General features: G+C 39.7%; 5 protein-coding genes across 11 annotated transcripts; 1 reads left to right on the top strand and 4 right to left on the bottom strand.

The window, feature by feature from the left end:
- Positions 1-6,232: 6,232 nt before the first annotated feature.
- GCG (glucagon) lies at positions 6,233-21,295 on the bottom strand. Of its 2 annotated transcripts, XM_063318297.1 has the most exons (6): positions 21,150-21,295; positions 20,627-20,788; positions 14,733-14,786; positions 11,133-11,270; positions 8,083-8,226; positions 6,233-6,865 (listed from the first exon to the last, which is right to left on the bottom strand). In XM_063318297.1, exons 1-6 carry the CDS (start codon positions 21,242-21,244, stop codon positions 6,841-6,843), a joined length of 618 nt encoding a protein of 205 aa, XP_063174367.1. In that variant the 5' UTR covers positions 21,245-21,295; the 3' UTR covers positions 6,233-6,840. The 2 variants fall into 2 exon arrangements, with proteins under 2 accessions (XP_063174367.1, XP_063174366.1); XM_063318296.1 differs by lacking the exon at positions 20,627-20,788 and having other exon boundaries at positions 21,150-21,292.
- Positions 21,296-40,370: 19,075 nt separating this feature from the next.
- FAP (fibroblast activation protein alpha) lies at positions 40,371-91,703 on the bottom strand. Of its 3 annotated transcripts, none has more exons than XM_063318293.1 (26): positions 91,569-91,703; positions 91,224-91,308; positions 82,886-82,981; positions 81,372-81,463; positions 81,212-81,286; positions 79,889-79,941; positions 77,062-77,134; positions 75,047-75,167; positions 72,908-73,062; positions 71,796-71,899; positions 71,195-71,330; positions 68,681-68,725; positions 66,612-66,716; positions 66,446-66,516; positions 64,706-64,759; positions 64,101-64,225; positions 60,110-60,157; positions 57,527-57,625; positions 53,677-53,746; positions 52,591-52,785; positions 48,811-48,865; positions 45,661-45,760; positions 44,558-44,628; positions 42,596-42,668; positions 42,215-42,288; positions 40,371-40,656 (listed from the first exon to the last, which is right to left on the bottom strand). In XM_063318293.1, exons 1-26 carry the CDS (start codon positions 91,572-91,574, stop codon positions 40,558-40,560), a joined length of 2,280 nt encoding a protein of 759 aa, XP_063174363.1. In that variant the 5' UTR covers positions 91,575-91,703; the 3' UTR covers positions 40,371-40,557. The 3 variants fall into 3 exon arrangements, with proteins under 3 accessions (XP_063174363.1, XP_063174365.1, XP_063174364.1); XM_063318295.1 differs by having other exon boundaries at positions 44,564-44,628; positions 91,569-91,697; XM_063318294.1 differs by lacking the exon at positions 91,569-91,703 and adding an exon at positions 91,410-91,507.
- Positions 91,704-106,112: 14,409 nt separating this feature from the next.
- On the bottom strand, positions 106,113-146,553 carry IFIH1 (interferon induced with helicase C domain 1). Of its 3 annotated transcripts, XM_063318290.1 has the most exons (16): positions 145,833-146,552; positions 143,793-143,949; positions 142,570-142,731; positions 130,786-130,869; positions 126,131-126,354; positions 124,336-124,543; positions 122,156-122,373; positions 120,031-120,147; positions 115,259-115,382; positions 114,920-115,159; positions 111,878-112,134; positions 110,457-110,606; positions 108,840-109,001; positions 108,019-108,209; positions 107,329-107,422; positions 106,113-107,135 (listed from the first exon to the last, which is right to left on the bottom strand). In XM_063318290.1, exons 1-16 carry the CDS (start codon positions 146,286-146,288, stop codon positions 106,950-106,952), a joined length of 3,030 nt encoding a protein of 1,009 aa, XP_063174360.1. In that variant the 5' UTR covers positions 146,289-146,552; the 3' UTR covers positions 106,113-106,949. The 3 variants fall into 3 exon arrangements, with proteins under 3 accessions (XP_063174360.1, XP_063174362.1, XP_063174361.1); XM_063318292.1 differs by lacking the exon at positions 110,457-110,606 and having other exon boundaries at positions 145,833-146,553; XM_063318291.1 differs by lacking the exon at positions 130,786-130,869.
- A 9,125-nt stretch (positions 146,554-155,678) lies between these two features.
- Positions 155,679-176,821, top strand: GCA (grancalcin). Of its 2 annotated transcripts, none has more exons than XM_063318287.1 (8): positions 155,679-155,852; positions 160,049-160,222; positions 165,495-165,564; positions 167,008-167,051; positions 168,722-168,869; positions 169,261-169,374; positions 169,998-170,056; positions 175,112-176,821. In XM_063318287.1, the coding sequence occupies exons 1-8, from the start codon at positions 155,829-155,831 to the stop codon at positions 175,136-175,138; spliced, it is 660 nt and encodes a 219-aa protein (XP_063174357.1). In that variant the 5' UTR covers positions 155,679-155,828; the 3' UTR covers positions 175,139-176,821. The 2 variants fall into 2 exon arrangements, with proteins under 2 accessions (XP_063174357.1, XP_063174358.1); XM_063318288.1 differs by lacking the exon at positions 155,679-155,852 and adding an exon at positions 161,046-161,147 and having other exon boundaries at positions 160,109-160,222.
- Positions 176,822-183,540: 6,719 nt separating this feature from the next.
- KCNH7 (potassium voltage-gated channel subfamily H member 7) lies at positions 183,541-509,328 on the bottom strand. The gene is made up of 15 exons (XM_063318289.1): positions 508,805-509,328; positions 505,120-505,350; positions 329,074-329,229; positions 312,947-313,375; positions 307,493-307,707; positions 273,609-274,034; positions 261,265-261,664; positions 241,437-241,636; positions 222,573-222,825; positions 221,376-221,581; positions 217,607-217,706; positions 210,870-211,118; positions 205,688-205,856; positions 185,163-185,352; positions 183,541-184,455 (listed from the first exon to the last, which is right to left on the bottom strand). Exons 1-15 carry the CDS (start codon positions 508,878-508,880, stop codon positions 184,189-184,191), a joined length of 3,567 nt encoding a protein of 1,188 aa, XP_063174359.1. The 5' UTR covers positions 508,881-509,328; the 3' UTR covers positions 183,541-184,188.
- Positions 509,329-576,716: the final 67,388 nt, after the last annotated feature.

The following is a 576,716-nucleotide window of genomic DNA, read 5'->3' as shown; positions in this document are numbered from 1 at the left end:
AGGGCAGTCTACCAGAGAAGTTTGGAGGAGAAGCAGGACAGTTGAGAACCTTTCTCACATAGTGCACAATGTTTTTCGACAGCAGACCGGCAGAGTTTCCCACAGACAGAACCAGAGTCACCTTCATTTTAAGTCTGCTAAAGGGCCCAGCAGCCAAATGGGCTATTCCCATGGTGGAGAACAATGACCCAATTCTCAACGACTACCAGAATTTTCTGGCAGGGTTCCAAGGACACTTTGACGACCCGATCAGAGAGGTCACTGCCAGCCAGGAAATTCGGAAGCTCAAGCAAGGCAACAAGAGAGTGGGAATCTACATTGCTGATTTCGAGCTGTTAGCAGGAGATCTGGACTGGAATGACAGTGCCTTGAAAGACCAATTCAAACAGGGGCTGAATGAAGAAATTAAGAATGAATTAGTGTGCCAGGGAACACCAGATACCCTATAAGCCTTATATCGGTTGTCTGTGGTCATAGATGCCAGGCTAGAAGAGCTCAGACAGATGCAGCTGGAGAGAGGCAGGGGCCTCAGGACGCTTCCAGGATTTCCAGTGCTCTCCGCAGCATCTCCTTACTCAGGACCAGAGGGGCTGATGCAGATTGGGGTGAGCAGGAGGCTTACCTCCGAGGCTGAGAGACAGAGAAGGAGAGAGAGAGCCCTCTGTTTCTACTGCGGAGTCCAGGGGCACATGGTGAGAGCTTGCCCAGTGAGAAGCCAAGCAAATTCCGTAAGAGCCCCAGGGCAAGCAGCTGAAACAAGAGCCACCTCTGCCTCTACTTCCAACCAGGGAAACTCCATCAGTCTCCATCCAGAGAGCTCAGCAGGGAGACCATCAATCAATTAAGGGCTCATTCCGAGGATTCCAGGCAATCCTTTTACTACTTACCAATAATAATGCACGTAAACCCAGAGCACCAGGTCAAGCTAGAGGCCCTCGTGGATTCCGGAGCTTCCACCAATTTTACTGATGTACAGACCGTACAAGACTTCAACATCCTGACCATAGAATTGCCACGTCCCATAGAAGTTGAGACCATTGACAGCCAGCCCCTCAAGGCAGAGCCGATTAGAAGGTTCACAGAACCTTTGCAACTAACAATGGGAGACCACACTGAGTGGATCCAACTTTATGTTATGGCATCACTTAATGTGCCTATAGTCCTGGGCACACCTTGGCTGAAGATCCACAACCCATTGTTGAACTGGACTACGGGAGCAATCTCCTTCCCAGCTAAGGAATGCCAGCATCACAAGATTCAAGCCGCTCTCCTCTCTCTAGCAACCAACGCAGTCACGGAAGCAGGGGGGGTCCAGTTGCCAGCCAAGTATGCAGATTTTGCAGATGTTTTCAGCGAACAAGAGGCCACAGCACTACCCCCACCCCCATAGGGACTGTGATTGCACCATTGAGTTGATACCAGGAGCCAAGATTCCAGCAGGGAAACAATATCCCATGTCCCTCAAGGAACTAGCCACCTTCAAGGATTACTTGGATTCTAATCTCCAAAAGGATTTCATCTGACCATCTACTTCCCCAGTGTCTGCTCCTACCTTCTTCGTACCAAAGAAGCCTGACCCATTGGCACCGGCAAACCAGGAGGCACCCATGAGAGTGGTACATGATTTCAGTTCCCTCAATAAACTCACAAAAAAAGAAAATTATCCCATGCCAATAATATCTGATCTGCTGGATCGCTTACATTTTTACTAGGTTGGACCTCAGGAATGCATACAATCTGATCCGGATGAAAGAGGGGCATGAATATCTGACTACCTTCGATACCAGGTTTGGTAAATTTGAGTACCTTGTTTTGCCCTTTGGCTTGTCTAATGCAGGAGCCATATTTTCCCGATTTATGAATGAAATTTTCTCTGATTTACTAGATAAGTATCTGGTCATTTATCTAGATGACATACTAATTTTCTCTGAGGATGCTACAACTCATGTAACCCATGTACGTAATGTCTTACAAAGACTGAGAGAGAACAAGCTGTTTGCCAAGCTAGAGAACTGAATTACATTTCCTGGGCTATAAAGTATCAACAGAAGGCATATCCATGGATCCTTCTAAGGTCCAGGCAATTCTCTCTTGGCAACCCCCCCAAAATGTGAAAGATGTACAAAGGTTCCTAGGGTTCTGCAATTTTTACAGGAGATTCATAAAAAAATTTAGTGACAGGGCTAAACCCCTCACACAGCTTTTGAAGAAAGGATCAAAATTCATTTGGGGGGAGAGGGAGCAAGCAGCATTCCGAGAATTCAAGCAACTCTTTGCATCCCAGCCGCTGTTAAAACACCCTGATCCCACGAAGCAATTCATAATGCATTCAGATGCTTCCGATATTGCCATTGGGGCGGTGTTATTGCAATATACAAACAAAACCGAGAATACATTGCTTCCTTGTGCCTTTTTTTCACGCATGCTCTCACCAGCAGAGAGAAACTATGATATTTTTAACAAGGAGTTGCTAGCAATTAAAGCAACATTCCAAGAGTGGAGGCACTGGCTAGAAGGTGCAGCCTTTCCTGTGAAAGTTTGCACCAATCACAAGAATTTACAGCTTCTACAAAACACCAGATCCCTCACCCCATGCCAAATCAGATGGAGCCAGTTTTTCTCCCGTTTCAATTTTGTTATTTCTTATGTTCCTGGGGCGCAGAACTGTTTGGCAGATGCCCTGTCTTGATCCATTCAGGCAACCCCCGCTATTCACCAGGAGGTAGAGGCTACTATATTACAACCTCACAACTTTGATCAGTCTATGAGGGGGAACCAGACAGAGATTTTAGCAGCAGGCAGACAAGCAGAGGACCTATTTACAAGAGTCAGAGCTCAGCAGCAACAGGACCTGTATGCCAGGGCCAGGATGGATGACCTCCAGAGGGGCCCGCAAGACACTGCCTCGCCATTCAATGTGGAGGCAGGAATCCTCTGGCATAGCAGGCGATTATACATTCTCCCCTCATTGAGGGAAGAAGTACTGAGACTTTGCCATGACCATCAAACGGCAGGCCACGGAGGTGTTTTCAAAACTCTCCATAGAGCTCTGAGAGACTACTGGTGGCCTAAGATGACTGCAGACATAAAGGGCTACATGGCTTCTTGTCATACCTGTAGATGAGCCAAGCCTCTCCCAGGGAAGCCCACAGGACTCTTGCAACCCCTACCCACCCCCAGTCAGCCTTGGGATACAATCTCCATGGATTTCATCACTGATTTACCCCCGGTCCAGGGACTGACTTCCATACTAGTGGTGGTGGACCTTTTCACTAAAATGGTGCATTTTATTCCTTGCAAGGGCCTCCCATCTGCGCAAGCCACAGCGCAGTTGTTCATGGACCATGTTTTTAGGTATAGAGGCATGGTAAATCACGTGGTGAGTGACAGAGGCCCTCAGTTCACTTCCAGGTTCTGGAGGGTGCTTTTCCAGTCGTTAGGGGTCCAGATCCACCTATCATCATCGCATCATCTGGCTAGTAACAGGCAAGCTGAGAAAATTAACCAATGGTTACAGCAGTATCTCAGGTGTTACACCACTTATCAGCAAGACAATTGGCCAGCCCTACTCCCCATGGCAGAATTTACATATAATAATTCTGTGCAATCCTCTACCAAGATGTCTCCTTTCCAAGCAGTCTACGGGGTTAACCCTCGGGTGTTGCCCACCTCCTCCCAGCAGGGAGCTGTTCTAGCCCCAGCTGATTTTCTTAAAGAGCAACAAGCCGCACAGGAGTTGTTAAAGGAGCAGCTGAACAGGGCAAAGAGTGCTTCAAGAGAGCTGCAGATGCTCACAGACAAGAGGCGCCAGCGATTGCAGTAGGAGACAAAGTGTGGCTCTCTACCAAGTTTTTGACCTCTACCAGACCCTCCAAGAAGTTGGACTCTAAGTTTGTGGGCCCTTTCACTGTGGTACAGCAGATAAATCCAGTGGCTTATCGCTTACAGCTGCCCGCATCCATGAAAGTCCATCCAGTCTTTCAAAGAGCCTTGCTAGCCAAAGACCCTCCCACAAGTACCTTGCAATCGCAAATACCACCCCCCCTCCAGTAATTGTGGAGGGGGAGGAAGAATACAAAGTCAAGGATATTCTGGACTCTAGGAGGAGGGGAATATTTCATACATTGGAAAGGGTACCCTGAGGAAGAGCGCACGTGGGAGAATGCCAGAGCTGTACATGCACCAACGCTGGTTCATTGATTCCATCAGCTTTTCCCTCACAAACCCAAGCCTCGCACTCTACCAGAGATTCCTCACTTGGCTGAGCAAGCAGAGGAATCCCAAGCAGAGGAGTTCGTAAGTTTGCAGTTTCCACCCCCGCCTGAAGCCTTGACACCAGTAACAGAGGAGGGGGGGGGAACCGCAGCCCTCCACCTTGGGCTTGCATTTCTCAGGGGGGAGGGGGGACGACTCTTCTAATGATCTAGCTATTTTCCAGCAGCAGCCACCTGGGCCAGAAGCATTATCAGACCTGGAGAGCAGCACTGATTCGTCTTTGGAGGAGTTTTCCTTTGAAGACTTTCCATCGTTGCCCAGTTCCCATGGGAGCTTAGAAGGAGACATAGGCTCTTATCAAACCTCTGGAAGGGAGGGGGCTGAAATGGAATGTGAATCTGGAGGGGAGGGTGATGTCATGAGTACTGATGGCAAGCAGGAGGGGGCCCCTATCCAGGGGGGAAAATGCATGCGTCATACTGAGGAATTAAGCAGCCATTCAAAGAGACACAGATCAGACCCGCCTTAACTTTCGGGGTTTATCTGTCTGGGTTTTTCCCATGCTTCTTCAGTTTGTTAGGATTCTGTCTTATGTAGCAGTAATAAACACTAGAGACCTATTCCTCATCTCAGCGTGATTCCTGACTGTTAGGACAGCATATCTTAAATACCTGTTCCTGGGGAATGGCAGCGCAAGATGGAGAAGACAGTCTCTTAAGCAAATGCAGCCCAGCTCTTCTTTCATTCTTATTTTTTTGTCTCAGTTTTCTAGCCTCTTATTATTTTGGGTGAAATTGACAGAATTGCATATTCTTTCTGATTTTTCCCTCTCCAATGGCTTTATTTCTCCTCAGGATGATCACTATATTGGCACAATCTCTATTTTTAAAGAAGTTCATTTATTTTGAATTTTGCATACTGTAGTTTGTAAAGGGAAGTATGACTCAGACAATTTTCTTCCCCACCCCTCAACCAATTTTTCCAGATGTCAGGCTAAGATTGTTCAGTTTGTAGCAGGGATCTATAATTGCAGTGCTGTTGTTTCCAGAGCAGCTTGGGGTGGGGAAGGTTTCTCAGCAAATTCATCTTGTGGAAGGACTGTAGTGCTGTAAAAACATTGAGATCACTAGTCTGGCACAGTTCAACGTTTTAAAAACCTCATGATTTTAAATGCAGAGGTCCAAATATGCCTGGCTGTTTCCTGATGAACTTAATGTGCTTAACCTTGCCTAGTGTATCCTCTGAAAATGCTTCTCTACCGCCTCCCTTCCTGAAAAGTTTAATTTAATGAAGTACTGTAGATTCTATCGAACGTCAAAATAACAACTCTTCCTCCTCTTCCTCCTCCCCCTCTTCTTTCTTCTTCTCAGCTAAAATATGCTACTTACAGCTGTCTAAGCTGCTGATTATTATATAATTTTAGTATAAAAACTTTTCATGAAAAATCTTTCATTTGTAAGGTATGTGTGCAAACATTGTTAAAATCTAACATTGTTAAAATCTAACGATTTTTTTTTAAAAAAAAACACTTTCTATGGCATAAAAATAAAGATAAGAAAATGAAATATAATACAGCTAGGAACTAATTCTTGAACACTTAAATGTCTGAGACCATATCATTAAAAAGGGGCCTTTTTACTAGTTGTAGCATATGTGGGTCTTTCATACTATGGGCTACAAAATGGAAGAAAACTGCTAGTGAATTTTCAACAATGAAGGCTTTAAAAGTTCATTATAGTTTAATGTAAACACAATCTGACTTACGCTATGTGATTGTGTGTGTGTAAAAATATCTATCTCTTAAAATGTCAGCCAAATACAAGAGTAGATTTCCCTCTTCTTAGACAGTTGGATTTCAACTCCCATAATTCCCAGTCTGTTCTTGGTTGGAAATTATGGGAATTGATCCAACTCTTCCATAGGGTACCAGGGTGGAAAAGTTGTGCTATTAACAATGAGTTGTTCTTGAAAGAAGGGTTAGTTGATCATTCTTGAAAATAAGAATGGTGAACTGAACAGAATTTGATAAGAGTTTATTATTCATGTGATGTTCTTATGGGACTTTAAAAAGAGGCAGCAAAAGTTCAGTTAAAAAAAGTTGGACACCAAAAAAGCAGTGTAATTTGTTTTATTTATTCATTTATTTATTCAAGACTATTCACTGATGGTCTGGAAAATGGAGCCTTTTTATAACAAAGGTTTCAAGAAGGACATTTCCTCACAATTTTAATTGCCAGACTTGTTTTTGATAATGGTTCATACTGGCTGGGTTCATCATTTTTATGTACATACTATCTTCATAGAAAAAAATAAAATAATGGTCTTATGAACACATTTGCTTGGGGCCTTTTTCAGAACTTCCTTAAAGATCTTTCAGAAAGATCTGAAAACATAGAACACTTTGACCAATAATGCTGTGATTTTAGTTATTTCCAGCTGACAAGGGAACAATCATTTTAAAATCCCTCCATAGTAGGATAAAATAGTGAAATTCATTTCCTTGCATGTCAGAATCTGTGGTTTTAGAATACAGAGAAAAAATATTAAAATTCAAAAATAAAAAATAAATTCCAGTGGCTGAGAGTGGATATAGAGAAGATCTTGATGCCATGTTTTTTCTGCATCTTATTGGTACTCTCCTTGAAGGTCCCTAGAATCAAAAGAAAACAAAAAGTTAAAGACAAATAAGAACATTGATATAATTGCTGTGGAGGGATACATACAGTTTTTCAATTAAAATTTAGTAGTTATAACTTTTTATAAGACTGTAGTAGTTTCGTCAATTTTGTATGTCTACAATTGCCTAGCTTTATTTGAATTCTAAAAATAATGTGTGCAATCCAGCCAAAGTTAAGTCCCACTTACAGCTGTTAGGCTGTAATCATGTATAAGTGTAGCTTATATAAATGTTGCTTGTAATAGTGACAAATAATTAGGATTGAGTCAATTCCAGTTTGAAGTACCAATTGAAATTGATTGGCACAAGGTTCAAGACAACAACAAAAAAAGTACTTAATCAAACAGCATGTAGCAAACGTAAAGAATGCTTTGCTACCAGGGTGATGCCTTTAAAAGGAGAATTTAAAAAGTTGCGGAAAATAAGTTTATTAACAGCTAGTATATAAAGCCCCAAGGCTCTGGCAGTGTGGCTCTAGTTGCAAGGGAATGATAACAAAAAATAGCAATTGTTTGGAAGTCTAGCTGAGGACTTGCAGAAGCATTTGACTGGTGACCAGCCCCTGCTCTATACAAGGGCTAAGTGAGTTGACTAAGGGATGCATGTGATTGGCATGTAAAAATGTAGATTGTTGGATGAATATGAATGAGGTCTTGGTCGCCCTGAAAAAAAATAAGAAAACTGCTGTTTTATGTACATTTTTAAAAAATGGCTGGTTTGCATAAACCAGACAGTAGCTTGGAGCCACTGAAAGAAGAAAACACATGGAGTGCAGATGAATCTCTGGAGAATAGCTGTGCTCTTCTTAAAATAGCATTTTAAAAGAATACGAGCCATCAGTTCCAGAGTATTGGGGTGGGGGTGGGGACAAGTTAAAAAAAAAATCAATATGGCAACTTCAATTGTGCTGTATTTTTTTACCCTGTGATCACAAATTTTATTAAATACTATTTATTTATTTATTTATTTATCTATCTATTTATTTATTTAAATGATTTATACGGCCACCCATCTCACAATTGTAACCCGGGATAGCATACAGGGATTAGTAACTATACTATATTAGCGAACAGTACTAAGAAAGTATTGTAAAAACAATACTAGCAAAGTGGAAACAAGTGAAATTTTCTTCCCCACCAGGCACAGCTATTGGCACAGCTATTAGCCAAAATTAGCTAAAATTCAGGCACCTCTGGGTCACTTTTTGGTTAATCAGCCACTTCAAGAATTCTTGGGTAGCCATGTCATCCAGGAGTTTGTTGTAATCACTCGTGAAAGTGCCATCTGCATGTCTTCGACTAAGGTCTTCACCAGTGTGAGCTCCTTCTGAGAAACTTAAAAGGGAAAAACGGACAAATAATATATTTTCAGGTTATAAAAAAATAGATGTCAAAGGTCCACAGCAGAAGTACAAAGGACTGGGCTTTGTATCTTCATAACAACCACCCTTCAGTAAAATAATCCCTGGATCAAAATCTGTTTCTTTTAAAAATGTTTAAGTAATAAAGAGAAATGTTGTATGTACTTCAATCAAAATTAAGCCCTTTTAAAATCCAGCTGATTTCACAATGCAGATTAAGGCTCATACCCAGCTATTCATTCAACTGAAAATATTTTTGCTTTAACTAAATCATGTTCAGAAGAACTGTTAATTTATATCAGGCCACACACACACACACACTTTGCTACTGATAAAGTCATCAAATTCCCCTTGTGAAGATTTGTATTTCCATTCTTAACTAGAGAGAGATTGGTGGCATTGTTAATGCCTATGAATCCCATGTTGTTCTTCCAACAGTTAATTCCTGTTGACTGACCTGGGGAACATTTCAGCCCATAGCTCATCCTTTAAATTGGAATAAATAGTTTATAGATTGTGATCTGTGCTCAAGGCATAATCTCTGAGAGAGGACATTCTGTACTGATCCATTAACTTGCTGACTACTTTAAAAATGTTGCTGCATTCTCTGAGATCTGTCTTCCCAAAGGACGTTATTTATCTTATCAGTAAAGAACTTCTATGTTATATAAGAAAGCTTGAACTTTTTAATTATCATTGCAGAATAATATTTCTCAGAATCATATGTGATACCAGGAATTGCACCAGGATTAATATTATATGACAAAAGTTCTGAATTCCTTGCTTATACTTTTAATTAAGGTCAGTAACAGAAAAGATACTTTATCAGTCTGAAAGTTTCAGCACTACTATTGGAAGTGGTAACTATAGTAAACATGCTAAGACCAAAATACTCCAATTAAATGTTCTTCCATCTGAGCCAATGATCCCATTCATCAATGTCTTTTCCAACTCCAGATTAAAAACAGAAATTGGGGAAGGAGGAAAGATGGAGGTATATCTTGCTACTAGCAACATCAGATGGCGCTAATACTTTTGCTGAGAATTTGTAATATGCTGCTGTATTGTTTCCTAAATACTTTTGAAGAACTGCAACATAAATATAAGGAGAAAAATCCTGATTTTCTTTTATGAGCCTGGAGGGTTTCTTTTAACAGGCATATCAATGGAATACACAGCTACTTGTGATAGTTCAGATTTGTATCTTAGATTTCACTAATGTAGAGGAAGGAGAATAATTTCAAAGACTGGCCAAGCTGCCTTGAAATTATGTGAATTAAACATATGGTATACAAACAAAGAGTGCAAAAGAAGCCAATACCAGTAATAGTAGTACTAGTAATACCTGTGGCAGAGATCTAAACCTTTCCCCCTAGGACAAGGAGTGAGGAAAGCTTTATATTCCCAGTGTTCTCTTAGTTTCTCTGCTAAAAACCACTATTTTCTTTAAACAAAAGAGATCCATTATAAACATTTATGTGCAACACTTAGTTGTTCTCTCAGTAATATGTCCCTAAGGAAGATCAACAGTAATGAAGTGCAAAGAAGGCTGTACTGTAATTGCCTTCCAGTCCTGGAAAGCTGTTCTTTATTAGATCAAGGGGAGTGATTTCAGATATCTAGCATTACTAACCATTGCTGATGATTACCAGACTGCTTCTTCTCTTTTAATAAAAAATAAAGGCATTTGGCACCACTATCCTCCTCCTCCAACCTTATTCTAAGAAATGTTCTCAAAAGGTGCCCACTGGGTAATCCTAACCGGTGTTTCAGAAATATCTTTTCTTAGCTTTACTCCTTAATTTCAACACACATAATTGACTCTCAGAACTTATTTTATTATGGTGATGATAACGGCAATAATAATAAAATTTTATAGAATGCCAATGACATACATGGTGCTTTTACAGTTGGCAGTGTAGAAATGGAGAACTGAGCCAAGGGAGAAGGAATGTGAAGCCTTGCTCCAGAGAGCTCACAGTCTAAAGGTGTAAAAAAGTACAATGGTGCATTGACCTTCAGTGTCCAGGTCCTTTCAGCAAGGGTGCATGTAAGTGTGCAAGGCTTTGGGGCGTGGGATTGGTGGGGTGGAGGGATTGAAGCCAGAAAAATGTTGTTCCAAATGTACAGTTGCCAAGAAAGATCGATTAAAGTCAGCAGTAGGTATAACAAGCAAAAAGAAGGGGAGGTTGTTTTCATGAAAATGGTGAGAACAGGATGTAGGTGGTTACTGATAGAGTACAGGTTACTGACAGAGGTGTTGGCAATCTAAAGTTATGGGGTGCTTTGAGGCTGGGTAGGGGTAAATATTCAATATATTGCAGAATGAGAGTGGGAAGGTAAAAAGAAAACATTAAAAGGAGTGCAAAGAGACTGACAGTGTGATAATGAGCCTTACAGCAACTTCTTGAGGATGCTGGGGGGAAAGAAGCAGCAGCTCAGGGAGGAAGAATCTGCGCAAACTTTGGGAAACAAACAAAAAACATTAGGAAAAGCAGAATGCTGGAAAGTAAATAAAGACCTTGGGAGAGATTTGGGGTAACAGATCTGATAAGCAGGAAGAATAAGTAGAGCATGCACAAACAGAGGAAGAAATCAGACAAAAGATGAGAACTTCATTGGTCTTCCATATGACTTGGCCTTATGGAGAAATTTGACCTATTCACGTATGTAACAGCACAGTAAACCTGCAAAGAGCTACATTTTAACGGGTACTTTGATTATTTCATGTCTGCAGAACAACTTTGGTTTCAAAAGTAAAGTATGAAATACAGCAAGCAAAGGAGGGGAAATACATTGCAGTTCCGTTAGGTTTTGATTGGCAAAAGCTCCCAAAAGCTAAGAAAATTTTAACAATAGTAGCAACAGATGGTTTCTTACTCTCTCCTTCCTCGCCCATTCACTAGCCAAGCAATGAACTCCTTAACAGCTTGACCTTCCAAGTAAGAGCTGATGTCACTGGTATAGGTGCCGTCAGCATGTCTCTCATATTCGGCATGACGCCTGGCAAGTCCATTACTAAAAGAAGAAGAGTTATTTGTTTAGACCCTTATCTCATTCCCATTTTTCTTTACTAGCCTCTTTCCTCCATCCCTCCATATACAATTAGTTTGAATATGTCCTTGCAATGTAGCATGATGAAGACATAGGAGAAAGAAAGAAGAAATGAGATATGTCTGTTGGACTACACATTTCCCAAAATCTGATGCTCCTGTGCCATCACTAAAGACTAGGAACAGGTTTAGCCCATACCTTACCAAAGGACAGTGCCAAAAGTGAGAGAAAAAGAGAGATGAGATGCTTAGGCTGGGTGTCTTTCTGGGAAAAAAATGGGATTGTAGGTCTGTCAGAGAAGATGAGGGATGGCATCATATTTTGTCTTTTATGCATTGCCCCAAGGCAATCTCCATGGGTACTCTTTCTTTGCAACCCACATAAAAAGTTGTTTCCATTTTACATGGAAAAGAGAAATTAGCAAGCTTACAGCAGTGAGAGCAAAACCTGCTCCCTGCATCTCTTGACAAGTTCTTAAATGCCTTAGCTGACAAGATGCCTGAAATGGGTTTCACTCCTTCCAGAAACTTTGCAGTACATATTTCCATGCTCAACAAACACTACAGCAAGTATTTTGCTGATATTCTTATAGCAGGAGTTTAAAAAGATAGTACTCTGGTTATTTTTCCAAACAGACGCATAATAAAGGGATTGTGCAATTACTTCATGGTGAAATGATACATGACTCTCTGCCAAATCACATTCCATTTTGCTTTTTCAAGTTTGTTTGGCTGCCCAAAATATCTTGAGGTGATTGCCTGGCAAAACTTTCTCCAGGTATGTGAAAGTAAGATCCATCATAGGACAAGCACTCACCTGAAGGTCTCTGATAAAGAAAACCCAAGCACATTATTCATAAGTCATAGGAGGTTCACTTTATATAGATATTCTCTAACACCTAACTGGGCAAACTTATCATGAGAGCAATGAATGAATAACTTGTTAAGAGTTCATGTGTGTCATAAGACATTCTCTATGCCTCAAGTATACAGTATATCCACTCTGATCTGTTTGCAGACTCTGACTTAGGCTAATTTATGGCCTTGGTGTACAGCTGTCCAGAATAAGACATCTTTCTCAAGAGACAAATAGAACCATAGTTATTTCTCTTGATGAAGATTAATGAGGCTTCAGGTTAGAGAACAACTTACATGGGGGAAGGTTATATAAATGTAATATATAAACTTCTGGTTTAGTGTTAGCTTCTTGAAAGAATCCTCCAAATGACCACCTGCTGAGTCAAAGGTGTCACAGATTCAGTACCTCCCACCCCTTCATTTGATTATGAATTTGATAGTTGAGGAAAAGACCAGGAGAGGGAGGTGGTTAGGGAAGCATCATTCTCAAGGAGTTGAATTAGCTGTAGGGCTGCTCTTCCCTAAGACATCGGAAGTGCCTTGTATGTACTATGTGGTTCACACAGCATCTCCTTTCCCTCTTTGTCTTGCCCTCTTTCAATTCTCTGTAAAGTTATCTGCATTGCAAATAACTGTATTTTTTGGAATTTCATGCCATGGTATTAGTAAAATAATTCCTGCCCCATCTGTATGGATTAGGGGGGGAAAAAAGCTGGATTATTATGTCAGGTTTCACTCCAACAGTGTGTTTTAGAACCCCTTTCCTTTACCTTACAGTATGTCAGAGACATATATACACATATATTTCTTCTTTATATACATGGGGGAGGGAGAAACAGAGATGATATGTATGCATTTACTTTATACATACTATGGTTAGTTTCAGTTTTGTGTGTATTTTGTTAGGAACTTTTGATGTAAACCTGTATAAAACTCTGTAAAACTTTTGACAAAGGATTCCTTCACACATTACAGGTTTACCAAATACAACAAGTATAAATGTGAACAAATGTTCATGGAAAACATATGCATTATACAGATATACATCGGGGTCCTGGCAATTTTTCCCTGCAGCATACACACAGTGGATGAGAAGCACATGCCTTGCAACATTCCAGCATTTGCCTCTCCATCATGTGTCACATAGTCCATACATTGTGATCATTTGAGAGAACATATTTGAAAAACAAAGCTGTAGATGGTTGTTGAAGACAATTTAACTTGTATGTGTCCACAGTACAATACTTGGTAACCTGGGATATGTGCTAGGAAAAGAGTAACCTCAGGGGTGGAGTATATGCTTGAGCGCAGGAGGTTCCAGATTCAGAGCACTTCCAAATGGGCCTTGTGTCACTCCCAGATCAACACTGTAATTGTACACCTTCCTTGACAATGGACAACTGAAGTGATTTACATGCAGCTGACATATGGCTCAAATACCAACCGGCAAAACTTCTGTTCTGCAAGTTACAACACTGGTGTTCTGCAGAGCTTGTGGGGTGGAGGTGGGGGTGGAGGAGATACTATTCTCTCATTGGCAGTGGCTCCCACCAATCCCTGCTTTCCTGGCTTTGTTCTCTCTCCACAACCTTGATGCCATCATGTCCTTGCACTGGACTTCAGTGGGGAGTGGATTTTCGACCAATGAATGTCTTTTTGTTTCATTTTCTTGCTCCATGGGAGTAAACGCGGCAAAGGAAGAATTAGGAGTGAGGGGAGGGCTCTGTCTAGATATCAGTTTTTGCAGTCTCCTATTGCTTGGCTGGAGAAAGTCTTAGTTGGCTCATCTAGAATTCTTAGTGGCCTTGGAGAGGACTATCTTCATAACATAAGTAAGTAAGTAAAGTAGCAGGATATAGGCCATAAAGCTGTATTCCACTGCCTAGGACCACTGAGATGTGGAATTCAGCTCCTAATATCTACTTGCTCATAGAAACAGGGAGTTAGTCCAACTTATCTGGAGGGCATCTTGTTGAAGACTGCTGCCCTAGGGAACAACTGCTCAGAATAGACTATGCTCTGCTAGATTGTATAAGATAACTTCCACTGCAAGAATCGTATTTCTAGACTGAAGTATAACTGATTAGAATTTGTTTATTCGATCTCTCTCTCTCTCTCTCTCTCTCTCTCTCTCTCTCTCTCTCTCTCTCTCTCTCTCTCTCTCTCTCTCTGTATTCTTGTTCTTGTAGATGTGTGTAAGCCCCTTAGATTCACTTGATTGAAGTGGCATAAAAATGCTTGTAATAAATGAATAAAACAAATGTTCATCATCAGTGTCACCAACTTAGGCAGTACTGTCAACCATTGAGATAATTTCTGTCCGGATGCCCCCTTTTTTCCCACTACATAATGAGATAGCCACTATTGGGGCTGGCAAAGGCAGGTTTTTATGTGCACCATTATGCTGTAAACACCTCTGGAAGCCAGATTTTTTAGGAATGTGCCAATGTATTCGCAGTTCAGCCATCAGCCTCTCCCAGGCTATAAAAAGCCTGACCCAGTCAAGTCAGCTTATGATCTATTTTTGTTGCATCCTCTATATTTTATAATGTATCTTAACTTAAAATACCTTGAGAGCTGGTCCAGGGAGTTTTCTTTCTCTCTGTCTTCAAGTCCTTGTTGTCTGTGGCAGAGACCCATAACAATTATTAAAATGGCATTTACACAAGTAGAAAAAGACATACTATATCCTTAATTAAACATTTCTGTGATATTTAATGACAAGAATATTTTTTGGACAAGAATCCCATATATGAATCCTATCACTTCTGCATTTAATTCCAGACAGACTGTAAACATTTTGTGTTTTATTAGCTACAATATTTATGCTTGGAGTAAACTTAATTGATCAATCAATCTATTCTGTAATTAAGAATATTCAGTCTTAGAATGTTTTTTCTATATTAGAACAGCTACAAAAAAACCACAATACATAAGAGCTTAATTCTCTCTTCTCCGACATATAGTTTACTCTCTACAGTCAAATGAATATCCAAACAAAATGCCAAAACTAACAAAAATGTTATAACCTAAACTTGGAATTAAAGAATGAAATCATTTTCTGACTGAAGACATACTTGTTTCCATTTTCAAACCTGTTCAGTTGCTCATATGTAACTTACTACTGAGTTACTAATTATTTCACAATTCAGTCAAAAGCTCCTCCTGCAATAAGTTTGAATAAGTTGACTTATTATTAACCAAGTCATATAATTGCTGAAGTTCATAGTCAACCACTTTTCCAGCCTGATGGTGGTGACCAAGTCTTGAATGAATTTTTGTGAACTGTTTGTTGTGATCATAGGTTAAAGGTTTGTTCGCAACCATTTCCTCTATATTGTAAAGATTTCTCATGGGAAGTTATTGTTCCAAATGATTGAATTAAACATATTCAGTGAACATGGAATGCTGAAAAATACCAAAAATACCAAAAAAAGCAAAAAACAAAAAAACAGCCAACCAGAAGATGCTGGTTCTATGAATCATTTGGAACAAAGCTTGTCCCCTAGAATTGTTCATGCTTCTTCTACTATTGATCCTTGAAACCAAATACTTGTTCTAAAGCAACCACTCATCTTTTAGTGGATTTCTGCAAATAAACATATTTAGGAAAAGACTATTAATTGCTTATTTCATGATCCACTCAAAAGGGACAGTATAATCCTACCTCTGCTAAATATATATTAAAAATGTCAAAGTGTAGAGGTTCGGATACAATCTTGGGCACTAGAAGCCAGCTTGGGCCAATAGTGTGCATTTGTACCTGATTAGGAAATCCCTACCATCACACCACAGTTACACTGTTTTTCCACCAATTCCATTCTCAGGCATTTGGCACCCTCAATTTCATGCATTTTTACTTATTTGCAGAAGAAATAAGTGTCCAGGGATCAAGCCAACAATCTAAATTAAGGGAAGGCAACTCACTGTCCTCTTGATGTTTCAGACTACAATTCCCAGTTTTCTTATCATTGGCCATCTGACTGGGGCAAATAGGAATTGAAGTCCAAAAGAGATTTGATGTACCTAGTCTACATACTTGGGGCTGTGATCTATTCAGAAGGAATCTGTCACCTAGAACATGCTGGGAACTGGGAACTATTTACTGGGAATCCGTCCCCACTTGCCATTGGACATGCTGCTGTGAACTGTGGTCCCACATACCTGGAGGGTACTTGGTTGGAGAAACGTGTTGTAGGATGATGGCAAGGAGATCCCAGTAATCGACTCAGCCACAATGACAACCTTTTATTAATTCAGCTTGATTTAATTAATTGATAATGGCTAATCACTTCCTCCTGCTGCCAAGAAAAATGCATGGACAAGCCCATGTGGTCAACAGGACAACTATAAGAAATTTGACTTAGGGAAACTCAAAGAAGATTTTTAAACCAACATCTAATTAAGGCATTGAGATGAAACAATTGTGTTGCTGAAACTGAGAGAAGACATAAAAGAAACAAAGTAATATACATGATAGTGGAAAAACAATGGGGGATGAAGTATTTGGACAACAATGAACCAAATACTGGTGAGTGAAACAGCAAAGTACCAAATTACTTTGACTGTCAGCATTAGAAATGGTGAATGAAAGAAACATCTGAAGAAGTGGGAAATAAAATTAAGATCCACAAATTGTACATTTGATTTCAGGAGTTGCAAAGAGCACATTATTCTCAGTTCTAATAATATACTCCGCCATAGTGGTTCCTCAAACTGTATCTTATGAAACTTTGACATGGCTTGGAAGTGTCCCCAGGCTCCTCAGTTAAGATCTACCATGGCAGATCTATAGATCATATGGGTAGTTCAAGCTGGGCAGTAGTGGGGCCCAAGAACCTTGTATGCTGCCTACATGAGCAGACAGGATGCTGGGGAACAATCCCAGGATACTCTTGGGCAAGAACCTTGTGGAAGGAAAATAAGCTTCCTCTAATAATTGTTCATAGAGCTAGGTTTAAAGGGCTCTATGTATGTGCAAGAGCAGAAATAAGGTTCAGAGGGCCCAGCAGAGTTCAGTGATAGAGCAAACATTTTTCATACAGTCCTTAATTCAATCTATGACATCTCCAATTAAAAGGGTCATTTATCAGCTGATAGAAAATATGCCTGCTCAAAATCCTGAACAGCCATTGCTAGTCTGAATACATCATGCTGGGATGGGTGAACCAGTTTAGTGTTCTGGTTCAGTAGACCTTTCTTTTAGGAGAAAGGCCATATCTTGGAGTAGACATATATTTGACATATAAACTGGCCCCATAAGAAAGACTGGAAAGACAATGCTACAATATGACAACATTCATGTTCTAAATTGTAACCCATATGCTGTACTGTATTACTAAATTCCAGTATATGTTTTATACATACCTTGCTCTGCTTGAGAATGATAAACAGTCCAATTGTCTTCTATTAAAACTCAAGCATGTTGTTAACTTGAGCCTACATTTGAGTTAGAACATGTGGGAAGCTTTTTCAATCGATTATTTAAAATAATACTTTTTCAGAAATAGTTTCATTAAGACCTTTTTTTGCCATTCTTCTGATAGAACTCTGATAGATTTTAAAGTACATTTTAGGACAGTGGTTATAAACTATTGGGGAGTGTATCTGTGTGTCTATGCATGCATGTGTAAAATAAGGGATAGTGAATGTACTAAATTCTGAAAAAGTTCTACCAGCTTGGAACAATAGGCATTAAAATAGCAAATACTATTATAGTACACAAGCCAGTGTGAAGTGGGGTAAAAATCCTCAACCTATCTACATTATCCTGTTATTGACCAAGAAAAGAATGTTGTGATCAACCAGTGTGTGGACATTGTGAAAAGGATAAATTCTGTGTTAAGGACCATCTGAAAATTGTAACAATGAGTACCACAGTGTCAATATCCCCATTTATGATAATGCCACCATACTTGGAATACTGTGTACAGTTCTAGCCACTTCACCTCAAAAAGGATATTGCAGAGCTGGGAAAAGGTGTTTTAATTTTATATTCTCACTCATCAGTTCTTCCCTAAACAGAATACACCCACACAGCACACTTGGCTAATTTTCATGCTCTAAGAAAAGCCATTATAGAATAGACTGGTACAGGCTAAATCATGTCTTAGCAAGCTGCGAAAAATCTGTGAAAAATGTGAATTCTATGTTAGAGATCATTAGGAAATAGGCTGAAAAATAAAACTGCCAATGTTATATTGCTTTCATAAAAACCTATTGAGCAGTAGTTTTGGCTCCCAAAATGTCACAGTAACATTGAGGAGGTTGGAGAAAAGGCTGATTAAATGATCAAGGAGGTGGAGTCCAATTCCCTAATGCAGAAAAATGGTACAATTTTTAAATAATGTGCAACTGAACTTAGGTACATGGTATGAGGAAATGAACTGCGCCTCCCCGCCCCCCAATATTTCAACTGCAGAATATCCAGTGAAACTGAATAGTATAAAACTTAGGAAAGATCAAAGAAATTCTTCAGTGGAATTTTTCTTTTACCAGAGATTGGTAAAAATCAGTCACCAACTTGACTAATTGTATCAAAGCTATTCGTAATGGGTGTACTGTATATGACTTCCAATATTATAAACAGTCTGTTTCTAAACTCTAGGAGTGAAGGTAAACTAGAATTCCCCAAGCTCATGAGAACTGTTAGGTCAACAATGTCCAGTATCTCCTGATAGCAGTGAAGAGAACAGCCCAAAATCCATTGTCTTGGAAAGATGAGGGAAAAAGCCTAGGATTTTAATCCTGGAGGACTGACCTATAAATAGGTGTGATTGCCAGATACTGAAGCAGTCAGATCTTCTCTGCATCTATAGCTTCATTCTTATCTACAATAAAGAAACTAGTCTAGTCATGCCACTAGAATAAGATTCCTGCCAAGAAGCCAGTTTCCAAACATGGAGTTAAGGGCCTAGAAAGATTTAGTGCCACTTCCGGTATGAAGTCTGACAGTTGCTGGGTTAAAGGATCCCCTAAAAGTCAGTGTGGCCTTTGTGAGAGAAAAACATACCAGAGTAGTTAAGCCTTTACTCTGAACCAAGAAGGTTGTTATGCTTTTAATTTGCAGTTGAATGTGTGGGTGTGTGGTTGTATATGTAACTCCTAATACAATGTTTTCTGGTGTCGTCTATTGTTATTTGGAGATAAAATCTATGAAGTGGAATGTATATGTCTATATTATTTTATATGAAAATCTGTATATATTTAGCAGTTAATATTTCAGATGTACTGATTACAAAATGATATTAATGGGATTATAGTACAAACAATACACTTTGCTTCAAATCATAGGAAAACTGAACTGAATGGGAGTTCATGGCTTTAAACTAATCCCTAAATTACTTGAAATGTAACTACCTTGAAACAAACTCTAAAAATCAATGTCATTTTGTGTAACAATGGGCACTACATCTAAGAGGGAGGCTGAATAATTTGAGCTGCTGTACTTAGCCTTAAGATATAGAAAGCTAAAGAGTAAGCTCTCCATGTATCAGCAATGCAGGGTTCAGACTGAGAACCAGTGATACTTACATCAGAACTGACAGTATAGCCCTCCCTCAAACAGGCAAGCAGCCTTTCCTAACCTTCAGCCTTCTAGAAGGTTTGGACTTCAGATCCTGTAACACTCCACTCTGAATGGTGCTAACAGAGGGCTTTGGGAGATGAAGCTGAACACATCTGGGAGCACCAGGTTGGGAAGGCTGTGCTACCATCACATGACTTGCACCCATGAATCACATGAAAGTCTACTTGTGTAGCATTGAATTCCACCTGACTAGGCCCATGTACATGGCTGCTTTTTTACTTTTCTAATTTTACAGCCAATAACATAAGATCTTATTTAACCCTATCTAATTTCCAAGTCATGTCATCAAGGAGACACACTATGCCCCACCAAAATGGGAGTAACTTTACTTGGGCTAGTGAACAGAGGATATGTCCATCAGGATATTTTCTTATTTACATCCTTTTCTTATATATGGAAGTCACTGTTGCATAATCCCCACTTATTTTAGTGAATGCTCATAATCCTTCATTAATCAATATCTGTTTGTTTTTCACATTGAAATGCACCCAATATTTAAATCTTAGGCTAGAGAATGAGAAGGTGATGAAGAAAGAGTTCCTGGGGAGACTGTAATATATAAAAATGTCGCTATTTGACCTGACCCCAGAATAGGATAGGTTGCAAAATTTTAGAATGAATGGATAGATGAATGGATGGATTGATGGAAGACTTTGGATGAACAGATGGATAAATGGATGGATGAACAGGGAAGCTCTTAAGTCTTGCTTAAGTTCTGTGAAGCTTATGCATAAACTTAATAAGCTGAAGAGTATCTGTTCATATATTTCATCATGCCTTTCTTTGAGTTTATATGTTATCAAGTATTTTGTGTGAATTTATTTCCCAGGGAGGCAGTTTGTAAGGGGTTGGGGCTTGGTGTCCATTTTGCTTACCCGCTTCTTTTAGTGTTCATTAACCACTGTACAAAATCTTGAGCTCGTCTCGTGTCCAAGTACTTGCTGTAATCGCTGGTGAATGTACCTTGTGAGTGACGTTTCACTTCATTCGGCTGTCTAGGGTCATCTAATGGTTCAGCCTGGGAAGCTTTGAATGATCTATAAGTGTGGTTTGTAACAAATTAATTGCACTGAAGATTGCACATTTGAAAGGTGCTGCACCGTGTATCGACCTCCTTCAAAGATATAGATGCATTCTAAAAATACCTGCTATTAGAAAGGGTCATTAGTCACCTAATTACTACTCAGTAACAGGAGAAATAGATGCTGTTTAGACAACAGTAAGAACTAAGGAAAGAATTAATAACTTGACATGCTGTTGACTTATCCAGTTTTCAAAGGAAGAAAAAAAATAGCGTTAGTCTCTTAAAAGGGTTTTCATTTCTGTTTGCCCTCTGATACAAGAACAATCCGTTGTCCACATTCAGGTTATTACAGCATTAAACATTCTGACATTTACCTGGATTTCTCTTCTGTTTCTTGAAGAGGACTTTGCCAGCTGCTTTGAGCAATCATTAAAAGCAATCCAGCAACGAAATACCAAAGTCTTTTCATTTCTGTCACCTGTGGCAAGGATGGAGGAAACACAGTCAATGCAACAGACTTCAACCCCATTTGTATATACAGGTGATCCACCTGTAATCTGACCTCAAGCCATTTAAGGTTGTTTCAAGCACCATGTTGTCACATTGAAGCCACCCAACTGCACAGGAAGCAGTTTTGTGGTGGATTGCACTATCTGCTCTTCTAACTCAATGCTCTATACTCAGACAACCAATTCTCTGGACAACTCTTTGTCCCATCCCCTGCTACCTGATCCTTTTAACTGAAGATGCTGGGAACTTGCTACTTTCCACTGGCTAAGCCATGGTGATAACAATGTGACAACCACATAACAAATCTTCATGCTAGGTTCTGCAGTCTTGGCAGTTATCAGCACAGGATAAAGCCCCCCTATCCAACATCTCTAAATGCCACCTTAAGGCAACGTGTTTTTTTGAATTTCCAAGGACTCTTTATCAGCCAACATAGCTAACACCTAAGAAAAAAAGGAGAGGGGAACATCCATCTAGACTGGATATCTAACTTGACAGCGGGTTTCAAATATCAAGAAAAAAAAATGCAATCACAATGGATGCAATGCATTATCATTACATAACCACCGAAATCAATTAGACAAGTTTCCCTGCATCTAGGAATTCAGCACTAGCCTGCCTTTGTGTGAAAGAAAGCTTCTTACCTATTAGAAAACTGTGAAGAGATGGAGAGTGTGATAGAATACAAATGATCTGGTTTCCATTTCTTCTGCCTCCAAGCAGTAAAACTCTTAACAGAATTTTCATATCCTGTTGAACATCATATGTTTTATCTAGCTTTCCATAGATCACTACCAACAGCGAGCAGAACTTAGCAAGAGGTGATTGCATCAAAGTCACATTAAAAGAAATGAAACTGGAGTGTATCACTCATGGCCGTTTTCTGCTTTTTTGTTTCAGTAGACCTTAGCTGTGACTTTTTGCTAGTTTATTTCATATACTAGTTTCTGTAATTATGCATTGCACACACTGCTATAGGTGTTCGCGTTCTCTTTCTTCTCACCTTCAGTTATAGTGCTCAGTTCTGGCTTCATTTGCTGGTGTTCTTTAGTGGTGCAATGCTGCCTCCCAGTGCTGCTTTATAAGAGGGCATGTCTTTCCTTCCTTCCTTCCTTCCTTCCTTCCTTCCTTCCTTCCTTCCTTCCTTCCTTCCTTCCTCCCACCCTCTCTCCATCCCTCCCTCTCTCCCCTAAAATAGTGCAAATATCCTGAACCCTTCCAATATATCACAGCAGCTCCGCAGAAAAGACAAAGGATAATCTTCATAATTGTATTAAAAAATCAGACATATTGATCCAGAACAGGTGGTCTGAGAAAAGATACTGAGATTCAATTCTCAAGATCCACATTTATGTATACTCTGTGATTATATCAACATTTCATGCAGGAATTCAGAATTTTCTGGAAACTGTTAATAGCTGAAGGTACAGAAATGGCATTGACTTGTGTAATATCCCTGCCATCATGAAACTCAGTATCTGTTAAAGTAATCACACCCCTAGGTTTTCAAAAGGTTGAAATGGAACATAACTACCATGTTTTGTCTTGTCTTGAAGTCTATAGCAGAAAGAAAAGGGTGTAAGTGGAACCAGAAAAATATATGCTGGATCGTTTCCTTACATTTAAAACACAAGAAATTTAATATCTGCAGTCATCCTCAAGATAATAAAAACAGGAAAGGCTTGACTGGCCTAAGTACGGTAATTTAATCATATAATCTTTGCTTAAAAAATAAAGAGGAAAAAAAAGCCAGATGTGTACAGTACCAACAAAATATTTTAGTTGTACTGGTAAAGACAAAATGACACCAGAGTGGGAGTTAATCTATTGGTTTAGGGATGCTAGGAAACATGACTTTTTTAAGAAAGAGAGTGGCCCCTATTCAAGCAACTGTGGATGCAGCATAAGACCTACTGAGACTACAATTCCCCAGAAGGACATACATTGGCCTTCCTTCTCAGAACAGAACTCTGTTTTTATCCATAGCTGTTTCTGTGGCTATATCTCAGAAATCTTGAATAGCCTAAGGTAATAAGTTAAATCAAGATGCCTTGATTGATTCTATGAAAGCGTATATGCGTTGACCATCCGAGGTTCATACAGTGGCACTGCCTTCCCCAGCCTAGATGCTCTCCAGATCTAGACTTTAATTCTAGAATTCTCACCAATGGTTATGCTGGCTGGGAGATTCTGGGAGTTGAAGTTCGCATATTAAGCAGGCATCCAAGTTAGGGAAGGCTGCCCAAGCATCTCCAGACAACTGCTGCTAATCAGCAGATATAAAAATTTGAGAGGGACCAAGGGGTGCACTTAGTCCAAAACTGTCCCTATGCTTCTATACACATTCAGAATATCTGGACAACTAAAAACAAAAAGATAATGTATTTATTATATTGATTACATTTATGTCTTGCTGGTCCTTCAAAAATCTTGGTGTGATTAGAGTTGATGAATTTCCAACAACTTTTAGTCAAGGCACTGTGCAGCGGACACATTGGCTTAGCTCTTATCCCAAAATCTGCCTTATCTATCTTTTTTTGTTCCCATTGTTGGTAAGACCAACATTTGTAATTTCAGGTTGTAATTATATTCATAATTACTATTAGTATTTCCTTCAGACTGTCTTTTTTGATCAGGAGCACAGGATTAAATCTTTATTTAATCCTTCACACAGAAAAAGAAATGTTGATAGGGCCCATTTTTAATAGAAAATGAGTCACATACTTGTTTTACCTGTTAGATTTTTTAATAAGACAGATATTTCTATATCACAGCTAAAGTGCAAATAAAAAAACTATTAGAATACGTTCCACTTTTTATTTTAAGAAATGGGTGCATGCTACTTTTGCTTGGTATCAGGATTGCAATAATTACTTATCTGGGTTCCTTTTTATTGTGATTCAAGGCTCAAGTCTGAAACATATGTGTTTCCAAATAAGATCCAAGGAATCTAAAGTGGCTTACTTGTCTAGGAATTATAGATTGCATTTCTTACTGAAATGTGGCAGCAGCAGCAGACAATCTAATGCCACCCAGAAGTTTGAACTTCTCATCAGTTGCAGCTCCTAAGGCTAATGGTAAAAGACTGTGGAAGTTGCATCTGGACAGCAACAATTCGCCTATCCCTAATATAGTACAATAGTATGTATATGTGATTTTAATATATAATTGCATCTTGATTTAATGGTTTATGGAAAGTTGACTGTGTTAGTTTGCTGCAGCAAAATTAACCAAACCTCTTATAGTATCTTAGCAAGAGTTTTTGATTCTGACTACATTAACACTTTTATCCTAAATACATTTATTTGCCATCCATGCTGATTCCAATAGAATTTATTTTTAAATAATTTTTTTCCAGATGACAGGCTCGGAACTTACGTATATGTATTCACCTGATACTGGAATTTGCAGGCAGGAAACAACCAATATGCAGCTAAGAGATGTTTCATATGATCCAGCATCCATTAATAGATCATTGTTTCCAGTGGAGCTGCTATACACCGTACCAATATTCTTTAAGTATTATGTGACTTAGTCATATTAATTCATTTCTGAAAACAAACTCAGGTCAAATGATCTTCAGGAGAAATTACTACTCTGAAAAGGGAACCTTGCAAAATCAAAGCAACAATAATTGTCTCTGGGAAGTATTTTCTTACAGCAAATGCTATCAAATTGTATACACATCATCATTTTGGTTCAAGGCATGTTGTAGGTGAAACTGAAGTGAAGTAACTGCTTTCTTTGCTGGGAGCCAATGAATGAATAATGCAACAAACAAACAAACAAACAGTAGCAAAGTACTTTGGGTTTTACTACAGTCTTAAAGCACCCAATGCAACCTTATTGAAGTCAAGCATCACTGGTTTTGATCAGTGTTTGGAGGGATCGCCCCTTGAAATACCTTTTTACGCAATCCTAATAATAATAATAATGGTGGCAGGAAATGTCCTTGTTCATTTCTGGTCTGGGAGACAGTTTGAATGCTAAACATAAGTTGGGCTAGAGTTTGGGAACCAACAAAAAATTGGACTCTTGTTGCATATATAACTCTTCCTGGAAGTTAATTTCATTGAACAGTACTTAACTTTGGCTAAAATACTGTTTTCTTTTGGCTTATACAACAGTAACTTATTTTTTTGAAAAATTATTTTAAATAGTAATTTTAGAAATTTAGGGGAAAGAGTTTTACACCTAGAGGAGCCCACATTTATTATTTTCAAATAAAATGAACAAAGTAAGTTTGACAAATAAAACACTGGGTTTACAATGACTTTTTGTCACAGTTGTAGTTAATTTATCTCTCTTCATATTCTGTTGGATTCCCTAGTCTTCCCAATACCTCAACAATCTCTCCCATGTGAACCATTTTCCGTTCCCTTTAAATGAAATAGAATTTTAAATAATTTTGCTCAATGCAATGCTTATTATCAAGAAACAGTTACCTGATTTTGTCTCTGAAAACATGAATACAGATGTGCAAATACTCAAAAGCATCCTGTTGATGCCTGCTAAGTCTGTAAAAATAACCCTTTATTCACCAAACTAATGCTCTAGGGAACTCATCTACCTCTTACCTTTGGATGCCAGGAAGGGATATGAACAAGCAGGAAAGGCAGCACTGTTTCTCTTCCTTTGGCAACTTCTGGAACCCTTGAGAATCCTAAAACAATTGCCTTCTAGTCTCCTTACACAGCCTCATATATAGTGTTCAGCTCCAGTAACCACTTAAGAGACTGCATCATTGCTGACAGTTTACTTACTCAATTTGGAAAAAAAAATCAAATGAACAAATCCTGTTGTTTGCCATTCAACAATTTTTTACAACTGATTTCACACATTTATTCTGTTTACTTTGACATCAGTGTTGACATAGGCCCTACTGTTAGGGCAAAGGCAACGAGAGCTCACTGTCAAAAAAATTACCTGTCCTAGTGATATTGGAGTGATCCATTGTGGGAGTGAAGTATCCAAGGAACAAAGTATTACTTACTGTTGCTTTTTAAATAAAGCCTATTTAAATATACTCTTTATTTCACCATGTCAGTTTTAGAGGGACAATCCTGCCCCAATTCAGCTTTTAACAAGAGCTGTAATGGTGCTCATGATGAAGTCCCTGTAGTGGAACTTCAGTATATTGACCCTTGGCTAGATTGGGGACCAGCTGTCCTGAAGATTTAAGGACAGTCCTGGCAGCTCCAGTAAGCAGGAACAACGGGGAAGGACTCTGGAATTGCCATTTGGTAACAACAGATTGCCCCTCTCCATCCATCTGGGCTGCATCATGGATTTGATTTTTAGCATTAAATATTAGCTGGTTTTCAAAGTACACATTCTCAACTAAATTCTGAGTGAATTTCTTCATATTCAAAGTTAGAAGACTGTTAAGTAGCACTTTAATGGAGTGAGCCTATTCATGCTTGGTTCAGAACAGTTCTTTCACGTTTAATATTCAGGAAAGTGAGAGCAACAATCACAGCCACACTTTTAATTCTTCATTTATGGTGATTTCTCTCTCTTTTTCTTTCATATTCTCTCTTCCTCTCCCAGGTTCATTTATGGGTATTTACCATATAACAATCGCATATCCCACTGAATCAGGCCAAGCAGAAATGGCTCCATCTTGTATCAGCTTTACAATATGCACATTCATGCACCAAGACGGTAAATAGTTACATAGCAGATTGTTGCATTATTTTGCCTTATCGCCACACTACCTGCTTTTTTCCGCTTATGCTTCAATAACCATCCAAACCTAATGGCACACAAGTCCAAAAGGCAAAATCAGCAGCGTATTTGAATCTTAAGGAAGATGCAGCCAAGGTTGTTCATACTTCCTGTTCTCTGGGCCGCTTTGTATAACCAGTCTTTGATGTTCACAACTTTTCTTACTGCTTATCTAATTCCAAGGGCAAGACAAATATCAGCACGGAGAACAGGAAGTCAGTGATTGCAGTTTAGCAGCCTAAAGGAAGCTATTAAATGTGATTCTTGAATTTACAACTTTTGAAAATGTGACTAAGTCTATTAGCTGGCTGTAATGTCAATGCTTTTTCCTAAAAATAGTCCTTTTAATAATTATGTAAGACTACATGGCACTATTTGCTCTTGTAGTCTCAGACTGTGTAGACATCAGTGATCCATGAAATGACAACTTTGATAGAACCAAAGATCTGTTTTATGGGTTGCACTCCACCAGATAGATTATTTCTCAAAATGTTTTCGCTTACTTTTTCCACATTTTAAAATATTCCTTTCCCCATACCTATTTATTCCTTTTCCCATACCTATTTAAGGAAAAGTTTCCATAATTTTGGGGAAAATGCTGTGAAAAATCCAAACCCTGGATCTTCAATATGGACTCACAAATGTCTCCTCTGGTAGCTGCCAGGTGCAATATCCCAATGATTTTATTTTAGTTTGTTTTTATTTATTTTAAATTACAAAAAAAAAAAAAAAGGAAGCTAGCAGGCTGCAAAAAAAAAGCCCCAAATTTCAAGCATAATGTTTATTTCAAATACTATTTCTGCATTCTGTATATATTCCAAGGGTATTTTCAGAAAATAAACATGATAGAAAGTTGCAGTCCAGTGTTTTATTTGGAGGTATTCCCACCAGCCCTCCAAAAAGGGGATATGCTGGAATGATAGAGGACCTCTTGAAAGTCACAGAGGAGAACCTTTACCAGTTTGCCTTCAGGTAAACGTGTGTTTGAGGATTGGTTATGCCTGTAATAGTAGCCAACTTTGTGAGAATGCCCATAATATGCTCTCAGGATTCTAGATGTGCCCTTATGGGCCCAGAAAGATTAGACACCGATCTGTCATCTATGGGAAGAAATTGTCTGTAAAAAATGAAGTTTTCAGGCTGTGGAAGAGTTTATATCTTAAAAACATCATTTTGAATTGAGCCCAAAAGCTTAATTTGGCAATATACACATGAATTAGGTGGCAATGTACCTGGCATAAAATGAATTGAATATGTACACATATCCCAGGATCAATGAGGACACATGCAACAGACTTTGGGCATAAGTCTAGGAGTCTGTGTAGCAGAATAAGCAGGAACTTCCCCAAATGCAGCAGACCTGGCTTAGCACATGCTAAAAAGTGACCACTGAAACAAGGACCACATTTAATAAGAATTAATAAGAATATTAAGTCTGGATGAATAAATCCTATGATGCAATTATGTCCATACTCTAAAGTTATCAAATTGGAACACTGGTGAAATTGAAATTGAAAATTGAAATGGAAATTTCTAATTCATCTTCCAGAGAAGCCCCACAAAAAATACACTGCAGTGATCAAATCTAGAAGAAATAAAATTCAAAAGTTTAAGTCAGCTGTCAAGGTTCATCCTAAACTTAATATCTTTCAAACACTCGGTTATGGCACCCAAACACTAATTCAGGACACCAGAAGCGACATATACGTCTCTCACTGAGGACAGCTATATATAAAAAATAATATTCATTAAAGCAGGGATATTATTGACAAAAAGTACTGATAATCTGTTAGCAGATACACATACACACATACATGCACATCTACTGAATCAGTGTTGATTCAAAACATTTTGTTGCTTGATAAGATAATGCCATCTCTCATTATAGGCAGAGAAGTTGACTAGACTTTAAGGCATATAATGCATCATAGTTTTCTGCTGCGCTTGGTTACAGCAAGTCATCTTTGAGAGTGTAAGACAGGTAATATGGAACACATTGTTCATTGGCACTTCCTACCCATTGACATCTGCTGCCTGAGGTGGCTTACTCCTTCCTCCTTACTAGTGAGAACACTTAGCCTTGTAAAATCCAGCCTACACATTCTGAAGGAATTTTCAAAATTTCTTCTGATTGCCTGGATCACTAGTCAGCTACTAGAAAAACAAAAGAATATTATGATCCAAGGAATTGTAAAATCCAACTGGAAAATCATGCAGCCACTTAGGGATTAAAAATACTTTTTTCAATGTTAGGGTAAACTACCCCCCAAAATGCATTCTCCATATATTTGATTATTTTTGACTTGTCTACTTCCATTCCATTGCTATTTCAATCTGCAGAGTTTTCCCCATGGTTTTGCTGTATTCTACTGTAAATCCCACTCCCCTTCATCATTTCCAGATCATGTAATACAATGTATATATAATACACCTGTATTACCATCTGCCTCTCTTTTCAACATTCGGATTTTAAATGTATTTTATATTTGAGAAATCACTTTGATTCCAAATATCTATATATTATTTTCAGCAAAATTGATGATCTGTAAAACAAAGTTCAGTTTTATCAACATAAACTTTCCAAGCAGTGTAAGTCCAAGTCTGAAACGAAAGACAAAATGATGCCCTATCTTTCCCAGCACAGGAGCTGATGGACTGGCAGTTAAATTTATTATTTATTTATTTATTTATATTTCAAATTTCTGTCACTGCTCATCTCCCCCCAAAAGCCTATTTCAGCAAGAAGAAAGGGACAGCATCTTGCATTGAGCTCTAAGAAAGCAGACTAATTGCAAGTTTGCAAGGCAGATTGGGTGCCACATCCAATTCTATTGTCATTCATGACTCTACTTGTTGAATTCTGCAGCAGAGATGGTATCAATACCTATATACACGTGTGAACAAGACATATAAACATACAATACTTTACAACTGTGTTATCTGGGTAGGTTATTTCTCTGCCTGCTCACTAGGACCTCTCTCATCTATACAGTTCCAATGTTGGGAGCATGTGATTAAGTAAAACAGACATCAAGAACAAGCAAGCGTCTTCATAGAGCACCAGTCAAGGGGCAAGGGCACAGTGGGAGGAAAGCTGGTCCACACATCTACCTTTTGAGGAAGTCATCTTATTCTTCCTAATAGGGTGGCCAGACTACCAGCTTCCTCAGGAGTTTGGAATTTTGCATGTAGCATTCCATAGACCAGAGAAGTCCATTTCCATTGAATAAAGTTCAATGGGTCTTTCCTCACTGCTGAGTTAGAGTTGAGTTGGCAGAAAACTATAATGGCGTGAAATTTGCCAGTCCCCATCCAGCTGTGAATATTGAGGCTGATCTGGAGAGAATGGGAACGAGGGGGAAAAGAATACTTCAATACTGGTACAATAAAGACAACTTAATGCTATCAGTCTCACTTATGGTGAGGGGGAGTTAAGGCAACATCTCAGGGACAACACAGAAGAATAAGGTTGGCCCATGCTTAGGTACAACTGGGAAAAGTTCCATAGGCAGACAGCCAGCAATAAGATCTGGTTTAAGATGGTTATTTATTACTTGATTTTCATAATTTTTTTTAAATGCCAAGGCAGTATCATTGTGTAACTTTTAAAACTAGAAACAAGTGTACTTTTTCAGCATCTCTGCAGACCTTCCTTTCTCCTTGTACTTTTGTCAACAAAGATAGGACTCTGGAGTTAGACAGCAGAGGGCGTATGGTGTGCAGTCTTTTTCAGCCATTTAGCATTTCCATGAACAGATATCCTGGTAGGAACTATCGAGGGGGGTCTTTTATTGTCAAGACACAGCTATGGAAGTGCACATATAAATATACCTCACACCATCCCTGCTGTGTGCGACACAATAAGGTGTGACATTGAAAATCTAGAGGGAGATATAAAAGGTGTAGGCAACATTAGCAAGATACAGTAACCTGTGTTTTATCATTTGGGTTTGTAGCCCGGGCACATGTAAAGCCACAATAGAAAAGTGTAGGTAGGAATCCTGCTTAGATATTGCATAAACTCCAGTTGCTTAGTACAGTATGAAATATATAGATTCAGTTCTAAAGCGGAGTTTATCCTCCTTCAGTTCATGCAAGAAAAGGGAAGGGTTTTTTTTTACTGCAAAGTACTTCTGAATGTAGTTTGAGACTATGACATTTCTAATTGAAAGTAATATAAGATGCCATTACACCATAATAGGAACCATCCAGCTTAACAGCAAGTTATTAAACCAATTCCGCAAAATACACTAAACATCTGCACCCTGTAATTGCAACTTGTTTGGCACTGGGGAGGAAAAAAAAGAGATACAATTGCAATACAGATGTAATTTGTGTTTCTCTTAATGAAAAAACATGAAGCCAGTCACCACTTGTCTGGCTGAGGATGATGTTTTGCAGTCGGTATGGGAACGCGCTTGTGTGCACGATGCCAGGAGCCCAATATTAAGCATGCTTATTCAGAGGTAACATTTGCAGAGGTCGGCAGAAGTGCACAAGGCAGGTTTAAGAATCCAGAGTCATTGCATGAACCTGGGCATTTAGTTGTGTATGTCATGGTTTTGCTGGGGTGCTGCAAAGTTGATTTCATGGCTTTAGTCCTACTGGAGGAGAGCTATGGCTTGCTTCAGGCATTACTTTCACATGTTCAGTTCAAAATATGAACAGCACTAATGAAATAAGGGGAGTAATAATCTCCAGGCTTTCAGTGTGATTGTCTGGGACAGGGAACCTAGCTCTCCACCAATCGCTTTCACAAGAGCTACAGATCTGGTAGGCAGGTTCCAACCTACGTGGAACCCTTGCAGACAATTGTGCTAGAAGTTTGATTTTCCCTTCACTTAGGTCACCAGTGTGACTAGGAGGAGGAAAATGTGCAGAGAAGGTGTATATAAATTAAGCCCTTAGTTGCTCAACAGAATTCAGAAAGCATACCACTGTACCTTTAAAAAAAAAACACTGAAATTTGAGCATGAGTCTCTTGCGGGCTGCTACCTTTGGTTTGCAAAATAGAGATGCTGCTGCCCAGTTACATTACAGTACACAAAATCCAGCATATCTCTGTGGTTCCTATAGGCAGCTTGTTGTTCTTAGTGCTTGTCCTGCTCTGTTGTAAAGTCTGCTTAGTATTGCACTGTCCTTGCCTAATTCCCATAGCAAAGCTGCTGATGATACAACAAGGGTTTTTCTTTTTCAGCCAGCTTCCCACATACTGATTAGGGCTGAGAGGCAGTGACTGGCCCAAAGGTCAATTATTATATCCTAGTGACTTTGAGTTCATAATTATTGTGGTTAAGAATTCAAACCTTTTTTATGTTCAATAATTTGATTTGTATCATGCATACAGAATGACTTTATTATAATTGCTATTGTTGTTGTTCCTTATTCATTCAGTCGCTTCCGACTCTTCGTGACTTCATGGACCAGCCCACGCCAGAGCTTCCTGTCGGTCGTCAACACCCCCAGCTCCCCCAGGGACGAGTCCATCACCTCTAGAATATCATCCATCCACCTTGCCCTTGGTCGGCCCCTCTTCCTTTTGCCTTCCACTCTCCCTAGCATCAGCATCTTCTCCAGGGTGTCCTGTCTTCTCATTATGTGGCCAAAGTATTTCAGTTTTGCCTTTAATATCATTCCCTCAAGTGAGCAGTCTGGCTTTATTTCCTGGAGGATGGACTGGTTGGATCTTCTTGCAGTCCAAGGCACTCTCAGAATTCTCCTCCAACACCACAGTTCAAAACCGTCTATCTTCCTTCTCTCAGCCTTCCTTATGGTCCAGCTCTTGCAGCCGTATGTTACTACAGGGAATACCATTGCTTTAACTATGTGGACCTTTGTTGTCAGTGTGATGTCTCTGCTCTTAACTATTTTATCGAGATTTGTCATTGCTCTCCTCCCAAGAATTAAACGTCATCTGATTTCCTGGCTGCAGTCAGCATCTGCAGTAACCTTTGTGCCTAGAAATACAAAGTCTGTCACTGCCTCTATGTTTTCTCCCTCTGTTTGCCAGTTATCAATTAAGCTGGTTGCCATAATCTTGGGGTTTTTTAGGTTTAACTGCAACCCATCAGCTGTAATTCCAGGTGTCATTTGACTACCCACCTTAGCATTCCAGTCTCCTGTAATGAAAATAAAATCTCTACTTCAGCTTCTTTAGTGGTTCCTTTCTCCTCCGAAGAAGCCCCTGTCTTTGCCTCTTCCAGAGCCCCCCAGATGAAGTGGGGGGCGATAGCACATTCCGATGGCAGCAAGGCTCTGCAGTTTTTGGCAGAGCAGTAAATCCTGGCATGTTAAGTTGGCCTTGGAGGTGCGACAGATCCTGGCAGCACAGCAGGCTTTGGCAGTGGGAGGAGCCTGGTAGAGGCAGACCGGCCTCAGCATTTTGGCTGGCCTAGATGACAAACAGGCCTTGGCAGCATGGCTTGGGGCACAAGATGGCGGACAGGCGACCGGATTGTGAGGATGTGGTGGACTGGGGGTTTGATGCACCAGTGAATTGCAACACAACAGAGTGATCCGGGCAGTCTCTAGGCCAGTAGATTAGTGCAGCGCCACAAAGGATTTGGATGGTGCGGTGGACTTGGGGGAGATTTAAGGACATGACCTCAGTGGAGTGGTGGCCTGAGTGGTGTAGTGAACTTTGGAGGACTGTTTGGGGTCCCTGGACTCAGGTACCACCTGAGGCTCCTAACACCTGCATCCAGTAGACTTTAGAGCAATTAGATAGAGATCACAGCGAAATTAACTGACCATCCCTTCCTAACCATCCTAAGATACAATCGGGCTATTGGGGATCCCTGAATGGTGAATGGTGTGCTCCCTCTCAGGTGTCAGAGATGTGGGAGGGTGCACAGGCTCTTGCACTCACCTCCTGAGAGGCAGGAGGTGAGGAGTAGCGGATGGGGTGCTCCCCTGCTGACCAGTGAGAGAAGTCGAGGGGGGCACAGTGAGTGAATGTGTGGGTGGTGGTTGGGCTCTGTCAGTGCTGGGAGCATGAGCAGGTGCACTGGGGGGGCCCTCCATCACCTTGTGACTGATCAAGTCAGAATGTGGTTGTGTGAATGAATGGAGGGATCCCTATTTTTAACCAGTGATCTCAGGGGTCCAGGAGTGGGGGCTAATGGATTTTGAGACTCTGGGGGTTTTAGGGTGGGGCAGGCGATTGAGGTGGTGATGGGCAGGGGACGATATGATGGGAGCCAGAGGGCGGGTCATCTTAGAGGAAGATGCCCCCAGTGTTTGTTACCTGTGGCATGTTCCGGCTGACTGTGCTCAAACCCAGGCCTTGGACAGCAGACTCGTGGTGGCCCTTTCGGCTGCTGCCAGGTCAATAAATAACAAGGCCCCCCTCATATGTGATTTGATCACAGAGGAGGGGGCAGACCTGGTGTGTATTACCGAAACCTGGCTGGGCTTGGAAGGAGGTGTTGCTCTTTCAGAGATATGCCCAGCCAGGTTTCAAGTTTGGCACCAGCTGAGACACCAGGGCAGGGGAGGAGGGGACGCTGGTGTCACCCAAGAATCCCTAGTGGCCGTCAGGGGCCCTGCTCCACAAGTGGCCGGGTGCGAGACCCTGTTTTTCAAGCTGGGTTCCCGAGAACAGTTGGGGGTGTTGTTACTGTACCAGCCTGCCTGCTGCATTGCAACTTCCCTGCCTGAGCTGCTGGAGGCTGTCTCAGGGTTGGCGGTGGAGTTCCCCAAACTGATGGTTCTGGGGGACTTCAATCTGCCCTCCCTGGAGCGGGCCTTGGAAGCAGCTCGGGAGTTCATGGCCACCATGGCGGCCACGGGCCTGTCCCAGATTATTCAGGACCTGACTTGAGACAGTGGCCTTACCCCAAACTTGGTTTTCTTGTCAGAGCAGTGAATGTGATCTGAGGGGAGAACTACATCTCTCCCCTCTGTCATGGTCAGATCATGCCCTGGTGGCCCTGAGATTTTCTTATGCTGCTCCCCTCCGCAGGGAGGCGGGACCCATTTGATTGGTCTGCCCCCGGCGACTGATGGACCCGGTAAGGTTTCAGAGGGAGCTGTGGGTTATACCTGAGGATCTGCTGCATGGTCCAGTGGAGGCCTTGGCTGCTGCCTGGAATAGGGCGGCAGCTGGGGCCTTGGACAGGATCACCCCTGTGCGGCCTCTCTTGCCCGCCCAAATCCGACACTCCCCATGGTTTACGGAGGAGCTGAGGGTTTTGAAGACGGTTAAGAGATGCCTAGAGCGCCACTGGAGGAAGACAAAGACCGAATCTGACTGAACACAAGCTAGAGTTGCAATTAAGGCCTACCTTGTGGCAATAAGAGTGGCAAAGTGTCAATACTTCTCCACTCTTATTGCATCCTCAGAATGCCACCCGGCGGCCCTGTTTAAGATTACCCAATCCATTTTGGGGAAAGGGGAGTCAGAAATACATCTACAGGGCCATGCTGAGGAATTTTCTGGGCATCTGCAAGATAAAATTGCTCAGATCTGGTCTGAGTTGGACTCCAAGCGTGAAACAGAGTCTGAGGAGATACCCAGGGAACATACTTACCATGTTCTCTGGGAACAGTTTGATCCTGTTGAACCCGAGGAAGTGGACAGGATCCTCCAGACTGTAAATGCCACCACCTGCCAATCAGACCCATGCCCCTCCTGGCTGGTGAAAGCAGCTTGGGAGGTGACATGTGGCTGGGTCCAGGTGATGATAAATACATCTTTGAGAGGTGGGGTGTTCCCTGCAGCCTTTAAGGAAGTGCTGGTGTGCCCCCTCCTCAAGAAACCATTGCTGGACCCTACTATACTGGACAATTTTCACCCAGTCTCCCACCTTCCCTTTTTGGGGAAGGTGTTTGAGAAAGTGGTGGCATTGCAGCTCCAGAGGATTATCTAGACCCCTTTCAGTCAGGTTTCAGGCCTGGTTATGGGACAGAAACGGCATTGGTCGCACTTATGGATGACCTCTGGCGGAAACGGGATGGAGGCAGTGCATCCATCCTTGCTCTTCTTGACCTCTCAGCGGCTTTCGATACCATCGACCATGGTAACCTTCTGGACCAACTTAGGGAGTTGGGGGTGGGAGGCGTGGTTCTGCGCTGGTTCACCTCCTTCCTCCAGGCCCGGTCCCAGTCGGTGTTGATAGGGAGCGAGAGATTTGGCCCGCGGCCCCTTTGTGGGGTGCCGCAGGGCTCGGTACTCTCTCTACTCCTTTTTAACATCTACATGAAACCACTGGGCAAGATCATCCATTACTACGGGGTGAGATATCATCAATATGCTGATGATACTGAATTATACATCTCCATCCTGGGTGAAGTAAGTGATGCCATGACGACCCTTTCCGAGTGCCTGGGGGCTGTAGGAGCCTGAATGGGGGACAACAGGTTGCGGCTAAACCCTGGTAAGATGGAGTGGCTGTGGATTAATGGCTCCTCAGTATCTGGGAAATTGTCATCTTTAGTTCTAGATGGGGTTACACTGCCCCAGACAGACCTGGTGCATAACTTGGGGGTCGTCTTGGACTCACAACTGCTGCTGGAAGAGCAGGTGGCAGTTGTGGCTAGGAGGGCCTTTGTGCAACTTCGTGCTGTGTGCCAGTTACACCCCTTCCTGGAGCGAGAGGCCCTTCAAACAGTCACTCATGCCCTGGTCATCTCCCATATAAACTACTGTAATGCGCTCTACACGGGGCTACCCTTGAAGAGTATCTGGAAGCTACAGCTAGTTCAAAATGCTGCCACGCGGGCAATCTTAGGTGCTTCAAGATCAGCACATATTACTCCTTTGCTCTGTGAGCTGCATTGGTTGCCAGTTTGCTTCTGGGTTCAGTTCAAGGTATTGGTTTAAAGCCCTACATGGTCCTAAGGGACCGTCTCATCCCCATTACATCAACCCGTCCCACCCGGTCATGCAGAGAGGGCATGCTACAGACTCCGTCTGCAAGAGAATTCCATCTGGGGAGTCCAGGAGGCGGGCCTTCTCTGCAACAGCTCTTGCCCTTTGGAACATCCTTCCCTTGGAAGTGAGGTTGGCCCCCTCCCTTCTGGACTTCAGAAAACAATTAAAGACCTGGGGCGGGAGGGAGAATAGTCACTTCTGGGGATGGCTAGCTCCCTAGAGTGGCCCTGTTTTACTTGCGGATTTATATAGAACTTTTAGCTGTCGGGTTCCCACCATATTTATATTTTATTATGTGTTATATTTATTCTATAGTTTTATATTGCATTTTTAATGGTGTTTTATTGTAAACTGCCCAGAGTCCCACCTCTGGGGTAGATGGGCGGTGATAAATTTGATTAATAAATAAATAAATAAAATCTGTGGTTGGGGCATATATATTTGGATCACTGTGATGTTAAATGGCTTACTCTGAATTCAAATTGAGATCATTCTATCGTTTTTTGGATTGTATCCAAGCACTGCTTTAGCTACTTTACTATTAATTATGAAGGCTACTCCATTTCTTCTGTGGTCCTCTTGTCCACAGTAGTAGATCTGGTGTCATCTGATGTGAAGTGGCCCATTCCAGTCCATTTCAGTTCACTGACACCCAAAATGTCTATTTTTAATCTTGACATCTCACCAATAACCACATCCAATTTGCCCTGGCTCATAGATCTTACATTCCAGGTTCCAGTGGTGTGTTGATTTGCCGTTCACCACCAGCACCGTCGGCTGCTAGCTGTCCTTTCGGCTTTGAGCTAGCTGCGTCATCACGTCTGGAGCTAGTTGAACGCATCCTCTGTTCCTCCCCAGTAGCCTTTTGACCATCTTCCAACCTGGGAGTCTCATCTTCCAATGGTATACCGACGTATCTCTGGTTGTACTGATCCATTTAGTTTTCATGGCAAGAATACTGGGGTGGGTTGCCGTTACCTTCCCCAGGGATTGTATTTAGTTTGACCTCTCTGTCATGGCCTTCCAGTCTTGGGTGGCCCTTCAGTTTAGCTCATGGTGTCACTGAAGTGCTCAAGCTCCAGCACCACGACAAGGTAACGATCCTTTGCTGGCTAATAATTGCTATTACTGAGAAATAAATAATAAACTAACTTAAAAGAATACATGAAGAAGGGACAGGATGGCTGTTCCTTCATCTCCCAGGGCTCTAAACCCACTGGAGACCACTATCTTGCAGTCTTCTTGTGTGGAGCAGCGGTAAAAAGGTAAAGGTAAAGGTTTCCCTTGACATTAAGTCCAGTCATGTCCGACTCTAGGGGGCAGTGCTCATCTCCGTTTCAAAGCCAAAGAGCCGGCGTTTGTCCGTAGACACTTCCGTGGTCATGTGGCCGGCATGACTAAACAGAACGCCGTTACCTGCCCGCCAAAGCGGTACCTATTAATCTACCCACATTTGCATGTTTTCAAACTGCTAGGTTGGCAGGAGCTGGGACTAGCAACGGGAGCTCACCCCGTCACACGGATTTGAACCACCAACCTCCCACTGCGTTTGAGCAAGATGGCTGTTCCTTCAACTCCCAGGGCTCTAAACCCACTGGAGACCACTATCTTGCAGTCTTCTTGTCTGGAGCAGCTACCTGGAGCGCTTGTGGATGATCTCAAGTCCTCTCCTTGTCTGGAGAGGAATTATTGAAGAGCCAGTCTACTTGCCGGCTCTTCATTTCCGCCACTTTTTTTCTCCGCTTTTTGCGGAGCCATCTTCAGTCCACAATGTCTTCCATGGAAGTCCCTCAAAATCATCTCTCTTGACCTCCCTCCCCCACATTGGAAGTCCACTTTGGCTATATAGAAACCAAGGACTAGCTGCACCAGAGAGACTTCATGTCTGAATGGAATATAATCTGGTTGTATAATGAGCTTAATGAACCCTAGCACGCTGTTGCACATCCCATACACCTGTGCATTCAGATGGATTCTATGCACTTCATTAGACTAAATATTCATCAAATGGTTTATTAAATTCATTATCCATCATGGACAAGCTTGCAGTGACATTACATTCTGTTCCTATTCCAACACAAATTCTCTCTTGTCAGCCAGCCCTAAGTTTCTGTACAGCCAAAATACCCTGATGACAGCCAGCCCTTCCCTCACTATCCAGTTGTCAAACACAACTGGGGTATCACATATTAATTTATGCCAATTAAAGTTATGCTGATCAGTACCCTGTATGTACTTTACATACTGTAGACAAGACAGTAGTCTTGAACATTCTCCATGCCACTATCATCATTTTTCTTCTTCAGCATATTCAAAGTTATGAAAGCAATACATTCTTCCTGTCACCTGGATTGTTTCATCTGCCTTTGACTTTTTCCCCAGTAGTAACTCTTGGTGAAATTACTTGTATTTCCATTATCACCACAATTGGATAAATCATTCATCAAAGTACTCCCTCAGAGGGAGTGGTAGGGCTAGACCCCAAAAGAGAGTCTCATCAAGAGTTTTGACCTATAGTTGCTACCCAAATGTCCAAACACTGATTCATGCCACATTTCCTTGTTCTTCAAGATGCGTCAATGCTTGGTAGATTTCAGAGTAAAGCAGTTTGTGGAGCACATTCAAGTTCATTCCCAATATGGGTGGGAAAACTTGCTGGTACAAGACTGAGGAACTGCAAAGCCAACTCACTGACCAACTGGGCATATATAGTCAAAATCACACCCACGAACACTAGCAATGGTACAAAACCAGAGAACTCTCTAACCATCATTTTCTATTTTCTAACAGTGCCTCTGGTATCCATTTGAGGCTCAAAGGCATTCTTAGACAATATTCAAACTTAGTACTTTCTTCTGATGTATATCAGTTTCCTTCTTAATTTTATAAAATTAGAAGAATTCTAAAATAATAAAAGCAGGTGGGCCATGAAGTTTGCTGGGCATTTATTATTATTATTATTATTATTATTATTATTATTATTTATGGCATAAACCAGCCGTGGTGGTCCCAGTGGTTATCAGCACACTGGATGCCATACCAAAAAACCTTAGACAGCACTTAGAAAATCTGTGTGTTGATAATCTGCACATAATAATGCCTACAGGTGCTCTGTTGGAGATCCAAATCTTAAGGTCAATCTTACCTTGGCCAATATTAAAACACACATTTCACTTTTAAATGAAAAGAATGATTTTGCTCAGTTGAGATGTAATTCTCCACTGGCAATCTGAAATAGCTGCAGCCAACAGTGTTAAACAGCAATTTTGTTGACTTTCATTTGCAGTGAAATCATTTCTGACCCTTATGAGATGTTCTTTCGGTTGAATCCATTTGCTAGGTTGAATAGTCACCCAGTCTAGGACTGTGTACCAGAGCACTTTTTTCAGAATCCCTCATACTCTTGATTCAAAATGAATGCCTATATATGACATGTGAGACTAGACTGGCATTACAGGGAGAAAAATAAGCAAAATATACAGCCTTTAATGTTGCAGTTTTATTTTCATTCCTTTATTTCCTAGCTAATGAAAATTCCCAAATAATATACAGGGGTTGATAAGAAACATTGATACCTCTTTAATTCTCATTTTTATCTGCCCTTTGGAAGGTACATAGGTTGTGCAATTAACATTGCTTTGTCTAGGTATTGAGACAGAAGAAAGGTCTCCTTAAAGCAGAGAAAAACACTGTTTCAGGAAATGGGTCATATGAATGTAGAGATGCTTTAGAGAAAGCCCTGGAATTGCATGGTTTTGGTCTGTGTACCACTGAAAAGGAAGAGAAATTGTAAGTTATCTTAATCCTATGATTCTTAAGCAGAATTCAAATGAAAGTAAAAACCCTGGTAAGATGTGTCTGGGGTGGGAGACAGAAAAAGGGATTTTGGTTTTTGTATCTCATCTTGTACTCTCAACCTCTAGGGCTGCAGAGCAAGCCCCGGCTGTTCTGGCATGTTATAGGTGGGGGTCTCCTCTTCGAAGTACAGAAGTCAAAATCTGCATGATTCTCCCATCCATTACAAAAATTGTTTCTGTCCTGCAAGAGCAGCAGCAGGATTACAATGGCAAACACCCAAGCTGAAGGAGCCAATCTGTACTGATTATAATGAAGATGGCTGGGATCAGCATTAGGCTGTGTCTTGAAAGGAGGTCTTCAGAGTTGCAAAATCAGCTCCCATTTCTATCCCAAAAGCTTTTCTTCTGTTTGTGTTTTGACAAGTGGGATAAACATGCTGGTTTCCCGTCAGAGGTAACCACTCCCTCCACAAAGTTTACCACAATTTTAGCATTTACAGGGACATCTTCTCCCTTTTACTTTCCACCCTCCTCTCTATTGCAAAGAAAGAAGTGAGCAGGCTTTTGCATCTATGACTCCCGATTATAGGGAAAACTAGTTTTAAGGACACTGAAAATGCTTAAGGGTAGCAGTTCCCAATCTTGTCCTTTGCCCATTGGAGGATGATTTGAGGCTCCCCACACAATCGTGGGGTCAGCAGTACAGCTCCAGCAGGCACCATAGTGTGCACAATATCCCCAGAAGCATTGGCTGGACCCAAAATTCACCCTAAAATTATCTTACTTAGATAACAATTAAAAAGGCTTAAATCCCACAAGATCCACATAAAGTTGTGGCATTTTCATGTTCCCACCTAAAATCTTGCAATATTTTGGGTGAGAAAGTGAAAATCTTGTAACATTTAGTGATTTCCCAAGATTTAGGCCATTTTTAAAACAATTTTATTGGACACTTAGACTTGCAGTGTCATACCTGCTAAACACAATTTTAATTAAAAGGTTATTTGAGATTAATTAAATTTTATTTAATTATTTTAAGTATTTGGAGGCTTGGTTTTCATTCTAGAAGCCCTCCCATTCTTTCCCAAACAATGTATTATGTGGCTGTGCTTCAGCTCCTTGTAGTCTCAGCTGCAGTATCAAATTTATTTATTAGATTTATAGCCTGCTTTTCATTCAGGAGTGCAAGGCAGCATATATAGCAGTCCCTCCTACCATTTTACCATTGGAAGACCTGAAAGGCAAGTTAGGGACAGATTGCCATGGAGAAAATCTATGTGGTCACTAAGAGTTGACACTGACTTGATGGCACATAATCAAAATCAATCAATCAATCAATCCTCCCATTCTCCCTCACAAGAACAACTCTGTAAAGTAGGCTGGACTGGGAGAGAATAACTTGCCCAAAGTTAGCTCCTATGGCTGAGGGTGGACTTGAACCTGGATGTCCCTGCTCCTAGCCAAACACCGAACAACTATCGCAAATTATTAGGATGACCCATTAATGCTTAAATAGCTTGATCATATCTACCATTGCTTGAAAATCCACTTGTGCATTGACTAAGGCTTTGGAGATCTGTGCCGAGTTCTGAAAATGTACATTATCTGAAATATTAAGCAAGGAAGAAAATTTTTTTTAAAAAATGAATGTGGCTGATTAAAAACAAAAATCCCACCAGTCTGACAAATACCACAAAGCACGCAATAGTAGAACATTAGACTCATGTCATGAGTTAACAAGCTATATAGCAGAGATGATCAACAATGACTCAGCACTGCTCAATGTGCCGGATAGAAAATGAAAATATGTCTAAATGTATTGACCCTGCTCACAGGAACAGAGAAATGCTTAATGTTTCTTTAACAAAGTGGTTCTGTCTCAGGACTGGTACCAGTTTTTCATAGGTCTCACCATCTGCCGTTCCATGGATGAGAAGGTAATCCACATTATGGAAATTCTGAGCCCTTGCCATCACTGTTGAATTCTGTAAGGGAAAATAATTAACAATTATGGAGTTGCCAAATGTAAAAATGATGGGTCCCTTCATTATCAGTTGTCCTATGTGCCTGTGACAGTAATCTATCAGTCACTAAAAAGTTTTTCTTTGCTTTCTGCTAATTATTCTTAAATCAAAGCTTTGCAAGTTTTGTTTAAGGAATTACCTATAAATATCTCATAGAAACACTTCAGTGCAAGGCTTTGGGAACTAGAATTAGGAGATACAGCCATCAGCCAGATGTATATGTTCAATAATAAATTATGTTGCAAATCTGTTCTGGAAACTTGTTTGAATCACTGTAACCTTAGGGTTAATTAAAACAAAAAAACCCCCCACTTCCTTCTTAAGTAACCCAGAAAAGATAAGCAAGTCAAAACTATGAATGGGCCAATAAACATTTCATTTCAACTTAGTTTCTCATCTTCCTGACCACAAGCTTGCTTTTCCCTATTTCTACATCATAAACAGTCTGCATAAACAATCCAAATTGTTTACTGTACTATGGACAAGATTCCTGCTGTTTGGTTTAAATGGAGGGAAAAAGCCCACGGGAACAATGCTAGGTAAAGTCATACACTTCATCTTCCCAGCCAAATTAAACTACTACCTGCCAGCCCTTGAGCCATCAACAAACCATACTGGCACAGAATTGGCTGCCCTCACTGGCAATACCCATCTTGCCAGCCAATGACACTGCCCTTATTCACTGTGTACAGGGCACATTAAAATAAATAAATAAAAAGATTGGAGGATTCATTCCATTTTGTTTCCTTCCCCACCCCCAAACCTTAACAGTCAACGGGAAAACATCTATCAATTCCTGGAACACAGGCTGAACAGGGGAGGAGGCGAGTTTTGACAGATAGACTGGCAGGTTTAGCATCTGTCAAAAATCACTCTGTTTTTGTACAAATGTTTTGCATGGGTGCATCTAAAGGGACTCCGACTAGCATCTGATAGTCAGACTCTTTTTGGACACATGTTTAATGCTATTATGGAAGAGCATCACACTTCTTTTTAAAAGCAGCTTGAATGACTATGGAGAGAAACAGAGACAGTTGCTTTTTTATGAGAAACCCGGAGAGAGTTGTATCTCTCTCCCCCCTCTCCTACTTTACCATCCAGCCCTCCCCCCACCTGCTCAAAGGCCACCACCTTCAGGCCAGCCCTCTGAGCCAATCCCTGGTGGGTGCAGGGTGCAGGGGAAGAGCCTGGTCTGATTCTCCTGGAGTCGACTGAATTCTCTTCCTGCCCAAAGACGGTGCCCGGGGACCACAGGGAGAGTCTCTGCGCCAACATAGTGGCTATCATGTCTCCTGCTGACCCTACCTGACTGGGAACACCAGCCTACAGAATCAGTGAAGCACATCAGCTTGCAACCATGGCAAAACTGCTGTGGCTTACTGCTGCTGAAACACTGGAAGTGCTCTGGGCATTTTAAGCTGTCTCAGGTATAGTCTGAGGAGGAGATGAAGGCTATGTGATGAGGGCATGGCAGAAAAAAAAAAGGTGGTTGTTCTGATCAACATTTTCAAAAGAAAAGGCAATTGGCTGCTAAGTGCAGGGAAGCCATCTCTTGGAGAAGTAGCCTAGCTTTTTTAGTTTAAAAAGAGACCTTTAATTTCCTTTGTAAAATGAGGTGCTACTCTCTGCCAACCCCACCCCACCACTATCCAAATAGACAACCCTTCCAAACTAACCTCAGATATCAATTTAAGACAGATGGAAGGTGTCTAATGGGAGAATCAGCAGAGACAGGAAGAGGGCAGACCACACACTGAGCCAAGGAGCAAAGACAGGAAAAGGGAAGTTGAAATTAAACTGTAAGAGTATAATTAAAGAGTATAATTAAAACATAGGAACATTTACACAACTCTTACTCTGTAATGCTCAAGATTGTCAGATTCAGTTGGAAGACCCATAAATCGTTCAGTGTAGATGGATGCTGTAATATACAAAGAATGCTGCTGTCATGACACACAGAAACACATTAACACACCTAAGAGCAAATATATTGTAAAGTATGTATTTATATTAATTCATGTGGGCATTCAGGGAGATGTTTGGGCAGTATTCTCATAAGTTCCTATAAAATGGACAATTAATTTTAAAACTGGATGCTTCTAGGATTTGTGACCTATTGGCCTCAGGCCACAAAACACATCAAAAGAGCCATAACCATGTACGGTACTCCACTGGGGGCAGGCCTACTACTAGCCAGAGTGATGAGATTGCCTGGGCCATCTGATTTTGTATTTTAAGTGCAAAACCATTTTGTGCAAAAAAGCCTACTCATTGAATGCATTATGAAAAAAATGTTTTTTGCCAAGGAAGCAGGGAATTGTCAAAACAATGCTGTTTGTACCTTGATTTGATGGTTATGTGAAACTATATGCTCTTCCTCTTTGACATGCATTCTGTGCATCTTAACTTGTGGGCAGATGACCATTTGCTGTTGTTTCTTCAGCGGCAAAATTTTGCAAAGGGTCAAAAAAGGTTGCCTGGGATGGCATAAATGGAGCAATGAAGGTAGAGGAGTGTTCAAGAACTAGCTGGGCATGATGTCAAGCTGTCAGCTTCAGAGCCACAAGATTGTGTGCAGAACTGATTGAGATGAAGAGCATGTCCAGCCAAAGTTTAACAGATTGATCTTAAAAAGGGCACCTAACTGGAAACAGGAGATGTTTCATGGACAACAGTGTCTTTGAAAAAGGTTGTGTTTTGCCGTATTTTAAGAACATCTGCTTTGAAGACATAATACTCAGCAACTCTGCAAACCATTTCAAAGCAAGCCTTGCCAAAGAGAAATTGTATTTGCTTTTAAAAGGAAGTGTATTTTGAAGAATGTGTTTTTTGATGAAGTGTGTCTTGAACAATTTTTTCATATGAGCAAAGACCTAGCAGTGACCTAATTTTTAAAATAATCCATTTTTTGTATCCAGCTGTCAAAACCTGGTACTGTAAGTTGTTTTCATACCATAATATTCCCAGCTGGAAACAGGAGCCACAGCTATTCCACACTTAAACGTCCCAGTACCAGACCCAAGGGCCAGTGATGTGACATATCCACCATAGGACTAGAAAGAAACAAGAGGAAGTTAATATTTGACAAGGAAAGTATTTGCTCTCTAAGAATCCAAGTAATAAAACACTGAAGCCAAACAGAACATTTATTTTGGCACCTAAGAATACAGACTAATCAACAGCTTCTCCTGAATAATTTTCTATAGCCATTGGAACAAATGGGACTTTCAATTATTTTTCTTCCCAAAAGTACCTCTCTTTATTTCCTCTAGGAGCTCAAAGCAATGCACCTGAGGATTGCACCTTATTTTAACCTCATAACAACTTTGGGAGGTAGACTGGGCTGAGAGACAGTTGAGCCCAAATCAGCCAAGTGAATTCCATAGTTGAGTGGGGACCTGAACCTGCATTTCCCCTTCTGCAATGACAGAAAGAACAAAGAAACTATGATTAGGTTCTCACATCTCATTAAGCCATATTATGATTTGGGGTTGGCTTCGCTATACATACCCAGCCATTGTGGTTTGTGAACCATGATTTATGACTCAGCTTTATGTGTGAACCCATCCAATTGTTGTTTATTCAACAAACCATGGTTAATAATGTGGTATAACGTGATATATGAACATAGCCAATGTTTCCTGCAGATTCAGTTACCCCTCAGAAGCAGAAAGAAATGTTGCTGTGTCACAGATGTGCATGTAGCTGAAGAGTAACAACCATTTACATTACAGCTGAGCTGTGCCACCTTTCTCAATTTTTCATGCCTTTAAAATAGCTCTTCTCAGTAATTCTTCATGCCCCTTTGCAGATTGGCACACATCCTTTACATATATGAGGGAGACTAAGGAATGCACTGGTATTAGGAAGAGATCTAAAGTATAATGTAATTCAGGAATCTGAACTACATTGCTTGGAAATAAATAAATGATTACATATATAGCACCACCCTCAAAGGACTGGGGTCCTTACAAAGTAATACAGGCAATAAGAAAAAAAAATCCTGCCCAAGATGTTTACAGTCTGAATTTATGCTAAAGGAGAAAAAAAAATCAGGAACAGTTTTCCCACTGTATAGAGTGAGGTAGGTGACTGCCTCAGCAGCAGAGTTAGCATGTCCTTAAAGGGCTGCATATTATTAATTACTTCATTTGTTATTACTGTACTATGGTTTTACTGCCAGGGCAAGGAAAGCGGATCGTGGGATTTTCTGCTTGATGTACCAAAATAACACGGCAGTGTTATTGACAGTGATGGGCTGGAGGGCTTACCTTTTGCTGCTCTGTCTCAAGGTGGGAACATATGCAAAAGAAAAAGAGGCAAACCAAAGAAATGGGGCCACTCAAAAGTGGGTGCCCAAAAGAATATGCACTTAGGTTATGGGCTTTTATCCTGTGGCCTGGTTGACAGAAGATGCAAAGTCCTGATGTGTTTGCTTTGGATTTAGCTTGTTGTGTGAACCCAACCACGACAGTTTTTAAGATAGGATTTATGATGTAGGAGGTTGTGAAAACCCAGGAAATTGGTTTATTTAACCAATAGACTATGATCAAATAAACAATACATTTCTTCAGTCAGGGTACATGTGGTTATTTGCACCATAGGGACACCACTAACCCAGCAACACTCTCAGTGGACTAACAACAAGAGCCTGATTCTGATTCCAACTGCTATGATTCTACCAGCATAATGTTAAACACTTTGATTTGGGAATAATCCCTGCTGAGCTCAGTTATCCACAAAACTGCATGATTCTGCAGTTGTAGACAAATATTTGGAGTAAGAGCTTATCTGCACTGCCTGGTTGTCCTGTCACCAGAACCAGCAGGTATGAAAGGATGATGGTTGTCCTCTGTTAATTCCCAACTGACCTTCAAGGGCACATTGCTCTGCCCTACTTGAAGCACAACTTTTCCTGTTACGGCCCTGTGAGTGCTTCTGTCCTGAGGGTGGGAGCATTTGTCTGTTGCAGGCTAACCTCAGAGGAAGCACCTCACCAACTAAGCCAACGCTTATCATGCATGTCCTTCAATATTCTTATGCCTCCCTTGACCAGCACTGATTTTTTTAAGGATTACTTTAACAAGTGGGAAGCTGGAATGCTGCAAAACAAAGGGCCAACATCCAAAATCATGTTTACTGCCAAGAATGTTCTCTCATCTCAGTCGTAAAAATAAGAAAGCAGATTAGTTCAGCCCAGGGCTCCATTTAGAAGCACCCATCTCCATAGGAAAGATGACAAAGATAAACTGAGAAGGTAGGAGCATGACCGGGTGAAGGGGCACAGAACCCCAATAATTTGAGTTCTGGTAAATGAGTACTTTGTGGAGACCTTCACCCACCTAGGCATCCATATTGTGAACACACCCTCAATATACTCTGGGTTTGAAGTGTTCCCACCTGCCATAAAGGTTGGGGACGTCTAGTTTAGATGATGGACAGTGGTTATGTTGTTGATATGAAACATTTCAAGAGAGTTTATAGGGGAAAAGAAACACAGCCGCAACTGGGGGGGGGGGCAAGTGGGGCATGTGCCTCGGGGGCCGCGCTGGGGGGTGCCAAAATGAGCGCTGGGGGGGTGCCAAAATGGGCGCGGAATCCATGTTTGCCCTGGGTGACACAGACCCCGGTTGCGGGCCTGAAAAGAAAGAGGGCAACTTTGTCCACCAAAGAGCTTCATCAGGCAGAAGGAAAGAGATGAATTGTTTTAGGAGCTTCTCTAGTAATAAGCATTGTGATCTTCATGTGTAATTTATTTCACCTGGAATGAGCTCCTGGGACTGGGTGGGCTTAGAAAATATACCTATAATATCATTTAGTCATAGCATTCTATATATAGCTATGTCATCGTTGGTCAATATAAAAAAAATTCTGCTAATACAAGAACTTAGGACAACAATGTTACCTGATCTCAAATATCAACAAATGCATTCTGTTCTAGACAGCCTTCACTTAAGAAAGTATGCTATGTTGTATTTTTCAGCAAGCTGCTTTATGGGGATCCAGGCCAAGGAGGAACATAAGAAAAACAAACTGCTAGTGACAGGCTAAACAGAACATGATTATTCAAGATTTTTCTTTTTTCTTTTTAAAGTATACATACCCAGCCCCATATGGCTATTCGTTTTTCATCAATAAACCCCATGTCTATAAACTTTCTGTTTGGAAGAAAAATACATACAATTAATTAAAAAACCCCCACAGATGTTTTAAAGTACTTTGGGTGACAGAAAAAAAGAGAGGGGTTATGTGGCAGAAAATTATTTTAAAAATCCTCTAATTCTTGCACTGTTAATAGACATCAATTACTTAATCTGGGTTTGAACTAGTAAAGCCAAAGACAGCTGGTCATTTGGGATATCATGCTAAGCCACAATATTACATGTACAAGTCTTGGCAACTTTTGCTTTCTTCCTTCTAATCTCTATTTTAGAAGCAATGCAAAAATTCTGCTTCTAATTTTAAATTCCCCTTTCCATCCCAAGTTCAAACAAGCCAGGATAAATTGTGATTTACAAACCTAACTTCACTGTTTAAGATTAACTTCACTAACCTTTCACTAACCCTAACCCTTTGGACATAATTAACTTAAATTATGTATATTCTATTAATTATGTCTGTGTATATACAAAATAGAATCCAAAAAGGAATTTTTAAAATTATAGTTTTTTGCCTAGGGTATATCTATCAGACCAGGGCTGCAAAAATCTTGGCATGTGCTAGATGGCAGCAGAGCTAGATATTTCCATACCTCTTTGCTGTCTTCTAATGGGCATCTCAACTTCTGCAGTCCTGATCTGGTAGCCTAGCCTATAGGATCTCCTACTGATATGCCTAGCTTCAAACATTTAAATATAATATACACATTATCAAAATATAGGATTGTTTCTGATAATGAAAAGGTGGGACAGAAAGCTTTAAATAAAATAAATTTGAACCTGCCCCAGTATATGTGTGTTTGTGTCTGTGTGTGTATGTCTGTGTATATGCATGCAGATATACAGCCTCCAAAGAGTCCTATTTTATTTTGCAGCCCTATTTTGATTTCTTGGTGGTGTCTCATCCAGCCTCCTTAACCTATTTTCAAATCAAAGTTCTACTTAAAAGTATGAAGCTCCAGTTGTCAGGGACTAACTTCCTCCATTCCAAACTAATTCAGCTTTTAGGTCTGAACATGAGAGATCCTTTTTGATGGATATGCCCAGCCTCCAGAAGATCCTTCTCAGGCAGATCTATTTAGTACATTATTGAAGGTCTTTTAGGGACAAGGGAGAACTGTTTTATTAGCTGTTTCTAATTTGCTAATTTAATGAACTTTTTTTCTCTTAGCTGTCTGTTTCATAAGATTATATTATATTATATTTCTTATATACTATATATATATTGTTAGCTGCCTTGGGCCCCATTATGTGACTAGATGATAGAAGTACTTAATAGTACTTAGCTTTTGGATTGCACTTCCCCCTATCCAGAGTACTTTCTATACATTTTCTAGCTGTAATCTTCACCTACAACTTGCAAGCTAAATTGGGCATGTTGCAGAATTGAGGGGGAATCTGAGGCTGAGGCAAAGTCAATTGTCTCAACCTCACTGTGTATCTGTGGGGGAAACAGAATGTAAACTGAGGATTTTTTAACAATAAGCAAGCATCTTCTATGAAAGCCCCTTTTCTTGGTATCTGGTTAAGAGCAACAGCTGGAATCTGGGCTTGGATATGGGAAATCGAAATTCAAATCTCAGCTTATTAATGGGTAGGCAATCTGCTCCCAGCAAGGCTACATCACAAAGGTTTATGAGGCTATCCCACAGAGGTGTAGCTCTAAGAACACAGGAAATCAATACTGCCCAGAGGTGCCTAGACAAGAGTTTAGCAGCTTAATAAGAGCACATATTATTTGGGATCTCGTCAATGGGCCATAAGAACTCGGACTGTATTTCAACAAAGCAGTCACAGGAAGAAAGGGAATCAGGCACTCAGGAAGGCAGGTTTTTCACATGTACTGTACTTAAAACAAGCAGGTTTATGGAAAGGTAAAGATAACCCCAGTATTAGAAAGTCAAATTAATGAGGATCAACAGGGAAAATTATAACAGAGAAGCAGACAAGAAAATGATCAAAATATCAAGTAGGTGGAAGGTTCCTACTGTCCATGCTTAAGATAATATTTCACTTTTTGGTTGGTGTATTATTACTATTTATGAGTAATAAAAAATAAAACAAAGCAAAAGTCTCCTTTCAATCAACCTTGACACCATGTAATTTTCTTGGCAACAATGCAGAAGTGTTCTCCCATTGTCTTTTCCCTATATATATATATATATGAAATGTCTGTCTGTCTATCGGAAAAAGACAATGGCAAATTTCTTATTTTCCTCTATAGTCCTGAGATTTCTTGGTGATGTCTCATCCAAGTATTAACTGGGTTTAACCCTGCTGAGCCAGAGGAATGCAAACGGTAAAGAAAACAAACAGGGACAATTTTACATAAAGATCATCATCATCATTATCATCATTGCATTTCTTTTGATGAGGAGACAACACAGAAGTCACTGGCCTTATTATTGCAAATGATCAATTCTGATCAGCCGGATCATGACCTCTGCTTTCAAGCTTCATACAGAGAACTGTACAGATTGGCTCCAACAGCAATGGCAAAATGGAAAACAACAATGTTTTCGTAAACTTTTTTGTCCAAAGTCCATCCCGTTTCTACAAGCTTCCATGATGGATTGCCATGCAACTTGATGATTCCTCACAATAGCTAGATGGAGACTTAACCAGGGCTAGGGATCCCAAGGACTTCATTCAGACCACATGTTGTACAAAGGGATATGATGGAGTAACAGTAATCGGTTGATTTTTGCCCTTCTCTAAATCTGGGGGGAAAGCTATAGATTCAAAAATACTAATGCATATCTTGGAATAAAGTGAGTACAACTACATACAAATAATGCATGTTTTTGGTGGTAAAAAAACTGATAGTTACAGAAAGATAAAATGTACTTATGAATTAGTATATGTAAAACTAACCTAGATCACATCCGTCATCCCAGTATCTTCAGTTTATTACTTTATGACACTAATTTAAAACTTTAGTGGTTACTATAAGCCAAACAATTCTGCTGCTGCTTTGTACAAAAGAAAGTAAATTATAGCAGGGTGGAAGTCAAAATGGTAAATCACACCATCTTCTTCAGCCTTTGCATTTAAACAGCAAGGAGGAAATGGAAGAAACAAAGTAGAAATGGGATGAAAGAGATAAGAGATTTGTATCCTTACAGGTACATGCAAGCAAGATATAGAGGTGAGAAGAGCTAGGTTCTCTTCTTAGTCCTGCTGTTCATTATTTCAAGCCTTAACAATAATCCTTGCTCATCTTAAAAAAAGTCCCTACAAAAAGTGTTTCCACACATATGAAGCATAAAATTTATATCCTTCCTATGATATTCACAACTCTTTATCTCTTAACCACTGAAAGCATTGACTTCTGAAACAAATCCAAGGGCTTTCCAAGAATTCTACCAAATCCAGAAGAAAAACTGTTATATTCATGGGATAGGTCAATAATATTTGGATGTGCAAGAAGAAATAGTAATAAAAGTTCTGTGGCATCTTAAAGGCTAGCATTTACTGCCACATAAGTTTAAGTTTACTTTAAGTTTTGCCAAATTCCCAAATTTAAATAGTGTTCTAGTATGACTGTTAGAAATATTCTCATATGTACTGAATTGATAGTAAATAGTACAATTATATCGACTTCATTAACATACATTTCTTTAGCACCAAACATGGTCAGCATTGAATAAATCTCAGCTGCTATACATGGTCTTATTCCTAGACAGCCTATAATCTATGCTACAGCATTCTCTTCTTCTTCTTACCTTACAGCTGAGATTTGATCTTCAACTTCATAAACCCCAAGTTTTCGATAGACCGCATGCAACAGCTTATCACCTTGGAAAGCTGTTCCTCTACCATCCACAAGTGCCACCACAATTTCTTCTTTGCTTGCAAGATAGCTTATCCAGTTAACACTAAAGGTATCTTTCACATCTTGGCTACAAGGCCCTCCATACCTACAGGAAATATTAATGGAATTTAAAATATTCTACTTTAACATTGTAAGATGGTAAAATGTTTAATAAATATCATGAGAAAAATGGAATGACAAAGGGCTTCTTTGTTAGAATTTTGGAATTACCTTTAAGAGACATGATGACATACTGGTTAAAGTTTTTGACTATGATTGAGAAGACTACCCTCAGCCAAGGCAGCTCACTGGGTGACTTTGAGCCAATCACCCTCTTTCCTACATATCCCACAGAGCTGTTATGGGAAAAATTGAAAGAGGGATACTATAAATGTTATCTCCAGCTCCTGGAGAAATGAAGGCAGTAACTACTGCATTACTTTAGGCTATCCTGTTTGAGAAGGGCAGCCTTACATGGAGTTTTTCCTGAAAACTTTGCAAGTCACTCTTTTTAAAGCTTTAGATTTTAAAGTTATCGTGTAGCCAAATTCCCCAGTCCCACTTGGTAATCTAGCAACCCTGCTTTGGACCAGTTGCAGTTTTCAAACCCCTTTTTACATATTTGTAATAAACACTTCCCTTTTATTTTAGCACTTTATTGTTGTATCTGAGCTTGCTCCTGAGGCTGATGCTCATTCAGGTGTTTCCCTAATATGTGGACTATCACACACATGAAGAGTTCGTAGTTATAGAAGTAGGCAAACCTGGTAGTAGTTTGTAAGCTTTGGGGTGCCTCTTTTTTTGAAGATATATGTACAAATCTGTGTTAGCTATTTTTTAGGTAAGATAATTGGTAATGTAACCTATTTTACAGCAGTACCATATATTGATGTACCAACTATTGATGTCTTTGCAGTATATACAAGGTGATTATTAACAAGGTAAGTTGTTTTATATATATATAAAAGGGGAGGACAACTGAAGAAATGTTACATACACCTGTATAAGAAGAGGGTACTTCTTGGATCTATCAAACTTTGGAGGTAGAAACATCTTGTACCATAAAGCTAGAAGGAAAGAGAGAGAGAGAAAGAATGAATGAATGTATTTATAGCATAAGAAATGAATGTAATATTGGCCCTTTATCTAAGAATTATAGTTCGTTTATGTAAGCTCAATATTCTGTTAGGTTATGTGATTATTTCAAGAGCAAACATAGAAGTATCTTAATTTAGGGAATCAGATATGGTATCATTATTATTTGTAGGAGCAAAGTAGCAATTATTGTTGTATTAGTACAACAATTATTTGTAGTATTAGCAAATGATAATAAAAGCATTGGGTTTCCTTTTATAAAAAAGAGTACCCTAAGAAAAAGGAACTGGCAAACCACTTCTGAAATCTTACCAAAAAACTTCATGGACCTATTCATGTAGCCCTCAGGAGTCAAGATTGACTTGAAGGACCATAACAATCACAACAGTTACCAAAGAGGATAAGGAATGTATGCAGCTGAAATCTAATGCTACCCTTAAATGATATGCCACTGTAATAATGTGCAACACAGACTTTAAAATATACTGCTGTGTATGTCTTCATAAAGACTACATAGGATATTGCTTGGGAGACATATAAACCTGGTGTGGTGATATGGTGTGTGCGTGTGTGTGTAAAGATTCATAAAAATGCAATCCACAGATACTTGCTTCAATTCAAGTTACTAGCTAATTTATGTACTTGCTTATGTCCCTGCCTTTATCTCCCCTGATATTAAAAACATTTCTAATAAAAAAATTTAAGACACTTTTAGTGCTATATTGATTATAACTCCACTTAGGTATATATGAGTAGGTGGGAAAGAGTGTTCATATTTCATATATTTGCAAACTGATGAAATAGGATAAAACCTTCACCCATTTGCAATTACTAAACCTTGACTAAGATAAAAAGAAGAAACTAATGCCAAGTACATGAAGGAAGATATTCTAGATAACACCTGATGCAAGCACAGGCAGGCATTCAGATAATTAAATAAGGTTTTTTTTTTAAAAAACTAGGTTCCTGAGAATTTGATGGGGTTCCATGAGAGGCTAAGGGGAAAAAAATCACTCAAAAGCAGCCAGGAACATCCATGGCAATTTCTCTATGGTTCAGCACAAAGGGTGGGGCTTGTTATCTGACATTCTGAAGCTCCACCCCCAGGGTCATTTATGCTTACGACAACTCATCATTCTGTCTGAGGAGTGCTAGGAATTTATTTTTAATTTAACAGGTTCTGCAGCCCAAAAACATTTGAAAACCCCTGGACCATTGTGTTCATTACATATAAGATTAAATAGATTATTGGAAACCAAGTGGTAGCTAGTCCCTGCTAAAATGATATTGTGACTAGATTCACAAATCATGTTAAATCAGTGTGGATTACTTAAGTATTTTAACTGAATAAACTTGAATTGTATGAGTTTTTACAACACGCTAAGCAATTAATCATGGTTGAAAAACTACAGTAGCAGGTTCACACAATGTGCTATGCCAGAATTAAACAAACTAGATTATGGTTTAGTGCAAGATGTACAGCCAGCATATGTGTAGCTGTGACCACTGGAGGAAATACTATCTATATCCTCTGCATAAATGCCATCTGCTGAAGGCATCTAAACATTTTGAGGAAGGTGACAGCATAACGTTCAGAACAGCTCAAAGCTCCATCTGGTCCAATATCCTGTTTTGCACAGTGGCCAGTCAGATGCTTCTGAGAAACACTGAGAAAACAATGAAGGTCAGCACTTCCTCTTATGGGTTGTTCTCAAGCAACTAGTATTCAAGGCAACTGGGAGATTCCATCTAGCGCCATGACTATTAGCCACTGAGAGCCTTCTCTTCTCTTCTGTTTCCTTTAAAAACATCCACTTGCTGTTTGTCGCCACAATTTAACTGTGTGTTGTGTAAACAAGTCTATCCCAATTCCATTTTTATGGACATAAAAAACAAATTCTCCTTCAAGTTAAATTTGACTCCTGAGTCAGAATGCTCAGAGGAGTTCAGCAGCAATTCTTTCTTTCTAGAGGAGCCCAGAATGGACCCACTCCTTTGAAACTTTTTGAAGCCAACACACTGGCACAGCTCCTGTATGGAGCACAGTTAGATGTGTCAACTGTGTCACATTAAAGGGTCAACTGTGAGAAACGGGAGAGAGTCCAGCCTGGCTTCCCAAGAAAGTATTATTTCAGGTAGCAAAATGTGTGCTGTAAAAATTGAAACAAGGGCACGGCTGGGTGTATTCAGATATTCGCTAGAGCTCACTTTCTGCCCCCAGGTCTGCTACATCTTATCCTGTCAGATAAATATTATTCCCCTCAGAAATAATGGTGACTCTTAAATGAAGAATTCTTGACAAAGAATGACAAGCAGAATACACCAAGATGTCAGTTAGCACTCAGTTGGGGCACAGCAAATTTCATGTTAAACCACATTATAGCTGGCCCAACAATAAATTTCAGAGGGATTTTATACTATTGCAATTTCATATCTTACCATCAGCAGTGCTGGAGGGTAAATACTGCAAAATCCCCTATGCTTTGTCTTGTAAAAATGGAAGCATTGAATCATAGGATCGTGTTCTGTTTTACTGTAAGTTTTACTGAGATACAGGTGGTCCTCATTTAACGACCACTCGTACAGTGACCATTCAAACTTGTGACGACACTGAACAAGTGGTGGTTACAACCGGTCCTCAAAGTTCTAGCCATTGCAGCACCCCTGAGGACTGTTGCAGGGTCCTGTGGTCACGTAACCACAATTTGCGACCTTCCCTGCCAGCTTCCCACAAGCAAAGTCAATGAGGAAGCCAGCAGGAAGTTGGAAGTCATGATCACATAAGGTCCTCGCTTAACGATGGTAACCAGGGACTGCCAGAACTGCCATCACTAAGCAGCACAGTCACATGACATCGTACTTTACGGCTGCATCACTTAGTGATGGAAATTCCCGTCCCAATTACCGGCGTTAAGCAAGAACTACCTGTGCTCACAATGATTTACTAACACCTCTTCTTAATCCATTTCCAGGTTGGACAGAAGAATTCTATGTGCAACTTCCTTTGGCAGATTAAGATCCCAAGATAACACTTGTGGCTGCAGAGTTTGTACTGTTGACAGCAAAGTAGACTAAACATGATTGCAGGCCTTTTTATCATGCATGCCACATGGTATTTTGCATTACATACTGTATTTTCTTTTATGAAATCTGTGGTTTGTGATGCCTAATAAAGTTAGATTGAGAGACTGACTCCTAAGAACTTTATGACTTTGTCCATGTAGTTTTCTTGGCAACTATATAGAATTAGCTTGCCATTGCTGTGTTTCAGGTTGTTTTTCAACTTGCCAGTTTAGCCTACAGATCTGGGATTCCCTTGTGGTATCCTATCCAAGTATTAACCAGGCCTGACACTGATTAGCTTCCGAACTGGGACAAGATCAGCCAGATGATGCTACCTGCTATGATGAAAAACATTCTCCCTATTCACTTTCTCCAAGCATAAAGTTATACAACTCTTAACATGTCCTCTACTTCATTTTATTCTAAGTCAAAGAGGCATGGTGGAATTGCTCCAGTCTCCTCATCATTTTGATTGCACATCTCTGTGCCTTTGTAACTTATATAGTCTCTCTTTGGGCACAGCAAACAGGATTCTAGTACTTAATTTCTTAATACACTGCTGAAGAAAACACTCTACTGTCTCTTGATCTGAATTCAGATATCACACAGTAAGTTTTTAAATAGCAACTATTTAGTTCTTGTTCATACACTGAAAAATTAGGTGTGAAAAACAGCCTAAATATACTTACTTATACCATCCACTTCAAGTTTGTTAATCTTCTGTATTGGCAAACTGATTTTTTGCAGAGCAGACTCCAATTCTGCATTGTCTTCTAAGACTTTAATCTCTGTATATAAAAGTTTTGGATTAGCAATACATTTCTCATTGATTCTCTGTTCTTGAATTATTACACAATTGGATACTACCAAAAGATTAAATGTCAAGTCTATTAAAGTTAAATAAGTGAATTTCCTAAGTTCATAATTATGCAAATACCAAAAGCTTCATGATGTAACTGAAACAGAGTTGAGATTTTCCTAAGAAATATAGAAAAATGGGGTGGGGGGTAAAATTTCTTGGATTTAAGATTGACCTTATTATGGAGAGGTAAATTCAGTTTAAGTTTTTAGTTGACTGAAGGAAGTTTATCATGATAAAGTATGTATATCATGGCTTTGCTGTATGTATATTTAACCTGAAAAGCAAACAAATAAATAGCAAAGCCAATGTTATAATAGTTAAGAAGGTTCTTTGTTTTTCAGCTTTATGTGACATTTAGGGAAACTGCTGATTATGGATACCAAATGGTTTCTAACCTAAGTAGAATCTTGTCTTTTCTTTCTTGCAAACAGGACAATACTTTAGCTTTAGGTGAAGTGTAAACACATTTTACCACTCTGGCCATCAAAATCTATGGTCTTTCCCCCACTTGCACTTAACCACAGCACAAACATGCTCTGGCAATCTTTTTTTCACAGTCACTCGTGATGTTGCCTTCATCCCTTCTCCAGCCTGAGTGAGTTGTGCCTCTGTACCAGTGTTGAAGTATGACTTTTCCCCGTATGCTTACAACACCTAAGATTAGTCTCAAGGTATGTGTTTTAGTTAGACTGTGAGGTGACCAGGAAAGTAATGGTAAGAACACGGTGAGACTGCAAGGCAAAACTTGGCTATTGATCGCAACGAGGCGACAAGGCTAGGCTCGACTGGACTCTGTGGCAAGGTGACAAGACTGGACTCGGCAGGACCTTGTGGCAGAATGGCAAGACTTGACTGGGTTTTGTGGCAAGGCTCAATTTGGCTGAGCTTCAGGACAATGCAGCAGGACTCGACTTGGCTGGGCTTCATGGCAAGGAGGCAAAGCAAGACTCGACTGGATCTCTTGGCGAGGCGAGGCGACAAGGCAAGGCTCGGTTGGGACTCGCTGCAAGGTAGCAAGACAAGGTTCGGGAGGCTGGGAAGGGTCTGGTCCCGTAGCAGCTACAGGGCAGGGCTCTGAGAACGGTTCCGGCTTTTCTTCTCCGTTGGAAGCTGTTAGCTCAGTGGAACATTTGTTTCCAGCAGCCCGGTCCTTGCAATGGATCCTTTTTATTTTGTTCCCTTCGCACCGTTTCTCCTCAGAGCCAATTGGGCTTCCTTTTGCTTGGCGCGCCTTTCAGCTCGCCTTTCCCTTGCGCTGATTGGTGGCTTTGAATCCAGCTCTTGGTTTTGTCCAATTGGCTGCTCAGGACTTTCCCGCTCTGCTGAGTCACTCCGAGTTTTGATTTCCCCCATTTGCCTAGCATGGGTTTTGATTTCCCCTTCCTCAGCCTCAGATTCAGACTCGACCCTTACAGTATGTAAAACTGGTTAGGCTTGACACTCATTACCTTGGAGGGAAATCAGGTAACTGAAAGTGACGGGGAACAAAGGCAACAGAAACATTAAAAATATATATTTCAACATTTATAAGGCTGTCCAACTCAAACAGTGTGACTCTGGGTGATGAGAGGGACACTAGAAGGACTGGAAATAGAGCAAACGTCACGCCTACAGTTTTTGCTGCCTCAAGGATGGGTGGAGAGGACTTCAACTCAGAAGGAAAGTTTCTGAGGCTGATAGACAGTTTGCTCATAAAAAATTCTAGGTCACACCAGGACTTTGAAAGATAAGAGATAAAAAGGAAGAAGGCAGAGTTATATTTTTTTAAATGCAGGACTGGTGACTCTCCATTGATTTTTTTTTGGGCAATGTATTCAACTAGCTGGACCAGATATTAACTTGGGATATAACAAATGTGCATTGGAGATAATATCATGATGGCATCTATGGATGCTTCAGTTATCCTTTTGGATCTGAACTGGTTATTCTTTGAGTTAGTGAACGTTATACTGCTATAACAGTCACTCCCCTGCTGTGTTCATTCAGTCCTAAACATACTGTAGGTCTGAAAAGGAACTTTTTTTATTTTCTGATTGCTATAACATTAAAAATTAGTGATTTAAGGAAGAAGATCTACCTTTTGGAAAATATTTTATGAAAACGTTATGACAACTCAGACAAGCTGAGTGAGAGTAATTTTTGGAACCATATTTGGGCAGAAATGATCAAAAGGATTTCCAGGTAAAATCTGCAATTCTTTTTACTTCTTATGTATTGCCTGACCTCTGGGTACCTTTACTGGATGTAAATTCCACCTACTTCAGTAGTACATATTCTTACTTAAGTGTGCCGAAGGTATATTTAGACATCCATTCCAGTGATTGTAAATGGATTTATTCCTACAAAAGTATGCCCAGAATTTCATTCTTATGCTGTAATTAAGCAAACAAACAAGCATCATAAAAGGTACCTTTGTTATGTCGGTTATCATATATAGTAGAAATGGGGATGCCTGGGCCTGTAGTAACGATTAGAACAAACAGGGAATCTACATTAAACAAAATATCTGAAACATATAGTTACTACTGAAAATAATTTCATTGCTCAGCTACTTGCCCATCTACATTCCTATTTGTTAATCACTCACAGTTTCTTTCACATTTTAATTTGAGCAAACTGCAAAGCCCAGTTGGGTGTTAGAATGACATCAGATCTAAAGAGACTTGCATTCACACTGGAGGTAAGTCCCTCAGTGTTCATCAATTCCCTTTCCTGTTGCAGCTGTTGCCTCACATTCGGTGCAGTTTTGGGCAGTCCTGCAATCTTCATGGGTAGATTTGGGATGATGCGCTCAACAGCTACAGAGGGAAGGGGAAGGTCAGAAAGGGTAGTTGTTTGAGCAAATGCATTCTGATTTCTACATTTCTTATTCTTCTAATAGGTTTAGCCTGGCCCAGAATAATAGTGGAAGACAGGAGGCACTATACTGAGCTATTATAGTCATGTAGCTATTTTGCAGCCAGCTTGTTGTCCAAATGGGTAGCTTTGTCTACAGCTTAAATGTCTGTTCCTTCCAGATCAGAAGCAATTTTTTTTTGCTTTTTTCTCTATGCTCATGAGTTTCCAGCACAAAAGGCCATGGTGGGAAAATGATGAAACATGCATCACAACATCACAGCACAGATGCAAGTATGTAAGTCAGGTGGTTTGTCTCATGACACACACGCCTCCTTTTGTCCCCTGCAGATGCCCTAATATTTCCATGATCCTGCTTCCTTCTCCATTCCAGCTGCCAGATTCCTTCCCTCCCTCCCTCTCTATTGTATTTATATGCTGCCACCAAAAAAACAACAACAACCTCTCAGGATGTGCTGGCAAGTTATTCCAGCCCTCATCATTCTGCAGATGGATTACTAAAATGTGCTCTACTTGAAGCAAAAAGCAACAGATCCAACCCACAAACGTCTGAGTTCATATTATAGAGAACACTGTCCAGTTCCATGGATTCCACAGGTACAAGAAAATCCCTGATAATATACAGTAGGATGCAGTAAAACCTGGAAAGTATTTTCACCTTGCTGCTCTTACTGCCACAGTTTAGGCCTTAAATTGGGCTTGTACCCATGTTCGGATATGTTAATTTTTTTCTGCTACTAATGCTCTAGATGTCTCTGCTGTTACTTCATTCCTAAAGCTCCTCCATGAATCATGAGGCACCAAGGATTGGTGCACAGAGAGGGGTCACTTGGGGAAAATCTCTTCTTGAAAGCACTGTGGAACAGCTTGCCTGGGGGCTAAGAAATTCCCCAAGAGCTTTCTGGAAGACTCCTGGGCAGACCATCCTAATTGGTCCTCCCTCGATTAGTGATGGTGGCAAGCTTCAGGATGACTAGGCCCCCTGGTGTATGATCTTGGGGGATTTCAATCTCCATGCATTGACATGGAGATTGACAAAATCTTACAGAAATGTCTTCCACATTCAATTCACAGATTAATTATTTCATGGTGAAAACTAGGTCTATGATACGTCTGTTGTATGAGTCAGAAGATCTCCTGGGACAAGGTCATTAAATCCTGAACCACCCCTGGCCAGGCTGCAATGCATGGAGATTGAAATCCCCCAAGATCATACACCAGGGAGACTCAACCACCCGTTGAGTAGCTCAGAAGGAATGCTGCTAAGCAGCAGCCCTAACTTGTCTTTAATGCTCAGCTTCAAATATTTGAGGAGCAGGGCATCTTGTCACCTCTAAGGTTTTCCTCAATAAGGAGGTCTTATTACAGAGACAGCTGGCATTTTTAGTAGCAGCTAGAGACCAAGGCTTCCAGCAATTTGGCATCAAGGCTCACAGGTCAAGGGGTTAGGGCCAGAAGTGAGGACTGGCACCAAAATGCCCACCTTTCTTCCCCTGCAACAGCCATCCCCAAAACCTCCCACCATATCTTTCTCATTCCATCATTGCGTAAATCTTTCCCAAGCCTTTTTTTCCCAATATGTAATTTTCATGGCCCATTTAAGTTCTGTCCTCTCTGGAGGATCTATACTCCATCACTCTATGTGATTACCTGGTTACCTGGTCAGTTGTCACTCTAACCCAGGGTTTTTTAACCAGGGTTCCGTAGAACCCCAGGGTTCCGCGAGAGGTCACTAGGGGTTCCCTGGGAGATCACGATTTATTTAAAGAAGTATTTCAAATTCAGGCAACTTCACATTAAAGAGGTAAGTTTCATTATTTTTAGTTTAAGGACACTGTTAATGCATACATACAGGCCTACACATGAAACAAATATAATTTTGTAACTTCTGGCCTATATTTGAACCTGAATGTACAGGGGTTCCCCAAAGCCTGAAAAATATTTCAAGGGTTCCTCCAGGGTCAAGAAGTTGAGAAAGGCTGCACGCCAGACCCATACACCCACATCACAGACTCAAACAGTTCCTTTTTCCTATTAGCATTGGGAAATGTAATTCTCTCTGTGTGTATGGGGTGGCAACTGTAGCAAGAGATGTCTGTGTGTGTGTGTGTGTGTTTGTATACCAGCAGTGCTGCTGAAAATAACCCAAAATATTAACCTTTGCATACTATACAGTTCTCTTCACTCTCCCAGATGAGAGATATCTAGCTAATGGTTTCATAACTCAAGCACAGAATTAACCATACACAACAGAATCTGGATAAGTTGTCTTAACTCATTTCTCAAGGTGAGCACATTCCCTGTGTGACACATCCTTGGCACAGATGAATGATGGAAGTTATTATTTAGTTATGTTTGCATTTTTGCTAGTGATATAGTCATTATTTGCATGCTTGAACAGATCATAAATATATGAGAAAAACAATACAGTAACTATTTTCTCCCTAATATGATCCTAGTAAAATGTACATTGCTATCCAACTGGCAGTTTCATTCATCCATACTAATCTACCAGTAATGATATAGCCATATTTTTCTCTTTACAGCTGATCTGCATAATTTATTTCATAATTTATTTTATTTTTACTTTGGTTTGGATTTTAAATTCCATAACAAGCAAAGAAACTACTTTCTTGACTTATTTTAGGAAACCCTCTAACACAGAGCATCTATCTGACAGAGCCCTTCCTGATTCTATAAAGTCAGAGCTCAACTGAAGAACCCTTGCACAGGGTGAAGGAAGTCCTAGGTTCAGTCTCTAGAAGTCCCAGAGCAGGGGAGAAAAGCTCCTGTCTGAAACCATGGACAGATGCCTCTTATTCTCAGTAATCCATGGTTTAATGGTCCCACATTCTGATGACATAAACCAGCTTCCTGTATTCCAAATCTTGTCCATGTCAGCTTTAAACTCCCATGCCAAGACCTACTCATTCCTCTAATCAGAGGCTGTGGCCTTAATTTGTATTAGCAGTTTGCTTCAAAGGTTGAATGATGCTGCTGCCAGATCATACTTTCAGCATCTTTGCCATTTCATAACTAGAAAGTGAAATAGATGATTTATAACCTTTAAATGTGCCATCCTAATTTTCCAAATGATTATTTAGACTATACATTACATTACCTTTATAATAGATAACTGAATGACATTATTTTATAAAGGATACACACACACACACACACACACACACATATGTATATATATGCATGCATGCATGATTAGTTCTCTACCCACCAGGCCCAATCCAGAGAGGGAATCTCAGTCCAGATACAGGATTCCAAACATTAGAACCATCTATCAGCAAGGGGGAGAATTGTTCACTGGTGAAAGCCCATAGTAAACAATCCCTGCCTCTGCCAGCTTCTCTAACTTCTGGATGGTGCTCTCTGTATCCACATGTGTAAGGTAAATACCATGATTTTCACTGGGGCTTAGTCCCAGATAAGTGTACCTAACATTGTACGCATTAAGGTGCTCTGAAGTAGAAGTGGTGAATTGTGACTTGAGATAGCTATTGGGATTTTATTTACCCACAGATTTGACATACCATAACAGATTAATGCATAATAGTTGGCATTATCACTGAATCTTGCTGCATAATACTGGCATCTCTCTTTTCTTAAATTGCAAGTAATGCACTGCTTTGTTACGGGATTTCTTCCAATGTTAATTCTGTAAAAAAGGCAGATTTAGAACAAAAGTTCAGTCTATATCTGGAAAGATCTTCCCAGTCTCTATCAGACCTCTCCAGTGTTTCCTTACTAGAGGGGGTGTGGAGTTTGGATATGATGTTCAGACAGTACTTTTCATATGGACTAGTATGTTAAAAACTACCAAAATATAAACACTTTATGTGGAGTATTGGCCAGTATGCCTCCAATATGTCCAACACTACTAAATTAGATCCAACTTAATACTCTTTATATATATGAAAAATGGGATAGTGATTATTCCTTGAAATCCATGGCCCAAAGTAACTACATAGTTCTGATGATCAAGTTGGTGAATGGTACCCACTAACAGGATTTATTTATGTTGCGATGAAGACTACTAGGAATTTAGGCTAACTTGAGGCACTCCTTACCATTTTTACACTTAATAGTAAGGTTTATTAGTAAGGTTTGTATTGCAAGCATTCTGATGGTAACTTACTTGTAAATGTTTCTTCTTCCTGGGTAACCTTCAAATTCATTGCTTGAATAAAATCTGAAAGGCAACACCCATTAGCAAATAAACTATGATTTCACTGAGGAACAAAAGTATGGTGCTATTTATTATGAAGGATTCTGTTAAAAATGCTCAAACAGCATGAAACGTTCCTATTCAGAATTCCAGCCAGCCAGGAAGTTCCCCTTCTTCCCAGGTTCTTGTTTTTCCCCAGGCCTTCTATGCCTACTAAGTGAGGTTTGTTTTAATTTCCCTTCTTCTGTTTTCTTGTAAACCTTTGGAATTGCCAGCCCTTTGAAGTAGACTAGGTTAGGAAACAGACACCAAAAGAACAAGGGTGTAATAACAGAATTTTGAAAGCCCGATGGAGATTCTCTCTCTTTCCCCTCTAATATCAAAGAGAATCAAGGCAGGGCAATCTTGAGTTTCTTCCTCACTCCTTCCTCCCATTCAGGCTAAGCTGGTGTTTAATTAACAGCTCTTGAATTCCTTCTTCAAGGCCATCTCCATATTCCTCTATAGGATTCCCTGAAGATGCTACCTTCATCCTTTTGTGTGGGTGGTGCCTTTTGGCCATGTAAAGATCCTCATTCATAAAATAAGTTTGGTATAAACATTTTACTAGGCCGTTGAAGAAACAGACAATGGAATTCTTAGAAACCCCAGAAACCTTAACATGTAGCAGCATGTTGGCTACCTGCCATCTTTGGAACCTGTACCTTTTTGTTTTCTGACTCTGCTACAGAGGGGGAAACACAACACAGGATTTTTTTCAATGTTTACAGAGAAAGAGGGGCTTGCAAAATCTCTCTCTCTCCCCCAGGATATTTACCTTTGCATTTAAGGAGGATGATTGGATAATTTAAAACTCCTAAAGTTATGAGTTCATGTTATTAAAGAATCCAACACATATTTATTCAAAAATAATTTTTACTATATTATTTTGGGCATATACACATACACAGACACCTGTATTCTGAATTCCTATTCATTAAGAGACAGATTTAGGTTCCTATATTGCACTAGGCGATGGCTTGATTTATCCCAGTTTTTTGAATATGCCAAGATTGGCTGAATTCATATATCTTGTTAAGCCATAAGTCAAGGCTAAGATCAAACCTTAAAGTAACTGAGGTCTCTCTGACTTAGTTTTTAACCAGATCAATATGTGAACACCTGTTGGTATGGAGCTCCAAGTCCATCTCCCAAACTGTGGTGCTCTGCAAAACGGATTATAAAAAAAAAATCCATGAGAGTACCAAGAGGAGGAAGAAGGGGCTGGGTTTCATTCAGTAAACAGTGGGACAATTTGATCGCTGTTTCTGTGAGGAGGCTTTATATGCAAAGCCATGTAGGCTTACCAACAAATTGGAATCTGCTACTGTGCTCAAGCTTAGTAATACAACATATAATTGTGATTATATTCTTGATTAAGATGCTGTTAGACACTTCTAGTCATGGCCAATGTTCATGACTGGATGCACAAGATGAGGGAGGGGGAAATTCTTCTGTCTTCACTCTGCAGGCTAAATCCAACATTAACCCCTTTCCAGGCTATAGCTGTTTAGGGGAATCCACTGTATCTTGTCATCTGGAAAGACTCTCAAAGACCTTTAAAAACGGGGTTCAGCTGCAAGGCTAATGGAAAAATCATTCTTGCATTCTTGCACATAATTTCCATTGACAGGCAACATAACCAGCATACCGTGCATGTGGGATACTTACATTGCATCATCTGTTACTCTATAAATATAGGTGGCCTCCCACTCTCCACTAGTGATCTGGATTGCTTTTTCCTACAAAAACAACACATTTAAAGTCAGGTGCTTTATTCTGCAGCACATCTCTTGCAAGGTAGGTGAACTTCAGATGAATTCTTTGTTTGACATACCACCGAGTCTGTGATGTAATGAATGTGTTTGTAACCATTCTGGTCACTAAAAATTTTGTAGTAGGACACGGCATCTGAAGTGAAAGAGGGTGCTGAAACAAAGAACTGAGAGAGAGAGAAATTGAAACTGTAGGTGAAACAGAAATTAATACCCTTTGAGACATGTAAAATTACGCAGAATACAGCAATGCTATCTGATGTTACTAGAATTTTTTTCCCTTGTCCCATTAAGTGGAACATTTCTACTTGGAGGTAAGCCCCATCAGGTTCTCAAAACGATAAATGGATGTCTGTGACACCCCCCTCCCCAAAATAAATTAAATCTTAATAAACAAATAATTACACAGCCATGCTTGGTGGGAAGTTTTGACAGATGGGTAGACCCACAGTTTAGCTACCTTTATGAACTCATGAGAGCTTTTCTCTGTGTTTTAGCTGTGCAAGTCTGCAGTGGGACCGCCCAGGCAAAGCTTGGTTAACTCTGACATAAAGCCAGAGCACTGTCAAAACTCCCTTCTGGCTTTGCTCCCTGCTTTACAATGCCAACACTCGCTCCGGACTTTGTTCCCCACCTGCCATAGGTTAAGCCATTGCTCAAAACCTGCAGATGCTTTACTCTCCACTTGGCCTGGGAAGCTGGTCGCTGGCTTGCCCAGGCAAAGTGGGGGTCACAGCAAGAGTGAATTCTAACACCAACTTCATGTAGATGGCTTTGTTTCGGTTTTTCTGAACCCTTCATAAAGTGTGGTGCTCTTAAGCTGAGGTGATGTCATTTTTCTAACTTGGGACTGTTTCTAAACAATTTGCCCCTACCAGCAGTGCCACATGTACTGTAGAGGGCTCTGCGCCAGCTGTACCAAAGCCTTTGTAGCCCTAGAGGAACCAGCTGCCTTTCTTTCCCCTTCAATCCTTTTCTCTATTCTGTTGTCAGTAATAATTTTAGCATCTGATGACGTGGCCCACAGAAGATGTCTGCTTCTCTTTAAGTTACAGAAGGTGTTTTAGACCCTGCTCTCTAGCTGCCTGAAAGATTCTCCCCAACAGCCAGGTGGGACATAAATGGAAAGGAACAAGTACAAACAAAGTACAAGTGTGGCCCAAAATGCATTTCTAGAGGAAGCAAATGGCTTTGCTGAGCACTGGAGAAAGAAGGCAGGATGATTTCCTCAGCTGGAAGTCTGCCCACTCAGATGCCCCTAGCCTGGGTTTCTTCACTACTTGGTCTCCTGAGGCAACTGTGCAGGATACCAGGATTACTTATATCAATATTGCAAGACCTGAAAACTATTTTCCAGGGATAATTTAAGGGGTAATTTTTAGCTAAACACCCCCCCCCAATTGGTTAAGGGCCCAGCTATTAGTAGGACCCCTTTTTCCATTATGAACATTTTGAGATACTGAAATATGCAGTAGATGCCCTTTTAAAAATTCCCATTTTCAGATTTTTTTTTTTTTTTTGGCAGACATATGGGAATGGGTCCTCTCTTTTATCATTTCATTTTATGATTGATCAATTATGGCATGCACTCCCTGGTAGTTGCATTTAGTTCCTGTCCTCCTTCTTTAAGTAATTTAAGATGCATCTTTGCATCCAAGCCCTCTGATACATTTAAGAGTGCTTTTGTGTTTTGGGAGCATTGCTAAAGTATGTTTTAATTGTGTTTTTGTTTTAATATTTTTATTTGTATATTTTTATTATATTATTAGCTACCTTGATTGTCCTGTTTGGATGGAAATGTTGCTGGTTATTATTATTAATAGTTATAATAATCACAATAAATAATGGATATATTGAGTTTTTTTATGCTGAAGAGAAGGAAAAAATGGGAATGTGTTGCAATTTTTCTATTTATATATACAATTTTGTAACATTGAATACATCTCTCATTTCTTCCATTTGACTTGATTTCTATTTATGCTTTAAAGGCCATCTGGACTTGTTGTCATTAAATAAAATCAGTTTTCACTGAAATCTTATAGATGCATGGTTAAACAATAATGAAATGTCAAGAAAGGAAAACATAATTATTATGATAACACCAAAAGTTGAAGGAGCATAGAAGCCATACTCCACCAGCCCATCCTGTATGGCTCTCTTCTATGTGCTGCCGATTCTGCCAAATAAAAAGAAAGCAGCAAGGTTGGGATGTAAAACAGAAACCTGACATATTCATGCTGTAGAGTTTTCAATCGCAAAAATTAGAAAATGAGGACCTATTCAAACACAGGCTACTTCCTCAGTAACAATTTGTAGCATACTCTAGTGCCATCATTGTATCGGCACAGCAATGGCTATTGCATGGCAAAGTCTTTGCACTTATCTACCTGTATAGAACCCTGTGTAAAAACCTGAACGTTTGCTATTAAAAACCAGGACCCTCAGTGATAGTCCAAAAGCATCTTGCGAACAATTCACTTTCTAAGTTTGTAGTGTAGTGTAGCTCCAGCATTCTCAAAGCATGCATGTTTCAGTTGCTTAACATCCTGACCACTAGATGAAACTAAATTATTAGGCAGCTATAGCTGACAGTGCAGCCAAACATTGATTTAAACCAGCGTTTCTCAACCTCAGCAACTTTAAGATGTGTGGACTTCAACTCCAGAATGCTGGCTGGGGAATTCTGAGAGTTGAAGTCCACATGTCTTAAAATTGCTGAGGTCAAGAAACACTGATTTATACTTAAATACAGGTTTACGTATTTTTGATGAAACCTTTCCTGCACAATACTTTCATTAATTCAGTCTCTAACAAAGATACTCTGCGTGTTTACATTCTATAACACTGAACTTCCTCAACAATCAGATCTAAAAAATGTCTCCTTCAGGGGCTCAGTATTGCACTGCAGTTCATAGTAACTATAGTTTTACTGAACATGGAGGTGGTTTAGGAAGCTCCATTCATTTGGGTTAGCAAATTACAGTATAAAATACAGTCAAACCAGCATCAACAAGTAGTTGTCAAGAGGCTTCCTGAGCTGCTACTACTCTTGTCCAGGTATCCTTTTCCAGTGTTCGAATTAGCCCTCTATGGCTACCGTTGTGATTTCTTATGGTGTAACACATGATGGGCTCTACTATTACATCCACTTGCCCTTCCCTGTGATTGTACAGAACTATTTCAAAACTGAAGGGGGGTGGGGATTGCTTTCTGACCAGGGAGGTACCAGGATGTGGGCACAGGAAGACTGCATACCAGCTGCACTTCATAGAGTGTTATGGGACAGATTTTAGGATGAGAAAAAGTTGCAAATGTAGCTTCCTGCATGGAGCCTGTGTTAAAAATTTGACAACCCACATGGTTTCCTGGTAAGGCTGTTCCCATAGTTATCTTCCAAATATTTTAACAGAGCTTTCAAAGCAATGGTATGATGTCTCTTCCTTTGCTTATTTCTTTGTGAAATTCCTTTCATTCAACTAAATTAAAATAAGCTCAAGGGATAGACACACAAACCTCTGTAGGATTCTGTAGGATTGCTTATGCCTGGCAACTTGAGGAAGTGTAGGACTGCCCATCAAGGCTGCAAGAGTCTGGATGACCATTAGATGGTAGCAAAAAACCCCAAACTTGCTGCCACTGAGTGGTCATCCAGAGTTTGTAACCTGGATATGGTAACCTTAAGCAAGGTCACTATTTTAACTTGTATTCAATTTTTATTTGTTGGGCATATTTGCTGATTCAGTGACTTTAAGTATGAAGTTTAGAGCTCCTCTCTGGGTTTGCAGAAGTTATCTCCTATCCTTATTTGCCCACTGCAGTTTTATTATCTCCTCGTATATGAGAAAGTCCACATTGTTTATGCCTTATTACTTCCGGTTTAATCGGAAAACAAAGTATGAAATGGAAATTTATTCCCCTGAGATCTTTTCAGCAAACACAGCTTAATGGAGTTCTCCCATCTGCTCGCACTTCTGTTAACTACCCATTGGTGTGCAAATTGATATGGTAAAAGCACTTTATAAACAGACGATAATAGTGGTTTTATCCACATCTTTCATTAGGTAAGAACATGCTGAGGCATCCAATTTTTACTGCATTTTGGATCTTCCAATGCAAAGCTGCTGATCACTTTGGTTCCATATCTATCACAACATTTCAGAGAGACAAACTCAAAATGAAGTATTGGCTTATAGGTTTTCAATACAGCAATTTGAAATCTAGTACTTATTCACACATCACAACAAGACCTAATAGGGTTGGTTTGGATTTGGTTTCACATGAGGTGTGTCAAACTCTTTGTAGTTTGTAGCCAATGATGTATGGCTGAGTATATGTATAAACCAGGCCACTGAGGATCAGCAGAGCCTCTACTAAAGGTTAAAATGAAACAGTCCCAAGCAAAGATGAAAGGTTGTAATCGGCATGAGCCAAAACCCGCTCCCTATTCTCACCATTAATAGGTGCCAGGAATATTCTTTCTGGAAGCAGAACTTCACTCAATGGCAATTTAGGATCCCACCAAAATTTGGAAACAACCTTTTCCCCTTCCTTTTGCACAGTAGCTATATAGTTATTATGAATGTTCACCAGAGTGTTCACTGACAGAGTTTTTACTTTAAATGTTAACTAGATGGAAAAATACTACCTCTGGGCAATCCCAAGATCTAGAGGGGTAATTGTAGTCACAGATTGCTAACAGAGAGAAGTTTTGGATCCTTTTCAGCCACTGCACACAGATTCTGTAATCTGTTACCCAGGTAATCCAAGAGACATAGTGATCACTGAAGGGAAGAGAAGGGAGTCAGAGAGTACAGGGAGAAGAACAGGGAGAAGGAAATATATTATTGCATTAATAAGCTATCTATGATAGGTAGTTCAGATTAATAATACAGATATGATAGGCCAGATTAATAACATATCTATTTGAGGTATACTAGGTTTTAAAGCACCATCCAAATCTTTTGAACAAGTGGGTCAGGCTTCTTAGCTCAGCTATTCTTGTATTACTATAACCAAGTGGTTGAAATGGTTTCTATCATTAATGAGAATTATACCTTAAGTTTTCTGATGGGCAAAAGAAACCTAAAAACAAGTCTTTATAGCAGTCCTTGATCCAAAGGCTGTATTACAAGCTTTACATAGAAAGCAACACTTCAGGGGAAAAATTCCCAAGTTAAATCACTGAAAACAATTACTATTCAGTTGAAAAAAAAAAAGAGGAAATGAGGATTTTAAGAAAATATTACCTTGATGCTATGACTGGTGGCGCAGGTACTTCCTTTGGTTCAAAATCTCCAGGATTAGTAGTGTTTATAATCAACACTCTAACAGTTGGATTTTTAGTTCCAGCCTTCAAGGAAAAGTATGAACAAATTGATCAAACTAAACTCTAATGACTTTATTTACAATAATTAAAGGAAAAGAACAACGTAAACACAGTTCTATACAGGAAAGTTATTTTTATTCATTTCAGGCACACTTTTCAATCTCTCTACAATTCTGAATCCTGTTGACATTGTGTCTTAGATCAAAAGTTATTCTGAAAAGTTCACAGTAGACTCACATTCATTAACCAAGCCAGTTGTAAGCACCAAACAAATAATACAAAGATTATACACTCAGAGGAGAAGTCTTCTGCCCATTTCTCTTCAAAAGTATCTGAGGTTGTCTAAGATCTGCTACCTCAGATTCCATCCCCTTCCTTCTGGGTCAGCTGCCATCTTGAACATTAATATTAGGAGGGAGGCTAAGTATATTCAATAGGATGTATATGTGAAAGGAATTGATCAGGCCTTTCAGAATGTTATTTTAAAAAATTCAGGATGCTCAAGCTGGATTTCCATTTAGGATAGGGATTGGCAACACTTATCCCTATTCTAAAGGCTGTGTTTCTTTTAGATTTGTATTGTTTTGTCCACCAAAAGCCACAGCCAGAGGCCTGTGACATTATGATAGCAGCAAAGGAAGAACCAGACTTTTTTCCATTCTGTTTTCATTTTGGAGTGATAGGGGTTATGTTTTATAGGTGTGTTAGACTTACTGGGAAGGTAATGCACCCATTTTATTTCATTTTCTACAGAAAATTAGCGGGAATCACATTTTGCTATTTGCTGGTTGGCTGTCATATTTCAGGAATGTGATCTTGGGCGGGGGAGGCTACAGGATTAAGAGCTCTCAGGCTTCAGGCCACCTACCCCCTTTTAAAAACTTCTCAATTGTACTACTCATTAAGGTTTTAAAAAGTCAGTAGTTACATTTGATACATCCAAACGTTTTTTTAATGTTCAAATATACAACAGGGACAAGCTTAATGCTAAAAGAAAAATAAATAAATAAATAAATAAACAAGCACACCAACCTTTGGATATGGAAGAGTTATTTTTCTAGGATATTGATTCTCACCATAATATGAGTATTCAATAACTGGTATTCCAGTATCATTGAACTCTATGTATGCTATGTTCTTGCCATTTGGTGACCACCACAGAGCATATTTTGTTGCAAGCATTTCCTCTAAAAGAAACCAGGTTAGAGGATATAGTTTTTCCAGTTGCAACATTATATAATGTACTATATGATCTAGTGCTATCTTTAAAACCATGCCAGTATCTAGATCTACCTCTACACCTGTAAAATCATTAATCAGACAAACCACCAGTCCATTTTAAACAAACCACCCTTCCAAAAATGGAAGCAAGCAACTGAGGGAGAGAAAGCAGAGCCACAGAGAAGTAACTATGAACTTGCTGGGAGAGGAGGAAAATCATAGCAGCGAACTATCAACCTGGAGCAGGAAGGTAGCTATTGTGTGGGAAAACTGGTCAAAAGCCAGAACCTAAGAGTTGTCTTGGAATGGATGGACAGATTTGAGGGCAAGATGTGAATAGCTTTCCACTTTTTTCTGTTTTCTAGTCCAGATCAGTAATGATCTAAAGATGCAAATAACCCAGAATTAAATTATTTCACTGAACTGCTTCACAGAAATGGAGCTTGGCATGCAATTAATGGGCAAGCCCCACTTCCCCTTTGCACTGAAGATGTTGCCTAGTCTGGCAATGAAACGTCTGCAAGAAAACAACAAGGCTCAGAGAGCACCAAGGACTCCACAGTTCAACCCTGAGCTACAAATATTTGCTTCAATTGGTAGCACATATTCATTCTCATGAGCTCAATGAGCAATAACAGTATTCTGAATAGCTACCACCACTGTGGTATCTTGCTGATGGAAGTGTAGATCTTATCCTAGTTTCATCAAGGGTTATTTCAGCCTTCCGGGTCAGATATCCTGGGGAAGTGAGTTGATAATAATTTCTCATCTCTCCAGTTTCATGTAGAATTCATATGAATGCGCACTGAAAGGAAGTATGTCACATCTAACCTCCACACACAGATATTGGACAGGGGTGGGAGGGAAGAAATTCACTGGGTTTGTATAGGATCAAAACTAATTTCCACTTTCCAAACTAATATGCAGTATGGAACATAATTATCTTTCAGTTCCTGCATTTTCCAAAACATGCTATAGTTCGTGTGTGTGTGTGTATGTGGGGTGTGTGTGTGTGTGTATTTGGAGAACACTGAAAAAAATACATCTATTGGTAAAAGTACATACAAAATGTGTATGAATTTTCATACAGACTATTAATTTTAAAAGCCCCAACCAAATTAAGCCTTCCTCATGTCCAGGGAGGTCTTTCAAGTCTCCATTCCTGGAAACCCTCAGCGATTAGACTTGGTCCAAGGCCACTAATTGCTGATCCCTAAGACAGTTACTTAATCTAACATGTTAACATGCTACAAAATACACTAGGTAAGATCAACCCATGACCCTCTATAGACTCAAAGGGAATGAGGTCCAACAGGGACTTGCTTTGAAGGAAGGAATGGTGGTGAGTTTTATGACTATGATGGGATTGTTCCAGGGGACCCTCCTGCCTCAAAAGAGGATACTTTTTGCAAGGAACCATGGAGCAGAAATTATCTCTTCTCCCTTCTAAAAATGGAAGCAAGCAATTAGTGGAGTTCTAGCCACTCCAAGTCTGGACCCATTCCACTGATTTCTCCAGGTTTACAGAATTTATTCCTTGTCTCTCTAATGCAATTCTACATATAGTTCATAACTGTGCCTGTTTGTTATATTCTCCTTGATCACTGTGGTCTTTTAGAAAGAAAACTACAATAAATTGTCTCCCAATAATGCAGATAAACAAGATACAAGAGACTCTTAAACAAAATACAGTAAATAATTTTATAACAGACATCTGATGAAAGCTATTTTGAGACAAAGTATTCCTTTACCACAGATATGAAGAAAAGTATGACAGGATATGGAAAATCAAAGAGACAGGATGTTGAGTAACTGTAGACTTTATGGAAAGTATTAACAACAATAAGTCATAAAGAACACATTTTGACTCTTGTTTGGAGGCACTGCATTACTTTATTGCCCAATTCTTGCCTTGCTAAACTATAACACTGATTTTAAAATGCAATTTACCTTCATAAACCCAGTCAGGAATTCCATTAAATATTTCATTCCAGTAACCATTTGTGGTTATTTGAATAGCAGCTTCTCTGGGATCTTGTTTGAAATAGATATTATTCTGGTACACATAAGCCTGGGAGGGAGGAAAGAACTAATTTCTTTATCTGTAGAAGGTACAATTGATTTTATGTAATCCAGAAATACTGCAGACTATACAGCACAGCTAAATATGGGACTCACTTCAAAATCATTCCTTACAAACATTTATCTTTGCACAAGGAGAATGTTCCCATTTTTATTTTCCAGGCCACAAAGAGGAATCTCTGGAGAAGCATGCAGTGAGATGTAGGGAGCTATAGGCTGGAGTCCTGGGGGAAACCTAACAGCTTCCTATGAAATTAGCAATGCTTTGCATGTGTGTTATATATGTTCATGTCCATCCTACAATAATGCATGGCTTAACAAGCTTTCTGCTTTCCAAACATGTTAGACTACAACTCCTGTCACCTCAGCCATCATGCCCAATAGCCAATGGGGGATGATGAAGTTGTAGTCCAACACATGCAGAGAGCAGGAGGCTGGAGAAGATTGACTATGCCACAAGAGTATTCTGCTTTAGCACACACGTTGCCCTTAGATTAGAGATGCCTGGCCTAAGTCCTTGCTAAACTCTGAAATTTATGGGAGAATTATAGGCAAGTCATGGTTCCAAGCTAAATTTGTTATATGAATAAAAGGAGATAACCATATATTTATTATCTCTTGCTCTTATCTACTTTAGAACTCCTCAGCAGATTTGTACAAAAAGTTGGAAAAGCAATGAAATGCCTACAGTAAAAGACTGGATCATAAAATTAACTGAACTTGCAGAAATGGTGAAGCTGACCAATTTGGTCAGAGAAAAAACAATAAAGAATTTTTTAAAAGACTGGAATCCTTATATGGACTTTTTGCTGAAAGAAGAAAAAAATGAATTGATGATTACAGGATTTGGGGATTAAAAATGAGATGAAGAGGTTGGGGAAAAGTTTAAGATGACAATTAGAGTCCACTGGAGATGGGCAGTCAATAAATTGATGATGATGATGGTGATGATGATAAATACTCAATAGAAAGGAGGGTAGAAGGCACAATCGTTTGTTTTTTTCAATTTCTTGTTTCTCTCTCTCTCTCATTTTCTTTGTTCTTGTTTCTTTTGTATATTTTATTGCATTAAAATTTCTAATTAAAAAAAAGAATTCCCTAGCAGAGAACAAGAAACAAATATGGGAGCAGTGTTAGAGCTGCATAGCACTAGGCAACTCTGAATATGAAAGTGCTCAATTCATGGAAATAGCTAATACGGTGCTTGAGAGACCAAATCCTTTCCTATGTTTTGTAAGTCATTTGCAATGTCTGTTCTTCCTGGCAGAGAAGGAGCAATCTTAATCTAATTTTGCAATACTTAATTTTCTCTTCTTGCTGTTTTTCTCAGGAAAAAGGAGAACAGATAGAAGACTGGATTAGGGGCCATGCTAGGATAGAGGTAGTATGAGTAGCTTTATCTGATAAGGAAACTGCCAAAAAGGCAATCCAAATGCACTGCGCTGGGTCAACAGTACTTTCTACTTATAGAGGGCATTCAGCTGATATCATGGTCCCAACTGTTTGCAGTCCATCTGACCTTGGCTAGATAACTTAAGACCAGTGACTTAAGGTCTGCTAGATGGAGAGAAGATGGAGAGGATCTACAGAAACAGAGTCAGAAGTCCAGCTTCTGGGTTGCTGCATTTGGTATATCTAACTTGGGACAAGCAAAAGTGTGTCACCCCTAGAACAAACAATAGCAAATCCCTGCTGAAGCACACACTTTATCTTAAAGCACTGTTCTACCATGGCATCTAGCTCTGTCTACTAATGGGGTTATTGTCAACATTTAAAATTCTTAAGCACAGTTGATCAACAGAAATAAGTGATGCCTGAAAAGACACCAAAGGCAGATCAAACTCAACCAAAAGGAACATTGTGACACTGCATTAATTACTAACCAATTTGTGTCCAACAGGTGACAAGGAGATATACTGAATATTATGAGGAAGCTCATATTCTTTGACAAACACACTACAATGGAAACAAAAATCATGGAATGACATAGTGCTTTCTTAATCTGTACTTCTAATTAATTATACAGTGATATAGCATGAAATTTAGGAACAGTAGTTTCAAGTTAGTTGATGAATGCTCCCCCAAACTATGTTCATTCTTTATTGGTGAGTATATCTGTTGACAATCATATTTTAGTGATGTTAATACTGATGGATAGTATCTGAACTTTTTGACATTCAAAATAGTTGGGATTATTATCCTACTCAGTAGGAAGCTGCAAAGGAAATAAAAGGTGCTACAAGTGTCTGCTAGAAGCCCACAAGCAAGACACAAGTACAATAACACATTCTGTAGAAGTTTCCCAGTAATTGCTATTGACAGTTTTACCCTCCATACATTTGTCTAATCTTTTTTTGACATCAACTAGATCAGCAGCTACCATTACATCTTTGGCAGCAAATTCCAACCCTTTAACTTTCTGTTGTGTGAAGAAATGCTTCCTTTTATCAGTCTCCATTCAGCTTCAGGTTCTAGTATTGATGGGATTGCAACTTGAGACTTAAGGGAAGGACTGCATCTTTTAGCTATTTCATTGATAAAAGGGCCTGTCATCCATTCTCAAACATTTCTTCTTGCCTTTCAGCCTTCTGTATACCAGGACAAAAGTTTTTCTCTCAATCCTTCTGAACAGATTTACAGCTATAATGAAGAAGGAAAGAGGAAAAAAGATGGCACTCTCAGCCTTTCCCAATTGCTGAGTTAATGTGCTATCCACCCATCTTTGAGCTGGCAGGAGACTATATGAGCATGAAATTTGGTGCCTCCATTGCTGATACCTATTCTAAATCTATTATATCTGTACTGCGCCACCACCAAACAGTGCTGTGTGTACTATGCATGTACAGCCCATGATAAGCTAAATGATTGGTTAAGTCTGGTGGTTTTGCTGTCGTTCCTCTTCAGCTTCATCAGTTGCTGGGAAAAACGTCTGTCAATCACTGCACTACAGCAGGAATGGGGTGGATCAGAATGCAACCTCTGTCCTCCAGGCTCCAATCCTGCCCCTCTTCCTCCTTCTCCATCCTGTTCTATCATACTGCAAGCTGAATAAAGGTAAGAAGAATAGACTGGAATCACAGGAGGACTGGAGTCATAAGCAACACCTTAACTTAGTATTTTCTCCCCTTTCTATATATAGGCAAGAAATGTTGATTTCCAGATCCCTCTATTTCTGCTTGTTATGTCATTTCCTTGTTGTGACATTTCACTAATACACAAAGAGAGCTGAAACGGACAAAACATTTGTCATTTTTCTTCAGCAGAGCCAGCCCAGCCTTGGCTTCCCTTCCCTTCCCTTGGTATGATGTATAGTGTAGTGATGAAGGAAGTTTTGCTGCTGCAGTATCTCCAACAGCTTGAGATGAGGCAATGATTTTGCTCCTTTTTCTTATTCTAAAGAAGCAGAAGTGAAAACAATTACAGACCGCCTTCAATCTGCTTCTGAGGCTCTGGGGAGTAAAAATCATACTGGTGTGGAAATGTCCTGAGTGTTCCATGAACGGTGTTTTGTTGATATAGGCTGAAAGCTGTTATCACTGATTTTGAAGAAAGCAAAAAACAAAATTTAAAAATAGTTTCAAGCAAGATTTAAAAAATCAACACCAACCATTAAAAAGAAATGCCAACTGTTAAGGAAATCTAAATGTATTTACTATTTAACATGATATATAAGTATCTATATGCATAGGTGTTTATATGCATATGTATTTCTTTTCTTGAAACTAAAACCTATGTACGTTTGTAACATGTACTGTACACACAAGGAAGTCCCATGGCATGGACTGAATTAGGGATAAGTAAATACTGCAATACAGTACAATACAATACAATACAATACAATGAATCAAATCTGGATAGAATTTCCAACCTAATATATTTACCCTTTGAATGATTGTAAAGCTGGGATCTGTCAATTCATCTTTGGGAGAGCAGCCCACCACTGGGTGCTCCAACCAAAAGAACCTACTTTTTGTGTAATAAATGGAACAAAATATAGAATAAAAGTTCCACAAAAGGTTTCAAAAGAATATTATTTAAGAAAAAAAATCACACAATCATTATAGATGAAGCAAAAGCAGATATAACAGCATACAGGCAATTCTTCAAAATATTGAGCAAGTGAACTTGAATCTGCTGACCAGGGTTGGCTTTGGGCTTAGGCCAAGTAGGTACTGGCCTAGGGTGCAAAGCTTAGGGAGCACCAACACTGCCCCTCCTTCTGAATCATCCTAAAATTTTCCATTTCAGCAGGAGGTGACACCATTAGTCAATGTGGCCTAGGGGTGCCATATATCCTTGAGTTGGCACTGCATCTGACCTCTCCTGGTCTGTTAGGGCTTCTTAAATAGTAGGACTGGTCTCCTTGCAGTTTTCCTTTTGGTCAGTGCTGGCATTGAAATGCACAAGTCTTATTGCCGCTTATCATCTTAACAAAACCATTAATTCAGCTCATCTGAATTCTAACAACAATGCTGGGCCCAGCCCAATGAAAACTATTTAAAAGTGACTGATAAACAATTTAAATAGAGTCTAATACAATTAATGGAGAACAAAACGAAACATTCCAGCACATATTTGGAAATATCACTAGAGATAACAGCTCTGTTTGAAACCTATTTTTTAAAATGTCTTAATGGGTTTCAAAAAGAACAACACATATACTTAAACATTACTAATGTTTTAGTCAACAAGAAAATAAATCTGTCTTACCCTAGTCTAAGATCATAAATGTGATAGGATGCTGTGTAAGAGTACCTCCAAAGCTGAAAAGGTTACAATGGAGAGAGAAAATAATTATTTTTGCTAATTGTAAAACAGGTTATCTAATCTTCATAATGCTTTCTACTGAGGTCTTCATTCAGATCACTATCTCGGCTTTATTAATGACAATGCAATCAGGTAAACAATTTCTATGAAAACTCTGTGAGTATCCACAGTGGTACTGCTTTAGGAGCAGCCATCACCATTTTGAAGTCATGAAGCTTTTGGAAATGCTTCTTATTGATGTAAATAGTGTCTCCAGAAAAGGAACCAATTTCTCATCCTGTGATTGGCTAGATCAACAGACATTAATCAGCATTACGAATATGGAACCTTGGACCCACCATGATAATGGATATGGTTAGCCACTCTTACATGTTGAGTGGCCATCATGGAGCTTTCCACTACTTGGAAGGATTTCCAGATGTGGAATATAATAGGAGATGCTGTACATTCTAATGTTTAATAACCCTGTGCAGGTGCCCATGCAAGTGAAAAAATAGAAATGAACACATGCACACAAGCACTACTTTCACTATGCCATCCCGTTTAGCACGCTCTGTTGAGAGGAAAGTTCTGAAAAAGACTTCTGTTCAGATTTGCTTGAACACAAATCTCAGTGCAATCAAAAATCTTGCTCCTCGTTGGAAATGCAAAGAGAAGTGCCCTTTATATCTTCTCTGTTAACATGGCATGATTGTGGACTGAGCAGGTAGGGACAGGACACTGGAGGCAAGGCTTGTATGCATGGGTGGATATCCATGTGTGCACTTTGGCCTTTCTCCCCACCCTTTTAGCCAAGCAGAATGCTTGCACAGGGCTAATAACCTTCTGGGTGACACATAATCGTGTTTAATTTCTACAATAGCTGCTCTCTGGGTATATAACATGCAAGGGGACAAAAGAGTAGGACAGGGTTTCTAGTAATATTAACTAATTCCCTTATTCCCAGACTAGTGACTGGGCAAAGGGTCTAAAGTTTCCTCTCCATCCAGCCTATTTCTTAAGAGGTTACCTACATGTGTCCCTCAGGCCTTAGGACATGTCCTCAAGAGTAGAGGCCAGTGCACAAGAGTCAGTCTGGCAGGGATGAAGGGCTGATTCTTTACCCAAAGCAAAATACAAGAAATTCCTACCCCTCCACTTTGCAGTAATGATTGATTTACCATGGAGGCTAAGGTTGGAAGGTTAATGAAGGAATTCCTTTGAGGAATTTTCATTAATGCCCTGAAAGTAATAGGGATACCATACCAACTTTAAAAAAAATATTACCTTAGAATAATTGCTTTCCAACAGTATAAAATTCTGATCTGCAGACATCACATAATTTGTGGCATTCACTTGTTTCTGGAAGATTAAAGCATCAGATTAAAGCACCAAAACATAACCATCACTTAGATAAATTAAATTTAAAAACAGCAGCCATACATACAAGGGTGCTATTCATCAAGATAGTGATTGATTGCCCTGATTCCACATTGTGAAGGATGACATTATCTTTAGACTGATGAAGATATTCATTTCCTTAAATGGGAGGAGAAATTTGATCGTTAAATAGGTTTCATGCAAATGCTATCTTGTTGCATATCTAAGGCAATCATGAATTTAATTGCTTATAGGCAAGGAATTTCCATGCAGGTAAATAAATGAGCTATGGGAAGAAAGGTAAAGGAGGTAAAAAAATGGCCCTTTGATCTTGTAATTTTGAATAGGCAAAAATGACAGCAAAGCTGAGAAAAATCAATTATGTGCAGAGATTAAAAACCTTCTTAAATGATAGTGGTAGGGATGGGGAACAAATTGATTTACCTCACAGTTGAAGGTAAATTTTGTATTTTTGAACCAAAACCTAAACTTTTAAATCTGACTTTTATCCCATTTTTTTACTTGGGTGAGTATTTGATTATTATTAATGCTTTTTTAACATTTTGCAATGTAATTCATATATATTTATTTATTTCCTGCACAAAAATACAAATACTCATGAAAACAATGTATAAATTTTATATTGGGATTTTGAAAATAAAAACTGTGTATTAATCTAAATTGCAAGTCCATCAAAATACATGCAAAATGCATAAAACCAAAGCTCATACCTGACAAATTGAACTTTACAGATTCACAAAAATAAAACAGAACCTAAATTGACACATCATCCCTATTTTTGTTTTCTATAATGTGACTACTTTATAGAAATAAGCATGGAAAAAATAATTCTTTGGTACCAGCTAATTTCCCTGCACCAAGAAACCAAATTATGTCAGAATTGCTCATCTTATCTTTTTAAAAGCTTCAAAGATTATGGAACACTGAACTAGGAATTTAGATTTTAGACCAGTATATCTCAACCATGGCAACTTGAAGATGTATGGACTTCAACTCTCAGAATTCCCCAGCCAGCCAGAAGTCCACACATCTTCAAGTTGCCAAGTTTGAGACACACTGTTTTAGGCTACTGTAACTATTTAGGTTCTGACCAAGTCTAGAAACCCTGTGGTTTCAAATAAAATACTCCAGTAATAGCTCATAGCTGTATATATTTGTAGAAGAATCATGATTATCTAAGGAATGATGATGGTCATCATCATTATCATCATCTTCATATCACATGTAAATTGTTCCTCACGAAGAACTTTTGGGTTTTATACACTTGCGCTGCAATGGTTTTATCTACAATTACCTTGGAAGCAAGTCTTACAGATCTCAATCCTCAATGACTCCTTAATATCACTGCCAATTATCTCAAGTCTTCCAATTCTTTGTACATTTTAGGCAGGCTAATTGATTTAGTCAACTGTTTGAGATAGCATGCACCCCGTCCTTCCACCGCCTTTGCACTACTCAAGGCAACAAACCATGAGTGAAACCCAAACAATCCATTAAAAAAAAAAAGTTTTAGCAGATAACAAAAGCATCCCATATATCCAAATTAATTTCATCACATACCTGAAACCCAGTATGGAGAAAAGGTTTTATAATTAAAATCTCCACTGAAATATTCATCCAATGTAAGAGGCCTGGGATTATTTTGTTCATGTTCAACTTTAGAAACAAAATAGAGATGACAGGATTAATAACAGTTGACATAATATACAGAAATTGCACCTGGAATGCTGTATTTTTATTTGTTGAGTTGGGTACTAATTTTAAGTTCATGGAGGTTGTAGTCCAAAAGAAATCAAACAGAAAAAAGTATGTAAGATCTAAATGATGCAAGATGTACCATCCTCAGCTCATTTGAAAAATTAGCCTAGTTATTTGAGGACCACCTATCTTTGGTCATTTTTGCCCAGTAAGATTGGGCAGAATGAGTGTGCTCCAGATCCCTTTGATTAAATGATGTCATTTATCAGGACCTAGGACACACACATCCTCTGTTGTGGTACCGTCCCTCTGGAATAGCATCCCGCCTGAGATCCATATGGATGAAGCTCCAAAAATCTCTGGAAAGTGGGCTGGTCTCTCAGGCCTTGGCGCAGAGTGGTTGCTGAGCCCCTGTAGGTTGTTTCTTATTGGTATGTATGATTTTCTGTTCTGGATGTCTATGATCTGTTTCTTAATTTTTATTGTTCCTTACTTTTGAAGTGTAAGCCAACCAGAGATGTTTGGCATTGGGCAGACTCTAAATTATTTCTGGAATGTTATTTCCTTAAGTTGGGTAATGTGATAGATAGATAGATAGATAGATAGATAGATAGATAGATAGATAGATAGAAAGAAAGAAAGAAAGAAAGATAGATGATAGAGAGATAGAGAGGGAGGGATGGGAGAGAGGGAGGAAGGGGGGAGGGGGGATTGGAACATTTAGAAAATATTATTTCCAAAAAGCATGCCATGAATCAGAAATATTACTAATTTAATTATTAAATAACACCTTCCATACAAACCAAATTGCCTAGGATGTGCCTAACAGGGAAGAAAAAAAGCTGCATCTCTAATTTTCAATTTTCCATGTTCTATTTAATGTTAGAAAATGCATTTGTAAATATCCAACATTTGGTAAGGATCAATTTTAGCATGTGAATGGCAGTAACTCAAGGCTAGTTTCGTGAAAGTTTTAAAATGTGCATGCCATTACCAACATGAAAGTTTGGCTCGTGCATTTCAAATAGTGGAGAAATGTTTATTATGGACATTATCAAAGGTATTCTGGGATTGTCAACATGTATGTTAACATCAGCACTCAATAAGATACCAAGTGTTCAAAATAATATGGGAAATCATGACATTCTTTTGGCATGTATTAGAAAACCGAATGGAATTCCATTTTTATTTTCCTTTGTGGAATACATCTACTATACTGTAAACATATATAAGAAAATGAGGGAGGACACTATTGAGAAGTACAGTTGCATAGGCAACAAACCAATACTTGCAATTCTTGTAGTTTTGCCATGATTGCCCTGTTTCATTTTTGTCCTTGATTTTCTCAGTCATAATTGTATATGTTGTTGTATTTAACTGATACAAAGATGGCATATAGCAATGCTTTGGGGTTAATCATTTACACATTTTTGCAAAAACCATAAAAACTTGTTTTTATAAAGAAGTAAACTCTTGTGAGGGTTTTTTTGGGAGGGACAGAAACATCGGACAACAATCTCTCTAACCTAGGTTTGAGAAGGATGCATGTTTTAACTTGAATTTAACCAGGCTAAATACACAAAGCAGTAATTCACCAAGAACATTAAGAAACTTTCTATTAAGAAATAGATTCTAAGAAACAAATTCTAAAATTGTTACAATTTCCTGCAATAAATCAGGTAATTTAATACAACAGCCATTTCACTAGGAGTTCTGGTATGAAAACAGACACAAATTACTCATTCTCTTCACATTCTCTTTAAATGGGCATGCGATAATCACAAGGTCACTTGCTAATTCATGTTTTTATCCTTAGGGTCTGAATAATTTACTGAACTGCATAAATTCATGTTTTATGCTTATTTGTGGAAACTTCGGTTCTTTGCCCCCCATGTGATTAATGATTCAGATAGGTTAGAGCAGGGTTTCCCAACCAGGGTTCCATGGCACCCTAGGGTTCCACAAGAGGGCACTAGGGGTTCCCTGGGAGATCACAATTTATTTAAAAAATTATTTCAAATTCAGGCAACTTCACATAAAAGAGGCAAGTTTCTTTATTTTTAGTTTAAGAACACTGTTAATGCATACATTAAGGCCTACACATGAAATGAATATAATAATTTTGTAACTTCTGGCCTATATTTGAGCCTGAATGTCAGGGGTTCCCCAAGGCCTGAAAAATATTTGAAGGGTTCCTCCAGGGTCAAAAGGTTGAGAAAGGTTGGTTTAGAGAATTAATCATGATTGCAATAAACCCAACGGTTTGGAAGACAAACATAAAGGGACTGTGTACAATTTGGGTGATGCAATAGTATACGGATAGTGCAACTTGCACACACATACACACATACATTATCCATTATGCTATTCCCTTTCAAAACAAACAATATTATGTGGAGCCTGAAGAAGCAATAAGAAATAGCCATCCAAAGGCATGAGATAAGAAAAAAAGAACAGGAACCATAGTTAAAACCAGTTTACACCAACACTTTTCATGATATGTACTTCTCCATGCCTTTCGATCCTTGCAAGACCTCCTTGCTTCCACCACCTCCATACACTGCTTCACACACTGCCTTTTGTTCTTTAAACTTCTTACTTCTCTTTTTGAGGACCTCATCACCTCCTTCCAGCCATGACTTCTTGTTTTCCCCTTCCTCTCAATCCATTCGTTCTTCCTTCACATATTTGTTTTATAATTTGATCATTGTTCATTCTCTCACTATGACCTAATCATCTCAACTTAGTTCTTTTGTTCTAGGTACTCACTTCTGAATTTAATCTATATTCATGCATCACCAATTTATTCTTGATACTGCTTCTTCTTGTTTTACACACACACTTCAAGTCCTCATTTCCATGGCCTTTAAATTACTTTTATGTTTCTCCTAGTAAATCTGACTCTCACTTCTATATAAAAAGATGGTAGAAGCACATTATTATGCAAAGCCATTTTTGCTTCCTTTGGAAAGGATTCAGATATTGCAACAGACCATAGACCATATACTAACTTTCTACCAGCATTTACTTATCCGAAAATGTCTTTACTCATTTACTGTCATGAGTACTGCTGGTAAGCAGGAGTTGGGCCCACTCCTGCTCACCAGCAGTACTCATGACATTTCCCCATCTTTAGTACAGATTCAGCCAACATTTTCTGGCATACTGTAACATGGTTCTTTTAGCTAAGTTCCTAAGCAGCTTTCACATCCTCTTTTTCTATATCCACTTCCCCTTCACTCTGTTGGGAAATTAATTGCCCCCTAAAACTTGTCACGTAGAACTCATACTTTCTATTCCAGTAGTTCTACTTTAATTTATTTCCTTTTCTCCCACGTCAATTTCCCACAAAAAAGTCAATAATGCTTTTAGAGTTATCACTCATTCCTTTGAACTGACTGGTGCTTATATCACATATTCAAAACAGACAGACTTTTTTTTCTGAACAGATAATCACCAGAGTCACCATTCTCATTCATTCTTGGGTCCCCAAATGGTCCAATAACTTTTCTGTCCCCTCTTCCCATTGATAACCCTCCCCATTGGGGGAGAGGGGCGGTAATATAAATCAATCAATCAATCAAATAAATAAATAAATAAATCATGTCACCTAGCAATTTTTCCCTTATGGTCTATGTTAATTCTGAACACTGCACAATTTCCCCCAGAACTCATCTCTGATTCTTTCATTCCTGGAGCGTAACATGCAATTATCATCAACCTATGGATTCATCCTTTCATACTCACTCTCAACAATCTTGATGAACACCAATTCTGACATACATTTGAGTTCTTTCTTTCATAATGAAACCTATACCTTCACTTCCCCACATGCACTCATAAACTGCACTCCAAAGGATCAAAAACCCTAGTTCAACTCTATTACAGCCTTCCCTTTTCCTTTAATTTTACAGATATGCAACATATCTATGTTTCTTTCTTCCATTTATTTTGTTTGTTAATTCATGCTATTTAGTACTCTTACATGCCAAGTAACAATCTTCCATGTGCCATGGTCAACACCACATGGCCCATCACTTCTATCCTCCAGGTATTTATCATGGCTCTGTTAATCAAGGCTTTATTTATTTATTCAATTTATATCCTGCCTTTATTATTTTTATAAATAACTCAAGTCGGCGAACATACAAAATACTCCTTCCTCCTCCTATTTTCTCCACAACAACAACCCTGTGAAGTGAGTTGGGCTGAGAGTGAGTGACTGGCCCAAGGTCACCCAGCTGGCTTTCATGCCCAAGGCGGAACTATCTCAGTCTCCTGGTTTCTAACCCGTTGCCTTAACTTTACTACCAGTCCTGGCAGCCATGCATAGCCTTCCTTGCTTAATAGGTAGGACAGTACCAGTCAGTTTGGGCACATTTGGGCACAGTTTGGCCACAAGAGCAAAAAGCCTGATTTCTCCTAAGCATGTTCAAGCTGTTTTATACAAGCTAGGCTCTCTGATCTAAAGACTATACTGCAAGCCAATATACTATTATCTGCAACTAAGAAGTATAAGTAGTGTATTAACACATTAGGATAAACATGCTAAACAAATTACCAGCACTATTGGGTTAGAAAGCACCATCATCTCTTGAAGGAGCTCCATTCATGCCTCTCCTTGAAAACCTGTCATGTTCACTGTTTCAATGTGCACTGTACATTGTAACGTTTCACATGCCATGGCGCTGACGCGCATTTCTGGTTGGGAGGGAGCTGCTGTGAAACCTTGTGCCAAGCTCTGTATCTATGTTCATTTCAATGGAATGTGTTTGGGTTATGTGCTCTGCTCAAGGACTTTTCCCGCGGACCATCAGAAGCCGTTAGGAGCACCTGGGATTGTGAGCTTGGGAAGATTCTACAGGGGGAGGGATCTCATTTGTACCGAGGGTTTTTAGTTTGCATTTGGCACACTTTTTCCATTCTCAGCTTTCTTTGTGATCCTGCGCACTATTCTTTAATAAATCAGATATCTTTGTGATCTTGCTCATGAGTCTGATGGTGTTTTAGAATAGGCAATCCTTACAAAACCCAACATGAACACTAAGCCTCCCCAGACCTGAGGTTCCTTAAGTCTACCCAAGATGTAACATAGAAAGAACAATCTGTAGCTTGTTGTTGTGGCTATCCCATGCAAGGAAACCATATGTCAGCTCATAGCTGTTCCCTGGCACTCCCACTATACCAGATGCAAAGTGGAATGAACAGGTGATTGTTCCCCCTAGTTTTACGGATCTCTCTCCTCCTGCTCTCATTTCTTCCTGAAAAATACAATTCAATTGTAAAAGGTATTGATCGTGGGCAAATTCCACTTGAATCTGCAGTGTCACATGCTGCAAATTGAAAAAGTTGTGGAGTGGCAAAGCTCATTAGATCTTTGATTAATATCCTGTCTTTATATCATAGGGCAATTGAAATGTCCAACCACTATTACAGACCAGGGATATTCCCAGAGTGTTAGGGTCGAAAACATCAAGATGGTAACCCTGATTGCACAATCAACACCCTGCCCCTTTTTTACATGCACTGCATGTGTGATGTCTGTAAAAAGGGTAGGGCTTCTATTGTGTGGCTGTGGCCACCATCCTGACTTTTTGACCCCATCCTCTGGGGATACCTGTTACTGGTGTTTGTTTTATTATTTTTACTTTGAAAGTATATTATTCTCTCCTGAATTAAATTAGGGCTTCTTCCCAAATAAATGTAAGGTTAGCTTGAGGGAAGAAGGTGTCCATGATTCCACTAAATAAAGAGTCTAAACTTCTCCTATACTGTAGCCTCTCTCCCTAGTTCTACAATCACTTTTAACCATTAGCTCCTTCACACCTTTCTAGTTTGGTGACTGTTGCCCTTTGCAATACAAAAGCATCTTTATTTTAACAGGTGTGTGAGTGTATATGTGTTTTAAATGATAATGCTTTGGGTTCTTCCTCTATTAGTTCTAACTATTAGTTACTATAGAATAAACATGTCACTTCCACTGTTGACACAGCTCCTCACCAGCACTAATGCAGAAGAAAACTGTCAAGACAAATAAACATAAAAGGGAACCTAGGTACACAAATATCACTATCATATAAAAAATACTGAGCTGGCAAGAAATGTTGGAGATGAAGTTTTTAAAAAAGTTGGTTCCCCCTGTCAGGAGTCCAATGGCTTCAAAAACTGAGAATTAAAAGCTTATACAACATACTTGTTTCAAAAAAAAAGATGACATTTTCATCAGCATGAAATTATGGTTTTGTTAGCAGTTCTTTACTTGTGTGCATGTTCCACAAAAAACACCCCCCCTCATTAATTATGTGTTTGTATAACATATTTAGACATAAAACATCTGTTAATTACATGTTTGGTATTAACACTTAATCATTCAATAAGGTTGTGTGAGACAATTTGTTGTCTTCAGCAGCTCTATGAAAGATCTATTCAAGTAAGGACTGTGCTCATCACGTGAAATTATTTCATTTTGCTGTAACCTAAGTCCCATGTAAGTCCCTTCTAAGCCTGGTTAGGAGGAGAATGGTGCATTTCTGTTATCTATTTAGCTAGCTCTTACATCAGACAGATGTCACATAAACTGCAAGTTTACAATATGTTGTATACTGAATATAAAGTATATTGTAAAGCACCAGAGAAACTGTGATGAGGTTGGCAGCAACTTCTAGTATCCTCTGTAGTACTGTGGACCATGCATGAGTCTTGGAACTAGACTGTTTGCTCAGTTTTATTTGATCAGCTTGGCTAAGAAAAGGTGTGTTGGCTTAATTTTCTGTGAACTTCAGTTACAACAGCCTTCCCCAAACTGGAGCTCTGCAGATGAATGGAAATTACAAGCCCCTGAATTTCCTGCCACTATGTCAGTGGGAGTAATTGGCCCAGCACATCTAAAGGAAAAAGCTAAGTTAAAACCTCTTGACTTAGTCCTCTGATCTACTGCCCCTTTCTCCAGGCCTTAGACAAATGAAAGAGGAGGCTGTAAAGAAAATATACTTTGAACATGCTCAGATGCTGTTTTTTCTTCTCATATCATGGGTTCTGAGATTAAACAATGGGACTGAAAAAGATTCAAGTGCCAAACCACTGATGAGGGCCAGTCAAGTTTGGTTCCAGCCACTACAGGACTGACATATTAGTACTTTAAAACTGTCTGCAATTTACAGAAAGAGACTGCATGCACAATTGTTAAAACTTAAATACTTCTTAGCCCAATATCAGCAAAGAAATATGTGGTGAGTTAACAGATATGCTTTGTATGCCTGCCAAAGGTTCCAGGTTCCCAGAAACACCAGTTAAGGGTTTCAGCTTGCTGGCAATGAGAAAAGATTAACCAGATTCTGGTAAAGCTGTTCAAAGTAGCACTTAATGCTTCTTCCCAGGCAACATTAATTTGGTTCACACATATACCGGATTAGCTGAAGATGTTAATGGTCTCTAGCTTTTATAGACCTATCAAAAGAGCTTTTTTCCTACTACATGTACTGCATATAACAATATAGCATAATTTTAAATAAAAGGCTGATGAAAAAGACAGCTGTTTATGGGTGTGTGTGTACATGCATGCCTCCTTAGTAAGTCCCCCCCCCCTGCTTTTGAGGCTCTCAAGTCTTCACAGGAGAAATGAACTGTTTCAGGATTTTTTTTAAAGAGGGATGAACCCAGGTGCCAATGATTTGACTCAGATTTGTGCAAGGAAGGCAACTTGAGGTTAGGTGAATGAAAAGGTTGGGTAAGAAAGGTGAGCCATATTAACACTCTAGCATTTGCATATTAAAACAGATCTACTGTGACCACAGAAAGCAATGCATGAAACAGGGCTGTTTAATTTATAGTTTGCAACTTGACTGCAAAGTTCATGCAGGTAAGTGTATCATTTGAAAAGATCCCATCCACGGATATCTCCAAACATTGCTCTTTTACTTGGATACAGATATGTCTGTCCAGTATTTCTAAATTTTATCAAAGCCATAGTTACAGAGTTTTACAGACTTACAAATCTCTGTACAAATATCACCAAATACTTAAAAGAAAAAAATTGCGGTTGTGTGTGCACAAATGCTGTCCAAGTTAGGGTCTTAGCAAGTTAGATTAGTGTATACACATGATACATTCTGTAAAAAAGAATATCCTCTGCAAATACTTCCAATGATGCAAAATGAAGTAATATTTCTCTTCCCACCCCTCCCCCCAAAAGTTAACATACCTTTTGAAGGAATCAACACAATGCACAGAATTAATAAGGAGAGCAAAAGACAGGAGAGCACTCCAACTAGGATTTTCATCTGAACCTGCAGGAAAGAAACAAGCACAAATTTTCACAGTTTTCCCTTCCTCCTGCAGCAAAGCTATAGCATTTCTGCAGCAATTTTAGTTAAGTCCTGCCAACTACCACCATCTCCTTAAAGTACGCTTTCAACTTTTATCCATTTCTTTCTTTCCTTGCTTGAGCATGCTTATGCATCAAACATTGTTTCACAGTAGAGCAACAGACTCAATGATTTAAATTGCCCAGATTCAGATACTTGAGTTTTATTTTCTTTTTACAGACCTTCATGCTTCCTGTTGTCTTAAAAAGTCCTAGTGCTTCTTTGCTGTTCTGAAGGTTGGTCACTAAACCTCCCAAAACAGTTTGAAAAGCAGTGTCAGCTTTCTCAGATGCAGGCCAAATCTGAGACTGATTTTTTTTAAAAGTGTGTTCTAATAAGCCATGCCAAATTTCAAATGTTTTCCATACAATTGGAAACAGATTTTTAAGGGCGTTCTAAACCCTGGAATGAACTGTGGGTGGCTGCAAAGGGTCTGTGTCACAACTCAACTCCACTTACACAAAGATTTAGTGAATTGTATGACTCAATAGCAAATTGGGCAAGTGCTACTTACAGTATGTTTTGGAAATATGGAAGATAGATTTAAATTAAGATCCATGCATAGTAGAATGGCAAAATTCAGATTATCTATTGACTGACATATAAAAATACAGTAGAATATGTCTTGGTGTCTGTATATAGAAACTTGGGATTTACAGTATTCATTGGGAAGAAGATCACTGGCTTCCCCAGGTAAAAGGATCAGGTAGCTAATAAGAAAAACATTTATTCTTTGCTGAGAGTCCAGGAGAGCTACTGGCATTTATAATCAGTATTGTATTAAGGAATAACAGTTTTACCAATGCATTCTAAAATATCATTATTCCAGTTTTTGTCCCAAACTTTTAAGCTGCAATCCCATATAGTGGAGAAGACATGCAGAGGTGTGTGTGTGAGACAGAAGGCATGTGTTTCATTAAAGAAATCTTATTTAATGCTTACTTGAGGATAACATCCATTGATCATAATGAGATACACTTCTATGAAAACATGCTGAATGAGTACATCAATTAAAAGAAACCCCTGTTTAATATAGAAACGGTGAAGGCGATGAGAGAAAATTCAAGTTACATCCTAGAATATAAAGTACTACAGTAATGCAAAAGAAAGTCTTTCCCTTTTTGCATAGACCATAAATACATTATTCAGTTTTGCTGATGTCAAATTTCATTTAGGGTGCATTTCCATTTGCATATACCTGGGAACAAGTCCAGATGAATTCAGTAATATCTACTTTTAAACAAGCATGTTTAAGATTACACAGTTGGTCCCTTAGAACCAGTCTTCTCTCTCTCTCTCTCTCTTTCTCTCTCTCTCTCTCTCTCTCTCTATATATATATATATATTCATATGCAACTCTTCAGTGCCTTCAGATATTGCACCAAGAAACTAAAAACCTGGTATTTTCTGATTTTGTCTGCCAGTTACTTAATGGCACTCTTTCAATTTCCTAAGTCTGGAACTGATCACACCATTGAAATGTGAGTAAAATGGATATACCCAGCATACAGAATGAATCTGAGCCACCTACTCTTTCATAGGATTTATTCTTTTCCAGTTACTTTTTCAACTAACAGTCTTGTCCAATTTGGTGCATATCCGATACTTTGGGACCAAATCTCCAAGAACTCCATATCACCTGGGAACTATCCCAGCACTGTCTTATGTTGAACTAGGCCCCAAGCTCACTAGGGGCTGCTTTCTTACATAATGCTAAGCCCTAAAAAGATACAGTAGTCCACACAGATGTTACATATGACCCAGCCAGGGAAATACAAATATTTAGAGTATGATTTCTAAAGCTTATGCTAGCGGGTACAGCAAATCAGTTGGAGTATAAAGAAGGGGGAAGTCAGAAATTAAATATTTACCTATATTACATTTAGGGCTGTTTTTCTTTTTCTTTTCTTTTAACATTTATAAATAATAATATAGTGATTCTGGCATTAAGCACAAAAATTTATACTTCTTTTTTATCATAAAAACAATACAGTCTGTTTGATATCTTTCACTAATGCTATATTGAGCAATAATGGTATACCTCAGTAATTATCTGTTCATTCATAGATACTCTTTTTTGAAAACGCACCTTTGTTTTGAAGAAAATAAAATGATTATAAGACTAAAAAAAGTAATAAAATAACCACAGAGTATTGTTGCTGTATCTTTTAAAAGAGGAAAATGAATACACTGTATATATTTTGTAGTTAGGAGGGGATAAGCATAGTTATAGATGCTCTTTCCAAGATCCCTGTTACTTTTAATTAGGATTTAGATGATACTGAGTGGAAGCAGGTGGTGGACTCTGGGCTCAGAATTTCGACTGGAGTAGGCCAGGTAAGTCCTTGGACAGTAAACCTCCAGGGCTGTAGGCTAGACTGGACCGTCAAAAGCATCGCTGAAGTAGCCAGTGGCAAACTACTTCTGCACTCTTGCCAAAACGCTGCACAGATGTGTCCACGAATCTGCCAGGAGTTGAGTTCAACCCAAGAAAATTTTACTTTTGACCACTGACAATCGAGTTCCCATTAACCACAAGAAATGGATGGATATATAAGTAAAAGTGTTTCTACAGGTGTCCATTGGGGGAGGAATAAGAGAAAAAACTTGCATTGCAACATGAACCCCACCCTGTTTGGCTTTGTGGTTCACATAGGAAAGTGCAGAGCTTGTATTGTGATACCATGATGCACATTTCATCATTCTGCCATCATTGTGGTTAGGAACGGATGCTTATGAGTATTTTATTCTTGTAGTAAAAATTCATAGAATTTAAAGTGCAAAAATAAGATAAAATCAAAACCATGCTCAGAATATATTTACTCTTTAAGAAGCCTAAAAAATCTTCCTTCTCCCTATCTCTCACTTCTCAGGAATATATTTTAGTTGTAAAACATATAACAACCAGTCGGGCAGAGTGAGGAAATTCCAACTGAAGCCATCTCAAGTTCCCCTGCCACCAATTAAATGGTTCAATCCAGAGTCTAAACTTCAATTCAATTTCAATTTATTACAATCAAAAATCAGCCAGTAATAGTACAATTCAATACAAAATAGAAATTCAAACATTAATTATATATCACAATAAACAGTATACACCATTAGTCCAGACTAAAACCCTATCATCTTATACTTTGTTGGTAAGCAAGATAGCAAACATTTGCAACCTGAAGTGTTATTTCATGGTGTGTATCAGCCAGTTGGAAAGAAATATAAAAGGAAGCAGATCTACCTGGAATCAGCATAACAAGCAATAAACATGCATCCCTATAATATTGGCAGCATAGTCTAAACTCACCTAGTTGCATCACTGGACACTGTGGTTGGGGAACTGGAGACAAAAGGCTTTCATAAGGGATTCAGTTTGAGAACAGAGAATCAGTCACTCACGCCCTAGTCATCTCCCGTATAGACTACCGCGATGCACTCTACATGGGGCTACCCTTGAAGAGTATCCCTAAGCTACAGCTGGTTCAGAATGTGGCCACGCGGGCAGTCTTGGGTGCCCCAAGGACAGCGCACGTAACACCTTTGCTGCGGGAGCTGCATTGGGTGCCAGTTTGCTTCCAGGTCCAATTCAAGGTGTTGGTTATTACCTTTAAAACCCTACATGGCATGGGGCCAGGTTACCTGAGGGACCATCTCACCCATGCAGGTTTGAAAGGTGCATTTTCAAAAAAGAAATTATCTATGAATGAACATTACATTGACCCATCCCACCTGGTCATGCAGAGAGGGCATGTTATGGACCCTGTCCATGAGAGAATGTCGATTGGCGGGGTCCAGGAAGTGGGCCTTCTCTGCCATGGCCCCTGCCCTTTGGAACACTCTTCCCCCAGAGGTGAGGCAAGCCCCCGCTCTCCTGGCCTTCTAGAAGAAGTTAAAGACCTGGCTCTGCCATCTCACTTGGGGCAGGAAGGGGGGTAGTCAATCCTGGGGGTGGCCAGCACCTTAAAGTTGTCCCCATGTATTTATGAATCCAAATTGGAACTTTTAATTGCCATCTTGGATGCTATTTTATACTTTATACTTGTATTTATACGTTATGTAATATATCTTGTTTTTATTGTATTTTAATCTTTTTAGCTTTATTGTAAACCGGCCAGAGTCCCACTTTTGGGGGAGATGGGCGGTGACGAAATTTGATAAATAAATAAATAAAATAAAAAATCTGGAGCAATCTTTTTTTAGTGGTTCCTATGACTTTTAACAACTGCATGGATTTCCAATAGATTATAGTTCATTCCCTCCCCAAGATATTTTGACAAGGTCAGCTTCAACTGCTGATGTTCTACATTATTGAAAACACTACAGCAGCAGCATCTGCACTGAGATGTGTGTGTGGACTAAAATAAGTAAACGGGGTAGTCATGCATCGCAATGCTCCACCACCATTTTGCTGATTTTTGACCTCCCTGAACCTGCTCTACCGCAGGCTTAACAGAAATAAACAAATGAGAACCAAACTTAAATATGGTATAATTTGTGTACCAGAGTGTGCTGGCTTATGGTAATGGATATGCTCACCTCTACTGTCTTGGCTTTCTGCTGCTTTATCCTCTTTGTTAGGTGATAAGTGATGCTTCCCAAAAACTAGCAGTGGCCAGTTTGCTGCTGAGCAGAGATACTTCAAGGTTTTTTCTCAGTTGTTAGATTCTAAAATGAAATAAAATGGACCTGAGATCAGAAGGATCAAAAAGAACTAGCAACACAGTCAGGCAATATTCTCTGCTGTATATTCAACAGGAACATTTTCCGTCTTCCTGTTGAAAGAGATGAATCTTTACACATGTTCTAAATGATAAGAAAACAGGGGCAATGGCTCCAAAGGAAGAGCATTCCCTAGCCTGCTGCATTAGTAGGGGCAGAAGTCAGCTTGGAGAGATTCATGGTCATCATGGAGGACATGGCATTCTGATCTGCTCTTGAAGGGAGTCTTAGGACTTTTCTACACTGCAGCCTTAAGTGGTTTCACTCCTCTGCATAAACTGACTGGGAATGAAGCCAGCTTAAGAAGTCCTCTCCAGATTTCCACCACTTCCTTTGCTTTGGACATAGAAATGTCTTGATGTTCTGTCTGGACGATGCCTACCACAACCCTGATTGGTGGATTTCCCTGCTTCTTTACCCTTCTAAGACTGGAGAAGAAAGGAAAGGAAAAGAGACAAGAAAAGAAAAACCACAATTATACCATTTTTCCTGTCACTTGGGCTAGAAAAGAAAGCAGCAGAACCCCTGCCAACTTTACCTGATTTTTTTTAAAAAATGTATACATAAGGTTTAACTGTTTGATGGATGAAGCAGGAAAAGTATAAAGCCCAGCTTTTCACCATTCCCTTGGTAAACCTGTAATAATAATATGATGCTGGGGGCAAGACCAGCAACTGGAAGGGAGGGAGTCTTCCTGCCACAGTGCACAGCTGGAGTGGCCTGCCATGAAATGAAGCATGGTAGGCAACAAGACACAAGTTCAGCCAACATTAAGTTGGAATGCACTACTTTTGATGTGTAGCAGGAAAATACAGGTGGAGGTCGCTTTCCAGGTGGACTGGGGCAGGCAAAGGATGGTATCATGCATGCCTCAAGAAGTGAACAATGGCTGATAGTGGAACTGGTCGAGCTTGTCATGCAGATCAGCCCTCTGTGTGAAACCTCCCAGGACATGGATCCTAGGTTAATCCAAGTAACTCACAAGATCCCTCTGGCCAGCTCAAGAAGAGATATTGTTAAGCAGTAGGCTAACAGTATATTCCAGTGTGCACTCCGTATTGCCAGACTGTTTATTAATAAATGTAACATCTAAATTATCTTATCCAGCAATTAAAAGCCGCACACTTTCATGCCTCTAAATTGGGAAATAGATTTCTGCCAATCTTGCTATATGGCGGACAATGCTGTTATTCTCTCTCTAATACATGTGGGTCTGAAGATGGCAATGAGTGCCCTGGCCCAATGTTGCCAAGAGAATAATTGATGATCAATTATCAAACACCTTTGATGATGATCTTCTCTAAAAGACCCACAGCCCTTAGCTGGACTATCAACAACCACACAATTGAGCAAGTTAACATCTTCAAATACTTGTAGTCATATTAAAGCAAGTGAGAGGAGGGCTACCTGTGCAACTTGGGCAAAGAAACTTGCAGCTTGACCATTTTGCAATTCCATCATAGAAAGGAAATCTTTTGCCTGCTGCCATCAAACTCTTTCAGGGACTTGGTGTCATGGCTCAGGACTCAGACTCATCCTATGAAGAAGCTGCTCCAGCCAAACCTGTGGAATGTCAGCCTCAGTAACCATCAAGCCAGGAATCACCCGAGGCTGATCAAACACAGGCAACATCAGAACAGTCGGAGCAGTCAGATGATGAGATAGGGCCTCCAAGCCCTCGGACATGGTGGGTAGAGTGGAAAGCAGAGCAAAGACACTAAATGAGACTCTTTGCCAAGCAAGGGAGTAGTTCTCTTAATTGAAGATAGCTCGCTGCAGCCTGCTTTAAGAGGCAGCCCTGATCCATGTTTCTTTGTTGGAAACAACCATCTGATCTCCTGCTCTAGTATGTCAATCCTGCTTGTGAAACTCTGACCTTGGACTGGCTAACAAACCTGACTTGGGTCTCTGGACTTCAGATTGGATTTGACTTCTCTTCTGCACACTCCTTTTGAAAGCGAAACCACCCAGGCAAGCTTTCTTTCCAAGAGACTTTGTTGATTTACATCCCTTCCCTTGTCTGCCATTATCTGCTCAGCCTTGAGTAAATTGCTATTTTCACCTAGCAACTGTGTGTGTGTGTGTGAGTTTGAAGCCTGAAACAGGACACTTGAGGGTGGCACTTTCTGTTGGTGGCACTTGGCTCATATAGTAACTTCAGACCATGTACAATCTAGGTTTTTTAGAGCTATATTTGGCATTCCCAAAAGTGTTGCTAGAATTGTCCTTAATTTAGATTCTGGCCTTGCTTAAGTAGGAATTGGAGCTTGGATAAGCATAAATTTAACTCTATTCCATCTGAGCTGCCACACCTCACTTAGGGTGATAATTTTCAGGTCAGCTAGAAGAAGGTCCTTATACATAAAATGATATCTTGTGGACTATTTCCAGCTATGTACATTAAATAGGGACCAGGCCAAAGAACTGACTGCACAATTCCTCCTGAATCTAGAGTTGTAGTTCAATCTAGGTTGATTATCTAGTTTCTGTAGAATTGCAATGACATTTGATGGGAGAGTCATGACATCTTATTGTTACACAATGAATACCAATGAGCCTTCACAAGAGCATGCTGCAACATTTTTTCTTCTGCACTGCCACAAGGCAGGTATCAAAACTCCCATCACTTGTTATTTGTGCTCTTGTGGAGTGGAAGAAGTTGAAATGATTACACATGTGGTTTTAAACTGCAGATTTTATTAGAGTTTATGCCAAATTTAATCTCTTCCTTTTTAATAATAATGCCAGCACTGTCAGAAGATCCTTATGTTTGTATTTGTTTTTCTTCCTGGCTTTTAGCCACAATAAAGTTTTGATTTGATTTTGCCAGGCTGTTGGATGGAGGAACACACGTGGTACATAGCAACCATAATTTCTATCAAAGGTTTAGTCTCAATACTATTATTTTAAATGACCTATTTGGTTAATTAACCAATGCTTATCAATCACTTTGATGAATTAAAAAGCTGTCCCTGATTGTCTACATATTTTAGTAAAAGAAGAGCAATTGCAACAAGGAACGAACGACTGGACTCAGCCATGTATGGGAATGAGGACTGTGGTAAGCATTATTAAGAAGCCTTCTGAACTCTAGGCTCTTGGAATAGTTAGTAGTATTATGTATGGTTGTATTCCAAGAGGCTCTCTAACACATTAGCTTCCCATGTTTTCTGAAGCACACCAACTTCAGCTTTTTTTTTCCAAATTCAAAAATCACTTAAGAAAACAAAACAAAAGTCCAGATGGGATAGGGAGTCTGTTAGATGCCAAGGAAGGGAGCCTTGGGCATTTTGATGTCTGTGGGCAGCAGGCTGTCTACCCTTGTACAGTATAGTATTCCTGACCAGTATTTTAGGTTTCTAATAGGAAGCAGCTATATATTAAAAAAGGAAACACTCCCTTGAGCATGAACAAATCGTACCCTGATTGAAAAACTATCCTACGTATGCTCTTAGTTATTTTTTTCCTGAATTGTACAAGGAAGGGAAGGTGGTTTGAATGTCACAGCACACAGGGAGGGTAGGATATCTATTTGTCCCATCTATTACAATTTTCTCAGAAGTCTTCCTTTTCACATGGCTACTTAAGAGGGAAAAAAATTCCATTGACAGTCATGTGAGGAAGCAGCCGTTTCAAGGGATGATCACAATATACAGGGTGGATAAAGTGTCCCCCGAAATGAATATTTGTAGCTCAGGGTTGAACTGTGGAGTCCTTGGTGCTCTCTGAGCCTTGTTGTTTTCTTGCAGATGTTTCATTGCCAGACTAGGCAACATCTTCAGTGCGAATCAGATGTTGCCTAGTCTGGCAATAAAACATCTGCAAGAAAACAACAAGGCTCAGAGAGCACCAAGGACTCCAAAGTGTCCCCCCTTATAACTATTAGTTTAGAAAAAATTCTGTTATTAGCATAAGTTTTCCTACCATAAATGCCACAAAAGGAGGGGGACTGGGGTTGTAGCATGTGTGAAAGAAGGGTTAGCCATCTCCAGATGCAATTCTTTCCCCCCATTGCCTTCCCCATAGCAGATCTTACAGCAAAAGAGCCCCCCAAGCCAATTTGAGTTAGGGCTCTGAGTGAGAGATTCACGCCTTGTGAAGACACGTGACCAACGCTCATGGACTGACTACTTTGAATATCAACACAACAAAGCACACTCCTCACATTATTGTATCTCTGTGCAGTATTTAGAAATGAGTTTAGAAATGCATCCCTAGGAATTGAGTGTTGCAGAATGATATCTTTAATTATACTTATGCAGCCCTGGGTCAACTCTGTGTTATAATGGTCCCCGATGTTGTCACTGTGGAGCAGCTGAGCCTATTTCCATCTGGCGCGGCTGTAGTGTTAAAGGAGTTGAAAACATTCTGTTTTGAATGTTTCCCTATTTCCCATCTCATTCTACCCTCCAGTTCCTTGGCTTCCTCCAAGCTGCTAAGCTGCCACAACACCACAGCCTTCTTTTAAATGGCTTTCTAAATACAGTAGAGAGGCCACTGTGCAGTCTCCCCTCCCAATGACTGTCTTTTTTCCTCACTGAAAAAATAAATGCAGCAGGGCAGGGACAGAATTGGTGGGCAGGGAGCTGCCTGGTTGTGAGGAGCAATGCTTGGCTTATCTAGAACTTGGTGCAGCGACAGTAAGGACAATCACAGTTTGCTTGGACATTGATTTACAAGGTTTGGGGAGTGTCCTTACATGAGGAGTGGGCAACCTCATGCGCCTCCCTCCAAGAATGTCATTTTTGGCCTCATCACTGTGAAATTCAACAGCAAAACGCCAACATTTGACAGCATTTTGTTTTGGGTTTTTTTGCTGGGGGTGGGGGAAATAAGAGTGGGAGGCCTCTGGAGGCAAACCACCCCTAGTCCCACCCTTAGAGACCCCACCTTTGCTGAAATGGCCCTAAAATCTGTCATTTGAGCCTGAGAAACAGGACTTTGGGGCCTTTAGAGGACTTTAAGGGTTGGAATAGGAAGCCTTTCTCTTCCATTCCTACTTCAAACATGTCTTAAAAGGACCTCAGAAAAAAGGTCAAAAAAAGTTCAGCTCTGCCCCCTTCCCCCCATAACATCAGAGGGCCTCTTAAAGTCAGGTTTATTGCAGCTGCCAATTCTTCAGCTATTACACACCCATGCCACAGATATTTAATCCAGAGCAGTGTTTCTTAAACTTTTTGTTTCTCAGGACCCCTTCCCACTTTTAAAAATTATGGAAGACTCCAAAAGAACTTTTGTTTGTATGGATTATATTTATCGATATCTACTGTAAGGTACTAAAAATTAAAACTGACACATTTGTAGATTATTTATTTATTGTATCATGTAAAAATAAGAATATTAAACCCATTAGATATTAACATAAATATTTTTCATGAAAAAAAACCCTATTTTTTCACAAATAAAAAGTAATACTGAGAAGAGTGACATTGTTTTAGATTTCTGCAAATATCTTCAATATCTGGCAAATAATTTTGATTTCGCGGACCCCTTGGAGGGTCATGAGGGACTCCCAGGAGTCCTCAGACCACACTTTAAGAAACACTGATCTAGAGGGCCTCTTGTACATGAGCTAAATATTTCTTCCATAGCAATACAAGATGTTATCCACTGAAATTTAATTACTGCACTCAAGTCTGACAAAGGGATGGGTCATGCACCAGTTTCATTAAACACTGTTGCATGCGGTTTATTACCAGGACTGATGTAGTACTAGGATTCTCCTAGTCACCCATTCACTCTGCTGCAACACAACATATTAGGCCAGCAATCTTACCCACAAACCCTTCTGCAGATGAGTGACTGAGAAGGAGAACAAGCTTCTCTACTGTGCTGGCTTTAGCCCATTCAAAGAAGTTGGGGCAAAGAAGACATTTATTGTTTGTAAGATATGAATTAGAGACTGGGGTAATGTAGCAGTGATACTCTTCAGAGTGGTGACAAGGGACAGGAATTAGAACTGATCTTCCCACTCTAAACATTTAACCCTTTTTGAATATTTGAATGGCTAGGGCTTGGGTATTATGCCTAAACTCCTCCAAACTGGCGTCCTGCTCCAGATAAACAAACAGCTACCTATATGCTGGTTATTTTTCCTACCTCCTCCTGTTGAAGAACAGTTTTATCAAGTGTCTGCTTTCAGAGAGGTCTTAAAATAGAGGACTGCCTCCTTTCCTTCATCATCATACTAAAGAAAGCAAGAAATAAAAAACTCCTCCTTTGTTCTATCGCCCTCTACTGGCAAGGAGGTTTCTCAAACAATTGCCAGTGAGTCTCGCTCATGCTCTATTTTACACACAGCCACAATAGTAGATAGATGGCAAGATTAATGATGTCCATCAGCCTCCTTTAGTGTAATGGTATGTGGGAAAGACCTTGGAAGACAGGGTAAAGTGATCCTGCCAAGGGAACAGTCAGATAAGAGACAGCATAGCCTGCAGCTGGACAGTGGGCAGGGCAAGAGGCTCAGAAGAGACCCTCCCTAGTTTCTTGGGCTGTAAAGGAGTCAGAAGGGAGGATTGTTAACTTTCAGACTTGCAAGGTTCTGTCAATGTACAGTAGCTTTACAATAAAGTAGAATTCGCTCATCTGGTTGTGGTTCCTATCTGGTTTATCCCAGGAGGCTGACTTCTAGCAGGTGATACACACATGCACACACACATGCACACACAGAATCTCTACATATCTCCCACTTGTTCCCTGTTCCATTTATTATTTTTTAAAAATATTGTTCCAATTCAAATAACTCTGATGGGAAAAAAAAGCAACAGTCTTTAATGTAATCACTGATGTTGAAACTTCACCACAGCAGCAGCTCTTGCTCCAGCCATATCATCATCAGAAGCCTGCTTTGCTTCTAGATCACCCACCTGAAAATTCTTTCATCTGGTCCTGGAGATGGAGACAGGCCAAATGAAAAGAGGGTTGGTCCTGAGGAGAGGAAGCCTCTTCAGAAGTACATTGTATTTTGTACTTTTTATTTTATAGTTGGAAGATCTTGCAATAGCATCATAGAGAGACATCAGGAGACTCCAATTGGGACCATTAAAGGTAGAGGGAAGTATGGCCTTGGAAAAGGAACATGTCAGGTAAGAATTATATGTCTCCCTCTCTTCTGGTTTCTCCCTTGCCCAGCTGGTTCATAGTAGATATACTGGATTACCCTCTGGCTTGGAGGTGTTATTGCTGAATGCCAGGTCAGTTAATAATCAGACCTCTCTCTCTCATGATTTGATGGTGAATTAAAGGGTTGATGTGTCATATATTACTAACACCTGGTCATAGAGCTGGTATGTTTGTGCATTGATTCTCCATACTCCATCCTGGATACTTAGTACAGTACCAGAACAAGTCAGGAGAATTATGGAAGGGTAATTGCTGTAGTGTGTATGAATTCAGCTTCTCTCTCCAGGCTTCCTGTTCATTCAAGTGCCAATCTAGAATGTATTTTCTGTTGGGTACTCAGAATACATAGGACATCTCACTACTCTACTCATCTGATGGAGGTAGTTTCAGACTTGGTATTAAGGACTCTTAGAGGGTCAGTTCTGGGGAACCTCAACATCTATAATGGAGTTGCCTTGCTTGAGCTGCTGAGGTTTTTATAGCTGCCATGACAACCATGGGTCTGTCTAAAGGTGTTATTGTCCCAACACACTGTTGCTCATTTTCTGGAGCTTTTTCACCCCACTGGGCAGGAGGCCAAAGATCTGTAAGTGAGGAATTTTCCATCTATCTCTTTATCACATCTTGTAGGAAAGGGGTGCTCAGGTAGGCTGAAGTGGGTACAAAGTCCTGCAAGACCATTCCCCAAAGGAAAAAAAAATGAATACAGAAGATCTGTTAGTCAGTGGCCAACGTCTTCTTCCTGGGTAAGATATTCAAAATTGTGCTTAAAATAATGTGGCAATGCAGAGAACAGTTGTGCAATCCAGCAAAAAGATGTGACTGCTTTAAAAGAATTGCAGACAGGTGTTGTGTTCACCCTCCATGTTCCAAAGCACTTTTTTGGAATTGAATCTGAAACACTGCACAGCCCTAATAACATATGAATCTATAATTAACCTATGTTATCATTTTAACTCTTAAATACAATTACATGCTCACAAAGTAGAACAAATATATGTCAAATGTTGAAGAGAGTTCAGCTTGTAAACAAAGTCATCAAAAATTTCTAGAAATTCATAACATATTATACTTATCCTGGTATAATATACCTTGGTATATTATATATATATATAATCCTTATACAAGTAGATGTTAATCGTAAAAATGACCATTGACCGAAATCAAGTGAACTCTTTTATGGTCATCAGAGCTCTTCTCCCCAGTTACTGGAGACAGAAACAGTAACAGGCAGTGGTTGGATGTCTTGCAAGTTCTAAACAGTTGTCAAATGGCCCTTTATTTCAGTTTTGTTGATTGATTTGATGCCACTCAACACCAAATGGCTCTGAGCACCTCCCAATACACCAGATAACATAAAAACAATAGATAACGGAAGCAAACAAACAAAACCAGACTTAAGACAAAGAAAAAGAGCAAGTTTCAATTCCAAGGAGTACAAATACTTTTCAAAGGAAGCACTACGCCAGCTATTTCGTATTTTAAGAAAGAGACTGTTTCACTGTTTCTTTGGACTATTGTAACGCACACTCCATGGGGCTAGCTTTGAAGACCACTTGGAAGCCTCAGTTGGTCCAGAACATAGTGGCTTAAGTTGTTGTGGGCATCACCTGGTTTCTGAGTAATACCTGTAATTCAACAGCTGCACTTGTTACCAGTATGCTTCTGGGTTGCTTGTTGTCACCTTCAAAACCTTGCCTCTTCCAGAACCTGGATATCCATGGGACTAGCTATTCCTAGCAGTCTTTGTCTGCCCATTAAGATCTGGGAGAGAGCTTTCTCTGGATCCTAACCCTTAAGGAGTGTCATCTGCAAGGATCTCAAACCCAGACCTTCTTAAGTCACTGCCCCCCTTCTCTGGAACAGCATTTCCCCAGACAAGCTTCAAGTCCTCTAGCTTTCTCCGCCACCATTAAAACCTGCTTTTTTCAACGGTTCTTTGAGGTCTGAGTAGCTGTATTTTTGTTCCTTCATGGTGGGGGGATACCTTTTATCTATGGGTTATTCCTCAATGTTGGGAAATTTATCTTGATATTGTTGTACAGTGTTTTAACCTTGTGACTGGTTGTTGGACTGTACGCTGCTCAAGGTGAGTTATGATTAGAATGGCATAGAAACCAAATAAATATCATTCTGTCTTCCTAGAAGATGAACCTAAGCATACAGATAACCAGCTGTCCAGAAGCAATAAGATAATGGATAAAGACCCCATAATTACAGGATGGCTCTGATAAGGATAGAGAACAAAGTTCTCTTCATAGTGGAAGACCTGGCACACACAAATACCTGCTATATTTGTGTAGGATACAAATGGAATATATATTTTTGGTAACTGCAAAACTGCATTAAAAAAAATAATGAACAGTTCCTTTGGCTGCAAAGAAGGAATTGTGCAGTATACTCCTCTACCCTGATTATAGAGAACAGAAATGGACTAATAAAAGAATAATTCTGGAAAAGCTATAGCTAAGGTGACTGAACTGAAATAACTAATTAGCTGGTCTTTTAAAAAGCAGTAGCAAAAAGAAACTTTTGAGTGAGACAAGCTTCATCAGTTGGGCTGTGCAATCCTTCAGATCCCAAAAAGGAGCTTCACAGCCCAAGGAGAAAGAAATGTAGCATCTATCCGATATAGCAGCAGCTGCATCTTACAGCAGCAGCTGCATCTTCTTCCAGGATCACACAACAACCTTCTGCAGCTGCCAGAAAAGACAACATTTGCACCCCCATTATGTTCCAAAGCCAAATCCTTTTTTTGCCTTCAGATCCAAAGCTCTCCAGAACCCTGTTCATCAGTACTTGCCTGATGAATGAGTTAGCACCATATAAGTAAATCAATAAATAAAAGCCACATCAGAGAACAAACAGCATGGAAAACACAGAGGAAGCAGTGTTACTTGAATTCTTTATAAAAATGGCAAAGGTGGAAGCAACACAGACTTGTATCAGAATCCATGAACATGCCAGATACTTTTATTTTCAGCTCACTTCTTTATAGGATTATTAAGAACAAATTTACTTATTGTGCTGGACTTTTTAATGTAGTCATTTCAGTCACCTAAAATGTTCATCTAGGGAAAGCAAGGATATGGGATGGAGCTAAAACAGTCTACCATCAACCCAAAGAGAACTAAAGAATCACTTAAACTTTTTTTCATGTAGTATGGAAATCAAACTTCAAATTGCCAAGTACTTGAAATAGTGAAACATCTAAGTGAAATGCAAATATACTGTAAGTATTCTACTTTATTAGAATCAGACCACAGTAAAACAGTCTTTTTGCATAAATTTAATCCAAAACAGATATAGAAATTGTATAATTCTACAAGAATTTTCCTAAAGTATCAGCTGCATGCTAAGTAATAAAAGAATTGGTATTTTTAAAACATTATTTTTCTGATCTTTTATGCAGTTTAATGAAATAGTTCTACACTGGCATGGCCCTTTTGTCCACTGCAGAAAATCCCATTAAGGTAAAAGGCAAATTCCCACACTGAATCATTTTACATCCTGGTTAGAGATGCAGCACTTGAAGCTACTTTTTCCTTTTCACATAGTGACTTAGATCTGAACTGCCTCTGAACATACAGAATCCAGAATATGAAAAAATGGCAAGTTTTTGCACAATATACACAGTCATTCAGACATAAGAAAACAGCTTCTTTGATTTTGTCTTTGGGAATCTGAGGGGAAAAAAGCTCATCTGTCTTTAGAGTCTCTTGGCCTTCTTAATCTTCTTCACTAGAAATATAATGATCTGCATAACTGAAAGGTGGAAACTTAATGGCCAACTCTCTCCATTTTTTGTATATTTTCTTTGAGATGCATTTCTTATCTTTGAAACAGACCACAAAATTTTTTATTTTTAAGCAAGGTAGATCAAGACCTTTGTATACCATCATAGTTCCCCAAATCTGGAAAAAAGCAAAAGAATATTAGGAATATACTAACACAAGAATCTATTGTTGCTGAACCCCATTCCCATGACCACCGGCATCATAACCAAAAGTGAGGGAGTTGGGAGATGTGACTCAGCAGTATTTGGAGGATCCCACCCAGGACTAACCCAAAGATACCCAAATTAACCAATCCATACTAGGTACTCACCTGACCACACATTTTACAGATAATGTCCCCATTTGTTTGATAATCTGCTTCTTTTGCTTGCAGTGTCTTATTTTCGCTTACAATATAAAGCTCCCTGAAGTGTAAATGGAACAATTTATTTTTTGAAAAGGAAGAAGTTGTGACTCATTGTCCTTATAGGCAGAAAGGGGGTCATCTCAGCAGATAAGCAGCATTAACACTTCCCGTAGATTCAAGCCTTTTCAGTGGACGATTCACCAAGTCCACAGCCCAGAAATCCTCACCCTTTTGCCAGTGGAATTTAGGTTTGTGGGATGTACCATGGTGTCCACTAGAAATTCTCTAATCAGAGGCAGGTATAAAATGGAGGTATAAAAAACTGAACTGGGTGAGGGGCAACGGTGTTAAATATTGACTACATCCCCCGAGACACCGCACCAGATATTCCAACACAAGCTTGTATCCACTTGTTTGGAATATCCAGTGCTACCAAACTACTTTGGTTTTTGTTGTTCATATCTCTGCATGCTCAAAGTAGTCAGTACAGGTAGTCCTTGACTTATGACCATTCGTTTAGCAACTGTTTAAAGTTGCGACAGTGCTGAATGAAGGAACTTACAACCGTTTTTTTAAAAAAAGCTCTAGGCTGTGCAATCAAAACAGACACCTTGATGGTAACACAAGCACAGAGGTGGACATTAGAACACTTACGCAAATTCTTTTTTGACATTGACATGATGCATATCTAAAATAACTTGAATGTCTTCTCCTGAACATTTTGGTTCTTTGCAGTTTTTGCAGTGGAACGTTATCAGGGAGAGGTCCTCCTTGTATTGTTTACACTGTTTTTTCTTTGCCTTCAGTTTCATCTCCATGTAGCTTTGCAACTGAAGCTCTTTAATCTAACAATGGAACGAACAGAACTAGGAAATAACTCCAAACTAAAATTTCATATAATCCATGAAAATTCATATTGGAAAATGATTTGGAATAATTTGAAAATTATTTGGCTTTTTCATGCCTACTGAGTAATTGCCTAAGTACTGAACATCTTTATTACTTGCATTACAAATACAGGTAGTCGTTGCTTAATGACTCTAATTGGGACCGGCAACTGTGCCGCTAAGTGAAGCGGTCGCTAAGTGGGAAATCACGTGATCACGACTGTGCTTTCCAGCTGGAAAGAGACAAGACCACTCAGTTTCACACCTTCAGCTTTTGTTTGCCTCCTAACCACTCCCCCGCCCTTTGGGATGCTCGAGTGCCTGCTTACTGTCTTGTACACGTTGAAAGCAATGCGATCGTACTGGCACCCAGGGCTGGGAGAATTCATTTGAGAAGAGCTGTAGCATGCATTATAAAGCAGCAAGATGGAGCTCTTTAGAGGTGTCAATAGTCTACCTCTGAATAAATAAGTAGCTCACATGCTCTTTAGGGCAAACGAGTTTTCAAAAGTAAGTATCAGCAAGCAAAGAATCAGAAAATAAGTCTTTTTACAACCAAAGTGCCCCCAACAATGGTGTGAGCCTTACCTTATGTAAATATTCTTCACGTGGCATCTCTTGGACACGCCTAATGGCTCGGTGCATCATTTGCTCACGAAACATATTGACATTTTCACGTTCAGCAGCTCCTGTTCCATTTGAAGCCACAAGCACATAGGTGCTTTCCTCAGCTCGAGCTCTTCCACGAGCCTGGAAGAAACAAGAAGCTAAGATAAAATACAGACAATGAACTCACCTGTAGGAGTTGGGTTTTTTTTCCTCTTTCTGTTGAGGGGCTAAAGAGTTTTGCTGGACTATGAATCTTGATTCCAGTATTTGTCATACGCTTTCAGGAAGCCCACTAGCAACCCATCAAGAGAACAGAAGGCATCCTCCAGTAGTTGGCAAATACAGGCTTAATGAATTAGATTTAGCTATTGTTGCTAATAATTACAGACAGTCCTATCTTGTAAAATTCCTTTAAACAGCAGTTGAAATATAGGGTGGAAGGAAAATTCAGATAAAATGGAGAGAGTTGCCTGTTTCTCCTGTGCCATACTAATGATGAGATCAACTTGCTATTTGTCCCAGCTGCAAAAATATACATGTGCATATATCTTTATGGAATGCAGAGCATAAGTCCAAATATATAATATCAGGGCACTTGAGATAGGCACCCTGCCTTATTGACAGAATGCAGTTTTTAATGCTTTTTATGCCACTGTTGAGAGCCACTTTGGTGTTGTGATTAAGGCAGCAGGCTAGAAACCAGGAGACTGTGAGTTCTGGTTCTGCCTTGGGCACAAAGCCAGCTGGGTCACCTTGGGCCGGCCAGTCTCTCTCGGCCCCAGGAAGAAGGCAATGGTAAACCATTGCCAAAAAGGCTCTGAAAAACCTTGTCAAGAAAACTGCAGGGACTAGTCTAGTCAGTTGCCAGGAGTTAACACTGACTCAAAGGCACACTCACAAAAAAGCCACTGTTACAATGCCAATGTTTTGTATTACCTTATTTTCATAAATAAAACAAGCAAAAAAATCTACTGCAGTGTGGAAAATAATCAGGCACTGCATGGGAACAGTGAGGCAAAGCAAGACTTCCTTGGGCATCAAAGACAGTTCTTGGTCCCATCACACCACTACATTGGTTCCAGACTACACCCTTGCCATTCAAAGCTCTGGCAAAGTTTCTGAAGCAAAACCACTTCTATGGCAAAATGGAAGCACGAGTTGTTTTGCGTTCCCAGATTAGCACGTGTGACAGCACACTCCCCCAAGGGGTGCTAACAGAATTCAAGCCTGGGAAACACAAAGGATTTACAGAAGTATATAAAGACATATAAACACCCCCCCCCCCAAAAAAAACTTTCTTAAATGTATTTCTTAAATAGCTTAGTCAAGATAAAACATGCTCATTCAGTACCCAAAGAATGCAAGGCATCTATGGAAAAAGTAAGTTGAGAAAGGAGAAATGGAATGGAGCATTATGGAAGAAGGCATAAAGGAATGGCTGCAGAGCTGTTTTTGTTGTAGGTTGTCTTGGATTGCCTAATAACAACTCAGAAACCATTTATCCATCATCACACAGACTTCAAGATCAGACTGTAATCTGATTGCCTGATAGGCTTCAGGGAGAAAAAGGAACAGCGGGGTGGGCCGGAACATTACCTGCATCATTGCTATTTCATTGGTGACAAGGCCATAGCGTATAACAATGTTGCACTCCGGGATATCCAAGCCTTCCTCTGCTACGGTAGTAGCAATTAGTAGGTTGATCTTACCAGTACGGAACTTCCCAATGATATCCTTCTGTTCATTCTGTAGAAACGTATCATTGTCAAATTCATAAATGGAGCAACAGCACGTTCAGCTTCTCTTACAACCTGAATAATTCACGAAGTGTTTGTCCTCAGGTCTCAACGGTTATGAGTTATGTTTTGAACTTAAGCATAACAAAGCAATTTTTTTAAGTTCTATACTGAACTTGCCACAGCAGGGTGAGTAAATTCAATTAAGGCGATTCCCTCTTTCCAACATGTCCAGATTACCCAAATACAGTAGAGTTGTATCTCTGACAAATATAAATTCTACCTGATTGCATCCGTCCATGTCAATGGGCTGTCACAGCTATAACCTTTCTTAGTTTCTGGAAATCAGTTCTTAAGTATTTTAGCAAGGAAGTGTCTATCACAGAAACACATGTAATATACACACATAGCATTTGATACAACAATTATCAGTGAATAAATACTCTACCTCTGAAATTGGATAGGAAATGTAGGGGGCACTGTAAGTCATATGAAGAATCTGGCAAGACACCCTGACTTCACGTCTGACCTCCCATGTAATAGCTGTTGGCTGTGCTCGGTTTGGCATGGTTCAGGCATACCATACCTTGGCCTCTTTTACATCCAAGGGCAGTGCACGCCTTGTCCCCACAAACCCACAGGCACTTCAGAAGCGGCTCTAGAAAATTCACTGAAAGGCAGTTTGATGATGTTTCCTCTGGAGCTGTAGGGCAAACTGTTTCTCGTTGGTTAGAACTCTTGCCTTGTTTCACTTCCTAGCACTTCTGTCCCACTTCCTGAAGTAAAAGTGTCATAGATTCTTGCTGCCAGACCCCCCTTTTTGGGAGGGATTGGGCATGTGGTTTTGCAGCTACACTTTCCCACCATCCCTTTTATTTCCTTTGCTGCAAAAGCAGTACATCCCACTGACAGTCATAGGAATTGGAAAGCAGGATGACTTTTTGACATCAGAATGACTTGTATTTTCCCACTATTTTTCCAAGACATTCAGTGTGATGTTTGCCTGTTTTTAGGTATGGTAAAATTAATGCACTTTACTGTTTTTAGAAGACTAAACAAGAAATGAATTTGAAGTTAATCTTGAAATAATTTATCACAGAAGACGTACATATTTAGGCATATTATAATTAACTTCCTGAATATTATTCAAATATTGATTAAACCTAACGGGAAGGTGAGAAAAATATAGGAACTCAGATTAAAAATCCTTAGAAGAATCTTAAGTCTACACAACTGAAAGGTAAAGAAAATCTGGCAATAAGCTTTACATGTTTGTTTTACCTGAGTCATAGGCTTAAATTCACTATTATGTCCTGCACCAATGAGGTAGTGAGCCTTCACTCCAACTTCTTCAAATTTGGGATTATCGTTTATCCACCGATAGATAGCAAATACACTTTGACGAGTCTTTGAGAAAATAATTCCCCTTGGTTGATTGGTTTTTGTGAATTGTTGCATTAAAGTTGTGCGCAACTTTGTTAATTTTTCATTTTCGTATTGTAGTTTTTCAGCTAGCTCTTCCAAGTCCCTTTGTCTGGCTTTAAGAACAGATGTAAATGAACAAAGTATTTAAGTAATTCAGTAAAAGTTTTAAAAGAATTAGAATATATTGTCATTATTAGCCATGCTGGCTGACATTTACATTATTATATGACATTAACTGTAGTCCAAAATATCTGAAGGTATTGGCGGATCATGTTCAAAAAGACCATTCATCATCCATTTTGGTGTTGTGCATACCAGCCAGCTAGCCCTGCATACTAGCTTTCCCAGAAAAGGAAGGTTGAGATAGGCTGTTTGCTAATTATTCACAACTCCTGTGCAGTTTGCTGGGCAAAATCTTAACTTAAGCACAAAACACAGAAAGTAAATTTTGGCAGAAGGCCTGAAGGCATCAACTTGGGTCAAGGTGAAAAACACTTCAGGGACAGCCACTATTTTAACATCGCAAAAATATTTTTTTCACAGCTATCTCTGCATGCAGACATAGCAAGGAGTATTCTTACAGGAGACTCCCTCAGGCAAATACAGTGCTGCAAGTTCATACATGAAATCTACCAACCCCAAAACAGGAAGGGGTGACCACAGACAGAATGTAACTCTCTCTCTCTCTCTACACACACCCGTCCCCCAGCCAGAAGAGGTATACTGTTAGACCTTAACCTGAGAAAGGGTATCAGGTTTCTTACCTCTAGTGTACTTCAATTATAATACATCACAGAATAACACTCATTATGTTGTATCACACGATACAGGTATTAATACAGGTAGTCCTCATTTACCAACAGTAATTGGGACCGGTAACTCTGTCACTAAGTGACACAACCTTGAGACACAATGTCACATGACCACACTGATTTACAACAGCAGTTGCAGCAACCCCGGTTGCTGTCATTAGGTGAATCCTGTGTGGTCACATCCTACAGTCATGTGATTGTCATTTGCAGCCTCCTACCGGCTTCCCCATCAACTTTGCTTGTCGGAAGCCAGCAGTGAAAGTCGCAAATGGCGATCCTGTGTCTGCAGGGCACTGCAATGTTCTAATTCCAAGCCTGTTGTTGAGTGCCTGAATTGTGATCACGTGACAGTGATTCAGGCTGTGATGGCCGCAACTACAAGGACCTATTTTAAGTACCGCTCATTCAGCGCCGTCATAAGTTTAAATGGTCACTGAATGAGTGGTCATTCAGCAAGGACTACCTGTAGTGTAATCTAGTCTAGTCATATTGTAAAATGATCTGAGTGTGTTCATGGAACACAGTAAGGGAATGGGAATGTATACTTAGTTTAGGTTGGCATTTCATGAAAGCTAATTCTGGTTTCTATAGCACTGTCATGAGCACTGATGGTGAGCAGGAGGGGCCCCTATCCAGGGGGGAATACGCATGCATTTTCCCCCCTGGATAGGGGCCCCCTCCTGCTCACCATCAGTACTCATGACAAGCACTAAACTTAAAAATAAAACACCCGTCCATCCACCTGGCATACACAAACTTTTTCCAAGTTCTTGGAAAACAGCATTATGTTTGGACATATGGGACTGACAGAGCTCACAACATCCCAACGGACTACAGCATGGTGTTGTAGAGCATGGCGGAAGCCGTGAGGTAAAAGACTGGATGTCTGAAACTGTAATAGGCTGTGAGAATAACCTTGGGAGACAGGAAGAGGGACAGCAGCCTAGACAATGGTCAGACAAGAGACAGCTCATAGAAGGAATGGGGGCCTGGAAAGGGTCTCAGAAGGGACCCTCCCTAGTTCTCTGGAAAGCAAAGGCAGGGGAGGGGAGAGGCACTTTCAGACTCACAAGATTCTGTTACTGTAACCTTACAATGAACGTAGTGTTAGTACGCATGGTTTGGTTTCTTGTCTGGGCTACCTCAAAGGGCTGACATCAACCTGGGAGCCACGCAGATCTTTGAGATTTCGTTTCAGAGGGCAGGTGCCATGACAGAGAAGGCATGCTTCCTGTGCCCTGACAGATGCATTGTTTAACTGAGGGGATCCAGAGCATGCTGACTCGGCAGACTCTTTACTGGAAGGGCAGAAACTACAGGAGACAGGCTGTCCCTCAAATAACAAGGGCCTATGCCACATAGGGCTTTATAGGTAATAACCAGCAACTTGAATTGCACCTGGAAGCATACTGGTAACCAATACAGCTTACACAGCAGGGATTGATGAAGGCTCTGTTGTATGGACATGTGCTCAGCAAACAGTAGTCGAGTACACTGTCACTGTAAGCAGGCCGTGTAGAACCTAACTCTTGGGTTCCTATCTGCTTGCACAGGGAGCCCTTGGTTTACAGTTATGATTAATAACTTTATTTATTTAATAACTTCATTCTTTATTTTTTATTTCTATTTATAGTATTTTTTACTGTATTTTACTTTTTGTATTATTGTGATGGTTTTAATCGATGGTTGTAAACTGCCCAGAGGCCTCCGGCGGGAGGAGATGGGCAGGGATAAATTAGATAGATAGATAGATAGATAGATAGATAGATAGATAGATAGATAGATAGATAGATAGATAGATAGATAGATAGATAGATCTGGCTAGTAGCCTTGAGAATAATGAAGCAGCTTGCCTAAATCTCTATCCACAGAACTTTCTAAAGTATTCCTCCCTGAATTTCAGCTGGGTGAGAAATTTTATAAACATCAATGAAAAATGTAGGTGAAATGTGATCAAGCCACTTGTTATTGAGCAGCCTACTTAATGACCCAGCTACAAGGAACAGCCAAATTTTGCTTCTCATTTTAATGGTGTACACTGATTTGTAGAAGTGTAGACAGGAAGTCTCAGATGTCTCATGCTTACCATAAAATAAATCTATAAGAAATGTATCTGTTTCATCTGGTTGTGAGACTATGAGTTTATCTTCATCATCTTCATTTTCTTCCATCACTGCCATCTTTCTACTCCTTTCTTCCTCATAAAAGTTCTTGAGATGGTTATAGGCATCAATCATTCGAATAGCTTCATTAATCAGCAAGGCATCATTGTATTTCTTCAGGTGTTCTGCACATACCCTCTCTTTGCGAGTTCCTTCCTTGGCAGCTAGGAAAAAGAACAAGCACTGGGAAAACTAGCAAACAAAGGTCTAGGAGAACTGTGGCCATCTGTAGTGGCAATGTATTCATCAAATGTAAGCATTACCTTTCTTTTCCTCCTGAATTACCCACTGTTCATAGGTCTGTGATCCAAACTCAGCATTTGGGTTGAACTGGCAATAACCTTGAATCTCAGTCATAATGTTTACAAGTTCCTCTCTAAACGGATCCTAAAATGAAAACCATAACATTTGTTAACAATCACAGGATTGGAAGGGACTTCCGAAATCTTCTGGTCCAAACCCCCTGCTCAGGGCAGAAATCCTCACGCCATCCCCTTATGCCTAACTTTTGCTAGAAAAACCTCCAGTTGAATGGATATTCAGGCAAAATCAACAGTATTTCTTATCATTAAGGAAAACACTAGAAACACTGTATCACAGCAAACTAATTAATCAACTGTATGCATACATAATTGCAACTAATGAAATTTGAAAAAAGAAATGAAAATATCTTACATTTCAGAATGATCAATATTAAAAATGAACCTTAGCTAGTTGAGGGGCAACAATCTCCAGCCCCAGAGTCAAATATGACCCTTGAAGAACGTGAACACAGTCAAACACAACAGGCTGGAGGAAGGGAAATCTTGTGTATGTTGTGGGGAGGGGGCAGTTAACTGAAATGCTAGTGTTAACTAACGATAATTGCTCAAATTCCTCTATGATTAAAAACCAGGTAATAACCACAATACATTGTGCTCAATCCAGAATGGTTCTGATAGAGTTCTCTGCTAATACTGAGGGAAGGTGGCAGGAGGACCATTTGCTCTTATTCCCCTATGTTCCTATGTGCAACCTTTCACATGTCTGGGTTTGTCTTTTTTGCACTGGGGGTGCAAGGAAGAACCAAGCAGAAACCTTTGTTTTTATCTCTATCTCTGTATCATTTCATTAAGTTTTAAACAGGAAGATAAAAACTAATACAAACTAGTATAAAGTAAGAAAAAGAAAAAAAAAGAAAAAAAGCTAAAAGTGCAAGAAAGGAAAAAAAGGAAAAGAGAAATAGAAAAGAAAGGAAAAAAAACACAAAGAAGTGGCTTCTGATCTTCCGAACTTTATAGCAGTTTTAAGTACAATTATAAATTTACCTCTTACTCTTAAGTTTACAATATGACTCTCTTCTTTCTGTCAGCTATCCTGTCTAATCATCAAAACTGTAAATTGTAAGTTCATTTTTTTCTGTTCTATGCAAAAAGTCCATAAGGGGTGGCGCTGCGGGTTAAACCGCTGAGCTGTCGATCGGAAGGTCGGCGGTTCGAAACCGCGCGGCGCGGTGAGCTCCCGTTGCTCGTCCCAGCTCCTGCACACCAAGCAGTTCGAAAACATGCAAATGTGAGTAGATTAATTGGTACCGCTTCGGCGGGAAGGTAATGGCGTTCCGTGAGTCATGCTGGCCACATGACCCGGAAGTGTCCTATGGACAACGCCGGCTCCAAGGCTTTGAAACGGAGATGAGCACCGCCCCCTAGAGTCGGACACGACTGGACTTTACGTCAAGGGAAACCTTTACCTTTTACTATGCAAAAAGTCCATAAGGGGTTATTACAGTATCTCCCTCTTGTAATTTCAATACAATTTTCTTTTTCTTTTCGTAATTTATATGCCTGCCACTTCCCTGGTTTGTTTAGAAACTCAATTTTTTTGTTTTGTTTTACATAGCCCATTTTTATTTCCATTTCTCTTACTCTTAACATAGATAACTGTCATTGTGAAAGCTTAATTTGTTGAGAAATATTTATCTTCTCTGGAAATTTCTTTAATTCTTCTTCTTTTCTCTTTATCTTATCCAAGTTTTCCATGCATTTTCTCTTGACTCTTTGTCTTATCCAAAAGTTTTCCATGTGTTTTCTCTTGACTTTTCTTTTTGAAATCACTGTTATGTTGTATAAAATAACCTCTAATAAAAGCTTGACTTGCATCCCAAACCATTCAAAACCTTTATCTAAATTATTAGATAAATTAGATATTAGATATAAACCAGATAAATAGATCTAATTAGATAATTAGATTAGATATAAATTAGATATAAATTATCAGTACTTTTATCTAAATTATTTTCAAAAAAATTCTTTTAACTTCTTTTTACAATCCTCCACTATTGCTTCTTTCTGTAGCAACATTTTGTTTAGTCTCCATCTAAAAGAACTAGATTTCCTTTTATAAACCAAACTCACAGGATTAGGATACGAAAAAGTCTTTAGTAGTATCTCTACTTTAGAAGCTTTAGCAGCCAAATTCTTTGAAATCCAAATCATGTCTACTACAATAAGAAATCCTGGACAATGCCTCTTTATGGGATTTACAAGGTAGGCTGGTAAAAGCTTTGAAGACTCCTTTTAAATGCCAAAGAGTGATGAAAGATCAACTCCTGTGATGCCACATGAATGATTTAAAGGTCAAGACTGTGCAGAGCAAAAAGAAGGAATATAAAGTTGGACTATTTGACCAGGGATAAACTATTTGTTTGATATTTCGGGTAACTCCTAATGGACTTTTTGCTGAACTAGGATTGAAAAGATGATGATTCCTGGAATGAGTATTGATAAAAGTTAGGCTATGGGGAGAAGAGATTATTTTTAATTTGTAACTTTAAAAGAGGGTAAAAAGTTAGTATATTAGCTTATGCTTGGTGTGATGAAGGTTGGAAGCCATTTCTTTATTATTGTCTTTGATGTCTTTTTCTTTTCTTTTCTCTATTTTTTTTCTTTTGCCTTTACCTTCTGAACTTTTATTTTTTTTCCTTCTAGTTTAGTTTGTATTAGTTTTTCTGAAATGAATTCTTCACCCAAATTTCTATAAATGAAATACTTCATGTCCTTTTTTCTAATATGTGTCTCTTGTAGGCAAATTATATCTTAATTTTTTTTCAAATAATGAAAAAGAAATTCTCTTTTGAGGAGCATTTGCTCCATTTATATTCCACATTAAGCATTATTAATCCATAATCAAGCTAAAAATTTAGAAAAGTTGATACCCATAGTGCCTAGATCGGTATCATCCCTTTCAGTTTCCTGTTGCACCTGCTGAAGTTTTTGTGTAGTCTCATCTGACACCTCCATCTGAATCTCCTCCAATTCCTCTTTAATTTTTTCTAAAAATTCCCTTGCCTTCTGGACAGAATTCATTCGAAACCTCTGCTGTTTAGAAGTAAAAATCACACCTTCCAATTTATCCCACCAAAATGGAATCCTTTTTTGTTTTAATCTATCAATCAAAAAATAAGTATTTTCTCTTATGCAAAATTCTAATAGGAATTTCTTCAAGAATACATCTGTATTATCAATCTTCAGTCTTGTATTAAAATCCTGCTGCAAAACTTGATCTTGTGTCTTCTTCCTGACAAAGCGTACCAAGACATCCCTTGGAACATTTCTTATTCTCGCACATCTTGTATTTATTCTGTATCCTTTATCGATTTCTACCTCTGTGTCCTCCTCCTCCCAGTCCAAAAGATTTGCTGAAGCTTTAATAATCTTTTCTCTAATATCTTTCTCAGAATCCTCTGGGATTGCTCTAAAACTCAAACAAAATTCCTTCTTTCTTAATTCCAATCGTGAGTTTTTACATCTCCAGACACTTGTTTTACAGGGCTTTCCATCTTAACTTCTTCTTTCATCTACTCTTTTTGAAGTTTTTGATCCATTCTTTTTTTCAAAAGCTCAAGTGTCAGTGATTCAAGCTAACCTGTTGCCTAATTCCTCAAACACTTTCTGAAGTAAATCTGGTGTAATTCTTCTCTCTGCAGGTTGCTCTAGTGATCCTCTCCTTCCCTCTGCTGTTTTTGCTGCTTTTCTGCTGGCTGCCAGTATAATATTGTAATCTAAAAGTGGAAGTGTCACAATTGCAAGGGAAAGAGTAAAAGGCAAGCTTCCCCATCCCTTTTTGCTGTTTTGCCTTCCTGTGCCCTTAATACTTTCGCCTCAAATGGCACTCCACAGTTACAGTCAGTATCACAGTTTGGCTCATGGTAGCTTTATCTTTTGTTTTGTAGAACAAATTGTCTGCACTCTTTAATAACAACAAAAACATTCCCACGAAGGTCCAGTTCATTTGTCTATTTTAATTTCAATTTATTCAAAAGCACTTTCACCAAAAAATGATATTTCAGAATAACTATCCCCTTTATCTGTTTTAAACTTTCTTACATCTATTCCTTGTTAGGCTTTTTGCCAAAAGTTTTTATATCTTTGAAACCCTATTCCTTTTTTTTCTTTTTAATCCAGAAATAATGTTGACTCTCAAGTGGAATTCTCTTATCCTCCTGCTCAGAAAATCTCTCTTTAGCTGTAAATTAATTACATCAAAAGTGTTTAAGAAATGAGGCTTGTGAGAACCTTGTGTCCAGATAGACTGCATTACAGGTTTGAACTTGGTTGAAATCCCTTGACTCCCAGCCACTCAAATCATGAGTCCACTGCAAAAATCTCAGTTCCTGCAGTTTATTCAAGAAGAGCAGCTGTCTGTAGTACAAATGGGTGATCTCACAATCTCTCCTTTATCTGGAAAGACTGCTGGCCAGAATTCACCATCTGGCCACCGATCGCCACCGCAATGCCATCCCCGTTCCTTCAGGGACGTCTAGTCTACCATAAGTCCTCAACGGAAGCCCTCCCAACCAGGAACCTTCCTTGAGATTCTAGTTCCTTCCGTGAAGAGAAGGGGCATTTTCTTCTGTGAAAGAGTAAGCCTTGCTTCTAACATTTTTTATTCCTCTTGATTCCTAAGTTAGCATCTGTAGGTTTGTCTTTTAAAAAATAAGGAGTCATGCACAATGCTGTAGTTACATGATCATATAAAGCACAACAAAAATCCATACCTCCTTTTTGCCCTCTGCAATCTCAAACTTCTTAAGAGGTTCTTTTGCTTGATGTTGCAGTTGCAAGCTGTGTTCCTGAACAGTCATAATCTCATCTGCATCCAGGTTGGCACATATCTAGAGGAGGGGAGGTTATGTCAGTTATGGGACATGTAGGTCTGTGCAGTGCTTTGGGAATAACTAGAGTGCGGTCTTAAAGGTAAGTTCTCATTGCTTGCCAGTTCAGAAGCAGCTGAGGACTCTTCCTTAGGAGTGTCTCTTTGACTGTTTCCTGAGAGGGTTGCATTTAAGGCAGGCTAGCCTAGAAAGTAACATCTCCAGCAGCAGCACACCCAAAGGATCACCTTAACTACTGTGAATGGCTTTGCTGTAGTTCTACTCTTGTCTCTCAAGTAGACTTCAGATGGTGTTGCTTGGTGACAGTTACTCCTCAAAAAGCAACCTATTATAAAGTGTCCTCTGGGGCTGATCATAAAATTTAAAGCTGGCTGCTATGAGTACACCAATGACATCCAGATCTAGTTCTCTGTGACATCTTCAGGAAATGGTATGTCTCTCCCCAACCCTGCCAAGTGGAGATCCTCTGCCTTCCCTGCTCCTCTCCCTTTTGCCACCTCTTCCCTTAAGCCGTGCTTGCTGGACAGCACCATCACCAGCCCTGAGAACAGCAGAAGCAGGAGGTCACGGGTGGTTAGCTGTGGCTGCTGCTGTTAGAATTATCCTCTCTCCAAAGTAGCAAGCACACACTTTGGGAGTGTTTCTGGACCTGTATCTCCCTCTGGCTTCCAGACGGAGGGAACATCTAGATCACACCATTTTTTACCTCTGGCTGAGAAACCATAAGACTGTTCAGCTCTCTTATGATCCTGGAAAAGATGTGGCTTCCTTAAAAAGTTGCCAAGAGCTACTACATTCACATGCTTTGAAGCATACTTTTGGAAATGAGTCTGAAGTATGACAGAGCCCTATCATTTTGTGCGTCTTGCTGCCTTAAAGTTGTTAACATTTCTCCCTGGAAGTTGAACTCAACATCTTTTCTAATTAAGTGTTTATTTCCTCAGTTGATTAATAACCCAGGCATAAAGAAACACATGTCTGTGTTTCTCTTTTTTGCCCCCTCCCTGCCCACAATAAAGGTTTTATGGTGGACTGAAGCTTTGAATGATCTAAAATTTCCTCATCCTTTAACTTCCTCATCCCCAGCTTGTTTTTTTTAAATTCCCCCCATCTTTCCCTTTGCAAATTGGCAAATCATTTTAAAATTTTTTTACAAAGATAAAATAACTTTTAAAAGCATTCCAACTCTATGCTGCATATTATTGGGCAGGAAAAACATTCTCACACATTAGCTACTTTTTTCATCTCACTCCTTTCTTACAATTCTCTCTCCCTTTTCTTACACAATAGAATTCAAGGTGGCTTAGATCAGTGTTTCTAAGAAACTCAGATGAATCCCCCAAGACTTTTCTCATGGCACCTAACCCTAATGCGAATATACTCACTTCAGATCATGCCTTGCGACTTTGTAAGAACAGAATCCTGAATAAAGAGATGCCAAGCTGTTTTTTTTTTTTAGTGACACACTTTTGTTGTACACCATATGAATCACTGTCTCATTTGCTGCTCTTCTGGAGAAGGTAGGAATTTAAAATTATTCCTAAAATTACTTCTAAAATCGTATTCACTTTGCTTGCATTTAGAGTGGATGGTGGCTGGGTTCATGCCTTGCTAAGCCCTGATTTATTTTGATTACAGTTTGTTAAGAAAGCCACAATGTCTGGATTCATGCATCACACTAAATTATGAATCCCGATTTACAAACTTCCATGGCTGCCAAGCCCAAACAGTGCACTACATGCATCCTTGAGCTCCAGGAGGAAAGGTGGGATATCAGTCTGATAAAGAAATAAAACTACATATATTATTGCTTATTGCACTATGCAAGTCCAATCAATCTCTAGCAGCTTTGGTAACAGCTCCTTAGAGGTGTTGTCTGATTTCCTCCGTGGCTGTAAATTCCCCTGCTCCAAGCCTCATTACTAGCAAGGTCTCAAACTTTAAAACCAGCAATAAAGTTTCCGCTTGTAGAGTATTTGCCACTTTTTTATGCTCATGCATAACTTACTGTTAGAATATGTTCCTCTGCTTTTGATTGATTCTTTGCACCTCCCACTCCAGGTGAAGCTGTTAGCCCCAGAACCTGAGGCTGAGGCACTGGTTGTTTTCCTTCTTTCTTTCGCTTCTCATTCTCCCTTTTTTCTTTTAAATAGTAACGCATTATATTGTTATAGACAGCTCCTTTCTGGGTATGATGACATTCATCAACGATGATCAAGGAGAACACTAGAAGACACATTGTGCAACTTGGTCAGAGTCCTTGTGCTCATATACACAATAGTAAAACAAACCACCTTGCTTTTGATCGCAGAATATCTGTTTCTTGCTTGCTTTTGAGCCACTTTATGGCTGGGTATTCAAAAGGTGGGATACACATCTAATATACATACATATAATAGCCTGATGCAAGCATAAACCTATACAGGAACAGAACTGAAACTGACTGAGATTGTGGGCAAGCAAATAATCCTCACCTCTCAATTTCTGCATGCTCCCTGCCTACTTACAGATCCTTTGCATGTTTAGTACGTAGAACTGCAAAGGAGTCTGTAAATGCATTTGGCCAGAGATGCTGTCAGAAGTCATGCAACTAGAGTATCTTCCTTACAAGGGGATTCCTGGTTACAGGAACTCTATATTCAGCCAAACCTTGTGTATAGTACCTTTGGAAAAAAAAATTGTACTGAAATCTAACAGACAGCATAGCACACTGGGACATTTTTCTTCTATCCAAGTAGGGCTATTGATTTGAACAGTCACTTATGACTGATATAAAAATATTTGACAGTATCATCAGGGAAGACCTTTCAGTCAGCAAAAACTTAAGCCAACTGGAAGTTATTTTAAGGTTCCTTCTAATTAGCCTCAGCCATGTCTTTGTTTAACCAGCAATTCTCTTGCACGAAGGAAGATGGAGAGAAGAGCATTTCTCATCAAGAAATGATCTGCAGAAAAAAACTAGCTGAATCTGCAACTATAGTTCCCAAGGCAGCATGGCTTTAGGCAAAGCAAGGAATTCCTGAAAAGTACTTTTGCTATAACATTTATCCACAAATACATAAATGGGAGATTGAGTCTTCCAGACCATCCCAAATTCTCAGTATATCTATCCCTTAATCCTTCCATATTTGAGTAGGCTGACAGATAGTCCTCATTTAGCAACTGCCTTGTTTAGCAACCATTCACAGTTACAACAGTGATGAAAAAGTAACTTTCCTCGCATCTGTGACCTTTGCAGGTCCGAAGGAAAGCTGAAGTAAGATAATAAGCATAGTTGCGGTTTCATTTAGTGACTGCTTTGCTTAACAAAGGAGTTCCCAGTCCCAATTGTGGTTGTTAAGCGAGGACTACCTGTAGTTCCATGGTAGGCTGGGGAATCTGTAGCCTAGTAGATGCAGTTGGAATGGGACCTCCTATCATTTTCAATCGTTTACCATGCTGCAGAACCACAGGTTCCTGATCCCTGGCTGAGAAATCAATGTTTTTTGTTGCACAACTAACAATTGTGTTGAAAGTAAAACAAAACATTGTGAATACGGTTCCCACAATTTCACTATTTGGAATACACTTTAGTCTCTTAGGTTGGCTGCCTTCAGGCTAGACCAGGGTCTCTGCTCGTGCCAGAAATCTTTTGCTCCTCTCTCAACAATTTGCACTGCGCAGGAGCAAACAGCCGCAAATGAAGGGAAATGTTTAGAAGGAAACTAATATGGATCCCTAATCTAGACTACAAACATTTTCTATGCTGGTGCCCAGTTTTGGCAATCCTTCACCAATAAAAGAGGCAGACTGGTCTAAGTGTGCTTTTGAAGAATAAAGGGATAAAGGATTGGCAACTTTTCATCTGGGACCATACTATTTTTGGTATTATTTTCAATCTCCAAGAGCCACAAGCATTATTTCTAGTTATACTGCGGGGGACAGGACCATTTTTTAAAGAATGTATTTGTTGGGAGGAGGTCTATATGCTCAAAAGATATGTTAAGCCCTGTGAAAGCTAATAGATGTATCCTTCACCTTTTGGGGGTCCTCCAAGCAGGAAATCATGCAACCTGAATTTTGATGATATGAATTAGTGGTTACTGGGGGAGGTCAAATAGGGACAAAGGTTCTATATGTGGACTGCAGCTTGCCCACTCCTGCTGTAATACATTTGGGGTTCGGATCCACAGAGACAACTATACATGCCTGATAACTGGACTCCTTCTTCATCTTCACCCACTTTCTCCAACGCATTCTCCAGAATCTTAGCCGTACAAATAATCACATCATAAATTCTAACTAGTTCAGAGAACGAAAATTTCAGCTGAGATGACCCACTCAGCCCAATTACTCGGTATGAATGCTTCAGATAGGGGCAAAATTCTTTCTCTAAATGTTGCTCTACCAGTGGCACCTGTAATTTGTTTTCCATGCAAAAAAACAGAAGAGGATATAATTAAACTCATGTTCATGACAATGGGCTTAGCCGAGGTTTTTCCCCACTCAGTTCTCCAGCAAGTATGGCCTTTGATTGGGGGACCCGAAATCCAATTCATCCAGAAGAAGCCAACATGAGAAAGGCTGCTTAAATAAAGTTCTGTGGTTATTATAACATTCACTTGTGCCTTCCTGCTAGATCAACAGATGGAAGCTGTGGCCAGAGGCACCTCTGCCCAGCTCTGGCTGGTGTACCAGCTGTGGCCTTAGCTGGGACCCGAGGACTTTACTTCAGTGGCTCATGCCCTCATCACCAGTATTTTGTTTGGACTAGTGCAACATACTCTACATGGGGCTGCCTCCACAGACAAACCCAGAAGCTTCAGTAGGTGACAAATGCAGTGGCCTGGTACTCACCAGCAGTAATTGGTGGGATCATATGTTGCCTTATTGAGGGTCCTACACTGACTCCTTATTAGCCTCCAAGTGCGATTCAAAATGCCGTTTTTAACTTAAAAGACCTGTAGGGCTCGGCCCCAAGTTATTTGCAGCACTGCTTTTCTCCGTGGGAGTCAGCCCAACCAATCTGATTCTGCTGGGGAAAGCAGCTGGTTGTTTCCCATTTTGGGAAGGTCAAGGGCTCCAAAGCTCAGAAACAATTTTCCATTGTAGGACTGGCCTCTGGAATGGCCTCCCACTGAAGGTTCATTTAGCTCTGGTGTTATTCATTTTCTAGGAGAAGAGAAAGACTGGACTCTTCTGGAGAGTGTTTGGAGTATGATGCCACTTAACTGTTGTTAGTGGACTTAGGTATCAGGCTTTTGGTATTACTACATGTCTTGTGCTTTATTTTGTTATATGCTGCCGAGAATTTCTTAGAATGCAGTGGGGTAGGAATTTGGTAAAGAAATACATATCCAGTAATTATGCCTGGTAAGAGGACATCAACACAAGTAGAAAAGTGCATGCAACCAGGACTCTTGCTTTTTTTCAAATTTCAGATCAACCACAGGGTTTTAGTTATACTTAAGCAAACGCAGGCAGAATTTCCTACATACTTTCTCTTTCCTTTGAGGAAAGGCCAGCACAAACAGCCGCCTCCCTCATTTACAGTATTTATGCACTTGGTTTCACTTAATACCTCATTAGGATTACCAAACCAACCAACAGTGGTTAGCAGTTCACACTGAAGCTCACTCTGGAAAATATACAGAGTAGATGGGTCATGGGGGCCTCTTCTGATCAGTATGGAGTCTGACCTTTTCAGAACTTCCAATTAGTTTATAATTCAATGAATCACAGAAATGATTTTGATTTTGTAAAATGTTGTAAGACTCTGCTTAGAGTCTTCTGAATGGGCAGCTATAATACATTTGATTAAATCAACAAATGAGGTCCAGGTAGGTCATATTGCTCATGGAAGATGAAAGCCTAGTAGTAAGAGCCATGCCTTCTACACTTGGGGACTTGGTCATTCATTCTGCTGACCTGAGCCCTGCTCTTCCATCTTGATGTTACCACGAATAACACCACTGCTGTTACCACTGATCACAGGATAATTTACCTTGTTGACAAGAACTATAACCTTTCCACACTCCTCTGCTTCTCTTTTTTTATCCAAGTGGTCTCTGGCAATGTAAACAGCAACTCGGGTCTTGCCGCTGCCTGTGGGGAGGCATATAATAATATTTTTCCCTTCCAAGGCTGGTTTGGCCACTTCAATCTGATAGTCTCTCAGACTCAGCTCTAGTTCAGGTGAAGATCTTTTGTCTCTACTTCCAACATAATCTGCAGATGAAAAAAAAAAGACAAATTAATCTCAATGAAAAAAGTATTATGATTTCCCTTTTGAAGTGTACTGTATTTCCATCTCCCCTGTAAGACAGATGCAACTGTAGTTCAGAATCTACTAACTTGGGGCCTCTCAGTCCCAGTGAGTTTTCTGTTTTCACGCGTTTATGACTGATTTTACTGTTTAGTGCTGTGCGTGCTTCAAAAATTGTTCAGAAGGGCTTCCAACTTCCTGCAATGCACACATGGCCCCTCTCTGCTATTCATCAAAGCATTCGATCTGTTGTCAGACCTAAGCACTTCTTTTCAAGTCCAAAGTAGTTCTTCCAGCATGATATCTTTGTGCTATTTTCAAAGCATGCACAACCCCGGTAGGAATCACTGATACAGCATGCAAATTGAAAAAAACAAAACTTAAAAGTAAATCTGTGTTAGTTACCTTAAGTTTGGTACATCTATGTATTGAATTTTTAAATGTGGCATACAGCACACAATGCACATTCTTGTGATTCGTTCTTTCCTTTAATTAGCAACTGCAAGCAAAGTTAAGAAGTTTGGTTTGGGGCATGGGAAATAATTTAGGCAGTAAAATTCTTCTTCCCACCCCTTTGCTAACAAGCACCAAGGAAAAGCATTAAACAGGCTTCATTTATATTCATCTAGCCACATGTTTAAAAGTTAACTCTCCCTCAGATATGTGACCAAGGGATTGTCTTTTGGCTCAAAGTGGGGACATATGCGTTGCTGCTTTTATATTCCAAGAGTGAAATAAGGGGCATTTATGCTGGCTGGCTTTCTTTCACTCTCATGTCTCCTGCTGGCTAGCGAAATGTGATCGGTCTTCTGCAGCTTTCCATTAAAGCCATCTGCAGTGGGTGGAGCCATCCCCCATCAAGCCTCTTCTTCCTTCACTGGGCCTTCTTCAGAACCACATGCACCTTCGCTTCAAGACTCTTGCCTTGAGCGCTCGTGGAATGGACACCAAGACTTCAACAATCAAAACTATCTGAAATCCATTTTGGTTTGCCAGCCATTACTCTGTTCCTCTCATTTGTCTTCTTTCTTTGAGTGTCCAGATTTCTTCTCCTTGCTAAGACAGCAGTAGCCCCCCCCCCCCGTCTCTTGCTTTTTGTATGGCAAAATATGCTCACCCTTTATTTTCAGAATCCACTATAGCTAAAAAGAACAACATGTCTGGCTCAGGGTATATGGGCTATGATAGCAAAGAGCCATGGATAACTGCATGCTGTTACTGCCGTGTTTCTCAACCTTGGCAACTTTAAGATGTGTGGACCTCAACTCCCAGAATTCCCCAGCCAGCATGGTTGGCTGGGGAATTCTGGGAGCCTTGGAAGTTGCCAAGGTTGAGAAACACTGTGTTACAGTATCCCAGTTATGTTCGTCATACTAAAGGGTGGACATTCCTGGCAGATTGGACACGGAAGCTAATTTTTATGGCAAAACTTAAAATGAAGAAACATTACTATAAAACTTCCTATTACCTATTATCCTCTTGTTAAAGATACTTCTTATATGGGTAGAAATTCTATGGAACATTTCAGCGTGAGACAATTTATTTTCATAGGTTAATAAAGATGTTAAATAGAAAAGCCTTTCCATGTATGTATGTATGTATGTATGTATGTATGTATGTATTTATTTATTGGATCCATTAAGGCTGCCCAACTCCAAAAAGATTCTTTGTGATAACATAACCAATCAAGAAGTAAGATTTAGTTTTAGCAATTATACATTTTGCTCTGGAAAAATTAAGACAAAGGAGAAAAACTTTAAAACCTACAATGATGGCTTAAAAAGTATTATGTAAAAACATTAGCATATGCTAAACACAGAGAGCATAGGAAACAGCCTGGAATGAAAGAACAATTATCAGAAAAATATCTGATATTTTAAAAATATTATTTCTGGTAAAATTGTCAATATTGGCCAATCATAAGGAAAATCACCATAAAGTTATTTATAGATAGGATAAGGAAGGGTCACATCTTTTTGTACAGGCAATTCCATTAAAAGCCAACTAAGCTAACAGAACTTAATGAAGCTTGCATAATACTTGCTAATGGACATCTAAGTAGAGCTGCTTGCTTTATTTGAGCTACAGAATATTATCATCCAAGAAATCTTTCCTGCAGTTATATAACCACTACTTTTGTTTTAAAAAGTCCAATTTGTGGCCAATCTTCAATGTTAGGAATGTGACTGTGGTCACTTTGTTCCTTTCCTTTCAAATGTCCTGATAGCCTCTTTGACCTTTAAAAAGGGGGGAAATACAGACATTGTTTCTTCCCTATCACTGAAAGGTTGCTTCTCTCACAGAGTTATGTTATATGGAGCATTATCAGCATTGTCTGTGGAATCAGTGATCCTGAACTGGAGCTGACCATTTTCCTTGAGGAAACCCTACACAGAGATGTCCTCCTAATCCCTAAGCTTAACAATGGCAACCAGAAGTGCCAGAACTGTCATCACGAAGCAGCACAGTCACATGATGCTGCACTTTATGACCATGTCGCTTAGCGATGGAAATTCCAGTCCCAATGACCATTGTTAACTGAGGACTACCCATATATTCAATCTTTCCATTGCCACATATTCTAGTCCCCCAGTTCTGTATTGATAGCAAGGTTTCAGCCTGCACCATTTTCAGAGACCCCAAGCATGACCAAGACCTATTCTTAAAATCCAACTTTCTTTGAGGATGTCATGACTCTTTCTGAAGCAACAGCTCATGAACTTGAGTGCTGAACTTTCTTCTTCCAAATATTTGTCACCGTATCTCCTTTTTTCCCCTCTCAAAAACCAATCTTTTCTATGCTTTGGCTTCAGTCTTATAAAGGCTTGCTAAGAACAAAGGTCTACTCCCCTCTGAGAGGAGACAGAGACAACAGATGGATAAATTTGGGCAAGGACCATGACTATGATGCTCAAAGAGGAGCAGATGATCTGGGCTACATTGGCTTGTACTTTGGTAACTCAAGCCACAGCATTCTTTTTCTTGTATTTTTAAAAAATTGATAATTAGAGGCCCAGCCAGCTAAGCATGCACATTTTACTATTTTTATTGTTACTATATTTCACTATGCAATGATTATGTCTAGGGTCGAACATTACTTAGCTGCCCAGTGGACAGATACAGGCATGCCCTTACTGTGTTTTATTTCCCATTTCTTTTTTATTATTATTTAAGCATTTATTACTTTAATATGAGTATTATGACTCCCACATGAACTGTAAGTAGCAGCTAACAATTCATATGACTAAAATACTATTATTAGCACTGGCAGAATCAATCCATAGCACTTGAGGGTTTCCCAAGAGCCTCGCTGGAGACAAAGATCTACATGCCATTTTTTTAAAAAACGCAAGCTTATGGTCCATCTACCTCACAAGCCCACAGATACTTTGAATTTAATATTCCAAAAGTTTCTTCTGGTGTTTTGTCATCTAAGAAACTAAGAAATTCTTGCCTATTGTCCTAACTGCTGTATCCAATGAACCTGCCATCGTGCAGAGGCACTGTATGAATCTGAGTAATCCATGTGATTGCCCAGATGATTTTGGCACTGTTATATGCTAAGCCTATGATGATCTTATTTAGATGCTATGCTACCCATTGGGATCAGCCCAGCTTCTCATCTATCCACACAAGATCATTTAATATTTATTTATTTATATATCAAATTTCGTCACCACCCATCTCCCTCAACGTCACCCTAATACTGTCCACCCCAGAGTTAATTTCCCTCATTTCTAGATAGCTGCTAGGGCATGCAAAGAAACTGACTGTACCATACTGGATGTTTACTTGCAGTAGAACCAGGGGATAGGAGTATTTCAGCCAGCAAGAGTGGCAGAGATGACAAGCAACTAGCAGCAGGGACAACTTTTCTTTCTTCCTCTTGCTGGGCCACTCTCCTTTTTAATATCTAACCTTAAATCTCCCATTTTTGTGAGCAGACTCACATGAAACAACATGGTTGGAAGGGTGTGTGTGCACTATATATGGGAATGTGTGTCTGTGTGGGGAGCACAGTGAAAGGACTATCTAGCAAACCTGCACCTAAACTAAGCAAGGCAAAGTGGTCCGTGAGAAAAGTTACAGGTTGCAAAAATGACATAGCATAACCAGCTTGGATTGTGGGAGAATGAAGCACAGAGTTTAGAAGAAAAAGATTATGAGCTATATATGGAGATGGTCCAGGCAACTTACAGTTTGTGAACCACTTTATTCTGCTCTTCCATTTTAGGCAGAAGAACCAGTAACAAAAAGTAAAGAACACAGCAGCCTCCTGATACTGGTACCATTTGGCCACGTACATGAAGCTTCTATCACAACAAACTGTTGAGTGAGTGTAGGCTTCTAAATTTCATTTCATGCTTACCAGAGTACAAGGAAAAAAGTCCTACCTGATTCACCACTGAAAAGGTTCATCTGTCCAGAGTTTGCACTCACATCACAGGCATTTGTTTCTTGCAAACTGACATCAGATTCTGGCAGATAAATATACAAGCACAAACCTAAATGTGTCATGATGTACCGTTGTTTCTGTCTTCAGTTAACATACTTTGCTATTTAGTATAACCCCTTTCCTTAATCTTATTGTATTAAATAAAGTAGATGTTTCTGTTAGCATAAAAGATGCAAAAGCTGCTATAAAATGATTAAAGCACATCTGAAAACTTTTGATAATTCAAAAGCTTTTTTCTGTTTGTATTTGCTGTGTGAGTTTCACCAGTGCTGACTCTTGGGAGACCATCTTAAATCATATCCATATCAGGCATATGGATCTCTCCATTGGAACACAATTTCAAATATAAGGAATCAAAGTCTAAAGCAGGTGATCTAATATTACACACACACACACACAAATAAAAGCAGGTGATCTGATATACCGTATATGCCTTCAAATCAGTCTTGACTCCTGGCGGCTGCCTAGACTAGTCCCTGCAGTTTTTTTGGCAAAATTTTGGAAGTGGTTTGTCTTTGCCTCCTTCCTAGGGCTGAGTGAGAGTGACTGGCCCAAGGTCACCCAGCTGGCTTCGTGCCTAAGGCAGGACTAGAACTCACCATCTCCTGGTTTCTAGCCTGGTGCCTTCAGCAGTACACCAAACTGGCTCTATTTCTGATTTACTATATATTAGTCAGTATATAACTAGGCAGTGTTAAGAAACACTTTGCTTGAGGACTTCCAGTGGGAACATGGTGGAGTGAACAGCTGTGTCTGCGGGCTCTGCAGGTGGAACTGACAATGTGGCAGTTTTGGGGCTCAGGCAGGTTTTTCCTGAAGCCCTGGAGTGCTTTCACAGACAGAAAATGCTCCCATTTGCCCTCCAGAACAGCAACTTGCAGCCAGAAGATTGTAAACAGTGTTCACTCTAATCTGGTAAGAGCTGCTGGGAGGCTGGGACATCATCATTTCCAAGCCGCGCTGTAGCCTTAAAGGGACGCTAAGATCAGCCATTCCATTCCTAAACAACCAATTTATTTCTTTTTAAGTTTATGTACCCTAAGAGAGGCTTTTTACAGCAAGGAGAAGCAAGCTCTCTTGGTGCTTATCGTTATTTTGGGGGTTAATTTTTAAAGAAAATTCTTTTTAAATTTTTGATTTTGCTTTCCATCCAAATATTAAGGAGGGTTGAGATCACATAACTGTCTCCCTGCTATTATTTTTGCATTAAATTTGAAGACTTTACTTCTTCCTACATGTTGAAACTGCTGTTCTGAACTTTTAGCTTTCTGCTGCTATTTTCCCTGGGGAGCTGCCTCTTATCTCACTTTCACTTGTGTAAGCATCTCTTCGGAAATTTTCCATTAACTCCTACTTTTGCTAGTTAAGTACCTAGGGGGCACCATAATCTACTGCATGAGACATAGAGGATTTCAAGCAGACTTTCTTGGATTTCCACTGTAAACTCAAACAGATTCTTTTTGATTCCTGTCAAGTTATTATGCAAGATATTTGGGATATTGTTGAGAACATCAGTTCTAAAATGTGTCAACTGGCTGGGGAAGTAGTGGAAGAAATTGAAGACCTTAACAATGATGGAAACTTTCTACTAACAGTGAGATTGAGGCCTCTGTTAAAATGCCAGACGAAGATTGGCCAGTGGAGTTCAAGAATTTAAAGGAACAGAAGCAACTGCAAGCCATGAATGAGGCTGACTTTTTGATGGAATGTTATGGAAAAGAAGGGGCTGTTATCTATGGGAGGTTTTTTACTGAGAAGTCAGAGTTTTTAAAGGGGGCAGCTGGGTTGTTTGATTTCTTTTTGAAAAATGCTTTGCGTGTATTGTGGAGATATGTAAATGCTCTGGTTTATTTTGAAGTGGGGTAAGGGTGTAAGAATAATTATCTGGATTGCTTTTAGGGTTTGTTTGACTTCTCTTTAATGATTTGGATTAAGTTTAATAAGACACAATAATTCCTTGGTTTTAGGTTTAATATGATTAAGATTAGTATAATTGTTGTATTATTAACTATAATGGCAGACAATTTATATGCTTTTTAGTTTGATTTCTATTATAGCAGACAGAAAAGTATAGAATAGTAGTAGGAAGTATATAATTAAATAAATGTTATTGGGGGGGTTGATTAGGAGGTTTGTATTCTTTCTTTTAATATAAGGGGAAGGAACAAATGTGTTTAGTGATTTTTATAATGTACTAATAGAATGATTTATAGAAATAATGTGATTTTGATTTAATCTAGAGTAAGGGATTGATTATGGAAAATTGTTGCATATTCTTGCTGTTAAATTTGGAAGTTACCTCTTTATGTAATCTTCAAAAAAACTTTTCTCTCTCTCTCTGTTTTCACACTTTTTTTCTTTTCGCAGGTTTTTTTTTCTTTTTGTAATTTTTACCTTTGTTCTAAATCTAATGAAATTCTTATATAAAAAAAGAAACCCTTTGCTTGAGACCATGACATTAAATTTGCTTTATCTAAGCCCCCATTCAACACAAGATGCAGTGGATTTATTGTGGCTAAAAACTGGATTATGCAGTAGAAGAAACAGATCTTCCTAATAAGGATGAACAGAGTGCCACCTACTGCTTCACAAGGCATATGAATGAAGATTACTGCTGGAATGGAGAGGATGCTTGACACCTACCCTGATTAGGCAGAATTATAAAACTGGGGTAAAAACCAGGGCCCTGATCTGCAAAGTTCAGTCTCAGAATGGCCCTATAATGATAAGATTCATTCATCCCTTCCAACATTGCAGAAGACATGAGAGGAAAAAAAACAAAAAGGACCTGTTTAGAACAATGTCAGTATCAGCAAAATACTGGGCTGGAAACAATAATTCAATCTCTTACTTATAATCCAGCTGTTTTTAAAAAAAAAAGTACTGGTTGTGCAGTTGCAAATGGGGACAATTTATTTAAAGTAAGAACAGAATGTCTTCTCTTTCTTATTTAAACTAACACAGAATCCATTTATATACATTTCTTGGACAGACAGATGTAACTGAATCACAATAGCAGCAGGAATGAGTCACGCTTATGTTTCTTATATGGGGAAGAAAGAGCAAGATTATGCCTTCTTCCTTCAGCCGCAGAGGTGCTAGGAGATGCTGTGGGCAGAGGAAGGTCACACCAATTAATTCTAGCAGGGTGAAAAGTGTACAGTGATTAGGAAATGCACTTTCTTTGTAAGGAATTGATAAGGAAAATGGAGGGGATACAGTTTTTTTTTTTTGGAAAGAGAAAAAACTTAAAGTTCCTACACATAGCCAAGAATGTATATGGTTTTGCTGGCTGGGTACCCTCCACTTCCCAAAGCACTCTTTTTGGTGATTATGACAAAGGAAGAGAGAGACAGGCTTGGAAAGCGGTTGGTAGTCAGGGCAGATAATACCAAGCCGGGCAGACAAGCGTTCTGGCTGGTGTAGTGGAATTTCCTGGAAACTGATGCCACCGTTCCCTTCCCTACACCAATCTTTTTATAGCGCAAGTAGCAGAACACAGAACTGGATCCTGACATAACACTCTTTATAAATGGCTGGGGTGGCGGTGGGGGTGGGGAGAAGACAACCTTACTTTTCGGGCTTCAGATAAAATGCAAATTGCATGCATTTAAGTTGTTATAGCCCAAGGGGTTGGAAGCACCTAGCTAACCTTGGCTGAGTGGGGCCAGTTAAGCAGGGTTGGACCTAGTCTGTACTTGGATAAGAGACCACTAGGAAAACCCAGGGCTGTTGGTTAGGCTAGGAAGTTGAAAAGTATCCCCAGAAGACACTGAGTATCCTGAGTGTGCCAGTATAACATATGTACTTTCTAGCAGGTAAGCGTATGCTGTCTTTAGACCAGAGGTCCTAGCCTTCACAGAATCTTGTGAGCACTCTTGGGGTAAAACAGGTGTTTGATTGTGGCAAAAATATGTCAGAAACACTGACAAAAATGTGTCAGAACTAACCAGTATTTTGTCCTCGTCATTAGCCGACTATGACTAATGTTGCTATCTAATACTTTTTATCTTGCTAAAAAGTATTATCTTGCATATGAAAGCATCAGTTGACCATGGTGAGTGGTAGAAGTCAGTATTTATGGACCCAGCTGTTGACTGCCATGGCATATGGAAGACTGTGAATTAGCATGTAAGAGGAGTATGAATGAAATGGAAAATAGATATTCTGTTAATCTGTGAAATGAAGAAAAAGGGGAAAGATGTAATGGATCTGAATGAAGATGGTCTGATTTGGTAGAATGGAACTGAAGAATACATCTATAGAAATAAATGTCAGTTTAATTGTTAATGGAAGGACTGAAATGTGTGTCAGAAGGGATGAACTGGTCTCAGCTAGACTGTTGTAGATGCATATAAAAGTAGGAATTCATAGGTTAGTGATAGCTGGATGTTACACTAGTGAATGGTGATAATGAAAGAATCAGGGATGAATGTTGGAGAAAACGGTGCAATGTTCTGAATAAATGTGATCTGGGGGGAAAGGTTATTAAGTTAGGTGACATGAATGGATAGGTGGGAACAAGCACGAGTACAAAAAAATGATTCTGCCATTAGAAGCCAAAAGGATAGATTAAAAATGGACTCTCTTGGTGAGGATCTATTTAGGAAAAGGTCTAGTTTGTTTTGAATGCATGGTTTAAGCATGTCTACTCCTGCCTACAGTGGCAAACAAATCCATCTAAAATGATGATGAAATTGATTGTTTATGATTACAGATTGAGACAATCAGTGAGTAGTAAGAGATTCTGAATGTGGGACAGACCATTATTTGGTAAAATCAGTAGACTTGGGGGAAAATGACATGAAAGAAATGAATGAAATGAGAGTGAAAACAGAACTAAGGGAAGAGAAAGTGGAAGTCCTGTATGAAAGAGCATTTAGACGATAAACATTCCCAACAGAATGAATGAGAAATGAATGTAAGGAAAGATTATATGGAAGCTATTGAATTTGAAAAAATATGTATTAAAGAATGCCTCAAAAGTATATGGAATTTCACAAATAGGAAAATGATATTTGTTAGAATGAAAAAAATAATAGAGAACAATTGTTGCAAAAAATTAGTAGTGAAACATTGTATATTATACACACACACATACACACACATATACATAAAGATAGTTGAAAAGAACTAGTTAAGCTAAAAAGAGGCAGAGAAAATGTAGAACAATGTTGATAGAAATAATAATATTTTGGAAGTGGATAAATAGGACTAAACAAGGAACTTCCAGCAGATTGAATGGGATCAAGAGTAAAATTAGGAAATGATTTTTATGAAGCTGAAGCTAGAGGAATACTAGAAGAAGTATGTTAGAAATTTCTGTAGGAATGACAGTGATATACTAAAGCCATGGAACTGAACAAAAAGCATTAAATGTTAATGTCCAAGGAAAAAGTGATGAAAAAGAAGTTATGAATATTTTAGAAATGTTGAAAAATGCATCTCTCGGTAAGCCTAGAGATGCAGGTGGTAGAAAATTTTAAAATGTGGCTGTACAACTGTTGAACGTGTGTGAAGCCTGCATCTGTGTCTGTCAATTGGAAGAAGAATGTTATTGCTCCACAAATTAAGAAAAGTAGCAAAAGTGAATTCAAAAACTTAGGTTGTGAACCACTGTTAGCCTGGGGATGTGTTTGGCAGAATTCAGAGTGAAAGAGTACAGGGAGTGACAGCAACATTTAGGTCATTCAGTATGGCCTTATGTTGGTGAGCAGATGTGATTTTTACTCTTTAGCAGGCCGCTGACAAATGTATAGAAGTGACGGCTAAAGGGACTTCTTTGATTAGAGAAAAATAGTATCTATGTTTATTGTTGACTGGAAAGCCCTTATGGACTTTTTGTGTAAAACAGAAAAAAATGAACTTACGATTTATGGTTTTGATGATTAGACAGGACAGATTATAGAAAGAAGAATATTATGATGTAACTTAAAGAGGTAAAATTATAATTGTACTTATAACTGCTGTAAAGAAGATCAGAAGCCACTTCTTTGTATCTTTTTCCTTTCTTTTCTATTTTTCTTTTTCTTTCTTTCTTGCACTTTTAGCTTTCTCTTGCTTGTTTCCTATATTAGTTTGTATTAGTTTTTACTTTCATTTTTTTAAAAAAACCTTTTAAAAGTTTTATATATATATATATATATATATATATATATATATATATATATATAAAAGAAAAATGTATAGAAAATTTATTGTATGTTTGTTGAGTTAGAGGAGGTGTAAGATAAAGCAAGTAGGCATGTAATAGAGCAAGTTGCTTGAATATAGAGGTGAAGGTGTGTTAAGAGCAATGTTCCAGAAATAAGCCTGAATGAAAATAAATGGAATGCTTAGTGAATACTTGAGCACCAAACAGGGAAGAAGAGACGGATGTGTAATACTGCCTTGGTTGTAAGAAATACTTGCAGTAACATTAGAAATGTGTTGGGTGAGGACCTGACTGTATATGTACTTTTACATGCAGGTGTTGTTGGGAGGTTGGCTGAGAACATGAATTATTTGTAGCAAATATTAGATAGATGGTATGATGCAAGGCAGAGAATGAAAATTATATATCAAAGATGAAGTTATGTCTGCCAATAAAATGGAGTAGACAACTGCAAGTTGTATGTAACGGGTTAAAAACTAGAGCAAGGAGATGAATTTGTGTTCTTTGGTAGAACAGTCACTAAAAATGGAAAAATGGATGGAAAAATTTTAAGATGTGCAAACAGAAAGGTAGTGGGTAGGTATGTGATCTTTTGCAAGGAATGAATGTTTGTTGAAAGAAGCAAAATTGTTATATGATAATGAAAGTTGGTTCATCATCAAGAAAAATACAAAAGGAGGGTGAACGCAATGGGAAAGGAGCACTTAAGAAGAGTGTGTGGTCAGACAAGAAGAGATAGGGTCAAGAATGAATATGGACTGAATGGACGCAGACTGAATATAGAAGTGAATGTCCAGTATGGAAGAATGTTGAGGTGGCTTGGTCACATACTGTAAAAAGAATGAATGAAGATTTAAATGCAAAACAATTTATGAAGGCAAAATGAATTAATCAAGAAGGTGAAAACTGAGAAGGTTGTGGTTGGATGAAGTTGATGAAATCCTAAAAAAAAAAAAAAACCTCACAAAAAAGATGTTATATTACTAAAAGCACTAGAAATTTCCTTAAGAGAATATTAGAACTTCCTATCACTTAGGAAGTACCAAAGGTAGAACTAAATGTCTTTTATCCAGCTGTTATTTAAAGAATTGTAATTATTTCACTTAGCACACCTCCTGGTGGCAAAATGCTGTCACTGCCTCTTAAGAACCTGCAACCAAAATTGGCAACATATAGTAGTATCCACAAATGGCGATGGGTCCATCGCACCCTAAAACAGTACTCACAATCTACCAAAATTCAATAAAAATCTTCAAATGGAAAAAATCTTGTGAGATCTAAAATAAACATCAGACAAAAAGAGTTGCTGGAGAACAGGATGTGCTTTGTGGATATGAAAACTCACTCACTAAGGTAAAGGTAAAGGTTTCCCTTGACGTAAAGTCCAGTCGTATCCGACTCTAGGGGGCAGTGCTCATCTCCATTTCTAAGCCGCTGAGCCGGCATTGTCCGTAGACCCGTCCGTGGTCATGTGGCCAGCATGACTACACGGAACGCTGTTACCTTCCCGCCGAAGCGGTACCTATTAATCTACTCACATTTGCATGTTTTCAAACTGCTAGGTGAGCAGGAGCTGGGACTAGCAACGGGAGCTCACCCCGTCATGTGGATTTGAACCGCCGACCTTCCGATCGGCAAGCTCAGCAGCTCAGCGGTTTAACCCACAGAGCCACTCACTCACTACTGGGGCTTAAAACCAGGTGGAAGGGAGGGAGGGCTGTAATATTGAGTCAGCATGGTAGAGTGCTTAAGACCTGGGACTACAGATACCCAGATTCAAATTCTCACTCAACCAAGGAGTTTGCTAGATGATTTGGAGTCAATCACTCTCTCTCAGCGAAATGTACCTCACTGGAGAATGGGGATCAAATGAGGGCCTTTCCCATCTGCACCATCTTGAATACCTAGAGAAAAGGGGCACAACTTGTTTTAGGTTGAGGGTTACACTTGGCCTTTGGCATGCCAAGAGCTGTATACTAAGCCAGGATCCAGCCATGGCTAGTTTGTTTTTGTTGTTTATTCGTTTAGTCACTTCCGACTCTTCGTGACTTCATGGACCAGCCCACGCCAGAGCTTCCTGTCGGTCGTCAACACCCCCAGCTCCCCCAGGGACGAGTCCATCACCTCTAGAATATCATCCATCCATCTTGCCCTTGGTCGGCCCCTCTTCCTTTTCCCCTCCACTCTCCCTAACATCAGCATCTTCTCCAGGGTGTCCTGTCTTCTCATTATGTGGCCAAAGTTTTTCAGTTTTGCCTTTAATATCATTCCCTCCAGTGAGCAGTCTGGCTTTATTTCCTGGAGGATGGACTGGTTTGATCTTCTTGCAGTCCAAGGCACTCTCAGGATTTTCCTCCAACACCACAGTTCAAAAGCATCTATCTTCCTTCGCTCAGCCTTCCTTATGGTCCAGCTCTCGCAGCCATATGTTACTACGGGGAACACCATTGCTTTAACTATGCGGGCCTTTGTTGTCAGTGTGATGTCTCTGCTCTTAACTATTTTATCGAGATTTGTCATTGCTCTTCTCCCAAGGATTAAGCGTCTTCTGATTTCCTGACTGCAGTCAGCATCCGCAGTAATCTTCACACCTAGAAATACAAAGTCTTTCACTGCCTCTACGTTTTCTCCCTCTATTTGCCAGTTATCAATCAAGCTGGTTGCCATAATCTTGGTTTTTTTGAGGTTTAGCTGCAAGCCAGCTTTTGCACTTTCTTCTTTCAGCTTCATCATAAGGCTCCTCAGTTCCTCTTCACTTTCAGCCATCAAAGTGGTATCATCTGCATATCTGAGATCGTTAATGTTTCTTCCAGCGATTTTAACTCCAGCCGTGGCTAGAGCCAGGATAAAAACTAAATCTGAATTCATTTAACTCACATTTAGTTACCAAATACACTTAACATCAGTGGACTTAATATAATTATACCTCAGAGATCTAAAAACATATTTTTGATTACATTAATTGTCAATTCCTTGGGAGCAACGATTCACATTCCATTCCATCCTCATAGGCCCTCCAGAAGATCCAGGTCTTCACTGCTCTTTGGAACTCCAAAAGGAATAGGTTCATTCTTATTTCTAGAGACAGGGTATTCCAGGCCATCAGAGAGAAGGCTCATCCTTGGGGGCCCTTATGTTGACAACTCTGAGTAGCAACCTGTGACAAATCCTCCTTCTTGGATTTCAACAGACAAGCAGATTCAAAGTGGAGTAGATGGTCTCTCAGATTCCAAGTCCTAAGCCATAAGGGGCTTTAAAGATAACAACCAGTACCCTGAATTGCACCCAGAAGCCTATTAGTAACCAGAGGAGCTCTCACAGTAGAGGATTATGAACCATGCCCATTTCTACTCAGGCCACTGCATTTTGGACCAGCTGCAGCTCCATGTAAAGTGAATTGCAGTACTCTAGTATTGAGACAATAAGGGTGTGAGTGCCTACCAACAAAGCCTCCTGTTCCTGAAAGGTCACAACTGGTGCAAGATGAAAATGGAGAGTAGAGGAAGAAGCTACCTTTACTGCTTTTCAATGTCATTTCTTCCTGAAAAGTTTAGCTGTCAATATCTTTAATTTGAGGGAGGTTTGCCACTGATTTAGTTAAATTGGTTATATCAGAGGTCAGCAAACTTTTCAGGTGTTAAGACACCATGGAGTGATTTTATATGATGCTGTGCATGCCTTCCTCCCAAAATGTTAAATTGGGGGAAAACTTTTTGGCTTGTTTAATAAAGTATTAAAAATATTTGGAGGGGGCTTCTGGTGGAAACATGGTGGTCTGAACAGCTGTGCTTGTGGGCTCCTAGAGCAGAACTGACAATGCAGCAAGTTTTGGACTCAGGCAGGTTTTTTCTGAAGCCCAGGAGCATTTTTCTGGAGATAGAAAAACACTCAGAATTACCCCATCTGTCCTTGGGAAGGCTGCTTGCAGCCAGAAAATCTCAAGCAGCATTCACGATCAATTGGTAAGAGCAGCCGGGAGGCTGGGCATCACCATTTCCAAGTAGCACTGTAGCCTTAAGACTGGCCACCTCACTTCTAAATCACCCAATTTATTTTTAAGTTTATGTACCTTAAGAGAGGCTTTCTACAACAAGGAGAAATTAGTTCTCTTGGTGCTTATCGTTTTGTAGTTTTCTTTTTAAAAAAATTCTTTTTTAAGTTTTGGATTTTGCTTCCCATCCAAGTATTAAGGTTGAGAGTACATAACTGTCTCCCTGCTATTATTTTCATACTAAATTTGAAGATTTTACCATTTTCCTACACGTTGGATCTCTTATTTTGAACTTTCAGCTTTCTGTTGCTACTTTCCCTTGGGAACTGCCTGTTATCATACTTTCACTTCTGTAAACACATTTCGGAATTTTCCTATTATCTCCCACTTTTGCTGGTTAAGCTCCTAGGGGGTGCCATAATCTACTGCGTGAGACATGGAGGATTTCAAGCAGACTTTCTCAGATTTTCATTGAGACTTTAAACAGATCCTTTTTGATTCCTGTCAAGTTTTTATGCAAGGCATTCAGGACATTGTGAAAAATATGAGGTTTAAAATGTGTTATCTGGTTGGGGATGTTGTGGAAGAAACTGAAGAGCTTAACGACGATAGAAATGTTTCTTCTAATAGCGAGATCGGGGCTTCTGTTGAAATGCTGGATGAAGATCGGATAGTCGAGTTGAAGAAATTAAAGGGACAGATCAAATTGCAAGCCATAAGTGGAATTGAATTGCTGATGGAACGTTATGGAAAAGAAGGGGTTATTATGTATGGGAAGCTAACTGTTGAGAAGTCGGAGTTCTTAAGGGCTGCAGTTGGGCTGTCTGATTTCTTTATGAAAAAAGCTCTGTGTGTATTGTGGGGATGTGTAAATGCTCTGGTTTATTCTGAAGTGGGGTAAGGACTCAAGAATATTTATCTGGATTGCTTCTAGGCCTGGTTTGACTTCATTCATCTTTAATGATTTGGATTAAGATTAACAAGGTATAATAGTAAACGCTTGGTTTTAGGCTTAATTTGATTAAGATTGTTATAATTGTTGTATTATTAATTATAATGGCAGGCAATTTATGTTTTTTAGTTTGATTTTTATTATAGTAGACAGAAATGTATAGAATAGCAGTAGGAAGGAAATAATTAAATGTTATTTTGGGGGGGGAGTTGATTAGGAGGTCTATATATATTTCTCCTTTTTCTTTTAATATAAAGGGATGGAGCAACTGTACTTAAGTGGTTTTTATAATGTGCCAATGGAATGATGAAATAATGTGATTTTGGTTTAATATAGAGTAAGGGATTGATTATGGAAAATCTGTTGTATATCCTTGCTGTTAAAAATCGGAAGTCACCTTTTCTTGTAATTAAAAAAAAAATTCTCTTGTGTTTTCACTCTTTTTTAGGGGTTTTTTTTTTGCAGTTTTTATCTTTGTCTTAAATCTAATAAAATTCTTATAAAAAATACTCAGAGAACCCTGAATGCCATCTAGTGTGTTATATATGTCATGGCACCTACATTTACAATATTACCGATCAGTTACATGAATTAGGTGTAAAAACACTGGGGGCTGGCAAATCACCTGAAACTGCAGGAAAATCTTCAAACGACTTTTCCGATACATTCTTCTCGCCCTCCAGAGTGGCTCGTAATTCAGTTCTTGGCTTCAGATCCTCCACGCCTTCAGAACTGGGTGCCTCATATATTTCATTTGAAAAGTCAGAGGCTCCATTTACGTCTTGTTCTGTTCAACCAAAATAAAAAGTTGCAACCCACAACTGAAGTTTATTCATTTAAATAACTGTTCAACTAATGAACTAGAAAATGTAATGACACACATAAAACAGATGGCCTTTAATTTCTATCATAAATTTGGGAAGTGGGCACTCTTGAAGGGCCAAACTGAAAAAAATCTTGGAGTTTTATGATCAGAACTACCAACTATCACTGGCTGTCCTTATTTATACATGTGCCCAAATAACAGGTATGAAGGATCCTTAACTTAAGAACAATAGCAATAGCACAGTAGCAACAACGGACAGTAGCAGGAATCAGCTTTTGCAAGTAGAGAATTTTCAGAAGGCCTGAAGCAAAAGTTTCTAAAATGAGAGATGAGGAGCAAAACTGGAATGAGATCACAGAAGATGCCTACTCAGAGAAGTAAGTCCCACTAAAATAAATCCTAGTCCAGTGGGAATAGATCTACAGTTTCTATACGACTATTTAGAAACAAGTCTCACTGTTTTTAGTGTACCTTATTCCCAAGTAAATGTAGGAACAAAGAAAATAAGTCATAATCTCAAACACAATATTGTCAATATCTACTATGTTAGATGTAACTGTAGGTCAGATAGATTCTATGTACTGTGAATACAAGAGTGCTTAATTCTCTTCCTGTTCAAAATTTAAGTCAATTATAATTGAAACATACAGTTGAGCTCATAAGCTTACGTACCCCTTGCAGAATGATTTCCTTTATTGCTATAGTTTGTTTAATGATCGTGCTATTCTGTGATTATTAATAGTTTAATCTGAATCACATTACAAATAAAAAAAGTGTTTTGCCTGATCCCTCTTGTTTACTTACAAAATGGTCTACACCTTACAAAACCTGCAAGGGGTATGTACACCTATGGGCACAACTGCACCTCTGTCTTCTCAGCACAATCCTAAACGGTTACTTTTAAACAGCAGCCCTATGGAGCAAATCTCACTTAGGAGACAAGCAACAAATGCGCACAATCAGTATACAAACATTTATCAAAATATGAGCATGCGCTGAAACTCACGCAATTATATTATTACCATTAGTGTGCCCACTTAGGTAAGCAGCCATGTTCTCATGACCAGCTTCACGTAGGGCTTCCAGAAAGGGCGAGAACCATTCTTTCTTCTGTACTATCCTATAGAGCATTTCTCTCACTGCTGACTTATTCCCATGAGCGCGGTTTTCAACAATTACCTGTTCAGGGAAAATAAAGAGGCAAAAGGAACATTTTGATAAGATGCTTCGCAATATATATATAACAATATATTTTCTTATTGGCAAATAACAGGTAGTCAATATTTACTGACCACAATTGGGACCAGCAACTCAATTATTAAGCAAAGTGTTCGCTAAGTGAAACTGCGACTGAGCTGATGATCTTACTTCAGCTTTCCTTTGCTTTACAGACCTGCGAAGGTTGTAAATGCCAGGATTGGTTGCAAAGTTACTTCTTCATCACCACTGTAACTGAATGGTTGATAAACGAGGTAGTCGCTATACAAGGACTTTGTTGTTGTTTCTTCGTTCAGTCGCTTCCGACTCTTCGTGACTTCATAGACCAGCCCACGCCAGAGCTTCCTGTCGGTCGTCAACACCCCCAGCTCCCCCAGGGACGAGTCCGTCACCTCTAGTTTTGTTGTTTATATACAAGGACTATCTGTATTAAAAAGGTTTCCATGCAAGGCTTAGTGTATCAACTTAACTGAGGATACCCTCTGTGTTTTCAAAGAGTAATATTTAAAACAACTTCCAGCCCTCCTCTGAGGCATTTGTCAACTCAGGCTCATAAGAAAGATGCAAGGTTGGAGAATATTCAAGACAGACTTCTTGAAGTTAACAGCAGCCTGATTTTGAAACACTTCATTCTTTTTGATTTCCCTCATTGTTACTGTGAGAAGCTGCTGAGCTAGAACCACACACTCAAATATAATAAGCAGTAGTAAATCAGCAAACCAGCGTACATATTTCACAAAGACATCAACATCCATTAAGATAATAGCCGTACAGCCAAGTTAATGTGCAATCCTCCAGGCCTTGAGTTGGCAGAAAAGTAGGCTGGTGACCAGTCCTGCCCTTACAGCTTTTAAATTAGGATAAGTTAAGGGAAGGGATTGGTGGATTCCCTTGGCATTGTTTTCCCTACCATGAGATTCACTTGCTGGCAGGAACGACCACCTCTGCTCAGTCTCCTTAAGCTGTGGCAGGGCAGGCATGAGTGAGCATAGGCAGGTGCCTGGGATGAAGGTTTAACTGCCTTTCAAGTTGCCTGAGTGACAGTTTGCAGCCAACGGTGTATTTTTATTCATCTGCCTGAATGTAAGGAGTAAATGCTTTCTAAAGCCTAACTCTTTGTCATGAGATGGGTGTCTACAGGAGGAGGCAAATGACAAAATTTGCACTGTGGTACAGATTCCACACCTTACATACTTGGGTACAACACTGTGACCCAAGCATGAGAATGTCATGAAGCACCTGCTGTTTGGCATCATGGTGGTTAGAAGCAGAGCCCTATGGTCGTGGGGCCTATCGTAATAATCTGTGGCTGCATGTGACCTAACTGTTTCATGTCTATGAGTGTCCACTTTAAAATCCTCTCTCCTAAGAATTGATTGTTGGTCAATCCATGTTTCCCATCTGTAAAATTGGTTTTGCAGTCAAGACTCATTTGGCAAAAATATATGTTTGCTCCAAAAATGATTTACAAAGCAATAATCTGCAAGTCTTATTTTCCATTTGTGATGGGTTTGGCCTTCTGGTTGGTCTAGTACAATGTTTCTTAAAAGACAGGTGGACTTCAACTCCCAGAATTCCTATGCTGGCGGGGGGGGGGGGGAAGAGCTATGCTGGCTGGGGAACTTTGGGAGTTGAAGTCCACACATTTTAAAGTTGCTGAGGTTGAGAAATCCTGGTCAGGCCAAGGAATTCTAGAATTCGTTCCAGATACCTTAAGAGCCCTCTTCTTCTTTCCTGACCCCTCTAGCCCATCTCGCTGCCCAGCCCCGCCCCCCCCCCCCGCCCGATCTAGTTTTAGGAGAGGCTTGGTCCCCTCCTCCTATTGTTGCTTTGTTTCAGCTTACCCGCTCCAGGTCTTCGTCATCCAAGAGCCCCTTTTCGAAACACTGGCAGGCCACCTGAATGGCCCGTACGTCAGTCAGGCGGTCGAAGAACCCGTTCACCAGAGCCCTGCCCAGGTCGCCGATCGCCTCCTGGGAGGGCGAGGGCAGGTTGCTCAGGCTGGGGTCCAGGTAATTGGCGGCGTCGTAGCCGCCCCGCACCAGCGCCTCGCAGAACTCCTGGCACATGCCCGCCGACCGGGGGCCCTCCTTCTCCACCAAGGAGAGCAGCTGCTCCGCGGCTTCCACGTCCCCCTTTTCTCTGGCCGCGGCTCGGAGCCGAACTTTTTCCTCGGGCCGCAGGGACGGCATCAAGTCCAGCACTCGATTCACTTGGACGCTGGTCTTGATCCTGGGTCTAAAGCAAGAGATCAAGTAGAGGATGGACCCATCTCGGGACTGGGTCGCGGCCGCTTCCATGCCGCCGCCGCCGCCAGAGGTCTGTCCTGGCTTGGGGAACGGAGCAATTCCTTCTCGGAGCGCGGGGAAGGCAATAGCGAGCGCTGCTTCCCAAACCACAACCCCGCCCGCCGGGGCATACAGTAGGCAGTTTCTCTCCTGATCCCGTCGCTTGGCACTGGGAGAGCCAGTCAGCTGGGCGCTTCTCCTGGATGCACTTTCGGTTTCTATTCTCAGCTGGCGCTCGGTTTCCAAACGAGGAGCGCCCTTTCCCTTGAAGGCGGACTTTGTACAATTTTTCCAGTTTCGTCAGCCACGGAGGACCTCAGCGCATGCTCCGTGGGACAAAACTTGGGTAGTCAATTTCCTGGTAGCACCGTTAACAAGGTCTCCCAACGTTCCCCCATCAGATGTCTTAGTCTACCACTTCCAGAATCCACAGCCAGGAACTCCAGGAGCTGTGGTCCAACTCACTTGGAGTGGGAAACTGCTTAATACATTTGGAACTCAACAGAAAGTCTCAGAACGATGTTTAGTACTGAAATCATGGGAGAGGCAGGCACCAGTGTATTATGTTTGACATTTGATTACTCTTTATGGGAAGTTTATTGTAATTGTGTTTTCTTGACGTCTCACCTAACAACTGCATTGCTTACCAATGGAAATTCCGGTCCCAATTACCATCATAACTGGAAGACTACCTGTATGGCAACATCATACACAGAGGGAGCCACTTTACTCAAACCAGCGGGGCACCCCAGGGAATAATGGCAATTTCTGTTATATCTCTGTATAAGTTTTCTTTCAGAAGTGCAGGGTGACTAACAAAAGGGTCTCTATTTGTATCTACAAGGGGTGCTGGGTTGAGAGAGAGTTGTTGTTTATTCGTTTAGTCGCTTCCGACTCTTTGTGACTTCATGGACCAGCCCACGCCAGGGCTTCCTGTCGGTCGTCAATACCCCCAGCTCCCCCAGGGACGTGTCCGTCACCTCTAGAATATCATCCATCCACCTTGCCCTTGGTCGGCCCCTCTTCCTTTTGCCCTCCACTCTCCCGAGCATCAGCATCTTCTCCAGGGTGTCCCGTCTTCTCATTATGTGGCCAAAGTTTTTCAGTTTTGCCTTTAATATCATTCCCTCAAGTGAGCAGTCCGGCTTTATTTCCTGGAGGATGGACTGGTTTGATCTTCTTGCAGTCCAAGGCACTCTCAGAATTTTCCTCCAACACCACAGTTCAAAAGCATCGATCTTCCTTCGCTCAGCCTTCCTTATGGTCCAGCTCTCGCAGCCATATGTTACTACGGGGAACACCATTGCTTTAACTATGCGGGCCTTTGTTGTCAATGTGATGTCTCTGCTCTTAACTATTTTATCGAGATTGGTCATTGCTCTTCTCCCAAGGATTAAGCGTCTTCTGATTTCCTGACTACAGTCAGCATCCGCAGTAATCTTCGCACCTAGAAATACAAAGTCTTTCACTGCCTCTACGTTTCCTCCCTCTATTTGCCAGTTATCAATCAAGCTGGTTGCCATAATCTTGGTTTTTTTGAGGTTTAGCTGCAAGCCAGCTTTTGCACTTTCTTCTTTCACCTTCATCATAAGGCTCCTCAGTTCCTCTTTGCTTTCAGCCATCAAAGTGGTATCATCTGCATATCTGAGATTGTAAATGTTTCCTCCAGCGATTTTAACTCCAGCCTTGGATTCCTCAAGCCCAGCATGTTGCATCATGTGTTCTGCCTACAAGTTGAATAGGTAGGGTGAGAGTATACAGCCCTGTCGTACTCCTTTCCCAATCTTAAACCAGTCCGTTGTTCCGTGGTCTGTTCTTACTGTTGCTACTTGGTCGTTATACAGATTCTTCAGGAGGCATACAAGATGACTTGGTATTCCCATACCACTAAGAACTTGCCACAATTTGTTATGGTCCACACAGTCAAAGGCTTTAGAATAGTCAATAAAACAGAAATAGATGTTTTTCTGAAACTCCCTGGCTTTTTCCATTATCCAGCGGATATTGGCAATTTGGTCCCTAGTTCCTCTGCCTTTTCTAAACCCAGCTTGTACATCTGGCAATTCTCGCTCCATGAATTGCTGAAGTCTACCTTGCAGGATCTTGAGCATCACTGTTGTCCCAACAACCAGGAAACACACTGAGACAAGGAACTGGTCTCTAATATTTATTACTAGTACTTAACAGGAATCCTAACAAACTGAAGAAGCGTGGGAAAAACCCAGACATATAACCCCCAAGGGTTAAGGCGGTCCCGATCTGTGTCTCTTTGAATGGCTGAACAATTCCTCAGTGCTACGCATGCGCTTGACAGTCTGGATGGGAGGCCCCTGCTCGCCATCCTTACTCATGACAACCGTACTGGCATGTGAAATGAGTGCCACTGTTCGATAGTTTGAACATTCTTTATTGTTTCCCTTTTTTGGTATGGGGATATAAGTTGATTTTTTCCAGTCTGATGGCCATTCTTGTGTTTTCCAAATTTGCTGGCATATAGCATGCATTACCTTGACAGCATCATCTTGCAAGATTTTGAACAGTTCAGCTGGGATGCCGTCGTCTCCTGCTGCCTTGTTATTAGCAATGCTTCTTAAGGCCCACTCAACCTCACTCTTCAGGATGTCTGGCTCTAGCTCACTGACCACACCATCAAAGCTATCCCCGATATTGTTATCCTTCCTATACAGGTCTTCCGTATATTCTTGCCACCTTTTCTTGATCTCTTCTTCTTCTGATAGGTCCTTGCCATCTTTGTTTTTGATCATGCCCATTTTTGCCTGGAATTTACCTCCAATGTTTCTAATTTTCTGGAAGAGGTCTCTTGTCCTTCCTATTCTATTGTCTTCTTCCACTTCCGCGCATTGCTTGTTTAAAAATAATTCATTATCTCTTCTGGCTAACCTCTGGAATTTTGCATTTAATTGGGCATATCTCCCCCTATCACTGTTGCCTTTTGCTTTCCTTCTTTCTTGGGCTACTTCTAGTGTCTCGGCAGACAGCCATTTTGCCTTCTTGGTTTTCTCTTTCTTTGGGATGTATTTTGTTGCCGCCTCCTGAACAATGTTGCGAACTTCTGTCCATAGTTCTTCCGGGACCCTATCTACTAAGTCCAGTCCCTTAAATCGATTCTTCACCTCCACTGCATATTCCTTAGGAATATTAGTGAGCTCATATCTAGCTGATCTGTGGGTCTTCCCTAATCTCTTTAGTCTGATCCTAAATTGTGCAATAAGAGGTTTGTGATCTCAACTACAGTCACCTCCAGGTCTTGTTTTTACCGACTGTATAGATGTCCGCCACCTTTGGCTGCAAAGGATGTGGTTAATCTGATTTCGGTGTTGTCCATCTGGGGAAGTCCATGTATAAAGCCGTCTCTTAGGTTGTTGGAAGAGAGTATTTGTTATGCAGAGTGAGTTGTCTTGGCAAAATTCTATCAGCCTATGTCCTGCTTCGTTTTGTTCTCCCAGGCCATGCTTACCTGTAATTCCAGGTGTCATTTGACTGCCCACCTTAGCATTCCAGTCTCCTGTGATGAAAATAACATCTCTTTTAGGCGTGTTGTCCAGTAGGTGCTGCAGGTCCTCATAGAACTGCTCTACTTCAGCTTCTTCGGCATTTGTGGTTGGGGCGTATATTTCGATCACTGTGATGTTAGATGGCTTGCCCTGAATTCGAATTGAGATCATTCTATCGTTTTTTGGATTGTATCCAAGCACTGCTTTAGCCACTTGACTATTAATTATGAAGGCTACTCCATTTCTTCTGTGGTCCTCTTGTCCACAGTAGTAGACCTGGTGGTCATCTGATGTGAAGTGGCCCAGTCCAGTCCATTTCAGTTCCCTGATGCCCAAGATGTCTATCTTTAATCTTGACATCTCACCAATAACCACATCCAATTTGTCCTGGCTCATAGATCTTACATTCCAGGTTCCAATGGTGTGTTGATCCTTAGAACATCAGATTCGCCGTTCACCACCAGCACCGTCGGCCGCTAGCCATCCTTTCGGCTTTGAGCTAGGTGCGTCATCACGTCTGGGGCTAGTTGAACTCATCCTCTGTTCCTCCCCAGTAGCATTTTGACCATCTTCCGACCTGGGGGTCTCATCTTCCGATGGTATACCGACATATCTCTGGTTGTAGTGATCCATTTAGTTTTCACGACAAGAATACTGGGGTGGGTTGCCATTACCTTCCCCAGGGATCGCATTTAGTCTGACCTCTCTGTCATGACCTTCCCGTCTTGGGTGGCCCTTCACGGTTTAGCTCATGGCATCATTGAGGTGCTCATGCTCCAGCACCACGACATGGTAACGATCCTTTGCTGAAGTGAGAGAGAGTAACAATCACAAAATTACCACTGAGTTTTCATGACAGAGCATAGATTTGAATCTGGAGCTCCTAGACCATTCTTACTGTACTGATTGTCTTAAAATTTCTTATTTTTGCTATTGTCAAGATATATTAATGGAGAATGTCTTCTGCTTTTCATTGTAGGCATGGATTTCAAGTATAATACAAATAGGAAACAGTGCTGAGATCTAATGAAAGCAGCAATGGTTCATTCGCAAAGGCCAGCTGACATAAGAAAACATTTACATGTCGCAAAAATTGGGTAGGAGGCTTTTTGAATTTTCCACATATATATCTGATTAATATTTAATTGCTTGAATTTTGATGACAAACATAAAACTAAAGCATTGCTACTGGGGTCTCTAATGTATTTTCTCAGAGACTGAAACAGAGAGAGTAGATAATGGTTTTTAAAACCTTTATTGCAGATGTATTGTAAATCACTATCTAGCCTTTCCTCACCTATCCGAACCAGTTAATCAATGCTTGTAATAATGCTACAGGTCCTACTCCTTTATCTGAGACTAAATGCCGTGGAAGTCAGAAACCACCTGTCAAATAGGAAAGCACCAGACACAGATGAAATTGTTGTTCAGTTGTTAAGTCATGTCCGACTCTTCATGACCCCATGGACCATCGCACGCCAGGCCTTCCTGTCCTCCACTGTCTCCTGGAGTTTACTCAAATTCATGTTCATTGCATCGGTGATGCTATCTAACCATCTCATCCTCTGCTATCCCCTTCTCCTTTTGCCTTCAGTCTTTCCTAGCATCAGGGTCTTTTCCAGTGAGTCCTCTCTTCGCATTAGGTGGCCAAAGTATTTGAGCTTCAGCTTCAGTATCTGTCCTTCCAATGAGCAGTCAGGGTTGATTTCCTGTAGGATTTACTGATTTGACCTCCTTGCAGTCCAAGGGACTCTTAAGATTCTTCTCCAGCACCACTGTTCGAAAGCATCAATTTTTTGGCACTCAGCCTTCCTTATGGTCCAACTCTCACAGCCATACATTACTACTGGGGAAACCACAGCTTTGATTATACAGACCTTTGTTGGCAAGGTGATGTCTCTGCTTTTTAATATACTGTCTAGGTTTGCCATAGCTTTCCTTTCAAGGAGCAAGTGTCTTTTAATTTCATGGCTGCAGTCACCGTCTGCGGTTATCTTGGAGCCCCCAAAAATAAAATCTGTCACTGCTTCCATTTCTTCCCCATCTATTTGTCAGGAAGTGATGGGACCAGATGCCATGATCTTAGTTTTTTTGATGTTGAGTTTCAAGCCAGCTTTTGCCTCTTTCACCCTCATCAAGAGGCTCTTTAGTTCCTCTTCACTTTCTGCCATTAGGGTGGTATCGTCCGCATATCTGAGGCTGTTGATATTTCTCCCGGCAATCTTAATTCCAGTTTGTGATTCATCCAGCCCCGCATTTCTCATGATGTCCTCTGCACATAAGTTAAATAAGCAGGGTGACAAAATACAGCCTTGTCATACTCCTTTCCCAATTTTGAACCAATCGGTTGTTCCATGCAGGGTTGCAACTGGTGGGAGCAAGGGGGGCATGTGCCATGGGCGCTGTGCTGGAGGAGCGCCAAAATGAGTGCTGGGGGGCACCAAAATGGGCATGGAATCCATGTTTGCCCTGGGTGACACAGACCCTAGTTGCCGGTCTGGTTCCATGTCCGGTTCTAACTGTTGCTTCCTAACACACTTACAGGTTTCTCAGGAGACAGATAAGGTAGTCTGGTACTCCCATCTCTTTAAGAACTTGCCACAGGTTGTTGTGATCCACACAATCAAAGGCTTTAGTGTAGTCAATGAAGCAGAAGTAGATGTTTTTCTGGAACTCTCTTGCTTTCTCCATGATCCAGCAAATGTTGGCAATTTGATCTCTAGTTCCTCTGCCTCTGCTTGTACTTCTGGTAGTTCTCGGTTCACATACTGCTGAAACCTAGCTTGTAGGATTTTGAGCATAACCTTGCTAGCATGTGAAATGAGCACAATTGTGCAGTAGTTTGAACATTCTTTGGCATTGCCCTTCTTTGGAATTGGAACCTAAACTGACCTTTACAATCCTGTGACCACTGTTGAGTTTTCCAAATTTGTTGGCATATTGAGTGCAGCACTTTAACAGCATCATCTTTTAGGATTTTAAATAGCTCAGCTGGAATACTGTCATCTCCACTAGCTTTGTTGTTAGTAATGCTTCTTAAGGCCCACTTGACTTCACTCTCTAGTGACCACACCATCATGGTTATCAGGGACATTAAGATCTTTCTTTCATAGTTCTTCTGTATATTCTTGCCACCTCTTCTTAATCTCTTCTGCTTCTGTTATGTCCCTGCCTTTTTTGTCCTTTATCATGCCCATATTCGCACAAACTGTTCCTTTGATATCTCCAATTTTCTTGAAGAGATCTCTAGTCTTCCCCATTCTGTTGTTTTCCTCAATTTCTTTGCATTGTTCATCTAAGAAGGCCTTATCTCTCCTTACTATTCTCTGGAAACCTGCATTCAGTTGGTTGTATCTTCCCCTTTCTTCCTTCCTTTTTGCTTTCCTTCTTTCCTCAGCTATTTGTAAAGCCTCGCCAGACAGCCACTTTGCTTTCTTGCATTTCTTTTTCTTTGGGATGGTTTTAGTTGCCGCCTTCTATACAATATTATGAACCTCCATCCATAGTTCTTCAGGCACTCTGTCTACCAGATCTAGTCCCTTAAATCTATTCATCACCTCCACTGTATATTCATAAGGGATATGATTTAGGTCATACCTGAATGGTCTAGTGGTTTTCCCTATGTTCTTCAATTTAAGCCTAAATTTTGCAATAAGAAGCTCATGATCTGAGCCACAGTCAGCTCCAGGTTTTGTTTTTACTGACTGTATAAAGCTTCTCCATCTTTGGCTGCAAAGTACATAATCAATCTGATTTCGGTATTGACCATCTGGTGATGTCTATGTGTAGAGTCGTCTCTTGTGTTGTTGGAAAACAGTGTTTGCTATGACCAGCATGTTCTCTTGACAAAACTCTATTAGCCTTTGCCCTGCTTCATTTTGTACTCCAAGGCCAAACTTGCCTGTTATTCCGGTTATTTCTTGACTTCCTACTTTAGCATTCCAATCCCCTATGATGAAAAGGACATCTTTTTTTGGTATTAGTTCTAGAAGGTGTTGTAGGTCTTCATAGAACCGGTCAGCTTCAGCTTCTTTGGCATCAGTGGTTGGGGCATAGCCTTGGATTACTGTGATGTTGAATGGTTTTCCTTGGATTCAAACTGAGATCATTCTGTCATTTCTGCGGTTGTACCCCAGTATAGCTTTTCCCACTTTTATTGACTATGAGGGCTACTCCATTTCTTCTAAGGGATTCTTGCCCACAGTAGTAGATATAATGGTCACCTGAATTAAACTCGCCCATTCCCATCCATTGTAGTTTGCTGATTCCCAAGCTGTCGATGTTCAATTTTGCCATCTCATGTTTGACCACATCCACCTTACCTTAATTCATAGATCTTACATTCCAGGTTCCTATGCGATATCACTCTTTACAGCATCAGACTTTCCTTTCATTTTTACTTCCAGACACATCCACAACCGAGTGTCCTTTTGGCTTTGGCCCAGCCGCTTCACTCTTTCTGGAGCTACTCGTAATTGCCCTCCACTCTTCCCCAGTAGCATATTGGACACCTTCCGACCTGAGGGGCTCATCTTCTGGTGTCCTATCTTTTAGCGTTTTGATACTGTCCATGGGGTTTTCTTGGCAAGGATACTGGAATGGGTTGCCATTTCCTTCTCCAGTGGACCACGTTTTGTCAGAACTCTCTGCCATGACCTGTCTGTCTTGGGTGGCCCTGCACGGTATAGCTCATGGCTTCATTGAGTTACATGAGCCCCTTCGCCACAACAAGGCAGTGATCCAGGAAGGGGACACATGAAATACTCACTGATTAATTTAAAGCTGTAGCAGAAGAAGCAGTTAAGTTTTCACAGCTCTGCATCAACAAATACTAAGCAAGATTATGTGGCCTCCAGTTTGGAAGAGATCAGTGTATATTCTTATATGGAAGTGAGATGCAAGAGAATGTACCAATATTACCCACAAAGTTTTTCTTACTGAATCTTACTGAAAGAATTAGAGCTATACATGGAATGAGAAATGCTACAGAAACCGGTTTCAGAAAAGGCAGGTGGGGACTGGGTAACATAATTTTAATAATGGAGAGAATGAGAATTTAAGGAAGTTCATCTTTGTTTTGTGGATTACAACAAAACCTTTGATTGTGTAGATCATATCAGAAGTAGCTAATCAGTGTGCAAGGCCACTGATTTTTTTTAAAGGAATCTTTACAATGAAGACCACCACCACCAAAAAACCTACTGCAAGACCTGAAACTGGAGAAACAGTGGCTCATAATAGGAAAAGGAGTGAGACAAGGATACACATTATCCCAATATTTATTTCATAATGCATGTATTATAGAAATTGAGATAACAAAATCAAAATAGGAGGATGGAACACTTAACAGTTTTGAGGTACAGTATGATAAGAGTACGCTTTGTTAGCTAATGTAAAGACTTCCAGCTCGTTAAAAAAAACATAAAAGGATCATCCATTTCTGGATGGAAAATACAGTACTGAGCAAGCTACACTGCAGGGGAAACCATCCCCCAGTAGAGGAATGGTTAACCTTACGTTGCACTCAGCACAGGCAGTACGTACTGTTAAAAAACTACATGCAGTATTAGTCTCTTCTCTTGATATCACTGAGTTCGATAGTCGGCTTAGCTTTCTCGCATATTCTCTATCAAGGAAATACGAATGGCTTCACTGCCATTTAGGGAGACCTTTGTTCATTTCCGGGACTACAATCGCACATTCCTCTTCTCTTCAATGCCCATTTCCAGCCTGGGCGGGACTTCCTTAACTCCTCCCCCACCATACACCTCTAGAGCTCTCCCCACCTCCTCATCTTGCGAACCTGTCCTGAGAGGAAGTGGATGACCCCGTTATCCAATAGGAAGACGATACAAGAAAAAGGACGTTCCGGAAAAGGAAGTCCCGCCTCTTCGAAGGGCGACTGAGGAAAGAGAAGGCGGCTGCGGCCTTTGAGAAGTAGACGTATTTGTGGCTGGTTAGAATTCCGCCGAGCTTCGAATTCGGCTAACGGATTATTCCTCCGCGCCGTTTGACGATCTTCTCTTGCGAATCCGGCATGACGTACCCGGCGTTCGGAGCGGTGAGTAAGGAAACGGGAAGGCGCAGGGCCGCCGGATTCGCTGTCGCTCCTTCCTCGCTTCATTTGGTTCGGGGGCTTGTTGTCCGCCTTCGCTTTAAAAGATACTTTCTCTTCCTCACATTTTGCTGGTGGGTCTCCTCGGTATGGTCCCCCCCCCCCGCAGCCTGGGTTGTTTTTTTCAGGTTCTAGAAAATGCCTTCTCTCCTCCTCTTTACCCCCCAACCCGAGCAGGGCCTCTTTCCTCTCTCTCTCACCCCTCCCCCTTGTCTTTGACTGGGAGATGTTGTTTGCGGCCTCCTACAACCCGCTGTCCTCCAATCCCTTTAGTAGGCTTTAGTATCATTTCCAACCAGTAGGGTCATGGAAGGAGACTAGGTAGGAGTAAGTTGCAGTACTGTAGTATATGCGAGGTGAGCACCTCTTCATTTTTGTCAGAGGAAATAGGACTTGCCTCTTAAAAACGTTTCTGTGCCTTTCAGGCGTCTCTGCCACCTCCACCCCCGGTACAATTCCAGGCAATTTTGCCTACCTAAATTTCTGGGACTTCTAACAAAGCCTTTTAGAATTCTGGTGACAATGTGATCATATCTGTATTGTTTCCTCGGCATCCACAATATGGAAGTAATTTGCCATTTACCAAAATTACTTTGGGTTGAATAAAACTCTTAGTTTAACCAAGAAAATATTAATTTAGGAAACTAAGGAAAATAATAAAAGTCTTTTTGAGTCAAGGTAACAAATCCATGCAGTTTTCTTGGCAGGACAAAGATTTGATTTGCCATTACTGCTTTCTGGGATGTTTTATCAATTTCCAAATCTTGTTTATAACTCTAGGACTTCTGGGTGGTCTTCCATCCAAGTATTAACTAGAGCTGGCCTTGTTCAGCCTTTTCAAGATTAGTTATGTTGGTAATTTGCTGCTACCTGCTGTATTCTCTGGGTGTTGATCTATTGGTAAATGAACAGGAGCAGGGTTAGCACAATTTTATTTATGTATTTTTTAAAAGATCAATCTTAATGTATTAAAAATATATTAAGAGTTGTTTCCTGAAACTGGGAAACTCCTGCTGCATTCAGGTTTATATCCTACATTGAAATGGAAGAAAACTTGTCACTGCTATCCAAACATTCTCTTCAAGAGTGTAAAGTTTAAGAAAATTGTTAAATTAGTTTTATTTATTACTTGAATTTATAAAGTTTGTGACTGAAATATTTTCAAGGTGATTAAGATATTGCCAAAACAAATAAAAACTGTATATATATGTACAATCTGATAGATGAAAGGAAATGGTAAATATATGGAGAAAGTCCTCCTTTAATGACCACACTTTTTTGCTAAGAGATGTGGTTGTTAAGTGAGACATGTGACTGCAACTTACGATTATACTGCTTGCTTCTCCATTGACTCTGCTTGTTGGAAGTTAACTGAAGTGTGCAAATGCTGATCATGTGACTCTGGGACACTGCAACAGTTGTAAATGCCTGCCAGTTGTGAAACACTTAAATCTCAATCATGTGACTGCAGGGATGCTGAGATGGTTGTAAGTGCAAGGAATGGTCGTGAAGTTACATGTCCAGTGCCATTGTAACTTCGGATGGTTGCTAAACAGGACAGTTGTTAAGTGAGGACTACCTGTACTGTGGATTTTATAATATATTTGGTTACATAGTAATGAAACATAGCTTTCAAACATGTTTCAGTAGAGCTTGAATATCTTCCCCTAAAACAGTGATAGATGATTTTAAAAACTGCCACTTTTGTGGCAATATTTGAGAAGGTGTTTTCCCAAAGTTTGGTGAGTGTGTGCATGCATATAAGTAGTCCTTGCTTAAGGACAACAATTGGGACTGAAAGTTTGGTTGCTAAGAGAAGCAGTCATTAAGCAAATCCGACCTGACTTTGCGAACTTTCTTGCAGCAGTCATTAAACGAATCACCATGGTTGTTAAGCAAACCATGTGATTGTTAAGCAAATCATGAAGTTCCCAATTGATTTTGCTTGCCAAAAGCCATCCAGGAAGGTAAAAACTGGCAATCCCGTGACCATGGGACGCTGCAGCGGTCATAAATGTGAACCAGTTGCCAAGTGCCCAAATTATGATCATGTTACTGTGGGGACGCTGTGATGGTCGTAAGTGTGAGCACTGGTTGTAAGTCATTTTTAGCATCATCATAAGTCTGAACCATCACTAAACACATGGTCATTTAGTGAGGACTGCCTGTACATGGCTTGTGGGCTGTCCATCCCCATAAATTGTGTCCATGTATAATTTATAAAGATTGAATAATCTCAAGTAATATTGATTCATTCTGTAAAGTGGATTAGGAAACTTCAATATAAGTTAAATCATTCTTCATATGCCTCTGGTAATATATATCTGGTCAAAATTTAAAATCCTCTTTGGATGTCTTATTTCATATATCCCTATCAAATAAAATGAGTGGGTGGCTACTAAGGGTAAGGCTTTTCAATGAAAGAGGCCCCTGAGAGTCACTTAGCTAGCAAATTCTTTATGCTCCATTTGCTGCCAAACGTTTTAAACATCCTTGGATTCTTGTCTATTTTAATACATCTGGATTGCTAAGATGTTACTGGAATATCAATTTACATTGCATGTTTATTTTTAAATTACTTTACATATGTTAAAGTTTTTAGGTCACCCATTTAACCTTTATTAATAATCTTTCTTAAAATTTCCATCTGGAGAAATCTGTGAATGCATTCAGTTTCATCTAGATACTGTTTTTTGAGGCTGTTTTATTTGCAGATTATTGGAGTCTGTGTGCCAGTTGCAGTACAGGTAGTCCTCACTTAATGACCATTTGTTTAGTGATGGCTCAGACTTACAACGGTGCTGAAAAAACTGACTTACAACTGACTTTCAGATTTATGGATATTTATGAATATAAACTTACAACTGACTTTCAGATTTATGGAAAAACTTAAAAATAGCTAAGAATTTTTTAAAAGGGTCTAAGCCTTGCTTATCCATGAGTTTAAGAAGTTACAGACTATTTTAAGATTCAACAGTTATTTATCTTGCAATTATAAGAAGTATTTTGCTTTTGACAAACAAATGAAAAATCAATTCTTGGAAAATTCTTTGGTACTTTAATTCAGCCTTTCTCAACCTTCTGATCCTGAAGGAACCCTTGAAATATTTTTCAGGCCTTGGGGAACCCCTGCACATTCAGGCTCAAATATAGGCCAGAAGTTACAAAATTATTATATTTGTTTTATGTCTAGGTCTGTGACCTCTCGTGGAACCCTAGGGTTCCATGGAACCCTGGTGAGAAACCTTGCTTTAATTTATCAATTTATTTCTTGGCAAGGAGCAATTAGTTTTATGTTTTGCTCAACTGAATAACAGCACCTAGCTAACAAGCAGGGTCAGACTTGGCTAGTACTTGGATGGGAGACCATCACGAAATCCCAGGACCATAAACTAAAGTACGAAGTTGGGGGGGGAAATCCTGGGAGGAGGCATCTGTGGACCACTTCTCTGCCATGGCAAGAAAACTGCATGGAATTGTCAGCTTGTCTAGAAGGATACTTATTTTCTTTTCTTTTTTTTTTTCCTTAGAAAATTATCAGTTTTCTAGGTTAATAATTTTGGGGGTTAAATTAATGCTCTATACCACCTAAGTGATTTTGGGGATATAAAATCTAAATAGAAATTATTATTATGTTGAAAAAGAAATTTGCAGGCTATTTTTTTTATTGATAAGGGAACATACATTGGTTTTGAATGGAATAGGCATAATTCCTTAGCTCCAATTTGGAAAATTGTTGCTATTTTTTTCCCAGTCATTGTTTTGTTCCTCATTTGGGATATAGTGTATCTAGCAAAATCAGCTGAGTGAGCCATTTTTTTCCCTGCTAGCACAGCAAAACCAAGAATGTCTGCATTATCTTCTGGCATCCCTTTGGTTCTATTTGTGCTTCTAGAGTGGTGGGAATACTGTGCTGTATCCTTGTTGGAGTGATAGTAAAATCCTGCTGTGCTATGGCTTGGGGGCAAGCAGTGATGAATAAGTTGCTAAAATGTCCTATGATAACATAAATAATAATATTGGAATAGCCATGTATATCCTACTCTGCAAAAAAAAAAAAAAGACATTGGCTGTTATTAATAATACATGCTTGTGCTAGGCTGATGAATATAGTAAAATGTATCTCTTCTTTTTGTTAAAAGTATGGTGCTTACCATGGTCAGATGCCAATGCAAATGGCAGTGGGCCAACCGGTCCCTAGAGGGGTACAAACTGTAGCCCATGATGGATCTCCTGGATATTCTGTTTATTCTGGTGCCTATGCTGGTGCTGCCGTTGATCCCTTGTGGGCATTCTTCAGTGCTACTGCTGGACAGGTAGGTTAGTTTAAGCAACTATCCTAAAGTTTTGAAAGAATGTCACTTTTTTTCTGCTGATCAGTGTTAGAAATACTCCATAATCTCAGGATTTTGTTTGGCAGTGGATATATTGGCAGTATTATTGGTATTACATTATTGTAAATAACCCTATAAGGTTGCTTGTCTGTAATTTTTTTAATAGCTTGCTAACATGACTGGCTATAGAGCACAAGATAGCCTTTTGCCTACAGTCACCATGGAGATTGCTAGCCTTTTAGGCTTGTTTTTAAAGATTTATATCAAACAGCTTGATAGAAGAAAAAAAGAAATGAAGATAAGTTTTTTTTCCATCTATGACCAACATGATATCCGGCTGGACTGAGAAGAAGAATGGAGAAATTCACCTTCAACTAATCTGTTCATTTGCATGGAATCCATAGTCAGCTCTTAAGTGTAGATATAAGCAAGCGATACAAAGCTGCCTTCCTATGATAATATTTTAAATAATTAAATTTTGTACTCTCTGTGTAAGAGGAATGGGAGGGCTATTGTAGATTTGGTTTTTGAGCTCATTAATTGGACCATCATCTTTAGCCAATTTTATTTGTAGGGATATCTGGCAACTTAGAATAGCTACATCAAGGTTTATATAGTATAAACTTGATTATTAGTGAATCAATGTTTAAGTGAATGTACATCAGGCTTCAGTTTGGAAGAGTTATATACATTATATGTGGCTAGGTACTGAGTAGCACAGAAGCCATATCTATAATCTGGGCGAAAGAACTGGTTAAAAGGTTATAGTAAAGATTCACCAAAGGGCATATGCACGGCCCCACAGGTCATTGGCCTCTAGAGCGTTTTGGGACTTGTGATGCCAATATGCATTCTCTCAAGAGTGTGGAACTGCCAAAGCAATATTCATGAAGAACTCCAATTTCAGGTGAGTAGCTTTCCTTTACATTTATTCTTCTCCTTCCACTTGCATTTTAATTTCTATATTCTTTACGAAGAATGCCTTACAGTCTTAAGGCATTTGTTTAATAATTCATCCGTTAGCATCTCAACAGTAATAGCAATAGTCATACGGTATTTCCATCAGTAAAGGCACTCATGCCTCTGGCACAACCGATGTGGTTCTATATTGTGTTCCATTTGTGGAACTGCAAGCAGATGAGAAAGAAATTACAGGTGACCTGAGGCAGGGACTGTGTAAGGATTGCCTTCTTAAATAATATCCTTTGACCCTGAAAGTTTATCACCCTAAGAAAGCATTTTTGATACTGAGCTTGAACTAATTTGAAGGGATTTAATAGTATTTTATATTGAAAATGGATCTTTGTGTGTAGGATGTTTTTTGATCTGTTTTATTTGCCTTCAGGTAGTCTTCGAGTTATGACCATTCATTCAGTGACCGTTCGAAGTGATGACAGTGCTGAACAAAGAAATTTACAATTGATCCATGAAGTTCCAGTTGTTGCAGTGTCCCATGGTCATGTGATTGCCATTTGTGACCTTCCCTGCCAGCTTCCCATAAACAAAGTCAACGTCTCCCCCACCCCCAGCCTTTCTTCACTCACACGCACCACACCTTTCTTTCCCCCTTCGCTCGCATGCACCTGCACACTTTCCTTGGCCTTCCTGAGCTCACATGCACCCTGTGTCCTCTTTCCCCGGCCTCCCTGTGCTTCCACACACCCCACACACTTTCCCTGGCCTTCCTGCACTCACATGCACCCTGTGCCCTCCTTCCCTGGCCTCTCCGCATTCACAGCCCGCCCCCACGCGCTGTTTCCCCAGCCTTCCTGAGCTCGTGCTGCACCACAGCACCCCTCTCCCCCAACTTGTGCATGGTTTGCATTGGGCCTCCCCCACCTCCCTGCGGCACCTCCACCCTCTTTACCTGGGACTATCTCTGTTTCCTGCTTAATGACCCATGCATCTGGGATTACAACAACTGGGACTGCCTGGATTGCCGTTGCTAAGCAATGCAGTCACATGAGGTCGCACTTTATGACCGCATTGGTTAGCGACAGCAATCCATGTCCCAATTGTAGTTGTAACTTGAGGACTACCTGTACTGACAAAACAATAAGCAGTCATTCTGGCCAGTGCTAAATTTTGTTTGCTGTCTGGTAGCCAGGGCAGCTTAGCAGTGAGGGAAAGTTACTTTATTGCCAGAATGCTGGCAGTTATTAAGTCACTAAACTTATGTGTGTGTGATTCTAAGCTTATGCTGACAAAATAAATTTGAATTGTGGAAAGCTGGAAAATACATGCAATTCAACAATTAAAGAGAGTATGATGCTTTTGGAAACTACTATTTTATTTTCTTTGTGATTAGTTGATAAAGGCAAATACAGTAGCTGCCAGAATATACTTTAATTTATTCTCTAATCTGAAAATATATTATATGGGATGACTGGCTAATGATGCAATGGGTGGCCATATTGGATATATATTCTCAGAGAAACTGCTATTTTCAAACTGTTCTTATTAACACTTCCACAGAAGAAGAGATAATTCTTAAATGGTAACTTATGGTACCTGCTTCCTATGTAGACTGTCTTTTGATAGAAATAGAGGACATGGATGACAGGAGAGGCATTTCAGAACAACATTTGTTTCATTGGGGCAGCAACTGCTTGAAATAGTATTTAGTACAAGGGTGGGTCAGCGAATTGTTTCTTTTCTCTACAGGCAGGGGATAAACCAGGAATTTTGTCTAGAAAGGTGGCCAGCTTCTGCATAAAGCAGTTTTCTTTCTGATAGTTGTAAATGGAGTACAGTAATTGCTTTAAAAAATATTCTCATTTTGGGTAATACTCTAAATTCTACTGAACTCTTTTGGAAGCATTACAAAATCCAGTCTCTTGACTTTCATTTGAAGAGTTAAGGCAGACTTAACAAAGAACAGCCAAGATGGAGTTGGTAGTGTGAGCTGGGAAGGCCCCTAGAAGAATAAGTTTTGGGTGGAAAAGATAATTTTCTGAACAGTGTAGTGGTGTTGGAATGATAAGGAATAGCATATAAATGTTTTAGAAAGAAACAATTGATCCTTCTACTACCCAGAATAAAAAGCTAGTGTAGAGCTTCATGTGTGTATTACAGTTTACATAGTGCGCAGAGCTCTTAAATATATTTAGTACTATTTCATCTCAAATTAAATACTGATTGCAACTAAAAATTTCTATTTGGCTGATCCTTTTCTGCAAGTGAGGAGGACATGAAGCACCGCTGTTTTTTCATTTTTTCATTGCTTTAGAGCAGTGGTTTTCAAGCTTTGTATCTTGAGAGAAGTTTTTCTGTGCTGACATTTGTTGAAGAACATGTTATGTGTCTGCTATAGAATTCAATTGCATAGCAAAGGATTGTGGACCATGCTCTGGAGTAAGTTCTCAGGATCAGCCTGTATGATTTTGCATAAATGGGTGGAATTCTAAACATAAGGTCTGTTTAATGTAGCCTAACTTCCTCCTATGTAAAATGTTTACAATTGTACAGAGCATACCCTAGAATACCCTCAGCACTCCACTGCAACTTCTTCCTCAGAGGAAGTTCAGCAGAATAGTCGGTAACCTATGTTTTGGGGGAAAAAATAATGCGACTGATTATATTGAAGACTACATGATAAGTTTCTGAGGAACTTGGGAGTTTCCAGAGCATAGTTTGAAAACCACTGCTTTAAAGTAACTATGTGGAAAAGGGATTTTTTGTGTGTTTTTAATTTCTCATAAGTAGGATCTTCATTGCTGACTTCCATATTTTTCTTAATTCTCAACTGTAATATTTTAGTAAATTTAGTTTTTTATAGGAGGAATAAACATTCACTCCTGAAGTACCAGTCAAATAAGCACAATGTCATCTGCCATGTAGCAAGACCAGTGGGGTGATGGAAGCGTGGGCCTTTGACACTCAAAAGAACTGATCAGGTAGAAACTTGCAGTAACATGGGCATTGTTTTTGGAGGGGAGGGTAAAAGCAAGGCAGTGAAATCATTTCTTAGTGTTTTTGCATTATGAACAGACAATGAGACTCAGAAACCAAGATTCATTTAATCTTTTCCTTGTGCCCTGTGAGCTTACCCAATGAAAATCCTTTTGCCCTGGTGGTAAACACAAAAAGTATGTTATGTTTTGCACAATCATTACGAACAATCCCCTCTGATATATAGGTCTACTAGAAATGCTATACCATACATACTGAACTTTTATCATTATGACTCAAGATTTCTTTCTGTTGAGAACTGCGATCAGCACGATCCTAATCTTTATAATCTAGCTGGAAAAAAGATATGCCCTTCAGTTTGGAAAAACACATATGCCTACTTCTGGGAAATTTCTAAGAAGTCAGTACATGATTAGCATATTAGATTAAGGAATTTTGCTTAAGGCCAAATCGCGGAACAGGACATTCAGTATCCACTGTTCCTTATGCTTTCATTGGTGAAGCTCACAATCAAAGCTTTTTTTAAATTATTGCTGTAAAACTATCTCGGAGGTTAGTATGATATATTTAAGTTGCTTACTTGTAAGTTTTAACATTGTGAAATAAGATTCTTTTTGTCATTTTAGCAAGATAACGCATCACAATGCATCACAATTTTAGCAGGATGATGCATCACAATGTAGTTGAAAGGCTGCATTTCATGTCTTTGTGAATGGATATTCTCCCATGTGAGAAGTCGCAGTTGCTCAAATAGATAGCTAATTGACCTGGGTATCAAGGTAGCTTGAGGAGTTAATTTAAAGGCTTTCATTATATAGATTATTTTGTCTTGATGAGCTTTATGTCTGTATTTTATAATTGGATATGGATATCTTTAAACTTATGAATTGTTGGTCTTGTATATTTTTGTATACAGCTGGATTTGAACTAATCTGAGAAACTCTGTAGGATGTGCCTGGAGTGGAGAAGTAGGGAGAGAAGTTTTTTGTTGATTTTAAATGGTTTGTCTCATAATTTACAAAGCTTGCACATGAAACAGTTTTTTTTAAAGTTCAACATTTGTGAAAACAAGTTTTTATGAATAATCTGTCCTGTTGTAAGATGTCACAAATGAAGAAGTTATAGCTCATTTTGTAATTTTGAAAGAAGGTCCATAGTGGTTTAGTTACGTAAAATAATTAGTATGGAAAATATATAATTGAGGCATGTTTTGAAGTATACTATTTGAATTTAAGTAGAACAGTAAGTTAATTGTACAGTATAGAATTTATGAATACTTGGTTTTCTGTTGCCAGTTTTGCTAATGCCTTGAACCTCAAATTCATATGCATTCATTTTACAGGATGGTGAAGTGGATGCGGAGGAATTACAGAGATGTCTAACACAGTCTGGAATCAGTGGAACTTATTCTCGTAAGATTGTTACTGAATTTATTATTATGGACTGTTTTACAGGAACAATATACATGTATTTATTTTGTGATCCTGTTTTTATCTGTATTGGGAGAACTCAATTTTTTATGTCCAGAGACCTCATTTGGGGATTTTGATGGTTTTTGCCTTTGAGGGCTGCAGAGGTTTGGCCAGTGATGTCTCCAAGTCAGCAGGATCCAAATTGCTGAATAATTTTCCCCCAGGTTTGAGACGTATTAAAGAGGGAAGGAACACACACATTTTGCCCTCAATTAAAAATAAAGTAATATGCTTTGAAAATGGCAGTGTTGCTAATGAGGTTTAGATAGAAGATGCTCTCAAGGGTATAAAAATTTAAGTTCTCTATGTAACCTGCAAGTTGCTCATCCCTGATTTTTTTATATCTTGCTTCTTAGATTAGCTGTTTACTTATTGCATGTACTAAAAGAAAGATGGCCCTAAATTCAAGATGATCTTCCCCATTAAAAAGACAGCAAGCAAAAAAATACTGGCTTTCTATCTTTGGTAATTTAAGATTGCCAGCTTTAGTTGAAACCAATCTTGAAAATTACCTCCTAATTAGTGTGTTCATATGACATGCTTATATAAGTGCATGTGCATCTGTATAAGTTAGTGTTTGTATTTGTCAGAAGCCACATTCTTTAAAAAGGCAGGTTCAGAACAAAAATAATTTTTTTATATGCTACCCAACTCCCAGTGACTGTGCAGCAGTACTTAATCACAGTTAATTCAATTAATATTAAATATTTCCTTTACATTGATATAACTGTAATTACATTAGAGGATCCTTAAACTAATGTAAAATTAATCTTCCATTTGCATATACGAACAATTCTCTCATATATACAAACTACTTGAATCCATGGAAACATGTGCACACCTGTTCTCCACTCCTTTCAGCAGAAAGAGCAAATGAAAAGAAAAGCCAAGCATGATAGAGTTAGGGTGAGAGGAAGGAACAAGGAAAAGAAAGGAACTAGGATGGTGATGAGATGGAGGAGGCCTCTGTCTAGGGAAGAGAAAAGAGAAGCCATGTTCAGACTTACCCAGTGTTAAGTCGTCCGAATACCTCACCTCTTTGCTAACAGCTGTTCTTCTGGTGAATTTTAACCCCTTTTTGTAATACCTGAAGGTACCTGACTGTTTGCCCTCCAGGTGTAGTGCCATTCCTGACTTGGTTTTCAAATGTCACCTATCACCTCCTAACATTCCACTGGGACAAAATGGGTGAGCAGAGCCTTAAGTCCGGCTGAAAAATCAGGTATCATTTGGTGCTCTGTTCTCAACAAATTGATCTCTACATGGGTTTGAATGATTAATCCTTATAAATGAAATTGCTTTGCTCTTCCTGTTTTGAATAATAATGATTAAAACTGAAATGGATGTGGCACCTTAGAATTAATACTTCGTTTGTAATTTCAGCATTCAGCTTGGAGACCTGCAGAATTATGATATCAATGTTAGACGTATCCTTTTAAAAATGTCTAGCTGAATTGGTCAGTTTCTGGATGTCTTTTCTTTGAAGTAAGCTCCACTGGATTTACTGGAGCTTATTTCTAAGTAAAGACTTAGTATTGGACTTTAAAACAATGTGTTGCAGAACTCCAATTCGGTACTCAGTATCCCTTGAGAAACATCAACATGGTCTGTCCCCACGTAATGCAGATGAGAGTATGTATTAAGAAGGTTAGAATCATAGAGGAAGTGGGATAATTTGTGCAAACATTTCTGATGGCTGAAGTTCCAGTATATCAAGCTAGGAACAAGTGTTAGGTTTCTATAGACTCCTTTTCCTTCATCCTGGTTAGCTTAAACCACAATTGCCTGCTTTAGAAATTTACCAAGATTTACAGTACATGTGACAAAGCTTGTGTCTGATACCAGTCCGCAGATTGAGTTGTTCTAAGTGGGGTGGGCCGTGTGTGATAAAAGACTCAAAGGTGTAGTTTTAAGTTTTACCTGCAGTCCACTGACCATAGTGCAGAAAATAGCTAAGAAGGAATGTCATGCTACTGTGCAATCATGAAATAGTAATCAGTAGTCAGAAAGAAGAGCTAAATAACCAGCAAGAAATGTAAAAAGACCCAGGAAAATGTATTAGTATTTCTGCATATTAATGATGCAGTGACATTAGCTGAGAGGAATTTTTGGCCCCTTTCCTCTTTCTTGTGGGAGTATGGATTTTACCAGATGGGTGCATGAAGTCCACCAGAGGCTTCATGCAGTTGTTTTTCTTATTTTATCAAAACAAATAATGTTACACATTATTCAGTGGTTTTCCACTAAACTTCAGTGGCACAATTTTGGGGTGCCCAGAGATTGCAAAAAGGGCTTGGGGTCACACTGAAGGCTTTAAGTTGTGTACTCCTGATTTTCAGGGACTCTGTAAAATGCTTAGAAGTTGAATAACTGTGTATAAGATTTCTGCATTTGTTGATATGAAGTCTGAGCTACCCCATACTGATTTTAAAATAAATATGTAGGAAAGCTCTGCTCCACTGCAGATTGCTTCCAGCTGATAAATAACAAATAGGTGACCCTCAGGATTTGTTGCTGTTGTTACAATTCCTCTTTCAAAGGTGGACTCATACATGTCATCAATCGAAATGCAAGTAAGTGAACAAAAGTGCCCCAAATAATTTCTGTACTGTACTGTAACATCGAGTATATGCCCAGCAGGTGGCAACACTAAGCCATCCTTTGTCGATCTCAAGTATGTACTTGGACGCATGACCATCCGAAAATCCCAAGGCTGTAAATGAGGCTCAGGAGTTGAAAAATATATCCCAGAGGAATGCAGTGGCAAGCTACTTCCATATTATTGCCTAAGAAAATTACATAGCATCATCAATATTGTCACCAAAGTCAAGCTTAATTTGAGAATTGTTTAAATACCAGTGTTAAAAGATTTAGATTGAAAAGGTATTGTTTTCAAAAAGAGCAGAGTAAGAGGAAAATGCTTTTCTTGATAAGCGATCTTTACTATTTAAACTATTTAACTATTAACTATTTAAAACATGAACAAAATTTGAGCATAATGTGCAGAACAGTAACAGAATATCATACAGGTAAAACACTTACCTACCTGTTAATCTCCTGTCCACAAGATGGCATGCTTCTTAACATGTAACACTAGAGACACAATACTGGGAAAATGGGATATAATGAATTTAAAGAACTTTGGGCAGCTCTTAGTGCCTGGAAACACAATTTCATGTTGGTTGATCAAGACCGAAGTGGAACTGTGGAATTTCATGTGCTGACTCAAGTTATTGTAGCTATGGGTAAGTAACCTTACTTTGCTTTGCTTTACTTTGCTGACTTAGAAATCTAACTTACATAGGTAAGCCAGAATTTCCTGCATTCAAGTCTACTGCTGGTTATCTAATTTAGGTCGGAAATTGATGGACTCTGTTCCTTTTCCTAGATCTGGGAAAGTTGGTCTTCTGTAATTGCACAATAGAGCAGTATATTACTCTGCTTCTTAAGGAACAGTGAAATCATCCTAACAAATCATCTTAACTTTTATTTTATTCACTGTATCCCTGTCGAACTTCTGCTATCTCAGATTGGTTATGACTACTGTAAATAGTTTATGAATACCCAAATATTGGAAAGGTTCTCCTAAGCTTTCTGCCCTGATAATGTGTTTTTCTTTCTGACTACCTTATCCAGGTTATAGGCTAAGCCCACAGACTTTAATTGCTATTGTAAAACGTTACAGCAAGAATGGCAGAATTTTTTTTGATGACTATGTGGCTTGCTGTGTGAAGCTTCGTGCTTTAACAGGTAAGTACTGGATTTGTATAATATATTCTGACTTTATAAAGTAAGCATTCACTGCTTGGATCTAGACCTTGTTTGCACAAATAGAACGTATTTGCCTAGAAGACAGCTTTGGAAATTTCTCCCATTTTTTTTCTTCTTACAGCAGATTTCTTAACCTGTCACATCTTACTCCAAAGGGTTTTTCATAATGAAAGCTGGAGTACCCTCTCAGTCTTCTCTGGATTCCTGAAACAGTTTTCGGCTTAAAAATCAAGTCTCATTTCAAAGTCCTAATGTTTTGAGTTCTAATATTGACAAGATGGCAAACATTATTCTTTAGAATACTTTAGCTTTACAGTGCAGTGAATATGGCAAAATATTTTACGTAGAGTGGCGAGTATCTGTGGCCTTATTTGGAGTCTGGTGTAATTCCATTGTAGTGGCAGTGATTATACAGAATCTGCTGTCCTGATGACTGGAGAAATGAATGGATAATGGAATATTGTTAATTCAAAAGATAAATTACATTACATACTGTGGTTGTGCTTGACTATTTTAAATCTAGTTATACTCCATAGACTGTGTGTGTGTGTGTATGTATAGACAATTTCAGCATTTTTACAATATTTGCAATTTTTCTTTAGATTTCTTCAGGAGAAGAGACAGCATGCAACAGGGCATTGTGAATCTTGTGTATGATGATGTAAGTAATAACACTGTTAATTGGTTATAAACATGATTTTAACTAGAATTGTTTGTCTTATATCTTTGACAATCACTAGTCCCTTTATGTGCTTGCATTATACTCAAGAATATTTTAGGAAATTACATCTCAAGATAGCACTGTAGCTCCTGTTAAAATCTCAAACAGGTGGCTGTTTCTTTAATTCTTCATTGTGGTCTTATTCATGTACAAAGGTAACTTGCTTGTGCAGCATTTCATTTGGTACCTTCTAGAGCTTATAGATTGATTGGTTGGAGATCTGTTCCTCCCTGTGAGTAGCACAGAACATGGTGTGACTCCCACCTCACCTTTCAATTTGTTTCCAACTGCTACAGTATTAACTTGTTTGTCCTTGACTGTTTTTTCCCCTTTTGCTTCATCAAAGTTCTTTATTGTTTTTCCTTCTTTATTTTTTTAATCTCCCAAATTTAAGAGTTGTTGGTTTGGCCATATGATCCCAAGGGCCCCATTTGACAAATGTCAGTGTTGTGGGTACAGCTCCCCTCCCCCACCCTGAATGGGCATAAACTCGGTTTGTTTGCTTTGCAGTCATTCTTCTAGCTTCCAGGCCAATCTCCGGGAGCAAGTTTCAGAGGTGGCAGACTCCATGGCCTTCCCATTTTCCTCCATTCCTCCTAATGCGTTCCAAAAAATGTCTGGTGGCTCTCCTGTCTTTGAGAAATCAATCAAATTGTCCCTGTTGATAGAAGATTCTCAGATATCTGCTATTCTATTTTTTTATAGGAAAACTTTATTAGAGTTCAAAAATACAGATAAAATACAAAGTATAGGAAAGATTGAAGAAAGAACTAAAAGAAAAATGACAAAAAGGTGCAGAAATAGAGAAATACAAAAAAAGTGACTTCCAACCTTCTCCAACACAGATATAAACACGATACATTAATCTCTTAATCTAAATCAAACCTTGATAAACCTTATTTCTATAAGCATTAATAATTTAATCATCAAAGCCCAAAATCAAAACTTCATTTTTTTTCAGATTCAAGCAAATAGTCCAAAAGTGGTTTCCACATAGAAACAAATCCAGTCACAGTGTTTTTGCAGTTCACTTTTGGAAAAAGTGACTATGCTAATTGGGTATTCTCCATTTGTACACCATTTGCCTGGCCATGGATGGGCCCTAAAATCCTTGGCCACAGATTTGTAGCCGTGTGAGCACTGACGGTCCTTTTCCTGAGGTCTGCAGAGATCTGTTAAATCAGGACACGGTTCACTTCCACAAACGTGTGTCATGAAAAGCAGACTCCAGTGGTGGGAATCACTGTATGTGTGTGTGTGTAGGGGGGTGAGGCATCGGCCTCATCCCCTTAAGAGAACTTGCTATCCTAGGCTTCACATAGTTTGAGCTAACATTCCCTGTCTCCATTAAAAATGTGTACGATGCACAAGAGTGCAACACCTTGTTTTGTGCGCTGTTCATTTAATCAGATTCTCGTTCTTTAGTGGCAGGACTTAGATGAGGCTCTGATCACGCTGGTCGCAGTACCGTGAATAGTTCTGGAAGGTTCACAGAGTTTGACTTATCATCGTGCCTTGTAGCCAGCCTCTCTTTTTTTTTTCCTTTTATGGGGTGGTGCTCCTGTTTTCTCTCACCTGCCGATAAAGCTTCATCAAAGGCCTGCTGCTTTGGGCCTAGAGCCTCTCTTTTGTTCTCTTTGTTAATATCAAAAGTCTTTGAGCCTGTAGCTGCTTCCTTCTCATGGAAACGGGTCTGTCTTCTCACTCTGACTTTGGCTTGTGTGGAAGGGTGAAGTGCACTGAAACAAAATGTGATGTGCAACTGTCAAGATCAGAGTTTTTTCTCTGTAGTGATCTGCAGGTCCCCAGCTTTGGCATGCAGGCACTTGCAGTGAAAGGGGGAAGAAAGGTTTAAAACTTCCTAGAATCACCTGCAAGCTGGCACATAGGTTTCAAAAGAAAGAACCCTAAAAGAAGCCACAGAAAGACAGTGGGGTGGGGAGTGGTTCTTCTAGGGTTGGCAAGCAAAACTGCCGGCATGAGAGGCAACTGGACAAGGCATTGACCAGAAGAGGGAATAGCCGGGAGAGCCGGAAGCCAGAGGATCCACAGTCTGGGAGAAGCAGGGAGGAGCCTGAGGCAGCTGAACCAAAGAAGAACCTGCAGAAAAGAGCCAGCAGAAAGAAAACACAGCCCTGGACTCTAGACAGTAGCAGAGTAAATTCCATGTAGTTTAGGTGCTGAGAAATGGACAAGAGAGTGTTAAGGAGAGAAGCTGCTGGCATTCCCAGGTCTCTGCTGAAGACAGTAAGTGTGGGAAGAGGAAAAAACCTAGCATTAAAGCTTCCCTGTCTTATAAGCAAAGTAGTACAAAGTTAAGTCATCGAGTTAGAGTTCTAAGTAGTAGATCAAGCTACGAATTAATAGTGCATATTTATGCTTGGTCACCGTAGATAGCCATGCACAAAGTCTTGTAGATACACTTGTATAGTAATAAGTTAGTTCACTCATTAGCTGCATGTGTGTGTCTGTCTTCGTTCTTACCCATTCCTACTCTCCACGGCTTGTCAAGTTGAAGAACTGAGTTTGTTTTGAAGAGATCCTTCCCTGATGTTCACGACAGAGTAGTCATTCTCTATTTTTCATAAGACTGAGTAGTCATTATCCCAGATATATTTCTGAAGTCAGTTTTGACCTTCCACTTGAATCAAGACTTACTGCTTGTCTGTTTCCCCAGCCCTTCAATGCTATTAGAAACACTGCTTCATTCTTTGGATTTGTGTAGTGCTCTTGCATTTTGCCAGGATCATGATTTGTTCTTGGCTTTCCAAGGCCCATCTATGAAGGACATGGCCTTTCTTCCCAGCATTTCTCCTCATGGCTAGTGGCTATTATCCTGCATTGGTATACGTTGGTGAAACAGCCATGCCCACCTTTTGGCCCATACTCACTCCAGAGATAGGATAGCAACTTCAATAGACTTTTGGTGGGGTATTCACACGTCAGTGTTATCCCTGGTGGCCGCATGGATCTCCCTCCCCTCCCCAACCCCCATTCTTTTGGATTTGCTATGTTAGTCTTAGGAACTGAAGGGTTCGGCAGGGTCCTCATTTAATCATATGCTACACAGTTCCTACCAAATATTTCTGTAAGCTCTGGGGAATCTCAGACAGGGCTGTATGGAAGCCTTGAAATGTATGGAAGAATGTGAATTCTTAGGTCAACACCTGAGAAACTGCACGTAAAAGTAAGTAATTACATAGTTGAATTTTTAATTTCAAACTTTGATTAGCAAATTTTGGTACCTTGAATCAGGTAAATCAGCCTATGGAAACCAGTTACAGAAATGCCAGTAGAAGACAATTTACATTGAAACCTGACATTGAATCAAAAGTCATGACTAAGGTTTGCATAGTTTATACAAAATTAATTTTTTTCTCTGAGAGATTATTTTGCATAAACTGCAGAATTTCTTTTAGAGAAATTTCTTTTGAGAAAACGTAAGTGGGGCTATGCTTCTACTGTTTGATTTCTATAGGCTGATACTTCTGTCATATAAACTAATCTGTAGTGCTGAACAAATGTACAGAATTGTAATGGCCCCACCTTATTTTATTTAGGAAGGTGTGAAAATAGTATACATTAGGAGATAGCAGTGAAGGAGATTTTGAGGGCTTTAATTGATTTGTATTTTGCTTTTATTGTAAGCTGCCTAGAGTCTGGTGATTAGGTGACATACGTATAGTTGTAAATAAATACTGATTTTCTTGATCATTGCATTATATTTTCTCAATTTCATCTTTGAACAGAAGTAAGGTAAGCTGTACAGGTAGTCCTCGACTTACAATCATAATTGGGACCAGGATTTCTGTCTCTGAGCGATGGGGTCATGGCCATAAAGTGCAATGTCACATGACTGCATCCCTTAGTGACATCAATCCCAGCAGTCCCCATTGCTGTCATTAAGCGAATTCCACTGGTTGTTAGCCGAGGACCCACCCTAATCCAAGCCATTCTGGGCTTGGTCCGTCCCAGCCCTGAGCCTCAGTAAGGAAAGGGACTGCTTCCCTCCCATCTCTTCTCTTTTGGCCACCTTGTACCCTGCCTTGCAGCGCAGCAAGCAGCAGCCCCAGAACCACATGGCTCGGGCTTCTTAGCAAGCTGTGGCTCAGGGCCTGCAAGAAGCCCGAGATGCAGCACAAAGCCGCAGACCCCCCTGGAAGTCTCAGCCGCCCCAGCCCAGTCCCAGCCACAATCATCCTCACCACCTTGCACACCAAGACCCCAGCCACCCTGTGCTCCGCCACCCCAGCTGACCTTCACTGTATTCTTGCTCCAGCTGCTGATGAGGCGTGCCCAGGCTGGCCCTTTGTGAGGCAGCTGCTGGCCACACAAGGCCTTCTTCCCAGGTCTCAAGAGGAAAGCACCATGCGTGACTGGGGAAGAAAGCCTTGTGCAACCAGCAGCTGCCTCGCAAAGGGTCAGGCTGGGCACCCCTCGTCAGAGCGGGAGCAAGAAGAGGGTGGGGCAGCAGAACACAGGGCAGCAGGGGGCCAAAAGGGCATAGATTGGGGGAGATAGGCGGGGCGAGTTGAAGTGCCCCTGCAGTTGTAACTGCAGGTGGACTGACAAGCGCCCAAATTTTGATCACTTGACCACGGGGGCAACTGCAATGGCCGTAACTTTGGGGAATGGTTGTAGGTTCCTTTGTTCAGCACCACTGTAACTTTGAACGGTCGCTGAATGAATGGTCGTAAGTCGAGGACTACCTGTGATGGGCATAAACTATTATCACATGAAGTTTTCAATCTTCAAAGATACATAAAAAGAACAAATTTTGGGGTATTTAAGATAAAGCAGAAAAAACATTTTTTTTGCTTTAATAAAATTTTAGGGCCCTGTGCAATTTTGGTATTTTTTGTACTTTTTACCATTTAGGAAACAATCTAAATTGAATTGAGATCTTGTTGCTGTTTTTTGCCTTTTTTATCTAAACTGTTCCCATGCTAATCTGCAAGCACCCCGAGCTCAATTAAACTTGCTTTTGTTTTTCAGTTCTTGCAGTGTACCATGGCTATCTGAGTGCCAGCTGTGGAAGGAAACTCCCATGCATAATTTCATCTACATAGGAATTGCTGTGAAAGCAAGGCTGTCATTGATTTTTCCATATTTCTGCCTGTTAATGTATCATTTCTGACCTTTAATGTGTAGTTTGAAATAAATAAGTATACAGGTTGTACAATAATTCTTAGACGTGTCATTCTTTATACATATGGATGATAGTCTTTTTTCTACTTTGAGTTATGCTTTTAGGCTGGATAAAAGGAAACAATCACATTTCATGTAATGATTATAAACAGGGCAGGCTGCATCTTGTGAGATCGTAAATGCCTAAGAAATCAGGAAGCCACGAATCAGTGGCTATCAAAAGTATGTATAAACATTTGTATATTTCTCCTGAATGTTTGGTAAATAATTTGAATGTAAACTAGAAGAACATGGTCATAGTGAAGAGTATATTTTATGGTAATGAAACATACCTTTTTTCAAGTGGTTTATTCTCTTGACATAATCTTCAGAAGAATTCATGTAACTACAGAGTTGTCATTTCCCCATGAAACTTAGATCTTTAAGGCTCCTAAAAGGGGGGGGGATTGAAATTGGCTCATTATTATCACCTAAAACTCCAAGAGCAGGTGAAGAATCCAAGAAACAAATGCCTGAGTTGATGCTCCCTGTGCTTTTCTGTACAGTGGCTACTGCCTGAAAATAGAATCATGGATGTGGTGGGAAGCTGTTAAAGTGAAGCAGCTCCTCATATTGTAATAGTTACATGCCTGTTTAACAGCATCGGCAGATCTCTCCCTCTCCCCCAGCAGTATCTACTTGGTGAGTGGTGTTGGATAAACTGGGCCTGTGGCAAATCATTCCTTTATATGTTTTTAAAATTCAGCTGCTGCTGCTTTCTATCCCTTTGTAATTTGTACACTGCAATGAAACATCAAAGTTAGGCTGGCATTGCAGATAACGGTCTTGGTTTTCTAGCTTATGGGTTATTCCCATGTTTTGCAGATTTAAACATTTTCCTTCTGCGTAGACAACTCATTATGCATTGTGCATAAAGCATAAAAGCTTTGCTATAGTGAGCTGTTGGGTAGGTTCTGCTACCAAAGGTGGGTGGAGAGAGAGCATAAAGTCCGGGTAGCACTTCATCATTAACCTAGCCAGTGGGGGCATTTGTTACGCAGTGCTCCCCATGCTGCCATTTCTTGGTACACTGAATAGCATGATGCAGTTGCACGGTCTGAGCACTTGGTAACAAGAGGATATACAGTATTTACATGGCATCAGAGTTCAGTATCACAAGTAAAAGATAAGCCATTTTGTTTGAATTTGCTCTTGCTGAGGAAGATAGTTTTTAGTCTAGAATCAATAATGCATCTGTAAAACATTTCAGTTATTTGTGTCATTCTGCATCTCCCTATATAATTACGCCACTATATTTATCTCCTTTAAAAATGATTATCTCTGAATTCCTGTAACAGTGGTGGTATCAAATCAAAAGTTCTGAAATCACTGACACTATTCATGTGTATATTTTGTGTTCACCATTGTCAAGTAATAGCTGTAGCTTATTTGCAATCTTCTATAGAGATTTTTGTACCTTTTGAAATGGATACTGTTCTAACTGTAAAAATGTTCTTGTTCTATTTTCAGTGCCACTCCAGGCAATTGTTTGGAAATAAAGTTGGAGTTTGCTTTGTATTTTTTTTTTTCATTACTAAAAATAAGCAAATCTGAGATGATGCTCTTGAGTGCTACAGTAATTCTTCAGGTTCTCCTAGATCTATTTTTTAATTTTCCATCCTGTAAAATGAGATGTGGGTGTGGATGGGTGCAATAGATTTGATAATGGTAAGACAAACACTGCCATGCAGTGCTCTTGAATCCTGCACTTTCTATCCACGGGTGTGGAATTTTAGTATGTGTAGGGAGAAAATGGGCTACCGTTCTCACAATTCTTAGTTACAAATGTTCCTGTTTCTCCTCTTACATGTAATGCTGCCTTAGTGACTAAGGCAACTTTTAGCAATAGGTGTACCCCCAGTGAAAAGTGAGATGGTTTAGCAGGGTCCATACTGTATGCCTATTTACATTTTTTGATGAGATTGTAAGGATTAAATAGTGAATGCTGCGAATCATCCAACATAATTTAAGAATGCGGGTGAAGACTTGGGGAGAAGGAAAAAGGGATAGAGCTAAAAGTGGGTGAATAGTGAAGGGTGCAAATGGAAGACTGCTTGACCTAAAGTTTGGTGTATAAGGTGGTGTGATTACATGAAGTCCCATCCCTTCCCTGCACTTTGGGAGTTTTTCTGATGGCAAGCCCAGACTTTTGTCACTGGGGGATGGTATTTGCCAGTCCCTCCTCCTCTCACCTCGGTGTCTCTGCACCACCTGCCACACTGTTCATTATAATCAAGATTTGGTGAATAAATTACAGTGCTTAGGTTTAATCCTAAATTGGGATCACTTGTACACTGTAGTGATGAGGTTCACTCAGCACGTAAGCCAGAACTAAAACCATATTTTCTGTTAGGGTGATACAAACTTTGTCAGTCTCCTTTGCTCTTATGGGCCATTTAAAGGTCGAAACTTTACAACCCTATTCGGACATTTTAAGTACTCTAGGGATAATGTTTAAAGTAGGGATATTTCTTTCAAACGTATTCTGAATGGCTGCTGTTGGTGTTGCAGGAGAATTGCACAGGCAATCTATGTCCCTTAGATACTGTGTGGATTGTAACTCCCACCATCCCTGACAGTAGACATGCTTGCTGGGGCTGATCACAATTGGGCTCCTAATTTTTCTTGGATTCCTAATGCACCTCAGATGCCACACATTGTTTCCCAAACTAACCCTTCTATAAGTACATACATTTTAAATCGATGTTCAAGAAACTGATCATCCTGATGCTAAGGTAAAGGTAAAGGTTTCCCTTGACATTAAGTCCAGTCGTGTCCAACTCTAGGGGGCGGTGCTCATCTCCGTTTCACAGCTGAAGAGCCGGCGTTTGTCCGTAGACACTTCCGTGGTCATGTGGCCGGCGTGACTAAACGGAACGCCGAAGCGGTACCTATTAATCTCACATTTGCATGTTTTCGAACTGCTAGGTTGGCAGGAGCTGGGACTAGCAATGGGAGCTCACCTCGTCACGCAGCTTCGAACCGCCGACCTTCCGATCGGCAAGCTCAGCGGTTTAACCCGCAGCGCCACCGCGTTCCTCATCCCGATGCTACTGAGCTGCGATTCCAAGCATCCTTTACCATAGGCCATGCGGATTGGATGTTATAATTCAGCAACATCTGGAAGGCCCCAGATAACATATTCCATTTTAAAGAATAACATTTAAAGCATAACATGCTGTATTAACACAGTAGCTTGTGATAAGAAGGCCAACTATCTCTACATAAGACCATGTTGGGTTGTTAATCTTCAACCTGGAGCTTTCACCTTTACTGGTACATACAGTAAAGGGTTGCTGGTAGCAGCAAAGTTAGGCTATTTGCTTAATGTTTTACCCAACTAAATATCATAGCTTAGTGAGACAAGTGGATGCGTGTAAAGAACCAAAGAGAGGTGGAAATCAGGTTTGTTTTTGGATACCTTAGTCAATCACAGGCTGCAGCAGAAATCACAAGAAGTGGAGACAAAACACCAGACTAGACACATGGTCAAACAACACTAAGGAACTACAGGACCACACCAGGACAAAGCAAAGTAAGAGAGTTGTTTCCAGCAACCTGCCTCAAGGTTTAAATACTCCAGGCAGCCAACCTCTATCCTGCCAAGACTTAGGCCTTCTGAGACATCCTGGCACGCCTGCATTATGCAGCCTCCTGACCTTGTATTCTGAGTCAGTGTTCTTCCCATAGCAGGGTGGTCTAATTTCCAGATGAGGATCTGGGTAACTTGGTCCAAGCTGCAGAGTGCCTGAGGTAGAAGGCTCTGGCAAGGCAGGATTTGGTCCCATGGTGTCAGGGCTGCTGCAGCTCAAAACCTCTGGGGTGTCTGCTTCCCAGTTTTCTCCATGTTTGAAGATTTGTCTTCATTCAGGGGTATGGTAATTCTCTGCAAAGTCCTATCCACAATGTTTCATTTCCATCTGACGTAGAGCAAAAGCTAAGTTCTGTTCACCAGATAGAGAAGGAAGGCTGATACTAACTCTAAGGAAGGAACAGATGAGGAAAGCCTGCAGCAGCAATCTCTGTGGAGGCACCGTTAAAAGGCTGCTGAATAGTTTTGAGTTGCAAACACAGCTTTGAAGAAGTATAAATTAAAGGTCCTCATAAAGGTAGAATATTCCCTGGTAAGTCAAATTGGGGAGGGCTTAAAAGCAACAAGTAGAATAAAGAATCCCATTGTTTATAGGATGCATCCATTCACTTTGTGACAATGATCTAGATTTTGTTATGACTCAATAGTGTCACATAAAGCATCTGGTAAAGGCCTGAACAGCTTCAATTAATTTTACTTCCCAAAAAAGCTTCTTCTAGACCACCTCTTTTATACAATGGCACATTTGGAAAAAATTAGTCAGCTGTCTTATTCCACCACTAGGTCATTATGAAGGTAAGTTCAGCTTACTTTTCTAAGTTAAAACACTTCTAAGTTGTTGGCGAGACTCATGAAATCAGCAATGGAATATTTTGATTTGTTGACAAAGCAACAACCTAATTCCTCAATTTCATTTCTTCCATAATTGTATAATACTAGGAATTAGGCTGGAAAAAAAAAGAGGAACGAAGGATTTGCCTAACTACTTCTAACCAGTGGGCCAAGGTGATCTCTCCATCAATTCTCTCTGCAGTGAGCTGTGAACATGTGCTGAAACCCAAGAGCATAATTAGCAGATCAGAAGAAACTAGACTGAGTATTGATTTTATTTGGAGTTCTGTATGTGTGATTCCTGCCCTCCCTTATTTTTGCTTGTATTCCTCTTTTCCCAGGAATACTTTTTACATCCAACAAATGCTTTCGCTGGTTTAATAGCAATTTTTTCATGACTACCTTCCCAGTGTGTGGAATTGCATGATTGCATAGCTATCCTTGTTTTCATGGACTGGAACAAGGTTTGTAAAGTCCTTCCTGCTTTAGCCCTTGCTATTTTTCCCAGAACTGAGCTGGAAAGAGAAATCCTTTTGAAGAGCTAAGAGGTAGCCAAGGGGACAGGGGAAGGGGCTGTTGAAGGTTCATCCTGACTAGTGGCAGTCTATCATACTTATCTTTATGGGAAAACCTCTAGGGGGGATCTGCCTGGGAAGTTTATGTTACTTCCCACTCCTAATTTGTAACAAGTGGTACTGGAGAATACACACAGCAGTACATTTATTAAGGCTGTGGTTGGTTTGTTGGTTACCTGCACCATTTTCTGTCTGGTGGAAAATTCCAAGTCAGCAAGTCAAGCAGCTCTGATGATATAATTGCAAACACTAGTTGTAGGTTGCTATCAAGCTCTTTATTAGCTTGCCTTGGAATAATTGTTGGGGCTGCTTCTACAGGCTAGGCCAAAGTGTTATGAAAAAGGGGAGAGGAACAGAAGCATAGAGTTAAGGAATGTGGGCCTTTTTTCAGGTAGAAAGCTCCAAAAATTTCTTTTTTCTAAATAGAAGCCATGGAAAACCACAATGAAATGGGAAGGCCATGGCTCAATATAAGCTGGAATTGCTGGGGGGGGGGGTATTGGGGATGAAGCCTTGGAAAACCACTGTCAATCATTTGATACTACATGTGGCCTTTGAGGTGATGTGTCAGGAGGTGGAGCCAGGTCCCTGGCTTTCACTTCAATTAAAAATTATATTAATAGAGTTGATGTGACTACTTGGCACATGTTTAAAAAAAATCTGTTTTAGATCACAGCAAGCCACAATTTGGTGGCAATCTTTTGCTGCACTTTAGAGAGCTCATGTAAATCTTTGGGATCTTTCAAAGGCTTTCTATGTCCTCATTTGAGCTAAGTGGGCTACCCCTTGACTCAATATGAGATTGCTTCTTATGTTCCTCCCACCAAATAGGCACAGGGCTATGTACATGTGCCTTGATGACATCAGAAAGTCCTGGATCTGAATCTTCTCAGATACTCACCTGTGGCTCTGCATGAGACTGGCAACAAACCATTCATGAAGAAGAAAAAGCCTAGACAAGGTAGATGTGGTAGGAGTATGTGTGAGATAGAGACCTAGGGCAGCACCACTCATGAAAGCAATAGGGATCTAATACTGGAAAGGGGCATGGAAAAAAGAATGCAGAGGAAGCAATGGGAAGACTACCAATTGCTCCCATGTTTCTACACAGTCACACCATTTGATAGCACCTTGATTCTCTAGTGGGTCATGCATATGATAGCTTTACCCCTTGCTAATGCTGTTTGAAAGAGACAGGCAGATTCTTGTGGTGATGCAGGTGAAGTGGTACATTTGTATGTATTGATTTAAAGTTCCAGAATACAATTTGCAGATCAACTTACTTTTGAAGAGTGTAAACAAAAGGCCTACTTGTCAGGCTCCTTTGAAAATCTAAACTGATTTGTGGCTTTAGTCCTGGGGAACGCGTACAACCAGCTTTGACGGGCAATTCTTTAGTGATTACAAAAGCATCATCCATCTCATCCATCTGTGAAATTGAGAGCAACAATGTGAAGTATGATGCCAATTTTATGAAGCAGTCTTTCATAAGTCTCAAGACTGGACTTCAGATGCTGTGGCACATTTATATGTGTCTAAGTAATCACAGAAGAACAGTGTGGAGAATGTCATCACTTTATGGTGACATTTCCATCACACAGTGAATCTTTTAAACTCTCCCAAGTTGAGCAAAATGTTGCCTTTAACTAGATATAACAGAATTCAAAGAGTTTGCAGTGACAAATATTCCTTGTAAACATGAAAGAGAAAATCCATGCTGCCTCTGCTGCTAATAACAACAAAATCTACAGCAATAATAATGGTACCACTCTCTCATTTTCTGTAATTTGTTGTTTTTTATGTTTTTTTTATTGTTGTGAGCCATCCAGAGTTGGGTGGCATCCAAACTGAATATATTCATTCTATAAATCCTCACAAAAGCCCAACTGACACAGTATGGGTAAACTTGGTTAACTTGCTGAGTTTTAACCTTGATTAGGTTGCTGAGGCTTAGCATGTTGAATAGTTTGGTTTCTGGAACTGAACCCAGCAATTCCCTGGATTAATTCAGTAACCTAGGTCAACATGTTGTGTGAATTCACCCAGCATCCATTTCATCCAATGGATTTCATTTAAAATGCTCCAGCATTAGTCCATAGAAAAGTTGGGAAAAGCTGCTCATATAAAGGATAATTGTTTGATGCTTACCTTGCCTTCATTAGTTGACCTAAGGAAATCAGCTGACTTGCTTCATTTCTGAACTACCACCTCAAAGTTTTTAAGTTTAGAAAACCATGTGACAATTTTCTGTTAGATAAAGACTCAAGTCCCTTCTAAAAGAAACACAACTTTTTGAGCAGTTTATTTTAATAAAATTAAATCTTAACTATCTACAAAGCATTCTATGTATGTACTACATACTGTATTGAAGTCCACAATTATGGATTCTCAAGCAGTGCAGTTTGAGAGTCCCTCTTCCCTCAAGAACTGCAATGTTTCTGTATAAATCTAGGAAATCTCTGGTTAGGATGTAAACGTTCCAATACAAATTTAGATTCCGATAGCCGACCTCTCTAGAAAGGAGGCAGTACAGGCTTAACAAAAGTCTGTTCCTCCTACCATCAGTGTCCGCATACTCTGCCTTTGCAGGATCCTTTGTAACACACATTGTCCAGAGAGCTGGCTGGCTAGAGATTTATTCATTTATTCATTTACAATTATGCATATGCTGCCTCCTCTCAGAATTCCAGGAGAAATACAGCAGATACATCTGGATTTTCTGGTTTCTGTAATGACCCAGATTGCTGTGTGTGCATAATGTGTACTTAGTGGGCACTGCACCCATGCAAAAATTGATCAAGCCCATCAATTCAATGTTACCTATTCAAAGAATTATAGACACGAGAAATGTCATATGAAAAGATTCTATAGTGTGCTTAATTCGGAATGACCTCAAGCTTGCAGCTCTGTTTGTTGAGGGCTAGAGGGTAAAAAGAGAGATTTCAAAGGATTACACTGAAAAGTAACTATTTTTAGTACTCAGCTTTTAAAAAATTGCTTCCATTCAACTGAAAAAAAGACAAAGTCTTCTAGTTTATGTAGAAATTATGTTTATTGCATTGTTTGTGTTTGAGGGTCTTGACAGCTAGCTGCCTTTGAGCGTGGCAACTTATAGCAATGATGAAATTTTAGTAAAGAAAAATAAATTAGAACATTAAATGATTCAACTATTGTAAACTGAAGTCACAAATGTTGCTTTCCATTATGCAGCCCAGTTACAGTTTCCAACCTTTTATAGTTTTCCAAAATGTATTTGTGTTTTGCTAATTGGGTTTTACATGAATGATGTCCAGACTACAAAGTTTCTGTAGAAAATCTATGTTTTTCTTATGTTCAAAGCCAAAGAATGTTGCTTAGACTGTAAAATGCTCAATGCCATAAGGGTAATTGTATTGTTTTCCAAAAAGATGAACTAGAAGAAAAAATTGTTTGAAGGTAGAATAGTTCAAGAAAAGCAAGTCATTTTTGTTTTGAGCCATTATCACCTCTTTCTGAAGGCATGTCCGCAATAAAATAGGATTTCATTGAAAACAGTAAATAGGAACCTCCATGCAACAGAACCATAATCATTTCCAAGCATGCAGGTGCTTTTTAAAAAATTAAAAAATAGAAGGTGCCTTGAGAATGCTGGCAGTTTTATATTTGCAACATACTGTTTGTTTATATATGTATATATGTATATATTTATATATTTACATTGTTACTGATTAACTTTCCTTACAAGCTTCAAAGATAGGAAAATATACAGTACTTTTGCATATAATGGTATATCCTTGTAGCCCCTGAGTCAAGTATTGAGATTTTGATAAGAAAAGAAAAAGAGAAAAAGAAAAAACCCCAGACATTAAAAGCACTTACATTTTAGATGATGTAAGAATGCAAAAGGGTCATTTCCCAGGAAGACCAGGATCAGAGACATGCCTATGAAGACCCAACATTCCTGTCGTGCTTAGGGGAGAATCAGGCAAGGAGGGGTGCCTAGTTGGGTGGAGGTAAGTCTTACGGTGTGGTGGGGTTTGCTGTAAAGATAGGTTGTGCTCCTGTTCCAAAAGGGAGGCCAGGTTATCTTCCGAGGCCATGTGAAGATGCTCTCCACTTGAGAGGGATTCTTTGGATTTCCATTTCAATTTTTCAAGATCCAAGAATTTGGGACTCTGAGAAAACACAACCAAAAGGTGCCCCTGTGGTATTTGTCAGGATTGCCATAAAAAGCAGTTCAGAACATTAAAAAAAAAAGTTAACAGTATAACACTGATGATTTGTTTAAAAAACAGCAGTACTGAAATAAGATATAGATGTTAATAAAGATGCTTTACATGTTAAGGAATCCACTGTATTTCTGAACAACTGAAATACATCATTGCAATCCAAATAATACCTAAGACATTTAGGTTGACCTCGTCCCCCCTGCAGCTTTTAGAATGCAAATGACCAGGACAACTTCAGCTGCCTCCTTTGAAGCTGAACAAAGAGCTCCTTCTCCCAGATTACCTGGAGGCGAGCTAAGCAGAGGAGCAGGGATCAGGCCTCACAGAGTTCAGCATTCGATGGTCCCAGAGCATGAATTCAAACCATTGCATGAAGAGAAGGTCCTGATATCTGCTAATCAAAGTGGCCGTCACTTTGCAGGTACTATTTCTTTTACGACCAAGTGATGACTCTTGCCTTCAAGCCCAGCTTCTGCACCTCCTGGAGGAATTTGCCAATGGGGGAAACAGGCTCCTAGACTACAGAGGTCTCTGGGCTAATCCAGTTGGGCTCCTTTTCTCATATGGATGTGTATGAAAAACGCCCTCTTTCCCACAAAAGGATAAGTCTTTAAATTATGTAAAACCACTGACATGCTTTCTGAAACACTTACCTGTGAAGGACTGAAGCTTCGATCTGTTTTAATTGATGCAATGGGATGAAGTCGTCGCAGTATCCGGACAGCTGGCTTCTGATAATCTGCACTTGCCATCACCATGCTATAAGCAGGTGGGATGAGAGCTGACTGTCTCTGCAACAGCTGTAAGATGGTTTGAATGTCAGCTGTCATTTGGGATTCAAGCCTGGAAAACAACAAGACATGACCAGTCTATCAGAATGGTATATACAGTCCACCTTCCCTCAAGCTCTCAGAGCAGAGACATATGGATGGTATGCATTATGTCATGCCCCTGTGCATACGGTTTTACATGACTTCCTCTTTCCCAGGGGTGGGGGGAATTTCTCCATTTTTACACCGCATATATACTGTGTGGTGGTTTCAGTTACATTAACCACCAGGAGGCATTATGGGACTGGTTTCATCCTATTGGGACTCATCAGTTGTAGGTAGCAAGAATGGTTTGAACTGCATAGAATGACATCTGGCTAACTACATCTGATGAGTCCTAAATAGGACAGAACTGGTCCCATAGTGCCTGCTAGTGGTCAATATAAAAGATATAATTAAAGACTTGTCATAATTTGAATAGACCTAATAGTATTTAGAGGAACAAAAGAGAAAACTCATTTTTTATAAGGGACATAAAGATGATGTGTGGAAATGAAAGTTCATAGCACAGCCAGCCCTGATATTAACCACCATAAGATTCCGAGATTTCATGTAGCCTCTGACAGGTTAAAATAGACCTATGGAAGTATTTTCAAACTATAGCCACACAAAGTAACTCTTTAAAGTGATATTGGCATTGCATGACTTAGCCTATTAAGCTCACTAAGAAGAATCAGAAAATGATATGGCTTGGTTTTCTAAAAATAAGCTGAAAAAAATAGGATCAGAACTAGTGCTTCAAGTTCTTGCCAGGAGCTTTTTAGCAACAAAAAAACTAAATTGGCATAAGAAATAATAATAGTGGTTAGAAAGAAACTCTACCATATGTTTTTGGCAGAGTGAAGAAATGGAAGCTTTATGAATTTCTGAAAAAGAAATGCTCCTAAATATATTTCCCCGAAGGATGGTTTTCAAGGAAAACATGCTAAACTGTTCAGCTTTATTTTAAGTTCCAGTGTTTGTTCTGATTACAGTTGATATGTGAAAAATTGCTTCCTTTAAGTAACCATTGGGATCTAGTAGTGGGAAAATGAACAGAGATGAGCTATTTATTTGGGCTTATCATCCTTGCTTTTCTCAAGTCCCTCTGGCATTTCCTCTTCAGGAGCTGTGGGACAAGATACAAACATGCTAGAGAATTCCCTGGCATGATGTGAACAGCAGTCTGAATTTTCATGTGAGTTTAGAAAGTTGCCTCTATAACTGAGCCTTGCAATTTATCACACGAGCCATCAACTTGGATTGCAGCTGTTCTCTGGCACAGATGCCTCTGAGACATCTCCTGCTTGAGACAGTTTCACTGGGAAAATCAGAAATCTTCTACAAAGTATATCTTGTGCCCCTGAGCTCTGGTTTCCTCTCACCTAAATGTGTTTCTAACTGGTGAGTGAGATTCAAAATGCAGATGGTTAAGGCCACCAAATAGTTACACTGATCCATTTCAAGAACCCAAACTCTTTCATCTATACAGGTATTCCTCACTTAAAAACCATAATTGGGACTGGCAACTCAGCCACTAAGCGATGTGGTCGTTAAGTGAAACATCACATGACCGCCCCCAACTTAACATCAGTTCTGCTTTGGTCGTTAAGCAAATCCTCCGTGGTTATTAAACACAGTATCATGTGACCACAACTTGTGACCTCCTGCCAGCTTCCCCTCTGACTTTGCTTGTCAGAAGCCAGATGTGAAAGTCGCAAATGGTGATCATGTGACTGTGGGGATGCTGCAACCATTGTAAATACAAGGACCGGTCATAAACCTACTTTTTCAGTGCTGTCCTAAGTTCGAATGGTCGCTAAACAGGGCAATCGTTAACTGAGGGCTACTTGTAAATTAAACTTTTATCACAATCTTTACCTAACTCATTACCATCATCTGCAATTTGTTGATGGAGGTCCCCATAAATACAATGTATTACACAACACATAGCAAATATAAGAACTTACACTATGATTTCTAAGGTGGCCTAAATGCTTATAAACACTGCAGATTGGCAGAGGCACGAGAAGGGGGAAGTTAGAAATCAAAAAACTTCTTTAACTTTTATTTTTGTTTATTTTGTTGTTCCTTTAAAAAAAAAATTCTTAACAACAAGTAACAATACAGTGGAGACCTCAGTATTAAGCATTAAGCTTAAGATAGAAACCTTTATTACATAACAAATAACGTATTTTGCAGCTGTTTATCACTGCCACATTCAGCTTTAGATTGAAAATGTAAACAACTGTATGCTTATTAATATTAACATTTTAAAAATCATAGTTAATATTTACATAAACTTTTTTTCTTTAAAGGTTTAAGTTATCTAAACATCAGAGTGTTAATGATCTCCAGTCAACACTGTATAAATGCCACTGTACCCAAAGAATATATTACTTGTGTTTTATAAAAATTCAATAAAACAATATAAAGGGGGAAAAACCCAAATTTTATTAAAAGGCATTAGCTTTGGGGAGCCACAGCTCACTCCAACAGATGCATTAAAAGGCATAAGCTTCAACAGATGCATCTGATGGCATCAGCTGCCCCTCCCAAAAGCTTTAATAAAACACCTCAGTCGGAAAAGGTGCTACTAGACCCCTTTTGAAGTTTTGGCTATTGTAGACTAACACAACTCTCTTCCTGCAATCTGGAGAAAAGTGAGGAGGTTTCTTCCCTCCCTGCAGCAGGAGAAAAAGAGAAATAATTGAAGAGAAAACCAAGAAGCACAGGGGGAAAAACAAAGGAGTTTTCTCCTTCTGGATCTGCCCAGCCAGGATTTCTCTCTGCAGAAATGGGAGGCAGAAGCAGGAGAAGTTCCCATTGGCTGCAAATGGGCCAGTGGAGACAGCGGCTGGCAGAACCCGCGGGGGCCGTGGCCAGAGGAGCCATGCATCAGCCTGGCAATGCAGATTGTGGAAGGCAGCAGAGGCGGGAAGCGTGGCTCAGGCCTGGGTGGAACCCAGCAAGGGAGGAGCAGCACCAGAGCCTGGCCAGTTTAATCAGCGCTCTCCTTTCAGACTGCAACTACTGCCAAGGCACTTCTGAGAGAGGCGCCAGCACAGCCACCGAAAGGGAAGGTGTTCCACAGCTGGAGCCCCAGCCTGAGTGGTGAGATGTGGGTTGTTACCGATCTGTGGTCTGGCTTCACCATTTACTCTATGGCACTGTTAAAAGGGGTTTCTATGAAGCTGCTTATTAGTAGTAGTAGTAGTAAAATTAGTTTACCATGGACAACCAAGAGGTGGCTTTTCTTGTGTTTGGGTTTCAGGGAAAAGGAAGGAGATGGAGCCAGCCGAGCCCCCGAGCTGGGCGGAGGCACAACCATGATGCCAGTTGATTTGAAGTAAGGTGCTTCGATTTGGGAAGAGGCCACGTCAGGTTTTTGGGAAAACCTGCTCTCAAATTCAGGACAACCTTTAGTTTAAGAGTAGGGCTGCCTTTGTGTTCACTGAGGGTTACCAGATGTCTGGCAAAAAGAGGACATCTCCTTTTTGTCCTCATGTCTCTTGTCCTGCAGGCCTAGCCTTAAAATCACATATTGTCTGGCTTTCTGTGCATCTCTAGCTGAGCAGCTTTTCCCTGCAGTGCAGTGCTTCCCTAATGAGTGCTACCTGCAAGTTAACAAGCTCCGCTCTGTGACTTAATCAACTGATTAGTTCCCTGCAGCCCCCTAGCCTGAAATTGATAAGGCCTTGATCAGTTATGCGTGTCTGCTAACCAGCTCTAGCACATTCCTGCCATTAAAAGACCAATCTTTCTGATGCTGGAACAAGTAATTGTCATGGTTCCTGTTCCAATGTTTCTGAAACATGGCAACAAGTTCCCATGCCATGCTGGTGCTGACATGTGTTGTTGTCCAGGAGGGGGCTGCTACTGTTCACTTGTACCAGGCAGTGAGCTGGATGCTGCGAGTACGAAGGAACGTGTGTTTGGGCTAACTTGACTGGTCAAGGACGTTACCTGAAGACTGCCAGCAACTGTTACGAACACCTGCAAGGGAATGGAATTGTGCTGACATTGGGGTGTGTGTGTGTTGGGATTGCTTGTGGTTTAATTGGGAGAAATCCCGCATTTTTAGTATTCTCAGCTTTGCCTGTGATCCTGCATACTATTCATCATTAAATTAGATTTCCAAAGAAGTCTTGTGTGAGTCTGATTGTTGATTTGGATAGGCAGTTATTACAGTAATTTCATATACGTGGAGGTCTAAGTACATTTTTGTTTTTTGAAATGTTTCACTGTAATTTTTTGTGGTGGATGCCAGGAAAGTTAAACAGTTAGTGTGTCCTCCTTTCCCCAAATTTGTCCTCCTTTGCCTGCTCAGATACCTGGTAACCCTATGTTCACCAGATATTTGTAAGGTAAGGCAGCTGCAGTTGGGACCCATCTTAGCCCACAGTTGTGGTATACATGAAGACCAGATAATAATCAATGACACATTAACAACTCCAAGTGGGTGTACTAGAGATGAGAACAAATGAAATCTAGGGATGGTTTCAAACAAATCGTTTGCAGCATACCAACAGCTTCAAAGCTCAGTAGGTGGATCCTACATTGACAGGTCTCTCTCACATGCTAAAACTTGGAGATGTCACCGGCCATCACAGTAGGATGTTAAGAGCAAATAACTTCTTCCTTTGGGAAGTGTTGTGGCTGGCTCTCTCTTCGTTAGCTTTCCAGGGAGTCCTACAATATTTCTGTCTTCTGTTTGCCTTTGTTCTTAGTCTTCTTCCTGCTGTTGTGTTTAATGCAATCACCAATCTGCTTTTTAACACTCTTTTAGTAGTTATATTTGATTGACTGTCTCATATATGTCTGTTAAATTGTTGGAACCTGCCTTAGAAGGTTTGTTGTCAACAGATTGGATAATTTCAATAAAATATTGTACAGTATCTTTGTTTAGAAATCTAAGCAGTGTGTGTCCATCTGTGTTGATCTATCAATCAGCCTGGAGGCACAAGTCTAAATCTTAAGATGAACCCCTCACTGCTAATGATTACTGGAAGCCAGTGTAAAATTATTAATCAATGGGCAGCTGGGATCTCTGCATGCACTGCATTACCCGGTGCTTGCTGTAACATATGTTATAATGCGGTATTCTATTTTCTCTGGAAATTAGGCCACTGTTATTCAGGCTTTATTGGCTCATAGACTGCAAGGCAAGTAACTTGCCCTTATATTAGCTTTAAATTGCTTGTTAAAATGTAGAACAAATATACCCAGGGGCACTTAGTGACTAATATGGACTGAATTTGTCAATTCAGGATTAAATTGCCCATTTGTCAGGACAAAAGTGATGACAGTAATGGAATACTAGGGTTATTATTATTATTATTATTATTATTATTATTATTATTATTTTGAAAAAGGGTACAGGCCTGAATAAAAGCCAATTTGCAATTAGATGCAGCTTTGCCTGCTTGCCAGTTCCTTTTGCTCCTTTGTGCAAAGTTTGTTTTGGTTGTTCACAGAGGTGTGGCCCTGGAAGCCATTTTGGAGCAGTGCTAAAGGGCCGTGCAACAGGCTGCCTCCTGTTTGATACCCCTTTGGGACTCTTTGAATTTGGGGAGGCAAGTATGATTTTAAGTTTCTTAGTAACTGAACTCCTTAATTCATGGTTGAAGTCTATAGGAATCTATCCTATTAATCAGTTGATACCAAACCAGTCATTTCAGTTAAAAAAAAATCTGGGCTATGTCCAGAGAGGGCAGAAGATTTCCCTGCCCTCTCCACCCATCTACAGCCTACTCTCTAGGGTCTCCCAATTTTAGGGCTAGTAGATTAGGGCACCAAAAATCTGGATGACCATGAGAGGGCAGCAAAGCAAGTTGTATCTCTTTATTACCTTCTGAAGTTTTGCAGCCCTATGCTGGTAGCCTGTCCTAACAGTCAGGAATCACGCTGAGACGAGGAATAGATCTCTAGTGTTTATTGCTGCTACATAAGACAGAAAATCCTAACAAACTGAAGAAGCGTGGGAAAACCCAGACAGATAAACCCCAAAGGTCAAGGCGGGTCTGATCTGTGTCTCTTTGAATGGCTGCTTAATTCCTCAGTACTACGCATGCATCTTCCCCCCTGGATAGAGGCCCCCTCCTGCTCGCCATCAGTACTCATGACATAGCCTCACCCAATCCCCAGAGCAGATTAGGAGGGGATACACAATAAAGGAACAAAGGTTTCTTTATTTAGAGTTCGATCCTGTACTGACGTGCAAAATGTTCCATGCACAAATAAATCTGCACCAGGACAGCTAGTGCTGGGTGGTCCATGCCCAAATTAAATCATGTGTGTTCCAGATGTTTTATACTGGACACGGCATAGACTTGCTGATCAAGAGAGTGGGAAGGTGATTTCTGTAAGAAGGCTTGCTTTTAGTATTACACCTGAGCCTCCAGCCAAAGGAATGAGAAAGGGAAGACCAGCCCAATTTTGGGCAGTTAGTGCCAAGGTCTGACTAAACTTGACAACAATTGCCTGGTGGCATGTCTCTTGCCCATCAATTAGCATTCCAAGTGAGAAGGAGTTCTCCAGGCAGGTGATGTGGGGACACTCCATCACTCACACCTGGATACTGACTCATCTTCCTTGAGATTAACCTCTCGAGGATCCCTTAGTTTATTCTCCAGACCACTGACAGTAAGTAACCTGCCCACTCCCTGATGTGGCCAGTGGGTGAGGACTGAGTGCTGTCCCTAAGACACCAACTCACCCTGTCACATTCTGAGCTAGTTACTCACTCACTGGAGCAAATGATACTGAAATGGGTCTGTGGTTCACATCACTTGAGAGATGCACACTGAAGACGACTCCAGCCGGCTCACCAGTTGGCTGTCTCTTTCGTTCTCCGAGTTCCAAGTGGCTCATCGGCTGATTGTGTCTTTCAGTCCATGAGCAACACCACAGAGACAGACTGACACTGGAAGAGACTCCAGGTAGGTTTGAGTCCCTGCACCATCTGAGTTGCAGCGGGATTCATCCGCCATCCTTCCCATGGCTTTCCACTCCCTCTCAGCTTCAGTACTGTGGTCCGTCTACCTTCATGTATGGCCAGTGATAATATTGCTGGGGCCCAGTTCCTGATTAATCTTGGTGAAACAGAGTGTGGTGGCTTTGAGACCTCATGGGTACACAGTACACATATACAGCATGAAGGTGATGCTTTTGCCAGCATCAGACCACACAGCCCAGAATGAAGAAGAAGGGGACTATTCTTTCTTTCCCATTCATTATTCCATTGCCTTACTGCTTGGGGTATGGTACTGCTGTTTTTTGTAAAAAAAAAATGAAATAAAATGCTGTGAGGAAGCCAGACTTCATGTGGGTGTTTGATGTGCCTTCAAAAACAATAGGTAGCAGAAAGTGGATGAAACATCAAAGGTGTGTCTTTGTGCATGCAGCCACACTCAGGTGGATTTGTGCATTTAGTTCACACTCAGGTATGCAACTATGCAAAAAGTACTAGTACATCTTAGTTTGGCTAATCTGCCACTTAGAGCACATTTACAAATCAGAGACCACTTCCTGCTTCAATCTCCATGCTCTGTTGCATGCAGCCAGTCAGCTGATCACAGCCTATTTGCTGCCTCAGTTCCCCTTCCCCATGTGCTCTATCTGTCAGCTGGTATACAAGCCTGGATCAGTGTCTGAACACTCTATCACTGAGGGGTAAAAGTGACAATACAATTACCAACATGAATGCTAAGATTCAGAAAACTGACCATAGTGGACAGATCTTGAGTGCAGTTACTGTCTTTAAGTCCACATGTACTTTGTTAAATGGAATTGATCTTACACAAACACTAAAAAGAAGCACAAAGAGGAAATATGATATGATCGTCTAAAATGATGACCATCTGATGGATATCCACTCATCCTGAGTTTCTTAGTATGCAAAGCTTTTTACTGACAATGTTCAGTAAAAATCAGAACATTCTTGGACAGTAAGTTGGTATGTTGGTATTATGGCATGGGGTACTAAAATAATTCAGGCGGTAAAGAAATACTTAATTTTTGGATTAAAAGTGTTAGTACTAAATTTAGTTTAAAAGGGCTTTAAAAATGGAGCGGATTGGAAGACATAAATAAATGTAGCTACGAATATTTTATTCACTGAAAAATATGAATTCACAGCTTTAAAAGATTAAAATATGAGGGGTTGTTTTTAGATTGGGGGATCCCCACATTTTTAAATATTTATTTAGTGGTCCTCAACAGCAGAAACATTGGCCTATACATATGCAAATGTGACCTTAAGAGCATAGTTTGGATAAGGTCCTTCCATTCAGAATGGTGATGGCATTACTATGCAAGCCTTTGATTTTCATTGCATTTTTTGTTTATAAGTAAAAATGTGTTAAGCTAATTGTTACTCCTTCCCAAAGAGAGACTATGATTTTTTTCTATTTAAAACAAAACTACTTTTTCTATTGACTTGTCAAACAAATGTAATTACATTTTTTTCCTGTTAGAATTTGTTGTAGCAAATAAAGTGGTACAAATAGTTTTAAAATAAACCTTTCCCTTGCCATCTAATGCATGCAATTAATATGAATTTTGATAATTATTGGAATGTTATTTCAAAATCTTGCTCTATTGAACCATTTCAGATTTGTTTTAACAGTGCGAATGACATTTAGAGTTGGGGTTTTTTTTCACAGACCAGTGATGGGTTTTTACTGAGGTTTTAGAGCAAATAATTCATTAATTCATTTCAGCTGACAACAGTTTTCCCTAATGAAATGGTTGCCCATTAATTTAAATATTCTAAATGTTTGCCCAGCAACTCAGCCCTTTTGAATCAACATTCAGATTCAAACATTATTTCATGAAATTAAGCAGATAAAGTTTCATTGTGGTTTACAATCTAACACTGCAGTGCAATCAGCTATCTTATTTGTCCTGAAGAATTATATAATCATTTCAGCTTCCAGATTTTTTCTACCAAAGACTAGAAGTAATCTCATCTGCAGACCACCTTAATGAATAAAGACTCTTCCACCTCTAAACTAATTTAAATGCTTTTTCAGCATTAATACAACATGGCAGCTGTTCCAAGAATTCTGGTTGTGAAACAGAGGTCTTAGACAGTGACTCAAATAATGCAGGGAAAGTAGCCTCAAACTCTACTTCTGACTCCTAATAATTTAGCCGGATGATACCTACTGTTCAGGGTTTTAAGAATAGTAGCTAAAGGAGGTTATTACAAAGATAAAGGAGTCAATCCATTCAAGCAGGGGTGGGTAAAAAAAAAAGTTGAGATAGAGGTCACAACCCCAATGACTGAAGGCTGAAGGTTCAATTGTGTGGTTGCAACCACCATCTTGCCTTTTTGACCCTGCTGCTAGTACAAATACAAAAGCTTGAGAATAATCTTTGTATACTACCTTATACACTCACAGAACAAAATTTCATTGAAATCCAGTGTATGTACATCTAAACCAGTGTTTCTCAATTTTGGCAGTTTTAAGATGTGTGGACGTCAACTCCCAGAATTCCCCAGCCAGCATGAATTCTGGGAGTTGATGTCTACACATCTTAAAGTTGCCATGATTGAGAAACACTGATCTAAATAAACTCATAAAATGCAAGCAAATGAATATACAGTTTGAAAGCAGAAGAGATATTTAGAAACTTTAATGTTATGCTTAATAAGGGACAATCTTTTTAATAAGGGAATTCATTTATGTGTTGATTTATTGTAGACACTAAAAATCTTTAGCGTTTTGGATCACATATTAATTCTATGCCACCTAAAAAGGAAGAATCACAGCAGACAATCCTCATTACCAACTAATGGCAACCTGCAGGGAATCTTACCAATTTGATTAAATGCTTTTAAGCCAGTGACACACCATGCTTTCCCAGAGGATGGGATAAGTGGATGCTTTTCTATTATTTCTTGGAATGTTGCTAGCTAGAACATTTGTTTCCTTGGGGATGAATAAAAGAAATACTTAGGAGACACAATATTACTTGTTTACCTAAAACCTGGACTGCCACTGTTGGTTCAGACAAATTATTTTACCTGGATAAAAGCTAATACATTGGCAAAGGAACATCCTTTGGTGGCATTGCCCTTCTTGTTAGCCTGAGCCTAACATTGAAAGGTGAAAAATAAATCTGAATGGCTTTTTTCCTAGTGATTAGTATAAGGATTGAAAAGCTTTCCCCTCTTTTAATAATTAGCATTTATATCCCACCCATCCACCCCACAACCGGAACTTGAAATTCTATATTGAATTAACTTGGAACAAATTGTACTCTACTATTCCATTAAATGGAATATAGATATAGTGATCCTATCATTGCTTTGGTAGATGATTTTAATACAAGTACAAATAGGAAAATAAAGTGCTAACAGCTACATTGGGACATCAGGAAGATGTTTTTTTTCTTTTCCTGCCCGTTATTATTATTTAATTAAATTTATTAGCTGCCCAACTCCAATAGACTCTGGGTGGCACGCAAAACTAGAAAAAACATAAAAACAGCTAAAAACACTAACTCAGACAGCCCAGATTAAAATGATCTAATAAACAACAATATCAACAAAACAAAACAGGGGCCTTAGGCAAATAATAAACATCAATCCCAGGCCTGGGACCAAAGCCAGGTTTTTTATTATTATTATTATTATTTTGAAAAACATGAGAAACAGTAGAATGAACACGAGAAACAGGAAAAAAAATCTTGCTATCTCCTCATACGTCATCTTTAGTCCTTAAATGAAATTCACAGAGGGCAAGCATGACTGTAGTGAATGGACGTTGAGGCACAGTATGTCAAACCCTTCTCTTCCCTAACCCTAAACCAGATAGCCAGTACACAATCCCAAGCTTGCGCAGGAGTGCTCATATTGACTGCAAAATCAGTATCAAAATCACCCCTCAAAGGGGGTCAGAAGAAATTTGCCCAGGCTTGCCAAACAGGTTTTCCTAAGCATCCCATTTGGTGGCAAAATCCTTTGTTTTGAGGCAAAAGGGAGAAAGCTAGCTGAGAGGCATGAAAGGAATCAGATTCCTGGCCAGAGAATGGAGGAAGAACATCTAGGAGAAGGAGAAAGCGAGATTGCTGGAAAGACAGAGACAAGACAGAAACTGGAAGCAGTCATGTGGTCTGGACCTTCCAGAAGCACAGAGCTAATCAGCACTCGGATGGGAGCAACTACGGTAAGAGCAAAGCTAAACAAAGCCACTCCCACAACGAGGAGATGAAGAAGGGTCCCACTTGGAATCAAGACAATCTTCTGGGTGGAGAGAAAAAGGAATTCTTAGGTAGGGATGAGGCAGAGACTCTAGGTGGACACAGTAAAGCTTGAGGCCCACAGGAAGGCCAGAGCTAAGGGTCTCTGGCTGGAGGTGAGAAAAGACGCTGAATCATGTCCCAGAAATCTCCAGGGAATGAGCTGGAGCTAAGGAGTGCTCCTAAAGCTTCAAGGGAAGATTGCAATATATGTGAATTAGGGATTAGTCAGGACCAGTCTGTTTGAGAAGCAACCTTAGAGGAAATTCCTCATTCCAGAGGTAAAGTAAGAGTTTTTAGGCTAAGATGTTCAGATTATGTTGTTTTCAGGTATGCTAGTCTGCTATTTGGAAAATGTCTGTTAACTGTCTCATGGAAATTGCCTCTGATTTTTCTAACAGAGTGTATTATCTTTGTAAAACTTCAGTCTTATATGTTTTATCCTAAGTTATTTGAACCCCCACATCTCTTTCCAGCCTTCTTATAGCATTCTATTTAAGATTGCTGTTTCAGACACCGTTTACACTTTTATCAGTGCTAAATGCCTTATATCATCCACATGTTTGGGGTTTTGGTAAGCTAAAAGAAAGTTTTCCTTTTCTTTTTCCTTATGTTCAATAAAACTGACTTTTAAATCACAAAAATGATGGTTTTGTTTTCATCTTCTTCACAGGAGACAAGGCTGTTGTTCCAAGGCAACACATTAGAAACAATTATGGCCAGGACATGATGTTACAGTATTTGTTTTTATTATTATTATTACTATTACTATTATTATTATTATTATTATTATTATTACTACTATTACTATTACTACTGCTATCATCACCATCATGATCATTATTATGCCCAGAGCCAGTTGCTCTGGCTGTGAGAGTCGTCTCTCTCTCACAGCGTGATGTTAAGAAGGACAAACCTGATCAAAACATCTCTTTCCTCCATGAAGATGGGTCATGTCAGCCAAAAAGTACTACATAGCACATAACAGAAGCTGTGCCATGCACCCAGGCAGGAGGGAGGTAGGGCTGAAGGCTGTGGCAGGGAAAGCCAAGACCCCTCCCATCTCCAATACACTACATCCTTCTCTGGCCAGCCATTCATTACAAATATGATTAACACAACATGCTATCAAACCTTCTTGTAGTTTTATTTGAAGTACTACCTTTTGAGTACAGCATCTGTCAACCAGTCAGGATTGCAGTGGTTCATCCACATGTGTTCAGTACAAGCCACAATGATGAAAAATGATAAAACATGCATTGCCATACCACGATGCAAGTCCTGGTGTTTTGCACTCACGTCCCACTGGACACAAGGACACAACTCATGAGGATTGCACTGAGATGTTGCAATGTGCACTTCATTTTCCACCCCCCCCCTTCCCATGGATACCTACTGGATCATCATTCCATAGGAAGAGGTAAAGCGTTCCCGTGTATGTTCAAATACAGCTAAACATAAAGTTGAAATCATGAAAACTTTCCTTCCCTCTCTGCAAATGGATGTGGAACTGAATTTAATGTTCTTGCCTGCATATTTTATCCCTGGCAAACAACTTGGTTCTCTGGTTACCTTCCTTGGCGTCTTCCCTGTTCCACCTGACATCAGTTTTTAAAAGCTTCTCTTCGTAAAAGAAATGGCAAGCTGAAAAAAAAGTGTCGTTTTCCAGGGTCACCTCATTTGAAAGAAAGCCTCGAGGTTGCCACAACTTTTCACACAATTTTGTTGGAGAAACTTTCAGAATGAAAAATGCTGATTTCCTTTTCTTAGTGAATATGCTGTGTAGGTGAATATGCTGTGTAATAAAGGAGGCAACACTGTACTGAAGGCTGTTCCAGACCATCAGCTCTTCCATTCTGTGGCCTTCACAGAGCAGTTGAAAACCAACGTGCAGTGTTAACACATTCCCTTTGCTACTTGCAAATCCGTCGTGACATTAAAACATATATACAGCTTCTTTCTAGATGATACATTCTGATAGGTCCACTGCTAAATTAGACTTTAAGATAAAGACATTTGATTAGATAACACTGATATGATCAGAGATTTGCCACTGAGTAATGATAACATTGATTTGATCAGTATTACCATTACTCAGTGGCAAATCTGACTGAAGTGATCTGATTTGTCTTGAAGCAGGTTCCAAATAATCTTTTTAGAAGCACAAAAGAGTTTACCCAAGATATTATAAAGCTTTCTTCGTATGGGGATAGCACATCCCTATGCCATATCATAATCTGCTTTGGGAAGTTCCCTCAGGTCAAAAAAAGTGAAGTGTGGCAGGGAGTTGGGTAAGGACTCTAAAGACAAGGCTGCATTAGCCATGTAGAAGTCTTTATCAGACTTTGTGTTCCAGCCAATCTTTGCCCTAAGGAAAACTTTTCCCCTGGTTATAAGAAAATGATGTCACTATAATAGATTTCAGACTTCAGGCCATGATGCCACTGCAGTCAGATGGATATTGGCAGTCTCTGGCATTCCTCTACAATATATATCCAGATAATTGTTTAGTTGCTAAGTTAATTGCTATTACTGGAGCCAGGAGCAGGGGATTATAGAATACTTTGATTATCAGGGAGATTTTGTTTGTAACCTGCCTGGAGGGTGCCCAAGAACATTTTTGCACCTTCACTGAAGCAAGTGTTGGCAGCTGCCAAGAAGGATGTGACTGTTCTTCTCAAGAGCAGAGAAGACAGAAAAGCAATTAAAGGCACTATTAATGCTATAAATTCTGATACAGCCAAGAACAGAATATCTCAACTGGAAGTCCAGAGGAATGCAGTGGATACATTCACTAACTGATTTACTAAAGATGATTAAGACTTCTCAGGATAAAATAATGTCTCTGGAATCTTGCTTTTGCCAGGCTAACATATTGGTTGTAGGAATTCTGGAGGAAACTGAGAAAGGCAGTTTGTTTTGATCTGGAAAGTATTGGCTTTCCCAGGAGATTATAAGATTGTAGATAAGAGACCTCTCCCCCCCACCCGCTTCAGTGTTCCACCTTCTTTTTGTGCATCTGATATGCCCTGGCAAGTTACTGTGAGGTTCCTTTAATTCACCGCGAAGAGTGACATTTTAAAATATGGTCCACTTGCATGGGTAATCAAATGGGCAGAGAACAAAAATATTATAATATTTTGTTTCCCTAATTTTATTAAGGACAACATATGAAAACAAACAACACAAGAAAAAAAATAATGTGAAAAATATGGCTTGGGAGGAGAATCCTGAACCCTTCATCAGGTTTCTGGCTAACTGTATTCTGAAATTATCCAATTTTATTTATAAATCATTTCATAATAATGTAGAAATGATGAAAAATATTGTACTTCTTAAATTCCTGTCAAAAGAAGGCACCTTCTTTCTCCTGCTGAATGTTCTGCTATTACATTTGCTCTGATTGAGGCTGCTAAACTTCTTTATCTTTGGTTTTAATTCAACATTTGTATTTACTTCTATGTGACCTTGGTCATAGGCAAAGTTCATGAAATGTAGTATCTTTATAGCTGTTCCTTTTCCTAATTTCTTCCGTTCTTCCCTCCATCCCATTTCCCCTCATCTTTAAATTAGACTCTATTAAAAGAATGTCCATTTCATTAAACTTTATTTCCTTTTTCTTTTCCACTGAACAATATTATTAACAACAATCACCTGATTAGTTTTTTAATTTGTGAAGGGATGGACTGCAATGTTTGATTACTACTGATTTGGAATTAGAAGTTTTATTTTTAATTTTACCATTGCATTATTTTTATTTTATTTTTCTTACTTGTGTGTGTGTGTGTGTGTGTGTTTGGATGACATCCAGATATGTATGGATGGATATGATATGGCTTTTTCTTTCACTGTTGCCAGTGTAAACAATATCAAATGGCAGCATCCTTCTAACATGGAATATTAAAGGACTGGGATATCCACACAATCTTAGCTAACTTTAAAAAGGTGGGAATTGAAATTACCACTTTCCAGGACACATTTGGCCTAAAGACCAACATCTATTACATAAAGTTTGGGTGGGAATCTTTTATGTAAATGATAATTCCAAACATGCAAGAGAAGTTACTATTTTAATAAATGAATATGATTTTCTAAGTTGTTTGGTGAAGGAAAAATATCAGATGGAGGTATTTTTAATACATATGGTCAGATTTGGCGATGAATGTTTAGCACTCCTAAATTTATATTATCCAACAACAGGTTCTGCAAAACAAACACTTTTTAAGATTTGCACACAAAATCAGTGGACTTCATAACAGTCAGAAGTGGTCTGAATCAAACCCTGGACCCTTGTTTAGAATATTAACATCCCAAGTACCAATTATGCTGTCCAATTTATAATATTTTGGTAGATTATATAATAATAATTTATTAAACATATATGTCTTTTCGATAGATATTTGATGCTTTATTAATCCTTCCCAACAGGAATGTGCCTTTCTTTCCTCTGGATATAGGAATTTCTACCAGATTATTTCTTGATTTTCAATTCTATGTTATAAACATTTAAGTTATTAACTAATTAAAGGTACTATTATAATTTCAGACTATGCTCCTGTGATGCTTACTGCTCTGTCTAATGAAACTATTATATATTCTTTAAATGATCTTTGAAGGTATCTTTGTTGAATAATGAAGATTTTGCTAAACAAATCAAAATGAAATCAAAGTTTTTGTTGTATTACCAGGAAATAGATTTCGTCACCATTTTTGGTATGAGACACCACTAAAGCATTCATTCAAGGTTATATTACTGCATATATTTCATACAAAAAGAACAATTGGCTACAGTTAGATTTTTTGAAGAAAAAATTACATAATTATTACTCTGGGTATCCCATTAATCTCTGAATTGATATAGATCTTTGGTTTCTACTAAAGATAAAAATAACAGGCTTTGTGTTTCTAAGACAGAATTATTACATTTCACAAAACAATATTTGGGAAAAGGTACGAAATCTAGCAAGTTATTGCCTTTTGGACTGAAACAAATTAAACAAAATAATATTATCTCTTAAAGATATAAAAGGGAAAGTACATACATATTTCAGGCTCATTAATTAGCAGTTTTTAAAATTCTGTTCAGAAATGGGTCATATTGATTCTTTATCAACAAAAATGAGATGGAGTCCTTTTTACAGAAGGTGCGTATACCACATTTATCAAAGGATCAGGTTACTAATTTTACTTCGTCTCTTTCACTTCAAGATATTGTTACTACAATTATATCTATGACATTTGGAAAGATTCCTGGACCTAAGTCTGAGAGTTTTCCAGCTGTTTTGTGATGGAATGTGTTCTTGAAGGATAGGGTGATGTGGTGGATTCTGTCGCTGCCGCTGGTTCCCAGGGAAAGAACACATTCCAGACTGGTAAGAGGCTTCACAGCCTGGACTCTGTTGATGGGAAGGTTAAGAGGTTCAGGGTAGCTCCTCCCTAGAGCCCTTCTGGGTTATTTCCCATTAGGCCAGTTGAGTAGCTTTAGTCTGGCAAGATTCTGTCGATATGGTGAGAGCAAAAAAGAACTAGAGTTGGAGATACCGGCTCAGCTTGGTTCTTGATCTGGTTCCAATCCTGACATGATTACTATAAAAATGTATTGGGTTTTGTTTCTTATTTTACTAGAATGAAGTTTTTTTCAAACAGATCCCTGACTTTTAGTTTTAATGAGGCATATATCACAGTTGTTTCTAACTCAGAAAAGAATATCATATATGTTCTACAGGCTAGAAACCAGGAGACCAAGAGTTCTAGTCCTGCCTTAGGCACAAAGCCAGCTGGGTGACCTGGGGCCAGTCACTCTCTCTCAGCCCTAGGAAGGAGGCAATGGTAAACCACTTCTGAAAAACCTTGCCAAGAAAACTGCAGGGACTTGTCCAGGCAGTCTCCAAGAATTGGACAAGATTGAATGGATTAAAAACAATGTTCTACTTAATACATCTAGTTTTGTGATAAACGTGTATATAAAGATTTTAACAGCTATTTTTGTCTGTAGGATGTTCTTCTAGTTATAGCACACCCAGCTAATGAGGGCTATATATAGGGTCATCCTTTTTTATTTTTTATTTTTTTTTGTAACTTCAGATAGACAAGTGCTATAATTACCCTAGACACTGTGAAAACTTTTGATGTGATCTCTTTGTTGCTTTTGAGGGAGTTTTGATTTATTTTGCATTTCCACTTAGTTTTATATTTTGGGCTCCTATGATTTATCCAAATTCTAAATCACGGGTGATCATGAATAGTGTATTTTCTTTGATTAAACTGATGTCAACATATATGACAAGGATGCCTTCTTTGGCTTTTTAATTTGGCTTCAGAGCCCCTTGCCTATGTAATTGAAATTTCTGAAAATATCAATGGGACTATAGTTTGGGAAGGAGAGAATAAGATTTTATTATAAGCTGATGATATTTTATCTTTTGTGAATATACCAGAGATTTCTGTTCCTAATTGCATCTCGTTAATATTGGAGTCTCCTGGAGGAGTAATTCAGAGTTGATGCCATTGGGTTAGAGTAATACTGTAGAAAACAGTAATTTTGAATCATTTAGTTTTTCATATTTCATTCTAATTGTGCTTGCTAGTCACCATATAGATTCTTGAATAAGCAGATGGTTGGCCCAGTCATCCATCTTTTTAAGGACTATCCAATAATTTGTTATGGTCTACCCAAACAGAAGCCACTGTATAATCAATAAAGCAAAAATAGTCTTTTAAAAAACTGTTTTGCCTGTTCTATTACCCATCAGATGCTAGGAATGTGATCTCGGATGCCTCTGCCTTTCTTAAATTCAGTTTTTACATCTGGGAGTTCCTGTTCCATGTATCACTAAAGTCTGGATTACATAATTGCAAGCTTTATCTTAGAATATGAGATAGTAACATTATTAGTTTAGATCGATTCGGATGAAGCTGTTCTTAAAACTTTTCCATAATTAAAAAAGAGTTTCATTTAATGCAGAGTAGTTCTTGGCTGTATATTCAACTTAGGCATTTGTGGTGATGCAATTTCTACTTCTGAAGCTCCACAAAGGTTGTGCAGAAAATATCTGTAGTTTCTAGGCTAGTAACCCTTCTTTAACAAGTATTAAAGAAACTGATATTAGTTATTTATGTGACCTTGAATGTCCTGTTCTAATAAATCAGTAGAAGATCAAATTAAACCAAGTGAAATGAAGTTAATACAACCAACTTTTTTGTTTTGTGCATACTGAACAATTGTTTACCCAGGTCCTTTTTTTTTTACTTCCTCCCTTTTTTCATTTTTATTGCTAGCTTATTAACTTAGTGGGTGTGCTAATCCTGTTGTATGCATTTGTACCTTTTAATTAATTTTTATTAATACAAATAAATAAAACATTAAATCAGCTTCAAAGAATGTTATCTTCTGTATTAATTGACAACATAAAACTGTTCCAAATAACTTCAGATACTTTGTTTATGCTGAGGAAGAAACAGAACATAGCTTGCATTTCTGTATTTATTTTATTCTTACCAGAAATGTGTAGACTGTCAAAGCAGTAGAAATCACTGTTTCTAGCATTTTTTCCCATGGTTCTAGGGTACATTTGGTTTGGCTGCTATGAAATGGAGACAAAATATGCTAGATAGTCATGTAATTGATAGTAAGCTGAGCATAAATATATTTTATGATGCCTTCTACTTTTCTGGGGATTGTTCCATATCATTATTTTTACTGTCATAGCCAATTTTTATGAATAATGCTATTGGATGAAAGAGATATATTCTGAATTCTCTGAAGCAGATGCAAGTCCACAATAGACTAGGCTGCATGAGCATTCAGCATCCCTTAACCTTACTTGAATAATGCCAAGAGCATGGTCCTTAACCAACACTTACAGTAATGCATTAGACAATGAGAGGTGATGGAAAGAAGAAATTATATAGAAAAAAAAATCTAATCTATACAATATTTTACAAAGGGAATACATTAAAGGTGTGCAGGTTGGCTGGAGTATAATTCAAAAAAGCAAGTCAGATTGACTCAATGCTTTAAATCAAAGCATTGAAGTGGACTGATTTGCTTCAATCAACTGCTTTGATCTAGAGGAAAGGGTCTTTTGCATGTGCAATTTTTTTTATTGTCCAGATTAAAGCAGCACAGCCGTGCGAATCCTAATGCAATGGTCCAGAGTCCTGTTCCAATTCAGTGCTTCACTTTAAAGAGGTGTTTCAACTGGATCTTTGTTGAAGCAAAGCAACTTCTGAAGCCCTGCAAAGCTTTGTAAATGGTTTCTGGAATGGCAGGAATAGATGTTTAGCCACTTAGGGTGTTTTTCTTTCTTTGGCAGCCACATATTTCTCCTATCAGAGAATGAACATTCCTGCAATTAAATTTAATGGACCCTTCAGTGACACATTGCTCATTAATTTAGTTCCTCCAAAAAAGAACCAACAAAGTGAAATGGCGAACATCTACAGAAGGAATAACCATACGTAGATGTTGCTAGGCTTTCCACAATGCTTATTTAGGCTTCTGGGTGCAATTTAAGGGGCTGGTTATCACCTATAAAGCCATTCATGGTAGGATATAGGGCTGGGTCTTGTAGGAGCACCTGCCAACAATTGATTCTACTGAACAGTCCCAAATAGAAGAATTCCATGGAGTACCAGAGACCTAAAATGCACTCCATAAAAAAGTTCAGGGAGGTAATACCATCACTTTAGAAAACCATTGTTTGGTAAGGTTGGTTATGAAGCATAATAGATGCTCAAAGAGCAAAGAAAGGTGTGTGTGTGTGTGTATGTGTGTGTGCCAGCAAGAAGAGTAGATTGACTCACTGGGAAAACTCTATACTTGGCAGGCCAGATTAAGCTACGTGCTGGTGGTTCCATGGCACAGGGCTAAAAATTGAACTATAAAGTTGGAAGTCTCCAGTTCAAATCTAATGTACCCATGAATACTGCATGAACTATTGGTAGCCTCAAGAGGATGCTTCCTACCTCCAACCTCAGGCCCATTTTGACGCTAAATAATAATTCAGTGACACGGATCCAGTTTGCATGGGTTAGTGAAAAAAGAGCAATGTCAACTACTGTCAATATCAAACCTGTTGAAAATCCAGCTTTGCCTTTTCCTCATGTTCGTTAGTTACCTGCTGAGTTGGTCTTGAAGTAGATCTAGTCTCTGCTCCACTTCACCATAGTTGATTTCACTTTCTGTTTCAGAGATTCCCCAAGTGACATGAGGTAATGCAGATGGGCAGGATGATTCTTGGTGGCTCCTGCTGTGTTCTTCCTCCCAGATTCTTCTGTCCCTGATGTCTGCCAGACAAAAAGATGACTGAGAGTGAAGGTCAGCCTAATGCAGATATTATTCATGTTTATTTCTTATATTTCTAATTCATGCAATAAGAAGAGGTTGCTTATCTGTTATTGTGGTCATCTGACTGATCATCTGCACACTCACACATAAGGCTAATCTGTCTGTGCAGAAGCCACTGTTAGACTAGAGGGAAGTGCACTCCCTAGCCAATATACTCCTGGGTTTGTTTCCTGCCTTGTTCCCTCTGGATGCTTGAGATTGTCACAGCAGTCTTAGGTTCCTTTCCATGGTAGACACCTGAAGCAGGGAAGGTGGATGGATTGTATGAACTCAAAGAACTACAGTTACAGGAGAACAGCCTTTTTCATGATCTCTGGGCATCAGACATTTCAGTGAGTAGCAAGTTTATTGATGGAGATAGATAGATGCTGGAGCTAATTAAGAATGACAGACAACTACAGCCAGAGTAGTAGGATGAAATATCCAGGTGTTAGTGGCTAATGGAGGTGGAAGGCTGGATCAGAACATTCTCCTACAATGTTGATGTATGGAGGTCCCTGCAAAAAGCAGCTGAAGATACAAGCACCTGAGCTGAGAGTGCCTGAAGACCCTCAGAGGTTTAGGATAAATCCATATAATCTTGAGCAAGCCTGAGTGTCATGTTCACTGATTCAATGTAGTTTATACATCGTAACGTTTCACATGCCATGGCGCTGACGCACGTTTCTGTTTGGGAGGGAGCTGCTGTGGGACCTTGTACCAAGCTCTGTATGTGAAATCAGTACAATGGAATGTGTTTGGGTTATTTTCTCTGTTCAAGGCCTTTTCCCGCAGACCATCAGAAACCGTTAGGAGCACCTGGGATTGTGAACTCGAGAAGATTCTACGGGGGGAGGGATTTCATTTGCACTGAGGGTTTTTAGTTTGAATTTGGTGCGCTTTCATCATTCTCAGCTTTCTCTGTGATCCTGCATACTATTCTTTAATAAATCAGATATCTTTGAATTCACACTCATGAGTCTGATGGTGTTTTAGAATAGGCAACCATTACACTGAGGTCCTCAGTGCTGCTGCTACCAGGATTTTGAATACATTTACTAGTAGAGGTATAGGAAGTGGCCTTGAAGGACAGGAAGAAAAGCTGCTACCAAGCCAGTGATCAGATAAGCAGCGCTTGAGCCTGTTCCAAGAAACTAATTTGAAAAAAAGTCTCAGACAAGCCGCTTCCTAGTTCACACAAAGATAAAGTGAGAGAGGGGGAAGCACATTCAGACTCACAAGATTCTGTTACTATACAGGTAGTCCTTGAATTATGACCATTTATTCAACAACTGTTTGAAGTTACAACGGTGCTGAAAGAAGGGACTTATGACTGGTCCTCGAACTTCTGGCCATTGCAGCACCCCTGAGGTCACGTAAACAAAATTCAAGCACTTGGCAACCAGCTCACACTTAGGACAAGTTGCAGAGTCCTGTGGTCACTTTATCACCATTTGCGACCTTCCCTGCCGGCTTCCCCTAAGCAAAGTCAATGGGAAGCTTGCAAGGAAGGTTGCAAGTCGCTGGGGTAAGTCTCCCCCCACCTTCTTTTTCTTGCACACACCGCACCCTCCTTTGCTCACCCCCCCCTTTCCTCAGGCTGCCTGTGCTCACACTCTTTCCCCAGCCTCCCAGCACTCACACATACAGACACCCCACCCTCTTTCCCCAGCCTCCCTGTGCTTGCATGCACCCCACACATTTCCCTGGCCTTCCTGAGCTCATGATGTACTGCAGCACCCACCTCCCCCAACCTGTGCGCAGCCTGCACTTGGCTTCCCAGGGCTTCCCCCACCTCCCTGCAGTACCCCCACACTCTTGACCTGGGACCCTCTCTGCTTTCCACTTAACGACCCATGTGTCTGGGGTTACGACAACAACCAGGACTGCCTGGATTGCCATCGCTAAGTGATGCGGTCATGTGACATCGTGCTTTATGACTGCATTACTTAGCGATGGCAATTCCATTTCCAATTGCAGTTGTAACTCGAAGACTACCTGTAGCTGTTACAATAAAAGTAGTCCTGACCTACATGGCATTGATTTCTTAGACTGGTCCACCTTGTAGGGCTGACATTACTACAGAAAAAGCACCAATGGACATGGCAGGAAACAGGAGCACTGTGTGTCTTGACTGGGGGAAACTTGGGGGAAAAATAGTCAGATACTCATTATAGTTTTCCTCAGGTTTGTGTTTGATAAACAACACTTGCCTGACAGTGCAATTTTCAGCCTCAGAAGACAGATGGAGGAGAATAATAGCTTTTCCTCTATCTATCTTTTTGCTCTGAATCAATCCCTTTGAATTATTTTTCTCTGCAGGGAAAAAAGCAGCTGTATAAGGAAGGAAATTTTGAAACTCCCCAAACAAAACCCAACTATACTCTTTAGTTACAGTCCTTTCCACAGATTGTAATTCCCTTTGGTTGCTTTTGTTTTTTTTTTAATAAAAGCACTTTATTTATACATTAAGAAACAGGGTTCTTTCTATATATATTTGCACATGAACTCTCATGGTATACAGCCTCTTCATTCTGTTCTGTTCACACCTTAAAAATATCTTCAGAAAACAAATGAGAAACAATACTAAAATAGAAATTCACAACAAAATCAAACATCAGTGAGAGCCAGCACATCTGGTCTGCAAATATCTGGATAACCACTAGATAGCTGCAAGAGATATAGAAAACTCTAACTCTTTGCTGCCATCTAGTGGCCAAGAAGTAGTAGCCTTACTCAAACCATGTTATCAAAAAGCCCATAAGCCTCATGGACTGGTCTCAAATAAGTACATTAAGACAGCTACAAACAACCATGCCTTTTAAAAGCAATGAAAGAGGGTCTCAGGCGCACATACCAAAAGGAGGTACTTCCATAATAATACAGCTGGCACAAAAAGGGTCCTATGGTATGCGCTCACCAGTCTGATTCATTTTTCTGGCAGGCTTTTGCATAGGCCTCTGAAGCTGTTCTGAGAGTTCAGGCAAGCTCTCATTAATTCAGAGTTTTCCATTGAGAGCAGAAAATACGGACTGCGATGCAAATGTCACTCCTGACACAAGATACTAACAATATTAACCAATACTGACCCTGTAACTCACTGTAACTCATCATATCAATAGGCTCTATTTTCACCATCACTGTTTACGTTGTAATAAAAACTGATAAACCCATTATTATCATATTTACCGGTATACATGTATTTTTAGTTACATTGTAGAGCCATACATTTAGAGATCTTGCAGAAAACATCCACGTTTTCTTAATTAATTCAGTTAACAAAAACAAATAAGAACACTGCCGATCAGACGGAACATAGTCAAAAACAGCAGACACAGAAAAATGAGCAAAGATGATTAGTTCTTAAATGCCCCAAGCAAAGAACAAGGAAAATTCATTTGGGTTTGTGTGTGATCACAGTGAAAATATACATGCCTTAAAATGGCTAAATATAGCCCAGAGAATATTGTTTTGCTAGGTTGCCTTGGAAAGTGTTGCCATAGCTGCAAGACATATTTCTTGCAGCCAAAAGGGAAAAGGTGAGCTTCCAAATTGCAAATATATGGATAGCATTTACAAAGGTCTGAGTAGCCAAGAATTTATGGAGAAATGGGATTACAGGCACACACACACACAGTGTGTGTGTGTGTGTGTGTGTGTTACTATGTTAGGCTGATATTTGATGGAGTGAAGTGATGTGGGATTAAAAACTGAAGTTCTTTATGCCAACATATTCATACAAAGAGAGAAATAAAAAAACACACATACCAATTGTGATATGTAGACATTGCTCGTAATATTGCAGTAATAGAACTCTCGATGTTTTGCACAACTTCATGGGTTTCCATTATCCCTAATCAACCGTCTTAAAGCCCTGGCAATTAAGATGCCATGGCGACATGGTTAGGAGATGATTTATATGTCTGATTAATAATTAGGCAAAACCTATTAAATGCTGGTCTGATGTGGCAAATGTTTGCTTACACTATAATCTGGAATGGCGTCCTAAACCTAAATCGCAGTATCATGGCATCTCCTGGTTATCAAAGAATGGGAAAAAAATCATGGCTATTTAGGGCTCAACTCTATCCTTTCTTAAAATAACAGCAGCACAATGCTTTTGGAGTGGTCAGACAAAACTCAGCTCCCGATAATAGCTAATTTATAGTACAAGATTGTAACATGATTTTTTCCCCAACAGGTGGAACAATACAGCTGTCATTAATCTGGGTGAGAGCAATCAAGATTTCAGACTTCACAGGAACAGGCTGATTTCAGAAACTGAAGACTCAGCACCAAATTAGACGAGACATGGGACTTTTGTGATCAGATAGGTCACTAGTCTAATCTTTTGTTTTTTTTTTGGACAAAGCTCACCGTTGAAGTACCAGAAATGTTTGAGAGGCTATTGTATGGGAAGTTCCAGTCTCAGTACTGCACTTTATGGCCAGGTGGGGCAGATGGTTCCCAGTGATCTTTTATCTCACGTGGTTCAGCTATAATCCACTGGTAATAGTATTGTTATGTCTTGGTTCAAATAAGCTTTTTTTCATTTGGCAGATATGTTAAGAGAGGATAGTTTTCCTCTCCTCTTTTGTCTGGTCTATAGTATTTGGCCAATTCCTGCCACTTTTGCATATCTCATGTAGGCTGCAAAAATCTGCATGATGACTAGAGGGCATCAAAGAGATAAAGAGAACTGACTCTTTGCTGCCATCAAGTGGTTCTCTGGAGTTTTGCAGCCCACATATGGTAAACTTAAGGATGACCATTCTGCCATTCTCTTTTGAAGAGGATATCCACTGAAACAGTCTCAGGCTTGAAGACGTTTACTACTAAAATGTTACAAACTTAACCTCAAGGGCTATTTTCAAGAAGAGTTTGACTATAAGGTTAAAAATCAGGTTGCTCTAACCATTTCCCATGAATTCTTAAATCTGAACACCTTTGGCAAAAGACTTTGCTGGGTTTACCTTTACAAGAGTGGCTTCGTCGATCACTTTGGATTCTTTCTGTTGCGTTTACTATTTCCTCAAACTCCAACACTGCTGTCTTGCCTAGTCCAGCTGGATAGCCTATTATCTCAGAAAACAAGGGTTTCTGCTCATCATCTGTGGATGACACAAAAGATGGAGACCTGCTTCTCTTTTCCACATAACGTTTCTTGGTGGCCTGGCTATGCCTGCTGTTGTCTGTAGAATTCTCATCTTCTTTGTCATAGTCTGCCAGAAAAGAAATTACTAGAGTCAATATTATACTTTTTATTTTTGTCCTTGGGGAAAATACATTATTATATCATTTAACACATTTGTTCTGCTCAAAGGATAATGTTATGTCAATGTCTTTTTATAGAACATGGTGGTAGGATTTACATCTATTTCCTCAAGCAGATCCTGTGATTCATCCACAGAGTCCCAAGTGGTACTGCTGGATTTTTTAAAAAAATGATGAGTACAGATAAATACATTAAATGAGAATAAATGTGTATTTACATACAGGATTCTTTATCTTTTTTTCCAGCACTTAATACATTCTGATTTAAAAAAAAACATTTCCAAATATTTGTAGTAAAGAAACATATGACTTTTTTTTTTTTTTTTTTAAAGAGAATGGTTTATTTTGAATTTCCATAGCAGCTTAGTAATAATACCTTGCCCATTTTAATTAGAAGAAACATACAGGGTCCAGATTGAAATCAGGACAGTATTGCAGATTGTGTTGGGTTGAAACTTTCTCTCTTGGCCTCTTTGAGCTCAGAATCTTTATCTACCTCCTCATACACAATAATGTTAATTTTTAAAGCCTCCATTGTTGGCAGTGAAGTTTTCAAAACAAAACAAAGTGTCTGAGTGTGTAGGAATAGTGGAATTCAGAACCCAGAGAGAGAGGTTTAATGCAAATATGGACAATATTCCCAATCCACAGTATGTCCTCTTCCTCTAATTAAAATAACATGATCTGAACCAGCTTTATGCTATATACATATTGTTACTCCTAAACACACATAGCCAACCCTGTAAATATGTGTAGGGTTTTAAGGTTTCAGCCTTAAAATCGTCCAATTTATAATCTGTTTCTTATACCCCCAACCATAAACAAGTCATTTCCCCCTTCTTTACTAAAATGTCTACTTTGTAATATGTTTCACAATCAGTAGCTAATTTTGCCCGTCTGTGTGCAGATGAAGATGGCACTGGGGAAGGGGGTGAATTACACTGAACTCTCTACCCCGCAACTTCTCTTAAATCTTCATAGAAAAAATTAGCTGGCCCAAGCTGGACGGAGTATTTGTCATGAGTAAGGATGGTGAGCAGGGGGCTCCCATCCAGACTGTAAAGCGCATGCGTAGCACTGAGAAATTAAGCAGCCATTCAAAGAGACACAGATCGGGACCGCCTTAACCCTTGGGGGTTATATGGCTGGGTTTTTCCCACGCTTATTCAGTTTGTTAGGATTCTGTTTATGTAGCAGTAATAAACACTAGAGAACTACTCCTCATCTCAGCGTGTGTCTCACTGTTAGGACATCAATCCTAACAAACTCCTACTCCCATCCAAAGAGGGAGGAACAAAGAAATTAAAGGAGAGACATTTGGAAAATGTCTTCACAAAACCAAGAAATTCTGCTCACCATCCTTACTCATGACAGTATTGTGGTTATAGCTTAAATCTGTGATCTTGCAAAGCTTGTTATCATGTTTACTAGAAATTCTTTGTCTAATAATTCCAAGAACTGTAACTGGATGAGCCAAACTATAATTGCTACAAGGATCTCTACCATCCATGACACTAGAAACATATTAATTAATTCATTTAATAAATAACCATTTCCAACCTTTCATGATCAAGGGTTATAGTCCAGGTAGCCCCTTGCATTCCAAATGTAGTATTAAGGAGGGAGGCAGGGCTATCTAAAGTCAAAACAGGTGCATGGACCAATATCATAGCACACTGGTTGAAGTTACTGTTCTCTCCCACAGGTTTGAGTTCTTTCCTTGTTGAGGACAATTACAAATCAATATGGTTCAGGGCAATCTCACAAAAACTCCAAATGTCAGCATCTCCAGGGAGGCGTTCCTAATGATAGATTAGGAGCGTGCACTTAGTGCATTTAAACCATGTATCAAAGACATGGAAGACAGGACCAGTCTGCTCTACCTAAGAATGTCTTTCTCAGCAGTCAAGCCCCTTTTTACAACCAGTGAGATACTTACACCATGTAACTGTTTCCAAATCCCAAAGAGCGCTACCTTTAGCACCCTTCAAGGCTCTCCCCACAGCAGTTTTGAGTGCTGATACAAAAAAGTCCCCTATGAGCAGAGACTCTGCCCCTGTGGACAAGGGGCTGTTGAAACCACAGCTCATGTCCTGCTATACTGTACCTTCCCTAAGGACTCAAGGACCTGCCTTATAACTCCTTACCTGGTAAAACACCTGGGAAATTCTGAATTTTTATGTACAGCTGTTATTATCAGATTCATTCTCTTTGAACATAGCTAAATTTTGTTATACCGCCTGTAAAATTAGGCAGACTTTGATTATCCACTGATGAATCCACCACCAAGTGTAATATTTTATCTTGCTTTGTTTTCACTTTATTTTTATTTTTTTAATGTGTTTGTTTGCAATTCTGATCAGTGACCGTAATAAAAATATTCATTCATTCATTCATTCATTCATTCACCTTTCATGATCCCCCAATTCTGCTGCTTGAGCTATCAGCCTCATTCTGCCTAACAGCATGGCCAGCCCTGCTGGAAAAGGATTATCGCAGTCATCTTGTGATCAGGACAATACCTGACCTTCATTTTGCTCCTTCATCATTGCCAGCAGGTGTGGGATAGCAAATGATTGCACTCTCTGCTCTGAAATGCACAACTGTCTACCTTAATTAGCCTCCTATAGGCAGGTTTGGATACCCTGTTTCTACTTTATCATTGCTGTTATTGTTTAAGCATGTAGATGACCATGTACAGCTCTGCTCTATGGCACTGGTAAATTTAAAATACTACCATGGGTTGTCTATCTATCTGCCCAGCTTTTAAGCACCAGATCTACAATATGTTTAGAAGAAAACATTTTAGGACAGGCTCATGATTATCTCAATATTTGTAAGTCCTGCTCCATCCCAGTCAAAGGAGCCCTAATAAGGACTACGTTAGAGATCATCAATACATTTATTCCTTTATTTATTTATTTGTCTAATTTATACAGCCACCCATCTCACAGAATGTGATTCTGGACAGCGTACAATAATAAAAAACATATAAAAAAAACTAACCACTTTTTAAAAAACAATCTACAAAGAAGAGCACCAATTGGGATTACTAGTAATCCCAGATTACATCCCAGATTAACAGAAAGAGTTATTATTGTTATAAGCAATACAGCCATTTTGCTAATTCACCACTTCCTTGAGATCCCCTCTCTATTCCTTTCTACTCTCCAGTACTCAGCACTCCCCCTGGAACTGATTGATTGATTATGTACCACCAAGCTGGTATCAACTTTTAGTCACCTCATAAATATTCTCCAGGATGATCTGTCCCCAACCTGGTTCTTCAGGTTTTATAACAAGGAATAGAAAATTTTGATGATTAAAGTTTCAATGATTTTATAGAAATAATTTTACTAAGGTTTAACTAATGGTAAGAGATTATATTTGTAAATGCATTTATATCTGTACTGAAGCAGGTCAGAAGTCACTTTCTTTTTCTGCTTTTTAATTCTGTACTTTTATAGTTTTTCTTTTTTCTTTAGTTCTGTATTCTGTCTTATCCATATTCTGTATTTTGTATTTTAACTTACCTTGAAAATTAATAAAGTTCTTTTAAAAAACCAAGGAATAGAAAGTTATATATATATTTTTAAAAAACTGATGTTATTTGAGTCACAGGAAAAATTATCAAGCCCCTAACACGAACAAAACCCCTTTAGTGAAAATTTGAAGAATGGCTGAATTAAAAAGAACCTGAAGGGGACATGAAATATGAGAAGCTAAACTATTGCTAACATCTGAAATAATATTTCTGTTGTGAAAGAAGTCTGCAGTGTGATTTTGATTTTTTTTACACCCTTACTTTAATGCTGAACAAACATTTCTTATGAAGCAAACTTGCAGTGCTGAATTAATTGTCTTATTCTCGGCAAATTAAGTGGCTGAGGTACTAATGCTAAAGGATAAAAGCTGTGTGCATTATCCACATTTTGTATGAAGCCAATGTAAAAATAGTTGCTATAGAAACTAGTGAGAAGAAAGATAAGATTTCAAAGAGATACTACCCCTCTTCAACTTCCGATAGTAAAAAGATATAAAATGATCTCATAACAAGGATCTCAAAGAGACAGAGTGAAAACCCGTATCTCTACTGTAACCAACTAAACCTAAATGTTGTTCATTGAAATAATCACAGTCTTCCCTTCTGGTTAATTCCTTTTTCTGTGGTCTCCTTTGTGTCATTTTTTTTTAAGATTTAAAAGCCCCTCAGGTCAAGGATTTATCCCACCATAAAGTTAAAAATGACTGGCTGGCTGAATAATATTAGATAGTATCTGAGGTACAGATGTTCTGTACTCTCCTGAAGGCTGTTAAGATCTGGCTTTTCCCTCAGGTGTTGGGCCAGGATGGGAGGTGAGCCCAGCATCTGTGATTTGGGAGGATAGCCTTATGGGGTTGGTGGTGCATGAAAGGTTTTTTACCTTGTATATTTTATATGTCTATATCTGATGGTTAGCCACCTAGGATAATTTTATATAATACAGGCGGCAATATACTTTTTTCAAATAAATTAAACTTCTGATTATCCATAAAAACAAGCACTGCCTCCTCACTTGATGGCTACATGAATGAACAAATAAATAATCTCTTTTGGGATTACAAAGATCACTTAAAAGAGGGAGTGCTACAGACAAAGACCTTTCTCTAAAGTCAAGAGCACCATCTCTATCTTTCAAGGGCCAAGCATTTTATTTAACCTAGTATATTTTAGTTTTAATGTGCTGCTTTTGGTTCCCCTGCATTTGATTGATTGACTGTTTGATTGATTTAATTTATTGAACATATTTCTATGCTGCCACAATCAAAAAGACTCTCAGTGGCTTGTGCAGAAAAGCTACAGATAAAAACACCCACAGTAGAAAGATAAAAACAACCATAATACAACCATACAAAGGTAAAACCACACAAAATAAGATAGGAATAAAGATAAAGAAGAGCTGAGATAGCAACATAACCAACATAACCAGGGGAAAGCTCTTTGGAGCAACTCAGTCTTCAAGGTTCACAGCAAAGAGGGAACTAGCCTGACCTCACCAAGAAGGCTGTTCCACAACACTGCCTTGTCTCAGCCCCCCAAACTTCCTGAAAGTGTAGGATATGCCTCATTTTCTCCTGGTTGATCTAAACAGTAAGGCCAACACTGACTGGAGCAGGCAGTCCTGCAGGTATCTGAGTATCAAACCATAAAGGGCTTTATAGGTCAAAACCAGTACCTGGTTGTATTATGTTGTACCCCATTCCAATACAATCTAAAACGATGAAAGGTTGTATAGAAGTGAAATACTTTGTTTTGTTCATGGCGTAGTGGACAAAAACCAACATGAGAATAGCAAAACATGTGAGACTGAACTTCCTGGAGGCAGAGAGAGCAAGAGAAATTTTGGTTATTTATTTATGTGCTCTCTGAAAGGGAAGTTAAGGATCGCTCCAAAGAATATTGGAGATTGAGTTTTTTTTCTTGGACCCCTATTCCAACAGAGTCTTCACTGGATCTTGTTTGTTTTTTGCAAATGAAATGTGTCTTTCCATTTAGTACAGATGGGCAAGTCTGGATCCAAACCAAAGAGTTAAGTTTTGCAAACTTCCACTGCTCTTAGTAGATCAGTGGGGGTGTAGCACTTCCTCTGAGTGAAGTCATAAAAGTAATTCATCTAACACCCTGAAAAATTTCTATTAAAAATTCATACTGGATATAGGCTGGAAAGTTACTGTTTCTTTTTCAGCGTGTTATTTTTATACACACACACACACATACATACATAAATACATATATATACATATATATACATATACATACACACACACACACACACACACACACACACACATACATATATATATAATAAAATAAACTGAAGGTCATCCAGGGAAGTAATCTCTGTCAACAACTTCTGAATGTGGGTGAAGAGCAGTTTAAATTTTCATGAAGGCATTTTCTCAACAGATTTGTTGTCTCTTTTGGCTTCATGCTCTACAGAGGGCCTTTGATGAAAAAATTACATAGTACTTCTCAACAATAAGATACTGAGCTAAAAGCTTTCTTGTGTAGGATGCAAGTAACTTGGAAAATACGTTTTATGCTGTACCAACAGTTCAGAAGTACATCAAAGTAGAATTATAGTGCAATAAGGGGAAAGGCCTGTTTAGTTTCATTAACCTTGAAATCGTACATAATGTCTACTTTGCAATAATCACCATTGAATCCAATAGAAGTTATTCCCAGGTAAATGGGTATGGAAATGCAGTAAAAGAAATGCAAGTCAAATAGGCATTTTTGCCAGATAAAAAGATATTGGCACCATCTATGTAAGGTACTGAGAAGTTTGAGCACATTATGACCATCACCAGTCTTAGACAAATTGGCAACAATTAGTATGTGTCTATGTGATTATCCTTGCAAAAAACATCATTTAATATATAAAGGCATCCTTACCTTTATCCATGTCACTTTCAAATGACAATTTCCTCCTTCGTAGTTTACCACTGTCACCATCCGAATCATTTGTTGTCTGTCGCCGCATTGTGAGATCAGCCTTGAAAAGTGAGACATCCATATATGATAGATCAGAGACATCTGATTTTATTTTAAACAACTGCTCACTAGTTTACTCTCAGATGGATCCAGGCTTCTACCGTCCAGAGGTGGAAGGGTTCCTTCTATTCACAGAAAGCTTTTGAACCATGGAGAGCTATTGATCCTAGAAAGTAGGGAAGGAAGGTAACCCTTCTTGTTGCCCCCAGTGCCTCTTTCTAAACTCTTGGAGGGTCAGTTTCCCCCCGCCCCCACAGAAGGTTGGGGTGTGGAGGGTGCAGAGGTATGGCGGAAAGGTTTCTCTCCTACTTCTGCTGGGAAGAGTAGAGCATTCCAACGCACAGAATTTTGTATATATGCAAACAACAATGGTAGCAATTCCTTTTCTGAGTAAGGCTCACAATTTTATATTAGATGTGTGGGTGATATTGAAGAGCAGATGTATCTTTAAAACAAAGAATGTTAATATAAGCACTGGAATGTTAATTAAAGCCCCCTTTACATCTTGTTCTCTGAGTAACTATTTAGAATTGTTTATTCTTTTTTAAATAGCGTGTTCTCAGAAACAAGCTAGTGAAGAAAAAATTGAAAACAATCCCTTATGGAATGTTTATTACTTCAGACAGTAATGTAAAAGTAGATTATAATTAGCTATGATGTTTAATTACACAATAACAGTAATAAAAGTTGATCTACATAACAATAAATCAGACAAATTATATGCTCTTTTGTTTTATCTCTCTAATTCTTCCTTCTATCATTTAGCCAAATGGAGATATGACTTTCATAGCTGAAAAAGCAGCTTTTATTTTGGTGGCTGCCCTTTATGCTAACATTTAATTATTTCTGCTCTTTGTGAAGAAATTCTGAGACATACATAGTCATTTTTCACCAAAAAAAGAAAGAAAGAAAAACACCACAGGATATTAGGTAGAAAACAAAAGGCTGATTACATCTTTCCTCTCAACACAGGAAAGATGTAGGCAAAAACTCTTAGAGAAAAATTAAAAATTAAAGAAACCTATCTGGAGTATGTTTACTGATAACATTCAGGCTGCAAGTAGAGTGTTACAGATGGTTTCAATGTTCAGACACATACTGTACATTCCTACAAATACAAAACCAAGCATTTTAGGGTAAAAGTTCCATATTTCTCCCTTGACACACTAGCTTTGTTTGCTTATGACCTGTCTTTTAAGGACAAGAATTCAAGTCCTCACTTGAATGATATGTCCCAAACTAGATGTGGGTCATTTGGTAACTACAAGTCAGCCTTTCTAAATGGTAAACAACCTTTTTTTTTTGGTCCCTTCGAGTCAGTTTTTGACTCCTGGTGACTATCTGAACAAGTCCCTGCAGTTTTCTTGGCAAGATTTTGGAAGTGGTTTGCCCTTGCCTCCTTCCTAGGGCTGAGAGGGAGAGACTGGCCCAAGGTCCCCCAGCTGGCTTCATGCCTAAGGCAGGACTAGAACTCACTGTCTCCTGGTTTCTAGCCTGATGCCTGAACCACTACACCAAACTAGCTCCCTAAAATAACCATTACCTGGATAAATTTATTTAGTAAATGCATTGCTTAGTAAAATACAGATTACCATTTACAGCAGCTTTCCCTAATGTGGATATCCTCTAGATCAGTGTTTTCTCAAACTTGACAACTTTAAGATGTGTGGACTTCAACTCCCAGAATTCCCCATCTTGAAGTTGCCAAGTTTGAGAAACACTGCTCTAGGTGCATGGACCTCAGCTTCTAAAATTCCCTAGCCAGCATAGGCACTGCTGAGAATTCTAGGGAATGTTGTCTAAAGATGTGGAGAGAACCCACATTGGAGAAATCTGATTTACAAATTGATTATTGAATTTTTGTTTAACCTAACTCATTTATCAGCCATTTAATTATAATTTTGATGTTGTCTTGTTACTCTACAGATTTAACTAGGTGAAGGTGTTTAGTTAAGTGCTCCTCAATAATGGGTTTTAAGAAGATATTTAATGTAATGCTCACCTTATAAGACCTTCATTCATCATATTATTTGCATTCATATTGTAAATTCCCTACAATTCTTTCTACTCTTCCTCTTGTATGGGGACTAAAGAGAAAGTTAGGAACCTTTGCTTTCCCTAGAATCTTCCTGTGATTTGTAGAGTTGGAAGGAGCCTATTACATCCTCAAGAACCACACATATAGCGTACCAGAAGCATCCCCAATAGATGGCTGACTAGCATCTGCCTGAACACATCCAACGAAGGGCGGTTGCCCTCTTTCTGGGTCATTGGTTCCACTGTCAGACTGCTGTTACTGCTAGGTACCATTTTCTAACATTCTTCTGGAACCTGCTTTTTATAATGTAAATTAAGTATTTCTGCATTCTGCATACTGAAATGAGAAAGGTCTTGATCTTCTATGTGGTATCTTTCATGTATTTGAAGAGTACTATCATATCTCCTCTCAGTTGGCTTTTCTCATAGCTAAACATACCAAGCTCCTTCAATTTCTCTCTATAGGTCTTAGTTTCTATTCCCCTAATTGTCTTCACTACCCTTCTCCTATTCCAATTCCTCTGAATTCTGCTTAAATGTGATGCTCAGAACTGGACACATGACCTAAGGTGGGGTGTTCCTCAGCAGCTGGCCACAGGTGGAAGTGGGAAGTATAGCCAGCCTTGCTTTTGCATTCTCACTTAATTGATTAACAACTGGCATTCAAAATAATGCTGACTGTTAACCTTTCTTTCTCTTCTATTTTCAACAAGCAGGGGAAAAGTTGGAAAACAGTGATATGATGGGATGTTCAGATGAACACCAATTCAGGAGAGGAACAACCCAAGAAGTTTTATCAAACCATGTGAGACTCCAAAGGTTGATAAAGGTGCGGATGGCGGAAGAGCAAGAGGAAGCCATTATATATGAGCAGAAATGGTTTAAATTTTGGGTGCCTAAGGAAGAACATCGAAACAGCACTAAACAACAGTAACGCTTTACTATTTATTGGAATCCAAATTTGGCCACCTGAAACATTTAAGTTACTATGCTGTATGGATAGGCATCCCTGCCTGGATTGGGTCTACAGATTGATATGAAGGAAACAGAAAAGAAGAAAAAGAAATGTATTTTCATATATTCTAATCTGAAGCAGAAGCTGTAGGCGATGAGAAAAATATGGTTAGCAGGAAAATTTAGGTAGTAATCTAGAGCTATTACATTTTTAAATATACATATACAGTGTATATATATATATATATATAGAGAGAGAGAGAGAGAGAGAGAGATTACTGAGATTGAATTTCCGATTGTGGATGCATTATTGGAAAAACTGAGCCATGGCTAATCTTATTTATCTATTAGGTGCTTAGTTTCTAAAAATGTCATATAATATAATTGCTGTTCTTTTCTCTGCTGGATATTAATATCTAATTGCTGTTTGTTTAAAAATGCATTTGTGTGTCTATCTATGTATGGGTGATCAAGCAGCATGTTCTTCATGCTTTAGTCACTCACCATGAAAATGAATAAGCAACGCAAAAGGGGAGAATTTAACAGGTTTTTTTTCCTTTGCTAATATTTATCTTTCTAGACCATTTGTTGATTTTGTTTTTGCCTTAATTTCATCAAGCTAAAAATCTTCATTATTATTCAGAAGCGAGAGGATATTCAAACACTGTAATTCACATACTTTTAGATGTTCATGTCTCAAGTTGAAAGTGAGCTCTAAATTGGTGAGAAACAGGTCTGAAAATTCAGGATACATATCCAAAACTTCTAATAAGTCTTCTCGTTGGATTTTATGCAAGTCACAGTAGGTTAGTGCTCTCACATCTGCATTTGACTTTCCTGGTTTTGCATAAAGATGGACCATCTCTCCAAAAATGTCATTTTTGCCTGCAACAGTAACAGGAAAGAAAAGTACAGTAATGATTAGATTTCAAATTTGCCCCTCTCCCAGAAAACTTAAAAAAAAAAAGACACAAATGTCTAAAAAAATGAGTATTTAACCACCAGTTATTTATTTTCATTTTTTAAAAAGCTTCTTTTATGGAAACCTCACTAATGAATCAATGCACATGCAATAGAGTAACATAATCCACTGTAATTATAGTCTTTCCCATATTTACTTAATGGCTGCCATTTTCCCAAGATGGTGGTTATTGCCTAAACAGAATTCATTGGACTTTTAGCTCTGGTGGTAAAACTGCAGTTTTGCATCAGATTTCAGCTGATTCTAATTTCTTCCTTTTCCATTGTCTTTTTCTAGTTAATGTTCTTGGAGTATTTATGATCCTGTAAAACTTTGTGAGGAGCATATGATTCAAACTCTTGACAGTAGGGATAGCTAGAGTTCTGAAGTCAGGGTACATGCTGGGAACATGTTCCTGCCATCATGCCTTCATCAGATTCCTCCATGTGTGGGTAGTTTATGGGAGTAATTGCTGGCAATCCCTAAAGGGTGAGCACTGAAGTTACATCATTGTTATGCCTTTTCTGCATTTTGTAGTTCTGTAGACATACAGTGGACATACCTATACAGTGGACACATATTTTTCCACTAGCATAGTATTAATGTACATCTGATCCTAATGTAATCTGAGCTTAATCCTATTTTGTCAAGTTGCAGTAGTTGCTTTTCTGGGAGTCAGCACCATTATACAAGTGGGGTTTGATTTAATTGCTTAATAACATATTCCTGTTCTCTAAATTTTGCATAATTTACCTTTTATGAAAAAAAAGGTTCATGTTGCATTCAGTATGATACTGGTGCATATTCTCTTTTCATTCATTCTAATATACAATACTGATTCTGCTCTCAAAAAGGAACTATTACTGAGCAAACCATTAAATATTTCCAGATTTTATGTTATTTCTGAATGCTTACCAAGAATTGCTACAACCATGTCATTCTTAAGAATTTCAATGGAGCCTCGGGAAAGGAAGTAAAGTGCAGTCAGAACATCACCACAGTGGACTAGTGTGTCCCCAGGAGGTGCGTGAGTAGTCTTAAACTTCATAGCCAACGCTCGGAGACACCCTTTACTGGCCCCTTGGAAAGCTTTGCAGTTTTGAAGTAAACTTTGGTTGAGGTGGAGACAGATATCAGCTTGTAAACATTCTGGAAACCCCTTTAGGACCTGATGAAGATAATGGAAGAGTTTAGTACAAGCAACCTGCTTGACCTCAAGTTTGGGAATGTCATCTTGCTCAATCAGGTGCCAAATAAACTGGCACAAGATCTGTACTACAATGGAGATCAAAATATAATCAAATTTTGATTGGCAGCACAGATATGGGTAAGAATATTCTAGATTGATACAGGGTGCAGTTATATGATGTTCTTTCATTTAGCTAACTGAATCAAACCCATCAGGATTAGATCTCCATCTACACACTATATGTCACTAGATAGTGAATGTGTCCAGAGCTGGATTCTTAATTTGATACATCACTGGTAATAGGACTGTCTTTTGGAGGGTGGGTATAACAGTATGCGGAAAAAACCGTGGGAGACTGGGGAAAGAGATGCTGCCAAGGGAACGGTCAGATAAGAGACAGCACAGCCCACAGCTGGATACTGAGATGAGCAAGAGGATCAGAAGAGACCCTCCCTAGTTTCTCAGGCTGTAAAGGAGACTGAGCAGGGAGAGAATTATACTTTCAGACTTGCAAGATTCTGTCAATAAAGCAGAATTATCTTATACGGCTGTGATTCCTATCTGGTTTACTCCACAAGACTGGCATCAATCTTGCAAGTCTGAAAGTATAATTCTCCCCACCCCCTGACTCCTTTCTGGCCGAGAAACTAGGGAGAGTCTCTTCTGAGCCTCTTGCTCCATCCGCTATCCATTTGCAGGCTATGCTGTCTTGCATATTTCCCTTGCTGTGTCTCTTTCCCCAGTCTCCCAAGGTCTTTCCCACATAGCGTTACAGTGCGGGCAGGAGTTCTGGTCATGTTGAGATGGGAAGCCTGTGGTCCACAAATACCTTGGAAAGAGAGGAGACTGTACCTTATTGGGCACCATGCAAATGGAGTAGGATGAAAAAGATGAATGTTTCACTGACTCAAAGACATGGAGCCAGCTTGTGCTGGAAGAAAAAATCCTCTAGTTTTATCAAGGGAAACTGACTAATGATGCTGATGCAATTCTTCATCAGTGGCCAAAGTGGTGGCTTACTCTTGCCTTGGCTTCCAGCCAAATCCTCCCCCTGCCCTGGCCAGGTAATCTTGTGAGAGGTGTTGATTCAGGCTGGGCCAGGGAAAAGCTTCCTTTTGGGTTGGAGGTCCCTGTTGTAGGAAAAATGAACAGACAGGGGGAGGCACAGATTTGGCCTTGCTTAATTTTGAGGTTTATGGAAGCAGCAGGATATCTGTTAATTGCTGCCAAGGACCAAACTTGATGTAGGTTAAAGGTCTCTACATGATTTTAAAAAAGCAAATAATATTTTTGCTGGTGGTGGAGGTGGCTGCTGATTAATGGAACAGCAGCAGGTGGGATCAAGGAATCTGGCTCTTTCCTCCTTTGCTCCAACCTTGACACAAGCAGTCCTTTGATGCTGCTACCTGCACTGAGACATTTCCTTTGATTGCTAATGGTAGCTTCACATGAATTATTTTGTTAGGTCTGCTTCAAGGGAAGAAAAATCCACCCCCTCCGCCTTCTGTGATTATGAAAACGATTAATCCATCTCTGGTGACAACCCTTCAATGTCTCTGAAACCTGGCAGAGTCAGAGAGAAGTTCCCACTAGTCTTTCCCTTCCTTTCATCACATTTGCATTTGTCCTGTTAAAAGGTATGCTCGCCACTGGTTGTGGAGTTTGGGGGCAGCTGAAAACCCTTTTCACCGTTCCACCAGCAGTTTGCCTTTATCGATTCTCAAAGTTCTAGAACATCGTTGCCCACTATCCAAAGGCAGAGCTGTGTTCCTGAGCCTAAGAAAGATGGATTGCAATTCCATCTCAAACAGTAGCTGCAGGACCTGAATTCTGTGCCTTTTCCTTTCTTCCCTAAATCACCTGTGTATTATGAAGGAGAGCTCAGCTGAGAAGAGGAAGTGCTTTTCAGGATGCGACCCAAGAAGAGTAAACGGGATTTTACATCAATCTACCACTTTAAAGGAATTTGTTACATTCACATGTTCACATAATGCATCTATATGCATGTTAAGTAAATAATACAATATAATTCCAGTGTTTAAATCTTTATGTTTTTGTTCCACTTCAGCACAATAAAGGTCTGAGCAGCCATTTAAAGAGTTATAACCTAAGCATTAATCCTATTCCTTCAGCATTAACAAGCAAAATATGGACGATTGTTATATTTGACATGTGAATACCGCTTCAGCGAAGTGAAGCTAAGAGTTAAGAAATAATTTTACATAAATGAGGCTTGCACTGCAAAAGAACAAAAAACAATTATCATATAAAAGTTGTACAATTTAAGGTCCATTCAGCTGTTTATGAGACATCCCTAAGGATAAAGAACCAATGAAATAATCAAAAACATAAGCACTCCTGTGAAGTAATAAAATGTGGCCTGAAGCACAGTTTCTTTCAGTTTCTCATTTTTGCAAAAGCTGGGTTATCTCACTTTCATTTAAGTTTTATATATAATCCTTGACTTGAAAATTCACTTGCATTTTCATGCACATTTTTTCTTAATATTTGCATTCAAGGTAGCTTAATATGCACATTTTTGCTAATAATTTTATTAAATATAAAATCTTTACATTTGTTTCAGTAATATATACACTTCTTCTTTAAACTATACTGAGCAGGGTGCTGGATCATGATTCTTATGATCTTTTTACACATTGGTTTTTGAGTGGAGAATTGCATTGCAAAATTCAGGGAAGTGCAAATTTCTTGAAAAGGCAAAATTAAGTAATCTCACTTTAAAATGCAAAGGAAACAAATGTGATTCCTGAACCCCCATCATTACTTCCTTCTCATCTCATCCACCTGAAATGGCGTTCCTGCTCAGGACATTGTGACCACATAAGAAATTGGCAAAGGCAAGAATAAAAGGCACTTCTTAGGTAACTAAAAGTCAGCTACATCTAATAAACAACAGACATAGTTAACTTGGTTCTGCTTCTCTAAGCAATTAATCTGCACTTTTTAAAATGGCCTGATCCTAAAAAATGATAATAAAGGATCAGCACTGTGATTATAAACTTCTCCAGCAGCATAATGTTATTTATTCTTTATTCAGTTGTCGTGGGTCTCAACTGAATGTATGGATATTTAGGATTTGATCCCAAGAATGACATCTTGTCAGCATAAAATATTGGATATCTTATAAAGTTATCTTTCCCACTAAAAGACCTCTTTTGTTACAGATTTATTTGGATGAATTTATCACATCAGTATACCACTAAATCTTACGTTTCATGATGGTTTTTAGTAATAATGCACAAAGTTCAACACAGTCATAAAAACAACATACCAAATCATTGCAGCTAAAACGATAGTTCATTATAATCCAGGTGACATCCACCCTCAAAAGCTCTCTGGAATAGTTCTGTTTTCACTGCTTTTCAAAAAAGCACAAGGGTCAGGAGAAGGCTGTTCTGCAAAGTAGGTCCCCCACTGAGAAACACTGCCTCTGGGTCATTATTGATCTCATTTTTCTTACACAAGGGAGACCCAGCATTCCTAACTGGGATGAGCATATTGAATGGATCCATTCTACCTGGAGAAGGGGGTCATACGGGTATCTAGGAGCCACGTCATGGAGGCTTTCAAGGTCAAAGCCAGCACTTTAATGGCATGCAGAAACCTCTTGGAACCCAATGCAGTGCCTGCAGTTTGGATGATATATGGCTGCAGAAGGTCTCACCTGCCAGCACACGGGGAGCTGTTTCTGCACCAATTACACTTTCTGAGTGGTCTTCAAAGGGACCCCCATGAAGAGAACACAGCAGTAGTTTATCCTGGTGGTATGAGGGCATGAGTTATGGCTGCCAGATCCTCTCACTCAGGGTAGGGCTGTTAATGGGCATACCAGCCAAAGCTGGGTGAAACTCCTCTTTCCACGGCTTCTACCTGCTCATCCAGCACCCAACATAAGTCCGAGAGGGCACCCAAATCATAGACTTTCAGGGAGTGTATTTGCATATTTTAAATGGCAAAAGATGAGTAATGAAGGCTATAGACTTAAACACATTTATGAGGGAATAAATTGGATTGATTATAATGGTTGTGCCATTACCAAAAGCCATGCTGTACTATATAACATTAATATGTTCTATCAGAGCAGACCTGTGTTCATAATTAACTGCTGTAGTGATATTGGGGATAGGGAAATTCCATGGCAAGAGATTCAGGCATTGAAAAAAATGAAAGGCAAATCTATACCCATCAATCCAAATAAGGCTATAGAGACATCTGAAATCCACAAAAATAAATCTCTAAAACAACTCAGTCAGGAGTGGGAAGGTTCCTATTTCAGGAGAGCTTTTTAAAAAGGAGAGGGCTAACCCCAATTTGCTTTTGCCTTTCATCTTCCTTCCTACCAGAACTGGTCTCTTAAGGTGGCTGAAAGTCAGGTAAGAAGAGAACCCCTACCCATAGAGCTCCAAATTGGAAACCAAGGAATCATTCAGCAAGATGCTGCAGGGACTAGTGACGCTAAGATGCAGATTAGAATATCTTATTTTATGGACTGACTGGAGTTGGGGAATTTCATTCTGGGTGTGTGTATGAAAGATCCTGGCTGTGGGAGTGGAGGACGAAATCAACCTCTTCCAAAACCATTGTTTATTTCTTCTTTTCTGCCTTTCAACTTCCTTCTAGTTCTTTAGTCTTGATAAGCATAATCAAGACTTGAATGCTTAATGAATCAATAGCTTTCACTTTAGAGGGGGAAAGGACGACTAGCCTTTAGCACACATTTACTCCCTCCCAGCTACATTTTCCAAGCTACTGATGGAAAGAGAATTGCCACTTGCCTCCTTCTGAGTAAACAGGGCAGAGAGGGATTTCTATGGGGAAAGGGTTGGCAGCAGCATTATGGAGGCAGCTCTTCCTATGAGTTGTGGGTAGATAATAGTAGGGTTGTGAGGAGGGCTGGGAGTCCCCTAGTGGGAGCCAACAGGACCCAGCCCACCACATTCCATGGGTACATGCTCACATGCACCTCACTGCAAGTGCACATTCTGATTGTTTGTGTTTGATGTACACAACAGTGTCTGCCCTGCCCTTCCTCATCAAAAATAAGTTGCTCAAAGTGGCTAAGAAATTATATACATTATATATGATGAAAAACTAACATAATTAGCACAAGACTATCAGATGAAAAATAGTGCAGTATCAGGAGGAAAAAGACAAGAGCCAATTTAAAGTGACTCTAAAAGTTTAAAAAATAGTATTTACGTAGGAATGTTTTTAGAAGCTGACTTCACAGAGGAAGACACAAATAGAAGTCCTGACCTCTTGGGGCAGAGAGTTCTTTCCTTAGGGCCCTGCAGAGAGCAGCTCATCTCCAGTTTTTGCCAACTGTGGAACAGGCTTGAAATTCATAGAGCTGAAAGGAGCTTAATTCGTTGGATTGGATCTATGTTTGCATAGCTATTTAAAGATCATGTTTTCGATGACTTGGAAAAGTCTACATCTAGATCAGTCACAACTAGTATCAGGTTGTTGTCGTTCAGTCGTTAAGTCTGTCCGACCCTTTGTGACCCCGTGGACTGTCGCACACCAGGCCTTCCTGTCCTCCACTGTCTCCCGGAGTTTACTTAAATTCATGTCCATTGCATCGGCGATGCTATCTATCCATCTCATCCTCTGCCGTCCCCTTCTCCTTTTGCCTTCAGTCTTTCCCAGCATCAGGGTCTTCTCCAGTGAGTCCTCTCTTTGCATTAGGTGGCCAAAGTCTTTGAGCTTCAGCTTCAGTATCTGTCCTTCCAGTGAGCAGTCAGGATTGATTTCCCATAGGATTGACTGATTTGACCTCCTTGCAGTCCAACGGACTCTTAACATTCTTCTAATTATGTGTTAATTCAATGTGTACTGTACAAGAAGTACTGTGTACTGATTATATTTATACTTTGATATCAGCCAGGTCATATATGTTAACACTGTTGAAAAGTGCATATTCTGGGGTTATAATCCTTTGCTTAAGTCCTAAAAGGAATGATTATATTTAGAGATATACTCATAACAGTGGAAAGAGTTTATAGAGTTTATAGGGAATACATTTTGGCCACATTTTCATAGAACAAGATATCTAGGCCAACAGCAGTCTGTCTCTGTCTCTCACCTGGCAAAACTAACTAATGTTAGATATGCTTAGTCATTAAGAATGGTTGACTATTTTAATCATCAGGAATAGTTATTCATTCTATTTTGCCTGTTGGTGAATTTTTTTGAAAAAAAAACAGCAGGGATCACTGGAATCATCTTTTAAAAAATGCTTAGAGTGTACACGTTTTCTTCCCAGGAGGTTATACTTCTGATTCCCTTTCCCAAAAATTTGGATTTCTGTGGAAAACAGGTGTTCTAGAAAAGTTACTTTCTGGGCCTGTGTTCATTCCTTAGAGCTCTCCCATTTTAAAAACCTGCAGTAGAGAATGCCTGAAAATATAAAATCCTTTTTAAAAACACAATCTTAGGGAGGGCAAAATCGCATGTCATAGATTGTTCATCTCTACCTTTCCAACAGTCAAGAAATATGTAGCTTATACTTCTCTGATGGCTTTGAAATTCATAGGGGTAAAAAGGAGATGGATAAGGGGAGTTCCATGCAAAGGTGGAGGGTGGAGGAAGCTTGGACTTGCCTATTCTGAGAGCCCTCTGTTGTGGGAAAAAATGCCCACTTTAAATGAGGAACAAAAGCAATTGGCGATAGATGCAACAAAGTAAAATTTATTGGCAGCTACAGTGACCACTGGGCTCCTCGCCAAAGAACTGCAGAAGAGCCCTGAACAAAGCAAGATTACAGGTTATCTATATATTTGGTTTGTTACACTACAGAAGAAAGATTTTAAAAAATATAAATCAGTGTGATCCTTGCACTGGAATGCCTTTGACAAGAGTTTGGTGGGTAACCTTTCTATGATGCCCCAGCATTCCTTCACACTATAAGGATTCTGTCCTACTGTCATCTTGTTCTGTGTAAACAATAGCACTTATTGTATCCGCATACTTCCTCCTTTTACACCATTCCATTAACACTCAAAGGAAGGACGGTTGTCTGGTTTCTATTGTCTGCCTCCACTCTAGGGTCACAGCACTAGTCTTTATTTCACAATGTAATCCTACTGTAGTTCTAGAGTCGCTGTACACGAGATGGGCAGTGGAGAAATATGACAAATAAACTAATGAATGAGCTATTTCTAAATAATAAAGAGGGAAATGAAGTACAGATGAATGAAGCATAAATCAATATACTCCACAGCTCAAATGATCCTCCATCAGACGTAAGTGATAGAACTACGCTGGACAAGCCGTTAGCATTTTCAAAGTGCATCATCCAAGCCAGTCAGATATCACGCTGCCTTTGGGGAGCACAGAGTCAATAAAAGCAGTGGAGCGGTGAGGAGATGAGCTTCATTGCCCACTGACCATGTCATGAGTAAGGATGGCGAGCAGGGGGCTCCTTTCCAGACTGTTAAGCGCATGCGTAGCACTGAGGAATTGGTGAGCCATTCCAAGAGGCACAGATTGGGACCGCCTTAACCTGCGGGGTTTATATGGCTGGGTTTTTCCCACGCTTGTTCAGTTTGTTAGGATTACTGTTATGTATTAGCAATAAACATTAGAGAACAGTTCCCTGTCTCAGAGTGTTTCCTGGGAGTCAGGACAGACCATCTCCCCACTGGGTGGACCTGTTCTCATACCCCTGTTAAAGTAGTTATTCTCCAACCATGGGTTCCCCCCCCAAAAAGCCATTGTTGAATGGGTTTTTCACAAAACCTTCTTACAAGGTATGTGCTGCTTTCTATCTGATAAGAATCTGATAGTTGCCATTAATGCTTTCATTCTACAAACTGCTGCAACCCAGTGCAAGTAGGTCTGCCCTGATTCATAGCAGTGGGAAGTCAGGGAATTTTACAGCACTGTTTCAATTTCTGCATTTTCTGTAATCTGCAGTGTACAATTCAAGCTCTTGATTCTGAAGGATTTAATACAGCATTGCTATTTTTATCACATCTGATTGGACTACCTGGCCAAAAGGTACACATATTTCAGCTTTGCAGGTTTCATACAACCTGCTTAATCAGATCAGGTAAAGACTTAGCAGCTGGAATCACATGACATGCTAAGCTTCAATGGTTTAATCTTGGTTAAATGTTTTGTGGCTTCTTTGTGAAAACCCAGCCTGTTTGGTTAGATTCAATATACATATTATGATCACCCCGATATCTCAAGGTAACCCAAATCACCCCATGGAATGAATCTCTGTATCAAGATTAATTCAATCCAGCTCACTCCACACTGAAACTATATATACACTTATTTTATGAGGTAATATATTGCAAGGATCAATGTATGTGAATCTGGAGAGAGGAAAACAGAACCTTTACCTTATATTTTAGCACTCCTTAGAACAGTTCATAGTGTTTTATATTTTGAATAAGGATTTTATCACTGCTATTAAATTCAATACAACATTATTTCTCAATTGTAATAATGCTGCACTGCAGAGGAAATGTATTTGCTTTTTTTTAATCTGTCTGTTTGCCAGAATTTGGAAGGCTAATCCAGTGACAAAATTGAAAATACCAGTGGTAATAATATCTGAATCTTCATTCGATCTGTACCTGTTTCTGTAAAGTTGGAAAATGGTATGTAGAAGATGATGAAAAGAGAAGACAGCTTTTCTGTATTTGTGAGGGTTCACTGGTTAGACCACATCAAACTTTAATATCTTATTATTCTTTGTGGTTTTTGCATTATATCACACTTGAGAGCCTTCTGGCATCAAATTATGGTCATCTGAGCCTTTTGAAACATAAATATTATTCTCCCTATGAAGGAATCTCTAAAAGTTGGAGTCAAGAGGAGCAAGGAGCCTGGCAGCAGGTACTTAGGAGCTACTAAGGTTACTTTATAATTTTTGCTACTAATCAATTAAGCCTCCTTAACCAGATATTATGATATCAGCTATTGTCTACCAGTCTGTAAGTCAGAAATCAAGCAGTGCTTGGATACAATCCAAAAAATGACAGAATGATCTCAATTCGAATTCAGGGCAAGCCATCTAACATCACAGTGATCCAAATATACGCCCCAACCACAAATGCTGAAGAAGCTGAAGTAGAGCAGTTCTATGAGGATCTGCAGCACCTACTGGACAACACGCCTAAAAGAGATGTTATTTTCATCACAGGAGACTGGAATGCTAAGGTGGGCAGTCAAATGACACCTCGAATTACAGGTAAGTATGGCCTGGGAGAACAAAACGAAGCAGGACATAGGCTGATAGAATTTTGCCAAGACAACTCACTCTGCATAACAAACACTCTCTTCCAACAACCTAAGAGACATCTTTATACATGGACTTCGCCAGATGGACAACACCGAAATCAGATTGACTACATCTTTGCAGCCAAAGGTGGCGGACATCTGTACAGTCGGTAAAAACAAGACCTGGAGCTGACTGTAGTTCCGATCACGAACTTCTTCTTGCACAATTTAGGATCAGACTAAAGAGATTAGGGAAGACCCACAGATCAGCTAGATATGAGCTCACTAATATTCCTAAGGAATATGCAGTGGAGGTGAAGAATAGATTTAAGGGACTGGACTTAGTAGATAGGGTCCTGGAAGAACTCTGGACAGAAGTTCGCAGCATTGTTCAGGAGGCGGCAACAAAATACATCCCAAAGAAAGAGAAAACCAAGAAGACAAAGTGGCTGTCTGCTGAGACACTAGAAGTAGCCCAAGAAAGAAGGAAAGCAAAAGGCAACAGTGATAGGGGGAGATATGCCCAATTAAATGCAAAATTCCAGAGGTTAGCCAGAAGAGATAAGGAATTATTTTTAAACAAGCAATGCGCAGAAGTGGAAGAAGACAATAGAATAGGAAGGACAAGAGACCTCTTCCAGAAAATTAGAACCATCGGAGGTAAATTCTAGGCAAAAATGGGCATGATCAAAAACAAAGATGGCAAGGACCTAACAGAAGAAGAAGAGATCAAGAAAAGGTGGCAAGAATATACAGAAGACCTGTATAGGAAGGATAACAATATCGGGGATAGCTTTGACGGTGTGGTCAGTGAGCTAGAGCCAGACATCCTGAAGAGTGAGGTTGAGTGGGCCTTAAGAAGCATTGCTAATAACAAGGCAGCAGGAGATGACGGCATCCCAGCTGAACTGTTCAAAATCTTGCAAGATGATGCTGTCAAGGTAATGCATGCTATATGCCAGCAAATTTGGAAAACACAAGAATGGCCATCAGACTGGAAAAAATCAACTTATATCCCCATACCAAAAAAGGGAAACACTAAAGAATGCTCAAACTATTGAACAGTGGCACTCATTTCACATGCCAGTAAGGTAATGCTCAAGATCCTGCAAGGTAGACTTCAGCAGTTCATGGAGCGAGAATTGCCAGATGTACAAGCTGGGTTTAGAAAAGGCAGAGGAACTAGGGACCAAATTGCCAATATCCGCTGGATAATGGAAAAAGCCAGGGAGTTTCAGAAAAACATCTATTTCTGTTTTATTGACTATTCTAAAGCCTTTGACTGTGTGGACCATAACAAATTGTGGCAAGTTCTTAGTGGTATGGGGATACCAAGTCATCTTGTATGCCTCCTGAAGAATCTGTATAACGACCAGGTAGTGACAGTAAGAACAGACCACAGAACAACGGACTGGTTTAAGATTGGGAAAGGAGTACGGCAGGGCTGTATACTCTCACCCTACCTATTCAATTTGTATGCAGAACACATCATGCGACATGCTGGGCTTGAGGAATCCAAGGCTGGAGTTAAAATCACTGGAAGAAACTTTAACAATCTCAGATATGCAGATGATACCACTTTGATGGCTGAAAGTGAAGAGGAACTGAGGAGCCTTATGATGAAGGTGAAAGAAGAAAGTGCAAAAGCTGGCTTGCAGCTAAACCTCAAAAAAACCAAGATTATGGCAACCAGCTTGATTGATAACTGGCAAATAGAGGGAGAAAATGTAGAAGCAGTGAAAAACTTTGTATTCCTAGGTGCAAAGATTACTGCAGATGCTGACTGCAGTCAAGAAATCAGAAGACGCTTAATCCTTGGGAGAAGAGCAATGACAAATCTCGATCAAATAGTTAAGAGCAGAGACATCACACTGACAACAAAGGCCCGCATAGTTAAAGCAATGGTGTTCCCCGTAGTAACATATGGCTGCGAGAGCTGGACCATAAGGAAGGCTGAGCGAAGGAAGATCGATGCTTTTGAACTGTGGTGTTGGAGGAAAATTCTGAGAGTGCCTTGGACTGCAAGAAAATCAAACCAGTCCATCCTCCAGGAAATTAAGCCAGACTGCTCACTTGAGGGAACGATATTAAAGGCCAAACTGAAATACTTTGGCCACACAATGAGAAGACAGGACACCCTGGAGAAGATGCTGATGCTAGGGAGAGCGGAGGGCAAAAGGAAGAGGGGCCGACCAAGGGCAAGATGGATGGATGATATTCTAGAGGTGACGGACTTATCCCTGGGGGATCTGGGGGTGTTGATGACCGACAGGAAGCTCTGGCGTGGGCTGGTCCATGAAGTCACGAAGAGTCGGAAGTGACTAAACGAATAAACAACAACAACAACAAAATTGTGGTATTCTTTTATAGCATTCAGCACATATGTTTCTGCTTTAAGACCATAAAGGGATCTCTAAGTATTAAAGATGGGACAAAAATTATGAATCTATTGCTCTGCCATTATATAAAAACATTCACAAACCAACATGACTAGGACATTCAACTAACATTTATAAATATAACTAACATATGTTCAGAATCTGCTAAGATATATTTTATATTTTAATCTAAGATTGCAAAATCAGTATGGTTGACTTGATGTTTGGAAATCCATGGAAGCATGAAAATTAGGAAAGGAAACACAGGCATGACTCTTCTCTAAATTGTGTCTTTCTGTTAGGAACCACTTGAAAACTAGTCAATTCTGAATGCATACAGCAGAGGAGAAGAGATGAACAGAAGTGAACTGAAATCATAATCATTTCAATCTGATGTACTGACAGAGAATTAGAAGGAGAAGTTCAAACATTTTTGTATTTCTTTGATTTAGGCTCACCTGACTCCAAATGACTCTGTGCGGCTCACAATTTAACAAAGAAAGTAAAATACAATATTCTTCAAAAATGTAACCAGCAAGAAACTAAATAAGTAACAGATGGTAAAAAGCAAGATGGCGAATCCAGCCAACACAGCATGCATAAGGGGCTCCAGCCACCTTCGCCTAAGGCCTGGGAGAAGAGGCAGATTTTTGAGGACCTCCAGAATGCTATTGGGTGTGGAGGATAGTTCCCACTGCAGGGGGAACTTCATTCCAGAGGGCAGGAGCCTTCTTTCCTAGTGTGTCTTGGTCTCTTGGCCCTATCGCCAGGCCTTCCTTGCCTCCTGTAGGTGTTGCCCACTGTGACTTACAAACATAGGATTGTGTGGTTTTCTTTAGCTGAAGCATTATTCAGTTTAATGCTAAAGTCTGTGGAACACCCAAGAAGAGTTAGCATGTGGACATCTAACTGAATAGACATACAGGCCACTTAGTCATAGTCTTCCTGGACCATTTCATTTTAAGTCAAGGCAATTATTTTAAAATGTTTATCTGTAGATATAAATCAGTATGTGCAAATTTTAAAATGTTTATCTGTACATAAAAATCAGTATGTGCAAATTTTAAAATGTTTATCTGTAGATATAAATCAGTATGTGCAAACGATATGCAGATATGTGCCTTCTTTTGTCCTCCCTTTTAATAATAGCCTTTGTCTCTCTCAGCTATGTGTCCAAGGCCATCCTACTTTCCAGGCTCTTGCCTTGCTATTGGCCCATCACAATTTGGGCTGGGGTTGCAACTGCTGAGTTGGCAAAGAAGCGAATTAGGAACAGAAGGAAGCAGGGGAAACCTGTAAAAGGCAATGCATGCAAGAGGCGATAAAGTCAGCTTTCTGTTGCATTCTATAGCCCAGGTGCTACACAATAGGACAAATAATGGATGAATTTTGCAACTCTGCTTATGAGAAGCAGAAGTTATTTAATTATTTATTACATATATTTCTATACTGTCTAGCTCCCAAGACTCTGGGTGGTTTGAAAAAATAAGGCTAAAAACACAGTACAACCCAAAGCCAATAGTCATAATAAATCAAAGTCCTCTGGCCACAGCAAACTTCTTATTTGCCAGTGTATATTGTATGGATAACATTTGCAATATAGAATCATAGAGTTGGATGAGGCTACTAAGACCATTGAATTCAACTCTTCAGTCAGTGCAGGCATTCAAATGTAATCTGCTCATGAACATATCCAGCAAGGGGAACCTAATAATTTTGAATTACTGATTCTATTGTTGAACTTTTTTATTGTTTTTATTTTAAAACATTTGTGCTAAAATCCCATTTATCTTCCTGTAACTTGACTTCATTATTTTGTGTCCAGCTCCTTAGAATGATGGAGATTATTACAGAAAAGGTAATTCTGTACCTTTTAAAGTATTTGAAGAATGCTATCATATCCCCCCCTCAGTTTTCTCAATCTTTCTTCATAGGAATTAACTTTTCAGCCTCGTTGCCCTTCTCAGAACTTGTTCCAGTTTGTCTGAATCCTTCATTAAAATAAGGTACTTAGAACTGGACTCAGTACCTGAGGTGGGGTCTAATCAGTGCTGAATAAGGTGGAAGTATTTCTCCCAGTGATTTGGAAATTCTCTTTCTAGGGATGCAGCCTAAAGTTGCATTTGCCTTTTTACAATTATTTCACACTATTGATTCCCATTCAGTTTGCAGTCAACCACTATTCCAAGATCTGTTTTACAAGTGCTGTTATCAGACAGGCATCCCCCATCTTCTATTCATGTATCTTATTCCTGTTTCCTAAATGTATTATTTCTTTTATGTTTGTATTTGTCTCTGTTAAATGTTTTTTTCTCAGCTCATGTCTCTAACCTATTAACATCATTCCAAATTTCATTTGCCTTCTAGAATACTTGATATCCTACTTAATTTTGTGTCATCTGAGAAGCATTCTTTCCACCTCTTCATATATCATTAAAAATATTGAATACTGCAGAACCTAGGATTGTATCATGTTACATCTCATTAAATATCTCACTTCATTTTTATGAGAAACCACTGATGGGAATCTGTTTAGAATGACTTTTATGCCAGCTTTGTATCCACTTTAATTGTCATGACATCCAAGTCACAATTAAATAGCTTGTTAATCATAATATTGTGAGTACTCTGTTAAATGTTTTGGTGAAATCAAGATATATTATGTATACAGCATTCCCACAATCTGTTAAATAAGGTCAGTCTGGCAAGGCTTTTCCTTAATAAATCCATGACGATTTTCAGTAATAAATGCCTTGTTTTCAATGAACATATAGACTGATCTTTATGATCTATCCTAGAGTTTCCCAGGTATTGAAGTTAGATTGAATGGCTTCTAGTTCCCAGGATTCTCTCCCCATTTTGAAGATAGGGATACTTATGTCTTCTGGTACTTCATCCAATTACTAGTAGTCCTCCAAGATAGTACTGTTCATTCTTTTTCAGAATTTGGACTGTGATTAAAGTAAATCCCAAATCCTGTTTATCCAAACATTGCACATAATGTTATCAGTAGCACAAATTTTCAAAAGTGCATTCTACATTGAAATGTATAACCAAAGAAAGGGAAAGGTGAAGTAGAGTAAAAAGTGAACAATTATATTCTGAGCCTATCTCAGTACAAGGACAACATTCTTTTGATCAATTAGTCATTTGGAATAAAGTATGGAAAAAGTATTAACTTCTTTTTCAATAAATACTCTATGTCATAAGGCTTTGTTTTCATGAAAGCTTTTGTACCTATCTCAGTATTTTATTCCTTTTTTTGTTCCAATGTATTAACATTAACACTTTAAAAAGCATTTTAAATAATTCTTCATAACATTAACAGTGAATATAATTACACAACGCATGCATTAGCTGTTCACAGCAGGAACTATTCTTTCTTTGGACTAGACTACACTCAGTTTGCATAATTCAACCTAGCCAAAAACATCTTAGGATAAAGTGATCTCTCCTTGAATCTCAAAAACTTTGCTAACTGCTACTGATACCAGATGAGAGATTCTTCATAATTAACTATCATGCATGATCAAGTGATTCAGAGAAAATGTGAGTTCATCTCATATGCATATGGATCTAAGAGAAAGAAAAAGTTTTTAATTTTTGCTACTAGCATGCACATAATTGAAGTGAAAAAACATTAACACAACTGAAAGCACAGGGTGACAGGCATGATGGCTTTATTCAAATGTGACATTTCTATAGAACTGCTGACCATATGCACAGAATCTTTTTTAGGTAGAGAAGAGTGATCAGAACTGTGGGGCTGAACCACAGACCATGAGCATGGCACCTTCAAAATATTTTTCAATTTAGATTTCAGTTCTGCTTCTGTCTTTCTTTTTTGGTTGCCCCATATCTGATTTTGCCAGTACCCTTCTATTTATCAATCACATTGCTAAATAGGAAACAAGTATATACTATTTAAAAGAGAAATCACTAAAACAAGTTTAATCTCAACAGTTAACATGGGATATTCATTTTTACACGGGAATTAAGTTGGATATAAATACCTCCTGCTCTTACCAGTGGGTGGTGTTATTCCATGTATTAAGGTATGAAGCAGACAAGAAAAAGATAAATCTTTCGTAAGTACAACATATAAAAGACAGTTGGTACAACAGCCTTGCATTAAAATTCATTTGATTATACTCTTAAAGATAAAAATATGGAATTTCATAAGGATAAGAAATACAATATTACAAAATGTTGCTGGATGTTTACTGTTGCATTTGGATTTAAAGCAGGTATCTCAAACCTTCCCATGTACATGCAATAGCAACTGGAGTGGCTCACTGACATCCCACCAAGCGAACGGATGAATATGAGATGGTAAGCCATTTAAGATTGCTTTTCCATACACCAAACCTTAATACCTTGCACTATTCAGCTGAACAGTATTCAGTTATTTAGCAATATTAATTGGAGTAACTACAGTAGACATCACTTCTTTTAACGAATGCTAAACGTGGCTTTGATAGAGACAAGTCAGTTATTTAATAACTTCAGAAATAAGAGGTTGGTTTCAGACCAATTCAAATAATATCTTGGAAGCTTTGTCCAGCCACATTCTGAGAGCTTTGATAGCAGCTCACGGTGGCATACTTCACTTACAGATAGTCTTTTAATAATTCCGATAATGTGAATTCTGGCACTAACAGTGAATTCTGTCACTCTACATGTCTTCTTAGAAGTAAATTTCATTGTTTTCAATGTACCTTTTCTCAGGTGTAAACCAGGTATATTAATTGTTACAGAAACTAGGCTGAATTAGGAGGTTTTCTGCCAGAGGGCTTTTTTTGAAGTTGAGTTTCCTGATTTGGGATACTTACTGTTGCTTTCATACTGACAGTGCAACTGAAAAAAAGTGACTGTACTAAAAAAAAATCCTTTTGACATCTTTCTTCCCTTTTCAACTTTAAATCTATAGCACCAAATCAACCATTTCAACAGCTGTCTTAGGGATTCAAAAATTAAGCGTAATGAATGAAACACAGCACTTCCCTGAAGTCATTTATATATCTGCTGCTGACTTCATTTTTTTTTTTTTTTAGTTTACTGGACCATCTTATAATTTTTTTTCCCCCTGAACTGTACCTGCAGGCAGACACGCAGGTTGTTTTCAGGTGATAAGTTTAGGAGGAAGATGTTGGCTGTGCAGCATGTCACTTCTGATTCTCAAAAGATACAGCTGAAAAATAGCGCCTCTGTATAGCTCCTTAAACTAGTGTGACTCAGGATTGCACATCTGCCCTTTGAACCTACTGTGCAGTCCCAAGAAATAGAGCAGCTGCTTTGAAGACTTGCAGGCAAATGTTACACTCGTGCCCCTGTGCCTTCTGCGGAACCTTTTGGAATCAATTCTGCAGCACTGCACGGTTCCAAGGGTACAGTGAGGCTGTTTCTGTCTATGGGACACAACAACATACAACTGTGATATGTTCCACATGTGATCCTGTTTAAACCAATTTTTCTTGTAGTATTTAGAGCTTCAAAGGCAGAAGTCAGAACCCCTGTGGTGCAAAGCCTCATGGAATATTAGGCTTTTCTTGGAGAAAATGAACTGTGAGCCTGCATTCCCACAACGATGGAAATGGTGGCTTTAGATTCAGTTAGTGTGGGCAGAACCACCAGGGAAGAGATATGGTCAGAGGAGTGGCTGATTAGATCAAATGTGAGGGCTATTAAAACACATTTCAACCATTGCTCGGTATCAAGATCAATATATTAGTTGAAAAGGTGACTGTAAATACACCCAAGCAGTTTGATTTGCCTGATGGGGTTCTGAAGTTCTACATGCTGTATGGCAAACAGCTTTGGAAACTTGCCTCAATTTCAGAAATGGTTGGTTGTTGTTTTTTTTAAAAAAACACAAATGGTTCCAGTTTAGGAAAAACACACTCATGGCTTCCCTCACCTACTGTATTTATTTATTTTTTATTTAAACTAGAATGCAACTATTCTGTCACTTCGTTGGATCCAAATCTTGACCAGGTGGATTGATTTTACTGCAGCAAAGCCCTCTAGCATTTGTGGCATTGGATCAGGCTTGAAGCAGGTTAATTTAGGATTAAACTACATATTTTATGAACATGTATGCTCCCCTGCTCTGTGGGAATATCTGATTTCACTGAAAAGCAGCTTTGGATGTGATAATTAAAAGCAGAAGGGCATTGGAGCATGTTAAATATTTTTCTGCCTGTGCTTTGCTTTATTAAAATTGCATGTGTACAGTATATGTTTGTGTATGTACACACCCATAGCAGCTACTATGGAAAAACAGCTAAGTGCATATTATGATCTTGAATGAGAGCAAAAAGAAAGAATTAACTCCTCACTTTGAGATTCTTCTTTCAACTGCTGCTTTTGAGTTTGCTTTTCAATTGAAAAAAAGAAAAGGAAATATGTAATTACATTATATGGTGTATTTTGACCTTTAAGCATCTCACTTAAGGCAAGTAGATATTCATATGGTGCTTTCCATCATCCATTGAATACATTTTGGCACTTACTATATTTGACGTTACGTTACTTTCAGCAAAAAATCTGCAGTTACCATATTATGTAGCAAGGCTTGACTTTGTAAGGAATGAATTCTAGAATAATTGCTCAAGTAATCTTTGTCAAGAGGAATCTGAAACATGTCTTGTATACAACTGACATTTGAAGTGGTACATGTTATTTCCTACAGTCAAACTGGTATTTTTCCAAAGCATTATACCACATTGTATTGATTATTTATCTATTAAATCAATTTATATGATCGCCCATCTCACAATACAACTCTGAGGGGCTAACAAGACATAAAAACAATAAAAAACAATATTGACAATGAGTTAAGGGTTGTTAGGTGTCAGAAATAAAACCTTCTCATATCATGAAGTTTGGTTTTCTTTCTTTGCCATTTGGGTTTGTATATGTGTGTGTGCATTAGTTGCTAAAAGCAAATGTACATACCATGTTCATGTCAATGCCATTTGTGTACGTCCATGCATGCTGGAAATATTCTTCAAGCCGCTGCCTCAGTGGGTTGGGAATTTGATGAAAGCGAATGAACTCTTTTACACGCAGCATCTGCATGTGATACCGTGCAGTTCCAGAATATAGTCTTTGGATTATTGCGGATACATTTCCAAAAATGCTTGCATACATTAATGCTGGATTAAGATAAAGCAAACAAACAAGTGGTTGGCTCATATCGTACATATATAAAATTGCTTGTATATCTTGAAATATTTAAAATTTTGTTTTCAAAATCCCCACATTTTACAGAGGTGGCAACTGACATAGATACATGCCTGTTGTCACTTATACAATTGCAAAAACTGGAAAACAATGATTGTCACAATTGAGTGCACAGCCATGGCTACTTGTCCAAGCTCCACATAGAGGCACTGGGTCATGCATCATGGAATGAAACCTAATGTTCCATTCTTAAAAATATGCCAGGTAAGAGAAGTACCCAAAGTTGTTTCCAGTTACTGGGATCACCTTACCTAAAGCTGATGGGGCAATTCTGCCCTGCAAAACTGCAAGTTACAGAACTTCTAACATGTTACTAACATGCATTAGTGACAAAAAATTTGTCCAGATATGCTCTTTGATATTGGATCAAGCTGTACTTTTCCAATGCCATTGTAAAAAAAAAAACTCCCTGTAGATATATGCCAAAGAGTAGCTTCGTTTGGCTGTTATATGTCAAGAATGGTGTTCTGTTTTTTTCCCCTGGCATAATATCTTGGCATAGCATAGTCCTGCTCTATTACGCTAACTTTTCAAATTCAGTCATCAGCTAACTTCTGTCATCAGTCAATGATGACAGATTGTAATATTATCCTGGCTTAGTTTTTAATAGTTTAATGATGAAATAGGTGATATGAGGACAGTCCAAACAACATTAAGCATTTAAAACTGTTTGTCAGAGGAAGAGAAGTTCTGCATCCATCAACATGTGAACAGAGTTCTGCTTGTGCAAGTGGATTTCCCTTTAGTTGCCAGGGCCACAACTAGGGGAGGCAAGTGGGGCATGTGCCCGGGTGCCGGGCTGGGGGGGTTGCCAAAATGAGCGCTGGGGGCACCAAAATGAGGGGGGGGGGCAAAATGGGTGCGGAATCCATGTTTGCCCCAGGTGACACAGACCCTAGTTGCGGGCCTGTTAGTTGCCCTCAAATCTGCTTCAGAGGAGTTTCCTAACTCTACGGAGTGGATTTGGGAGTACATAGGGGACAATGACTCTATTATGAACAGTCACCAATAGATCTAACCTGCTGAAATAAAAGAAAACTGGAACAAGGAATATTCTGTAATCTCAGAACATATGTTTTGCCTACAAAATATTTCAGGTTCCATTCCTGCCATCAGTTATACCTGATAACCTGGAGATTCTTACATGCTAATCAGTAAATTTAACCAGTGTTTATTCCAATAATCCAGCTGCCCAAGTTTGCGTGACACAGTGAACCGTAAACAGGGTGGGTGCAAAGATATGCCAGGCTGAAATATGGATGACTTGTTTGTGGTTCATTTTGTTCTGCAAACCATTGTACTGAGTTAGTGGACTTGAACACATACCCATTGCACTGGGCTAGTTTCACCAGACTGACATCTACCTTCACCCTTAATGTTGCTTGGATTATACATGTAGTTAAAATGCTCCAGAAGAGCTAAAGAGAAAAGGACATAAAAGGGGCATGAAGTCACAAAGGTAAGAATTCAATGTTGTCATTTTGGCAAGTTCTTCTTTAATGTCCTGTAGACATATTTACAATTGGTTTGGATAAAGGTGATTTTAAAAAGTGGCAAGTTTAGACAAAACAGCACATCATTTTGTAATATTACAACAGTTGTGTGATGTGCCACTGCTGACACAATAAATTTTAGGATTGAACCATTTGTCTTGTATTGTCTTTTTTAAACACATTTCACTTTGATTGATATTTGCAAACTGTTTGCCATATTCTTTAGATCAGGGTGAGCAATCTTTTTTTGGCTTGTCTGCCCTGTAACCAATATTTTTGTGACATTATGACATTTATGACAGAACTAGAATTAGAGTGCTAGGAGGCCACATGTGGCATAAGGGCCATGGGATTTTTAATCTAAGCTTTAGATCCTTAGGCAATGAATACAGCTCAACATATAGGGGCATCTGCTCTAAGGCTATTGTGATGTAAGTACTGTGGCACAAAATTACCATCTCCTAAGATGTAAGTGCACATGCACGGCACTATGTATGGCACTGAGGCTCTTTTTTTTTTTTTGCATTCTCCAGCCCCCTCTCTTCAACTGTAAGTTAAAGTTAGTGGATTTACATCTGAATAATACGAGAGGATGGATGAAGTGAAGAATCGACTTAAGGAAAAAAGTTGGATGAAGTGTAATGTGATTTCTATCCCCAGGCACAAATCTTTTCTGACTTGACCATACCTATTTCCCGATTCTTCCCAGAAAACCTCTTCTCAGTCCAAATGAAAATGTGCTTCTCTATCCTAAGTCCTGCTGAATCATGGTGGGAAGGTGGGGGCCATTTCTGTTTCCTTTCCCCTCCTCCTTCGACAAGAGGAATTCATACTATCAGGTCTCAGGCTGGCCTAATTCCCATCTGTGTTTGGAGGTATGACAGAGGGATGAGGGGTCTTGATTCTGCAAATCATTAGCCATTCCTGCATGATCCAGCACATCTCATTTTTGGGGTAGCTACTCTGGAGAAGTGTTTTATTCAGAGATTTTTTTTTCTCTGTCCATTAAAGGATACATCCATAGTACACAAGGCCTTTTGATGTGCCCTTTTAGGGAGCATAGGATCACACTATTAATTTCTGTTTAAATTTTTAAAATAATCTAAATAGGCAGTTGCTGTCATTATAAAATGATAATTCTTGTGTGTGTGTGTAATTTTGGACACAATGGTATAGAAAGTTCATATATTTTCAAATGGTAAGGTGGAAGAAGCTACTACTATAATAGTTTCTGTAATGTTGTCTTAAAGCCAAAATATTTCAGAGAAAAAAATTAATGCTGTACCTTGCTTACAGATTCCTAATTTTACTTTTACTAAAATATTCAAGGGTTGCACAGTACTCATAGGGCAATGCTGTCTTTAGGGAACATTAACCACTTAGAAAATTTGCTCCAAATTCTTCATAAAAACCTACAAAATATGTTTCTGTATATATACAGTAATCCATGGTATCTAATATAACAAAATGAGAGCGTACTATTTTTACTGCCTTGCAGAGATGAAGACAATGCAGAAAATAGATTCTGTGTGAAGTTTAGAGATCTCACTGATTGAGATTGGAAGTTATTCTTGAGGGACTGGCAAAAACATGTTGCATAGAATCATAGTGTTGGAAGAGTCTCTTTAGGCCACTGAGATTAACTTCAGTGTAAACATTCAAATTAAAGCATCTACCCAACAGATGGTTGTCTAGGTTCTGCATGGACACATTTACTGAAGAGAAGTTCATCACCACTTCTGGGCATTTGTGTTGGAAACATTTTTTAATATTGAATTGAAATCTGCCCTTTATTCTGTGTCATGCACACTGGGGTATCTTGATTTTACTTCTGTGTGACATCATTTCAGGTATTTGCATACCGCTATTACATCATCCTTTATTCTTCTCTTCTCAAGGCTAAACATGACCAGATCCTTCAACTTTTCTTCTAATTAGTTTCTACTCCCCTGTCATCCTTGTTGCCAGTCAGTAAACCTGTTAATATGGAATCAAAAACTGGACATAATATTCAAGGTGGCCTTACCAGTACAGAATAAATTGTAACTATTATTTCCCATGATTTGCAGAATAACCAGTTTTTGAAGCCACAATACATTGTTGACTTATATTCAGTTTGCAATCAACTATTATTCCAAGATGCTTTTCACCTGTAATATTGCGAAGCTAGTATTCCCACTTTCTATCTGTGTATTTGATCTGTTTCCTAAGTGAAGATTTTTACACTGGCTTCTGTTAATATTATTTAGTATTTTTGGACCATTTCTCTAAGCTATGGAAAACATTTTTTACAGTCCCAGGACTTAATACTGTGATACCCCAGTTGATATAATGTATCTCTCCAGTTTAATGAGTACCCTTTGAGTAAAAGTTAAGCAAACTGCTTGTCCACTTTATTATCATGCCACCTAGCCCACACTTAATTGGTTTGTTAGTAAGTCAAGGTATTTTATTAAATATGCAGGCAGTGGTTTTCCTTGCGATGCTCTATGGAAGTGAAAGTTGGATTTTTAAGAAAAAGGATAGAAAGCGTATTGATGCTTTTGAACTGTGGTAATGCAGAAGACTTCTGAGAATGCCATGGATAGCCAAGAAAACAATCATTGAACCAATCAACCAGAATTCTCACTCAAGGCACAAATGACCAGACTCAAATTATCATACTTCGGACACATTATGCAAAGATCTAGCTCTCTCAATAAGTCTATACTTCTGGGAAAGGTGGAAGGAAAGAGAAGAGGACAATGAGCAGCAAGGTGGATAGACTCAATTAAGCAATGATGCATGTCTGTTGGAAGACCTGAAAGACTAGGTTGGGAACAGATCATCCTAGAGAAAATCTGTATGTGGTTGTTAAGAGTAGACACTGACTTGATGGCATATAATAATTTTATCAAATGCTTTGATGAAATCAAGCTATGTTGCATCCACAGCACTCCCACAACTTCATAAGGAAGTTGCCCAATCAAAAAAATTAAGGTTAGTAGTGGCCTTGTTTTTGATAAATTTATGCTGACATCTGGTAAGCATTACATTGTTTTCAGGGTACTTATAGATATATTATTTTTATGATTTGCTCCAAATCTTTCCAGGTATCAATGTCAGAGTAACAAGTCTCCATTTCTTTGGATTGTCCTTTTCCCTCTTTTAAAGATAGGAACAATATTTAGCCACCTCCAATTTCCTAGAACTTCACCTGTTCTCCAGGATTTCTCAAAGATAATGGAGAAAGGTTTGGCCAGAACAAGTTTCTTGAGTACTCTCTGATTATTTTGGCCCTGGGTATTTAAATTAATTACTTATTCAAAGCAAATAGGTAAGTATTTCCTGATGTGGCTATATGTCTCAAGCTTGAATCCTACTCTTCACAATTGCCTGGGGGAAAATATACCCTCTTGTCAGAGAAAACTTAGTTAAAGTAGGAGGAGTCCCATTAATAATGAACATATATAAAGAAACCCTTGTGCTCTTCACCAAATCTCAGTTTATTCTGAGCTTTATTTCATCTGACATTACCTATACAATTCCAGGCTCCTATGTACTCTTTCAATATTAGACAATACAGTATATTTAGCTCAGGGATGAACTGTTGGGTTCTTGGTGTTCTCTGAGCTTGGCTGTTTTCCTGAAGAAATTCCTCAATCTCTCAACACAGAGACAATTTCAACCACAGTTTCAGCTGGCAAACTGCTGACATTTTAGATCAGGCCTGTACAACTTGAAGAGGGGAAAAGGTCATGTTGATAAATTAAAAATAATCACAGGCTGCAAAGGAATACCTGTTTGCATGACCAGCTGTTTGGTGGTAGCAGAGTAATGGCAGTGCTGGAGTTGGCAGAGGTGGCAAGGCCTGGAGGTGCTTGGTGGTGTGTTTTCTGGGGCAGTGGTGAATTTACTGACTTTTCAAAAAGGGCTGTATAAGACTGTTTGGTGGGCCACATGTGGTCTGCAGGCCTTATGTGGTGCAGGCCTGTTTTAGACCAAGCCAAATCCAAAAATGCTTGGGAATTCCTGAACATTTGGCATTCTGACAAATCAACCATCAACAAACCACATCTACAGAGCAGTTAAAAGACACAACCTAAAGTCCAGGATGGAAACAAACAGCCCAGAGCACATGCTCCCTGGCAGCCAACGTCCAAGTAAGTAAGAAATTGCAGCAGATAAATAATCAGGGAAGAAATAATACCCGAATCAAGCAACCATAAAGGGAGAAATCTCATCCCCAGGAAGAGTGGCAGGGCAAGCTACTTCATACAAACAACCAGCAAACTCTCCCAGGCAATGATGTTACCTAGCCTAGTAATGAAATGTCTCCAAGAAAACAACCAAGCATAGTGTGTACTCTCTCTTGTAGGAGGTTCGATAGCATCAAAATGGTGGCTGCAACTAGGACAGGAGTCGGTAAACTTTTTCTGTAAAGGGCCAGATCCCACCAGTCCTCCGCAGCTGACAAGTCCGCTGATAGGCCGCCACTGCCACCCAGGATGCCCTGCCCCAGTCCTTGGACCTGCCCCTCACCCTGGGAGTTCGGCTGAGTCTGGGCTTGGTGATCTGCCTGCCTGCCTGCCCATCTATTCTTAGCTTGTGGGTTGTACAAAACCAGGCAGCGGGCCGGTTTTTTCCCAATGGGCCGTAGTTTGCCAGTCCCTGAACTGAGACCGAAGTCCTGCTCCCTTTTAATATGTGTTGAACACATTGTATGTATGTAAAAAGGGGCAGGGCTTTGACCACCCGGTCATGCCTGCCACTTTGATGTGGTTGACCCCCCTCCCCTCCCCCACAGAGTCTCCTGCTTTCTCCACCTTCTATATGCGTCATTTGTTTCCTTTCAGATCTTCTCTGAGCTTTATCTAGAGCACACCGGGCTCTTCCACTGGCTTTCCCCAGCTTCCTGGAAACGTTACGCTTTCAGTATCTCCTTTACGAACTCCCATCTATCCTGACCTTTTCCCCGTTAGCCTCTCTTGCTATAGAATCCTAGTCATCATTGCTCTAATTAAAATCTGCTTTGTTGAAGTCCAAGATAGATGTTCATTTTCATTATTTAATTCATTTTATTGTCATTCTAATTTTATTGCAAGGTAGTAGTAGAAATGCTATGAAACTTTCTTTTCAATAATTGAAATAACCTGATTTGGGGGAAATGTGTCATTTACTACTCTACCTCAAACAATGGAATGTTTGGGGCCAAGCTTTCAGAAAACACGAGTTTGCTGTTCCTTAAAAACAGGGTAAGTAACCTTTTGTTGACCAAGTCCACAAATAATGTTTTTGGCAAAGGTGTATGCCACAAGTGATTATTTAAAATAGTTAGGTCACGTTACCCATAGGTAGAGCCTAAGAGTTTTTTTTTTTTTTTCCTTTTACTTACACCTATTTAGGGTGTATACTATAGTTCTTGCTGTTTTCCACTTCAAAGTGTTGGGAAACCACAGTGCTAATTTGTGGCAACCATGCCAACAAAATCAGATGGCTTGGTCAGAGGGACCTCCAGGGATGCAAAAGAAAAAAAAAAGAGCCGGGGGGGGGGGCGTTTAGTGATTGCATATGATCGTGAAGCTGCAGGCTGTTCAAATCAACTTTAAAACATGACAGGCCATATCTTTCGAAGGTCAAACCAGAATTGAATGAATGGAAATCCTGAAGTCCTTTGCATCTTTTCATATTGGCAAAAGAACCTATGAAGCACACTCTTGCTGATCAAAAGTATACACAGTAATTACAAAGCTTACCTGCCTCACTTCAGCAAAGGATCGTTACCTTGTCGTGGTGCTGGAGCTTGAGCACCTCAATGATGCCATGAGCTAAACCGTGAAGGGCCACCCAAGACGGGAAGGTCATGACAGAGAGGTCAGACTAAATGCGATCCCTGGGGAAGGTAATGGCAACCCACCTCAGTATTCTTGCCGTGAAAACTAAATGGATCAGTACAACCAGAGATATGTCGGTATACCATCGGAAGATGAGACCCCCAGGTCGGAAGATGGTCAAAATGCTACTGGGGAGGAACAGAGGATGAGCTCAACTAGCCCCAGACGTGATGACGCAGCTAGCTCAAAGCCGAAAGGACGGCTAGCGGCCGACGGTGCTGGTGGTGAACGGCGAATCCGATGTTCTAAGGATCAACACACCATTGCAACCTGGAATGTAAGATCTATGAGCCAGGGCAAATTGGATGTGGTTATTGGTGAGATGTCAAGATTAAAGATAGACATTCTGGGCATCAGTGAACTGAAATGGACTGGAATGGGCCACTTCACATCAAATGACCACCAGATCTACTACTGCGGACAAGAGGACCACAGAAGAAATGGAGTAGCCTTCATAATTAATAGTAAAGTGGCTAAAGCAGTGCTTGGATACAACCCAAAAAACGACAGAATGATCTCAATTCGAATTCAGGGCAAGCCATCTAACATCACAGTGATCCAAATATACGCCCCAACCACAAATGCTGAAGAAGCTGAAGTAGAGCAGTTCTATGAGGATCTGCAGCACCTACTGGACAACACGCCTAAAAGAGATGTTATTTTCATCACAGGAGACTGGAATGCTAAGGTGGGCAGTCAAATGACACCTCGAATTACAGGTAAGTATGGCCTGGGAGAACAAAACGAAGCAGGACACAGGCTGATAGAATTTTGCCAAGACAATTCACTCTGCATAACAAACACTCTCTTCCAACAACCTAAGAGACGGCTTTATACATGGACTTCACCAGATGGACAACACCGAAATCAGATTGATTACATCCTTTGCAGCCAAAGGTGGCGGACATTTGTACAGTCGGTAAAAACAAGGCCTGGAGCTGACTGTAGTTCAGATCACGAACTTCTTCTTGCACAATTTAGGATCAGACTAAAGAGATTAGGGAAGACCCACAGATCAGCTAGATATGAGCTCACTAATATTCCTAAGGAATATGCAGTGGAGGTGAAGAATAGATTTAAGGGACTGGACTTAGTAGATAGGGTCCCGGAAGAACTCTGGACAGAAGTTGGCAGCATTGTTCAGGAGGCGGCAACAAAATACATCCCAAAGAAAGAGAAAACCAAGAAGGCAAAATGGCTGTCTGCTGAGACACTAGAAGTAGCCCAAGAAAGAAGGAAAGCAAAAGGCAACAGTGATAGGGGCAGATATGCCCAATTAAATGCAAAATTCCAGAGGTTAGCCAGAAGAGATAAGGAATTATTTTTAAACAAGCAATGCGCAGAAGTGGAAGAAGACAATAGAATAGGAAGGACAAGAGACCTCTTCCAGAAAATTAGAAACATTGGAGGTAAATTCCAGGCAAAAATGGGTATGATCAAAAACAAAGATGGCAAGGACCTAACAGAAGAAGAAGAGATCAAGAAAAGGTGGCAAGAATATACAGAAAACCTGTATAGGAAGGATAACAATATCGGGGATAACTTTGACGGTGTGGTCGGTGAGCTAGAGCCAGACATCCTGAAGAGTGAGGTTGAGTGGGTCTTAAGAAGCATTGCTAATAACAAGGCAACAGGAGACGACGGCATCCCAGCTGAACTGTTCAAAATCTTGCAAGATGATGCTGTCAAGGTAATGCATGCTATATGCCAGCAAATTTGGAAAACACAAGAATGGCCATCACACTGGAAAAAATCAACTTATATCCCCATACCAAAAAAGGGAAACACTAAAGAATGTTCAAACTATCGAACAGTGGCACTCATTTCACATGCCAGTAAGGTAATGCTCAAGATCCTGCAAGGTAGACTTCAGCAGTTCATGGAGCGAGAATTGCCAGATGTACAAGCTGGGTTTAGAAAAGGCAGAGGAACTAGAGACCAAATTGCCAATATCCGCTGGATAATGGAAAAAGCCAGGGAGTTTCAGAAAAACATCTATTTCTGTTTTATTGACTATTCTAAAGCCTTTGACTGTGTGGACCATAACAAATTGTGGCAAGTTCTTAGTGGTATGGGGATACCAAGTCATCTTGTATGCCTCCTGAAGAATCTGTATAACGACCAGGTAGTGACAGTAAGAACAGACCACGGAACAACAGACTGGTTTAAGATTGGGAAAGGAGTACGGCAGGGCTGTATACTCTCACCCTACCTATTCAACTTGTATGCAGAACACATCATGCGACAAGCTGGGCTTGAGGAATCCAAGGCTGGAGTTAAAATCTCTGGAAGAAACATTAACAATCTCAGATATGCAGATGATACCACCTTGATGGCTGAAAGTGAAGAGGAACTGAGGAGCCTTATGATGAAGGTGAAAGAAGAAAGTGCAAAAGCTGGTTTGCAGCTAAACCTCAAAAAAACCAAGATTATGGCAACCAGCTTGATTGATAACTGGCAAATAGAGGGAGAAAATGTAAAAGCAGTGAAAGACTTTGTATTCCTAGGTGCAAAGATTACTGCAGATGCTGACTGCAGTCAGGAAATCAGAAGACGCTTAATCCTTGGAAGAAGAGCAATGACCAATCTCGATAAAATAGTTAAGAGCAGAGACATCACACTGACAACAAAGGCCCGCATAGTTAAAGCAATGGTGTTCCCTGTAGTAACATATGGCTGCGAGAGCTGGACCATAAGGAAGGCTGAGCGAAGGAAGATCGATGCTTTTGAACTGTGGTGTTGGAGGAAAATTCTGAGAGTGCCTTGGACTGCAAGAAGATCCAACCAGTCCATCCTCCAGGAAATAAAGCCAGACTGCTCACTTGAGGGAATGATATTAAAGGCAAAACTGAAATACTTTGGCCACATAATGAGAAGACAGGACACCCTGGAGAAGATGCTGATGCTAGGGAGAGTGGAAGGCAAAAGGAAGAGGGGCCGACCAAGGGCAAGATGGATGGATGATATTCTAGAGGTGACGGACCCGTCCCTGGGGGAGCTGGGGGTGTTGACGACCGACAGGAAGCTCTGGCGTGGGCTGGTCCATGAAGTCACGAAGAGTCGGAAGCGACTAAACGAATAAACAACAAAACCTGCCTCAAGAGCAGGGTTTTTTGCCATCACACCTGCCTTTAGTGTAATCTTAATGTACACACCTCCCTAAAAATCCAATACCAAAATGAACACAAATGAACAATGAAAGCAATATAATGCAATTTTGAGAAAGGTGGATTTATTAACTAAAAGGTTGTTCACACCACCCCTGGACTCTGTCAGCACCTCCCCAACCCCTCACAGTTTGGGAAACCCTGCTGTAGAGAGTCACAGAGATGGTCTTTGAATAACCAGATGGGGATGTTGGTTGGAAAAATGTGTTAAGGCCAGGAAACAGAGAAAGCCTGAGGGGTGGGGGGGATCTCAGACTGACTCCTTCCGAATTTACTAGAGAGTAAGAGGGAGGGGAAATCTCAGGCTTTCAAGATTCTGTAACTAGAGCCTATCTCAATAAAGAAAGATTTCCAGTGAGACTTGTAGAATTTGTTTCTTGATTTGGCCTAGCTGGAAGGGTTGACATTGGCTGAGACATAACAACAGCCATAATGAACAAGGCTCTGCTGGGAAGGCAGTTGGAAACCCTAGGTCATACTGGAGATTCTCCTGCTGGAAGTCTATCAGACCTCAGTATTTTCCCCCTGGAAATTACCACAATTATCAGGGAAAGCTGGGGAGAGATTCCTCTTACATATGGCCTGGTGCTTCTGAAATTATCTTGTATTTCAGTAGCTTCTCTACTGCCCAAAGAGCAGGAGGTCTAAACTTTTATCTTCACTTCACTAATCAAGGATGGATGCTTGAAGCAGAGTAATTAACTACAGGGATATAAAGAGATTTTCCATTAAGCTCAGCTAATCCTTCAACCTTGCTGGAGAATAAGGTCAATAAGTCTTACAAGTTGTCTGAAGAGTTCTATGCACTCAGCAATGTCCTTGAGAGGAAAGCACGAGGCTTTGAAAACCACTTCCCCCATAGCCAAAGGAAGCCAGCAAGGTTGGGTCCACGCAGGAAGGCTGCTGTAGGGGAAGTAGAAGTAAGGGCAGGTGCAATGAAGGGGAGAGGAACAGGGAGGGTGAAGGATCCCTATTTCCTTGGGTTTTTCTCATCTCCAATAAGTGTGTAGGCTTGACTAGAAGAGCAATATCTTGCTACTTGAGAGGGGGAAAGCAGTGAAGTTCTTCTCCTCTCTAGCAAGCCTCTGTGCGTCCTGGAGAGGAGAGAAACCCAGGAAGACAGAGATCACCTAATGGGAATCAGCAGCAAGGTTAGCAGTAGGAATAGCAACGTTAGTTTAGACAGAAGTGAGGCTTTCCTATCCTCTGTATTTCTTAATAAATCTAACTTTTATGTCAGTTATAATCAATGTCTGTCAGCATTCATTGATAGCTTGGCTACTATACTCTGCATCAAAGAAAACTATATCATGACCATCTATTTTCTTAATGGGACCTTCTGCTACTTAATTACTTGGCATTCATTTAACACTCTTCCTATGCTTAGGAGCACATCCTCTAACAACAGCTGCTGCTGAATTGAAATCTCCAACAATGCTGGAGGCAGTTTTCTGTATATATGATTTCTTTCTTGTCTGTAATACAACAGCTTATTTAGCTACGTTGCACCTATGAAGCTTCTGTTGTTAGCTAGTTACTGAATGAAGGCCTGAGGTTCTGGAGAGTTGAAATTTATTGCCATGCCTGATGGGAAGTCTGACATAATAGAGTACTTTTGCAAATTCTTATAAATGTGCATGTTCATAAATGGAATTGAGACCAATAAAATTATAAAATGGTGTAACAATAGTGGATTGAGAGGGGGTTTTTTTTTTGTCATATTCCTAGCATTTGGGGGACAGCCAATAAAACTGATTGTCAGGAGATTCAATGAAGATTTTAAAAAAAAAGTATTTACTGAAGCAATATGTAGCTTCGACCCTAGCTTATGGAATTATGGAACTGCAAATAGAGTGCTTGTAGACTGCATGCACCAGTTCTTTACTCAAGTATTGTATTACTGGAATATCATTCGTTATGGAAAGTGGCAAATACAGATATGAGACCGATTGTTTCATATCCTGACTATGAACTGTCTCTAGGCATCTGGCTAGTCACTTTTGGAAACATGATATCAGATGAAACGGACCTTGGTCTGATTCAGAAGGGATCTTATGTTTTCCCCTGAAAGGTCCACTGAACTTGAGGTACTGTTATTATATTACTCAAAATGGCCAATTGTCACCTTCTTTACACTCTGGACATTATGAGGCTTCATAATCTGAACTTACAGGATCCATCTTCTGCATCTCATGTTTACATTTCAAGACTTAAACCCACACCTTAACCCTGTGTGTGGAGAATGATAAACTGAAACCTCCAATTTTGGGCTGATTTCTAACTCCTCTTTGATCATTGTGAGGCACTTCCAGATGGAGAGCTTTTGAAGCTACCAATCAAAATACATAGTGTAGTTTTTCATTTTTTTCCCTCCTGGGTAAATTTTAATAGATACAATGGTTAAAAAAGAAGGGTTACAGGAGGAAGAAGTTATTATGTGCCCCCTTCTTGGATTTCATGAATTAGACAAAGTGATTGAACAATAAGTGCCTAGTCCGGTAGCACTTATGTTGGCCATGGCACCATTAATGTCTTAGTCCAAACGCTTAGTAAGTTGACCTTTCTAAATTACAGCTTCATTTCATCCCAGCTTCTAATAAGGTTGATTTAACCATGATCATTTAAAAAAATTATTTGCTCAGTCTATCAAATCTCTCACTTGTTTATACTACAGATATAAGACTCAGTATCAACTTCGAAACTTAAGGCACAGAAAATCAATTTCTTCATTCCCTACACATACACACATGCACACAGACACACATACACAGTCTTTCACCCTTCACAAGGTGATAGTGGTGATAGTATTTTACTATTGCTACTACTACGAACAACATAATTGCATAATAGTAATATTCAGATTGGAATAGAAAATTAAAATTTTAACTCGGCTTAAAAAACAAGTTTGGAGCTCCTGAGATAGTTCAAAAGTTCTAGAACTTACATTTTAAAAGATCCTGTGACTTGTGGAGACTCAATCAATCAATCCTTATACTGGAGAAAATGTTCCCTCACATAGTCAGGGATAACTCATAAGTAATTTATTCTAAGGAATTACAGAATTGATACAAATTCTATATATTTGGTGGGCTTCTCATTGTTAGCTACAACTTCTGTGTATCAGTGATGAAGATGACCTCTCACAACTATTTACATATGTCTGTTCTCTTCCTTATTATAAATTGGAAGCATGGAATTAATCTAATAAAGTTATAGCTAACTAATAGTAATAAGTAACTAATTTTGCATATAGTCTATTAGGGCGTGGCGACAGAAATGTTGGGTAAGTTTTTAATTTTGCCTATTTTTGGACATTCGCTTGTACTTTTGTGCACAACTCTTTATGAGATCTTCCAAAGAAAGCCTTGAGGGGGGTTCACTTGGAAGGAAAAACCTTTTTTTTTGGTCATTCAGCAAATAGCAACTAACAAGAAATCCCTTGCAATCTTTCATTCTCACGAGAATTTAATTGACAAGACATAACCATGCAATTAACTGTCCTGTCTTGACATGCAAATTCACAGAAGGGCTAATCTAATAGTGCTTGATGGATTAAAGGTGCTAAAAGGTGCTATGAATAAGGATGAATTAAAAAGAAAAGAAGGTGTTTCTTAATCAGCCATTCACAGATACACATTTTTTCCTTCCATATCTGTAATCTTGCAATTTATTAAAATAAAGTGAAGTCAAAGATAGGCCACATGCTGCCTTCTGCTACAGGTCAGACAAACCAAGCTTGACCTACTTTTTCCTTGCATATTTCCAGTGTACTCCTGTTATGAAGTATGATGACTACAGCAGGGGTGATACAGAGAGGAAGTAGAGGACATTATATGTAGCACTGCAACAGTGTGTCCTCTTTAAAGCTTTTGAAACTCAGACTACAGTCTTACAGTCTTTAAGTACATCTTTCATCTCCCAGACCAAGGCTTGTGGTCTGATATTGATCCTCTGAATGCATAATCAGGCCATGAGTTGCTTATTGAGTCCTACTTTCAGTTTTTTTTTTCTTAGTATTTTAAATTTTTACAAAATCAAATGGTTTCCTTACTCCTGTGATGCTGACACCACCAGGACCAACTAATGGTGTCAGATCTTACAAGTTGATTTTTCTCATATACATTCTTAAATGGTTTAAAATATACAAGAAAACCTTGCTTCACAATTTCTCCTCCCTCATCCTTTATAGGTATGGCAAGATATTATCAAGAAAATAGTTTTTTAAATACGTTCTTGCCTTCCTGGTCAGATCCATGCCAGTGGATGGCTGCAGTGCCAATAATGCCCACCTATTTCCTCTCACTTCCTTTCTCTTCCATAGTTTAAGAAGGGCTCCACCCAGGCAAAAAGGGAGCTGTTTCCAAGCCCTGAATGAATTGGGTTGGGTTTTGACTGTCAAAAAACAGAAGAAAATAGCTGGAAAGAAGAAAGCTAGATGATTTAGGATCATCTAGCAAGGAAGGGTCAAGCCAAAGCTGGCTAAAGGAAGGATCAAGCCAGAGTGGGTCAGATGGACAAGGAAAACAAAGCCAGCAGCAAGAACTAGATGTGGCAACAGCCAGCATTAGAGGATTACAGGGGGAGCTCCCTTTATTTTATGTCTACATCATAATCTGAAGTAGGTTGGGTTGAGAGGAAATGACTGGCTCAGAGCCACCCAGAGAGTTTTCATGGTTAAAAGTAGATGTGAATCTGGTTCTTCTCAGGGCTGAGCTGCACTTCCTGCTTGCCCCAGGGTGAGGGTGGCCCACTTGCCATGTTGGAAGGACAGGAATGGATGATGTCACCCTCAGCCTGTTTCTAGGCTGCTGGGATGGTGAACCACTCAGGTTTCCTTGCTCTGCATTCAAAGTAGTGTTTTCCTCTCTCCACTGGTACAAACAGGGCTTTGCAGAATGTCCCCCATGCCACCTTTCCTTCCATCTTACATAAATGCCTCTGTTTCAATTGGTGGTGGGGTATGCTCTGGTGGGCACCGCCACCTCCTTCAATCTCCGCCTTTGACAGCCATTTCATCCTAGGCTGGTGGCCTACCTCTTATGAAGGGATGGAACTTTGGGATTTTCAGGTGAAATACTGTCTATTCCTTTTTTTTTTTTTAACATGTTCTGTAGAGGAACAGTTTAAAAAATGGGTGAAATTGACAAGAGTTCTTCCACATTTTTCCTTCTACAGTAGCTTCGTTGATGGGAAGAACTGTAAAACTTGTCAGTTTTTTTTCCTTTTCCCACCAGTTCTGAAAATATTTGCCCACAAAAGGGAAAGCAGCTGGCGCTTCTTCCCTGGCATGGATGGGAGGGGAAGAGAAGCAGGGGCTGTGGTCACTGTGGTCTGGACAGAATACCTGGCCATCCCTGTGGCCAAATGGGAGGAAGGGACTGAAATCTGGAAAATCTCTTCTTCATTTCTAGTTTACACATGGGAGCTGAAGGCTGCAGTGCAGAAAAGCCCTGTGTCCTAGTCCAACATCTTAACCACTGCACCACACTGGTTCTCTCACACTGAGTTTGCCTCCTGGTGACTATGTAGACCCATCCATGAGGTTTTCTTCACAAGTATTTAGAGAACTGATTTGCCATTGCCTTCTGACCTACTGCTCTGTAATTTCCTGATGTTCTCCTGTCCAATTCTAACCAGCTTAGCTTACTGAGTTCAGCCAAGATTGGTTAGATGTTATAGCCTACTGCAGATATGTATGAAAGCTAAAATAGAAATAATGACAAGAATTTCAGTAGAAATGAAATACATCATGTCCCACTTGGGAAGACTTATTACAAGGTGACCTAAGTGTTACTGTGTAACTGCTTACAGTTAATGAGTAACTTCAAACTCCCTGGTCTTCTTTCTTATGTTTCTTGAAACTGGACTCTGTTTGAACAAAACTTCAGAAGGAGGATGGCACAAATGGAAGATGTCCTCTGTAAAGTAGGTCTCCTTGCCATCCCTAAGATAGAACTAGTTAGCATAAAGTTTTGCAGAGTAAGTATTTTTCAATACACTGCACATATCTGAGCCATACAGAAAGAATACCTTAAGACCCAGGAATGTCAGTGCGGGGGAATGGATATTGGTCTTACTTTCCTATATATTGTTTTATAAATAATGAATAGGTTAAAGTTCATTGTGTAAATCATTTGAAGCTGAAATCCTGAAAAGGCTAAGAAAAGACATGGGGCAGAGTTTATTCTGAACATTTTATACTAATTTTATATTGATGGCTTGTATTTATGGTGTTGGGGGTTTAATTATTTGCTATGTTAATACTTTTATGATGATGATTATTTCTTATTAAATGTTACTGCTATTACCATTGCATTTATTTAATATTAATAAATAATACTTGACCACAGAGAAATGAGGTGAACCGTCATAATACTGTGCTTCCTATTCCTAAACCCTGTAGGCAGTCCAGAAGGATGCCATGCTTGATGAACTGAAAGTTGCAGAGAGATCAAGGAGAACCAGGATAGATGCACTATCCCCATCCCAGCTCCACCAGAGGTCATCAGCAAGCACAACCAATGCTGATTCAGTGCTATGTCTCAGCCTGAAACTTGACTGGAGGGGGTCTAGATAACCTGTTTCCTCCAGGGCCCTCTGAAGCTGTAGCCTGATAACCTTCTCAACAACTTTCCTCCCAAAGGGGAGGTTGGAGATTGGGTGAAAATTGTTTAGGAAAAATATTTTGGATCCAGTGATAGCTTCTTGAGGAGGCATACCACTGCCTTTCCAAAGCAGGTGGGACCACTCATTCCTCAAGCAGATACTATGGCATGGACATCACCTCCTGGACCACTTTCATCAGCCAGGACAGACATGTAAACAGGTGGGCAGGTTAGCAGGTCCAATGACCTTGTGTACTTCCTCAGGAGTTACAGGTTCAAACTCATCCCAGTAACCACACAATGACCTTGCTTGATCACCTCAACAGGAATTGCCCAGCTGGAGTCCAACTTTGAGTGGATCTGAGTGATTTTATCCACCAGATGCTTGGAATATTCCTCACAATGGATATACAGATGATCCTGTGGCATGTCCCTCCCTAGCAAGGAATGAGCCACTTATAAAAAGGGCTGCTGGATGGCTATCTGTGGATGTGAATGGAAAAAGAGCTCTCTTTTATTGTTCTTATTGCTGCAATGTAATCCCTAATATTCTTGCTTGGTTGGATTCACTGTCTTCTTTCAGTGGCACTCTAGGCATGGGGTATTCAGGAGATGATATTCTGGCATATCATCTCCTGAAGTGCCTCAGAGATCCAATGAGGACCCCAGGATCAACACACAGTGAGCAGCTACCTAGGAACAATCATAATCTAAGGTCCTCATCGTATGCCCACTCCAAGCTGTGATCAAGGCCTCAATCGAATTGCCCATCAGAGCCTCAAGAATGCCTCCAAGCTTTTGTTAATTGTCACAGGCTGGCTATTGCAAGAGAAGGCTATCTACAAATTTAATAATAAATTAATTGTTTTACCCAAAGAGACTCCAGTAGGATTCAAGGATTAAGTTAACTTAATGCAACAGCCAAACAGGTTATCAAATGCGATGCCTGTCTATATTATACTCCTGATAAAACTATTGTACTGGTTGCCAATTTGCTACCAACCAAGTTCAAGTTGTTGTCTATGATGGTTGAGACCTGAAGTAACTGCCTTCACAACTTACAGACCTGGGGTAATAGGAGATTCTGCAGTGAGTACCAAGAACAGCAAAAGGCTTGTGGCCACTTATCAATGTGCTTTTTCTGTGGCACTGCCTGCCCTGTGCTACATACTTTCCCTGTAAAGTGTGTGAGGCACCTTCTAATATTATTATTAATGTTTAGCATATTGTTCAAGGCCATCCTCCTCATCCAAGTCTTCCATGAATAAATGTACAATAAATTTAGGTTTTGTTTTCTTCCTCTGCTTCCTTTTTACTACACAGTTTTTTATATGTATTTTAATTGAATTTTTTTTGTACACCACTTTGAGATCCTTTTGTACATTTGATTGGCTTTATTAATCACTTACTAAATTAAATTGAGCTATACAAAGATCAACAGGGTCTATACAGTTCATATTGTGGTACAAGACTGCTAGTTGACCTTTACAAGGATTCTAAGTGTGACCTATTCCTCAAGAGATATAAATAACCTGTAGAAGTAGTTAATTTTTGAAAGGAAAAGTGTTACTGAATCTTATCTGGAATACAAATTGTGCTGGAAGTGTTGATTCCTAATTTAAGATATGTAAGGTTGTGATTATTTTGTAATTAGGCAAATGCATTCCACATTATTTTTCCCTTTGAAAAATCCAAACTCTTTGATGTCAGTAGATAGCAGATATTAGGGATACAGCCAAGAAGAACCATACATCTTTAATACACAATGATCAATTTAGAGTTTTTAGGCCAACACGAAGCAATAACAGGACAAGTCTAAACTACATGGATTAACATTCCAACTCTAGAGTTGCATCTCTAATAGCAAGTGATTGCAACCAACTCTTATGAAATATTCTTTGAGGCTTCCAATACAGACAAAACAATTTTTTGGTTGCATTAATCTCATTTTAAAGCAATAGTAAACTAATTTCATTTATTTAAAGCAACCCTCCATTGATTTACCAAGATAGGACATTCAAGCTCATTATTCCATAGAGTGCATAAGTAACTAATAATTTCATCAACTTCTTATGAAAAAGAAAAGGCTACTGGCTTAGGAGTGACAGTTAATTCTCCTAAAAGCTCCAGTTACTGTGAAACCTCAGAACCAACAGCATCTGAAGCAGAGAATTTTGGAAGGTGATATTTGAAATGAACACTTGCAAAATGTCTGCACGAAATGCAATATAAAAAAGTATGTTCCCTAGAGAAATTTTGCCCAAGGGCCCCAATCTTCACCTTGCAAACATGTTGCTTCACTCTTCTACCTGTAAAGGTTTTGAATATTTAACAAGCTAAATAACTAAGAAATTCATTAGTAAATTCATTAGAAGTAAAAATGCAAAAAGCTGCTTACTTACAGCCAATCAGCATGACACAAATAGAAAAGATTTTCTCTGAATTGGTATTTGGAGACACATTTCCAAATCCTACACTGGTCAAGCTGCTGAAGGTAAAATAAAGTGCAGTGACATATTTGTCTTTGATGGATGGTCCAGAGCTGCCATCACTTCGATTGTAATGTTTTCCCAGCTGCTGTCCCAGGGAATCCAACCAACCAATTTTGCGAGACAAGTAATGCCTTTCAACATTCCCAATGGCATACCAAATGCAAGCCAGCCAGTGAGCAATGAGTGCAAATATGCACATCAGTAACATCAAGACAGCCGCACCATATTCTGAGTATCTGTCCAGTTTTCGGGCAACCCTCACTAAACGCAGTAGACGAGCTGTCTTCAGAAGGCCAATGAGGGTTGTTGTCTGCAGAAAGAGAAACCACAGTGCATATTAGGCATAGCTTAAAGTGCTCAGATTTGAAGAGGAGAATAAGGAAAAGTGCTCAGGTGAAATTACAATAGTCTATAAATATCGCCCCACACCACAAAGGTGTCTTTGTAGGTCTTGTGAAGGACGATACCTAATTAGAAGATATAAGTTCAGTTCTAAGGAACCCTTTTAGGCAATCCCCATGCACTTATGTTTTTCAGTCTGCAGTTTCACAATTAACTTACCAACAAGGGAACCTCATTAAATACATTAAATTTTACTTTAGTATAGAAATACATAGGTCTTTCATTTATTGGAGTTACTGCTTCTTTCATAGAGCACTAAGCCAGCATGCATTAGATTCCTAGGAGATCTAGGAAATGATTAGACCCAAGCCTGCCATGGGAGTTGCATCATGCATCTCTAGACCAGAATGCAGAATGTACTTCATGGACTGTCAGTCTGTGATGCAACAACCCCATTGCATCACCAGCCTCTGCAGGTCCCTTTCCCTAAATGTTATCACCTAGTGGAATCTAGGAAGGATGCCTTCTCCATAGCTCCCTCTACCCTGTGGAACACTGTTTCCCAGAGACCTGGCAGAAACCTAGTTCCCCTGCTTTCTGGAAGGCCTTGAAGAGCTAGCTCTTCCCACATGCATTGGGGTAGGATGAGGCTGATGTGTGGGAGAATGTTGCTTAATGTTTTTATTGTGGTTGTTTTTACTCTTTTAATTGTTTTGTGAGCCACCCAGGATTATTTATGGTCCATAATATGGGCAGTATGTAAGTTCTTTAAGCAAGCAAGCAAGCAAGCAAGCAAGCAAGCAAGCAAACAAAACCTCTCTTTAAAAAAATGGGACCACTGGGGGGAAGGAAACTACTAAACCAGGAAACACAACAACGCAGCTTCCTAGGGTACATGGAAATTTGGGGAGATTCTCTGGACTGAGAATCTTAAGCATTATGGACAGCTTACACTGTAACCGCAGTGACTGTCCCATTGTTATCGATTGTTTACACTACAATAACTGCAATAAAATAACTGCCCTTTTCACTGGTGAGAATGTGTCAAAATAAATAGCATATAGTTAAGTAGTATATTTGGTACAAAGTAAATAGCTATAAATCTGCAGCACATACTTTATCCTCAGATTTAAATTGCTCTCCCTCCAAAGAACCATTACATTGGATTTAACTTCCAAATGAAACCCAAGATTTGGGGCTTTATGCAAGAGGTACTGAAGGAAGAATTCTTAGGAAATGTCCATGTGAATAAGTATATCCAAAGCTCCCTTATTCTGAGCCAGACAATTGGCTCAATAATGTCTGTAACTACTGGAGGGTTTCCCAAGGTCTCTATCACACGTCTACCACCACTTTAAATGTATATCCTACCTTTCCCCTGAGTGCGGTGGAGTTTATGTGGGAGTCACCCCTCACTCTATTTGCATGCAAAGCTATTTCTCTATTATTCAGTGACAGCCTTTTGCTTAAAGGCTTCAAGACTTTTTAAAGAAACTGAATTGAATGGGGAATTAAGTATTTTATCTCTGTGCCTTGATACTACTGGAAATAAAATGCTGGACTAATATCAACCTTTGTTCTGATACAGCGGGGAGGTTCTTATATAAGTCCAGCCAACCAGGTAGCAAACACAAGTTATATTTAACACAGTGTTCATACTATAGATCCATAACTTTTAGCCACCTTCTAGTTTTGCTCTAAAACATCCTGTAATTGGCAAACAGAGGCTTATCTATTATTAATCCCATAAAGTTGAGTACTTCTGTCACATTATACAGTAACCTCAGAAACTCCCTCTGGCCTTGAAATCTTTGAGATGGAACATGTAATATGAAACCACAGGTGACATACAGGATATCCGTGTGTGTGGACTTCTGGGGAAGAAATGGCGAACTGAAAACGGCGCTGTCAAAAGCGGAGCTGACAACTGCGTTGGAATGAAGAATCAACGAGTAGATTGCCTCTTCACAACTTCTCTCCGGACAAGGAGAAGGCTTGAGATTGCCCACAAATGCTCCGGACACTTGCTTCTCATGAAGAGACCACAGGATAGCAGTCTCTGGCAGGTTTAGAGCTCTGGGAGATGACGGAATAGCCATCTTGCTCAAACCACAGTTGGTGCCTTTGAAAGGACACTAAGTTTGCATACTTCCTTTACTAATCACTTTAGGAAATTGCTTGTTAACTGCTTTTTAGCTATTAGGACCTTTGGACTGACAAGTCTGAAAACACCAGGTGAGTTTCCTTCAATCCTTAGCAAAAGGAGTTTGAAATACAACTTTAAGGACTTAAAATATATATATATATATACACACACACACACACACATACATACATACATACATACATACATATATTGGAATAAACAGCAAAAGGGTGATTAGAACTTTGATTTCGGAAAGTTACTAAGGAAAATGGATTTGAAATAAGATTTTGTAATTAATTATGAGAATCCTTCCTGTGGGAAAATGCTTTTGTTTTGAACTCTTTTGAAAAAAAGCACAATAGGATGAGACTTTGAAGGTTGGACACCAAAGGGAACTAAAGATTACAATTAAAGGAGAAGAACATTTAAATTTGAATGAAGCAAAATATTTTAACATTGGACATATTGAAGGATATTTTTGAACAATGGACCCAGAAGTTAATTGTAAGAGTATCTGCCTGTATAGATAGAGTGTCTTTAAAAGATGTTATGGAAGAGGAACAAGTTTTACCTGACAAGACTGAGACTGAACTGAAAGTCAGTTTTAGAATGATAAGCTACAAGAATGACATGGAAAAAGATGCTACACTGGACATACAAAAGAAACTGGCTGAGGTCTTAATAATTAAAAGGGATATACAAATAACAAACTAAGAGTGTGACCTGGATAATTTTCCTATACTGGATTTACAAAAGAGGCTTGTTAAAGCTTTGAAGAATTTTGTGAGAAGGAACAAAGAAAAATGAAAAGAAATAAAGTTCTCTGACATTATTTGAAGTGACTGAAGATCAAGATTATTAAAAGGAAGGAATACGTGAAGAAGTGTAAACGAATCCTCACAGAATATAAAGTTGGTTTATTGATCAAGGTTAAAATAGATATGTTGTTATATCTGGTAACCCTTAATGGACTTTTGCTGATTAGGACTGAAATGATGAGGCTTTTGGGATTTGTTTATAAATAAGAGATGGGATATGGGAAGAAGAGATTTTAAGAGAAGGTGATAAGTTACTAAAATTGTTTATACTTGTTATGATGAAGGGGGAAGCCATTTCTTTATATATTTCTTCTCTTTTTTTCACTATATTCTTATTTTTTCTTTCTTTTCTATTTTTCTTATTTTTTTCTTTTCTGCACCTTCTGTTTTTTCTGTTTTTTCTTTTTGTATTAGTTTTTATCTTTGCAATTGTAATTTTTAATAAAGATTACTATTAAAAAAGGGATATACATGTGTGCACCCTCCCATAATGACTATCTCTTCCATTCTTAAGAAGGCATATATAATGTATAATGCTTAACATCTGAAAACATGTACAGTTTTGATGGGAAAAGCCAGCTTATTCATTTCATCTCCCTAAGTGCAATTTTAATGTTTTATTAAAACTTTGCATGTTTTATGCATAGATTTTAGTAGCAGTAATCGGGAAATAAGAAAAAAGAAGTGCTCCCTTCTTTTAAGGTAATTTGAACATAACATATTCTATTTATACCAAACTTGCAACTTTCTCCCTGCAACAATGCAAGGCGCTAGATCACTAGCAGCAATTTACTCAACCATCGCTACATAAGGGTAGTGCCACAAATTAAGGAACAGGCAGTGGAGTCAGCATCTGCTGTTGGAAAATGTTGTTATGTTTCATCTAGGTTTTCACCCCCTAGACTCTATACATAAATACACTAGGGAGCATCCTTCACAAAGGTAAGTAGGAAGATAATTTTGACAAGGAATAAAAGCTGTAAACAGCCAGCATTAACTCACTGCTGTGTCATTCCTTCTAAAAAATCCACTACAAGTTTCTGACTGAATGAAATGGCATTATTCTCTCAAAAGGGCTTTATTATGGCACTGATGGACACTGATGTACAGAATTCAGTAGTGAGGGGGTTCCCTCTGCCTTGAAAAGAATGGCAGTGTGCCCCCTTTTCAAGAAACCATTATGGACCCAATGACATAGGACAATTTTTGTCCAATCTCTAATTTTCCCTTCTGGGGGACAGTTGTCTGTGTGTGGAGGTCGATTTTAGTCAATGATGATGGGGAGAAGAGATCAAGCCCAAGCTCTGCTGGACTCCTCAGAGATCAGTGTTCTCCCTTTCTTATTTGACATCCACATGAGGCTGCTGAGGGAGATCATCTGATGGCACAGCTCAAGTGTCACCAGTAAGCTGATGATATCTACTGTAGCTTGATCCCTGGCTAGCCATGTGATGCTGTGTACCTCCTTTGAGTCTCTCTAATGGGGTGGGGGGATATAAGAGTCTTATAAGTAAGTAATAAATAAATACTCTCTGCTCAAAATGGCATACTAAAAAGTATTTAGAAAAAGACCCCCCCCCCCAATAAAAATACATTTAGAAAAGTTATGGATCAAAAAGTATATATGATGGATTGCTGCATTTTAAATAAATAAATAAATAAATAAATACTGGGGGTACTTGGTTTTTACAGAGCCAGTTTGGTGTATTGGTGAAGGCACCAGGCTACCAACCAGGAGACCGTGAGTTCTAGTCCTGCCTTGGACACAAAGCCAGATGGGTGACCTTTGGCCTGCCCCTCTCTCTCAGCCCTAGGAAGGAGGAGGCAAGGGCAAACCATTTCTGAAAAACCTTGCCAAGAAAACTGCAGGGACTAGTCCAAGCAGTCGCCAGGATTCAGCACTGACTTGAAGGCACAAACACACACACACACACACAAGCTTTTTAAAAAGCACATGTATAAAAACCTTGTCAATTAGACTGTTCATGCATCCCTATTGCCAACCATGGATCAGAAATTCTGGGGTCAACAAACTCCTTATATACTTGAAGGATAAAAGAAAAAAGAAAGAGACCAAGAGAGGTCAAGATCTGCATAATATTTGCATGTGCTCTGTGGCTAAGTCTGTGCCAAGGTCATGGATTTTTTTAGGGAAGGCAGATGACTCAGCACAAGACCAAGAGCATGTAGGCAGAAACGGGGAAAATGCTAGAAGGCACCTGGAAAGTGGCATCATGTACGTGCCTTAGATCTAGAATATAAAAAGAGTAAGTAAAAGCAGAAGAGGGGGATTTTGTGTTTCAGATGCTGCAGGACATACTTCTGGAGTGGGTGTCACCTGGTTAACATGGACTGGAGTGGAGGAACAACCCAGCTTGCCAAGTCCAGAGATTCCAGCCTGTAGTGGCAATTTGGAAGACCACTGTATTTCGAGGAGTTTAATTGACATATTTTGATTTCTCCTTCATATTAAGAAAATTATAGAAGTTTAGAGTTCACTCTGAGCTATGCTTAACCTGCTTTTTTTCACTCTTGCTTGAAAAGGAGGGAGAAGAGCAAACCCCAAGATTGTTTACGTTAGCACTAGCTTGTCTGTATAGCTTCCCAGGCTCTTGGATCATGTCATAAACAGGTGCCTCAGACACTGGGAACTATCCAGTCAAGGTCAGATCCTGCAGTCTCTGTATCATGGAAACAGGGTAATGAGGTTTTAGGGCCAGGCTTTGACAAAAACCTGAGGATTGCCTTTTGTGTTAGGGAGCTTCTGCACAGACCTGAGCGCTGGGTGCTGTGGAAATTGAGCCGCCCTGGGGTATCTCCACTGTCCTTATTAAGGGGCTCCTGACAGCCTATGGGAGGTTAGGTATCAACTTGCTTGGTATGTTATGATTTTTCTTTCTTTATGTTATGCATTTTATGCTTCTGTTTAATCTGCCTAAACTGTGTTTCTGTTTAAATCTGTTTGCTTAAGTTAATAATGAAGTTTAAAATCTCTTTATTCACTGGTGTGCTTATTGTCTCTGGATCTAAAAGAACCAATTGTCTGGGCACCTGATCACTGCCTGGACACTTGGCAGAACACAGCCCTAGCGTGAGGAGGGAAAACCTGGAGCAGCTTCTGAGAGTGTGGGAAGATCAGGAGAACGGACTGAAGTTCAGGTGCCAGATGGTGGAACTTTGCGAGTCAAAGGCTGAGTTGGCAGCAAGATGGCCAGGAGAAAATTTACAGACATTCCAGTATCAGTAATTGAGATAAGGAGGGGGAGAAGAAGCCATTACTATAAATTACAAACAGAAATTGAGGTAAAGAGAGTTGAGAGGGAGGAAAATTTAGTAGGTTAAGACTTGATTTCTTATATTTCTTAAACTATTCTGTATCTATGTGGAAATGCATACTGGTTTTATAAATAATATTTTCACTTGTATATATTATTAGATCAAACTACTTCCTTACAGGAATCAGAGTGTCTTTCATTTGTTTAGCTACTGGCTTTGTGTGTGTCTGTATCGGCTCCTGTCCTGACCCACCCTCCAACATGCTCCTTTCTATTTTACTGCTAAGTACTACCATTAATACAGAAATAAAATGCATCTCCTTTTACTGTCTGCCTGCTCACTGCCTTGCCTGTTGGCAACTTCTCCCTTCCTATAGGTCTTAAGCTTACCTAAGGGCAACTTTTTTGCCTATGGGCAACTCTCTGTTCCTATAGGTCTTAATCTTTACATTAACACTGGGCAGGAAGGCCTTTTGAATACGGTAGGAGTTTCCTCTGGAAACTATTTATATAGATGCTTGTTCTTTGTAAAGAAAGAGGCATGGCTACCCAGCACTTATAACAGATGAATAAAACTGGACTAAGGTTCCGCCTCTTGAAACTTGGCTATTGAGAATTTAGGGTTCTTCAAAGGCTCTGCCAAATGGAATAGGGATCTTACTGCGAGATCTAGAATCCAGGCCTGCAGCAAAGTTACTCCTGACTGGAGGAAGGCAGAATCCTTGAATTTCTGATAGAAATCAGTGACTGCTACTAGCCCAACTGCATCTAAATTAATTTGGTCCCACTTTTTGTAGATCCTTTGTGGCTTAATAAAGGTGTGTCCTCTTTAGTTACATTGTTCTGTTTTCTTTTTCTCTGGTGAAATAGAGGCAATCAGATTTCTTCCCTTTCCTCAGAAGATAAATGTTGTCTTACATAACAAATTATAGACCTTTCTTTTTCACCCCAAGGTAATTAAGCTTAAGTTTCTTAAGAGTTTGCCTATAATACTCATATCCAAAGCAAAACAATAGCAGAAGAAATGGTCTGCAATTTGGAAACTCTGGTCTTTATGCTAACAAATGCTAACAGTACCTCTCTGAAATCTTTATATTGTGTATAATGAAATTTCACCTATCCCCAGGGACTCTTTCACACTTGCCATGGAGGAAAAAAAATCATCTTTCTGAATCAGATAAGGTTATCTAATTTGCAAAGTTTCCTGGTTTCTAAATCAAGTTAGTTCAAAAGTGATTACAGATTCAGGATATTTGAATATCCTTATTTTCCCTTTGCTCTTTTCTGTCTACCTCCCAGAGTTCTATGTTCATCTTGGAAACCCCACTGATGTTCCCATCTTCCACAATAGCAATCAGAAAAACATCCTCCTCTGTTGCCCCTTTTGTGGAAGGTTTCCTTAAGGGTAGCCAGTGACTTACTATTATAATGGCATCAGATGAAGGTCTTTTTATTGCAGGGCCTTTTAATGTAAGCAATCCTATTTTTAATATCAGAAATGAAAGACAGTATTGTGTTTATCATGCCATCTTTAAAGTATAAATGATGTTATACATAAGTTAGATTTTATACTTTTAACTTGTACAAATACAGCAACCTACTGGCCTAAATAGTAGGTTATAAATATTATAATTAAGAAGAACCAGGTGCAACTTCTGGAGAACTTAATTGTTTGTATGTGTGAGCAGGGATTATTACCCTTTTCTTCATTTCTAATCTCTCTGCATCATTTAAAAGATCTCTAAATGTATACATGCAGCGACATACCTACTGTATTTGATACTTGGAGCAGATACTCTTTTCAACACCTTCCTCTGTTGCTGCTGCACCAGGCTGCTGACCGCCAAACAGCTGGCCAGTGCCCTGGCAGCAGGGACTCAACTGCACACCCACTGCCAACCCTTCAGATAGCCTCCTTGTCACCCCCAAGTCATTGAGACAATGCCCCCTCCTTATTGCCTGCACCCCATTATTGACTGCAATTTGCATGTAGAAATTGTTATTTCTTTCAGTTTTAGATATGCTGTAATTTTGCTGCTGGTTTAACTGCATCTCTGTTTTTAATGTTTTTTTTACATTAAGTCACAATGAGCCTCAAGATTCTGTGATATACAAATAAATAAAGTAAGTAGGTTAGTCAGTTAGTTAAAAGAACTAACCCAACAGGCAAGAATCCCACTTAGCTCTGCAGAGTCTATGCATGTGCTGCCGGTGGATACCGAATGCACGAAGGGCTTTTTTAGAATCCACCTGGATAACTCCTAGATGGCAACAAGTGTGCTGGCCAGCTCATTGAACATACATGTTATACTGTATGTAACACAACTGCTAGTAATTACTACGTGGGTCCCTTTTTCAGCGTGCTTCCTCTGAGGGCAGAAAGTTCTTCTGCATGTTCGTATTGGGAGGGATTTAATCAGGAGCTAATTTGGACAAAAATGAATGCATGGAGGAGACTGATCAGGGCTATCCCAGCTCCCTATGGATACCTTCATCTCAGTTCTGATTACTGAAGGCTCCAGGAGCATTAATACTAGTCAACCTTGAATTTCCAAAATGCAGATTTATAATGGTGGCTGTGAGGTTGAAGGGCAGCATATATTAGGAGATGATAATGCATTAGTCTGATTGTAAAACCGATTTACAAAGTATTTTTCAAGTATTCGGCTGTTTGGACAAATGCATTCTAATTAAAAAAACAAATGTAGAGCCTAATTGTTTTCTTTTTTCTCAGAAATCTTATTTTTTAAGTAAGTGTTAAGCTTTTGCTTGTGTCCAGACAGCTTTCCTTTTCCCCATTACCTATTTTAATTAGCTGTTTTTATTGCTTTGCATGTTTGTATTGGTGTAAAGCTGCAGTTTTATGATTGCTGGAAAGTGTCCTAAGAGCCATAGGAAGTTTTGGTTTTCTACTCCAAAGGTGAAAAAGGTTGACACTGAATAGGGAGATCCAACCTCAAAAATTCCCCCTTCCAATTATTGCAGAAATTTCAGTGGCCCACATTATTTAACTGCCATGTCTGACAAAGACATGATCGTACATGAACACGTCAGGAAGGAATCCAAAGAAGGCAGGGATCCATAGGATTCAGAGCTTTCTCATTCTGCTGACATGTTCCTAGACCTGCGGAAATAAACCCTAACTCAGGAACTGTTGTACTTGCATATAACTTCCATCCCATTGCAGCCAGGGAGAAGGAATTGTAAAATGAAAGGGCAAAGCCCATTCCACTCTAAAAACATGGAGAGGAAAACAGCTGCTGTAGCCCCTTCCTTTCAACATGGCAGAGATTATTTAACATTGTTAAACTGTTAGGTAAGTATGTTCTCAGGTCAAGCTTGACGCCTGACAGCAACAGAGAAGTGATTTGCCGTTGTCTTCTTCTGGGATGTTTTTTCTCTTCTCAGTGTACCTGTAGTCATAGTATCCCCCAGCAGTCTCCTCTCCAAGTACTAATCAGATCCAATCCTGTTTTAGGCTCTGAGCCCAGACAAGCTCATCCAGGTGCAGCTGCTGCTAAACTATGAGGAAACAGAAGTTCTTGCTGAGCTATGCACAATCAGCCTGATATTCATTAGTAAATACTGATACCTCTTAGCCATCCTGTCCTAGAAGAGGCTCTAAATTCTCCAAGGTATATGGCTCTGTACTTAATCTGTACCAGAAACTGTTCCTTGCAGATAAAAAGTAGGTCATGCTATGTCTCCCATGTGGGTCATGCACGGGTCACGTTTTTTGCTCATAATGTCTTTCCGTGCTGCCTAAGACCAACCATCCATTTTAATGTTCTACTCTGTATGAATTTTTTAAAATTGCATTTGTGCCCTTTGAGGCTTACGACACAGGCTTATGGCACATAGCAATCTGCATCCTAAACTTATCATGGGGGATCTCTGATTTGGTTTCTTTTTGTAAGTAGAGACATAAAAGAGCTGTCCCAGATTTCAGTGGGAGCAAATTGGAATTTTCCACCAAAATGAACTCTGCTGAGACACAGATGGGCAGCAGTCAAGAACTCGAGAGATTTTAATGGGAACGCTGCTTTCAAGATGGAGCATACATTTGCAAAACTAGCATCAAGAAAAGTGGATATTAGGTTAGCTGACTTTTTAAAAAGTATGTATTACGCGCACTTAAGTTTTAAAAACCTACATTTAGGAGTATTGGGTAGTAAACTCTATATATTAAGGAAAGTTGTGAATGTTAGGAAATATGATTTTTCAGTCTGTTTTTTAAAAATAATTATTGATAGAATAGAATAATCAGCATATTCCTGAAAAGCTGAGACAGATCAGATTAAGACTGGTTCACACTTTCCTACAGAAAGATGCTGTACAACCATAGAAAAAAAGCACTATCATCTAGAAGTGTCTATTAATATCTTTGCCACGAATCTCATGGTTTAACAGGTTGTATGCTAGGGAAAGGATTTTCCAGACTGTGTAAGCTGAATCTGACCCAGATTATGTACCAACCTATTTTAGTGATGTTGCTTTCATAGGAAGTGTGAACACAAGAAAGGATCCCTCCCCCTACCTTTGCCTATACTCTAAAACTTAATTCAGGAAATGATCAGTGGAAGCCCAGGCCAAGATGACAAGGGCTCTCCTGCCCTGCATCTCTCTCCTCAGGTGGCTGATTTAATGGAGCAGTCAGAGTCACCACAGGAGGTTCCTTGATGGAGGTCAGTGGCTGTCTGGGCCTCAGCAAAAAAACTTCTTCAAAGTGGAAGCTTGTGCTCCCTACCTCCCAATGAGACCTAGGATTGGGAGAATGAGATGGTTTATATTTGCCTCAGAGAAGAGATCTGCACTCTGGAGGTGAAGTGATTCTTTTCGTTGAAGAAGAAATGTTGTTTGCCTGAGAGAAGCATCTAACATTGTTTTGAAGCTTCTCCTACCTCTTGCTTGCCAAAGCCAGAAGAAGGCCAAGCAGTCATGCTTTTGGTGAGCATTGTGGGTAGAGTTCTGGCTCAACAAAGCCAGAAGATGGGTAGGTGCTGTGCTGAACAAGCAACCATGCTACTCAGGGAAGTAGCTTGGGGGAGTGGAGGGGGGAGCATTGCCTGAAATGTCATTGGAGTAAAACACCTCATCCGAGGTTTGCACAACCCTGAGGGATAACAGTGTCCATTCAGGGAGGACAAGGCTGCTTCTGCCACATGCTTCTTCCCTCAGACCAAGGATCTGAGGCCATTTCTTGTGGCCTGAGTGTTTTAATACAGAGTTCTTCATCACGGGTAGGCACAGATGGAGACTTGAACCTGAAACTTTCCAGTCAACATCCAACACATAATAGACATTCTTATGCAGACATACAGCAGTCACACAGATTAACACACACGTGCATATTCCACATTGCTCCCCTGGTGTTGGGGAAAAATAGTATTTTGTGCAAATCATGGTTTGTGGCTCAGACAAAATGTCAGTCTATGATTTGCTGTAAGTTTGAATATTCAGTTCTCTTCCTTGTGCTTGCAAACAAAGTGGGGAAGGTGATGAGCAATCACGCTTTTGGATTATTTCTGAACTGAGCTGGTGGCTACCTTCCATTCCTTATGGCAGTCAGCAGATGTTTCATAATATCTACTATTGGGAAGCATGTTGCATGTACATATGGGATGACACATACATTTGAAAGCAAGCAAGCAAGCTGTGCTCTATTTAGCTTACCTCATCAGAGCCAGATCCAAAAATCAGCAGGTCAAAAGGTATTGCAGCAACCATGTCAATTAGGAACCAGCCTTTGAAGTAGTGAATTGCTATTCTCGCTGGGTCACTTACCACTTCTTCATTCTGGTTGACATATGTTGTTCGGAAGTTTATGAGAATGTCAATGATAAACATAATATCCACAATTAAGTCTACCATATTCAAGGGGTTGCATGAATAGCCACACACCCGCCTCTTCTGTTCTTCGCTGTCATTGAGAAGGAACGCTGCAGAATAAGGGGTGAAGATGGCAGTGTAGATCACAAGCAGTAAAATGAGCCAATCCCAGACTGCTTTGAAAGGACTGTAGTGCAATATCGTAAACTTGTTGATGCGAGGCGTTTGAAGTTTATATTCTGGCAGTACATCGGCTCCCAAAGATAGGACCTTGGAAAATAAAGGAAAGAAAAGAAACAACCAAACCACCCAGTGAGTAAAGCAGAAACCTATTTCTGAACAAATTTTCTGAAAAGGCAGTACAAGATAACTGTGCTTAATTTAGAACGGACAATGTGATTTTAAATTACTATTATTATTATTATTATTATTATTATTAATTACTAATATCTATTTGAGAGAAACCCTTGACTAAAATTCTTGAGGTTTGAAAATAAGTAAGAATTACTAGGAAAAGGCAAAAATGATCTAACACTGCATAACTCTCCTGCTGACTGGAGATCTTTCAGCAGCCACTTTGTCTTGATGTCTCTTCCTCAGAACCATTTCTGAATCAATGGATGGATAGTGACCCTAGGCCGGAGATGGCTCCTGGGAGCAGCCAAATGCTATTTGTTCTCAAAAAGGATCTGCTCATGTGGGCCACAACTGCTGCTTTTCCAGTGCTAACTCCTAGTGGCAATCCTAGGGGAACAAATATGCCCCTCTTGATTATAAATTCCAATTGCCACCCTATTTCTCTGAAGAGTTAAGCCTCTTTGTCTAACCAAGTGTGAGTCCTGTTGCCCATCTGCAAAGCAGCTGTACCAATGGAGATGGTTGCATAGCAGATGTTTGCACTGCATGATTGTGGATATCTGAGGTGGAACAAGCTAGTGTGCAATACATTGGGAACAGGACTAATCAGTATAGTCCTGCTTCCTGTTCATAGGTTGATTCAATGGCGTGGTCTACACATAGCACTAATAATAAGATTTTTTAAAGTCATGGTATATTGAACAGCCAGAATGGCTTGGTTCATAAATCATTATATGCTATAGTGAATAGCTAGTTTCACAGATTGTGCCATGATAGAACAAACTGCATGTTCCTTAGGGTCATGCGTGAGCCAGGCTAAAATATAGTGTATTTTATGAAGAGGATAAGCTATTCATAGCACAGGACATTTTAATACTGGAGGCAAAGGAGAAGATGATGGCCCTCTTCAGGGGTGTAAGTGGAACTCTGTGGGCCTGAAGGCAAACCTCTCAGATGCCTCCATCCCCTACCCTGCCATGTCAGTCATCAGTTAAAATGCAAGTGGGTACATTTGAGGGGAAGCAGACCTGTTTTGGTGCCTGGGGCACATGCACCCAAGCTGGGAGGAACAGCAACCGTGGATGTTCATGGCAATCATAGTGTGAATACTAGAGATTTGAGCTGCAAAACTCTGAATGACCACTAGAGCAAAGAACTAGATTGCTCTGTATCTCTGCCATCTAGTGGTCACTCTCAGTATGTTCTGAGATGGTTTGCTATGCTGGCCTCCTTCCACCTGTTGCTCAGCCTCCGCCCATCACGCCACTTCCAAATGCCTAGGTTCCTCTTTGGACACCTGCCAGCATTATAATAGACCATGACCAGGTTTTCTTTTTAAGACAGAAGAACCAGCTGGATCTTGATGCCTGCAGGCCCAAAGTGGCTACCTCTCCTGCCTTGACTGTACTTAGGCCACTGACCCTCTCCCCATTCCATATACAGAAGCTGACCAGGAGCTCAGAATCATCGAGCTGGAAGAGGTCCTTTAGGCTACCAAGTCCAACCCTCTGCTCAGTGAAGGAATTGCAATCAAAACAGCCCTAATAGGTCACTGTCCAGCCTCAGCTTCAACTCAGCCACCGAAGGGATGCTTGGCTCCAAGAACCGCACGTTCTATTTGAGGACTCAAAGACAGGCGCAGAACAATGATAACTTCCAGCTATTTAACAGACTGACTGTGTTTCTCTGATGAGGTAGCAAGTGTCCATAAAACAAGTATAGAACACTTTTTCATAATTCCTCCAGACAACTACGCCTAACATTATGCAGCTGGTAAATGGTGACATTCTACAGCCTATTATGGGAAGTACATCAACCCATCACTTCATTCAACCATCCAAGAACTCCTGACTGAATATTTAACTGGTGTAATTGAACATTTGAAATATATTAACCCTGGGTCTTTGTCAATGCTAAAAGTATTTTATGTAAATACTGTATATATAAAATAAAAGTCTCATATTCAGCTGTTTTCACATGGCTCCAAAGGCTCATTTTCCTTTGCTTTTCTTTAAAGGATTACATCTTGGATAATTGCTTTTAACTAATACTGTTTTTTTATTTTTATTTTTTATTTTTTTTTACAGTAACATTTTTTTCAAAACTGTTCATCTTATGATGCTTTTGTGTGAAAAGTATGGCCAGTGTACCTAAATACTATGAATATTTTTTATTAAAAAAGATTTTACAAAGACTTAAAAAACTACAGAAACATAGATGAAGAAGAAATAGAAAAAGATAAAAGGGTAAAAGAAAAAGTGAATAACAAAAAAGCAAGAAAAAGAAAGATATCTAAAGAGCCGACTTCCAATCTTCTTTGCATCAGTTACAAACATAGCAGTTACCATCTCCACTCTCCCATATTGCACATCATAGTTTCCTTCTTCCCACAAACAATCCTTTTTATCAATAAATCCTGCAATCAGCAGTTTATTTTTATCCATTTTCAGCAAAAAGTCTGTAAAGGGTGTCAGTGTATCTAAACACTAGAAGGTTACGTGCATTGGGAGTAGACTATTATGGGCAAAACTGGGAAAAATGCACCAGTAAAAACAAGAGGAAATAGACAGATACACACATACCACTTGCACTCATTTGGAGAATACAGTTTGGGATAATAGGGACAGGGATCAGGCGAGCTTGTACCTGCGCAATCTGTTGCAACATCAAGATCCTTACATAGCACTCTCCCTTCTGATGTTACAGAGAGCTTGTGCTGGGCGGCACGACTAGACAAAGCATTTGAAAGAGGTGCTTTGATGAGTGGGGGTTCAGTGCAAATAAAGAAACTTTTTTGAAGCTTTAAAGCACCCATGTCTTTGCTTTGCAAGATCGACTGTGCTGCTGTAAGTTCATATTTTATTCTGGCATAAAGTGAAATTAGGCTGACACTACATTGACAATGCTACCAAGCATCCCTTTCTGGGCTACAAGAGGTATTTTTTTAGGTCAGAGGTAGGAAGGCTTCTGATACTTGCAGGCTGATAGTGGGTGGCCAAGAGCTGTAGCAGGTAGGCTGATGATGCAAAATGGGTAGACCCACGCCTTTCTCTTTTTTTTCCTCTTGGGTTTGTAGGGGTTGTGTTTTTGTTTTTTCATTTTATACATTATGTTAAACTTATTTTATGGCTTACAGTCTATTTTTAAACATTTCAGTCTCTTCAAAATCATGCTACCAGTTTTTCAACCACTGTGATCCTAACTGGCTTGCAGAGGGGCATAGAATGGTTTCAGCTTGCCCATGGCTTCTTTAGGATTGGAGGGGGAAAAAAAAGGAAAAATGCCACCACAACTACTTAAAAAAAGATGTTCTTTAAGCTGAAAAGCAGGTTGACCTTATGTCAACATTTTTGTTAAAGGTGAAGACTCCTTTGGATTGAACTCGACTCCTGGTGATTTTCATTTCTTTGCAACAATACAGTTCTTTAACTGCAGCCTTCTGAAATGATTTTTGACTTTTCAGTCTAGCCTGGTTCCCTTTTAGTCTCAGAACCAAGCAGTAACCAAGCCCAGCCCTGGTTAACTTTGAAGTCCAGATGGAATTACTAGATGCTGCCTCCTGCTGAGGTTACCATTTTCATTAGTGGCCTGATTTCTTTGCACCAGATGATTGTCTTACACAAATCAAGAGAAGCCATAATTCTTTTCTTCTTTGCCTCCACTGAAGTCATCAAGACTATTCAGCCAGGCCAATTTCTTTTTCCTGTCAAAAGGACATGATTAATAGCTGTACTTCCCTGTATCTCCTACAGAAAAGCCTGATGTGCAAATTCAGTTGCTAAATGTGTAACAAATACAGGTGCATAAGTGAAAATTAAGCCAACAGTTACCCACCCCACCCATGATTGGGGGAGGGGAGAAGTTTAAGATTACATTAACTTTTGGGAGAACAACGAAGAAAATAATTCAATTTTTACTGTACTTTACCTGAATTCCAGCCTTCTTCCAGTACAAAACACATTTGAATTTACATATAAAGGCCAGTTAACTGCAAAATATGTCCAACAATAATTTAATAGTAGCCATTTCCAGTCCTGCTTGGCTGTGTTCACACACAAAATCACATGTGAATATGTTCCAGACTCAGCTCCAGTTCCAAAACAAAGCAGTTCAAGTTGTACTGAGAATACCACTAGATCCATCATGGTGACACTGACGATATTTAAGACATTGACTTCGTTATGGACCCAGCTAATGAATTTGTCAACAAAGCTAAGAATATGTAAATATGCAAGCTGGAGAAAAACCCACGCTCAAATATGTAACTCTCTGTTAACCCTTAAAAATAATGATATTCTAATTAACTACAGCAAAGGCGGATGACTAGAATACCACTAATTTAGATTCCCATGAGGCAGTTTAAATACTACCAATATAAGGACATTTCACATTTTATTATGCGAAATAACTGTAACAATAGCCAGAAATATATAGTGCTGGACTTGGATTAAATTAGACATGGGTGTTACATCAGTCATGGCTAACTTGCCTCAATGATTTCAGTGGAATTATAGCATGACCAATTAATCTGGATCCAACCAACATTTTGATGCGATTTCTACAATAATTCATTCAACTTCCAAAAGTTCTGCTTACATAAGGTATGGCAGAATATATTCACCTGTTTTTGAATGAAAGCAGTTCATACATTTCATTTCTGTACCTGAACCCAAATCAAGGTTGTGATGTATCAAACATAGCAGAAGTAATTGGTTTGCATGCATTAAGTGAACAAGCTTTAGCTACTTCAGAGAATGTATGATAGTGGTCCAAAGATGATGAGACATTCTGATCAATCTAAGAGCACAAACATTCTTTCATCTTCCGTACCACACGGGCCTTAATGAATAACGCCGACTTTTATCATCTAGGACTCTGGGGATATTCCTTAAGTTCAGAGTGTAATAATTCTGAGATGATCCCTTGGAGAACGTACTCATTCCCTTAGTTTAGCTTATTTTTCCTTTCTGCTAGTTAGTTACTTACTGTATGCCCAAGCAGCAACCAGAAGAGGCCTGTTCTTGGTTCTAATTAAGTTATGAATTCCTGTTCTACTGGAAGTTTGTGGAATGTATTAAAAGCATCATTAAAAAAGGTTCATTCAGATTTAGGACTGAGTTCCAGTATTATTAGAGATAATTACATGATTATAACTGCAGGGATCTCAAACACCCTTAATGTGGATCTTGTTATCTCAATATAAAATGAAAAAAAGTTCAAGAAGATCTCATATTAGCATTTTTGGAAGGGACTAAGTGTCAATAGTATTGTACTCCTCATGTGAAATTCCTTTGGGCCCAGAAAGAATAGGACATAAACTGATACTCCAGAATTTATTACATCCTCAGTAGTGGAGTTAATTAGCTGGTACAACCCTTTGGGGGGACAGGGGAGGGGAGTAAAGGCAAGGCTGTAAGAGAAAAGACTCTCATTATTGACCAGGTAATGTTCTCAGCTTCCCAATTAAACTACCATTTTCTAAAGAGACTGCATTCAAGGTTTTCTGTAATTGCACAGGGCCAAGCTTTCAAACCAGAGCACTGGGCAGTGCGAAACGATGTAAAACCAAGACATGAGTGGCATGCAGTGTGCTCTCCCAACATGCTTTGCTTGGTGCAGACTGACCCCCTAGGGACCATATGGCCCATATTGAGAACCACTGTTCTACAACATCATTTAAATGTTGAGCCCATGTTCTTATTTTGAAAGGACAAAAAAGTTATTGTTTAGTTTTCAATTCTAAATCTTTCTCATTGGTAGCCAAGGAGCGGCTGGGCTTTGCTGGGGTTTGCTGCCTTCTTCCTTCTCATTGAGGGAATATCCCATAAGAGATATTAAGGTAAGTAAATCACCAGCATAAGCCTCAGTTAACCAAAGGTGAGGTTTCAAGCTGCTTAACCATAGGCTGAGCAGCCTGTGTGGCTGCATATACTTATATCAATTCAAACAATCCTTTCAACCATTCATCACCAACACTGGTCCATTATTTAGGTTTTCTTGCTGGAAACAGGACTCTTTCCCAAATACACTGGGCTATCTTTGGATCTGGAAGGAGCTGTTTAACACATCCATTCTCTGCATGGAGGGACCCCGATCATACTGGTTCTGAAGCCATGCTGCTGAGATCCTGAGTTCCAGGAGATGACAGAAGGGCTGGGATGTCTAATGGCAGGTGATAGACTTCTGAAGTCCTACGCCAAAGCAATGCTTATTTGTTTTTCTTTAGATCCAAGCTTCTGTCCCTAAAGTAGGAGAAATTCTGTTGTACAGATGATCCTAAGAAGCAAGCAGCTGTCTTTTGACTTCTTCTACTTGTACAAGCTTACTTAGATAGAAAACACATGAGTGCCTTGCCCAGGCCCGCAACTAGGGTCTGTGTCACCTGCAGCAAACATGGATTCCGCACCCATTTTGGCGCCCCCCCGGTGCTCATTTTGGCAACCCCCCCCAGTGCGGCACCCGGGGCACATGCCCTGCTTGCCCCCCCCCCCCGTTACGGCCCTGGCTTTGTCAAGAGGGAAGAAAGCATGTTTGTCTTAAAACTGACAAATATTATATAGGACTCCAGATGCATTGAAGAGAGACAGTCATCTATTTGATTGCACATGAATTCTTACTTTAAAAAAGCAGCAGCCTGTATTATGTCCTTTACAGAAGTTCAGCAAGGACATGTATTTGGAAAATGAGAGCAATATCATAGTAGCAGGCATCATCTCAACATATGATATATAATCCTCAGAAAAGGTTAATGCACAGGACCCTGATCCAGATTTGCATGGAGAGGCCCTACAGTGCATAAGGGAGGAGGTAGAACTTGCCACTGCAATGCCCTATTTCTTGCACATTTATTTTATGCAGACTGAGTATCTGTCAGAGATTTTGTGTGGGCTTATTTTAATTTTTCGTATTCCCTTTAATTAGACTTTAATAAAACCTCAAAAAGCGAATTGTGTTTATTGCTCATAAATTTCCTTGCTCTTCTGAATTTTTTTCTCTACAATTTTACTTGATAATTATCTGCTTTATATTAATCCCAATGGTAGCTGAGGTTGCACTGCATTGTGAGTCTATTGTTCCAGACCAGTTCAGAATAGAAAAGCTCAGTTTCTCAGTTAAACAACTGTCTTCCTACCCTTGCTATATTAATGCTTTTTAATGCAGTTATCAAAAATTAAAATTGTCCAGCTTTTACACAAAGGTGTGGGTATAAACATCACACAATTTACTCCTTCTAAATATGTGGGTCAATTTAGGGATTTGATTTTTTTTTTTTAGACTGGCCATGTTTGCAAACATGGAGAAGGCTGTGATCCTGCACATTTACCTTTAAGTAAGCTTTTGGCAGCGAATCTTTTAACTAAACATGCACATTCCCGATCATGCTGGTTCTAAAGCTGTGTTGCCCAGCCATGCTGGCTGGGGAATTCTGGGAGTTGAAGTCCACACATCTTCAAGCTGCCAAGGTTGAGAAACACTGGTCTAATAGATTGTAACCTGTAGTTCAGAAGCATCTGCAGCAAACTGTGATGATCCAAAATGATGGCACGTGATGACATCATACAAATGTGACTTTTGCATACCTGCATCAAACAACAGGTCACATTTTTCTTAGCATTTTCCTGATGATGTCACCAAGTGTATGTCCTCATTCTAGCACTGTCATGGTTTGCTGTGGATATTACTGCAATCTATCCCTGGAAGGTTTTCCTGACTGCCCTGGATTGTCCATCTGTTTTCTATGAAGTAGTTAATACAATTCCAAAATTCTCCATCTTCCATCTTGGTGTATCTTCCATCTTTATAATGCTTAAAGCAGGTGTTGACAACAAATAAACAATTCTCTTCACAAAATTCATCTATCTCCTACATTATGGCATTTACCTAATCCAAATCTTCCTGTAATTTCAGGTCCCTTCATTTCTCCAACTTTTGCATTGCAGTCTGTCATTAGTAGTAGTAGTAGTTAGTACTGTGTCCTTTCTAGATACTGCATTTTGCTATAGAATTCCTCACTGTCTTCCATCACTGCATGTACAGTAGGGATATATAACACTTGTATAACACTGATGTTTACTGGACATTTACTATTTCCAATAAATATGTTATTTATTGGACTGTAGCCAAACACATACAGCGAACTGGTTTGAATATTATCACCACTGCATTCCTTTGTAGTCTTAGGGCATTATGAATCATCTGATTTAAAGTGGCTCATTCCATTAAGTTCACTTATTCCTAAAACATGCAATGTAGCACACTTCATTTCTGTTTTGTTTACCTTCTGTCTTTTCTCCAAGAACTCAGTGTAGTCTTTCTTCTTACTTTTTCCTGCAATACTCACCCTGCAAAGCAGGTTGCACTGAGAGAGTATGATTGGTCTAACAATTATCCAGGGAACTTCCACTGGTGAGGGTGGACTTGAACCTAGGTTTCCCTTCACCACCATACCACACTGATTCTATGACAGTTTCAAGTTTTCCTTGGTTCATGCTTGTCACATTACATGTTCAATTGCACATATCCTTGTCAAGTGAGGAACTCTTCTTCCAGTACTGGCACCAACAATGACCAGACTTCTTTATGTCTTTGATCTAGATATCTGGATCTACTCATGAAAGTTTGACACTCCTCCCTCCCACCCATCCCCCAGTAATTAGAGGAGAGCTTTCCAACCTAGGGTCTCATTACTGTGCACTGAAATGCATCTAAATGTTACACTATGCCCATATGGTTTTCTTGGTCAAAACCAATTATGGTTTGTCACCACCTTCTTTCAGATTGTACAGATTTCCTTTTTTACTTGAGCTGGCTTCCCTCATACCTACAGAGACACTGACATTCTAGATTTTCCTTAATTCCACAACCTCCATTTTGACCTTACCAGCAAGAGTGACCCCCCAGGAGCTCTAGCTACACTTTGGTTTTGCTCTCATAATTATTGAAGCTACTGAGCCCTCCTGCCACCTCAATCTAGTAACCTTCTGCTAGATCAATAATTAATCTAAATTAATTATCTAAGCTTAATATGAAAAGCCTCCTCTTTATCCAATTAACCAATAGATGGTTCATTTATTAATTTTATTCATACTGATTTGCCATTCAACTTATATAATTTCAGACACTATATAAGAAGATGATTAAAAATGGAGAAATCAATTATTCAATCATTCATATTATTTAAAAGCCTTCTCTCTGGTATAATTCTGTGTATACTAGAATAATTATAATTTTAATAAAATTCTGTGTAATTATAATGTGAAGTTAGAAGCAAAACAAGTGCATGAAAGTTAAAACTACTGCCTTGAAATTATGGGAGTTGTAATCTCAATACATCTTGAGAAAGGCTATGTATTGGAGTTGTTCTAAGCCCAAAGTACCAGTTGGATCATATCTACTTAGTTTTTTGTTTATTTTTCATTGTATCAGTAAGTAGTGTGGTCAGTTGCCACCTTGTTTATCTAAGCCACCATATACTGTTATGCTGCAAGGAAGGATGGGCAGTCTATTCCTAGTCTGTCTCACATTCACATTTTCTTTTTTCATGAAGATGGGACTGGAAAAAACATGCATGAAGTTAACGCACCTAGGTGTATTTTAAAACTTGTATTTAAGTATCTTTTATGACCAATACATACTTTGAAATGCATATTGTTCGGTTACTGGAGTTGATAGCTGTGTCTAAAACTATGGGAATTACAAAAGTTGATAGATGGCTAAATTATATTCCCCAATTAGTTTGGGAGGTATGGATTAAGTCTGCTTATATTAAGATTCACTAAAATTGGCTTCATATCCTTAATTTCAGTGCTATTATATAAATGAATCACCAGAGTCAACTGTATTTTAATACCTGCTATTTCATTAGGAACAATATAACAGCAGCAGCAGCAACAAAGGCTATTCATTATAACCAAGACAAAGCCCAACTCACCTCACAGGGTTGTTGTTGTGGGGAAAATAGGAGGAAGGAGTATTAGGTGTTTGCTGCTTTGAGTTATTTATAAACATAATAAAGGTGGGATAGAAAATAAATAAAAATAAAGCACATGGACAGGCAAAGTATGGCTCTCCAGGTGTGGTTAGAAAATACTTCCCCCCATCCTTCAGCATTAGCTGATAGGAGCTGAAGTTGAACTCTACCTGGAAAAATCATGTTTCCCACCTTTACCATAAGCATTATAGACTGGAAACTTCATTCAAGTAATCAAAGGTATATGTTGCTGACTTCTAATATATAGTTTGGGCCTCTATTTTGCTTTTACAGGTTTCCTAAAGAAGATATTATGATTAATGACTTATTCAAAAGCTTTAAAACTTTCTATAAAATTCCCTAATAAAAAGAAAACAAATATGATGTTTGGAGAGAAAGACAAGGGGATATCTGATGTTATGGAAGAGATTAATAAAGCAAACAAGACACATCTTCCAGGATCTCCTTCAGATAATTCCTTCCAGATTCTCTGTGTGTGTCTCACAAACCCACCTTTGTGTGTGTGTGTGTGTGTCACAAACACACCTTATTTCTTACCAAGAGATTAAGGAAATCCTTGCTCTTACTAGCAAGAACCCACATTTTAACAACCTCTATACATAGACACATCCAAATCTGGAATTTCTGTCAATGTTGGGTTTAAAATGTATGTGGATTAGGTGTTAGCTTTGCTAAAATTGTCTCATGCCTTGAAGTGGGCAATATACTTTCTTCCATATTAATTTCAGTACTATGAAAACATCAAAGGAAGATTTGCATGTATGGATCAGTTCTCATAAATTCATCATGAGACAGAACCTTTGTACAACTAAGTATCAGTGCAACCCTTTTCAAAAGGAATTGCTCATACACTAGGCTGAGAATTATTCATCATGATTCAATTATGAGTCATGATTTAGTTAACAGGACTGAATCCAGATCCACTGAAATTTATGCAACTGAGTGTTGCCATGACTGATTCAATACATCCTAAGTATAACAAAGTTTGGATCCAATCTGCAATAACTCATACTATTAGCCCACCTTCTGTTTATGTGCCTCAAAACAGCTTAGATTGCGAGGAATTATACAATATAGGCACATAAGGACAGTAATAAAATTAACTAGGAACACTGAGTTACAGCCTCATAAATCCTAAGGCAAACCCAACAACCGCTGTTAAAAACAAGTGGCAGAAATACTAAAAAGGGTTCAAACATTAAACCAGCAGCAGAAGCCTTATAGTTTACACTATACTGTAGTCTATTAAGTGTGCAATAGCATTATGTCTTAAAAATGATGTACATACCTTAATTAAAAAATACTTTATTGCTAAAAAATGCTAATCTGTTGGAAAAATGGCACCAATAGACTTGCTTGACACAGGGTTGCCACAAACTTTCAATTTGTTAAAAAAAATGCAATATCTACAAAGCGCAATAAAATGAGGTATGCCTGTATTTCATATGCTATGCAGGAGAAGAGCAAGGACGTTAGTTATAGGGCCTTCACCTCCCCGCCCACATATGCTTCTCTTTTCAAAGAACTGGGGAGAGAAATCCTTTAGTATGCAAATTATGTGACAAGCTATATATGGAGAAGAAACTACCCTTTATAAAGTAGATCTGTCCAAGATAAGCAGTGCACACCTGAGTGAGAATTATCCCCAGATCCAGCTGAATTGGAAGGATCTATGCAAATACAGCTTAGGTGATTTCCATCACTGTTTTTCTGATGTAGATTTACTTTTCTTCTTAAAGGTTTTATTTTAATTAACTCAGTATAAATGACAATCACTCCTGATTTATCTTCAGAGCAGATCAGGGTTTTTTTTTTTTCCTTTATTCACTGTTCATGAATTAAATTCCGGTTGATAACCTCTGATTTCTAGGAAATTTTGTTTGCTGTTTAATTTAGCACACACATATAAATCAGTTCTCTGGTTAAAGAAAGTAGATGCTTAAATAATTCCTCTGATTTGGCCTTTATAAGCCTGAAACTTTAAATAGCACATTTATAAGCCTGAAACTTTAAATAGCCCCCCTTGAACATAAGTGGGAGAGCTTTATTTCTGTCCACATCCTTGCTAAGGATTGAAAAAAATATGCATTATTCTTTTCTTCTTCCACACTCTTGTATCTGCTTAGAAGTGCAATCTTACATTCATCTACTTGGGAGTAAACCTCACTTGAATTCAGGGGAAACTTCTTCAGAATAGGCATGTATAATTTGCACTGTAAAAGATCTAGTCCATATTAGGAAGATCTTAACTCCTGTTTTGAAGAAGACAGTGCTCTATATGCAGTCCTGTTTAGTGCAAGTCTGCTGGGAAGATAACCTCAAGAGAAGGCTGGCTTCTTTCCCTGTTTTTTGGCAATTCATCTGTTTTTGGTCACGCTCATGTATATGTTCAAGGAGGTAAAATATGGGACTTTCCCATTTAAAAGCATGTAATTGCTTCAATTTGCACATCACTTTCAGATGCTCCTTTTGCAAATGTTTGATCAGCGAAGTGAAAACACTATCCAATGGGAGCAGAATATCCAGATTTGTTCTCAGCCAGACCAGAAAACATTTGGGGGGTTGAGGAATTCTGTTGACCTTAAGTGGTGGCAGAAAGGTTGTTCTTCAGAAAGTTGGTGAGCACAGCCAGGTCAAAAATAAAAAGTAATTTAATGAACATTACATTTAATTAAGTACAATTAATAGGATTAATCACCCATTAATGTGCCCCTTCTGTCCCATTTTACAATTTATAATTCAACAGCAATGTTTAGGGTGATGTGAGGATCGCATCCAAGATGGTGGGTGAGGTGGAATCATAGATTGCCCATCTCAGGCACAGCACGTCCCTGTTTTCACCTGAGGGATGTTGAAGAGCAGTCTAGCACCAGCAAGCAGGTTGCTTTCTCAGAATTGTGGGATCAATTTGCCTGGAGGATGGATGGCTACAGCTGCATCAACAACCCAGTATATACGATTTGGCAATGTACCTAATGCTATTTCCCATTATGAAGAAAGAACCTTTAATAGGCCCACATCTTTTTCCAAGAGGGGAAAAAAAGTAAGTTTTAACTATGCCAATCTTCCTCTTTCTTATCCCTGACATTAGCTTTTCTCTCTGCACACCTTTGTGGCTTGTTCATATTTGATTTTCCTTAATGATAGCACAGGTGTGAGGCATTGCGGAATCAGCCCGTTTATCTTGACAGCTGGTCCCATCACAGTAAACTGTACTCCCTTTGTTCCCACAATTCAACTGTTTTTCCACATTTACTTTATATAATTACACTTTAGAAATGATCGTGTAATTAGCCACACTTAAATCATTACTATAATTAGGACCTGGGTTGCAATGTAAAATATCCACATACATTTTGCTATATAGAAAAAGTAAATGGGGATAGGTTTCCTGCATGGCGGATACATTAGTTTTGTATCAAGCATAGGAAGAAATGCTGGTGAAAAAAAAATACCAGAGAACACCAAATAAATCACAAGGGTAAAACAATATGAAGTGGCATTGTGTTAATAGAATCAAGATTATATATGTAATTAGTGATACAGGGAGAGTCACTTTGGTGTAGTGGTTAAGGCATCAGGCTAGAAATTGGGAGATGGTGAATTCTAGTCCTCCCTTAGGCACAAAGCCAGCTGAGTGACCTTGGGCCAGTCACTCTTTCTCAGCCCTAGGAAGAAGGCAATGGCAAACCACTTCTGAAAAACCTTGCCAAGGAAACTGTAGGGACTTGTCCAGGCAGTCTCCAAGAATTGGACATGATTGAATGGATTTTAAAAAATGATACAGGAATAACATTTGTTATAATTCAAAAGTTGTCTTACAATGACCTTCTGTGGTGGTGTGGGGAACCTGTGTTCCTCCAGATGTTCCTGCCATTGTTTCTAAGGATTGGTTTACATTGGTCTAGACTGCTGCAGACAGAATCCAGCAACATCTTGAGAGCCACAGGATCTGGACTCTGGCTGTGTTGCAATACACTTATGTAATACTCATGGTTACATTTGTAGAACATGCTAAGCTTGGTTAGGGTTAACCTTGACTAGGTTTCTGTAGCTTAGCAGGTTGTACAGCTCTTTGTGATTACCCATGTGATTAGTTTATGACTGTATTCAATGTATTGGGCAAACTGGTAAAGTGGGTTTATTCTGAAACCAGACAAAACATATAGGGTGAATGCAACCCATGACTGTTGGCTGACATTGTTACCAAGAATACAATATAAGGACACAGCTGCAGTTTTGAAGACTTTACCTAGTAGCTTTATTCTAAAAATTCTCTAAAGACAGAAAAAGTCAGAATTTAAACCTCATAATTCACCCCATCACTCCCATTCCCACTTTTCTCCTTTTATTTTAAGGGAGACCACTTTAGGAGAAGAGAAGGATTTCCCAAAGAAACAGGCAGACTCTCTCTGTCATGGTTTCTTTTCACTTTTGAACCAGTATTGAGGCATCTCCTGAAAAATCAGTCAGTTGACCGTGCTCATGGTCACACATCTAGTGTTTATCGTATGAGTTTTGTGCTACATAAGAGGCATATCTGTTTTTCCCCATCATAGTCTTTTCCCTGCATGCTAGTAGACAACCAGACTGTCCCTACTCATTGGTAAATTGTAAAGAATAATCCCAGGTAACCCTATGATCTCAGGACAAAAGATGACTTCTCAGTTCATAGCAGACTTTTTGAGAAGAAGCCCCTCTGGAAATAAGAGAAATAAGTATCATGAGAAGTCAGCTCCTCTTTAACAATTCCCTCTTTCACAAGTTCTCGAGAGAGGAGAATACTAAGTCTTGACTCAAATCAAGTCTTAGAGAATCATCCACAAAAACTTTTGGGAATAAACCTTCCTTAACTTACTTCACACTCTCTGAACTCATTTAAGCACAGGAAAGGGATTTAGGGCAGTGTATAAGCAGTCAGTGATCTGAATAAACGGATTATTTTTAGGTTTTCTACAAGCCCTGTTTGTCCTAGATGTGGCTGCTATCTTGCTTTGGTTTAGATTGAAAAGTCAAGATAAAGGCATAAGTTTCCCTTTCTTTATCTGCTGGCTTTGGTAAATAGGGGTAGAGATATTTAAGCATCTGGGCCAGCACTCTTTATCTTGACTAGCACTTTTTCCTTCAGGGCCTTAGAGTAATGGTTGTTCACGTTGCTTGTAATGTGATCTTCCTTCTAACCGGAGATGCCAGCGACGGACCAAAAGATATTTTCATGCAAATCAGAAGACATGCCACTTAGGAGCAAAAGACCGAAGGCCACCTTCCTTATGGATTCAGACAGACAAGACAGTAATACCATATATACCATTTGCATATCCAGAAAATATGAAGAATATTATATCCAGAGAGAAATTGCAGTGCTCCTGAGAATAAAACATTAAATGTCAATTCAGTCTGGAAATACAGTAGACTCTCAGTTAACTGGAACTCAAGCAACCGGAACTGAAGCAACCGGCAAAAAAATTCGAATAAATAATACAGTAGACTCTCAGTTAACCGGCACTCACTCTCAAGCAACTGGAACTCACTCTCAAGTAACTGGCAAAAAATTGAATAAATAATACTTTAAATAAAATTTAATAGTAACTCTCAAGCAACCAGAAACTACATTTATCTGGCATCTACCAATCCCCATGGGTGCTGGTTAACTGAGAGTCTACTGTATATGACCTGAAGTTGCTCATTATTTTGGTGGGAGAGACAGGACCTGAATAGCGTTGATCTAAGTGCCAATTCAGACATGAATACCATTTTGTATTTGTGTATGCTGGTCCTCTCTACTGAATCCAAAGTGAGTGCAGGAAGCTGAAATGAGGTAAATTAGGACCATGGCAAAGGGTAGGGGTTAAGTTCTCAATGCTGCTGTGATGCCACTGAAATCAAGCCTCCTTGTATCTGCTTGTTATTTTGGGAAGAAAACTCATCTTGGCACCACTGAGGACTTTCTTATAATTGCAAAAAGCAAGTGAGAGGGGCCCCAAATGCCATGGTCAAATAATTAATATATCTTTCTTCCAAGCCGTAACCCCATGCTAGCTCAGTTTCCCATGTCTCTTCTTTGCTTTTTTCAAAACAATACCAAGACTAAATGCTAAACTAATTCATGGTATGAATATCATGTCTTTAATCCAAAAAAATAGGTTTTCTGCCTTGATGCTAGTACAGTGAAATTGTATTTGGTATAAATTCATGTGAGAGAGACCATTACCATTGCAGGCGTGATGCTTCAAACCACATATTTAAGCCAGCATCCAACAATTCTTTTAAAAGCTAATAACACTGTGCCTAATGGTGTAGTTTTTACAGAGGAGGATCTTCTTACATGGAAACTGAAGTGTAAGCTTTTCTTCAGCAATTAGAAAGTTTATAGTAATTACTCTGCCCTTTTCATTTATCAAAACAAAGACAAACTGGTCAAGTCAAAGAAAGGCCACAGGCAGAAATTGTCCTCCCTTCTGCATGCATTGCAAAGGGAGAGGAAGGTTTTGCTCCCCCACAGCCCCAAATCAGCTTCTATCCAGACCACCCAATGAAACAGAACCTATATGAATTCTGTGTCGAAGACTACAATGAAGAGTTGTGTTGATATGAAGGATGCCCCTATTTAACAGCTTTTTGTACATGAGGAGGGGTTTTTTTTCACTTGACCCAAACTTTTGAACCTTTTAAAAAGCACTGATTACTCTCTTCTGGTTCTGAGGAATTCTGGTTGGGCTTGAGGAACCATGAGATGTTCCAAAGCACCATTAAGATACGCTCCTTTTAAATTCTGATCAGTAAGAAGAAGCTAAAATTTCCTTCAGTGCAGATGAAGGAGGAAACATTGATTATTTTTCACATTTGAGTCCTTAGTTCTTAGCAAGCATACCCAACCAGAGGGTAGGAACTTCCTCCTGCCTACACTGCATCCCTACATGTAAACAAGAGTTTCTTTAGTAGTAGCTTTTTTGGTCAATCTACTCAAAAGGGATTTGGCAATTAATTGCTTTATTGGAGGACTAAGGATTCCCCAAACCAGAATTGTATCGTAGTTGGACTGCCTGATGTGGGCTAACCTCATGAAGCCAACCTGGTTAGAACTGAGTGACCTGAGGCCATCAAAAACCTCTGCTGTTCTTTTCCTTAAACTTCTCAGAAGAAAAGTGGCCAGGGAACCTGTCAGGAGAGAATGCAAAATGTAATTCCCAGGAAGGCTTTTGCCACTGTTAGAACCTGTAGTTACAAGGAGAAATCCTTCTTTTCTGTAAGCCAAAAGCATTCTCTGCTCATCCAGTTGCCATTTACTTGAATAGCTGCAGTAGTGCATCCCTGCCTTACCACAACAGGATAGTGAAAGCCCACAAAACAGGGCCTTCTGGACAAACAGTGGGAAAGCCTCCCACTGACACAGAGCAGGCATGCTTAAAATACTAAGGGTTCAGGGATTTGGTCCAGGAGGGATGGGAAAATAGCTTTTTAGCTGCATGCTGCCTTGGTGATCTCATTCAAATTTTGGAAGTTGAGATTAATCCATCCAGTTCATCCCTGCAGTTTAATCTGATCACTACAAGGACCAACAGGTCGAAAGGAGAAGATAATCTTAGAACCTTCTCTTTCCTTGGGGGATGGTTTCTGACTACAACATGTTCAACCCCAACCCCCTTCTTAAGTGAGAAAGAGGGCATTTCTTTTGTTAGTCATTCAGTATGAGCAGGTGGAGCCAGGACAGGGCTATTTTTTAAAAGTCTTAAGGGTGGAAAAGAAAATAGTTTTTACCACTATGAAAAATGGAAAATTGGATGCAAAAACAATGCAACTGAAAATTGGCTGGTATGCGAATCCCTTTTAGGATGTCATCTTGAGTCCGAATCTCACTTCGGAGCGATTATGGTAACAGTGAAATAATCCAAATTTCTTTATTACCTTGAAAATTAGTCACTGAGCCACTTCATATTTTAATCTATTAATATTTACCTTTATTCATATTTATATGAATTAGCACATACATGCACACCCTGCTGTGTCTCTCTTTTTCTTCTATAAGATAACTTTCTTTTATCCTCAGGTTGTCTCTTTGCTTAAAACTGCCCAAGGTCTGACCAGCGTGCAATAATTGTGTGATAAAAGAGTTGATATGGAAAAGAAATTGCTACAGATTTACTTTAGAGCATGAAGCAGCAGAAACCTATCTCTGGGGACTTTTCAGCCGTAATGGCCTGAGATCAGTTGGAAAGTGCAAATGTGCTTTTTGTCTCTGTCTGACACTATACCACAACCACCATGTACTGTAAGAAGAAAAATATAGTTGCACTGAGTATCACAGTGCACATTTCAATAGGGCACGGCTCCTCTTGAAACTTGCAGTAGCTCCCATATTCATTAAAGAGGTATGTTACCAAGGAATTCAGGTAAGCACAATATGAGAAAATTAATTTCACAAAGCATCTGTATATCAAACTGCTAATTTTGATTTTTATCTTGCATAATCTGGTGTAGAACAATGTTTTCAGTTTCTTAATCATCATAAGAAACTGGGAACCTTCTTGAGATTTCGCATCCATTCATTTCTTGTGCAAATCATCCCATTGTTCTTCTTTTTACCAGAGCTTGTCTACATGCCATTTTGATCCAAACAGTTTCCATGGTTAGTTTCAGGCCACAGTTTGTTTGCTCTGAGCAGGGCTATCAATATTTAATGTTAATATTGATGCAGTGGTTCAAAGCAAACTTCCTTCCTTGCTTTGCTTTGCTTTATTCATTATAATAGGCAACTTACAATATACAGAGCTAAAAACACCCATAAAAGCAACCCAACATTAAAGTAAAAGCTGATGCTATAGTAATTCAAATTTTCCTGTAGGAATGCTCTTGCGAACAGAACTCTCTTTGCCAGTTTCTAGAAGAACAAAAGAGTAGGCATCAAATTCATCACAAGGTGGGGATTTCAGAGAGAGGAGGCTGCTTCTGAGAATGTCATTCTCTGGCTCCCTGCTCTTCTATGGGACAGGCACAGTATCCTTTCCCTGCTAGGCTGTGTACAGCAGATTCTACCTGGAGAAAATTACCCCAAGGGTAACCTGTGTCAATGCTCTATAAGGCTTTATAAGTTATCACAACTTTTACTGGGCCTGGCAGGCTACTGGCAACCAATGTAGCTTTTGTAAAATATGTGGTGTTCTGCTGAACTTGCTGGCTCTGGTCAATAAGCAAGCAGCTGTCATCTTCACAGGTAACCCTTTGTAAAGTGAATGAATGCCTATTATACTCTACTCATAGAGAGATGCCCTACTCATGTCCTGCTATGCTGCCTCATCATAGTGGTGGTGATGGTGAATGTGTTCCTGAGCAGGATGAGTGAAGAACATTGGAAATGTATGCCAAGAGCAGATTCACCCAAGGTGTGAAGGTCATCTCAGCTACAGCAAGCAGGCCAGCAGCGAAATAGGAAGATGCTGAAGAAGGATGGTCACTTTAATGACACTAGTAGATCTGAAGGGCCAAGCTGGGGACAGGTCAATCTGGAGAAGGTCTATCTATGAGGTTGTGAAGAGTTGATAGGGACTTGATGGCACACAATCAAGTAAGAGATGAAAGGTCTTCAGTGCCTCTGGCTGCAGGTGGAATGTCCATGGAACCAGAACCAACTGGCACTCCATTTTGCTGGGATTCAGCCTCAGTTTGTTTTGTCTCATCTAGTCTCTCACAATCCATCTCATCCAAGACCCTCTGTAGTAGAACCACTTTCTCAACTATTCTACCAAGAAACAGTAGATAGGAAATTCAGCTTCCACAATTTCTTTTTCTGTGTTCTCTTAGCCTAGGTAATAGCTTACATAAGAAATAGGGAGGACAAAGGGAGAACTGTTACAGGCACAACTGTGAAGCTTGGAGAAGTTGGTTTTTTTCAACAGAATTGTAACATGTGAAAGTGTTCTCTGAAGATAAGTTCTACTATAGCCTGACAGTAATGTAAGGCCAATTAAATTAATAAATTTAATATTTTGTAAGAGAAGATGGGCCTAATTAAATGTATGAGGTTTACACAGTAATGGAGTTTAATTAGATTGAACATCAAACTTATTTTTGGTCCTGGCTCTGTTGTTTCCTTTGTCCTAAGAGTGTCCACTTTTGAGTGGCATGCTAAAAACTGTATTCTAACACTGTGCAGGCCTAGATCTGAAAAAGGCAACCTCTGATTTAAATGAAGAATAAATAATCAAAAGAAACATTCATGGCAATGGCAAAATCAAACCAAATGAAAAGCAAAAAGAAACCCCTCATCTGGATCAAAATTTTCAGGGAACAGGGAAATGAAGGCAATTTGCAGAGCACAACCCTACTTTTTTATGCTTTGTAAAGTTCCGTGCATACTGATAATGCTCTGGCTCTCTCTGGGTTTGTGTGTGTGTGTGTGTGTGTGTAATGGGCTCAGATGTTTATGTTTAAGAATTTGTAATATGAAGGAAATGCAGAGAATTTGTTTCATTCTCGTTAAAAAACGGTGAACTTGTAAAAGCCATCTCTGCAAATTCTTCAGGAGTTTATTAAAGAGAACAGAAATGCAAACTAATGTCAACATTCATTAGAAGCATTCTGTGAAGAGTTCTTGACCCCTTGGCAAACACTTCAAATTTAATTTTGAATGTAGAGAACTGCAGAGTTCCTGGCAGGTCAAACTACAGATTCTACCAGGAAGTTTATGTAAATGTGTATAAATGTATAAAAGATGTGCCTATTGATTTTAAAAATATGTATTTTTTATTTTTTACATTCCTCCCTAATATAGAGTCATTAATATATATGAATGGTGTCTTTTGGCATTAAATTATCTCACCAGCCTTCAGAAAGCAGAATGGAGCTAAACTTAGGCTATTGTAAGTTATGCAAGGATTTGAAAATACTAAAATAATCTCCTTGTTCAACACAGCTTAACATGTTGGCTCAGATCTATAAAACAGAGCTATCAGATAAAGCACAATTATATTCATATACACACCTATACACAAATAGAAACACTAGCTATTCTTTGGGTAGGGAAAAAAAGTCTGTCTTCTTTGTCTCACTTTCCGATAGGTGAACTATGTATTTCTTGAAACCGAAGAGAAATTTAACAATGACATAATAATGCTATGTAAGGTGACTTGAGAAATTCTGTTAATGGAGTAGAATGCTTGTGCATATTTGTAATCAGCTCGTCCTGTTCAGAATTAGACTCTTGTAAACCAGGGGTCACGAGTTCATATCTCTGGGGCCTCCATAAAAGAAAAAAATAATAGAATAAAAAAAAGAGAGAAAAGAATGAGACTCTTAAGCAAGCTCACTAGCTAGCTTCTAAACATAACAGCAATGGGATGATGACCATAGTACAGAAATCTTCGAGCTGCAAGTCACCCCCTTTTCGTATGCCCCCCTGAAACATGCTGCTGAAAAATTAAAGCACCTTTAAAGGGCTCCTTCAACTGAAGCTGCAGCAAATAAAGAGTCCCTTTGAAGATCTGCCAAGCCCTAATAGTCACACACTGCCAAATATAAGAACAAAAGCTGAACTGTAGTAATGGAAAAGAGAGCTGCACAATCAGAAAATATTAGTATAATTTTAACAGAGATGCAATCCATTATACTGCAGAAGAAAGGCTGAAAAGAAGAAACTTCAAAGACTAGCATATAATAAAATACAATCAAGCAAGCAAGCAACTATAAATAAAATATGACTAAAATCTATAAAACTAACCCAAATGACTAAGCCTATAGCCCTATAACTTCAGCAAAGGATCGTTACCTTGTCGTGGTGTTGGAACTTGAGCACCTCAGTGATGCCATGAGCTAAACTGTGAAGGGCCACCCAAGACGGGAAGGTCATGACAGAGAGGTCAGACTAAATGCGATCCCTGGGGAAGGTAATGGCAACCCACCCCAGTATTCTTGCCATGAAAACTCAATGGATCAGTACAACCAGAGATATGTCGGTATACCATCGGAAGATGAGACCCCCAGGTCGGAAGATGGTCAAAATGCTACTGGGGAGGAACAGAGGATGAGTTCAACTAGCCCCAGACGTGATGACGCAGCTAGCTCAAAGCCGAAAGGACGGCTAGCGGCCGACGGTGCTGCTGGTGAACGGCGAATCCAATGTTCTAAGGATCAACACACCATTGGAACCTGGAATGTAAGATCTATGAGCCAGGGCAAATTGGATGTGGTTATTGGGGAGATGTCAAGATTAAAGATAGACATTTTGGGCATCAGTGAACTGAAATGGACTGGACTGGGCCACTTCACATCAAATGACCACCAGATCTACTACTGTGGACAAGAGGACCACAGAAGAAATGGAGTAGCCTTCATAATTAATAGTCAAGTGGCTAAAACAGTGCTTGGATACAATCCAAAAAATGACAGAATGATCTCAATTCGAATTCAGGGCAAGCCATCTAACATCACAGTGATCGAAATATACGCCCCAACCACAAATGCTGAAGAAGCTGAAGTAGAGAAGTTCTATGAGGATCTGCAGCACCTACTGGACAACACGCCTAAAAGAGATGTTATTTTCATCACAGGAGACTGGAATGCTAAGGTGGGCAGTCAGATGACACCTGGAATTACAGGTAAGCATGGCCTGGGAGAACAAAACGAAGCAGGACATAGGCTGATAGAATTTTGCCAAGACAACTCACTCTGCATAACAAACACTCTCTTCCAACAACCTAAGAGACAGCTTTATACATGGACTTCACCAGATGGACAACACCGAAATCAGATTGACTACATCCTTTGCAGCCAAAGGTGGCGGACATCTGTACAGTCGGTAAAAACAAGGCCTGGAGCTGACTGTAGTTCAGATCACAAACTTCTTCTTGCACAATTTAGGATCAGACTAAAGAGATTAGGGAAGACCCACAGATCAGCTAGATATGAGCTCACTAATATTCCTAAGGAATATGCAGTGGAGGTGAAGAATAGATTTAAGGGACTGGACTTAGTAGATAGGGTCCGGGAAGAACTATGGACAGAAGTTCGCAGCATTGTTCAGGAGGCGGCAACAAAATACATCCCAAAGAAAGAGAAAACCAAGAAGGCAAAATGGCTGTCTGCTGAGACACTAGAAGTAGCCCAAGAAAGAAGGAAAGCAAAAGGCAACAGTGATAGGGGGAGATATGCCCAATTAAATGCAAAATTCCAGAGGTTAGCCAGAAGAGATAAGGAATTATTTTTAAACAAGCAATGCACAGAAGTGGAAGAAGACAATAGAATAGGAAGGACAAGAGACCTCTTCCAGAAAATTAGAAACATTGGAGGTAAATTCCAGGCAAAAATGGGTATGATCAAAAACAAAGATGGCAAGGACCTAACAGAAGAAGAAGAGATCAAGAAAAGGTGGCAAGAATATACAGAAGACCTGTATAGGAAGGATAACAATATCGGGGATAGCTTTGACGGTGTGGTCAGTGAGCTAGAGCCAGACATCCTGAAGAGTGAGGTTGAGTGGGCCTTAAGAAGCATTGCTAATAACAAGGCAGCAGGAGACGACAGCATCCCAGCTGAACTGTTCAAAATCTTGCAAGATGATGCTCTCAAGGTAATGCATGCTGTTTGCCAGCAAATTTGGAAAACACAAGAATGGCCATCAGATTGGAAAAAATCAACTTATATCCCCATACCAAAAAAGGGGAACACTAAAGAATGTTCAAACCATCGAACAATGGCACTCATTTCACATGCCAGTAAGGTAATGCTCAAGATCCTGCAAGGTAGACTTCAGCAGTTCATGGAGCGAGAATTGCCAGATGTACAAGCTGGGTTTAGAAAAGGCAGAGGAACTAGAGACCAAATTGCCAATATCCGATGGATAATGGAAAAAGCCAGGGAGTTTCAGAAAAAGATCTATTTCTGTTTTATTGACTATTCTAAAGCCTTTGACTGTGTGGACCATAACAAATTGTGGCAAGTTCTTAGCGATATGGGGATACCAAGTCATCTTGTATGCCTCCTGAAGAATCTGTATAACGACCAAGTAGCAACAGTAAGAACAGACCACGGAACAACGGACTGGTTTAAGATTGGGAAAGGAGTACGGCAGGGCTGTATACTCTCACCCTACCTATTCAACTTGTATGCAGAACACATCATGCAACAAGCTGGGCTTGAGGAATCCAAGGCTGGAGTTAAAATCTCTGGAAGAAACATTAACAATCTCAGATATGCAGATGATACCACTTTGATGGCTGAAAGTGAAGAGGAACTGAGGAGCCTTATGATGAAGGTGAAAGAAGAAAGTGCAAAAGCTAGCTTGCAGCTAAACCTCAAAAAAACCAAGATTATGGCAACCAGCTTGATTGATAACTGGCAAATAGAGGGAGAAAATGTAGAAGCAGTGAAAGACTTTGCATTCCTAGGTGCAAAGATTACTGCAGATGCTGACTGCAGTCAGGAAATCAGAAGACGCTTAATCCTTGGGAGAAGAGCAATGACAAATCTCGATAAAATAGTTAAGAGCAGAGACATCACACTGACAACAAAGGCCCGCATAGTTAAAGCAATGGTGTTCCCCGTAGTAACATATGGCTGTGAGAGCTGGACCATAAGGAAGGCTGAGAGAAGGAAGATAGATGCTTTTGAACTGTGGTGTTGGAGGAAAATTCTGAGAGTGCCTTGGACTGCAAGAAGATCAAACCAGTCCATCCTCCAGGAAATAAAGCCAGACTGCTCACTTGAGGGAATGGTATTAAAGGCAAAACTGAAATACTTTGGCCGCATAATGAGAAGACAGGACAGCCTGGAGAAGATGTTGATGCTGGGGAGAGTGGAAGGCAAAAGGAAGAGGGGCCGACCAAGGGCAAGATGGATGGATGATATTCTAGAGGTGATGGACTTGTCCCTGGGGGAGCTGGGGTGTTGACGACCGACAGGAAGCTCTGGCGTGGGCTGGTCCATGAAGTCACGAAGAGTCGGAAGCGACTAAACGAATAAATAACAAAAATAGCCCTATAAAAGCTGGTTAACCTATAAAAATGAACAGAACCCAAGATCTATAAAAACTAAAGTATGAGAAGAAAGACTGGTCAGGTGAGCCAAGAGTCTGCTTAGTCTGCTGCCCAGATGTTCACAGCTGATGAGCAACTTCAAGGCTGCTCTTCTCCCTGCTTAGACTTATTGTTAAAATGGACCTGAATTGGTCAAAAGAATCATTTAATCAAGGAACATTTTCCTCTGACAGTCTTTCAAACAGGATTGTCTTCTGCAGGGTTTGATCTAAGACTATGCTATGATCCATAAAAGAGGTATTCTTCTGTGATTCATGTTTGTTTATTAAGTTCACTTAGCCATTGGTCCAATACATATGTATCTCAGTATTTTCAGATACTGATGCTCACAAAATTATTTAGAACCAATAAAAGGCTTGGGTTTTTTTAAATAGATCGTACTGAGTGCAGACCTATGGCCAATATGAAGAGTTTAGAGATGTTATTCATCAAAGGGCAAGCCCAGAAATGAACAATTCAGAGTGAAAGTACCACAGTGGTATCTCTGAATTTAAATTTTGCAGTGGGTACGTATTTACTTGGTTGTCTGAAGGATACTATGGTAAGAAACAGAAGCTTGGAGGATGAGGAAGAAGAGATATAGAAGATAGCATCTATGGGAGACAGTGGGCCTACCTCTGAGATGGCATCTGAGACAGAAGAGAGGTGCATGGAGAGCATGGAATCAACAAACCCCTTGCCCCAAAAGAGTCAGGAGCAGAACATCTCCAGTCATGAATACTTGAAGAAACAAGTTCAGAGCAGTGCCATGAAGAGTGAAGGCCCCATATTGTGCTCAGTGGCCAAATAATTAGAGATTGCAGAAGCAGAGAGATCAGTTTACTTGGCTGTCCAAGTGTATATAACTGGGGAATAGACCACTTGAGTTGGGTGGAAATCGGGCCCTTAAGAAATATAGTAAGATTTTTCCAGATAGAGTACTGGAATCAGTATTCAAGTTACCAGCCTGAACTTCATGCCTTACTTCACCTCCCTCCAATAGCCTGACCCTTGCATTGTGATGTGCATATACTTCTTGCTTCCCCCTGCGTGAACTGGTTTTATGACTTCAGATGGATCTGACTTCATCCCCTGTACATGTATGTGTGTTCCTCTTATCAGACAGTTACCTATGGCTGGAACTTGGATTGATGACTTCCACATATGGAGCTCTCATATTGACTACAGCTACTTGTTTCCTCCATGGGCTTGCCCTTCTCTGATTCTAACTGATCTATTTGTTTCATCCTAAAACAGGACACTGCATGAGAAATTGAAATGCTAGTTTCTCCCCTGATGCAGTTCTGATGACGGGATATGATTGTGCTGCTAAAGCCCTTAAACAGTGTTTAAACAGTGATCTGGAAAGCCAAATTAGATCTGGCTCCCCCTGTGTTCTTGGTCAGTCACACCTCTTTTTTCAAATCAGCAAGATATTTAAGCCAAATAAAATGTGTATGTGTGTATGTGTCTGCCTGTCTATCAATCATCTTGGTCCACATCAAATTTATAATTATTTAGTTTCATTATAATTCTACTCGCTTTCTCAGAATTTGTCCTCTTTCTTCTTTATTGGATTGAATGACCATAACAAAGCTTATTGAATGAGCAGCAGTTTACACCAGTAAGTTCCATGTCCTTGCTTGGGTTTTAAATTAGAACAAGGTTATACTGATGGAGCAGTACCAGGAGGAACTGGAGGACAAGGCACTGAATGAATTGTGCTCTCTGTACTTTCCAGGAACTGATTCAGCTTTGGCTTTAGATTAAGCCCTGCTTGAAAGTTGGGTGCCCACAGGGGCAGTACAAGTCCCCACAAAGGTCCTTCCCTTTGAGAAAGGGTAGAGCATGATATCCACATTTGCAGTGTCAAAGGCTCTCCTAAGGAACCCATGCAATTAAGTCATGCTAGAAGATGCCTAACTGAGGGACAAAAATTGCCGTGCTGCTGGATGGGGGCTGTGTTTGTACTGCAGAGCCTCTGGACATTTTGCTTTTCCTTGCCCAGAAAAGGAACAACCGCATTCCCAGTTGGGAAATAGAATCCCTCAGGCTCTGTATGTGTGGCGTATGTAAGGAATAAGCTATCACACATTCCTTTTCTATACCTGTCCCAAAGTTCTCTCTGCCTGCTATGATCTGCTCTGATAAACATTCTCCAGTTCCTATCAAGTAATTCCCATGACTTAGCATATTTATGAATGCAGGGTTGTCAAAGCTCATCAAGTTCAAGTGAAAAACAGTGTTCAACCTATAACAGGTGGAAGCTACTGACTAGAATTTGTTGTCAACTAGAGTTGTAAGATAAAATTACAGTTCCCTTGGATATCAAAAGAAACAAATAGACTTAAATGATCAAATTGCTCCTACCCAGTAATCCGTAGTCTATTTCAACTGCAAAACATAACCTCCACTATGTATGGTCGGAAGGGAAAATAACTCTCCTTTTGAAGATGCTAAAGTCATGGCTGCCGCCTAATGGTGGACTTAACCGTATGAACAGCCTCATCCTACAAAGAAATGCTGATGTTGCCACAGGCGGCAATGAACTACTTTGGAGAATTAAAAATAACGGCAAATTCTGGTGCTTCCCAGGCGGAAAGCCCCATTACAGAGATCAATCAACTCATAGCCAAGAATCAGAAGTCTTCATAGGTCAAAACAAACCTGTGGGCCAAATAGCATGACTTCAGTTATGCCTTTAGAGAACAGGATAACATATCATTATGTGAGCCTAATTTCTGGCCTGCCAATACCCGTAGGGAGACTCTATTTCCTAGCAGAGCCTGAGCTAGCAGAAGTCTGCAAAATAACTGGATGAGAATTTGAAAAGAGGCTTTATTTGACACTCTAGTGGTTGCACCAGTTATGTTTCTGTTAGGAAAGTCTGAAGAATAGCAAGTCTGTAACTATTATAGAACTTTCAACTAGATCACAGTTTGAAACTGGTAACCGTTGCCATTAATCTCAGATCTCATGATTTGTCTTTGTAATGCCAAAATGTTCACCAAACTGAATTTACAAGGACCCTATAGGCTTGTATGCTTCAACGCAGGAGATGAATGGAAGACCTGCTTGGTGAATTTTGAGTATACAGTCTTGCCCTCCCTATTGGGCAACTCTCCTGCACTGCTCCAAATTTTCATGAGCTATATCTTCGGAGACTTTCTCAACTGATGGAAGTTCAAATGAAGTTAAACAGTTGAGACTTTCTCAACTGTTTAACTTCATTACCTGCTTATATATTCCACCAATCCATAACACCACATATCACATGAGACTGGTCTTGCAGTGCCTATGTGAGCATGACTTGTATGCCAGATTGAGAAACGGGCATTTGATCTGTCAGTAGACTTTCTGTGATATTCATTCTCTTTAGTTAGAATAGAAATGGACCTAATGAAAGTAGCAGCAATTGTTTCTTGGTGCCCTCCTTCTAATGTAAATGTTGTCCAAAGTTTCTTGAATTTTGTTATCTATAGACTGTTTACTCCGACAACTGTATCCTTAACTGATTTTTTAAAAGGACAATGAATGTGTAATCAGTTAAAGTACAGACCAAGTTTGGGCACTTTAAAACCTTGTTTGTGTCCCACCCCACACTCCAACTTCCTGGTTCTCAAAGACTATTTGGATTGAGACAGATGCTTCTGATGTAGTATAACTTTGAGAGCCATCTTGTTCCAATCTATAAAAAGTATGGACCTCTTCTGCCATGTGTATACTATTTCAGCAAGCTCACTCCTGCTGAAAAGAATGACATAATCTGGGATACCGAATATCACAACAGTGTTTTTTTAATAAGGATTTTATTAAGTTTCAAGCAAAGATAAGAGCTACAGAAAAACAAAAAACTACAAAGAAAAAAAAGAAAAAACTAAAGTGTAGAAACACAAGAGAATTTTTTTTCAAAATTACAAAAAGAGGAGACTTCCGACTTTTAACAGCAAGGATATACAATTTTCCATAATCAATCCCTTACTCTGTATTAAACCAAAATCACATTATTTCTATAAATCATTCCACTGGCACATTATAACAATCACTAAACATAGTTGCTCCCTCCCCTTATATTAATCTATCTATCTATCTATCTATCTATCTATCTATCTATCTATCTATCTATCTATCTATCTATCTCCTAATCAACTCCCCATCAAAGATAACATTTATTTAATTATTTCCTTCCTACTACTATTCTATACATTCCTAACTACTATAATAAAGAACAAACTAAAAAACTTACAAATTGTCTGCCATTGTACTTGATAATACAATTTTAATAATCTTAATCATATTAAACCCAAAACCAGATGTTTATTATTATTTTTATTATATCTTAATAATCTTAATTCAAATCATTGAAGATAAATGAAATAAGCCAAACCCTAAAAGCAATCCAGAAAAATATTCTTAAACCCTTATCCCACTTCAAAATAAACCATGAACTGAACTAGATCTTTTACTGCCATCTGGATTTTATTTATTTATTTATTTTTTATATTTTGTATTTGTATTTACATTTTATATACTATTTATGGTTTTATGGTTTTTAACTGGTTAGCTTTATTGTAAACTGCTCAGAGTCCCTCTTCTGGGGGGAGATGGGCAGTGGCAAAATTTGAAAAATAAATAAATAAATATCTCCACAATGCACACAGAGCTTTTTCCTTAAAAAAAATTGAACAGCCCAAATGCCCCCCTCAAAATCTCCAACTTCTCTTCAGGAGGCCTCTCATACATAATAACCCCTTCTTTTCCATGGTGCTCCACCAGAAGATAAATTTCACTTGTGGCTTGTAACTCGCTCTCTCCCTCAAATTTTTCCAACTTGACTACCCAATCTTCATCTACCATTTCAACAGAAATCCCAATCTCACTCTTAGGAAAAACATTTCTATCACTGCTAAATTCCTCAGTTCGATCCACGACATCCCCAACCATATGATACATTTTAGACCTCATATCTTCCACAATGTCCTGAATGCCTTGCATAAAAACTTGGTAAGAATCAGAAAGAATCTGTTTAAAATCTTGGTGGAAGTCAGAGAAAGTCTGTTTAAAATCCTCCATGTCTCAAGCAGTAGAATATGGTGCCCCCTAGGAGCTTAAACAGCGAAAGTCAAAGATATGAAAGGATTCCGGAATGTGTTTACACCAGCGAAAGTAAGATATGCATACAGTTCCCCAGGAAAAGTAGAAGCAGAAAACTGAAAGTTCAAAACAGCCGATTCAACATGTAGGAAAATGCGAATATCTTCAAATTTAGTACAAAAATAATAACAGGGAGACAATTATTTACTCTCAATCCTCCTTAATATTTGGATGGAAAACAAAGTCCAAAACTTAAAAAGAATTTTTTAAAAAAATTGATCCCAAAAATAATGATAAGCACCAAGAGAACCCACTTCTCCTTGGTGTAAAAAGCCTCTCTTAGGGTAGTAAAGGTAAAGGTTTCCCTTGACGTAAAGTCCAGTCGAATCCGACTCTAGGGGGCGGTGCTCATCTCCGTTTCTAAGCCTTGGAGCCGGCGTTGTCATAGACACTTCCGGGTCATGTGGCCAGCATGACGACTCGGAACGCCGTTACCTTCCCGCCGAAGCGGTACCTATTGATCTACTCACATTTGCATGTTTTCGAACTGCTAGGTTGGCAGGAGCTGGGACTAGCAACGGGAGCTCACCCCGCCGCGCGGTTTCGAACCGCCGACCTTCCAATCGACAGTTCAGCGGTTTAACCCGCAGTGCCACCGCGTCCCGCGTCTCTTAGGGTACACGTACTTAAAAGAAATATAAATTAGGTGACTTAGAAATGGGGTGGCTGGTCTTAGTGTCTCTTTAAGGCTACAGTGCACCTTGGAAAATGGTGACATCCCAGCCTCCTGGCTAGCTCTTACCAGTCGAGTGCAAACGCTGTTTGTGATCTTCTGGCTGTAAGCAGCTGTCCAGAGGACAGATAGGGTGATTCCAGGTGTTGTCCTTTTTCTGGCAAAACACTCCCGGCCTTCAGAAAAAAACATGCCTGAGCCCGAAAACACTGCTGCATTGTCAGTTCTGCCTGCTGAGCCTGTGGGCATAGCTGTTCAGTTCGTCATATCCCCACTGGAAGTCCCCAGTATATCAAAACAATGTTTGACATCCGGAGGCATCATCTGTTCAGTACCAGGCATTCCATAAAAGTCCACAGAGGTCTTTGAAATCTGAAATACTTGTCAGCTACTCAGAGATTAAATCAACCACAAATACTGGTTAAAAACTTGGGTTTTTCAAAAGGACTTGACTGTGGGACTGACTGTAAAGCCACAGATAACTACTGTATATATTTGTTATAGTAATTTTAATGATTTAATGTAACTGAATGTATCATTCTCATTTTAATATCTGTTACTGTGAAGAGCTCACAAGGGTTGAGATGACAGATTAACTTTATAAATAATTAAATAAACAAGACAAAAAATTGGTCTGGACTTTCAAATTTTCTGTGTCCCCAAGCTCAGAACAAAAGGGCAGATGCATTGTTGTGAAGACAAGAATACTAACGAGAATCAACAATAGAACCTGAGTCCACCATGTTAAGTCATAAACATTTTGCAGATGTAAAATGACTGATATCCTTGGTAGACAAGTTAAGAATCCCGGAAAAACATGATTTCTAAAATCCAGAATTATGCAGAAAGCAACGGAGTAATGAATTCCTTCCCATCAATGTGGACAATGGACTACTGTTGTACAGGAGAGTTTAATGGGTATACAGTACTTCTAACAACTTGGCGACTGGGACTAAACTTTGCTCAACTTTACTTGACTTTGGCATATCACCCACAGTCAGGTAGATAAGCAGAATGAACCAAGGCAACCACAGAACAAAATCTGTGCTACTATCAGATATCAACAAGTTAATTGGATTGATTTGTTGTCCTCCACAGAGTTCGCTTAAAACAACATGGTGCATGCTTCCCATTGCAGAGCCTTTTCTCTGTTTAATCATGGGTTTAATCTACATTAATTCTCCTCTGTCTGTGTTGCAGGGCCTTTGCCCTCTATAGAACAGCGCTAGAAGAATTGTGGTCATCCCATTTCATCCAGAAGAATCAAACTGCACAAGTCTAACAAAAGTAGGAAAGGCATGCAGACATGAAGAGACACAGTGGATTTTCCATGGAAATTAGTGATCAGGTCTGGCTTACCCAGCATTGGTATTACAAGGATATGTGGTGGTGTGCCCCAAACTGCAAATTATGCTGCATTATGGACCAGCTGTAGCTTCTAAAGCTTTTCAAGAGCAGCCCCAGGAAGAGTATGTCACAGGGGCAGAGGCTCCTAATCCAGGGACAGGTGCACCTGGCACACAAGATGGATTTCTGCAAAGGCCCAAAGAGGTTGCTAGGACCTCTTACCCATAATGAACTTCACATCTTGATCTCACCTGCCTCAAACAACCTGACCTTCATATTGTGACATTAATATGCCTCTTACTTTGCTCCTGTGGTCCCTGTAGGTGAGAACTAGATGAACATGGAAGAGAATTGGCTTCATCCCCTGCATACCTCTCTTATTGGACAGATACCTGTGCTTGGAACCTGTACTATCAATTCCTGCAAAGAGTAATTGTCCCAAGAAAACTATTCCTTCTTTCCTCTCATCTGGAGGCCATCAGATCGGGAAAGTCTTTTCTAAACGCTATTAGATTAAATGCCACATAATTTAAACAATTGCAAATTTAACCAAAGAGAACTAACCCTGGTCCCTGAACTATTGTTTTGCAGTTTTTCCACTATACCAGGGGAAAAGAGACTTTTGATCTGAAAGTTCCCATGCTAGGGCAACACAAGAAGATACCCAGGGGGTGTTTATGTTATCAAAGGGGCTTCTGAAGACCACCATCTATTTGTATATAAAATGACAGTATATGGATTAGGAACACTATACCTCTTTGCTAGACAATACTGTCTCTGTCCTGCTATCTAGAACTGAGAACTAACTTGGCTAAAGCTAATGAATTTAGCTACTGTTGACCTAATACAATATTTCATATATACCTGATAAAAATTGCAAAAGGCAAAAATTATGAGACACTGATGTTAGATCTTGATATCCTTTCCTGTTTACTGTTGATTGATACAAATTAAGTTTCTCTAAAATGCTCAGAGATGTATTGATAGATAAATTCTGAGACATTTCATAGTAATCAAAGATTAAGATTTACAGTGAAATCTAGTTATAAATTCCTTTGTAAATGACACTTTTAGAAATACAGTATAATATATAACATGCCTGAGGATAAATGCAATATAGAACAAAATTAACGCTACTATTTAGAGTAATTAGATTTACATGCTGAAGAGGCAAAATTACATATTATTAAAAATCTCCCACCTGTGTAACCTTCTCAGTGACGTTGTGTGTTCTATCTTTCACTTTGGGTGCAATAATTGTTTTATCTGATGATGGAGGTGATGATGTTTTTTTTTCGTTTTTGATATCAGAAAAGTTCAGAGTGAGCTGCGGAATCTTATTGATGGTGCTGTATTTGTTGAGGTTTGAATCAGATGTAGATCCTAACAGACTTGACTTGATATGGTTAAAAGGACCTACAAGAAAAAAAAGAAGAAATTAGCTTATATAACATATTGACCCACTTTCCAGGTACTTAAAAAAGTCAATACCTTTATTGTTATTTTTGTTTTTCAGACAAACTTGTTAACTTTCTAGTTTAGAATCTCCAACATTTAAATTGTGGAAGAAGGGTAGAATATAATGCCTGAAAGCGACAAATAAGTCACTGTAGGGGGTCCACTGCACATCCACTCTTGAATCAGGACTTCTCATCCTTCCACTACCTTAAATGCTTCTGTATTCATCAAATCTTTGTAGGGTCCTTAAACGAGAGAAAAATTTGAAGGTAGAAAAATTATAGAGAAACCGGGAATCAATTTCTTCAATGTTTATAACTTTCCAAAACAGATGTCTGGGGTATTTGAGTGAACTATTTAACTATTTCAGGCTAGATTGAGAACTACAGGGTTCTAAAAACTGAAACACATGAACCTTTTAAATTATGAGTGTAGAAGAAATCTATATGCAGGTATACCGCACTCATGGAGTGTGACTGCTAGTTATTATGGCTATATTGGAATTCCAGATTCAAAGGCAATATACTCATAAATACCATATGCTGTGGAAGCAACAGGAAAAAACGTTCTGGTCGCTTGGATTCTTGAAGACCCTGGATTACTTCTGTGGACAACAGGATGTTGGATGACATGGATGTTTCATCTAGTCCAATAAGGGTCCTCATTATTGTATGACTAATGATATCCAGGTTAAACTGTTCTATGCTCCCATTTAATGTTAAAAAGTTTAAAAGATTAACATACAGTACAATGTTTAAGTACTAATCAGATCTTGTCATGATAACAATGGAGCCTGACCTCCATTGGCATATAGGTATTGCATCTGTTACAACTAATGTGGTATGCTGGATAGAATACTGGACTTGGACCATGAAAATCTAGAACAGGGCTGAGCAACCCCTGGGCTGCATGCAGCCACCAAATTTGCAGCCCCTAGATTACACAGAGTGGGCAGCATTTTGTATTTTGGAGGGTTGGGAAGGCAAATGAAATGAATACCTTAAGAGATCTGCAGAGTTTTGAGGCTCCATTATACTCTAAAACACCCAACACCCCTGAAATTGCCTATTGCTCCCATTTGGGGTGTATTTGTGTGTGCTGAAGGGGCAAATTAAGTGTTATTTAATTACCTCTCCCAACCCACTAAAGAGGATGCAAAAATTTCAGGCCCACCTGCTTTGAAGAGGTGGATGTGAAGGGTCCAGATTATTCACTGATTGTCTTGCTGTCAGAAAGATAAAACTGAATTGGATTTAAAATGAATCAATGGTGGCTAGTTTCAGTCATTCAAAGCCCAATGTCACCTCACCAGCCTTGTCTCCCAGTACCCTCAGGCAGGCAGAAAGGCTGCCCTAAGACTGAAAGAGGATGCTGAGAATAACCTTGAGCATATTACCTTCTGCCAGCTTCTCCCAGCCTCTGGGAGTTGTTGTGAGAATAGAAGGAAGATGGACCACAAATGTATCCCATAAGTAAATACTTCCCGAATAGCTAAATGTCTATACCAGGGAGGAAAGCCGAAGAGCACTGTTTAATTTCAACTGCACTTGGGCTCCTGAATACAAGACTGATTGAGATAGAATTCAAGTCCTGGGTAATCCTGGGTGTCTTTTGTGCCAAGGTTGCTTGTTTTCCATCTATGCTTTCAATCAAGGAAGAGCAGCACAAGTTAGTGCTCTGGTCTACCTGCCTTTCTTATGTTCTTTATTCACACAGATTTAAATCTTACCCTGTTGAAGCAAGTAACAATTACCTGGCTTCGAGGATCAGGTCTGGCGGCCCTTTTCAAGAGCTTGTCCATAAGAGCTGCTAGGCTGGCAGGCATAAGAGACAGAACTTTTCTTTGTGGCGGGCCCATTCCTATGGAATAGGCTTCTACCAGAAGTATGTTCAGTTCCCTCTAAGAATCTTAAAATGGACCTTAAAGACTATGGAATACTGAAGTGGATCTATCTTTTATAAACTGTAGAACATTATACTGTATAAGATGCAGATGGTATTGACAATAAATACAGAAATAGGCAGACTCTTGAGTACTTCAAGCCAGCAGCAGGTTCATTTACAGACAGGATTTCTCTTACAAAATGGCACCATACAATATCAAAAAAACTGATGATGGAGACAAGAAGCAAATGCGAGGACTTCCTAGGGATGGGTCACTTGTGGGCACTAGCACATGCACACCATGCAGGTTTGATGGGGACATTTCACCAAGTATATTGATTTTTCTACAATTTATGTGACATTTTGAAGAGGAGCAAAGGAGCAAATTCCTCCTTTATCCTGTGTCCCCTACCAAATTTAGGCTATACACACAAATGTTAAGTTTGCTAAGGAAAAGCATTCTGTGAAAAGGATTCTAGATGTTAGAGAAAGAAATGACTCCATTTGTCCAACTCTGCTTGCACTGGCCTGGTGAAAAGGACCAATTCTAGCATGTGATATGAATGAAATTGCAAATGGAATTCATGCAGGCACATCTGAAGACTACAGTAAGCTTAAACCATACCCCCTGCCATCCAGGAGCGTGAAACTAGTTTTAAGGAGACAAAAGAGGAATACGTGAAGGGTCCAGATTATTCACTGATTGTCTTGGTGTCAGAAAGATAAAACTGAATTGGATTTAAAATGAATCAGTGGTGGCTAGTTTCAATCATTCAAAGCCCAATTTGTAATATTTTTTTCTAAGATCATATCTTGAAAACTTCAGCAGTTATATTAACTGCATAGGAATGGTAGCATCCACATTCTACCTTCTTCAACTAATATGCATGGGTACAATCCAGCCAAAGTTCAAAACTTTTAAACCCTCCTGGGGTTGGGAGAGAATTAAGCACATGCTTGACTCTTCCACTCAAATCAAAGGAGCTTAGAAGGGTGTGCTGCTAGAGTCAGTGATCAAGGAATACACCCCAGAGAAATGATGGGAACTTTCTTCTGGATATACAAGTAGAGGATTGCATTATGACTAGGTGAGGCCAATGGCCTTGAAAAGAACATACATGCCTTCACAGCTTCCTCTGAATGGCCATCTATCATTACTCTGAATTGAGAGCAAAGAGAATTGTGATGCATCCACCAAGCAAAAGAATGCTAAATTCCTGTAAGGTGCCCAGCTCCATAAAGGTTAGCATGAATATGATGCATTTGTACAGTTTATACAGCAGGCAAGTTAACATGCCAAATAACATCTCTCTCAAAAGCACTGGACAATAGATGTTACAAATTTACATTACCTTTGACATTGCGACCATTGTCTGATATTCAGCAGAGTGAAGAAAAGCAGAAGGGGGGGAAATAAACTCTATATCCAAAGACTCAAAACTGATTATTTTTTCTTCAATGGTTCCCCAATGCATCTTGAAGGGGCCAACATTAATTTGGGTGAACCAGCTAATGTAATGAATGAGAGCCTCATTTTCTCTTTTCAGAGTTAGGAACCAAAGGCCGTCCTCATTCAACAGCTCTTCAGCATTTCCCAGAGCCCTCAAAGTATTTTCAAATTAGCTGGAACAGCCATTTAAATAAATGCAGTGTATCCTAGGAGGGACTGTTCTTTAAATTTGGAGGATAATTTGACTTAAATTGTAACTGATTAAACAGTTTCCCTGGATTAATCAATCATGTAATGTAATTGATCAATTGATCAATTAATCAAACATGCATTATAATCGATCAGTTGCATTACAGACAACCAAGGGCTATATTTGTGAAGCAAGGAATGTCTTCCTTTTGAAACAATATGCATGTATTGTACATTGCTGATTTGGACTGACAGGGTGGGCAGGTTATAGGTCCCTTCAGTTAAAACAGTGTCATCTTTTGTGTCAGCCTTCCCAGTTAGACCAGACAGGAAACATGACCGGATGAGCTAATTCTACTTTGTTGTAAGGCTATATTAACAGAATCTTGCAAGTCTGAAAGTACAAATCTCCCGCCGTCTCTTTTTACAGCCTGAGAAGTTAGGGAGGTTCCTTTCTGAGTTTCTTTCTCTGGCCATTATGCAGTTGCAGGCTGTGCTCTCTCTTATCTGATAGTTCCCTGGGCAGCAACACTTCCCCCCATCTCCCAAGGCCATTCCCACATACTGTACCATTACATTTTGGGACCCAGGAAGCACACCTTCTCTATCACAGCACCTGCCCTCTGGAATGTGATTCCCCCTGAAATCTGGCTGGCTCCCACCCTGATGGCGTCCCAGCGGGCCTTAAAGACCTGGCTGTTCTCCCAGGCTCTAGACTAGGGTGGTTGGAACACACGCTGGGTGCATGATATCTGTTTTATGTGTTTACCACATCCATATCCACCTTCTGCCTACTGTTTTATTAGGTGGTTATTTTTATATTGCCTTCTATTGTGACCCCCTCTCCTCTAGTCAGTCTGGAATCAGGTGCTGCCTAAACTGAATGAATGAATGAATGAAGCATGTTTCTGGACGAGGCATCCCTCCTGGGTGCATGGTCGGGGTGAAAGCCTTCTGAAAATGAAAGTTGCCACTGCAGTCTTATACACCCTTGTACTAGTACTCCTTTAAAATAAACTGCTGCCCAAGTAATGAGGGAACCCTTTTTAGACAAAGCTGGATTTTGAAACTGGCCGATTGGGGGAAAAAATGGAATAGATGTGCCCCATTCTACTCCCAGCCTATATCATAATGCCTTGGAATTGGAAAGCTACAAATGATAACTGCAATACTCAGTTTTACTTCTGACTTTCAAGCTAGTATAATACAGGCAAGGAGAGAGGATGGGTGGGGAAGCCAACACCACATTTGAAACCTGTTGTTCCTTCAATCTTCCCTTTTTTGTTTGTTTCCCTTTCTACCCATCTGGAAAGGTGGTAGGAAACTATTCTGATCCATTCCATCTGCTAGATGCTGCCTTAGTGGTTTCATTTCTTAAAAATATCTCCTAACCTAGTGCAATTGTTGAAAGTGTATTGGGCTGTTGAGTTGCTTTGAAGCTCCTTGTGGGGGAGATGGGTGGTGATAAATTTGATAAATAAATAAATTAAATAAATAAATAAATAGCTCCACCTCTAGAGCTGAAACCCAGATATTCCCACGTTAGTGCATCGTACTATGCATTGTGCATTGAGCTGCATTATAATGTCAGCCACAATTTGTAATCAACCATTCTGTTTAACCGTTGCCATCATTAATGAATATGGATCACCCTCCCCCTGCCCAATACTGTACCTTCACTAGCATGCCGATCCCTAAACATGGTCTTGGGATGGATGGTAAATCCTTCTATGTTATGCACTGAAGATGCTCTCCGTATACTACTAATGCTCTCTTTTGACTGAGCATGAGTCAACGCTGCACTGGAATGTAGCATATCTGGATACAGTCGATCCCATTGCTGTTTTGGTGATGAATGATCTAGAGGCCCAGATATATTCACTGGAGGAGAACACGTCCTTGGTTGAATGAGTGCCTTGGTGTCATCTCCTTCAGAGGGGCTGCAGCTTTCTTTTGTAGGAGATTTAAAGTGCTTCATGGCCATGGAGTTGTCACTGTGTTTTGATGAATCAACAATCACTGCATCAGGGTCTTCTTGTGGCAAAGATTGCTTTCTGTAGGATAAAAGACTCAACCCAGGTAGCCTGAATCCAAAAAGTTTGCCTAAGTAGAAAAGATCAGAAGGGGAAAAAAAACAATTACAATCACAATTAGCTAAATATGAGATCATCAGTTGTGAAAAAATCTTGTTCTCTCATGTAATGTCCTTTAATTACTAGCAAAACACCCCTGCTATTCTGTTAACAATGGCCAGAAAGAAATGATTCAATCGAAGCGAATATTTGTAGCTCAGGGTTGAACTGTGGAGTCCTTGGTGCTCTCTGAGCCTTGTTGTTTTCTTGCAGACGTTTCATTGCCAGACTAGGCAACATCTTCGGTGCAAACAGGGAGAGGGCCTTGTTCTCTGTTTATATATAGTGGCTTGCTCTGCTTGTGTTGGTGGGGGCATTGTTCTCTCCTTGGGAGTTCTTTGATTGGGCTGTTGGTTGCTGCTTGGTTGACTGACTGAGTTAATAGTTCCTTGATTAGGGTGTACTGTGCTGTTTGATGGTTCATCTGGTGTTAATCCTAGTGTTGATGTTTGCATATCTGGGTGTTGATTGCTGGCAAGGAGGTGTCCTGGTCTTTTGGCTTTTCTATTGTCTCTTTTGAATTTGAAGGTAAAATGCTGCTTTAGAGTGTTCATGGCACTGGGACAGGGATTGCAAGTCCTCACATTCCTAAACAGGAAATGGACATCCCTCACTTCCAGTTCTGAGATGGAGAACAACATAAATTTTGGAGCTCATATGTTCGGGAATGGTAGCAATTAAAGGGGTTAACCAGAATCAAGGCAGGCATCCCTTTCCAATTTCTTCTGTCACTGGTCCCAAGTATTTGTCCAGAACATTACCTGTTTCTTGAGAAAAACATTGATAACTAATACTAGTTCTGATACAGAATGCAGCAATCTTGGTTCATGGGGAAAATCTAGCCTTGTGGCTTGCAGTATCAGACACAGTTCCCCCCTTTTCTCTGATTTTTTAATGGAAGATTTTTAAAATAAATGTTAATGAATTCGAAACCTTGTATTTAGGAGAAAAAATACTACTAGAGTAGTAATGCTACAGTAGTACTATCTATAGATTTTTGATTTTGAAGATTTTCATGGCCACTGTGTCTACTATGTAGTCCAGTGTTTCTTAATCTTGGCAAGTTTAAGATGGGTGGACTTCAACTCCCAGAATTCCCCAGCCAGCTCAGGCTCATGTAGTCTATGGTTCATGTAATATTTTGGAAACATTGAAGAAAGAATCCCAGAATTATCAGAGTTATTCAGAAAAAGTCACCTTTTCAGAGCTTGAAAAAAAGAGAACTCTATTGTTTATTTGGTTTATATTCATCGGTTCTTTTAATTTTGAGCCTATCTTTAGGACTGAGAGTTATCTGCTAACATCTTGATTCAAGAGTACAATGGAACTGTTTTGAAACATTATGCCTTCAATTTGAAACACTTTAGAATAGTTAATTCAGGAAAAGTGGTTTGCTCGATAATAGCAAAATGCAAAAGGCTTACAGCATGTGTGTTTTCCCTAGATTTAAACACAGTGTATAAATTAAATGTTACTATTTTATCTCAATGAGACCTGGTATGAGCAATGTTTAAGAAATTTCCAGGTACCACCACCTGCATTTCAGTAATGAAGGAGGGGGAAGGAGATTATGTCTCAAAAGTGAATGCATTTGTAGTGTTCCTCCAAGGTTTCGGGTTGCCTTGCCAAGGTTTGCCAACACAATATGCCTGCAAGGCTCCATTGCTCTCCATCTCTGCTGCCTGGATGCTCTTCTCCCCTAGATCCATGGACTCATCCAGACAAAGAAGAGTCCATCAGATAACAGTCAGTCCCTTCTGGACCTCTGCCCTCTCTGATGAAAGGGCCTGATGTGTGCATGAGTGATTTGGGAAGTCAGTGGGGAGAAGAAATTGCCAAAGATAGCAATGCTTGAAAATTGATATTTGTGAATTCCAGTCCAAATTGGCTTCTAGCCCAAACTTACTGCATGTCCTGGAACAACATATTGACTGAAACTTAGTTATATATTTGACTTCACACTTCTGAATGTTCTTAATAGTTCTCAGCTTAAACAAGATCTCATAAGATATTTAAGTTTATAGGAAATACACCTATAAATATACATTTTGGAAGGGAAAAAATCTATGTTAAATATGCACTGTGATGCCAACTTATGGAATGTTCTCCATCTGGAAGCTTGGCTAGCACTTAACACTGGTTTTATTTTGATGTTAAGTTTAGAGCTAGCTTTTTACTCAAGCCTTTTGTCAAGGGTTTTATTGATTGCAACTTAATGAACTTTTGTTTGTTGGTTTATTGGTGCAGCTCTACATTAATGATAGTTTGATGGATTGCAACAGTTTGGTATTTTATGATTTATGGTAGTTTGTTTTGTTAATTGTAGCTTGTCTTGAGATCTGTTAATCCACTGACACCACAGCCTTCCTAAACCTGGCATCTTCCAGATATGTTGGATCCATAACACCTAGAACTTGCGGATAATGAATTCTGTTAAATTGTAATCCAAGCATATTTGGAAGGCTCCAAGTTGGTGAAGGTTGTTCTAGTTCCAAATTAATGTTTAAAGGGGGCATTAAAGTTCCATAAGGCTATAACTTACAGTAAAGTGCATTCTGGATAGAGTGTTAAAGTCACTTTCATAAATGTAAGATTAAGAGTAATGCTGATTGATAATTTTTTTTCTCATCCTGAAATATGGTGACAGAAATATGCACGGATGTATATGCATGTCTAAAAGAAATGTTCTTGTCATTTTTTAAAAAACGCAGATTAATATAGAAATGTAAAAATTTAAGGATGAAAGTGACATAGTTTAGGAATTCACTCATCCCATGCTGTGAAGATCAATTCCCCACAAAGAATTAGAACCCCAGAGTAGGTTTTCCAGGGCTTTACTTGCTCAGGAGGACTTATTGGACAGAAAAGGTTCTCTACTTCAGAATTTCCCTTGGAAACATGAAGGATGACAAGTATGGGGATAATTATTCTCTGTTTCCCTCCTTCCCTATTGTTAAAAGTTTTCAAATTGCAGAAGAGGGCTAATGTCTATATACCTCTCTTCCTCTGACACTAAATAAAATAAACATTCTGTAGTTAACAGTCGCTAAGAATACTTTTTTGCTCTGTACCTTTCAATCCAATCACATGCATCTTACAAAGCCATCTTACTTAACAGCAGTAATGGAGTTTACCAAAACTAGCTGTATGTAAAAATGAGTCAACTATGTTAAAATATTCTATAGCTTTTATAATGCAGTTGAAACTGAGTTAAAAAGTAGTCTGTTACTCCACTGTGCAAGCTAACGACATAGAAGTTTAAACTATATCTCATCACAGTGTCTTCCCCATAAAACAGAATCACTCATGGTTTCCCTCACATTCTTGCAAGAAAAAAGTAGACATCGCTTCCACACGCTCTAGTTCTATTTTAGAAATATTCATGGTGGAACAGATGGTATTTTCTGCTTCACTGGTTTTAAACAGCCATATTAAAGTGTGTGGCTGATCTAGTTGTTTCTTAATTCAGCTGGAAAGGATATGCTTGGAGAGCATCACTCATTGCTAGTATTTTCAGGCATGAAATAAAATAGCAACAGCAGCAACAGATGACTATCTTTGCCATATTTTTTGAAACAAGACATAAATTGTCCCAAACTTTCAGTTGCCTGTTTCATTTTAACACAGCTATATTTTTAACAAGTTGTTCATGTCTGACGTACTGACAATTAGCAACTGGACTGGCTTCCTGGCTCTTCATACAATATGAAGTGTACTTTATATTGCTGGAAATGAAGTAGACAGAACACAGACTGCAAAGATAGTCTTGCATGTAATTGGAGTCTCTCTCTCTCTCTTTCTGTCTGTGAAAAAAATGCAGTGAGAAGCCTTTAACTTGGAAGCAATTCCCACCTACTGATCAAGGGGCAGCAAAAACAGCCTTATACCGAGCACCATTTAGTTAGCCTTTTAATTTCCTGGGGGGGGGGTTGCATAAAAAAGGGGTGGCTGTTGTCATCCGAGAATCCCTAGTGGCCGTCAGGGGCCCTGCTCCACAAGTGGCTGGGTGTGAGTCCCTGTTCTTCAAGCTGGGTTCTCGAGAACAGTTGGGAGTGTTGCTACTGTACTAGCCTCCCTGCTGCATAGCAACCTCCCTGCCTGAGCTGCTGGAGGCCGTCTCAGGTTTGGCAGTGGAGTTCCCCAGGCTTATGGTGTTGGGGGACTTCAATCTGCCTTCCCTGGGGCAGGCCTCAGAAGCAGCCCGGGAGCTCATGGCTACCATGGGCCTGGTCCACATTATTCAGAACCTGACTAGAGACAGTAGCCTCACCCCGGACCTAGTTTTCTTGTCAGAACAGTGGCAAGATGATCTGAGGGGAGAATTACAGCTTTCCCCATTGTCATGGTCGGATCATGCCCTGGTGGCCTTGAGATTCTCTCGTGCTGCCCCCCTCCGCAGGGAGGCAGGACCCATTCGATTGGTCCACCCCCGGCAACTGATGGACCCAGCTGGGTTTCAGAGGGAGCTGGGGGTTATACCCAAGTCTCTCCTGCACAGTCCATCGGAGACCCTGGCTGCTGCCTGAAATAGGGAGGCGGCCAGAGCCTTGGACAGGATTGCGCCTGTGTGGCCTCTCTTGCCCACCCAAACCCGGCACTCCCTGTGTGCTGAGGGTTTTGAAGAGGGTTAAGAGACGCCTAGAGTGCTGCTGGAGGAAGACAAAAGCTGAACCTGACTGAACACAAGCTAGAGCCGCGATTAAGGCCTACCTTGTGGCAGTAAGAGTGGCGAAGTGCCAGTACTTCTCCGCTCTTATAGCATCCGCAGAATGCCGCCCGGCAGCCCTGTTTAAGATTACCTGATCCCTTTTAGGGAAAGGGGAGTCAGACTTCCATCTACAGGACCGTGCGGAGGAATTTTCGGGGCACCTGCAGGATAAAATCGCTCGGATCCGGACCGAGTTGGACTCCAAGCATGAGACAGAGTCGGAAGAGATACCCAGGGAACATACTTACCAGGTTATCTGGGACCAGTTCGATCCTGTTGAACCTGAGGAAGTGGACAGGATCCTTCGGACTATAAATGCTACCACATGCCAATTAGACCCATGCCCCTCCTGGCTGGTGAAAGCAGCGTGGGAGGTGACATGTGGCTGGATCCAGGTGATGGTAAACACATCCTTGAGAGAGGGGGTGTTCCCAGCAGCCTTTAAGGAAGCGCTGGTGCGCCCCCTCCTCAAGAAACCATCGCTGGACCCTACTATACTGGACAATTTTTGCCCAGTCTCCCACCTCCCCTTTTTGGGGAAGGTGGTTGAGAAAGTGGTGGCTTTGCAGCTCCAGAGGATTATCTAGACCCCTTTCAGTCAGGTTTCAGGCCTGGTTATGGGATGGAAACGGCATTGGTCGCACTTATGGATGACCTCTGGCGGGAGCGAGATGGAGGCAGTGCATCCATCCTTGCTCTTCTTGACCTCTCAGCGGCTTTCGATACCATCGACCATGGTATCCTTCTGGACCAACTTAGGGAGTTGGGGGTGGGCGGCGTGGTTCTGCGCTGGTTCACCTCCTTCCTCCAGGGTCGGTCCCAGTCGGTGTTGATAGGGAGCAAGAGATCCGGCCTGCGGCCCCTCCTTTGTGGGGTGCTGCAGGGTTCGGTACTCTCTCTGCTCCTTTTTAACATCTACATGAAACCACTGGGTGAGATCATCCGTCACTACAGGGTGAGGTATCATCAATATGCAGATGATACCCAATTATACATCTCCATCCCGGGTGAAGTAAGTGATGCTGTGGCCACCCTTTCTGAGCACCTGGGGGTTGTGGGGGCCTGGATGGGGGACAACAGGTTGTGGCTGAACCCGGGGAAGACGGAGTGGCTGTGGATTAATGGCTCCTCAATTTCTGGAAAATTGTCATCTTTAGTTCTGGATGGGGTTGCACTGCCCCAGACAGATCTGGTGCATAACTTGGGGGTCATCCTGGACTCACGGCTCCTGCTCGAAGAGCAGGTGGCAGCCGTGGCTAGGAGGGCCTTTGTGCAACTTCATGTTGTGCGCCAGTTACGCCCCTTCCTGGAGCGAGAGGCCCTTCGAACGGTCACTCATGCCCTAGTTATCTCCCATATAGACTACTGCAATGCACTCTACATGGGGCTACCCTTGAAGAGTATCCGGAAGCTACAGCTGGTGCAAAATGCAGCTGCGCGGGCGATCTTGGGTTTCCCAAGATCAGCACACGTCACTCCTTTGCTCTGCAAGCTGCATTGGTTGCCAGTATGCTTCCGGGTCCAATTCAAGGTGTTGGTTACCACCTTTATAGCCCTACATGGCACAGGTCCAGGTTACCTAAGGGACCGTCTCCTCCCCATCACATCAGCCCGTCCCACCCGGTCGTGCAGAGAGGGCATGGTACGGACCCTGTCTGCAAGAGAATTCCATCTGGCGGGGTCCAGGAGGCGGGCCTTTTCTGCAATAGCACCTGCCCTTTGGAATATCCTTCCCCCAGAAGTGAGATTGACTCCTTCCCTCCTGGACTTTAGGAAACAGCTAAAGACCTGGTTCTGTAATCATGCCTCAGGTGGGAGGGAGAGTAGCCATTCTTGGGGATGGTTAGTTTCTTAGCAGGACCCAGCTCTGCCTGCAAATCATAAAGAACTTTCAGCCATTGTGGTTTTTATATTTATTGTATTATGTATTATAGTGTTTTATAGTTTCATATTTTTATTTATGTTTTATTGTAAACTGCCCAGAGTTCCTTTCGGGAGATGGGTGGTGATAAATTTGATTAATAAATCAAATAAATAAATAAATAAATAAATATTTGTTTTAGAGGGTTTTTATTTTTTTATTTTTCTGCCTGCAGTTAGCCAATGATACTGGCTTTGATAGTTTGGATGAAAGGAACTGATAGCCAGTAGGGCTAAATGGCATTTCAGATTCACAAAGAGTGTGACTCTTAATACCATTTGCTGGAATGTAAAGGGATAGACAGCAGCTTCCATGGAACAGGGATAGTACTCAGACATAGGAAGTGGTGAGGGATGCTGTATGCTGTGGTTCAGGAACATCTAGAAGGGTACAGGAAAGCATCTAGCTGGCCACAGTGGAAACACAGGCTTTGTGGAATCTTCATCCATTGGTGATTTTAAAAAGTTAATATCTTTTTATTTATAACCTGTCCAGAAAACTTTTATTATAGTTTGGCCTGTACGGTACATATAACTAAACAACTAAGCAAACTAAACTCCTACAGAATGTGGTTTATGATGTATAGTTCCAATAAGTAATACTCAGGGGTCTGTGGGGTCCTCTCCCCCAAACTTTAAAAGAGAGAGACTGCCATGCCTTATGACAATTGTCTTCTGCTTGCAATATAATGGAGCTTTTTATGTTCTTGGGTAACCAAATATGTTGATATAACTTCTGTACTTGGACACTGTATAGAAAAGAAAGATGTCCGCTGAAAGATAGCCTGAGATTGCTTTATACAATAAATGCATAATTCTCATCTGAAAAAAAAGTTCAAATGAAAATATAGAGGAAATTTTTCAGGAAACATTGGAACATTCTACATAGTTTTATTTCAAACCTCCATTCTGGAGGTAGTAGATCTGCAGCAGGAGATTGGTATCATGATATATTGGATGTGATCTGGTCCTGTTTTCTGGGAAAAGTGCTGAAATACCTATCAGCGTGGAGCAGAAGGAAACAGAACATTCTGGTGTTTCCCAGAACATTCCATCTCACAATGATACACTTGACACATCCCTGCTTTTTTTCACATCTGCTCTTTTAAATTGGACTTGCTAAGGATTGGTCCTGTAAACTTGTACATTGAAAAGTACAGTCTCCTGGCTGAGTTGACCCTAATCCAGTCCTTAATTTGTAAAGGACTGTCATTATGCAAAATATTAGCTAACAATTCTTTACAGAATTCTGTAACAATATGGTTTTACTTGCAATTATCAACAATGGAAATACTAATAAATACTATATAGAAAATGCCATTAATATAAGCTATTAACACCACATATAGAAATATGATATGATGAAATGTGTAAAATTCAAATTTGAACTTTATATTACTGTTAGCATCAATTGCAATTAAATGAAAAAGCAAAATAACTTGAGTGTCATTATGTATAAGATCACAAACATAACTGGCCCCTGATATATCTGGCACTAACACAGCAGGTTGCATATGGTAGAAAGTGTTGCTGAACCCAATTTTAAACATTTTAATCTTGGCTCAAGTGGGACTGAGTGAGTAAAACACTCTTCCACATGCAGCACGTGTGCAAATTTAGGCCCCACACCACTCTGCTTGTACAACAGCACCAGGCTTCTGCAACTCTTCTGCAACTGAGCTGATTACCTTCTGACTCAGCTGCCGTGCAGAAGGAAATGCCAAGATAACCCTTGCTGGAGCTGCAAAACAAGTGGCTTCCCACTGTTAATAACTTTCATCTCATCCTATTTCCTAGCCCATCACTTTCTTTTTGCCTTCCTGAATTAAGAGCCTATGGCACCTAAGACTTTCACCAGGCATCTTAAACTGGGAAAGTGGCCTTTTCCCCCTCCTGTGAAAACCAGTGCTATGAAGTAAACATAAGAATGGGTGGGGGCACTGGCTGGAAACTGGTTTTTAATGCTCTGACATTGGTCTGGAGGGAGTACTGGTTAATTCATGGGGAACACTGAGCATTGCTAGGATGACAGTGTGAAGGGTACTTGTGAGGTGGAACAGAGATGCTTCTAAGGGCTTATGGGGGAGAAGCTGGTGGATGTGTGAAAATTCCCTGAAATGAAATCAGTCTGACTACTATATGACCTATTCCATTTGCAAGCCTTGGAACTGCACCTGCTGAAATTATAGTTTAGGAAAATGTCCAGTGACAAACCACACACACATCTAAATCTTCTGCTAGATTGTCATAGAATTATATTTGCTCTTTCTGATTAACTGACAGCATTTTTTGGTAAGAAAATATAATCTGTGAACTTTTACTGACAGGTTTAATTGGACTGATGTCTTGTTATGATTCTGTCTGGTAAATTGCTACTGGAGGTCTTGTGGAAAAGGCAAGTTTCAACAGGCAGGACACAAGAAAGTGCGTAAAACCTTGTCGGTGTAATTTATCCAGTAACGATGGGTATGTTTGTGAATATGGAACCAATCAGTTATGCCCTTCCTACTTGATCAATGTCTTGTTGGGATGGTGTCAAACAGATGGAGAAGATCAAAGTGATTCTGCCTGTGTCACTGTGCCCTTTTCTCATGCACAGAGAACAACTCTGTAGAATATTGCAGGAAAGAATCCCTTACACATGCACGAAAGGGGAGCAAACATATGGTTGAATGAGAATGTGCAGAGAGAGTTAAATAAAAGCAGGTTAGGAAGCTATTTCTAGCATAAGTGAACCATCAGACAGTATCTCTAGTGGGTGGGCATTTAATTCATCATTGTAATTCCAACTGATGGTGATGAGATACTAGGCCAGGGTACCAGCCTGGGAAGAAATTGTTTTTGACTATGCCATGTCAAATAGGTGGCACTTTTAAGGATAAAATGAATAGAGCTGCATGAAGGACATCTAATCTTAATATATTGATCTGAGTAGACTGATATATAAGTCAGAAATAGGAGAAACTGAAGGTAGGGGGATTGTGACTGGAGAAATTGAGCCATGTAGCAGATCCTCGTAGTTTAAAGGATTAGAAGGATATGGAGAAATGACTCAGAACAAAGAGCGTAGGCAGATGATCCAACTATTCTAGATTTTATCAGAGAAAAGTAGCTTGCAGTATTTATGCTATTGGAATCACTGCATCTTCATTTTAACCTGATATAAAGGCTACATTTACAACCATAAACCCAGGATTTTATTATGGTTTGTTAATTTGTTCAGTCTTCTACCAGGACCCAGATTCTGGGCAGTGATAATTGGTAGTGATTCAGACACACAGGTCAATTGAATGAAGTTGTACTGAGACTGATTGTCAGATTAGTTTACAGAGGATGTTTTTGTTAGCTCAACAGGTAAGCAAGATTTATATGATTTGTGACCCACAACACTGAAGACACTCTGCCTAACAGTTCACACCAAGTGTAGGGAAACTGTTACTTTTGGTCTTTTGTTGCTGAATTACATGAATGGGATCTATTAAATATCTCCCTGTTGTGGATGATGGGATATATTTGATGTGGGAATCACTCAGTGTTGATGCTTGAGATGACTGAGAAGGTCTTCAGATCCAATCAATATTTGGAAACAATACTCAGAAGGCTGAACACTTAGGATAGCAGAAAGTTGGTTTGTGACTGAAGTGAAAGAACTGAAGGAAACAAGTGCAAACAGTATTTCAGTAGTCAGAATTACCTGATGAAGCTCCTCTGGAAAGACTGTTACCATCTGAAATACAAGTAAAACTGGACTTAAAGAAAGCATTTGATTATTTCTTTTAAATAAATACATTAATAAGAAGACAGTCCGATGCTAGCCTTTAAGGCATGAAACAAGCAGTATACACACAAGAACATTTATTTCAATATGGATATAGATCCACAGAATAGAGATTCATTAAGTTGTTTTCAAAACCGAACAGCTGATTGCTTTGCCAGTTTCAGTTGGATATAGAAGACCAAGAGAATGATGACAATGAAAGCCAAGCTGGTCCCCTGGGCATTGCTAGACCCAGATCTCTGGCCCAGAGGAAATGAGAAAATGAGGAAAACTCTCATTTAACACCTTTATTGTTAGGAATTATGTGCAAAGCCATTCATCGTCATTATTTTCCTAATAGGAGAAGATTTCATTTTACAATAATTCAAACAAAGCTTTCTAAAAACTCTGTTGCTCAGATAGGAGTGGCAAAATGACTCAAGATGATTGGGAGAAGGCAAATCAGCAGCACAGCAGATATTTAGATCAGTGTTTCTCAACCTTGGCAACTTTAAGATGTGCAGACTTCAACTCCCAGAATTCTCAGCCAGCATGGCTGGTCAGGGAATTCTGGGAGTTGAAGCCCACACATCTTAAAGTTGCCAAGGTTGAGAAACACTGATTTAGACTGTTGAGCGAATGTGACTGCTCAATTAATCTATGCATCTGAATAACTGGAAATAATCACTCTATGAGCGTTAGCTAACTTATAGCACCAGACTAGGACTGGGAGACTTGCTTTCAAGTTCTCAATCGCATATTAAAATCACTAGGTGATCAGTGCCGCATGATCTCTCAGACTAAATTATACTCAGCACTTACATTATCTAAGAAGGGGGAAGTCTTTCAGACTGATGGGCTCTTTTGTACCTTGGATAAGATTTGAGACTGCAGAACATCCAAGGGTCACTTCTAGACAGCATGGTTGAAATAGTAGGTTTGGTGAAAGCGGAGCCACTCTTGTGGCCATCTCTTATGGCATTTAGGGCATATAGCCAGGACCATGGTGATGGGAGGAAGGATGGCCTGTGATTCTAGTGTAGGGGCTCTAGAAATGGGTCACGGCAGGGAGAAGGTTTAAGGCCCAGACCAGTGTGTGCAGACAGTATTGTGGCATGTCCTTGGTTCATGCTAACCAGGAAGATTTTTTTTCTCTCTCCAGCTGGTTGGTGGATGATTATCCAGCCACTAACAAGGATGCCCATGCAACGAATCTGGATGCAGATCTTATCCTGCAACCATCAGCTGTAACCAATATAATTGGGGCTAATATTTTCTCACTTGCTAGAAACCCTTTTTCATTTGCTGTAACCCTCTTTCATTTCTGCTTCCTGGTCCAGCTTACAATATTCAACACCCCTGGATAAAAGGGGTTGGAGGTGGACAATCAATATATATCAACAGGGCAACACACATCACATTGAACTTATAGGTGGAGATCTGAGAACCTGAGACATTCCTAACCTGAGAGGCCTTTGAAGCAAGAAATACATATCGTTCAGAATCATGATATGAGGTTTGGGAGGTGGAGGCAGATTAATTATTTACATGTTGTCTTGACGTAAAGCTCAGATCTGTAAGGCCAAGTGCCATGCTAAATAATGAAACAGACCAAATAAGCCGAATATCAATAATGTAATATTTTGCCACATATGGTTCTCAAAGTTTTCATAACGCTTTGTTCCACCACTTTATTATATCTTTTTGGGTAGGTAAAAAAAAAAGGTAAATCCACTGAGCTGTTACTGAATTTGACAGATTATAATGGCTGTTTAGTATGATAACTGTATCTTGGCAACATTTCCCACCCATTTTTTTCTCCTCCAGAATTCTTTTTCTTTAAAGCCTGTTGCATACACAGCATAATCATATACTCTATTAATCAGAAGTGAACCACGCTTCAATTCAGAGGAGCTTTCTCCACAACAGGATTTGAGCCTAAATAAACAAAGCAGGGATAGGAATGAGCTGCTCGTGACTTCAGAAATGCATCAGTCAGCAACTGCATTATATCGTCCTCCAGGAGTCCTCTCATAGTCAGTGTTTACTACAGAACATATGAGTAAAGAATAAATCAATCATATTCACTTTTTTAATCTGTAAAAATGTTGAATTCTGATATCTAACACAGGCTTGTCAAAATTAGGATTGGATTTAATGAACTTCTGGAAAAGAATTTTTTTTTGTTAATTTGGGCCACAATATCTACGAAGCCCATCTAGGTACAGTCATAAGTATAGTGCTGCACATTTTGCTTTGTTGTTGGCTTGAGTCATGTGGAAATGTTGCAAAAAGAGGTGAAGCAAAAGAAAATATAAACAAATCTACATTCTCAAAATTATGATTGCAAACATAAACTATCCTATGGAATTATGAAGTCATTTCTAATGAAACTGTCAAAGATTCACAAGTCAGTGAAGAACTGTGATTTTTCTCTTGGTAACTTTTTGGTTCGGCATCCATTTTTCAGTACATGAGTTATCTGATTATAATTGCTTTTTGAGCTAGATCTGTACAGTATATGGCCATATAGGGTTGTCAGATGCTTGTCTCTCCCTCCCTCCCTCCCTCAATTCTGCCTGAATAATTTTCATTTAACATTTCTGCAAGATCAAAGAGTTATTTGTTTGTGTTTATATATGACACAGGATGCCAGTTAATCTCTGTTTCCCTACAGTTTCACAAAAGTTTTCTTCAAATACAGTGTCCAAAAAGAAGATGAGATATCATAATCAAAGTGCTCAGTAAACAATTAATGCAATATATGGCAGCAAGACTGGCACAGGACCATTTGAAGATCATATCCTCACCAGCTGAAGCTCTGGATGGTTTGATGACTTAATTAGCTCATTCATTAGTAATCAACTCATTTAAAAGGTTAGATAAATGGTAACCTAGGATTCAGTGTTCTGGACTGTTGAGCTTGATGTCAGAGTGGTCATCTGAGGTTGCAAACAACAGAAACGTTAACTAAATAATTAAATACTAGCAAATACTCCCTTTTGGGAGAGATGGGCAGTAATAGAAATTTAATAAATAAATAAATAAATAAGTAGAGAATCTCCAACAAATGTCCCAGCTAGGAAATCTAGGGGACAAGATGGCTTAAAAGATCCTTTCTAATTTTATTTTTCTATCAAATATTATGTGGATGTGTCACTATATTCCTGCTCCAAGTTCAGAATCAAAGGCTCATAAAACTATTTCTATACTTTAGGACAAAATCCTGGGCCAGAAATGTACAAGCTGAAAGCTCAGGGCCATCTACAGTCCCCAATCTCCTTTTATCATTATGGCTGTGGCTTACTGAAAACTGATGGAACAGTTTCTTTCCATTTTGTTGCCATTTCCCCTAAGTTAATGTATTTGTTGAAAGATTTTTTTTTCCATTTCTGTCCTAAAAGTAGTGTTCTCCAGGTTCAGATTCCACCAAAGGGAATTCTAAATTGTGTAACATGTTTTGCTGTACTCTAAATTTCTTGGTTCGCTAAGCTAAGACATTTATATAACCCACACTATAGAGACCTGCTCCAGTAAGCAGAACAATGAAATTGCTATTTTAATTTCCCCTTCCTGTCCCATGGCTTAAATGTTATGAAAAAGAGCCATGGCTTAATCTCTATATATAGTTTGACTTCAGTTCAAAATCAACAGCACTGCATTGGAACTCACATTTTGCAGAGGAACGTTATGAATTAATTATCTTTGATGGCTGTGGGACCAATGTGCACATTGATCTGTGCTTGGTGTCTTTGCCCACCTGACTTTTTTGCTTTGTGACTGGCCATAAACCTGCTGTGGCCATTTTAAGAATGAGGAAACCCCCTTCTATGGCAGCCAGAATATCTACAGTGTGAACTCAACACTCCAAATAGGTCTCCTGGCCAAAGGGACTGGAGATTTGCATACATGATATGCAGATATGTAATTCTGTTCAAGACAGAATATTGAAATAAAGCCCTTATGCCACAATACTTCCCTTTGGCTGTTCACTCTTATGAAACCATTACAGATTTTCTCCCTTTGTTCATAATTCTTTTTAATCGGTTAACCTCCTGTCACTGACTACCTCATTCCTAAGTAAACTCCCACTGGAATCCATGAAAATGCCAGCACCCATTAATTCATCAGGAGGCATCTGGCTGCCTATTCCTGGAATAGGGGATAGGAGGGAGATTCAGGATGCCAGGGGATTTTTGTTCTTTCTTTTCAAGTAGAACAGCAGCTCCAGGCAGATGGAAAATCGTTTTCTTTCCTGCTGATCCTCCCAAGTGAAAGATAAAACTGCAGTTATTTGAATCACATAATGAATGTGATGAACCTCTAGCAAGAGAGCCCCATGGTCTGCAGGTGTCCAGCCAGGAGGATGATATCTCAGGCCCCAGAGGCTGGTCAGCAAAGAAGAGTTGTGGCAGCTCTGGAACTACACAGAAATAGCATAGCACAACTAATATGATTGATTATAAACCAGGATATGCCACAGCATTATATCCCAAGGGTTTTTTGTTCTTGCTTATCTTAGTCACAAAACTACAGTTCTTAAATCCCTCTTCTCACCCTGCCATTTTCTTCCATGTAGAATGTGGGTATGAAAAAACTAAGCTTTGCAGATGTTGTGGTCTCTATCCCTCTGAATTGCTATCAGAAGTTAAGGTTGGCTCTGATTTGGATTTTGTTTAATCTGGAAGCAAAGGTGTCCCACTTTGAACTGGATAATGCACTTTTTTTTTTAGTTGCGACATTTGATCTATACCCCTGTATAGAATTCATTAAGCTAACATGAAAATGAACATTCTAGAATTTGAAGCTTAAAATTATACATGAAACTGTACAAAGGCATGATTAATATTATTAAGCTATCGGCAGTCATTTATAGTTCAGTATTGACCATTGGGTCTCAAAGAGCAGCAACGCTGAACAATCAAACAACAATAATCATTTTGAATTTATGGCGCATATTTTTTCAAGTGGAAGTGATAAGGATTGAACCCAGGAACTGCTAACAAACAAAGCATCTGCTCTTTCCATAAGGTATGTTCATTCCATTCCACAGATTTTCTTTCCAATGAATGTGCTATGATCATCATTCAGTTCTAACTCCCTTACCCCAGAGCAGTGTCTCTCAACCTTAGCAACTTCAAGCTGTGTGGACTTCAACTCCCAGAATTCCCCAGCCAGCATGCTGGTTGGAGCATTCTGGGAGTCGAAGTCCACACAGCTTGAAGTTGCTAAGGTTGAGAGACACTGCCCTAGAGATACCCATAACAAAGACAGATACACTTACGATTTGTAACTTTGGCTGTTAGCATCCGGCTGAATTTCTCTGGAGACTCCACATTTTCCTCATCAGTTACATATTCAAAGCTAATAATAAACATCATGGCCACTCCTTCTTGATTTTTCACGGGGATGATGTGGGTGTTACAAATGAAGGTAGATCCTAGGAAGAAGAGAGAAAAGCATCAACAAAAGTGTGTATGTGAAATAATTTAGTTCCAATTATTTCTATGCTAGTAGTTCCATGATGGTCACTGTTCAGGGAAATACAGTCATTCCTGTTTTGATTTGAGTGCCCTCTGACAATTCAAACACAGAGTGCTCCATGTCAGAAACTCTCTCATTTGCGTTGTCGCTTCTCCCTCCATTGCATTTTGTGCACCACAAAAGCTTTAGACACATGTGTAGCATCCTACCAGGAAGAAATTCACTACCAACAACAAAGTGAAATTTATTTCATCTTTAGTCCCATACAAATGGTTGAGGACTCTATTTGTGGCAATCGCACAAATGAAGCCCTGGTCCTCAAAGCACCGAGGCAGACATGGCTTTCCAAAGGCTTACGGCAGTCATGTGAATGGTTTTTCCTGGTCTTTTGCACATGGGTATACATGCACAGAATCTGCTGGGATTGCTGCCAAAATAAACAGTGTAGAGAACCTGTTATCCTCCAGATATTGGACCTCAATTCCCACGCTCAGAGTCCAATACCTCTTGGAGGACAAGAACTTCCTCACCTATGTCATAAGTGGCATGCAAGTGGACAATCATTTTTCAGAAATGAGTATCTTTATTATTTTACTTAACAATGCTGAATTAGAACAGTTGTTTCCAGTGACTGCCGATGGAAATGATTCCTGTACTTTTTAAAAAACATACATTTAAACATTAACTGAATTGTTACAACATGAACATCTTTCATTTCATATCCATCTGACCCCACCGTCTGCATTTTACTAATCTACTCCCATGGGAGATTACAGTATATCTGCCAAGTCAGAATATATTTACCATCTAGTTAAATAGTCTGTGAAGGCTTATTATACCATTATCACAAAACTCTTGCTCCTCCTGAAAGCTGACTGGCTGTCTGGAAGATGTGACCCACTGTATATATTGGTGTTTGTAAGACTGTTTGCCATTTGATTAAAACTGCAGTATCTGTTTGACCAGTATACTTAATCCCAGCCTGTCTCTCTGTGAATGCACGTACACACGCACACACACACGCACACACACTCCTGTAGGCTGCTCTGGCTAGAGGTGGAGAAGTGTGGGACTTAGGAACTTGCAGGTGCTGGTTCATCCTCCACAAACTTCAGGCAGGTCCTAACTGAGGTTACCTAGTTTGACCCAAAAGAACACAAAACAGCAGCAGCAGCTGTTACTGTGGCTCGGCAATCTGGTTTAAGTTGTGCTTTCGTTGCTGCCGCCTTCTAAAGCAATTGCATTGTGCTTGCCGCCACGTTCCCTTCCATCATATACAAACTATGCAGAAAGCGGGAGAAAATAGATGTGGAAAAAGGCCCTTTGTTTTTGAAGTCCAGAGCTTATATCGAAGTCCGCAAAAAGGGCTCTTTCCTGTACCATTTATATTTAGCTTCTTTTTTTTAAGTAGGTACATGATTGACTGAAAGTAATGAAATCTGTTTCTTCCCTTCCAGAGCCTGCCATTCGTTTATTCATTTATTTACAGTAACGTTTAGGTCTCCTTCTCCGCCTAGGCTGCTGCTCAGAGTAAAACGAAAACCATGCAACAGCCATAAAACACCCCATCTTGTAACCCCTATAGCTGGGTTTCTCAACCAGGGTTCCGTGGAAACCTAGGGTCCTGCGAGAGGTCACTAGGGGTTCTCTGAGACATCACAATTTATTTAAAAAATTATTTCAAATTCGGGCAACTTCACATTAAAGAGGTAAGTTTAATTATTTACTTTTAGTTTAAGAACACTGTTAATGCATATATACAGGCCTACCCATGAAATGAATATAATAATTTTATAACTTCTGGCCCAGCTTTGAGCCTGAATGTGCAGGGGATCCCCAAGGCCTGAAATATATTTCAAGGGTTCCTCCAGGGTCAAAAGGTTGAGAAAGGCTGCCCTAACAGGCTACTACATGAGGTATCCCACTTACTATACTAGGAGAGATGTCCATTGTGTACCAACTGCTTTTTGCACTCAATCCAAGGGGTTGGCAGTAAAGGGTAAAGTCCTCCGTGAGAACCACCTGCTTCATGGTGATCCATCCTGGACGTTAATTCCTCCAGGGGAGGCCTTTCTAACAACAGCCCTTAGAAAGCAAGTGGCCTGCTTGTTAGTCATGTGGGAAAAGGTCTTCTGTGTTGTTCCTGAAATGCACAAGGCATTCTTTGGATCTGTAGCTGCTTTGCCATTTCTTTGCTTCTAGGAAGGGTGTCAAGACACACCTTTACTTTTAGCCTTCCAACATGTCTTCTTGACCCATGCTGCTTGAAGGGCTGGCTTTGTCATTATTGGATTATGCTCATAGTGTTTCTAAATGTATTTTTCATCCTTTTGTTTTATGTTTCTCTTCCTATATTTAGTCATCTCGAATGCCATTCTTTGATGGGAGTTACAGTTCGATACATCTGCAGGGTGTCAACTTGGGAAGGCTGCTGCATTCTAGCATGTATCACATAGTAAAGTTTATATTGTTCTTCCTGTTGTGTGTCATTTTATGATTGCACAAGCCACACATAAAAACTGACAGGTCTTGCCTTTCAAATTTTGTAGCTGCAGCTTCAATCCATTTAATAAAACAGTTAAGCTGTGACACTTGCCACAGTTTCCATGGGAACAAACAGGATGACTTTAGTAAACAGAAAATAAGCAATTTAAGACTCTTCCATCTGGGATAAAAATAGAAGTGCTGCAGGCTGCAAGCTGAAATTGAGACTGGTTAATCAGAGAATTGGAAGAGAGACTAGACAGAGCCATTGTGCTTTCAGTTAATTAACAAAAATAAATATTGACTTTAAAGACTTCAAAATGGTATTTCCTGATTTATTGGAAAAGGCAGTTGCACTACGTAGTTAAGAATCGTTTGACATGTTTTGCATTAGGTTTATTACATAGTGACATGCAGATTGGTTAGCTTCTGATGCCAGTGAAGTGTGGGGGGGGGGGGGAGGAGATGAGATGCATATCTTGAGCACAATGTAGAATCAATTGTAATAGGCTTTGGAAATGGAGAACTTTGCTCATGCAATCTGGTTTTGCACTATTTTGGCAGGAAGTACTGTTGAATGGAATGGAAGCCTGGAATGTTCCCTCTTGGTTTTTAAGTGCATGGCTCAAACTGGAGGCAAGGCCACTCAAGTTTGTTTTAACTCTTCTTTGTCCCTGGGCCTGTCCTTCAGCTTCCTCCTGGACTATGCTATATGACACCTGGAGTTCTGCTTATTACAGCTGGTTAGAGTTATAGTTCAGTACATCTGCAGGGTGTCACCCTGGGAAGCTTATGCATGATCAAAAAAGAGGAGAGAATTTTGCATGAAAATTGTACATATTAACGCATAAGGCTTGATATAAATTTAGGTACAATGGCCATCACTGAAACAGGAAGACCAGATGGGTCAAGATTGGAAACACTGTGATCAGTTATCCCATGGAGCTGCCTAGTAGTTGATGGGCAACTTTAAGAATGCTTTTTGATTAGGCACACCATATCTGGGTTGCAAAATCCCAAATGACTCCCAGATGGCAGCCTCGAGTTAGACCTGTCTTGCCCGTTTCTGACGGAGCATTATCTCTTGAGTTGGGCTGGAATGACAGATTTCTTCAAAGGGACAGAACTGTCCTTTGGCACAGCCTTGGGCCCCACCCAGCCTCCAGGGTTCTGCAGATGGGATGTTTTAAGGGGAAAATGAATAAATTTATGAACTGGGGCATCAGCACGTCAACTACATTGAATTCATTATGTAGAAATCCTACAATTAAAGTATACATTTCTCCTTTTTCTCCTCATAATTTGAACATTTAAAGAATTCTGATTTCCATTTCTGGAGTTAAAGCTTTTAACTGAAGTGTGAATGACCCTAGGTTTATCTTGAATTACGATATATAATCTTAAATACATTCTTCCAAACCATGTCATCAAACCACAGCTTTGCTGGATACTAAAGAAATTCTCATTTTCAGCTTGCCATTTCCTACATGACAGCCTAATGTCACAGCAATTTTTCTGTGTTCCAACAGATGGTTCTAGATGTGACTAGAGAGAAAATGTAAAAGCTCTTTATAGCACAAGTAAAAATAAGACCAAATTAATAACCAAATTAATTTGTGATTGAACTTGGCTACTGGAATAAGCCAGATCCACTGCTTCTGTGAGTCAGCACAGTTATCTACCAATCAGGCATGTGCAAAAGTTTTAAAATTCAAACCAAACAGCTCATTTTGAGTTTGAAGCATCCTGTTTGGGGTACCATGCTTGGCACTCAAAAGAGGCTTTTGTACTCATTTCTGTTTTGAATTTGAAGTGGTTTGAATGCAAAACGTTTTGCATGTCAGGACTATCTCTGGAGAAATTCTGTCTGATTTCAGACTGAGAATCAAGCTCAGAATGTTTCAGAATGGATTCCAAAACACACTGAAAATATATCCATTGATCACCAGGAGTCGAGTTCAGTTTAAGGGATCATAAGGAATTATCCTTTCCTTAGCCCCAGTACTGAAGTGGTTGGCTGTGGACTTCCTGATGATCTCCCATCCAAATACTAGCCAGGTTTGAGTCTGCTTAGAATTTTGAGAATCAAGAACAGTTGATTAGATGCAACCATCAACTATGGCATGATGTAAAAGTAAGTCCAATCCAATTTAATGAAGTTTATTTCCAAGCAGTAATATATATTAATGCCCTGACTGCAAACATGGAATACATTCAGGGACAAAAGGCAATGATTGAAAGCTTGGTTGAATGAATGTTTTTTTTTCCTTGTGAAATAAAAGAGAGAATCACATTTAATTATTTATTACTATACTTTTTAGGTAACAGAACCAAGACAAAGCAAAGCTGTGTACATGTAATATGATAGAAAGAAAGAGAGAATCGGTCCCTGCTAAATAAGCTTATAGTTTTGTTCATAGTTTGTTTCTTTACTGCTGCAGGAAGGAGGGTGTCAGCTTGATTATCACAGAAGTGCATTAAAGTGGAATTGGGTGCATTGAACTTGGGTGCATTGAACATTTAAAACATAATGTGAACACACAAAATCGAATAAACCAAACTTTTAAAAGAATGTAACATTTTATACTGTCAGAGATGAAGATATACTCTCTCCCATCCCCATATCAGCAGCTTTTCTAAAGAATGAAAAGAGAATGTCCATGGCCTACTGCAGCCAGGGCCAACTTGAAAGCAGGTATGGAAGCATCCTTAGAAGTTTGAAGAATAATATCCAAATACAAGCAAGAATGGAGCCCACTGTGATTTCCTCTTAAGCATCTCATCCTGTCTGTCATTTCCTCCTGACAAGCCCATCACAAAGAGGCAGATGATGATGATGATGAAAAGTCAAATGAATAAACCCTTACTCTGGCCTATGACCATCATTGAGATCATTCTGTCACTTTTGAAATGTTCCCCTGTATTGAAGTTAGTTCTGACTGATATAATCAGATTTCATTAATACACTCCCATTTAAGGTTGCTGATTATTATTGATTGAAATGGCTCTCAAGGCTGAGTCTTGCACAAACTTCACTGACAACTTGCTCTGTGTCCTGTTCAGACTAAGCACCAGACAGGTTCTCAAAGAATATTCTTTATTAAATAACTATTTACAATAAGTAAGTCCTTGATATGCGAGACTGGGTTAAGCAAGCCCAACTGGGCCAACTGGATCTGACTGGAACATGAAGGCTGGAGGCAACAGTTCTTGAAATGGAACAGTACTGGAATGACACTGATGCTGAATCTCTGACTCTCTGGATCAGGGATCAGGTCTACAAGCAACAGACAGGGATGAACTGACGACTTGGATCAGGACTCGAACTCAGAGCAAGGTTAGACTCGGTTGGGGGTTCTAGACTAGGCTGGGTACTCTGAACCAAAGACTTGAAGACAAGGCTTGAAACTGGAGCAAGGCTGGACTTGGCTGGGATCCCCGGACTAGACTGGATTCTCTGGACTAGAGACCTGGAGCAAGGCTTGGAACTCAGAACTAGGCTGGACTCGGCTGGAAGCCCCAGACTAAGCTGGCAACCAGATCCTGAACACGATAGGTGTGAAATTCCTGAACACAACGGAGCATGCAAAGCACAGGTACGCAGGACTGAAGGCAAATGGCAGCACTGGAATGTCAAGGCTTGCCCACGCTGCTGAGGAGATCGTGGAGTTTCACGGCTGGAAGCAAGGCAAAGGCTGCTGGGCACGGCTGGAGCTGATTCCTCCCTGGCAGCAGATGCAGGATTCAATTGGTCTTCCGAGTGGAGTTTGAACGCTGGTTCCTCTTCAGCCACAGACACTGACTCCACACCAGTAAGGACTCTTTTCCCAAAGCTGCAGGCTTAGAGGATTGGTTTGCTCTCTGCGGGGCTGCCTTTTATCCCGATCTTTGGTGCCCTTGGAGTCTCCTGCAGCCAATCGGGCTGCCTTCTCCTTCACGTGGTTTTCAGCCTGTCTCTGGTGCATGCTGATTGGCGTATTCAAATCCTCCTCCAGATCTCGCCCAATCAGCGTTGTGGATTCTTCCCGCTCTGCTGAGTCATGCTGGAGTTTTGTTTCTCCAATTCCAGCCCACTAAGTTTCCAGTTGTTCCTCTGACTCAGAACTAGTTTCACTTTCCGAGTCAGAGGCAAGCTTGGTTCTGACACTCTGTATCTTTCAATAAAGTACTATGCTTTCTTTCTTTTTCTATTAAACCTTCCTCATTAATCTAGCTCTCTTGTTCAAGTTCTCAGATGGCATCTATCAAATTCATTGCCGAAATACCAAGTTATTTGGGTTATTTTCCTATAAACAGGTATCATGCTGGTCTTTTAATGAAGTTAAACTCAACTGAATCAAATGTCTGGTACTACCATCTTCTACCGTTAAAGATTGGCAGCTCAGGAAAAGCATTATTCAAGTTCTGTAGGGGTGTAGGTAATAGCGCCTGCCTGCTAATGTAACTTCTGCCAGTCAAAGAAATTCATCTTCCCACCTGCACCTTCTTGTGCATCCCTGAAATCTGGACAATTTGGAGCAGATTAAATATATGGAGATGAAATTAGGAGGAGAACGAGAGGAAGTTGCAGTGTCTGAGCAATAGTCCACGTATACTGAATGTAGCTTGTAATTTGAGAATCCATCTAAGAAATAGTGGGCATGGAAATAATACTCTAAACATGTTCAAATTAAGCTCTCCCCATCACTGGCCACCCTTCTTTGCAATGCTAAGGAAAGTTTTCCTTGCATGAAACGTCTAAACATATGCCCAAAGATCTGAAGAAGGGTGTTCTAGAATTTGTAAGAAAAAAAGTAAAAGCAAAACCCATAGCAATTTATTCATTGTGGAAAGCTGAGGAACCCTAAATGAAACTATTCATAAAAATGGATGAACATGATAAAATTGAACTTGTGCTGGAATAGTCTGGCCACTTACTCATTGCTGAAAGAGGGGAAATATATTTGGGAAAAAGAAAGGACAACGGAGGACAGTCTATAATTAAATAGAAATAAGTACCTGCTTTACTGCAGTGACTATATGAGCAGTGCTTGGCCTTCAGAAGTAAAAAGTCCCTACTTTTCCTTCTGATGCTTCTTTAAGACTGGAGATAGGCTGTGCAGCCTTTCAAGTAGGGCAGGGAAGCTCAGCCCATGGCCCTAAGGCTGCAGGCAGCCTCTGCTTTTCCAAGTGAAGATCACTGGCCTAATTTTTCTTTTAGATTTTTTTGTTGTTGTTGTTTATTCGTTTAGTCGCTTCCGACTCTTCGTGACTTCATGGACCAGCCCACGCCAGAGCTTCCTGTCGGTCGTCAACATCCCCAGCTCCCCCAGGGACGAGTCCGTCACCTCTAGAATATCATCCATCCATCTTGCCCTTGGTCGGCCCCTCTTCCTTTTGCCTTCCACTCTCCCTAGCATCAGCATCTTCTCCAGGCTGTCCTGTCTTCTCATTATGTGGCCAAAGTATTTCAGTTTGGCCTTTAATATCATTCCCTCAAGTGAGCAGTCTGGCTTGATTTCCTGGAGGATGGACTGGTTTGATCTTCTTGCAGTCCAAGGCACTCTCAGAATTTTCCTCCAACACCACAGTTCAAAAGCATCGATCTTCCTTCGCTCAGCCTTCCTTATGGTCCAGCTCTCGCAGCCATATGTTACTACAGGGAACACCATTGCTTTAACTATGCGGACCTTTGTTGTCAGTGTGATGTCTCTGCTCTTAACTATTTTATCGAGATTTGTCATTGCTCTTCTCCCAAGGATTAAGCGTCTTCTGATTTCCTGACTGCAGTCAGCATCTGCAGTAATCTTTGCACCTAGGAATACAAAGTCTTTCACTGCTTCTACATTTTCTCCCTCTATTTGCCAGTTATCAATCAAGCTGGTTGCCATAATCTTGGTTTTTTTGAGGTTTAGCTGCAAGCCAGCTTTTGCACTTTCTTCTTTCACCTTCATCATAAGGCTCCTCAGTTCCTCTTCACTTTCAGCCATCAAAGTGGTATCATCTGCATATCTGAGATTGTTAATGTTTCTTCCAGAGATTTTAACTCCAGCCTTGGATTCCTCAAGACCAGCTTGTCGCATGATGTGTTCTGCATACAAGTTGAATAGGTAGGGTGAGAGTATACAGCCCTGCCGTACTCCTTTCCCAATCTTAAACCAGTCCGTTGTTCCGTGGTCTGTTCTTACTGTTGCTACTTGGTCGTTATACAGATTCTTCAGGAGGCATACAAGATGACTTGGTATCCCCATACCACTAAGAACTTGCCACAATTTGTTATGGTCCACACAGTCAAAGGCTTTAGAATAGTCAATAAAACAGAAATAGATGTTTTTCTGAAACTCCCTGGCTTTTTCCATTATCCAGCGGATATTGGCAATTTGGTCTCTAGTTCCTCTGCCTTTTCTAAACCCAGCCTGTACATCTGGCAATTCTCGCTCCATGAACTGCTGAAGTCTACCTTGCAGGATCTTGAGCATTACCTTACTGGCATGTGAAATGAGGGCCACTGTTCGATAGTTTGAACATTCTTTAGTGTTTCCCTTTTTTGGTATGGGGATATAAGTTGATTTTTTCCAATCTGATGGCCATTCTTGTGTTTTCCAAATTTGCTGGCATATAGCATGCATTACCTTGACAGCATCATCTTGCAAGATTTTGAACAGTTCAGCTGGGATGCCGTCTTCTCCTGCTGCCTTGTTATTAGCAATGCTTCTTAAGGCCCACTCAACCTCACTCTTCAGGATGTCTGGCTCTAGCTCACTGACCACACTGTCAAAGCTATCCCCGATATTGTTATCCTTCCTATACAGGTCTTTTGTATATTCTTGCCACCTTTTCTTGATCTCTTCTTCTTCTGTTAGGTCCTTGCCATCTTTGTTTTTGATCATACCCATTTTTGCCTGGAATTTACCTCCAATGTTTCTAATTTTCTGGAAGAGGTCTCTTGTCCTTCCTATTCTATTGTCTTCTTCCACTTCCGCGCATTGCTTGTTTAAAAATAATTCCTTATCTCTTCTGGCTAACCTCTGGAATTTTGCATTTAATTGGGCATATCTCCCCCTATCGCTGTTGCCTTTTGCTTTCCTTCTTTCTTGGGCTACTTCTAGTGTCTCAGCAGACAGCCATTTTGCCTTCTTGGTTTTCTCTTTCTTTGGGATGTATTTTGTTGCCGCCTCCTGAACAATGCTGCCAACTTCTGTCCAGAGTTCTTCCGGGACCCTATCTACTAAGTCCAGTCCCTTAAATCTATTCTTCACCTCCACTGCATATTCCTGAGGAATATTCGTGAGCTCATATCTAGCTGATCTGTGGGTCTTCCCTAATCTCTTTAGTCTGATCCTAAATTGTGCAAGAAGAAGTTCATGGTCTGAACTACAGTCAGCTCCAGGCCTAGTTTTTACCGACTGTACAGATGTCCGCCACCTTTGGCTGCAAAGGATGTAATCAATCTGATTTCGGTGTTGTCCATCTGGTGAAGTCCATGTGTAAAGCCGTCTCTTAGGTTGTTGGAAGAGAGTGTTTGTTATGCAGAGTGAATTGTCTTGGCAAAATTCTATCAGCCTATGTCCTGCTTCGTTTTGTTCTCCCAGGCCATGCTTACCTGTAATTCCAGGTGTCATTTGACTGCCCACCTTAGCATTCCAGTCTCCTGTGATGAAAATAACATCTCTTTTAGGCGTGTTGTCCAGTAGGTGCTGCAGATTAGATTTAGATTTAGATTTTTTTACCCTGCCTTTATTATTTTTTATAAATAACTCAGGGCAGGGAACATACCTAATGCTCCTTCTTCCTCCTCTTTTCCCCATAACAGCGACCCTGTGAGGTGGGTTGGGCTGAGAGAGAGGGACTGGCCCAAGGTCACCCAGCCGGCTTTCATGCCTAAGGCGGGACTAAAACTCCCAGTCTCCTGGTTTCTAGCCTGGAGCCTTAACCACTAGACCAAACTTCCTGGCAAACTGAAGTGAGACGTGCATAAAAATATGTATGCCCTAAAATGGGTTAAACACATTGAAGGAGGAGGAGAATTCCTTCTTTGGAAGAATGGTTAAATTGTGAGGAGTATGCTTTGATGTAAATCTGATGTAGAATTTAATACTAACTGGAAATCATTCTTAGATTATGTTATATATGGATTTGTGCCACATCCAAAATTTGGGTTTGTTTATCTACGTATAGAATTACATTTCAATTTAATCTATAGCTCCTAGTAATAACTTACATATTTTGTATAGTTTTGTCAGTGATCTCTACTGTGCTAACCAAGTACTTTCAGCTTAAAATTCAACAAGGATCTTTGGGTTTTCTTTAGAGAAAGGATATGATATATTGTATAATAGCCTAAGTCCTTAATGATATTCTGGATATACAAGCTTTTATGATACTTCAGATCCATTATTTATCCACTCATACTTTATTATTTCTACTTTACTTCTTACATTCTTACACTTACATTCTTTTTATAAGTGCCAACATCACACACACACACACACACACAGGGCCTAATATGGATCTATCAATGGAATATTCATGAAAAATGGAACAGAATCAACCACCTAACCATTCCCATAAGAATAATCTACATGCAAATATGTATGTAAAACCAAGTCCATATTTGTTTCAATGGGGAGTCAGGAGGCAAATTTGAAATTCATCAATCCTCCAGTTGCTTATTTGACTATTGTCCATACTGATAGGGAAATGAATTGGACGTTGATGTGGTGAGTGTGAGAAGTTTTGCATGAGAAAATATCAACAGTTGGATGTCAGTAAAAGAGGAGTTTTTAGGCACTAGAATTCTGAATAAGTGTTGGCCAAGATTAAATAGGGTGTTTTAGTTATGGTGGTAAGCATACAACACTTCCTATATTGGTCAATGACTGAAATAAATATTTTTTTATTTGATTTGAACTTTAACACAGTCTTGACCATTTCAATCTGGCTCCAGTATTGACTTGTGGATGGAAGTGACTGTGGTGGCCCTGGTTTGTGATCTACATGGGAACCTACCAGGGGCATTTGCCCTCATTGCTTCTGTTGAAACTTGGTGGTTTTATATTCCATTGCCTGTAGTAGCCATCTGGATTGTCTGGAAGGTGCCTTTTTTTTTTTTTTTGGCTAATTCCAGCCCTTTCTTTTTCCAGAATATTGTTCTAGAGAACTCATACTTGATCTGTCCTTAGCCTATGTGATCCAGTATGTTTAGTCTTGTCCATTAAACTTTAAAATGTATACATGATATCTCTGAGGCAGATAACACCAAAATGATATGAGTTTTTAATCACTGAATTTGTAAAACTCAAATGTACATCTCTTTATTTTGCCTTGGAAAGGCTGTAGAAGTTCTGAACTGTGCCTAGAGTCAGCAATAGGATGGATGAGAATTAAGACTGCAGAATTTAATCTGCACATGGTGGAAGTGTGAACGTCAGATGATTTACCTATCCAAAGATACAGTACCTGAGATATTTCTAGACTAAGTTCCTGTATTAGGTGGCAGCTATGACTAGGAATGCTTTTTGCACAGTACAGACTACTGTAACTTTCCTAGCATTTTCAGCTTAGCTAGGTCTGTAGCTGAAGTCTTCTTTTTTTTTTTAGTAATAAATGTATATTGCTATTTAATTATCCGGCTCTGGGATTTTTTTTTTTTTTGCCATATTTTGATTGATTACATTTTTCTTTAGAGAGCCAATCTAGTGTAGCGGTGAAGGCACCAGGCTAGAAACCAGGAGACTGTGAATTCTAGTGCTGCCTTAGGCATGATGCCAGCTGGGTGACCCTGGGTCAGTCACTCTCTCTCAGCCCAGGGAAGCAGGCAAGGGCAAACCATTTCCAAACCCTCGCCAAGAAAACTGCAGGGACTTGTTCAGGCAGTATCTGAGAATCGGACATGATTGAACAGATAAAAATATTGCTTTTTATTAACTTGGCATTGTGCAGGTGAGTTCTTTGACAGGAAAGAATCCAATGTGGAGTTTCCATGAGTGAGAGACACGCACTATTTCTCACCTTGCAGCCCTGTTCACCCTCAAAATCTGCTGCAAAGGTTCCCCAGCTTGCCAAAGCAAATTTTGAAAGAACCCAGAAGGCTGCAAGGGAGGGGAAAAAAAAAAAAGGGAGAACCTCACTCACATAAGGTTGGATTCTGTCACTTGTTCTGTGTATTCTATAGAGAGAGAACTGCCTTGTAAATGCATAGGCTTTGAAGAATGGGATATAAATATATCATTCAGCAAATAATCTAAACCGTTAATAATATATAACAGTGAAAACTGGAAAGGTACAAGGTTGTCTCTATTTTTAGCTGTGAAATATTAGAGGGGAAATACTTTATATCTGGGTAAGAGTCTGAAATAATGTTTCCAACAATGCTGCAGAGATGGAATAAGTGCCCTGCTGCAATAAATATTATTTTTCAAGCTAACAAGAAAATGAAAAATTAAGACTTGGGAATCTTTTAAATACAGCCATCCCTTCAATATTTATTTATTTATTAATTAAATTTCGCCACCGCCCCTCTGTATCCCCAGTGATGTATTAGCAAAACAGCTTCTAAGACTGAGCTTCTGGATCACAACTTACCAATACCAGAAGAGTATATTTAAATGTAACTGTTATCTATTTCCATCAAATTAACATGTCTTACCTGGCATAATGTCAAAGATGATATCAAAAGTTTCCCTATTAAATTGACTTAGAGGGACCTCCAAGACTATTTCTGCCTTTAAAGATTCATTGTCAAGGAACAACTAGAAATAGCTTGCATGTTGAAATGTGTTCTGCTCCTTTTATCTCCTGATGCAGCACTTGAGGGGAGAAATGTTAGCTGAGGATGCAGAAGAAGAATAAAGAAGAGAACGACTGCATTTGGTTAGGTATTTATTAGGAAGTTAGCTTATAATGACTGAATGGGAGCGATTCTCCTTGACATTTCCTCTACATCCCATCTTAGACATTTGGCCTGTTACTCATCCACTTGATTTACTTAGTGGCTGGAGGGCTTCCAGGGCATTTCCTTGCCACATTTGAAGAAAGAAGAGCAACTCCACAGAATAACAACAATACAAATTAACTCTCCTGCAGAATGAGCAAGAATATATATGATGTAATCCATTAGCCTGAAAATGTCCTAAATATATATTTTCTGCTTGGTTTTTTTTTCTCTTTCTACATTACCAGACAGCCTGGAAGGCTCTACATACAATTCAATGCCTCATCCCTACATTTCTTAGAATACCTACACAAACACCATTTTTTAAACTCTTTGTCAGATTTTAATAATAATGATTAGCATACACACATGCACACTTAGAGCATTTGTCATACACAATTGTAAAGGTTCAATTGTAGGTAAATCTTATCCCCATTATTTCTATGTTGCATTTGGGCTGGGATCTGATGAAACTGGAAGCATTACCAATTAACTCACATAACTGAGATTAAAAAACCAAATTATAAAAAAGAATTAGTCTTAAAAATAAATGTTGCAGATTTGGAGCTAAGGCTGAGAAACAGGCCAGTGAGCACTGCTAACTTATATGAACTCATCCAGTCATGCCACCTATCTCCTTCCTGCTGAAATGCCCAGCTGTCCAACAGCCACCCCTGGTTTGTTTCATGTTTAGATTCTTGTCTATTCCAACTTTGTGAACCATAGAAATAAACCTAAATTAGTCTCAGATGCAAGAGAGGACACAATAAAGAAGCTTGTGATGGTCATTAAAGAAGCATGCAAGATACTGGGAAGAAGCTAACTAGTAATATGTCATGAGTAAGGATGGTGAGCAGGGGGCTCCTTTCCAGACTGTTAAGCGCATGCGTAGCACTGAGGAATTGGTGAGCCATTCCAAGAGGCACAGATTGGGACCGCCTTAACCTGCGGGGTTTATATGGCTGGGTTTTTCCCACACTTGTTCAGTTTGTTAGGATTACTGTTACGTATTAGCAATAAAACATTAGAGAACAGTTCCCTGTCTCAGAGTGTTTCCTGGGAGTCAGGACATAATACATTATAAGTTCTCTTTGATGTGTTATCCAAATGTGGCTGTAATGACTTGCATATTATGAGTAATACGAATATTTTATACTACAATTTCTATTTGCCAACATGCTTTACCTATGGTGGGTCATCTTAAGTTTTCTGATAAGAACAGAACAAGGAAGTGGGTAGAAATAGCTGCAGATATCACTGTTGAAAAGCATGCATGCCTTTGAAGATCAGCTTGAAATTAGCACTTCTTTGGACAGGATGGTTGCCTGCTGATTTTGGTCATTTATTCAATGGCCAAACAGAACTTCTTTCCCTCTTCCTTTCCTTTTCTTTCCTCTCTGTCCTCAACTCCATCTGGTTTTATTCTTTCCTTTCCTTTCCTCTCCTGTAACCAGTGTACTAAAGTGGTTTGTATGTGTGTGATAGAATGATTGGTACATAGAGATGGGAGATTGATTAATTAATTATATAAATGGAGCATATTATTTTACAGGCATCTGATTTTAATAAGTAAGTATTAATCCAATGCTGTTATTTTAAATCCTTTATCTGGAGTCCTGACTTCTGACAGACATATGGAGACATTCATGTGTATGTATAAATTCCTCTATAAAAGGGTTGAGGAAATGGAGTCCCTCATTCTAGTTTCAACTCTAAGCAAGAGATCAGTTCAGGCCACTAGTAAGAGTTATGTTTCATTTCCTTGATGCTTGAAAGAAAGCAAAGAGGGTGCTGGAAGAAGGAACAGGGGTGTGCCCAGCTTCTTAGGGCCTTGCCCCATCCATTGCTTGCCACATCTTACACACCATGCAATTATTCCAAAAGAAATGCTGCTCTCAGGAGGAAAATAGCTGTCTATTCTTGTTCTAAGGAACTGATCAAGACTTTCAGCTGAACTTGGCTGGCTTCTAATCAGGCATCTCATACCACTGTGGACAGCCAGTGTGGTCGAGTGCTTAAGTTACTAGACTCGAACAGGAGAAACCCAGGTTCAAGTCACCTGTCGACTATGGAGTTTACTGGGTAACTGTGGGCCAGTCCTAATTTCTCAACTCAACATTTCTCAACGATGTTGTAGAGATAAAATGAGGACAGCGCCTTGAGTTCCCAAAGAAACTGTGGTACATAAATGCAGCTGTCCGTCCATCCATCCATCCATCCATCCGGCGTAAGTAGTAGAGGTTTGTAATAGGATGCTTTTTATCCAGTAATGGGTCAGTCACAACCATATTATTGTAAATGTAATAATAACAGTAATTCATTTAAATATCTCTGCTTTGATCTAAGATGAAAATTAAAAAGTGGGGAAGGGGAACCATTCTTCTCACTTGCAAAGCAGCTTAGATGCAAAAGTGTGCATTGTACTCTTTTACATCTGAAGAATGGTTTCTGTGTTTTATGTCACTCCTGTAGAAATATTTCATGCAGGATTCTATTAGAAGTGGAGCCTCAGCTAAGTAACTGAACAAAAGACTAAATACACTTGAAAAGATTTATTCATTCTTTGATCTATGAAAGGAAAAGGGGTGAGTTTTGAGTATTCATAATGCCAGAACCCTTTTTCTTGACAGTGATCAATGCTATCGGCAACTGCTTGAGAAGCAGAAATTCAAGAAGTGTCCCATAGGACTAAGTGACATGTTTTTGTAAGTGCATGTGTATGGAGCAATATCAGTTGTTGAATTTCTGCCTGCTACCTAACAATATTGATGTCAAGAAAAAAACTTTAGTTTATATAAATTATTTTATCCCCAAATACCAAAGGGTAGGAAATTGGCTCCATGTTGAATATGCTTTCTCTTCACATATCAGATCCCAGATGGCACTCAGTGATGAGATTTGAGATAAGGTAGCCTGGAAAAAAATAGTTTCGTCAAAACCCAGACAGCTGCCACCGCTCAGGGGAAATGGACCTTAATTACTGAGCTAATTGAATGATTGGCTTGATTTGAGAGAAAGCAGCTCTTTATAAGGATGAATTCACAGCTATTGACAATTGATGGAGACAAATAGAATTATGGGTGAGGAATGATGGGTGGATGAATGCATGGATGAATTTATACTAAAATTCACAGTAAGCCTCAGTGGATCTCCTATTTCTGGACTATGATCTTGGTACCACAACCCACCCACTCCTAGAATTCAAGGATTCTGGCCCTGCTTTCTAAGCAATTATTTTATGCATTCTTCCCAAATTACTCGTCTGGAAAATCTAAGTACTCTTTTCATTTTTAACATTTAGTTCTTCTAATTACTCTGTTTTATAATTCACAATGTTCATGCTGTTCTCCACCTCCAAAGTTTTGCATTTGGGACAGTGATTTTGGCTCCTTTGTGCATTTGATTAACTAGTAAAATTTTGAAAAACTAATTTGAACACATCTTCATTATTTTATTTAATTTTGCTTCATTAATGGAAACTCATTTTCTTGTTAAATTGGGGGAAAAATGTCGATTTTTTCAAATATCTTTGACATCTTTTGTTTTAATGCAAGTCTTTATTGTTCCCAGTCAACCTAAGAATATTCCACCCTTTTCTTGTTGAAAGATCACTTGAACAGCCAGGCACTGAATTAGAATCTATTTTGTTTATTTTTGGAAAATCTAGAGAGGGATTCCAAGTGGACCATCTCCTTAAGCTTCACAAGAATATCCTCTAGTTGGAATCTTACCAGAAATTAGATCCTGGCTTCCCCCAAGCAAACCAATCTGTCTGGTTAGCTTCATGCCTAAATTCCTTGGTGAGTCTTAATTACTTATGAGTAAAAGAAAAGGCATAGTTAAGCAGGAGGACACATGTTCTGCATATAAATGTCCCTGGTTCAGTCTCAGCTTTTCCAAGAAAGAAAAGCGTTTAGACCCTGTTGGTCTGCTGCCAGTCATTTTAGGCAATAGTGAGCCAAATAAATGAATTGTCTGATTAGGTTTGAGGCACCTTTCTATGTCATCATAGATATGCCATATGCTTTGAATGCAGAACTTCTCAGGTTCATTCCCCTGCCTGAAACCTTGGACAGCTTCTGTCAGTCTTTATAAGGAATATGAGATAGATGGAGCAGTTGTCTAACTCAGTAGAAACAGGCTCTTCTGTTCTTAGTAGGACGTCTCAGACACTTGCTTTCTTGTGCTATCATTTGGAGAGGCTTTTCTTTAAAGCACCATATTTCTCTTCATGTTAAAATATGTCTAGGTACACACTTCCATTGATGGAAAACAATTTCTGTATTTGTGAGGAAGAAACAAAGATGGGCTGTAACACATCTGTGACTTACCAGGGTTGAGGAAAGTTGCCGTAGGACTTTGGCTGGAAAGGAAGAATGAGTTGGCCTTGATCATTCTCATGCTCCCAACCCTTTTCCTTTAAGGCAAATTTAGACATTAGAGAACCACCTGGAGCCTTTCCAAAAACTGCCAAGGCACCTCCTTATATACTGTGAACAGGACTTAGGCTTAATACACACTAGCACAACAGCAAGCCAAAGGACTCTTTAAATCCTATACTTTGCTGGATTTACGGTGGCAAAGTTACTTTAATGAAGCATTTTGTGATTTATTTTCCATTAAAAACAAACTCAAGCCATGGAAGTAGGGCACAATAGACTGTGGCAGCACGTTTGTTACGATCTCTTACTGGAGCTCTAGAAATGATTTTTAAATGGATGTTAGGTAATGGGCAGTAACGGCTGCTCTGAAATGACTGAAAAGCAATGGGCAATTTCTTTATTTAGGTGTTGGATACTATGTACTTTCAGATTTCCCACTGCAAAACATCATACTAAATATAGTTTTCAGGGCAACTGCACTTCTATTTCACACTTATTTTTGTCACTATTTAAAGGAATGTCCCTGGGAAATTTAACACAAGCCTTATTTAGGATGTTAGGAAAGGCTGAAATTACGGTGAAATGAACATTTTGTTAGAATTCAACCTGTACATTTATATGTAGGCATGTAAGATTCTGCCCTGGTTAATATGAAAAAAGGATGGGAAAGGCAGATTTGTGGCAGAGTGGAAATGCAGTATTAGCCCATGACATTAACTGATAAATTATGAGGTTATTGATAATGCACTGGCTTCTTCCCTCCATTGCTGCAAGGAATAAGATGCTCCGGATCCCCTCTATTAAACAATGCCATCTTGTTTGACCCAGGATTTGTGCCTTCTCTGTGGCAGCGCCTGCTCTGTGGAACAGATCTGCATGGCCCTGACCCTGTTAGTCTTTTGTAAGGCTCTGAAGACTTGGCTGTTTTGCTAGGAGGTTAGGCAAGCTCTGTTGCTGATGATTTTTTTTGCTTGGAATGTATTATTTACCTCAGGTGTCATGGGCTACTGTTTGTAACTGTTGGGTTTTTATTCTTTGTACACCAGCCAGGATCATTTCTATGAGATAGGTGGCCATATGAATAAATAAATAAATAAATAAATAAATAAATAAATAAATAAATAAAACAAATAGACAGACAATTTAAATAAATAAATAAGTCATGCTGGCTACAATAAAAGTAGAAAAGCCATAGGCAATCCCCTCCCTCAATTATACAGACCTTGAACAACGTTAAACAGAGTCTCATACAACCACATCTGCATCCATTTGTGGCCCTCAGTGCCTACCACAAGAGTAGGAGGGGGAGTTTAAGGGAGAAAATAGGGGGGGGGGGTTAATATTTGTAAATGCTAAGTCATCCCTTAAGACTCCTTAAATCTATCCTGAAACAAATTTGGGCCCACTCACATTTGAAGTGCAGCTTTTGATATGTCCACCAAGCTTGGTGCAGCCCTCAAGCCAACATAAGCTGTTCATCAAAGCATGAAATTCACCTGGAAATATAACTTGCATGTTATTTCTGCATAATGTTTTAACCACCCCAAAGGTTGTTTATCACTGCTTTAGAACATAGTCTAAAAGAACCTGATGTAGCAATTTTACTGAAGCACAGCAGGTCTGGTTTTGAAAAGTGCCTGTTGAGACCACCTGGAACTCCATGCACACTGTCTCATGTTCCATGGGGAAAGACCCATGGGGGTTTGTGTGTGCATCTATCTCTATCTCTATCATCTATCATCATCCATCATCTATCATCCATCATCTATCTATCTGTAATAAAGATCCAATTACAAAGTAATCATAGTGGTCTGAGATATGATGTGGGACCTCTTATTTAAAGGGAAGAAACTGACCAGTTCCATTAGGCATCTCTTGTTAGCTATTGCTAAAACAGCTTCTTGCTCTTTTATGAGCTGGGTACATACACAGCTCATAAAAGAGCAAGAAGCTCTTTTAGCAATAGCTAAAAAGAGATGCCTAATCATAATCAGCAAGATGGTGGACACTGTTGCCATGCAAGTCTCTCCTTTTCTATACACATGTTGATGTCACACACACATTCAAAAGGGGCAGTGCTTGCATTGATAATGCCCCCCACTGGACACCACTGGCTCCTTTGATCTTGGCCACTGAGTCTGTGGAACTTTCTTCACACCTAAGTATGTGTACAGGTATCTATGTATCTGTATCTATATCATCTATATCTATGTATACACTTTTTATTTAAAAATCTATCAGGGAAACATGATTCTGTATGTTTAAACACAGTTTGCAACTCAGCAATACATAAATGGAAGAAACATGAATATTTTATAGTTAATTAATTAATGATGTACAGAAATGGCAATTTACAACAGATTATTATAAATCATAGCTTATTTCTAAGCTTTCTCTGAATAATTTAAAGAGACATTACATCAGCTGTCATACGGAAAGCATGCATAAATTGGGAGATGACATTCCTTATGAAGGGGTGAAAGATTTATATGACCTGAAGATTTAATGTTTTACCCACAATACTCACAGAACAGATATTTACTTTGTTGTTGCCCATCTGGGGAGATGAAGTCATCACATGTTTTTCTTTGCACACTATTTTAATAATGCCCTTGTCATTGAACCATCCCAGTAGGTCAGATGAGGAAAATATTCCTTTTCTACTAGCAGACTCAACCTTGGAAATTTTCAGGAGGGTGACCACATTCTTTTTCATTTCCACTACTGATTGGAGGCTCTTAATATAGTTCTGTTTTGTGCACCTAACTATTTTGTGTTCTGTGGAAGTCTATCATCTAATGCATAATTTCATTTAAGCTTTCTGTACATTCTTTTGTGTCACAGTCTCTCTCTCTCTCTCTCCCCCCTATTTCTCTATCTATCTGTCTGTCTATGTCTATGTCTATGTCTATGTCTATGTCTAACTTTGCTTTGGTGTCTTCTACCTTCTATGCACACAGAAGTAGCCTTCTACAGCCTAGATAAGATCACTGCACCACCACATACGTACACAGGAGGAAGTCTAGTATTATCATTGCTGTTAATATACTGTGATGGAATTACTGATCCTGGTGTATATACAAAAACCATGTGTCTACTTTTAAAAAAGGGTCTTGCTACCATTTTTTCTTGCATGTGACTGTGTGTGTGTGTATGTATGTGTCACATGCAAGAAAAAATGGTAGCAAGACCTTTTATATACATATATCTGCTACAGATATATATATATACACACACACATACATATATACATATATATGTATATATACAGTATATGTATATTCTCTTGCTATGGCAGAGAAACTTAAAAACTTGTGTCTAAGTCTTCAATACCTTGCAGTTCTAGTGGCTGCTTTCTTCTACTCTCTAGGTATTCCCAAATATACTAAATGCAACCTTGAGTCAGTGGACAACCTGCTACCCAAAGTTCCCTTTCTGCAGCCCTTGGAGGCCTTTCTGACCGTGATTACTAAAAATGGATAGAAGAGCTTCCTGATGTTTTGAAACAGAAAATGCATAAAAAATTGTAGCCTAAGTCCTAAAATGGGAATATATAGTTAAACAGCAGAGAAAAGCTCCAAAACTCACCTTGCCTACCAAAGGATTATCCACCTCTGCTTTGATTTATTTACCTATCTCAGAGGACAGTTCTGTCCAGTCTTAATCGTGAGCTTCAGCATTAAATGAAGCTACTCTTGCCTATGAAAGTTACTTGTATGGCAAAGTCATACAGGAGGCATTTTGATGGTTGAAAGCCTGGCAGAATTTCTCTTTGTCCTCTCTTATGCCATGCAGAATCACAGCAGGGTTATCTTTTTCTTATGCTTACTACTTCCCAGGCCTGAGATTACAATCCCTTTTATTTGTTGATGGCATTTTTATTTCTTTGCCAGAGCTATCTTTGCCTCCCTCTACAGGGGGATAAGTTATGACAGCTAGGCTGAAAGACAATTAAGATGAAACCATAGTCACAGACACCCAGATACCTACTTTGCTCCCACATCTACACCAACAGCACCATCACAAGTCCCAACGAGTACACACCTGAGATTAGAGGCACTTTCATATGCTCTTCCTCCGACATGATATGTGACATCATCTGCCAGCAATGCCTCTCTGGATTTTACGCATTTGCCCGGGTACAAGACAGGTGGCACCAGGCTTAGCAGTAGCACTTGTGAGAATGATCTGGGTTTCTTGGTGGACCACCGATTAAGCATGAACCAGCAATGTGCTGCCCAAAAGAGCCAATGCAGTTTTGGGCTGCATCAATAGAGGTATAGGGTCACGGGCTTCTGGTGGGAATGGTGTACTGAACAGCTGTGCCTGCTGGTTCAGCAGGTGGAGCTGGCAATACGGTAATTTTTTGGGGGATCAGGCAGGTTTTTTGAAGCCCAGAAACATTCTCTAGATCAAGAAGAGTACCTGGAATCACCACATCTGTCCTTCGAACAGCTGCTTGCAGCCAGAAGGTCTCAAACAGTGTTTCGTGTTCGACTGGTAAGAGCCAGCTGGGAGGCAGGGACTTCATCACTTTCCAAGCTGCACTGTAGCCTTAAAGGGACACTAAGACCGGCCACCCAATTTCTAAATCACCAATTTGTATTTCTTTTAAGTATATGTACCCCAAGAGAGGCTTTCTACAGTGAGGAGAAGCTGGTTCTCTTGGTGCTTAATGTTATTTTTGGGATTATTTTTTTAAAAAAATTCTTTTAAGTTTTGGATTTTGTTTTCCTTCCAAAGAGAATTCCAAAGATTGAGAGTAAACAATTGCCTTCCTGTTATTATTTTTGTATTAAATTTGAAGACATTAGCATTTTCCTACACGTTGAATCGGCTGATGTGAACCTTCAGCTTTCTGTTTTCACCTTCCCTTGAGAACTGTCTGCTTATCTCACTTTCACTTTATGTAAACACACTTTGGAACTCTTCCATATCTTCAACTTTCACTGGTTAAGATCCTAGGGGGTGCCATAATCTACTGTGTGAGACATGGAGGATTTCAAACAGATTCTGACTTTCACCAGGATTTTAAACAGATTTCTTCTGACTTCTATCAAACTTTTATGCAAGATATCCAGGACATTGTGGAAAATATGAGATCTAAAATGTGCCATCAGGTTGGGGATGTGGTGGATGAAACCGAGGAATTTAAGAGCGATAGAAAGGGTTTTTTTAAGACTGAGATTGGGATTTTTATCAAGATGCTGGATGAAGATTGGATAATGGAGTTGGAGAAATCTAAGGGAGAGAGTGATCTGCAAGCCATAAGTAAAATCGATCTCCTGGTGGAATGCCATGAAAAGAACCTGGAATCTTTGAGGGGGGCAGTTGGGCTGTTTGATTCTGTCAAGAGGAAATCTCTGTGCACACTGTGGGGATATGTAACTGCTTTGGTTTATTCTGAAGTGGGATAAGGGTTGACGAATGTTCATCTGGTTTGCTTTAAGGATTTGATTGATGCTATTTGCCTTTAAAGATTTGGATTTACTGTTTTGAATTGGCTTTGTTTTTTCGATTCATTAAGATTAAAATGTTTAAAACTGTTGTATTAGGGTTAAAGAATGTTTATCTGGTTTGCTTTACAGATTTGATTGATGTTATTCTCTTTTAAAGATATGGAATTACTGTTTTCAATTGTCTTTGCTTTTTGGGTTTATTAAGATTGGGATTATTAAAGCTTTTGTACTATTAAGTATAAGAGCAGACAGTTTATGTGCTTTTTGATTCTTATTACAGTAGACAGAAATGTATAGAATAGTAGTAGGAAGGGAATAATTAAATATGTTTTATCTTTTGGAGGGGAGAAAGATGTTTAGGAGGTTCATATGAACATTTTTTCCTTTATTTTAATATAAGGGGGAGGAGTAACTGTACTTAGTGATTTTTATGTGTTAAAGTGGAATGACTTATAGAAAAAATGTGGTGTTTTGGTTTAATATGGAGTAACAGATTATGGAAATTTTTGTATATCCTTGCTGTTAAAAGTTGGAAGCCACATCTTTTTGTAAATTTGAAAATTTTTTCTCTTGTGTTTCTGCACTTTAGTTTTTTTTCTCTTTATAGGTTTTTTTTTGTAGTTTTTATTCTTCTCTTGAAACCTAGTAAAATTTACTATAAAAAAAAAAGAAACAGAGGTATAGGGTCAGTATCACTCTATGCTAAACTGGTCAGGCCATACATGGAATGTGTGTCCAGTTATGGTTGTCACAATACAAAAAGGATGCTGTGGAACTGGAAAGAGTACAGAGAAGAGTGATAAAGATGGTAAAGGGCTAGGAGGCTAAATCCTACGAAGAGCGATTAAAGGAACTTGGTATGCTTAGCATCCAATACACGAAGGGATGTCACAAAGAAAAGGGTGTGGATTTTTTTCACCGGAGCACCTCAGGGTAACTTAAGAACCAATAGGTGGAAACTCTACAGGGAGAGATCCAAACTTGAAACAAGGAGGAATTTTCTGTCTGTGAGAGCTCTTAAGCAATGAAACAGCCTGCCTCCTGAAGTCTTCTATGCTCCATCAGTGGAAGTTTTCAAGAAAAAATAGATAGCCATTTGTCTGGGATGGTATGAGGATTTCTGCAGGCAGGGGGTTGGACTAGAAGACCTCCAAGGTCCCTTCCAACCCTATGATTTTACAATTCTATGAGCATTTTCAGTCCATGTCCAGAACACAAGGTAAATACATCTCAAATGTTCTAAAGGTGAAGAGCATCAATATTCATTCACTGATAATGATCTCATTTTTCTTTAAAAAATGAATACATTAAAATAAGATAGATGATTTTTCCTTGTTCCATTTGGTGCATCCCTTGTTAATTTTGATTGTCAGGGCATTCTGAAATATCATTAGTCATTATTCTAGCTATGCTGCAGTTACTATTTGACATGAATAATGGTAGTAGAAACTTGTATTTTGATTATCATGATTATTTTTTCCAAGGACAAATCTTATGCAACTTGCAGGTTAATTGGAAGATCCTAAGGGGAAAGCAAAAACAAAAAACAAAAAAACAGATTAAAACAGGAGTGAAAGATGGATGCATGCTTTTATATGAGAACAAAAAAGTGGTAGAACTAGAGGCAAAGACTGTTTGGGGAGTAATCCATGAGAGAATAGAGGTAACAGGATATATTGATTTCATTTCACTATAGACTGAAGATGGGGCTGGACTGCAGAAGGGAATTGGACATTGGATACCCCTTTTTCATCTTCTAACTAGCATTCGAGACTGACTTTTTTTTGAGATCTGAAGCCACAACAAAATCAGGTGTTCTGGGTCCTGGAGCAAAGATAAAGCAAGAAGGGTTCAGATTCAGCCAAGAAGATGGAATTTAGACCAATGAGAAATGGGACCAAGAAAGGACTGAGAAATTTGCTATGTTGAAACATAGAAATATTGCTGTTCTGAGCAAGTCTGGTTGTTCCTTTTGATTCATATGGCAGAATAAAAGGCAACTGCAGAATTGCTATGTCATAGACTTTTCTCTCTACCTGGGAATGAATGTTAATTATTATTTTTTTGGAGTACTCTTTTTTAGTTATTTAAAATATTTCATTTCTGAAGAACCTCTTATATGGTCTCTATTATTTTCAGCATATAATTTATACAGAGTAAGTGCTTTTTGTATCACACATACACATACACACAGACACACATATGTATGTATGTATCATGCTATTCCCTTTCAGGGTAAGCAACATTATATAGTCCACAGCAAAGGAATAAGAAATACCAGTTATGATAAAAGTATCATTTATATCTTGAACTTTGGTGTTAGGTTTGAATATTGGGAGGGGGATATGGAAAGCTATATTTTTAATGCTTTTACACATCAAAACAATCCTTAATGCAATGGTTCAGTTCTATCCATTTATGTATTGACCTTATCATCCACTGCTATGGGGAGTTTTGCTTTTTTTCATACATAAAACCCTTAAACTTATGATTCCAACCTGCACTGCAAAGAGATTTAGAGAAACAATGCATGGAGATTATTCCATTGGTTTCCTCCATGAGGAGCATAGTGTCTACAGCCCTTTAATGTAGCTTAATGAGACCTGAGCCAGAATTATAGCTTTTTAAAAGTATTTCTTGTCTCTACAGAAGACATAAGCCTACAAAAACCACAACTCCTTTAAAAGAAGGCTTTAAAGAAGTCCTTGTTTACTCATAGGAGACTACTTATGGCTCTGCCTCCTTAAAATCTTAATGATCCCTGAATACCTTTGTTACTTCATGGGACTTCTAAGTGTCTGTTAGCAAACCCATAAACATGTATAGGAGCTTACTCTGACTTCCTATGTATATGGCTCCTCTTTCCAGTCAGATTCTTCCCTTCCCTTCCCTTCCCTCTTTCACCTGATCCACCAGATGCTCATAAGTAGGTTTAGCCACTGCCCTTAGCCTCCTTTCTGGGGAGAACAGGAAGCTGTAAAATGTTGATTTACCTTTCTTGATGAAGAAAAAAGCAGCTTCCTCTAGATATAGTCTTGGAGGCTTCAAGTGTATCAACAGCTATGCCTCTTCCATGAATCCTTAATCTGTCCATCTCTCTTCACCATCTAACCCAGCTTTGTATTTCTCACCTTCTGATATCTCCCAGAGTTTTCCCCATCTGGGGGAGGGGGCATCAGCATTTTGCATCCATCATCTCCAATCCAGATAGGCTTTGTGGACATTCCCAACTCTGCCCTAAATGGGGATTGGGTTGGCATAGCAATTTTCTGACAGTAGGCTATATATTCAGTCTCTGGAGGTCACACAGAAAAAAATATTCCTTCTGATAATGTAATACATGAAAGTCACGTAAAACCTTGTATATGGGGACATGACATAATGTAGCATCCATATCTCTCTCCTCTGAGAATTTAAGGGAACGTGGACTATGCATACCATCCTCATTGATAAACTATTCCCATGTGGAACCAGGATGTCTGGAATCTACAGCTGTTTGTGTCTGCAGGGGGAAATTTTTGTCAAGAGCTGGGTGGCACCTCCCAACAAATCCTTTCTTTAGACTGTTTCCCAGATTACTGATCCCTCCTGATAAAGACAGTGAAAGTAAAGTTATAAAGTCAAATTCTAAACAAAGAATTCTCAGTTTTGGGGATTTACTTAAGGCTAAGCTATCCTTATCAGTCCAATTTAACACTGCAGCCTACTTGTTAATCTCATGCCTTTATAGGAACCATGCCTTTATTTTTTTAATTAACTTTAAACACTCCCAGAGTACTTGCCATACAGCAACTTAATTACACAAGTTTTTTAAAAAGGAAATTATAGAAGGTGCTAGAAGATTAGCACAGCAGAGCCATGAATAAGGCAAAATGCCAGCATGAAGTACACACTTGAAAAACATGGGCAATAGAAAGGCTTTCACCTGGCACTGAAAGAAAATGAAGATGGAGTCAGAGACAACCTGTTGAATGAAGGATGGGTTGCCACAAAAGAGAAGGGCTTGTCTCATTGCCCCCTCACCTCAGAAGGTAGCGGGAACTGGAACAGGACTTCAGAAGCTTACCTGGAACATGGGTTCCTAAATTAATGCAAATGTTTAAACGGTATTTAAAATTGGATTTGGAAATAGTCTTGCAGCCATTGTTTCAGCTGGAAGAACATACAAGATGCATTCCATATATCTGGTTCCAATTAAAACCCTGATACAAGTAACGGTCCTTAAATGCAAGGAAGTATAACATTTGTTATACTCATGATGACAAGTCATCAGTACATGTTAAAAGCACCCACTGGAGATTTTTATTCCACTTTGTTTCTGCAATCAGTCTGTTCAGACTTATATTTTCCTCCTGTCAAAGCCACTGTTTGAATATTGAACCTCTGAGCAATTAATGATTTTCAGTTGCCAGGAAACCAGTGAATCTTTTTAAACCTTTCATTTCAGAGTACCTATGTGTTGAAATTCATCATACTTAGAAGACACAATTTGATTTAAAATTAAAATGTGCCCAAACTATAGTGTCTTGTTTCCCTGAAGAGAATCCCTGTACATCCAATGCTGCAGTATCTTCTTTTTAATCCAGTGTAGGCAAAAATCAGAAATTCTGTAGATATCAAAATGTTCTATAAACAATATGATAATGGTCCTGATTCTTGCTGGATAACAAGATCTGAAAAACTGCCTTGGAGGAGACTCAACACAGAAAAGACCCAAGGGCAGGTTGGACAACAATGGAGTTGAATCAGAGACAAAGAGTCAGTCCAGGAGAGCTGACCATGATGATCAGGTTCAGCAAGTAGCCAGTATATAGACCTCAGACTAACATACTGAACAATTGGCAGTTCTGAACTTAAAAGCTGTTCTCCAAGAGCATCTTCTCAGTATGTCTTGAGTTTTGTAGAAGAAAACCCAAGCTTTCCATATTCAGAGGAAGGTCAGACATTATTTTTCCCTAAACCACACTATACAGAACCATCCCCTTTGGCTTTGCTCTACACTGAAAGTTGAGGCTGATGGGTTAAGTTAACCAACTGGGAGACAGATTAACACCATACAGGAGGCATGTAAAACAAAATACTTGGCTGGATTAATGTTCTATAATGAAAGCTATTCTGTGAATCTCAGCAGATGGCAGCACCTAACTGACCCTGAAGGATCTCAGAAGGTCAGTTCAGGTTAATACTTGATTGAGGCAACCACTTGAGAATCCCCAAGGTGTTGGATGGACTGGGAACTTGTACTGGCAAGGAGGCAGTGGTATTGACCTCTTTCCCCCTTTTTGCACATTTAGTCAGCTGAGGAAATATGTGTGCAGCTTAACAAACTTGTACTGTAAGTTCCTCCACACACAAACTTAGAAAAAGTTACTTAGCAAGTTTTGCAGATTTCATCATTGTATTATAAACCACCCTTGCTTGTGAGCCTTTTATATATATTCCTACTTGTAATAATTAAGATAAAGAGGGCAGCATGATAAATTTAATCTAACACTTGCTAAAAGGAGGAGGAGCAACAGCTGCACACAAGAAACAATGTTTCCCATAGAAATATTTCTTAGCAAAGGGTCAATTATCTGGGTTCCCAAGCTATTGATAAGATATGCCATCAGACCATTCCCAGGTGTTGTCAGCTAGGAACTCATCTTACTTAAAAATATCTCTGGGACAAGGTCCACTGTCTGGAGATAGATAGATAGATAATTATTATTATTAATAATAATAATGTGTGTGTGTGTGTGTGTATGGAGTCCTTGGTGCTTTCTGAGCCTTGTTGTTTTCTTGCAGACGTTTCATTGCCAGACTAAGCAACATCTTCAGCGCTTCGATTGGTACTACACACACACACAGAGTGTATGTATGTATGTATGTGTATATGTATACACACACACACATATATACATATATATAGGGATCCATCCATCCATCCAAAATCCTAGGAGGGCTAAATGCTAGCTCCAGGGTTGCTGTTGCTATCATTTGGAAGGTTCCTGGTAAGCTAAAGAGATGTGGGTTGGCATATCTTTAAGTCTTCTAATATTTATTCAATAAAATCCTTTTTTGGCATCTCACACTGGTTATTTTGGAGTCTTCAAGAACCAGCTGTTCCCTAGCTGTCTGCCAGGGGGCAACCCAGAAGTAAATAAATACCATAGAATAAGGTTACGGCAAACCACTTCTAGGGCACTATTGAGAAGCCTGCATGGATGCAGTCTCCAGCAGCTAAGCTCACCTTCCAAGCACTTATATCTCTGGAAACACAGTAATCTGGATTACACTGTCAGTCGGACTACTGGTCCTACTAGCCCAATGTTGCTTTCTAGATTTTCTGACAGGTGTTTTTTTTTTTGTCCTACCTAGAGATGTCAAGGACTGAGTATGCAAAGTATGTATTCTGAGTATGTATTCTCTTCTATTGGTACTGAGTAAGCAAAACACCTTCAGTAAAGGATCGTTACCTTGTCATGGTGCTGGAGCTTGAGCACCTCAGTGATGCCATGAGCTAAACCGTGAAGGGCCACCCAAGACGGGAAGGTCATGACAGAGAGGTCAGACTAAATGCGATCCCTGGGGAAGGTAATGGCAACCCACCCCAGTATTCTTGCCGTGAAAACTAAATGGATCAGTACAACCAGAGATATGTCGGTATACCATTGGAAGATGAGACCCCCAGGTCGGAAGATGGTCAAAATGCTACTGGGGAGGAACAGAGGATGAGTTCAACTAGCCCCAGACGTGATGACGCAGCTAGCTCAAAGCCGAAAGGACGGCTAGCGGCCGACGGTGCTGGTGGCGAACGGAGAATCCAATGTTCTAAGGATCAACACACCATTGCAACCTGGAATGTAAGATCTATGAGTCAGGGCAAATTGGATGTGCTTATTGGGGAGATGTCAAGATTAAAGATAGACATTTTGGGTGTCAGTGAACTGAAATGGACTGGAATGGGCCACTTCACATCAAATGACCAAAACATCTACTACTGTGGACAAGAGGATCACAGAAGAAATGGAGTAGCCTTCATAATTAATAGTCAAGTGGCTAAAGCAGTGCTTGGATACAATCCAAAAAACGATAGAATGATCTCAAGTCGAATTCAGGGCAAGCCATCTAACATCACAGTGATCCAAATATATACCCCAAACACAGATGCTGAAGAAGCTGAAGTAGAGCAGTTCTATGAGGATCTGCAGCACCTACTGGGCAACATGCCTAAAAGAGATGTTATTTTCATCACAGAAGACTGGAATGCTAAGGTGGGCAGTCAAATGACACCTGGAATTACAGGTAAGTATGGCCTGGGAGAACAAAACGAAGCAGGACATAGGCTGATAGAATTTTGCCAAGACAACTCACTCTGCATAACAAACACTCTCTTCCAACAACCTAAGAGATGGCTTTATACATGGACTTCACCAGATGGACAACACCGAAATCAGATTGACTACATCCTTTGCAGCCAAAGGTGGCGGACATCTATACAGTCAGTAAAAACAAGACCCAGAGCTGACTGTAGTTCAGATCACGAACTTCTTCTTGCACAATTTAGGATCAGACTAAAGAGATTAGGGAAGACCCACAGATCAGCTAGATATGAGCTCACTAATATTCCTAAGGAATATGCAGTGGAGGTGAAGAATCGATTTAAGGGACTGGACTTAGTAGATAGGGTTCGGGAAGAACTATGGACAGAAGTTTGCAACATTGTTCAGGAGGCGGCAACAAAATACATCCCAAAGAAAGAGAAAACCAAAAAGGCAAAACGGCTGTCTGCTGAGACACTAGAAGTAGCCCAAGAAAGAAGGAAAGCAAAAGGCAACAGTGATAGGGGGAGATATGCCCAATTAAATGCAAAATTCCAGAGGTTAGCCAGAAGAGATAAGGAATTATTTTTAAACAAGCAATGCGCAGAAGTGGAAGAAGACAATAGAATAGGAAGGACAAGAGACCTCTTCCAGAAAATTAGAAACATCAGAGGTAAAGTCCAGGCAAAAATGGGTATGATCAAAAACAAAGATGGCAAGGACCTAACAGAAGAAGAAGAGATTGGTGGCAAGAATATACGGAAGACCTGTATAGGAAGGATAACAATATCGGGGATAGCTTTGACGGTGTGGTCAGTGAGCTAGAGCCAGACATCCTGAAGAGTGAGGTTGAATGGGCCTTAAGAAGCATTGCTAATAACAAGGCAGCAGGAGACGATGGCATCCCAGCTGAACTGTTCAAAATCTTGCAGGATGATGCTGTCAAGGTAATGCATGCTATATGCTAGCAAATTTGGAAAACACAAGAATGGCCATCAGATTGGAAAAAATCAACTTATATCCCCATACCAAAAAAGGGGAACACTAAAGAATGTTCAAACCATCGAACAGTGGCACTCATTTCACATGCCAGTAAGGTAATGCTCAAGATCTTGCAAGGTAGACTTCAGCAATTCATGGAGCGAGAATTGCCAGATGTACAAGCTGGGTTTAGAAAAGGCAGAGAAACTAGGGACCAAATTGCCAATATCCGATGGATAATGGAAAAAGCCAGGGAGTTTCAGAAAAACATCTGTTTTTGTTTTATTGACTATTCTAAAGCGTTTGACTGTGTGGACCATAACAAATTGTGGCAAGTTCTTAGTGGTATGGGGATACCAAGTCATCTTGTATGCCTCCTGAAGAATCTGTATAACGACCAAGTAGCAACAGTAAGAACAGACCACGGAACAACGGACTGGTTTAAGATTGGGAAAGGAGTACGGCAGGGCTGTATACTCTCACCTTACCTATTCAACTTGTACACAGAACACATCATGCAACAAGCTGGGCTTGAGGAATCCAAGGCTGGAGTTAAAATCTCTGGAAGAAACATTAACAATCTCAGATATGCAAATGATACCACTTTGATGGCTGAAAGCAAAGAGGAACTGAGGAGCCTTATGATGAAGGTGAAAGAAGAAAGTGCAAAAGCTGGCTTGCAGCTAAACCTCAAAAAAAACCAAGATTATGGCAACCAGCTTGATTGATAACTGGCAAATAGAGGGAGAAAATGTAGAAGCAGTGAAAGACTTTGTATTTCTAGGTGCGAAGATTACTGCAGATGCTGACTGCAGTCAGGAAATCAGAAGACACTTAATCCTTGGGAGAAGAGCAATGACAAATCTCGATCAAATAGTTAAGAGCAGAGACATCACACTGACAACAAAGGCCCGCATAGTTAAAGCAATGGTGTTCCCCGTAGTAACATATGGCTGCGAGAGCTGGATCATAAGGAAGGCTGAGAGAAGGAAGATAGATGCTTTGGCCCTGTGGTGTTGGAGGAAAATTCTGAGAGTGCCTTGGACTGCAAGATGATCAAACCAGTCCATCCTCCAGGAAATAAAGCCAGACTGCTCACTTGAGGGAATGATATTAAAGGCAAAACTGAAATACTTTGGCCACATAATGAGAAGACAGGACACCCTGGAGAAGATGCTGATGTTAGGGAGAGTGGAAGGCAAAAGGAAGAGGGGCCAACCAAGGGCAAGATGGATGGATGATATTCTAGAGGTGATGGATTCATCCCTGGGGGAGCTGGGGGTGTTGACGACCGACAGGAAGCTCTGGCGTGGGCTGGTCCATGAAGTCACGAAGAGTCGGAAGCGACTAAACAAATGCAAAACACACTTTCTTGTTGAACAAAGCCACTCTTGCCTCTTTTACTGCTCTTTTACTTTAGTCCCTCACAGGGATCAGAGTATGTGGAGTTCTGCCACTTTCAGTCTACTGGGGTGGAAAACACAAGCCTGCATTATTAAAAAGAGCTAGTCCTTAGAAAGTATTTTAAGAGGCTGTTGAAACGTCACTGTGATGATGGCTGAAGTGCGCTGCAGTTGGTATATTATATATCAAGTTCCTGAATATGAGGGGAATCTGCTGTCAAGCTATCAATTATGAACTGTCATATTGCAAGCATAATGTCTGATAAGCATTTTACTTACATTTACTGCCTGAGAATAAGCTAGACAGGATGTAGATATTATAGGAAGAGAATCTAACTGAGATCTGGCACACTACATTAAAGTTATAGACTGTTTTTGTTGTTGATTCTAACTTTAATTATGTATGAGTATTCTTTTCTTTCTCATCCCCTTTTAAATGTCTTACACTGAATATTTTAACGGTTGGGATATTATTCTATTAAGCTTTATATTTTAATGGTGGTATTGTTATTTTATTTGTATAGCAGCATAGAAATTTAATTTCAAAATTGTCCTGAACCAGTCTACAAACTTCTTTGATTTAGCACAGATAAAAATATAATAAAATTCAGCAATGAAAACCATCTAACACAACAGAAACATTATTATTAAAAGTAATAATAAAGAAATGGTTTAGATGCACATGTACCCATTCATATACAAGGTGATTCAAGCTGCTTGTGACCTAGGAAATGAATAAAGAATGCCAGAGCTTCTGCAGTCAAAGAAACTGCAGTCTCCCAATTCAGCTAGAGGCATGAACATACAAAAAGAGTACTCTGTGTGAACTAGTAGTTCAGATAAAATAAAATAATTCCATGATACTCATTTGACATAAGTAATCATGGGATGAAACTTTGTATGTGACACGCTCCATAAAATATATATGTGTAGGTGGATGGGTGGGTGTGGGTGTGTATTTTCTCAATGCTCTAGCCAGCATCCACACTTTTTAAGAAGTAGGAATAGTAAGGACAGTTCCTTACTATAGTAGTAAGGACAGTTCCAGGCTATTCTGTTGCCTAACTAAAAGAAAAGATGGCACCCCTACCCCACCCCAATTAAGTTGAGTCTTACTCTTTCACTGCCCCTAAGGACAACAGACTACCTTAGAATGCACAGAGCAAGCCCTGTGGTTGTCAGCCATACAAGGTCTTAGACTAGTCTTAGACCAGACTAAGAAGCCAATGTCATACGGGTCAGGCCTACTTTTATTGTAACAGCTATAGTACAGAATATTGCAAGTCTGAATGTGCTTCCCCCCTCCCTCACTTTATCTTTGTGTGAATTAAGAAGGGGCTTGCCTTAGATGTTTCCTCAAATAAATTTCTTGGAATGGGCTCAAGCCCCGCTTATCTGACTGTTGCCTTGCCTCCGGTTCTTCAAGGCCATTCCCTCTTCCCACTACAGTGGTACACAGACAGATCAGGTCTCCTCTGACAATGCTTGGCTTGCTTCCTGTATGCCCGGAACTAATGCCCATAAAAGCTGCTTCACTTCCTCTAGAGATAGTAGACCTGCATCAGGGCCTGCCTTATCAGCAGTCCTAATGTTCTAAAGCCCTTTCCACCCATCAAATAGTTAGCATTTTATAACACTTCAGGGATCCTTTCAACAACCTGTAAGATCAGTTTGCATTACCCTCCCAAAAGGGGAGAGGTTGCTCACTGAGACAAGGTTCCAGGCATGTTCATGTGAGAGGGAGATTTGGACTAGTTCATAGCTCAGATTTTCTATATCACAGTTTAGCTGTTTTAGGCACTATGATATACTGAAGTGGATTGTGATCAATGTAGAGCTCAGAATAGATGGGGGATATAATATTTAATGTATGTTCTATAGAGTTTACAATAAGCTCTTACTGCTGGTTGGAATAGCCTTCTGGAACTGAGCCTCTAGAATCAAAGCAATTTTATTCCTAAAAATGAAACTCTTAGAATCCCATTATGAAGCTCATGAGTCATGCTTCTCCCCCTCCCCCTCCCCCTCAAAATGTGATGCTTTTTGTCTGAAACTAAAAGTGTATTTTTATCTAGAGGTCTAGTATTAGAAGCAGGTCAATAGCTATTTCCATCTTATTTTCCATCAAACTTGTCAGTGGTGATTAAACATGTCTAACCACATTATGCAATATAACTGCTGTTCTGGTCAGGTTACTACTGTACTTTAATGGAAGCATTCCTGTTCCCAACCACCATGATGGCAATTTTACAAATGCCAAGATCATGAGCTAAACCTAGTTAGTTATAAATGGGAGCAAAAGAGTTTATTTATATATCTAATTTGTCCCCGCCCATCTCCTCCCATCAGGGGACTCTATCCTGTTTCCTTATTCATGTTAATAGTGTGCTTGATCCTCTTTGTCTTCCTCATAGAGAAGCCAAACCAGCATTCTCCAATCTTCATGCGCCAAGGGGCTAATGGAAACTGAAGTCTAAGACTGCTGTCTAAATCCAGGTTGCTATCCTACTGCATATGAGATAATAAATCTGTATGTGGATTATACAGTTTACCTCTACACCTGAAAGCCTGCACAGCTGAATTCCTTCCATTCACCCATACACCCGCCTACATACAGTACATCATCCAGATGAAGTCCTATGAGATACTGCAATTTTCAAATAGCCAATGGTCTTTCTTAAAAGATGAACAATGTTCAAACCTGCATCTTCTCCACTATTACATACAGCGTAAGGTAATGTAGCCTAGAACCACTTTACCTGCTCATCTGTTGTCTGTACAGACTGGACCTTACATTTAGGGAGATTCACGTTTTCATATCCATATTTTTCATGATGATATATGGAAAAGTTGGTAATTTAGAGTAGAAACAAAACATACAGCACCAGATGGAATATGAGATCTGGTGCAACAACATATATGAGTTAACAGAAGATGGGATGGAATTGAAATAGTTTTGACAGCCTTTGGATTGCCAAAGTATAGATCCTGAACAGATCAAAGAGAGTTTTAAATTGAAGTTTTAAAAAATCATCTTTATTTTTCTTATTCGAATGATCAAATTGAGGATATACAAGGCATATGGAAGAAAAATCTGTGAGTAGGACCAGACAGGAACCGTGGCAAAAACCTGACATTATTCGAGGTTTGGAGATGCCTTGGGAATAGAAGGGAAGAAATGGACTGGACAGGGATTAGGCCAGAAGAAACAAGTTGGTGATATATAAGCTTGAAAAATGAATGGGAGACTGTGACATGAGTGGTAGGTGATGCCAAGCATTGAAAAGTAGCAGAGATTCTGAGAAAGAGAGAAAAAATAGTATAGCAAGAGGGATGGCATACTAAGAAATAGAAACATGCTGGCCTGAAGACCAAATCTCGTAAGTGACCACTGTTCTAGTGTTTCTCAAACTTCCCACTTTCAGGAATTTCTTTTCAAATCTTTTTATTTTTATTTTTTTATTTGCTGAGATCTGAATTCCTATGAGCTGGCCACACAATCCCTGTCCAATGAAAAAAGTAGAAAAGCACATTCTGGATTAAATATCTTCTTGGCCTCTCTAAAACAACTTTACAAATACCACTACCAAATGAATTATGTCAGCTGTCCACAGTCAGAGTGGCAACTAGTAAAGATGATGAGAATTATGGAATGATGCCAACATCCTCTCTGCTGGAAATTAGGCATTTTACTTTCAGCCAGCAAGTGTCCTTTCAAACTTCTGATCACATTTTAGTGAGCTAAGCCCAGAGACAGATTTAGACATAAAGTAAGGAAGTCAAAGTTTAAGGCCTCGCAGTCTGAAGGGGCCTCTCAACATGTCAGCATTTTAAAAAAATGGTTACAGTTTTATTATATTTTCATGTATGAAAGTATCCATAAATTAAACTTTCAAATATGCCTACCCACAAGTGATTTTCCCATGAAGATATTGGGTGCCAATCAGGGCTGCAACTAGGGTCTGTGTCACCCGGGGCAAACATGGATTCCACGCCCATTTGGGCGCCCCCCCAGTGCTCATTTTGGTGCCCCCCCAGCACAGCACCCAGGGCACACGCCCCGCTTGCCCCTCCCTAGTTGCGGCCCTGGTGCCACTTCAACAGTTCCTGAAGCTTTTTCTTTTTGTATGAATACAGTTTTTGTTGCCTTCTTCAGCTATATAAGGAGCTAACTGCTCATGTTATTTTACTCTGTTTATTCTGATGGTACACAATTATTACAGTATAATGATTTTGATGGTACTTAATTATCTTGATGGTACTTAATTACCCCCATTTTGAACTCAACATACTTTTCAGAAAGGTGCTTATTTCTTATTTATGAGTTGTTTCCTATGAGCAATATATTATTCTATAATTTTTTTACTCTACTCCAATAATTATAAAAAAAATAAATGGATCATAGAGGAAATTAATCCAGAGTTCTCACTTGAAGAACAAATGACCATGTTCAAATTATTATAGTCTGGAGGCATAATGGCAAGACACAGCTCCCTTATGAAGTCCATAATGCTGGAAGGAAAGGAAAGAAGAGGACAGTCAGCAGCAAGATGATGGACTTGATCACAGCAGTGATGGGTGCACCACTGGAAAACCTGAAAGGTCAGGTTGGGGGCAGATTATCCTGGAGAGGTCTATCTATGGGGTCTCTAAGAGTTAACCCTGACTTGATGGCACATAATCAATTAATAAAAATTATACATGGTCTACTTTGGGGGGAGGAAGGTCTTATTCTGTGCTGGTACAAGTCCTTCAGATGAAGGATCCTCTCTTTTCATTCATTGCATCCTAATTGTAATTAAGATAACTTCTTGCCTTTTGATGCCCTGACCCTTCAGAGAGAGGATTTTACACTGCCATTAAATATAGATAAGGGATTCAGTTGATGAGTTGAAGACATGCTGGGATTTGCCCTAATGGCCAAGCTGGCTTTGGCAGTTCCCCTTTTTTCAGTGAATAATTTACAAAGGTTCTCAAATGCTTTCAGGCAACTTCAATATAAAATTGCAGCTGACTCCTGAGAAGAATCAAATAACGGCTTTGCCTGGGGTTCCATGGCAGCTTAGAATTAAAAAGCACTTAATGGTTGGTTAATCAATGTTGTAGGGTTATAAAATGCAGTTTGGTTTTTAAAGGAATTCCCACATGATTCAGTCTGAAAATGTGATTACAGACTCAGAATTAAAATGTGTAAAGAAGGGTTCTTAAAATGGCACCCAAAACAGCCAAGGTGTTTCACAGATGCATCTTGATTTTTCTACTTGAGTCCATTTGAAGTACATTTGGAGATGAATCTCATATGCATAGCTATCGCAACCCTCAACCCTCAAGCTATGGTGCCATAGCTAAAAAACATAATCATGGACTCAGTCATCTATAGTTTGGTACCTTCCAATTGTTGGACCATAGCACTCATAATTATCATGCTGGGTAGGGTTTATGGGAAGTGGAGTCCAGAACATCTGAAAAACTCCTAGTTATTTAAAGAAAGGTGTAAATGTAAGTGTAATTCAATACCACAGCAGGTTTCAGCCCTTCGAGATAGGCTAGGTCAAGAAACCAACTTTGCAGTGATTCCAGGGATGTTCTTTATTGTTGTAGGGAGGAACAACAGAATCCTGAAAGCTCACCAGAGTTTCTTCCTGCTCTACCTTATACCGAACATAATCCAGGTGGAGTTATGTTGAGTTTCTTTCTCACACAACCTTCTATATCTGGACTGTGAAATAGCTTCTCCATGTCCCTCCTTAACAACTTTCATAACTTCCCCAAGGTCAGCTCTACATTCCTTTATAGCAGGATAGTGAACACAATCTCTTTATTCTGTGATTGGCCAATGGAATGCCTAGCATTGCTCACCAGCAGTTGAGTGATGGATTAACTAGAACTATTTTCCCCCCATAAAGACTGGATGGGAGAACAGATTTGCCCCAAAGCACTGCCCTATTTCAAACCAGGTCAGTTATCATGCTTTCAGGGCAAGAATGGCAGAGAAGAGTGAGATAGATAGATAGAAGTATGGATGGATGGATGGATGGATATCTCCTAGCTATACTTATTTCTTTGAGCCCTACTAGTTCAAAACCATTTGCCCCCTGACATAGCAGCTTCTTAGAAAACAACCTGATGTTGCCCTTTGCCACCCTGGGAAAGTGGCTAAGAATTTTTATTTTTGTTTTAATTTAATCCCTATAAACATCGTTTTTCACAGGGGAATTACATCTCTCTCTGAACAACAAGTCCTACAATTAAGCATGCAGAACCCCTTATCAATATCCAGTTCTACAGAGGGACGTGAACCTGAACCTGAGCCCTGATTTTGATTAGCTCCACCAGCAAACCTCTCCTGCCCTGTTTTAGTAGTACACATGTCTGCGTAAGAAAACCTTTAATAAGGTGAATTATCGATAATCAACATTTGCACAGTCTGGGGGTAGGGGGAAGGCTAAAAGGGTTGGGGCTGTACCCCTTCTAAAGACAACTAGCTTGAAAGGGGGTGTGACTGTCTGGGAATGGGCCAGCTTCTGGAGGAAAGGAAGGATATAAAGACGACATACAACCAAGTTAGTATCTTAACAAATACATGCTTATTTATTTATTTATCCATTTTAATGATATAGCTTGTAGCATCTCTACCAATTCAGATTTAAAGAAGAAAGAAGTGAGAGTAAGTATGCCCCTTGCCATAGTGTTGGTTAAAAAAAAGAAGAGCAGATGAATACCTGTGCAAGACCACAAAATCACGAGCACCGCTGACTGAAGAGGATTTATTTCCAGAGTAAGTATATATATCAAGGGCGAGTAACCTGATAACCTTCCAGATGCTGCTGAACTTCTATTCCTGGCCATGCTGGGAGGGTTGCTGAGAATTACAATTTGCAAAAAAAAAAAGGAAACTCCAGGTACTACAGGAATGTATTTTATTATGTTCCTGTATGTTCCCAATAGAAATCCTTCCTCAAGAACTCTCTTTTTCTTCGAAACCCCTCCTGCAGATTTGGCATCAGTTCCATGTGTTTGTAGGAGCAATGTTTAAGAAACAAGAGGCCTTGAGGAAGGATACGTATTCAGAAATGTATAGGGATAAAATATCAAATATTTTTCTATAGCATCTAGAATTTTATCCTCTTCCCTCCTCTTTCTCCACATTTAGTACAAGCCTCTTTTGTTGTTTTGTTTTGTTTTTGTTTTGCTTTGCTTTGCTTTTTCTCCTTGACCAACATTTTTCCTATCACTATGTATGGGATGCAGCATGAATGTTACTCAGCTGAAGTGGCCTTTATTCAGTGTTGTTTTTGTTTTGGCCTTTTGTTTAATCTGCCACATATGCCTGTTAATAGCCTTCGTCTAATCCTAACCACATTCAATCAATAAATCCTACTTGATTGACTCAATATGACTTTACGTTTGGTCAGTGCTCTCCTGGCACAAAATCTTTGTCCTGAAACATATGGGAGAGTTAAAAACAAAAACAGCAGCAACAAAACAAATATTTTCAGCTGAAAGGTTCCCTGCAAGTAGCTCCCTTTTGCTCTTTACCACTCATTATTTGCAGGCTCCTGGTTGTCACATTTGTTCATTTATTAGATTAATATATTCTCTGTGTAAGAAGGGATGAACAGCAAATAATGACTAGCACAAATGCATAGCAAACATGCTGATTTAAACTCTAACATTGCTCCTGCCTATAAATAAACGTGCTCTTATCCTAAGCACCCATTTGCCCAAACTTTTCTCCAGGTACCAAAATGGCATTTGTGCAAATACTAAAGTGGTGAAGGGAAAAGGGCACTGATATAGTGACATGTTTCAGAAGCAACCCTCCCATTGATCTGGCCTCAGGATTAAGGTGAGAGATTGTGTTAGACTTGACTTTGTCCACTTTGAAGGCTTGCAGATGGGGGAAGAAGCTTCAATGGTAGTGGCAACATGGCAGAAGCACAGAGAGAATGATGGTGGTAGGAAAGGACTATGAACAGTGCTGTGGATTTTACCACTACCAGAAGAGGTGATGGGGATAGAGCGATCGGTGGCTGTTAGGCTTGATAGCTCTGAGCTAGCTCTTGAAGCTCTCAGGAAGCAGATAGTTAGCATTAGTTATGAGAAGTACGATGGGAAATGGCTATTACATGTCTCTCCACACTTGTGAGCCTCCTGGATGCATTCTGGGGCACAGGACTAAATGGTCTCTTAGCCTGAGGTTTAGCAGGGCTCTTCTTATTTTCTTAAACTACTGTAATGGGAGAGAGAGACTCTGTGGACATGCTGGCCAAGATGGGCAATGCCTCCACCCACCAACATTCTTTATTTTCTTTCTTTTCTTTGTGGGAGGGAGAGAGTGCTGGGCCTTTCCTTAAAATGCACACAGAGACACGCACACATGCACCCCGCCCCCCTTATAGGTTTTAAATCGGATGAAAAATAGCTATCTAAGTCCCAAGATCAGGCAAATATTTTTTCCATTCTGGGTGCCTATCTGGGAACAGGTGAGCAACAGCAGCAGCATTTCTTGGCCCCTTTGAGATCTAAGGCTGCAACTTTATGCTCTATGAGTGAATGGCTATGGCTGATGGACACATGCAGCCCTTAGCCCCCCATTTGCAATCCCCAAGGACCCTCATCTCCAACCAAAATTTGACATCAACAAGTTTATGAATCAGTCACCAAACTTTATAGAGGTCATCTACTCACATTATAACATCATGAAAAGGAGGCAGGCTGAATTTTCTGCCTCTTTTCTTTTTTGTTTTTTGGAGTGTTACAAGACTGAACGGCTTTGGGTTTTGAGACCTTCGGGTTCAGTGGCTTCATCTTTGGAACTGGATGGGGGTCGCACTACCCTAGACTGACCCTGTGCACAATCTGGGAGTACTTCTGCTCACAACTCCTACTCAGAGTGTGTGGGAGTCGTGGCCAGGAGAGCCTGTGCACAGCTTCATGTTGTGCGCCAGTTGCACCCATTCCTGGACCAGGAGGGTCTACTCTCATGCCATAGTCACTTCCCAAATGGATTATTGAAACACACTCTACATGGGGCTGCCCTTGAAGAGCATCCAGAAGCTTCAGGTAGTGCAAAATGCAGCAGTGCGGACAGTTATGTGTGCTCCAAAATGAAAGTTATACCTCTGCTCCGTGTGCTGCATTGGTTGAGAGTTTGCTTCTGGGTTCAATTCAAGGAACTGGTAATAACCTATAAAGCCCTACACAGCATGGGCTGGATTATCTGAGAGACTGTCTCTCCCCAGTTACATCTACTGTCCCATCAGGTCCAGCAGAAGGGCCATGTACAGTCCTGTCTATTAAGGAGTGTCATCTGATGGGACCCAGCAGGAGACCCTTTTCTGCTGCAGTGCCCACCCTTTGGAACATCATCCCCTCCACCCTGGAGGTTAGATTGGCCCTGATCCTGCTTGCCTTCCCAAAGAGTCTAAAGACTTGGTTGTATCAATGTGCCTGGTGATCCAGTTGTGGTTTGGAGCCTGCCAGATGGCTATTCTGATTGATCCATGACTTTCACTTGCCTGCCTTTTATGTTTCTAGGTTTTAACTTTGGTTTTTAATCAGGGTTTTAAGGTGGGGAGGGTACTGTGTTTGTTACTCAATTTGTTTTAATGAATTGAGTTTAACTGAATTTGAGATATTAGCTACTTCTGAGCATGTTTTTATAGCAAAAACGCAGGATTAAACTGTCCTTAATAAATATATAAACTGAAATCTCAGGATACCTAATTTCCAATGGCAGGTTGGGCAAAAGCCCAAAGGATTGGGTAAGTGTAAGGGTGTGGAAATGATGACATATGCCTCATTTGAAATGCTGCAATTTACATGCTTGGGTCAGACATCAGGATGCAAGTGCGTAAAGGTGGTGTTTGCATGACGACATCCTCGTGTACATGTCACTATTCTGGCATCATTGTGGTTGGTTGTGGATGCTGCTGACTCAAGATAAAAAAATATTGTTGAGATAAACTAACAGTTGGACTCAATGCAAGGAAGTTTCATTTTTTTCTAAGGAAGTTTCATTTTGCAAAGGGAATATTGCAGGATGCCCTCAAGTTTATTTTGATTTGGGAAAACATTCAGACCCATCAATATTTCCTCTGTTTAGAACAAAGAGATAAGTGGTTTCCTGCAATAGAAAGCTCCCTCTGCATCAGTTTTTAATTTTAGTATTGGGTTGATTTTTTTTCAAACTTTATGTTCAGTCATTGTTTTCATTTTATTTTTCCACAGTAAGAGCAAGGCAAATATATACATACATACTGATCTGCTTTCACTATGACATCAACTTTGGCATTTTCCTAAAAGGATCCTGAGTCACAGCTTCCCAATTCAGCAATCTGCTTGATCACGTAGTCCTCTGTGTCAACAGCTGGGCACTCCCCCCCCCCCCCGTTTCTAAGTGTGAAAAGAGAATCTCCTTTTAAGAACTGCTGCTCTTCTTTCAAATGAAAGAATGTCCTTGCCATGTATTTACAACATAACATTTATTTTCCATTGGAAGGATCTTTTTGCCTGTCAGTATTTTTATAGAACTGCAGTATTGATTTTGAATTATTATTCAGTTGCTCCTCTACTAAAACCTCTACTTGCCTTTATTCTCTTACATTTTAGACACTGGTGTCTTATTCTTTTGATGCAAGTCTGATAAATGTAAATAAATAAACTGCATTAGGTTGTTCCTAATTCTTTGCCTCTATTTATGAAGAATCCCTGTACCAGCCCCTTAGCTGCTTTTTAAAAAATCTATAAATCAGACCTAATGCATTTTAAATTTGCATTAGGGCTTGCAGAATTCTTTGTAGTCTCGTGTACTTCTCCCTGTCAGCAAAATTTGGGGATGGCTGTAAACCTACCATTGTCTGATCCTGTTCAGCTCTTTCTGAGATCAGACATAGCTAGCCAGGAGTGTTTATTGCTACCCCATCCATCTATATATCATACTGAAATAAGTGCAGAAGAAAGGTAGCCCCATGAAGAGAGGTTACTTTGATATCTGTGCTCCTTTCTACAGTTAGAAGTCAGGCACTGCTGGAGGGAGACTGCATGACTGAATATGTGTTGATGTAGTTCACAATATAATGGTGATGAGCTATGCAGACTCAGTTTGGCTTTTAAACTCATAGTCACTATGTAAGCGTCCCACTTCTCAGATTTTGCTTCTATCATCACAACAGCACAGAAATAAGAGGCTGAGAAAGACGCTGGGATTAAAAACCACCCAACCATGCTTCAAAGAAAAGTCAAGTCAATCACTCCTAGAGTTTGATGATTGTATTCATAGTTTTCCCTCAATTGTCAAGATCCATCATTTCTTGATCCAAGTTCAAAACCATGTGTCATAAATTAAGTAAAGCAGACTGAAATGCCCAAACGGACTGAAATGCAGATTCAAATGTTTTATACTGAAGTAAAAAAAAAATTAAAAAAAACTTTTCATCAAGATGGAGCAAATGACAAACCAAAAAGTTTTCACAAAAATATTATCAACAGCCTTTCTTGCTCTTTTTTCTGTTAGCAGAACACACATGAAATGTATTTAATACTAGATTAATTCTTCCTCTGCCATTATGGTAAGATTTAACTGTCACTTTCTAGTGATGGAATTTTACCTGAAAAATGTTATATATTTATGTACATTATATAATGTTTGTTTTTGGCTGTGGCACAGCGCCTGTTAACTACAATGTCAAGGAAACATGGATGGCAGATAAAGACGTTATTCTGCATCTGCTCACTCTCTGGTTACTTTTCTTAATCAACATGAAATCAAACTTGATAAAAGTTCTCTTTTCTTGATAAGAATAGCACAGTACAGGGTAAACAAGACAGTTTCCATACGGATGCAATCACTAAATCATACTGATACCTTCTGACTTACTACACATCTATTGCGAATGATACTGTATGTCTGTCATGCTCCCAGATCATTTCACAGAACTTTTGATTGGACTCACATGCATGTTTCAGTTAACAAGTGTATCATTCTTGCGAGTCAAATGCACGGGAGGGGGAACATCATTGGAGTGTGATCAAAATATCTCCCCTGCCAAGTTAGTATAAGTATGCACTATACTCACCATAGTATATTTTATCTAATTTTACTGTATTTTAGCTATTTTATGGTATCGTATTTTATATTTTATAGTGGCTGATGCCGAACTTCCTGATATGGTCATTTGACTAATCCATAAAGTTATTTATTCATTCATCCATTCATTGGAGTGTGAAATCATCTTGTTTGGACTATCTCACAATGTCAAGGTCGTTTGAGAGGAGCCGTTAGAGACAGCTGCAGATTCTTACACTAACTGGCACGAGAGGGAGGGTTGCATACCTGAGATGGGGAGTGGGGGGGGGGATTTGAATTCACTGAAGATGTTTAATGGTGAAAAGCACGGGATTTTTCCATTCACAACTTTTTCGTTGTACTGAATGCTACACACCATTAAAAAGAATTCTAAGTAATTACTTATGAGTCGGATTTAATGGGAAGTTGAGTATTCCAGTCATCACCATATCAACATTAAAAGTTGGAGAATTGAACTATCTCAGTATTTTATAGATCCTATTGAGAAAGAGCAAGTTTGGTCTAGTGGTTAAGGTGCTGGGCTAGAAAGCAGGAGCCTGGGGGCTCTAGTCCTGCCTGAGGCCTGAAAGCCAGCTGGGTGACCTTGGGCCAGTCACCCTCTCTCAGCCCAACTCACCTCACAGGGTGGTTGTTGTGGGGGAAACAGGAGGAGGAAGGAATATTAGGTATGTTCACAGCCTTGAGTTATTTATAAAAATAATAAAGGTGGGATACAAAATAAGCAAATAAAAAACTAAATACATAAAAGTTCCTAGCACATTATGGGGGAAGGCAACATACACTGTAGGGATTAAGGGGTTTTTACAGACCATTAAAATGATCAGTCCAGGATTTAAATGTGTATTTTATTTACTGAAAAAATATATACTTAGTTTATTATCTGAATCCAAGGTGGTTAACAAGATGACTTAATCTTACATTTTAAACTGTGTGACAATATTAAACATGTTACTAGAACAGGAAAAGAGCAAAGGAATTTTTAAAAATAGAGTCAATCAACTATTCAAAATACTTCATCTCAATGACTAATTACTATGAGGAACAGTGTTCACACACACACACACATACACACAAGATTCTGCAACTTTGCAGTATGCATGGTTGGGAAAATCCTCCTATTTTTGGACATATTCAGTGGTTTTAACTCATAGTTTCTGAAAGAAAATTTTCAATGGCTTTCAATGTTTGCAATTTTTACTTTCTGGATTCCCCCCTCCCCAACCATTTACTGTAGCTATTGTTTGCTAAAGCAAACAATCAGTTTGAAAATTGGGATTGGAACTAACAGCCAAAGTACCATCACAGTACTCAGGATTAAAAAGAACATCATGCAAAAGAATTTATTAATTAATTTAAAATTAATAAATAAATCTGGAACATTCTGCCCGCAGAGGTGAGGCAGGCCCCATCACTCCTGACCTTCTGGAAGAACCCGAAGACCCGGCTCTGCCACCTCGCTTGGGGCGGGAAGGGGGGTAGTTACTCCTGGGGGTGGCTGATGCCCTAGAGCTCTCCTCACTGAACTGGATCACTTATGGCCACTTGGATTTTATATTTATATTCATTTTATATTTATATTTGGTAATTGTATTGATATTTTAGATGTTATTTATGGTTGTTGTTTTAATGTGCTAGTTTTATTGTAAACTGCCCAGAGTCCCTCTCTTCGGGGGAGATGGGCGGTGGCAAAATTTGAAAAATAAATAAATAAAATAAAATACTTGTATAGCTGCCCATCTTATGTAGCATAACCCTGAGCAGCTCACAAACAGCAATAAAACAATAAAAACAATAAAAAGCATAAAGATCAGCAAAGAAACAAAAACAAAAAACCAAAACCAAAAACTCAACACCTTCCCAGAGCCCCTAACACAACACATCCCCACATATCCAACCAAAATGTTGAGCTTCCCTGGGTTCCAGCCTCACACTACCTGAAGGCTTGTGGGAAATTCCAGGTCTTTACAGGTTTTCAAAATGCCAGGAATGTAGGGGTTCCCTGGAACTCAGGGAGAAGGGTGTTCCACAGGACCGGGGCCACTACCTATCTTTGGTGCCACCTGTCTTTGGTGTTACAGCAGGGCTAACATTTCAAACTATCTAAAAGTCACGTAATAGCAGAGAACATTCATCTGTTTTTAAAACTGAGTTCATAACTCAGCAAGCAAATCATACATTTTGATGGGATCAGTTTGCCTATATGGAGGAATTTTATCATTCAGTTTCATTATCATTTTATCAATCAGTTTCACTGAGCTGTAAGGACTATCGTCCTGTGGATGAACGATATGGACAATTAGTAGGAGGACAAGTCCTACTATTATATAGAATAGAATGTATTGACATACAAATGAAGGCTTAAAATTATTACTTGTGGTTCAAAACACTATTTAGATTCTACATCTTCCCTGCCTTGGATGAAACTTTTGGATATCTGCTTCAGTATTTATTTATTTAAATTTATTGGCCACCCAACTCCAGTGGTCATCAAGATGTGTTGATTATCTCAGGTTAATGCAGTAATTTGTACTTCAAACTCAAACGTTTTTCTTTCCTAGTTCTGTTTCTTCTGAAAAACATGACAATGCTACGTGTATGTATGTGTGTGTGTATGTATGTATGTATGTATGTATTTATATTTTAACAAATTTTACAAAAAATACCCCAAAACTGGGAAAAAACCCAAAAAGCATACAAAAAACAATAACAAACTAAGCAAATAAACAAAAACAAAAAAGAATTACAAAGCATATCACATATCCATCAAAAATTAAACTATATTTTAAAATTTCTAGATTAAAGAGAATGAATGATGATAATCTATTGTTGTAAACTGTCATGTGCCAAAGGGAAATATATTGCATCTTTTTTTTTTTGTCTTTTCAAAAACATCTTCTGAATCCATTCGTTTGACTGTTCCTTTAAATTTGCTTGTCTCCTGGCCTAGACAAGAAGCATTCTGTCATTCAAGCTACTGTTTTAGTTTTACTAATCTGTGTAGGGAAACTGGGAGCCTTTTTAATCTTATTTTCCAGTTGTACTAGTGGATATTAGATATTTGTCCCTTTCATGTATATACAGTGGATAAGTGCATGTGTATCACTTTAATATCAAAAGGGAGGCAAGGGTGTCATCTCCTTAACTTCTGCAGCCCATAATTTAGTTCCTTTTTACCCTAGCTTGATTTCTGTATCAACACTAAACCAAATTAGGAGGAAAACAATGAAATGTAGGCAGTAAATTGGTGAAAGCTGCAGCTCCCATCACCCCTGTGATATGTTGTTTTATTATTTGTTAAACATCTATCCTGTTTTCCTCTAGGAACAATTTCGTGTCATACATACCCCTACCTCCTTCATGGTTTCCTGACAGCAACCCTGTAATATAGGTTAGGCTGATAGATACTGAGTGGCCAAAAGTCACCCAGTAAGCTTTATGAACTTAAACGTGGGCCATCCCCCAACCACTGGTCCTAGTTTGACATCTTAATCATACTGTCTCTATTTGTAAATGCAACAGATAGAAGAGCAAACAAATGTGGATTTGACTATTATGTCTGCTTAGTCCTAGTAAAGAGACTATTTGAGAATGTCCAATCCCCTTTCTTTTCACATTCTCCATTCACAAAAACAAAAACACCCCTTCTGATTTCTATTGCTCTAAGTGTTGATTGGTCCCTCTCTTTTGAATCAACAAGGAATTCACCAAAGCTGCCAAAGTCATACACTGGGCAGATAAATAAAGGATGATAAATAGAGAGTTCATGTTTCTGGATGATGGAAATTTCATTAGAATCTATTTCCATGATCAATTATTGAATACATTCACCTGAGTCTTTCCCCTTCTGGCCTAGCCAGGCTAATATATGCTGATCTCTTGTAATGCATGAGCAGATTGTGAACAAAGAGGCATTATATTCCTTTCATGCACTGAAGATTTCCTGGAATGCTTTGCTGAAATATTGTGTGTCACAAGCACTTTTTGGGCTTTTGAGGTACCAAGTGATCTAAATCCAGCACAAAGAAATATGAGTGGAGTTTATCTGAGTGGAAGCAGGGGCAATTCCTCCCCCCACGCCCCCCATTTTTATCAACTTTAAAGGATAGCCCATCAGTTGGCATTAGTGCAATACAACACCCACCTTTTTGGATATTTAACCCACATGAACTGACGTTGCACTAACAGAACACCGGGACATAAATTACAGCAAAGTAATGGCCTTGAATTCAGTCTGAACAATTTAAATTTAGCTTTTTGGTTTGGAGGATTTTGTAACACACATTCTTACAGCTTTTCTAGTCCATAAGAAAAAGCTGCACATAAGAAGCTGCACATATTGTCAAACAGGCTTTCAACCCAATGAATCAAGTCATGTGACAATCAATCTGGAAATATGAAATACCTCAGTAACACCTCAATTCCAACAGCCTGGATATGTTGTCAGAAAGATTAAGAAACAAGTGAACAGTGCTTTAAAATGAAACCAGAACATTCATTTTTCTTTGATCTGTTTGTATATGTACTATATATTGGGAGGAGAGAATGCAGGACTAAGATCAATCAGCTTCAGAATATATCAGCCATTTTGGTATCTGACAAATCTACAAAAGAGTATTCTCCCCACTTTGCATTCTCTGGATATTTGTGTAGCTTTGCCACTGAATGTTGTCAGAGTCTTACTGCTATATAAAAGGAATCTGAATGAACCAATAACCCTGAAGTCTGGTGCTTGTTTAATTTATTTCATAAACAAAGTCATCCAACATGTAACATGTCAATGTGAAAAAGTAATAGCTCCCATAGATTCAGTAACTGGTTGCATTGTCTTTAGCTGCAATAATGAAAATGAGCTGTTTTCTATACTTGGTGTTTGCAGTGTTTTTGCCATCAGGATCAGGTAATTAAGTTATTGTGTATTCTCTTCAGGTGTCCTAAAGTATCTTCTCTTGTTACCTCCATTTACATTAGTGGTTCTGATTCCTTTCTGAGAAAGTCAATACAGGCAAAAGTATCTGTCTTATATCTTCTGTAGTAATGACAGATACAAAGAGTTCCTTCAGTTTTCCTGCAAATATTCCATCCTCCTCCATATCCACACATTTTGTGAAACAGGATGACTCTTCTAAAAAAATAACCATCATTTGTAGCTAGCTTTTTGACACTGTTACTGAACCTGCCGTATATTTTTTTATCAGTTTGCTCCTATCAAATGATCTAACTTAGTAATATTTTCCGAGTAAATATGCTATCACCATCACAGCACCCAAGAAGTAGAACTAGCTATTTTCAGAAACCATCACAAAAGCCTTCAACATCTAACAACAATCCATTTTAATTCCTTAAAAGCTGATGAAATCCTTTTTCTCCCTTGCTTTTGGCGCTTTCCACTCTGGAACCTAGGGTCAGCGTGCATTGCTATGCAGCAGCCAGAGAAAAATCAATTCATTCCCAGGAGAAAGAAATGCGATTGTGAAAGGTCACCATACCATTACAATGCTTGCAGTTCAGCATCAAAACCTGAAATAGTGCATGTGTACCAGATTCATCTAGACAGACTTAGCTGATTAAGACAAATCTTTCTTTTTTTCTATCTTCTGGGCTGTTTTGTGCTATTAGGATAATTTGTTTCATCTAGCAAAATATGGATATCCATTATACTTTAGGTTACCAGGCTGAGTAAACATGATTGCTTTCTTTTTTTTTTCAGCTAGGGGGAGATAGGACTGCCTGATCCTGAACTTTCCAATATATTGGTTGGTTCATATTTTTTCAGCATTTCAAGCAATGTTTATCCATGAGAATGAAGCTATGAAGAGCTTCCTTATTCTGTGATGTGGCAATCATCTTCATCCACTTTTAGGTCTCCTATTCTTCAGACTGGTTAGAACCATTTGCACCTCTGAAGAACTTCAGTGTGCCTGAAGACATATTATAGGGACCTTAACATTTATTGTCCTAACAAAGCTAAGATGGAGGAAACGTCCTTTCATTCAAAAATTCAGGCTTATGTTTCAGGTTTAAAAGTGCTTGAATCGCAGAACCTCCAAATGCCCTGCCTAGGCATTTAGGCTGCTTATGTGCAACTAAAAGTGGGAGGGAAGTGATGTGGGTCTAGAAACAAGTTCCACCAAACTCTCGTTGACTCAGCTCCTGACTTTGCCATGTTGGTCGGAGAAGGCTGACTGGAGCTTCTACCTCTGTTCAACAAAAGTTGCTTTGGAAGTGGGAATCCTGATTTTGTCAAGGTCCCTGATCATTCAAAGACAATGCCACCTCCACAGCAAAAAGCTATCCAAATAGACATCCCAAAGTGGTGGGTGATAAGGGCAAAGGCAATGAGGCCAAGATTCAGGGTCTGGACTGACATAGATATGGCAGGACCCATCATCTCAGCATCATTTCTTTCTTAATTTTTGAAAGATGCCCAGCAGATACATATTTGTTGTGTCAGCAAAGGTGATAAGTGAATGACCAAAATATTGCTTTGCCATTATGTCACAAAGCCAAATTATTATTTTTTTTCTCCTCCCTCATAGTAAATGAAGGGCATATTTTGAACTTTACTTCTAAGGCAACTTACTTGGCAGGAAACCTTTCCTGTTTCCCGCACAGGAAAATAAAACAAGACTATTTTCCAGCTGTTCCATGTGCTGTCCTACATTTATTTGCACAGCTTCAAAAAAAAAACACTGTTATATTTTGTATTTTAATTATACTTTGAAAAATAATAAAGTTCTTATTAAAAAAGAAGGACAACTAGGTGATCAATTGAGAGAAGAAAGAGATAACTGAAGAAACATATCAAAATGTTTTTTTCACATTTGCCTGATGCATAAACCTCGAAACAAGCCCATCCCAGCCCAACATCAGTACAGTGAACTGTGTTAAGAGAAACTAGAATGGATTACAGACAGAAAACTTTGTGACAATGAAGAAAATGAGAGGTTTTCTGGTAAGTGGTGCATGGCATTGAGACATTACTGAAGGACTTGTGCTGGTTGCCAGTTGTTTTCTAAATTCAATTCAAAGCATTGTTTTAATCTTCAGAGCTCTAAACACCTCAGGGCCTAGTTCTGTAAAGGACCACCTGTTTTGTTAAAAACTTCATGAGAGGCCCTCTTGATACTGACTTTATGATAGAGGAGAAATTGTTTCACCCTTGGAATTGTTTGTTGAGTTTTAAAAGTGTATTTTGAATAGTGTACAATATTACTGTATTTGCTATCTCATAGTAGATACTAAATAAAGGAAAGATTATTTCCAAAGATGGCTCTAATCAAATGGACAGTGCAAACTAGTGGACACAGACGAGGATTTCCATGGGACTTACTTCCGGGTAGATGCATTTCAGCCTGTAGCCTTTACTGATCATTTGACAGCCCAGCACACTTGAAAGGTTTTTTATATGGCTAAGTTTGTTCCTCTTCAAGGTTTGTTGTTCCATGTCACTTTCTACAACTTTGGCTCAAATCTGTTAACTTTTTTTACAAAGGGATGTATAGGATAAGACATAAGATCCCTCTACTATGTACTCTTCATAAACCTCAGATCACTTTTTGTATTGATCAGACATAATGTTTAATAAATGAGATCCTCCTCTGAAGCCAGAGCAGAACAGTGAAGTCCTTGAGCAGGGAAAGGACGTGAATGTGATTGAATAGCTTATCTGAGGAAGGAAGCAGTTATTATATGGGGATCTGCTCATATCATATGATCATTGCCAAGGGCTCTGTCATCCCTATGCTTGTTAATAATTCATAGTGATCAAATATAACATTTGATGTCCCCATGCCCTCTAGATTATAGGTACGTTTCAAGTCCTTTGGATGAGATTTTTACCTTCCAAACCATAGGGTCCAGTGTCAGATTTCCCTTATTCTTCTAATTATTCTCAGATTTCCTGGGGAACAGCAGCAGTGCTCATAGATAGCCTTTTCAAGATGCTTAGGAAGGAACACAGGGTCATTGCTTTCTTAGAATTAGTAGATACAAAGAAATTTATCTATCTTTTTGAAGAATTTATATCCTGATCTTCAACTAGAGTGACTTACAGAATAATAAATGGTTTGCATAGGAAGTAAAACAAATTGGGTTTTCTTTGCTTTGCTACCCATGCAGACAATTATATTTGAAGGTGGACCACTGGTTTGCATCATCAGGAAGGGGTATGGAATTTGCCATAAAAGAAAAAAGATGGGGTTGGAAATGGTTGAAGAAAATTATATAATGTGACATTCCTTTGAAGGAGGTGATTAGAAATATGATCCATTTTTCTTAGGACAATTTTCTGAGAACATTCTGGTCAACTGTTGCAATATTTTGCCTATGCCTATTTGTTGTTTAAAGCACATATCCCACTTTTCTACTCACTTATCTAAATCACTATTCTCATAATTTGTGAGAGTACATGAAGATGGGGAGGCAACTGAAGTTGAGAGTACAGTACTGGCACTGCCTAGAGTCCAAAGACACTGATTTGAACAGTGTCTATTCAAGCTTACATTGTCTAAGTCACTCTTTTGATCCAAAGCTGTGAAACTGGTCTACTTGTTTTAGTCTATGATTTATTCCTAGTCTTGGACCTGAGACTGGAAGTCTTACTCTTTTTAAAAAGGTACTATCTGAAGAGTCTGTGTCATAAGGGAGTCACTAGAGTATTAGCTACAGTATCTTGACTTTTCTCTTTTATTATTGCAATTTCTATTCTGGAACTGGTTTTTACTCTTTTCAGAAAATGTTTATCATTAGTAGCTCTCCAAATTCAGTCCAGCTTTCTGCTGTCCAGGTCAATTGGTAGATCATGGTCCAATTCTAATATATATCACCTTTCACTCCCCATAAGCAGGTTTCTTCTTAACCTGCCTAGTGAAGGAGTTCAAGGAAGAAAACATGAATTAATCCAGCTTCTAGGAAGGTGTAGTTCAGCCCTATTAATGCTTTTAGAAGAGGTGAAGAGTAAAAGGGGAGAAATCTAGAATGCAGCCAAGAATATCACCTACTTTGTCAAAGGAATGGCATTTGGTTTGTCCTCATTATTCTCAGAATAGGGAGAAAATAATGCAATTAGAATTCAAAACCAATGACAACTAAGGATTTAGATATATTTAGTCTCCAGGAAAGACACTTGGGGGGAGATTTAATAATAGGCTGCTTAAAAGGCAGCCATAAAGAAGAGAGAGGTAAATTATTCTCTATTGGCAAGAAGAGGCTAAGAGAAGGTCAACATTAGTGAAAAGTAGTTTTCAGCGTCAGTCCTAACACACTTACATGCAAAAGGTGACAGACTCCAAGTGAGTTCAATCTGGATTGCATAATGGAAACAGGGGCAGATGGCAGAATCCAGGCTTAAGAAAAGATGAATTTTCTGGAAATATTTCTATATCCTCTCCTTAAAAGTTCCACTATTTTCATCCTCAAAACTCAAATGAGAACATTTTGCTCTGCTATATTCAGAATTCTTCCTGGCTTTTGTTTCAGTATGTTCTGCTGAAGTTGGACTTTGGGGCATCTGGAACAGGGACATTTAAGTTAATTTAGAAAGCCATTTATAGAAATTGGACATGCTTTTGTATCACCTTTACCTAGTTACATGGATGATAATCATGCCAGTGTATAATATGAATGTGCTTGATGTTTTGGATTGCTGTAGGTAGATTCAGGTTGCTATTTTTCTATAAATGTAAGTGGGGCAGTGTTTAAATATTATGGTTGATCACACAGTCAGTCAGATGTTTAGACTGGATTTGGCATTTTTGTCCACCCATTGAGTCCTTCCCAAGGACCTGGGATAGGCAGACGTTGTTGTTATTATAGGCAGATATTATTATGTTAAGATTATTAATAAGATTATTAATAAGATATTAATATTATTATAAGCAGATATTACTATTATGTTTTGATTATAAGATGTTGCTTTCAATGTTTTAAACCTTCTACAGAAAAAAAGTCTTTGTTCCTCATTCTACATAAATTATAGGAAAATACACACACACACACACACACAATGTGTATGTGTGTGTGTGTGTGTGTATATATATATATATAGAGAGAGAGAGAGAGAGAGAGAGAATATGCTAGATTCAAAGATCTGAAAGGTACTAGGGAACTAAAAATTGACAAGTATTTCATATTGGTTTTTTCTTCCTTTTTCTTTCTTTCTTCCAATCCAATCATGATTACTCATGCTGTAGCCAAAAATTGGTTTGTCAAATACTGGGGTTTCTTTATTATTGTTCCAAACAATCTCAGCAACAGTATTTTTACTGTTAAGATTTTAAGGTAACTCACAGTACATATGGATTTTTTAATTCCCAAAATGAAATGTATTATTCCAAAATGTCCTCAGTTTCTTGAAGGTCCCACAAATATACTTCAGGTATGCTCTAACCCAGATGGCATAACTTTATATTAAGTAGAAATTGAGCTACTTAAAGCAGAGAAATGAGTATAGCAGAGTAGCAAAATGGTAGGTAAGGTTACTACAGAACCATAGCAGTAGGCTGAATCCACATCCTGTTCCATGCAGAAATCCAAATTAAAGCATCCTAAAGCAGTTGACTATCCAGCCTTTGTTTCAACATATCAGTAAAGGGGACCCCATCAGCATCATCTAGACAGATGGATCCACTGCTGAATTTCTTTTACTGTTATGAAATTCTTCCTAACGTTCAGCTGGAAACTGTCTTCATATAACTTAAATCTAATATTCTGTTATTCTGCCCTTTGGTACGAAAGAAAACTATTTTGGCTGCCTTCTCTGTGACATCCTTTCATATATTTTAAGAGTGCTATCCCCTCTCAGTGTCTCAATGCTCAACATAATGAGTTCCTTCAATCTCTCTTCATAAAATAAGTTTCTAGTCCCTTGATCATATTCATTCCTTTTTCTGAATCCATTCAGATTTATCTATATCCTTCTTAAAGTATAGTGTCCAAAACTATACATAATACTTGAGACAGAGTCTGACCAATGTGGAGTTAAGTGGGATCATTTATAATTTTTTTTCCTACTCACAATTTTTTAGAACCGATGCAACTCACTGGTAGTAATGAAATTTGTGAGAAATCTTAATCATGCTCATATGTGCAGAACAAAGAGGATGATTGAAATAGTTAATCATCCACAATTCAATTTTGAGACATTAATGATTAAATGTTTTACATAATCCAAACTTTAATATAAAAATAGTCATACTTGTTATAAATAGTTTGAAACAAGTGTAAGAATCAGATTTAGGCCAGTAATTGGATGATGCAACCCTTTTGGAGGTCTAAGGAATTCTCACTGCTTCAGTTCAAGAATTATACCTTAAGATCTTATGTTACTGGCATTTAATCCCTATAAGAATCTCACATATAATGCATATTTACTCTATGAGGTGCTGGATAGATTGTACTCTGATCTTTGGTGGGAAAGCAATAAAGTGTCAGGATGTAGCATCTCAAAATTTTGGAGGGAAGTCTTTAATAAAGTGATAGCCAACACAAAGTATTGAATGGTCACCAAATTTAGGCTTATTATATGTATTTGAAGGTAGGAATAAAAGCAAAAGCAAAAGCAAGAAGCTTACTATTTACCTGCTTTCAGCATCAAAGTCAATTACTGCTCACCAGTGGAAATATTTGGATCATTTGTCACTTGGAAAATGATTCAGTAAGATTTGGTTGATTGCCCTGCTTGAGAAGGTCTCTGATAAAATGCACATGCTTAAAAAAACAAAGTGGAGAATCATTATTTTGTCAGGACTGGCAGGATTTTCTTCTTTTTATACATGGCAAAATGAATATCCATCAGGATGTATGGAATATGTAAATGGCCTGATATAAGAATGTGGAAGCTGTTGTGCATAATGTAATGCAATATAAAGAAACTGTATCGTAATAAAAATGTCAGAAATATCATACGTGCAGAAGGAGCACACTACTTGCTTTGCCTCCTTTGCATTTCTACCTGTTTTCATGGCTTATCAAGGATTGAGCATTTTCAAAGGCCAACCGAGGGTGTGAATTCAGCAGAGATCTTTTGTCTGGGCAATGGCAGAAGATAAAATTCTTGTTATATCTGATTTATTCTCATCTTCTTTTATCTTGTAGTCAAATTCAGGCTTCTAAATGGTGACAGGGAATATACTAGATTTGTCTGCTACTTTCTGCCAAGGGAGAAGCAGAACTACATTTTCAGCAGTAGCGTGTGAAGAGCTTTTTTAAAAAAATCTACAGTATATTCAGAAGCCAAGTGCAATAACCATCATCTTGTCACCACCAAGAGCTGCATCTACAAGGCTTGTAATTAATGAGCTTATGATCAAGATTAGATTTTGTAGATTTTGGTTTGGGGGTAGTGAGACATTTATTATTCTTACATATGCAGAGGGCATTTCCCAGTAATGTTTGCATAAGGTAGTTTATGTCTTCACTGTGTTAATTTGTTTGTTTGTTTATTTATTTGATTTCTATAGCTGCCCATCTCAGTGAGTGACTCTGGGTGGCTTACAACAATAAAATTATAAAACAATTAAAACAATTACAATTAAAATAGTTAAAATATAAAATAAATACAAAATAAATATACATGGCTGCCAAGTGAGCAATGCATGGACGTTAATACAGCCAAGAGATGGGACCATCCACACGCTCGAGGCCCCAGGCCCGGGCACAAAGCCAGGCCTTCACAGCCTTACGAAAGGCCAACAGGGTTGGGGACATCCTAATTTCTGGAGGGAGGATGTTCCAGAGGGCAGGTGCTACAGAAGAGAAGGCGCGCCTTCTAGTTCCTGCCAACCGACACTCCCTGGCTGACGGGACCCGCAGCACACCCAACCTACTAGATCGAATTGGACAGGCAGAAACAACTGGGAGAAGGTGGTCCCTTAGGTAACTCGGCCCCAAGCCATGAAGGGCTTTAAAGGTGACAACCAGCACCTTGAATTGCACCCAGAAGCACACAGGCAACCAATGCAGCTCATGTAGCAGTGGTGTTACATGTGTCAAGTACCCAACACCATTTACTATCCGTGCAGCTGCATTCTGCACCAGTTGAACCTTCCGAATGCTTTTCAAGGGCAGCCCCATGTAGAGCACATTACAGTAGTCCAAATGGGAGGTCACGAGGACATGAGTGACTGTGAGCAAAGCCTCTAGATCTAGGAATGGGAGCAGCTGGCACACAACCCGAAGGTGTGCAAAGGCCCTCCTAGCCATGGCTGCCATCTGCTCTTCGAGCAGGAGTCGTGAGTCTATGAGGACCCCCAGTTTGCTTAATCAACACACATGCTTTCAGTACCAAGAAGAGCTCCTTTTCTTCTCTATTATACTGAAAAGCAAACTGAAACTTACTGAATATTCAACTATAAAGTTAAGGGAGAAATGCTTTTAAGCCACAGTGTGTCATGATCACCGTTGCGATGCTTGGGACATCGCAACGGCTCGCATGACAATGCAGGGACATGGGTCCCGGATGGATTAAAGGAAAAGGCAACTAGGTAACAAAAGAGAGCAACAAGTGCTGGCAACAAAGTATCGACTCTAGCCGGAGGCACGGAAGGAAGAGATACAATGTTGCAAAGAAAGCAATTGACAAGACCAGACCATGAGGCGCGCCCGAGCTGTCAAAGAGATTACGAACCTGATCGCCCGGCAATGAACCATCACCGGCCAGGGAAGCAATCAAGGAAATGCCCGGAGCACAGGAGGGGCTCCACGACCCCTCACCTACCGAAGAAGGAACCGACGGGGCTCGGGGGCGCACCCAGAGTAAGAAGGGGTGGAGCGCTGACCGGTGCAGGCTATTTAAATCCTGTTCCGGCACTCTCCACTCACTCTCAGCTTTCTTAAAGGGCACGCATACTGTTACTCAAATAAAACCAGAACCTAAGCGTACACTAGCGTCTGTGTTTTTACTGGGTAGCAGGCAGAGCCTGACACAGTGATACCATGGAAATAATCTTGTTGGGATTATCTTGCAATTGTAATATGAGCTCACCATTTAATTCTTTTTAGGGCATTCTATTTCTACATGTGACTAAAACTTATGTGAAGGAGAGTGGGGTTCTGCTAGCAAGACTTGCCCTTCTGGCTCATCATCTCTTTCAGGAGCTGAAGGATACACTTTTGAAGCAGAAAGCTTCCTCTGTTAGTAGCGATTGCTCTCTAATTAGTTAGAAGATGCATAATTAGGATTTAAACCTACTCTTTTACTTCTGGAGTCTACTTTATTGCAAGGGTTGCAAATAAGGAGGACGTGCTTTGTCAAATTTTACCAGTATGTCCCTGTTTTCCATCACTACATGGAAAACAAACAAACAAGGCCAACAAAGAACAGGCATTGTTCTACCAACTGAGAGCTTGGAACTGAAGGACATCCTTCACATTATTAGGTATCGGCCATAAGAACGCAGAATGTACTTTTGCAGGATCCATTTCTATTCCTTCTGTAGAGATCCTATACTAGAAATAATCCAACTGAGGGAGGTCAAATGCACATTCTTCACAGAAAGCTTGTGTTTCCAATTGAGGCGAATATTTGTAGCTTGGGGTTGAACTGTGGAGTCCTTGGTGCTCTGAGCCTTGTTGTTTTCTTGCAGACGTTTCATTGCCAGACCAGGCAACATCTTCAATGCGAAAAGGGAGAGGGCCTTGCTCTCTGTTTATATACAGTGGCTTGCCCTGCTTGTGTTGGTAGGGGTGTTGTTCTCTCCTTGGGAGTTCTTTGATTGGGCTGTTGTTTGCTGCTTGGTTGATTGCCTGAGTTAATAGTTCCTTGATTCGGGTGTATTGTGCTGTTTGATGGTTCATCTGGTGTTAATCCTGGTGTTAATCTTTGCATATCTGGGTGCTGATTGCTGGCAAGGGAGTGTACTGGTCTTTTGGCTTTTCTACTGTCTCTTTTGAATGGTATGTAAATGTTGTTTACCTCTATGTGTCTGTTGATGGCTGCTTTGTCTGAGTGCCAGGCTTCCTGGAATTCTCTGGCGTTTTTGGATTTGGCTTGGTTTAGGATGCTCACAGTTTCCCAGTTGAAACTATGGTTGAGTCTGTCCATGTGTTGTGAGATTAAGGAGTTCTCATCATGTCTTCTGACTGCTAGTTGGTGTTCGTGGATGCGCTCTGCTAGTCATCTGCCTGTCTGTCCTACATAGCGGCTGTTACAGTCTTTGCACTGTATGTTGTAAAAAACTCCTGTTCCTCCTAAAAAACTCATCCTCTCCCCTCAGAGAGCACCAAGGACACCAAAGCTTGTGTTTGTGGAGCCTATGGTATTTTAAACACAAGGTTTGCAAATATGGATCTTCTAAAAACATCAGTATATCATCCTATTACACTACTGCATACAGTATTTATCTAAAATATCAGAAAATATTTCAGTCATGAACCTGGAGAAGACTGCACCACAACTAACCAATCCATAAGGCATCACTGTGTATTCAAATTTATCAAACCTGATGTCAAAGGCAATTAGATTTTCGTAGCCCTCTTTTATTCTGATTGAATTTTCCATGCCTTTCAAATCCAACTTTGTTAAAAGGCATGACTTTTAAGGGTGGCTTTATAGGCCTGAAATGAGACAGTGGGTAGTGTTCCCTAATGGTTACACTGTTCAGGAGACTACAGTCATGCATAGTCCTAAAAGATTTACCCCTCTTTGGGATAAAAAATGTAGGTGCAGACATTAGAGATTTCAAAAGGCAAATAAGACCCTTCTTCAGATTATCATCCAGAATTCCTTTAACATGGTTAAATCTTGAGTAGATGTGGGATATTGCCTCTTACCTGGGATCTGGGCCCCCAGCTTCAAGCTGATGGTACAGTCACATGCTCAATGAGAAGGCAATGTAGTTGCTTCCTACTCCCCCAAATATCAGCAAACTCTGCAGACCTTTTGGTAAGGAAGGAGATTCAGAGAGCTGAGCAGGAAAGAGAAAAGGATGAGAGCAGGAAGCTTTCAAACAGAGCTGCTGACGTCTTTGAGAGGGAAAAGAAAATGTTCCCTGCTCCCAGTGAACCTCTGAATTATGGACTTGCAGCCAATCAACGCCCAGCACAATGGGAACAAGTAAGGAAACTGTGACACAGAATTGCAAGACTTCTGTATGATCATTTGTCGTCAGTTGCAAAGGTGTTGTGCATTGCAAAATAGGACCAGCTTGAAGTGCTTGCCATCCATCATTTCCACAAGCATAGGTTATACTAACAACTGTGTGGGCAATTTAAACTGTTGCACTGTGTTCTCATCTATGAAATTGTCAACGGCACCTGAGTCTATAAGAGCTGAGAGCTGTATTTCAGAACCTGCTGGTGAACCAAGAGTAAAAAGAATAAAATGTACTTGCCTGTGGTACGTTGCCTGAGCTCTTTTTAATTGTCTGAGCCCCCACCAAATTCTTGGGAGTGAAGCCTGCAAAGTTTCCTGAAAACATGGCTTTGGAGCAATTTGGGCACTTGCTTGCTGTATGGCCTGCACTGACAGGTGTAGGCCTTTGCAGCTGACTCAGAGCTCTGTCCTTTAGCAGTGCACGTCTTGGCTGTGTGTCCTAGGCTCCACAGTAGAAGCAAAAACTGTCTCTCCTTCTCTGTTTCTTTGCTATGGACAGTTATCTTTTTTTTACTGCTCCTATCTGTATCGGTTCTCTTCTGCTGGTATCTGAGGAGGTCACAGGGTGGGAGTAGGAGTGAAGAGAAGCTGAAGAACCTCCTCAACTCTTCCAATCACCTATCTATTAAGACACAATGTTGGAACAGTTTTTTCCAAATTCTCTGGTGTGCCTTGTCCCACTAATTCATCTCTCAATTCATCAGCAAGACCTTTTTTAAATTGGCCAATCAGAGAAAGATCATTCCACCCCATATCTCTGGCAAATAATTTAAAATTTTATAGATGTACATGAACCCCCTGGTTGCCTTGTTTCGATTTGCAAATCTGTCAATTTGCCACTGCTGTCCTATGTGAAATGCAGCTCTAAATCTTTGCATGAAGTTCTGGTTATTGTCCAGTAACAAATCACTGCCCTCAGTGAGGGATAGAGCCCATTTGGCTGCCCCTTCTTTTATCAGAATCAGAACAAACATCACCTTGCAGCAATATGTGGGAAATTATGCTGGCTGACCCACCATAAACAATTCACAATGAGTTGTAAAAATCAGTTTATTCTGGGCTCCTCCAAACTGCTCTGGCAAACTCCCATAAGAGTGAAGAAATACTGGCTGGGCGGCAGGCTGTTGAGTTGCTTCTGAGGCAAGCCTTGTCCCAACTGCTGCATAAATTGTACTGTGGCATTGTGTGGGTTTGGTATGTTATATCTACTTCCTGTGGATATAACATTGCTTAAGCAAACTGTTCTGCAAACAGTGGGATGCCTTGAGGATCTGATGCATCCCCACCATCAAAGGAAAGGTTTGATGCCCATCTGGTTAGAGAATACTGAGGTTTTTGAGATTTATGCAAACCCTTTGCAGTAGGCCAGGTTAGGAAACACATGCCCCAAGGACTACTGGAACTCTATTGTTGCATGGAATAACAACAGAATTTTGAAAGCCTGATGGAGATTCTCTCTCTTTCCCCTCTGATATCAAAGAAAATCAAGGCAGGGCATCCTTGAATTTCTTCCTCACTCCCTCTTCCCTTTCAGGGCTAAGTTGGTGTTTACCTAACATTTACTGAATACCTTCTTCAAGGCCATCTCTGTATTCTTCCAAACACTTTTACCTAACTAATGCTTGAGTTTTTAGCCTCTGCAGTCTATGTTTTCTACAGCAGATTGATGGCACAATTCCCATAACCTGTGTGTGAGCTAACTGAAATTTGAGCTAATGGATGTAAAGGTTCTCCCTTTAGGGAGCAGAAGCCTTTGACCCTATCTCTGAGTTTCCAGAGGTCACTTACTTCTCATAGTGTTCCATCTCAATGAGTTCTTACTGAAAGAATCTACTAGTGGTTTGGTTCACAACAATGACTGTAGCTTTGGTTGTCTGCTTTTTTTTTTGTATAAGTGACAGGGAAGGGAATCAACATTTGTAGTGAAGTGCTGTTTTATAAGTAGAAAACAAATGGCCAGGGATTTAAATTCTAAACCACATTAAATTTAATGCAATGGTTAATGAATAAATTTATCAAAATAACAAATTATTATAGGATTCTGTTCCCACTGAGAAACATCAAGATATGAATACCTATTCAGCAGGGATATAAATATGGGTTGCAGGACATCTTGCTTAATAGTTCTTCACTCATTCTCTAATTTGTCAAAATGGAATATTGGAATATGGAATATCAATCATGGTACCCTTTTGGACTGGCTCTGGAATTGGGGGTGGATGGCATGGTGTTGCATTGGTTCTCCTCCTTCCGCTGGGGCCAGTACCAGTTGGTGATGTGGGGGAGAGGTCCAGTCTGTAGCCCCTACTTTGTGTGGTGCCACAGGGCTAGGTCCTTTCTCCTCTCCTATTTAACACCTACATGAGGCTGCTGGATGAGGTCATCCAATGGTTTGGGGTGAGGTATCATGAATATGCTGACGTTATCCAGCTTTGTATCTCCACCCCAGGCTGAGTGATGCCATGGACTTCCTGTCCCAGTGTCTGGAGGCTGTGGGGGCCTGGATGGGGCGCAATAGACTTCATCTCTGGATATTTGGACCTTCTGGTGTGGGAACCTTCCATCATTGGTCTTGGATAAAGCGGTACTGCCTCAGACAGACCCGGTGCATAATCTGGGGGTCCTCCTGTACTCACGGCTTCTGCTGTCATTCATGCCCTCGTGACCTTGTCTGGATTACTGCAATGTGTTCTACATGGGGCTACCCTTGAAGAGCTTTTGGAAGCTTCAACTGATGCAAAATGCAGCAGCATGAGTAATAAATGGCACCGGTTACTTGATGCATGTAACACCACTACTCCATGAATTGCATTTGTTGCCAGGGTGCTTCTGCGTGCAATTCAAAGTGCTGCTTGTCACCTTTTAAAGACTTCCATGGCTTAGGACTGGGTTGAGGGACTGTCTCTCCCCAGTTGTACCTACCTGTCCGATCCAGTCAGGCAGGATGGGCATGCTTTGGGTCTTGTTGGCCAAAGTATGCTGTTTGGCAGGGCCTAGAAGATGTGCCTTTTCTGCCATATGCCTGCCTTATAGAACATTCTCCCTCTGGAGATCAGGATGGCTCTGACTCTGCTGGCCTTTTGTAAGACCCTGAAGACCTGGTTCAGAGCCCAGGCTTGGGGCCCCGAGTGTGTGCACGGGCCTGCTTCTTGATTACATTAGTGATTTGGGTTATGATGCTGCTTTGTATTTTAATTTTTGTAATACCTGTAATTGTTTTTATTTTATTTTAATTCCGTTTACCACCCAGAGTCACTTGTTGAGATGGGTGGCCATATAAATTGAATAAATAAATTAATACTCATTTGCAAGATCTAGCCTTTAGCTGAACAGGGAAATATGATTTCTCTATGAAGAAAATAAACCTCTATTAGATGGACATCACCTGACAGAGAATGGATACCCTATTATGTACATTATACAATTCCTCTCAGACTGGTGAAAAGGGCTGTTCCATTTCAGATGAAATAGTTTTAGATTATAGGTATTAAAAACAGGGTTTAAGGAAGCACTGTTAATAAAACTCAGAATTCATGTAATGCACATACTATAGCTGTCAGCTAAACACCACCCAGTACTACTTTAGTCTACAGAGAACTCATTCAGCACTGAGATCAGTTTTTGATTGTCCCACTCTATTATACCTTCCTATGCTGCTTTACTAACCCAATTTGCAACCCTGGCCTCTGTCTTTCCTTTAGTTCACTGCCAAGAGATCCAGCTCTCTCTTTATCCTTGCTCTTCCTAGGTCTCTCTGTCCCCTGGATTTATATTATACACTGTACCTGAGGTAGGGCATCCTGCCATTTCCTTTAAGCATTTCCATCCATGAACCTCTCACACAAAGACATGTTTAAACTCCATTATTTACTCATCGTTCACAGATACAAGGCAACAAGGATTTTTTTTAGTTTACCAATGCATTGTGCATTGTGCAAAGATTCCTAACTATGTAACTGGAGAAATATCACAAGTTGTATGGTTATGGAAGAAGGGATCAAGGGCAGCCTCATACAAGAATTCTACATCTGAACTTTTCTTATGCTACAGTGCTGACAGGGTGTTTAAGAATTTCTGGCCTAGCTACAGTGTATTTAAATGAGTAAAGCTGGTTTTCTTATTTACAACAATGGAATTCTGCAGAACTTCTAAGGAATAATTTCTCTACTGGTGATTATTTTTGCCTCCTGCCATCTTCCAGTTCCTTGGCTTCAGCTGATCTAGCAGGCCTTTTAAAGGGAATGTTTACAGCTTTCCAGCTCAAACACTTTATTTGGGGGTGTGGAGGAACATACTGCCAAATAAATATATATCATATGAAGGGTGAGGGAGAAGTGCTAGCTATTTTATTTTATTTCAGAGTGAGATTACTGTTAATTTAGAATCTGTAACAGCTGGGAGGGGCAGTGGCTGAATGATAGCATTTGCTCTTTCTTCTTACTTTTCAAAGGTGGTAAAAGTGAAGATGATAACAGGTTATCCCCGAATAGCTTTTGAGGGATTGGCAAGTGGAAATGGGGGCAGTACAGAAGGTAAAATTCTCCAATGTGCTTTGAATATGACTCAACAATCTAGAAATGTGGATTCATGCAAAAATAATTAAAATATGGCAATCAGCTTTAATTGGTTTAAGCTGTAATCAGGTAAAGATGAATGGCAAACTGGGGGTTTGTTTGTTTTCTAAGCTTTTTGGTTGTACAATACTGTTTTATCTGTAAGAGGGTATGAAAAGTATTTTAAAATGTAGTCTTTCCTTCTCTTAATGGTTTGGATTCAAACTAAGTGATCCATAGCACAGTTCCTTAAAACAAAAGAGAATTATGTTATTTGGTACTAAATTAAATAGCATGGATTTTAACATATGACTAGGTCTTGATCCATTGAGTAGCAGCTATCAGTTGCCTAATTATAAGTTGTTCAATTTATTTAATTAAACTGAATTAATAATTCACCTTTTTATTTTATTCTATCTGTGAGAAAGGGAAATTGAGTAGTTCATTTTCAAACAAAGAATCCAACTGTATATTCCTTCTGAATTGCTACAGTCTTGAGAACCCAGCACTCACCTCTGTTTTACACATGTACAGTATGTCCTAGAGATTAAAATGCTGACCTAGGAGTGGGGAGATCCAGGTTTAACTCCACCCTCAGCCATGGAAATTGATTGGCGACTTTGGGCCACTTTCTTCCTTTCAGCTCAGCCTATTTCATGGGATAGTTGTGGTAGGGAAAAAAATTAAAGGAGGTCCCTGTGTAAGCTACTTGAGCTCCTGTAGAAAAGGTGGGGTATATCTGTAAACAATAAACATAAAAACAATCATGTCACAGGTTGAGATATGGTGGCATGATTAAAAAGTGGTAGAATGGATAGTACAATGCCCATTCACTCTGTAGAATGTCTACATTTCTGAAAGCCCTCAAAACCCTTAAACAATTAAACAAGGAAACTAGGGAAAGCATAGGACAAGCCAAATTAAGAGTAATTTCTCTTTGACAGGCTGAGATTTTACTTGCAGGTATTTTTGTTCTACTTAGTCATAATTCAAAATGCCCTCCTCCTTGTGCCATTTCAGGATTCATATTACCTCAGACCCTGGTGTGGTACATGGAGAAATGAAAGCCAGTTAGAAGAATTATCTTGAAAATCTTTCCTTTTCTGAAATCTCAGAAGAAAGCAATGGCAAACTACTTCCATGCTGTTGCTGAGAAAAACTATATGGAAGTATTCATGAAGTTACCATGAGCTGAGCTTAACTAGTAGGAGTCACGAGAAGACCTTTTAAAACAAATCTCTGCAAATTAAGAATTAGCTACTATGTAACCAATTAAAACCCAGCTAGAGTTATTCTATCACAGTAGATGTATTTGCTATATTCAGTGTGGCAAGTAGGGGTATCTCATTCTTTGATAGAATTTGTACCTTATGGATGAAATGACCATAGAATCTGTCTAGTCAAGTCCTGTCAGTTTTGGCTCACAGGATCTAACTTACTTTCTTCTTCTGTGTTGATCTTGGACTGAATTTTGCCTGCCTTTTCAGCTCCTCTCTCTTCTTGCTTCAGGTTTGTCAGATTTCCCTCCCTGCTCATCTGTAGACTCTGTTTCACCACAAGTAAACTTCCTGAGTAGTTGTAAGAAAACAGGTATGAACCTGCCTGATCACTTAAGTGCCCTTTATTAGTCAAAGCTGCTCTGCTCCAAGAGCTTCACTTCTTAATTTGTGGCACTCTCAGGAGAGTTGGATTCAGAAGACCAAACATCTTGCAAAATATGGACAGTATTTATATGAGCAGAGTGTCATGTTCACTGTTTCAATGTAGTTTATACATTGTAACGTTTCACATGCCATGGCGCTGATGCGCGTTTCTGTTTGGGAGGGAGCTGCTGTGAAACCTTGCTCTGTATGTGAAATCAGGACAATGGAATGTGTTTGGGTTATGTTCTCTGTTCAAGGCCTTTTCCCGCAGACCATCAGAAACCGTTAGGAGCACCTGGGATTGTGAGCTTGGGAAGATTCTACAGGGGGAGGGATCTCATTTGTACCAAGGGTTTTTAGTTTGCATTTGGTGCGCTTTTTTCATTCTCAGCTTTCTCTGTGATCCTGCACACTATTCTTTAATAAATCAGATATCTTTGAATTCCTGCTCATGAGTCTGATAGCGTTTTAGAATAGGCAACCATTACATAAAGCTGAGAATCACCAAAGTTGTACCGTTAGCTCCTACCAAGATTAGTTTCTTGCGAGGGAAAATAGTTAACGATGGCTGAGTCCAAGCTCACGACCGGGGGACTTGAGGAGATGGCTAGCTTGATGCCCGAGTCGACGGTCAAGAGCGGAGAACTGAGCCTCACCCTAGAACCTTCAGATGAATCGAGTTCCAATTCTGATGGGGAGGAATCTGACGATGGGGAAGAGCCAGAGCAACTGGCACCCAGCAAATCGCTCGCAGAATTGATCACCTTGGATGAAGTAGGGGAACCCCAGCCAGGGACGTTGGGGGCATCCTGGAAGTATCGGTTCCCGCTAACCCCAGACAAAAAATCTACTACGGCGTCAACAGAGAGAAAGCCGAACATGCGAGGGAGGGAGGAGTCTCAAACCCCTGAGAGACTAAGAGTGATGGAAGCCAAAATAGAATCGATAGAGTACATGCTAAAAAACCTGTCTCTGTCACTGGAGGGGCAGGGGAGGCGCGGAGGAGATCCCCGCTTCCCGCAACCATCCCCCATCCTCCCATCCAGACCGCCGGCACAGCGGGGCCGGAGACGGCTCTGGGATGAATCTCCACCCTGCAGGGCTCGATCACCAGTGTCCCCACCCTGAAGAGGGAAAGCTACTGTAACCTGGGGCCCAACCACTCAAGTGGCTGCTGATTCCACTCCAACTGGAGTGGGGGTGAAAGACTTTTCTGTCAAGTTTGATGGGGATCCAACAAAGTTATCTTTCTTTTTAACTAATGCTAAAAGTTATATGAGGCAGTTTGGAGCATGCTTCCCTTCCGAAGAGGCTAAGATAACTGCCATTGCCACCAAGTTGAAGGGCCGAGCGGCTGACTGGTATGTTCAATTAAGTGAGGCTGACTCCCCTGCACTTGATTATTTCGATGATTTCATGTGGGCATTAAAGCTGCATTTTGAAGATCCTCTGGCCAAGGCAAGAGCTAAGAAGGTGCTGAAGGATCTTACACAGGACCAAATGTCCGTAGCTGATTACGCCCTAGAGTTTAAGGCTCTAGCTGGGAAAATCCCTGACTGGTCTCAGTCAACCCTAATAGAACAGTTTAAAGAGGGACTCAACCGGGACGTCCTACAGTAGGTGTTGTGTAGAGACGACCCAGAGTCATTGTACGAATGGATCTGCCTGGCCAGAAAGGCTGAGCACGCTCAACATACCTTTATGCAAACCAGAAAATCTGAAAAACCTCCCGCTACCATAAGGGGACCCCAAAGTGCTGCGACTGCTGCCCGGCCAAGCTATAGAGCCTGGGATGAGGAGAGGGAGCGGCACTATGCGAGGGGTCAGTGTCTTCGATGCGGAAAAGAGGGCCATCAGGCAGCTGATTGCCCAAGAGCCAAGGCTGGAGATCGACCTGGGAAGCTGCCGGCCAAATCGCCCCCCCCTTGCAGTGGATGACAGCGGCCAAAGGGACAGCCGATGCTGAAGAAGTACTATACTTTTCGGGACGGGCGCGAAGATGCTACGGTGAGTGCTGACTGCCCCACTTTAGCAGTAAAGGTGAAATTGGGTTCCTGCACAAAAGCTACAGAGGTATGGGCTTTAGTTGACTCTGGGTGTTCCAGGTGTTTAATTCACCCTGATCTAGTTGCTGCTTTGGAACTGCCTAGTTTCCCCCTCCAGCATCCTTTGATCTTCACACAGTTGGATGGTTCAACGGCGGGGGGGGGGGGGCGGCAACCCATTTTACTGGAACTGTCGCAATGCAAATGGGCAGCCACCGTGAGACTTTGAAATTCGTTGTAGCACCTGTGGGCAATCCCTCGGTAATCCTGGGGATCCCATGGCTGACCTATCGAAGCCCATATATAAACTGGGAGCACAGAACTGTGACTTTTACAGATGGATTTTACCAAGCTCCTACAGCGGAGATGATTGCACATGCAGGGGTTGGAAGGGCAGCGATCACCACACCACGCCCTGACTTACCCCAATTAGAAGGCTTGATGGATATGTAATGGCTGCCTATTCTAAAACGCTATCAGACTCATGAGCAGGAATTCAAAGATATCTGATTTATTAAAGAATAGTGTGCAGGATCACAGAGAAAGCTGAGAATGATGAAAGTGCGCCAAATTCAAACTAAAAACCCTTGGTGCAAATGAAATCCCTCCCCCTGTAGAATCTTCTTGAGTTCACAATCCCAGGTGCTCCTAACGGTTTCTGATGGTCTGCGGGAAAAGGCCTTGAACAGAGAACATAACCCAAACACATTCCATTGTCCTGATTTCACATACAGAGCTTGGTACAAGGTTTCACAGCAGCTCCCTCCCAAACAGAAACGCGCGTCAGCGCCATGGCATGTGAAACGTTACGATGTATAAACTACACTGAAACAGTGAACATGACACAGAGGGGCAAGCCCACCTTTCATTTTGCAAGTTGTACATTATATTGGATAAAAATGGTAAAATGCCAGAAAGAGTACTACTCTGGACAAAAACAATACCAGCAGTCAATATGTGAAGAAATCACTTTGTTAGCTTGGGAGCAAAATTTGATCATCTTAGGGCTGCACATGGGTGTACATCTCCCATTTCAATGAGGTGATAATTGGCTCATTGTTTATCTTCAGATATCTTTGGCTCTTCTTTCCTTGCTTCCTTCTGCCTCATTTTCTTAAATCTCTAAATGAAAGTTGCAGGCAAATTTCCCATCTTTTCTTTAAACTTTATTCTTGAACCTTTATCACCCTTTTTCTTTTTGCTTCTACTTCCCCTCTTTCAGTTCTTATGAGAAGATGGCTGGATTCAAAGAGGCAAACATTGAAATAATATGCATCCATTTCTTGATATTTTATGGCTTGTCTTAGTTATTTCTACAGATTTCCAGAACACGACTTTTATTCTCTTTTATACAGAGAAATGGAGTACTCTGGATTGTAAAAGAAAGGTCTTTTTCTTACCCAGAAACTGTCCATCACCATTAGTTATTCTGGTCTCCTGAAAGCTCACCAATAGAACTGAGTGTAATCTATTATGAAACATGCTGTTAAAAATAAAATGTTAGAAATAGCATGTTTCTACCTAGCACTGAACAAGATTGATCACTGCAGTGAGTAAGGGAAAAAAAGGGAGTTAACTTGAAGGAATGAAGTATACTCCAGCAAATTTTGAGAACCAGAAACTTACGTTAATTATGACCTGCTAGTTATATAGGGGTACACACTGGAGTATATATTAATAGCACAATTCTGTGCATGCATTATTTTAATTAGTGATATATTTCTGATATATGCCGCAATGGAATTATATTCACACCTCTAATTTTACACAATTTCATGATGCAGAAAATTCAGCACAATCTGCACATTTTTAAGGTCTGTTGTATAATATCAAGATGTTTATTTTGCCTTTATCTCAGTTCCTTCTCAGTGGTGTCTTGTTAAAAGATATTCCACAGGTTCTCACATTTATCTAACATGTTTTGCAAATTGCTATTTATTTAGAAGAGATGGGAGGAAAATGATGGTTCACCTATATGAACCCACAGATTTGTTCTGTTCTATCCTGGAACTTTGTTTTACTTTGAAATGACAGACAAAAATAAAATAATTTTCAATGGTGTACTGGGGCAGTTATTGTGGGTTCAGAAAGTACAGAACTATGATGCTCTTTCTTCCTACCTAGCTCTATCTATAATCAAAGTTAAGACTAACTCTGCTGTGCACTACCGGAGTTCATACCTGGGTTAAGACCCAATTTCTATTGCCACTATATTAGTGACACAGAAGGAATGTGTAAACAGATGAGCCTTGTCCCCAAACTAAGTGAAATGTTCTAAGATCTGTTTAGGATTTTGCCTCTTTCAGAATAGAAAGAAAGCTCTAATGCTTTGTTAAACTCTCAGTTATTTTTGTATGATACAGCCACCCAGGGTGGTAGTGCACAGTTTTTTTTAAAACAAAACAGTCCCGGCTATTAGTTAACGAGTTTAGTGTGTTCAAACCGGACACGCCAATCCTCTCCCTTGATTCAATTAAGCATGTCATGAGAAAAGAAAGATTGTGGAAGGATTTGGAGGGATTTGTACCTCTGTGTGGAATGGCAGTGCTCCAGTATGTGGATGACCAATTGATAGCATCAGAGAGTCAGGCTGCCTGTGAGGAACAAACTTTGGCTTTGTTAAAGTACTTGACAGACAATGGTCATAAAGCATCCAGGCAGAAATTGCAATTTTGTCAAACTCAAGTCAAGTATTTGGGCCACATCCTAGGATTTCAAACTAAAGAGTTGGACCCAGAAAGAATTCAGGACATTGAAACTTTGACACTGCCAATCTCCATGAGAGGCCTCCATTCTTTCTTGGGTTCCACTGATTTTGTGGACTATTGGCTATGCACAGCTCGAGGGGCCTTACAAGAACTACTAAAACAGGAAGAATTGCATGGATCCCTGGGGCCCACCAAATCTTTGAGAGGCTCCAGAAGGCCTTGCAATGAGCTCCAGCTTTAGGACTAACTATAGAAAAGGTATTTCAGCTTGTATTACCATGAGGAAGGGAATATAGTAAAAGAAGGACTTACCTCAAAACATGAGTTGGCCATCATACCTGTGGGGTATTTGTCTTGTAAGTTGAACCACATGGCAGAACCCCTGTGAAAGTAGTCTTGCTTCATGTTGCAATGGCCTACTGTCACAACCTCATCTCTTGCCCATATCCACAGAGAGGATGCAAAGTTTTGACTTCCTCCTCCTTCAGGTTCAACATACTTTCAATCAGTAGCCCTCCTCTCAATCCAGCTATTCTTCTCCCTATCATAGAGAGGCAAGAGCCTCACAATGAGCATGACTGCTGCACCCTAGCTCTTGCAGCCTCAAACCCAAGAGCGGACATACTACAGACTCCACTACCAAATGCTGAACCAGAGTTGCAAACAGATGGGTCTTCTTCTGTGACACAAAAAAGGGGCCAGAGTGTCAGATTATGCTGTAACCAAAGAATGGGCAGTGTTGGAGAGTGGGGAGCTGCTCTCAACTTTATCACCACAGATGGCATTAGTTTTTGTCTCATGTGAGCAGGTTACCTGGCAACTGGGAAGATAGTTAATATTAACATCGATAGTAAATATGTCTTTGGATATTGCAAACTCTAGTTTTGGACAATTCCTTACTTTAGCTGGAACTATCAAGCATGGCCCCTCATAAACAATGTGCTTGGGGCCATTTTCCTCTCAACCTAATTAGCTATGTTAAAATCAAGGGCCATCCTGAAAACCTAGGGAATGAAAGAGCTGATGGTGGTGCATCACTAAGGGGAACCTACCTGCCACTGATGTAGGCATCAGCAAAATGAGATGGATTGGGATTGGACACTTTCAGTCAGGAGATCACACTGTTTATTATTCAGGACATGAAAAACGAAGAAGGAATGATGTTGTTTTTATAGTTAGGCAGTATATAGCAAGAACAGTACTCAGTTACAATGCAATCAGTGACTAAAAAAATAAAAATTAAATTTTGTGGACAACCCTTTAAAATAACAATCATCCAAGTTATGCTCCAACCACTGATGCAGCAAGAGGATGTTGATGAGTTTTATGATCAAGCTCAATCTGAAATCAATAGAACATGCAAGCAAGGTGTGTTGCTTGTGACTGGAGACTGGAATGGCAAAGCTGAAAATATTAAGGAGGAAAATATTCCTATGGCCTAGGAAACTGAAATGAAGTAAAAGAATGATTTATCAATTTCTGCCATTCCAGTGTTTTCTTTGTAGGTAACTCTGCCTTCAAACAACCAAAATAATGCCTGTATACATGGACATCACCAGATGAGTTCATAGAAATCAAATTGACTATATTATTGCTAAAAGAAGGTGGAGATGCTCAGTTACAGCTTTAAAGACATGGCCAGGTTCTCACTGTAGAACAGATCATGAACTGCTCATATACAGGTTCCAAGTTAAACTAAAGAAGAACACCAACCAGTTTCCACAATATGATCTTGAGCACATACCCATCATTTTCAAGGAGAACAACTGGAATCACTGAACTAGAACAAATGTATAATGAACTTTAAAAAGATGCTAAGGATGAATATGAAAAAGAGACTGCCAAAGATGAAGAAACAGAAGAAAGCAAACTGGATGTCAGAACAAACCATGGAAATTACCGAGAAGAGAAGCCAAAGTCAAGAAAGACAAAAATCTCAGAAAGAAACTTAACAAAGAGTTTCAGACAGCTGTTGGAAGAGACAAGAAGTAGTATTACAACAACATCTCTAAAGGCATAGAAGATGGAAACAGACATGGAAAAACAAAGAAAGTCTTTCAAAAGATCTTTTAACTCAGAAGGAGGTTCCAATCTTGAGCTGGTATACTAATGGACAGATAGTAACCAAAGGAGATCAAACAAAGATGGGAGGAGTATACTAAAGTACTGCACAGTAGAGACATCAACATCCAAGATACCTTAGAAGATATTCCCTACTTACAAGAACCTCTACTACTAGAAGGTAAAGTTAGATCAGCACTCCTGTCATTACCAAGCTGGAAGGCTACAGGAACAGATGGAATATCCACAGAAATGTGACAAGTTTATAAGGAGTCTGTTTGTAGAATTTCTTTAAAGTTAACAGTAGCCAGCATTAGGTGTTTTCTAAGCAGTAAGTGGGGTTTAGGAAATAGAGATTTCCCCAATATAGAGCTAATAAGTATAGAGCAAGTTATGATGGTAGTTTTGAAACAATCCTTTGAAAATATGTGACAGTAAAAAGCAGACCCTGTACCTGTGGGAAAAACTCTAGGAAGAAAAAAAAATGCAATTCTGATTTCTATTGGTCCCACTGGCTGGCTATCCCCTCTCTTCAAATTGTCTTTGAGTGTAATCACTCAACATTTTTCCTTAGAATTATGTGAAATTCTTTTAGCCAGAGAAACACATGACTTTCCCTTTAATGTTTCATCAAAGCACTAAAAAGAGAGGAAGCATGACTAATTTAAAGGGACTCTTGCTTTACTTTCCAGAATATCAGGAACAGCCTTAGAGAAATAAAGGAAGTTTGACAATAATAACTAACAAAATGAGAATTTTGCTGCATGTGTAGTACTGTTCCAAGTATCATGGCTGGGTCCTAGATTTGGAATCTAAACAGCCCCATAATGGAAGCATGCTCAAACTTTCTGCGTTCAGAAATCATGCATCAACTCTTAAAAAGTGGGAGAAAATGAAAGAGGATGCAGCATGTAAAATGGCTCTTTGTCAAGGAAGGCTGAAGAGAGATATGGAAACCTTGATAGATTCTTATTAAAAATGGCTACAGCATTAAAAGCTAGGATTTCCAGTACGCTGGATAGCCCAAATTAATCAAGCATAGTTTAGATTAATTGTGTACAGTGGAAGAATTTTATTTAATGAGTGATGTGAATGCATATGGATTATACATTATGCTAATGTTCACCTATATATTCTGTCCTAACAGTCAGGAATCACGCTGAGACAAGGAATAGGTCTCTAGTGTTTATTGCTGCCACATAAGACAGAAAATCCTAACAAACTGAAGAAGCGTGGGAAAAACCCAGACAGATAAACCCCCAAAGTTAAGGCGGGTCTGATCTGTGTCTCTTTGAATGGCTGCTTAATTCCTCAGTACTACGCATGCGTTTCCCCCCCTGGATAGAGGCCCCCTTCTGCTCGCCATCAGTACTCATGACATATTCATTACTTAATCAGTCACTATCTCTGTATCATACCAGTTGTCACTGGATGATATAGACATTCCAACTGTACAGCTGAATATTTGCTGGCTAATTGAAAAGCAAACCATTCCTGATACGGAATAATGAACACACTTTTGTTGAATAAGATGGACTAAGGACACTGCACATACTATTAGGTAATTTAAAGTGAGAATGAAATGCTATTTTTAAAAATCTCCCAGAAATATGGGCTGTATTTTAATTTCCCATAACTACTTTTTGCTGTAAGAATGGGAAAAGAGCTTTTTCAGGCCACATACTATGAGTAGAGCCAAAGACAATGTGGGCAGGAATACCCCACAATACATAACATGCCAATATCAATTCTCACCCATGATACCTCACGTTCACACATGGATATATCCAAACCCTATACTCCACCTTACATAACATAAGAGAGGCTTAAGAAGGGGGCATAGACTTGTTGTCAACAGCTGTGTTTCCCTTTCCGTGTATGAAAGCCTTAAAAGAAATACCTTTTAGCTTTGAAGCAAGCTAAAAGGGTCCATGAAGACAGAACAGGAAGGAGAAGCAACAAGCCAGACTGAAGGCAACAGTTGCATCTGACTGGAGCCAGACACAGATTTCCTACTTCTGGTAAGAAGCATTTCAACAGTACTTTGCCTGGGTCTCTCCATGCATCATTTGTTTTGCTGTACTTAGAATTATACAATTGATTTGGAACTTAATTATATATTATACTTTAACCTTTCTCTAAGGTTTGGTTTAATGTAACAAAATGCAAACATCTACTGTGGGAACAAGGAACTTGGTTTTTTTTTTTTTTTTTAATAATATGGCACAGCAGTTTGATGTTCATGCTGCTTTTTTTCTTGCTGGGAAATCCTTGTGAGGTCCAGCAACCAGATGTGTAGACTAGCCAAGACGAGTCACGTTGCCCAGGGTGCACGATGAGGAGGCTAGTCTACATTGCACCAAGTTGGGCTGAGAGAAAGTGAGTGGCCCAAGGTTACCCAGCTGGCTTTCATGCCTAAGGCAGTACTAGAACTCAGAGTCTCCTGGTTTCTAGCCCAGAACCTTAACCACTAGACCAAACTGGCTCTAGGGAACTTGGTGAATTTAGAGAATAATACTTCAGGGTTTCTTTCACCCACAGTATGCATAATTAAAGACATTACTACAAGCTGCATCTTTTTCCCCACTCTGATTGAATCCCTAAAGTGGATGAGTAGGTGGAGTTAGCAACTACATCATTTCTTTTCTAATCACTCCATCTGGTCATAGCACTGACCAGATGGAGCACTGGTCATCAGTCATTCCCACAAAACTTAAATTCCTAGGGTTCCCTGGAGTGGGAAGAAATGTCTATTAAGCCACATAAACCAGTTGTGGAAACCCTAAGGCTCCTTAGCATTATCCTGAACCATGTAGCTATCTTCTATATTCTTCTGAGCAATTCTACTGAGATAAATTCTCTCTAACTTTCACATATACAGTAGGATCACCTTTTGTTTCAAGGATCAAACCCTTCACTGGAGATATTTCTGGAATCTATGCTGCAAGGGCTGCATTGCAAAATATGTGCAATTTTTGCAGTACACACATTTAGAAGGAGCTACAATTGGTTTTTAGGTGTCTTTCTGAGAAAGGACAACCATAATCTCTGATGAAAATGATAATGAGCATCACTGTAAGAACAATTTTAACTTTTGAGTTATTTTATAACTGAAGTTTTTCTTACTAAATATGTAGATATGCAAGCAATGTTTAGAAGACATATTCATATTCTTTTAGTCCTCAGATTCCATACTGTTGAGCTGGTCTGACAATTGCATTCTTGATGAAGACTACTGAAGTTCCCCTTCCAATGCTGAATTCATCCAAAATATTATTTAATACAATTTAAAGTCTGATTCAGCACTGAATTTCCTAATTCCACCAGACTTTTAAAAATATTACATCATGTCCATGCTCACATCATGAATTCCACAACAATGATATAATATTGGCTTTCTGGTGAATATGGTATTTATTCTTGAATCTGCTTGCTGACCGCAGAGATCTACCTGCTAGATCTTTCTTTGCAAGTTATCTTAAATATATCTCACTGTTCTTTCTATACTACTTTTTTCCTGAAGATTAATAAACAAACTGGCAAAACACGAGAGGGGGAGAATGTCCCAAGATGCCACGGAATATTTATTGAGAAACCAGCATGTTGTGTCCAAAGAATCTTTTCTAAGGGGGCAATAGAGATTTCTGTATCTATCTGAATAGCTCTCAACAGAGTGTCTTTTGGACTGAAACAGGCTGGGTTCTCAGAAATACTTTGAAGCATTAGGGAAGACTAATCCCTGCTCTGCTTAGTTTTTGTATGTTTGTGTGGGTACTAGTAGAGGAGAGAGCATGGTTTTTAATGGAGAAAAATCTGGACTGATAGTTGTATTGGGGGTGGTGCTAAGCAGTGTGTCAAGGATATGGGGGAAAGTGGGGAATGAAAATGACCTGGGGATAAACACTTAAGTAATAAGAGGTAGGGAAACATAAACCAGTGCAAGTTATAGGGGTCACCCAAAGCCTATCCTGAAACATCTAGACCAGTTGCAGTTGCTTACTGGATATAATTTAAAGCACTGTACTGATGTTTAAAGTCCCAAATGGTTTGGACTCTAGCTTTAAAGGATCTCTTACCATTTTCTGAACCTGTCCAATCATAAGGTATGAAGGAGGAATTCTTTTGAAGATATCCCTGCTGCAAGAGACTATTTTTCTGCTACATGAGAGAAGATCTTCTTTCTTCCTAGGTTATGGAACACACTCCCTTGGGAACTGTGTTTGGCATACCCACTACACACTTTCAGCATTTAGGAAATCAGAAAAGATGCATCTCTTTTGGTGGACTTCTTACTGTTAATTATTTTAGTAGTAATTTTAATGGATGCTTTTAATTTTTTTAGATTCTGTTTTGTGTTTTATTTCTTACTTTTTCTTTGCTGCCTTGATGGTCACTAGAGCACAATATAAATCAAATAAACATTTAAAAAGGGGCATGTAATTTTTACATCCCTTAAACCTCACTGAAATGATGCAGCACATGAGAAATAGGACTGTTCAAGCCTCATTGCGTGGGTGTTTTATTCTAATTTTATCACATTAAGAACACTACAGCTGGAAGTTATGTCTGATAGCTGATTTGAGGTACTTTTTAAAATGTCTTGCACCAAATGCAACTACATTTTCTCCTCACCCTTCCTCTCATACTAAACAAACAAACAGAAAGGTTGAGCAATTGTCAAATATACCTGTTCACTTTCTTTAGTGGGTACACAGTGGCTGCACAATGTACATTCAGACATGCTAATGACAATTTAATCACACAAACCATCACTATACTTCGCATTCATACAGTTGTTACTAATTTGATAGGAAATATTGGTAGAATTAAGAAACTGAAATCTTGGCCTCCAAGATTCAAAGGAAAAATTACATTCCCAAGCACTGTATATTTTGAAAGAGAACTCCTCAGGTAAAGAGAAAATAAATAGTAAATAAAAAATTATGAATACTGTACCTATTGGGGAAAGGAAAAAGGGTAGAGAAATTGCATCACTCAGATCGTATGCAACTAGTCTTCAAGAGTATTAATATTTCTGGTTATTTGGCATTTATAAGCTATTACCACAAACATACAGTACATGAAAGGTATGTTTTACCAAATGATCTGTGAATATTTCCAAAAGCAAGCTTTTAGATCTTGGCATGAAATGTGTTCCCGTCTTACTCAAACATTTCTCCAGCCATGAAGTTGGAAAAGGAATCTGTGCAGAAAGAATGAATTATATTTAGCTACCTATTGAAAATGCCCTTAATAGCATTAAACTGAAAGATACAATAATACTTATGCTGAAAGAACAGCAAAGATGTAATGGATATTGATTATTCACTTTATCATGCTTTTATTTATTTATTTTAATGTCCATGGAGGCCTCATTTCCAGCACATTAAAGACCAAGAGGCAAGAATCTCCAAAAGACAAATGAGTTCGTGATCTTTCATGGGCTGTAGTCCACTTCACTATGATGAAACTTTTCCCCATCTTATTTTTTATAAATTGTCAGAAAGCGTCCCCTGAGAAAGGGAGAACGTTCTAAAACACCAGGTAGTTCAGTTTTGTCATTGCTTTAAAATATCAGAAGCTCAGGCATCACTTTTTTGTTTTCAAATTTCAGTGCAAAGGCCTTAATTCTCTATCTACAATGTTTAATTTAAAGTGTGATGAAGCAGACAGAGACCCTTCCAGCCCTGTTCTATGGGTTGTTTCTAAAAACATTTTGAATGGTACAGAACAAGTTTGTCTCCAAGAAAATCCTGCTAGAATTTAAATTAACCTTAATGCTGTGAGCACTGGCTGGTAGGCTCCTCTGGCACACGCACAGCATACAGTGTTCCAGTTATACATCAGCAGAGGCAAAGAGAAGGCTAGCTAAGGGGCAAATAAGATGAAAGGGAGGCATGGTTGTATAGCTATATTGATAAGAGCTGCTCCCCATCCCACATAGCCAAATATTTATAGTGCTGGAGATCCACTCTTGCACGCACTGCCTTGTTGCATCTTTTCATCCCACTGGCCACTGTGGCAATAGTTTTAGTCAAAGTTAATACAGGGATTCCCCTTTCTGAGCTGCTTTACATTTCCTCTTTGACACTAACTAGCATGCCTTTAGTTGGCTGGACAGGACTGTCATTACTTCAATTCCTGTTTGCATAATCTACCTTTGGCAATGGAAGGGATATCATGCTGGGTTCCATGTGGACTAGCAGATTGCAAGGCTTTTAATTCTTTAAATTGAACTACAGCTAGCTCAGGTATGCAGGTTTTCTCAATGCAGTTTCCTAATAAGCAATTTCTTCTTTTTTTAAAGAGATAAATATCCATTTCCTGAAATCCTTTTGTGAATTGCTGTATTATTTTAATTTTTCTCTGCACACATATTCTCCTGCATAAAGCTGCTCACCCACATAAACTAATCATTGCCCAAAGAGAACAGCCACAGAGCCCTATGGCAAGACCTAGTGAACGAAAGAGCTTGTGAGGTTGATGGTAACACAGAAAAATTATCATCACATCATAAGCACCCATGGGATGGGGTGGGGGGTGGGAAGTGAGAAAACACTGTTGTGATGTTACAATGTGACCTATGTACTTTAGTCCCAACATACAAAAGGCTAGCATTTGTGCTGTGGCATCACAACACACTTCATCCTTTTTTGGGCATCTTGGTTTGTAGTGGATGTTTCTACTTCTCATGTCTGAAGCTGCAACTGGAGCAGACCAATGGAACTGAAGCTAATTACTCCTTTACACAGTCCGTACAGAATTGCCTTAGATCTAAATATTTACTACAACAAAAGGTAAAAGGTTTATATGTTTTTTTTTCTTTTCTAACATGTATAACCAACTACAAATAACAATACAGTGGAGACCTTAGCATTAAGCTTAAGATAGAAGCTATATTACTAACAGAATAATTTAATGCATTTTGCAATTGTTTATCAATTCTACACTCAGCTCTAAATGTAGTTTCTGCTTATTAATATTAACATTTCAGAAACCATAAGTTTATATTGATATAATTTTTTCCTTATCTTTAAAGGTTTAAGTTATCAAAATCATCACACTATTAATAATCTCTAGTTAATACTGTATAAATGCCACTGTATGCAAATAATATCATGTATTACTTGCATCATATAATAAAACAATATTTTCAAAAAATCACTAAGGTATAAAGGTACAAAGAAATATAGGGATGTGTTTGCATATAGATTAAATAAACACAATGGTGAGTGAGAAGTTGCTTCCCATCATTTTCTGTAATCTCTCAAGATGCTCTGTGCCACTTCTGTTTTGTTACAGAGTGCTGGAAAGCATTTGGCCCAAGAGATCAGAAAAAACACACCAGGTATTTCTATAAAAATAAGTGTATTTAAAGAAAGCATAAAACATAAACAGCTTCCTTATCCAGAAACCTGGATAGGCTCAAAAGCTTCTTAAATAGAAAGAAACATATTTACAAGCTCGTGCACATGTGCTGAGCAAAACGAGCTGCTGGGCTGGAAGAGAGGCTGCAAACAGAAACTGAAACTTCTGGTGGCAATTCCTGGCAAGTCCCCACCCAGCCAATCAGCAGCTTTTGCTTATTTGGTCATCCTTTTTCCACACCCCAACCTGAGGACAATTAAGTCTGACCTTCTCACCCTGCCAATACTTAATTACCATGGATACCGTTCCTCTCTGACTTGCTCCTTGCATAACAATCTGAAATATCAACATGTTTACCATTCTTTTTTTTCCCTTTTGGACACCCATTTCAAAACAAAGTTGTAAGCTGCAACAGCACACCTTTTTATTTTCTAATAATCATTCTGGGGTCTATAAGAGGCTCAAAGACATTCTTAGAAATTAAGATGCTTCATGACGTGGTATTTTCAGGTACTTTTAAAACAATTATGTGAATAAATAAATCAGGCAAGTTGTGGAAGCTGGTGGACATCAATAAAGGTATTGCTGGGTATCCATGGGTGCTACATTAAAGACTGAGACCCAACAGAATTGCTAATTGAACTATATTTTATTAGCCTGACCAACTTATTGAAATAGCAAAGCAACCATGATACCATATGTAACATCACTTCTGCGAATGGCTTTCTATCAATTTGAAATCTGTGTATGATTGTTTTATAGGAACGGAGATGTGTTGCATTATTAGCACACACTGTCTTTAGCTTGGATTTTTTTAACTTGAGCAGGCCTAGTATAATCTCTTTTGAATGGGTACTGTCCTAACAGGCAGGAACCACGCTGAGATGAGGAATAAGTCTCTAGTGTTTTATTACTGCTACATTAGACAGAAAATCCTAACAAACTGAAGAAGTGTGGGAAAACCCATACAGATAAACCCCAAAAGTCAAGGCGGGTCTGTTCTGTGTCTCTTTGAATGACTGCTCAATTCCTCGCTACTACGCATGCGTTTTCCTCCCTGGATAGGGGCCCCTCCTGCTCACCATCAGTGCTCATGACAGGTACAGGAATCTGTGTTTTATAACATCAGAATAACTGATCTATAAGTCCATTTTTGAGAGCCAGTTTTGTTTGGTGGTTAAGGCACCAGTCTAGAAACTGAGAGATGGTGAGTTCTAGTCCCACCTTGGGCAAAAAGCCAGCGGGGTGACCTTGGGCCAGTCCCTTTCTCTCTCAGCCCTAGGAAGCAGGCAAAGGCAAACCACTTCCAAAAAATCTTGCCAAGAAAACTGCAGGGATTTGTCCAGGCAATCTCCAGGAGTCAACACTGACTCAACGGCACACACACAAGCCCATTGTTAAGGCTGGCTGGTTTAGACTGTAGGTCTTGGGTATTTTACTACTTTCTGTATGTACTGTGTGAGATGGATGCTTTTAATATAGAAATTATTCTTCTGTGCACTCTTTGATATAGCAGTCTTAGAAAGGTATCTCATGAGGAAAATACTAGGATAAATACAGGGAACCTTGTATTTTGGTATTATTTTTAGGCTATCTCAGATGTGCCTGCCCTGCTATATTACCACAGCTTACAGGATGCAAAGTTATGAGTTTCCTTGTTTGTGGCCTTGTTCTCTCCATCTTGCACAATTGATTGTGAACATTTGACAAAAGGATATATACTTTTTCTAAACTAACAGTCTACTGGAATGGGTGGCTATAATACATTTAAATAAATAATAAACTCCCAACTAGCATCTCTGTAAGAAATGGCACTTCTGAAAAGTGCTAATATTGAAGATGCCAATAGTGCCTACTAATAGGAGACAAGTCTTCTGGGCAAACATATGGCCTACTTGCTTTGCTCTAAGCAAATGTGGTTACAGTGACAGACAATGCTTATATTAGTCCATCTCAAGTGCATTTGTCCACTAGTGAGTGGAACAGAATTATAGCTCTGAGATTAAAGATTTAATCAGGATTAAAATTGCTCTGAGGTCAGTTTAGAAGTAAGAAAAGTCATCTTCGGTACAGCCTCATGTGGTGCAGAGTGGTAGGCAGCAGTATTGCAAATGAAAACTCTCCCCGCTACCCGAGTTTGATCCCAGCGGAAGCTGGATTCTTGGGTAGCCGGCTCAGGTCGACTCAGTCTTCCAGCCTTCCGAGGTTGGTAAAATAAGTACCCAGCTTGCTGGGGAAGGTGACGACTGGGGAAGGCAATGGCAAACCACCCCGCTCTATAGTCTGCCAAGAAAACATCACGAAAGTGGCATCCCCCCAAAGGGTCAGACATGACTGGGTGCTTGCACAGGGGACCTTTCACCAAAGTCATCTTCAAGTTGAACTTGACTTCTGGTAACCACAGAGACCTTATGCATGTGGTTTTCTTGGCAGGATATGGAAATGGTAAGTTGATTTTTCAACTTCCTAATTTGCAGTGCTAATCTCTCCAGGTGAGCTCTATCCAACTACTAACTAAGACTGTGTATAGCTGTCTAGATTATATAAGATTGGCTAGGCACTGCCACCTAACTGAGCAGGGCAACCTTAAGGTGGGGCAAGTGGCTTGCATATGTGACCACTCCTGCTATCAGTGAATCAGAATCACTGAATTAGAACATTGTTGACATAGCTTTCCAGAGCTGCAGACTGAAATCTTTCTCCAGTTGTTTTTTTAAACCAGATTTCCTTTTTAATAGCAGATACCTAGGTTTAAACCTAGTTCTTTATGAATGCAAAAATTTGCTCTACCACTGAGCTATGACCCCTTGATTGGCAAACATGTGCATGAAGGATAACCACTGAATCTCTGCCCCAAAAGAAGGCAAGAGATATTAGTAGGTGCACATTTAGAAACTATTACTATAAATAACGAAAGGGCATCATGTCCTTGTAAGTTCCTTACAGTTCTTGCAGATGTGATTTGTTGTCTACCACGAGTGTCTGCTAGCCTCCTCCCCCCTCCCCCCATTATCCTGTCACTAACAGAGCCAGTCAGACCTTTACAGTGCCAGCATCTGCTCTGGCAAATGTTATGAGTTACTGCTACAATATTTGAACCCACTCATTTACTGAAACTCCCATCCTCAGTCATTGAATATTCTCAGAGAAGGTGCCAGAGTAGCTACTAACTAGGGCTGCACATTGAAAAGGAAGGCTTCTTAAGAATGCTAATGCATGCAAGCCACCCATCCTCAAAGTATGAAAGCAGCTGTGTCCTTCAGAAGGCACTTGCTGCTACTTTGAAGGCAGTCTGTTTCTTTGCACGTATATCTGCACACATACCTGCATGCACAGATAAACCTTCTGCTGGGCTCTCCAGTGAAGGGGGTCTCCCCTTCTTTTCATTCATGTCCTGAACTTGCAAAGCTGCCTCTAGCTTCCACGGGTTGAAGAAAACTGCCTGGCAATTTCTGGTGATGATGAAAATTATCCATATAAAAATGGCTATCCCAGATACGCAATGTTGGAAAGAGATTTTTGTTTTGGGAGGGGGATAGATCTTTATATATTCTTATAATTTAGGGTTAAGAGAGAAAGATATTGTATAATATGTTTTCAGAGAAAAAGATAGTTGCAAAAAATGCAATCAGGGAGAGCAAGGAATGGTTAAGATTAAAAGAGGCAGAGAAAATGGAGAGCAATTTTGATGGAAATAAAAAAAATGAAGGAAAAAAGTTATATGAATATACAACTACAGCCTCGTGTTGGTTTTGCTGCTCTGCTAATTTGCTGAAATTGGGAAAATAAGCCAGCTTGAATAGGATGGAACAGGATGCTTTCTCCAGGGAGGTGACGATCTGGTGAGAGCACTTCAGAGGTCATATGCAAATCCTCCAGCACTCTATTTGTGCCCACCTTCTGCACTGTGGAATCCCAGCACCAAAATGGATTCATTTTGGTCATAGAATTTTCTTCTCTTTCTTCAGCATTCCACATGGGACTTGGAGAACACCTGAGGACAGCCAAGAAAACAAACAAATGGATCATCGAAGAAATCAACCCTATAGATTGGGCTACAGAAATCAAATAAACAAACAAACACAGAGTTCTCACTCAAGGCACAAATGACCAAGCTCAAATTATCCTACTTTGGACACATTATGCAAAGACCTAGCTCTCTGGCGAAGGCTCCAATGCTGCAAAAGATGGAAGCAAAGAGTGGAAGAGGACAACCAGCAGCAAGGTGGAGGGACTCAGTTATAGTAGCAATGTGTACACTGTTGGAAAACCTGGTTAGGAACAGATGGTCATGGAGAAAATCTATGTATGTGGTTGCTAAGAGTCAACAGTGACTTGATGGCCTGTAATCATCCATCAGGAATGAGATGGTTCTGGGAGGCAAATCATCACCCTTTGCATCCTTACCTCCCTCACAAAACCCAAGAAAAACCAGCCTGAAAAATGTTGTCCCTGCTCCTTCTGTTGACATCCCCTCATCACTGGATGATCTCTTGCAGCCAAAAGGCAGCAGTTCAAGGGTGCTGCCCTTTAGAAGGTGCCCGTTCTAAATTAAGATAATTCAGGATATAAAAATTGCCCTGCTGGATCAGACTAAAAGAGTCTAATATCTTTTTTTCCCACAGTGGCCACCACTGGTGCCCCCAAAGGTACAAGCAGACAGCAGATATGAAAGCAATAGCCCACTTCTTCTGCTGCTCCTCAGCTGGAATTCAGAGGCATGAAGCCTGTGATCCTGGTGATAGTGTACACCACTGAATTATCACAATTAGGGGTATATAATGAGATACACAATCAAAGCTGGTACCAACGATGTGTACTTTCTAGTGCTTCTCCCTCTAATGCAGCACCCTGGGAGTTATCAGACTAGCACCATCACTAACTCTAAACAAATCAGCATGAATTCAAGAGAAGGGAGGGAAGCATGATGAAAATAAGAAGCAGGAGAAAGGAGGAAAAGGGGAAACAAGATTTGTATCTTTTTCGGCACACTCTATTTCCCTGCTCTAAATGATCTTGCAGTACCAAATGGCAATACCATTATTTCTACACTGTATGTGTGCTTCAGAAAAGTATATATGTATTACATACAGCAATGGATTGAGGTCCTCTGCTATATCACAAGCAGTGTTCTAAGATATGATACACACTTTACAAACAAATATTTTTCACTACTCTAGATAAGCATCAAAAATTGGTGATGGAGAGAAATGGCATTTCCTTTTAAACAAGTGTCAGATCATGGTCCTCATCATATGTATCAAACAGGAAAGATTTACAGCAGTAGACTGGAGGCAGCGGCAGACAATCTACTGCCACTACAGATGTTCTGTATTTCTGTTTCCAAAGTCTATTGCCATTGCCAATATAAGAAATAATCTATTGGCTATGCTGGCTGGGGCTAACAGGAGTTGAAATCCCTGTCAGACGGAGGGTCAGGATAGGAGCTGATACGCTCACACACACAGCCAGCACCTAAATGAGAGATTTTATTTTGGACACCAAGATACGTATGCTAATACAGTAGTATGAGCTAAGATTATATACAAGGGACAGTCTAATTTACAAAACCTGGTATGTACAGAAGAGTACATGTAGATATAGAATATAAGAAATAATCTACTTTATTTCCTCCCGCTCAACTCTCTTTCCCTCACTTTCTGCTTGTGCTTTATTTCAGCTTTTTCTTCCCCTCCTTATCTTAAATGCTGATACTGGAATGTCTGTGAGTTTTCTCCTGGCTGTCTTGCTGCCAAACAAAGCCTTTAACTCATGAAGTTCTACTGTCCAGTATCTGAATCTCCACTGACACAACACAGTGTGTTCTCCTAGTCTTTCCACATTTTCACAAGCCTCTCCAGGATTTTCTTCCTGGTCTCCCTCCTTGTCTCAGGGCTGGAATCTCTGGATTTGACAGGTTCCACTCCACTTTTACCAGGTGATGTTCTCCCCAGCATGTCTTGCAGCATCTGCAACACAACCCCCTCCCCACTTTCTCTGCTATTCCTGGCTCTCTTTACATCCTATACCCAGGACATATACATGCCACTGTACCGGTACCTTCTAGCATATTCCCCTTTACGTGCTCTTGGTCTTCTGCTGAGTTATCTGCCTTCTCAAATAAATACATACGTACATACATACATACTACCCTGGAACAGACCCAACTGCTTTCCTTCAGCCAGACACTTCAACCTGCTACAGTCCCAGTCACATGAAGCATACTAGATAACCTGCCCAAGGTTTGGATGGAGAAGACCCAGATTCAATCTGCAGTATTTCCAGGTAGGGCTGCAAAAGGCCCCTGTGTGAAACTTGGGGCTTCAGCTGACAGTCTGTTTAGAAACAAGGGCTGTGCATGCTTTGAAAAAGACTCAGAACTGTTTTAGAACTCACACAAGCAGCCACTTTCATATTTAAAATGTGCAAGGTCCTTCTAGATAACCCACAGACTGACTCAATATAAATATCTTCCTTAGTCCAAAGAAATATTTTTATTTTGTAATGGTTTTGTGGATTTCAAATAATACAAGGATGCAACATGAGTGTAATTCTATGCATACTTTCTTGGATGCTGACTACTTTTATGCAGTGGAATTTTTCTAATAAAATTAGAAGTACAGTATTTCACAGATTAGGAGCATAGTGTTCAATGAGCAAAGCAGCAAAAGTCTCAGCATAATGCTGAATGTACTGCAGATCACCTCTGCCATACCAGATGGAAGCAATGAGCCTGAAAATTGGTACCAAAATAATTAAACTGTACAGCAAAAAAAAAAAAAGGCAAATTAGGTATCTGGAGCTTATCTACATCTGCACACTTAGTTTGGTCACAATACAAAAAATATGTCAAAGGCAAAGACCAAGACCAGGAAGTTAGATTCTTGCTAAGTAGAAAATGACTACCTTACTGTCTTCAGCCATACCTTGGGACACAAATACCTGGTTCTTAAGGAAAGCCTTTCCCCTGCTGCACGTTGATTTGTCTGGACCCAAATTAGATGGGGTCTCCTAATCTGCATGGAAACGTTACGATATTTTCCTATTGGGAAAGCAGAATAGCTGATTTGTTCCTGTGTTCTGATGAAATTCCACTGTCCCTTACATTGCAAGGAAGAGAAATTCAACAGACAACTCTTATGCTGTAATTGCCAGGATCTAGAATACTTTTGTCCATGTGAAAGACAGTGTTATGAAAGACTGAATTCATAAAGAAAAAAATTAACAGAACCCAAAATTATCAACAGGAGCTACAAACAAAGCTTCTCTTGGTGCCAATAGATTGATATGAAGTGATGTATACCATAATCACTTCTTTTCACTTTCCTCTTTAAATTAGATTCCAGGATAACCTAAATAATCATTTTAATTACAAAACATCACCAGAAATGCAGTAAAGGGACTAGCACAAACTGAAGGCTGTTATCACACATGAACATTCAGTTTTCCACTTAGTGTTAACAGTCTTTCCAGCCTGGTGTTTTTCCCTCAAAAATATTTGCTCTTTCTTATTCAATAGTGTAATGCCAATCAACAGAGCAACTGGCCACAGATACAATATTTTGATATTGATCTGCTGTCTTTTTACTTGACCTGTGTTTGTAAAAGTTTCATGCTAAAACAAACAAAATGCTAGCTGACCTGAGCAGCTTTTTATCATACTTTCCACATTTACTCTAACGTCAATAGATCCAACTGCTGGAAAATCTGCACATCTACGCTACTTTGGCATTGGAGATTACAGAATGTATTATCCATGTACACATCAGAGCTAACAAGTCTCTCCCCTCTGCCCTTTTTTAAAACAGAAGTTGAGTTTTACAGGAAGCACCAAAATCACATTTCACCTTCTTATGTTTCTGAGGAATTATATCACCATCAAAACCTAATGACTGTTGTAATAATCAGTCTTGCCTTGTGATACATAATTCACTGTAAGTCACTCTTATCATTCTCTTACATTCATTCACCCCTTAATGCCAAGCCAAGCAACCAATAGCTAGCATTTTCCCCACAGAAACTCAGTTGCAACAAGCTATCTTCTGGATGGTATAACCTTCTGTGTTATTTTTTAAGCAACTCTCTTAGAAGTGTTTCTCCAATATTAGAATTAAGGAAAGGATGAGGAAGATAAAAGACTAATTATTTCAAACCACTCCAAGCTAATAGCAAAAGCAATCCAGTGATTTGCTTCCCAGGAGGACCTGTGGATGAAAGCAATGATAACAAAGCTTGTACTTCAGACAGAAAATCATCTAATTGCATAAATAGCACAGAACAGAACCATTTAGCTATGGTTTTTTTTTGTTGACCAAAAACCCTGTTCCTGCCTTATCTCCATGTACAGATAACAAAATCTGGGAAATAGCAAACATCTGACTAGAGCTTTGGAAATGCACATGTCTCAGATAGGCATCCATGGACAACATGTGACCCTTGACCGATCCCACTGACCTGTTTCCTGAAGCCCCTTGCTCATAGATCAGCAGAACAATAGGGAACAGCTTTCTAGTGCTACTAGGATCTGGGAAATCTAGAGGAGGATGGCTAGGAAGGGAGGGGAACTAAAATCTCACAATGATTTTGCCCAAGAATTTTTTTCCACCAATAGCAGCAAAGAACTAGTAATTTGGAGCATGGTTACCAAAAGAAGGACAAATCTAAAACCCTTCCACTTGTAGAGATCTGACCCATTACCACTGTTCTTCTGTCTCCTCCGAATGTGTTGTGTTATGTCTGAATTTCTGTAGTAAAGGGTAGTTCTATATGCATGTAAATGTCATGGGGTGTGATATAGCTCCCCCCGCAACCGTATCTACTTCTGTAGCCTCCAAAGAGTTCTACAGGGACAAATATAACCCAAAGATTGCCCATCTGTGCTCCAAATCCATTAGATATGTGTTTCTCCAGTTTACAAAATACATTTACTTTTTTTTATAGTCACACAAATAGTCTCTCTGCATGGTAATGAAACATGCTATCAGGCATAATTATCTCCTTATTGTTGGATAGTAGAAGACATCTTGATTAGGGCTGCAAAACTCCAGGTAAATACTAAATGGCAGCAAAGAGTCAAGAGTTTTGACTACCTGTTTCGTGCCATTTAGTAGTTATTCAGACTTCTGCAGCCCACATCTACCCTGTATATAGCTTCAGATGCCATTGAACTAGTCTAACCTCCTCAATTCTTATCAACAAGGTTTGTTCTTATCTGGCTTTGCAATCCTTACTTGAATAAAAAAAGGAAAAATAACCACAAATTCTAATTCATTTCAGATGGTACTCTCTTGTCAATCAACCTAAACAAATATTATTCAGTTATTGAAAAGGAATATTGAAAGAACTCCTGATTCATTTTTTTTTCTTTCCTTAGCTTATCCACAAATTAAAACGAAAACAGCATGGCTGTTTTTAATCAGATTTGGAAAAAATAGAGAGAACTTGAAATTCAGAATTACAGGTTAACCAGCCTGAGCATGCAGATAAAATATCAGGTGATTTGGCTCACTTAAATGGGGTAAATGCTTCCTGTTCCCTGCATGTGCTGCCAGCTTTATCAGTTAATCAACATGGGTTAATATGTGGAAAATACTCTTCCAGGACTGAAGCTTAACTTGATAATTTTCTGGCTCTTTTCTCCCAATTACTCTACCTCTGAATAAGCAAATAGGCTTCTCACTGCCAAATTAGTCTGTAAAACTCTTTAACTCATGAGGTTAAGTAGATAATTTGGCTTCACTTTATGGCATCTTAAAACTACCTTGTCTGCAATATAGGGATGCATATAAAAAGAGCATAATAATTAAACTACTTTCTGCACTAGCTTAATGGATTTTAATAAGGTAACTCTAGAACTAAGTGTTTTGGAGTAGATTGTTATAAACGGGGAAAATGGTATAATTTCTTTCACTATCCTTGGAAAAATGCTCTTAAGAAAAGAAACCCTCCTTTATTTAGAGAAAAAGCAAAGCATATTATGGGTTTTACGGTTTTCCTCCAAAGAAGTTCTGCAATTTGTTTTTCCATATTCCTGCTTCATGTAAATGGATGTGGCTCTGATAAGAACATGAATATTATTGGAGGTGATGTTTCACTGATCTTAAATGGGCTGGCATGATTTATTGCCTGAGGAGTCACACTAGGAGCATCACAGGGGAGCATATAATAGAATGAACCTAGCTTTCAAGCTTTAAAGGGATATAATAATACAACAAATGCCTGCACTTTATAGGCAAATGGGTTTGGTGAAACAATGAGACACCAGCCATTTAAAGTTGTGGGTAATGGGATTCATTTATCTCCCCCCACCCCTATATAGAGTATACACATAAAAACAGCACATACCACTGACAAAATAACTTGGGTCACAAAATGTAGTCACATGAAGACTTGCCAGCAGTAAAATATAGTTTTGAATTCCCAGCACTGGGCTGAGATCTATTTTTTTCATGAAATGCCGACATAGTTTCCAAAGAAGCCAATACAAATTGGGTGGGCTCACATTCTAAAACAAAATTCCGCAGTTACTTTACATGCTATTATACTTCTATTTATTATACTTGCATTATACTTACTTTTTAAGTTAAGCAGTGTTAAACTGAGCAGTTTGGGGGATTAGCAGTCTCTAATGGATCTTCTCTTATATTAATGCTGATCACACCAGGTTTATCTGGTTATATTAAAGGCAGACAGCAGCAACAGTTGTTTTATTAAACAGCTGGTTCACCATTTAGCACCAAATAAAATTGAATGAAGGTACATCATGGCATTGCAGGCAATTAAGATGATGGCTTTCCAAGCCTAGTTTGTTCAGTACAGATTTAAAATTCTGGGACACATGTTTCCCTACAGCTGTGTAGATACCACATGTAAAAGCAGATCTGGATTTAAAAGCTGTGTTAAGTGATGTGCAAACACTAGGCTGGATATGTGAAACCTCACTAGAGGAAGCTAATGATTTTCACACTGTGGGTTCTAAAATATTCTGTGATATTTTTGGCAGTTTATCAGAAGTTCCTTAACCAGAAGATCATAATTAACATCTTAGAAAGGTCAATAGCTTGCAATTACTATCCTCTGGCTGTAGAGAGATTTGGGCATGTTAGTAGTTTTAAGATTATGGAGCTATTTTTAAGATGCACAAGCATGGCCAGCAAGTCTTTTATCACTTGAGATTTAAGACCAGCACTTTGCCTGCCATACTGGTTGTGTATTTGCAGGGATTATTTCTTTTATAGGAGAGATAATGTACCGGACAAGCTAGGAGGCAGAGAAACTGGTTCTCTTCAGATATTTCAGACTTCATATTCATCCCAGCCACAATGGCTAATGGCAAACAATTGTCTGAATTTTCACCCAAATTATCTGGAGGGCACCGCGTTTTCTGTCCCTGATCAAAATGAGTTAGCAGCCATCTGAATGTGTTCAACCCATTTCTATCACTTCTGCTTCTATTACTTCACTCTGGTGCTGCGCAGGTCATACTGACAAGGCTGACACCATTAATTATCAACTCCAACTTGGTTGAAGAGGCCCCCCAGGGCTCCTCCAGAATTTGTATTCAGCACATACAAATCCAGGAAGGGATATCATCTCAGACCACAGCTTTTCTGACCTCTGCACCACTGCTCCTGAAAGAGTACTAGATAACTGATTCTCTCCTCCCAAATCATGGGCCATCCGGGCAAACTTTCTAATAGCCCCAACTCATCAGTAATTACACTGAACTGTCAGTATATCAATAATAAAGTAATTATTTCCCCAAATATTGGGTACTCAATGTTTATATAGTACAAAAAGTATTCCTTCCTTTAGGTCTCTGCCGTTTATTTTATTTTATTTTATTTTATTATTTTATTAATATATTTATAGGGCTGCTCATCTACCAAAGCACTCTGGACAGTGAACAAACAAAAACAACAATTGTAATCCATCACATTTAAAATGGCATAAAAACTAAATAGCAATAGACCAGGCCCCTAAAAAAATCTCACACTAACAACAGATAGACCTGCCCCCCACCAGAGCTCCATCAGCACCCTGGCCCCAGTGCCTGGCGGAATAGCTGGGGTTGGGGCTGTCTGTATGTTGTGGGTGGGGGAGGGGAAGAGGCTATTCCACATAACAAAGGCAGAGAAGGTGAACCTCCAAAGACCCATCAAGCAACACTGCTTCAACAACAGGACTCAAAGCCAGATCTCCCTGATCTGGTGGGATGGGCAGAAACCATCAGAGAGAGGCAGTCCCACATGTACAGTAATGTGGTTCCATGCCATGTAGGACTTTAAAGCTGCCATCAGCATCTTGAATTGCATCTGGAAAGCTACTGGGATCCAGTACAGCTCACAAAACAGCCTTCAGCACAGCCACTCAGTCTTGTCAGGGTTGCGCTGAAGCTATTCCTCCCCATCTAAATCCACACAGCCTCCAGGCACTGGGAAAGCACCTTGACTGCATCACTTGGACAGCCCGGGAAGAACACAGAATTGTGAGGCTGGCTATGGAGATTATTAAGAAGAGGTTCAAAGGGAAAGAGATGGATGTTATTTTGGACCTCCTTAGGGTATAGTTGAGACTCGGGTGCATGAATGCACCCATATAAAAGAAAATTCCTTTTATAAAATAAACTAAACTCTCAAGGGCTCTTCTCTACTTCTGGGCTTTTAAGAAAGTGTTTTATTTATTTACTTTTAGTATGAAGGACTTTTTTTCATGCATTTAGATCTTCTCTCTGGAGTCCAGGTACATGTTTGTCACCCTAGTGTAATCTAAGTGTATAACACAGAATCGGATAGGCTGGCTATGGAGATGTCTATTAAGCATGATTTTGCCACTAGACACTAGCAGGCTGGATATACCACACTTATTTGTGCTCAGGTGGCATTTCTGCCTATTTCTTCTTTTTAATAGCCCTGAAATCATAGCACAGGCAGATGAGTAGAAGGAAGAGGATCTAAAGTGAAGTATTATTCACCTCTTTACCACCATTTATTGTCAGGTTTGAGTTCTGCTATTAATTTTTTTCAGGCTAATCATGCAGCGCCATATTTTAAATTGCAGGGCTAAATCTGACTTAAACATACATTCTAGCAAAACAATTTGTGCCCTACCAACTCAGCCACAAGACACCCATCAGCAAAGATTGCTGCATCACAGTATCTTTTTTTAACCTGCAGAGTTAAAAAAAGGGGGAACAGTTGGTGAAGAGTGGGAAAAGAAAGGGAGGGAGGAGAGTCTGAGATATAAATAGACTCCACTAGCAAACAAGACTGAACAACTCCAGCAAAATTCATTTGCTTTGTTCTGCTTGCATATGCATTCTTTACAACATTTCATTTGTGTGGGCAGATGTGTGACAAGAGGGAGCTGGAGTGAATGGCACATTCACAACACCAAAGCTGGATTTCCAAATGAAAATGCTCATCAACGGCTTCGGTTGCAGAACAGCTGGCTGCAAGAATGGGTGGGGGTCTGTAAAGCAATTAAAATTTCTAGGCCATATGGAAATGGGGGAGGTTTATCTTACACTTATGAAGCATGCATGGAACTGCCCGATGTGCATTCACTGTCAGGCAGTTGTACGCTGCACAGCTTTAGGGTCAGCTGTTGAAGGAGGGGTGAATCTTACCCAAATAAAATGGCCTGTGTGGTATAGAAGATACTATGATGCAGTCAAAACCCATTTTATAGAATACAGGAGGGGTTTATAGTCAGATTTCAACAGTCTGAAAGCCTACAATGAGTCCAATGTTGAAGCCTAGCACATTTGACCATGCTATATATAGCAAGTTGGATCCTCCCTTCTGGATCCTTCCCTTTCTCTTGGTTATCTGGCATTCTTAGCCCAATCAACTGTACTTGGAACTTCAGCAGTTTGGTCCCATTTTAGCTGAGGAGTTTTCTTCCTCTTTCAGCAAATGGAAATTCTTTTACAATTTGACTCTCTGGGTTGAGTTTACAAAGGAAAATCTGGTGACCAGGCTAATCTTCAAAGGGGCGGTTTAGCAAGGAACTAGCCCACAACGAGCAGGTTAATCAAACCTTGTAAAATTTATTTTTATTTCCAAAAAGGATGAGTTTAAGCCAAGAATAATATTTTGGAAAAATGACTACTGTAGGACAAACCTAAAATGCTTAATAAAAGAAAAAAGTCCCTATCATCCTCCATAGAAGTACTGCTGATCCTGTTCACTTTTTTCCTTCCTCTCTCAGTCATCAACTTTCCCAGTAGCCTGTCTCCTCCTTCCAGTCTCTTCTGGGTAAGGAGAAAGAATGAACTTGATTAGCTATTACAATGTAAACCAATAAAAAATCTCTGAGGCAGCAGAGTAGGTTGCTTTATTGGAAGAAGGAAAGGATATAAGTACTAAATAACTAATTAGAGGCAACTTCTGTGCTCATACATTAACCCAGCTTTCTCTGACCAAGCATCCTCTTAAGTGTATTAGGCTTCAACTTGACAAGCCACTCTGGTTAGGTCTAATGGGAATTAATGTCCAAAACATCTGGAAAGTACCAAGTCGGGATTGTAGTCCTGATTTTTAAAAGTAGCCATATGCCAATTAATTAATTAACTTATCTAGTTAGAATATTTCTCTGCAGCTTTTCTGAAAAGCATCCAGATGGTATACAAGAATTCAACAACAACAACAAAAACATCCACCACATTAAACATTAAACCAGTGAACATTAAAAACCACTAAACAATTAAAACCACCATAGAGTATTACAGCAAAGTGCTACCTAACCCCTCTCTTTATCTCCAAAATAGTCAGCCTTGGGAAACTCATAAATAGAATAAGTGTAGTTATCCTTAATGTTTCTCCTGAGCAGCTTGCAGATCTCAATAAAGCATATTGTGTAAGCAATCTTAATATTTGTAAATTGCCCTGGAATATGCTCAGAAAATTAGCTGCTGTTTTTAGCGAGCTATTCCTTTCTACATTCCATATTGTTTTGACCCATAAAGATGTAGGTATCTAATGTACAAAAATGGGAAAACTGCTGCAAATTGCAACACACAAGGAGGCTGCCTACTATGTATTACCTACTACTTATCAAGAATTCAGATTTCCGTCATAATTCAGTATTAGCCAACTAACTGATACCATCTAATATCAGGAAGAAAACTATGGATAGGATAAATCTCTTCCTATTCTTGTCCTGGTCAACTGAAGGGAGGCAGGACATCTGATCCAAACCCTCTTCCTCTGAAAAAGAGCATTTAGGATTTTGTCATGGAGCCTTGGAAGGAAAGCTTTCATGCCTGTCTTGATTAGTCTTTGTTAAGAGTATTATTTGCCTTCCCAAGGATGAATATATATTAATGTTGATACAGCTAATTGGTTTAATTAATGCCATTATTGTTGCAGCATTTGAAATGCTGTTTAAATACAGGTAGTCCTCATTTAGCAACTGCCTCGTTTAGTGACCGTTTGCAGTTATGATGGTGATAAAAAAGGAACTTTGTGACCAATGCCTGCATTTATGATATTTGCAGGCCTGTAAAGCAAAGGAAGGGACGTGGTGGCGCTGCGGGTTAAACCGCTGAGCTGCCGATCGGAAGGTCGGCGGTTCGAAACCGCGCGGCGGGGTGAGCTCCCGTTGCTAGTCCCAGCTCCTGCTCACCTAGCAGTTCGAAAACATGCAAATGTGAGTGGATCAATAGGTACCGCTTCGGCGGGAAGGTAACGGCGTTCCGTGTCGTCATGCTGGCCACATGACCCGGAAAATGTCTACGGACAACGCCGGCTCTAAGGCTTAGAAACGGAGATGAGCACCGCCCCCTAGAGTCGGACACGACTGGACTTTACGTCAAGGGAAACCTTTACCTTTACCTTTAAAGCAAAGGAAAGCTGAAATAAGATCATAAACCCACTTGCAGTTTCACTTAGCGGCCACTTTGCTTAACGACTGACTTGCCAGTTCTAATTGTGGTTACTAAATGAGGAGTACCTGTAAAGAAGCAGGGAAGATGATCCTAAAATCTGAATAAAGTAATGTGGCTCAGATTGTGGTAGAATATATGCAATAGAAGGGCTGAGACAGCCTCCACTCTGCAATATTACACAGCTGCTGGGTAGGGATTACCCTATGCATTCCTAGCATGGAGGAGAGTCTGGCTTAGGCCTCAAATGGAAGCTTTGTGGGATGACAGTAGTGGGACAACCAAGGAACAGGGAGGGGAAAGCAACGTTCTTGGACCTGGGGCACATTTGTAATTCTGAAAGCACTTGTGGGTACTGTCACAAAATGGCTGCCAGGGTGAACATTGTGTCACAGAACATCACTACCACTTTCTCAGAAGATGAACTAGTCCCTCACAGTGTTCTTTACCTTTGGTGCAAATGTATCTGAAGCCAGAGGCTGGCTTTGCTTTGTAGCATGCCAGTTTCCTTCCCTACCTGTACCCCTACCCCTACCCCTCTACAAAGTTTAAAGCCAGGTGGGCCAGGAAGTGTCAGATTGCCCCAATATCTATCAGGATTGGAGAACAGCAGCAAAGGGACAATTCTCTCTGAGCTCAAACTAATAGGATTTATTAGGAGAAAGGTTGGAGTGGTAATACAGGAATTCTGGCAAGCAACTTGCTTCCCCAGAAGGAACCAATTTATAGGCAATTCTGAGTCATTAGATTCTGGCTGTTTTTCTCTCATGCTTTTGTGAAATTGGAGCATTTCTGTCTCATCTGAGAAGGCAGGCCTGTACAGAATGCTCTTGAGTTTATCTATATAATGGTTACTACCACATTATCAGGGTGAAAGTCCTCTTTCAGAGGAAGCCAGGTAGCATCCATAGCAAACAATGAGGGCACAAAATGACAACAGATACGTGATATGCCAATACTGAGTGATGCAATTACATACATCTGACACAAATACATGTTGTAGCATTTACACGATGTTGTCATTCATGTGTCATTATTTGCCCCTCCCCTTGTGGAAATGCCACTAAGGGAGATACCTGATTCTACAAATCCTCTTTTGGAGGACCACTGAAATGTGGCAGGTTCACAAGTGCTAAGTCTTTGGTTTTGGCCTCTGATTTTGCCTCAGATGAATATGCTGAATAAAGTGGCATCATCTTCATATAGAACTCCTCACTTTCTTGTTCTCTCTACAGATCATCTCTTCTATCAATTGAGCACTGTAAAATGTTTATCTGGTTTTATGTATATGTATATGTATATATTAGTAATGTATTTATTTTATGGATACACAATTAACAAAGCAATCTTTAAACTTAAAAAAAACTTTAAAAATTAGAAAAGAGATAACCCCAGACAAACTCAAAATTCAGACTAAGAAAGAAAAGAAGGAAAAAAATATACCTTATGTTTTATACTCATCAATAGTCTCTGGTGTACTAATGAATTTACTACTATAATATGATCAGTACAAATTTTTATTTTAAAGTATCACAAAATCTCTGCCATAGTAATACATATTTCTGCATCCTTTGATTAGTAGAAAATATTGCCTTTTCCAAAACATATAAATCACACATTTCTGACAACTATTTCTTGACATGTGGAATAATATCACATTTCCAGTTTCTCAATATGATTCTTTAACCACCATCACCCTGCTTAATACAACCATAACGCCTGATAAACAGTCAAATTCCCAAGCTTTGATATACAGGTATAATTCAACATTACATTTACATATTTAACATTTAAAGATTTTTCCCATAAACCTGCTTATTATTATTATACTGTCCCAAAAAGATACCAAATGATCACATGTCCATATCATATGGGCCAGTGAATCCTCAATTTTTTTACACCAAAATGTTCATCTGTTTATCTAGCCATCCTCACTGCCAAGGTTCACAGATGGCACTAAGCCAACTGGCATCAAACAAAAAAACATTGTCTGCAACAACGACCCAAGCAGAGTTTCTTGTGGGAACTTAGTACTTACTTTCTACACACCCACATCATTGTGGAAATTGATGTGGAGTTCTGTGATTCCATTATGAGATGTTTAAGGCCAATGTCATCACAAGCTGCAAATGACAATGTTTTAAATTATGCACAACTGACATCAGTACAGGAAACGTAATTCCTTGTACATTGCCAACTTAAATGTTTATCTTGGATTGGATCCAAATTACTGTCAGCCTAATGGTAGATTTGAATGCACGTCTGGTCAGCTGCAGTCTGACAAGGTAGAAGTCTGTCACCAAAGGTCTGTGTATTGTGATTTCTAATCTACTGCACTGTAACTGTTGCCCTGGGTTTAACTGCTTGCTTAGAGGCAGAGGGTAGATGCTGGTATCTCAAGCAAAGTTAAGCTTCAAGGCTCAATCTAAACACTTCAAGTATAGTTTCATGCATGTTTCCTTGGAATGATATTCCAATGTAGGCAGCAAAACTTACTTTCAGGTAAATGTTGCTTGGCAAGATGGGTGGTGAAGAAATATGAGAAACAAACAAACAAACAAACAAACAAACAAACTTAGGACTAAGAAATGAAGCTTACTAAACTCAGTCTGAATCATTTTGGAATTATATGGAGGCATGTGCTACAGGAATTCGTATTTTCTTTGGAACACATCCTTACTGTACTTAACCATGAACTTTAGCTGAGTGAGGGACTACGTGCATAAATTCCTTGGGATCTCTAGATTGTATTACGAAGGATTCCTCTTTGAAATTGAATACAGACAGACTCAGAATGAGGAGTTGTCAAGGAAGGTATTGTTTGATCATATCAATTTCAAAGAGGAATCCTTCGTAATACAATCTAGAGATCCCAAGGAATTTATGCACGTAGTCCCTCACTCAGCTAAAGTTCATGGTTAAGTACAGTAAGGATGTGTTCCAAAGAAAATACGAATTCTACAAGCCCCATTTAAAATAATGGAGTTGATTTCCCAGTTATATGAAGTTACTTATAATGATTGATTTGTTAGGTTACACTATCAGAAATATGGTGTGTAGATTTATATATTAGTTCTGCATCTAGTAAAAGTAACCCAGCTGCTATACTGGAATTTAATTTTTAAAAAATCCACAAAAAGTGTATTGCATCACAAAAATATTTTCTACTTTATGTTTGGGTTGACAGTGGGGTTACTTATTTAATATGTCTTCTTAAAGCTGCTAGGATATAATGAAATAAAATACCCCATAAATTAGTATTGATTTTCCAGCCAATGTTTTATCCATCATCCTAATAACCTAGATGAAAGGTTAAAGAAGTGTACACCTAAGCAAAAAATAACTGATTTTGAGATACATTCTCCCTTCCTTCACTCTAGTCCAGGGTTTCTCAACTAGGGTTCCATGAGACGTCACTAGGGGTTTCCTGGGGGATCACGATTTATTTTAAAAAGTATTTCAAATTCGGGCAACTTCATATTAAAGAGGTAAGTTTCATTCTTTATTTTTAGTTTAAGAACACTGTTAGTGCATATATACAGGCCTACACATGAAATGAATATAACTTTGTATCTTCTGGCCTATATTTGAGCCTGAATGTGCAGGGGCTCCCCAAGACCTGAAAAATATTTCAAGGGTTCCTCCAGGGTCAAAAGGTTGAGAAAGGCTGCTCTAGTTCAATCCCACAAAAATTTATCTAACATATCTCAATGTACCAAGTTGAGGATGTATGATAGACATCACTGCATGATAGCAAAAGGATTGTTAAGAATGGGCTTTTTGAGACTATGTTCCATAATATAAGCATAATGTATTTCATCATAGTTGTCAACATTTTCATCTTAATGTTCCAGAGTGACAGCACTGTAGTATTCACATGAGATTTTTTTTTCCAAATTGTCATAAGTCTAACTGAAGAGAACAAAAGCAGAAGTTGGGCTAAAATAACTTGAATGAGCATCTCTATGGTAAAGATATTCTGAGGGATCATAGTTGCCGATTTAATCTAAGAGTTAACAAAATGGCTTAGACCATTATCTGTGTGAAAACAGGGGAAATGACTTATCCTTTCTGTAAGTGGCAAAAGAAATATCATTTTGGCTGCAGCTTCAAGCAAAAAATGTTCCTCAAAGGTTTATGAACTTTGGAAAAAAAAGTAAGACACTAAAATTATACTACAACTGCAACCTTTACATGAGAAAGGAGGTTTTCTTTGAACAACCAAAGTAATTCACAGGATAATATTCAATTAAGCTTCAATTCATTCTTTAGTTATTTGGATTAAAAAAAAGTACAGTATTGCTTTTGTATTGACTACTGATTTTGATTTTCTCCTGTCTCCTGAGATCCTTTATTATTTTTCCTGGAACGAAATTATATTTCTTTTGTGTATATGACCTTATTATGACATATCTATGATGACAGAGTCAAACACAGATAATCATTATGCTTCACTTGTGATTCTCCTGAAAGATCACTGATACAATTCTGACGTTATGGTAATTTAAGGCTGTGGCAGAAATAGCCTGTTTTGAATGGAAGTGTCTCTTCTTTTCTTCTATCCTGGATATGAAAAATGACCGGAGATACTCTTGAATTTAGTTCATCTCCTAGGAACAACATGAACAAAACTATACAGTTTTCTTGGCAATTAACCACTGCCTCTTCCAGGAAGTTTTCAACTTGCCAGTCTACCCCAGAGCCCTGGAATTCCATGATCTCAAGGAGGCGCTGGTATACCCCCTCCTCAAGAAGCCATTCCCAGACCCTACTATACTGGGCAATTTTTGCCGTGTCTCCAACCTTCCCTTTTTGGGAAAGGTGGTTGAGAAAGTGGTTGTGCTGCAGCTCCAGAGAATTCTGGAGGAAACAGATTATCTGGACCCCTTTCAGTCAGGTTTCAGGCCAGGATATGGGATGGAGACCACATTGGTCGCACTTATGGATGATCTCTGGCGGGAGTGGGATGGAGGGAGTGCATCCATCCTGTCTCTCTTGGATCTCTCAGGGGCTTTTGATACCATCGACCATGGTATCCTTTTGGGGCGGCTCAGGGGGTTTGGGGTGGGCGGTGTAGTTTTGCGCTGGTTCACCACCTTCCTCCAGGGCCGGTCCCAGTCGGTGGTGATAGGGGGAGAGATATCCAACCCTCGACCCCTCCATTGTGGGGTGCCACAGGGTTCGGTTCTCTCTCCTCTCTTATTCAACATCTACATGAAACCACTGGGTGAGATCATCCGTCACCACGGGATGAGGTATCATCAATATGCCGATGATACTCTGTTATTATCTCCATCCCAGGTGAAGTAAGTGATGCGGTCGCCACCCTTTCCAAGTGCCTGAGGGCTGTGGGGGTCTGGATGGGGAACAACAGGCTTCAACTGAACCCTGGTAAGGCAGAGTGGCTGTGGATTGATGGCCTCTCGGTTTCCAGGAAGTTGTCTTCTTTGGTTCTGGATGGGGTGGCACTTCCCCACTCGGAACCAGTGTGGAACCTGGGGGTCCTCCTGGACTCGCGACTCCTGCTCGAAGAGCAGGTGGCAGTCAGGGCCAGAAGGGCCTTTGAACATCTTCAGGTGGTGTGCCACCTCCGCTCATTCCTGGACCGAGATGCCCTCCGAACAGTCACTCATGCCCTTGTCATCTCCCACATAGACAATGCAATGTGCTGTACATGGGGCTACCCTTGAAGAGTATTCAGAAGCTTCAGCTGGTCCAGAATGCAGCTGCGCGGACAGTCATCGGTGCTGCAAAATCAGCCCATGTGACACCACTGTTACGCGAGCTGCATTGGGTACCAGTTTGCTTCCGGGTCCAATTCAAGGTGTTGGTTATGACCTTTAAAGCCTTACATGGCATTGACCCACCCCACCTGGTCAGGCAGGGAGGGCATGCTATGGACCCCATCAGCAAAGGAATTTCATCTAGCAGGGTCCAGGAGGCGAGCCTTCTCTGCAGTGGCGCCCGCCCTTTGGAATATCTTGCCCCCGGAGTTGAGACGGGTCTCCTCGCTCCTGGACTTCCAGAAGAAATTGAAGACCTGGTTCTGCCGCCTTGCTTGGGATGGGGAGAGTGATAGTTCCACCTGGGGGGGCTGGCGCCATAGCACCCCTTATTGATTATGGTTCCACCTCTGCTTGGATTTTATATTTATTTTCTTATTTATATTTTTAACTATAACTTAGGTGGATATGTTTTTACTTCTATTTTATTGTAAACCACCTAGAGTCCCCCATCGGGGGAGATGGGCAGTGATATAAATTTAATTAATTAATTAATTAATTAAATCTCTCATCCAAATGCAACCTGGCCCTAACCTGCTTAGCTTCCTATGCCAGACAAGATTGGTCAATCACTGCCACCTGTATATGTCTTCAGCATTTCTGAGTTTGTTTTCTACAAAATACTTTCTCTAAAGTTAAGAAAATCACAGCATTCCTATCCCTCCAGTGATCAATGAAATGGGATAGGTTCAATATGCTCTGCATGATCTAATTTCCATTTGAATATGAAATAATTCTGTTTTTTAAAAATGTTTCAGGGTGTTTTAATTCCTTTGTCCCTAATACATGAGAGTAGTAAGAGCACATACCATTTTTGATGCGTTTTATCAGCACTTCCAATCAGTGATGTCATTTCCTGTTTCCTGTTACATCACGAACGTAAACAAACAAAGCCACATGTTGCTGACGTCACCAGGAAGTGTGGCGCACAGATATGACGTAGCTGCCCCCCCCCCGCAACCCCCAGCCCCCACCCACCTACGTGCTAGCCAAGCCGCATGGTCGGAAGTACAGGTGTTGCAGGAAGAGGCTTTTTAAACTGCAAGTCCCCATCCTCCTCCAACCGTGCCCCACGTGTTGCCCAAGCCGCATAGCCTGAACTTCAGGCTTTGAGAAAGAGGCTTTTTAAACTGCAGTCAGAAAAAATGGTGTTTTAACCTAAAAATGTTTCTTTCCCTATCACTGAGGAAAATAAGTAAGTACCAGAGCCTTTTTACTCACACTATGCAGAACACCCAGGCAAGAAAGGGACCGCACGGCCAGCAGGAAGTGACTCTCCCTCCAGCTAGCTACCAGGTGTCCATGGTTTTTAGCTTTATGGACAGAGCTCTGCCTTTTTAAGTCTATGCTTTAACCCAGTGAGGGCCAACTCGGACAGGGAAATAAATAAAAGGGCATTTAAACCTCAAAACGGGGCTGAATATGGGAAAAGCCTTTTTAAAGTACAAGATGTTTTCCTTTAGCAGAAACAGGGATCTGGCAGAGGGGGAAAAGAAAGACTTTAAGTGCACAGCCAGGAGGGCTGTGATGCAACCCAAGGTAATGGTACGCACTTATTCAGGCTCGGGGGAAAGCTGTTTTTAAAATCACAAAGGTTTTCTAAACAGGAAAAATGTTCAGGCATGTTCAGGCATGTCCCAGGCAGGAGAGGATGAGGGGCGTGTGTGTCACACAGCAGACCGACTGCCCAGAATAGGTCTATGTCAGACAATTCCCTACAGCTGACAGAATAAGTACCTGACCGCTTTTGAGAAATAAAACCCTGCAGTTTGAAGATGGCAAATGCTGATGGAGATTTGTTTGAAGGAGATCTAACTCCAAAGCCACCGAAATGAAAATATAGAGCAAGGAAAAGTCTCAGAGCTCCGGAGAAGTGCACCATATTTGATGAGAATGCTCAACATGGCTTTCCACCACTTTGTCACTGCAGATTTTATAAGACAGCAGATGGTGAGTGCTATGGAAATATTAAGAAAAGAGTATTTTGATTAGTTGAAACAGCCAGTCTAATTCTATCTTTTTTTTTTTTTAAGAAAAGCCCTGGTCTCAAGACGCCACCATGCCTCAGATTCTGAAAGCGTGTATAATTAAAATATTACATCGTGTCATGGGCTGCCTTCAAAAAAATGACCAGGTGGATGCTTCCTGTGAGGCAGACATTGTTAAATACATATGCTCTAGAATATCCCTGCCTGAGACTCTATGGGTCATTATCAACATCTCAAGCAAGCTAGATAAATTATATTTCACATGTGATACCTTTGGCGAACTCAAGATCATCATGCAATGTATTGAGAAGAGTCCTAACCCACTGGATGTAATGGCGAAAATTGGGGCAGAATTACCAGTGTCTCTGAAGAGACCTGTATGTGAGAATGTAACAGAAATTAATTACAAGCAACTGTTAACAACCGCCCAACGAATGTTATAATAAAATGTTTTTTTACAAATAACGTGAGGCTGTTTTTCTTTGCTAACATTGTTAACCAAGAAACGGGATGTGATTCAAAGGGTGACATAAACAGGGTGGGCTAGGCAGATTTTGGTATCCGGTCAGTGTCCGGATGATTTCTTATCTAGCTCCACAAACAGTGCAGATAGTCGGCAAGGAATGCCCTATTCAGAATGGATGTGAGCAATGTAAGTGTTGTTTATGGCCTGATTTGGGAGGCAGATGGGGTGGGGGTTGCTAGATACAGCCTTGGTGTGTTTAAATTTTGCTGTTGTTTTCTTCATCAGGACGATATAACTGATTCCCAATGCCTGAAGATTTTTTTAGGTACATTTTTAGTTCACACAAATTAAATACCTGCATGATTTAGAGGCCTTTAAAGATTTCTGCAGCAGCTGTAATTTTTGCCATGTCTTTTACATGTAAGAATGGGAAGACGACGAAGCCTTTGCCAGCTTTGCAACCCCCACAGAGTCCCAGGGGAGCCAGCGCGGTATGGGGCCACAGTCACGGACACAGGCAAGCCTGGAAGGTAATAAGGGGTGGTCTGATTCGCTCTAGCCCTCAGAAACAAAAGCTCTAGTTCTTAGATACTTATAAATGTTTCTGCAGCAGCTGTACTTTTTGCCATGCCTCTTTAACCTTAGAAATGGGGAGTGACGAAGCCTTGGCGAACTTTACAATGCCCACAGAGACCCAGGGGCATGACAGCATGAATTTGACACCACTGATGATGAGCCCTTCACTACAACTTGCTTTGTAACAAATTTAGATTTTCTGATGTTCAGATAATTTGCCACATAAACACAGGAATAAATAAAAGGGACCAAGACTAAGGGAGGGTTAAGCATCTAACAGGACCAGGAATAACAGGAAATGATGAACCCCAGGCATTCTGACTGGATTTGATGCCTCATCCAGAGTTACAAGGCATCTGTTGCTTCCAGATGAACCTTTCTTGCCCCTGATTCTCAGCTGACCATGCCTGAATGTGCCTGGAAAAATAGGATGGTAGAAACAGAATCTTCCCTGTGTTCAGAAGGGAACTGGAATTCTATACTGGCAGAGGTATCACCTATGGTCAAAATGTACTCCTCTCACTAAATGAATGTCAATATTATTCAATATTATTAATTATTAACTAATACTATTGACTTTCATTTAGTGAGAGTACATTTTGACCATAGGGTTAGGGTTATTAATTCTACCCATGTGAGATAAAACTGAAGGGATAATAGCTTATAAGCATGGTAAAATTTCAGTCAGGAGCTGCTAGCGGAATCAATTAAAGCTGATTTTCTCACCCCAGCGTTGTCCAACGTATTCCCCAAATATGAGATGGGAATTCATGGAGCTACGTTCTGGTACAACTTTGGTCACTGTCAGATATGGACTTCAACTCTCAGAATTGCTTAGCATCCAAGGCCAATACTGAGAATTCTGGGAGTAAAAATCCATATCTAGAAATGGCAAAGGTTGAAGAATACTGGTCTAACATATCTGGAAGGACCAGACTAGAGATGACTGCCTGTCCTGGCCAGCCCAAGAAACAACAACGAGTCAATGTATTCCAAACTCAGTTCTTTATTAGCTTTCACCATACAGACAGAATCTTGCCAGACTAAAGCTAACCTAAGCACAAATAACCTGGGAGACTCTAAGTGTAAGCACTGGCACATTCAAGCATTTATTCAATGACAGTCGTGAGGCAGGGCTCTTTCTACTGTTTTAATGAAGCGAAATGACCAGTATAAGAAGGAACCTGCAAATGCCCAATTCCCCCTCAAACCTACATTTAAAACTACATTCACTAAATTACCCTCTGCCCCTCTTCCCACTAGAGCATGTCACCCCCCTTCCCAATCCAGGTGGCTTCTCTGATGTATCTCTCTTCCATGGCCTTGGGGTGCTTATGCCATAAATCTCTAGCCATTACAATGTAGTTCGCACTCCAACCCAGCACCCCCTCCCATCTGGCGACACAAAGTCTGTTACCACTGAGAAGAGACTGATGGAAGATGCTCTGATAAGGGGTTGTGTGAACCTTTTGATTGGAGGGTCTGACACTAGGGCGGCGTGACCCTGAATCTCTTTGCTTTCCCACCAACACTCTCCAGACTGCTGAGAGTTCTCTTATCTCCCTGGAATGCGCTCCCCTCTTCCTGAGAACTAGCGGCAGCCTTGAAATCCACCACACTGCCTCAACCAATAGGTGACAGTGACTCCAAACTTTAGTACAGCCCATGTACTGCCCATAGGCACCAGTGTATTCCTACATGCTTCTTTTTATGTCAATCAGGTTTTCTATCTCATCTGATTATTTTTAAGGATATTTTTAAACAAGCAAGCAAACTCTTGATTGAGATGCTACACTTTAAAGCACCAGTCTTGAGTATCATACTGATTTACAGAAGTACTTTTGAGTCCCACAAAGATCCCACAAACAACATCTTGGAAGTCTGGTTGACTTCCTGGTAAATAAGTGGGTTGAAATTGGCTATGCTCATCAAGGCAGCCATTTAATGGATATACAAGTCTCCCAGGGTTGCCCTGTGGCGAGTGCATCTACTACCTGCTGCCAAAATTCTCAGTGTACAAGTGAGTTGCTTACCCATCTGAATAAAGAGAGCACCCAACAAATGCATGTTTTGAATGATTGTATCCTGAGTATATTTACTAAGTGACAATGAAGATACTGAATTGACAATGAAGATATTGAAGTGGTGGATAGCTTCTGCCTTTTAGGATCAACTATCAACACTAAAGGGACCAGCACTCAAGAAATATGCCACAGACTAGCATATGAAGACCCTGAAAAAGATATTCAAGTGTTATAATGTGGCTATACCTACAAAGATCAGAATCATTGTAATGGGAAGAAGGAATAATCCTGAGGAACAGAAGGAAGAGCCTCTACAATGACAATGGTCAGATAAAAGAAATCTGAGTCCGGGACAGAACTGTAACCTGAGAAAATGATCTCAGACAAGACCCTCCCTAGTTCTCACAAAGTTAAAGGGAGGGAAGGGAAAGCACATTCAGACTTGCAAGATTTTGTTATGATACCTCTATAATACAGGTAGTCCTTGTTTAGTAATTGCCTTGGATAGTAACCGTTTGTAAATATAACAGTAATAAATGGTAACAAAAATTTCATTTTCCAACCAATAGGTGCATTTAGGACAACAAAAGCCTTCAGTGTGAAACTGATTAAGGTCTGGTCAGTTTCTGGTAGCAGTTCTCAGTGGGCCACTCTAATCAACTAATTAAGGTCACAGAGCTGAGCTTGTTAACTTGCAGATAGCACTTTTTAGGGAGCTGCACTGTGGTGAAAAGTAGCTCAGGGAGAGATAGCTTGTTTAGGCAATCTTTCTGCCCTGTGAGGGGACAAGAAAAGGAGAAAAAAAGGGGTCAGGTACAGGACGCTGTATGAGAGAATTTTATCTGAATGAGATGGCAGCAACCAGTGATCTTTGCAGTCTCTCTCTCTCTATCACATGGTTCGCTTAGTGACTGTGTTGCTTAGTGACCATTTTGCTGTCATTAAATGAGGAATACCTGTAAAAGTAGTATTAGCCTGCATGATTTGGGCTTCCTAGTCTGGTCCACCTTGAAAGGCTGACAATCATGCCAGCCATGGTATTCCCTGTGATAGTCTATGGAAGCAAAAACTGGACTTTGAAGAAGTAAGATAGGAAGAGTATTGATGCTTTTGAACTTTGGTATTGGAGACTCCTGAGAATACCATGGACAGCCAAGAAAACAAACAAATGGATCATCGAAGAAATCAACCCAGAGTTCTCACTTGAGGAACAAATGACCATGCTCAAATTATCCTACTTTGGATACATTATTGAAAGACCTAGCTCTCTGGAGAAGGCTCTAATGCTGGGAAAGGTGGAAGGGAAGAGAGGAAGATGACCAGCAGCAAGGTGGATGGACTCAGTTACAGTGGCAATGGGTGCTCTGTTGGAAGGCTTGAAAGACCAGATTAGGGACAGATTGTCATGGAGAAAAATCTATGTGATCACTAAGAGATAACAGTGACTTGATGCCACATAATCAATCAATCATATTTCCCAAACAAACCACAAATATTATTCCTTAATATACATGTATACAGAGCAGTAACATATCCTTTGCCACACACATTCCACATATTCTTTCATAAAATCAGGGAAGATAAAACTCTTGATTTCAAGTTGAGGAAGCAGAAATATTGATCATGTAAAACGTTGGAAAGAGCATCAGATATATTAGGATAGCCTCAATAATATACTGTTTCCTGCACAGTGCTATATATTTGAAAATAAATCCAGTAAATTCTTAGCTATGTCCCAGAGGAATCAACAAAATTATTTCCCTGCTAAAAGCAAGCAGAAGTTGAAATCATAAGCTAAACTGCATTCCTGGCTGTTATGAGTTCCATTTTGATAATAAAGAGAGCATCAGTATCTATTTGGGATAATGATGCAAAAATGGAAAATAAAGATGGTTCACTCTGAATATTTTCCATGAAGACTTCAGAACCACTGTGTTTGAATAAGTATAAACAGTGAACTTAATATTTCCATGAGTCAGATATCATTTATGACTGAGTGAAACTGAGATTCCATTTGATGGAAATTGCTGTAACCTCTGCTGGACCTTACAGACAGTGTTCAAATAACTGGCCAGAAATTATTTCATGTATTGAGAAATGTGATATACTAAAATTGGATGTGTGGACTTATTTAGATTAGGGGTTTTTTTTATTAGTGCCAAAATTAATTTATTCTGCAAAATTCTTCTCCATTTTCTTTTTAGCTAATATGGCTACTAATGTGCTCATTTCGCATAGCCAAATATCAGTCTGAATACTAGCTGAATATTTGGATATCTTCATATATTTATTTTTCAGTTTCCAGGATGATTCATCCTTTGTGGAATTTGATTTTACAATTTATTAGCTGATTTTATTATTTTTACAGTAGCTATATGCAATGATGTTTAGTACTTATCTTTGTTACCTGATATGGCACTGACGTTGTTATGATGGATTCTTAATGTGGCATTTTGCTTTACAAAAATAATATAGATTTTGAACTAAAAGCAGTATATTTAAAATGTAAGTGTAATTTTTTTGTAAACTTTGCATACCTTCAGTTTAAAAAGGTAAAGGTAAAGGTTTCCCTTGACGTAAAGTCCAGTCGAATCCGACTCTAGGGGGCGGTGCTCATCTCCGTTTCTAAGCCATGGAGCCGGCGTTGTCATAGACACTTCCGGGTCATGTGGCCAGCATGACGACTCAGAACGCCGTTACCTTCCCGCCGAAGCGGTACCTATTGATCTACTCACATTTGCATGTTTTCGAACTGCTAGGTGAGCAGGAGCTGGGACGAGCAACGGGAGCTCACCCCGCCGCGCGGTTTCGAACCGCCGACCTTCCGATCGGCAGCTCAGCGGTTTAACCCGCAGCGCCACCGCGTCCCTTCAGTTTAAACCTTCAGTTTAGCTTTAGTTTAATCAAATTAATTTAATGTATATATAGTTATAAGAATTAAAAGCATATTTTCTGCATGCTCATTAGGAGTTAATTAGATAATTAATCAGGTTTAGGTTTTGCATATCATATGTCTAATTACTTTTTAAATCATAGTTACTATTTGTATGAGACTATATATTATTCTGATTCAGGGGCATCCATGGGGATGGGGGTGTCAACATCTGCAAAATGGTGGGTGCAGTGTGGCATCTAAGCCCCACTCTTTTTGTACATTACTGTGATATCAACAGACATACAAAAGAGGCAGGGCTTGGATCACCATGTTGTGCCTGGCATTTTACGGATTTTTATCCTCCCTGTGGACACTGCTCTTCTGACTGGAAATAATCAAGGATTATGCCAGTTCGAATGACAATTGTCCAATCAACAAAAAGTTGTTGTTCCTCTCTACATATAGCACAATCCGATCCTCAAAAGTAAATCTCACCGAGTTCAGTGGGGCTGTTCCCCCAAGAGAATGGCTACAGAATCCCAGGCATACTTTCCTCACTTCTTTGGCATTATTGTTCAAAAATGGAAACAGTGTCCTCAGACAATGAGAATTCAGATCCAGCTCCGTATTAAATTCTCTGCACACACAGGGTGCTAACACAGCAATGGAAAACCTACTTTAGAAACCTTTTCCCTGGTGTGTTAGCTTACACATTCAGTCACACTTTAATATGAGGCATACATCCATTCTGCGGTAAATTATTAAACTGATGTGGAACAGAAATGAATCTTAACCAATACTCCCATGGCAATTATAAAACTAGAAGGAAAAACATTCCTACATATAATATGATACTGGGGTATTTATGACCATTTGACCAAAGCTGTATTTTAACAGGCATCAATTGTCAAGACTACTTACTTTTTTCTGTTAGCTGCTACCCTTCATTTTAAAAGTGAAAAAAGATTCTGGGCTTTGGGTATTTTAAGAAAGCTGGACATTCTTTATACTTTGAATCAAGAGCTCAGTGTTTCTCTGTCACAAGGCATTTTTCACTTATTTCCAATCTGTCAGCAAAGATCTATGTTGTATTCTAGTTCATCAGCCAAACTAAAGTATGCAAGTAGAAGCATATGATGGCACAAAAAGTGCAATTTAATCTTTAGCCACAGTTCACAATGTCCTCTGAATATTTCTTACTGTATAACTGAAGTTTAAATTAAACCACATAAAGGAAAAGCATTTGTACAAGAAGCACTGTGCTTGTGCACATGTGCACACAACTTTGAGTCAAACTTGACTACATGGACAACTCCTTGCATTTTTCTTGGCAACATTTTCAGAAGTGGTTTCCCACTACTTCTTCTTAGGGTGGCCCAAAATCACCCAGCTGGCTTTTGTGAGTAAGGCAGGACTAGAACACAGGTTCCCCCCCTTCTAGTCCAGCACCTTTAGCAACTCAAAGAGAATATCTATAGCTCAGAGTTGAACTGTGGAGTCCTTGGTGCTCTCTGAGCTTGGTTGTTTGCTTACAGACATTTCATTACCCAACTAAGTAACATCATCACTGCAAGTACGTGTAGGGTTTACTGCTTTGTCTGAATGCTAAGCTTCCAAGAATTTCCTAGCATGCTAATAGTCTCAACCACAGTTTCAAATAGTTGAAGGAATACCAGGAAGCTTGGTATTCAGACAAATCAGCCATCAATACACATATAGACATAAACCAAATTCACACACCATTCAAAAGAGACAATAAAAAAACCTAGGAAGGAAACAAGCAGTCTATAACATATAGTCCAGCAGCCAACATCAAGATAAGCAGGGATTAACAAGAGACAATCAGGCAGAAAACAATACTCTAATCAAGGAACCACCAAAGAGGAAACCACAGCCCCACCAAAACTGGCAGGGCAAGCTACTATATAAACAGGGAGCCAACCCCACACTCACCAGCACTGATGATGTTACCTAGTCGGGTAATGAAATGTTTGCAAGCAAACAACCAAGCTCAGACAACATCAAGGACTCCACCTTCAACTACTACATTAAACTGGATCTACTTCAAGAAGCTGTAGTAAATAGTTAATATCTATATAGTGGTCCCTATATCAATCTAAACATAACAACAAAGAACATCCTTGTCATTTTAATAGGTGAGAAATTAATTCTATTGTAATAACCCTGGCCAAAGGATTAGAATACTATATTTTAATCCAAGTAGTACCAAAAAAAGAGAGGCAATCCATATTTGGCTAAAATATGCTGCAAAAATTTCCACTGGCTATAGCAAAGGCCTTTTCTGCATCCAATGAGACCACCACTGCCAATTTTAGTTTGTTTTTAAAAAATAGTTTACAAATATCAGTTAAAAATCTAAAATTATCTGAGGTTTGTCACCATGTTATAAACGCAGATTGCACAGGCTGGAAAATCAAATATTGACTGTAATCCATGTGTCAGAGTTGCTGTTAAAACTTTGTCATAACAAAGAAATTGGACATTTTGCACAATCAGCTGAATCTCTACCAGCCCTTAAAATCACAGTTTATATAATTCTGATTAAAAGAACCTGGAAAAACTTCATTCAAAAAAGCATCATTATACATTTCCAACAATATAAAGAACAACAACAACAACAAATCAATGTGTATGTTATGCCACTCATCAGGGTACCCATAAGGATCAGGAGTTTTTCCTGATATATAGACTGAATAGTACAGGTGCTCTGTTTAAGCTGAACAACTACAAATAACAAGACCATGGATAATGAGATCATGAAAACAAGTACAGAAGCACATCAAATGTTTGGTGCGTGAGTAAAATAGACAAAAATTAATAAAAATCATTCCCACAGGATGGATATGTGAAACCTTTTATGAAGTCTGGTTTAATATTTTCAAATTCCAGATACATAAAACCATAGATAATGAAATCATGGATAAGGGAAGCCACCTGTATCTATTACTTCTGAAGAGATAAAGATGCAGCTAGAAAAATAGCTTAGTCATGTATAATCTTGTATTATTTTAAAAATGATTCTTTTCTTCAGTAACTGGACACCCCCCTCCCTTCAAGTCCTGCTGTACTGTCTCATCATGGTGGGGTGTGTATGTACCTGGGATGGATGAGAGAAGAATGCTGGGAGTGTATGCCAAGAATATTGTATATAACCCCAGCAGGGTCGCTCAAGGTGTGAAGGTTATCCCAGCTGCCCTAATAAAGCAAGCATCTATACTGCCAGATGCTAGAGGCAAATGATCACTTTAGTGACAACATCAAAGGCATCATTTTATACTGTGTGGGAGAAAACAATGGTAAACCACTCTTGAATTTTACTAAGGAGCCACATGGATTGTCAGACCTTCGGGGTGGACTGGATCAGAAAACAGACTCCACAGGAAGGCTCGAACTATACTTTATTGAGATAGTCTATAATAACAGAATGTTGCAAGCCTGATTACCTCCCCTCTTTCTTATATCCCAGTGAATCAGGGAGCAGCCTGCCTGAGTTTCTTCTGAATACTGTCTCCGAATACTGTTTTGTTTCCCAGGACTTACAGAATGTTTCAGCCCTCTTTGCTTACATAACTGTACTTGACTAATTCCAATGTATGACGTTTTTCATAAGTAATCAAGTTCTTTAATCTTATTTTCCAAAAGTTTGTTTCATTTTTTAATTCTTTTTTCCATGAAGTATATGCAATACTGTAATGCAACCATAAAAATGTAGCTTAAAAGCATCCCCAAGAATGGTTAAGTTTGCAGTGTATGCAAAAAAAGCCCTTCAAAATCTTGTTTCATCTGTTTAATAAAAAGTGGATCCTTTAATAATAATGATGTATTTAAATACCATCTTGGATAAATAATGACTTTTTCTTATTATAATTGATAATTTACTGAAGCATGATCAGATATTGCAACTTACATTACATTGTCTAGCAGTCCAACTAAGGATCAAGATAACAAAACATAATAAAGTTGGGAGCAAGTCTTATGTGGAGATGAAAAAAAAGTATATTCTTGCTGTTAGGATGTAAAAGTTGCCAAATATCTGCCAATTTACACTCTATTATATAAATTTTTAACACTTCCATGTATTAAATTTAGCTAGAACAATATTACTGTATAGCAAAGGATCTAAAATCTCTAGCCACAATTATCTGATCCCATCTTAAATAAAAAGATATTTAAAACTACTATGTAAAACATCTGGATGGTTCTTAGAAGGTCCACATAAATTAATAAATGCAATTCAATGTTTATACATATAATCATTAGTATATGTATCCTTCTGGATTACTTATTTCTTGTTCCCTTACAAATTGTGAAGATTTCTTAATCAAAGCTACTATACTCTTAGCAGATTTTGAATTTCCTCCAATATATAACTTGACCAACCCATTTTCTAGATTAAAAAAATGTTCATGTGGAAGGATAAATTGCCCAATTCAGTATCTGTCCCAAATACATTTTAAATTGCCCAATTCAGTATCTCTTTCTACAGAGAAGGACAGCTAAGACCTTTTCTTCCTTTAAAGAAGAAAAAATGACATAAGTGAAAAAGTACATATTAAAAAAAAACAGTATTTTTGTAGGTCAGGAGAAAAAATACCATTTAACTGAGACAAATTTTGTATTTAAAGAGCATTTAAATATTTTAAAAAGAAAAAAAAGACTTTAAAAGAACCAAAAGAAACATACAAAGCAAAACCAAAAAGGACATTTTAAAGGGAAAAAACCCTAGGTTTAATTAATTAATTAATTAGATTTAGGTGCTGCCCAACCCCAAGGCAACTCTGACCAACCCATTTTCTAGATAAGATCAATTCTCTTTATATATATATATATATATATATATATATATATATATATAAATAAAATTTTCATTAAAGGTTTTTTAAAAGGAAGATAAAAACTAATAAAATAAATTCTCATGTGGAAGGATACACAGCACTATAGAGACTTTGGATGAGACATACTGTAAGTATATAGTAACAAGAACTCCTGTATATTCAGTAACAAGAACTCCTGTTCTCCCACGGCAAGCCAAGATGGGCAATCTTATATGCTGATGATATATTGCATCTTACTGATAATCATTAATGCTGTATACTAAATGTATTGGCAGTGCAACAGTCAATACAAAACTAACCAACTTTTGGTTAGTTATCAAGTCACTCAACTACCTGGAGTAAGTCTCATATACTTGCTATATACTGTGGGCTTTAATGGAAATTGTTAAATTGGGATTTTACTTGGTGTCTGAATTCTAACAAAAGGCTTGGAACATTTATCCCAAAGAAAATTTAATACTTATTTGTAAAAACAAATATAGCAAATTGTTTACCTTTTATGCCAGGAACAAGGCCAAGAACCACGCTGAGCCAGTATTTCTGACTCTTTTACTGTTCTCACCATATAGACAGAATCTTGCCAGACTAAGGCTATTCAACTAACCCAGAAGGGCTCTAGGGCAGAGTTACCTTGAATCTCTTAACCTTCCCAGCAACAGAGTCTGGGCTGTGAAGCCTCTTATCAGTCTGGAATGCGTTCCCCCCCTGGGAACCAGCAGCACTGCCAGAATCCACATCACCCCCTCCTTCAGGAACATATTCCATCACATTTGATTAATATATTCCAGATAGCATCTGGTGTCAGTCTCCAGATGCCCTCTGGAAAAACTCCATTTTTAGAAACTTCTGGAAGGTGACTAGAATTGGGGGTGAAATACATTTCTTGTGAGAGGTCATTCAAGGGGGACGTCCCAATGACAGAAAAATGATGCCTCCGTGCCTCAGTGCCCTGGCCTCCTGAAAATGTGGGACCACTACTTGCTTCTCCCAACATAATTAAAGTGGCTGAAGGAAGAAATATGGTTCTAAAAATAACCTAGTGTCAAGCCATAAAGGGCTTTATAGCTTAAAAGCAGCAATTTAAATTGTACTTGGAAACTGATAGGAAGCCAATACAGGGCCTGCAAAGTAGGTGCAGTATATGCCTACTTGCAAGCACCTCGAGTACCTAGGCCACTGCATTTTCCACCAACTGTAGTTTCTTGGTGGTCTTTAAATGTAGCCCTATGTACAGCATGTTGCACTAGTCTATGTGCATGGTGATGAGAACATGAGACATGGTGGTCAGATACTCCCACCCCAAGTAAGGCAGCAACTAGTGCACCAGCTGGCAAAGACTCCCCTCATCACAGCTTCTACCTGCTTAGTCATGAGTCCAGGAGGATACCTATGTCATGGACCTGCTTCTTGAGGGGAAGTGCAACCCCATCCAGAGATAATACAGGGGGCATGGAGGAACCTCTATCCTCCATCTCACTAGAGTTTAATTGAAAACTGTTCTCTCCTATCCAGACAACAACCTCCAGGCACTGGGACAAGATGTTGACAAGATCTCCAGTGGGATCACAAGATACAGCTGGGTATCATAAACATACTGGTGACACTGCCCCTGAATTACAGGATTACCTCCCCTAGCAGTTTCAGGCAGATGTTAAATAACAGGGGTGGGGAAAGAACTGACCTCTGTGGCACCTCACAGGGAAGCAGCCAAAGTACCAATCTCTCCTCCCTGATCACCAATGACTGAAGCAGCCTCTGAGAGAAGAACGGAACCACTGTAAAACAGTGCTTCCAATCTCCAATCCCTGAAGCAGGATACCACACTTGAGGGTTCGGAACATACTGAGGGGTTGAAAAGGACCAGTACAGGCACACTACCCCCATCCAAGCTCCAACACAGGTCAATGACCAGAGCAAGTTTTACCATATTGGTCTCACACCCAGTCCTGAACCCTAACTGATAAGGGTCTAGAAAATAAGTTATTAAGGATGTATTTACAGGAAGCACAGGCTCAAGATTTTATCCAAATTCTGAATACCCTGTGATGAGGAAGAGTTGTCATGTGCCTAAAAACTAAAATTATACTTCCAACATCTTCCAAATGAGCCTTGTATTCTTTAATAGAAAGACCATAGAAGTATGGCTGAAAATTCATTCAAGGCTCTGCCATGCTGTCAAAAGGGTTACATTATAACTTTCCATTGTGTCCATAGTGGGGTTGTTTTCTTTTTTGAGTAGAAAACTTGTGTTCTATACAGGAACTTTCAAACACAATTCTGTCTTGTTTTGGTATTAATCATGAATGAGTTTTTAAAGACAAACTGAAAATTCTTATGCCTTTTGTATGCATATCTGTATGTACCAACATTTAATCCTAATCTCTGAAAGTCCTCTCATTGCCTCAGATAGGGGTAAGATTGCCATGTTTCAGCCTGATCATCCTTCCCATTCTCTGTAGCCTTTCTCCCACATTTGTCTCCAAAGCTTCTGGATTGTCCCAGTTTCCTCTGCTCGCAGTCTCAGGGTCCACTGATGAACATTTATGACCCTTTTATTGATTTTATAGTGAGGGTCACAAATGTTCATTTGATGAGTATTCACAGGATTTGGGGAGCTTTCATGGAGAAGACTTGACTTCATAAGTGCATGTTTTGGTTATTTCACACTTAGAAAAAGTCTTCTGGCAGGTGTTCCCTTTTCTCTCTCTGTCTTGATTCTGGGCCAGAACAGTGACATTTGGGTTGTTCTAGACCTTTTATGCTATTCCCAAGTTACATGACAGGGCTCTCATGGTTCCCTGCATCAGCCAGAGCCCAGCTCAAATTATTGGGGCTTGTGTTTAAAGCACTCTGGTTACAAGTCCACCACTCCTTACTAGTATCTATTTATCCTTATTTCTCCCTACAAATCTGCCTGCTCCTTAAATTCCTTCCAGCAGGGTGTTCTTTATGTTCTCATTTCACGATCATGGTCTCCAGGCCCTGGGCTATGAAAGTGCCTAACCCGAAGGTTCTGGAATCAGCTTCTTCCTTCCCTTCATCTCTGTGAGTTTGCTGGCTTTTAAAAGGGTTTTAAAGACATTTTTATTTGACAGTGTAGAGCCTGGTTATTTTTCCCTAGTTTCATTAATGTTGGTAGCACTCTGATTAGTATTTGTTTAACATTAATTATAGATGCATGTGTGCTCACAGTATTGTAGAACAATCCCACAATCACAGAGATAATTGATTCCTTGTACTGGGTTGATTGTTAAGTTGTACACTAACTTTACTTGATGGAACTTGTAACTATTGTGGTTATTTTTCATCCAGGCCTTGATAAATGAGTTTTTGTGAGAGGTTTCATTAAAAAAAAAATCTTAAAACTGTTACAAAACTTGAAAGTTCAGAAATCAAAGGATAAATTAAAAAATCACTTCATGCATACAAATTATTTTAAAATCTGAATGAAGTGAATTTCTCCACCATTTGTAAAGCTAGATTTTAGATCAGCTAGGGTACTGGAAGACTAAACAAGCAAATGTTACCACAGCAAAAGGAATAGACCCAGAGGAATTTCACATGGATGGTGTTGGATGAAGAGCATCTGAAGTTCTGCCCAGGTTTGAGCACTGCGGTGACTTGTATATCTGCTCCCCATCAGTACTTTCAAGAGAGATCCCTTTGAACAAGATGACCATAACTAGGTCCAGCCTCCAAACCTTGTCAGCCTGCCTCAGGCAGTCAATCCTGCAAATTCTGCCTTTCTGATCTGGACAGTAGAGGACATAATATGGTGCTTTCTTGCCTGTAATGGTCAAGACAAAGTCCTCATGAAACTCTGCGTGGATGTCCTTGTATAGCTTGGCCAGCAGGCAGGATGCCCATTTTTGCTTGATCTCAAGGTTTTCACCAAGTAATTCATCCTTCACAGCACGTTCCTCATCCTTTCAGCTGCATGCTGCATGCTACAAGATGTAGGATGAGTAGATAAATACTGGGGAGAAGCCGTTACAGGCTTGCAGCGAAATGCACAGATGTCACGCCAAGTGAGCTATGGCACAGAAAGAAGCTCAAACCATAGCACACAAAAGTGTTTGGTTTTAAAATATACATATATGTGACAAAAAGGGGCAGAGGTAAGCTGAACTGCAGATGTGAGGAAGAAGTGAACACTGCAAGAGATATAGGCTCAACACTCTTGATTCTGCAAGGGGCACAGGATCCCAAATCTTGCCTTGCAAATGATTAAAATATGCAGCATTGCTTGTTTGGATGAGAGAGAAAAAGAAAGTAGGCATGAGATGTCAGATGTTATTTCCCACGTCCAAGCAAACGACAAGCAGAGAACACATGCTGTGCAGGAGGTCTTCACTCCTTGCCATTGAAGCAGACCAATAAAGGCTAAAGAAAACAACAGTAAAATAAGTACCATCATGTGCAAGATGTCAAGAAAAGGGACCCACTAAACTGAAATAATCCTTACCAGAAAAGATACTGACAGATGTACTCACTAAACCTTTGACCAGAGATTAACACAGAACAAGAGGTCATGGGCGTTATGGATCGGACATGAGCCAATGAAAAGGGTTGTTGGATGTGTCAACCCAATGACACTGACTCTTCAGTGCTTCATGACCTACTGGTCACAAAGGAGGAAAATATCTTGTAATAGAGTTATAGATTTACTCTGCATCCCCTCTTTGTTTAAGAGATTGCTAATCTAAGGCCACTTCCTTCTGCCTTTCTTCCCACAGAACACATGCTCTTGGACTCTCCTTCTGGTAGGATGTAGCTTGCTAGGAGCCAGGCTTTGCCTATCCCTATCCCTATAATATTTTTCCTGTAAATAAAACTACTTTCTGTTACAGCTATAAAATCTATTTCACTAATCATTGCTCAGACTTGATTCCTACTCAGATGTATACCTAGAATGCTTTGACATTTTTAATCTACTGCCATCCAGAAATATGGTCATTGTGGATCTATACTGATCGATCTTTACATAAAGATACCAGGGATTTCCAAGGAACATGGGTCTCACCCACAATTAGCTCACCCTTCTCCTGGCAGAGTGACGTTTCCACTTCACCTATCCCTAGATCTGCTGTTTAGGGTTGCATGAATCACATTCTAAATACAGAGATCCTCAAAAAGATAAATAGAATTTGTTGTTTTGGTAATTTATGCTTGATGTGGCATTAAATTTTATTCTGCAAATATATTATACCTGTCACTTAACTGTAACTAAAATTCTTAGAAACATTGTTCTTCATACTATCTCAAATTTATATCTACTCATTCAACTCTTACAATTTTATTACAACTATAAAACAGCAACTTTGATCCTCCTCCAAGATATTTCATAAACAATCCATGCTATAGGCCTTTTTCATCCTTAAAGGACATAATTTTGTGCACCAGGGATAGCAAATTTGTGGTCCTCCAGATGTTGCTGAACTACAATTCTTAGCATACTGGCTAGGGCTGCTGAAAGTTACTTAAGCAACATTTGGAGGAGGCCAGGTTGTTCCCTTTTGGTATACACCTTTGTCTAAGAATGTGCTTCTGAGTAGATCTATAATGTTGTACTACAAGTTGTAAAGTGTTAGGCAACAATTTCCTAGATAAGGATAGTCAATCAGTGGCCTGAAGGCTGTGCACACACACATTTTGCAGTGATTTCCAAATCATATAACTGAATTTTGATTGTAAACTACTGAGAAACAAATGCATGTTTCCTCTTTTTTTTATCCACTGGAAAACAGTTAAAACTCATGAAAACTTTCACTTAGGTTAAATATACAGAACACATTATTTTTTTTAAAAAAACTTTGCCCAGAAATCCCAACTTCACCCACATCTATCTTGACCACTGTATTCTTCACCCAACATCCATTCCTATCCTTTTGTACTTCCTGTGTTTTGTGTCAGCCGAGGACACAGAAAAGCATTAGAACTGGTTTTAAAATTTTAACTCCCTACTCCCTTCACACAAAACCTTAATCCAAGCCACATCCACCCAGTTGCTTCACTGTGCTTCCCTCTCATCCTTCAATCTTGCTGTTTCCAAGGTGCACCCTAATCTTGCACCTACAACAGCTGTGTGCTGTTCCGCTGTTCATAGAGCTATGGCATTCAACATTCTAAAAGCTGTGATTGATGCTTTCCTGGACTGAAGTTCTGGCTCTGCTCAACATTATCCACCAGATGAAAAACCTCTTCCAATTGCAAAAAACTCTAGTTACCACATGTGCTATTTCCCCCCCGCCCATTGTTCGGTTGACCAACTGTCATCATGTCCACAGCCAATCACAATAGATCAATTTTCTATTCTATTCTTTTTTTCACCCATCCATTTGTAACATAACATTTTATCATAATTGTTTTTATGTGTAGTTTTATTTCTGTTCTTATGTTTGATGACAAACTGCTATTTGATGGGAAAGAGCATATAAGTTTGCCTTTGATAAATAAATAATAAACACAAAGAGCAGAGATCCCTATACCTAAATGTGATGATGCCAAAATGATGTGACATCACAACACAAACTCCCCTTTTTCATATTTGCATTGTGACACTGCAGTTAAGGGCAGTGTCTGTGTAGTGATGTCACAATGGAGGTTTGGGCTCTTGTTGCCTATTCCCCTAGCAGATGCCTGCACAGGCAGCTGTAGGCCAAATATGTTTAAGTATACCTCCCATAACATTCTCCCGATATACAGTAGTCCTTCTTACCATACAAAGTCAATTCTTTATAATAAAAATGTTAGTTGTATTGAGGGTGCTTTCTTAAAAAATACATATTATTTCAGTGTAAAAATGATTATGTACCCTTATATCTTGTACTCGTTTTTGCCTTTTTTCTTCTTCTTCTTTTTTCCTCTTTAACTTCTGCTCCCTGTAGCCTTGTTCCTATTTAGGCCACAAATAATTCATTTTCTGAATAAGTCTGATAATTAGGGTTGTCTTGTTATTACAGTAATTATTATTTTTCTTTTCACTAAATATTGCTTTATTAGCCTTAAATTGCAATACAAAAAGCATTTGCTGAACTGCCAGCCAGCAAAACTAAAACAATGGACAGCTTTTTAATTATTATAATTGTACAAGTTTCTGAACTGAATATTGTAGAGTTCTTTTAGCATCTACTATCCTTTCATTACTAAGTAGGACTTCAGGGAATACTGCTGATGCAAGAAGGGATCTGGAATTTATTTATCTGATGTAATCCCACTGTTCCTGGTTACTGGAATGCATTCATTCCCTTTGTAACACTTGTTTACAAAATACAGTACATATTTAGGAATTAGGTATTGATCATGTTTACAGAACTTACTGAATACTTTGAAAGAAGTCACTGGGAATCAGGTGGTATAATGATGATGATGATGATGATGCCATGAAGGGAGTTACAAGCCTTATGCCTGCCTGATGCAGGAACCATGAGCCACTTCTGCTACTGATATGTTAAGCTATTAAAGTAGCTATAAGAGCTCCTTCTCACATCCTGCTAACCACAGCACAAGGATTTCTCACTTTTTTTTTTCCCAGTAGATCATGTCCTCAGGGTGTATGCAACAAACCACCCTTTCATTGAAATGGAAAAATGCAAATTGTGAAGTCACAATACAAGCTCCACTCTTTACCTTCATGAATACAATACTGCAATGCAAGGATGATGTTGTAGTTGGCATCATAGTATTACAAATCATATTTTATACTTGCCCCCATCAATGTCCAATTCATAACCTTATGATTTAGAAACAGATAGAAAAAAAAATCCCTAAGCTGCCCAACTTTATCCATGGGATACAGGCATCGTAGAATCTGTTGCCCGTATTTTAGCGTAGTGCTGTTTTGTAGGGATATTAGAATCTGTTTTATTTCCCCTTATCTGGCAATATTTCCCCTTATCTGGCAATATTTCCAAGTGATTCTGATACCTTCTATATACAAACCCTACTTTCAGATCAAATGGAATCTACCTCCCTGGATTCTCCCAAATTCTGTTATGCTGCCGGCAAGATAAGATCCAAGTTGACTAACTCTAGCATCCTTCCGTATAGCACAACTGTGCTAACTCTTGAATAACTGTGAATAAGTATATACATAGAGAGATTTTACTTTTTGCCTACTTCTGTCTTAGAATCTCAGTTTTATGTAACTGATGTTAAGTACATGAGACAAATAACATTCTGTTTCTTAGCTTTAGAGATCCAGTTTACAGTGGTAATAATATTCTGTTCTACTCTTTTAGACTGTGTTTTATATAGGGCCACCCTCTCCTACTTTTAAATAGTTTGTTGATTGTTTTGCTCTATACTGGTCTTTGACCATAAAAACTTTGAACTTGTCACACAAGTCTTGTCATACACACAATCTACAAGGCCTCCACAATAAGGCTTAGTTCTGCCCAGCTTCTATTGCTCATCTGAGGCTGCTGGGAGCATGCCCCCTACCTTCAGGTCTATTGTCCAGGGCTATTCTGTTTTTGGAAGCAGAGGCCTGTTTCTTTCAAACCAGGTTCTCCCTTATACCAAAGATCCATCTCTCCCTATTTCTTGAGCCATCCTTGCCAGCATATCCCCTGACTGCCAGGGCTCAGAGGGATGGCGAGTGGGGGACAAGAGGAGGGGGTTCTTTAGCTGCCAGTTCTCCAGTCTCAAGGAGCTGATCTGCAGCCAGCATGGGAGAATAGGCAGTTAAAGACCTGCTTCCTCAAGTTTCTATCCCCCTCCCCAACTTCTGCCACCCCTCTGTTGAGAGTAGTAGGGCTGACACCCTCCAAGCCAGGAAGGAATGGCAAGAGAAGCTCAAGGAAATAAAACTGGAAGGAGTGATTCTTTAGCTACCCACTCTCCAATCTCATAAAGAGAAGGGGAACCCTCATCTGTTTCTCTTGCCAGCCCAGATGGGGTGGCAAAGAAGCAAGGAGGGATTCTTTCTCCATTGTATCTACAAATATCTGGAGCCTCTCCTGGTTTATTAGGAAACCCCAAGCTTCTCTTTGAACTAGGGTTTGACAGATCCATGAGAGTCCAAATCACATCCATGTGAGTTTCCTCCAACTTAATCCCACACCCTTGTCTGTCTCACTAACCTGGAGGATGGGCTACTTTTGGACCCAGATTTAGTGATAGACTCATAATCAAAAATAGCCCAAGGGACAGGTCATCAGTGCAATGCCAGCAATCTGCCACTTGGGCAACTGAAAAAAAATGGCTAAAGTTTCTATTTGTGAGAGCTGGTTCTTAGTCTGGTAAGAAGTCTAGCAACCATTTCTAGAACAATCAAAGGTACAGTCTGCCTCTCACAAAAGACACAAACTCTCTCCCTTTACATCAAAAAAGTCTGAGAAAAAGAACTGAACCCTTGCTGTTGTAATTTGCCTATATATATAATTTTCTCATTTGAATGTACAATACTTTTCAGAATTCTTGTGTTGCAATTTAATCTTCTTAAAAAAAACCTTACTAATCAATGCTCTGAGATACTTGTTCCAGGGATTAACTGCTCCAAGAGAAGTGTGATTCCATGCTTGGCATCTGCCTGGGCCACCCCATCACAGCAATTGGTGGTATTTTCCCCCACTGATTGGTGAGTTTGGGTGGAGGAAAAATGATCAATCTTTGCCCTTGAATTGCCTCACACTAAAAGTGTAAGAACAATGCCAGTCATTGGTCTTATGGCTGAAGCAGAATAGGGCCTGGCAATGAGAGCAGCACAAAGTAGGCCAACAAACTTTTATGCCACTTCATCGACTGAAAGAACTGACATTAAGGTGGCCATGAGTAAGAACCTTAAGTAGATATTGATGCATAGGTATAGAGTGTGTCCTCGTGAGGGATGACTCTGATCCACTCAGGGTTCCATTAATGTGGAACTCTAGGGGCATTCATTAGTATCTGGCTAAGCCTGTCACACACTAGCCAAACACGTAGAAAACTGAACCCCTTTGGTGATGAGAAGGTAAGGCTGCTCTAAATAGCCTATTTCTCTTCTGACATCTCTTGGGGAAACTACATGAGACCACTTCTCTTCCAAATCATTTAAGCAGTTTAAAATATAAACAATCTTAGGGGTTTATATCATGTTATCTAACTGCTGTCACATCTCCCTATCATCTGAGGAGAAAAATCTACAACTGCAGACATTAGTTTATTAACAACATTGCTATATATACTAATTAGCAACTGGGGAATATGCATGTGCCAGGATTTGCATTTCACTTCAAAACAAGCTCCGTCTCTTTCAAGAAGAAAGCATTAGGGCAGCAGTATAATAAAATCTTATTCTAAGATGTAGCAAACAATAAAGGAAAAGGATTTAGAATTTTTGTTGTTGTTGTTGTGGGTGGGATCTGCTCAACTACAGCAACTTACCTGAAATTTGTAAAGGTTGAGTTTGCATTCTTCCTGTCAAACTCTTTAAGTTGTAAACTTTGCTGGATTTAGGACATTTTAGAAACAACAACAAAAACATGAATCCCATACATGAATTCTGTCTTACTGCTCATTTCTGTGCCTAATGAGGATCAGAGAATTTTTCTGAGAAACATAGAATATGGTTCAAGGGGCTGCAACTGGAGAACAAGGGAAAGTTCTTTTTTAAATGAGAGAAAATCAAGAGGTTTCATGTGGAATACTTGAAAAACAGGTCTGGAAGTCTCCTAATCCAAAGGTCTTTTATAATGGATCCAAAGTCCACTTTCATAAAAGAGAGGTTTTACATTTAGAACAGAGGAGTGGCAATAAACAAATGAAAACTGAAAATGCTAAGAATATTTGGAAGCCATGGCAATCATAAATGCAGTGATGTAATCATAAATTAACACCACTGTTAATTTATTCACAATGCTTTAAGCTTTCTCTTCCTTCAAGCAAGGAAAATCAAGGGAATATGCAGCCAAAGATAAGGGGGTGGGGAGGAAGTCTCTGTAAATTATGATCCACCCAACTCATCCACACATATATTGATTTCTGTTACTTCAGATTAAAAGTTAGCAATCATGTTTTTGAATTTTTCCCCAGATAAATAATTCCTTCACTTAGTGAAATAGTAATTTAGGAAAGGAAATATGCCAACTCCTCATCCTACATATATTTTCTATATGATGGAGATTATCACTTCTTTGGCTTTCATTTATAACAGCAGAAAAACCCATAGGGCAGGGACTGATATTGCATCTATATAAATGTGGAACTGCCAAGAAATGTGGGGATAGCATAGAATATTTGCAAATGCTTGTTAAATCAGGGAAGCAATCAGGGAGAGGTGGGATGGGGAGAGTTCAGCATATGTAAAACAGTCTTCCCCAGAATAAGCATAGATAGCCGGCCATACTGAATGCCTGAGTAGTGTCTTCTCCATGTGCCAGTGAACAGGAATGGCAGCCAATACTACTGAACCTTGGATGGTGGAAAGAAGATGCAGGACAACAACATGATGCAGGATGGAAGGAGAAAGACTGGTTAGAAGAATCCTTGGTACAATCAACATTTGTAGTTTTGGTCTTAAAGAATGAACACTGGCACAATCAACCACACTTATCCTTACCCCCACCACAAAAAAAAAAAAAAGGACCAAGCAGATGTATCATAGTATGGTAGGACAATTCAAGGACAAACAATAATTAATGCTGGATTATTTATGAAAAATATAGTGTTCATACATGAACAATTATGGATAGAAATATCTAGGGTCAAATTATTTCACAATAATATACAGATTTACCAATAAGCCATACAAGAAACATTTAATGGAAAAGAAGGAACACTTCAAATGTATTCTGACAAATTATTTTTTAAGTCAGGAATGATGAGAGCAAGCCAAGGAAAAAAATGAGATGTCTTGAGAGTTATTCTAGTTTTTGCAAGTGACACTTTAATAAAAATAACTCAAAATGCTCTGAAAAAAGTATTATTCCTTTTTAAGAGAGAAATAAGAAAACACTCATCAGACCAGGGAAATGAAAAGAAAGCAATATGGTGTACACATATTGTACTTTAAATTGTTCTAATCTGATTTTAGACTTTTTTTCCTCTAAGTTTTTCATTAGTTCCAAAAAAATTGCTATATGTTCCTTTGTCCCACTTTGGTATTTAGCTCAATTAATTATGCACTGAAAAGACTTTATTTCTATGAATCACAATATTCTTGAAGAAGAAAGGTTTTTTCTCAGAGGATTGAGACTCTAGAATAAAATATATATGCACTGTATGCCTTCCTTTTCTACCTCCTTAAATCTTTTTTTTCAATATTCCACTCTATCAGAGCATAGCAGACAATCCAAAACTTTACCCAAGTCCCTTTCAAGCCTCCTTTTCAAACGCCTATTTTATTTCAAATAATCAGAAGGTCTGTGCTTAGATTTTTCTATCAACAGGAAGAAGGTGGAAGAATTGGTCTGGAATATGCATTCGCTGCTCCTCTTCATATGTAAATTAAAAAAAAAACATTTGAAAGGGGGCTCTTTATCACACACTGAAAAAAAAATCAAGCAAGTTTGTTATTCTTGCTGTTGCTCCATATCCACATAATCTTTGGCAGATTACTCTGAACCCATATAAAGGGGCAGAGGAAATGAGTCTAAACACTTTGAACTACTTTATTTAAATAATTGGGAATTAAGCAGGCTTAGTCATTCCTTGAGGCAGACTAAATTGTCACTGAATGGACAAATTATTAATGCATAAACATTGCCTTTTTATTACCAAGAAGAATACAGATGGTTCTCTGTATAGCCATTCATACTGCACATGCAAGGTGTGAATAATCGGGGGGGGGGGTAAGATTTTCTACTGTGCTCCACCCCCATTCTTCCTTGTTGCACGTATGGACTATATAGGCCTGCAACTAGGGTCTGTGTCACCCGGGGCAAACATGGATTCCACACCCATTTTGGCACCCCAGCACAGCGGCCAGGGCAATGCCCCGCTTGCCCCCCCCCGCCAGTTGCGGCCCTGGGACTATAGAGTAAGTGTGGTAATAACCATAGAAGAGGACTATAGTGATAAACCATAATCTAGAAGTTTTCTTAAATGACATCTGTCCTGAAATCCCCTTTTTAATTGCTAAATTATGTGCCTTAACCATAAGGCTATGTCATATCCAGGTCTGTTAACAGAAGCGCACTACTGTATATACTAACTGTTAAACTGTTACATTTTTGGATTGTACTTGGGTTATTTTGTGCTGGTTTTGAACCATAATAAAGCAAGATGATGAGATGTAACCTGATTGAAGAATGGTTGTGTGAAAATATGAGGAATGTAAGAGTCTAGGAGAAAGAATGTGTGGAGATTAAGTGGGATGGGACAAATGGAGATTGCGATGGGACAAAAAGTGTCCACTGCTTGTGGTTTATGCACATTGTGGCCTTCTAACCTACGGAGAGGAATAAATGGTGGAGAAGCGAAAGAGGGATTACAAGGACTTTTTGCAGTGCTTGTAGTTATGAGAACTAAGAAACCTCTGGCTGTTATTTCTTGGGAACATCTACTAGGTGATTTAGCTTAAGGATGCATGATCCAAAAGCACAGTCTTTCCCCTAACATCTGTGCAAAAGTTTGCACAGGATCCCTGACACATAATCAGCTGCTCATATATAGAGGCTTCATGTGACCTGGACACTTCTGCAACCACTAGATATCCTTGTCATGCTCCTCACACACTGGAGTTCCTTGGCAAACAGTTGAGCGCAATGCACAGATGGAGGATACTGAAAAGGTGACACTGGAGATGGAACTAAGAGTGCAGCCTTGCTGCTGCTTCAGTATAAGTAGAGCTTTTGCCTTATGTGGTTGAAAACAGAAAAAAGCCACTGTTCCCAACCGTTAATACACAGAATTAAGATGCAGCAACAATGCTGACTATCACATTTAGAATATTAAAATGCAAATTTGGTTGCTCATTCCAACCAGACAAATGTATAATCTAAAGATGAACTTCAGCATGATAGACTAAAATAACTCCTTTTAGACAAAGACAGATGGAAGTCTTTGGGGTTTTCCTGAATATTAACAAGGAAGGAGCTAATCATACATTCTGGGTGGGGGAGCTCTACAAATAAAAAGCCAGTAGCAAAAGGGCCATATTTCCCAAGCCTATCGATCTATTTTGTCCTAATGTAAAGATGATCTGTGTATCACTGGATTTGCAGCGAATCAGGGAGGCATAGAACTACAAGAAACTGTCTCATACTGAGCCAGATCACTGGCTTATCTTGACCAGTTCTGTCGGTATTGGTTGGCAGAAGCTATCCAAGATTTCAGATGAAGCATACTTTTGTACTGAAAGCCTGTGGTCTTCCAATGAGCTACAGTGTCAACACAGCATATGAAGGTCGCTTCATCTGGGAGTTTATTCTGGTACATAATGTCTAAGAAGAAAATTTCACAGACAAGAGATATTTTTTTAAAAGTCTCATTTATCATTTCTTTCTTCTATACTCTTTAAAATCTATAGAGTTTGGCTTGAAAATACTCATATGCATGATATTCTGTCTAAAGTCTGCAAGCTCAGCCACATTTTAATTCTGTGGGCTTTGAAAGGAAGGCAGGCTAGGGTGAATAATTTGTGCAATCCATTCCTAAGGAATTAGGATTTCTTTTCCCCTTCAAATTGGAAGGGCCTAATGGGAGAAACCTTTGCAGTGGTTCTCTGTATAAACTAAAGGAGACACCTATGATGTCTGAGCATGAAAGTATGATTTGAGTTAAATCATGATATGCATATTGGATGGGATTATCCAAGTTTCATAGGGTCAGAGAGTCCTTTTACAAAGATACTGTATTTAAGGATGTATTTTTTGATGCACCATTTGTTAGGGCCAGTGCTTGGTAAAATCTTATTAAGCATAATTTCAAAAGTAGCAATAAAGCTTAAAAATAATAAAATAAATGCCAAAATAATTTAACAGCTAAAATCCTAGTGAAATAGATGTCAATGGACAGATTTCCTAGACGCTAAGAGAATAGGAGCTGATAAGAGCCCTTGAATCCACTCCAAGGCAGTGGATTCCAAAGCACAGAAGCAACACAAGAGAAGGCCCTCTTCCATCTGCCCAAAATATAAGCCTCTAACAAGGAAAAGCATCTTCAAGAAGTCCTCTCCTGTCAGTCCTAATCACCAGAGTACTTTGGGAGAGGTCACACATTCGAAAGCCACATTTATCATTCACCTCCTTTCTCAGTTTTCTGACAGGTTCGGAAATGTACTAAAATTATCTTTCCTCCTTGGAAGAATAAAATGGGTATTTATTTGCCCTGCATAGTAAGCTATCTCTTGGTCCATCTTGCTTTGTAATCATTTTTTGAAATGAAAATTTACTTTTCAAAATTTTTCTTGCTTGCTTTTGCTTTGTTGCTTTTTCATCTCAATGAAATGTGAAACAGAAATTAAAAAAAATCTTTGAAAATACTATGAACTGTGGAGTCCTTGGTGCTCTCTGAGCCTTGTTATTTTCTTGCAGACATTTCTTTGCCAGACTAGGCGACATCTTCAATGCAAAAAGGGAGTGGGCCTTGTTCTTTGTTTATGTACCGTAGTTTGTCCTGCCCATGTTGGTAGGGGTGTTGTTCTCTCCTTGGGAGTTCCTTGATTGGGCTGTTGTTTGCTGCTTGGTTGATTGACTGAGTTAATAATTCCTTGATTAGGGTGTATTGTGCTGTTTGATGTTCATCTGGTGTTAATCCTAGTGTTGATTTTTGCATATCTGGGTGTTGATTGCTGGTGAGGAGGTATTCTGATCTTTTGGCTTTTCTATTGTCTCTTTCGAATGGTGTGTAAATGTTGTTTACTTCTATGTGTCTGTTGATGGCTGCTTTGTCTGCCAAGCTTCCAGGAATTCTCTAGCATTTTTGGATTGGATTGGTTTAGGATGCTCACAGTTTTCCAGTTGAAAGTATGGTTCAGTCTGTCCATGTGTTGTGAGATTAAGGAGTTCTCATTGTGTGTTCTGACTGCTAGTTGGTGTTTGTGGATATGCTCTGCTAGTCTTCTGCTTACCTGTCCTACATAGTGGCTGCTACAGTCCTTACAATGTATGTTGTAGATGACTCCTGTTTTTTCTTCTTGAGCTACTGGGTCTTTTGGGTTACTTAAGATGTTGGTTTGTGTGCTATGGTGATGCCGTGTGGTTGTAACAGTCTGTTGGTACTTTCTGACATGTTTCTGATGTATGGCAGTGTTATCCTTTTCATAGTTTCTGTTGGTTGGGTTGTAGTGGGTTGAGTGGTCAGACAGCATCTTCCAGCAAAATGGATACTCCCTCAACTTTACAAAAAGTGCCTGACCACTCAACCCACTACAACCCAATTTTACCTTTTCATACTGGCCTTCCCCAATTGTTAATTCATCATAATATTTGTCTTTTTATGGAATATTTTTATCCTGTTTTTATCTTAAAGGTAAAGGTAAAGGTTTCCCTTGACATTAAGTCCAGTCGTGTCCGACTCTAGGGGGCGGTGCTCATCTCGGTTTCAAGCCAAAGAGCCGGCGTTTGTTCGTAGACCCTTCCGTGGTCATGTGGCCGGCATGACTAAACAGAACGCTGTTACCTGCCCGCCAAAGCGGTACCTATTAATCTACTCACATTTGCATGTTTTCGAACTGCTAGGTTGACAGGAGCTGGGACTAGCAACGGGAGCTCACCCCGTCACGCGGATTTGAACCGCCGACCTTCCGATCAGCAAGCTCAGCAGCTCAGCGGTTTAACCCGCAGCGCCACCGCGTCCCTTTTTTTATCTTAGCCTTTTACAATTACTATAAACTGTTTCAGGAATTCTAAAACAAGAGATAGCATATAAATACTTTAAGAAATAAGTAAATAGCTCCCAAACCTCTCAAAAAGTTCAGTTGGACCTTCTAAGTTGGCTATATTCCAATAGAAATAAACTCAAAATGGCTTGAGTGTTCCATGTTCTAATGAAATAAAATTTTATTTTTTAAAAAAATGTTCCAGTTATGTGAACTCATAACAAACCACTTGATCTCTTGTTTATCACCTAAGAGTAGATGTTATGGTAGCCCATACTAATGTCTACCTGCCACCCAACCCACAGAAAAAATTCCCAGGGGACTTACTTTAATCTCACACCTGAGGGAAAAAGCTGGTCTACAGAAGTATAGGTCAGTTATGTAACACATATACCTCCACCGTTCAGCATTACCCTGCAACTTGGCCATCACGCTACCACACTCTGTCTAATGGTAGGGCCTCGCAAATTCTATTGCAATCCATTAAAATCCTAGCATACAGTACAGAGGCTGTAATATTCTGCTTATTTGTAATTAAAAGAATTCTGGGTAGAACAATTGGGTTAACATAGATTCTGAAAGGAAGTGCTCCTTAGTTCACCTGATCAAAATAAGAAAAAAAATGAATAATATAGATGTGTAATAAATAGTAAATAACTGGAAGCATAGATCTATTCAAGAAAGTTGGCTCCAATAGAGGGCAGACCGTTGGCATCTTTGGAAAAGTTGAACAGAAGATGGAAGAGGTTAGATCAGCTTGATAAAGTTGCAGAGGTGGGAAAAGTTGTGCCTGTCTAAAATTAAAAGCGTAAGACCTTTGCCTTCCATTATATATCATCACTGCAGCACAGAATTTAAAAATGTACAATTGAGAAACTTGTGTATAACAGGAACAGAAACATACCAAAATGCATACATTAGGAAATTTGCAAACAAATACATATATTGAGGAATGTTGCATATAAATATGTGTCAGGGAAAGTGGGCATAGAAAAGTATTTAATCATTAGGAAAATTAATTAGGGAAATTATTATTATGGATGCAATTATTATTGCTGCATACAATAATAATTGCATCCATAAGTTACTTGTTGAAATGGGCAGCTATAGAAATCAAATAAATAAACAAATAAATAAATAAATAAAATAACGACCCATATTGTTTGCACTTAAATATAATCTGAAAAATACTGATAGAATGAACTGATATTTGAATATTTGACATGAATTGGATTTAGCATAAGATGTACCTCCTTAAAACAAATTGATTTGGAACTGAAAAAGACTGAAAACAGAATGCTCTGTCTTTTTCTCTACCTGGATGATTGCTGTAATAACACCATGTGGAAATTTTGCAGATCCAGTTCCCAAATTCCCCAACTCTCTGCCTATTACATAACACTACTTTTCAAATGTATGCCTCAGTACAAACATGAAAAGTCATCATTATTCAGACTTTCTAACCTCAAACAAAACTACATACTTGCAGCACAGTCTTGAGTCTGTGAAAATGATTCTGAAGCTTGCTCTAAAGTAAGGTAGTTCACATTTAGTGACCACAATTGCAATCGGCAACTTGGTCATTTTAGCAAAGCGGTCGCTAAGTGAAACTGATACTGTGTTTATGATCTTCCTTCAGCTTTCCCTTGCTTTACACACCTGTGAAGGTCATAAATGCAGGCATTCATCGCAATGTTACTTTTTCATCACCATTGTAACTATGAACAGTTGCTAAATGAGGCAGTTGCAAAACGAGGACTACCTGTACCGTTATCTCACATGAATTCTGGACATCATCAAATATATCCAGCACTCACTATCCCTATAACTGTCCTGCACCATTTTGCTTATTCTTGCATTGGAGAACTTTGGATAAGCATCAGAGGAAAGTGAATTATTCTCATGCTCCAAGTAGAAAAACACAGTTTCAAATTTTAGCCTCAAGGCTCAGGTGCTGGGACTGATTCTTAAACTCTCAGTGTGGATTAATTAAAACTCAGGTTTATTAGCTAGTCAGCTAATCATGCTCATTGGAAAGTTTTCCAGATTTTCCCCACTTTTCTGGGATTTCAGTCTCTCAGCTCCACTGTTTACAAATGGGCTCAGCACCTTTACCTAAAGTCATGCTCTCAGGCTGGGCTCAAACATCGGATTTTTACTTTCACAATGACGAGGCTTTAAAGATTTGTTTATAGATATGAGATAAGATATGGGAAGAAGATTTTTTTTATTGTTGTGTTTTTAGAGAAAATAAGTTACAGTGTAAAGGAATATGAAATTGATTTACTTGTTTAAGGTTAAGATACATGTACTATTATTTCTGGTAACTCTTAATGGACGTTTGCTGATTGAATGATGAGGCTTTATTATTTGCTAATAGATAAAAGATGTGGGATGAAGATATTTTTGGCTGAAATGTTAGAGAAGCTGATAAGTTACTGATATTGTCTGTACTTGTCTTGAAAGGGGAAGTCATTTCTTTATATATCTATTTTTTTCTTTATATTTTTCCCTCCCCCCCTTTTTTTCTCCCTGCACTTTTCATTTTTTCTTTTTTATATTTTTATTACTTTGCATTATTTATTTATTTAATTTCAATAGCCACCCATCTCAACAAGTGACTCTGGGTGGCATACAATCATAAAAACCATAAAATAGGTAAAAGAATTAAAAAGAATTAAAAGTACAAAATAAATATATATGGTCACCAAGTTAACAATACATAGATGTTAGTATAGCCAAGAAATGGGGCCCTTAACACTCTCGGAGCCCCAGGCCCGGGCACATAAAAGGTCTTCATGGCCTTACGGAAGGCCAACAGTGTCAGGGACATCCTGATCTCTAAAGGGAGAATATTCCAGAGGGCAGGCGCTACCGCAGAGAAGGCACACCTTCTAGTCCCCGCCAACCAATATTTCTTGGCTGATGGGATCCGTAGCATGCCCAACCTACCAGTATTAGTATTTTTATCTTTGTATTTTTAAACTTCAATAAAACTTACTATTTTTTTAAAAAGGATTTTTACTTTCACAAAGCAGCCCATCCTCCTGGTCCAATGCTCTGGAATTTGGAGGCCTGGCCAGGCTACCTGAAGGGGAAGATATGGTACATCAGCCTGCAGGAATAAACATCCCATAAAGTCTCAAAGACTCCCTAATTTCATTTCTTAACTTTTAATCTTGTTTCTCCTCTAAGGAGCTAAATTTCTTTCCTTCTAAACAACATGGTGATCTTGATCAGGCTGCAAGACAATGACAGATACTGGCCCAAGTTCATCAGGAACTTGGAATTTGTCTTGGATTTCTCCATTCCTAGTCCATATTACCATATCACAGATCAGCTCTTTGGCGCACACACACACGCAGACACACATCCTAAATCACTTCCTTTGCTTTAGGTAAATAAATTATAATTCTTATACACTTTATGTCCAATTTTGAATCTATTCTGTCCAGACCAAATAAAAACACGTCATTGCCTATGAGACTATGAAATTAAAAAAAAAAAAGCAATGGCTAGCTGCTTCCATACTGTTGCTTCCATACTGTTGCCAGGAAAACTGCATGGACATGTCCAGGAAGTCACTAGGACTTTACTGAATAGATAGTAGATAAATTGTCACATGAAAGCTCTCTCTTGCACTCTCTTTCATCTGGTTCCATGGTTGCTATAGAAACTGTTCCTTTTGTTTGCACTTATTCAAACTAGCCTGCTCTTTAGGCAATATAGCAGGGAGTTTTTATGTGTGAGCAGAAAAGAAACACTGTCCTGACTCAAGCCTTTCAGATACCATTCTCTGTATATGCCTCTCTCTCTCTGTGTAAACTAACTCTCTTCTGCTACTTTTCTCATATCTTCATTGAATTCATGAAAATGAGTGTGAGGATTATACTAATAACATAATGTCAACACTTCTAGGCAATGATGCTATATCCCAGATGTCACATGCCCGGGGTGGGGGGTGGGGAGCAGGACCAGAAATGGTATGAAACAGGAAGGATCTCAGAGCGTGCAATTTTTGGACAACAATATTTTAAAGATAGTAGTAGGTCTGTCAGCAAGCCAGGGCATTGAAAGTAGCAGGTATGCCCCAAATAAGACTTCCCACACTGTTCAATCTGTTTCAGCTGCTTGAAACACACAGGTGCCCTGAATTGCTTAAACCTTCCGAAACCTGTTGCTGCTCTTATTCAATACTGACTGAAAGCAGATGGAGTAATAAGCAACTGTGCATACAATACTGTGGTCTTTTCTGGAGGAGAAGCTGTTGGGAAAGGAGAAAAAAATCCCGGATTTCCTGATCTGCTATGTTGTTGATGATCAGATGGGGATGATATTATCATCATCATCATCATCATCATCATCATCATCATCATCATCATCATCATCATCATTCTTCTTCTAATGCTGATTGCGTGCATAACAGATTCACCCAGCTGCAGGTGTTCAGAGATGACTGAAGACGCAGAACACACAGAAGGTGTTTTCCTTCACAAACAAAACAAATTGTATTACTTTTGGCAGGCAAATGTGTTTCGTGACAGTTCAGTGTGTGATATTCTTCTTTACACAAAAATGCAAGGGCTGTTTCCAGTAAATAGGGTATTATGGTTTTTAAAAGCGATGATCTGCCTTCCCCCGCCCTAAAAAAGAGTCAATGGATCTTTAAACAACTCTTTGTACACATGAGGACTAACTAGAGATATAAATGATAGGGGCAGGATAAAGGATGTCTTGCCCCACTGATTTTTCTGATACCTTTCTGTAATAAGAGAAAGGTGCCCTCAGGGTCGAACCAGCCCCTCCTCTGAGGCCCTTTGGTTCTGCGGTAACCGCACCTATGGCTGACCAGTGCCTGGAAGGGGAGGCCTCCTTGCTGCCGCCCCTCTTTCTCTATAAACGGGTTTCTCCCTCCAGCCCAGCCCTCTGGGGGGCCAGGAGAGGACGGAAGGGGAGACCCTTGCGCCCCCCCCACCCGCGGTCCGGCTGAATACAGAAAGGAAAGCAGGCAGAAACGTTGGGGGTCAGTAGCTCACCCAGCTGAGGGGGGTGGTAGACGGTCAGCTGAAACAAAAATCAACCTTATGAAAGGCACCAAAAGAAAACTAGTTTCCACTCACACAACCCACAGTTTAAATATAAAAAGCCCGAATGCAATTCTAACTATAGCTAAGTAACTTTCCACCTTGCCTGAGGTCAGCCTTCATCCAGGTCACCAGACAACCTCACCAAAGACACCCCAAATTCTTCTTGCCCCAAATTTGCCACACCCCCACTCTTTCCCCCCAAAACATAACAGAACCCCCTTGTTTTCTTCTATTGGCTCTCAGGGGTCAGGTGACTCCCTCTGGGCACTTCAGCCTGGCTTTTGATTTAAAAAGCCAGCTGCTCCCCACTACACCCTCTTAGATATTTTTAAGATGAAGGGAAACCATGATTTAGTTAACATTTGGGAAATTCAGGAATTGAAGCTTGTGAATTTCATTAATAATTCCCATAATGAGTGCTGGTCAGGGGCTAATTTTCTGAAAAGTTGGTAAGTTAGTGGAGGGAAGCTTGTGGCCCTAAGTTGTTGTTGTTCAGTGCCATCAGCTCTAGCCAGCGTAGCCAATAATCAAAGACCATGGGAGTAGCTATCTACAGCTTCTCTTGTAATCCAATGTGAAGGGAGCTTTCCTGTTTATGCATTGTTGTAACTAGAGCTCTGTCACTTATATGAACCACTAACAAAGCCTGAAAGGAAGAATAGGTTGTTCTTTCTGCTTTGTTGGGCTAGTGTTCAGCAAAGCAGAAACAACTAACTTTAATTTGTTTATCTGCAAGGAGTCAACCAGTCCTGAAGTAAGTTATTCTCCTCTTTACATGGTGCTGGGCTTTTAACACAAATTTTCATCACCCATGGAAATAGCTTATAATAAAGATCTAGCTGTTGTGCAGACCTCTGCAGAGGTCTATATTTTACCCACATCTGCTGATTTGCAGGACTCCTCAATTTGCAGTGGGTTTCACCATTATTAGCTCAAAAGTGCTGCTGTACATTATTAAAATGTACCATATATGACCTAGATTGGGCTGTAGTCATGAACAAATCTGAGAGGAACATGTAGATTTATTATAATGACATATAAAACAACCCAACAATCCTGCATTCACCTTCATTAGTATAGAAAAAGATAAGGGGGAAGGAGAGGGAAGGACAGAAAAAAGTAATTAAACATTCTGAACTATATTTAGATCACAGTTGCTAATATTCAAATCTGGTTATTTTTCTTTCAGTATTTTTACTGGACTGTAGAAAACAAGAGAGAATGCAGAGACCTATGAGAAACACTGGAGAAAAACTCCAGCAAAATAAATTAATGAAGAGAACAGAAGGCAAGGGAACCCCCGCCTCTCATTGGGAAAACAACAGAACAGCAGGGGAGGGAATTCCTGGGTATTCATTGGGGGAAAGAAAAGAGAATCACTCCCAGTGCTGAACAGAAGGAAAGAGGGATTCTTCCCTTGGTAATGAAACCTTTTGGGGAGTAAAAGTTGATAGAAAGGTAGGGAAGGATATTGTAAAGATTTAGGGGAGGACAGGCAATAGGATCAATCTCTGCATTGTCTTCTTATCCACTCAGATAATTAGTCTTGAAAGGTTTGCACTAATTACATCAAAGCAACTCTGTATGTCAGCTAAAACCTTCACTCCTTTCACTGCATCATGAACTTACATACTATTATTATTTTAGATTTATTATAGCCGCCCATTCCCATAGATTCTGGGATGCTCTGATGGTAGAGCATCAGAAGTCCTGATAGGGGTCCTTCTGTTAACATCATACCATTCAATACATTTTTATGCCTTTTCCAATCTAATGAGCAAGAAGACTGCCTCAGGCTTCCAGATTTTTTTTTGGAAGGAAGTATGGTTATACGTCCCTTCTCACCACTGCAGAAATGGTAGATGGGGAAACTACTGAGAGGGCACTTGGAGTGCCCAGAATAATAGGCTGAATATGTTTCTCTTAAAAATAAAATATTTTTAAGTATTCATTTTATTTATTTACAGTTGCCAAAAGCAGAAAGTATCTATTTAATAAATACAGTACTTACCCTGATAAGTCTACTCAGAAAAATCTTGTAATCAAATATCAGAGCTAGAAAGGATCCAACAGGGTGATTCTATTACCATAGTTTACAGGTTGTAGAGTGGGACGCGGTGGCGCTGCGGGTTAAACCGCTGAGCTGTCGATCGGAAGATCGGCGGTTTGAAACCGCGCGGCGGGGTGAGCTCCCGTTGCTAGTCCCAGCTCCTGCACACCAAGCAGTTCGAAAACATGCAAATGTGAGTAGATTAATTGGTACCACTTCGGCGGGAAGGTAACGGCGTTCCGTGAGTCATGCTGGCCACATGACCCGGAAGTGTCTATGACAACGCCGGCTCTAAGGCTTAGAAACGGAGATGAGCACCGCCCCCTAGAGTTGGACACGACTGGACTTTACGTCAAGGGAAACCTTTACCTTTACCCTTACAGGTTGTAGAAAGGAGCACAATTCATTCATAGTTTGGATTTACATCAAGCCATTCTGGCTCTCCATTTCTCTTTCTTCAATAAAAATAAAATACATTCTATAGTGGTTTAAATTCAGTGTTTATTTAACACCCGTCTTAACATGCTTTAGTAGATACTACATTTTAGTATATTTATATTTTATCATCTATTTATATTATATTATATTACCTTATAGTATTTATCACATTGCGGTTAATTGTTTTTTACTGTAAACCACCCAGAGTCCCTCCTTGAGGTGGAGATGGGCGGTGATAAATTTGACAATCAATCAAATTACACACACACACACACACACACTTTTTTTTCCTTTCATCCAGGAACTCAGGCTGAAATACACAACAGCCCACCTTCCAGTTTTATCTCTAAATTAGGCTAGGCTTGAGAATTATTTTCCATGTCTGAATATGGATTAAAACACAGATTTCCCAATCCACTCTCTGCTACACCATTCTGGCTCTCCATTTCTCTTTCTTCAATAAAAATAAAATACATTCTATATACGTTTAAATTCAGTGTTTATTTAAAACCCTTCTTAACATGCTTTAGTAGATATTAAGCTGGAAAGACTGCACTTTCACAGAAGTTCACTTTTCATTTTACTTTCACTTATGCAAGGTTTTAATTAATCTCAGTGGGAGGTTTTTGGTAGTAAGTGGTACTGTCATGAGTAAGGATGGCGAGCAGGGGGCTCCCATCCAGACTGTTAAGCGCATGCGTAGCACTGATGAATTGTTCAGCCATTCAAAGAGACACAGATCGGGATCGCCTTAACCCTTGGGGGTTATATGTCTGGGTTTTCCCCACGCTTCTTCAGTTTGTTAGGATTCCTGTTAAGTACTAGCAATAAATATTAGAGACCAGTTCCTTGTCTCAGTGTGTTTCCTGGTTGTTAGGACATCAATCCTAACAAACTCCTACTCCCATCGAAAGAGGGAGGAACAAGCAATTAAGGAGATACGTTTAGAAATGTCTTCAGAAAACCAAGAAATGCGGCTCGCCATCCAACAATTGGCAGCAGCCCTGCAACAACACCAACAACAAGTAGATCTCCAGATCAACACATTACAAGCTGCCATGCTACAGCAGTTACAACAACCAGTTCCGATTAACTCACAACCGGCGCCAGCAACAGCAGCAGCAGCCCCACCAATAGTCTTGAGATCCCAGGGCAGTCTACCAGAGAAATTTGGAGGAGTTTTCCTTTGAAGACTTGCCATACTTGCCCAGTTCCCATGGGACTTTAGAAGCAGACGGCACATCTTATCAAGACTCTGGAGGGGAGGGGGCTGAAATGGAATGTGAATCTGGAGGGGAGGGTGATGTCATGAGTAAGGATGGCGAGCAGGGGGCTCCCATCCAGACTGTTAAGCGCATGCGTAGCACTGATGAATTGTTCAGCCATTCAAAAAGACACAGATCGGGACCGCCTTAACCCTTGGGGGTATATGTCTGGATTTTCCCCACGCTTCTTCAGTTTGTTAGGATTCCTGTTAAGTACTAGCAATAAATATTAGAGACCAGTTCCTTGTCTCAGTGTGTTTCCTGGTTGTTAGGACAGGTACAGCAAGATGGCTTCTTGCTATGCCATTGCTTCTACTTTTGGCAGTTAACCTTAAGATAAACAAAATTAGTCTTGTTAACAGAGGTAGAGAAGGAGGAATGGAAACATAGTAAATTAAAATACATGCTATAACATTTCATATTATATTCCAATGTATGTCAATAGCTTAGTAAGACTTCCACAGCCAAAATGAAGTATGTTTACGTTGCAGTATGGTAAAGGTAATTGCATACTTGATCTATTGTTTTCAGCATATAAAAATGTAATATCAAGTATATTATTGTGTGGGATTATAAATAAACTTAGTTCTATTCTATCTCCCATGTAAAGTTTACATATGTAATCTTTGACCTCAAATAATACAGGGAAAGTATGTACATTGCACATGGTTGTATGGTTATATATGAAAAATAAATTACTGGCACAGATTCCAATAAGACTCTCACATGGAAAACTGCAATTTTGTAAGAAGACTGTAGATCTTAAACTGAGTACATAACTGATGTCTTCAATACTGCAAAGAGGGATCTTCTTACAGATGAAGTTTTATTATCCATAATTTCAATTAGGACTCCAGCTTTGGGCTAGACTACTATATGCTCTTAATAACTGATTGATGTCCCAATGCTTGAAAATCAGCCGGAGAGCAACTCTTAGCCAAGAGTCATCCTCCAAAGCATCTTGCTTATACTGGGGCAGGAGAAAGAATGTCAGTATTAAATCTAATTTGGAATGTCTTTCAGTTAAAAAAAGTGGCAAGTTACAAGTCATAAACCTCCTGTGGACTATGCAGCTTTGTCCTGTAACTGATAATAGAAACACTGCTGAATGGGATGTGTCTCTGTTTGTGAGAGGGTGCGCAGGTAGAGAAATGGTGGAGAAAACTGGAGTAGTACTATTGATTTCCAAGATTGACTATAGCTTCCTGATATTCTGGAATGGGAATTTAGTTAGTTAGTTAGTTGGTTAGTTTATATTTGTTCCTGGAATCCTGGCAGTTGGCCCAGCCGAATCTCAAGGACACTCAATACAAGCAAAAGGCCTGGTATGATACTCATGCTAGGGAGAGGCGCCTCAAACCCAGAGAACAGGTATTGGTCCTCAGGCCAGTTCACAAGAACAAGATGTAAGCTGCTTGGGAAGGGCCTTGCCACAATGAGGAGGGAATGGGAGAAGTCAATTATATAGTGGAGTTCCCAGGAACTCAGTTTAAACCTTGACTGTATCATGTAAACATGCTTAAGCCTTACTGCAACAGAAAAGCCATGCTGTTAAACAAGACATGCAAACCTGGCAGAAGAAAACCACGTTTCAGACCCTTCGGGATCAGACGTGGATGTTGGAGACCAGTCTCCCAACTCCCCAGCCTCAGCTTAAGAAGGGGGGGGGTTGTAGTGGGGAGCAGCTGGCCTTTTAAATCAAAAGCCAGGCTGAAGTGCCCAGAGGGAGTCACCTGACCCCTGAGAGCCAATAGAGGAAAACAAGGGGGTTCTGTCTTGTTTGGGGGGGGGGAAGAGTGGGGGTGTGGCAAGTTTGGGGCAAGAAGAATTTGGGGTGACTTTGGTGAGGGAGTTGTCTGGAGACCTGGATGAAGGCTGACCTCAGGCAAGGTGGAAAGTTACTTAGCTATAGTTAGAATTGCATTCGGGCTTTTTATATTTAAACTGTGGGTTGTGTGAGTGGAAACTAGTTTTCTTTTGGTGCCTTTCTTAAGGTTGATTTTTGTTTCAGCTGACCGTCCACCACCCCCCTCAGCTGGGCTGAGCTACTGACCCCCAATGTTTCTGCCTGCTTCCTTTCTGTATTCAGCCGGACCGCGGGTGGGGGTGGGGGCGCAAGGGTCTCCCCTTCCGTCCTCTCCTGGCCCCCCAGAGGGCTGGGCTGGAGGGAGAAACCCGTTTATAGTGAAAGAGGGGCGGCAGCAAGGAGGCCTCCCCTTCCAGGCACTGGTCAGCCATAGGTGCGGTTACCGCAGAACCAAAGGGCCTCAGAGGAGGGGCTGGTTCGACCCTGAGGGTGCCTTTTCCCCCCCACTACATGGAATAACTTACATTTCATCAAAACTGAGAAAAAGATGGCACAAATTTGCACAAATTTTGCTAATGATAATTGATGAGGTACAAAGTTAGAAATAGCCATGTTTTAATATAAATGCTGTAATAGGAACTTGTGTGCAGACTTGTCTCCTGTCCAGGTACTCACAGCCACAGCTGATGGGCAACTTCAAGACTTCTATTATCCCGTCTTTGAATTTCTGATCTTTAAATGAGAATGGTATGATATCACGCTTCACTTAAAGTAACCCTTTATTGAGAGGATTATCTTCTGTAAAGTAGGATACCTGGCCACCCTAACCTCTTCTCACAAACTCATTCATGCAGGAAGGAAGTTTAGATATAAGTTATTGTCAGATGACAGATGAGCATAGCAGAGTGGGGAAAAGCCACCTGCTCACACTGTCATTCAGCATAGCAAAAACCTTACCTGGGATGCCAAATTAATTCTGGGCCTTATCTGTCATAACATGTTTTTCACTGATTTAACCATCAAAAAGAATTTTGTGCCACAAGAAGCAATTCTTGGGAGTCAGAAGAAAAAATTTCTTAGAACTGATATGCATGCTATAGTTTGTAATAATTCCATTTCCTATTGCATTACTTGGAAGTATTTATGATTCCTGTCCTCCCAATGATTATGGTGGGATGTGGAGAAAATACATACCATGATATCAAGATACAAATAAATTATAATAGATGTTACCGAACTAGACAGGTAGTTGCTTCCCAGTCACAGCTGAATATATTTTGTATTATAATATCTAAATGCAATTGAAGAAGGTATACTGCAGAAACACTGGATGGGAAGATCTGAGATGCAGAAATCCAGTCAGCCATTAAATTTATTAAATGACCTTGAATCTGTTCCTCTCTCTACACTTACCCTACTCACAAGATCACTAGAAAGTCACAACTTCTGAGGTGAAATCTTGGCATCCTAAAACAGAGCTGGATTGATATTCTCATTCATGGCAGTAAAACTAATTAATTCATTTATAAACCCAAGGATTATTTCAGCATTTGTTTTTCCTCACATACTTGTCTGCATTCTTCAGTGGACAAATACTAATGGAAAAAAGTCATGTATGAAATATTATGTGATGGGGAAAAATGGTAGTGTGGGAGGGGGTATCAAATGATCATTCTGGCCCTCCTCATCTTTCAGAGTTTAAAAAAGCCCTGGCTCTTTCTTATTTTATTACACCAGATGCAAAATCCAAGACGAAAAAGATTTTCCAGTATGTATACAATTTCTTTAAGAATGCAGGAACTCTTAATTTCAAATCAGATTATGTATAAATATGACAGAATCCTCCAATCTACAGTAGAGGCCAGTGGCTCATGAAAATGATGTCTGCTTCAAACACCTTCCTTCTACTTTTACTCTGATTGAAAAGAAAGAAATGTTTTTCATCAGCTAAGCAAATGAAGAAACCAGATGATGGCTCTGGCATAACTCTAGCTAAGCTGGAAGAAAGGAAGGGAGGAAAGAAGGACTGCAGTAACTGTTGCATCTGCTTGCTGAATTTTCAGATAGTGTTTCACAGTACCCAGTATGATGAATGGGCTGTATGAACAATCTGGGTACAATATCAAATATCTTGTTCCTTTAGTGCTTGCATATACAATACCCATCGGTTGGAGGGCCAGATCCAGGGCCTGGTTTTAAGCCAGGGGGGGATGGTGCTCAGAAGTTTTAAGTGATTAAATGAGACTTAAAGCATCTACAAGGCTTAAGGCACCCATGATGTCTCAACATCCCTTGTGGGTAATACATACTCAGAGAAAAGGTGGAAGGGAAATAGAAAGGAGGGGTGGGAAAAAAAGGAAACATTTTTTTAAAAAAACAAAAGATTAACGTTCAGTTTCCTAGCTCAAACTATAAGGGAAATAAGGTAAAAAGTAGCTAGCCACATTGGATGAGCAGTGACATGGATTTCCATGACAACTAGAATCCTGCCCAGAAGTACAGGTGTCATCTAGTATGGTGAGAGAGAGAGATTTTTTCTCTAGCCACAATGAATTCCTGGAGTGGATTGTGTTTGTTTTTCTCAGTTCCACAATCTTCTCCAGCATTTAGTGAGGTGAAATAGAATTGCACTTCTCTCCACCTAAACTTTTCAGATTCCTAACCCAGTTTAGGCAGAAGTATGAAGCAGCAATTATGAGAACAGATGTGGTTCTGCTTGCTGTCTTTATTCAGCAGTTGTTTGAATGCTTGGCTGAAAATTCCCCAGGAACTGATATGCAAAGAGCTCTTTGCATGACTATAAAAGTTATGTTTGCAAGGAAACAGTTATGCCATGACAGCCTGTATCCAGCCTTGTCACGCCTACTCCAAAATGCTATTTGCAAGCATTTCACCCACTGCAATATGGTTGTTTGACTGTGGTACAGAAGCATAATCTGGACATGTATAGAGATAGCAAATAAGAAATCCAAGCCCAATAGATGCAAAGAGACAATTTTACAACTGTAGAAAACTGAAGATGTCCCATGGATGACACTGGGTCTGTATCTCCATATAGCAGATAAATATCTGAATCTGAAAACTACAAATTTGTTTTCATTTGGTGAATGGTTGCTTTTTGTATTTGCTGGTTTTTCTCTTTGATATTATTCCAAAGTTTGCTCTAGTGTAGTCACCACAATATATTCCCACAATAAAAACGCTGAAAATCACAACAATCTCTCTGGCATCCTGCAGCCTCCTTGACATACTATGCTTTAAATTACAAGACAAGACATCAGGAGGGAACACTTCCCAAGGTATTTTTTCCCCCCCTTTAGTTGTGGTACTAGTATTTCCATTAAAGTGGGAGGGCTGTTCTTGAGAAAATGTTGATAAATTTTTCCTCCTGGAGAACCTGGGTCTCCACTAGTTTTATTAGTGCTGTAGTTCTATTTTTTCACCTGCCTCCCTATCTGAGACTGAAACTTCAGGTTCCAATGGATAATATTCTGTTTGAATTGGACTACTCAGCCTTTTCTATCTTACAAAGTTACTACAAAGATAAAAATGAGACCTCCTATGTATCACTTATGTATTCCTTAGTAGAAGACTGCCCTAAAAACTGATCTAAAATACAGTAGGTGAATAATCATATACAATTTGGTACTTCTGTAAATCTATATTGCACCTTGCAATCCCACAAGCTGTGATTAGATTCAACAACTCTAAATAGATTCTTTCGCTCACCTTCATTTATAAAACCAAGCTAGCTGGTACATTTTGAATATGCATGTGATAATGACACATTCTACCTTGCATCAGGAATCACAATAGCAAAAAACATCCACATATTTATCTAGTGCAAATATTACTGCAAAAGGTGAACCATTCATCTGTATCTCTTGGATCAACTGATTACAGTAATAACCCTGTTTTGAAGACTGTCCTTGACTTCAATCTGTCACTAGAAGCACAGGTGATTTCAGGCTCATCCCCATCGTTTTACTCTTAAGTAGTCTAAGTTTGCATTTCAAATACTTGCAGTCAAAATATAAGGTATAATGCAAATCAAAGTAAAATTTTATTGAATTAGGTTTTGTCCTTGAAAAGAGTCCTGAAAAACAAACTTATATTTACCTATATTCTAATCATTCATGAATAATATGCAATTAAGTGTATGGATGAGCCCACTTTAAATGACTTAGTGGTGAGCAATTTTCAAATGGTGATTCATTGAAAGGGTTGGGCAGGGTTTGTTTGTTTTTTGCAAGGATACTTGCTTTTATGGGCCTTGGAAAGTTGCCCAATTCATACTGTGAGCCATTGGGCATATCCAAGGAGATTTAAAATGGCTTCCATGCAGTGACAAAAGCATACCCTAGCCTTGAACAAATCTTCACTAATATATATGACCTTCTTAGGAGCATTTTTAATCTCAAATATTTTTCCCTGTCCTTTAGAGATGAACATCTATTCATTTAATTTAACACCTGGGTTGTTTTTGTCTGTTGTTTTGTCTGTTGTTTTACTTGTTTGATCACAAACAACAAAAAGCTGACTCTCAAGTTTTCTATGGATTTTTAAGGGCATTCATAGTTTAGAAAACCAAAGAGCTGGAACTCTTACATTAACTCAGTCATCTTCATTTTGTTTCCCTCCATAAATGTTGGATTAACTCCCACAGGTCCTAGTCAGCATAGTTTAACTGTGGAGTAGGGAAGCTGGTGACAACCATATGGACAGTTTGTTAGGTTGGAGTCAGTTAATATAGAATGTATATTTACTGGCAAACTAAACTTTGGTTTTCACCATTTAAGAAACTCTACTTTTCCTGGCTGTAAGATTTGTTTCTTGATATAATAATCATATCCTTTGAAAGCCACAGCAAAAGCCATTAATCTTTTTCAGGTCCTTATGGTAGCATTTCACATATTGACATAGCTGTTGGTTCCTTGCTCATTAAACTGAACAATTAGCTCTAAGAAAATCTATATTTTGAACCAGGCTATTTTATGTGTGTGGCTGCATTAATCAGGGAAAGGATTAATTGTGTTTTGTTGCAGTATTACTCAGGATTAATCATAATATGAGTTAATCACTATGCTGTAATTAGAAAGTATTTTTTCTTAATTCATCTCCCAGATGAACTATATGAAAATGTTCATATTGCTACCAGAAAGGGAAATAATTTTTAAATAAGACTGTTACAACAATAATTATTTTTTGTAAAAAAAAAAAAAACCTATTTCACAGATTTAAAATTATTCTCTATTCTTTTGTGATCTCAACCAACATTTTTCCCATTTCTGCGCTCCTCAGAAGCTTAGATGGTTAAATCTCTCCATTCTACCTCCTTCCCCAAATCCTCATATAAAAGTTAAACCCGTGCTGTCTTCACATCCATACAGAAGGAAATTAAGGTGATGAGATAATCTGAATTCCCAGTGATGTTCTTGAACCGGGAAAGTTCAGGGAGTTCCTCTCCTAGCCCAAGGCCTTCTGATTCACAGACTATGGTGCTTTCTGTTCTCTGTGCTCAGAGGCAACATTATGCTGACCCTGGAACCCTTCTTAACCACATACAATTGCAGTCTTCTTCTTTCTGTAATACCTGACCAACCCAGTTTAGGAATGTAATGGCAGCATTATATATAGAAAAGGCAGCATTATATATCACCATGTTGCCAAGTAAGGCAGCAAATTATAAACAGAGTAGCTTATCGTTTTAGAAACCAAGTAGTTCTTTGAATGCCTACTGCCACTTGTATACACTTAGAGGCATATGAAAAAAACAGTAAACTGACACCCACTGTCATGAGTACGGATGGTGAGCAGGAGGAGGCCCCTACACAGGGGAGAAAACACATGTGTGGTTTAGAGAATTTGAGCTGTCATTCAAAGAAACCCAGAACTTGAGTTTTGGGGTTTATCTGTCTGCGTTTTCCCATGCTTCTTCAGTTTGGTAGGATTTTCTGTCTACAATAGCAGTTAAATAAAACACTAGAGACTTTCTCCTCGTCTCGGTGTGGTCTTTGCTTAGCCAGGACACCCACCCATGCTTTCTCCACAGCTTTGTGAACAACTGTAGCTGTACTTTAAAATAAAACTACATTGTTTGCCATGAAACAGCAAATATTTCAGAAACTTGGAACAGAAGTTTAGACTGTAAAAGTTTGCTTCATAGCAAATGATAATTTAATTTAGTAAATTTCTTCAAAGGGATGCAACCACTAACTTGAAATCCTATAAGCCTTAGGCAGTAATCAGGAATTGTGGGAATGGTGATGCAAAATCCTTGAAGAGCAACAGTTTGGCTAGCCTGCCTCCTTGAGAATTAGCATCTGTTGTTAATTGCAGTGTAAGGCCCTTGCTTGGTCAAGTTAGCCAAAACCTTTTCCCTAATAATAATCCAGTTTCAAACCAGACTGTGTAGGAAACTGCCTTATGCTAGATCAGACTACTGGCCTGTAATTATCAGCTTTGATTGGCAGCTCCTCTCAGGCAGAGGCTTTCACATCATCTGACATCTGACCCTTTCTTAAACTGAGATGGCAAGGACTGAAACTGATACATTCTGCTCACAAACTATGTGCTTTTGTATCACTGAGCTACAGCGCCTCTGCAAAAACATCTTGTCTAAATCGTTTGCATCATTATAAAGGAAATCCATAACAGCAAGAGGAGGTTTTTGCAGAGGGAAATAATCTCATTGGTCTCCAGGTGCAGAATACCAAGGTGAGCTAGGAGGTAATTCACAATTTACAAACAAGAGGTGAGATGTTGTTGTTGATGATGGAGAGGATTACAATGAATACATCTGACATAGTGAGGAAGACCAAAGCCAGGATTTTTGGCTGTCTGCTAAATCTGCATTCTAGATTCTACCTGTTAATGAGCATCTTCAAGCAAGTGCTCTCTTCTGACGGTGTTTATCTGTAACCTAGACTTGAACTTGAGCTGGGCCTTCCTTCAAATAGAAGAATATCCTGAGAACTATCCTGTATCTGACTGCAAGTGGGGGTGTCATTTTGTAATGCTATCTTGCACAAAGCTCCCTGCAAAATGATGATGATGACAACAATCAGGGAGAACCTTCTTTCTGCAATGCTAGTCTTCTACTTGAAGGACTGCTTTTAAAAAAATATTGGAAGAACTGGCCAATTGTTGTTTATTCGTTTAGTCGCTTCCGACTCTTCGTGACTTCATGGACCAGCCCACGCCAGAGCTTCCTGTCGGTCGTCAACACCCCCAGCTCCCCCAGGGACGAGTCCGTCACCTCTAGAATATCATCCATCCATCTTGCCCTTGGTCGGCCCCTCTTCCTTTTGCCTTCCACTCTCCCTAGCATCAGCATCTTCTCCAGGGTGTCCTGTCTTCTCATTATGTGGCCAAAGTATTTCAGTTTTGCCTTTAATATCATTCCCTCAAGTGAGCAGTCTGGCTTTATTTCCTGGAGGATGGACTGGTTGGATCTTTTTGCAGTCCAAGGCACTCTCAGAATTTTCCTCCAACACCACAGTTCAAAAGCATCGATCTTCCTTCGCTCAGCCTTCCTTATGGTCCAGCTCTTGCAGCCATATGTTACTACAGGGAACACCATTGCTTTAACTATGCAGGCCTTTGTTGTCAGTGTGATGTCTCTGCTCTTAACTATTTTATCGAGATTTGTCATTGCTCTTCTTCCAAGGATTAAGCGTCTTCTGATTTCCTGACTGCAGTCAGCATCTGCAGTAATCTTTGCACCTAGGAATACAAAGTCTTTCACTGCTTCTACATTTTCTCCCTCTATTTGCCAGTTATCAATCAAGCTGGTTGCCATAATCTTGGTTTTTTTGAGGTTTAGCTGCAAACCAGCTTTTGCACTTTCTTCTTTCACCTTCATCATAAGGCTCCTCAGTTCCTCTTTGCTTTCAGCCATCAAAGTGGTATCATCTGCATATCTGAGATTGTTAATGTTTCTTCCAGAGATTTTAACTCCAGCCTTGGATTCCTCAAGCCCAGCTTGTCGCATGATGTGTTCTGCATACAAGTTGAATAGGTAGGGTGAGAGTATACAGCCCTGCCGTACTCCTTTCCCAATCTTAAACCAGTCTGTTGTTCCGTGGTCTGTTCTTACTGTTGCTACTTGGTCGTTATACAGATTCTTCAGGAGGCATACAAGATGACTTGGTATCCCCATACCGCTAAGAACTTGCCACAATTTGTTATGGTCCACACAGTCAAAGGCTTTAGAATAGTCAATAAAACAGAAATAGATGTTTTTCTGAAACTCCCTGGCTTTTTCCATTATCCAGCGGATATTGGCAATTTGGTCTCTAGTTCCTCTGCCTTTTCTAAACCCAGCTTGTACATCTGGCAATTCTCGCTCCATGAACTGCTGAAGTCTACCTTGCAGGATCTTGAGCATTACCTTACTGGCATGTGAAATGAGTGCCACTGTTCGATAGTTTGAACATTCTTTAGTGTTTCCCTTTTTTGGTATGGGGATATAAGTTGATTTTTTCCAGTCTGATGGCCATTCTTGTGTTTTCCAAATTTGCTGGCATATAGCATGCATTACCTTGACAGCATCATCTTGCAAGATTTTGAACAGTTCAGCTGGGATGCCGTCGTCTCCTGTTGCCTTGTTATTAGCAATGCTTCTTAAGGCCCACTCAACCTCACTCTTCAGGATGTCTGGCTCTAGCTCACCGACCACACCGTCAAAGCTATCCCCGATATTGTTATCCTTCCTATACAGCTTTTCTGTATATTCTTGCCACCTTTTCTTGATCTCTTCTTCTTCTGTTAGGTCCTTGCCATCTTTGTTTTTGATCATACCCATTTTTGCCTGGAATTTACCTCCAATATGTCTAATTTTCTGGAAGAGGTCTCTTGCTATACAATTTCACCCGAGGATTCTATCCAGTTTCTGTTGTACAGCTAAACCAGCGCAGGGGATGGAATATGCAATAGTCAGTTCTGATATTAAGATATCTGCTATTCTTCTCTCTTCATGCAGATCCTGACCAAGGCTGGCCCAGCTCTAGATGGTGACAAGAATAAATATTTACCACATCTCCATCCATGCTCAGAAAAAGTCCCACTGCCTTAACAGTGCTGCACGGGGTATTCACATGTTTTAACAAGGTAAAACCTCCTTTGAGCCATACTGAACTCTGGAGACTTCAGGAAGCTTTTGTAGCAACAGGTCAGACATGTTCACTGCCTTATTCTAGGATTTCTTTTAGCCTCCCAATCTAACCTACAGGCCTGAGATTTCCTGACAGTCTCCCATCAAGGGCTAAACAGGCCCAAACTTGCCTAACTGGTCTGACAAGTGCTGCCACCTTCTGAAACATTCAGGATTTGGCCTTGGAGAATTCTCCGTTTGCATGCTTTGCAAGTTGAGATCACTTTCTGACAGCCTGCAAAATACACAAGCCACCCCTGATCTAAGAGCATACAGGTTTGTTGCAGGCAAGACTGAAGTAATTTTTCCTCTTACAATAGCTTTTAGAGCCCCCAGCATGAATTTATGTCAGGGAGAGGGTGGACTTCTTTTTCAAGCCTCAATGGATCACTACCAGAGCTACAGAGTAGTGTCTCACTGCTTTTCCCCACCTCTACCCGTGTGAAAACCTAGTTCTTATTTGATTTTCTTGATGTTGGTGGTACACAGAAGACAATCTTACGAAAAGCGGTTGTAGCCTTTACTGACAGAAATGAAATTATATCGTCTTCTGAGGAAAATTTTGAGAACAGCATGTCTCATCTGCATGCTCTGTAGAAGGAAAACATGTTCTTCTGATTTTTGTTATTTCTTTTTGATGTCACACTTTATTATAGCTATAAGTTTAAGCAGTGATTCCTGTCAAAATGGACACTATAACATTTTAAATTATCCTTTACCTCAGACAGTGCAATAATTGTGGTACCATTTGTGGAAAAACTCATATGTGGCCCAAATGCTTTCTGAGGTCTTCCATCTATCCAGCTGGGCAAATTCTTTAAATTAAATAATGAAAATAAAGCAGCACAGTTGATGGCACTTTGACTAAATGGGACAAGTTCCCACCATAGTTTGAGGGGACTGTGTTCATTCAAAGTAAAGTGGGTGTGAAGGCCACCTACAAATAACTTGCATGGCTGAGTGGCCTTATTCTTTATCTCTCTTTGTCATACACATACAGTATGAGTACACACTTTCTCTCATATTAGCTTGTATGAATAGATAGATTTACATTTCTTTTCCAGGCCCATAAAAGTCCAATTGTCTGCTATCCTGCTGATTAGTAGTGGAACTACCCAACCAGCATATTGATCAATGCCCTTTCTAGTGTTGCCAACTTAATTCACCTGAACAGCATGCAAGAATGAAAGACACAGACTGATACAGGAGCTGGTGTGTATGTTTGTGTGTCACACTCAAACTGGCAAAGGCCAAACACTATATATGATTTCTGGGTTGCCCATATATAACAGAAATGTGAGATATTTAACCTCTATCCAGTATATTGCCAATGTGATGCCACACATTTTTACCATGGCATGACAAACGTTATATCATCCATCACATATGCATTCGCTTTACAGATGCTTCAGTGTGGTGTAGCAGATAAGGTGTTGGACTAGGAGTAGGGAGACCCAGGTTCAAGTCTACCTTCTACCATGGAAGTTCAGTGGGTGACTTTGGACCAGACTCCAGGTGTAAGCCCAGTCTACCTCACAGATTGTTGTTGTTGTTGGAAAAATTAGAGGAAGGAGTGCTGTGTATGTCATTTTGAGTTCCTAGAGAAAAGGTGAGATATAAATATAAATAAGTAGATAGTACAATGAACTAGTATTGCAGTTTGTCAGGTATAGGTGCTTTCAGCAGTGTTCAGAAGACTTATTAACCTATTGACAGACTGTTCATTTAAAGTACAAGGAAATTTGTTTAGATGTTTCACAGATTAATTCCTGGAGAGTTCCTACATGACGGAAAGGTTCATACTTCAGTTTGTACTATGCAATAGCTGTAGAAATGGTGACAAGAACACCATTACCTGGAAATGGTGAGACACATAACTTTTGTTTTCAGAAGTGCTCCTATTTATAAGTGAGATTCTCATCTTCAGAGGCATTATCTGCCATATCTTTAAAGCAAGACAGTGGGCTTTCTGGGTTGACCCTTTTTAGATGACAAGATCCTGAGCTGCATGGACACATGGTCCCTTTTTCTCCTTTATGTACTATACATCCAAATGGAGCTGAGAGGTTAAAGAGGAAACAAGAGCTGCTGGACTGAAGGAGTCTTTCAGGTTGCATGTACCAAGTATCACAAGACAACTAAAATTGTAGGGGAATAACTACTGCCTCAATCACTGCTGATATATGAACAACTACAGTGTCATAAGGGATTATTTTCAAAGACCAGCACTACAAAGTTGGAGGTCTAAAGTGAAGCAAAGTGTTCTATCAATGTTATAACCGCTTGGAGCATCCATGTACTTGATCTAAATAGAAGAATACAACCCCAAATAAAATGTGATCAATTCTGGGGACCCAACTTCATTTGTGTACCCTTATATCGTTCTATTCATATTGCAACACAGTATTACATATGGAGAAGCCAACTTCAGCAGAGGTTTGATGTGAGCATCCCCAAGTGGGCCTTTTAATATAAAAGGATATAACAGTCTTTCATGTCATACTGACTTTTTTTAATGACTTTCCCCAAAGCATCTGATGTTCAACTTTACCTGCTTGTTGGCATCGAACAAATAATAGCTATGTGTTTCTGCTCTCCCTGAAATTAGGTTTTCTTTCATGAAATCCAGTGGGATTACATCAATGGAAATGGCAAAGTTCTACTAGATCTGCTATCAAAATAAGTACTGTGTCAATTCATACTTTTCAGATGGGCTGATGCTTTAAAACTCCAGTCCTTTCTTTTCTACACGAAATGGCAGAATGACATTAAAAATCCTTAGTTACTAGTTAGATGCTTTCCTCTTACAAGAATGGCCCATCTCAGCTCCTTGTTAATGACCTAAAATGTGCCAAGACCTTCTTTTTTAGGAACACATTTAATATGCCATCTATATCTTTTGAATATTTTAAATCTTTTGACTGCTTTTGTAGTTTTATCACCTAGTTCTAGTTTGCATTTCAATGTTTGGTAAGCTTTGTTTTAAACTGTACTTTAATTGTGAATTTAATCTAACAATCAAATTAAATGTGTTTCTGTTGTGGGCTACTTTCAGTATCCTAGGAATCAAAGCAGAGGATAAGGGCTTTCAACATACATAAATAAAAATAATAAACAATTTACCCAATACTTCCTTAGAAATGTAATTCTCTCTCAAATTTGACTTTCCCAGTAACCTTGTGATTCTCTTTCCTAGTTGCTTGCACATGAAAAGGAAAACTTTCTATTGCTGACTTTAATATTCATGAAAAAGGTAAAGATTTGTCTTTCCTGTTCCTGATTTCAGCTACCAAATAGAACAATTTATTTAGAACAAGTATATAAATGGCTAAAGAGATACTTCTAAGATAGGAAAGGGTGAAAACATCCATAAACATTCCTTCAAGCTTTAGCTATATTTGTTAGTAGTTATGTAGCTTTTCATAATATATTCACAGAAATAATCTTCCTAGTTTTAAAAAAAGAAATGAACATTTAGTGGAATATTTAATTCTAGGGATAGCCTGAAATGTCTAGATTTGTGCTGAAATAACAACCAAGTTGAGATTTGCTAGTCACAGAAGCATTTCTGAGCATGCTAAAGTATCTTTTTAAGCAAGTAAAATGTAACTGAAACACGCACACACACCCCATGCATTTGTTTCTTTATCCATATTTACTGCATACTTTCTTCTCTGTTTCCAATATTTGGGCTTAAGAGTACCTTATATCACCAAAGCAGAACTGGGATTTCAGTAGGCTCCACAAAACTATATAGTTGGCAGACATTCCAAAATATCTTTAGCCAGAAGGAAACTCTAAAGATTACAGAGCCTCCCAAAATAGCCCAGTAAGAACTGAGTAGGCTAGGTAGCCTTGTTGAAAAAAAGTAATGGGAAATCTGGGGGAAATGGGAACTCAAAGGAAAAAAGCTCACATTTCAGTGTTTTTGTTTCCATGTATATGTGTACTACACATGTATGTGTATGGTGGTATTGAGCTGTGATCAACTATAAACTACTTTGAGAAAAATGGATCAAAATTGTCTAGATAAAATAATGAAATACTTGCACATATCACAAGTCTTCACAAGCAGCCAATCTTAGCTGGTGCAGCAACGATGTTAAAGCCAATTCCAGCTTCTGTCTCAGTCATTCTGATTTTCCAACTACACCAAGTTTCTGGTATCTGGCCTGCCCACCCACCTGAAGCCTCATGTAGCCACAGGAGGGGAAGATATTTTATTTGTTCTAATTATTCGCTTGATACTATTTTTCCTGCTACTTCATTTCCTTGGAGAAACTGCTATGCTAAAGATGCTAATCAAGGTATTCCTCATCTATTCAGTCAGATAAACTCTACTGACGTTGTTGTTGTTGTTAGTTGCTGTTGAGTTGTTTACGACTGATGGTGACCCTGTGTATAACAGAACGAAATGCTGTTCGGTCTTGCGCCATATGCCTGGCTGTTCCAATGTTTGCATCCATTGTTGCGGTAACTGTATCAATCCATTGCATTGAAGGTCTTCCTCTTTTCCACTGGCCTTCAACTTTACCAAACATGATGTCCTTTTCAAATGTCCTATTAAAATCTAAAAACCTATTCATTTGCATAAGGAGAACTAAAATATTATGGATTTCTAAAAGGGTTAGCAAATTAGAAGAGAAATAATTGTGACGTGGATTACACTTGATCTATGTCTCCTTAGAAACTGGGACAGTTACTACGTGTATTGGGACTTTACTGGTCTTTTTAGTGCCAGGTTCTTTATTTTCCTTTACTAGATCAAATGGATGGGATACACACATTGGGGTTATCAAAGACGTTAGGCTAGAAGCAATGCTTAACCATATCTAAATATTAATATGTAGAAATATTTTGGCTCATCCTTGAGTGCATTTTATCAAATAAAAGAGCATATACTATGCATAAGGGAAGTCTATTAATATCTAGATTCTTAACATGCACTGGATCTAGACTCAGAATCAGATTTACTCCACCAGCATCTCTAGCTGTTTTTGCACATGTGTTAACATAGTTAGTATGGCTAAGGTGGGGTAAGAAAACATTTATAAAATCAGATGTAAATCTGGCCTATGGAGATTTTGTTGGTGGATATAGATATGTAAATCTAGATAGCATTTTAGTCTGACAGTAAAACAACTTAATGTAAATGATGTTTGCACCTGGTTGTTGTTGTAGTTGTTATTTCAATTAATTCCTTGGAGACAAATTCTTAAGTGCATTAACCAAAGCATTGCCATTTGCAAGAGTAATCAAGATCTCCCAAGAGAACAATAGAAGGAACCTCATTGTTTAAATAACTTAAGTGACTGGATTCACCCATTACACTAAGCCAGGCTTATCTGAATTTGGCTTAGGATGCTCCATGAACACAACCATTGTGGATTTTATGTCACAGTTTATATCACTGTACATTATGTGAATTTAGCCAATGCTAGTTTATTCAATAAACCATGGTTGAGCAAATCACACACTTTAGCACAGTGGATGATTGAAATAGCACCTGGCCACAATGAAGAAGTGAGGCAGTTTTTAAAACTAGGATTAGGCATTAGACAAAGAAGTCAAAGATAAATCTTTCTCTAGACTAAAAAGACCAGTATGATAACCTTTCTTCCTAAAGGAGTTGCTATTTATTAAATGCATATCTTGCTACTCATAATCAATTGAGTGATTTGCATATAAAAATAAGCACACACCCTAATAAAGAAATATTATTACACCTAAGTTACAATCAAATCCAACCAGCAGCAAAATACTATTGGGGTAAGCTGCTCCACAAAATAGAATCTGAACCATCTCCATACTGCATCAAACCACCTCAAACAATGGATAGAATTGCCAGGAGCACCTACAAAGAGAAGGCAAAAGCACTGCCGCTGAAAAGACCTTCCCTCAGACTTTGCATGTGGATGGGTCCATAAGAAGGACCCTCTCCAAACCTTGCAAAGCCTGGGATGGACCTTATCATGAGAGGCATTCCAGCAGCTACTTGCATCTTAATCTATTTAGGGCCTTATTAGTCAAAATCAGTGTCTTGGTGCACCCTTAAAAGTGAACAGGCAACTGTCATGTTCACTGTTTCAATGTGCACTGTACATCGTAACGTTTCACATGCCACGGCGCTGACGCGCGTTTCTGGTTGGGAGGGAGCTGCTGTGAAACCTTGTGCCAAGCTCTGTATCTATTTTCATTTCAATGGAATGTGTTTGGGTTATGTGCTCTGCTCAAGGACTTTTCCTGCGGATCATCAGAAGCCGTTAGGAGCACTTGGGATTGTGAGCCTGGGAAGATTCTATGGGGGGGAGGGATTTCGTTTGTACCGAGGGGTTTTTAGTTTGCATTTGGTGCGCTTTTTCCATTCTCAGCTTTCTTTGTGATCCTGCATACAATTCTTTAATAAATCAGATATCTTTGTGAACCTGTTCATGAGTCTGATGGTGTTTTAGGATAGGCAATCATTACAGCAACTCTCTCCAATCAGAGAAGAGATGTGATTTCAGTTTTGCTCAAGGCTTAGTAACTGGTTTTTAGTTTTATTTGGAATCCTTTTCTATTCTGTCCTTTCTGTGGCAAAAGGCAACTTTTTTTTTTAACAGGGCTCAGAATGGCTTCATATAGGATGGAAGAAGGGCTCAGTCTGGCCCTCCAGAGAGACATACATACTTCTCCTACACTGGAGGAACTAAGAACATTCTATTCTGACCAATGTGGCTTGTTACCTTCCTGTCATTGCTTTCACAGCCTTCTGTGATCTGATGGCCACTAAATAATATTGAATCAGAGATGGACTAGGGCTTGCCACATCTGCTCCATGCATCAGTCTGGCACACTGCACTTCAGCTGTACTGAACTTGAGAATACTGGGAGTTTAAATTTAGCATATTTGGAGTATTTCAGATTGGGGAAGGCTGAAATACCAGCCTTCCTATTAGTGAGAGTCACTTTTCAAGAATTTATCTCAAATTCCTGGTCCTGAACTGAAGCTATAATGGAATGCAATCTACCAACTCAGCTGCTGAACTACACTGATTCATCTTTCTCCCTCCTTAGATCTCCAGAAACAAACTAAACTACAACTGCTTAAAAATTTCTCTGCAGAACACAACTGGCCAACCACAGTTCACACCTTACAGCCTGCAGAGCTTTGAGGAAACCATCTAATTGAAGGATAACTGACTAAAAGACTGCTATCCCCAGTGTTGCTATTAGCAGTAACAGGTCAGCGGTCTTGATCATAATGGCTGATGGAAAGATGTAACCTACTTCCTTCCTCAGAATCTTAACTCAGTCAAGGGTTCTGTTTTCCTGCTTCTAAAAGCAGTGGACATTCAATAACCTTACTAGTATAGGGAAGCTTAAACCTCCCCTATCCCAGCAATTCAAATGCAACCAAATCAGTGTTTGTGTATGAACATGCATGTGTGTTTCAGCACAGCAGAGAGAACAATGTGTGTTTTCATCTGCATATGTATATATGTACAAAGGCATGCATGGATGTGACCCCAATGCATCAACAACCATAAGGAGAACTGGTTGTCACTCAGTAGCATTAGATGAAAGTTGCCTTATGTAAAACATGCATGAGAAAAGGAAGCCATCAGTATAACTATAATACAAAATCATTTCCTAGATGTGATTGCAGGAAAATGAAGCTAACATGAAAGCTGAGTCCTTACTGATTAGTGCGTGGTTACCAATACAATCACCTCTCACCAAAAAGAGGCCATGGATTTTGTTTTTATTGCCACAAATGTTTGAAAGCAGTGTCAGGTTTCTGAGGCAGGATGTGTTCCTCCTGCTGCCAACAATGAAGAAGTGGGTGTGAGCAAAATCCAAAAAATTCCAAGTCTAATTCACTGTATCATCAGTTTAACTGCTACAAACATTTGCAATCTTGCCTAGCCAAAATTGAGTTCTCTTAATTCTTTTCTCTCCTTCACACATGTGTTTGTAATATTCATAGAATCATATTATATACACAGCCAGTTTGGTCTAGTGGTTAAGGCAATGGGCTAAGAACCAGGAGACTGTGAGTTCTAGTCCTGCCTTAGGCATGAAAGCCGGCTGGGTGACCTTGGGCCAGTCCCTCTCTCTCAGCCCAACTCACCTCACAGGGTGGTTGTTGTGGGGAAAATAGGAGGAAGGAGTATTTGGTATGTTCGCCACCTTGAGTTATTTATAAAAATAATAAAGGCAGGATAGAAAATAAATAAATAAGCATGTATAGGATTCCAGCTTAAGTTATCCAACACAATTAAGTTTTCTGTACAGGCAGATAATGAACCACATTAAAAAGAAAATAATTCATGTCCAATCCAAAAGTAAGGGCTGCTTCCACATTGCCTATTGTATATTATGTTCTTTTTCAGCATTTGTTTTCAACTAGTCTTATCTTCCTCATTTGTGAACACTGTGAACCCTGGAATTAAGAGATATAAGAGCTTTCTTTAAAAGAAGTTTCTGGCACCTCACCAGATAAACTAATACTTCAAAGAAGCTGAGAATCTACAAGCGTGAGGGGGTGTTGAGTGATTTTGTGAACGAAAGAAATAAGCAAGATGCTAAATAAGGGATAAGCACTTCCTAACGATATTCTCATCCGATTAGAAGGAAGATGATAGAAAAGTGCCTAAGTCCTTTAGACTGTGGGAAGATATATAAAGGTAGTCTGTGACGTACACCAGGGAAAGGCTGGGTGGTCTGTAGGCGTGAGGACATGCAAGGCAGAGGCATTGCTGAGTAACGTTTTGCTGTGTAAGATGAAAGTAACGACAGAAGATGTGAAACAGGGGGGACAAAAATTCTCCCTTCTGCTTTTGAGCCAGATAAGGGAACCAGGGCAATGAACTTTTTCTCCCAATGCAGAAAAGAAGAGTGATTTGGTGGGGTTATCTCAAGCCAGTCTCCCTGACACTCCAAAAAGAATGCCGCCCAGTGTGAAGAGCATTCCTGCTCTTTAAAGGCCTGCTCTGTACATCTTCAGCAATGCAGATGGAGTGCTGAATAAAGGACAGAAGACATACTGTAATTATATGACAGCAGCTACAGGGCTGGTTATCTCTCACCATGAGGAAGCTATTGATTAAGCTTCTCAAAGCATGTTAAAAGAAGAAGAAGAAAAAAACAGCATTTCACTTATTTTAAGTCAACCCATCTCTCAAGATCCATACAAATGCCATTCAAATTTTCTACATGACCCAGAGTTTCAGCCTTCCTCAATCTGATGTCCTCCACACATGGAAGGGCACCCCCATAATATATGTAACACTTTTGCTCCTCCAAAATCCAATTGCAAATAGATAATGCACAGGGATAATGCTTCTTCCTTAACTGAGTCAAAGGTAAACATAAAAATACAGATTCCATTACATAAATGCTTTCCTTTTCTTTCCACATATATTATTTTATTGATAGTTACACTATAATTAAGATATTATTTCATTTTAAACAATTATCTTATTAGTTTAATTTTAATTAATACCAGATTTATTGTGAACAACATGTCTTTGTTTTCAGCAATATATTTTTGGTTCTGTATAAACTATTTTCACATTAAGTCATCTTAGACCCAATTTCCAAGCTGAAAACTAAAATAAACAGACTCACCTAACCTGTACTTGTTTTTAAAGAGTTCTGCATGGGAGAAGTTACTGTCTCCCTTTACTATATTTCTAAATCTTGTAAACGGATAGTATTCCAGTTAGCTTGTCATTATTGACTGTAGACCAGCATAAAATAATTTCCAACTGACAGTACAATTTTAGTATTTCCTTTTCTTTCCATATTCCAATCAAGGCAAATATACGATACCGCTACTTTGCTCAGTTTTCCTTTCCTTTTGTCTAAACATACTCCTTGTGTGTCTTGTTCTAATTCTAACCAAATTATTTTATTATCCTGTCTAAGTTACTTTTTGCTGAATAACATTAGATGCTTAAGAAAGCCACTTCTCCATTTTATCTGTTCTTTTACTCTAAAATTAAATTGTCTAATCTTGTTAGACATAACCTTATTCATAAAATATCATCTTGTGCCCTTTTTCTGAATACTGTAATTTTGTGAGAATGGACAAGGAAGTATTTTAGAATCATGGTCTATTTTCATTTTGGTTGGAATGCAATAAATTCTCAAAATTTTGGAGAGAGGTTTTTAACAAAATGATAGCAATAACCAATGAAGGATAGGATTCTTACCAAAATTAGACTTATTAGATATATCTGATAGAAGGAATAAAAAGTTACAAACCAAGCAAAAATTATTGTTTACCTGCTTTTAGTGGCAAAGTCAATCAATGTAATTATTGGATAATCATTTGAAAAACGATTCAGTAAGATTTGTTCCACTGCTCTGCTTAAGAAGATCTCTGATAAAATTCACATGCTTAAAAAAAACAAGGCGGGAAATTATTACTGTATTCTATCAGGAATGACAAGATTGTATCTGTTTTATAAATAGAAAAATGAATACCCATAAGGATGTATAGAAAATTTAAATGGCCTGATATAAGCATATAAAAGCTGTTATGTGTAGTAGTAGGAGGATGAGGATGAGGATGAGGATGATGAGGATGATTTTCATTAGGGGTAAACTAAACATTTTTAAATCATGTATTTCAATGGAAGGGACAAGCATGTGACTCACTAATGTTCTGAAAATGAATACTTTGCTTGGGCAAGAATATACCTGTTCATCTTGTATTAAATATCTTCAGCAGGAAAGACTAATAAAGGAGCTTCAGTATGCCTCCATCCAGGCTAGTCCTGTCTAATCCTCCAGGGCCTTTGCCTGGGTATCCATGCAATATCTGCCCAGTCCTTGTTTCCCACCACTGCTGTTGCTACCTTCTGGGAAGACTTTGTTTCTGAAAGGCCCAGCAACTGTACAATCTTCTCAGAGCAGAAATCAAACCATTTCTCCCTCCACTGTAAGGCCCCCAACCTTTTTTTAATCTGATCCACCCTCATAGAAACAAATACCCACAAACTAACAAACAACAACAACAAAACACCACTTTTTCTGAAAGGACATTTATTGGGCATTAGGCAATGTTAAAATTGTATCATTTGTAGTAAGCTTAAAGATTTAATTAAAGTTTTGGAGAGCTTCCCTGTGCCCCACAATGGAATACAACCTTAATCAGAACTGACTTGGTGTAATTATATTGTCACCATGCTGAAACATTTTCTACTCCTATCTTTCCTGGATTGTTGTTGCTGCTGTTGTTATTGCTGCTGCTGTTATTATTTTGTTGTAATTTTACCCAAAACCATTATAGCAGATAAGTTTAGAAGGGGAGGATTCCATCTGAAGCAATTTTCAATATATATCAATAATCTTTACATTAGATTTTGTTTGAAAAAAGAGACTGAAATACTCCTTGTCTAAAGTGACAGAGGCACTAACATAATGACAATCAGTTTGCTTTGTTTCACGCAGTGATCAGAGAGAATATGTCCCATAAAGGTCTGCCCTAACCACTACCCTATCTCTTCTCATAAGCTGAACACGAGCATAATATAAACACAATAAACAACATTTAAACATTTGGTATTATTGCTAGCAACAATAAAGGTAATTCTAAAGACTAAGTTCAATCTAAAAGCTATACAAAATACTTTTCAGGTACCTGCAAATAACAAGAGTGGGTCAATCACAGGCTGTGTCTGCAGCATGATGTGCGTGTGCTTCATTCAGGATAAGCAACTTGATGTCTCTCAGATATCTTCAACTTGAACTCCTGTCAACACCCATAAGCAGGCTAACAGCAAGGGACTGTGGATGCTGTAGCACAAACCATCAGAAGAACACTAGGTTGCTTACATCTTATTTAATCCTTTTTCTATGCCATTTCCCCATGAACTCCATTACCAGCTTCACTACCCTTCTTCTTAAAAAAACATATTCATTCAGGTCAGCTCTATCCTTGTGGCAAACCTTTAGAGTGATGGAGATATACAGTATTTGTGAGTAGATTCAGTTTCAATTTTGTGGCAGGTTGGCAGAAAGGAATCTTGGGCAACTCCAAGGATTGCCTTGTGGGGAGGGGTGGGATTCAGCTACTTGAACCAATGTTATTTGAGAAACTAGCATGGACACAATGTCTACTTTGGACAATATTCTAAAAAAAAAAAAAGTAGATACTGCCCCCATAAAACAGATACCCCCCAAAACCTCTGTGCTTTCATATCCTCACTTCATAGACTTTTGGAAATTTGGAAGTTTTATTTCAGTTGGGAAAGACTACAGTGTGCAGTGCTTTTCCAAAGTGATCAAAATATCTAGTGAGTACCAAGCTGCAGGTGAGCAGAAAATGAGGGCTGTAGTAGGGAAGAAAGCCTGGGTTCAAATCTAGCTCAGCCTGGAATCTTAGAGGATAAAATCACACAATAGGAACAGCAGTGAAATTTAGCTTCTTTATGAATGCATTGATCGCTCCTGCTCCCAAGCAATGCCCTGAGAATTGGGCACTAGGTTCATAAACAAAACCATCTAAAAAAAAACAAAAACACCAGGTGGTTTGCAGTTAGGCTGCTTTATAAAGGAGCATCTGATGGCATCAGCAGATATCAGATACCACTTCATTTGGTATCACACAAATGCACTCAGAAAGCGATCTGGGCCACTACTTACCTATGCCTCACTGGGTTGTTGTGAGGATAAAAGGCAGCCATGTATGCACCAAGATAGAGACCCAACAGATCGATGGGTAGGAAAGCGGACTGGTTTCTTTTCAAGCATAAACAATCCATTTGGGGATTGGTTCTGTCTTCCAAACTGAGCATCCTACTAGCTCTTGGAGTGTGTTCATTGAATTGCTGTGGCATTTTCAGTGTCTGGCCTTTACCCATGTTTTATTTATTTATTTATTTGATTTTTTTTAAAATCCCGCCTTTATTATTTTTATAAATAACTCAAGGTGGCAAACATACCTAACACTCCTCCCTCCTCCTATTTTCCCCACAACAACAGCCCTGTGAGGTGAGTTGGGCTGAGAGTAACTGGCCCAAGGTCACCCAGCCGGCTTTCAGGCCTGAGGCCGGACTAGAACTCTGGGTCTCCTGGTTTCTAGGACAGCACCTTATCCACTAGACCAAACTGGCATTCATATATATCATGGACAAAGCAGATGGCCCATGCTGGTGCAGTACAAGAAGTTTTCTTCAGCTTCCACAGAGCTGTTCTATGGTCTGACTTTTTAACCATTGCCTTTGTGCATCATAGAATATTGCAACATAGATGGAGGGAAGGAACAAGTACCATCAGACATGTTGTTGTTTGGGAACTAAATGTAAACTGTATTGTAAGCTGCTCGGATGAAGAATGGAGGAACAAACATAACTAATAACAAGAATGTGTTAACAATAACACATCTGAACTGGCAGGTGGGCCAACAGTAGCCAATTTTATCACCTCCAGAGCACGAGGTCTGGCCCTCAAACTTTCATACATTAAGATGTAAGGAACCTCGGTGTCAAATTTCAGCACTTGTTACAGATGTAAGAAAGAAAGTGTGAAATTTGCTGGGTGACATCACCAAGGTGGAATCTTAATAGCAACTATCTCCTGCAGTAAAGTTGGGAAGATATTATAGTAACTTCTCCCATTCTCTGATGAAAATATGAGAAGTAAAGTCACTCCACTGGCAATTAACCTCTGAAGAAAGTCAGCTTCATTGCAAATATAATGACCTCATAATACAGAGTATTGAGTTAACTGAAATCGTGTTAGCTCTAATCGTTCTGCAGCAAAGTCAGACAGCAGCATTAGAAATAGATGCAACATATTCCATCCACAGTTCCTTTCTTTATATATTACACATACATTCTGCATTTTGCATTTTCTCAGTAAGGAAACTGGTGGTGTCTTATCTGTGTAGGGTTCGCAGTGCTATTAGTAATCACTGTTGAAAAACAAAGCAGATATTTACAAGGGCAGAAAAGAACAATTTTCATGACATTTAAAAGCTTTTTAGTGAACTGGGAGATAAAGTGGGGGTGGGGAGTGGGGAGAAAAACAGAGGATTCAGGTCTATTCTTGGAATTCAAAATCAACATGCAAAAATGAAAGTGCTGGGCTCTGTCAAATGTCCCGTGATTGCGAGTTTCTTACAAGATATATTACTTTGCTCCTAGCGAAGGTGATTATCTCCCAGAGTAATACTAATTCACGGCACACTATCTCACAGTATGTCAGACAAAAAGAAAGCAGCCAGCTTTTTTTGATAAGGGTCAAGGCAAGATGGCAATATACATCTGATGTAGTGAGAGGGGCTACTGTATGCGAGGTGCAGAAAACTCTAACCCTTTGCTGCCATCTAACAGTTGTCTGAATATTTACAGCCAGATATCGTAACTCTAACACTGACTCCCCCCAGGAGCCATGAAGCAGTTGCAAACAAAACTTCGGCAATGTCTTAGGATAAAATGTCTTATGGAATTCCAGATACAAAGCAGGGGTAATGGTGATAGAAGCCAAATCCAGAATTCTGAAGCATTTCTTTAGGACAATCCATTGGGTAAGACTTGGAGACATTTTAGACCAGAAAACCAAATTTGCTTTGTGTCCTACCAATCTCATTCTGTAAACCACCCAAATTAGGGAAAATCAGATTTTGATGGGTTTGTTTTTGTTTTTTTAAAGGGACCCCTCCAACCTCAAAATGGCCTGAAGTATCACCCCTGCCCACTGTAGTAGGTTCTGCAGAATGCATGTGAAAGGCAGGGATCTGAATGCAGGCTGTAGGCCACTCACCTATGCTCTGCACAGACACAGGACTTAGGTGCAGTTACACATTTTTGGTGGGTATTCAGTCTCTATGCTCAGCAAATTATAGTTTTAACCTTCCAAGTCCTGAGGAACTAAGATCGAAAAATGTTCTATGTTTGCTGGGAAAACTTTTCCCAGTATTTGTTTATTTCCCTGGTAGGAAATATTTTCACTTCTAGTTGATGTCTACTTATAAAGGTTACACTTTGCTATGTGATTACCATAGTCCAAGCGAGAACAGAAGTACAAGCTAGATGAGGAAACCTTCTAGATCTTGCTGAACTGTAACTCCCAATATCCTCCAACATTGGCCATGCTGACTGGAGGAGCTATAGCTAGGAGCTATAGTTCAGCAACTACACCTCACATAGAGGAAAATACTTGTTCCACATTTCAGCTTAGAAGAGACAAGTCACAGAACACTCATTTAGAGTCGTCTGAATTGTTGACTGGATAGTTCCACATGGAACTAACTATCCAACTATCCACTAACTACAGATGCTAACAGTAAAGTCAATGACTTCTCCCTCCATTTTGAAATGCATAGGAAAAATATGCTATGGGTTATCTGCTGTTCATTTTGAGGCAGCTGTACCAACAAAGAAACCTCCAATTGTATCTTCTTATGAGAACTGAAGTCATAAGGAGGTATAAGTCCAGGTGTAATGGTATGACTATATTCAAGTTAACAGATGCATTGTTTGAAAGAACCAGAGTTTTCAGGTAACATTCCAAGGATCCTCATACTGAAGCCCTGCAGTAGGGTTAACTGAGCTACTAACAAAAGGTGTGCTTAAAAAGATTGTGTGTGTCTGTGTGTGTGTGTACATGTGTGAATTGCAGCATAATTTTTAATGAGATAGCAGACAATAGCAGTTGATAACTTTCACCCTGATGACTCATACTTTGTCATTACTTCAGTGGGTTTTGAGATGGAGATTTGTTACAGACTGTTAACTTCCGCAAAGAGCTTGACTGATACAACCTGCACCAAATACTAAAAACAAAATAAATGTGACAGGCAGGAATGAAAACACCGGGTTCCACCTGTAATTGGTTAAGGTTGCTATATCACGAGAGAGGAATTCTTGTAATTATAATTGTTAAACAACATTTTGAGGGCATTGTGAGGAATTCTGGTTTCCATTACAGGACACCTTTTAAAATATCTTAGCACTGTGGTGAACAACCTTTTAGTGACCAAGACCTCACTAATATTTGGGGAACTGAAAACCATGCAGTGGGTGGTCCCACAGCCTTTGTAGGGAGGGCTGGGCTTGAGGAACTTTCTTCCTTCCTTTAATCATGATAGGCTTACAGTTAAGGGTAGCACTCCAGTTTTCATGAGTTTCCCATCCCAAATGGAAAGATATTAGGCCACCATTTTCAGTAATCCCAGAAGAAGGGGCCCTGAGAGCTTCAAAAAGGAACTCGGGGATCATATGCCAGCCAGAGTCCTGTGTTTTGATGGCCTGAAGTTTTGCTTTAGAACATTTGTATGACTGTTTTATAACAACTGTGGCACTCACCTTTGATTTTGCTTTTTCCCACCCATGACCATGTTATACCTACAGCATGGGCTGGTGGATTTCAGAATTCCAGCAAAAAACAAAGCAGAACCTAAAGTCTACCCAAACCTATAATACACACGTCAGGAGTACAGGAATACTGCAAGAAAAGGGAGCCAAATTTGTCCTTGGGACATGCCCATGTTCTCTGTAGGAAGCCAAGTGTGTGCAGTGCCCAGAAACACTGACTGTTTTCAGATCATGAACCAATAAAAAATTGGTGAACCTGTCAGTCTCCATTTTAGATCAGAAATACTCAAATCACATTATCAGGCTATGCTCTATGAAAAATTCAGTCTCGTGTCCTACTGTATGGCAGTGATGCTGTAGGCATCCAAAGCTAGTTTTTCAACTTCATAGCAGCAGATAACTTTAAAAAGTAAAAACTTAAAAACCAGCATCCTCGAGCAGCAAATTTTGGGTGCTGTGAAAGGACTGGGCTTTTTTATTGCAAACTGTCAATATACCTTTTAAATGGCAAATTGTTTGAGAGACTTTGGTAGTTAGCAGCCTATTAAATCCAAGAAAAGAAGCAAGCAAACAAACAGGTTGCAAAAATCTAGATGCCCCTAAAGGCAAAGGTAAAGGTTTCCCTTGACATGAAGTCCAGTCGTGTCCGACTCTAGGGGGCGGTGCTCATCTCCGTTTCAAAGCCGAAGAGCCGGCGTTTGTCTGTAGACACTTCCGCGGTCATGTGGCTGGCATGACTGCACGGAACGCCCTTACCTGCCCGCCAAATACCGGTACCTATTAATCTACTCACATTTGCATGTTTTCGAACTGCTAGATTGGCAGGAGCTGGGACTAGCAACGGGAGTTCACCCCGTCATGAGGATTCGAACCGCCGACCTTCCGATCGGCAAGCTCAGCAGCTCAGCGGTTTAACCCGCAGCGCCACCGCGTCCCTATAGATGCCCCTAGAAGACAGTAAAAACATTTTTAACTTGTTGCCATCTAGTGGCCATCCAGATTTTTACAGCACCAATTTTAAAAAGATATAGAGCAACAAGTTGTTGGTTATTTGATCACCGTTGCTATGGTTGGAGAAAGGAAGAAAACTATCAGTATGACTTTCTGTCTCAAGTGCCAACATGACTTAGCTGGATTTACAAATGTTTCACCTTGATTTTAGGAGGCTTTTCCACTTCAGGCAATAGAATACCTTGGACTACCCCTACTGAAATTCATCATGTGGAGTCAAAGGTGCCAAGTAGACCAGACAGGAAACACAACCAGATTAAGTAATTCTACTTTATTGTAAGGCTACATTGACAGAATCTTGCAAGTCTGAAAGTACAAATCTCCCGCCATCTCCTTTACAGCCTAAGAAGTTAGGGAGGGTCCCTTATGAGCCTCTTTCTCTGCCCATTATGCAGCTGTGGGCTAGGCCCTCTGTTATCTGACCATTCCCTATGCGGCCATTACACCTACAGATGATTATTTAGCCATCTGCTTGTTCATCTAGCCTAGCACCGCTTGGTGACACATATTTTCCAAGGGTGAATTTCTTGGATCTTCAGATAGAGATGTAAGAAACTTCTATGTGAAACCCTGGACAGCTGGTTACAGTCTGAGCAGATAATATCAAGCAAGATAGACCAACAGTTTGATTCAGTAAGATTCACTAACTTCTTCAGTCTTTATTTACTGTTTTCATCACAAAGTCTTAAGTTGTCATGTCTAATATCCATTGATAAAACCTTATTAATGACTTACCTCACAGGGTGATAGCAAGGCTGTATCAGACAAATGTTTCACTGCAGGTTGTGGAAATGGTAATAACAAAAGCTACGTATTGTTTAACTGAGTGCATAAATTAATTTATCTGCCCTTAAAACTATGGGTTGGAAAATCTGTTTATTTATCAGTTCAACTCCAGCATGTTCACAAATCAGTCATAAGTAATACTATTTCTCTTTGGAATAACAAAAAGAACTCTCTGGAGTCATGATTTCCAGCTGTCATTTTATCTGTGACCACCTCCTGCCCTTGCACTTCTCTGCCCATTTCTCCAGTGACACGGCAGCATTATACAAGTTCACCCTCCTGTCAATAATCAGACTTCACAGGACATAGTTGTTCTTAGGTGCTTCCTAGTTTGATAGCCTTGCTGTATACCTATTACACAAAAAGGATCAACAGAGTGCAATATCCCTCAATTGAATATGCCATCCCATCCTCAGTCCTTCTGCAATTATAGCTTTTATGTCAAAGCTTTACAGCTTTATCACCTCAAGCAATATTTTACAGCTGTCAAGAGTGATTTATGCAATAATGATTTAAATGTCAAAATGAAGTCTGCAGAGGAAGTGCTGTCAGATATTTCCATGGCAAATAACTTTATTAAAACAAAAATATTGATGTGCTACACAAATACTATTTTACCTCCAAAGATACCTAATCAGATCAGTTTTAAAAAATAAAAAGATCGTGTAAAGGATGCTATGAAGCTTATGTGAAGGAATACCATGTGTTCTGTTACTCAGAATTTAAATACAGGTAGTCCTCGCTTAACAACCATTCATTTAACGATGGCCTGAAGTTCTGATGGCCTCAGAAAACGTGCTTTACAACCTGTACTCACACTTATAAACATTGAAAATCATCACACCGCCCCTGTGGTCATGTGATCGTAATTCAGGCTCTTGGCAGCCAGCTCACATTTATGACTAGTTGCAGCATCCTGCGGTCACGTGATCACAATTCGCGATCTTTTCCTGGCAAAAAAGATGTTTTATTGTGAACTGCCCAGGGTCCCCCAAGTGGGGGAGGTGGGCGGTAATAAAAATATGATTGATTGATAAATAAATAAATAAATAAATAAAAGCCCACTGGAGAAGCTGGATTCACTTAATGACTGTGGTGATTCACTTAACAACCATCATAACAATGGTCATAAAATTGGGCCTGGTCACATGGTGACTCACTTAATGACTGCACCACTTAACAACCAATTTTCCAGTCCCTATTGTGGTTGTTAGGTGAGAACTATCTGTACTTGCTGGTTTAGCAACTTTGGAGACCATTTTATTTTGATGCAATTCGATATAAGATTCACATATACTTCTATATTTCAACCCTCCCTCTCTAGTTTGAATAGGATAGTCTCCAAGTCAGAAAGAATGTAGGATTATCTCCAAGTAGATCTCCAAATGTTGTTAAACTCCAGCTTCCAACTTCCCTAACCAATATGGCCAATGACAAGGGACTGAGGGAACCGCACTACTTCATTTCTGCTACATTTAATGCAAAGGAACTTGTTTCTCACTAGACATAAGCAGATGTTACGTATCAGTTACTATCCTAAGAACAGAGAAATAAAAGATTACATAATATCTCCTTTTCAGGGTCAAATAAACTGACATGCATTTGCTTTAACCCAATGAGCTCATAATCAGTTGCAAGGAATGGTTTGTGCATGTACCTATGTAATCATAAAAGGGTGATTACAACCTTTGAAGGTCCTGCACACAATTTCTAATACATTTTAAAGGTCAATAAACAGATCCTGTAAAGCCCAAGACTTTTTTTAAAATTTCCACATCAGTATTTCTTTTAACCACTTCCATACCAGACGCTCATACCTGCTTTGAGTTCCCCATGTCCTTATTCCATGAGTAGTTTGTATATGAGGAACTTGCTTATCCAGCATACTCCACTCAACCCACCATTAATGCAACAGGTTTGCCACCTTCAGTTTTCATAAGTTTCCCATTAACTGTCAATCTGTGGGTCTTGTCATTTCCATGGTTAGTGGCTGAAGTTAAACAACAGCCTGGATTCACATAACACATGGACCCACGAAAGCCTAACCCAGGCTGAAGCTATCCAAGTTTTATATTCCATTTAGACGTAGCCAGTCTGACACAGTATACAAAAAACTAGGATTCTTTAGACACACTAAAAAGACAAATTCATGTTGCACAATAAAAACATCCAAGAATTCATTGGTTTGCTTTCCCCATTCAGTCATAAAGCTTTCTAAATAATTTTGTGCCAATCATAAAAATAGTATCTGCACTAGAGGCCTATTTGGTTTTACCAGAGTTACTAGGCTGCAAAAAACCAGATGACTACTAGAAGGCAGCAAAATGTTACGGTTTTCTGAATCTCTTCACCATAATCTAGTGGCTGTCTGGTCTTTTATATAAGTTTAAAAGCTGGAATGTCAGGGCCAGCCCAAGAACGACGACGAGTCAGTGTACTCCAAACTCCAGTTCTTTATTTGCTCTCATCGTACAGAAAGAATCTTGCCAAACTAAAGCTACCCTAATGAACCTAAGGGGAAATAACCAGGGAGACTCTAGGGCAGGGCCACTCTGAATTTCTTTACTTTCCCACCAACGCTGTCTGGACTGTGAGTCCTCTTATCTTCTTGGAATGCGCTCCCTCTTTCCTGAGAATCAGCAGCAGCGCCGAAATCCACCACATGGAGTTTCTTCAGGAGATACTGAGAACTGCAATATGGTGACAGTGCTAGGAATCTTTGTGAGATACCTACATTGTCTATTACTGAAAGAACTATTATTATACTAATCTAAAGCTGAAGTCCTAGAGATTAGATCCCATTGAATAGATGAACTATTTCTGAATACAATGGAACACATAAAATGGTGGTGATTCTCTATTGCTCAGATGGGGCCAACATCTTAATCTACAGTATGTTCTATCAGGAAGACAGTGGTGTCTTCAGGGAGGAATCAAAGCCAGCAAGATGATAGTTGCAGCACCTCGATGCTGGGCCTACCCCTTTTGTACACACATGTGAGATTGATGCATGTACAAAAGAGGTGGGGCTTGCATTATGATGCTGCTTCCACTGTCTAGCTCATTTTGACCTGTCCCATCTGCAGAAGCTGCAGCAGGAAGGGTACTGAGAAAATAATTACTAGCTACCATAAGGACCCTAAAAGAAGGGCACTACAGAAGTTTGACAGAATTGAGAACATAAATATCCTGATATTTATATTGGTATTCACAACCAGGTTTGCATCAATAGACATACTTTCTTCTGACTTGGAGAAATTTTTCAAGGAAATATATCATCTGTTTATTCAAGCTTTTCAAAATTTTTGTTTGTTTTGTTTTCAGGAATTACATTTATCAGCAAAAGGAATCCTTCACCAATGCCAGTCCACCAATGTCACCATAAGCATTGAAGAGTCACAGGAGTCACAGCTTCTTTAAAGTGCAATTGTCACTTTATGGTCCCTTTCTATTGTAACAATTCTCAAATGAATGTAAACAGCACACTGGTGGGTCTCCAAAGCTTAATTAAAGCTCAAGATCTGAATATATCACACTGCTTTGCATTTGTCCTTCAAATAGATATACAGTGCAAACAAAAATAGAGAATAACATAATTATGTATGACTCCAGCTGAATGATCATAAAATAAAATAAACGAAGCCTTCAGAAATAATGAGTATTGTCATTCCCTTATCTGGATGCATTTTGACAAATGAATGTGCATCTTAAGTTTATAACCAAATGCATATTATATGATTCCTACTAAAAGCAATGATTCATTGTGCAAATTTTAATCAGTTAAAGCTTTAAAAATATCTGACCTACCTGTCTGAAACAAGTAGATTTTTTAAAAACCTCCCCAAAATTATTACTCAGTGTTTGAAACAATATACTCAGATTATTGTTTAAACATAAGCATACTGTATAGCAGTAAGCATCTTATTCAATCAAATCAAATGCACCATTATTTTAAACATATGGCCACATAGTTTTTTTATTCCATGATGTTAAGCAGCAATTAATATAGATCAACACAGTCCACAGTGTAAGTATTTGTCAGTCCTTAATGCAGTTGAGATTTACATATGTATGCAAGGGATAAAAGTTCCTGAAGAATAACAGTTCATATATAATGTGGTTGGATTTTTATTATCAGTCCAGTATTTAAATTCTGATTCAGTAATTGGGCACATTCGGGCACATTCTTAACTGTGCTCAGATTCTCCAAAGACCTGTGCAATGCTTTGGATTTTATTCCAAAAAGATACTTTAGACCATACAGGGGTATGAACATAGCACCTATCTCAAACTCTTCAAATTACTTCTTTTTCTGGGAACAGTGGGAGAGGGTAGTCTGCCACCTGCTCCAAAGCACATTTTTGAAATAAAATCCAAAGCACTAAACAGCCCAAATTTTAAGAATGTTCACTGGTAAATTTATAATGAGAAAGTGTGAAATCTCTCCTTACACATGCATATATCCATTAACATATTATTTGTAAGTACATATAATGCTGTATTTCAACACTGATTTGGAACAGTTCACTCACAGTCCTAACTGTGAGAGAGAATGTAGAAAATGGAGAGAAGGTTGACAAATTCTATGAATGAATTCAATGAGAAATAATAAAAATATAAGGAGGAATTAGACATCACTGGAAATAGTAAAATGTGCATATTCAGCATGTGTTCTTACATATAGTACTTGATTTTTAAACTTGAAGAACAATCACAATCACAGACATACAACTGAATTTTCCCAGAACTGGAATCCATCCTTCCTTCCTTCCTTCCTTCCTTCCTTCCTTCCTTCCTTCCTTCCTTCCTTCCTTCCTTCCTTCCTTCCTCCCTCCCTCCCTCCCTTCCTTCCTTCCTTCCTTTTACTAAATTGAAAACTTAAGCCACAAGCATGGTCTCTTTGGAACATCCCACATGAAGAGAGTAATTCACATCACTTTAACAATATGCAAACGGAAACCTGCTTATACACCAATCCAGAACTGTTTCTAAATGAAAGTAAACTGGATTGCTGGTGTGGAAGCTGCTGTTCCTCTACTATGTGACTAGGATAACAGTCCCTTGTGTCCTATCCCAATTTCCTAGAATGAGCAGGTTAGCATTTTTTTAATACATCAATAAAAGATGTGTTCAAGATGTCCAGGAAAGAAGCACCATACATTTCTTATACATTTGAAGGCAATGAGCATCTTAACCATCATTAGAAGCTGGCTTTCAAAACTTGTTTTGAAACAAATGCAAAAATTGAGACTACTTTACCATCTTTATGATAATAGGTAACATCCACTTTCCTCTCCTCTGATCCAAGCAATGCCTGGGCAATTTGGGCAATGTGGTGCCTTTTGGTTTCTGGTCCATGAAGAAAGTCACAGGTGCAGGGTTTTTGCATGACATCTGGTCGGGAGAACCCCGTCATCTCACAGAAGCCATCATTGCAGTAGATGATAGCACAATTCTGCACTCTGGCATTAGCAATGATGAATTTTTTATCTGCAATAAAACAGCAATGCATTTTTAAAGAATCTTATATGTCGAAAGTCTCAGGTCAGTGTAAAGAAGAGTTGTTTCTGCATCTAATTTCTACTATGGTGAGTTTCAGTAGAGGTTTGATGCCACCCTGGTATACCAAAGCTCTTTAAAAACAATTCAGTGGAGTGTAGAAGAATTAAAACTCAAAATCAGCTGACTCTCTGGGAGAGGGAAATCCATTCTAGGAAGCTGCTTTGCAAAGCTTAGTTTGGGTGAAAAGCTTAATACTGGCTTACTGTTGTTCTATTGAAAAGGCTTTTCCTTTCTGCTGAGACTGCTTGTCCAAGCTCATGAAAGAGGTCTCATTTCTGAGGTCCTGAGCTCTAATGAAAGCTTTGTAATAGGCTTTTTGATTGGAAAAAAAAACAGGAAAGTTAAGATAATATCACTGGTCTTGCAAATAATTCTGCAAACATTTCTAATAGATAAAAACTAGCTTTCCCACCATCACCGTAGACATTCATTTTGCTACCTATTTGCAGAAGACCTACTAGAATGAAGAAGGCTACAGATACCCTATTTACAAAAGCTTCTCAAAAACAGGAGTCTGCTCATAAAAAGATCACTTATATTGGTAGGACTATTGGCCATCTAACCCAAGATCTCTCCAGGGCATATATAACTTGAGCCCCTCCAAACGACACTGCAGCATTATAATCCTTAATGTACAAAAGGGGAAAATGATGATACAGTACAGCAAAATCATACTGCCTTTATTTAACTGTGGTGAAATGAAATAAAAATGCCCTCTGAGCCCCACTTGCTTCTTTTTCATAGTAAAGGTAAAGGTTTCCCTTGACATTAAGTCCAGTCGTGTCCGACTCTAGGGGGCGGTGCTCATCTCCGTTTCAAAGCCGAAGAGCCGGCGTTTTTCGTAGACACTTCCGTGGTCATGTGGCTGGCATGACTACACGGAACGCTGTTACATGCCTGCCAAAGCGGTACCTATTAATCTACTCACATTTGCATGTTTTCGAATTGCTAGGTTGGCAGGAGCTGGGACTAGCAACGGGAGCTCACCCCGTCACGTGGATTCGAACCGCCGACCTTCCGATCGGCAAGCTCAGCAGCTCAGCAGTTTAACCCGCAGCGCCACCGCATCCCCATTCTTTTTCATACCCCTGCCTAATTTTTGGAATCCACCTCCTGGCACATATCTAGCCCTTGGCAAAAAATGTTGTACATTTATGTTCTAAGGTCTTTAGCATAGCTATTTCCTATCACCTACTATCTGGTCATTTTAACAGGAGATGCCACAGATGGAATAGAGACCTTTACATGCAATGTAGGTGTTTTGGATATGAAGCTTACTTGGCACAGGAGTGGGGACATGAGTATTTACCAACCCTTTTTGTATTTGGCCTACATAAGGTGCTAAACAGAGAGAAATCTGAGAACAGAGGTTAATCTAGGGCAAGGTACAGTAAGAAGGAAAACAAATTTGGGGGAGGGGGGCTACCTGAGGCACTCCAGCACTCTTCTGCAAGAGCAGGTTGATTTTAAGGTTCTTGACTGCCATGTCAAATGATGCTCTAAACACGATTGTGGGATTCTTGTTTTCACAAAATCTAAGTTAAAGAATTTAATTGTACAACACATCTAATCATGACTATATAAAGCAAGATTCTGGACTGATTTTCAGTTTCATGTGCAGAAGTATTCCAATAGAATTGCAGAACCATATGGTTTTAGATGACTGGAGGAGAGGGGGAGGGAGTAAATTATAGCCTCAATTATTAATTTACAACCTAAATATATTAATGTGCTGTAGAGAGCATTTTACTTGAAACACTCACCCAAGTATTGTCTCTACAGAAGCTGCACTGCCTGCTCATTTTTGCTGAGCTTGTTGTTTTCAATGACAGGCACAACCTTGAAGCCACATCTGTCATAACATTAAGGATCAAGGCACAAGATATTTGCCTCACTTCTCTTCCAAGCTTCTTCAGAGCTATCACATGGCAGAAGTGTACATGAGCTATCCAAAGGTTAAACATATTTACACTTGGAGACACAGTGGAAAGTCTGCAAGGCAGGGTGCATCTGTTTTATTTTATCTTGATTTTTCTCAACCCCATTCACATTCTTTGAAATATTTTTCATGCATTTCATCTTCCAGAGAAAAGTTCCTGATTACTGACAAGTTCTCTTTGCAGCAGCCATAACTTATGTCACTCAATGGCCTTGTGATGTACATCCTTATGGAGAGATAATTAAGTCCACTAACTTTAGTAGGTTCCTTCCATCCAGAAAAGTTGCAGGATCTGACTTTTACAGGGCTAGGAATCTGTTACATTGATAACGATAGCATCTATTTATATAGAATTGTTACCAATGGACCTATGTTCTTATTAGGCTATTTTCAACGTATCTAGAATTTATTATCTCATTGCATTGCATATGAAGATAATGCAATGGGGGTTTGGGGGTTAGACTAGGAGACCTCCAAGGTCCCTTCCAAACCTTATGATTCTATGATGCTTTTCTACTTTGTGGTTTTCAGGGAATTGGGCCGGATCAGGTGACAGTAACCAAAATACTAAATCTGTAATCCTGTGCACACTTATCTAAGAGTAAACCTTTGTGAATACAGAAACACTTATTTACAGAATTGCATTAGCATTACTTGCAACCTTAACCCTATTTTCAGAACAAACATTTTTGAAATGCTTAAAATGAAAGTTCATGCAAGCCACCATACTTGACACCGATTGTTAGACAACTTTCTGAAGGGTCCTGTACTAATCATTTATTTCAGTACAAACGATCAAGAGTCTTACAACAGTTTTAATTATGGCAGCTCACAAAAGTTTTTCCTATGGTAAAATTTTAAGTCTTCACAATCCCACAGGGCTCTTGATGCCTTGAGCAACCATCAAATCTGCCAGGCTAAAAAGATCTTACAGCTCACCCAGAAAAAAACAAATCCATCCTAGTCAGCAACCCTCCTGGGAATGCCTTTAGAAAGGGCCTGCAAGAAACTTTTTCACAAAGTAATGTCTAACAAGAATCTTCTGGCAACGAAAGGTCAAGGTTGCAGCTCAAAGCAGAAAACAGCACACAACTTTCTGGCGGCACTTCCAGGACTTTAGGCCATCCAAAGCCCCAGCCTAGCTCGGGAACATGCAGAAACGCATCTGCGCTTTGTCGTGCCCGTTTGCTCCGAGGAAGGAAAGAGAAGAATCTGCTAGCACCGACTCAAGGCAAGCGGCCCTAGGATGGGAAGGAAAGCTACCACGGCCGCCCTCTTGGACAAGGCTTGGCCACACAGGGATGCCGGCAGCAGCCCCTGCCAAGCCCGATCGCTTTAGGCTAAGCTTGCCCTCGGTCCCTTCCTTCCTCGACGCCACGAGCACCTGCACGCGGCGACAACCCTCCTCCGACCCAGGGAAACATTCCGAGGGCGTGAACTTACTTTGCCCTTCGAATTTCCGGATGATGGTCCCCAAAAAGGTGTTTTGTGGAGCCACGTGACCTCTGCGAACTGGCATGTTGCTCGGTCTCCACCTCCCTGGGCGCGATGCCTCCGCGGCTTGCTGGCTTGCGTTTGCTCCCGCTCGCTCGCTCGTCTTTCTCGCGGTCTCCTCCGGCTACCCGTTGCGAGATATCATTGCTCAGGGGCCGCCAGGCAGCTCGCTTCTGAGCCTAGCAGCACCGCCGCGCATAGGCAGCCTCCCGCCCTCCCGGAGCCTGCTCCATGCTCAGGTCCTGCATCGGGGCGAACCTGGCCCGCTCGCTTCTCCAGGCGGGAGAAACAGCGGCCCGAGGCGGTGGGAATCTGGCCGAGGAATCCGCCCAAGGTGAGGCGCGCCGTGCCTCTGCTTCTCCTCCCGCGAAACGCAAGACCTCGCCCAGTCCCCCCTTCCGGCGCGAGCGATGGCAGGGCGCCGAGGCGGGAAGGCTCAGGCGCTGCCGTGTGCTCTCGTAGCGAGAGGGAGTGACGTCCCTCCCGCGCGGTTACGGCGGCTCGGTTACTCGAGCGTGGCTTAGCAGCAGCCGGCCCGTAAATCTCTCCCGACGCCGGCGACAAGCAGCTCCGACAGCAGCGATGAGCTATGACCCTGCCACGCGCAGCCACATCCCGAGAACGCCGCCGCCGCCGCTACTGCGACGAGGCGAAGCAAAGCAGGAGGGGAGGAGCAAAAGTGGCAAGCTTACACAGGTCGCTTCGTCGGTGGAGCGCAGCCGAGGCCCAGGTCGCGCGGCTGCGAGCTTGGGCAAAGGGTGCGCGCCCTTTTTTTTCTGTCGCTTTCCCAGTGCTGAGGGAATGAGTCCAGAAAGAATTCAAGGCATCTGCCCAGTCCGGGCTAAAGGGGCGTGTCGCCCATGAAGAAAATAAAGAAAAGGCCGTCGAGCATCTCCAGATCGCCGGTCCCACATCTTCATAAATGGCTGGGCTCTCGGTTCTGGAGTTTCACCCTGAGGCTTAGCCTCAGAGTTGTGCAGAGAGAGGAAGCCAATGCCGTTGAATCGGTTCAGAGCGTTTCGTTTTTCCCAGCACCGAAGCAGCACAGCTATTCTTGAGGAGGAGGACCCGGAAATCCTTGGCCTGCTGAATCTGGAGACAGTCATTTCAAGGAGAATGAGAAACAGTGATGGAGAAAAACTTGATTTTGCCTGGCCTAAACCCTGGGCAAAAAGGTTTGCCCAGAAGTTTAAACTTGGGCCTCTTGTGTTCTGACCTCTCCCCACTAGGCAGCACTTTGGTGAATCCTGAAGTGTAGAAGACATATGGATGACATTATTGTAGATCGGTGTTTGTCAACCTCAGCAACTTTAAGATGTGTGGAGTTCAACTCCCAGAAATTTGAAAAATAAATAAAATAAATTGTTGAAGTCCACACATCTTAAAGTTGCTGAGGTCAAGAAACACTGTTGTAGATAGTGGCGAGGAAACCTCTGAAATTACAGAACTACAACTCCCAATATCCTTCAGTACAGCTTCTGCTGCATGAGGTGATTGGCAGCTGCAGTTCATTAACCTCTGGAGGACTAGAAGTTCCTAGTCGGTTCCTATTCCTTCTCTGCAAACCTGTCTACTGCTTTTGTTTGTTTGATGGTTTATACCTCAGGTTTAATATGAGTGGCCTCTCACGGTAAAAACAAACAAACAAACAAAAAACCCCAATAGCCCTAAATTAGAGTGCATCTTATGATTTCACTGTTCTTTGGTTCTTTGGCTTTCTTTGATCCTATTCCTCTTCTTCCTAAAAAGCATTATCCCTGTAGGAGAAAGCATTAGGTTAATCTCCCAATAGAGTGAGTGGAAAGTGGGTAGAAGGTAAGAGATTGTGGAAGCTGCTGAGAACAAAGTGCTACAGAAGTATGTGGAGTTAGTCTAAGAGGAAGTATAAAAAGGATGCTTGGTCCAGTGATTTATTTATTTATCTGTTGATTGATCCATCCATCCATCCATCCATTTGCATGCTGCTTCAATCACCAAAGTAATTCTAAGTAGTGATGAAGTGAAAAAGCTGTGATTGATAAGAAATGCATGTAAGAGAATAATTGCTGTAAACAACTGAGGATAAGAGAAAGATATTACATAATGTGCATAGAACTAAAAAGATAACTGCAAAATATGTTAAGAGAACAAGGAAAGATTAAGATTAAAAGAGAAAAAAGGTACAGTGATGTTGAGGGAAATTAAAAATTGCTTTGGAAGTGAGTAGAGAAGGCTAAACAAAGAGCCTTCTGATGAAATGGTATTAAAATAGAAATAATGAAATGATTTGTGGTGAAAGTGAAGTGAGGGAATGATCAAGGGAACATTTTAGAGATTTGTATAGGAATGATAGTGATGTGCTAAAGAGTAGAATTGAAATGAATGCTATAAATGTTATTGTCAAAGGGGGAAAAAGCATAAAATGAAGTCATAAATTTATTCCTCATATTGTTCATATTTAAAATGTTGAAAAACCAGAAGGCTGCAGTTGTAGATGTTACAATTAGAGAAAACTTGAAACATGGTTGTAATTTACATATGGAATGACGTGGCAAGTTGCATATTATGTAAATATTTCCTGTTTGTCTGATGATTGGATGAAGGCCTTTATTGTTCCCTTAAAGAAAGGCAAATGTAGCAACAGTGAATGCAAATGGAAAATGGGTAGAAGGTCAGAGATACAGGGGTTAGTGTGAGTGTGGGAAGTTGTTCGACAAAGTTCTGATTGGAAGAGTACGAGAGATGACAATGAGAAAAATTTAGGAAGTGCAGTGTGGCTTTATGCTGGGCAGGAGTTATGCGGGCCAGATTATTATTTATTTATTTGTCTATCTATCTATCAAATTTGTCACCGCCCATCTTCTCCCACTGGAGGAGAGCTTATTCTTCAGTAGCTCATTGATTGGGGCAGCCTACAAGCCTAAGCAACCAATCAGTCAATAAATAGAGAAATGTATGTATGTGAGAAAGTATATTGTAATTTGTTGATTTATAAAAAATACACAGTAATGTGAATAGTCTGAATTAAGGAATTTTTCAAGTAAATTTGGAGTTGAAAAATGGTTGCTGAATGTGAAAATACAATAGACATAAATCATGTGTAAGGATAAATAGAATTCTTAGTGAATGGTTCAACATTGTACAAGGAGTAAGACAAAATATAATGCCTGTTGTGACATTAGAGGTTTGTTGGTTGGGGATGTAAATGTGTGTGTACTTTTATTTAGAGACAATGCTGCTTTTTTGGATTAGAACCTAAATAATTTGCAGAGAATGTTAGATGCATACAGTAGTTTGATGCAACAATGTCTATAGATCTGACAATAAATGTATCACAGAATGGCTGTTTATAAGAGTTTGTTTCTACCCCATAGCCAACTTTGGTTGATTTTGAAAAAAGCTAAGTACTTTTTTATCAGGCAAGAGTGGAGGAGGAACTGTCTTCTTCCTTTTTTGCCTCCTTTTTCTATTTTGTGCTTTGCTTATTGTTTTGCGTAGTAAAGAGTTCTGGAGAACTCAAAGGCTTGCACACTGATTTCTTGAGGTGGCCCTAATCTGGATTTTGGCTTCGTCTAGCTTTGTTTTTCATTTAAAAAATTCTTGGAGAAGCATGATTGTTCTATAGTCATGTTTTTGAGAGGTAAGGGATCACTAGTCCCAGAAATATAGCAGTTACAAGACTACTAAGAGGCTAGCCAGGCAGATATGCATTATCCAGCAGAATATTTTTGCAACTAATCCAATGGCATCTTAGTTTGTTGGAAGATTTCAACTAAGACGATTCAGTACATTTGATACCTCTAAACTCTTACTGATTTCCTCCTCCTCAATTGAAAAGTAATAAAGTCACTTATGAGATGTCCAATTGGACCAATATGCACGGTAGTAGTTTCTTGAAGCTGTTTCCGTGCCTCTTTATTATTGTCAGCTAACAGCAGATAATTTAAGAAGTGACTTCTAGTTCTACTCTGTATCTTTTACTCAATTCAAATTGTGAGTTTTATTTTCATTAGGATTATCAAGAATTGATGTCAAAATGTATTTATGACCCTCTTCTATGCAGATATAAAGTAAGTTATGGCAACGTGTTTTTTTTTATCATTGTTTGGTGGACTATCAAGTTCAATATTCCTAAAAATCCTACTCATTTCAAAAGCAATATGGGAGATTAATAATGAAACACATTTTGTTCTCTTTCTAATTCCAAAGATATTTGTGCCTGAGTTCCTAATTTCTTGCTAAGAGTTAGACTGAGGGAAATTACTGCACAAACATATTGTAAGTGTAGCCAAACCCTGTGTTGTATTAGAATGAACGGTTTAAGGGCAGCCTTTATGATGCTATCTAGCTCCAATGCTATCTACTGTTGGTCACAGAAGAAACTTGACTAGGAGAGTGTTACTTCATGGATGTGGCCAAGGACAGAATTATATTCATTTGTATCTTAGCCTAAAAGACAAAAAAGCTGGTATTTCAGAGGCTCCATCCCATCTGATCAAGTGTATTGTTTATGCAAAACTAGATCCAGTCCATGTTTATTTAGAAGTGTGTGTGTGTGTCCGTGCATGCCTTTGAGTCAGTTTTTGACTCCTGGCAATTTCCTGGACTAGTCCCTGCAGTTTTCTTGGCAAGGGTTTTTGGAGGTGGTTTGCCACTGCCTGCTTCCTAGGGCTGAGAGAAAATGACTGGTCCAAAGTCACCCAGTTGGCTTTGCGCCTAAGGCAGGACTAGGTTTCCCAGTCTCCCAGTTTCTAGCCTGATGCCTTAACCACTACACCAAACTGGCTCTTTATTTAGAAATACAGTCCTATTAAATTCATCTGGAGTTGCTTTTCTGAACTGATTGTAAGAATTGCAACTATGCAACATAAGCCCAAGCATGAAGTAGGTCCTACTATATTTAATCACAACTGTGTTTTTTTCAAAAAGAGAATTCTAAATATTTTCAGCCCAATTGGGATGAAGGATGAAGTGTTTATATTTGGGCACACATACTCTTTCATTCCCATGTTGTTTTTTCTATCACAGCAGGCTGTAGAGTCCTCAATGTGCCATGTTAAAATATGACACCTAGTGAATTTATGACAGAGACCAAGCTGGTGCTTTGAAGTGAACTCACTGCCCCCTCTTACTGTTTCTTTATTCCTGGATGTGAGCCTTAGGTGCAATCTTGAGTATTTGGGGGAAGGGGAGGGGAGCCAGAAGAGACAATCTCTTTTGTTTCAGAGTAGCATTTGGCAACTAGCTAGATTTGCTAATGAGCAAAAGGCTAGAAGACTCTGGGAATATGTAGGATTGGAGGAGCTTTAGGTACATCCCAGAATAGTGAGAGGGTGTTAGAGAAATTTCCCAAGAAGAAGAAAATGAGGAGAGGAGAGGAGAGGAGAGGAAACATCCATTTCCCTCTCTAGGTTAGGCAAAAACACCCTATTCAAGGCTTCTTCAAACTCAAATCAGCTGGTTGGTCAGTCTTATATTTCAGCAGATTCTCTTGCAAGTTGAAAGGCATGCATATTCAATTGCTCACCTCTGTGTGTGTGTGTGAGAGAGAGAGGGAGGGAGGGAGGGAGGGAGAAAAAGACTGAGGAATGAGATCATACAACCAGACTCTGCAGATACACAAATATTTAGTAACTCTGGGTGCTGAGGAAAGGGAGACTGGTTGAGACTTTGGGGAATAGACAATAAAGCAAAAAGCTAGGAGAGAGAGCCCCAAAACAAACGGATGTATGGGAGAAACTTTATAAGGAATTTCCTCAGGACTGTCAAGGACAAATCCCATTCTCCTTGTTTCACTGCCCTGGATTTGGGAACTTCAATTATTGTTGTTGTTGTTGTTGTTGTTGTTGAAAGAAGACCTCTCAAAAGAGTAATCAAAAGAGGCTTTTAAAACAGCAAATAGCCCACCTCCAGATAGCAGTATCTTGGAAGGAAATACGCAATTTGGACAGGTGACGCAAGAGCCCAGCTCTTTCCTTTAATTCTCAGGTGTGTGCAAATACACACCCTCCAATATAACCATGACATCCTTTGACATTCGTGTCAACCTGGCATAATTTTCTGCTGCTTGCTTTTGCAATCATAGTCGCTCCTTTGGATTGAAGTCCGTAAGAACGCAAAGGCTTTCCGATGTGACCCTGCGAAATGCTCGGAGAGGTTCACTCTTGGGCTGGCTGGCGCTCGGGGCTTGCTGTTTAGGCTTCCAAAACCGGGGAGGAGCATTTTGGAGAAGCGCGCGGCAAGCTTGGAGTTGTCCATGGTCCTGACACAGGACCCCAAGCCACCAGCGTCCACGGCTCCAGCATTGCAGCAGAACGAAACGGATTCGTGCAGCCTAATACCTTGCTCCCTCTATTTAACCTGAGAGAGCAAGTACTGACAGAAAGAGAACCAGGGAGATGACCATGACTTTCTAGCTATCTTTAAGGCTTCCTGATGCAACAGCAACTGATTGGTTCAGCACTCTCATAGGGTCTGTTGTGACCCTCGTGCTGATCTAATGACGAAGAGTACCGGGAATCAAGCACGCGTCTCTGTACTGAGCCTAGAGCCTCTGTCCAGTCTCGCTGGAAGAGTGAGGCATGCAGTGACTGAGTCAGTTGCTTCTGCTTTCCACCTGTCCTTTGACAAAACCAGCAGGTCTTTTCTTTACTCCCGCAGCCTTTCTTAGAAACTGCTGGAGTTCCTAATTTATGTTACATTTTACCCAGCAAACTGGGCAGCTGAGGTCTGTATTTCTGCAATGGATAATTGTGGAAGCAATTTCCTCAGGGTGTTATTCCAAAATTAGGAAGAGCCCTGGTGTGTTAGAAAATAGATTATTTAAAAAAATAATAAGGGAGGCATGGAGAAACAGCTTTAAATAGGAATGAAGGGAGCTAAAAAAAACACCATGGAGTAGTTTCTGATTCACAGGCTACCAGAGAAATCTTTAATGGCTACATTTTTAACAGAAAGTTCCCTTGTTTTTTCTAACTTTCTAACTTAATTAGGAAAAGGTGCTTTGAAACATGCTGGGACAAGAACACAGCATCTGTCTGCAACTCATTAAAGTAGCTGTGTCTTTTTCCTGGGATTGTGTGCCTTCTCTTTGCAGCTGATCTGAGAAACAATATGGCCACAGAACATCTTTTTAGAATTGAAATCTATCCACTGCACATTTCTAATACATATGTTGATTAAAATTCTTTATGTCTTCATAAGTTAGAAGCCGTTAACCCACATTTTGCCTTAGACTTTCTGGTCAGTTTTGGGCTTGGGAGAGATCTATTCAGGCATTTAACAGCTTCCACAATCACTTAATATTTAATACAGTTTAGGGTCTGCCCAATTCCAGAAGACTCTGGGTGGCTTACATTAAAAAAGTAGAAACAGTACAAAAGGAAACTGATCATAAGCATCCAGAAGGCAAACTCAGTAGACAACAACACATCCTACGTGGGCTTGGTCACCACAGCCACGTTTTCAGTGACTTTCGGATTGTTGTCAGGGTGGGAGCTGTACAAATATCTGGTAAGGTTGCCTCTGAGACAGCTTAGCATGTTAGTTAAGCTTAAACAATTTAAGCTTGAAATGCTTCAGATTCCACTGACTACAGTAATTGATCAAGCAGAAATTCATTGATTTACAGTTCCTCTGCAATTGAATGACTTTTAAAATGACAATAATTTATTAATGCAGCACAAAGTTGGTCCAAGTTTAGCAGGAACTCACCAGCTTTTGGAAATAGGACTTGCATTTGATGATGAAAACTCTTCTGGTTAAGGTGTTTGACTGGACTGAGGAGATCAAACTTCAGGTCCCAGAGTAGGTGCTGCAACAGAGAAGGCATGCTTGATGGAAGGGACCTGGAGCATGCAAAATCTATCAAATCTGGTGGGACAAGCAGAACTAATGGGAGACAAATAACTTGTCCCTGAAGGGCTTTATAGGTGATAACCAGCATGTTGATTGTACTCAAAAGCCTCCTGGGATCCAATGCAACTTTTGAAGTGGTGATATAACATGGGCATACTAGCATGCCCATAACTACCTGCACCACCTCATTTTGAATAAATTGCAGCTTTCAAGTGGTTTCAAGGACAGTCTCATGTAGAGCATATTGCCGTAATCCAAGCAGGAGGTAACTAAGGCATGAGTGACCATGAGCAGGAAAGGGTGCAGTTGGCACACAAGATAAAGTTGTGCAAATGTTCTCCTAGCCATGGCTGCCGCCTACTCTTCCAGCAAGAGCCGAGAGTCAAGGAGGACTGCTACAGTATGTGTATATGTGTGTGTGTGTGTTTGTGTGTATGTGTACACACACACACACATATACAAATACCAGCTCTGTTTGGGGAAATTCCTGGCATCAGGGGGACCTAAAACCCACAGCTATTAAGTCTTACTAAGGTTGAGCTAAGTCCCGTTCTTCATCCAGTCCCTCACAACCTCCAGACATGAAACAGAATTTTGATGGCATCACTTGGTCAGCCAGGGGCAGTTATACGTAACTGAGTATCATCACTATACTGATAACTCATTCTATGCCAGTGGATGACCTCACCCAGCAGCTTCATGTAGATATTAGGGAAGGGAAAGAGTAGAGCCTTGAGGGACACCTTGGAACATGGGCCTAGGGCTCAATTTCTTTGCCCCTTCAACACCAACTGGAACTAACCTCAGAGGAAGGAGGAGAACCACCATAACACGGTGTTCCCCATTCCTGTCTGCTGAGCTGATCCAGAAGGATACCATGACTGATGGTATTAAAAGCCAGTGTCCTGTTCAGACTACGCACCAGACAGATTCTCAAGGAATATTCTTTATTAATAACTATTTACAATAAGTAAGTCCTTGATATGTGAGACTGGGTAGAACAAGCCCAACTGGACCAACTGGATCTGACTGGAACACAAAGACTGGAGGCAACAGTTCTTGAACTGGAACAATACTGGAACGACGCTGACGCTGAATCTCTGACTCACTGGATCAGAGATCAGGACTACAAACAACAGATAGGGATGAACTGAAGACTTGAAGCAGGACTCGAACTCAAGGTTAGACTCAGCTCGGGGTTCTAGACTAGGCTGGATGCTCTGATCTGAAGACTTAAGACAAAGCCTGAAACTGGACCAAGGCTGGACTTGGCTGGAATCCCTGAACTAGACTGGATTCTCTGGGTTGAAGGCTGGGAGCAAGGCTTGGAACTTGGAACTAGGCTGGACTTGGCTGGAAGCCCTGGACTTGGCTGGATTCTCTGGACTGGAGACATGGAGCAAGGCTTGGAACCTGGAACTAGGCTGGACTCGGCTGGAAGCCCTGGACTTGGCTGGATTCTCTGGACTGGAGATGTGGAGCAAGACTTGGAACTTGGAACTAGGTTGGACTCAGCTGGAAGGACCTCATGGGTCCTTCCAGGATAGGTGTGAAACTTCTGAACATGCTGGAGTCTGCGAAGCACAGTCACATAGAACTGTGGACAAGCGGCAGTGCTGGAAAGCTGAAGCCGACTCACGCTGCTGAGGGTATCACGGAGATTCATGGCTAGAAGCAAGGCGAAGGCTACTGGGCATGGCTGACTCTGTTTCCTCGCTGACAGCAAATGCAGGGTTCGATTTGTCTTTGGAATGGAGCTCAAGCGCTGGTTCCTCTTGGGCACAGACGCTGACTCCGATACCGGTAAGGACTCTTCTCCCGAAGCTGCAGGCCTGGAGGATCAGTTGTCTCTGCCAGCTTGCTGTCTGCACGGCTGCCTTTTATCCTGATTTTTGGTGCATTTGGAGTCTCCTGCAGCCAATCAAGCTGCCTTCTCCTTTGCGCGCTTTTCAGCCCATCTCTGGTGCACGCTGATTGGCATATTCAATCCGGTAGGAGGAGATGGGCGGTGACAAATTTGATAGATAAATAAATAAATATTCAGATCCTCCTCCGGATCTCGCCCAATCAGCATTGTAAGTTCTTCCCGCTCTGCTGAGTCATGCTGGAGTTACATTTCTCTGATTCCAGCCTGATAAGTTTCCAATTCCTCCTCTGACTTAGAAAGTGAAACTAATTCTGAGTCAGAGGCAAGCTTGGTTCTGACAGCCAGTGAGAGATCAAGGAGGGCCAGGATGCTTATACCACTTATATCCTATACCCACCCACCAAGTTCATCCACAAGTGCCATCAGTGCTATCTCAGTATTATACCCAGGGCTTAATCCTGACTGAAAATAATATTTGTTTGTTTGTTTGTTTGATTTATATTACCACCCCTCTCCCCCAATGGGGGACTCATATAATATGTACCTTCCCAAACTCCTCTGAAGCTACAGCCTGACACCTTCTCCACAGCCTCTATAAAAGGAGAGGTAGAGACCAGATGAAAATTGTCCAGTAACATTGGATCCAGTTATGGTTTCTTGAGGATGGGACAGACCATTGCCTTATTTAGTGCAGGCCAGATCACTACCTCACTCAAAGATAAATTAACCACTGCCTGGACCCAACCACATATCGCCTTCCAGGCAGCCTTGACCATCCAGGAGAGACATGGATCTCATTCACAGGTAGCCAAACTCACGATTCCAAGGACACTGTCCACTTCCTCAGGATTAACGGGTTCAAACTCTTCCAAGATAACAGACCGAGCTTTAGTCAATTCCATAGGATCAGCACTGGTAGAGTCCAGATCAGGGCAGATGTGAATGACTTTATCTCATGATTCCTAGGGAAGAATCCACTTGTCTGACTGAGTGATCCAGAGTGTAGATACTCTCCATACATGAGGTTGATGGAATGGGGAGGCTGGGAGGTAATGTTTTTCTATTGCTGTCTTTAGAAAAGGGATAATTTCTATATGATAAGCTGTCCTCTCAATAACCTAGCTGTTGCATTTTGCAGTAGCTGCAGCTTCTGATCCAATATCAAGGGTGGTTGATTATGTGCCATCAAGTTGGTGTTGTCTTTTAGCAACCACATAGATAGGTTTTCTCCAGAAAAAACTCAAGGGTAGTCCCACATGACATATTCAGTCTTGAGGTTACCACTTTGCAGCGTCACTGTGACCAGGTTATTCTGACTGAGAATCATTGCAGCTGGTTGTAAATGAAAAGAAATAGAAACTGAAGACTATTTCATTGTCTATTCTACCCAGGCTTTGAAATACTCTAGCACAACCACTCATTGCTATATACCCAGGTAGATCAGAAACAATATTTCAATTTATTATTGGTTGATTAGTTTCCTTATGTATCAATGAGATCATAAACCTTTGATCACTTGCCATTCATTTGTTAGATATTTGTTGAAAAATCTTGAGAAACTCAGTCTTGTATGATTTATTGTTTCTTTAAAATTTTTACAGTTTTTTTGTATAAATGTTTTTTTAAGTTAATCTTTGATGGCGAAGAAAAAAATTGGTAACTTGCATAGATTAGGGAGATAAAGATGAATCCTGGTGGGAGTGAATTTGGGCATTTTGTTTCCAGCAATGCATTGCAACTTGAACACTAGCCACTGATGTGGCCCACTTAATGTTCAAACATACCTTTAAAACATACACAGTGATGTAGTCTACTTGACTAGGAGGATCTTTTAACTTTTAAAACACCCTGATACTGGCTATATGCAGATGACTTTTTACAGAAACCACACAAGCAGCATCATGAAAGGGTGCAACTTCTGGTGAAGAACCTCTTGATCCTGGGAGCAGAAAGGCATTGAAAATGCTCCAGGAACACCACCACCATCCCCACCTCACACAGTGCATGAAGTAAGTCTAAACTAAGGCAGACTATTTCAACATTTTTATTCCAGAGTTTTAAGGAGAAATCAGCAAGAAAAACACTAGAGTAGAAGCCATACTACTCTACTCTGCTTTTTTCATATATCTGTAACAGACCTTTTCCCACTTGAGAGCTCTTAGACTTGGGAAACTGAAACTACATTTGAGATCCACTGAATGGTTGCTTGCTTTTTGTTTTCTTTGAAAGACACAGCTCTTCCTTTCTACAGCATAAACTACCTTGAGATTTGTTTAAGTGGAAAAGTGGGACATTTAATGCAGATGGATTGAAGAGCGGATGTTGAAAATTATAAGTACTATTATTTGAAACTGAAATAATCTCCATTCCTGAGATGTTCATTAGCTCTGAGGTATTTTCTCTGACCCCACTTTAGTTAAATCATAGAATACATTTTACATGTCACTTTGGCTGCAGCAACTAGTTTAATGTCACAAAAGATTAGTTATGAATGGATAGGCTATAATTATTTAACTTTATTTTGTTCATTCAAGCTCTGGGGATTCAAAAAAAAGATACTATTATAGAGCGGGCAAGCTAAGCACAAGCAAGACTAATACTTTTGGAGATTCTAGCAGGGATTAAAGTTGTTGCTCTCCTCCTCCTCCTCAGCCACAGATACAGTATACTATACTTATTTTTTTTCAGCATCACAGGAATTCTGGCAATGATAAGAGAGAGAGCCAGTTTGGTCTCATGGTTAAGGCAACGGGCTAGAATCCAGGAGACCGAGAGTTCTAGTCTCGCCTGAGGCATGAAAGCCAGCTGGGTGACCTTGGGCCAGTCCCTTTCTCTCAGCCCAGCCCACCTCACAGGGTGGTTGTGGTGGGGAAAATAGGAGGAGGAAGAAGTATGAGGTATGTTCACCACCTTGAATTATTTATAAAAAAGGCAGAATTTTTTTTAAAAAGTACTACTGTATCCAATCAAACCTACAGAGAATTCTTTGGTGAATGAAGATGGAATCTTTCTCAGCCAAACCATCCTGTCTTTGAAATGCTCTCCATTGGTTATGTAGTTAGCGTCGTCCTTGCTTTTTAAAAACCCAACAAACCTAGACAGCAATATTAAATCCCCAGTGCCATAGCTGGAGAGGGTTTGAGTATGGTGAAGGTGTCCTTTCCAGCAGCTCCACTGGCAGCAATGTATCTACCCTGCTGAGCCCTGATACCGAAAGCCTTATGCTCATTCTGGTGGGGTTCTGCTGGCAGGTTAGAGGCAGCCTGAGATATGAACTAACTTAACACTGTAACCATCTTCTCTGGCCTATGCCCACAACCTTTCAGAGTGTGTGTGTGTAAAAAGGTCAAAATGACAGCCACAACCATGCAATCAAAGGTCTATCTCTTTTTTTGCATGCATCAACATGTGCAATGCATGTAAAAAAGCAGGGGGGCTTTGATCATACAATTGCAGCCACCATCTTGACTTTTTTTGACACACACATACAGATGCCCCATTTCTCTTGCTTACCTGGCACTCTTGGGTTTTTTTTCTTTGGGTCAAAAGGTCCTTGAGGTAATATTCCCTCCAATAGCTTTATCTTCCAAAGATAGCTTTCCTCCACCTATTTTAGAAGGGTATATGCTTTCTTCCTCATGGGCAAAGCAGGCCATGCCTTTATAATTTTACCTTCAGTTTTGGAAATCCTGATAGCAGGGCATTGTGCACAATGTTTAAGAGATTAACCGTTAATGACTAGTTCAGTCAGAGTTCATAAATATTACAGTAGTCCTCGTTTAGCAACCACAATTGGGACCAGCAACTTGGTTGTTAAGAGAATTGGTCACTAAGTGAAACCACAACTGTGCTTATGATCTTACTTCAGCTTTCCTTTGTTTTACAGACCTGCGAAGGTTGCAAATGCAAGGACTGGTTGTAAAGTTACTTTTTCATCACCATTGTAACTGGGAATGGTCGCTAAATGAGGACTACTGTATTTGAATTTTCACACAGTGATGACTTTCACCCAAGAGTAGCATTTGAGAAAATAATTATGCAGATAAACATTGAGCTAGAGAATAAACTAAATACATTTAGCAAAAGTAAAGAGAAAAAAATTCAGATCTACAATATCTCTCTGAGTGAATAATGCTTCTTTTTCTCTTTCCTTTAGCAACACTCTACCATTCCAATAGCCAATTTTCTTCTTCAGAGCTTTTCTTTGCTTTTCTTGCTCAGGAAAAAGAATTTAGCTCCTTGGAGTGAGAATTTTGCCCTTAGACCAAATCAGCTGTCATAGAAACCAGTAAAAAAATAAAATAGAATAAAAACAGAGTGTCACTGCTGAATAACCAAGAGAAAATAACCTGGCAAGATTCTGAAGTGGCAGGTTTTAGTCACTCACTTATTCACACCATTTGTTACTTTAATTTTTTATTATTTCTTAAAAACACCCTAGAGAATCCTGTTGTCCCTCAGTTGTTTACTTCCATTTTTTTGTTCGGAAGTATCAATTGGCTTATCTTTCTATGAGCATTTCCCTGCTAGTGACTTACAGTAACTTCATAGCATTGCAAACCATCACTAAAATGATGTGAAGTGATACAAAATGTTATTGTTACTTTGGCACAGGGATAGTTGAATGACTGTAAAAAAATGCTATAAATTGCTAGCAGGGAATTACCCAACTCTATGGATTACTAGATTTTTATCATTTCACAGATATTACTTCAAGAACTGAAGAATGGAAAGGTGTAGATGTTTAAAATACAATAAATGTTCATTTCTAAAAGACTATCTACAAATTCTACAGAATAAGGCAGAAAGAGGAGGGAGAACTCTATTTTTCAGTATTCCATATCTGAGTACCTTGCATATGGAGCTCAGTATCACCCAAGGAACTGAATTAATACTTTTTCCCACCTAGGTGCTAATTTTCTACATGCAAAATATCATTTAATGCATTTCTCACCTACAGACTGAGTGGAAAACAGCACAGTCTTCATATCTGCTCCTGATTAAACAATATGAAATAATCCAATATTCTGAAAGGCAAGTTAATCAATTAATGCCTAAATATGGGGTTCTCACACATTTCACAGAGTGGAATCTACCAGTGGCTAGGGACATATTTTGGAATGTATCACTAACATCTGGGGGGAGATGGGTGGTGATAGAAATTTGAATAATGAACAAACAAACAAACATCCCAAAACCTCTTAACACTGCCTCCCCAAACCCTTCACAAGTAGCCTGATTAGTCCTGGTTCCTCATACAGTATATACTGATTTACGAATCAGTGGCTGAGATTTCATTGTTATTCCATTGTTATTGAAGACAAATGACTTTTGCTCAGATTTTTCCCTTTCAAGGTAAACAGCTGCAAAAATTGCCATTCTGAGCCTCTGAAGCCCTTGCAAAAGGGTTATAAAGAAGGCCAAGTTGACAACTAAATGCTCTTCCACAACCCAGCTATGCAGCCCAGGAGAGTAACAAAATGCCTGCTGCAACAGGTTCAGAGACTACTGTGCTACCAGAAACATCTGGAACCTGCGTTAATTGTAGCCTTGTTACAACTACCTTGGCCTTAAGAACAATTGCATTGTTCCTTTCTTCTCTTGTATTTGGTTAACATATTTGATCCAAATGTGTTCAAATATTTCTACTTTTTACCCAGCTGGGTATTACCAAAAGTGATGTTAAACACTTTTTCTAATGCTAAGTATTACAAGTTTCTCCATTAGATTTGTTCTCTGCTATAGTATTTTACCCTCAATTCAATCCCTCCATACAGCGTTACTGTTTAAATGAGTAATGGTGCCTGAAAATAATTCTATTCTGTCCCAAATTCCATCAGTAATTATCACTGTCGTTGCTCATGCTGACAATAATCTACTACATTTAGGTCAAGTTTTTTCTCTATTAATATTTTACACTTTTTCACAATGTCCCACATAGCTCAGTTGAAAACAAACTTTGGTGCCTTTTTATTCACTACGGTGGACACTTGGGTGTATGCTATTTGTCTTCAAGCAGGTGTGGAGGGCCTGTAACCCTCTTGCTGCAGCTGGATTGCAACTCTCATTAGCATTGAGTACTTCACACACTCACTAGACTCATGGGAGTTGAAATCAATAGCAACTGAAGGACCACAATTTTCCTACCAGTATCTTTCTAGTTCTGTCCTAAGGCAGGTTAAATACGCTGTGATTTGGTAAAGGTAAAGATTTAGTTCGGTTTCTGTGATTGTCTTGGTGAAACTATGGAAGTGGCTTCTAGTTTCACCAAGACAACTACATGGACCTACTGTAATCAGCAGAAACTGAACTAAATCTTTACCTTTACCAACCACTGCCTTCTTCCAGGATATTTTTTTTTCATCTTTACAGTCTAGTCTACATCCCTGTAATTTCCTGATCATCTCCCATTGAAGTACAAATGAGACCTTAACCCTGCTAAACATTTCGGGATCAGCCATGGTTGGCTAGGTCCTGACTCCAATTATAGGGTTATATACTTGCCCAGATACAGGACTATAAAGGTGCAATCCTGTACCTACTTTCCAAGAGAAGCTCTACTGAATGCAAGAGGAGCTACTTCTGAATAGACATGTTCGTAGCTGCCCTGATAAATACTGTACTTACTTTCCTGTTGAACCCTTACTGACTGAGCAAATAAGAATATAGTGTACTACCAAAACTGTGTTTTAAACTGACTGAAAACATGAGTTTCTGAGTAGCCTTGTTTAGGACTATATATATTCTCATATCAAGCCAGATACATGATTTATTTAGACATGGCTATAGGGAGAAACTGATTTATTTCAGAAGTGCTACAAATTTAATTCACCTCAAGGCATCCTTAATAAGAATCTGAGAGTGTCTGCCTTTAACTGGATCTATCTACAAGTTTTTCCCACTATTTAAGCATAGGGCTAAACTAGAAAATGTCAAATATGGGAATACATTTAACATACTTTCTTTTTTTCTTCTGTTGGTTTAATCAGATCAGTTAAATCAACCTGGATGAGACTGGTTTCATTATTAAGGAAGGTGAACAGTTGTTTTTTGCAGGTAGAATCTGTTGCTACCTGCCTGAAGTAGGAAGTAATATGATCCCTACTGAGGGAAAAAAAAACACCTTCCCTTGATTAGGGAAATAGGTGCAATTCTAAGCCAACCCCTCAGACATCCATTTCTGGGAAAGGTAATTGAGGTGTTAATAGGATCATAGAATTGGAAATGACCACAAGGATTATCTAGTCCAACCCTCTACAATGTGCAGGAAACCATTAAGCCATTCATTGTATGGTAGTGGCCTGGCAATTCAAGATATCTGAATGGTACCAATTATCCAGAATTACTTCAACTGGGGCTTTTAGCAGGAACATGGTACTGAAATTGCTTTGACCACCCTTTGTAAAAAGATGCTGGAAAGTGGGTAGGAGCAGCATGGTCCTCCCAATTCTATACTTCTAGGCTGCTTTCAGTGCTACCAGTCATGGCATCCTTCTGGAGTGCCTGATAGGTTAGGATCTTGAGAGCACCGTTTTCCAGTGATCCTGGTCCTTCTGGTTGGCCCATGTCCAGAAGGTGGGCTTCAGGGACTATTGCTGAATTTCTAGGCCACTGATTATGCTATTCAGCATCTACAGTATATAAATCTGTTGGGGCAAGTCATCCAGAGCTTTGGAGTGGTGTGTCTTTACTATTCTGATGACACTCAGCAAAATTACTCCTTAAGATCCAGTCCCAGGGAAGCAACTGTACCCTTGCATGCTGCTTAAATATGACAATGGACTGGGTGAGAGAAAATAAGCTGAAATTAAATTCATACAAGATTGAGATACTGCTGGAAGATAGGACGCTGGAATTGAGGTTCAGTCTGTTTTGGATGGAATACATTTCCCCTGTAAAAACAAATTCACAGGCTGAAAGTGCTCCTTATCCCAATTATTTGCCAATTAGTTATTCTGCTTTATTTTAAGGCAAAACAAACAAGGCCTGGGTAACATTCCATCTTCCTACACATACAGGATGAAATCAGCCCACATGGCTCAGGCAAACTTATGTTTTAGAATTTGGCTGCAATCCTATGCACAGTTGTATGTGAGCAAAAGCCCTTTCCAATTCAGCTGGAGTGATACTTTAATGATGAACACCTCAAAAGTTTGTCATCCAAAGGCTCACTATAAATATTTCCTATATGGTGTGTTTCATATCATAAAACATGGCTTTCCCCCATCCAAGAATGAGGACATGGCATAGGAGAGCCAGTTTGGTCTAGTGGTTAAGGCAACGGGCTAGAAACCAGCAGACTGGGAGTTCTAGTCCTACCTTAGGCATGAGAGCCAGCTGGGTGACTTTGGGCCAGTCACTCTCAGCCCAACTCACCTCACAGGGTTGTTGTGGGGAAAACAGGAGGAAGAAGGAGTATTAGGTATGTTCTCCACCTTGAATTATGTTTAAAAACAATAAAGGCGGGATGATAGATAGATAGACAGACAGACAGACAGACAGAAGCATTATGTCAGGGCAGCCTTGCTCCGAATAAGACACAGACTCACTTAAAGGGTTTAAGGATTTCCGGGTTTATTGAAGCAGAATGCATGCGGAGAAAAAGACGGGAATGCGGGTGTGGTATCAGGGTCCCCCGTTTATACCCCGGTGGCAGACCTTGTTCTCCTCCACCCCCTATTGTCCCCCAAGCCAGGTCCGGATGGGTGATTAGCGTTGGTATGGGTCTGGCGATGGGTGATTTGGGCGATCTCCGAATTTCCCCTTTGTCCTTGCCTTCGGTGCAGGTGTGTCCCCCGGGGTAATGGGTGGGAGTTCCCCCTATCTGTTAATGGTTTCCAGATCCTGTCCGAGGTGCGCTTCTATTGTCCTGATGATTTATTTATGGGTTTGGGTGCTTAAGGGATGATGTGTGTGTTTAAAGGATAATGGTTATCCCTTCCTCTTTCCTGATGTGCATGTTCCCCGTTGTGATGCACTTATGCCTTGCAACAGGGAACATGACATGCTGCCCCCCTAAGAGAATTCTAAGGTGCCGGTTTGTTCGGGTATGCTTCGTGGAAGCTTTTGACCAGCCGTTTTGCTGAAACATTTTGCGCTTGGACCCACTCTGGGTGTGGAAAATGTCGCCATTTGACAAGGTACTGTAGGGTGCCCCTTAGTTTCCTGGAGTCTAGTACCTCCTTAATTTCAAAATGTTGTTGCCCATCTATCATGATGGGTGGAGGCGGGGGGGTTTCATTGTGCCATTTTGAAGGGGTGGCCGGTTTCAGTAGGGCACAGTGGAATACTGGGTGTGTGCGCCGCAAATTGTGGGGTAGGTCCAGCTTGAAGGTCACTGGGTTGATAATTTCTATGATTTGGAATGGTCCAATGAATTTGGGTGCCAATTTCTTTGAGGGCTGTGGGGACTTGATGAACTTAGTGGAGAGGTAGACCCTATCTCCCACTTTGTAGTTCGGTTGTGCCGCCCTGTGATTGTCTGCAAACTTTTTGTATGTAGCTTGCGCGTCTGCGAGAGCCAGCTGGATGAAGGGCCAAACCATGGCCAGTTGTGCTGCCCAGTCATCTGGGGAACAGGGCGGGGTGTCTGGTTGGGGCAGTTCTGGGATTGGCACGAAGTCTCTGCCATAAACCACTTTGAATGGGGTGTGACCTGTGCTCTGGTGCACTGCGTTGTTGTAGGCTACCTCTGCAAAAGGTAGCAGGTCCACCCAATTGTCCTGTTGATAGTTAATGAATGATCGTAGGAATTGCTCCAGGGTGGAGTTAAGAATCTCTGTAGAGCCATCTGTGTGGGGGTGCCAGGCCGTGGACAGTGCCTGCTTGGTCCCAATAAGTTTTAAAAATTCTTTCCAGAACCTAGATGTAAATTGTGTGCCCCTATCAGTCACCAAACGGGAGGGGGCGCCATGGAGTTTATAGACGTGGGTGAGGAATAGGCGTGACAGCTGTTGCGCGGAGGGAATGGATGCGCAGGGTATGAAGTGTGCCTGCTTGGAAAAATAGTCTTTTACCACCCAGATGACCGCTTTTCTTTGGCTGGGTGGTAGGTCTACAATGAAGTCCATGGAAATTTCCTCCCAGGGACGGGAGGGGCTTGCTACTTGCTGCAGCAGTCCTTGGGGCTTCCCCACCTTTCGTTTTGACATGGCACATGTGGGGCAAGCAGTGACATATTCTTTAACGTCCTTTCTGAGAGTAGGCCACCAGAATTGTCGCCTGATTAAATGTAATGTTTTGACGAACCCAAAGTGCCCGGCCGTCTTGTCATCGTGGGAGCGGTTTAAAACTTCCGCTCACAATGTCTCTGGCACGTACAGGTTCTTCTGTCTCCAGGCTAGACCATTCGTAACAGATACATGGTGTTTGTTGGTTTGCAACCATGTATCTGTCTCGAGGGCTTGAACGAGTCGTTGTTGCCAGTTCGGTGAAATTGACCTGCGGCTCCTTCCGTTCGCGGGTGTTTGTGCTGGGGTGCGTTGGGTTCTTGTTTGGCTGCGCGTGACAGCAGGGCAGCCCAGCTGTGTGTCGGTCCACACAGAACCCACAATGTCCGATGCCTGGCTGGCATCCTGAGGCCATCGGGAAAGAGCATCTGCTAGGAAGTTCTTCCTCCCCGGTATGAACTTTAATTTAAAGTTAAACCAGCTGAAGAATTGTGCCCAGCGTACTTGCTTTGGGCTGAGGCGTTTTGGAGTGCTGAGAGCCTCTAGGTTTTTGTGGCCTGTCCAGACCTCGAAGGGGCAGGAGGCCCCTTCCAGGAGGTGCCTCCATGTCTCTAGGGCTGCCTTGACTGCGAACGCCTCCTTTTCCCACACGTGCCATCTCCGTTCCGTTTCGGAGAACTTGCGGGAAAGGTACGCGCAGGGCTTCAGCTGATTGTCAAAATCCCGCTGAAGCAGGAGTGCTCCGATGGAGAAGTCGGATGCGTCGACTTGCACGACGAAGGGTCTGGTGGGTCGGGGTATTGCAGTACTGGCTCCGCTGTAAAGAGGCTTTTGAGGCGTTCAAAAGCCCTTTGACAATCAGCTGTCCAGTTCAGGAGTGCCCCCGGGTTCCTTGATTTACATGTGTCTCCCAGGCCCTTTGTCCAGAGTAGGTCAGTTAGAGGCAGCACAATTTCTGCCAGCCCCTGGATAAAACCCCTGTAGAAACTTGTGAAACTGAGGAAGCTTTGGAGTTGCCTCCTCGTGCGTGGGCGCTCCCATGCCAGTATGGCTTGGACCTTACTTGGGTCCATCTCAATTCCCCTTGCCGAGATTCTATAGCCCAGGTAGTCAATTTGGTCCTTGTGAAACTCACACTTGGAGAGCTTGGCGTATAGCTCTGCCTTGCGGAGTTTCCTGAGCACTTGCTTTACTAAGCGTTCGTGCTCTTTTTCGGTCTCTGAATATATTAAAACATCGTCGAGATAGACAAGCACCCCCTTAAATAAGTGGTCGTGCAGGACCTCATTAATTAACTGCATAAACACTCCTGGTGCCCCTGCCAACCCAAATGGTAAGACTTTATATTGAAAAGACCCCAGCAGGCAGTTGAAAGACGTCTTCCATTCGTCCCCCTCCCGTATTCGTATTCGTAAGTAGGCTTCCCTCAGGTCCAGTTTTGAGAATATCTTGCCCTTTGCCAGGTGGGCAAGAATGTCCTTTATTATGGGTAGGGGGTATTTATTTGAGATGGACGTGGCGTTCAAACCACGGTAGTCAGTACAGAGCCTCAGTGACCCGTCCTTCTTTTCCCGAAAGAGGACAGGGGCTCCGACTGGTGAGTTTGCGGGCTCAATAAAACCCCACGCTAAATTTTTATCGACGAACTCCCTTAATGCTGCCAGCTCTTTCTGGGTCATCACATAGATTTTGGGCTTTGGTAGGGGTGCGCCAGGGACCAGTTCTATGGTGCAGTCTGTTTTTCTATGGGGTGGGAGTTTGTCAGCCTCCTTTTCACCAAACACATCGGCAAACTCTGCATATCTGGCTGGCAGACCCTCCAGGTTCGCTGCCTCCAGATGCATCGAGGTAGTCGCCGCCCTCCCCATTGCAGCACAGGGAACCCGATCCCCCGTGGATGCTTGATAGCGCCCATCCGCAAACATGATTTCCCTGGTTGTCCAGTTTATTTGTGGGTTGTGTTGCACTAGCCACAGGATCCCTAGGATGATTAGGGGTTGGCCCACTGGTGCCACGATGAAGGGCAGTCTTTCCTTGTGGCTGCTGAGCCACAGCGCAACTTTGTCTGTGTATTGGGTGACCGCCCCCCCCCCCCGCTGCTGATCCATCCAACTGTGTAAAAACAATATGGTTCTGAAGTGGATAGCAGCAGAGGTTTAGCGCGGCCGCCAGGTCTGGGTGTATAAAGCACTTCGAGCAGCCAGAGTCAATTAGTACCCAAACTTTTTCCGTCTTTCCACTGTGGGTTAGGGTGACTTTCACATATAGGGTGGGACAATTTTCACTCACCCCGAAGTTGTCGCACCTCTTGTTTTCTTCCACCTGTCCTCTGGCGCTCCTTAGGGCAGGTGGCTGGCATTTTCCACCGGTTCGTCGTCGTCGCTTTCCTCGTCTTCGGTGCAGTAGGGGAAGTCCTTTGCCGCGGTTTCACCCATCGCGACTGGCATTTTCCTGGGTGCTGGGGTTGGCTTGGTTGGTGCCTTCCCTGAGCTGTCCCTTGCCTTCGCTTTCGGGCAAGCCGCCGCCTTGTGATCCTCCTTCCTGCACCTGAGGCACTGACCCTTGGCGAACCATCAGTCTCTTTCCTCCTTCCAAGATTGGGGTCTCGACTTCGCCCGTCCTGCAGCTGTGCGGGGTCCTCTCGCCGCCTCTGCATGCTGCACTTCCCTTTTTGCTTGGAGGAAAGTGTCCTGGGCGTCCTCTGCCTCTCCTGCCAGCCAGATCCACTCCACCAGAGTGTTGGGGTTATTTCTGCACAGTGCCCACCTGAGCACGTTCAGGTTGAGACCCTCCTTGAACCGCTCAATGAGGGTGGACTGGGACCATACTTCGACCTTACCGGCCAGGGCTTGGAACTCCACGGAATAATCTGCCATGGAGCGCTGTCCTTGTTTGAAGGTTTTCAGGGCTCTTTTTGCCCTCTCCCTTTCCAGGGGGTCCCTGAAGTGCAGTTCCACTGCCCAGAGGAATTCATTGCAGTCCTCGAGTTCCGGGGCACCTGCCTGGCATAACTGGACATACCAGTTGGCGGCCCGTCCTTTTAATTTAATTGCTAAGGCATGTACCTTGCCTTTCTCTGTTTGGAAGTAGGGGCCCCATTCCTCCATATAGTTCCTCACGTTGGTGAGGAAAAAGGAGAGTTTTGTGGGGTCCCCATCGAACTTAACGCCGAAGTCCTTGATCGCCACTCTCGGTGGACTCCAAGCCGCATCTGGGCGTCTAGGTGTGCTTTGGGCAGTCGGGGCTACATGGTCTTGACGTGGGGATTCCCTCTGTCAGGCATCGGGTAGTGTTGGTGCCATCTCTTACCAGCTCCCGCTTCATTCTGGTCGTCTCGCCATCGGGGTGGGAGGGTGGGGTGCAGCCCATCTGGTGGGTTCCTGGAAGCGGACTCTGCCTGGCACTGCGTCATCCTCTGGACCTCTCCTCCATCTCTCTGGCTGGTGCGTCTCCAAGGGGGGGGGTAAGGGGTGTCGGGCATTTGGTGCCTGGTCATTCCGCGCCCCGGCTGTGGGATTCGTACGCCTCTGCTAACCTCTGGAGCAGCTGCTGCATCGCCTCCAGCTTTTCCTCGACTGCGCTCAGCCTTGCCGCTGTTCGCAAGCCCTTCTTGGTGCGATCGCCCCTCCACTCTCCTTCGGTTCCTGATGCCGTGGATGATGGGACGTCCCGCGGTTCCTCCGGGGTTCCGGGTGATCCGGATGAGGATCCCCCCATCTCATCGATGGTGGCCCACGTGCCCTGGGACTCACGGGTGGCGTTCATCGTTGCTTCCCCCTCCGAACTCGATCCTGAGCTCATCTGGGCCTTGTGCCGTCGGGGCCTCGGGCACCTTCTGTTCGTGGGGATGGGAGTTCCGTTGCCGGTCGCCAGGTAGCCGCCTCACTGTGAGATGCAATCTTCCATCACTAGCTTGGTTCCCTCACAGATTGGATCTGGACTGGTGCTAGTGGAAAAATTTTTTTTTGATTCCCGTCTTTATGTCAGGGCAGCCTTGCTCTGAATAAGACACGGACTTACTTAAAGGGTTTAAGGATTTCCGGGTTTATTGAAGCAGAATGCATGCGGAGAAAAAGATGGGAATGCGGGTGTGGTATCAGGGTCCCCCGTTTATACCCCAGTGGCAGACCTTGTTCTCCACCCCCTATTGTCCCACAAGCCAGGTCCGGATGGGTGATTAGCGTTGGTATGGGTCCAGCGATGGGTGATTCGGGCGATCTCCGACGTTCCCCTTTGTCCCCTTGCCTTCGTCCGGTGCAGGTGCATCTCCCGGGGTAATGGGTGGGAGTTCCCCTGATCTGTTAATGGTTTCCAGATCCTGTCCGAGGTGCGCTTCTATTGTCCTGATGATTTATTTATGGGTTTGGGTGCTTAAGGGATGATGTGTGTGTTTAAAGGATAATGGTTATCCCTTCCTCTTTCCTGATGTGCATGTTCCCCGTTGTGATGCACTTATGCCTTGCAACGGGGAACATGACACATTAGTTAATTGGGTCTGATCATAAAGCCACTTGGTATGATTTTTCCCTACACAGCCTCTGGAATAATAGAGTTTCCTGCCATGTGCAAGTCTGCTGGCATTTTGCTTTCCATCCAAAAATGAGGGGAGAACTTCCCATAGCTAGAAGGCATGATTCAGGAGATGAATACTTCCCAAACCCATTCATTATAAATTTGATAGAATTCACAGAAAATATTTATATAAAAGTATATATGCTGCCTTTCTTAGGCATATGCATAACTCATTATTTCTTATTTATCCACATCCTCCAAAATCATCACTTGTGCTCTCACTTCTGTTGGTTGCATTAGGGGTAGACAATTTTTGAAGTTTGCAGTTATCTGACATGGCTCTCAGATTTCTTCCTTCTGTTCAGGACCAAATAGATGATGTCAAGAATGTGACTTTAGCTCCGTCATCTGGAGGATATCCAGATTGGGGAAAACTGTTTTAAGGAATGCTGAAATCTAAACTGAAGTAAAAGAGCTCAAAAGTGTATCAGCCCTCAGCAAGTCAGTTAATGCTCTTATGTCCACAAATATTGCAGAGTTGAAAGCTGCATAGAAAAAGCACAGAGGCCACCCCACCACACAAAGTCTTGTTTTTCATGACAAGATTATGAGGCCCAGTGGCTGCAGAGAACAGCACTTTCCATGTGCAAAGGAAAGGAGCAAAGGAGCAAAAACGTAGATTTCTTTTACCTACCAAATCCCACTGACGGCTTCTTTTATCTTTTTATACCTTCCAAATTGTCCTGCTTTTAAAAATCCACAATCCTGCCCTGATCCTTTCTCATGTCATGCAGTCTGTTTCAGTAATGACCCAGACAGTTATTCTCTCTCACACACACTCACAAATGTATCCTTGATTCAATTTTATTTTAATTTCATTTTGTGGGAACGTAATTTGAGAGTGAGACATGGCATCATAGTGCAGATGGCAAGTGTTAGGCAGATCTTATTACCAGCCTCAATTGAATCACCTCTGCCTTCTACAGTCATAATTGGTCTGCCTCATCTTCAAGTAAAGACATTATAGCATAGCTCAGGATGACTACTGAAGGGGGGAAAAGAGCTGAGTTGTATATTCCTGATTTAATGTCTCATGTGCTGAGGGTAAAAAACTCACTATTACTTTGGGGGGAATAATATACTGCCATGTGTTGGAACTGGTACTGTTCCTGAAGGCAGATTCTAGAAAAGAACAGTATGCTCTCAAAATCGTAATCTTATAAATGATTCATGGAATCAATAGCCATAGCACTCATCATTACAAAAAGAAGATGTATATACAGAATGTGCAACTTTTTTTTAAAAAAAAGGTGCAGCTTCTGATATATGTACAGTATAACAGGAACATTTTTCATGTATTTCAGTACATACATGCATTGTTGTTTATTCATTCAGTCGCTTCCGACTCTTCGTGACTTCATGGACCAGCCCACGCCAGGGCTTCCTGTCATTCGTCAACACCCCCAGCTCCCCCAGGGACGAGTCCGTCACCTCTAGAATATCATCCATCCACCTTGCCCTTGGTCGGCCCCTCTTCCTTTTGCCCTCCACTCTCCCTAGCATCAGCATCTTCTCCAGGGTGTCCTGTCTTCTCATTATGTGGCCAGAGTATTTCAGTTTTGCCCAGAGATTCCTTTTTCATTGAAGTAGATGGAGTAGGATATTTTTGTGGTTAGGATTGTTCTGACTCGTTCTATTTTCTTCTCTCTCCATACCCCCACTTCTTCCCTCTTTCTTCTGGAGAGCTATTAAGTGATTGACTGGTAGAAAACTCTGTCTTGACTTTTTTTCCTGCATAAATATCGGTTCTGATTATTTGTGCATATTTCTTCAACTGTATAGATTTCTATTTCTGTTTTCCCCAGTTTACATCTGTTTTGCTATACAGTTTTCTATAGTAAGCTGAAATTTTGTTTGTACTTTTCTCAAATACGCTCATTTATGTCTATTTTATTAGTTATAAATGACACTACAACATTCTGAGTTTTTGTCTATACGTTTACATGCATTTCAGCTTCTCTTATGTGAAATGAGATACTCCGAAATTGGTTTCTGTATGTAAAAATTATCATACAGCCTATTTCTTATGCAGCCTGATCCCCTAAGGGATATTTCATCTTAAGGGACTGGAAATACATAGAACTGAGGATATAGAAAAAATATCACTAGGCTTAGGCCTTGATTTTCTTCACGTAAATAATAAAATGTACATGTAATTGTTTATTTCCTTGCATGTGCTTAGGGAAATATTGTTGATCTTTGATCAAATACGAATAAATTGGCTATCACCAAAATCTTAAAATTAACCGAAGTGGCATCTCCTTATAGAATTCAGCTGGAAAACATTTAACCTGCTTCAAAATCTAGCATTAATACATTTAACTGAGGAAGCAATGTGAAATTATTCCTGCTAAATCCAATCCTGTGATATTCAAATCAGTTGGAAATTATCAGTTCCTTTTAATGGGCAATGTATTATTAAACTGACATATGATGATGAAGAAAGTTGCATTCACAAAGGTTATATTGTTGCATTCTCTTTCATTTCCAATTTTCTTTCTTGATGTTATTTACTTTGACTACTGGTTTGGAATATTTTTTTTCCATTTGAATCATGGGATCACACAATATAAAATATAAATATAATATATATATTCATCTAAATATATTGTCATTTGCTAAAAAAAATGATAATTTGCTGAGAACCCTCCTCCAAATCCAAAAATAATCATAAAATGCGGATGATGCCACAAAGACAGTCTAATTCACAGTTACAGAATAATAAGAAAAACATTTGTCTTGGGATGGGAAAGATCAAATTGGAAGATATGATTCTGTAGCTATATTTCTATATTGACACAATCTGGATGATATCCTCAAAGTGGTGTTGATTTAGCAGAAAGTCCTTCAATTTATGCAAATTGGAATTCCCCAATATTTGCCAGTCCATAATTCCTCCCAGCTTAACCTCCCACCCCTCAAATATCTCTGGAACTTATTGATTTATTGGATCAGATAGATACAGAATGGTAGCGATTAGTGAAAATGTGTTGCCTAGCTTGAACAAGCCGAAGTGTTTCCACTAAGGCAAAATCACATTGGATACAACCCATGAATATTGGTCTGTCAGTTGATACTTAGCCTACAAAGAATATTTCATTTACTGTATTTGGAAGAAACAGGCCCTGGAGATAATTCATTGGAAATGAATATCCTATGAAGAATACTGTAGATTAATTCCATCTTGCACAGTTTGTTGTCTATTGTTTTTATATCCTTCCTTTTCTCTGAGAGCTAAAGGCAGTGTACATAGACATCTCCCCTAATTTTACTTCCATAGGAACCATTGAACCTCACACCAAGAAATCTGTAAACAAAAGTATATTGAAAGAGAGTGACTGTCCAAAATCACCCAAGGAGCTCCAAGGTTGAGCGTGAACCTGACTCCAAATTTAATTCCTTAACTATTGTTATACACTGGTTATTTTGCTGTACAAAAGAAGGGTGCATATTCAGAAGCAAAATCTCTTTTAAGCAAATCATTCATAGAAGGGTACTGGGATTTGCATAGTGGCAGCTCTATTCTGACTTTCTTGAGGAAAGTCACCTACTGAAAATGCCTGATTTTAAATAGATATGGGCATTTCTGGATAATGGTGGCACAATTTCAGCTAAAATCCAATTTACTGCTGAAGTGAACCAGCAAGAAAGGAATGAAGCAAGGAAGGAACCAGCAAGGAAGGAATGAAGAGACTAAAAAAAATATGGCAGAAGAAGGAGTGGGGGGGGGGGGCGGGAAGAGTGACCTGAAAGCAGGATGGAGCAATGGCTAAAGGAAACATCTGGAGATTTTCTTCCAGATAACCAACTGGTCCAAGGTCACCCAGCTGGCTTTGTGCCTAAGACAGGACTAAAACTCACGGTCTCCCAGTTTCTGTCCAGATGCCTTAACCACTACACCAAACTGGCTGTCTTAATAAGTCTAACATATGGTATATATATTGTCTGTATCTGTTTCTGTAGGTGTTCACTGTTGTTTTATGTGTACTGATTGCTGTGTGTACTTTGCTATCTTCTTGTGAATAAAATAACCCTTTTGCCATCTATAGTCATTTGATCATGGTCCCTGGACCCATGGGGCAGGACCAGGCTGGCAAATGCTACAGGTTTATGAATACAAACTAAATTTGTATTAGTACTTTTTGTTCCAAGCTGGACAGGAATTTTTTCAGGAAATGAAGCTTATTTTGGAATACATCTGATTGCTCTGATTGCATGAATGCATATTCTTAGCTTGAATATGGGCAATCTCTCATGTGCACTATAAGACCTACCCTCAGGAAAGGATGAGACCAAAATGCTGTTTTGCCCAATTCATCTTAAAAGTTGAGTTGATCCATAAAGGAGAAGGTTTCCATGAAAATAGGCTGCTATTTCTGGAGCCTCAGGATAAATAAAGGTAATAAAAATTATGATAACCTAGATTTTACATTAGATTTTCATATCACTTGGAACAGAAAGATGCTTTGTTGCCTGCTGTGGCAAACAGGCCTCTCAACAAGAAAGTCAATGGGCAGAAATTTAAGCCCTCTATCTTTTTAAACCAGTGGTGGAATTCTTTTTACAGTAGCATCATTATCTTTGTAATTCCTAACCTCCTGTAAACACATAGTCACTTAACATCCCAGCATAATTATGAAAAAGCATTTGCTTTTTAAAATACCCTCATTAAAAGATCAAGCAATGGCAAACTTGCAAAGTAATTAATCTTTGGACTACTTAGTAACTTTAAATATAATTATGGAGCCTAGTAATCTGCAAGGATGTAATTAAGGCTGTGCTGATCAGGAATGATCCATAAAAGCCCATGGCAGCTGCTGAAGGTCATGGTCCATTCCTTGGTTGCCAGCCAGATGATTTGACTGAAATTTGGTGTGTTCTTTTGTCGGTTTGTTTGTTTTGAATTTGATAATGTGGATCACCTACTCCAACCCATCACAGGGATTTTCTTCTTCTTCCTTTAACTTTTTGCTAAATTCTTGCTCAGACTAGTTTTTATTGAATTAAAAAATTAATCCACCTTCAGGATGGATTATATGCTTGCTACAAATGGCTGATGGGTGCTTCCATCTTGCCAAGTGCATCGGGGGGCGGGGTTGGTTCTTTCTTTGTTTTATTTTGTTTCATATTAGATACAGGAGGGATAGCTGAGTTGGTGTTCTCCAGATGTCTTAGATTTCAACTCTGACAAATATGAATAAGACTTCAACTCCCAGGAGTCCAAGCCAGCATAGCCAATGGTAAAGGACTGAGGAATTTGTAGTCAAAATATTGGAAGAGAGAAGTACCAGAAATGGCAATAAATGAAAGCTCCCACTTCATTTATTTAACATGTGAGACTACTTGATTTTCTTTTTACTCATCTGCCCTGGGGCCACTGTGACACAGGGAGTATACTAATCTAGGGCCCCATAACTAGCTACAAAATCTGACAGAAGTCACTTGCAATAGAAAGGATTAATGGTTCCAAGGATTTTTATTTTTTCATCATCGAACCATCAGGGTTGCCCCATTCCAAATAGCTCTCTCCGAAAAATATCATTCACTTTATCTCAATTGTTTGTATACTTACCTGTTCTTTCAGGTCCTTCAAGGGGAGGTCAGTGTGTGCTTTATCGCAATTCTCAGACATGAAATCCATGCAAAAGTCCTGTGGTCAGTGGAAAGTTAAGAACCACAAAGGGGTCACTGCCTTCCTGAGGAGCAGCAAAGGGAGAAGACCCACTGGTGGTGACTTGTATTCTGAAGGTGGCTGTTTCCAGACTGAAACTCTGGGTTGGGATAAATACCTCTAAGTCCTGGGGGATAGTGATTTTTTGTTACTAGCAGTTCATCAGTACAAGTAACAAGGAAGGTTGAAGGAAAAAGTTGTCTGTGTAGTGATTTAACAATATCTCTGAGGTTGAATGACCTTTTTCTTTTCAGTCTTTGAGACATTTTCCCCCTTCCCCCAATTTTCTAGGTGTGTAAATCCTATCTGGAGCTTCAAGTGCCAGTTTTTCATTGCTTGACTTTTGTTTCCTGCGTTGCTTAGTGGCCTGCCACTGAATCCTGGTCATGGGTATGTACGGCGTTCTGAGCCAGCTAAAAAGACAGTAAAGAGTTTGATATATATTCTTCCAAGAACTCATGTTTGTTCTTTAAAAAGCCAGGGAGTATGATGATTCTGTTTACAACAGGTGGGCATTCATGTATTAGATATATAATCCAGATGGTAAGGAGGAAGGTTTTGTTGGATTTACTCACACAACTGCAATGCATGACTCTCTGAAGAGATCAATGCCTGTGTTAAGTTGGCTCAACAGTGAGAAATTTGTCATACTATTCAGCACTATATATAAGGAGTAACCTCACCCTACCCACCTCTTCATGCACTGAGTTATATGATCTAATCCATATAGAAGAGTCGACAAAATACTACCTGGCCATATAATTGGACATAAAGGACTGATGTTACCAGGGCTGAAATTGGCTGTGATGCAGAAAAGGCTCTTCTTTTTAGCAAAACCCTGGATATAAAGCCCATGTGCTGAAAGATCCAAATTTTCCTTTCAATATTGACATTTAGAGGAGTTTAAGAATTTTTCATTCTATTGTGCTTTTTGTTAAACCTGCTTTCTTGCTTCTGGCTCTGTTCTGCTAGCTTCTATTCTTATATTTATATTTTAAAAACCAGTAATGTTGCCTGTGTAATTTTAGCTCATATTGTGGGGCATCTTGAAGTTCTGGGGACTAAAATATTTTGAACAGATAATGGCATACTTTTCAGGAACTTAAAGGTTAAGGGGGTAATGGAGTATATATTACTCAGAAGCAATCTCTATAGAAATAAATGGAATACATACCCAGGTAAGGGTGTATACAGAATGCACCTAGGTAGAACAGGTCTACTTGAGTGGTGAGATTCTGCGATAGAGAACTGCTACATCAAAAGTCCTGGCCACAATGGGTAAACACAATACATCCTAAATTCATGTGGATTTGAGACCTGTATGGGCTAATGCTGGGTGATCAAAGGGGGTAAATATCTTGCAGATCTATGGCCTTCCTCAACATGCTCCCAGCAAACTCTAGAATGCCCTAGTTTAGGGTGTCTTGCAGTAGATATGTAGTTAGGTTGTCTTCTACTGCAGCAAAACTATTTATTTGCCACATCCTAAGGGATATCAGCTGTATTCTTTTCCAGGAAACATAGATTTGCTCTGTTAATATCCTAATCTTATGGATATTTTCACAGGGGTTAAGAGAGGGTATTTATGACCTCTTTCTATTTTTAAAGCATAGGGCATACTTTGATGCATTAGGATAAGCGAGGGAAGCATCTAAATTAGTTTCTGACAAAATAAAGGAAAGAATTATTTGTGTCTCTATGAGAAAAACTATAGCCTTCAGTGTCATTGATCTGCCATATAATCAGGAACACCATAACATAGGATGAAGATAGACAAACTGCTACTTTCTAGAGGTTTTGGACTCTAATTCTCATATGGTTTAATCAGAATGGCCAATGTCAAGGTTTGAAGAATTACAGCCCAAAATCTCAGCAAAACCTCAAGATGACCTGTTCTTTATAGGGGAAAACAGAATATAAGTGCATAAATAAACAAAAGATGGTTATTTGGAAATTCTAATGCCCCAGTTTGCTTTACCTAATAGACATACATTATAAGGGAATAATAAATGAATACTATATAATTTTGAGAGAAACAAATTCATTTCTATACAATTCATCAAAAGGATTTATGTACCAGAAACCTGAAGCAAAAGATAAAGTACTGATTATTATATCTATAACTCAGAAGTCCATAAACAATTCATTTATAAGTAGGAGGAAAATTCTTGCAAATGGTATTTTCTAATACTTTGCCCCAAAGGGGATGGGATGGGGGGCGCTTAGCCAAAACTTCAATAGTAAAGAAAGTAGTAATAGCTTTTGTTGGTGCATACTAACACCTTTTACTGGATTCCAGATCAAGGGAACAAATTGTAGTCCAATATATCTTAACCTCATTTTGTTCATTCAGTATTTGAATCACAGGAGTGTGGCATCATGGCCATGCTTGTGAAAATAACTGTTTATATTCTGAGCAGACGTATCGCTGAAGTATAATACATCTTTGCTTTTCAGTGCAGGTAGAAGTCCTCTTATGGCTCTGTAGATTGATAGGAATTTGAGCCTGGGTCATTTGTATGCCTTGAGTGAGACTCTGGGTTGATTTGTTCACTGATCCATTTCTTGGTTTTCTTGGGTATCCACGGTACTCTTAGGAGTTCTTCTCCAAACACCAAAGTCCAAAAGCATCAATCCTCTTTCTATTCTGCTTCTTCGAAGTCTAACTTTTGCTTCCATAGGTGTCACATAGAAAACTGTAGCCTGCATGACTCTGATATTGGTCAAGATGTGGGAATCCCACATGGTTTTTTTCTATGAACTTCAGAATTGGTATTCATCAACTCATGAGATGCCATGGTTTTTAATCTGGCATGTGTATGTTACTTAAAAAACCTTGCTTACATAGTGCTCCACAAAAACTTTTGGTAATGATAATGTTGTCCATATAAAAGAAAAAGCTGGGAACAGTTACTCTTCACAAACCTCTCCAGATTGGGAAATGACATCCATATGTTAAAGGTAATTGAATAAAAAAATTAAAACATTATATTTAATCTGAATTGGCAGGGACTGAAAAGGAAAGAGACTTTGGGGTAGGCCATTCAGTGGAGACATTATCTCATTAAGTAGCAGATGTGGGGGAAAGAAGGCAATTCTCCAATAAGAATTATTAGAGTATGGATTGAAAATAAAACTGGCAATATAATATTATAATGCATTTATAACAAATCTGTGATGCAGCCCTCCTCTGAACAGCAGTTCTGGTTCCTGCATTTCAAAAAGGATATTGCAGATCTGAAAAAGATGCAGGAAAGGACAATTATCAAATGGGTGGAACAACTCTTGTATAGGAAAATTGACAGCATTTAGGCTTTTTAGCTTATGGAGAAAAATGGGAGGTAATGGTGGGAAGACATGACAGAAGTAGATGCAGTTATAGAAAAGATGACAGCTTTACCCTCTCATAATGAGAATTCGGAGCCATGCAGTGAAGCCTAATGGTCACTGAATCAGGACAAACAAAAGAAAGTACTTCTTCTGCTTGTGCATAATTAAATTATGAAAATTTAAACAAATATATGTAAAGATTGATAGCTCTGATTAAGTGAAAGCTTTGGCATAGTCATCTTGTCTTCAGCTTCCATCACTTACAAAATTACAGTTTGGATCCTATGACAAGTTATCAAAGCAGTTTATGTAATTAACCTTTCCCGTTCCCTCCTCTACCTCCCAGGTAATCTATATTCCTGAACAAATCTTCCTGATGGTCAGGGGTTCATCCTGAACTATGCAGAATAGAGTTTAAGGAGCTAACAGGTGAAGGGATGAATTAACCAACATTTGGAATATTGGTTAATTTAAAGAAAGCCCTGTGCAGATGTTCACTTGCATATGAGTACAACTACACTGGTTAAAAGTTTTGGGTGCCTATATATATATATATATATATTCAAATTTAATTACCACCCATCTTCCCCAAAAGAGGGACTCTGGGTGGTTCTGCCTCACTATTCCAATGTATCTGCTTAGCTAGCTTCTTTCTAAATTTTGTATATTCTGAGAGGAGATTTACAATGCGTTCTGCTGGCGTTCCCAGTCCCAATAAGCACATTCCAATGAATTGGTTTACAGCAGTATTTCAGATCTTCTCCACAGTGTCATGGCTCCTTGCCATGACTTGACTATCCTCTCCTCAGTTATCAGTGTTGCAGCTGTTTCTCCCTGAAAGACATTTTCGGCAAGGCCCAGTTGTCTCCAGGCATAAGTCAGGGTGTCTGATGCTCTGGCTTCCATACTGAATAAATTGCATGAATATCTGGTTTTGCAGAAAGAGGGTCTTATAGAAAATCAACAGTGGCTGACATTTTGGTAAGTCAGGAAGAAGCAGGCTCATGAAAGGGGGTGGTGGATTTAATTCTTCCTTCTTAGCTCTGTTGAAATTGTTGGGGGAATGGGAGGCTTTATACCTATGTGAACCTGACTTTGTACAAGTGTGTGTATGTGTGTGTGAATAGCTCCTAACCAACCATCCGCAAAACCTGTTCTTCTCTGATTTAGAAGACAGGCCAATAATGTGGGGATTTGGGGAGGGATAGGATTTACATGAGTGCCCACATCTCCAGTGCATCTCATGAGTTGATGAATACCAATTCTGAAGTTCATAGAAAAAAGCTTTTCCTGTTCCCTTTTCCTGTTACATCCCCTCACATATTGTTCAGGAGAGCCCCTAAGTCTTCCCAAGTTGTTTTTCAGCAGAAAGAGGAGAGAAAAGAGGAGGGAAAACATGAATGTGTTCATGTTAACTTGTCTTAGGATCCAACTCTATGTACATAATCATTTTAAAACTTTGATTATTTATTTATTCCTTTTATAATCTATCTTTTTACCAATACATGATGCTCAAGGCAATTTATTGTGAGTTGATCTTTTACTCAGTTTAGTCTGGTTTATAGATAGCATTCTAGATAATTCAGTATGAATCAAGATTGTGACTTGATGTAAATGCTAACGAAAAGCAGAATTATTCTCTTCTTATTTTAGCTCAATCTTCTCTGAAAATAAGGAAAGTATTCCACCAAGAAATTGTGAAGAGCAGGATGAAGGAGCAGGACTGAAGCTTAAGACCAATAGAAACATTTACTTTGAATGAGTTTGGATCTCCAGGGCCAGTTGAATTGTACCCTAGAAGACTGAAGGAAATTTCTGATGGTTTGTTGAATCTCTATCAATTATCACTGAGAAATTCTGAAGAAGTGAAATATCACATGACAAGAGAAGGCAAATAGTGTCTATATATTCAAAAGTTTGGGATAGGGGGATGAAGACCTAGGGAACTACTGATCAGTCAGCCTGACATCTGGGAGGCTGTTATAGCAGATGATAAAGCAACTACAGTATCTGTAAGCAGAGTGGAAACAACCTAATAATAATCAGAAGTCATCATGGATTTGTCAAGAACAAGCCTTGCCAGATTAAATTTATCTGATGTTTTGCTCAGGTAAGTTCCTTAGTGGACTGTGGGAATGCTAAGAACGTAATTATAAAGACTTTAGCAAAGCATGTGGCAAAGTACTTTCTGATTAACAAGTTAGTTAAATATCACCTGGCTGTTATGACATTTAAGTGGATACATAGCTGGATCAAAAATCATACTCAAAGAATGCTCATTGGTGGTTTCTCATCAAACTGGAGAGAGGTATTGAGTGGGATGTAATAAGATTTAATCCTGGACCTGTACTTTTAAATGTTTCTATTAATGACTTGAATGAAGAGGTTGAAAGTAGGCTAAGTCAAATTTGTAAATGACTCAGAATTGAGTAGACAGAAGCAAAATTAAAAACAATTTTGACAAGTTACAGAAATGAGCTGAAAATAATAAAATGGAATTTAACAAAGACAAATGAAAAGTTCCTCATGTAGGAAATGGAAGTCAAATGCACAAGTATATAGGATGGAGTATACAATGGCAAACCACCACACTATAGTCTGCCAAGAAAACGTGAAAGCGGCGTCCCCCCAAAGGGTCAGACATGACTCGGTGCTAGCACAGGGGACCTTTCACCTTTCACCATACTTGGCTTGGCAGTAAACCTGTGAAAATAAATCTTGGTACAGTACTATTAAAAAGTGAATATGAATTAATAGTGTGATTAGGCAGAAACAAAAATGCACTTTTAGGCTGTACCAGCTAAAGCATATTTTCTAGATCATAGGAAGTGAGAGTTCCATGATTCAGCAGTGATAAGACCCCTATTTTTGATACTGTGTCCAGTTCTGGGCATCATATTTTACAAAAGATTGAAACAAATGGAACAGGTTCAGAGATAAACTTGATAAGGGCAATAAACTTGATCAGAAGAATAGAAACTGAGTCCTGTGAAGAGAGAGAGAGAGAAAGTTTTGGATATGCTTAGCTTTGAAAAGAGAAGAGTGTGGTGGAGGTGGGGTAGAATATGATAAAATTGAGGGAAGAATATTCCAGGCAGCAAGATGCAGAATAATGGATTTAAATTACAGGAAGGTGGATTCTGATTGAAATGTTCAAAGGTACACTGCTATTTAAATTTCAATAACATAATGAAAATCAATGATAATGAGGTGCGAAGGAAGGTGGTAGGATAATGGAGTTTTGCAAGACTGAAATTGGGCCAACACCTAACAATCAGCAAGACAAGATGGCAGTCACAGCAGCCCCACTCCATTTGTATGTACATACAAAGGGACAGGGCTTCAATCACTATTGTGAGCACCATCTTGATTTCTTTTACTCCACACCCTATGGATGCCATTGTTAACAACATAAGCCAGATGTTGATGAAGTAGAAGGACCTATTGGCTGATGCCACCACAATGAAAGGTAAGGAGAGAAATTCTCTTCTCCTTTCCTTTCCTTTCCTTTCCTTTCCTTTCCTTTCCTTTCCTTTCCTTTCCTTTCCTTTCCTTTCCTTTCCTTTCCAGAGCAAATCTAAACAAAAAGAATATAATAAGCAAAAGATGACATTAATTTTAACAGCTAATACTGTTGTTAGCCTGAAACCTTGTTAGAAGCAACCATCTATCTGCCATGTTTCTGTGAAGGTCTATGCTACATGTCTTTAAATTATGCTGTAAAAAAAAATGCTATGGAGTACAGCATGAAAGAAAACTAATGTTTTTTTTTCTTTTTGATTACTAGTAGAATTCTTTTATTTAGCAAAAAGCATTAGTGCACCTACTCAGCCTCAAAGCAGTCTGGTTTTTATTCTCAGCAATATTCTTGTCACTCAATCCATTTTTGTGAAAACATTCATTGTTCAAAATACATCAGAAACATATAGTTATTTCACACTCATCACTTCTATTCAGACAGATTCACCATTGTGCACAGTGTGTAATGTGAGGAAAGCTAATCCACTTGGTCTCTTGCTTGTAGCAAGAGGTGGGGTGGGGACAGCAACCATCTTAAATTGTCTCTTCTCCCTAATGTCTAAGCTGTTTAAAAGGAGCAGACCAGATTCTTTCATCTAATGCAGGGTTTCTCAACCAGGGTTCTGTGGAACCCTAGAGTTTCGTGAGAGGTCACTAGGAGTTCCCTGGGAGATCACGATTTATTTTAAAAATTATTTCAAATGCAGGCAACTTCATATTAAAGAGGTAAGTTTCATTCTTTAGTTTAAGAACACTGTTAGTGCATATATAAAGGCCTACCCATGAAACGAATATAGTAATTTGGTAACTTGTGGCCTATATTTGAGCCTGGATGTGCAGGGGTTCCCCAAGGCCTGAAAAATATTTCAAGGGTTCCTCCAGGGTCAAAAAGTTGAGAAAGGCTGATCTAATACATACTGTATGTCAGAGAGAAGAATTCTAAGGGACACTCTCCCTTCTGGGTTAGTCTTCCACATGCAGAGAGTTTGGGTAGAGTAGGTGTGTTGTTTGTTTGGAAGGAGGTGAACTGACTGTACATTATTAAAATCAGCTTGGACTTAACTTTGATCTGGAATAAAAAGAAACATAACATTTTGCAAGGAACGTAACATTACTCCTCATAATATGAGTAGGTTCAACTTTTGATAAGTACCAACTACCTCACAGTTGGAGCAGCTTTTGGTGGCCAGAGCCATTCTTAATGTTTTGATTTTGGGACCCTGAAGGATGAAGCGGGGGAATGATTATCCAGAATGAGCAGGGCTGCGTTGTGCAAGTGAATAGGACGGTCCCATTTTTTTCCTGGATTGCTTTTGCGGAGGGTGCTTGGGATATTTCTTTGGTTTTGTTTTTTGTGTTTTTTGTTTTCTGTGTTTCAACGTCAGCATTATACAGCTGAAATTCAGTGACATAGTCTGAGAAATGCTGGAGGCTACTTGATCCACTAGCAATGCACATAATACTTTTTCCTTCTACTATATCTTGAGGGGGTGGAGAAGAAATTAGTTAGGTTTGCATTTAATACAAACTTACGCCATTTATATTTCCTGAATTTATATGCCAACTGGACTGCAGTCCACATGTTCTCGAAATTTACCTTCTCAATTAAAAAAAGTACAGGTATATTACAGAAAGGTGTACCCAATTAATATCAAAGAAAATGGCTCCAAAAATGTTTGTATTAGACAAAATGCATTGAAAAATATATAATAGGAGAAATAAACCAAAAAATGCATATATTCATATATAGTCATGCACCATATGGGATGAGCTTTTTGGATTACAGTACAGTGATGTTATTTGGGGAACTCAGAATCTTGATGTCTTCACACTTTCTCCCAAAATAGAATTGCCTGCAGTTTTCATCTGGATTCCCTATCCTCCATACCTCACTGCAATAATGATTTTTCCTTTGCTTGGCTTTAGATTGGTTTTAGATAAAAATAATTTCTTAAATGTACTTCTCACTGTGAAAAACTGTACAAGGATGATGGATGTGAGGCCAGTTTGTTAATGGGGGCTAACCAGCTATAGATATTGGGGGGGGGAGTGGGAAGAAAATACATTATTTGGTGGTTCAAAACCCCCAAGACATCCTGTTTCCATTGCATTCCCTTTTCTGGTATTCCTCAGGTACCAAGTTAGTTGAGGAAGATGAGCATGATTAATGTCACCAGAGAGCAATACGTGAGCACACCATTTCATGGGTCTTTCTCAAGAGCTCTCCCTGGCATACAGTACCTTACGTGGGATTGAGCTGTAGCCCTTGTGGAGCATGACTTAAGTCACCCCTGTGGATATGGCCAGACCATACTGAGCAGATCCTTCTTCAGTACTTTGTTCTACATTTAACAGTGCCATAATCTATGGCCACAAGATTCAATTTTTATCAAACTATTCTTTTTTAATAAAGGGGTTCTGTTAATTGCCCCAAATTTAACAAAGGTCCCAGTAAGTCCCATCCAGCACACCTTTTTTGGGGGGCGGGGACAATAAAACAAAATTGGTTACTGTGTTCTGGGAGGGATGGGAATTGACCCATAGGTTAAAGCTATTAGCCTATAGGAGTTTACTTGGAGTAAGTCCTGTGTATGTGTGTGTGTGTTGTTTGTGTGTTTGTGGTTGTAGCCTAAAGGCGTTATTCTAATGTAAATTCTTTTTTATGCATCTCCTATTAAGGCTGAAACAGGTTACATATCTGCTAAATTAAGGCAAAGGAGATGCTGTCGTACCAATGGATTACAGAGGTGCCTGAGCGAGTGGGGGGCAAATGGTGAAATGAGTTTGCCCCTTTGCAATATAAGTCCCATTCTTTTTGTAAGTGCATCATGACATCACACGCACATGCAAAAGGGGTGGAGCTTGTGTCACAATGGCATGACATTTGTTTTGTAATTTTGACAAAATAGTCAGATTCTGCAAACACCTCTGGTAAGATACATCCAACATAATTGTAAAAGTCAGTCAGCAATCTTGAAAAGCACTGGAAAAGCTGGAGATGGATTGTCTTTAAAATATTTTTGACTGATTAACTCTAACGGTCTCCACTGAATTAATCATAGGGTGGTGTCATGAGCCATGTTTCAGATAATGAAGTGACATAAACCCTACTTCCAGAAGGGATGTTCGGGCACTTGTGCCAAATTTGCCTATATATAAATACCCATCCACGCCTACTATTTTGGGGAAAGTGCCATGTGAGACTTGCTCCATATGTTGTTTCCAGGGATGTCATTTTACTGACTGAAGGGCATCGGCCAGAAGAAAGATTCAAATTCTTGTTCTGTCTCTTTTTATGCAACCAGAATATCCCTCTGCAATGTTAGACAGAGCTTTCTCTGGGTTTCTGGAGCTGAGCTCTGGGTCAAGACTGCTGGAAGTACTTGGGCCTTTGTCATCAGGTAACTGGAAATGCCATATTATGGCAAGGAAAAAAATAGCCAAGTTAATTTACTTATTAGCAAACATGCCCTATCTAGCACCTAAGTACTTTCTTAATATTTCTTTTTGGATTTTACAATCATGCTGAGAATGTTCTTCCTCTACCGATAACGTGTTCCCAGTGAATTTTCATGTTGGTATCTTTTGGGGTACCTTGATGGTGGTGGGGCATGTCTTGGGAACTTGTGAAAATGATAGAAACATTAACTTATCTAAAAACAAATTAATACGTGGCAGACGGAGCAGAATTGCCCTTTCCATTCCCAACCAAAGCCTCCTTGTGAAAACATAAACCAATTATATGGAAGAAGTAGAATGGGTCTAGAAGACATGTTTCTATCACCACCTCTGCCTAGTCTCCTATAGCTATTAGATGGCATGAATTGTCCTATTTGGCACTGAGTAAACATTATAGGGATAGGAATAAACAATATTGTAAAAAACTACCTGTGGAGAACTGTTGTAATGGGAGAGGGAATTGAGAAAAGTCCTTTGGTTTTATAAACTTACTATAATTGCTTTTTTTCAAATGGGAGTTGTATCATCAGTACCCTTAATAAAACAAAGCAAATTATCCTGTCATTCACTTCCAATAAAGGGGAACTTCATCAAATAGGAATCATGTAGAAAATATCTAAAACTGAACATTGTGTGTGTATGTATAGAGGTGGTGCTTCCCAAAGTGGTATTCCATGACCCTGCTATCTCACTCATTAGTAGGTGGGCAGGCTGCTGTGGTTCTGCACCAACTGCAACTTTGGGGTAGCCTTCAAAGGTAGCCATAAACACATAGTGCATTTTAATAATCCATCCAAGAGGTGATAAGGATATGGGTTGACATTGCCAAGACATCAGGCTCCAGAAAGGGCTGTTAATGGTGCACAAGCCAAAGGTGGGCAAAAGATCCCCTGTAGTATCTGTGAGTCTAGGAGGATCCTCAAGTCGTGGATTTGCTCCATCAGGTAAAGTATCTCCATATTCAGTAGCATCACTGGAGTGCAAAGTTTCAGGTGTTTGCTGCAGGTGTTTGCTGTGCAACTTGCAGGGATTCCATCTAAGCTTGTTTCTTCCCATCTTAACAGTGCAATGCGGAATCCATCTGGATCCATCAGGCTCCTGGGAAAGACCATCTTAATGGTCTAAGAGCACCCTAAAGAAGCTCTTAGCAGGAATGAGTGTCATAGGAACCAGGGAGTGATCTGACTGTGGCAGATGGTGAGATGGTGGATTAAAAGGGAATAGCTCTTAAATACCTAATCTCCCTTCCTCAGGAGTATATCCAACTAATCCTATGATCCCTGCAATACCCTCTTAGGAACCATAGAACTCCACCCTAGAATCCACAGTATTTATGTGAATATCTTTCACTATACCTTGTTGGTTTGCATGTTATTTAATGCATGCATTCAGTACATATACTTGTTTTTAGTTTGCAATCTGGTTTGCAAAATTCTGAAAAACATGACTTTCAGCATGCATACATTTTGAGTTCTCATAGATACAAGAGGTTGGAAACTGGCATATTGGTCTAAAAGGCCCGGTGGCCTTTATTTCTCATCCATTCCTTGATGAGAGAATCCTCAGTGCATTTCCTTGAGGTTTATAGTGGGAGAACTATGGAATAAGGATGCCATAAAGTTAAGTTGCTCACTCTGTTGAGAATTTGGTTGCCCTTAACGATGGCATTGTTTCATTGTCACTGCATTTGCTCCCAATTAGCCAGGAGAACTACTTTGACTTTTAGCTGCAATATTAACAGTGGCAAAGTGTTCACTTCAAAGTGTTTTTCCACTCCCATTCATTTGTTCACTGATAAGCAAGGTGCTATCATTGTCCATTGGGTACTGTCTTGAGGGCTATTTTTGTCTTGCCCAGGAGGCAACGCATGATGGGATGTCAGCATGTGTGAGCAGAGATAGTGTGTCCCATCATGTGCTGATAGGCTGAACTCAGCTGTAAAAATGATGCCTTTGTCTTTATCACTGTCAGAGTCTTATTTAACAAGCAGTGACTCTGGTTCATCACAAAGGAAGCTGTCATCCCCAGGTCTTCAGTGTCCTTTCATCATTGATGTAAGGAGGGGCTCTTAGATGACATCAAACAGAAATTAACTCTAGATAGACTGTAATCCTGCATATATATGTATATATCCACATACCTACCAGGGTATGTATGTGCAATGTGTATATGTGTGTCTTGCATATAACTTTTGGGGTGCTTTGCTTTGACAATGCTTACAGCAAAATACGTGTTTGAAGCTACTTCATAAAATAATGGCCTCCCCAACTTCTAAGAAAGCAAAGCTTTTGCATTTACGTTGCTTCGTCTTTCTTCTGAGGTCCTTTCTAGCACATCTAATAGCAGCACACACTGTTGAGTGAGCTGTAAAATGCTTCAGTAGTGACACAAAAAGCCTTGATGAGGCAAACTGTGTCACCACTGTGTCTTATTGAGGTGAATTGCGTCATTGCTGTGGCACCAAACTCCTCTTGCAGCTGCCTCGCCCAGGGCTACTATCTTATTTACCTGCATGAGATACAAATATTTATCTAGATTAATACTGGGATGAAAAATTATTTTGCATTTTTTTCTCTGGTCACCTTCCTTGAATTAGATGAATAAGAAATTGCTTTTTCTTCAAAGGAAAAGATCAAGTCAGTGAGTTTCTCACTGCTGCAGTGGAAGCTGTATGTACTTCCCTTTTAAAAAAAATATTGTTTTGTTGTATTATAAGATGCAAATAATACATTATATTATTTGGGTACCATGGTATTTATACAGCATTAACTAGAGATTGTTAACACTGTGATGATTTAGATAACTTAAGGCTTTAAGAATAAGGAAAAAAGTTTATATCAGTATAAAATATGGCTTCTGAAATGTCAATGAACATAAGGTTGCTTAAACTGTACATTTAGAGCTGAGTGTGGCATTGATGGCCAATCGCAAAATGCATTAAATTATTTTATAATATAATAAAAATTTCTCCTTAAGCTTAATCCTTAATACTAAGGTCTCCACTGCGTTGTTATTTGTTGTTGTTTAGAAATAGTAGAGAAAAATAAAAATAAAGCAGAAATAAAAAAGTAAAGAAGTAAAAGAAGCTACTTGAAAAGGTATTGTAGATAGGTCTTCCCCCTTCTTTAGCCCTCGACCAATTTGCAGTATTTACAAGCATTCAGCTCCCCTCTTGGAAACCATCCTGGAAGTGTTCATATTTGCCTTGCTGCATGATATATTGTATATATAAGAACCATTCTTGCTTGAATTTGGTCAAACTTCCATTGTGAATATATGCTGTTAGTTTTGTCATTGCTGCATATTCCCCAAGTTTAAGTTCCCAGTCAAATGCTGGTATTGCATCTTTCTTCCAATGTTGGGCAAAATTTATTCTCACTGCTGTGAGCATGTACCTCAGTAAATTATGATATTTCTCACTGATATATTCTGGAATTAATAAAAAGATAGTTATTTCATTTCAAATTTAATTTCCAAAATTTTCTGCATGTATTATGTTTATGTTTCTGGTACTTTTGGGTTTTTTGCATGTCCACCACATGTGGTAAAATGTTCTTTCTGTTTCATGGCATTTCCAACATTAGTGACTGTATAATTTATCTACATGCACTTTCCTGGGTTACCAGGTGACTGTGTTTTGCTGCATTGTCGCCCCACCAGGAATCTGCCAGCTCCTTAGTTTCCTGGGCCTCGATGTAATTGCAGTGGAAGGAATCAGGAAGAAATTCTTCCCGTGGAGCTTTTCAAAACATATGTAGATATGGAGCACAATTTCATTTTATAATATTTTATTATAAATTTTGTATTTTATAATACAACATAATTTTGTGATTACGCAGGCACATGCAGGCAGTCAAGAAAGTTGGAGATCAATGGAAAGGTGTGCAATATCATCATCATCATCATCATCATCTATAATCTTATCTTTCATTAAGCAAGCTCAAAAGTTACATTACAAGCAATTCTGATGTACTTTGTGCAGTAAAAAACAAAACTCTTTCACAGGGGAAGAATACTTCAGGAAATTGATGGGCAGGTTTTGGCACTAGATTAATTCAGACTGTTAGTAGCATTTGGTGGTAGCTCTGTTCTAACAAAAATATTTGCTTCTGCGGAAGGAGGAACAACTGGTTAGTACCAGCCTCCCATGCCTTTGAAAACCTGGTCCAGAAGGCTAAAATAAATATTTCCTTTAATATGTAGGCTGAAATCTGTGACTTTGTTTTCCATTACAAAGAATAGGGAACCTGATCTTAACTGAGGCTTTAATGTTTGGAATAGAAAGCTTTAACCTTTGTCCCCTCTTCATGGGAGCGTCCCTTATTCATAGGAGTGTTTTTTAAATAGATAAATACAAAATGCCCATAATGCAATTTGGAACAACAGAAAGGAAATTTGAGGCTCAAAGGACAATATAGAATAATATGGAGTATAATGCAAAAGGCTCTGCAAGGCAGGTAGATTGGAAAAAGGCTTGCATGAATAAAAATATTATCTCTGACATGGACACAGAAATGACATTTTAGATTCAGTTGTAGGGCTGGGAAGGAGAAAACAACATTTTTCAATGCCCTTATAATTTATTAATTATGACAAGGAAAAAAAATGGCAGGAATCACTTGTGTTAGATGATAAGTGATTTATCTGGGGTTTTACCCCAGGAATAAATTAATTATGGCATTAATGAAAAGGAAATAAAAAGTGTCAGTGCTGTTGTTTGAGGACTATACTAATGGAAGTAGAAGGGATCAAAAATTGATTCTTTTTTAAATCCACTCCATGGCCATGACTGTAAATAGACTTACCCAAGGAAAACAGTATGTATTGATGCTTTGGCACAATTTTTCCCCTAAAACTTCTTAATTTTTTAAATTAAATATTGATTAAAATAATAAAAACTAATACAAACTAAACTTAAAGAAAGAAAAGAGAATAGAAAAAATGGATTAAAAGTGCATGAAAAAAGAAAGAAGAAAGAGAAAAGAAAAAATATAATAAAAAGAAAAGAAATATATAAAGAAGTGACTTCCAACCTTCATCACAACAAGTGTAAACAAATTTGGTATCTCTTCACCCCCTCCAAGGTTGCAAACAGATATCTCTTCAGCCCATATCCCATCTCTTATCTATAAGCAAATCCATAAAACATCAACTTTTCAATCTTGGTGTCAGCAAAAAGTCCACAAAGGGTTGCCAGAACTTTGCAAAAAAAAAAAAAGTCTTCAACCTTATTCAAATAAACCAACTTTATATTCCTTCCTTTTACTTCTAACAGTGTTAATCTTTAGTTCATTCAAATATCGTCATAGGTTTGATTTCTCTTCAATTCTTCTTTATCCCATTTCTTTATCCCATCACACAGACTTTTTCAAGGGTTTAACAAGCCTCTTTTGTAAATCCAATATGAGAACATTTTCCAGGTCTTTCTTTTGGTTTGTCACTTGCATTTCTCCTTTAATTTTTAAAATTTCATCCAGTTTCTTTTGTATATCCAGTAAAGCATCCTTTTCCAAATCATTTTCTTGGCCTGTCATTTGTAGTTCCACTTCTGGTACTTTCTCTGTCTTGTCAGATAAAATTTGTTCCACATCTGTCATTCCCTCATTACCATCTTTTGGACTTAGTCTATCGATAGAGTTAGACATTATTACTGGCACTGTTGATATTGTAGCTACTAATTTCTGGCTCCATTCTTCAAATCTCATTTAATATTTCCAGTGTCATGATGTTTTGAGTCATTTTGTAAGTCCAAGTATTAATCAACACCAAAAATACAGGCATGTATTTTTTTTCTCTTCTTCTTAGAATGTTTAGTCCACTCTAGTGTCCAATTTCTATCATAAAGTCTCTTATCTTTGTTATAGTTTAGATTAACATAAGATAGCCAAAATAAATCTGGTTCCCATGAGAAGCTATTTTTTATAGTTAATTCCAAAATCTTATAGTAAAAGTCAATATTCCAAATTTCACTGGACCCTTAATCTGTTTATAACTTTCTTAGATCAAAATCGTATTTAGCTTTTTGCTGTTTATCTCAAATTCTTTAAGTTCTTAAGCTTATAATTAATTTTTATTTTGTTCAAAGTTGAAGTGAAACTCACCCGGAGACTTTTCAAACTTGCCATTTGGAAGGTCTCTAATAGCTTTAAGATGATTAATAGGCAATTTCTGAAAGTGATTAGAAAGTAAGGCTTGTGAAAGTATCCTTTAAAAGGCTCTGCTGAGGTTGCAAGCAAGGTGGCTTATCCCTTCATCTCCTGGTGCTTAAACCTGTGGAAGACCACTATCCTGCAGTCTCCTCGTGAGGACCAGCTGTCTGGAGCACATGTGGATGATCTCTGGTCTGCTCCCTGTCTGGAGAAGTTCCAAAGAACTGGTCTACTCACTGGTTCTTCAGTCTTTGCCACAGTCATCGGCTTTGCTTTTGCGGAGACGTCTTTAGTTCGTCATGCCTCCCCTGGAAGTCCCAATTTTTCCCTTAAAACTTTTAAGAAAAGCTACTTCCATAAAAACATGGAGTCTGACCTAAACCTGCCCCCATAAATAAGCCTCTCAGTGAGTAGGAACCAGTAGGGGAAGGACAAAGGTCAGTGCAAGAAGGCAATTGCCCTAGGCTTCACCTATGAAGGAAACCCATTAGAGGAATAATTTAGGATATGGAATGTACCAATGCATCAATTTTTAAAACATCAAGACAAGAAAACTAACCAGTTAACATATAATGGCAAGTTATTTTTGTATTTATTGTTGTGAACTGCCCAGAGTTGTTTTAAGATGGGTTACCATACGAATCTTTTGAAATGAAATGAAATGAAATGAAACGAAATGAAAAAAAAATCAGTTTTGCTCACATAACCTGATTACTCAGCTATTGACTTCAATAGACAAAAAACCAAACAAACAATGGAGTTAAAACATGACATAGGTTGGTATGCCAGGGAGAAGAAAGCGTGCAGGCATGTATGTGTGCGTGCATGTATGGGGGTGTTCAAATGAACATCTCATCTCAGAGGTTCTCAGAGTCCAAAGCCCTGAGTAAGTGCTTTGAACCAATGCTTTGTGGTCAGATTAGAAGAATCTGGCTATCCAGAGTTGGCCTTATCTTGCATTTTGGGTGAGCACACAATGTATTATTCACCTGGTGGCTTCTGCACATCAAATTAAACTTTATTTTTGGACATTAAAATAGAAATATTTTGCATGTGTTTTTCCTGGGTTTGACTATGAATTCTGTCACTCAACATCCATTTGCAGGTTTCCTCTCCTTTGCAATTTTATGGCTGATGTCTTTTAGGCCTCCTCCACTCCCAAGATAACAATTTGAATTCTATTAAGTGCTCAAGTCAGAAAGATTAGCCACTGAGAGATGTGGAAGATTGCAAGGCATGGTACAGGAAATTGGAAAGGGAAGGTCACTGCAGTACAGCTCATTCCCTTGACAAAGAGGCGTTACATGGAGTGTCATAGAGAGAATATTAGAAGAGAGGCATATAGAAGATGTAGCAGAGAAGGGTTTGTTAGAATCTGTGCTGTTTCATTTTATCAGAAAGGATTTGAAAGCTACCTGGTTCAAACTCAAAGTAAAGAAAGCCAAATCATTGGTGACCACAAGAGGGGAGAAAGGAGGGAGCAAATGTATGTGATGACATCATCATGCATGTGTCATCATTTTGGCATAACTGAGATTGTTCTGGACACCACTTGGCCACATAATGTGGTTGTCTATTCTACCTGAGCCAGGTGGCTTCTGTATAAGGATAGGGCAGCCCAAATCCAATTTAAAGGTAAAAAACTCTAGGAAGAGAGAGAGATAAGCTTTTAAGTTGCCTATTCATAAATATTTAGGGAACTCTCTCTCATGGCTTGCAGCTTTCTGCATGGAAACTGGCATTTGTGGCCAGCCTCTGAATGCAGTGCTCATGTCTGGTTGTTGGACATGAGCAGGTTCCTTCCTAATGTAGGCTGGGTAAGGCAGCCCCTGGCCACTTAGCTTTCCTGGCTCCACTCCAATTCATTGACACTCATCTTCTCATTCTTTCTAAGGATTCAACCCTTGCAGTGCTTTTTACAGAAAGGCCAAGGGAGAGTTTTTTCTTCTCCCAGATCCTAAGCACATAATGTGTTTGGTTATGGCATGACAGTGTCTACTTTGATGCCACAATGGAGTAAAGATATGGCTACATTATGGAGCGTGCTGCCAATGTCGTTATTGCCTGTACTGTACTGGATGGTGAAGTCTTTGGCAAGGGTCTACAAGAAATTTACCACTAATTATGCTGGAAGTGAATGTTGGTGTCCTGCTCCCACTGAATTCCACAGTGGGACAATCACTAGCATCATTGAAAGTCTGCTAGCATTCATCTATCCCTCATCCAAACTCTATCAAGAAAACAAAATGTGGAACAGGTTCACTGGTAAAAGTTGAATGTGAGAGTTTGTATCAGAGAAATATCCATTTATACAGTAAAGCCTATCTCAGAAAATTTATGTGCCAAAGAACAAGAGGGTGATTTGCCTTTTTAAAATGTTTATATGCAATTTATGTCAATAGTTACGTAAATGAAGAAAGAACAGTATGAATGAATGAATAAATTATGTATTTATTACAGCCCTTTGAGCATCAATTATAAAGCATTAGCACAAAAGGAAAAAGAAAGACCCAGATTATACACCATTATAAAAATGTCCATGTCATCAGAAATATCCATCATTTATCAGCTCCTGAGGTTTCAAGCCCTAAGGAGGACCATTCTCTAGTACATTGCATTTTGTTATTCCCCATATCAAAAAGTGCTATAAGATATCATAGTTATGTTCCTAAAACACGCAAATGTAATTATTTTGAGAGATTTGGAGAATGCCTCCAATGTATTTATGCAACATTGTGTAACAGAATTGGAACCACATAAAATTTGTCCACCTTTAATCATACACTGATCTGTGATTGTTCTATTTATTGGAATCATAGAATCTACCCCCACCCCTGTTTGTGTCATTTTTAATAAGAGCGGCATGAGAAACAGAACATAGCTCTTCCTATGTGGAGCAGTGAAGCAAACATACTTTGCTGTCTCAGTTGTTTCCTGATGAAAAGGCACAGTCACTGCTCATATACAATTTTCTGGAAACTGCCCACTAATACTAGCAAAGATTTTTTATTGTAAGCGCAAGAGACTTTGGGGGTCAGTGGCACACAGCCAAACAAACAAACAAAGCTGTTTTGGTAGTGCAGTCATAAACAAGCAGTAGCATCTTAGGCATCCATTGCAGGGCTATGGAACTCAGGTTAGTGAAAGAATCCCCACCAAAGCCTGAATGGATCTAGAGGATGGTGACTCAGGAGGGCCCCTTCAGTAAACAAAGGGACAGGATTAGCATACTTAGTTATTTCCCTCTACATCTTTTTCACTCTTTCACTCTTCTTGAAATAGAGGAAGAGGGGCCCACCTTCACATCCCTGTAACCATGGCACAAATATACCCTAGTAACAATTTTTATATGACACACCCTGATGAAGTTGTCATCATTTCATCCTGAGCCCACACCAAAAGCAGTTTCTTTAGCTGTTCTGGTTTTAAAATGACACGCTCCCTTTTTTCCTGACACAAATGGTACCTTAGACATAATCTGATAGCTTTGTCAACGTTGAGTCAGGGTTAGGGTTGGGATCTGTCTGCCTTGTCTGTCTGTCTATCATCATCCTTATATACTGCCTCCTGGCAATGTGCAACTTTTGTGATCACATCCTCTGGTCACTTCCCTCCATGGCTATTTGGCTTAAGCTGCAGAAAAGACTGGACACCTGACTTTCACAAAGACACCTGCACAGGTAAGTGCCTGAATTGCACTTTCCACAGCATTTGTCAGATCTTACGTGGGTCCTTTTTATAAGTAGCTTTAGCACTCTTTTGAAAGAATACTAGGCCTGTTTTTGTTTAGTACTCTTGTCTTTACAAAGCAGGGCTAGTAATTGCTTCAGATAGAGCCATTCCTGGGGTGCTTAGAAGGTCAATCTAAACTGGGAGAGTTGGGTTCTGCCAGCTATTTGTTGATTTTGTCAAAAATAAGTTCATTACATGTTTTCTACTGCTTCAGCCAACAAGAGATTTTATCTGATAATTACCTTTGTTTTGATTACTTTGTGGATTGATGGAACCATTTTGTTTACTCCTATGAAGTTTTGCCTACTCTATGGGATACTTCTTTTTGCTCCCAGCCTTGGTCACTTTCTGTAGAAGACTACAGAGACAGCCTTGAAGAAGGTATGCCACAACCATTACAAAACATCAGCTCAGCTTGGAAAGATGGGAGGGAGGGAGGAAAAAACTCAGGACTCCTGACCTTGACTCTCTTTGCCATAAGAGGGAGGGGGAAAGAAACTCTGCCAGGTTTTCAAGATTCTGTTATTATATCTGATGACAGCAGAACTCCAGTAGTTCAGTTTCCCTGTGAACAGATCCTCCACTGCCAAACCATTGTTCCCTATTTGCTGCTGTTGAACATGTCCCTCTTATATACTGGGAAAGAAATACCTCAGACTATAAATAGAGGCATCTAAATTTTCTCCCTCTTGAAGAATTGGCATACTTAAAATGTGTTAGGAATGATCCCAAATCTCCTATGTTTCCACAAACCCCCCAAAATGGAGCCTATTTGTGAACAGAAGTATATGAGATTACACTGCTTATTTTCTATATTCATTGTTTTCAACCCTGACAAGAACAGAGGAGGAGGAGGAGGAGGAGGAAGGGTTGTTGTTAAATGGTTCTTCTTAGGGATGTGATAAGTTTAGTAAAAGATGCATTTTATCTGAGTCATCAGTTGCACACTTTGGGAATTCTAATAGTTTTATCTTTGATTCTGGAAGCCCAAGTAATCTTAGTGGTTAAGGCAGTTTCTACAAATCATGGTTGATCAAACCAAATGCCATTCACCCAGAAAAAAATAGTCTGGCCTCATATAACCATCTTGTAGTAAATCTGAAAACTGGGAATGCCTTTGAAAATAGTCTGAATTATGCAGTTAATTCAAAATGTATCCTGTGAAATCATCTCTCCCAGTAAAAGTACCCCAAAGTATTAATATGGCTTGGAGGTCAAGTATCCAATGGACCATATTTCCATGGAACACATCCAATTGCTTTGTTGATAACTTGATCCCTTTCTTTTGCCTTCTGAAGTTAGAAGGGTCTTTTCAGGAGAATGTGCAAAGTTGACCAGATCTCAAAATCAGCCAAGTTCCTTTAAAGTGGTAAGGTGGCTCTGAAAGGCAAACCAGGATTTCCTCTGCAATGATCAGAGCTCAGTCTGGACATTTCTGGATGGAGATTCATGAGTGATGTGATTTTTAGGCTGCTCAAAAGAGGGTGGGCTGCAAATGAATAAATAAATAATGACCAGTATTTAAGTCAGTAAGAGATGCTTATTTAAGTCAGTAAGAGTTGCTTAACAACCATTTGTTGCCTATTAAACATGATTTGTATAAGCTGTACATGGTGATTAAGGGAGAAAGTTATTAAATGCAATGACTTAACTAAGCTGATAGCACATTCTCTAGACAACTGTGCCAAACTGCCTGCCACTTTGTAGGTAGTTTTGATGGTATTATCTGATAAGAGACAGAAGTCATCCAAATGTCCTGGAAACTTTCCCAGAAGGGATTACTTTTCTCAGTGAGTAGAAATGGCAATACCAAAACATATGCCCAGTAGATTTAACAGCATCCACACAAGGACATTGACATGGGGTGTAGGGCATTTAAGCATATCTTCCTTCTAACACTGCTGATCTTGGGCATCAAATCTTGCTAATTAAAATGTTCTCCTCTGTGAAAGAAATAAATGATTTGTCAAATATTTGTCAGTTCAGATACTGGTTTCCAACTTTCAGGAAGCCTGAACTAGATCTTTCTGCCTATCAATATCAGTTAAGGGTTCTCATGGTTATGAGAAATTGGCATTGAGTGAGACTGCCAGCCCAGTGCCTGTGAAGCTCACTTTCCTGTTTAAGGCTTTCCCCCCATAATTAATTAAATTTATCTGTTAATATCAAGGGGATCAGCCCTACAGAACCTATTCTTAATTTAAGACAATTGTTATCAGGGCAAATCCACATTTGCGCATCTATTTTGCATAGTTTCATCCAATTTAGATCTGAAAGGAGGAGGGAGATATGTCATTTGCTACCACTTTTGCCTTCATAAATTTTGTTTGGACTGCTTATAAGGAGTTGGAAGTGCAGCATGGTCCAAGCTGTGGCCCCACACAACATGCTTTTACTTTGTAAGTAAAAGTATGCTTTTATTTCACTATATGTAGAAAATGCCAGGGTACAGAGAGGGACCAACAATAAAACTCTGTCCATTTCACTGAATACATTAATAGGAAAGTATTCTGGTACCCTGTGCTTTGTTTTTATTTTAGAGATCCAATAAAAATCCACCTCCATTTGTATTTACAATTTTTCTTAACATATAGAACTTATATTTGCAGCAACCCTACATGCACATTGTCCTTAATGTGCATTTCTTGAGAAATAATTTTGGTGAATCCTGCAAGTCAACTCCCACAGGGATTTCTAACCATAACACTTTGGGGGAGTTATGCTGAATCTGATGTGCAGAGAGATCTGAGAAAATCATTATTTTCCTGTCTGGTGTAAGGAAGTCATCTTTATATTTGCCTAGATCTTCCTGTAATCAGCTAGTAAGTTTATTATTTGGTGCTTTTATGGTATCTGCAGGTATTGGCTTGTATTTATCTGTTTTATTTGTATTTTTATCCTGCCTTCCCCCACCTTGACAATCTGCTATTAAAAGGGAAGGATTTAGATCTAAATCTATGAACAAACGAAATAGTTGCTTGGATATAATGACAGATTGTAACTCAAGATTTCTGGGGAGCACTGGATTGGAGAAGGCTGGTCTCCACTGGCAATGGCTCCCCTGATTCTTCAAACAAGAATCCACCCAGCCCCAGCTAAAAATGGCAGCTACCGAACCTGCAGACCAAGAATATTCTTGCCCATGAGCTACAGAACTCATCCACTGCCATCCTTCTCACTGTTGAAGGTGTAGCTGAACTTGGCACTAAAGCAGGTTCTTTGGATTGCAGCTGTCATCCCCCCCCCCCAATTTTCTCTTCATTAGAAAATAATGAAATGTTCCTGCAAAGAGTAAGTGTTTTTCTTCTAGGAATAGCTGTCTGTTTCCTTTAGTTCCACTGTTTGACTGACAAAGTAAATGAGAACCTGCAAAAGGACAATTGCCAAGTAAGGAAGTACTGTGTTGCTTCGTGCTGGCTGTAGCAGGAGAGTGAAGATATATTGTCTTTTTTCCTGTCTTCTGCACTGTAATGATAAATCCAGTGAAGGTCCCCAGTGACCATTCAGAGAATGGCAGGGTTGTGCGTTAAATTTCATAAAATATTTCTTTGACTAGCTGTCTACAGCTGAAGCAGGTAGAAGTCTCTAGGGAGGAAAGGGACACTTGCACAGATGAGTCCCTTGCACTTACCCTTTCCCCAAGGAGCATTTCCAAGTAAATTGTGTGTTGACGGAAGTCATCATGAACAAGATAGTGGCATTGTCATTACGTACTGGAAGAAGATTCATAAAGATCTTAGAAACTAGCTCAGGTTGCCACTACTCTACTCAAAAGAAAATGTGATTCTGTTGTCTAAGCCGACCAGAGTCTTTTGGAGTAGGTGGGTATGATAAATTTAAATGATGATGATGATGTCCTACCCCTGTGCCTATTTGTCTCAGTCACACAGCTACACATTAGAATTATTTGCACAGCCATTACCATACACAGCCATTTACTTTATCAAGCAATTTATATGGATGACTTACAAGATTTGAACCAATCCATGTTGGGAGGCAAGTGCTGTGTCTAAACACAGGCATCTGGGGGTAAAGTGGTTATGTGTCATGACCTCGTTGCAAGGCACAAAGAGCCTCACAACGTGGATCATGATCATTAAGGAAAAGGGGGAAGAAGATCCAATCAGGGATTAACACAAGCACCCAAAGACACCCACACCCATGATCCCATAAACAACTGAAAAGAAAGACGTCAGAGGAGTGAAGATAAGGAGCACATGGTGCCCCGGAGAACACAACCGTTGCAGGGAGACAAAGAAGACACCGGGGAAAATGCCCACGCAGCCATCAAGGATCCCATCAAGAGGGATCAGGGCACTGAGGGGTGGGGAAGCCCGGGGCAATACAGGAGGGTATAAAAGGGGCACCCCCACACTACCTACCCCGTTCCCGTTTTTCATTCTGTCAGCTATCATTCCAATAAACCAGAAATCCTTAATATCCATTAAGTGAGTCTGTGTCTTATTGCGAAGCGAGGCTGGCCCTGACATTATGTGTCTTATTTGATAAAGGATAGTTTTCTGTTTAATAGAGAACAGTTCTCTACTGTATTTAAAACCAATCTTTAATTGTAGGATTGTCCAGGCAAATTGAGTTAAAAGATGAAGAATCACCACAGGGACAGACGTGAAGTTGTCTCTCAACAGATGGCAGACTGAAAACGTAAATAGGTCATTTGGTCACAATCTTTCTTAATATTTGTTCTCTTTTGTGTCTGTGTTTGTGTGTGAGATATAATGGCCACAGTATTCAGATAGCATTGATATAATTACCTGTTAAGATGGCAGCTGAGTTCCTACTTCCCCCTTTACCAATACTGCTTACCAGTTATAGCGTGACATCTTATGCCATACAGCATTGGCTCTGCTTTGTTCATCTTCAGAAGATCAGCTTTACCTACACAGCTTTCCATAATCTTCTTGCTATTGGTGTTTCTGCAAGAAAGTGCCTTTTGTTTTCAAATGATTTATTAATTTGGAATTTCTTGGAGTGCAGTGCATTTCCCAGTGAGCAGCATTATAATTTTACATACCTACATAGGTTGACCTCTTACTGGCTGTGGAGTAGGTCCTGCGTTGGCATCCAATCCTATAGGTATACAGACTTAAATGTATAGATATATAGATACCTTATATACACCTTTGACTATTATTCCAAGGTTCTCATTAAATTTAACGAGCCATTTGCACCCTATGGAACCCTTTGTGTATGAACCAGCATCTGTTGTCAACAGCAAGCATAACCATCAAAGAGTTTAACTTCAAGGAGATTTCTGTGAAGTTCAAAGTTGGCATTATCTCTGACCTGGACGTTGATGCTCTCATTCTCTCTCATCCCAAAATTTGGCCAAAGTAAAGGCATACTGGAAGTTAGCTCTGCAATCTGAGGTGATTTCTGTAAATGTGTGTGTTTCTATATCTGCTTCTGTTCAAAATGTGTCCCATGTTACAAAAACACTAGCAATGTTTGGATGACATCGCTAAATGCACACAGGATTCCATCCTAAATGAAAAAACCTAGGTACAATGTTGTACAATATGGCTGGCAAAGTTGAACAAAAAGTTTTAAAAAGAGTTGAGGCTGCATATCTTGTTATTGGTTAATTCAATTATTGGTTAATAATTGAAATGCTATACAAAATATAACATGTATAAAATAATATTGTATAAATAAGATGCATGACACAAGAATTGATGCTTGCTAGTTGGTGTTAATTGTTCCTTTTATAACAAGCAAAAAGTCCATTCTAACTATTGATACCATTCAGGGTTCATTCCAGAAATCTAACTTATTTTATTTACTTTATAATTCATTTTTCCTTTTATGTTCTTTCTGCATTACCTGACATTTCCACGTCTCATGAATACAGCTGCAGCCGGAGTCAAGGTAGCATTGCAATATTAAGCAGTGATATTGACAAATTTAGAGGGCTCAGTCTGAAGTCAGGAACTGTTTCTCAGCTAGAGCAAATAATAAGAGGTTAGCTGGGCATTTAGAGAGATAGCTAACTGCTGCTGTGTGATGTGACTTTCACTGAGTTGTGTATACTGAACCTGTATGTAAAGAGTTGAATGAGATACCAGTCAAAGCGAATATTTGTAGCTCAGGGTTGAACTGTGGAGTCCTTGGTTCTTTCTGAGCCTTGTTGTTTTCTTGCAGACGTTTCATTGCCAGACTAGGCAACATCTTCAGTGCAAAGAGGGAGTGGGCCTTGCTCTCAGTTTACATACCGTGGCTTGCCCTGCTTGCGTTGGTGGGGGTGTTGTTTTCTCCTTGGGAGTTCTTTGATTGGGCTGTTGTTTGCTGCTTGGTTGATATCAAGGAACTATTAACTCGGTCAATCAACCAAGCAGCAAACAACAGCCCAATCAAAGAACTCCCAAGGAGAAAACAACACCCCCACCAATGCAAGCAGGGCAATGAAATGTCTGCAAGAAAACAACAAGGCTCAGAGAGCACCAAGGACTCCACAGTTGAATGAGAGGAACAGCCATATAAACTAAAGCATTCTTTCAAGAAAGGCAAAATGTTTCTTGCATCTCTCATAGGGCATAAACACTGAAGAGCATACAAAATACAGTATCTTGCTCCAACAAAGGACAGCAGAAAACTAGGAATGATTAAATATACCTGATTTTATCCGGGGGATCCAGGCATGTTTATATCCCTCCAACTTTAGAAGGATTACCAGGCCAAATTCAAGGTTCTGATACTCGGGTGTTGAATCAGAAGGGATATCTTTTTCCATGCCAGTCAGCTTTTGCTTTAAGACTTTCAACTCGGCCTCTCCTCCAAGTGCCTGCCTTCCTAGCAGAATATACAACTGTAAAGAACAGAGCATAAGCTACAAGCTGATGCACTCAGGTGGTACAAAACTCTAGTAAGAAAAAGCCAATTCATCACTAGGAAGGAGCTATATGCGTGCAGCTGCAGTGTATTCTTGACTGCTAGGCAAACATATGTGGAAGAACATTAAATCAGGTCCAATCAGCTGAAAAGCCTATACAGCTTCCTTTTGCCACTGCAACTCATGAAAGCCAGGTCCAAGCTGCTGGCATAATTCAAGCTCTCCCATCCTAACAGTGGTTTTAGTTAAAAACCTGGTTTGTGATTTTAGCACAGAGGAATTGGAGCATAGGTTGTCTGTTGCAAGTTCAGCAACTCTAATCTTTCAGATGAGGATGCTCAGCTCCAGCACAGCCTGGAACAGCACAACTGTCACTTCATGAAAGACCCTTGTGGCTGACCAGATTTGCATTCCTTCTGCTCTGAGTCAGATATGCTCGGTGCTGATGCAACTGGTGAGGAGGCACATGTCTAAAGCTCCCATTTGTTTCTACACATATGTTTGCCTAGCAGTCAAGAATACACTGCAGCTGCACGCATATAGCTCCTTCCTAGTGATGAATTGGCTTTTTCTTACTAGAGTTTTGTACCACCTGAGTGCATCAGCTGGTAGCTTATGCTCTGTTCTTTACAGTTGTATATTCTGCTAGGAAGGCAGGCACTTGGAGGAGAGGCCGAGTTGAAAGTCTTAAAGCAAAAGCTGACTGGCATGGAAAAAGATATCCCTTCTGATTCAACACCCGAGTATCAGAACCTTGAATTTGGCCTGGTAATCCTTCTAAAGTTGGAGGGATATAAACATGCCTGGATCCCCCGGATAAAATTGTAGGTGCCCAGTTTTGCATCTGATGGACTACAGGGATCAAGGCTGGAAATTACCAGAGAAACTACAGCCAGACTGTCTTTGTAGTCCTTCACAGTAAAGCCATTCAGAACAGTCTGCAGTCAAACTCCTTATGCCCAAGAAGCACCAGTTTAGCACAAACTAAATATGAGTTGACAGTGTGATGAGGCTGCATCAATGGAAGTATGGTCTCCAAGCTTTGGGAAGCCATAGTTCCACCTTATTCTGCCTTGGGCAGAGCTCACCTTGAACAATGTGTCCAGTTCAGGGCACTACATATTAAGAAGGATTCAGGTAAAGTCAAAGAGATTCAGAGAAGAGCACTGCGGATGATCCGGGGACCAGAAACTAAGACCTGTGAAAAGAGATTTAAATGACTGGGCATGTTTAATCTTCAGAAGAGAAGACTGTGGAGGGACAGGTATCACTTTCAAGCACACAAAGAAGTGTTACCTTCTTTATTGTTTGAGTGTAGGATTGAAATAATGGATTCAAGTAACAGGAAGTCAGATTCTGGTAGAATGACAGGGTGTGTGTGTGCTTTCTAACAGTAAGAGCAATTTGAATCAATTATGACCAAGTTACCCAGAGGGATGATAGGCTTCCTCTCACTGGATATGTTGAAGAAGCTAGAGTGACATCTGCCTGGGATGATTTAATTTGGATTCCTGCACTAAACAGAATGTTAGACTCATTGGCCTAAATGAAACCTTCCAGGTCTATGATTCTAAAAGACTAATCAAATTGTGGGTTGGGGGTCAGATAAAACCAGCATCACATGATCAAGGGAGAATACTGGGGTTGCTGGAATGTTTTAATGCTGTCATGTAATCTGCAAATGAGAAAACCAAGTAACAAAAAGAAACAGACTTCACTAGCAGATTGCTAACATTTTGCTCTAAACTGATTAGACAAAAGACCCTAGAGTCAGGAATAAGTTTTTCCCAGGCTCACTGTACTGAAGCTTCCAAAAGAACTCGCGAGTCTGCAATAATTACTAGATGTCCAGGCAGCCCAAGGTAATCAAGCAACAATATGAGATCACAGGCATTCTTAATCAATATTAACTCAATATGCTATAACTCCCATGGCAACTTCATATAAACAGGAGTGGACCACCTTTTTAAAGACAAAGGGATACATGTAACATTTTTGGGTGATGGGGCCAGAATGGGTGATAATGCAAAATGGAGCTAGACTTTACCCCCACCCCCACCCCCACCCATAGGAAAGATCTTGTCCTTTTTGTAAAAAATTATGTTAAGCCTATTTCAAGCTTACCTTACAGGTTTTGAGTGTTTACCACCTCTGTTAGACTACTTTGAGATGATTTAATGAGGCTACCCTTGAAGACAAGCTCAGAATGCAGCTGCCCACTAGCTGACCAATGTTAGCTGGTTGAGCAGAATAAGCCTTATTAGGCAAATGATCAGCTGGTTGCTGGTTCCAGGCCCACTTCAAAGTGCAAGTGATTACTTATAAAGCTCTTGTTGCACTTAGAACCATATTTTCCAGATAGAATCAGTAACTGAACAAGAGATGGTTCTAAAGACTGTCTCTTTCAAGTGGAGCTCAAGGGGAGACACATCTATGCTGTTATCTTGACAAGAAACATTGTCTTATTCAGGGATGTATTTTGACTGCCCAACTGAGCCTATAACCCTGGTATTTTCTGATGCTCTCCCTCTAAGTATTAACCAGTTTGGTACAATGGTTAAGATGCTGGCCTGGGAACTGGGACACCATGAGTTCTAGTTCTTCCTTAGTCATGAAAGCCAGCTGGGTGACTTTGGGCCAGGCCCTCTCTCTCAGCCCAACCCACCTCAAACGTAGTTGTGAGGAAAATAGGAGATGGAAATATTATGTAGGTCCCCTTGATTTGTACTAAATAAAAGCTAATAATGATAATAACCAGGCCAAACCCTGGTTAGCTTCTGAACCCAGACAAGGTTAAGCGAAATGCTGCCCTAGATCCTTAAAATACAATGCGTGATATAGATCTTAAAGAGCAGGACTGTGGACACATGGAAAATGATTGGGCAGCAGTGCTTCAGCTTGCAAGTAGGAGCATAACACCTTTCTGCAATTTATGTAGTCCAGTTTTGTTCAGGTGTGTGTGTGTGAGCCAGAGAAAAGGTGCGACTGTTGTAAAGATTTCTTTAACCTTGATTTCTTAAAACAGTGGCACTTTTTTTTCCAGCTCCCAACTCAAGAGATACATTATTAGTTTTCTTTAATCAGATTAAAAGTGTGGGGTCTTTGGGGTTCAAACAAATTTTGAGTTGACTCAGTTCGTTACTGCTTTTTTTCTTTACTGCCAGGGTATTAGAAAGATTACATAATTTTATAATTGTTCCCATAATGGATTTTTTAACTTGATCATTTACATTCCATTGGAAAATCAAAATTAGAATATAAATCTCGAGATGCAGTTGAAACTCTGGAAAACTAAGCTGCTTGTTTTCATGTGATAACTATAGTTCTGATAAGAAAATCATGAAATCTAGGTGGTCATTCTTGCCAGAGAAAAGCTCTTAATCAATTTGTTTAAAATGTTTTAGAGGTATTAATACAGGAATATCTTTACACAAATCTAACGCTTTTAAGTAATATTTATCTACTTTTTTTCAATTGGCAGAATGGTTGTAAGAATTGCTTGATGTGTGCTTTAAGCAGTGTGTTGAAATGTGATGTAATCCCCCCTTGAAAGCAGCATTATATATTGACTAGCCCTGTAAACTAACTCAGATGCAAAACTTTGAAACTGTGCTTTGTAGTGCTGTATTTAGGATAACAAGTTTTGGGTCTCAGACAGCCAATTTCCCCATCAATGTTAACTTTTCCTGTCATCAGCTTGGAACTGAGCTTGATTTATATGTGAAAATAGGCCAAAATATTTTTATGATCTGCAATTTTCTTTTTCTGCTGACTTTTTATGAGCAGAAATGGATGCCAAATTGGGATTGTGAATTAAAGTAGGCATGTGGTTAGCCATTTACCTTAATTCGTTTTGATGCACCCAGGAGTACTTAGACCCCAAACTGAGAGAGCTCAGCAAAAATACAGTTGCTTGGGGTCATAATGATTCCTTTTCTTAGTATCTATTTTATCTCTTATGCATCTTTGGGAATTGCACTGATAAAATAAGTGATACTTAGTGGGGTTGCTCAGCTGTTCCTAGAAGTAAATCCCCTTTCCCGACTCCTTTCAATGGAGGGGCTGAATTAGCCATTATAATCAGAAGTACTAAATCATCTTGCTGATACACAGAGGTCCTGATAATTATTATAAATTGCTGAGCAGAAGCAGCTCCCTTTCAAAAGTCATTTTTGGGCTAGGAGAGGAAATAGAATGTCATGCAGTATATATTAAATTAATAGCATGACTGCTCAGTTGAATGGGGTAGAGATTATAAATTAGGAGACAGTAATTTAAAATCATTCACTTGCTTGTCTTTCAACATAATGGTCTAATTATATGTAAATGCAAAAGTAATGCATTTGTTGAGCTTTAGCTAAAGAAGCATTACTTTTTTTCCCCACTCTTTCTCTAAATGCATTTTGTTTTTTTGTTTTTTTGCCTGAACGCATTTGCTTATTAGTGCCATTGATCTCAATGTTTCAAACATTTGCTATGTAGGATAGTTCTACATCTTGGCTTCCAGGTAAAATGTAAAATCATGAAAATGGGATAATTTATTTCAGATTATTGTTGATACACAGACAAGGTTGTGCAGTGCTTCAGATTTGATTTGGGAGATATGCCTTGGAATATACAGAAGTGTGAATGAATCACCTCTCTGTGACACATTAAAGCAACAGTGTTTTTGCCAGGATCATGCGGCTGTGGAAAGGCTTACTTTAAAGTGGCTGCTTTAATGAGTCGCAGAGAAGTAGTAAATTTTGCTTCTGTGTGTTCCAAACACCTCTTTGAAACAATCTGACGAACTGCATGCCCAGTCTAGAGAGAGAAAGAGAGACAAAAGGGTGGGGTGCAGGGGGTTCTAGAGCATTGCACTGGTGGGGCTTCAGTTGCCTAGTCTTGTGATGGATCCATCTGTTGAAGCTGGCTAGAATTCCATAATCTGCCTGCGAGTCTATCCTAAAGACTTAAAAGGACAAATTGACAAAGATATGCTGTTAAAATAAAGAGAAGCTTGTTTGGAAACAAGAGAAAGAATTAAAAGAAATCACAAAGACATTCAGGAGAAAGAGGAAAAGAAAACAGCAAGTACTGTAGATTCCAAAAGCTGCAGGAAAAACAACAGACTTTAAAGATAGGATTACCTCAGTCCTCAGCACAGCACATTAAATCTACCAATTTAATTGGTAGATTCTGTATATTGGTATTTCTTTTTTTTTAAATAAGAATTTTATTAAATTTCAAGCAAAGATAAAAGCTACAGAAAAACAAAAAACTACAAAGAAAAAAAACTAAAAAAGTGTGAAAACACAAGAGAAAAAAAAAATCAAAGTTACAAAAAGAGGTGGCTTCTGACATTTAATGGCAAGGATATATAAAAATTTCCATAATCAATCCCTTACTCTATATGAAACCAAAATCACATTATTTCTATAAATCATCCATTGGCATGTTGTAAAAATCACTGAATACTTTTTTTATACCTTGATACTTAATCCAAATTGTTAAATGAAATCAGCCTGTTATGAGTATGTATGGTGAGCAGGAGGGGGCCCCTATCCATGAGTAGTTTAGAGGCTTTGAACTGTCATTCAAAGAAACCCAGAACAGACCAGCCTTGAGTTTGGGGGTTTATCTGTCTGGGTTTTCCCACGCTTCTTCAGTTTGGTAGGATTTTCTGTCTATTATAGCAGTTAAATAAACACTGGAGACATTCTCCTTGTCTCAGCATGGTCTTTGCTTAAGCTAGGACACAGCCAAACCCTAAAAGCAATCTGTATAAATATTCTTTAGCCCTTATGCCACTTCAAAATAAACCACAGCATTTACATATCCCCACAATGTGCACAGAGCTTTTTTCTTAAAAAAATTGAACAGTCCAACTGCCCCCCTCAAAAACTCCGACTTCTCTTCAGGAAACGTCCCATACATAATAACTCCTTCTTTTTCATGGCATTCCTCCAGATCAATTTCACTTGTGGCTTGCAACTCGCTCCCTTTAATTTCTCCAACTCGACTATCCGATCTTCATCCAGCATCTCAACAGAAATCCCAATCTCACCCTTAGAATAAACATTTCTATTGCTGTTAAATTCCTCAGTTTCATCCACAACATTCCCAACCAATGACACATTTTAGACCTCGTATTTTCCACAATGTCCTGAATGTCTTGCATAAAAACTAGGTAGGAGTCAGAAAGAATCTGTTTAAAATCTTGGTGGAAGTCGGAGAAAGTCTGTTTAAAATCCTCCATGTCTCACGCAGTAGATTATGGCGCCCCCTAGGAGCTTAACCAATGAAAGGTATCAAAGATATGGAAGAGTTCCAGAATGTGTTTACATAAAGGGAAAGTGAGATACGCAGACAGTTCTCAAGGGAAAGTAGAAGTAGAAAGCTGAAGGTTCAAATCAGCTGATTCAATGTGTAGGGAAATACCAATATCTTCAAATTTAGTACAAAAATAATAACAGGGAGACAATTATTTACTCTCAATCCTCAATATTTGGATGGAAAACAAAGTCCAAAACTTAAAAAGAATTTTTAAAAAGTAATCCCAAAAATAACGATAAGCACCAAGAGAGCCAGCTTCTCCTTGCTGTAGAAAGCCTCTCTTGGGGTTTTTGTTTATTTGTTTAGTCGCTTCCTACTCTATGACTTCATGGATCAGCCCACGCCAGAGCTTCCTGTTGGTCATCACCACCCCCAGCTCCCCCAGGGACGAGTCTGTCACCTCTAGAATATCATCTATCCATCTTGCCCTTGGTTGGCCCCTCTTCCTTTTGCTTTCCACTTTCCCTAGCATCATCATCTTCTCCAGGGTGTCCTGTCTTCTCATTATGTGGCCAAAGTATTTCAGTTTTGCCTTGAATATCATTCTCTCAAGTGAGCAGTCTGGCTTTATTTCCTGGAGTATGGACTGGTATGATCTTCTTGCAGTCCAAGGCACTCTCAGAATTTTCCTCCAGCACCACAGTTCAAAAGCATCTATTTTCCTTCTCTCAGCCTTCCTTATGGTCCAGCTCTTGCAGCTATTCATTACTACTGGGAATACCATTGCTTTAACTATGCGGACCTTTGTTGTCAGTGTGATGTCTCTGCTCTTAACTATTTTATCGAGATTTGTCATTGCTCTTATCCCAAGGATTAAACGTCTTCTGATTTCCTGACTGCAGTCAGCATCTGCAGTAATCTTTGCACCTAGAAATACAAAGTCTTTCACTGCCTCTACGTTTTCTCCCTCTATTTGCCAGTTATCAGTCAAGCTGGTTGCCATAATCTTGGTTTTTTTGAGGTTTAACTGCAAGCCAGCTTTTGCACTTTCTTCTTTCACCTTCATCATAAGGCTCCTCAGTTCCTCTTCGCTTTCAGCCATCAAAGTAGTATCATCTGCATATCTGAGATTGTTAATGTTTCTTCCAGTGATTTTAACCCCAGCCTTGGATTCTTCAAGCCCAGCATGTCGCATGATGTGTTCTGCATACAAGTTGAATAGGTAGGGTGAGAGTATACAGCCCTGCCGTACTCCTTTCCCAATCTTAAACCAGTCCGTTGTTCCGTGGTCTGTTCTTACCATTGCTACTTGGTCGTTATACAGATTCTTCAGGAGGCATACAAGATGACTTGGTATCCCCATACCACTAAGAACTTGCCACAATTTGTTATGGTCCACACAGTCAAAGGCTTTAGAATAGTCAATAAAACAGAAATAGGTGTTTTTCTGAAACTCCCTGGCTTTTTCCATTATCCAGCAGATATTGGCAATTTGGTCCCTAGTTCCTCTGCCTTTTCTAAACCCAGCTTGTACATCTGGCAATTCTCGCTCCATGAATTGCTGAAGTCTACCTTGCAGGATCTTGAGCATTACTTTACTGGCATGTGAAATAAGTGCCACTGTTCGATAGTTTGAACATTCTTTAGTGTTCCCCTTTTTTGGTATGGGGATATAAGTTGATTTTTTCCAATCTGATGGCCATTTTTGTGTTTTCCAAATTTGCTGGCATATAGCATGCATTACCTTGACAACATCATCTCGCAAGATTTTGAACAACTCAGCTGGGATACCGTCATCTCCTTCTGCCTTGTTATTAGCAGTGCTTCTTAAGGCCCATTCAACCTCACTCTTCAGGATGTCTGGCTCTAGCTCACTGACCACACCATCAAAGCTATCCCCGATATTGTTATCCTTCCAATACAGGTCTTCCGTATATTCTTGCCACCTTTTCTTGATCTCTTCTTCTTCTGTTAGGTCCTTGCCATCTTTGTTTTTGATCATACCCATTTTTGCCTGGAATTTACCTCCGATGATTCTATTTTCTGGTAGAGGTCTCTTGTCCTTCCTATTCTATTGTCTTCTTCCACTTCTGCACATTGCTTGTTTAAAAATAATTTCTTGTCTCCTCTGGCTAACCTCTGGAATTTTGCATTTAAGTGGGCATATCTCCCCCTATCACTGTTTCCTTTTGCTTTCCTTCTTTCTTGGGCTACTTCTAGTGTCTCAGCAGACAGCCATTTTGTCTTCTTAGTTTTCTCTTTCTTTGGGATGTATTTTGTTGCCACCACCTGAACAATGTTACGAACTTCTGTCCATAGTTCTTCTGGGACCGTATCGACTAAATCCAGTCCCTTAAATCTATTCTTCACCTCCACTGCATATTCCTTAGGAATATTAGTGAGCTCATATCTAGCTGATCTGTGGGTCTTCCCTAATCTCTTTAGTCTGATCCTAAATTGTGCAAGAAGAAGTTCATGATCTGAACTACAGTCACCTCCAGGTCTTGTTTTTACCGACTGTATAGATGTCTGCCACCTTTGGCTGCAAAGGATGTAGTCAGTCTGATTTTGGTGTTGTCCATCTGGTGAGATTCATGTATAAAGCCGTCTCTTAGGTTGTTGGAAGAGAGTGTTTGTGATGCAGAGTGAGTTGTCTTGGCAAAATTCTATCAGCCTATGTCCTGCTTCGTTTTGTTCTCCCAGGCCATGCTTACCTGTAATTCCAGGTGTCATTTGACTGCCCACCTTAGCATTCCAGTCTCCCGTGATGAAAATAACATCTCTTTTAGGCATGTTGTCCAGTAGGTGCTGCAGATCCTCATAGAACTGATCTACTTTAGCTTCTTCAGCATCTGTGGTTGGGGTGTATATTTGGATGACTGTGATGTTAGATGGCTTGCCCTGAATTCGAACTGAGATCATTCTATCAATTTTTGGATTGTATCCAGGCACTGCTTTAGCCACTTTACTATTAATTATGAAGGCTACTCCATTTCGTCTGTGGTCCTTTTGTCCACAGTAGTAGATCTGGTGGTCATCTGTTGTGAAGTGGCCCATTCCAGTCCATTTCAGTTTGCTGACGCCCAAAATGTCTATCTTTAATCTTGACATCTCACCAATAACCACATCCAATTTGCCCTGGCTCATAGATCTTACATTCCAGGTTCCAATGGTCTGTTGATCCTTAGAACATCGGATTCACCATTCACCACTAGCACCGTCGGCCACTAGCCGTCCTTTCGGCTTTGAGCTAGCTGTGTCATCACTTCTGGGGCTAGTTGAACTCATCCTCTGTTCCTCCCCAGTAGCATTTTGACCATGTTCTGACCTGGGAGTCTCATTTTCCGATGATATACTGACATATCTCTGGTTGTACTGATCCATTTAGTTTTCATGGCAAGAATGCTGGGGTGGGTTGCCATTACCTTCCCCAGGGACCACATTTAGTCTGATCTCTCTGTCATGACCTTCCTGTCTTGGGTGGCCCTTCACGGTTTATCTCGTGGCATCATTGAGGTGCTCAAGCTCCAGCACCACAACAAGGTAATGAGCCTTTGCTGAAGTCTCTTAGGGTACGCGTACTTAAAAGAAATATAAATTAGATGATTTAGAAATGGCCGGTCTTAGTGTTCCTTTAAGGCTACAGCATGGCTTGGAAAATGGTGATGTCCCTGCCTCCCAGCTAAGTTCTTACCAGTCAAACACAAAATACTGTTTGCAATCTTCTGGCTACAAGCAGCTGTCCAGAGGGCAGATGGGGTGATTCCTGGTGTTTTCCTTTTTCCAGAAAACACTCCTGGGCTTCAGGAATACCTGCTGGAGTCCGAAAAAACTGCCACGTTGTCCGCTCCGCCTGCTGAGCCTGTGGGCACAGCTGTTCAGTCCTCCATGTCCCCACCGGAAGCCCTGTATATTGGTATTTCTTGATGTTTCTGTAGATACAAATATTCTTTTAACATGAAGAGTTCCATTATGTATACGTTTTGTTTCACTGCCTTAGATTTTATAATGAATGTTTAAGTTCACAGAAGGGAAAATAATACAGTAATAATAATCCAGGAATATGTTAAAAATCAATTATAAAAATGGACAGTTGTTGTGAGGAAAAAAATGGAGGAAAGGGGCCTGTGTGTGCCATCTTGTGCTCCTGAGAGAGAAGGTTGGGATATGAATGCATAGCTTAGAAAGAAATAAAAAGGAAGTTTTAAAATTATTTTCTTGATAGTAGCATTACTTTACAACAAAAGCACAATATTTTAAAAAGTAAATAAATGGATGGTGTGGGATTGCCAGTGAAACTAGAATGGCTTTACACTGCTGGCTCATTTTAAATTTTTGACTGTTTTAACTAACTAGCTCCATAATTTGACCAGATTGCTTCAAAAGCAACTATGAAAATGGGAAAAAGTGAATAATTCTGCTGAATCACAAAATTAATAAAACCATACCATTGTT

This window comes from Candoia aspera, chromosome 1, assembly GCF_035149785.1.
Source record: "Candoia aspera isolate rCanAsp1 chromosome 1, rCanAsp1.hap2, whole genome shotgun sequence".
In the NCBI taxonomy this organism is placed as follows: Eukaryota; Metazoa; Chordata; class Lepidosauria; order Squamata; family Boidae; genus Candoia; species Candoia aspera.
This window is presented reverse-complemented; position numbering and strand designations above follow the sequence as displayed.

Bases quoted from the DNA above. Each gene is read 5' to 3' on its own strand.
- FAP (XM_063318293.1), bottom strand. The intron at 52,786-53,676 runs GTATGTAACATT...TATTTCCTGTAG, and splicing joins TACCCTCTTCTTATACAGGT to GTATGGAGGGCCTTGTAGCC. The intron at 40,657-42,214 runs GTAGATATGATC...CTTCCTTTTCAG, and splicing joins AAGTGGATTTTCAAGCAATG to TGGTACACAGACCAAAACCA.
- KCNH7 (XM_063318289.1), bottom strand. From the start codon at position 508,880: ATGCCAGTTCGCAGAGGTCACGTGGCTCCACAAAACACCTTTTTGGGG. The intron at 221,582-222,572 runs GTAAGCATTCAG...TTACTGTTGCAG, and splicing joins CATGGTTGTAGCAATTCTTG to GCAAAAATGACATTTTTGGA. The intron at 185,353-205,687 runs GTAACTAACGAA...GTTGTTTTCCAG, and splicing joins CTTCAAGACCAACTCAGCAG to GCTTGAATCCCAAATGACAG.
- GCG (XM_063318297.1), bottom strand. From the start codon at position 21,244: ATGAAAAGACTTTGGTATTTCGTTGCTGGATTGCTTTTAATGATTGCT. The intron at 20,789-21,149 runs GTAAATGTCAGA...CCACACTTATAG, and splicing joins GAAACAGAAGAGAAATCCAG to ATCATTCAAAGCTTCCCAGG. The intron at 14,787-20,626 runs GTAAGCAAAATG...TCTCTGCCACAG, and splicing joins ATGAACACTAAAAGAAGCGG to ACAACAAGGACTTGAAGACA.
- IFIH1 (XM_063318290.1), bottom strand. From the start codon at position 146,288: ATGGAAGCGGCCGCGACCCAGTCCCGAGATGGGTCCATCCTCTACTTG. The intron at 142,732-143,792 runs GTAATAATATAA...TTGGTTGAACAG, and splicing joins CCTAAGTGGGCACACTAATG to AACAAGACGTAAATGGAGCC. The intron at 108,210-108,839 runs GTAAGGCTCACA...TTCCATTGTTAG, and splicing joins GTGAAGAATATTTACATAAG to ATTAAAGAGCTTCAGTTGCA.
- GCA (XM_063318287.1), top strand. From the start codon at position 155,829: ATGACGTACCCGGCGTTCGGAGCG. The intron at 165,565-167,007 runs GTAAGATTGTTA...TTGTAATTTCAG, and splicing joins AATCAGTGGAACTTATTCTC to CATTCAGCTTGGAGACCTGC. The intron at 169,375-169,997 runs GTAAGTACTGGA...ATTTTTCTTTAG, and splicing joins GAAGCTTCGTGCTTTAACAG to ATTTCTTCAGGAGAAGAGAC.